The sequence below is a fragment of the Macrosteles quadrilineatus genome, unplaced genomic scaffold (assembly GCF_028750875.1).
Source record: "Macrosteles quadrilineatus isolate MER2022 unplaced genomic scaffold, UCM_ALF_1.0 Scaffold_5__1_contigs__length_97177068, whole genome shotgun sequence".
Lineage (NCBI taxonomy): Eukaryota > Metazoa > Arthropoda > Insecta > Hemiptera > Cicadellidae > Macrosteles > Macrosteles quadrilineatus.
The window spans coordinates 21,139,892-21,715,139 of record NW_026542598.1 but is presented as its reverse complement, the minus strand read 5'-3'; the positions used below and the strand labels follow the sequence as shown (position 1 = coordinate 21,715,139).

Sequence of the window (575,248 nt, the reverse complement as noted above, 5' to 3'; positions counted from 1 at the left end):
CGGGGGACATTCTACTATTGTTCGATGATTCTTATATTTACTTACACTATACAGATATTTTTTAGTTGTCCATTTCGCTTATTTTAACAATCATAAGCTTGAAAGATTTATCATTGCAACAGGAGTTTATTTCAATAACTCCTGTAAATAACTCCAGAGCTATTCAGTCAGACAAACGAATCCTTTGTATTTTATATTAACATCACAACTGAGATGTAATATTTCGACATTAATTCCTGTTTTCTGAGCATAACTTGATGACTATATGGTAGTTAAATAAAAGCTATACATATATATGTATTCGAGGGTTTTAATAAATCAGTTAAAAAAAACTATAATTAATAGGAAAATATGCAACACGCGACTGATCGTATATTAAAACATAATTCTCTTTTATTAATTTTACAAAGACAAAGTAAACAAAGCAAAATGAAAGAATAGTATTCTTTGAAATGTTTTCATTGGGGAAAGTAAATGCAAATAATAGGCTACTTTTCCGATTTTTTCTATTGATAAAAATAACAAAAGGGTCATCAGATTCAATTATAAACTAAAACACACTGCTTGAATAAGCAAATAAAAAACATACTGAAAATTAACACTGTTTATGTTTTAAAGGTATGTCACAAGATTAACGTTTAGTTTAAGAGAACGTATTCACTTTAGAGTTAAACGTAAATATATCAATAATAATGTTGAATTCTGTGAAACCATCATAATTTCAGTACCATAATATAAAGATGTCATCATAAGAACTTTATTTATGTTCTTTTTTATTTTTTACCATCCAATAATGTTATAAAAATATGTGTAGCGGTACGAATAAAAAAATGTATACAGTAGAATGAATTATCTAAAACAGGCAAATATGTAACGTCAGTATACTTGCTCATAAAAAAAACGAGATTGCAATATTATAGTTACTTTATGCTGGGTACTTGAAAGTTGTATTATATCTCATCCACATGACAGGTAGGTCACTTTTACCAGTGTATATTGGACGAGAGCAAAGTGCTACTTCACGTTCCAGTATAACTTTCAATACAAAGCAATGTCCAGCCTTTTGATTAAAATGAAGTAGGTTTAAATCACTACTGAAATATTAAAGGTTGAATATTTTTGAACAATTTACTAAAACCCAATGTTTAAACTCGTTACAATTTACTTTCGAAAACTTGGGATTCTATTAACTAACCTGATTTTTTTCTGTTATTCAAGTTATTTTTGTTCTTAGAGTTTCCTTTTACATTCTGGAAACAGAATAGAAATACATATTCACTAATCTTTTCTCCGTTACTATGTGTACAGTCAGCATATCTTAGTGTGTGGTTTTTCTAAAGCTAGTATATAGTTGCACAAGTATCAACATACTACAGGTGCTTCAGCTAAAACTAAAAACATAATACTCCCGCTGCAGCAAACCTGCATAATGAGTGAATCTCCATTTTCCATATTTGGACTGTCGCTACATATTATATTTCCTTAAACCTGCTCGATGTATTTCCTTATTTTCATGACATTAGATTTTGGAGTATTTAGGTTTGCTACTTCAGGGAAGGTGATAAAGTATGATTTTAGTATTAGTAGATTAATAGTTAAATTTGTGAAGTGTGATAAAAATAAATCCATAAACAAACAAACGAACCGGGTTTACTTTTTCTTTATAAGAATAGTTCAATAATTTTAAATTTAGGGTTTTTGGAATTTCAACCATTAATCGGGACGGAACACTGCTAAATACATAATTATTTGTTTTTCAAGCTATACAAAACGATTTGGAAAGAAATGAAAAATATTATGTTCAAGGGGGGGGGGGGGTTAATTTGGTAAAACCCAATATTAAGTCAATATCATAAGAAGTCAAACACAATTTCCATGGTCGTATCATGTTGGTTCACAAACTCGTTCCAATAAACAAAGGTTTACACGTTTGTGCCTAAATTATAAAACCTTCATGATTTTTACTCGAGTTGTCGTGCTCACGGATATCTATATAATTGGTTTAGTTCGTATGATAAAATAGTATGATAAAACATTGGACTGTAAAATATATGAATTCAATGGGGTGTTTTTCATGATACTTTAGTAATAACGTATTCCCTAACTGGGAATACAGAAAAAAATACAAAATTGTTGTAGTACGAAAGATTCATAAATATTAACTAAATCAAGAATCGCGTTTAAAAAAATGATGAGGCCATAATAACTTTATATGAAATAAACTCTAAAAAAACAATTCAATCTCTGCTTTATATATTATAATAATCTTATTTTTAAAAAGTCCCTATTTTATTAACACAAACTGCACTTGGAGATGACAGCCGTTACTAATTGCAAAGGCTTATTGCAGAGAGCCGTCACATATGATGCTTGTTACGTCCTTACATTTCATATTCAGAAGTATCTGAATACAGAGTTATAATTTCGGGATAGTGTTTACTTAGTTACTTAGATTTATTTGTTCAAAATTCATTAATTAGCCCCCTGGGCTGTTTAATTAGAATATTATAAGGTACTGTACATTTACGTCGACAGTCCAACAAAGTAAAGGTGAAACTCTCTACACGTTTCGTCTACTCAAACATTGTTAAGTAATATTTCAAGAATGCTTCATCCATTAGTAGACTCGTCTATAACATCAATAAATACACATATAAGATGAAAAAAAAACACACGAAAAAAACATTTAAGCAGGGCGATACGGAGGGAGACTACCAACTACTCAGTTTTAAGATCACTTGACAATGCCTGAATAGACGAAGCCTGTAGTTGGTTTGACCTTACTTTGTTGAATTGTTGACATAAATGTATTTACCAAATAATATAATTTTTGAATACTGCAAAATTAACAATAATCATATGGATGATAGTAAAACAAGCTCTCTACATAAAAAACTATCTTCCTTGCATGTGTTTATACTCTTTTGATTTTTGATGTTAATTCTGCAGTTTCAGTCTGGCTTCGAAACATCAGCTCGCAAGGTTTGTTACATGGCTTAAGTCAGTGGATAGTGGCGGGATTTGAATCGGGTCACACGGACAAAAATCCTACGCTCCAGGCACTGGACCACCGCTTCTCCGTATTAGTAAAATAGAATTGAATGTTACATGACTTGTATTGTAGTATTTTATGCAGCCTTGCTCTTCTTACAAAAGCGTTCTACCATTTACTATTTCTAGAAAGGATGATCCTCAACTGAAGGCAGGTTCGACAGTTCCAAGTCCTGTGATACCATCACCCACCGAGATTCCACAACATTATCCAACATGAACTAAGTCAATCTCCAAAACCCCAATCTTATCTAAACTTTTTTTAATGTGTGGTTATTTTTTAACTTTAAGTCCATGCTAACAAATATATAATAACAAGTATGCTACTTACCTGTATGAATTTTCCATATAACTTATGTCTTGTTTTGTTATTAAAACTATCGTGGATTTTACATGACAAAAACCGCATATGGAATACTGTTAAACGCATTACTGTATTACACATGACAAAAGCTTTCAAAGGGGATTTAGTTATAAACATGACAACTAAACAATTGCTCTCACAACACAGTACGTTTTCTGTGTTTGCCAAATTGGATCCTAATAGCATTGATTTTGTTTCATTTATATGTTGTGTTGTGGTGTTATATATGTACATCTGGAATAATGCTGATTCTGAAATTGTAATGTTAAAACTTAGGTTTCATTAATGTTCTACATCATTAGGTTGGTAAAACCCATCCTTACATGATCCAAATAAACTCACAGTAACAACATATACTGTAATAAGAATGTTAACTTTGGTTCAACTAGTTACATTTTGTTTACATCATACACTTGAAGATAAGCTAATGAGCCTATAACTATACAGATAGCTAGTATATTCAAGCTAAGTTTTTAAGTTGCATTGAATAAGCAAATTTTCGGTGGGAATTACAGAGCGTATGCATATAGTTCATTAAATTGACTGGTTGGAAAACTAATGATTTTTCATTAGTATACGAAATAAGGCAATTTAAGAATATTATGGAAGTAAATTATTATTCCATCATTTAGTTACAAGAATAACTTATTTGTTTTATCTTATTTTGATCCATTTCACTGATTTTTTTTGTTCTTTTGCTTGTTTATGTTTGTTAAATTTAAAAAATCTTAGGTACAGATTACAATAACGTGATCTTTGCGTAAAAGTGAGTCCGATGAATTTTGCACTATAGAAAGATAATCTTTTATTTACCTGCAATTAAAGATTTTAAGAGTAGGTAAGTCGGTTACTTAGGCAGGAAATCATTTCGTTTCGCTCAATAATTCATTAATAGTATAAATATAGTTTTTCTATTTTTCTTTATGCGTGTAAACTAGTATCAAAGGTAAACTATTATTTAGTTTGTATTTGATAATTATATGAAAAAATTATGATGAATAAAATAATTGATAGTGTTTAGAATACAATGAATATTTTTTTAAGTACAAACACAATGACCGTGGTGTCGTCTTGTAATCTAGCTACTTTGAGGCCACGAACTGTGGATATTTTTTGGCAAGCACTGTGGATAAACTCCCTGGAATGAATTAACGTCCGCACTAGTGTGTACTACGACTATCCGCAGTACTATCCTAATAATTAGATCTATTCGTGAATTACAGGGAAAAATGGGCTTCCTATTCCACTATAAACTGTAGACCCCTTTGTTGCCATTGGCTGTATTGCCTATTAATTAACAGACCTGTCTAAGAAATATGCCCGCCTTACTCAGTAACAAGACTACAAGATCGCGCCCCTCATCCTACACTCATATCCATTCATACTTGGCTTAAAATACCTACTTTGTGTGGTCGCCATTTCAGTCGAAAGTATTGAAGGGTTTTAAGCTCAAAGAATTTTTGTTTTGTTTATTATTTTAACGAAACTATGTTTAAAAACATATTTAAAATGAAACTTGTTCACAAATATAAGGTGAAAATGGATATTGACTTGTATTAATTTACGTCACATACGATAAAAAACATTAATTTAGTACACGAAATACGTTACATAATAGGAAATATACTAATGCTCTCTCTTTTAACTAATAACTGGTATGTTTGTTAACTAACACATGGTTTTCCAGCCTTAGTGTATTTTATAGCAATCACTTCAAATTTTTTGTAGTATTTAATTAACGCAAATTCTCGATGACTTTGCCTTTGACCAGTTCTCGGACGAGAGTTTGTTAAACAGAGTTCAATTTCATATTCAAGGATCACTTAGAATATTGGGTAGTGTGCAATCCCTTAATTGGAATTTGGATGCATCTACTCTTGGACGCTGCTACAATCTGAACAAATATTTATGTTCGACTATGATATATTTTGGAGTTTAGCAAATATATGAAATGAAAGGTAATTCTCGGATAAGCTGATAAAAATGCATTCACAGAAAAGTAATTTAGGGTTAATCGGCTTGTATACAAAATTAGAAAAGTAAAGACTGCATCTATAATCAAGTACTTAACAGTTGCACTTTCTTCATACTAACCTAGGAAAGTACCAAAATACTATGTGGTAAATGCAACTGGTAATTGATTGCAGCCAGCAAGTTGGTGTCTCTGCTTTTTCCGTATATAATGGTTTTTTTTTGTTTTTTTTTGCCTCTTTTAATCTTGCATTTATCGTCTACGTAGCAAATGGTAGAATGGTATTAGTACAATATTTAAAAAACAATATAGTATTTTATAATATAGTATAGTAATAATACTAGGTGTACAATGCAGTTGTCTGATCGCAATATTGAGCGTAGCTAGCATATTAATCCAATACTGTTCTAAAGTCAATGCTACATCTGGTCCTCGTAAATAAGGTTAAATACTTGCAGTATCCAATGTTAATGGTATATTTGGTTCACTTAAATGGAATGTCTATTTGCAGTATTCTAAGTCAAATATAAGTCTGGTTCACGTAAACGAATGGTCTACTTGCAGGAACAAAGTCTATGTTTCATCTGGTTCTCATATATTAAATGTCTAATTACAGTATCCAATGCCAATGATACATTAATAAAATCCACATAAATAAAATGCCTATTTGCACTATCCAAAGTCAATGATACGCCGGGTTCACGTAACTGAATTACTTGCGGTATCCAAACCGAATGGCTCATTTTTGGTTCACGTAAATGAATTAATTGTCTACTTGCAGGATCCAAAGTCAATGGTACGCTTGGTTCACGTCAATGGGAAGTCTACCAGCAGTATCCAAACTCAGTGGTATATTTGGTTCTCATTATTAGAATTGTTATTGCAGTACCTATTTAAAGTCTGCGCTATTGAATGGTACGTCTATTTAAGTAGTTCACATAAATGAAAAGTCTACTTGCAGTATCCAAACTCAATCGTATGTAGGCCTAGATTTGGTTCACATAAATGGAATGACTATTTGGATTATTTAAAGTCAATGGTACATCAGCCTTATTCCGGCGACCATATTATTGCTTTTTCATTTTGTAGTAAATTATGGTCAATGGTATTAATCCGATTGTTCTTCCCTTTTTCTCTGTACGGTATTTGTAATGTGCTATTTAGATGATTCGTTGACTAACATATGTTACGACTCTTGTTTACCTTTTTATTGTTATCTCGCAAATAATGTCATGGCAACCAATTAACCCATAAGGCCCATGTTAAATTTACAAAAGTTTGAATTCACGTAGATAAAAGTCCTGTGGTCCGATTTGTACCATTTCAGATTTATACCTTCCCATGGTCGGTCACTATGATTGTGCTAAATTTGGTGCAGATCGCTTCAGCCGTTCAGGAGGAGTATTTGTAAAACAAAAGCAGGAGTGTAGTATAAGAGCTTCGCTCAATAAGTATTAGTATAGTATTTTAGTAAATATCTAAATACATATAGATGTGACAGGGCAGCAACAATTATGTTTACAGTAAAAGATGGTTAATAAATGTTATGAACTATTGTTATAGGTTCATGTAGATCCTACTCCTACGTATAGTCCTATTGCACAGTGAGTTACTGTAACTATAGTAGAGGTATATTGTAGTAGAGAACAGGTGCAGCTGATGTGCATGCCAGACGATGTTGTAGTTACTTAGTATTACCATGTAGTATAGGATATACTACAACTACAGTTGAACAAATTAATTGTACCACACTTATTCCATTATAGTCAACGTCAGTATTTCAAAGAACTTAAAAGGGCTCACATACATGTTGTATTAACAAGGGTTGTTTATAGAACGAACATACATGTTGTATGTATTAAGGTTTACCATGTTTATGGAACTAACATACATGTTGTATGTACTAAGGTTTACCATATTTACGGTACGAGTAAATTTGCATACAATCGTGACAGCTTGGTCTGATCTCTTTTTCTGTATCCGTCTTTTTTTTCTAGTAATATGTACTTTTAATATTTTTAACAATTCCCGAAAACATAAAAGATTTTTGAAGTACATCCTTATACAATATCTTTTACAGTAGATTTTTGAACTTGGTTATATGTTAATGCGGAATGTATTGAAAGGATTTTAGTTTAAATTCCTCTGCCATGAATAAACAAATATTTACTGTTTTTGATTTTTTTTAAGGTAGCTTAGTCTAAAGTTTGCTCTACGTTTTTTTTTTTTTTTTATAAACGGCTAACTGTAGACTTCTACTAACTTATGCTTTTTGGATATGTAGAACTCGTTTGATTATCCCATTGTTTCCAATATTATTTATTTATTATTAATTTATTTATTTTAATTTATTTGAATTTAATTTATTATATTATTTATTTTTATTAATTTCCGGGTTCCAATATTAAGTGTATAGTCTGTGTAACTGATTGTAAGCAAATTAGCTCGTAATTTCTTTGTTATGGATTATTTTGTTTTTATAGCCTTAGTTATTACAATATATTCCAATTTAGCATTTAAAATATTTATTGTGAAGGTTTATTAACTGATAAATAAAACTATTTTAATGAAATGTTAATTTGCTAGACTCCTTGAAAAACAAGGATCGACCGAAACTATATAGTTTTTTTATGTTAAAAAAATTTGATAGTTTTGTTGAGTCATCGACAAAAATATTTGAATAGGCTTTGTTAGTTTCATTAATTTCACAAATACAAATTCACATTTTGTAAAAAAAAATAGGTTATTTAACCATAATCTGTAAGTAAACATAAAAATTCAACAAGTAAACATAATAACGAAACTTCATCACATTTTGAAAATAAAATGTATATGAAACATATGTTTACAGACTGTAATCTTACTAAATGTATTATTAATCAGTACAATGTAGTAACGGTCAGTTCAATTTTTGAGAAATTTTCAATTGTCTTCAATTTCCACGTTGATGTGGCTATGATGAGATTTTAAAGGTATAATACTCTTGATAGTGTAAAATATTATTTTGGAAATCTGGGATCGGTATTAAAATTTTATTACTTTAATTATATCAGTAAAGCTTGGTGCTCCTTGGCTATTTAAATACTTTCTGAAAAAGGTTATCCGAATTGAGATATGGAGGAACTATTTCTTCAGTATAAAACAAATAAACAGACAAGTTCAGAGCCTTCTGAGAAGTTTCTTTAACAGCTGACGCCTTATTTATTATTTACAATAGAAGTGCACAGTTTTGTTACACAATAATCCCTTTTTGAGATGAAATAAAGCCATAACATTCTGATAAAATTGGTGAAAGTATAATAAAATAATATAGTATTAAATAATTCAGGTTAAGTCCAACTCCTTAAACAGTATGATATATAAATATCCATCACAGCTGTGTAAGTTAATTAAATAGGGCTATTTTATGCAAATATTTCAGGTTTCGATAAAAATACTATGCATAGATCCAACGTTGATTTATGGCATACAAGACCAAGTAACTTGTCTTAAAAATATTAAACATCAACAACAACAAGCCAGTAACTTAACAACAAGTAACATGTCTTATAAATAATATGGCATGTCTTAAAGTTTTGAATGAATAAATTGTTGTATATACGTATTTCAAGATTTTTCTAGGGAAGTTAAATTAAATTTTAGTTTGTTTTAATTTAATTGAAACAAGACCCAGCTGTTGAATGATCTTATCAGAATAAACAGCTGACCTTAATACAAAAACGATCCTATCCCTTTCCATTTTGCACTTATTTTCTGCATGTTAGAATTGTTGCAAAAAAGAGTTTTATTTTCGGTGTCTCAAGTCTATCGCAATAAGATTTGTATGCAAAATAAGATGTGGTAAAAAACCTAGTAAATTAGTCGCTTCCATTAGTCGAGCTTTTATGAATCTGTAACTTTTCCTCACGGACAATAAATTAGAAAAATCATGGCTCTTAATAAACTTAAGTCCAAACGTAGCTACGTTATTCACCAGGTAATCTATAACCAGACTTAGTTTATGATTTTTCAACATTCAAATACAAAACGATCACTACACGGCCCGATATTATTTGAAGTCAAACACTCCATTATTGTGCAAATATTTTTTTTAGTTACAATTGCAAATTTATAATCTCTTTTTAGTTTGAAACATAGGTCAAATTCTTATCTAATTAGTCTCATTAAGATTACCAATTATCCTAAGTTAGATTAATTGATTTGATGATTGGATGACCACACTTCCTAAAGCAACATTTCCATAAAGCTAAATCTGTTTCAATGAAACGTTAAAGAAAGCTGTTTATGTTGACAAAAATTATTGGTTTTGAAAAATTAGTTTGTTTGGTGCTTGGTTTTGATAATTTCTATCCATAAAGCTATTTTAAAATAGCCTAAAAGAACTACTTGTGCTTTAGCTTTTTTATTTCTATACATTAGAATTACTATGCAGTAAAATGCCATACAGATTTATACAGTGGGAATACCAACACTTTTACAATTTTATTGTAGGGTACCTGGAAAGTTCTTTTCCCTGGTAGCTTAAATCATTGTAAATTGTTAACTACCCATACTTTTTCCTTTCATAATCAGGTCAATGAATATCCATCCTGTCTATACAATTGATCTGGCATCACTATCAGTTACAATGTAATACGATCACTGTACACGTCAGTCGACCAGTCATATTATACATCGACATGGAATATTCAACTCACCAACAGATAAGAGAAACTACTTATTAATTTAAAAGAAAATATTAATTTTGATAATAAAGTGGACATACACAAACCAATAGAACCACGATTAATTAAAAACAAACAAAATTCCCTTCCGATAGTAGTAGCCATGTTTGATGCGTAAGCTTCCTCAAGATCCACTCTAACACCACCATAGGACCACATATTAAGCTACGAGTACCATTGCCCATGACAACTGACAAACCATCAATAAGTAATCGATACACGCTCTTTCCTCAATTGGAACTTGCAATATATGTATGCTTTTTGCAGTTACACTTCAAAACATAATTTAATAAAACCAAACACAAGTCATTAATACAATAGATAAAATGTTGTGTTAATCAAATACCCTATACACGTCTGTTATGTGGATGATAAGGATATATTATGATGGATAAAAGTGGTGGTTTACTTAATTCCAAAGAACCAGTTACGCCAATAATACGAGTGAATAAAACTAAAACGTTTTGGTAAATCGTCTTCGTTTCAATACTTATAAATAGGTGTTGTAATAATGCAAAAGGTTCAGGGTCTTATTAACTACACTGTTATATTATTAAAAAAATCAAAATCAAATTATCGTGGACTCTATGGGTAGTCTACTTTAAGTTACCAATCCGTAAGTTTTGGGAAGTGGTTAGAGCGCGGGACTTCGGTCCCTGAGGTCCCGGGTACAAATCCTGCTGAATCACCAATTTATTTTATCTAAGTGATAATGCCGCAACTCCTAGGTTTAGCCTGAAGTGATGTGAAAAACAATCCCGGGCTCGTGCCTAGGACAAAAAAACCTAATGATTTATTAATCTTAACTGGAAAACAAAATTTGATGTTTGTCTGGAATAATGCAGCTTTATAGTGATACAAATGCTATGTTTTAATTGCAACACAGATATTTTTCATCTTTTTAGTAAACATTGTATATAAGTGATCTAAAATTTAAAAGTGTGTTAACTCATACAAATTGCCCCAACGTTTCACAATGCCGGTTCATGGAACAGCTTAGTTACGCTCGCTGTGGCGAAATTGGTTTTCATAATTAGTAGTTGCGATGTACGATGTAGCAACAAAGTGGAAATGGCCACTCAGCAGAACTTTTCGTGATGTGACGTCATGGCTGATTGCAAAGTAAAATATGTTTTAGATTGTTTGGAACTCAGACTTCAAAGAAAAAGTGCGATTTTAGTCACAAGATATGAAGTTATCATTTGTCGGGTGGATTTATATGAAAGTGATATTTGTTTACCCACTGTTTAAACATTGTATATTAAAGATTAAAAATTTTAATATTAATACTAATACAAATTGAAAAAATATCATACAGTATTTAATTTAGAATATTTAGACGGTTTGAAGGGAAGTTCCCCCACCACTTTATAAGTATTTTATATTTTATCCACGTTCTTTATTTTATTAATCAGCTGTTGAGCTTCTATTTTAAAGATAAGAGTCAAGTGGAAGTGATATATTTCTTCCCTTATAACCACAAATATTGTGATCGAAGTATAGTATGGGTATACCACAGTCAAGTGATTAAAGCACGAAATCTCTGCCTTAGAGCCTGATTTAAATTTCGTCAATCACTAATGGATTTGGTAAAATATCCAATGTGACTTTAGAGTCAAAAATAACTTTTTAACACGAAGAAATTACAAATTACAAATTATAATTCTTTTAGGCAAGGCTATTTTTCTCTATTTTGGGAAACTGTACTTACGAAACAAATACGAAATTTCACTGAAAGTTAACTAACTATTATGTCGTGTTGAAGGTCGATATTGTAAAGTACGAGATTTCCGTTGTGATTTGTAACAGCTGTAACAGGGTAGAGAACGAGCCTCTGGTCTAGACAATATTGATTAAGCCACAATCGGTTGCTATTAGTTTGAACCCTCTGGGCTTTAATGTTCTTTGATGAAATGTCCTTAGTTTTGAAATGTATAAATTAGCATCGTTGAGCCTATTTACTTTTGTCCAGTATTTTATATTTATTAACAATGTGCTGGAACTAGTTTTTTTATATTTGGTTCCATAAATAAAGTTTAAAGTCAACAGACATTTAATATTATAATTATTTATTGTATATTTGAGTGGATCAACGAAAAAAAAACAAACAACAAGACAACGAAAAACAACGAAAGCAAGAGGAACTTTTACATGTCAACTCTTATGTATTTCGACATACGCAAACTCCTCCTAGACAACTGAACCTATTGTTTTCAAATTTTGCAAGATGATAAAGACCATGTCGGTGATTGTCACCATCTATATGACGTTAAACCATTCTTCCAGGAGTCCGCTCCACGGGGTCTCAAGGTTTCAATGTAATATTAACTAGTGTACCTGTTGCTCGAATTCGAGCAATTGCGAAGCATTACAGGCGACTCAAAGATTGTGGAAATACTCACGATCACAACAGTTAGATATAATCAAAATCTTTTGTAAATATCTTATCTTTTTTCAAAAAGCTGATCTTGTTTTTTTAGTGTTTTTAGGGTAAAAAAAAACATTATTTCTATTTCTTTTACTTGGTTGTGTTCTATGACTTTTTCTATGTTTCCATTGTTTGCAAATCGGTTATTTCAATGATTGCTCAAGAAATGTAGCACAGTGTTAAGTTCAGTTTTATTTAGTTTTATTTTTAGCCTATATCAAATTGTCCAGGATTTCTCGCTCTTTTCCATTGTAATAATTACAACAACCCAAGTTTCGTCTACAGATGCAATATGCCAAAGAATATCACTACGTACGATCTCCAAGAAGTGGTAAAAAAGGCAGAAACCAACCCATACAATATATATAAGTTAACTCCATAAAAAATAATTTTAAAAGTTACTGTGATATTAGGATTTTCCACTGATTTGGTTCCATAAGAATAAGATGGGATGGGAATTTAAAGGCCACGGGGGCAGAGACCCAAGGGAATTCACCATGTTTCTCTTTTGATGGCTCATCTACAGACGAAGACCTTTCTTTAGACACCTCTACCGAGTTTCTACGCCCAGCCGTTCTCTCAAAATAGCTGTGACAAAGAAAAACAGTTTCAAATTAATATAAAGATTACAGTAGTATTTGATCCATAAACAAAGGTTTTGCTTTAAGATCAGCTGTTCGGTAACTTTAAAATGCTCGGGCTCAAGGCCAACCACATCCGCAGAGTCGGTACGTTAACAACCAATAACAATAATATAACATAGTATAGCAAATAACATAATGTAAACAAATATTACTTAAATGGCTTATTTTATACAAATAAAGCGAATCTGTGTGTTATGATAAGTTAACTATGGTTTTAGAAACAATCTTGTGTGTATTACAAACACAGTCATTGCCCTCTTATACTCAATAGCTTTTGCTTAAACTGAAACCAAGTATTAATCACGCACTAACATAAATCAAATGATTCACCAATAATTAGAACTACTGAAGAACAAGTTCCAACTATGGAAATCGACAGTGGACCAAATGAATCCTTAGTTTGTAAATTCTAGTTAACACTAGCAGGAACAGTATCACCCTGCTCTAAAAAGTTGTTATACCCCACCAAAGGGCTTAAGCTTAAATATACGACAACTACAACATAATGCCCTGATAACTCAGCTCAATTATGTGAGCGCTTATACGAACGTTATCTAATATATTTAAATGCAATCTTTGGTAGGAAACATCTCAATCATATTATGATAATCACGCATTGACTTCCATTACTGATTACCTTGCTGATTGACGAACGGTTCTGACACACATCAAACACCTTAATGGCTATAAGATATCTCATAACACATTATTTGCACTAATCAGTTATAGATCGCATCATATAGGGTGTTATGTATTTCAATATTTTACTATAAGCGTGTGACTGTTTTATTGTATTTGATACCCTAGTAACATTATGCCTTTCTAATAGAAAGTAAAATAGTAATTTAAAATATCAAACGTAAGGAGATACAAACTAATTCAGGATTTAGTGTATTCTGGCTCATTAATCGAATATTCTTAAGGCGAATATTTTGAAATACATCATCTTGATAATATAAGATAAATAACGTTCAATGCTGTGTATTGCATATACAAGCTATTTTAAAAAGAATTACTTTCAAAAGATGCACAATGAAATATTGTGTTTAACGAATGAATAATAATTCTACTTAAAAAAACTTACCCCACTTAAATTTATGTTTGCATGGAATATCAATATGTTTCATTAGATCAGGATCCATTTTATTTACTTTACAAGTACGAGTAATTTACTATTGACCATAAACGTGGAAGCAAAGCAATGGACATGTAACTGCTGAAGGTTAGGTAAAACAAGGTGTTGTCATTATATCATTATATCATGTTATGAGCGTACGATACATGCAAATATTATGATTGCAAGTTTCGAAGTATTTAATTATAATCGTCACACGAAAGATGACAATAGAGTAAATTTAAGACACAGATTCGTACAAAAATGAGATTGTTTAAAGAAGAAAAGTCTTATCATTGAGCAAGTGAATGAGGTCTGTAAAACCTGACTAAAGATAAAATTTGTGTTCCGCTAAGATACGGGTTAAGGTTTCTTCCGTCTCTCTTGTAAATTTTTATTATGATCGAGACAATAAACTCAATTCTTCTTTATGATAAAAAAAGAACTTAGTCTACTTTTAATTAACATATGTAAATTACTAGAATCGTCCAATGTTCAACAAGAATAGAATAAATATTAGGAAAGAAAGTAAATATAAACTAAGCACATCATTGCTTAATCAATTATTGGCACTTAAAGTCTTTGTAGTTGGTTGGTATTTTATTACCGGTACGTCTTTGGACCTTTTTGATCTTACTGGATTTTTATTCCTACAGCATTATAACACCTTATACCACGAAACAACGGATCCCCAAAGCAAAACGGCAAACGTAAATGTCATATAACATATTACTACCATTATATGAACTACATAATTTTCAAGAAGAAGAAATCGTATTTGAATCGTTTATAGATTTTTCCAAAATGCTATACATATATTTTTTACCATTCAATTACGATAGTTAAAACTTTTGGGTTTATAAGAAAATAATGCGTGTGCGACGGATGAATTTTCTTGTAATCTTTTTTTAGGCTCCTTGATATGTTAAGTCAAATGCTAAAACTGATATATTTCTAAGAATACTATAATATATTCCTTAAACTTGTAATAACACCATTGCCCTGGCTTTAATGATTTTTTAGTTTATTTTAGTGTAAACCATTTATTATCAATAATTAAATCCAAAAACATTTTTATGATACCTGGTAAACAAACTATTCCCATTTTCAAAGGATGGACGGGCACTAAAGTTCGATGTTCTTTCCTCTAATTTTATCATTTTTATTACGGGTCACGTATCAAAGTTTTTCAAACAAATTTCTATAAAAAAATAGGAGAGAACATCCTACATTACTGCTCCAGTAGGATATTTCTATGATTGGGGTAAAGTAGTTTTACTCCCATAGTTTTTTACAACTATTGAATATATTAGAATGGAATTAAACGGTGCGTCATTTGTACGGCTCAGATTTACATGATACAGATTTGTATTTACATGCACAAAAGACAACGGTCGTCTGACCGTCCGTCCGGTTAACAAAGTCGACTTTCCAGTACATCATTATAACAACACTGCACTCCTACAAAGGACTTGAAACATGGTTCAAACACCCTTAAAAGCTGATAAAAACTCAGACTGCTTTATTGATTTAATTTACGTCGGAAAATATGGATGGCTTTTTTGCTTAAAATGAAATCAATTAAAGAATTAAAAATTGTAAAATTATTTTTATTTTACTACCCAAATAACTTTTTTTTCCTATTTAATATCTCTTCTAAACTGATTCCACTTTATCAGAATCCAAATATCCCCCACACATGACTAGCATACCACAAAATTGATTTAATTTTTAAATAGAAATATACGATTTTGGAACTCAACGGAGCTTTATAGCTATTTAAAATCCTACTCCAGACATCAATAATATTTCAGCAGCAGACTTATTATTGAAATGCATATCCCAGGTGAATAAAAAATGGACGTTAAAACAACGCCCTAATATTTGTAGGTTTTCCCTATTTCAATAGGCAGACCTTTGTACCAACACTTTATTGTTACCAAACTACCTTTACGAAATAGTATAATTTTCGGCTTACTCAGATTCACTTGAATAATATCAAATATCACATCAAGCTTCTATAATATTAGTTATTGCTTGCTGTAACACTGTGGCCATAGGTGCTATCAGCACAAAATGACAAAATACAATAAAATGTTTATTCTCTTTCCCCGAATAAACTGCCGACCTAAAAACGACTTGCCAGAACGTTAAAAGTAATGAATTTAAATTAAGACTACCTGTCCTGTTTGTAATTTATTTATTTATCAAAAACTGTTCTTGGTATCTAAACGACCATCTCACTTCCAGTCACGAATTATCAATCAATACCTTGACGTTATAATTTTTGGTAAACACACTACTGATAAATATCTCGGTAATAAACTATTATAACTAAACAAATATAAAGTTTCATGGTGGAATGGCCTCTGGATCGTCTGAATTAACTATATAGTGGTTTAAATTACCTTGTTACTGTCAAAACTACGAAGGATCGTTTTGACAGTAACAAGGAAATTTAAACCACTATAATAGTCAAATATAAAGAGCTAGTGACAAGCCTGGCATACGACAACGGCACCACTAGTGATTGCCTATATACTAATACATGAGTTATTATATTCCTAACACTGGTTTTAAACAGGTTTTGTTAGTTTTTCCCAAATGTTATGTTTGGGACATCATATAATTGTAATTGGTTTATAATACTATGTAAATATGCAAACTGAACAGTAAAGAAACGTCCTTTAAACATTTACGTGACATGATAATGAAAATAGCTTGTGTATCTATCTATTGTATACAAACTTAAAACGAAAAGAGTGGTCAAAAAGCTCTTGCTATTCAATTTAGGTCACTAAAATGTTGAAAGTGGAAATCAATATGCTGTAGATTGGTTTTAGACCTAGTCTTTGCTATACTTAATCGGTCGTCTTGTGCCTTGTTTAGTAGCAGTTTGATACAACTAAAGCCTACTAAGCATTACACCAAAATACTAAATGAGATCAATACCATAAGAGATAACAGTGATAAATTGGCTGCTCAGTAATTAGTACGACGGTACCGGTAATTGAAACCGTGGCAGGGTGTTGTGGTTTTTAAAACTGTACTATCCGTATTGGCTAACCCACTTCTTGCTTAAAACGGGAATGAAGACCATGTGAACGGGCTGTTTGAATGTTAAAAATGCTCAAAAGACAATGCGTAACACAGCCATTATTATTGTTTATTTTAAATTGACTTATCTGATTTCATGGACACATTGTGTGTGTTTGTGGTTACCATGTTATAAATAAAATTGTAATAGAAGTTTACGCAACGGTTAAAGATAGTGTTAACGACACGAGTAGAAAATTTACTATTTACGCGAGTTGTGTACACTACTTTACATACGATAGTGTATATTTTTTAGTTACTAAAATTCACTACTCATAACTTCTAAGAGAGGTAATGTTTTCGTTTATAATCAATCATTGCCACTGATAGTGATGCAACAAAACAGTGTACCAAACACTAATCGCACCACTCAACAATTAAATTGGACTGAACAGCTGATTAGTTGAAGTTCAAATCATTAAGATTTTACTTCTTCTCTCTCAATCCTTGAACCTCACTGGTCCGTTACCCATGTTGTTGAGTAAAACTACGCTGTTATGAAAGCAAACAATGCTGTTAAGTGAAACTTTTCAATTCTAAGAACTGAAATGAAACGGCTACTCTACAAAAACGGTCGTAGGTAAAAGTAAAAACATATGTTGCACAATGCAAGGCTTCCCTGCTGTAAGGCCTTCAAAACAACAACCAATGGACATTGTTGTCAGCGTTACATTGCTGAATCGAGGTTACATGAACAAGCTTTTTGCCTGTAACTAAATCGCATGTAAGGTGAACAATATATGATACATTACATTCAGGGCCACATCCAAGTTGTTTGTTCAATATTTTGTGTAATTACCTTGGACTCAGCTGATTTGCAGTTTATTGTACAACATAAACACAGACCAGAGGCATTTGATGTAAACGTGTTAGGTCAGGGATAAAAGGGAATTTAAATCCCTTCACAAATAAAATTACATCTGCAATTTAAATTATACAGCATTTTGTGATAACAACACAATGGTAAAGTCTAATCTTAAAAGTTAACGATTGTCGCAGAATAGAATATAAGGACAAGCAAATTATAAAAAATAAAACAAATTAAATACTTCTTGAGGATGCTTACTTCTTCAACTTACACTTCTGTTTCCGTAACCGTTGTTTCAAGACTGGTTCCTGAGTTAAAATTGTGCTGCATTAAACATATCGTAATCCTTGATTAGTGGCCCTGTTAATCCTGAATCTATTGTCGGATGGACTGGGCATAGAATGATAACATAGAAAAGTCGTGAGAATTAATGTGATAATCATATTACTATTTAGCAATTAAAAAAAATATTTATAGTAGTATGTCAGATGTCAGATAAGTATGTCAGAACATGTTTTTTTTTTTTTTTTTTTCTAAGAAATTCATCCACGTAGATGAAATAAATTCATTAGTTAGACCACCTTAACAAAAATTGCGTACATTTATTCATAAAGGTTAATCAGATACACAAGACAATATTTTAAAAACTTTGATTGTCTTTTTATTTTAAAGTATGACTTATATATTTTTGGAGATTGTTACTAAAATCCAACTCCAAATATCTGTTCTTCTCATCGTGAAATCTGTAAATTCGTTGACAAAATATCACCCATACATAATTTATACATAATTATACATAATTTATCACCTCATTTGCTAAACGACGGTGTACATTGAGGGAAAAAATCAGTTATTGCATAGCCTGGTGGGTGGCTGATACATAGTAGTGGATCATGCAAAGTAAAAGCCCTCTAAGTGAGATATTTAATTAGCATAGCATAACTTAATTCCTAATCTAAAGCTAAAATTCTAATAGAATAATGAATAATCAATTAATTGATATTTTGTTGAATATGTTGTTACGTCTGTTGGATAAAAATCTTTCTTCCATTTAATTCTATGTGTTCAAAGAGTTTGGATTATACAAATTTAGAGAGATTTAGGTTATACAAGCCACTAAAATTGATGGGCCATACCTAGAAAACAGATAATATACTTGATCGGTAACAAAAAATTCTGTTTTTTGTGTGTATTGTATAAATAATATTTTTTGTTTTGTACTCACTAATCTTATACAGCGTATTATGCTTCTATTGGTGATTGATTGAGTCATATAATTAAAATATAGTTATCAATAAAAAATTATACTAACTACTATTATATACATCACAATAATTGCATATTACACTGCGTAGTTATGTTGGAAAAAACGAGGCAAAAGATGTGTCCAAAGAAATTTGTAATTCAACTACCGTATACAAATTAATATAAATCAACCAAGAAAACTTAAATGAACGTTTTTCAAGTTATAGTCATGAATTATAGTAATTATTACCGGTATTCAATTTAAATGTTTTAAAATCAATTTTGAAGTTTTGATTCATTTCAGTTTTGATGATACACTTTGCACAAACTAAGATTTTATATTCAGTTAACCATATTGCATGGTCAATCTGAGAGGGCAACAAACCACAAACAATCAAAGTTTAACGAGATTTATCAATAAATATTGCATTCGAAGCTTTTATTAACACATGGCCAAAGCCAATGTTTCCATTATTCTGGCTTAAAAATACATTCAGATTGTTCAACAGTTATAACAGTGTATATGAATGTTTAATCACTGAGTTTTGCTGGCCGCTTTGCGATTGACTTAGCATCTACTACAAAACAACTACAATGTATTGGTTTAAATAAAACACTGGGATATTTTTTAATAGTATATTTCGTGCATAGGGCCGAAAATGAGGCTCGAGATAGTTTTTAAATACAAATATACAAATAGAGATAGTTTTTTAGTCTCGACTTCGTCTCGAACTTAAATCGATCGAGAGCTGCAAAACCATTTCGGTCCGTGGTACGTACGCTATGTGCTATTTTTCACCACACTATACCCTATTACCACTATTCACCACTATAATAATGCACACTTATAGTCAACACAACTACAACTTTAAGGTTATGTGAAGAAATGGTTTGAGAAATCAGCGAAAAAAAAATAAATAGTTGCTAGGCAACGGTGACAATAACACAATTCTATTGCAATGCTATGGATTTTGATTGAGTATTTAAAATGCATTCATGTTTTAAGTAAGTAAGCAGACAGCTGATTTTGCGGCCCCGGGATGTAAAAACCTGCCCGGTCCCCAAATTACGATGAAAGCTGGCATGGCCAGCAAAACGTAACTTTCAGCCACCAATTAACGTATGTAATACAGCCAAAAACATCATAGTGTGGTGAAAAAATTTTACGGGCCCGTTCACAAAATGGCTGCACTTAAGTTTATGTCCTACACTCATTTGAATGAATATATCGATCGATATATCGATTATTTCATTCTATATAACAAGTTCGGTTAGTTTGCTTAACCTAACCTAACTAGCCGAATTAAATAATCGATATATTGATTTTCGAATAATCGCTATTATATATATTCGAATGAGTGTAGGACGTAAACTAAAGTTGAGCCCACAAAACCAATAATGTAGACTAACTGGTATGGCAAATTCGTGGTTTTACGGTGGAAAACTAGTAATCTTCGAGTCCTGGCGGGAACAGTTTAGAGCTAACGCCCACTGAAACCTTTATTATACGGGATAACTAGGTAGAAAATCTTATCTGATGATTTCATACTTATATGGCGTGTCTTGTGACTTACAGGGTCACGGAAATTCCTTCGGGAAACCTTGGGATCATCCAATCATAGATCTTCAGGCATTGAATAAAACTGTAGATCAACGTGAAAGGATTCTGCCACCCCTTAATACTGTTCAGGTTGATGCATCGCATCCACAGGGTTATCTGCGCTGATAGGCCCCACTGTAAAAGTGGTCTTTGGCCTTCGAAAAAAGGTCTACTAGCCTAGAAATGTGATGAACACCATTATCCTCTTCTAATTTTGTATAAGTTGTATTTCAATCAATTCAAGGTAACAAGTGACTTAATAAGATGCTTTAGATTATGCATCGTCCACATCCGTTTAAAGATGGATAGAATACTCTGCATTCTGGTAACGCTACAGATGGTCATGTTTTTCCGAACAACACTGGTACACAACCGGCCCGGTTCAAACCAAGGTCCAGTTGTGCACTAAAAAATAAAATATAAAATGTGAATACAATTTAGAACAGTCAAATACTCCTAGCAATTGATTCGAAAAGTAAATTTCTGATCAGTCACATCATTATTGTAAATGTTTTTTTACTGTGGGCCTTCGATGAGCAACTATTTTATGACGGTTAACTAACTAGTCACTTATCAACCTTTCTTATCTGAATTGTGGGAATTTGCCTCTTAAAAGATTTTTCGTTGTGTTACTCAACTCATATTTATCTTTTAAAAAGGAGATATTTCACTATAACTGATGGTCTGTTATGGTTGTGTACAGTATGCATGAGTTCAGTGGATTGATTGTCTATGAATGTAGAATTAGATGGTAGTTCTGAAATATAATCATTATTGTTTATTGCTCAGCTCTAAAATAAATTTTAATTTTTACACTTTTAATTGTATTTTAACTACGTCTAACATAATATGTCGATGATTGTTAGCCCATTGCCAATCACACCTTCTTCAATGTTAGCCTTCTAAATAATTTGTATACTAGATGAACTACAATTAAAAACTCTCGAACCAAGATACTTTCAAAATATGAGAAAATAAATGTGAGACGTAAAGGTTATTAATAGCGGAGGCTTATTGTAGAAATCCGTCATGACATACGGTGCTTGTTATATCTTCAAATTGTGCGTGATCTGACAAGTATGTAATATGGGAGATATTTTTTAGGGAAAATGTATAAAAATCATACTTGTAAATGACAAGTTTTGTTTGTCTGCTTTAACATAGACAAACTTATGAAAATATAAAGATAAAATATAAACATAAAGATTTATGAACTTTAAATATCTATTATTTTGGTACATTAACATTTAAATATTAAATGCTACGAAAATAATTGATGCCACTTTATCATGCATATTAGATTGGATAATAATGTTTTGTACTAACTGACAAAAATGTAATACTCCAATACTTATAAGCTGTTACATGAATCGACCGATTTCGTTAGCACCCGTAGCTAAAGATACCTCAGTTTATAAAGTTCTGCTGTAGACTCGTTACTCGCCTTTGGCTCGCTGGGGGCTCCGCTCCCAGGCCCCCTAGCTGTTAGTCGTCATTAGTGGTAGGGTGAAGGGGCGTGATTGTCGAAAAATGCCTAGAAGGGGTTTTTTAGAAAGTTTAATTCCTGACCATGAATATTCTTGCAAATCTTTGCTAGATCCGTTTTCGAGTTGTAGAAGTAAAAAAAGTGTTAGATAGTTTCGGATGGGGGGGTTGAGTCTTGAAAAAGGAGCTTTTAAAAATTGTAAGGGCTAATTTTTGGTAACGTTGTACACTATTGTAAAGTTTGATTCTCTAGCAGGATTCTATCTTTTTTAGATCCCATACCAAAGTCAGCCACTTTTAAGGTTATTCTTTATAAGAATAACAAGGGGGGTGGGGGTAGTAAAACATTTTAGGTGGCCATAGAATTATTATTAAAGAATCTGTTATAACCTCGTAAAAGTGGAAAAATATATCAAATTCTAACATTACATATAAATTTAGGGGGTCAAGGAGTAAAGTTATGAATAAACATGCATGAGTAAAATGTTAAGCAAAGTAAGAAAATACAAAGCATTAATAATATCTAAAAAAAAAATATTATGCAGGGGAAAAATAGCGAACATCTCACTTCCAGTCACGAATTATCAATCAATACCTTGACGTTATAATTTTTGGTAAACACACTACTGATAAATATCTCGGTAATAAACTATTATAACTAAACAAATATAAAGTTTCATGGTGGAATGGCCTCTGGATCGTCTGAATTAACTATATAGTGGTTTAAATTACCTTGTTACTGTCAAAACTACGAAGGATCGTTTTGACAGTAACAAGGAAATTTAAACCACTATAATAGTCAAATATAAAGAGCTAGTGACAAGCCTGGCATACGACAACGGCACCACTAGTGATTGCCTATATACTAATACATGAGTTATTATATTCCTAACACTGGTTTTAAACAGGTTTTGTTAGTTTTTCCCAAATGTTATGTTTGGGACATCATATAATTGTAATTGGTTTATAATACTATGTAAATATGCAAACTGAACAGTAAAGAAACGTCCTTTAAACATTTACGTGACATGATAATGAAAATAGCTTGTGTATCTATCTATTGTATACAAACTTAAAACGAAAAGAGTGGTCAAAAAGCTCTTGCTATTCAATTTAGGTCACTAAAATGTTGAAAGTGGAAATCAATATGCTGTAGATTGGTTTTAGACCTAGTCTTTGCTATACTTAATCGGTCGTCTTGTGCCTTGTTTAGTAGCAGTTTGATACAACTAAAGCCTACTAAGCATTACACCAAAATACTAAATGAGATCAATACCATAAGAGATAACAGTGATAAATTGGCTGCTCAGTAATTAGTACGACGGTACCGGTAATTGAAACCGTGGCAGGGTGTTGTGGTTTTTAAAACTGTACTATCCGTATTGGCTAACCCACTTCTTGCTTAAAACGGGAATGAAGACCATGTGAACGGGCTGTTTGAATGTTAAAAATGCTCAAAAGACAATGCGTAACACAGCCATTATTATTGTTTATTTTAAATTGACTTATCTGATTTCATGGACACATTGTGTGTGTTTGTGGTTACCATGTTATAAATAAAATTGTAATAGAAGTTTACGCAACGGTTAAAGATAGTGTTAACGACACGAGTAGAAAATTTACTATTTACGCGAGTTGTGTACACTACTTTACATACGATAGTGTATATTTTTTAGTTACTAAAATTCACTACTCATAACTTCTAAGAGAGGTAATGTTTTCGTTTATAATCAATCATTGCCACTGATAGTGATGCAACAAAACAGTGTACCAAACACTAATCGCACCACTCAACAATTAAATTGGACTGAACAGCTGATTAGTTGAAGTTCAAATCATTAAGATTTTACTTCTTCTCTCTCAATCCTTGAACCTCACTGGTCCGTTACCCATGTTGTTGAGTAAAACTACGCTGTTATGAAAGCAAACAATGCTGTTAAGTGAAACTTTTCAATTCTAAGAACTGAAATGAAACGGCTACTCTACAAAAACGGTCGTAGGTAAAAGTAAAAACATATGTTGCACAATGCAAGGCTTCCCTGCTGTAAGGCCTTCAAAACAACAACCAATGGACATTGTTGTCAGCGTTACATTGCTGAATCGAGGTTACATGAACAAGCTTTTTGCCTGTAACTAAATCGCATGTAAGGTGAACAATATATGATACATTACATTCAGGGCCACATCCAAGTTGTTTGTTCAATATTTTGTGTAATTACCTTGGACTCAGCTGATTTGCAGTTTATTGTACAACATAAACACAGACCAGAGGCATTTGATGTAAACGTGTTAGGTCAGGGATAAAAGGGAATTTAAATCCCTTCACAAATAAAATTACATCTGCAATTTAAATTATACAGCATTTTGTGATAACAACACAATGGTAAAGTCTAATCTTAAAAGTTAACGATTGTCGCAGAATAGAATATAAGGACAAGCAAATTATAAAAAATAAAACAAATTAAATACTTCTTGAGGATGCTTACTTCTTCAACTTACACTTCTGTTTCCGTAACCGTTGTTTCAAGACTGGTTCCTGAGTTAAAATTGTGCTGCATTAAACATATCGTAATCCTTGATTAGTGGCCCTGTTAATCCTGAATCTATTGTCGGATGGACTGGGCATAGAATGATAACATAGAAAAGTCGTGAGAATTAATGTGATAATCATATTACTATTTAGCAATTAAAAAAAATATTTATAGTAGTATGTCAGATGTCAGATAAGTATGTCAGAACATGTTTTTTTTTTTTTTTTTTTCTAAGAAATTCATCCACGTAGATGAAATAAATTCATTAGTTAGACCACCTTAACAAAAATTGCGTACATTTATTCATAAAGGTTAATCAGATACACAAGACAATATTTTAAAAACTTTGATTGTCTTTTTATTTTAAAGTATGACTTATATATTTTTGGAGATTGTTACTAAAATCCAACTCCAAATATCTGTTCTTCTCATCGTGAAATCTGTAAATTCGTTGACAAAATATCACCCATACATAATTTATACATAATTATACATAATTTATCACCTCATTTGCTAAACGACGGTGTACATTGAGGGAAAAAATCAGTTATTGCATAGCCTGGTGGGTGGCTGATACATAGTAGTGGATCATGCAAAGTAAAAGCCCTCTAAGTGAGATATTTAATTAGCATAGCATAACTTAATTCCTAATCTAAAGCTAAAATTCTAATAGAATAATGAATAATCAATTAATTGATATTTTGTTGAATATGTTGTTACGTCTGTTGGATAAAAATCTTTCTTCCATTTAATTCTATGTGTTCAAAGAGTTTGGATTATACAAATTTAGAGAGATTTAGGTTATACAAGCCACTAAAATTGATGGGCCATACCTAGAAAACAGATAATATACTTGATCGGTAACAAAAAATTCTGTTTTTTGTGTGTATTGTATAAATAATATTTTTTGTTTTGTACTCACTAATCTTATACAGCGTATTATGCTTCTATTGGTGATTGATTGAGTCATATAATTAAAATATAGTTATCAATAAAAAATTATACTAACTACTATTATATACATCACAATAATTGCATATTACACTGCGTAGTTATGTTGGAAAAAACGAGGCAAAAGATGTGTCCAAAGAAATTTGTAATTCAACTACCGTATACAAATTAATATAAATCAACCAAGAAAACTTAAATGAACGTTTTTCAAGTTATAGTCATGAATTATAGTAATTATTACCGGTATTCAATTTAAATGTTTTAAAATCAATTTTGAAGTTTTGATTCATTTCAGTTTTGATGATACACTTTGCACAAACTAAGATTTTATATTCAGTTAACCATATTGCATGGTCAATCTGAGAGGGCAACAAACCACAAACAATCAAAGTTTAACGAGATTTATCAATAAATATTGCATTCGAAGCTTTTATTAACACATGGCCAAAGCCAATGTTTCCATTATTCTGGCTTAAAAATACATTCAGATTGTTCAACAGTTATAACAGTGTATATGAATGTTTAATCACTGAGTTTTGCTGGCCGCTTTGCGATTGACTTAGCATCTACTACAAAACAACTACAATGTATTGGTTTAAATAAAACACTGGGATATTTTTTAATAGTATATTTCGTGCATAGGGCCGAAAATGAGGCTCGAGATAGTTTTTAAATACAAATATACAAATAGAGATAGTTTTTTAGTCTCGACTTCGTCTCGAACTTAAATCGATCGAGAGCTGCAAAACCATTTCGGTCCGTGGTACGTACGCTATGTGCTATTTTTCACCACACTATACCCTATTACCACTATTCACCACTATAATAATGCACACTTATAGTCAACACAACTACAACTTTAAGGTTATGTGAAGAAATGGTTTGAGAAATCAGCGAAAAAAAAATAAATAGTTGCTAGGCAACGGTGACAATAACACAATTCTATTGCAATGCTATGGATTTTGATTGAGTATTTAAAATGCATTCATGTTTTAAGTAAGTAAGCAGACAGCTGATTTTGCGGCCCCGGGATGTAAAAACCTGCCCGGTCCCCAAATTACGATGAAAGCTGGCATGGCCAGCAAAACGTAACTTTCAGCCACCAATTAACGTATGTAATACAGCCAAAAACATCATAGTGTGGTGAAAAAATTTTACGGGCCCGTTCACAAAATGGCTGCACTTAAGTTTATGTCCTACACTCATTTGAATGAATATATCGATCGATATATCGATTATTTCATTCTATATAACAAGTTCGGTTAGTTTGCTTAACCTAACCTAACTAGCCGAATTAAATAATCGATATATTGATTTTCGAATAATCGCTATTATATATATTCGAATGAGTGTAGGACGTAAACTAAAGTTGAGCCCACAAAACCAATAATGTAGACTAACTGGTATGGCAAATTCGTGGTTTTACGGTGGAAAACTAGTAATCTTCGAGTCCTGGCGGGAACAGTTTAGAGCTAACGCCCACTGAAACCTTTATTATACGGGATAACTAGGTAGAAAATCTTATCTGATGATTTCATACTTATATGGCGTGTCTTGTGACTTACAGGGTCACGGAAATTCCTTCGGGAAACCTTGGGATCATCCAATCATAGATCTTCAGGCATTGAATAAAACTGTAGATCAACGTGAAAGGATTCTGCCACCCCTTAATACTGTTCAGGTTGATGCATCGCATCCACAGGGTTATCTGCGCTGATAGGCCCCACTGTAAAAGTGGTCTTTGGCCTTCGAAAAAAGGTCTACTAGCCTAGAAATGTGATGAACACCATTATCCTCTTCTAATTTTGTATAAGTTGTATTTCAATCAATTCAAGGTAACAAGTGACTTAATAAGATGCTTTAGATTATGCATCGTCCACATCCGTTTAAAGATGGATAGAATACTCTGCATTCTGGTAACGCTACAGATGGTCATGTTTTTCCGAACAACACTGGTACACAACCGGCCCGGTTCAAACCAAGGTCCAGTTGTGCACTAAAAAATAAAATATAAAATGTGAATACAATTTAGAACAGTCAAATACTCCTAGCAATTGATTCGAAAAGTAAATTTCTGATCAGTCACATCATTATTGTAAATGTTTTTTTACTGTGGGCCTTCGATGAGCAACTATTTTATGACGGTTAACTAACTAGTCACTTATCAACCTTTCTTATCTGAATTGTGGGAATTTGCCTCTTAAAAGATTTTTCGTTGTGTTACTCAACTCATATTTATCTTTTAAAAAGGAGATATTTCACTATAACTGATGGTCTGTTATGGTTGTGTACAGTATGCATGAGTTCAGTGGATTGATTGTCTATGAATGTAGAATTAGATGGTAGTTCTGAAATATAATCATTATTGTTTATTGCTCAGCTCTAAAATAAATTTTAATTTTTACACTTTTAATTGTATTTTAACTACGTCTAACATAATATGTCGATGATTGTTAGCCCATTGCCAATCACACCTTCTTCAATGTTAGCCTTCTAAATAATTTGTATACTAGATGAACTACAATTAAAAACTCTCGAACCAAGATACTTTCAAAATATGAGAAAATAAATGTGAGACGTAAAGGTTATTAATAGCGGAGGCTTATTGTAGAAATCCGTCATGACATACGGTGCTTGTTATATCTTCAAATTGTGCGTGATCTGACAAGTATGTAATATGGGAGATATTTTTTAGGGAAAATGTATAAAAATCATACTTGTAAATGACAAGTTTTGTTTGTCTGCTTTAACATAGACAAACTTATGAAAATATAAAGATAAAATATAAACATAAAGATTTATGAACTTTAAATATCTATTATTTTGGTACATTAACATTTAAATATTAAATGCTACGAAAATAATTGATGCCACTTTATCATGCATATTAGATTGGATAATAATGTTTTGTACTAACTGACAAAAATGTAATACTCCAATACTTATAAGCTGTTACATGAATCGACCGATTTCGTTAGCACCCGTAGCTAAAGATACCTCAGTTTATAAAGTTCTGCTGTAGACTCGTTACTCGCCTTTGGCTCGCTGGGGGCTCCGCTCCCAGGCCCCCTAGCTGTTAGTCGTCATTAGTGGTAGGGTGAAGGGGCGTGATTGTCGAAAAATGCCTAGAAGGGGTTTTTTAGAAAGTTTAATTCCTGACCATGAATATTCTTGCAAATCTTTGCTAGATCCGTTTTCGAGTTGTAGAAGTAAAAAAAGTGTTAGATAGTTTCGGATGGGGGGGTTGAGTCTTGAAAAAGGAGCTTTTAAAAATTGTAAGGGCTAATTTTTGGTAACGTTGTACACTATTGTAAAGTTTGATTCTCTAGCAGGATTCTATCTTTTTTAGATCCCATACCAAAGTCAGCCACTTTTAAGGTTATTCTTTATAAGAATAACAAGGGGGGTGGGGGTAGTAAAACATTTTAGGTGGCCATAGAATTATTATTAAAGAATCTGTTATAACCTCGTAAAAGTGGAAAAATATATCAAATTCTAACATTACATATAAATTTAGGGGGTCAAGGAGTAAAGTTATGAATAAACATGCATGAGTAAAATGTTAAGCAAAGTAAGAAAATACAAAGCATTAATAATATCTAAAAAAAAAATATTATGCAGGGGAAAAATAGCGAATGCTATAAAAAATATAAAATAGATTTGACAATTTTTGAAAGAAAGGAGTTTTTTAGAGGTGAAGGGGTGAAATTTTCGGGAAACACATAAAAGGGTTTTGTATAAAATTTAATTGCTGACCATGAAAATGCATTCAAATCTTAGGTAGCTCTTATAGTTTGAGTAATAGCTGTAAAAAATGTGTGTTGTCATTTTTAGATGTCCGCCATTTTAGATTTTGGTAAGGGGGGAGGGTTGAAACATGAAAATGGGTCTTTTGCAAATTTCACCATTAACTTAGGATCAATTACTACAATACTACCAAATTTCAAGTCTCTAGTACGTTTCTAAATGATTCAGATGACCATACCAAAGTCATTAAATTTCAATGCTATTCCCCATAAGAATAACATGGAGCTCGTAAAAACTTTTAAATTTTGACATTAAACCTAAGTTATGAAAAAACATTGAGCAACTAAAATTTTTAGTAAACCAAGGAAAACACAAAGCGTTAATAAAATTTGAAAAAAAAAATAATTTACTTAGGTTGGGAAAGTATCGAAAACCGTTAAACATTTGAAAGAAATATGCCAAATTTTGAAAGTAGGGCGTTTTTTGAAGGTAAAGTAGTGCGATTTTCTAAAAACGCATATAAGTGTCTTGTAGAAAATTTAATTTCTGACCGTGAAAATTCTTTTAAATCTTTTCTAGCTCTTACCGTTTTCAAACTACAGCCGTTTGAAAAGTACGTGTTTTGTCGTTTTCAGAGGTCCGCCATTTTGGATTCTTCAGGGTTAAAATTTGAAAATGTTTATTTTTGCTGATTTCACCGTTAATGTTAGATACCATTAATGAGTAAAATTTAAAGTAAACTAAGCAGGATACAAAGCATTAACAATATTTGTAAAAAGAATTATTTGGTTAAGAAAAAATAGCGAAAACCGTTAAAAATTAAAAAAATTACCAAATTTTGAAAGTAGGGCGTTTTTGACAGTGAAGGAGTGCGATTTTCGAAAAAAAACACTATAGTGTGTTGTAGAAAATTTAATTCCTGTTTCTGAAAATTGTTTTAGATCTGTTCTAGCTCTTACCGTTTTCGAGCTATAGTCGTTTGAAAAAAACGTGTTTTGTCGTTTTCATAGGTCCGCCATTTTGGATTTTTGGGTGGGTTAAAATTTGAAAATGGGACTTTTGCAGCTTTCAACGTTAATTTAAGATCCCATAGTACAATACTACGCAAATTTCAAGTCTCTAGCACGTTTCTAAACCGTTCAGATGGGCACACCAAAGTCGGCCATTTTTAATGTTATTCCCCCTAAGAATAACATGGGGGGAAACCCTTAACTTTGGGGGGGGGGTTAAAATTTGAAAATGCGACTTTTTGGTTTTTTTCCGGGGGTTTGGGCACTAGACCTACGACCACCGAAAATTTCAAGTCTCTAGCTCATCTAGAAGAGGTCTAGAATTTGTATCCCTTAGTTACATATGCGGCTTAATGTTCTTACTTAATACTAGCAAGGTCTTGATAGGCTCTTTTGTTGTTTTATAAGCACCTTAAACATTTATGTTGAAAAATCAAAGTAATTTGAAGAATATCTAATTTCAGTTAATAAATATATTTTTAAGGGAAGGATTAATGATTATTGTGTTAACTCATCCAAATAGTGTTAGTTAATTTTAAAAGAAATCCAATAATTAGAATCTTGTTGCCTGCTTATTGCCAGCTCAGGCTGGCTTTTTTCTCTTTCTTTCAGGCACACGTTGTCTATGGTACGCGGCTCTGGGGTCGCTCCCCACATGCTAAGAAAGTGTTGTTACTTCAGAAAAGAGCAATTAGAGTCATGTGTCAGACTCATTTTTTAGAGCACCATAAACCTGTATTTAGAGAACTTCGGATCATGACTGTAGTCAATGTGTACATCATATATCAATGTTTTAAAGATATGGAGGCTGATCTTGTATATAATAAGGATGTTCACTATTACATGACCAGAAATCGCTCAAATGTACATATAAGTAGCAATAGATTAAGTAAATCACAAAACTGTTTTCCTGTTACAGGTATTAGGTTTTTCAATGCCCTCCCTGGTATTGTCCGTTCCCAGAGAGATCTAAATTTGTATCCATTGTGAAAAATTGGCTTCAGTTGAACCCATATTACAAATTTGATGATTTCTTTTGATGCTATGAAGGCTGCACAAAACTTAAATACTTAATAAGTCATTTACGTCTACTGAAAAGTATGTTTGTTTGACAATTATATTTTGCACGGTTTGCTGTGTGAAGTTTTTGACAGAAGTGCTGTTGTTTGGTTTGCAGTGGATTATTTTATATGTTTGATTTTTTTAGGAAAAGACTGAAATATTATTTTTAGTTCAATATTTTATGTAAGACAAAGAATATTGTAATTACTTAATGGCCGAAATAAATCTTGAATCTTGAGCTGAAAGTCAAATTTCAAGGTATGGTAAAGATGTATTTGACTAATAATATTGAAAAATTTGCCTGGATATTTTTTGTTTACGTCATTGCAGTGTTAAGTAGTTTTCTAAAGCAAGCGACCTAATTGTATTCTATACAATAATTAACATAGATCTGTAAATAAACGCTTAAACTTTTCATAGAATAAGATTAATTTAAATTTATAAATCAAGGATAAATATTTTAAAATGGACGAATCCAATCTGCGGTTATTTCAACTACATGTATTGGGGACCAAATTATTCCATATACAAACCAAACCTGTACCAAATGTATGTGCAATACCACAAGTCTCCAACGTACACGATATAACTCACCACTACCATGCATTCAACATCCAACCTCAACATTCCAATAATTTCTCCGTGGTTTTTGTATTTTTTGTGACTTTAGGAATTTGTGTTACTGTATATAAATACGGTGTGAAATACAAGAAAGCTTTAAGGTATCAAAAACTGCTGATAGTTTAAGAACATGTAAATAAAAAATCTGGAAAAATTTTACAATATTGCTTCCATTCTGAGAATAAAAAAAGGGTGCAGCAAAAACTGATATATTTTCTGCAGCGCACTGTTCAGCGTCAGGCATATATAATAATAGCGCATATATCTATGGCGACAGGTCGTCTGAGGTTGGTGGGGTAGGCTCATTGGAAAGCCTACCAATGGCCATGACGATGCTAGTCATAGAGCAGTGGCTACCTGAGCAATGCGCGTTTGTTATAGAGTAGTTAAAAAATTAATGATTCTGTCATTGCAACTCAGCCAATTTCCATGCATTCTTTAAATTAGGATAATCAGCTAAACGAAACAGATCAATACAAAGTAATCTGTAGGGATAAGAATTAAAATGGAACCTCAAAGTTAGTGTAACTGAGCGGCCAAACGTTCAAAGCAAATGCTTGTTTTCGGGCGTGCCTAGTGGACTGTTTTCCAGAGCAGCACTAACTCTACCGAATGTTGGTTGCCTGGCGTCTGATCTGCTCATCGGTAGAGTTATTATACATCGATAGATCTGCTTTGGACGGCTAATCAGCTTATTTTTGAACGCAGACACAGTTTTTTTTAAAGTTGGTAACCCACACCATGATTGTGCTACTTGTCGGAATCCACGTCGTCCTAACTAAAAGAATGCACGGAACTGCCGCTGAGTTGTAATGGCTGAATCATAAATTTTTATAGTCGATTCGATAACAAAAGCGTGTTGTTCAGGTGACCACCGCTCTATGACCACATTCATCGTGTATGCTTTCCAACGAGCCTAACCTCACCACTCTCAGACGATATGTCGCTGAACAGTGCGCTGCATAAAATGTATGGTATTTGGCCACCCCCTGTATAAATCATTCGTTTAATTATAATCAAACTGGTATACAAGTTCACATAAATAATTTTTTATAGATGACGTATTTCATCGGGTATGTTCAAACTGTAAGTATGTACATAATATAATATATAAAATACACACTTTGATTTGATTGCACAAATTGTTATAGATTTAATTTACATTTAATTTGTAAGTCAATGATTTAAAAGTAAATTATTCAGACCAATTTCAAAATGTAAATTCAATAATAAATTAACCGTTTTTATTTAAATTTCAGTTTGTACAGGATTTGCAAGTAACATACTTTATACTTTAATACTTTATGATTAAATGGCAACCATACAAAATAGGTATTTTAAGACAAGTATGAATGGAGATGAGTGTAGGGTAGGTGTCTTCTGATGGGTCAGAATGTTCTAGAAAATTCAGGTTGTAAGCCAATCAGAAGATGCCTACAACTGACTACCTATTTAAAGGCACTTCTTGATCAAACCTTTCTTGTTTCTGACCATAATGCAGTCTAGTGGTTTTGCGAGTTGCAGTGACACGTTAATTTCAAAGTAAAGTTTTTTAGTGTTTGTTCCCCCTTTTAAGGGTAAGTTTTAGAACAGTAATAATTAGATAGATTTTTGAAAATCCTATAATACTCGTATAATTGAAACAGTTATTTTTCTCCTTTTGTTAAAACTAAAATTTTGAACTTTTTTACAAGTTGAACTAAAAAATTAATTTTTATAGTTAACTAATGATTTATTTTTATTTTAGGGGTTCACGATTTGGATTTAAAACTTAAATACTACTAAATTTATAATGTACCATAAAATTGAAGAATGAAATGTAAATATGAAGTGATTTTTAATTTTTTATAAATAGAGTGATTTTGAAGGAAGAAGTTTTTTTGAGTAACCTGAGTTTAATACAATCAAGTATGGTACAACAATACACTTTGAAATACATATTGTCTTTACCTTTTATAAATTAAAGGTCTTCCTAAAAGTTGTTAAAATGCATTCTAACAGAGGTTCATTGTTAAAACGTTACAAAATACTGCATTAAATATGCAGTAACTTTTAGAACTAGAATATAACTTTCGAAAGCATTTCTCGCCATCGCGGAAATGGCTCCTTATTTAACACAGCTGTGCTCCTATTGTAAATAATAAATTCAGAGTCAGCCGGTTACGAAGTTTCACATTTCAGGCAAAATACGCTAGGCTGCTTATTCGTTATTAAAAATTTGAATGTTGTTTCTGATGAAATAGCTTTGTAACTGCACTTCATTACCAGCGATTGTAGTAATATATTTAAAGCGGTCTTTGATAACAGGTTTACTTATTAACAACGCAGTAAAAGCTTTTTCAGTCTCAAGTACAAAGGTTTTACAGATAAATATAGTTCTGATAAACAATTTAAAATGTCAAATTTTGTATCACAGAACTTTGGTAGGTGTAAGGTTACAGCAGCAGTTTAGTACTCAGTAAAACTTCAGTTTGCAGTGTTTTAACATTTTAAGAGTTTTTCTTTATATGTTAAAGTATTCCGTTTTCTTATCTCTTCAGCATTTCACCTAGTAGGCCTAGTTAAAACGCGGGTGGAATTGGCACGATTATGAAATAATTAAGACTTTAAATCTCTCTTCCAGGTATATCAAATAATCTCGCCGATACTATTTGGAAGTCAGTATTATGTTAGCTACAACAAACCAAATTAAATACTTATAAGTTCACTTATATTATATTACCAGTTTTCTTCAAACTCTACATCTTTAAATTATCAAGTGTTCTCTTTTAATCATAAGATAGACTAATGGAAAACTATTCCACTAACTAATGACTAATAAAAAAGGACTACAAAGATATATTGCTACAAAAAACACATAATAATAAACACAATAATATACTAATTTCAAATATTTCCATTTTCTCTCAAAGGTGTTCCTCTCATAGCTTTCAAAAAATTTCAAAAGCTACACACGTGAATGTTAGTTTGGTTATTTAAAATCAAACGATGTTACATTTACGATGTTACATTTTCTTTTGGAAAAGAATAGATAATTGGATTCTTTAATCATGCATCCACTCTGTATTCTACATCTCTATTACCACCAACCCCTGAGGGACATAATATAACTCACCGCTGCAATTACCTCCAACCAAACCTTAACATTCCAATAATTACTCTGTAACTTATGTATGTAGATCCAGTCTCCTGTTTTCCTTGTATGAGAAGGTTGTATTGGTTCATTTTAATGCAAGGTTGTGAACATGAAATGCTCAATACTTTAAAATAGATGAAACAAGTTTAATAGGTTGTTTTGTTTTGAGAACTCTTATAAAGACACCTTTGTAGTAACCCAGGTTATTAATGAGAGTTATATTGTTCACTAGTTCCATAAAATTCAGTTTGGTACTTCTTGACAGCCTGTCTTTGATATCAAAAATCCATATAGCAAAAAGATAATTCATTTTAAATAACTATTTCGTGTTTTTCATACATGAGTGGAGCGAATGAAGCTCTCTTTCTTATACTACAAGCAACTGTATTTTATATATATCAATATATCAATTATTTAAGATGAGGACGCCACTATGTGCGTATTTTAACCCAAATATGAGTGAAGGATGAGTGTAGGATGAGTGGCGCGATCTTGTAGTTTTGTTAGTGACTAAGGTGAACATATTCCTTAGACAAAGCTGTTAATTAATAGCCCAAATGGCAACTAAGGACCTACAGTTTATAGTGGAATCCAAACCACATTCTCGCCTTGGTATTAACGAAGTGGTCTAATTATCAGAATAGTGCTGTTGATAGTCGCAGTACTCACTAGTGCGGACGTTAATCCAGGGAGTATCGCATCCTTAGTGCATCTCTATAAATATCCACAATTCGTGACCTCCTAGTAGCTTGATTACAGGACGACGCCACCACCCAAGTCATTTACAATTACTCATCCTTAACGACTGAATCTGCACGAAATTTAGCACAATAACGGTAACCAAATAATGTGAGGTTTGAACATCAAACTGTACTATATTGACTTCAGTGTTCTTTCCTACAGCGATATAGGAATAAACTATTTTTCACATTTATAAGCCTCCATGGATGTGTTGAAATTGTTTAACAAAATCTTATTACTACGAATAGCTAATATAGTTTGGGCTCTAACGTAAAAACCTCAATAATTCAATACAGTACGAGGCATTCCGTTACTTCAACGTCACAGTTGACGCACCACAATCACCCTCCTGGGGGTAGTTGAGAATGTGCCTGTTTGATACACACACTCTTCATTCTGCTCCTTAATCCAACGAAGTAAGAGGCACGTCTTGATGTTGAACTACTTTTTTGAACCACAACATACTTTCATAATTATCTGTAACCATTATAATTTTGATTACATTTTTTTACTTGCAAAACTAACGTTTTTTGTACACTAAAATGCTTTGCGTTATGTTAGTTCTATCTGTTGTCAACATTTTGTCCTTCCTTTTTCCTGCCATTCTAGTCTAGATCGCAGAAGTAGAAAAAACTGTATTTTATGACATGGTAATTTTCCTAACAATAAATCACTTATATTGTAGAGGTCAAATCTGTTGTACCTCGTATAGTGTAGGCAGCATAGCTATTACGAAAACTTATAAAACCACCAATAATAATACAACGAAGTTATTGCTACAGTTTTCTACATGTATTTATTAAAAACGTTTTAGAAAATTTACCTAAGATTGAGTTAAGATGATATGAAGAGCCAAAGGTAATCTAATTCGTTACAACGCTCAGAAGTACGAGCGCGAAATCAAAAAGACTCTGTATTTACTCAATATTCAAAACTGGATACTCAAGTCACAATCATGCAGTCCTTGTGGTAAAAAATTATTCTATACATTGGCTTATCACTGTATTATTGCAAATTGACAAACATTATTACATGTAGGCCTATTGTATAATAAAAAAAATTCTACCGTTGAAATATTTCCTGCTAACGTGTTAAATGTTTACGTATTGACTGAACTATTTAATTCAAATAATAAGTTTCCAACAGGATACTATCTTTTAAAAAAGCTTAAAATGCTCATAAACCTCACGACAATTAAGCAGCTGGTTCTTAGAATGCCAACAGACGTTTTATTATGAGCCTGATTTTTAGAAAATAAATAGTAATAGATCGTCATAAAAAGAATCGTTGATTGTAATTTCTTTTGTAGCTTCATAAAGATGTTAAATTTCAAGTTTTACAAATATTGTTTGCAAAAAGTGTTTACCAACTTATATTTTTGTACTTGTTATATTTTTGTTGTTTGTAAGTTAAGTTAGTCACACTGTCATCTCAGGAACATACACTCTAAAATAAATAAATAAACGGTCTTTATTGGTTCAAGCGTTAAGTCAATTTTACAAAACTGTTTTTCTCTTACAACTTTCGTCATCTTATATCTAACAAACAATGAAAAACCAAAATAAGTACATAAGTCTAAGAGCTATACATGAAATGAGCACATCTTTATATTAGTTTTGAAGCCTTATAAACTTTTTTCTCTTATTATTGAAGAGACAGAGTTGTACAATTTAGGTCCGAAATACGCAAAGGCTCTCCGACCTACCTCATGGCTGACTTTAGGCACGTGCAACAAATCGTTCTGTCGGGTGCTGCGCTTAGAAACGTCCCGCCGGGCTGGCAGTTTTTCTCTCAAGTAGAGTGGTTTACCTAGGGATAACGTTTTGTGTATGAGAACACAAGTGTAGGGCTTACAAGCAATTTCGCATCACTTCTGAATGTGCTTACGTGTTCTCTTTTTCTTAAGCCATAAATGAGATAAAAAACCAAACAAAAAATTGCCAACGCAAAAAACAACACATCAGTCAAATACAATCAACTTGTTTTGTACATTTTGTACAGGGGTCTGTACATGTCTATGATGTGTACAATAATTTAATTTGGTTCATATGGCGTTTAGCATTCTGCGTTCTCTGTATTTTATTACAATGGCCTTTTAAAATACTGTTTCCATATGCTGGAAGACAGTATTCAATAGCAGAGAGAACCAGCGACTTGACTATCTGGTCTTGGCCAGGCAATAGATATCTAAGCCTATACAGTCCGCGTAATCTACCCAATGCCTTCTGACACGCATAGGACACATGCTGCGAGAGGGTGAGGTTGTCATCTAATATCACACCAAGTGTTTTTATTTGGCTGCATATTTCAAGCGCATGTCCAAAAAGAGATATCTTACCATAAACTCCAATTTTTAGTGTATTCTCTAGTATTGAAATGAATTTTAATTATGTATCGGATTCAGAGATAGTAATGTATGAAGACTCTATATATATATATATATTCAAGTGATATAGAATAAGTAAGTTAATTGCAGCTAAATAAATGAACTTTACATTTTAACGTTTATAATTGTTAGAATAACAATGATAAAAAAAAATAAAAATTTCCGTTTCTAAAATATAACTTCTACTCCTAGCTAACATACCTAATTGGGAATAATTTTAATTTTTTTTATCATAAATAAATTATCTATAAATGTATATTGTGTGTTAAATTGTATAACACACTTTTTGAATAATGTTTAATATCAAAAGGAAGAAGGATACATATTTATAATTACAATGATAGGTATATATTGAAATTTCTGTAACAAACATACTAAACAATATTACATTTTGTTGCAGAGATTCAATTATTTACTTCCATACAAGAACGTAGATTCCCGATTTTTGCAACAAGCCGTATTTGTGCCCATTACAGGCAGATAAGGTTTAAAATGCAGCAAATTAAACAGGTTCCGGCTGAGGTTAAGGTAATTTCCGATGGCTGGATGGCTTTCACCGCTTATTTCAGTCACAAAATGAGTTTGCAGCCCTCATGATCATAGTTCAATGTCTGAAATAGTTTGTTTTTGTTACTACTAAATGTCCCTTTGTACTGTTAACTTTGTAAATTGCTAGTAAACCTTGGATGGTTTATTATAAAAATAATTTACTACTCTGTTCTTCATCATTTTGTAAAACCAACATGGCAACAATAATTTAAAAAACCTTCATCATTTCTTTGTGTGCTATTTATTTATGTCAAAGATACAAAGATAAGCGACATATAACTTCCCAAAGTGATATTTTGCTTAAATTTACAATCGCACTATTATTAATTAGTATTGCTTTAGTTTTATTTTCATAAAGCAATTTTAGTGCAGTGAAGTACAATATATAGTTTGAGTTAAAGAGACAACTCGAAAACTAGACCTTTTAGATTTCAAATCTCAAGTCCTTATATTTTATATTACAGTTTCATATTATATGCTTAACCACATTATCAACCTTAATTGTTAAAAGTGAGGTATGACAAATGTTTTCGAATGTCAAAATACCTGCATTTATCTTTGGCTTTAAAAAATCTTTTAATGTTGTACACTAAATGTGCTGGGGAGGTCTTAACGTAAAAGCCACCCTCAAACAGTAGAAAGCAGCGGTTCCATTGTCTGGCAATAATCCTGGAAATCACATTCCCTTTAACGTGCCAACATTGTTATTGCGCTAAAGTGAAATTTAAAAGATCCTCAAAGGGTAACATTTTTCATAAATACTGCAGTTAGTATACCACACGTTAGGGGTAACATTTTATTTTAAATTGGTTCTGTAAAATTTTCTAAGATATGAAATTTGTTTTAAAACTAAACTATCACGTTTACAAAAAATCATGGTAACATGGTTTTTTATTATTAACAAATAAAATAGCAAGAGCGACAAAAAATGGTAATTTTTTTTCAAAAATGCTTTTTAGATAAGTTTGTTATTCAATAAATACAAACGTTGTTTTGGAAAATAGCTCGTCAAATATTATTTCTTACGAGGGAACTAAACGTTCCTTATATTTTATATAGAATTGATCTGTTCGTACTCTATGAATTATTTTCAACCACACTACTGAAGTCAACCACAGCGAACACTTTAGAGATTCCTTGTACCGTCTATGGTTGGCTTTTGTTGTAGTGGGTACTTTAATACTTTTCGATGAAATGGCGACCATACAAAGAAGGTATTTTAAGCCAAGTATGAATGGAGATGAATGTAGGATGAGTGGCGTGATCTTGTAGTCATGTTAATGACTAAGGCCGACATATTCCTTAGACACGGTTGTTAATAGCCCATACAGCTAATGGCAACTAAGGGACCTACCGTTTATAGTGGAATCCCAACCACATTTTTGTCTTGGTATATACGAATTGCTCTAATTATCACGATAGTAGTACTGCGAATAGTCGTAGTACTCACTCGTGCGGACGTTAATCCACACCAGAGAGTATCGCATCCACAACACTATCTATTGGTATGTTGCGTAGGGGAAGTGGAACGCCAACGTTTTGTACCCTAGTAAATATTTTTTTTTCTTTGGGGCAATACTGTGTCATATCGTACTTAACTGTGTAGCAGTAGGGCTTAAAATATAGTAATCTGCATCGAAACCGAAACATAAAAGGTTACCTTTTAAACTAGAAAAGACCTGATAAATATTTATCATGGTCAAACAATATACAAAATATTGTATTTATACCAATATGGCAGTGTCTATTTTAGGTGCCATTCACCTAGATAGTGTTTTTTTTTTTTTTAATTGCTAAGTGTTTTAATATTTTTTCCTATCTTAACGATTGATTTCTCCTTTTTCCCAATAGCCATCAAACATTATAGGGTACTTCCAAATTAGTCAATTAAACTATTTTTCAAACGCAAGTTTTATATTAGAATATTTTATGCCAATAAAAAAGCGTATAAAGCTTTTGGTAATACAAATTATGCTTAAAATGAAATGCATCATATTACGACACAGAGCGTATGTTGAAATGTTGAACTCAGTATAAATCACAATAATTCATGACATATCGTGGAACCGAGTCTGTTTATTACCAACCGTATCCCATGATATTGCTCTTAGCTTCAGCAGCAGGAATACTTAATACAACATTCCGCTTTTGGATTAATATTAATTTTACACATCAAAGTGCGTATGAAAATACATTTTGTAAAAAAAAACTTTCTATTTAGAATAATAAGCAGACTCTTATGATTGTGAGTTCATTGACCCCTATGTAATGGGATTTTATGGTGTACAAGATGACAAATATGTGAACAAGTTTTTGTTGTGGCTTTAGGATGAGAGTGTTGTCCTAGAGGCCCTGATTTGGACTATGTTTCTATTTAAATAACATAGTTGCTAAATCAGGTTCTTGCTCAATTGTGAAATTTGGATATTTCATGTAAACCATACCTCGTATTTCATACTGCCATTGACATTTTGTATGTACAAATAGATTAATAGATAAACGTAGCAGATCATAGGTAGTATTAAAAATACCTTCAGTACCAGAGCATGGGCGCAACCCCATATCGTTTCACAAAATGTACTGCTTATTACTACACCTCTAACCGCATTAAAGTTAACGTATCAGATGTATCCAACTTTTGACCGTTACTTTCATTTAACATAAGTAGCTTAGACGTCTGTTATTATATCTTATTAGTTTTTAGTTGTGATAAAGTATTAATTGGATGCTATAATATTAATTGGTAAATATTAGTTGGAGGGATGCTTTGATATTTTAAAATACAAGCCTCGTCGGTTTAGCTGTTATTAAAGATTGTATGTATTATAGATTACGATAATTTTCAAAATCAAAGTTATTTTACAGTAGTCATGCACCTTATAAGTGCACAGTGTATATAGTACAGCTCAAAACCATCTGTCATGATAGCGAGGTCAAATAGAGCCAAACATTAGTTAATCATTGGTTCATCCACAAACCTCATCAGTGAAATGGCTTTAGTCATTGGATGTTACGTTACGGTGCAGGGCACATTACAACTGTAAAGGTTATACTGGGTAGGCAAAATACATTACTTCTTGTACCAAATGTGAAGTTAAGTATGAATCATATTGAAAATGTCTAATTTCAATCCTAAAAATTGTAATGTATATTGCATGTTACAGGATTCTTGTTTTGCTTCATGTAAAAAATTTGCATGAAATGTAAAGAGTCTCATATATAAATGAATTTACTCTAGTTTAATCAGAATGTATATGGTATTAGATTTATTCTTGTATGATAATAAATGTTTTAATATTTGAAGGTTCGAGTCAATACAAAATTCTACTCGATAAGAAACCCCCTTTTGCTCCTCAATAATGTATGTACCTCAATAATGTACACTGATGTATTGAATTAGTTGGTCAAAGGAAAGATATAGGTTTGAAACTGTTTGCTGTGTTTATTGAAAATGTCTAGGAAAATACAAATAAAAAGCCACCAGATTTATAAAAGTAATGCTATTATTCTGTCAAATGCAGAGGAATAAAACATTTTATGCACCAAACATGGAATAAACGATGCGTCAGAATATACAAATCCACCGGATATCTCCCGATCTATTGTTATCCGTGATCCAAGCGGAAAAGTGCACTCGTGTGTCTATATAGAAAATATAATCTAAATATTAAATCGAAATCATCAGTTACACTAAGGTGTAAAGATAGATCGATTTATAAATAAATATCACAAATTCTTATTATTAGAATGGGAAGTAGACAATGGTGTATAGTAAACTAGATATGGATATAAGGTCAGTGGTGTAGTGGTATGCCTTGTGCTGCTTTGTCACTGACGATGACCAACTGTTTATTTAGCTAGTGTCATTAAAAATCCAATGATTTCTCTAGGTCGATTTTGGCTAGGAAATCACTATCCACTAAGCTATAACATTTTTAACTATTAGTTTATCTTTAAATTAGGTCAAATCTGTCAAGCTAGATATAGGTTATGATCTCAACAGGCGTGATCATAAATCGTACCTTCAATGTTATTAGCCTTTAATATTAGCTCGTGAACTCTTCTGGACTTAAATGCCGAGGTGCTACTACAAGTTGTTTATAAAAAAATTACAGATTTAAAAGCCTCCCATTCTCATCCCATAAATCATAAAATCTATCTAAAAGAAAATAGAAAAAATGTGTGCATAAAAATTAGGTACTGGTAAACAAGTTTTGATTGTAGCGTTTTTATCAGCGGATTGGTTTAAATTGTTGCTAGTTAAACAATGACAAATAGTTAATGTATTAATCTTATTAGAATAACCAGAAATCAAGTCTTATGTTGTTTGACTTGACCTTGTTATTTTTTTTTTGAGCGACTTCGTTGAGGCTTGCGTCCATGCTATAAAGTGAACACTGAAGAACCCAGAGAAAGATTCAGGAGAGCGTCTGCTGAAATAAATTCTCAGAATTTAGACTTGTTTATTTGAGTGCAAATAATGGATAAACAATGGAGTTAGGTAAACTCCTTATCACTTACCAAAACTCTACATAATTTCATAACTTTAATTGTTATCGGATAGCTTTCAGTGGAATAATAAAGGTTTTATAATTGTTTGAAGTTGCACAGTTTTTTTATGAACACCTTTTATAAAGCTGCAATCCAATAAAATGTCATCTAAGGATGGTAAAAAACACACGTATTTTAAAAGATTTTTCTGAAAACATAAATAAATTCAAAATACATGTAACACTTCAATTATTGGTAATTTTAATAATAATTATTATGGGTAACGGTACCTAAAAAGAAATCAAAAAAATATACTGTATATGGTAACTAGTTACAAAAACTATACAAAAGAATAGTAGTATTAGTCCATGTTCATTGGACTCTCTGCAATGAACATGTGTTGTGGTCTGTAAAGCTAGGCAGGAAATGAACACTCTGTTACGTTTCAATAGGAATTACGGATCCTACTGTACTTTTTTACGATGTACCAACTATACCTTCCCTGTTTTACGTCAGTTAACATGAACATACATTGAAATATGACGTACAACATGGTCATTCAGTACCAAATATTTCCTAACAGTGGTAAATAACTTGTAAATAACAGCAACATAACCCATCTAAGGAAACACTATTGCAGCTTTCAAATTTAAAACACGCTATTATATATATATTTTTATTAAGTAACAAATTACAACGTTGAATTTCGTATACGTGATCAATAATGTATTTATACTACACCCTATTTGCCGACCTCATTTTTCGATTCATTTATTCGGATTTGGATTTAACAGTTGTATTGTATGACAGGGCGGACCCAGGGTCCCCGGCATGTCAACCGAAGACTTTTGTGCATTAAAAATTATCACGAGTTAGATTTGAGACTATAGTTTTTACTTTTTAACATTCTCGCAAATTATTAGTACCTATTATAATTAAATATTGCCTTCTAATTGGTTATACAGTTTCGTCCTAAAATTCTGCTAGCTACTTCTATATCCCTTAGTAAATCCTAAGAATTAGTTGTATCATTGTTCCAGAGAACTGTCCGGTCACATTGTAACAATAAAGCTTTATCCCAAGGTACAAGAAGATAAGCTTGTAACTAGGACAGTCTGTAAGTTATATTGCTCTTGGCAACCTACCTAGTAACGTTTCTATAAACAAAAAGCTTTATTTTAAGATAAAGACTATTTTGAGATAAGTTACTTAATGAAAAAAAAAGTTTGGTGAATTAGTATTAAATAATTACAATACAGAACATATTTATATTTATCTTCATGTGTGCTAATGGCATTTTTTACGTTTTGAAAGGGAACGGTTCCAGCCCTGGTCTTGTTACTATTTATTGCCAACCTTTTTGTTAGATATAATTATTATTCATTTTCTACATGTTTTATTTAGTTAACAAGTAATGTTTATACATGAAACAGTTACCAATTTACTATATAATTATTTTGTAAGTAGCTGATTTAATGTAGGCTATAAGTTTCTAAATACGAAGTTTATAAGCATAAAACAAAATAAACACTAAGAGGATTCTACAACAGTTACATGATGCTTTTAAAAAAGGCATCTGTTTTATTGTACAGCTAAGATATGTAATTATATTTAGAAATTTAACTTAAATAAATTCTAGTTAACATAACAATAATCTCCATTATCATGAACTATATCAGTGAATATTTTGAGTTGTTTTTGTCTCTGGATCATTGAACAAACTATAAAAGGTATAGAATTACCTGAGTACTGCCAGAATGATCCTGTTGGACAACAGGATGATCCAGGATGATAAGCTGGATCCAACAGGATCATTCTGGCAGTACTCAGGTAATTCTATACCTTTTATAGTACTGTATATCAGTGAATCTTGGTTTTAAAGAATATAAGGTTTTAAAACTTAAGAATTCAACCCTTTCGTCAAAAAAACAGTAAATGCTTAATGAAAGTCCTTAACTTTACAATAAACGTGACTTTAAAACTTTAAATTAAACACTTTCGTGTATCAAAGAAAGTAATGTTAATTAAGAAAGTTGTCCTCAGAGTCGGCGCGTTTCATTTGAGAATCAATGTATCACCTCTTTACCTAGCGATTTAAGCTTTAATTAGAATCAAGCAATACGTTTAAGAGCATTGTTATCTTTGTGTAACTAATTCTACAGGGTGTCCCGGAACTCTCTACCAATATTTTAGGGCATTGATCCTGGGTAAGAAACGTACCTAAATATCATATTTAAACTGTTCGGAAGTCCATAGTTACTCACACAGCCACCATTTTGTTTTTTTCAGTTATTATTTTTTTTCTAAAGAATGGTTAGTTATACGAAATGGAAACTTTTTACAAACATTAATGACAACTAGACAAAGCTACCAAAAAATTGTAACGATTATTCAAATTCATAAAACAAAATGGCGGCCATTTAATTTTTTTGTAAAATCAATGGTTGTTGAGTTATTTAAGAAATAAAATTTTAAATGGCCGCCATTTTGTTTTATGAATTAGGAAAATCGTCATAATTTTGTTGTAGCTTTGTCTGGTTGTCATAAATGTTTGTACAAAGTTTCCATTTCGTATGTTCAACCATTCTTGAGAAAAAAGTTAATAACTGAAAAAAACAAAATGGCGGCTGTGTGAGTAACTAAGGACTTCCGGACAATTTAAATATGATATTTAGGTACGTTTCTTACCCAGGATCAATGCCCTAAAATATTGGTAGAGAGTTCCGGGACACCCTGTATATCTACATCCATCTATAGTTGTTCTTTATCTAACAAAAACAACGAATAAATTAAATATCTTCATATTGGCCAAGTAATTCAAAATATTTTAAAACAACTAATAACTTGTTCATAACATTCGTGTTTTTCTATTGCTAAAATAGCCTGTGTGGCGTAATCTACTTAGATAGTCAAGTTGTTTTCTTGCTAATTATAGTAAATATAATGCAAATATTTAACGATCTCGATTAGGTTAATTATCAACTATATTTATTTGGCATGATTAGTTTGGTCTTGTATCACCTCTCAATGACGACAAAGTGTTGGAACATCTTTTATTGAATTTCCCAAAGAGATAGATAATACTTGATAGACATCGATTAAGTACACATAAGCAATACTTAATGCTAATGCTAAAATAAAGTACAGGGTGGCGCAGATGGATCGGGTGGTTTTAAAATACTTGTTAAACTGTCAATTTTAAAGGTATTGGATTGAAATAAAGTGCAAAACGTGTAGTTACAATGGAAGTTTATTTACAAAAAATTATTTAAGTTGGTTTTTTAAAATTACATGCATCAAATGCCTTCCTTATCGAGCGACGCGTTCTTGGAGTCGGTCCTTGAGGTTCCGCATTGCTCGCTCAAGCACATCACCAGGAATTGATGTGATTTCGTTGTGAATTGCAGCCTTCAGCTCCTGAATGGTCCGGGGTTTGTTCATGTAGACCCATGCTTCAGGAGCTGAAGGCTGCAATTCACAACGAAATCACATAAATTCCTGGTGATGTGCTTGAGCGAGCAATGCGGAACCTCAAGGACCGACTCCAAGAACGCGTCGCTCTAGAAGGAAGGCATTTGATGCATGTAATTTTTAAAAACCAACTTAACTAATTTTTTGTAAATAAACTTCCATTGTAACTACACGTTTTGCACTTCATTTCACTCCAATACCTTTAAAATTGACAGTTTAACCAGTATTTTAAAACCACCCGATCCATCTGCGCCACCCTGTACTTGTCTAAGCGTAAAAATATCTATATTTGGAGTTTTTCCACAATTCTTCTAAGTTAATCTAAGTTAGTGTTCTAAGTGTTCTAAGTTAGTATAACGCATATTGGTATGTCAAGGAATACCTAAAGAAACAAATATTTACTTTTAATTGGTTAACTATAATGCAACTGACAAAAATCTACTTTTATATGCAGTCAAAGAACTTTTCCATTCAAAGCATTGATTCAAGAAACTATGACATTCAGTTACAAAAAAATACAAAAAAGTGAGTTTTTAATCAATTCTAAATATAGACATAGAGTTTTGTCAACATTTGCGATCCAGTATTTTGGGGGAGGGAAACAGTAAATTTCCATCTATAATAAGTTTTCTGTTGCAGCACCCTACCTCATGCATAATAATAATACATTGTGTACCAGTTATTGTAAAAAAACAAAGAATAACCACATATCTGTTGTTTAACGTTAACATTGTTCAGTTTACGAAAAAACAAACTAATATAACGGTGCATTTGTCTACTAAATTTCAGATTGTTGACAATTGGTCAATGGGTTTAACGGTACAAAAAATTTAAATCGGTATATTATTTAGTTAAAACAATAGATAAAGGTTCATTGACTAATTTTATAAGTGGTATATTGACTAAGTGTGGATTAAATGCAAACGCAAAACCCCTTTCTTGCTTTCAACAAAGAGAACGTTAATTACTAAAGTTTGTCTTGGATCTAATTTCCACTTTGATGTCTTCGTGTGACGAGGCTGTTTTCACTTTTTAAAATTTTAATTATTAGGTGTTAAATTCTGTAGGTCGTTAGGGGATATTTGTGTGTCTAAGGTTATAATAAACGGACATTATTGTGCTCCACGATCTGAAAATTTGAAAATTACACTAAGACATCTATATGGAACTTGGGGAAAAAACATTCTTATCAATGTTAAGTAAGCTTATTTTCTAATGTAAACAAAGAGGTTTAACCGTCAGTAAAATTTTAAGCTTTTTTGTAAACAATGTATTATCTAGTGTTTATAAATAGTTTGGGATCCTGTTAAAAAGTACACTTATTCGAAATATCATGTTTATAAAAGTATACTCTTCGCTTTTGTATTTTTAAAGCTACTATAACTCCGGGCATGTTTTACCATAACCGCGACACTGATTATGTAACAATACCAAATTGAAATACATTTCCATAGTAACAAGTTTTATTTATTTCCTCGATTACTTTCGTTCGGTAAACACATAATTTTACTTGACGGAAGTATGATAAGGAAACTGTTGGGTGTTCGCGTTGTGGAGGGTTGGTTCCTACCTGATGAGGTCGCTGTGGAAGCGCTTGACTGTTGTGAAGTCCTTGACCCCTCTAAGGAGGCGGCTCAAGACACTTCTCCGCAGCCATCACTTCCAGAGCTGACTGGACCGGGCTCTACCCTCTCATCGCTCCAGACGGTCAAACTGGGCGCTTTCTATACTATGTTTGTGGTTATTTGCTGCTTCTTAGTGTGGATGGCGCAGCAGGTTGATTCTTCTGGACGGTGAAGGTAGAGGGGCTTCCTCCTGCCAAGTGACTTGAGCTCTTGGCCAAACGGCCCTTCTCAGGGCCACCACACCCTCTAACTCCGCTACGCCGGTCCCCAGCCCGGGACCTCTCCAACTAATAATGACAGAAAAGAATGTTTTAATGTTCAGAACGATTAGTTGGAGAGGGAGGAGGAGGGGAGAGTGTGCTTACAAAAAAATATTTCAACTACAATAGAAATGCCAATAACCTAACTTATAATTTCATTATATTTTTTAAATCCCTGTATTAGTGTGTTAAAGAAATAAATCACGTGAACTTAAGTGAAACCGTCTTATTGATGTACTTGCATTTACAAGGCTTAACGTATGAACTGCAACTTTACTACTGTTATTATTATATACAATTACGATGTCTAAGTATAATAGGAACCTCAGAAAGCTATAATTACTTTTGTTTCTCAAATATTGTTCAGCCACCAGAAATAAGAATTTTCAAACAAGAAGGGTAGGCGTCGTCGTACCCTCAAAGAAATTAGTTACTTTCTTATGCAAAAGAATTGAGGTCAAATCTTTATAGTTCAACAGCTTTTCAATTGCTTTATGTAATAATATAGTATATGTAAAATACCTAAAGACATTCTTTATTATATTCGTATGATAGTGCGAAGGGGGTTTTCTTGAATATGTAACAATCGAAGAAAAGTTGTAGGTTTGTAATATTATAATATATTGTTTTAATAATAAACGTAAATGTTTCTAGCAAAATGTAACACTTTTAAATGCCAGTTAAATATTCAATGAGGTCAATAACAATGTTGGCACGTAGGAGGAAAGGCGATTGCCGGAATTATTGCGAGACAATGGAACAGTAGCTCTCTTCTGTTTACACATAGCTTGTATGTTACGACAACACTGGAATTCCGTATAATAAAACACAATATGCCGTAAGTGTAAAATTTAACATTGTATGTATTTAAAATTGAATGTCGTAAATGGAATAAGTCGATTGCATATTTATTTTAATATCAACATTTAATAATAGCAGAAGTCTTCAATACTTGACCTACACATTTTTGTTATCCATACTTACATTGGAAATGAAGGCGTTTAATGTGGCCAATCATATAAAGGACTACATTAATCTGTCATGTGTATATTCCACATTGTAATTAATAAGATGTAAGTATCTATATGTTCAAAGTATATTCAATATTATCATTTGTGTTTTATGATTTCCTATTCCCACCTATCCCAACATGATACTCAGACGAGGGGTACAAATTGAATATGGTATTTGGTCATGGTGGAATGGGTATATTGGACCCTACAATATCTTGGGAACTACCTTTTTATCCATGACGCTATTTCCTGAGCACTTAAATTTCCAGCAGTTACTTAAATCTTGCAGTTGTTTTTCTACACCACTACTACTAATTATAAAAACAATTCCCATATAAGCAAGCGTTTCGAAACAATTATGCTTCCTCTACACTTTTATTCCTTTTTTGGAAGTTTTTTTTTAATCCACTAATACAGATAAAGTTATTTTACAGACACAGAGTAGTACTACTCTTTAATCTATGCTAGAAGCTATTTGCAAGATCTTGTCCAGGGTCTTCACAAGAGACGTCCCATCCTCTAATCATTAAACCAACCGAGCCCCAAATTACCTTTATGTGATTTTCTGTCTTTAAAAGTCTTACAATTGTGTTCATTACGAATAATTTAAGAGTATATTTCATCACTAGGGCGTAAAGTGACTCTTTCCAACCCAAGCCCAAGTTTCAGTTTGAATAACTTCACATGAGTGATCATTATCAATACATTCTTGACCTGAAGATGTGATCCGGTTAAAAAAACACGAAACAGCTGTAGTCGGTGTACTCCCCAGAATCGTCTTACTGCAAACAGGGAATCTAAATCTATATTAGTTAATTTAGACAATCTATATGCCATTCCATCTCGGAAAAGTATATAATTTTAGATTTAAAGAATCCAAAATCACTATACAATCTCAAAGCTTGAAACGCAACTGTCTGGAATAACCGTTTAAGCTAAGTCATTTCAAATCCAGAGCGATTCTTTGCTTTATCTCATTAGGTTCAAAGTTGAGCTTAAGACTAAAGACAACTTAGTGCGTCTCTCTTTTTTCTATTTGTAATATCTCATGATCCATGAAGCTTAGTTACTGTCAAATATCATTTATTCGTGAAGAACAGGGCTGTATTTTAAAATCCAAATAATCAATTACAGCTGCGGGTATTGTCTTTAACTATTAAATAGTTATAGTTGCAAAAGTGTTTAATAATTGGTCATTTTAACATTTATTAAAAACAATTCAACGAAGACTGTTCGTAAAGTGTCCTTTACTGTGAATATAAAGCTTCGTTTAGCATTATATCCATTATATAAGTAAAAAAAAAATATTTTCATTAGTTTGTTTTAATCCTTTTTATTTACAACTTATTTTTCAGAATTTTGCAAAGAAATGTATTTGTGCATATTACCGTTAAATTTCATTCTCAGAAAGCACAATGGTTGCAGAGGTAAAACTTCGAGTACACTGATTGCATTATTGCATAGATTAGATAGGGTTATAAATCGTTCAACCATCAGTAAATTATTTTTTATATGTTTTTGAAGATTTTAAATAAATTATAATACTTAAAAACTTTTAGTATTAACTAACTGTGTTTGGTTTCCAGCCCAGTAAATGATGTTCTGATGTGTCACAACAGAAGCATACATCAATCATATGTCAATTTCTGGTGAGTGCATGTATCGTTGCCTTGTTGATGGACTGTCTCTATACATTAACGCTGTTTCCATAACATTGGCATTACAGTCCAGTATGATATCTAGTAATGATGAGGTATGTGACGTATATCATCACATACCTCGGATAGTTGTTAGGGAATGTTACTAATTACTACTTTTAATACTAATAATATTTTATAACTGCCTCTCTGCATTTGGTAATAGTATAGGCTAACTATTGTAGAAAAATTGAGTCGGATACAGCCATGATTATTAGATCAGAAATGGCATGGATCGTAAACATAAGCAAATTACGTCACTGGCCCGGATACTAATAACTGTAACAGCTGGTTTGGAAGTGTTTTGGCCGTTACATGATTAAAAAAAAACTACTTTCGTGCCAGTGCCATAACTTTTTATGATTTTGACCCATACAGTTTCACCTTGAATAATCGTAGAAACAAAGGATCCTCCAATAAATATTAGGTTGCCCGCCTAAAATTTATCAGACTTTAAAATGTGCACACCTTCTGTAAAGCAGCTGGTCTCTTATCTTAGCGAGTTACACCTTATCCTACAGCACGATGAATTAGGAGACTTCACATACTGAAAGTTAGGTTAGATAAACCGTAATCTTACTAATATTATATCTTATATAAAATTCATAAGTACACTGACTACCCGATCCTAAAATAGCTTATACCCAGCAACACTTCAGCAACAATATGTTTCCCCTATAACTTAGGTTGAATACTAGGTTGTACTATTAGGCTGGTTTTCAATAATTTGTATATCAAAGAAAATGTTTATAGATCAGGAAAATGCTAGGTAAATAAAGGTAATTTATTATTTATACATAATTTGTACAACATAGACCAGATGCACCGCAGGCCCGGTAGATACTAGAGAGAACTAACATGTTTCGAATATTCCTGTTATCTATTTTACTTATGAATTTAGTTTCATCATATTTGTTTTACTTTTTTATTAAATGTATCGTTTATTGTGTTCTACTAAAATAAAAAGTTATTTAGCTTGCTGTATAATTGCGTCTTTCTCTTGTTAATACAAAGTATTCGTTCGTTTAACGATCCAAATTTAACTCTTAGATCAATAGTCAGATTTTCACAGTAAACACAGCTGATAGTATTTACCCATTTTAGTTTAGCTATGACTTTATAATGAAAACGGGTAAACAGTTCACTTGATTGTATCGACTATAAACAGTGTGTATCTTCGTTTAAACACAATAACTGCCATTTAAATCTTACTAATATTATAAATGCGAAAGTTTGTGTTTTTGTTTGCTTGTTTGTATGTTTGTTTGAAGTTCAATCTTACTAAATGTGAAAGTTTGTGTGTTTGTTTGTTTGAAGTTCAATCACGCATAAACCACTGGACAGATTGGGATGAAATTTGGCATGATGATAGCTCACATTCCCGATTAACATATAGGCATATTCTTATCTCAAAAATCCTTTCAAGCTCCACCAAATCATTGAAAAGTTATACGATCTACCAACTGGGTGCAGCACTATATTTTTTTTTGCATTTATGTAAACAGCTAATTTGACCTAAGCAGCTAAAAAAATTGTGATACACAATGAGAACTGTGAAAGTAGGATTGTTTACAGTTATGTTTATGTTTTTAATGTCATGAATAATTTGTGATTTTTTGTGAATTTCTAATAATTATTTTTCTTTATTGTTTAGGTGAAGTGGTAGAACATTATGGCTATGGTAGATGTGTAATACCATAGTATACCGTCAATTAAAAGAAGCAAGTTTTATCAAACTTTGTCCTCCCTCATTGCACTTACATGCCAACCCCGTACGACGGGTACTCTGCTAGTATTGACATACATCTATGCTGTACAAGTAAAAATAAATAAATGTGTTAGATTTTGAAAATGTTTTTTTGGAATCCTATTTTAATAAAAATCTTTTACGCTAAGACACTAAAAACGTGTCAAACTACTATTGTAACTTAAAAATTTCTGAATTAGTTTAAATTTACTTCTTGTTAAAAAAATGTTTTCATCACGAGGCAAAATTATTTAATACTAACCGTTATGAAAAACGCATTTAATTTAATAAATTTAAGATATTCCCTGCATTTTTAACTTACGATTGCCAAAAATTAACCCCAAAGAAAGAACTAGAGATTTTCGGGATCTACAGGTTTTTTGTAACAGGAGCATTTTTGTATTTAAAAATAGTTGTACTATTCCATATCAAAAGTCTGAAAATAGTAGTATTTTACATTTCAACTACAAATAATGAAAAAGTTAAAGAAGGTGTGAGATTGTGTTAGATTAACGATAGGTCCTTCGCGTCGCTATTAGTTTAGGATCACTAAGTGGACGTTAACTGCTTAGCATAGGCTTAATGTAAGAGCTTGCCTTTAGATTGACTAACAACTAAGGGTTAAGTTACCACTAAGCCATTATCTCACATTACAAAGCCTTTCCTGTTTTGTCATGCTGATTTTTCATACACAACACTATTTTTTTTTATTTAAATATATCCTGGTTATAGTAGCCATAAAGCATTTGTAGAATTGTTGTTCCAATTTTTACGAACAATAATATTTGCATTATCTTATTTAATAAACTAATGATGAATAGAGAGGTTTTACTTAAATACAAACTTAAGTTTCCTAACAGTAAAATTGGTATTTTAAAACTAATGTTGCTTCTGTATTTGTACAAATCTTTATACTATCTAATTATACAGATTCGTATTCTCTTTTGACCTTTTTAAATGTACTTCGATTTGTTTTTCTAATAAATAGAATCACCATAAATAAAAAACACGATGTACATAAATTAAAAGTGTTAAATAGTATTTGCTGAATAGACCTTGAAAATACTATCAACACACTTTATGAAATTTTCCACAACAGTTTCATCCAAATTCAAATATAATAATAAATATTTTTTCATATTACCTATATTTTAAACAGTTTACTATTATTAAATTAAATTCAACATAGAGCTAAAATTAAACTATGGTCAAGCCCAAAGTCTCTTTGTTATACATGCCACCATAAACTAGAAAACCCAAAAACGACCCAAACACGTCTTAAGTTCTGCAAGCAATTTCAATAGTTTTCGAACATCTGACCCATGTCTACCTCATATCCTTTAAAGACTGTGGTATAGTTAGTTACTTGTAACAGCTTAACTTGCTGTAGAAACGAAGATTTTACGGAATCCCAATACCTTGTGTGGTTTTGTTATTGATTATGATCAGATTTTCTTAAGCCAGAATTAGTCATAAAAAACAGTTGGGTTAGTATTTTAACTATTAAAATGAACCCTACATTCATCTAACATATTTCTCCTGATAAAAATTTCATATTTTACCAAAGGCAATTACTATAACCCTGGCATTGATATTAGATAGCCTAAAATATGTGGTTTTATGCAAATATTATGAATCGGACATTGATTAAACAAAAAGTAATATCACAAAAATACACAACTCAAGTGAAAAAACTATAAGGTATGACTCACCAGTAAATAATATATATCTTGCATAAAAAAGATTTACTACTTTTCACCTAAAACTATACGAACTGTTATAAGACAGACGATAAGAGGAGAATGCAAACTTCTTGAGCACATTTCCAATTGTAACGGCCAATATCACTCATATGGTATTCTACTTCATAGTTTATGATCAGATTTGTATTTTATTACTTTTTGAACACTGATGCTTCTTAATGTTGACAGTGAGCAGAATATATTTCCCCTATATATATAATATTCGCAATTCATAGGTATTCTGTAAGGATTCGAACTAAGTCGCTTTACCCAAATTTTATAAAAGCTGCATTGTAATGATAAACATCTGATTTTATATTTGTTCTATTTAATGAAATGAATATTTTATCAGATGCTCATGGACGTATTTAATGGTAGAGAGTGTAACCGGGACAGTGAAAAAAACTATATAGTAAGAGGTCAACAATTTTGATATCCAAAAATATTAAACACTAATAAAGGACAATGCATAAAAAAACAATATAACACACATTGATTGCATGTAAGATTCGGAATGTACCTAAGGTAGAATAAAATGATTAGTTCACTAAACACAAGCTCATTGCATTCAAGTAGAAAAATCAAATTGAATCATTAACTAATTATGATTCTTGAGTACACGTACTGATATCAAAACATAAATGCATATTTCTCCTTTTTAGTCGATTTACAATCACTTCAAGAATAAATTTTATTTTAACATAACGACGATAAAATGGTTAAAATTAATTTAATCGCCGATATTAAAAGAAGTAATCTACCTGTAGAATCTCAAATATCTTTTTTACCAGTTATAAGAATTAAGTTGCCTTACCAGAAAAATCTGTCAACATTTGAGTGAGCAAGTTACACGTGTAGTTGTGTATTTAATTCAATGCGTCTTAATTTGAAAGATCAATAAGCAGAAAATAGGTCCCTTGTATCAAACCAGAACATTCTCAACTAGCCCCAAAGGGTGATTGTGGTAGTCAGCTGTGATGATGTAGTCACGGAGTGCCTACTGTTTTGTAAGAGTAAGGAGCCCAATTAAATGTGCATGTATCAAAAAGGCACATTCTTAACTACCCCCAGGAGGTCGATTGTGGTAGTCAGCTGTGATGATGGAGTCACGGAGTGCCTACTATTTTGTAAGATTAAGGAGCCCAATTAAATGTGCATGTATCAAAAAGGCACATTCTCAACTACCCCCAGGAGGGTGATTGTGGTAGTCACGGTGTGCTTTCTACTTTGTTGCATTAAAGAGCAGAATGGATTGTGCATGTATCAAATGGACACACATTCTAAGTTGTCGCTTTTAATTATTTAAAGTAAAGAATTACCGATTAAAAATGAAAGCCCATCAAGTCATTTTTAAAATATAATTAGTTTCTTTTCTATGGCTTTTCATACTTGACAAATTAAATGTACTATGGTTGTTGTTTGACCTATAGCAAAATGCCAATTATTAAACATTTTAACAACACCATTGTTACTGACTAATTTCATTTTATGAATATCCTTTTAATAATCTTTTCTTCTGTATAATTTATTTGTGAAGATTAAGTATCACCTGCTTGTTATATTGTTGAATGAATGGTAAATAAGGTAACTTATGAAATATTGCACTGAAAAAATTACTACTTTTATTTGACTTAGATAGTTGAGAATATATTAATCGTTTATTTTTTTAACAACTACTTCTGAGAAGGTAATATTAATTACCTTTATTCTTATTTATTCTTTCTTCTTTACTTTTATATAAACTTTTTAAATTCAAATCTCTTAAAAAATTCTTGAAATGTGTTTCAATATCTAAGACAGCATTTCAAATTATCATTATATGTAAGAGAGCTAAGCAATTTTCAAGAACTTCATATCCCGCAAGATATCTAAATCAAATCTATTTTATTTTTTTAAGTTTTAAAATCAAACAAGATTTGAAGGGTGGCGAAGGAGAGTGTCATGTTGGACGACGGAAGTTAATATAGCTCTTCCGGCCAGACCTTACTTCCTGCCAACCATCAGGTAAAAGCATTGCTATCGCTCTGCTCAAAACATGATTGTGCGGATTCGTGTCAGTAGTTTTGTATTGCAAATTTTTCGACATTCAACAATAATTTAAACTTAACGTTATTATTTAACTATGTTGTTGTGAATTAATTATGAAACTTGATTTTTTTGTAGTCTTATTAGGTACTTCAAGAGTTGATTTTAGAACAGCTCATGGGACATGTTGCTGAAAGAGCCTTTTCTAAAATTTGCTATTAACATTATCGTCAAAATATGTCTTATCTGTGACTTTTGATACGGTTAATAGTTTTATATTTTTCACCTGGTATTATAAACACAAAATAATTAAAATGAATAAAATACACAAATAATAAAAATGTTTAACAAATAAAAAATATATATATAATAATGTGTTTTTAAAACATAGCAATTTACATATTTAAAATTTATAAGCTTATGCCAAAATAATCTACAGAAAGTATAACTACCTAAAAACGTTTAAACTGTTAATAGAGGAAAGAAAATGTAAAAACGTCTTAGTTTTATTCTGCAACCTTAAATCTTAAGAAATAAACTAACTGTATTCATTTAAATGTTCAGGCTGTTAATAATAATGTTAAAATGTATTTTATTTAAAGCGTTTCACAGTTTTCATTCTGTTTTTAAAAACCACTCAAGCCGGTATGTCAAATAAGTAACAAATAAGTAACGAAATAATTTATTGTAAAACTGGCTGTTGCTTACCATAACCTGAAGTTGTTGTTTAATGTTTTACAAAGAAAGGCTAAGTGAGGCAGAAGTGAAACCCCTAAGCAATGAAAGCGACTAATTTTTTCATTTAATCTCGATTCAAACACTAGATTAGACCAGTCTAAAAAAACCCATTTCATATACATTTAAATTGTATCTTTCAATTTTCGTCTTTATATAAAAATTCATTTGGATTATAAAATATAAAAAAAAATTAAATCAATTCACAATTTACGTTTTGAAGAATTGAAGGGTCCACAGAAATGCCAATATATATATATATTATTTTTTTTTAGAGCTTGCAAACATTGCAGTGGTTGTCTTTAATATTGAATTTATGTTTACTTTAATATCAAAACTTTTCCATCAGAAATAAGTACTATTGTATTACATATAGTGTATTTGAATCGTCATTTGATGATTGAAAAACATTATTTATTAATATAATTTTAGTAACAATGACCAGTCGTTTAAAAAATATATAACACACGAAATCTATCAAATAGTTACATAAAAATATAAAACAGTTAGTTAACAAATCATAAAAAAGTTAGTTAAAACAAACTCATCATTAATTTTTACAAGGTAGAAAGGCGTTTCAACATCGATTTGAAATGATATGCGATCGTTTTTTGAACTAAATTAAATGAAATTCTATTTAATTTACAAATATTTACAGATGTAAAATGTGAGACATTCTTCTATTTACAACTGCTGGAGCGTATATTTGTTATTCATTCCTGTGAAAAATGTTATTGAAACATGGATAAGTGACTTCGGACGTTTTCATTTGCATCACCTAAGCTCATTTACTTCTCAGAATTATTCTTAAATAAGGTTTACATTTCTTAACTTGTCATGTTGGCAAAATTCAATAAAATTATGCTCCTGGACGTAATTATTCTAGCATTAATACTTGAATTGCCTTATTTATTTTCATTTATGAAGTTTAAAATACGTTTATTAGCTCTGTAGAGAAAAAATGTTCTTTTTCTGTTAAACTCGATTGTTTTGACGTATTTTACGTATATTATTTTTCTAATTTGATTTTATATGTTGATGTTACTAAAATGTTGGTTTTGTGTTTGTAAGATGAGGGAAACACCTGTAAAAATGAGCTCAATCAAATAACTGAATAATCCATTAGAAGTTAGTGGTTAAAGACATTTTTGATGTCATATTAGTAGAAGGTTAGTTCAGAACGCAAATCTCAGAAAATATGTATCGTCAACATTTGTGTCTGGGTTATGTAAAATAAAGCCTTTTTATTTAATATTAAAACGCTTACTCCTAACAAAGCCTTGTTGAAAGACCACAATGGCTGTCTTGGGAGTTGTAAGTCTTGACGATGTAAATGCTTCTCTGGAGCTAAGCTACAACTAAGCTCTCCTATTGTAAGTAATATGTTGAGACTCAGTTTAGTAAACAAAATAAAAATACCCCCATCACAAAAACCTGCCGAATAAGCGAATTTCCATCTGCCTGAATTGATTTTCATTTATATCTATTTAAATAACATTAGATATAGCGAGGTTTGCTGCAATAGGGAAACTAATAAAGTGTGCTTTTTAGTAAACTATTAATAGCTTAGTATAAATTTAACAAATTTACCAAGTTTGATAGAAATGTATCCATATACAAGCAAACTACAACATTTTACAATATCTTCTATTGGAATAACATGAGAATTTTAAATTTATAATTTTTTTGAATTTTCTCCGTTACTAATAACCGTACGAAAACACGCTGACATAGTAAATTACACATTTTTTAAGGTCGTTAAAAAGGTCTAGAGATAAATTCAGAAATTTCCGTTTTGAGGATCATTAGAAACCCCAATTTTTACCCCGTTCCCATAGTCCAATCCTGCTGGTTCGCAAATTCATTCAAGTTCATCCCGCTTTGCACCTTGGAGCCAAATTTCATCAAAATCGGACAAACATTACTCAAGTTATCGCGTTCACGGGCACATATATAACTCAAAAAATTTGAACGAATGGTGCTTTTGGCCTCTGGGAACATCAAAGTTAAAAAATAAATAGTTCCTGGGCCTAGGTCTTTTCGTGCCACCTACGGTAATAGTTACTTCCTATAGGGAAATTCGCAAAAAAATGTTTATGCAGTTGCTGAAAAAAACTTGCAAGGTAAAAATTTTATTTTATAACAGCTAATATAACTCTTTGCTAATAAATTATACATAATTTGTTTGTAAAAACTACAGCAACAATGGAAATTTATTAGGTTCTTGGTTATAGTCAATGTGTGCATAAAAGTAATTAACGAACCCAAACTAAAATATTCATCTGGCAATGATAAATCAGTTTTAGAATAAATTATTTAATACATTCGTTTTGAAGGTATAATAGAATAATGAGACATTCAACATTTATGTTTAACATTTAACAACAAATCTCGTTAAATCGTAATACTTTATACATGCAAAGTATTTAGTTTGTATAAATCAATAGCCTTATATACCTCAAGACAACTCGGTCAAAACAATATTACAATTTAAATTTTGTAAAAAAATTTCCCTGATGCATGCAAATAAATTCAGCACACAATAATTGTATAATTGAGCGGAGCGAGCGAAGCTCTTTGAGATCGGACCTTATGCAAACTATAAAATCAATTAACTCAATAACGGCTGAACTTATTGTATCCAAACTTACCAGAGGTATTTCGACAAATATTTTTGATGTAACTAAGCAAACAAATTTCAATTTGATGATACCTGTACACTTTTAGACTGACATAACATTTGCAATGTTTAACATTAGTCTTATGGGTTGCCATGATGGTTACGAGATAACAACGTAGATGTAAACAAAGAATCGTGGCGTATGCGACTCGACATTGTGTACCCACGGGCACCTCAGCTTGCACATGCGCAGATGGCCTAGGAACAGTTCCTGGGGTAACTGCTTGTAATTACAAAAGACAGTACAAAAGAAAAGGGCAGTCCGATGAATACCATTAAGCATTGATTAATAATGCAGTACACAGATTCGCATTACTAATTACTGTCGGCCTTATACAAGCAAATTATTTCTTTTGGTGATTCTTATTTCTATTAGTTTTGTAGCAAATAATGCTTTATAACAGCAAAAGAAAATCATCATAATTGAAAATTATAGAAACTGAATTTCCGAAGCAGGTATTCAGTATTTTCAAATGTTGATAACAGTAACCTATCCTATATAAATACAGTTGTTAGGCTTGTACAGAAGTCAAGTTGCGACTATATTAATTATTAAATAAATACCTAGGCTTATATAGAAGTCCACTTTTAACTAAGGTGTGCAAATACCTAGGCATGTACAGTTACGATTACGATGCGTAGGCATACTAGCCTAGACTACTAGGCCTGTACGGAAGTTCAGTAGTGAACTTACAACTATTTAAGTAAATATTTAACTAAGTTTATACTTAATACTTTTTTATACTTTCTTATTAAATGTCGACCATACAAAGTAGGTGTTTGTATAGAAGTCCACTTTTAACTTAGGTGTGTAAACAATTGGCTAGGCCTGTACAGTTACGATTACGATACGTGGACATACTAGCATTGACTTTATATCTACTACTGTAGATATAAAGTCAATGATACTAGCCTAGACTGCTAGGCCTGTACAGAAGTTCAGTAGTTAAAACTATTTTATTAAATATTTAACTAAGCTAGTATTGAAGTCTATTTTTAGCTTAAATGAATAAATAGTCGTCTGTAAATAAATACAGTTACGATTAGAAAAGTAGGCCATTAATTAATTAGCCTAGACTGCTTGGCCTGTACGGGAGTACAGTTATAACTAAGCGAAATATGATAAGGCATAAGACATTTATTCATCATTTTTACATATGTAATCCATAGATAGGTCAAATTGTTTGGTAAATACATCTTGTATTCAGTCTTGGGTAAATAAATGTATAAATACAGGGTGATTGAAAAGTCTGGGTACGGCTTAATATTTTAAAATATAATGCAGATTGAGCTACAATACTTGGTACAAAGTTACAGGGCATAAAACTCTATTTTAACACATATTCAGTGATCCAATAACTCTTCAGGGGGACGGCCCACAAGGAGTCGGAAGAAAATCTTAAATGGAAGCATAGGTCAATATTCACATCAAATTAAAGGTCTTTTTTAGTAGAATACAATGCCGCAAACCGTACTTTAAAAGGTTGATCCTGAGCAAAATGACAGATGTTCAAAGATTTCTTGAATCCGCCATTTTGAATCTTTGAACGACTGTCTTTTTTTACTCAGACATTCTTTTGAGCTTGAATTTACGGAATCGGAATCTACTAGTGAAGACCTTTAATTTGATGTGCATATCGACCTATGCTTACGTTTACAATTTTCTTCCGATTCCTAGGGCTGTGCCCCCTGAGGAGTAAGCGTATAATAGCAATGTAAATTAAATGAATCTTTGAACAACTGTCATTTTGCGCAGGATCAACCTTTTGAAGTGCGGTTTGCGGCTTTGTATTCTACTAAAAAAGATCTTTAATCTGATGTGCATATTAACCTATGCTTCCGTTTAAGATTTTCTTCCGACTCCTTGTGGGCCGTCCCCCTGAAGAGTTATTGGATCACTGAATATGTGTTAAAATAGAGTTTTATGCCCTGTAACTTTGTACCAAGTATTGTAGCTCAATCTGCATTATATTTTAAAATATTAAGCCGTACCCAGACTTTTCAATCACCCTGTATATAAATAACAAGGAAATCAGTTAATAATCGATATTCCTCCTTTTTCCCGTAATAAGATTAATTATTGCAGCCAACAGAACTAGCATGCTGCCATTTTGATGTCAGGTTGGATATTTACTACAACCCAACAGGTTTTACATAAACACAACAACTCAACTACTTCCTTTAAACTGAATGGTGTCAAATGTTCTCGAAGGCTATTTCCACTAAATCTTGCCTGTGCGATTTCGGTACATCGCAGCCAAGCTGCATACTGGTACTGTATATGAGGCTGTGGTGGACCTAGGAAAGTCAGAATTTTCCCTCGGCTTGACTTATGGAGCATTAGGAGTTATAACCATCGAGGGCTTGTTGATCGGTTCCTTTCTATAGAGAGAGTCGAAAGCATAAATAAGAGCAGCAAATGGCAAGAAAAGAAAAAGAGATTGAAAGACCCAAGAAAATTGCTTATAACTGTAGGCTTGAATAATTTGATTTTTGTATTGATCAAAAAACTTCACTTTTGTTTTTATGTTGTAATCCATAACATATTTGGAAATAACAAATTGTATTTTTAAAGAAGTTTATTTGTTTATATTAATGCTTGCTTACTCCGCTAAATTAATTGGCGGACCTGAGGCCGCATGCCTAGTAAAATTTACAAAAAAATACTCCTTATAAACTATTTTTATTACCATTTTAAATTTGTAATAATTTTTTTAAGAAACTGAGTACTTTTGATTTATTAGTACTAGTTAAAACATAATATCATTACATAAGGTCCGTATGATTGAATTTTTATAAGTAACTATTATTTTTATAAGTAAGGACGATTTAAGATTGGTTTAGTTATACAACCCTGTAGAGTTGAGAACGAGTCAGTCACCTCACCCTCAAACATTCGTCTACTATTCGTTCTAAACGAGATGTCTGGATGGTTTCTAGGACCTAGGTTTCATAAAATAAGTTTCATGATCCGTTAGCACCCAAGACAAATGATCCGGGTAAAATGCCATCTGATAAGGGTTTATTATCTATTCCCCGTGGCCAGAAGAAGTTTTAGTTGGCGTAGGCCTACTACATAGTGTGTTCCATCTGCTTTCTCCTGTAAATAATAGAAACTATGTATAATCAATAGTAACTGAATGAGTAATTTCGTAACTATGTGTCATGCATGCACACTTTGGATTAGCATTCAAACGAATGCCGTACCTAAAACCATTCATGGTAAAAAATGAACACAGATAGGTTACTTATAATAATTTCATCGGCCAAACCTTTTCTGGTGTAAAAATAGTGGAAGGAAAATATAGATGTGTTGTAGTGATTTCGTATAGAAAATATTTTGAACAAAGTATGTAATTATGAAATCTAAGCACAAATATTGCACAGGTATAATAAAAAAAAAATGTTTAAGTTAAAAACCACCGATGTACCTGAATCAAAACGTGTTACCAAACAAAACATGACCCCCACCCACTGATGTTCACTGTTCAGGCATGTTGTATGCTGCGTTGATGTGACATTTGGTGATTCGGGATTACACGAACACACGTGTGTTGCGATGTTGTTACTTTGATGTCGTATGACAACAGCTCTTGTTAATCTTTTGTTCAGAGAAATGGGTTTGGACCGCTTTCAGTTCTTTCTCATAGTACGAAATGCCACAGGCATGTGGTAATAAGAGATAACATATTCTTTTTAAATGAAGTTCATTAAATTATAACACAAAATCTACGTTTTGGTTTTACTCAACCAATGTAAAAAGCCACGGTGAATAATTGCATACATTCAATATTTCATTTTCTAGCCCAGTATGTTAATCTACTTATCTTTATTTAATTCTAGTATGTACAAGTACAGTATTACCAGAAACCATTTTACTAATAATTAGTAAATACAATAACTAGTAATACAATACAATAATTAGTAATAATTAGCAATAATTAGTAATACAATAATTAGTAAATACAATTATTGTATTTTACAAAGATTTAAAAATTAAATTGAAGATTTAAAAATTTAGTATGTATTGAGGAGGTTTCAACTTAAAATATCCGAGAAAAACGTATTTGGTTGAAAAAATAATAATATTTTACGTGTAAATTGTTTTATTGCTTTCAAAAGCTCGTTTGGTAAACAACATTTTCTATGAAGGTTTAACGTAGCTTAAATTATAAAAAAAATCACCTAATGTTTTTCCAGAACACCATAGTAGTAACTGTTTTGACAGGTGTGAGGTAAAAATAAAATAATCAAAGGCATCATCCGGTTTCACATATAACACAATGAAAAGTAATCTCCAACTGTTAATCCTCGGGTTTAAATGCGACTTTGTGTTTTTCATCAACGTAATAATGTTACGTTTTTATATATCTGCATTGGGGATTTTTGTATTGTTGTAAACTGTCTGTACTTAGAACCGCAAACAATTTGAATACAGTTTTTATCCCGTGCGTTGAGCCGTGCACCATGCATGCTTTTTGTCTTGTTATTGCACTATCGTTGTCGATGGTCGCTTTATAAGTAAAATGTATAGTTTTGTCAACTAATTGTTGCAGAAAATATAATAACACCTAATCAAACTGTTAGTCGATTGAAAACTATTTGCTTGTGTTATCATTTCATTACCGTCAACAACGTGTGTTGCATTTACGTAATTGTCCATTTACTCCATTTGTGGTTCAGTTCATAAAGAGCTTAATGGAGTAACGAAAAATTGCATTTTGACCATATCAGTTTTCCGTAATGATAATCATTAATACTCCATAGCGACATAGTGTTTGATTAAAATTTCTGTTCTAATCCCGTACACTAATTTTAATATCCTTGTTAGAGCAAAGTTGCAGATTAAACGGATTTAAAGCAGATGTTTAAACACTTGACACATTATAAAGTGTAATAGTAATACGATTTTCAGCTCTGAGTAAGATACATATTATTAACATGAGAATTTTCTGTTATGATAAACAAGGATTTATGTTTTCAATAAAGGTAACAAGAGAGTATATATTTTTTGAAATATCAAAACCTCACCTTACACTTGTAGTTTTTCGAGAGTATTTTATTTTATCTTATTTTATCGGACCAGGAATGCGTTAATCTTCTTTCATTAAAGCAACATTTCAAAATAAAAATAAATAAAACTGGAAATTCTCTTAGTTTGCAGGTGTAATTAGACAATTTATTACTAAGACCACAGCGATTTACTGTTACTTTTTTGTTTAAGTCTTTGCAATAAAATGGCATACTATATTGAATTATAAATTTGTAACACATTAAAAATGGATCCTTTTAAATAGTTGGATCGGGCAAATGCTTAACATCGTAATTAGAAAATTAGTAAGTACCTGTTTGGGTTTTAATCTGTGTTTCCACTTGTTTTATCCTTTTCACACGTGTGCACAAATATTAGTAAATGTGAACGCGATTCGTACTTAGCAAATTCCTCATACACTATTATTTTATTATTTAAATAAAAATGTCCACTATCACAATTTTGCGTTGCAATTTCCATGTGATGTACTTAGCTCTAAATAAAATACGAGTGTATTTTCAAACCCTTTCCTCCAATGACAGATGATTTGAACTACCCCGTTTTACAGTACTTACTTGACAGTTTATTAATTGAATTCGATGATCTAATTTTCGATTGATTACACAATGGTTTAGGCTCGGTGTACAGAGATAATAAACAATTTAAGATAATTACAAGTGTAACACATGTGACGGCAGAGGAGCTGTCTGTCTTGATTAAGTCTGAAGATGGATCGGTCTATTAACGTTTCTCTTCTAATATCTTCGACTAGAACCGTTGACATTCAGTTCTTTTGGTTGCGTGGAAGCAGATTTGAGGAAAAAAAGAATTAACGTAGTTTATTGAATTGAGCTTCTAAAAATCAAAGCCTTATTTCCGACTTACTCTACCAAATGTTTATCAAACCGAACAGAAACCCCATCTTATTGTAAATTCTGGTATAATTTTAAGTAAAAAAAACTATTGAACTAAAAAAAAATAGCACACTCAATGAGAAAGACATTCAGTTAAGGTATTCGAATAAATATTTGCATAAAACGTGTTCATATAGATAAGACACCTGTATAGAGTAAAGTATTAGGACAAAATTGAAACAAATCATCTAAGGAGAAAATAATTAGGAAAAGTAATAGATTACATGTTTGGCTGTTTTAACTACGTGTTTTATTAGTACGTACAAAGAGAGTGAGCATTGATTAGAAACCTATGATTAAAACATTACAGTAAAATGGCTTATTAGGCCTTACATTATATTACGCTGCCCCAACTCTTAAGTGTGTAAACTTAAGGGTTTTTTTATTCGTGTGTCATTATTGTATGTATATCAGGTACATAAATTTAGAGGCAGAATAAAGTTTTACAAAAACGTCCTGGTAACTTAAACATTGCTATTTGGATTCCGAGCTGATTGAAACCCAGATATCGCCATTAAAATATCAACTGGAGTACAAAAAAAACAAAAAAAAAACTGTTATGGCAAATAATTACATATTGACGTACAATATCTCACAAAATAGTATATTTCGTAACTAGGGCCGAAAATGAGGTTTTGCCGGCTCGAGATGGTTTTTAAGTTCGAGACGAAGTCGAGAACTCAAATCGATCGAGAGCTGCAAAACCATTTCGGTCCGTGGTTCGAACGCTATTTTTCACCACACTATTTCCTATTACCACTATTCACCACTATAATAATGCACACTGATAGTCAACACAACTACAACTTTAAGGTTATGTGAAGAAATAGTTTGAGGAGTTTGAGCAAAAATAAAAATGAATAGTTGCTAGGAAACAGTGACAATAACACAATTCTATTGCAATGCTATGGATTTTGATCGTGTATTTAAAATGCATTCATGTTTTAAGTAAGTAAGCGGACAGCTGATTTTGCGGCCCCGGCCTGTAAAAACCTGCTCGGTCCCCAAATTACGATGACAGCTGGCATGGCCAGCAAAACGTAACTTTCAGCCACCAATTAACGTATGTAATACAGCCAAAAACATCATAGTGTGGTGAAAAATACGTTAAAATCATCAGTTTCAAAAAAACACAAATAAAAAAAATATTTTTTTACACTACTTTATCTTTGACCCCATATACATCTAGAAAACTCTTTAGCCAAGTAGTTAACTAATACAAACAGTATTATTGTCCAAGATATAAATTTAGAAGTTGATTTATTATGTTATGTTCATCAAAAGAGGTCACCGGGTTTCCTAGAATCTCAACTCTAATAATTCCACTTTATATAAGCTGCTTGTTTAGGCATCATTTACGAAACAATCCATTATAAGACAAAACGTCTGTCATATACAAACACGTATGTACCTTGTGATATCTGGCCGTTTTGACTCCGACGTTTTACATTATTAGGATTTTAAGCTACGTGGAAGTTTGTGAGCCTGAGGCCTGAAACCGCTTAACAAGGGCAGCAATGTCATACGTTCGGCGCTATCTCCTAAAATTTAGCTTTATAAATTCTATATACTAATTGAAGAAGGCAAATTCCAAATTAAAAGAGGCTGTACACCCCTTAGATTAAATTAAATAAAAGTAAAGGTATTTAGAAGTTTTATACGTACAGTAGATAGCATAACTGATAACTATTGATTACTTTAACTGCAGATTGGTAAATCGCTATTTAAAATTTGCATGGAAACAAACTGATTGTAGTCGTAACTTCAGTAATCCCATTGATGTTTCAATTGTATCATTGCACCGCGCTAAGTTAAGCTATGTACAATTGAATGCGGTGTTGTTGTGGATCAATTAAAAGCTATAACGCTTTGTTTATTACCAAACTGCAGTAAGTATTTTAAGCTTTGCTAAATTAATGTTTGGTGTTTTATGAAAGATCGTTAAGTTTTATCTAGATTCGTTTACGAACATGTTTATACTTTAATATTACAGCTTTCTTTTTTAACGAATTTCCCATATAGGGAATAAGCTATTACCGTAGTACTCATGGTAAGACCTGGACCCGGGACCGATATAATTGTTAATTTTGAGGTCCCTAGAGGCCAAAAACACCATCCGTTCAAATTCATATATATATGGGGTAAAAATGGGGTTTTTCCGTTTTTTACCCTAAAACAAAAAAATTGTAATTTATTTTTAAACCATTTTGTAGTGCTTAAAAAAAGAGAAAATTTAGTATATTGAAGCACTGTTGCATGCCTAACGGTCACAGAGAAAATTCAAAAATAGTGTAATTTTAAATTACCATGTTATTCTTATGGAGAAAATGAAAACTGTGGTAGTTTACTTGTTTATGGATATATGTTGATAAAATTTGGAAAAATGTATTTATTTCATTCTATACTATTGACGTATGGTCAAAGAACACTTTTTACCTTCCTCGTAGCAGCAAACTTAAGCACTCGTTAAATCTAATGCTATTTAAATTGGGAATAAATATGTCTTATTCATGGAAATATTTTAGTAATAATGTAATCAGACAAGTTGAAATTCGCTTAGTCTGCAGGTTTGCTGCGGCGGGGTTTTAATAATTATGACGTTCAATATATTAATGCACTCTGTAATATTGCGTGTTTATGGTATAACCATTTACAATTTATGAAATGTATAAGAATGACTAGTATAGTTTTTTGTCAAAGGATACTTTGGATTATTACTTTGCTGTCAAAAAGTTTTTATTTTTTAAATTGGCATTTCATGCAATTATAAGTTTAAAACATAATTAAACCCGTTCTTGCGTAAAAGATACTACAATTTGTGTTATAATGTTAAAATACAAAGTTCGACACGAGTTATTAGATCCTTATCTAGACATCTCTTATTTCCAAACTTTTGAATGTATTAGAATATAACATTTAGGAGTTAAATTAAACACTTTTCGCAGTAAAAATTGATAAATTGTATTATATAAAAAAAAACATTAATAGTAGCTTATTTCCTATATGGAAAATTCGCTAAAAACAATAAATGGTCTTTAATTTTGACCAAGTTTCTGGCTTTGCCTCTCCATTTTTATGAACAATAATTAAACCGATATCTGTATAGCTTTGTTGAATCCAACAGGTTAAAGCCCAAACTAGACAACACAACAATATTGCGTATCGAAGAGATGGCGATAATTACGTCAGGAATTCATTGTCAAAGACCATTTGATGAATAGTATGGAGCATAACTTTGCATTTTCACCGCGTTTTCATAGTGCGGAATGTGTCAATGGAATCGTATCTGAAAATGTCAACTAATGATATTAGTGTAACATATATAATATTCTAAATTAATTGACTATTATAGTCATCATTTTTATGTAAAATTAAAACATATATTTCATTATTTAAAAACTTTACTGATTTAAGATTTTAGCATATTTTCCACACAGGATTTATGACTATCTTATTTAAATACTTCCAAAGTTATATTTGATATAATTAAACAAATCATAAGTCAATGTCAATTTCATTGAGATAAATTAAATAATCATCCAATACAGAATTTTGGATTCCCTCATATTTTAGACATTTTACAGTTGCTATCACAATGATTATCTTGTTATTAATATTAATGATACATCTACATGCTACACAACCAAATAAACATAATGTCAAACGTCGTATTTAAATCTAATTAATTAAGTTGAATTACGTATAATGTTATAATATTTTAATTATAATACCTTACTGATAAGATTAGCAACCCATTAAACTTATAAACGAAAGTAGGCATTCATTAACTTAGTTGTTTAGGTCACACAACGATAGCTGACCACGTGAATCACGCTAGACACAACATACAGTACACTGGATGACCATTTAGTTTATATGAGTGTCCAAATTGTAATATGGATATGGTTAGATTTTAGTAGAGTCTTATATTTTGTAAGTTATAAGTTTTTTAATGGTAAAATTATTACCAGTTGGCAACAAATACACAGAAACTAACACGAGAGAGTTTAAAAGTCATTAAGTCTATCTAATTTAATGGTATTGACACTTTTGCTTGGGACAACATATTTTATTCCATAGACATTACAAATATATTTCAATCCATCACTCGTAAGAAATAAATAAGTAACCGATTAACTTTCTCTGCGACGGGGCTTACAAATGGCTGTGAAAATGACCTTAAATGAGTTATTGGGGGTGCCAAGAGTTCTTACAGAAGACCAAAAAGGGATAAAGGTCTTCTAAGATTTATACACTGTATCATATTGTACAATAATTTCAACATATTTCAAGTCGAGTTGAGCAAAACATGTAATGGCAAGGCAAGGATGGCTCCAGCCAATCAGAATTCATCTGTGGTAGAATGTTTTAGAAGCTGATGTTCCGCGTATATAAGCCCGGTGACACGTGTCTCGGTCTTAGTTCATTGCTGTTTGATCTGTAAATTTGTTAAAAGTTTCAGTGATATCTTTTTATGTAACATTTTTGGTTAAACCCCGACTTGGGTGAGTAGATTTTATTTTTAATAATTAGACCAAAATTAATCTTGCCTTGCCAACCAATGTAATCATTTAAAATAATTAAAACCTTTTGTAAAAATTAGTAAAACCTCAGAACTTGCACAAACATAAAAGTTTAATTCTGTTTAGTTATGTATAGTAAATAAATTTGGCTTTTAAAGAATTTTTAAAAAGAAACTATTCAATTAAATATCTAAAGAATATTAAATCAATTATTTGTTTTCAGGGTTTTTATTCTTACACTTCTAATTTTGATGTAAATTTATATATTTTAAAATGAAGATGTAATAAACCGAAGTGGTATTCTATTTGGATGAAGAAGTTTTTATTTGATGGATTCCGAAGTTGATAATATTTTATTTAAGGTCAATTTTAAGTTGTATTGCTTAAAGTAGGAACAAGCGGTATAACACATTTATCACTCATTGCATAATATTCAGTCATCTGGAGATAAATGTCGGCATCGGATATGTTTCTTGTGGTCAAAAAACGATTACTGGCCTTATCTCGCATGCGTAGAGAGATTCAATAATTAAGAAATTGTAAATGCACACAGCGAGGCGTACACGTCAGTTACAGAGAGGGCTGCAGAATGTTATGTTCTACTACAGACTATAGACCAATTGTCTAGTAATGGTTTATTAATTATCTGTGGTTCTACTATGATGCCAGTCCTGGCGAGTTCTTACACATATTTTACTGTATTAAATGTATACTAGTTGCTCTGCCCGTGCTTCGCTACGGGCTAAGAATGTAGAAAAGAAAAATTCGGTTTTACTGCAAAGAAAGCTCAATCCTGCTTATTGATTATTTAAATTAAGATCTCTTAATTTATTACAGTACTATCATTTTATATAGTGTATAGCATTTCAAATATATGCAAAAGTATTATTCATTGACCACATGGCACCAAAAAACAATTCTCCTTGTAAACAAATTAAATTAAATAGCAGAACAGCATTTCTGACAACAGTTGTAGTTTAATAACAACGTTTGTTTCCCATGTTAATCTTAAGGAGAAGTACGAAACTTTAAAGGGCCCCAGCACCTCACTCTCTAATTATTCCCCTAAAAAGAAAGTTTCCTGCACAACTTCACGTTACGCTCTTCCCAATGACACCAAGAACATGTCAATCGGTTCAGTAGTTTCGGAGGAGTAATTGTCACGAAAAACCTGCTTGCGTATATTAAATAAGTATAGATGTTATTAATGTAATGTGTAATGTATATGTATATTAATATAGTATACAAACGAAAGTTAAAATAATTACCATCCATATCAAACCTTATGCTCAAACAACAGAAAAACCCCCTTCGTTGAAAAAATAGCTCTATATGAATTAACAATAAATCAAGTAAAATGTCCGAGATATCTGTTGAGTAACTAACCTAGCCAAAATTAAAATTATTGAAAATAATATTTGTTGTACGTTTAGAACTTTTTTATGGCGTATAAAAATATAAAAGCGTCTTATATTATTTTTGCATCAAGCCTACAGTGAAAGATCAATTATTTTATACATAATACTACGAAAATTGCAGGATTTATAAAAAGCTCCCAGAGAAATCTAGAGATGGTCCAATATACCACACCCCTAATGGCCATTTGATTGACCCAGTGCAATGGTGAGGCGATTGTTACGAAAGCTCAAATCCGGTAATTATATTTAAATAATATAATACTAGGTGGCGTTCGCAGAGGCATCCACAAAATTGAGCGGAGTCATCAAGGGTTCATATTATATTGTTTTTGTCATACTGCAGTCAAATCGGTCGTTTTTAATACATGCGTTGCGGGTCTAATGTAGCATTTTTACTCTTTAGGGAGTAAAAATAGTTTTTAGCCTCTATGGAGTAAAAATCAGCTGTTGTCAACTGAGTTGTAAATTTCTATTGTAAACGACTGCATGCATCGAAATATGTATCGATTCGTGCTTCGTAATCATTTTAACCCACAGTATACAGTCTCTTCACATAGCATTTTAGCATTGCAGATACATCAATCCATTCCCTCACTCAACACTTCTCACCTTTACTACTTCCTTCACCACCCCCTACGTCGTGGACCTGTTTCCCTCTCTTCCCATAGCCTTTTAGGATTACAGGTACATTAATGCAATTGCCAAAGACAGTTCCCACACTCAGCACTGCCAGCCTTTACTACTTCCTTCACCATTTCCTACGTCGTGGGGCCTGTTTCCTTCCCTTCTCATAGCATTTTAGGATTGAAGATACATTAATCTAACTGCCACAGACGGTTCTCACACTATGGTCATACTTTACTACTTCCTACATCGTGGACCTGTTTCCATCACTTCCCATAGCATTTTAGTATTTTAGATATGTTAATCTAATTGCCACAAACATTGCCCACACTCCGCACTGCTAGCCTTTACAACTTTTTTTCACCATTTTCTATGTCGTGGGCATGCTTTCATCCCTTATCATAGCATTTCAGCATTGCAGATACATTAATCTAACTGCTACAAACGGTTTCCAGTTTCCACACTCCACACTGCTCACCTTACTATTTCCTTCACCTCTTCTTACGTCGCGGACCTGTTTCCCTCTTTTCCCATAGAATTTTAAGATTGTAGATACCTTAATCTAATCGTCATAAACAGTTTCACACTCCGGACAGCTCGCCTTTACTACTTCCTTCACCACTTCCTACGTTACGGACCTGTTTCCCTCCCTTTTCATAGCATTTTAGGATTGCAGATACCTTAATCTAATCGTCATAAACAGTTCCCACACTCCGGACAGCTCGCCTTTACTACTTCCTTCACCACTTCCTACGTCACGGACCTGTTTTCCTCCCTTTCTATAGCATTTTAGGATTACAGATACCTTTATCTAATCGTCATAAACAGTTCCCACACTCCGGACAACTCGCCTTTACTACTTCCTTCACCACTTCCTACGTCTCGGACCTGTTTCCCTCCCTTTCCTTAGCATTATTGGATTGCAAATACCTTAATCTGTTGGTCATAAACAGATCCCACACTCCGAACAACTCGCCTTTACTACTTCCTTCACCACTTCCTACGTCACGGACCTGTTTCCCTCCCTTTCCCTAGCATTTTAGGATTGCAGATACCTTAATCTAATCGTCATAAACAGTTCCCACACTCCGGACAGCTCGCCTTTACTACTTCCTTCTCCACTTCCTACGTCACGGACCTGTTTCCCTCCCTTTTCATAGCATTTTAGGATTAGCATTTTAGCACCTTAATCTAATCATCATAGACAGTTCCCACACTCCAGACAGCTCGCCAGCTCACTTTGACTACTTCCTTCACCCCTTCCTAATTCGCGGACCCGTTTTCCTCCCTCCCCATAGAATTTTAGGAATGCAGATACCTTAATCTAATCGTCATAAACAGTTCCCAGACTCCGGACATCTCGCTTTTACTACTTCCTTCACCACTTCCTACGTCACGGACCTGTTTCCCTCCCTTTCCCTAGCATTTTAGGATTGCAGATACCTTAATCTAATCGTCATAAACAGTTCCCACACTCCGGACAGCTCGCCTTTACTACTTCCTTCTCCACTTCCTACGTCACGGACCTGTTTACCTCCCTTTCCATAGCATTTTGGGATTGCAGATACCTTAATCTAATCGTCATAAACAGTTCCCACACACCGTACAACTCGCCTTTAATACTTCCTTCACCACTTCCAACGTCACGGACCTGTTTCCCTCCCTTTGCATAGCATTATTGGATTGCAAATACCATTAATCTATTGGTCATAAAGAGATCCCACACTCTGGACAACTCGCCTTTACTATTTCCTTCGCCACTTCCTACGTCGCGGACCTGTTTTCCCCCCTTCCCATAGCATTTTAGGATTGCAGATACCTTAATTGAATCGTCACAAACAGTTCCCACAGTCTGGACTGCTTGCCTTTACTACTTCCTTCACTACTTCCTACGTCACGGACCTGTTTCCCTCCCTTCCCATAGCATCATAGGATTGCAAATACCTTAATATAATGGTAATAAACAGATCCCATACCCCGAAAAGCTCACCTTTACTACTTCCTTCACCACTTCCTAGGTCACGGAACTGTTCCCTACCCTTCCAATTGCATTTTAAGATTGCAGATACCTTAATCTAATCGTCATAGACAGTTCCCACACTCCAGACAGCTCGCCAGCTCACCTTGACTACTTCCTTCACCACTTCCTACGTCGCGGACCCGTTTTCCTCCCTTTCCATAGAATTTTAGGAATGCAGATACCTAAATCGAATCGTCATAAACAGTTTCCACACTCCAGACTGCTCACCTTTACTACTTCCTTGACCACTTCCTACGTCACGGACCTCAAGCTAGTGTCGTCATTTGATTATATTTATGATCCATACCGTTTATGTTCTAATATCTGTGAAATAATGCTATCAGCTATTTTTTCATCTACTGCCTTCAAAAGTCAACAGCTGATCATATGTCTTTGTTTATGTGTCAAATACTGCTTCCATAAGGATTACATTGAAACTTTGAGACCCAGTGGGGCGGATTCCTGAGAGACTTTTTTAACGCCATATAGATGTTAGCACTCACCGATATGGTCTTTATCACCATGCAAAATTTGAAAACGATTGGTCCAGCCGTCTAGGAGGAGTTTGCGTATTACGAAATGCATAAAAGTCGATGTATAAGAGCTCCGCTCAATAAATATATTTAAAAAATGGCTCTAAACCGGAAAACGTGAGTAATAACATTTGCAGGCACTCTTACATTTTAGATCGCAATTGTTTGAACTTCCCTTATAGACTACAATCAATCCATATTAAAAAAGAAAAAATCCCATACTATTCATAAATATTATTCATTAAATATATTATACAGACTAACAATCATACAAATAATAAGCAGTACGGATATTAAACAACAAACGGAATGAATGCGGCGTATACTAGTAATATTTAAACTATATCATCTGATTTTGCATTTCCATTTAAATACTATTAAAACATCTTTACTTTCAGACCAGTGACGTCATGTGTTAATTTTTATGATCCATACCGTTTCTGTGCAAATATCCGTGCTAAGAAGTAAGGTTTGCAATTATGGGTAGTAAAGTTATAATTGCAACAATTTAAAACCAGAAAGCGACGTCATGGATCATAAACAGCCGCTACGTGACGGTTTAATGCTTTATTGCTTCTTAACAGTTGTTTACGATTGCACGGTCATCCGTGTTGAAAATAGACTTCAGATCTTTGGCAATGTTTGTTCGTTGGCAAAAAATGGGATTAGACATTTTAGTAGTAACTCGTTAGAACGAAATTATTACATTATTTTTAAATTGTTTTCACCGTACTAGAATGTTATCAACCATATTCGGATCTGCAATGTATAAACTAAAGTAGCATTCCTAGAAACGTAATTCGATGTTTGTGGTCCCAGGGCAAAGAGTCGCTGATTTCTGCACTAGTGCGATAATTTTTTGATTATGAAATACTGCGTTTGTTGGACCAACTCTAATATCTCAAAGGGTTATATTGTCGATTTTTTATCGTTTAAATATTTTTTTAACTTTGAAGCGTGTACACTCGGATGAAAGGGTTTTGAAGCTGTCAATGTTTTCAACAACGTCCCGTAATTTACAAATCCTCTGTAGCTAGTGGAAGTTCATTTGCTGTCATAAAGGAACAAAAGTTTAAGGAAAATGAATAAAGTAAATTAAATTAATATACAGTAAAGTAACTCAGGGCAAGATTGCGAATGGGGTAAGAGTACGCAGAGCAGAAATTTTTACTTTGCGCTTGAGCTAGTTGTACCACTAAGTCTCGTCCAGTTATACACATCGATGGTCTCATCCAGGGCAAGACAGTACCCTAGTAATTCCTCCGTAGTTTGATGGTTCCTCTCAGTTTATTCATCTCACAATGTGGTAAGATAATTTCACCGTTATTTTGATCTAACTAAATATATAATTATATTTAACTTCATTATAAAACTTCATTTTGTTTGAGTTAAGCCTCCGAATCACTGATCAATACATCTAGGCCTAACGTAGGCCTACAGGTGAAATTACCAAGGGCACAATCTTTCAAGGTCATAAGGATCACTTGACAGCTCGAGCAGGTAATTTCACCAGTACACCTAATATTTAAGATTTTGGGAATTAGTATACGTTAGTCCAATAATTAATTCAATCGTTTCAATCCTATACAGTTTAAATGGTCAATTTATGCTCTCCTTATAGCCATGTTAGTTTACTTCCATTAATAACCACAGCGAGTAGCAGGTCATTACATGTAAAAACTTTGAATGTGGGGTTTAGAGTTCACATTGCCGTTGGGGCAAGAGTTCGCATGCACAAAACATGTTATTTCAGTGCTCACACCTCGTTGAAGAAATCAAAATTTAAAATAACTATTCAACAGCCAAGGACATCAAGTACCAAAATCATCCGTCCAGAGATACTGCCAAAGGAGGACTGGATTCAACGTACTTCATGCAAGTGCATGACTCTTGTTCAAACTATGAGGATGGGAGCAAATTCACTTTTGATAACTGATAAAAAGAAAATTACCACTAAGGACGTCCTAAACTTAAATCGTTTTGTAGTATTTAAGTAAATGAGTGTGTTTGTAGTATTTAAGTGAACTCTTGCCCCACCCACGTGGCAACAGTTCGCAAATGTAACTTTTCGTAACATTATTATTTTATAAATTATACATTAATGATAATTGTAAAAATAAATTGTAGTTTGCTTATCAACTAACCTACGATTGCTTACTATTAGTTTTGTTTCAATTGTTAATCGTTTGACTTATTTTTTTGGGGGGTTAAACTTTAAGTGCGCACTCTTGCCCCAAGTTCCTATACTTTGCCTCATATTTAATTTTATGAGAATACCCTCACCTTTTAGAGGTTTTTTGTTTCACGTGTATATTAGCTTTTCGTATCAATAGATTTTACGACTGTTAAAAACTGTTTGGATAGTTAATTCTTTGTTAATTACATTGTTTGAAATGTAAAAATAAACTGTATAATCAAACTTACACATTCTTTCTCCTAATAGCTTTTCAAAAATCCTCATCATTGGTAAGTGGTGAGAGTTATTATGATATTCCATTGGAAAACCTCATGAGTCGCGATAACTTTTGAACCAACATTTTCTTCAGCAATGAGGGTTGTAAAATTGTGATTACAGTTAAGATTTTCAATTTACAGTAAAATTATTCTGTAGGGCTTTTGGTGGTAGTTATATCCTCTCATTATTTTCAAAAGTCAACTTAGATCTTATTGGTTAATCATTTTGTATTATAATATGTTTGATAGTATTTGATTCAATTGTTCTTTTCCGTAGTTAAAAAGCTGTTTCTTGGTGTCGGATTCCAGATCGACGTTTCAAATATACAAAATTTTACTCATATTAATTATATGATGGAAATAAATTATATTTCTAAATAGAAATTAGATACAAATGTATAAAACACCATTACGTTGAGAATTGTTAAAACCACCACGTACAACATAAAGCGATAGTACCAGACACAATACAGTGGGCAGTAAACTGTCTGGCCATAAACTGTGTACGAGTGTCGATATTGTAATGTGAGTAGGGTGAGATTTGTGAGAAGAGTGTTTGAAAGAGTTGCTATATAAGATTGTATTCTTGGTTTTAGTTTTGTTTTTCAAGGTCAAACCTGTATAAGTGAATTAAACTTAAAAATTTACATCTAACAGTATTAGGTTTCTAAAAAAATATATGGTGATTTTTTGCATTAAAACAAAATGCTATTAATAGTTTAGTTACAATAGATTACAAAATGTATTCCGTGTGAAAGACTTAAGTATAAAACCTACTTACCATTCCCATAACCTCCACTGAGCTTCTTCTACGGAAAGTGGTTTACATATTTCATGAGAGACTGAAAGCTTCACTTTAAACGTTATTCTAAATTGCAATTATAATATGAAAATCTGATAAACAAATAAATAACACTTAAACATATGAATTCAAGGTAAATTTCGCGAAAATGTTTATTATTAAAAAGTATACATCCAATTATTTTATCACATTAAAATAAATAAAAGCGTGCGAAAACCTAGTGGATTACTATATTACAAACCTGATAAACTCTATTGATCCTCATAATAGTTAGGAGCTATAGTTGTTTGTGCAACTAGTGAGCAAAGTGAGCAATTGACTCACTCGAGAGAAATACTTACTCACGATGCGTAGGCGAGTGACGAATGGTTTCTGGAGTGAGGCAATTGCACTTTGCACCCGAGTTGCACATTATATTTTTCCCTTCAGTTACCATAAAACAAATAAATTGGTAAAGAAACGTAACATATTTTTACTCAGAAGTGAACTGTTAATATGACATTTAATGATACAACAGTACAACAGCTGACCAGCTGATTTACAGCCAGTGCTGCCAACGTATTTCGGGCGCATACGACCTTGTCTGCATGTTACGATACTATACACTATTTCGTGCCTTCACGTTGCAAATCTGGAGTGAGACAAAGTAATTAGAGTGAGACAATGTTACCATTGTCTCACTGGTGAGCGAATTAGCCGATTTTCTTTTTCAAATCAGTGAGAGAACATGTACATTGTTAGGTAACTGTAGGAAAAAATATTATTTATCCTAAAAGATAATCTAAAAAGATTATTTAGAGGTTCCTATAATTTTCAACTGTATTTTTGTTTTGTAGTGTCCATCAATTTGGGTGTTACGGCCTTTGTTATGCTCCCAACACCGACGTTCGTGTACAAATCTCTCATGTGTATGGTAATCTATAATGTTAACATCTCTCTACAAGTCTTCAACAACATGTCTTTTCACGATTTTGGATGATTTCCTGATGATTTTTTTTTTGTTTTTATACTCACAATAATAAAATCAATAAATGAAATGTTGCATACATTTAACTTTATGTATGATAATTACAAGTGTTTAATACTTAACATTGAGTGGTAGTTTCCAAATGAGTAAAAATTTAATTTTATAATATTTATTTGTTATATTTATTATATTAAATATTGCTAATAAATCGTAAATTCAATCTATATTTACTACAACAAAAAACATTGAAGACCTACAAATTACCAACTGCATTTTTTACAATAATAGCAAACAATTTTTAGTTTTAAAACCATTGGCATTTTATATATATATAATTTATATAATAAAAAGTTAACAGCAAGGTTTTCAAAGCTTCTCACATAAAAATATTATAAAAGTTCTTTATTAGGGGATTTAAGCTTAAAAATAATCAGGGGTGTACATTGTACGACCAGTATAATCTGAAAAAGAGCATAAATGAAATAATCCCATGCAACATTAAGATTTATAATTATTTGTATAATTTTAGTATGGTTGTATAAACATTTTCATTTGCAAAACAGAAACTAACTATTTTAATACACGGTAAGGACTCTAAAAATATAGATAAAACGAAGCTACCAGCTATCGTGAATATAGCAAATATATAATCCTTGCGATGAGAAGTAATCTAATGCAATCGAAATAATTTTCGAAATAATAATTTTTTATGAATTTAATTAATGTAAATTAAAGCAGCGAGTATTTTTTACTGTATGAAAAGTATATTATGAAATAGTGAACTGGATAACAGATTAAGAATGGGATAAGGAAAATTATCACTATTTGTGACCTATTTAAAAATAAGATCATACAGATAAAATTATGAATCTGAACAAAACAGAAGTTAATACTCATAACTTTGAAAATATAAACTAAAATATCACTAGGGCTTATAGAATATTTTTTATTAATTATATTTTTCATCGCATCTACACAATGCGATAATAAATATAATAAAATCCGATGCGATATCACAATAGGACTTACAAGTTTTTAAACGTTATTAAAAGTTTTAAAGTATACCTACTTGTATCTCCCTAAATATATTTAAATACCTTGAATTAACTGTGTCTAGTGATCAACTCTCACACAAAGTCAAATAATGTTTGTTTGATCGGTTAAGTGTAAATAATTAAAGTCAATTTAAAGTTTCAAAGAACACCTTTTCCCATTGAACAAAATAGAGGTTGATTAAGAAAGTTTGCCTAAGATTCCGGTTCACAAGAGCATTATGCTGCTTTAGGTAGTTTACCTTTGGAATCTGTGTAGGAGTAATAAAAGTCGAATAGAGTAGTTTTTCTTTGAGACCTTTCACAAGTAAAATTAAAAATAATAATTTGTCATTTATTGCCATTAAGAATCAAATCTTTCAACTGATTTAAATATGAGAGTATTTTTTTTTCAGAAGGGGCGATTTCAGTATTCATCGACTTAACGTATTACGTGTTTGTGTAAATTTGCAAATATAATTTAATGGACTTTCGAAACGGTTTGATACATATACACTGTCCCCATTTCAATCAGTAACACAGGTTATCATTAGGTCCAAATGAACCGGATCACATCAATGGCAAGTTGTAGAAATGAATAAAGATCAATTTAGGGACATATAAACCAATGTGTAAAACGAATTGGATTCCTTTAGAACGAATTATAAAGTGTTACAGTTTAAAATTGTGTCTCTTTAAAATAAAATTGAACTCAATTATCATGATTTGAGAGAAAACATCATTAATCACTAATGCATCTGAATCGATTGAAAACATTGTATGAGTTATCATTTAATCACCATCAAATGCAGCTGTTTCGTTTATGCAGCTCTTTAACTGTTCTATGGGATTACAAACGATGTGCATGTTTAAACATTTATGAGCAACAAGTTTGTTCGTATTAGTTCATCAATTATTATTTTAGTTTACCAGTTAAAATGTTAAGTTTCTGGAATTGATTAATGACGAAAAATTGTTAGTATAATTTTTTTTTCATTTTTCCCTTGACTAAATATGTGGTCAGTTTATAACAGGAACAGTGTTGATTGTCATTATCTAGCTCTAAACAAAAACCCACATTCGTCGTCACGACCATAACGTTACATATAAGTTTTTTATGAGTACAATAAAATAGGTTGGTTTATATTTTTAAGCATGTTTAAACAAAATAAGACAGATATATTAATAAAACCGGTTTTGAAAGCGTAAACCCCATTAATTTGGATTGTTAAATGCAATACCATACGCATTTATTTTGGTTTTATTAGAAAAAGGTGTAAATATTGAGGAAACGCATCTTTTCCTCGATATCCTTTGTTATTTTCTACATGCGTTGTTATACACAGTTTAATATGTTTCAATTGGTTTTAAATTAAGGCCATTTTTGAGAAAAAAATAAACTTTGTTTTGCATTTAAGAGATGGAACATTCAGTTTGTATAATTTTATTTGCTTAATCTAGGTTACAGGAATCGAGGGTTAAACATATAAACCATGTCAATAACATTGCTGATTTATTTTAGCGAATTTCCCTACAGGGAAGTAGCTATTGCCGTAGGTCTCATGGTAAGACCTAGGTCCGGGACCGATTTACTTTTTCATTTTGATGTCCCCAGAGGCCAAAAACACCATTCGTTCAAATTTGTATATATGTATATATATATTATCCATCCGCACGATAACTTGAGTAATTTTTGTCCGATTTTGATAAAATTTGTTTTGAAGGTGTAAGGCGGGATAAACTGGAAGGAGTTCGCGAAACAAGCATGATCGGACCATGGAACGGGGTTTAACGGGGGGTTTTATGGGGTAAAAATGGATTTTTCTATTTTTTACCCTTTAAACACAAATTTAAAAATTTTTATCCAGACCTTTTTAAGAGCTTAAAAAAAATAATTTTTTTTATTTTGGAGTGTTTTTCTACGGTGATTGGTTACGGAGAAAATTTAAAAAATGTTAATTTTAAATTCCTTTTTTTTATGGAGAATAATATCATATGTTGTAGTTGGCTTGTTTATGAACATATTTTGATCAAATTTGCAAAATGTTTTTATTTCTTACTAACTATTAACATTTTACAAAAAAAACTGTTTTACCCTATATTTGGCAACCTTAAACCTTCTCTTAAATCTCTCTCTTATAATTAGCTATTTCCTCCTGATTCCTGTTAAAAAATTATTTAAATAAAAGTGTCAAAATCAGAGTTAATTAATCAAATCAGGTTATCACAAATATCATTTATATAACTGACAGTTTTGATAAAAAAAAAAACACGTTAGAAAAAATAATTTTACCTACGACCGTTTTTTAAAGTAGCCATTTCAGTCCAGTTCTTAGAATTGAAAAGTTTCATTTTACAGCTGTTTACTTTCATATCAGCATAGTTTCATTTCATATCAGCATAGTTTTTCTCATATCCACACAGGTAACGGACCAATGAGGTTCAAGTATTGAGAGAAAAGAATTAAAATTGTAATGCTTCGAACGTCAACTAATCAGCTGATCAGTTGACCAATTTAATTGTTGATCCGACTTGTTCATGTTGATACTCGCGTATTCTTAATTAAGTTGGTGGAAGTCCAAAAGTAAATGAAATATTTGCCGAATTGTACCTGATACAATATTATTTATGGTAAGAATGCTGCTAGCAATGTAATATTTAACGAACAAACACGTAATTACAGGAAATCAGCTGATTATACAACAAGTCGTTGCATCACTTTCAGTGGCAATGACAATACACGAAAACATAACCTCTCTAAAAAGTTATCAGTAGTGATTGTTAGTAATTAAATCCAGATTGATAGTAATAAAAAACGGTCGTAGGTAAAGTAGTGTACGCAACTCGCGTTAATAGTCTTTACGACACTCGTAGAAGTTTTTAAGGCACTCGCTAAGGCTCGTGCCTTAAATTTTCTACTCGTGTCGTAAAGACTCACTTTACGCAATCGTTGCGTAAACTACTATTACCTACGACCGTTTTTTTAAGTAGCCATTTCAGCTCAGTTCTTAGAATTGAAAAGTTTCACTTAACAGCTGTTTACTTTCATATCAGCATAGTTTCATTTCATATCAGCCAAGTTTTTCTCATATCAACACAGGTAACGGACCAATGAGGTTCAAGTATTGAGAGAAAAGAATTAAAATTTTAATGCTTCGAACGTCAACTAATCAGCTCATCAGCTGATCAGTTGACCAATTTAATTTTTGATCTGACTTGTTCCTGTTGATACTCGCGTATTCTTAACCTAAGTTTGTGGAAGTTAAAGGAAGGTAGATTAAACTGATTTAATAATGTCAGTTAGTGAAAGTGAAGTTGACGAGATGGAAATGAGAGAACAAACTGTTTATAATATTCTATAATATTCGATGCTGAGATCTAACTGTAAATTAACTGTTTCACTATAATCATTCAGTTGTCAAAAACAAAATGCAAAACAAAACGACATAGTTGAAACGAAAAAGCAATTTAAGTTATTTTAACCTTCATCAGTAAAGAATAAAAATATAATGGAATGAAGTAATAGTAGTTTACGCAACGATTGATTTAAGTTAGTCTTTACGACACGAGTAGAAAATTTAAGGTACGAGCCTTGGCGAGTGCTTTAAAAACTTCTACGAGTGTCGTAAAGACTATTAACGCTAGTTGAGTACACTACTATACCTACGACAGTTTTTTAATTACTAACAATCTGGTTTTTAATTACTAAAAATCACTACTCATTAATTCTTAGAGAGGTTATGTTTTCGTTTATTGTCAGTGCCAATGAATGGAAAGTGATGCAACGACTTATCGTATAATCAGCTGATTTCCTGTAATTACGTGTTTGTAAAACTTCGTTAAAAAAATGCGTTACCTTTTTCAGGAAATGTGTTCTGCTAGCAGCATTCTTACCATAAATACTGCATCAGGTACAATTAGGAAAATTTTGCATTTTGTTTTTGACAACTGAATGATTATAGTGAAACAGTTGATTTACAGTTAGATCTCAGCATCGAATATTATAGAATACTAGCTGACCCGGCGAACTTCGTATCGCCTAAGTTATAGGTTTCCCCTAAGACAGACCGATGGAAAGAAAGTACCGTTACGTTTAATTTTCAAGATGATCTCGTTCGCATCGCTCAATCACGTCCTGGTTGAAGTTCGTTCTCTACGCTCACTCACCTTTGGGTTGGAGCTCGTTCGCTACGCTCACTCACCTTTAGGTTGGAGCTCGTTCGCTGCGCTCACTTGCCTTCAGGTTAGCTCGTTCGCTACGCTCACTCGCCTCCAGGTTGAAGTTCGTTCGCTACGCTCACTCACCTTTTGGTTGCAAATTAGCTGTTGTCATAAATGTAAAAGAAATAATAGTGCTGCACCCTGTTGGTAATCCTTGTAACTTTAATGCTATTGAACATCATAGAACAGAACCAACTTGTTTAATTGAAACAGCTGTTAAGATTCATTAATTCCATTTCTCATAAGGTTAACATGGGAAACTCCAGAGCCACTGGGGCGGAGCCCTTTTAAGAATTTCGAAACGGGAAATAGTTTACGTCCGATTCGCATACCTACAGAAATTACACACCAAATTTCATAACGATCGGTGAAGTCGTTCCGGAGGAGTTTGCAGACAAACACTGTGACACGAGAATTTTATATATTAGATTATAAACAGTTTGTTCTCTCATTTCCATCTCGTCAACTGCACTTTCACTAACTGACATTATTAAATCAGTTTAATCTACCTTCCTTTAACTTCCACAAACTTAGGTTAAAAATACGCGAGTATCAACAGGAACAAGTCAGATCAACAATTAAATTGGTCAACTGATCAGCTGATATGAACTAATACGATTATTATTATTAATTATATTATAATATTATAGTTATGATAATTATTATTTGTAATTTACAGAACTAATAACAATACTAGTCGGGCTTAAGTTCTGTAAATTACAAATAATAATGAAAAGATATTGTGAAAGGTCTTACAGGATTTAACGCCTAACCATGAAAATCATAAACTTAGAAAAAGGAAATGGCCTCATCACTTGAAGACATCCGAGTGGAAATAAGATCCAAGGCAAACTTTTGTAATTATCGCTCCCTTTGTTATAAACGAGAAAGGTGTTTTGTGTTAGTATTTAATTTATGCAAAATTTAATCTAAATTTAAACATTTTATGGACATTATAGGACAAAACAATCTTACTATAAGAAGGGTTCTTGCTAGATAAAGCAAAGTAGGTAACCAATTCGTCAGACTAAATAAATATTTCGTAAATTACTTTTGGATTACCATTTGAGCAGAATTCCAATTTAGTTTTTGTGATCAAATGAATCAGATACACGTGGATACCTGTTTAAAGCTAGACATATAAAAACTTTAATATAAAAACTTCTTTCTTAGTTCTTTTTGCGAAATGTTAGTTTTATAATCTCACGTTACATGGTTAAAATATTTTATATAAAATTAAACTAAAATTAGCATGTTACGCCATTTTAAAACCATTGTTTACTTTCCTATCTCTTTTATAGTCAACGAGTGTTTGCTCCAATAATTAAGTATCAACTCTTTAGCTTAGCTTTTTTATTTGTTTTATACACTTCTGACGACTCTAGTTGTAACTACATGGTCTTTTAGCAAGGGTTAAGATTCTAAAACACATTGGTAAAGAACGAACTGGATTACGTGTTAGTGAACTACCCTCTTTACTCGTTTCAGCGATAATATAATATTATTTAGTAGTCTAACCTAACCTATAAGTATTGTAAATAGTATTCACTTGCTAACATATATTGTTGAGAAGTTTGAAGTGGCGCAGCCTATTAAGCATTGAAGGTCAAAGAATGAGAGAACAGTAATAAGGGTATTAATGGTACAAAAAGGGGCGATTTATAGTAATGTATTATGATTCTTGTAGACAATCAGGAATATCACCCTTCTCAGGATATTTAAAGAAATGTTTCTTATCTATCCAGCCCCAACACCTGCAGCCAAACAGATAGCCCTCTATTTAATGATGTGCCAGCTCATTGTTCAGCTCATCATTTTCCAAAATGAGTTTGATTTAGCATTTTTTTACCAACCGTATTATAATATCTTACTAGATATGGTTTATAACACTAAACATTACTAATATGTCAAAATCGAGATAAATGGGATTCTCAGTAACCATTGAGTTAGAAAACATTAATCACATATAATAGAACATACGTGCATGAAAGGTTTGTAATTTATTAGAAATTAAAACAAGATGCATTGTATGGGAGAGTAAACAAAATGATACAAAATTATATTGAGGTTTAATTGCTTGAACAAATTACTATAACCGTAGTAAAACGTCCCTACAAATGTTATATTGGTAGTTTCTGGCCAAACATTAAGAATTGAATGCCAGCTTGGGCAAGCAGACAATATCTTTATTGCTTAAACATGTTAAGTGTGGCTATAAACCATACAACAGCAAAGTGGATTAAATGGATTAAGTGGATGGAAATATTTGCTGACCTTTGAAGTATTAATTAGCAACTGTTTATATTCATTAGCAACTGTTTCGGTCATGACATATATTTTGGGGAGTTGTAGTTTGAGTAAAGTCAACATTATCAGAACAACGGATTTCCAGAAACCGACTGTGACCTCTAGATTCCTAAAATATTGTGATACGTTCACTTGCCACCTCACCTAAACTAGTTTTATCTGCTTAAATGCGTTAAATAAATTCTTATTTTAACGTAAAAAACGTATAAAAGGTAACAAAAGTGATGTAAACACGCTCTTGAGTAACGTGTAACGTACAAGATTTTACCTGACCCCACAATATACAGGGTGTTACGTACAATATTTTTCATTATCCATTTCACTCATCTTATTACAGGAACGTTCTTTTACAAACAAAAACTAGGTTAGGAAAATTCTTTAAAGCATAAAGATACAATTCAAGCGCACAGCTAATTTCTAGCGTTAAACGTCGTTGGCTCCATAGAGGTATATTTTTTTAAGTTGAGCACTCAATGTTATTTAAATGGGTTTGATTACCTCACCGAGTGAGTTTTGAAACTTTACTTCACTCGTGAAGTAAAGAAGTTATTTACATCACGCTTGAGATAGGGAAGTTTAACATGGCGGGTTGGGTAAAAAAACTGAAAGAATGTAAGGCAAAGACATTATGCAATCGGTTATTCTGCGACAACGAGTATAAGATTTGATGCTACAAAAAAATTGTAAGATTCGCTGCAATGAAGCTCGTTTTTGGTTCGATGCTGAAATCCACTAGGGTTTTTATGGTTTTAAGCTGTAACTAGGGTTCTTGTATAATTGGGCTCTTCTTTTAATAAACGGTCATTTAAACAATAGATAATTGTGATAAAAAGACACACAAGAAAAACTTTCTCACTCCATTCCACTCGTATTCTTTACTTTGGTTCCTGCAAGGCTAGCTAAGTATATGCATATGCAATGTGTTATGAATGTTCTGTGCTTATATAGGTTTATTATCGGGTGGAGCGAAGCGAAGCTCTTATTGTACACTCCTGATTTTGTTTTACAAATACTCCTTTTGAACGGCTGAAGTGATCTGCACTAAATTCAAAACAATCATAGTAACCAACCATGGGCAAGGATACAATTAATTTATGAGAACCAGATTAAACATAAACTTTGGTTCCTGCAAGTAGACAATTCATTTACGTAAACCAGACTTATAATATTGACTTTGATACTGCAAATAGAAATTCCATTTATATGAACCAAATAAACCATTGGCATTGGATACTACAAGTATACAGGGTGTCCCGTAACTCTCTGGACATTTTATGTATATAGCGTTATTCCTTAGGTCAAGACAAACATATTTCACCATAGGAACATGGGTCTGTGGTGCCTAGTTTTCCGTCTGTCTGTATTTATGTGTTTTTTTTTTAAAGTAATAACACCTAAATGGTTTATGATACAGCGTTCATATTTTGCAAACATGTTTATCTTACTAAGACCTATTATCGTTATAAATAATACTAAAAAATAATCACCCGTTTTAAAATAGCGGCCGTTTAAAATATTTGATGCCAAATTTCACTAAAACTGTTAACTTGACTGTGTGTCTTGACTTAAGGAATAACGCTATATACATATGTCCAGAGAGTTACGGGACACCCTGTATATTTTATTTACGAGAAACAAATGTGACATTGACTTTAGAAAAATATTACATTAATGCTAGCTCTGCTCAATATTGCAAGCGGACAACTGCATTGTACATCTAGTATATTTTCCTTCTGAATTGGTGTTTGTGACTTAATTTTTGTAAAGCTTGAAACTAGATACTTTCAATTTGATTAAGACGTAACGTCACAAGAAGTAATGTGATTTGCCATCCCAGTATAACCTTTACAGTTGTAATGTGTCCTGTACCGTAACGTAACATCCAATGACTGAAGCTATTTCACTAATGAGGTTTGTGGATGAACCAATGATTAACTAATTGGCTTCATTTGACCTCACTGTCATGACAGAGTGATCCAAGTTTGTTTACTATACTATCCACTCTACAACCATATCCAGAATCTTAAAACCTCTTATCCAAGAATACAAGTTGTTAGTTATTTATTAGCTTAGTAATGGTGCAGACGAGCTTAGTATTGCTGTAGACTCAGACCCTTAGTTGTAATTCGCAGTATTCTTGAAAAACAGTACAATTCTTAAATTTTTCACAACTAACATTCATTTAATTTTCATTCCATACATTTTATATTTGACTTTTAACTTAAAGCTATATTGCGAAAGAATGTATTGTACAAAAACTGATCGTATAAAAGTATAATGTCATCTTTTAATAATCCTTTGGGTCCTAAACAAAAGTTCACTTCCTTATTTGCATTTTCGTTTTGATGCTGATTACAATATGATTACAATATGATTACAAATATGATTACAATATTTGTTTCCCAACACTTAAATATTTTAAAGTTTAAGGACAGTAAATATAAAAAGGCATTCTTTATACCGGTCTTTACCAGGGATTTTGGATCTTCAATTGTACAAAAGCTTAGCGGTAATTTAGTTTTATTTTGGCAGCCAAACGTTTATTAAATGTGATACTGTATTGATTCTTGCAGGTTTAGATTGGGCTGAATAATGAAAAATGTGACCGACCAAAACAAATCATCATTCTGTAACATATTTTATATAATTACCCACTTATAAATGTTTACTATGTTGCTGTAGACACATCTCGTAAGAGGTATGATGTCTTTAACTTATAGTAATTGGATATGTTACAAGCTCATCATGTTCGAGTTCATTTAAGTTTCTATATATGAATTTTCTACTTCCTATTAAAACTACAGTTTATTACACCATTTAAAAGGGTAATAATGGATACTTTTGATACCACAGTCTAACCATATTCAAACAATAATTTGGTTTACGTGCTCTAGTGTTGCTATCTACAGTAGCTGTATTGCAGCGCATAGCTAGCACTGACGGCTATGACAAATTTCATTACCTATACTATGTTACGTTTCCCCATTAAAGTGGTTACTATTTAGGCAGTGAATTTCTAAGAAATATATGTTCGCAAACTATTTTGGATTTAATAGATATTACTATTATGTTGCATGTGGATATGAAACGATATATATTTATTTACCGTAGGCCTACGTAATTATTATATATTGTTAACTACCGTATAATATTATACATAATACATACTTATGTATAATACTGTAAAATTATTTTGTATAACGCCTTATTTAAAGCTTTTCCTTTGTAATGTTGACGATAAGATGGTTTGTTTAATGTTTTCCCATAACATGACCTATTTTAATAGGATGAATAAAAATAAGTGTAAATCTCATGTACCACTTTCGGAGTAAAATCAGCTTATTCGTAACAACAGTCTTTTCACTGTGAATCACATTCTTTTCAGTTTGTATGACAGAATAGGGAATAATATTAAAAGGGGGTTTATTTAGGATCATACGGAAAAACATTGATCCAACAACATTCATTAGAGCTTTAAAAATTAGAAATTAATTGCAAGGGGAAGTAGTTTTACTCTAAAATATTCAAAATACAGTAATTTAACAATACAGCTATAATTTTAATTTCACATATATTTTTCTTAATTTCCAATCTACTTTTCTGTTTAAATACAAATTGAGTTCAGTTGAAGACATTTAATGTGTTGTATTTTTTAACAGATATAGTAACGATTCTTCTAACAGAGAATGAAAGGTTCTGAAGTTTTCCACACTCATTCCAGTAGTTCATTCGATCCATGTGATGTATTTAAGCCTTTGTTTCGTATCGCAGGATCGGTGTCGAACAGCAACGTCATTTGTATGGTAATCTCAGGAACAGCATTAACATGTGATCTCTGGAGTTTGGTGTAATTTTCTACCATGAAATTGCTCTTGCACGTAATACAAGTCTAGTTTATTACTGTATCGTGTTTGATAACATAATCTAACCTGTATCTTAGTGCGAATCGCTCTCCATACGTATTCAAACTTTTTGGGTATCCTAAGAAAATAAAAATATGTTAAATCCATTTAAGTATTAACTGGCAGTAGTGATCTAGATTTTTTTTATTAGGGCCAGTTTTTCAATTCAATTCATGTTTTATGTATCTAGGTATAAGTAATGACTGTAAAAATACATTATATTTCAGAATATGTTCGGTGAAATGATTTTTTTACTCGTAGTCTGAATAAACAGTGAAATCAAGTTTTCAACATACTTCCCATCCTAGAAAATTGCCTTTGGGGAAAGTAAATACTTGGCTGCTGCAACAATAAAAATAAATACCAGTATTTTTTACTTCATCAATATCAAATTCAGGAAGGATAAATTATTTTGTAGAAAGAAGATTAATATTAAGTGTATCGGTTTCAAGTAAAAACCTAGGTCAATAAAACACGACGATAACTAATACAACAAATATTTAAAGGGGTAAATAATTAAGTCGAAATCTTAAACTTGATATTTTCAAAATCATCAAAATACATACTTTAGTTAAATTAAAACTGCTGTATAGGGTATAGAACACTCTAACTAGCATGTTTTGTCAGGGCGCCTGTTGTACAAGTCCGTGCACATTACCGTCAAAATATATTCAACCTGAACATTGAAGCAAATGTCCTGATTCGAATCAAAGTGGGACAGAGCGATAGACGTGGATGGTAACTGACCTAAGTGCAATATAACTTGCAGAAAAGCCAAGTTCCAGGCTCATATTAAAGTTTCTAAGAATATTGTACAGTAACTAAAGAATTAATAATTGGTTGGTGATTCAGTTGCAAATTCTATCATATCCGTTTGGCAAAACCGAAAAACATCCGCGAAGAGGTTTTTTTCTCTAATAAAAATAGTCCGTACGTTTTGTACGTTATTAACGTATTTGTGCGTTATATTAACGCATTGTACGTTTTTTGTTGTTAAAATTGCTTTAACCAACACTGTTTTGAATTCTGTGACATTAAAATTGATTTGTTAGAAACGAACACAGTGTAGTTATGTCTTTGTAAAAGAGTAAATATGGATTATATGTTATAACGGTATTTTTATACGTTACGAAGCCAATTTACAAGATATCGTAAATAATTCCTTAAACTAAATTTCGGAAAAGTGGAAAAGCGTTAACATGAAAATGGTTCAAAGAACTAACGAAAAGTTTGAGAAAGTTCATACTTTTAATAGCATTTAAATAGCCAATTAGGTGAATAACAATGTTGGCACGTAAAAGGGAAGGCGATTACGGAATTCGTTGCCAGACAATGGAACAACGGCTATCCAATGTTTGAGTACTGCTGTTACTTTTTAGACCTCACCGCCATTTTATTTAGGGTGACGCATTAAAATAAATATGCATAGCCTACTTTTAGTTGACGAAGATGGCTTAAACTAAAAGGAATTCGTTATTTTTGACAGCATACTTGAATTTGTCATTTTCTTTTTCGTGGTTTTGCATACTAAATCAACTAACTTTAACTGAAGTGTGTGCCAATCATAACAACTTAAAACCTTAGAATAAATCCCTTTACATACTTAAAATTCACTGTAGGCCTACTATGCTCATTCTAGATAGTTGAGATGTTCTTTGTAGTTACTTACAAAGACCAATTTTTAACCATAATAAAAGGAATCATAATCAATTAAGATGGGGATGTCACCTAGGTGCGTATTTAACCCTAACGAGTGTAGAATAGAGCGAGATGATCCGTGTAGTTTTTTAATGACTAAGATCAGGTGTTTCATCAGTCATGATCATTTATGTAAAGCCCGATGATCAGGGACAGCTGTAACCAGTTTATAACCATCAAAAAGCTACTGACTTTTTCAGGATGATCCGGCAACATTTGGATTGCTAGGCGAGCACTATAACCACTTAGCTACCCAGCCAGTCTTTAACCTTAAACTAAGCTATTCCTGGGGTCAACAAATCAAGGATCCAACGTCAAATTTATTCAGAATCAGTATTAGATCAAAGGCTTAATCGATACATAATTTCGTTAGCTACACTCAGTATTTTAACCTACAACCCCTAGCCGAGTATAATGAGTATAGTGTTAAGTGTTAAATTTATCAGATCTTGTAATTAACAATGCAACTTTAACACAGAAATTAATTTTGCACCACGCAAAATTTTGAATAGTCTGCTTTGAATATTTTGAAAATTAAAAATATTGCAAATCAACATGTTTGAAAATTACAAATATACTAAAATTACAAATTCCTTAATTACTCTTTAAGCATAAAATCAAACTAATATTTTAACATGTTTTATTGGTTTGATTTCTATGCTCATTTTAGGGGGGCTACTACTGGTAATTTTAAAAATACACATAATCGGCCATTGCAGCTTAACAGGTGGGGTTGGAAAATCTTTGTTTGAAATTTGTTGTCCCTTTTAGTGAGTTGAATAACTGTGTGTGTCCGTGAACGCGATAACTTTTTGTAGTAATTTTTGTCCGATTTCGATAAAATTTTATTTAAAGGTGCAAGGTACGATACATTTGAATGAGTTAAATGAGCGAACCAGTATAATCGGACCATGGGAACGGGGGTTTTAATGGTTATTTTGGGGGGTAAAAATTGGTTTTTCTTATTATTGACCCTAAAAACACAAAGTTTCCTAATTTCTCTCTAGACCTCTTTAAATAGCTTACAAAACCAAATAAATTAGTATATCAAAGTGTTTTTGTACGGTTATTAGTAACGGAGAAAATTAAAAAAAAATGTAAATTTATAAATCCCACGTTATTCTTATGGAGAATATTGTAAAATGTTATAGTTTTGCTTGTTTATGGAAATATTTTGATCAATCTTGGCAAATTAATTTATTTTATACTAAGCTATAAATTATTTACTAAAATACACCCTTTTTTAGTTTCCTTGTAGCAGCAAACCTAGGTACTCGTTAAACCTAATGTTATTTAAATAGTTTTAATTGATAAACAATTCACCGTATAGAAATTCGCTTAGTTGGCAGGTCTGCTGCGGCGGGGGTATTTTTTATTAGTTAATACACTGAATTTGTGTTTAGAATTTGTATAAAACACATAATTCTTTAAACGTAAAATAGTTATTTCACAAAATTTAAACCATTTATTAAAACCCTAATTTAGAATTTTTTTTGTATCTAAATGTGAGAGTGAAGTGTCATGTTGGTGGGCGGAAGTTAATAAAGCACTTCCGGCCAGACCTCACTTCCGGTGTACCATCAGGTGAAAGCATTGCCATCGCACCTCGGCATATTATCTCAGGCGAAGCATGAAAAAATAATAAATACTATCTCGCTAGAATTTAAAGATTTGTATTTTAATACATCACCTCTTGTTTTCAGAGAAATAGAATGTAAAATATTATGTTCTTAAGGAGTTTTTTCCTTTGACATGTATACACAACGGTAATTATTTAGTATCTAATCTAAAAAAAGCCTAATCTGATATTTTGTCAAACCTTTTATGAAAAAAGAGGTTCGATACATAAACGACTAGAACTACTTGTTGTTGGCTAAGTTATATAAAGGATTCTTTCCACCACATTTTACCACTCCATAACTTGAATTTGAAGTCTAGATTTCATTGTTTTCCAAACCTTCGTTTAAAGCTCTTTTGTAATAATTCTCCATCCTAAAGATAGTTTTCAAAAGTAAATGTTCGAAGCAGTGGCGGGAGGGGCCCGCGAAACTGCTTGCGAAAACCGGCGAGAATAGCGGCCCGTGAGACGAGTGGGGCCGAAAAATTTGAGTTTATTCTTATTGAAATGTAGTACATTCATTCAATAATTGTATTGAACAAGTAATAAAATTAATGTTAATAATAAATGTTGTCATCATTTAATTTTGTTAGGCCTATTCAGTGATAACGAACTAAGGCATGGTGTCAGGAAAAAACATAGGTGTGCTATTCTCGTCATATGCTGACGTCACCCAGATTGCAAACAACCATTTCACCATTTTTTTAAATCATAAAAACCATAACAATCAAATCAAAACAAATATATACTTTTATGAAAAAGGTTTGTAAGTTTGTTTTTAACAGAATAAAATAATATTTTATAGAAACGAATTTTACTATGTTTCCTATCCCTACAGACCTTAAACCCATATTTTAAAAACTAAAAGCTTAATGTTTTATTTCACATGTCACTAAGAAATTATGTCTAAATTACATGTTCTACCCCAGGATCAAATCTTATCTGTTTAACCTCTCTCCATACATCACCACCAGCCCTAGAAAAGAGTAATAACTCACATCCATTACCTCCAACATAACCTCAACATTTCAATAATTACTCTGAAACTAATGTACCTTTTGAATATTTTTATTAATTAATTGCGTTGGGAGGTTTTCCACAGTATGCTGCATATTTAAATTCAGTGTGATACATGCTATGGATGTAGCAAATCGTTACTATGGATACCTCTGTACAATACCACAAGTCTCCGAGGGACACAGTAGTTTACAATTACCTCTAACATCCAACCTCAAATTGCACCGTAACTGACTTTGTGGTACCACTCCTATATTACTGCTTTTTATCACAGACTTTAGATAACACAACGTACAATCTGCGAACAAGTTTAAGAGGTTGAGCGTTTTAGTCTATTTCAAGATGTTACATCTCTCCAGACTTCAGTTACAAGTACATAGATTAAGAGTTTTTAACAGTAAAGGATTTGTTCTCTTCAATATGTGTATTTTTTATTGTCTTGTATTCTTGTAATAAGTCCGAATATTGCAATTATTCTGGTTGTGTAAAACTATACTTTCCTTTTTTCCACCCTAGCATTGAAACGAATATGTTAAGACAGATAAAATTGATATTTCATCCATTAATTGTTTGCTTCAACGGGGGTTCTCCCAAGCTAATCTATGTAACAGTAATGATTACACCACATCTTCTATTACCACGAAAGCCGAGGGTATCCCTTGTGTAATCTAAGTTTCCACACTTCTATTAACAAGGTGGCCTTCCACATAGTTATTTAGCTGAAAAGACTTGTAAGTTTGAGTAATATCATCACAAATCTTATTTTGTGTTTATTTTTACAATTTGAAGTAAATGATTCTACAAATATAAATTTGTATGCTTAATTAGATTTTTATATTTTCACAAGTTTTTTCCTTGTAAGGTTATTTTCGAATGACGATTTTAGATCGGTTCTGACAAAGGATATTTTGAAGAAAGACTAATTACTCATTGCACTGAAAAATGCGGTTCAATAGCGTTGTTTTCAACTAACTCACAATCTTAAACTACTTTGGTGCAAATTTCGTACAAAAGGATACCGAATCCATTGTGCGGCTGCTAAGTTAATGCTACGTCATTCATTACTCCTTAGGGTGAAATGAGATGCAAAGACTCTTGAGTCTTCCACATCTAAAAATTTTTGCAGGCAGTATAATTATAAACAAAGGAACACAAATTTACTTGCATTGGATATGGATTGAACTTAGTTTCATTTTCATGTTAACGATGTGGCTAGTTCAGTTTAACAAAATAAACTAACGAAGTTATAAAAAGCTATTCACGCAGTGGGCTGCTGTAGGTTACAGATTGATCTTGAATGGTTAGTTGATTATATACGTATTATATTTACGAAACTGTACAATACAAGTCTAGATTCCTTCAAAATGTGGGCTTTATCGCAAAAAAAATAACTGCACATTTAATTACAAGCTCATAAAAATATATATTTACAAAAAGACAAACTTTATCACAAAAACCTGCATCAACAATAACAAAAACTTGAAAAATGAATATTGCCAAACAATTGAATTTTCGGAACCAGTCGGTAATGGTATTTAACTACACAAAGAGTTGATTGTATTGATATTTGATGTTGATGTTATTGTTTTGTTCACAATGGAACTGAGGGACGAAATGGAATCGAACATTGTGTACCTAGCGTTATAGCTCGGGAAAAAGTAATTAACTGTAGCTTTCCCTTTATGCAGAATTAATATTGTAATTTAAGATAGCATTATATACGCTATCACATGATTATAACCTAAACTGCATTTATGAAACCATCCTAGTTTAATTTATGGTTCTTTTAACCAAATATCTAACATTACAAATTTACAATGCACAAAAACATATTGAAATATGTGAAATATGATGCAGCAACTAACACTGTTATCGTATCTAGCGCTTAACACCGCTATTAGGTCTGGTAAAAAATGTTTATTTTATATCAAATGGTATGCTAAAACATAAAGAAAATTTTTACCAAAATTTTGAATCAAACCCCAATACGGGGTGATTCTTTCGTTGAGGGAAAAGTGAATTTGAGAGGAGGGGAATTAAATTTTGAGGTCATAATTTAACTTTAAATGTTTTAGTCTAGCAGATGACACAAAGATTACTTACTTTATACAATTATGTATCAGTTGTTTGGTACATAATTCTTTCTGCTAGCTGTGTCAGAAATGTTAATGTTATAAGTTTTTTCGGAAATTTTGATAATTTGTATTACATATTTTAATAATCGTACATAAATTAGGCTCTTTTCTACCGTACACGATTTTCGTTTTCATATAAGTGTAATTCCGAACTATGTAGGCAGCTACCCAAACGTTTAAGTGAAATACATTTTTAACGTAAATAAAATCTGCTTGAATATAATTTTATGCAATGAAAATTAGCATGTTAGGAAGATGTTTGTCGGCACACTAAATTGTTTTCGTTATAAGTGTGAGTAAAAAGTACGTGTTTTTGATCAAAACCAGCAACTGTATTTGGAGAATTCTGTCAGCGCTTATTTAACATTTTCAATGTATTATAAAAAACTGGCCACGGCTTCAACATGGAATTAAAATTCCTACTTTTATTAATAGTCAACGCTTTATCATCAGTTTTTTAATACAAGTATTTGTTTTACTTATATACTTACTTATATATTTCAATTTAATGTACATTGAAAACTTATATTATTTGACTTACGAAAATAAAAAGGTACATATTATTAGACAGCATGGCTAAAAGTATGGAATGTAATATATTTTACCGTATGAATTTGTGATTAATATTTGAATAGCCCAAACCTGATGTAACCCAAATATTTATTTGTAAAAAATTTGTAAAATTCTACTGACTTTTCCTCATTAGATCCTCTCAAATCATGACATACAATATTCAAATATCACATCAATAAACAACCCATAAAATGGATGTAAATAGAGGGCCTTGTATCATTGTTTGGAATATATTTATAGTATCACATTACTTTAACACACAACACGCTCTCTCGTGTAGTTTCGAATCATAAAATGACACAACAATCAACGTACAACACAGCTGTTCACCTGGGAAGCCATGTTGTGTAGCATGTATTGTTCACTGTTGCACCGGCATTTGCAACAATGTACCAACTCTGTACACTCAGCTTCCGTGTGCATGTTAACCTGATCAGTAATCAGCAAATTGTATGTAAACAATCATCGTATGTAACAAAAATCTGTAACTTACTTCACTCAGTGAAACCGTCGTTCATTATGTAAAATTTACTCTGTTAAATCACACAAATTATTGAGTAAAGTCCATAATTCAATATACGGTTTCCCCTAGAAACTCTGAATACTAATTATAATGCATTATCGTTTCCTATCAAACATTATTCGCAAAACATCTTCCATTCAAAATTATTCGAGAGAAAATACCATTATGACCGTAGGCCGATAGAAAACATTTGCATATTATCATTTCGTTACATTTACCAACACATATTGCATTACCTAATTGTATATTTACTCTATTGATGGCTTAAAGAACCAAATTCCCAACGGATCCAATGAGTCCTTTTTCGCGATATTGTTGACAAATTCATCCTCCCTCATTAAGAACTGCATGTTCATTGTATTTAAGAGGATTGTTATTCCATTATCTGAAATTAAACGAAAATTAATGATGTGATCAGAATATAAAAGTGCATGATAGTGATAGCTGGAAGAGTCCTTAACCCGTTTTCAGCTCATCAGAACCTTTATCTTTAGTCCGGTTTACACACCTTTTAAGTTTGTTCAATGATGCGACCAATCTACTTAAAGCCACCTCTTAACGTGTTCTTGTTCAATTGCGCTGTTAATGTAACGGTATTTTGCACTGAGGATACGAATTAATTCCGTTTCAATTTTCCGAAACCTTCAGATATCGTATTTTTCCTATGAGTTACAACCTGTTGACCTTTGCTTTTTTTGTATGTGGTTCTAAAAAGATAAGTATTTGGTTTGAGAATAATACTGAATGATGGTAAAAAAATGGTTTACGGTAAAAGCTACTGACGAATACTTAAGTAGCTTTAAAATATGTATTTAATCCCGATTTTCAATCCGGGAGGGAAATAATACAAATAAATAAAGTCATACATTTTCTAAACTTCTATTATGAATATGAACGCCATTTTCATTCCTTAGGATACGATTAGGCCTGATGATAAGCCGGTGCAATGTATTAAAATAATTTGTCCTTTAAATATTTTTTTTATATACCACCTCACCATACCTACAGCATAAGTACAAACATATCGAATAAAGTTGGAAGATGTATTTTATTGCATCTGTATTACAATATGAAGCCACCGGTTTGAAACAAATAATTAAATCATGTTCATGTTTTTCATCATGCATTATGATTAAGATATGATTAAGATTAAGATGATTAAGATTAAGATGATTAAGATTAAGATTAAGTATGATTAAGATATGCTAATTAACTAATTAGCAAAGTTTTGTGGTAGCTACCAAGGTGTTTGATCTCTGACAGAACTGATTACGAAGAGTTTAAATGTTTGTCAATCAGCATGGCAAGTATCGAATGACAATGTTTCAGAAGCAAACGGCAACTAATCTTGAAAAAGATAAAACAATAACAGATGTGATTTCGCATATAATACCTGTTTATTGGTTAACAACACGGTATTGCTTAGAATATATTGTGTGTACTGCCTGTACTGTTGTGTGTAACTGTCTATAGTAATTATTACGTTTGACCATTGTCGCTTACACAATATAGGCAACCTTTATTAATAATATGAGACTCGTCTCCTAATGCGATTTTATAGTAAAACAAAGCCAAACTTGCTTATTAAATATTAGTAATTTTACAAGAAATATTTACAGGTTTGACATTATATTTCACTTGCTATAAATACCAATATTAGTAATATCTCAGAGAACTACTATGCAACAACGAGGAGGTTTAGTACATAGTTAATACTAAGCTGAGGTGGTATAATGCTTGACAGATATAATGCTGCAGTGATAATGTAGCAATACAGTGCTTACACTTGGTACCATAAGTGTTTATGTCACATATAAATTAAATCGGAACAAACATAACTGAGAGAGTATTAGGGGAGATAGATGAAATAATTAAACTGATTCAACCAATAAGTTAGATGATTAAATAACTATTGAAATAGTTAATGTATCGTGTGTTTATTGCATTAACTTATGATGAGTATCATTGATCTGATGTATGTATTTGAAATAAAAGCCGTTTACATTTCATCTACTTTATAAAATATATGTTACACCCTTTTGTAGACAACAACGCCGTGAATAGTTGCAACAAGGCGGATCATATTTTAAATCTTAAAACCTGATAAAATGTAAATAAAAAAACACGTAAATTATATTTGAAACTATTTGTTTAACTATTTCCTGTCCTAACAAAGTATTACGCCATTTCGCTGTGATATCACTGTTAAAATTCCTTTCTCACACAAAAATCAAACAAATTAGTCTACTTTATGGATTAGTTCCTTGGATAATTACTTTCCGTGTCCGGAAATCAGACTTCGCTTTTCCAAAAATTAGCTACCGATATGGATTTGTCATTCGCTTGTAAAAGATCATCAAATGTGCAAGACTGGTCTAGGCGTGGACAGATCAACAGATGGCCGGGATCCTGAACAGCAGCACACGCACACAATATGTTTTCTTCGTCTGGTAAGAGACCCCATTTCTGCATGTTCGTCTTGCATTTTGGTACCTCGACCCTGATTCGATTTAGGGTCTTCCACACCGTGTAATGAAGGCCTCCACCAGGAGCTAGTTCCTCCCTGGCTGTGGCCTCCCACCTTGGTACCCGATTGCTTGAGAGTGATCCAACCAGGACTCGATGTTCCTTGGATAAACTGAAAATACGCCAATAGTGTGTGTCGTAGTCCTTAAAAATAGGGAGTTTTTTTATCCTTTTTTAAATCCAGTTATGAATCAAACTTTTTTTAAATCAAATATTCTCTGATATTTTAACCAAAGAGGATAAATCTTACCTTTAAATGCAGAGAAACATATATTACAAGTCTCTGCTTTCAGGCTTAACCAACATTAAGCAAACATTCAGATTTTCCTAAGCGATTAATAGTCCCTCTGCCCTATTTAAAGTTAATAGAAATACCCATAAAAGATTAAAAATATCTTATACTTAAATATTTATTCAAACTAACACATAGAGCCTATATTTTACCATGAGTTGAATTCCTCACCATACATAGTAAGTATAAGGTGACTTTCTTACCATAAGTATCATAATTGTTTTGGTAAAATCTCAAGTCTTAGATCGGTTACCAGAACAAACAAGACAATCATAAAAAACTTCAAGAAGGTTTTACAAACCATAAAACTTCCAAGTACCACTCTAACAATAATAGCCAACATCTTTCACACTGTAATCTGCTAGATTTATGCACCATTTATCGTCAGATTTGCATTTTATTACATTTTGAAGACTAATGTTCCTTTAATGTTGACAGTGCTACTTCTCATCGGATGCTATTTCACCTACAAAAATAGATTCAATTAGTCGAGTAGACTGAAGAAGAAACATCTAAGATCGTGCAATCGGTATAACAAAACGTTAGATATATGTTATATACAATTAGTTTTATGTCCATTCAATTGCATTGCTTTATTATTGGAGTGGTTTTAAAACTATTTAATAAAATATATACTAACATCCAATGTTTAAAATGTTAAGACATACATCACACAACACACTACATCAACACACAAGGACCCCACATCATTTAAATGTAATTTTTAGTTCACAAGAGTAATCAACGGTTGTTTAACAGTTTAATAATTTTAATAAGTTTAATAATAACAGCATTATAACTAAATTGTAGTAGTGCTTGACTACAAACTATAACGTTCGGTTCGATCGTGAGGAAAGTAAAAATAAAAGGTTCGCATTTGGATAGTGCTATTCTCTAACACCATTTCAAACTAGAATCTTCTTATTCATGAGGTAACCATTGAACATTCAAAAATACTCTTCGACATATCTGATGCCTTGCATTGATTCATATTTGGAGAAACCCTGCAATTTATTGTACCCAAATTGTGTATTCAGGCAAAAGATAATATATCTTTTCGACCGTTTATAGAAGAAAGGAAACTTTTTTACTATCAACAGTTATCAGCCCTAATATAAGTCCGACAGGACTGGTATAAAACTGGTCCTCCACAAACATTTATTTTTATAAAACGGTCTCGTCTAAAAAGGTTTACATAAGTGTAAATATATTGTAATTTCTTGAACGGCTTACTGGCATTGTATTTTAAAATTATGTATATCCTAATTAAGAGGGTATATGACACAAAATGTGTAAGCCAATTCGACAAAACAAAATTTAAACTACTAGGATTTGTACAGATTTCCCAAGCTATAACCCTTAGAGAATATACAGCCTGACCATGTAGTATATGGTATGTTGCTATTAACCCGAAGGATTTCATTCAGAATATAATAGTCGTTCATAAGGTAAGCTCTTCGCCTTTGTATTTTTACACCCAATATATTAAGGTATTTTATGTTATAAATTTATGGGAGCTGTATAACACAGTACTATGAACACTCTTTATACAAGTGAAAACATCAACATTCTTCGTCTTAGATATATGTTTATCAAAACTCAAAATAAAACTGAATTTATCGTTTCATAACCTAGAAATGCAAGACAGTTAGTAATTAAAAAGGCATTTCGTAACCACGTTAATAAACTTAACCATGTTTTCCAATGATCCAAATAATTTATCTGTAGAACATTAATTAGAGCTGTGAATGTTTGTGAAGTGAACCAAGGAGCTTCAAATATGGATAAGTAGACTCCACATAGCCATGATAAAATTTAAATTTAAATTATATCCAAAATAAAATGTAAAAAAACTCGTAGTTTTATAATTATAACAAACGTAGTTAATTAAGCTTCTGATAAAATTTATTATTTTTACTTTCCAATTTTTTTTAATAAATTTTAAGGTAAATGTTTGGCCTAGACTGAAAACTCCGACAACTCCGTGTAAATAAAAATAATTATCCATCGTTATAATGCTCTTCTAAAACACAATACTAATTTACCTTGTATATGCAAACCTTTCTAACATTTAAAAAAAAAATAAAATTATATTATATACAAAAAAACTTTTCCAAAATTTATTACAGCTAGCCTGACCATACTACTATGCCGAATTTCACGCGGTTGTTAGCAAATTCAAGATATTTTCCTGTAGATGTGCACAACCCTTTTATAAATTAAAATAGGCAAAAAATAAGCACAACAAATAAATTTTAAATTTTATAACATTAACTCGGGCCTTATGGGTTGCCATGTTGGTGACGAAATAACAAAATAACAAAATATAAACAGAAAATCAAAATAAATTTCAGAAATTCCAATCACATGTTTCTATTTACAGCGTTGGTTTAAAATAGGGAAATTTGCACAATACATACTTTCGGTCGAGTTTTCGACTACTGGGCAAGCTCTCGTGATTAACTAATAAAGGGATAGAATTTTCAAGCCGCCCAGCTACGTAAGAGCGTCATCATTTAAGCAAAAAAGAACTGCTGTGATAAAAAATAAATAAAATTCATACTCTTACACACATTCTTACTGCACTAAATCGCAAATTTAAACCAAACAAATCCAGAGAATTTTTAAAATCTTTTGTGTTAAGAATAAAATAGTTCTAATAAATTGCGTACCTACGTTGTACAGGCTAACTATAAATTGTAAGATTACACTTATTATGATGATGGGGTTGGTAGTAGTGTTGTGTTTAATGCTAATGGATTCACTAATCATAAACACTAAGGTCTACGTAAACCGGACTAATTAGAAGTTAGGATTGGTTGTTACATCATTTAATGCATCATTTGATGCATAATTTGTTGCATCATTGTTGATCATGTTAATCATTTAATGTGGCCACTAAGGGAGATTAACTATAAATCTTATATCTTATAAAATGTATCCAATATTTCCCAACCCATAAGAAGCTATTCCAGACTATAGTACCATAATAAACTTGAACATATGTTTAATAAACTTGGCATGTCTAATTCCCAATCTAAAATCCAATTACATCGACAACTTCACAGAGGCCGTATTATAACTTTTTCCTTTGATCAAATTGTATTTATGACAAGTAAGTACAATTTATACTTTCGTAATATTTCTAATTACGATTATAATTTATTCAATGCACCTAAGTAGGCTAAACGATTTAATATTAGTAGTGTAGTAATTGGTTTTACATTCCTTTCGCTATTAAAAACCTAGAATAGGTCCGTGTTAAATTTACGCCATCACCATACCTAGCTAATGCTACAGTGTCCACTATAAGTGGCAAACCACAAGTCATCGATACACGCACTCTATCTCCATTATTAACTCTTGGGATTGTTGTGTGCTTTCTGCTGTGACACTTCAAAACATCATTTACTGAAACCAAACACGGTTACGAAATATATCATGTAAATAAAAAATACATTTTCTTCATTTGTATAAAGTACAAATACGATAAAATTTCGGTTGGATGGTGGAATGATGTAGCTAAATTGAAAAAAATATATTTTCTTAAATTATATGGTAATTAATTATCCGTAATATACGTTTATACTCAATGTCTATATTCTACCCAATTCTAACTACTAACTGTACGCAGACCTTGGTGTTTATGATCAGTGTTTCCATTAGCATTCCATGCGCTGTTACTTCTAACATCAACATCATTACAGGCAGAATCTTTGACTTCATAACACCTATACAACATTAATAGGAGCCTTAAAAATATTTTTTGTAAAATAATACGCGTAATTAAATGCTTTTAGCTGAAATACAGTATTATATAATCAAGCCTTTATTTGAACACCATAATTGACATTCGTAGTCCTCATGGATAATTGTTTTTACGGTATAATAAATACAACTTATAAGGGTTGATTTAGGAAAAGCTACACAACATAAGTAACCTTCTTGCATAACAATCTTGCAAAACAATCCATTAACAATCCACAACAATCCATGGAACAATACTGGCTTAGGAATCTTATTTTATATCAGATCCAGTATACAAATAGTGTGTGGAGGAGACGTGATAAGTTATAGTTTGAGAAAGAAGTAGTCTTAAATACAATACATATACTTAGTTTTTTCTTGCACCTACAGTACTATTTTCTCATTGTATTAACAACTATTAGGAGATTCGAAACAACAAATTGTATTGTTTGGTAGCTGAGTGGTTAAGGTACTCGCCTAGTAATCGAAAAGGTCACTGGTTCAAACCTGAGAATATTCTGTAGCGTTTTGATGGTTCGAAAATGGACCCAGCTGTCCTTAACTTTGGGCTTTGATAATGATCCTGTCTAAAAAAACAGCTGGTCTTAGTTACAAAGCTGCACGAAGCATCTCACATCATTCTACACTCATCCTTCACTTATGTTTGGGTTAACGTACGCACGCTAGATGGCGTCCCAATCTCAATTGGTATTATAATTTCTAAAAATCTAAATATATTCTTTTGAAAATTAAAATTCCTTTTAATTTGAGTACTGGGAACACATGAAAATAATTTTGCAAAGATTATTTTATTTTTTTTAAGTTGATTTTGAATATGAATTACTGCTTTACACAGAAGCACACTCCTTTTTAAAATAATACGTTCGATGTTAGATTTTTTAGAATCTTCTCAGATGACTCTAAAAGTTTATTTACTTATGTATTGTCCAAAGTCAACGTCTTGTGTAGCTAAACCATCAGCCTCATTTTGTTGTGTTGAATAGTCATGTTATTTTTATGGATGTATGTTTTCAAAAACCATTCGACGTCATTAAAATACTTTATCATATATAATTAGTCAAAACATGGACACTGCTTTAGCTACCCACTGATTGGTCTTATGGGTTCATACATTTCAGATGATAAAATAGTCTTATTGGTTTAATTTAACTCAATTCGATTATATTATCAGCAACAGGTATAGCATAAGATTTTGATTGTTACTTATTTTGTAGAAAAAGGTAGAGGTATATAAACATTCTATAAAAATGAATGTTGATGTTTGTGTATGTAAATAGATTTGGATTAAGTTTTTGAGGTCAGACATTGTAGGATATTTGACCTAAATTTAGCATTTATAGGCCTGTGTACAACCTAATCGGAAAATGTTTTAAGTAACTTAAATATATTCCTTTGTATTGGCCTAAAGGGAGCAGTGCATTAATAGATTCAATAGTCAGATTTATACAGTAAACACAGCTGATTGTATTTACTCTGTTGTAAGTAGGTCTATAGCTATGACTATACAATGAGTAAATAGTTCACTTGATTGTGTCGACTATAATCAGTGTACATGGTTGTTTCAATACAATCACTTCCATTTCAATGTGACTTGTTCATACATTTAGCTGATAATGAACTAACATTACGGATCAACTGCGGAACATACAAGCTGAAAGCAACATTGCAAAATAGATAAGCTGGGTTGGTAATAACATATTTCTTTGAAGTACATGAGTTTGCACATTATAAAATAGTAGTTCTTTGTGTAACTAGTGGGCGAAGTGGTACTTTGCTGCACACGAGATAAATGTTTACGCACGAGCCGCAGGCAAGTAAAAACAGTTTCTAGAGTGCAGCAAAGGCAATTTGCGAAATTCTTCCTGCAGTTACTAAAAAACATAGAAATAATTAGTCTTTCAAACACTATACAGCACATTTTTAGGTTAGGTTAAATCCAAGCGTTGAACGAAATGAGAAACACTGCACCAGCTGATCGTAGTCGTAGTATATTTAAGTGTTGCCAACTTATTTTCAAGAGTACACGCATTACGTGCCTAATCAAAGCACGCTGGTTTGTGTTGTTTGGTTGGAATACTGGTGTGTGCCAAAGTAAGGTTTTGTGTACTATAATCTTTGCAAGGCAGCCCACTTTGTCGGGTGACTGTAGGAAAATATTTTTGATCATACCTTGCTCAAATACTTTTCGACACTAAAATCTAATCTTGTCCTAAACTAGAGACCGCTAAAGTCAGAATTATTATTAAGTTAAATGATATCAAAGATATATCGTTTTAATACACCAACTATGATCAATAAAATATTGATCCTACGAACACTTTGCATGCAACTAATTAGAAGAATACAAAATTGTTAAGATAACACTCTCGCTTTTCATTATCACTAGTACGGTTAGTAACTTAATATTAAAACTTTTTGGCAACTACTTAGTAGTATTTATCTCTCTAACCTGAATTCTAAAAAAAAACCTACTTAAATTGTCACACTTGGTATTTAGATAAGCTTACTAACTGTACAGATATTGGCCTAGGTAGGTTTTACAAACGTATGGTTAAATTAATTAATCTTTTTTTTATAAATTCTAGATTTTTTACCACAATGAGGTTTGATTTCCGTTACAATCTTCAAACCTACTCCAAAAGTTTGTCTTGTGTAAGTACACAAACATAATAGAATAATATTTGAAAGGCAGATCTTCAAAAATAAATCACTTCGAGATGCCACAATCCCATTCAAATTTACTCGCACCTTCTTAAACATGGTAAACCTTAATGCTTCTAATATGTATATGAGTTCTTTTATTGGAATAATTATTTTTCAAGTACAATGTGAAGATCGAAGCTTTAATTCAAACTAAGGGGATTAATTGGCTCTGTTAAAAATTAAATATCTTTCCACTAAATTTTTGCCAAATAATAGAGTTTATAACTATTCTATGTCTTAGAGACCTCCACGAAATAGCCTAGTATACAAAAAAAATTCGAAACAGAAATTTTTATTAAATTCTACTGACTGCAAGAAGTATTGCTTTTTTTATACCGATGTAGACGTTCTATCCATATGGACCAGTTGTAGCCAATATTTATTTAACAACGAACATATTTAAATGCACATGTGTGATCCACTGTGTGGGTTCCACACAGCTAAATAATAATTAAATATTAAATATATAAGTATAGTGTACCTTATTTAAAGATTTTTTTATTATTTCTATATATTAGAGAACCCCCAATTAATTTTTAGACCACTAGCCTCTACAAACAATAAAACTAGATCGTAACAAAGTTATTAGACTTTTCAAATTCAATTCCTTTAAACAGTGTGAGTTCGGTCCATTGTACTGATTTAAAGATGAGCTAATTATACACAAAAATAGTGTATCATTACCAAATTTATTTTCATTGGCTTACAAATCGCCTATGTCATACATAAGGAAGATTTACGGTGTTTGAAGTACGTACGAAATATTCATTGTGAGCGATGGATGTTTGTTCAATCCTTGACAAAACAAGAAAGAGTATTCAATATGTTAAGGACTGACATAGTGACACGTTTGTATATATTTCTCCTCAACATGATGAGAACATACGTCTCATCTTCCACCACAAATATCAATAAAGAACGCCCCATCCTTAGTTTTTTTTTTTTTTTTTTTTTTTTTTTATGGGGGGTACAATTATTGAATTTATGACTGTTTACTTAAGCAAGCAACAATAACTAGCCAGACTCATGTATATAAGAACTTTTTGTCAAAATTTCTATTTAATACTATTCTTATTATGTTTAGAGAATTAAATTTATGCTGCTGTTAAATTATCTAATATTTAAAATTATCCTAATAAGGCTGGCTAAGTATTTCTGTTTTCGTGTGTTTCTTGGTTAAGAAATTTAACTAGCAGTGACTAAACAGTTTTGCTATCTCATGTTATCCTGATGAGAGAGTATTCTTCCATCTGGCCAACACTATCCGTATATATTGCTCCGGTTTAGCATTCAGACATTATACAACTATCTCGAGATTTGTCCATTCTGAAGGTTTTGAACAAGAAGGCATAGGTTACCGTAGGGCCAAGTACTCAGGCAACCTCCCCTGTAGTCCCAACGTCGGCCACTAAGCCAGTCCATGATCATGTCCACTCCCTTCTCCCCGAGCAAGTTGGTCGGAGAAATGGTGTTACCACTAACGTAGGTCGACATGATTGAGGTATCGATCACCCAGAGGGTCACCGGGTCACTGGATGATCCCATCTTGCAGGTGTTTACCGGATGGTCATGGTCAGGTGACGTATCGTGCACTCCCAGTTGGTGCCGAAGAGATAGTTTTTGCAGCCAGGAAGGAAAATTTGAGACGAGAGTGAATTGTCGGGACGCTCTTCCCTAACTTAACTATTGAAGACAGTAGAGGGTTAGACCGAGGTTATTTTACTAATCGTCATGTTTTTTTTCACTTGTTTAATCTCCAGGTACCGGAGGTAAATCTTATTTTGCTCAAATACTTTAAAAAAAAATATGAATATTTCCCCCCCCCCCCCTATATATGCCTAAGCCCCAAACCACCATTATCGTGCCACCAATGAAACAATAGCTGCTAATTATCTAGCAAATTTTATACCCGTCTTCTCTTACAAGCGTATATAAAACCACAGCCACCTCTAATACATTAGAGGTGTATTAGAGGTGGCTGTGATAAAACTCATCTTAGTTTTTCCTCTTACTAAGAATGATTTAATTAATAGGAAGGTTAGAATTCGATCAAATACGACTGCAATGGTGGATGTGTCTGAGTTAGACCGTGTAACATGTAATGGTTCCACTAAACTCTGCTATTACCACTATACCCGAGGGTCTAACATCCCTTGAGTAATCTAAGTTTCCACATTCCATTAACAGGGTGACCTCTATTATCTATACTTTACGGTCCATAACCTTAGTATAAAATAACATAACAATACTTAACATACAAATTGAAAACAAACATAAAATTAAATATTGTTACATTGTGTTTTTGGATCTTAAAATATTTTTTTTGCAATACTGCAGCAAATGCCTTGCGGGTCTAAGTTGATTGATAAAAGGGTAAGAGTGCTTAATAATGCATTGAATTATTAAAATGTTACATACAACGAGAAAAAATGCATATATTGGTTATCACGAAATATACAAGTATATTATTAACATGTTTAAAACACGCGATAGGTTACTACTAGTTTTACGGGTAGGTGGCAATGCAAAGTACAAAATAATGAACTATACACTACATTAAGTTTATCGTAAGCGAAAAACAGTATATCTATTTGTTACATTATAAAATCTTTTCAAACTAAAACTTTTAAGTTACTTACGAACTAAAACTCCAAAACGTGACATTTAATGAAAAAGTTTTTTTGCCAAGTCTCAGAGGAGCACTTCAGATTCTACCTGAGTCTTATATTGTCTTACTGAGTTCTTACATTCATTCTTCGTTTTGTTTTGATGTTAATATTGTTTCGTTTTAATAAGTGATGAAACTTTATACGGTATGCAACAAAAAAAAACTGTACGGTGCTTAAAATCAAGCTGAGTATTGATTAGGAGCTTAAATCAATACTCTGAACTCTTAACAAAGATTAAACATGTGAATCAAATATAATATGGAATTTTATAAATATCCTGTCTTATCATTAGAAAGTCCCAAACACAATTTAATGGGGGCAGTAAACATTGTCTGAACTGTCGTTGTACAATGTGAAAACTGAGCAAAGTAAAAAGTTGTCTCTATAATACGAAATAATAAACTCTAACTACTGTAAGCGAAAAACAGTACCATAGATATATTTGTTACATTATAACATTTGAAAAATCTTTTCAAACGAAAACGTTCAAGTTACAAACTAAAACTAGAAAACGTGACAATAATTAAAAATTTTTTTTTCACATCCAGTTCATTACTTCATTATCTGAACAAACTCACTGTATGAGCCCTATCATTATTATCGTCTTTACGGAAGTTTATCATTTTGAAAACTATTAATTTGATATTAATGCAAAGAAGGGGTCTGGGATAAACGAACATATTCACAAGAAAATCCAAATTGAATTAAGCATATACAACTAACAGTGATTGTACTTTCACCTCGTGCATTCAGTTAAGGGGAATAATGCTCCAAGTACGCAGAAAATCACAATAAAGTACAGAAATTTGATCGCCGGCAATAACGCACGAAGCCACTTTTGTATCATGGGAAACTCGTTTAAAGCCCTGCAGACATGTCTCTCCCATCTCCAAAAAAAAGTACATATTTCCTTTCATTATTTTTACTTTAAGTTTATTAAAATGTATACTTATTGACAAACTTGTTTGTCTTTCAGTATTTTTTTCAAGCTTGTGTTTAGCTAACATGTTATGTTTAGAGTTAATTATGTTTTTTTTCGTGTTGTTATGTTCATACCACTAAACAATATCAAAATTAGAATTTTTAGTAAATTTCATGTTTTAAGGCAATAAAAATTAATTTTTTTGTGGTTTTTCCCCACCAAATATATGGTAGTAAAATAAAAGGTTAAAAAAATACCTTGCTGTGTCGCCTTGTGGTCCTTCCAATTGGATTGTGCGCATTTCGGTGCGAACGCCATCGTTACATTAACAGTATAAGAACTCTAATCTTGCCTGAAGAGGTGTAATGAAAGTTCACAAATAAGACACAAAAACATAAAAAAACAATAGTCGACTATTTCCATTTTACATGGTTTGTCTTTGGCGCTGCGTTCACCAGCAGGTCGATATGGAGGCGCGTCTTATGTCTGTCAAGACTTAAACTGCTAAACTTCCTTATGGTCATGGAATACATAAACTGAATAATTAAGTTTGCCGACCCATCTCAACTTGAGTAGTTCAATAGCAGCTCAATAACTTAATCCCTTAAGTAGAGAATGGTTCAAGTTATGGTTGGTTCACTTTGATGCCGACGAAATATGATAAATGAGCTAAAAATAAGTTCGTTTATATGTTACTAGCTGAACCCGGCAGACGTTGTCTTGCCTTTGACTATTTATAATTTAAGTACCGTAACGTTTAATTGTCTTATTGTATATGAAGTGCTTATAACTAAATTAAAATACGTATGACAACTAATGAAACACATATAGTACAAAGGATAACCGATTCTTTATTATTGCTCTTATATTAATGCTAGTGGGTAGACAATATTTTTGGTCTTTCTATTCGGCTCAATCACGTCCTGGTTGAAGTTCGTTTGCTATGCTCACTCACCTTTAGGTTGGAGCTCGTTCGCTGCGCTCACTTGCCTTCACGTTAGCTCGTTCACTACGCTAACTCTCCTCCAGGTTGAAGTTCGTTCGCTATGCTCACTCACCTTTTAGTTGTAAATTAGCTGTTGTCATAAATAAAAAAGAAATAATAGTGCTGCATCCTGTTGGTAATCCTTGTAACTTTAATGCTATTGAACATCATAGAACAGAACCAACTTGTTTAATTGAAACAGCTGTTAAGATTCATCAATTCCATTTCTCATAAGGTTAACATGGGAAACTCCAGAGCCACTGGGGCGGAGCCGATTGGACGGATCACGAAATTGATGGTGTATAAACCTATTCCATGAAATTCTACACGTATGTACCAAGTTTCGTGGCAATCGGTTTAGCGGTGTCTGAGTTTATCACTGATATATATATATATATATATATATATATATATATATATACAAACATCGTCTTTTATACTTATAGATTTGTTTCTATAAGGCTTAAATATTTTTCACATAAAGCTATACTATTTCATTTAAATTATTTTCGTGGTATAAGTTCGACCACTGATTATTGTTTTGTTTAGAACCAACGAACAGTTAATGCATGTTACACAACAATACAAGGCTTCCCAGATGTACAATCATGTTATACGTGATTGTTGTTGTAACATTTTATAATTTGTGTATACAAGAACGTCCTTGCTTTTGTGTTACTATTAAGCTTTCTGATAATCTTTGTAAAATATCTAGCAGTGAGATATTTAGTAAAGTTAATCGTAATTTTTTATCGCTTGCTCAAGCACATAATGTATGAGTTTTCAAGGTCAGTACTCAATAGTTCGGTTAATGTTGTTGTAAAAAAATTTAACTGGATTTTTACATTGTGAGAGAAAGCAATAACATATAATACACCTTAATGCATCCAAAATATTTGTATGTGTTAACATTTTATTACCAAAAACAGTGGTTGTTGCATTTATGTAGCCAGGTGATTACAAATGATATTAAGTTCAATAATTCGATTTTTTTTCAAAGAGTTTGCTAATAGTATTTTGTTTTTAGGTTGTCTGAGTTTTAAGAATTTAAATTTAGGTTTGAAGGTTTAAAATACGTTATTCAAGTACAGTAATAGCCTACGCAGGTCGATTCTTATTGGTTTGAAGTAAAATTAAGTATTTATATATATACATAATCGCCATTCAATAATAATATTATTTGCAAATATTTTAATGTATTCATTTTGAGATGAGTTTGAGATGAAGCTGAAGAAGTAGGCCTTTTTAAATATAAATGTTTTCAATCTTCGTTCCGCTATTTTAATGATATGCTGAGTGATTGTTGTTGGTTTATTGAAACAAAAACAACTCAAATTACATTTGTTTCTCAACCAGGCGATAACTTAATTTTGAATGAAAAATTAGAGATGACATCAAAGAAGTAATTGTTTAATTGACACAGTCAAATTTTTTAAGTTTGAAAGTTATAGGAGTAAGTAAAACTCAACAGAGCATGAGAGAGAAGAGTTTGACCAAACCGATTACTTGGTCAGTTTATCCCACCAAATTGATTGAATCTAAGATTGACTGGTGTGATCAATTTAAACTGTTATTAATCTTTTAGCTAATTAACTTCTTGCCGCAAAAAAAATATCTTACACGTAACGTAAGAATGATAATTATGTTGGTTCCTAAAAAGTAAGACGCACATATCACATAATAAAATATAAAACAACAAAATCGTTTATGAGAATAAAAACGTTTAGCTTGTACGGTGATCTTGGTGGTGTTGGGTTAATTAATTACGTTTTATAAAAGGCTGAATAGCTAAGTGGTCATAAAGCTCACCTTACAGTCAAAAGGCTCCTAGTTCAATCCTGATAAAAAAAATTGTTTATGATTCGAAGTTGACCCAGATGTCCAACATCAGTAATTTATAAAGTAATAAAAGTCGTATCACTTTTGTACATTTGTGTTTACACGCTAACCTCCGTTCATAATATTGAGTTAAAATATGTCTTAATTACGCCCTTATTTAAATAAAAGTGGATTTTGACAAAATTCCAAATACAATTTGATATCAAATATTATATCAAAAAAATTGAAAAAATAAAAATAATTATAAAAAAATAGTTATTATAATGAAATATGGATTTTAACAAAAAAAGTGGTTAAGCGTGGATATGTTTTATTATTTGATTAGACCTGTTTAAATAATGTATATTAAAGTTAAAAGCAACTATTAAATGATTGTTTTACATTATTCACAATATACCCTATAAATTAAGCGCTGTATACAGCTTTTAATAGGATATATTCTAATCTGCACTCTTCAGTCAACTCGTGCACACAAGTGATCACAAGTGCTTCTACAAGTAATTGATCAAGATCAGATCACAGACGCTATTGACGTGTTTAGTCAATAGTTGACGTACATGTTGAGTATCATCAGCTGATTACGTCAAACAGCTGGACTTAAGTGGATGTCGTGCTTATCTTGTTATTATCGTGGATTACAGAACGTCTCTCTGATTTTGTGACAAGGTTCAAATGACAAAATGTTAAATAACCTTGTAAAAGCATAATCATAATTTTAATCTTTAATGTGGCCTATAGGTAATCATATGGAACTTAGTATGGACTCTCTTTAAATTAGCTTAATTTTCTATCAGGGCTGTTGAGAACCTTTCAATACTGTAAAATTACCGAAAACCAGGAATGTTGCTATTTGCAATAAAAGACTTAAGTTTAGATCAAGCAATAATTGAGTAAAACTATGGTGATGGTTTGATTCGACTATTTGCATCTTCTGATGCTATAGTTCATCTTGTTCTGATCTTGTTGATATTCTGATCTCGTTCTGATTCGAAATTAGCTTTAACATGGGATGGAATTACTAAAATTCGTTCTAACGAGCACTTCAGATTATATAACGAATAAAAAATATGAAACTAGTGTTAAAAAAATAATCAAATGGCTTTTATTGGACAATATCTGGATGACAATTTTACATAAACGTATGTCAATAATTTCCGGTGATAAAATTTTCATTTTCAGTTTTGTTACTCGCAAAACACGAGCTCGCATTTATTTCGTACGCTCCCGGATAACAATAGATCCAGAGTTATCCTGTGGATTTGTATCTTCTGACGCATCGTTTGTTTGATGTTTGTAAAATCAATTGTTCTGTGCCAATGTTTCTCCACACAAGTAAACAGATAATTTCATCGAAAAATCACACATCAAATAAACTATTATAGTGTTCATCTCATACCAATTCCTTATTTTAAACTGTTTACACCGTGTCGTTTACTCAAACACTCATTATGAAAGTAACAGGCCAAGGTTATTGTTAGATAGTTAAATCTATAAGTGATTAATTCATCAGCTGATTTATTATTATTAAGTTTGTTAGTAAATATTCTGTTTACATTGATGTGTTTAAGAATAAAATAAAACTAGGTGAACCCGTGCGAATTCGCACGAATAATAAATTAGGATATTATAGCAACGTCGTTAGACTCATTATTATAGTTCATGACTGACGCATCATGATAAAAACTTGCGCGTATGGATTAATATCAAACAAAAGTTGAGTCAAAATGTGCATGGAGTTCAATGCTGCAAGAGCCATTAACTTTGTTTAGCATTATTTCTTGAACAGCGGTTTCGACGTCGTAGATATAAATTTGGGCATATGTGGGATGCCCCCAACGGTTGAAAGGTGCCAATTGAGTGATAATTTGTGTCGTGCACCTTATACATGAAAGGCCCTGCACCGTTATGTTCTTCAATTTTAGCTCGAGTGCTGACCATTGCGAGCGCAGAGTTGGACGATCTAATGTTCTCTTTGTAATTTCTACTCAAATGATTTACTCCATTAAGTAGGCTCTGGATATAATAGATTTCTCGGTATGGTGGTATATTCACTTTTCCTTTATGGCAGCAGGATGAAATGAAAATCCTTCGCCTCGTCCTCTTTGCTCTTCTTTTAAATGTAGCGCACCACATTTCTGACATTTTAATGCCATCTCGCCAAGTGAATGCTGCTGAGTTCTTGTATTCATCAGTGTAATTTTGTAAGTACACGTTGCCACTAAACTGTTCCAGCTCCTCGTCTGGGCTCCTTACGTTTTGCATTGCTTGCCGTATGCATCGATGACCGACCGTATGTTGACTCGCCGTGTCCGACCGGCAATATTTCTTTGTCGTCGGGTCCTTGGCATGTTTAAACGAAAATAAAATGTAAAACTTTTCTCCCGTCGTGTCCTACAGGTAACATTTCATTGCCAGGTATTTCATATTTTTAAAAACATGCAAACTGTTTACATTTCAAAACCAAACAAACCAGCTGGGATTTTTTTATAACTAATGTATTGACATCTCTTTCAGAATATAATAACATTCAAATCAATCACAATGTTATACCATTATACTCATGGAAGAAACTTTGAAGGCAGCCCACGCCCTTAAAAAGATATATTTCGCAAATCTAAAGCCAGTTTGCACATCTACAGACCTAGATGAACATTTTGGTATATAATATGTGGGGTTAAATCTTAAAACAAAAAAGCCTTACTGTTCACAAAGTTTCATGTCGCGTATTAAAAATATAGATAGTTCTTTTGTATTTTGAATATTATTTAGTGTAATTCTATATTGGCGACGATGAGTGAACGAACCAAAAGAAGAAATAGTTATATCAATGAAGAAGAGAAGTATGGAACTAAAGAAGACACATTACAATCAAAGATAGAGAAGTTCAAATGTCAAAGCTATGATGAGTCTAGTAGGTGGGACGATTATGAAGCACATTTTCTATTATTATGCAAGGTAAAAGGATTGGGAGAAGACTCTCAGAGAGCAGAGGATATTCGAAGGGATCTTTTGCTTACATATGTGGGTCCTGCACCATTAAGAAAGATTTCAAACTTTCTACTGCCTTTGAAAGTACATCAGGCTACGTGGGCAGAACTAGTTAATGGTTTCAGGTCAGTATACAAAGCTAGAAAGACTATATTTTCAGCTAGAATGGAGTTTGAAAAATGCATCAGAGAAAATAGTGAAAGCCTTTCAGAATTTGTAATACGTTTGAAAAAGTTAGCAGAATTTTGCAAGTATGAGAATAAGTTTGATGATAGATTAAGAGACAGATTTGCAGGAGGTATAAATTTTCCAGAGTTTGAAGTAGAAATTAGACAACGATGGCCTGATGGTATAAAAGAAAATGGTGACAAGTTAACATCTGAAGATATTTTTGAACTGGCCACTTCAATGGAAAGAGCTCGTCATGAGATATTCAAGAATAACGATAAAGAGTTGGAAGTATCGCAATTATTAAGAAGAAACAATAAGGGGTCTAAGAGAGAAGTGGAATATAACGAAAAGACAAATCATCCATGTAGTAGATGTGGAACAAAACATGAATTTGGCAAATGCCCAGCCTACCAAAAACAGTGTTTGAATTGTAAAAAAATAGGACATTTTGCAAAGGTATGTCGGCAAAAACGAGTGAATAATTTGCATGAAAAATCAGAAGATGAAGAATCTGAATCAGACTCTCATGACATGAGGATAAACGATGTTAAAAAGGAAAGAAGACATATTTGTAAAGCACGTATTTATTTAAAGTTAAATAATTTAGCTACAAACATGGAATTTGACTCAGGAGCTTGGGCCTCAATGATAGGTAAGCCTCTTTGGGAGAAGATTGGTTCACCACGACTTGACAAGACTAATTCAAAATACGTGGCATATGGAAACAATATTTTAGATATACTTGGTGAATGTTATGTCAATGTTTCAGTAGGTAATGAGACACGTAGATTAAAAGTAGCAATTTCATGATGGATAGCCTCTGGATCATTAAAATTAACAGAATATGGTTTATGTTACCTTGCCAGAATGATCCTAGTAGTTGTCAAACACGACAGGTGTTTCGTGCTACAATGAGCACATCTTCAAAGTGAAGAAACACAAAATCAAATCATTTCGCCCGCGGTTGAGCACGTCAAAAAACACATAAAGTACATGAAGTTCACACAAAAACACATAATACAAACACTTGGCCAAGTACCGTGAACACGCGACGCGGCGCCGGTAATGTGTAGGTCATGACTCAAGTTGTCATGACCTACACATTACCGGCGCCGCGTCGCGTGTTCACGGTACTTGGCCAAGTGTTTGTATTATGTGTTTTTGTGTGAACTTCATGTACTTTATGTGTTTTTTGACGTGCTCAACCGCGGGCGAAATGATTTGATTTTGTGTTTCTTCACTTTGAAGATGTGCTCATTGTAGCACGAAACACCTGTCGTGTTTGACAACTACTAGGATCATTCTGGCAAGGTAACATAAACCATATTCTGTTAAAAGTAGCAGTAGTAAATGGAAATGAGAAACCATTATTTGGTTTACCATGGATATGAGCTTTTAATATGGAACTCCCTCCTGATGTAACTATTAGTAAAGTGAGATGTAAGCAAAATCTAAAACAACAAAAGATGGATGATGTGATGGTTAAGGAAGTACTAAAAGACTTTGAAGATGTATTCTCTGAAGGACATGGGAAAATCAAGGGTTATAAAGCACGAATTCACGTTCAAGAAGATGCAAACCCCCAACATTTTTCTGCGCGCAGGGTTCCATTTCCCTTAAAAAAAAAAGAAATTGAGAGTGAACTTGCAAGACTTGTCAATGAGGATATCTTTGAAGAGGTAGATCCTGCTACTACAGCTATTCCGTGGGCCACTCCAACAGTCAACGTAGAGAAGGACGATGGTTCAATAAGAATTTGTGGAGATTTTCGAGTCACGTTGAATCAAAATTTTGTCCCAGAAAATGCTATTATTCCAACATTTGAGGATCTAACAAATAAAGTTGCAGGTGGACAAGAGTTTTCCAAGATAGACCTACGAGATGCTTACCTACAGATGGAGGTTGCAGAAGAACACCGAAAGTATTTAGTAATAGCAACGCATAGTGGTTATTATAGATACAAACGTTTACCTTTTGGGATATCATCCAGCCCAGTAAATATTCAGTTTACATTGATGTGTTTAAGAACAAAATAAAATGGTTCTTTTGTATTTTGAATATCATTTAGTGTAATTCTATAGTTATAACTTACTATATAACGTCTAAGGATTTCCGTCTAGGCTCATTATCTATCATGTTAAAAAAGCTAACGTAAGCGACGTGTTTGCATATTAATTCAAATAAAATGTTTACAATGTTCTTACCGATTATTTTATAATTTAAAGAATCAAGATATTTGAATTTTGTTATACTGTATGTTGAGTATGGGATTAGTGTCGGATAGCTAAAATATATTTGTGATGAATACATGTTAAGCCAATGTTGATAAAGAATTTTGATTTTAAGTGATTTGGAACAATTAAAAGCATACATCTCCAACTAACATGTTCCACGATTATTGCAATTTAATCACTCATCTGCCTCGCTCTTTTAATTAAAAGAGTGAATTCATGTCACTTCATAACGTAGCCTAATTCCCATTCGAGTTTCAACCCTTACAACTGACCTTCGAACTGCCCTTACAATTGATAAATCTAATGGCTCAAGTTTGGAATCGCAGATAAATCCTACCCGCTGTTAACGGCTTGTGATGGTCATTATGGTCGAACGCCTATTTTACTGATGTCGTTATCCGAGTAGGTCACTCTACTCATCAACAACTAATGTAATTAAATTAATCGATTTGAATTTACGTTAGGGTAGTTTTAAAATTTACAGTAATGACTTGGGATTTTTCTGGTACACCCGTAAAAATGTAAGGATTGTCATCTCACTTTCTTGAACATGTTAACTTCTTTGATTTGAGTATAAAGAGTTAACTAAGCCATTACAAAATATGTTAATGTTTAGTAAAGCGTATCAAGTGTTTGTTTCTAGCATGGCATATTTTTTTACGTATAGGAAACGTTGTGATGTGTAAATTTTCTAATGTACTAACAAATACGACATTTTGCTTATTAAAGTTCTATAAAGAACCTTACTACTGATTTGTGACGTTTTATTGCATAAAACTATTTTTACCAGAGTTAATGATTTTTTACTACAAAAGTTAAGGAGCATGTTGAACTTGATTTTTCAATTTAGTAGACACTTTCTGGGCTGTTTGCTTTTTTATTAAAATTATAATCCTGTTACCTTTGGTACAATCAGTGGTTAAGGGTATATTTTTAGTTACTTAAAAACAAGAAAATTGCAACTGTAAAGTATTATTTACCTGCTTACAATATAATTGTGTTAAGAAAACCCTTAAATGATTTAGAATACTTAAAAACTTACAAATATTTAACCCCACATAATAATCAACTTTCTTCAGTAAACCTATTTCTGGTAGTAAAGTTTGGAATATTTTGTTCACTAACTGTAAGGAACAACTTAAATCACCCAGTTAATTGTTTGAGTTTGGAAACTGCTGATCACATAGCCCATGCCATGAAATCTCCTCTTCACGTCTATAGTTGTAATATTGATGTTTAAAAGATTAAGTTAATACTTGATTCAGAAAGAACCTCTATTTCAGATTTAAGGCTTGAAAAAAGACTTGAAAGTCGACGACGATCAATCCATCATAACAATGATAATAGTTTTTGTTTACTAGTATTTATTTCGTCCTTTCTTCCGAGAGTATCTCAGTTAGAAAACATGTAGCTATAAGTCATGCTTATGAAGTAATAAATCAGTATATCAACAAAGATTTTCTCTGGAATCCCAGTTGTGTTGGGAAGTTTAGTTGGAACTCGACTAAGATTAGTTGGTTAACTTGCCTACGATTACTCAGTACTTAGTTATCGACTCGGTCATGAGTTGTGTTCAGTAATTGAGTAGGTTCTAGTGTCAGCTGTCAAACTTGATCATGTCAGCTCCTCTGTCGATTACATCTGAAACTAATCTCACCATCGTACATCACTTGTTAAAGTAGGCCTTCTTTTAAACTACATAATGTGCACACGATTGGTTGTAATAACACAACCAATATATTAATAATACGATTATAATAATATAATAGTACTATAACAGTATGCTTCATTTTTTATTTAACCCTTTGTTTATATGTTTGAGTTGTGTCTGTATCCACAAACATTAAACTGTACGAGTGATTCTTTTCATTACATTTTATTTTTGAAAATATTTATTAAATATATAGTAGAGCAAATTACATCAAATTTGTTATTTATACTGATACTCTTATGATCCAGGAGACCATAGTTTCGAAAATTAAATGAAGGCGAGTGCTAAGTACTCTATATGAGTTACATTGTAATTATTGGAGTTTTGAGGTTTGGTAGGATTGGTGGCGAGAGTTACATTATTTCCCTCTAGGCCTGGTGGTAATGTATGGAGAGAGGTAGGATACAGATTGGAAGCTTAAACACTCAATTTGGATATAAACTCTAAGAAAGTGTAGGAGTGTAAATAAATGTTGCTTTAAGCTCTTAAAATAACTATGGGATTGACATATTTTTTTATGAACATTTATTTTTGAAAATGGGTGGATCTCATATTAAAGATTACGATTTAAGAAAACGTCTGCAAAACATGTAAACCCATTTGGCTTAATAACTGAGTGGCTTAAGCATTTGTTCCTAAATCTGGAATTTTCTGGTACAGTAAAGTGGCATATGAATATTATATCATAGCATATTTATTGAACATTCCATTTCAACAACTTTTGAAGTATATATCAGAATTTCTTTCCACTCTATAATGGATATTGAGTATTGAGTAGGTAATTAGGTTGAACACTATTTTCCCCTATCTAATTGTTTGGGTTGATTACAGCAGACTAAAATCCAATTTTAGAACTAATTTATGGTACAATTATATTTAAACTAAACAAATAGCATTTAGTTCAATAAAAAAAAATTTAGTTCTCTAAAATATTAGGTTTTGGTCTATAGTGAGTGGTTTTACACTACAAAATAAACTTAAATTAATCGATTATTTTCTAAAGTTTGCATTTGAAAGCTTAAGGGATTCACTGATTCGTAGGAAAATATGTACAGGGTGGTCATAAATTATTGGACACATTTTAAGATTACATAAACCGATAACCAAGCAACTTAGAAACTTGGGAATTGTTTTATTGAATGGGAAATTTAAAATATTTTTATACAGTAACTGCAAAACAATAATTACATGAATGTCAATAATTATAAAAATTTGTTATAAAAAAATTTCAAAAATCACGCAAACAGTGTGTAGGTTTTTTTCCCTCGATGACTCGTGTTGTGGCATAGTCAGCATGGATAGCATGGCATAGTAAGCATGGCAAAACCAACAATCGACCTGTCTACACCAGCTGTGTATGATATTTGGCGAATCAAACCTTAAACTGACTTAAAAGTAACAATTTTACTAGGGTTCAATAAAAAGCAAAGGCTTTGGTTTCATGAAAGTAAATCTGCAATAACTGTTAGAATAAGGTTATGTTTAGAGTATAGCCGTAATTCTCCGTGTAAAATTTGTATAAAATGGTGGTAAAGTTAGGACGAGCGACTGGGAAGTGTTCCAACATATAGTCTAAAGGGTCCTCATCTCAAAAGAACATAAATTACAAAAACAGTTTAGGTGATTTTTACTGTCTTTTTATAACTACTATTCATAATTTCTGACATTATAATAATACATTTTTTGCAGTTACTGTATAAAACTGTTTTAAATTTGCTATTTAATGAACCAATTTCCATGTTTCTATGTTGCTTGGTTTTTTATTTATTTCATCTTATAATGTGTACAATAATTTATGACCACCCTGTATAATATATATGTAGTAGTAAACAGCCTAGCCTCTGTGTACAGAATTCATTTAGATTGTGTAGATTGTAGAATGTAACATCATTACAAGTGTAACACATGTGTCGTTGGAGCGGCTGTCAGTCTTGATCAAGTCTCAAGACGAATCGTTGTATTTAAAGTCGATTCTTGTTAATCTTCAACATTCAAGTGACAAAATATTACAATAACTATGTATGGATATTGTGATGAATGTGTATCTGAAAAACTGGGGAAACTATCAATATTGCCTTGCTGACTCTACTGTTGCTTTGAGTTGGATCCAAACGCCCTCAATAGGAACGTACAAAATTAAGTTGCTGTATAACATAGGTAATTGCATCTTTATCTTTACTCTTGTTTCAGATTTTGTAGCGCATTTTACTTCATTGACTCGCCCCAAAAATGGTTGATTTAGTGCTGTCTTTGATACAACCACAGCTTTGACTTCTACCTGCTCAATACATGTGTCAAATTAAACTATAGATTTTTACCAAATTGTCTAACCTCTATTAATTTTACCTTGAAATCTGTGGTTTCAACTTCTGGATCCATTCACATACGGAAATATTATATCTTCTTTATTAGAAATAGTTTCAAAGATAAAACCCAACCATATTACTATGTGCTATATACATCTATATATCTATGTATATATATCCATACACTGATCTAGAAATAATAAATCTGGTACTATGATAGTGTATAATGTATATCCCAAAACAATGTAACAACATTGCTTTCAACCTCATTTCATTTCAATCGTGGGTAATATTTGGTTTCCAGGGGGTTTAAGCCCATTAAGTTTATTGGTCTATAAAACCGCAATATGTGTAAACAGTTTTATCTGAAACTTAACTTGAAAGAGAAAAATCTTTTTCCTTAATCAGACTCTGGTTTCGTCTTAATGCATTTGTTATTGTTACGATAAAATCTTTTATTTTACATGAAAAATCTAGTGTATTTACCTGCTTAATCTTTGTTCTGTAGAACTAGGTATGCTATTAGAGCATACATGCATGAAGATGGTATACTTCTTTAAAAAATACAGGGTGTCCGTATATTTTAGATATCAGAAATGCTCAGCGACTAAATCTAACTTACAATATCGTTTGTGATATCGGATATTGGATAGTCCATTATGTAAAGGGCCCTCGAACTATATATATATTTTGTTATCCATTGCAGGTAATGCAACGATATTCCAATGTATCAGGAACGGCATTTTATTTCAGCATTGCAGACAAAGAAATGGCGTTGCCTATTTCATCATGCCAATAAATGGTATTTTTTTAGCGAATTTCAACTTGTCTTATCCTCCTTGGGACTGTTCAAAAGGAGTCAAAAGGAAATCTTAAATGAGAGCATGTTGTAAAAACATTATACCTCCAACATGAGCTCAAGAATTTCATCTTAGCCAAAACGAAGGTTTTGTTTATGATGCATTTTTTAGGTCGGATTTGCACCACTGTGTTTTTCCAATATTTGATCCTAGTATTTGATAACAAACCACGTTCAATATAAAACATGCATCAGACACAATACAGTGGGCAGTAAACTGTCTGGCTATAAACCTCGTATGTGTCGATATTGTAATGTGAGCAGAGCGGGATTTGTAGGTTAGTTACATTTGCAACACAGATCATCTACTAACTCTTCTAATAACTAATTAAAGTCAACAACATTTAGACATTGTGCAAAATGAAATATAATTATCCATGGATTGTGACATACAGTATCTATAACTAAGATAGAGTTTTAAGCTAAATGTTTTCTAGTTATCTTCACTAGTGGCATTTCAGTAAACCCAACATTTTTTATGTAGCTCTTGTTTATGGAAAGTGTACAATGGTGTGGGTAAAAGCCTAATTGCAATGCTCGTGTTCTAAAAACCATGATTACTATTCATAAACATTTCAATTTTTTAGTTAAAAATTGCTATGACCCATGTAATTATGCTGGTGTTTTTATTCTATCTTAATTATCTTTTTTCTAAAAAGACCAGGTGAACTGAATACCCTAATATGGCTGTGTGGCAATGGCACCAATATTAATGATTTGATCAGAGTTTTTCATAATCATAATTATAGCGTTTGGGTATGTAATTGATAGTTTTAAATACTATTGATATGTAAGTTCCATAAGGTCAAGTATTTGGTAAATTTCTTTGCGAAACTATTATTTTCTGAGTTTGTATAGGTAGTTTAATTTTTTTTATAACATATCATCATGATAACTTAATACAACTCATGATTCAACTCATTCTAAATCTCGAGAACAAAATGTTTAGGTACAAATGTTTATAAATAAGAGATCCCTTGTAGCAAAATCTCTCCTTTTGTCGGGCTCAACGACGTGGAGACTTCAACTTAGTTGCCAAAACACATAATTCGCAAAGCCAGTTATCAAAGTGAATCACAAACTTTACTTCGATCACTAAATCCTCAAAACTTCGACGAAATGTTCAGTGATATTGTAACCCTAAATGATTTCGTACCATAGTTTAAAGTTGACCTATTTTACTTAATGGCATAACTTTACCTTATGTTTATGTAGATAATTTTATCAGTAAATCAAATTTGGAAAACAATTTATATACATCTTTTTTTTACTTTTAGCGTTATAATGAATACAGTAGCCTAGAAAATTATGAACTACTTAAATAAAGGACCTATGGTTGCTAATTTACTTTTATAAAATACCACAGTTTAAGTAAATTGTTTGGTTATGTTTGTTAAATCAAAAAATTAATTTGTATAGACATGCTTGCTTATGCGTTTTATAAATGGTTAAATCTACTTGCATCAAAATAACATAGCCTATATAATATTTGCATTACTGTATTGTATAGGATATATAATAACATTATATGCAGTTTCATCAAATTTCATTCAAACATCAAGTAAAGTTAATTTAAAATCTGATAAATATATTTGTTAATGATGAAGCATTTAAATAATAATTTAACACTACTTTAGCATGCCTAATTTTCAATCACTGGCTTAACATTATACAAAATTACGTTTAATCAATAAAACCCTGCAAAACAGTATTGAACAAATCAGGTTATAAATTATTGAATATTCGGGTTTTTGTTAATTGTGACCCGTAAAAAGACTCTGGTATACTGCAGTAGTGCCACATGTCTTTATTCCTTACTCTGTGCTAACAGATTGGGAAACAAATATATGTAAAATGTAAATAGTCATTTTAATCACTTATATGTATCACCTTTAAGATTGGACACACAAAAAATAAAATCGTCTAAGTATATCTTTTTAAGATTTCAAAAGATGTTTAAGGATATTTATATTGTATAGTGTTTGAACGGATCATAAAAGGGAATATTGAAGACAGTGTATGTGGCCGAACTCAAACCAGCAATTTCCGGATTATCAGGCTATAACACTACCTCTGAACATGCGTTTTGATATTGTACTGATTCCCATTAAATACTACATTATTTAGTCGTAATTGACGAAGTTCTTATTTTATCATTTGAAATGAATAAGCAAGTTAATCATTCGACCAGAATACATCAAAATAGAAAAACAGTAGATATGTTCTAATACATCCGTTGTAATATGCATCCATTGTTGATCAAATAAATATTCAAATCGTCAATATTATGCAAACTTTACCTAAATTATTACTAGAGGTTAAAATACCTTATAATCCGTCAGTGTGATCAAAAAGTCACCAATGAAAGGCAAAAATAAAAATAAATAAAATAAAATAAATAAAAAATAAAATATATAAAATAAAATAATTAAATAAATAAATAAAATAAATAAAATAATTAGCATCAGTATTGTAGTAGCTACAATATCGATATCAAGGTGTTTGATATGCGTACGAACTGATTAGGCTTGAGTTGAAATGTTCGTCAATCAGCAAGACTGAGGCAATCAGTATTGGATGGCAATTTGTGATAAGCACAAGGAAACTTTGTAAAATATCTGTAGCAGCAATTATATTTTTTTACCTTTCAGTTTTTTTTTTCAGCTGATGTACAGGATTTACTCAGAATCTATGAATTTACTGTATTTTATATCAGTTAGGTTACATCAATAATGTCACCACGTCAGAGTCATCTGGGTTCGGTTATAATCCATCTAAATAAAACTGACAGGACAATTCACTAATTAGATTAAACTAGGTGAAACCCGTCGAAATCGACGGTTACTTTCAAGGCTTAAGTTAAATCATCTAACTGCGATAAATTGGGTGAAATATACATATTTTGAGCATTTGGCATTGTTTAAAGAGTAATAAGTGTAAAAACAATAATAATATTAATTGCGTTAGTTGCCAAATTTGGTTGATCATTCAATGAATAAAATATTCCCCATACCTTACGTCATCGGAGTTATTATTAGTATGTTATATGGCACATCTTCCTTTGGAAGAACTTTTAAGTAGTACTAAAAGTCGTATTGGTGGATCGTTTGTAGTTAAACACTTCCGTGATTTCAACAGTGTAATGTGATTTTATTTCAAAAGAAAATAATTTTTGGGAAGACATATTCTAACTTCAAAGGGAGGTATATCCGTTACAGTGTTAAGTTTGATTTTTCTTTCTTCACGTCGCGTCAGTTCATATCGTACTTCTGTGCCAATGAATGAACCCTCTAGCATAGTTTTGAGAAATTGATTGTGGGGTTACTGTTAAATCTGGAATTCCTTGACAAGGGGGATGTCAGTTAGTTGTCTCAGCCTTATCAATAACATAAAGTTGTCAATATAATCTCTCTACGGAATGTTAGGTGTAGTGGAATACTTGAAGTGAAGTTGGCTTTTATTCTTGAACTGTTATGGGCCTCCTAGTTTATATGGTCTTGCGGCTTCATTGGCAAAAAATAATGCAAATGACATAGCAATGGGACATTTCCAAAAAGCAAAAATACTGTAAATTGGCTGCTTCGTATATATTGATGTTTACATATTGTTAATCAACGTATCTTATAAAGGATTATGTGATCTAGTTTAAAAGGAATATGTGCCATATTTTACGGCCAAAATGTCGTGTTATTTTCAATAATGTTACCAAACCAGTGCGCCAAAGTCCGTAATATAGGCAGGTGCAAATAATTGGTCAAGATGGGTACCATTTTAGGCAAGGTTTCTATGTTTGGATTTTATTAGACACGATAAGAGTAGATATTTCTACATAAATATTTGATATGTGTAGAATAATATGATAAAATATAGGCAAAAGGGGTGAAAAAGCAGACACCAACCAGTACAATCGATATAATATAATTCAATAAGAAATAAAGAAATAATTTAAGAATTGCTGTGATAAAAGGATTTTTCACTGATTTCGTAATGGAACGTTATAATGCAAAACATGACATGATAAAGAAGAAAATCAATTTTAAAATCAGAAAATAACATTGCAAATACTTATTTGGTAGAATTCAGTAACTCCCAATAAACGTGTGTTGTTTGAAATACAATTTAAAAATGAACAGCTGTTTCATTAAAAAGTATTATTCACATGGCCAAAATGTAAACAACTCTGTGGAGGGATCTTTAAAGGCTTCTGGGGCAGAGTCCTAAGGGATTTTGCTTAGTTTTTCTTTTGATAACTCATCTACAGGCCAAGACCTTTCTTTAGACACCTCTACCAAGTTTCTACGCCCAGCCGTTCTCTCAAATTAGTGGGGACAAAGTTTCCAATTAAGTATTTAGATTCCCCCATGGTAATCTTATGGGAGAAAAACCAACTTTGATGGCCTGTGGGGCAAAGCCCGAGGATTTTATAAAAGGAATTGGTGAAAGGGGGCGTCTACACAAAAAATACTTTATTTTGACATGTGGTTTGTAAAAATCCGTCCATTATTAACGGAGGAGTAGTGTTTTGTAGAAATCACCTTCACGTATTATATATAAGGATGAGGTAAATACTTGAAAACATCACTAATGTGGGTCACTTTAAAACTGAAGAAGTTGTCTTACATTCTTACCGTAGTGATTTATACACTTAGTATAGTGACTGGAAATGTCTATTATGTTAACATTAAAATCAAAGGATTGTAGCTGTGCACCAGTGACTCAGTGATTTCCCGCTCAGAGAAATCACTTTATCATAAACTTGTTTATAAAATAAAAAATAAAGGGAACTGTTTGACATCTTTACCCATACATAAAACTGGAATTCTATCTTGGTTAATCTGGCATTCGATTTATTTAAATTATATTACGTTGTACACACGTTATACACATTACGTTATGTATATTATAAACACCGATGCGTAACAAGGAGGTTTACTAAATAGTTAATACTATGCTGAGGTGGTATATAATGCTTGACAGATATTATGCTGCAGTGATAATGTGGCTATATAGTGTTTGCACTTGGCTAATAAGTGTTTATGTAACTCATGAGTAAGCTGAACCCACATAAAGAGAAATAATAAAAGTATTATGTGTAATAGGATCGTGAAAAAAACGTGATAAGAACAATTAGCTAAATTCTTTAATACATAAAGTCATAATTAAGGTCCCTAATATTTAATACATTCACTTATATAAATTACATAGTGCATGTAACATTTTCTGATTTGATTGAATATAAGAAAACTTTTTCATTAGCAATGTTAATTCAACGAAATCTTAATCGACGAAATAAGTCAAATTGTATTTTTAATTTTCGATTTGATACAACACGTGACTTAAAACTTTAAATTAATTTTTTTGAGTACCAAACTAAGAAAAGGTAATTTAAAAACTTATGTTTCACTTCACAAAGCGGTCTTTGTTTCTCCTTATAACTTATTTATGTTTATTGTTTCTATTTTTAAATACCTTTGTTGAATAATCAATAACTAAATGAATGAATGAATGAATAAAATGTGTTTATTTCCACATAATATATACAGAAAATCAAAACGTACTTTTTAATAAAAAATATACTTGCAAAATAAAACAAAGACTAAGAATAAAAAATAACATTTCTGTATAAATTAAATCAATCGATTATCTTACTAATATTATAAATGTGAAAGTTTGTGTGTTTGTTTGTTTGTTTGAAGTTCAATCACGCATTAACTACTGGACGGATTAGGCTGAAATTTGGCATGATGATAGCTCACATCCCCGATTAACATATAGGCATATTCTTATCTCAAAAATCCTTTCGGGTAGTGTTGGTGATGAAGGTTACAGTACTATTTATCTAGTAGAGACTTTTTAGGGATATTGTATCTTATAGACTATTATATACTTAATTTACTATGTAATAGTATATAGTGGAACTTAAACTGCTATGACATAATAATCTCTATATAAAAAATAGATAAAAGATAACTTTAAAAAAGGCCCCCAAACTCTAGGAAAACAAAATATATCCCTTAGTAGTTTTATATACATTATCCATTATTTTAAATCTTTCTTGAATGAGAATTTAAATTTATTTAATTGGAAAAAAACAGCTAAATATTATCAGTAAGGTTGTGACTTTTTTCCTTATTACGATCCAAACCCTTATACTTTCGTGTTTGAAGTGATACCAACACCAGATAAGCTATCAATCTACAATGTCAACGATAAATGACAATCAACAAGTCATCGATACCCGCACTCTTTCACAGTTAACATTTTGTGATTGTTGTATGCTTTTTGTTGTGACATTTTAAAACATCATTAACAAAACGAAATACAGTTGATTTACACTGTCATGTTTGTAAAAATTCATTTTCTTAAATTAGGCCTAAGAGAGACAAAAATATTATTTCTCTTAGCAGATGCGGTATAAGGTGATGGTTACATTTTCAAAATCAATATTTACTTGTGTCGTGCAGGAGTGCTTATTAATATCTTCTTTGATTTTTGCCAATCCATTCTCAGATCCCCATTTCTGAGTCGTTTTGTGATTAGATTAGATCGGGAGACGTACGATATAGTATATTACGTTACTAGTCCTGAAAATAAGTGTTTACCGGACGAGTGTGGTCGTTCCCGTGCGAGACGAAGTCGAGTACGGGATTACCATACGAGTCCGGTACACATATTTTGGACGAGTTACGTACGATAGTTTACGCCATACTACTTAATCCGTACAAATCCTTATATATTTCCACCAACTAAAGGAGTAAAAATCACTAGCCATAACCTCCAAGAGAGGTTATGTTTTTGTTTATAACCACTCATTGCCACGCAAATACAAGTATAACCAGCTGATTGGTGTCCGGTAAAACTCATTGCAGAACAGTAGTACGCAATGAAACCCCATTTGAATAAGCTGGCGGCAAACAGCTGTTTTCTGGACTAAATCCTTTCGTGGAAAGTTCGTCAAAATAATGTAGTGTGGCGTAAAAATGATTTCGTAGTTCACATTGTGAACGCTTTTCCCTTACGAGCGTTACCAGATAGAAGAGGATAAAACCTAAATGTTACGTTGAATGATTTTCATATGGCAAGACAGATATTCCTGAAAATCTCAAAACAATTTTCAATAATTTATTTACACAGTATAGAGATAAGTAATGTGTCTCCATGACTTAAAATGACAAAACATTTTAAAATAGAAGCATAAGTTCATTGGGAATGCCTCAGTGCTTCTCCCAATTCCGGCTCATGGAACAGATTAGTAACGCAGCTGTGGAATTGGTTTTCATAATTGGTAGTTACGCTGTAACAAAAACTGAGTAAAGCTGGAATCTCATGTATCTGCGTCATGGTGGACTACAAACTAAATTGGCTTCTGGAGTGTTAACCACATTCTTGGAGGAATAACCACATTTAAGAGTGTGAAGTTGATGTAACCTGTGTACGCTTTTCTTCCAATTCAATAAGGAATATTTTAGTAAATATACTGTAATTTGATAATTACGAATGCCACTGAGGTAAATTATTTAATTAAAAAACCTATAAACTAATTTTTCCATTAGCATTTAGACTTTGATATTACTTAAACCCTATCATGACATTTATTACAGGAAAATCGTTGACAGGACAGCGTAGAAAATCGATAAGCACATAAAAGATATTTTGTCTAATAAACTGTTATATGAGTAAAACATATTAAGACTTACTTTGAGAAAATAAACAAAAAATAATTAATTTAGTACTTTGAATTCATAAGACTTACAAGTAAGACTGCTAACACAGTACTGGCTTATTGTCAGATCTAAAGCACTAAGATGTGGGCAAAATGTGTAATTACTTTCTGAGGCATGAGTATGTATCTCAACTAAAACATAGAATACGAATGTCTGCCATTTTAGCTCTTTTTTATAAATTATATACCTCATTAGCTTCAAAATACTCTTTTGAAAACTGATAATGCCTTTTCTTCGTGTAATTGGTAAAAGTTTATTTTGTAAATATACTTTCACAAATATAATTTTATAAATAACTCAATTCACATAAAAAGCTCTTTTTTTAAATAATTTCATTCGCATCATGCCTGTGTAGTATTTAACCATATAATTAACTAGTTACATTAATATTATTTTATGGTATCGAAACCTCTATTTAAGTGGATATTGTTGGATCATTTGCTCTAAACCTAACACTCATATGTAAAATATTTTCTGTTTCTTTTGGCCTAAAAGAGCAATACAACTGCTGAAAGAATAAACAGATTTATACACCAATCACAGCTAAATGTATTTACTCTGTTGTAAGTAGGTCTACCACTATGACTATACAATTGACAGTGGGTAAATAGTTCACTTGATTGTGTGGACTATTGTCAGTGTAAATTGTCGTTTCAATACTGGCATTCCAATTTGACTTGGCGACAAATTAGCTGATGGTAAACCCACCCACGGATCAGCTTCTGTATACTGAATGTCGTGAGGGCAATGGTAACTCGGATTATCTGTTATGTCAATAAACACAGTTAGTTAGAGCTATAAGTAGGCACAGTGTCTTGCTGTATTGAATACTAAGCTTCTTAAATTGAATGGCATAATTTATATAGAAAATTATTAAAATTAAAATAACTTATTTGGTGGTTTGAAAGATTGCAAATTGTATTGAGCTTCCACTAACCAATGTAATTGTTTTCACCCGTCTCTATAAACTTGGTGAACCTTAGTGCGTTTAATACTGTACGTGTAAAATTTCTTATTAGTATCATTCTTATTTTGGAACGATCGAAGCTTGAATTTTAATTAGGGACTATTAAAAGATTATAACTTCTTATTGCATTATCTTTGCTTGATAGAGTTTATATTTCTTTGCTAAAGGTAAAGAGTAAATATTTTTTACAAGTAAACAGGTTGAAATATGTGTGCCACATTTAGTCAGTGTAGTTGTAGTAGTTTCTACCGAACAGACTACATGGTAGTTCAAAGTAACTACAACATCGCCTGGCATGTACACAAGCTGCACATGTCCTCTATGTTAGTATACCTATACTAATTACCCTAACTTATCTGTGTAATTTAGAATCCACACAACAATACATTACCACAATTTAAATAGCCTTGGTTATCAGTAAACCGTATACAACGGTCCTGGCATAAGCCTCGGCACGGTCTCGTCACTGGTGTTAATGTTCATTCGTCTTCTTCACCTTTTATGGTTGTATACAATATTGTTTTGTGAAGTGTTCGTTTTTCATGTGTTCGTTTTTACTTAACTTTATTGAAGACCTTCAAATGAAGTGATTGATGCTGATCCTTGTAGGAGGTTCATCCATGAACCAAAACTATAGTTACCACTACAACAACCAATGATTGATTTGTGCAAGTGTATAAACCATTTTCAAGTAAGTCGTGATTTTAGACCTTTGCTAGTTATATTTTAATGTGAACAAACCAATGACAATACAATTTACTTCCACCTTTAGCTGACACTACTATTTAATTTCTCCATAATGATTAGGATTTTATGAAAATTGCAACAAAAATCTATCATCAATCGGTAATTACTATTAGTTCTTTGTTTCTACCAACAATATTTTTATATGTTCCTACATACAAAATAACGGTACAAAACCATTATTTGCATTGCTCCGTTTATTCTTATAATCGGACTATAAGAAACAAATATAAAAAATAGATTCTCCTCCCTAAAACCCATCAACATTGGTTAAGACATATTTTACTATAATACAGTTCTTAAACAAAAAATAGAACTTTATACGGTTGTGTATAAACAATATAATATTATCAAGAAGCGATGTCTGATCAAATAAAATTTAATCATGTTTATTTGAAAAAAAAACTATTTTGAGTTACAAGATTTCGTCAAAAACATACAAGGTTGTGGCAAAAATAAAGATAGTTACAATACAATACTGACGTAAGCCACAAAAGAAATGCATCTCACATAGGCTACAGCCCTCGTGAAAGAGATTTCCGCTATCAGGAAAATATTTTTTTTTTTTTTACTGAATTTTATAAAATAACTAACAGATTAGGTAGTAACAATTTAGATTAAAAAGCAAACAAGCAAAAACTGTATTGGTGCAATTGTACTATTGGTGCAGCTTGGGCTAATGAACCCAAAAAACGAGTCTTGATGAAGTCAACTTATAAGCCATGAACACTATTTACCTGATTATAAGAAGCTATGCGAGCAAAACAAAAATTATAACCTAAATTAACATTATTTTTCGTCGATGCGCAACATAGTTTCTGTTTCGCATGGCAAACGATAAATAAAAATAAAAACTATCCAGGACAGTTGTGATGCCAATTTTGGTTAAGACTTGTTATCACTATGAAAGGTGATTTCAGTTTTGAAGATTCGCGGAAATATGTCGTTCTGTTTTACTGTATTGATGTTTGAATATACATTAATACAAAGTTTCTGTTATATACTGTAATTTGATTGTTTTGTGATTTAAGATGACATGTTATTACCTAGTCATTCCAAAAATATTAGTAAACAAATATGCATATTCAACCCCAATTGTTAAAAACATCCATTTATTACAATTTCATGTTACCACTAATTGAATTAAACTGCTTGAATACATCTGGAAAATTGTTAATATTAAAAATGGTTATCTATATATTAAAAGGCAGGTAAAGTTTGTTCAATATTGAGAAAAACAAGAAAGGGTATTCAATATGTCAGAGACTGACAGTCCGACAAGTCGAGATATTTCTCTTAAACATGATAAGAACACACTTTCATCTTACATCACAAATATCAAGAAAGGAAGAAGTACACATCCCCAATAATATTATTGTTATGGAGTTATTGATGCATCTGCTTGCACTTGGTACAAAAACTTGTTGACGAATACTTACTTCGGTCTTAAATTTGCATTATTCTTTGTTGCTTAAAAAATATCATGATCCAAATACTGGATATAAATTAAACTTGTATTAATGAGTGAAATTTATTTGCATTTTCCTGATTATTGAACTTTAATGTTAGTCCAAATCACTACTTCTGCTCTACCAATGAAACAAATGTTGCATTTTTATCAAGTTTATTTTTCCTCTACTTCTCTTGAAATTGACATACAACCCATCTCAGCTTTCCTCCAACCAATCACGATTAAAGCTATCACAGTCGGTAGGTATGCTGCAATGGTGGATTGGTCTACATTAGACCGTGTAACATGTAATGGTTCCACCAAACTCTGCTATTACCACTATACCCGAGGGTCTAACATCCCTTGAGTAATCTAAGTTTCACCATTACATTAACATTAGAGGTAGGCCTCCAGTTGTTGATAACATAGGAACCTTAGTAAAAATAAAATGACAGAAGTATACTTGACGGATCAATTAAAAACAATGAAACTAAATATAGGTGTTATGTGTTTTAGTATGTTTTATCTGTGGTTTTAGATAGAGTTTTTTTTTTTACAAAAAAAACATCTATAAAAAATAACAGTAATTTATATTTTAATGATAATGGGTGGACACTTTTAATTTACTTAGTGTAGATGCGAATTTATTACAACTAGTTCTGCCCGTGCTTCACCATGGAGCAATAATACGTAAGAAAATGTGTCTCTAAATCTACTGTAAAAATATTTACACACACTTACCAAGCAAATTATTCAGGAAAATCGCAATCATAATTATTGCTTATTTAAATTAAACTAGTTTGTAAAGTTTCATTTAACTGTGTAGAAGAATCAAAACTAATAACTTTATCGTAATAATGAGGATTAAAAGATCTCACTTTTTGGTGATTTCACTTGACCTTCTCGCTCACCGGATCTTGCAATTCCAGATTTCTTACTATGGGGATTTTTGAAATCTATAGTTTTCATCTAAAAAAATGATTTACAAAAACATTTATAATTGATCGATAAATTATTTTCAGTAATGTGTCGAAAATTATGTTTGCCGGAAAATTACGATGGTCATTGAGGATTTCAGACGAATTGGCCTTGGTGTTGCTATATGAAATTGTTCGATTAGATCAAACTTGTTACTTTTTGGGCCTTTATGTAAAATTTCGAGATAATTTTTTTTCTTTTTTTTTCTTTTTCAACGCCAGTGGCATTTCACGTGAGAGTTACGAGATAAATGTGTAGTGGATGTGCCGGGGATTGAACCCGTCCCTCCCGCACCGAAGTCCGAGACGCTAACCACTAGGCTAGCAACACAACCATATTGATCTATTGTGGAATATTAATGCATATTGTTTACTAGGTGTTTGGCATATGTGGAATGGTTTTTATTGGAGTCTTTGGGAAGGTGCTCCTTTGTAACGGTCTTAGAAACTTCGGCCCGTTTGGTTGATATAATATGTTGGGCAACTAGAACATTTGGGTGTATATATCCCCGATACATTTTTATACCTTTTTCATTCAAATACAAGAATGCAGGAACCTACACTTCATTCTTAAAAACAAAAATATATACGTCTAATAACACTTATAATGATATATTTACACCTATACTAATGACTTACAAGACGGTAAATACATATAAAAGTTGGTAAGTGGTGATCAATTTCGATTGGACACTCCAATCATTATCAGACCCGAAAGGTGAATTGGACGAATTAAGTGTTATTAGACTGTATATTTTTGTTTTTTGGGTAATTTAATAACACGTACTATGCTGATCAAGAAGTTTTTCACTTCATTTTTGTATTTTAGTTTGTAATAATAAAATGACAGAACTATACTTAACAGATCAATTCAAAACAACGAAACAAAAATAGGTGTTCTGTGTTTTATTATGTTTACTATTGTTGAAAAATATCTTTTTCATTCTAAGTTTTGGTTTGCTGGGGATTTGGGCTAGGATATCCTTAGATTTGTAAGCGAGTCCGTGCCCTTTCTTGCTTAAGATGTTATGGATAGAGTTGTTGACTCGGCTGTGACATGTCATTGGCACAAATTGGTTTTGTGGTTTGGGACGGCCTTTTCGTATTGTTTGTTTCTTATGCCGCCATATTAGCTTGTTTATGATGTTGGGGCTATAGATATTATTAGATGAATGTATTGCATTATTACATTAGCCAATATTTTAGCTTTTAGACCTATATTCTACGACACAACAACGAGCGAAAACGAGAAATTTTTAAAAGGCAACCCCTATCAAGTAGCATATAATTTAAAAGAGCCTCAAAAACTAAATTTATGCAGCAAATCCGACTTTGATACGACAAATTTTCAAAAAGTTATGTCAGGAAATGTTAGACGTTAATTTAACTGGAACTTACCATTCCTCTACTTTTATTTGTTCATGCGGTACCAGACGAGCAACGTGTCAAAACGGGTGTCGAAGTCTTCTAGTAATATCTTCAGTCAAAGCTACCATATAGAATGACACCGCTTGGTAAAATACGTAGGAATCTAGTGAGTTTATGCAGATAGTTTACTAAATGATGATGCATTCTAATGATAAAAACCTTTAATTGCACAGTTTGTACACAATACAATATTTACATTTTCATTGTACTGTTCACTACCCCTTTTGAATCGTGTAGAGTACTTTGCTTGTATAATATAACATTATCTATACATTCCAATGTTTTTTTACAACTTTTATAGATAGTACTTACTTAGCTTCTTATCTAATATCTAATTGATTTTTATCATTTTATAACAATGGATAAAACTTTTGAGTCGTAATATTTTAGATATATCAATGTATCGTATATTGAAATTAAACAAAACAAATCGACTTAACATGAATGTAAGAACTCAGTAAGCCAATAAAATAATCAGGTAGAATCTGAAGTGCTCCTCCGAGACTTGACAAAACGAACTTTTTTCATTAAATGTCACGTTTTAGAGTTTTATTTGCATGTAACTTGAACGTTTCAGTTTGAAAAAATAATGCAATTTTCAAATGTCATCAGTTAACAAACAGATTGTATATTTTTTGCTTACAATGTCTAGTCTAGAGTATCACTATACTGTATTTTGTACACTGACCCATAAAATAGCTACCTGAAGGAAAAACGTGTTGAAACCTATACGATTCTTATAATGTACTTCAAAATCGTAATTTACGCGAAATAGCTTGTATTTATTTTTGGAAGTTTCTTCTTTTTGAAACTACCTACTATTGTTTTAAAATAAATAAAACAACTCGTTTGAATATATGCAGCCGTTCAAAAATTGGCTGCACTTTACTCATAATCATACACTCATTCGAATAAAAATATCAAATATTCGATTGTTTCATTCGACATATCGTTTGGTTAGTTAGGTTAGGTTAACCTTACCTAACTAACCAAACGATATATCGAATGAAACAATCGATTAATCGATATATCGATCGATATTTTCATTCGAATGAGTGTAGGATATAAAGTAAAGTACAGCCCAAAAATTAACCAGGGGGAGTATTATGGGATACCCGGTATACACTGGATATAACAAACCTTAAAACCATTTTAGCTCATTCAAAAGGATTGTATAATATCTATAAAGTAAAGAATAAAAACAATAATTCTATTGGGAATGGTTCATGATGATAAGAGTAGGTATGGGTTTTGTCGCACAGGCTCAGCGTGTAAGTTATAGGATAGGGCGTCATAAGCACTATCGTTATTATCGTCAATAAGGCAGTTTATATTTTTTAGTATTATTATTACTCTGAAATTAACTCATATTAAGAACCAGGAAATAGATTTAAACCTAATTTATAGTTGGTTAAACTCGTGTCTTTTCGATGTTACGATACAATTCTCATTCTTAACCGGCTCAGTCCTTGCTTTGATTGAAAACATTATTATCTGTGATACTTTTCGAATACAAACTATATATATCATAATGTTACGTTGTGATTAAATGTAGGACAAAATATATAAATTTTATGGCAAGACCGATTTACCTCAGTCTCATATTCTACTTAGCGAGAGTCAAGTAGAGTGGCGTACATATTGTATGAGAGACAGCAAGCTTTTGACTTCAGCATTGTTTTCTATACGTTTAATTCAATGCATGCTTGTACCATAATCATAAGTAGTTATAGAAACATTGTGAGAAAAAAATAGATTTTCAGAATGAAAATGGATTTAAAATGGATTAATTTTGTATCAAAATAGGTCCATCACAAAGGACAATACTCAATCCAGTCCTATGTTTTGCACAGTTTGCTACAATAAAAATTTATTTTGCCGTATGGTTATTTATAAATGCTTTTTAGTCCTTTAAAACTTGAAAATAAACAGCGATTAAATAACCGGAAATACGAGAGAGCTAACTGTATTATTAGTTAACTAATTATTCTAGTTTCAACTAATTTCCTAAGTGAAAACATACATCTCAAATGAACTTGTTTTATTGTTCATCAAATATAACCACCCTCTTTCCTCCACGCTCTCTAACTCCATCAATTAAAATATATGCAGATCACCATTCGAGATTCAACCACAACTTTAGAACTGCCCCATCAATTGATAAATCTAATGGTTCAAGTTCTGCCAGTGATGGCACTCGAAATAACCGATAAATCCTACCCGCTGTTAACTGTTTGTGATGGTCATTAGGGTTAAACACCTCTTTTACTGATGTCGTTATTCAAATAACGATACCCTACTCAGGTAGCTTTACTTATCAACTAACCTAATGAAACCAATCAGGATAAAATGTTCAAAACAAACCAGGGAGATGGTAATGTATTTGCTTTAAATTTGTTGGTTCGCTTTTCTACAACATCTTAGAAACTTTTTAATTTATGAACCCGTTTATTGATTCATACTTAATTAGTAGCTACTGGTTACATTTCGTAAAGTAAAATGTGTTGGATAAGTGTTTTTGTAGTATTGCCGTTTTTTTTTCTAGGGTGGGAGACTTCTCAAGATTAAATTGTTTAGCTTTATGAATAACAAAAATAAATTTATTTGGTAAATTTTTTAAAAGTTGCTTGACAGTTATTTGTCACTGGAAATTTTACCAGACTATATAACATATTATTATAGCGTTTCACTCTCCTAAGGTTGTCTTGTCTTAGCAAAATGTCTTTGACTTACATTTAGTACTCTCTACAAATTATATCTGTGTTACAAGCCTTTTCTGTGTTTTACATCTGGTAACATTTGTTCTCAAAACAATGGCGGAAACAAAATGTCTAGTGAGGCTCATTAGTGGTGCAAATTTCAACTAATTTTATTCATGAAAATTGGTCAATCAGGTTTTCTTGTGCATTGTTGTGACGAGACAATATGTTATTATTAACATTAACATACGGCGAAACATTGAACAAACTACCTTCATTATTACTTTTACCTGTATACATTCTATTACTTAATTGTTTATCATTTATTCGGAAACATAATTCAGCTACCGTTTAACCCTTAGTACATACTAAACTGCACATCACATTAATTTAACTTTGTAAAACTTTATATAGTTCAAGTCCATCCTAGCTTGATATATAAATTAAAGTTAGTACACTAAAGATTTTCTCTGGAATCCCAGTTGTGTTGGGAAGTTTAGTTGGAACTCGACTAAGATTAGTTGGTTAACTTGCCTACGATTACTCAGTACTTAGTTATCGGCTCGGTCACGAGTTGTGTTCAGTAATTGAGTAGGTTCTAGTGTCAGCTGTCAAACTTGATCATGTCAGCTTCTCTGTCGATTATATCTGAAACTAATCTTAACATCGTACATCACTTGTTAAAGTAGTAAGTTACATTTACAAGAAAACCACATACTATGCAATAGACTGATGGTAGTATGGTAGGCAACCCATACACTTTCCCATACTGTTGTATTAAACAATTTAAATGAATATTTTAGGGCAAAGTAATGGGTATTGGTTGTGACTGTGTGGTTTGTAATGAAACGTTAATGCGATATTTAGTGATACACCGAATGTTGATCCTTTGCGGTTTGTTACCTTTTAACAGTGGGATACTGCCCACTTCCATGTACTCAATATACAGGGTGTTCAAAAAAGGTGGGGACATATTTTACCTAGTGATTCCTTGGGTCAAAATAAAGAGAAAATCAAGAATAACATTTTTTCCTAAATCGCTTCGTTAACCAGATATCCACCATGTTGTATTTTTTACATAAATATTTTCCCCTTTTAATATTTTCAACCGATCTTTATGAAACTTTGTATGTATGTTAAGGTAGACGAGACCCGTGTCATAAAAAACGTTCATCTCGATTCATTTTAAAATTTCAAAATGGCGGCCATTTAAAACTTTTAAACTCAAATTACTCGAAAATGACTGGTTTTATGAAAAAAAATGCCACAAACAATTTTATTTTACCTAACAAATGGTACCAAGTTCAAAAAGATCGAATAAGAAATAGCTGAAATATTACGATTTTTAGTTGTAAAATGGGGTAAACCTGACTAGCTTCTGCCGTATTCTACCCCATTTTACAGCTAAAAATCATAATATTTCAGCTATTTCTCATTCGATCTGTTTGAACTTGGTATAGTTTGATAGGGAATCAAAACTGCTAAATAAAAGTGTTCTTGACATTTTTTCAAAACATCAGCCGTTTTTGAGTAATTTAAGTTAAAAAAATTCAAATGAACGCCATTTTGAAATTTTAAATTGAATCAAGATGATTTTTTTTTCAAACATTGTTCTTTTCTACCTTAACCTACATACCAAGTTTTATAAAGATCGGGTGAAATCGTCAAAAATAAAAATGTTTATGAAAAGAATACAAAATTGCGGATATCTGGTTAACGAAGCGATTTTGGAAAACAATTTTATTCTTGATTTTCTCTTTATTTTGACCCAAGGAATCATTAGGTAAAATATGTCCCCACCTTTTTTGAACACCCTGTATAGTGGTGTTTAAGACTTGGTTTGAAAAAAATTTAAATGTGCAATTTGTTTGTAATCAAAATTTAACAATCTTCAAAATGTTTTCAGTGTCACGTGATTTTTTTCCAAGTAAACAGCGTGGTTGTGTAAATGCAAATCACAAAATGTCACATCCAACATTGCTGTACGCCTAGGGAGCCTTGTATTGTTGTATAGCATTGATTGTTCACTTCTGCACCTGTATTTCCAACAATGTAACATCATGGTACACTCATCAACGGGGGCCATGTTTACCCAATAAGCAAATATCGTAACCATCACTATAAATAACAAATTCTGTAATTTCTTTTACTTACTAAAATCCAAAATCACTACGTACATTTTACTTTGGTTAATCGTAAAGATCACTGTGTAGAGTTTAATAATCATTTTATGGTAGGATTCAAATAAATACACAAATTTGAATCATTGTTGTTTTTACTGTACACCAAAGCTATGATTCTCTTAAACTAAACTAAAACAACATTGTATTCAGAATACACGTTGTTCGATCCTACAGAATTAAAGAACAACACCATTATCACCTAATATGACCGTTACACATCACATGCTATTATTTCGTTATATTCAACAACATGTGTTGCATGTACGTAATTGTTCATTTACTCCTTTTATAGCTAAGCACAAAGAGCCTAATGGATTTTGAATGTAGGGTCAGAAATTGCATTAACATTCACTTTTTTCTGGTTGTTGAGGTTAAGTACAACTGACTAACGTTGAGTTTTTACATTTATTTTATTGGAATGTAATGGTCTTGTACCATATTTTAATTAATTGACAAGTTAAAATAACAAGTTTATATTACCCTTCTTTCAAAGATTTTTGTTAAAAGGTGTTCATAATTTTCTTTTAGAAGGCTAAGAGTAGGAAACATGGATTACGCCTGCTACATATAATTGGATTATCAATATTCAATGTAATTGTTTAAACCCGTCTCTATAAATGGTTAACCTTAGTGAGTTCAATATCTATGTGAGATTTATTGGTATTCTTCAACGATTGAAGTTTGGATTTAAGTAGAGGCTATGTTAAAATAAAATAAGAATTTTTGTGCTAAATTGAGCTTAGCCTATTAAATTGAGTTCTTAGAAGGCTAAGGGCAAATAGTAATTATTGGTATATATAGTTAATAGCTCGAAATACGGTTGCTACATTTTAGTTACTTAGTTGTAGTTAGTAGTGTCTCCCGACTACAAGGTAACTACAACATCGCCTAGCATGTATATCAGCTGCACATGTTCCGTATTGCAGTATACCTCTACTAATTACAGTTACTCACTGTGCAATATATGTAGGATCTATATACAACAATACATTACTACAATGTATTTAGCCATGGCTCCTGGTGAACTTATACTATTGTAAGCTCAGCACACATCTGTGACATTGTTTGGTAGAATACCGTTTTGGTTTCAAAAACCCATTTTTAATTTTTAATGCGAACAAACTAATGGTCATACAAGATTGTACAGTATTGCACTTCACTACCAATAAATGTAAAGGAAGATAAGGCTTGATGATTATTGCAAAAAAAAAGCTATCAACATTGGTATTGTGTAATTAGTTAATAAATTATAAATAATAAAGTATAAATAGAAAATAATTGCTTTTGAAATGTTGTTTGTCTATTGCTTTAATGATACTTTGAGATTATTTTTAAAATAAAATACTTAGGCTTTAAACTGAAATACAGTCTTATAAGGAAATTTATATACTTCTTGTTTCCATGGAAAACAGCTTACGAATATGTGGTTGGTATTATAATCGACGAAGTTTTCAGTAGGTTACATAACAAATGCTAAACTAGTGCATGATTTTTGTTCAATCTTGAGGAAAACGAGAAAGAGTATTCAATATATCAGGGACTGACAGTTTGACAAGTCGGTTATTTTCTCCTAAACTTGATACAAACACATATTTTAGCTTCTACCACAAATATCAAGAAAGGACGTAAGCCACGTATTCTCCTCTCGTATCTGGTACAGAAGCTTTTTAACGAATACTTCGGTCTTTATTTTCATTATTTAGGCCTACTTAAATATATATACAAAAATACGTTTTATCAGTGAAACCCTTTTATACTCATAATTAACATTGTCTACCAACATCAGACTAAATCACCTTAGCTTTTCCACCAATGAAACGATAGTTTCTATTTTATAAAGCTTATATCTGCTCTCTACGTCAACAACCCATGTTAGTTTTCCGTAATTTATCCGTGTCTGGAGAGACACGGACAAATTTAAATACTATTTAGGTATTATGCTGCAATGGTGGATTGGTCTACATTAGACCGTGTAGCATGTAATGGTTCCACCAAACTCTGCTATTACCACTATACCCGAGGGTCTAACATCCCTTGAGTAATCTAAGTTTCACCATTACATTAACAGGGTGGCCTATAGTATTGGACACTATACCAACCCGATCCTTAGTTAACTTTCCATTTAACCATGTTGGGTTGACAATGTTTGTGTTACTCAGTGTTAACGCATATGTATTACTGTTTCATATTTTTACATCATACTACCCAATAACCGGTACTTTTCCATCCGCATTGTTAAGCTGGAAAGTTGTCCTTTGCCGTGCCTACACAGGGGAAAGAAACGTAATGTAATTTTACAGTTCACTGCACGGCAAAAGCTTTTATACCGTGCACTTAGTCAGCTGATGAAATATACATCTAATTGCAACTGCCTATTTTATTATTATATCTGAAATATAAAAATATTATAATTTAAGTTATGCCATTATGAGTTTAAAATGTACTTATGTTTCTGTGTAGTATGATGTAAAGTATCGTACGTTACTCGCACGGTAAAACATCACTTATCGGGCGAGTAACGTAATATACTATTTCTCAATGCTCTACATGCTACATGCTACATGCTCTCAATGCTATGAATGTAATATAGAAATGCTCCTTGAATATAGAATTATGACGATTGTTAGATTAACCCTTAGTTGTTGTACACTGGTCAAAGTCATTGAGCTTTTACGTTGATGAGATGTGAAAGAAGTTTGAAGGGGTTGCTGTCAAACAGCTTGATTTTCAATAATAACTTAATGACCTATACATAATGTATATGTTAGTAATTTGATATACAGGGTGTTTATAAAAAAACTTTACAACTTTAAACAATCATAAAACCTTTATTTTTTCACTTACAGCTATGAAACAAAAATTAAAATTTAGGAAATTTTCTCAAGTTTTATTTACATGATAAGAAGTTTACCTAACTTCAATGTGTTTCCCGTTGTTTGCTCGCAAAAAATCAAGTCGACATTCCAGTTCTGACCAAACACGACGCAAAATTGAATGATCTATTTCATCAAACGCTCTCCTGATCCTTTCTCTTAGTTCTTCTTTGTTGTCCACTTTACTAGCGTAGACACGATTCTTAACAAAACCCCAAACAAAAAAGTCACATGGAGTTATATCTGGTGACCTAGGAGGCCAAGGTGTTGGCCCACCACGGCCAATCCAACGATTTGGGAATTTTTGATCCAAACAATCCCGAACAAACCTCTTCCAGTGCGGGGGAGCACCGTCCTGTTGAAAAATTACATTTGGCTGTAATTCTTCTAGTTGGGGAAAAGCAAAATTCTCCAACATATCAATGTAAATGTTTCCATTTATGTTGTTTTCTTGGAAGAAAAAAGGACCTATCACCCTATCATGAAACAATCCACACCAAACATTAATTTTTTCACTGTCCCTGGTGTGCTCTTGATAACAATGGGGGTTCTCGGTTCCCCATATTCTAACATTTTGCTTGTTGACTTTACCTGATAAATGAAAGGTAGCCTCGTCTGAAAAAAAAATTCTTCTCAAATAATTTTCATCTTCCGCCAACTGATCTAGCACAGTCACAGCAAATTCTTTTCGGAGAATCCAGTCATTCGGCGTGATCTTTTGCAAAATTTGAAGTTCGTATGAACGAAATTTCAATGATTTAAGGATTTTGTGTACAGTAGAATGTTTTATATTCAAATCACGTGCCGCAGATCTGGTGGATTTTTTCGGGTCGTTCACAAATGATTGTTGAACACGCCGCACATCTTCATCGCTTACACGGGGTCGACCGTTTCCTCTTTTGTGATTCAAACTGCCAGTGTTCATAAACTTATAGTACCAAGCCCTAATTGTGGGTCTTGAAGGAGGATTCCTATTATATCTTGTCCGAAATCTCCGTTGAACAACAACATCAGATTTCGTTTCAATGAACCACTCCACACACTGCGCTTTGATTCGTGCTTCCATTGCGATGCTAATGAGACTTTTCAATTATTTGTTTTTGTTTACCAAACAACAATGTAAGGCCATCAGCTGATTGAACTGCCAGCTGATTAAAACTTTTTGAGCAGCCCTTTCATGTGGTGTCAATAGGAAACGTTTATGTCCCATGGATCATGAATGGGAGAATGTTAAAGTTGTAAAGTTTTTTTATAAACACCCTGTATAGAGGAAGCAAAAGAAGGTGTTTTCTGCCACCCATAGCCTTATTAATTAGACAAATTCGTTGCTACCAAGGAAAAATGTGGTTTGGATCCCACTATAAAACTGTAGGTCCCTTAGTTGCCATTGGCTGTGTGGGCTATTAAACAGCTGTGTCTAAGGAATATGTCGGCCTTAGTCACTAACAAGACTACAAGATCGCGCCACTCATCCTACACTCATCTCGATTCACATTTGGCTTAAAATACCTACTTTGTATGGTCACCATTTCAATTAAAAGTATTAAAAGTAAAGTACAGTACGGTAGTATTTATTTTTGTTATTGTATATTTATTAATATTTGATTATGTTTAGTCGAAATACGTACTGGATGAGAAATATTATGACAGGTGTAAACTAAATACCTGCAAAGCTTTCTCAACCTTGTCAATTACTTTAACAAGCTGTTTAAGATTTACCTTCAGTATAGGCTTGAAAAATTGCTCAAAAATGTTTATTTATACCTTTAAATGCTGTGAGCTGGAATCCGGAATTGTGCACAACAATTTATGTTGCTTGAACTTCTGTTTGCCTCCAATATCATTTCAAATACCTGAAAATGCTTTAGATAAACTGCCCATTATTGATACCTCTGATCTTATTCCTAATTAATAAAATGATAAAAAAACTTTTAGGCCTATCTATAAAATGGCAATGGTGTCTTATACCAAAGTTCCCAAAACTAGTTTGGTAAACAAACTTGAATAAGTAAAATAAATTAAACAATTTACATAATTGGAAGCTAGAAAGTTGATTATCTATGATAAAAAATATCACGATATTTGTAATTCCAGTAAAACCCTGCTATAGCATTTTGATAAAATATACTTCATTAAATGAAGAAAGAGCCCGGTTTACCACGGTCTCACCTTTAACTTAGCGTATGCCATATAAAGTGGCGTACATATTGTATGAGAAACTGAAAGCTTCTCAATTCAGGTTAATATCCTTTACGTTTAAATAAATACATGCTTACATTATAAAATAAAAGTAATCTTGTAAACATTCTAATGAAACATTGACTCATCTCGTTGTATTTTATCTAAGAATATAGATTAGAGTGTAGTCATATTTATTTCCTATCAAAAATAGGTTCACAAAAAATGGTGATACTTAAACCACCCCTCTGCTTTGCATCATTTCCTGTCAATAAAAAAATTCTTGCGTTGTACCACATTGTGCTGAATTTTAAAAACTGCTTTTTTACCAAGTAAAACTTTCAATTAGGAAAACAAATCAAATTGAATGTAGATTGACTGATATTTTGTGTGACCGTGCAAGGAATTTTGAATCTTTGCCAAACTTGGTTATGGTCATGTAATACATTAACTGAATAGCCTAATTGAGTTTGACGATCCATCTTAACTTGAATAGTTCAAGAACTGCTTAATAACTTAATCCCTTTAGTAGTGAATGGTTCAAGGTGCAGTTTATTCGTATTCCACTTACATAATTTTGTTACATACATAACTAAATGTATTACTTAAAAAATCATCTACTTTATTTTTTTAGACGGCTTAAATGAATTTCTTATAAAAGTATTTTATTGTGAATAAATAATTTTCCTATATACAGGTGTCACCAATGATTAGTATTTTGTTTTGAACCAACGAACGAATGAATAGTTAACAATCATGTTACACAACAATATACAAGGCTTCCCAGGTGTACAGTCATGTCCTACATTGATTGTTGCTGTAACATTTTATGATCTATATAGATGAACACTCTTGCCATTGTGTAATTAGCTATCTTTGTGTGTAAAATCTCTAGAATTTAGATGTTTATTATTAAAATTATTTGAGTCCTAAAACGTTTTTATTTTCCAGCACAAATTGTTATTCTACTTAGTATTCGAATGCAATATAACATAATTTAATTGATATAAAGTATTAGGCCTTACTAATTTCCATCAACAGTAGAGTTATTTTATCGTATGAATCAAAGTCGCGTTTTTTCAACATCCATGAATTATTTAATTTGGAAGTCAATTAAAAAAGTAGTAATATTTTAGAAAAAAAATCGTTTTCGTAATTTCACAACCTGATCACAGTTTTGTCAGTGTTGTTTTCAAACTGAATTGAACTGGATTACTGTGAGAGTAAGCAACAACACCTAATGCATCTGAATAGTTTGTAAATATTTTCGTCTTTTATCATTTTATAAACACAATTTTATTTGCTATTAAATCTTTTCATCGATAATTTTTGTCTTAAATTTTTCGTAAATGTTGAGGAGTAGGTCAAATTGATCAGCCACGAGGGAGTGTTTAACCAATTGGATTACTTGGGCAGTTTATCCCAGAGACAGTGTTGATTGAATCTTTCTGTAGATTAAACCTTACTGTAGAAATTCAAATAAAAAAAATTGACCTCTAAACGTAAAGCTAATTTTTAGTTTGGTTTATTAATAATGTATTGATCAATAATAAAATCACATTAATCTTGAACGTTAAGGAGAATGAATACTTTCAACTTGGAGGTATACTGATGAGTCAGATTAATTAATCCTTCCATTGTTAAGACAGCTAGGTAACTGAGTGGACATTGTGCTCGTCCAACAGTCAGAAGATCACTAGTTCAATCCTGGTAGAATACTTTTTAGTAGTGCAAAAGTTTACCCAGCTGTGTCCTGAATCAGTGCTATTTTAATAAGGGCCCTGAAAGGATAAATAACTGATCTTAGTAGCAAAGGTACAAAAGGCATTTTAACTATCCTACACTATTATACCACACTTTTGTTTTTGGTCAAACATATTTAGTTGAGTCTCCATCCCATATACGTAATATGAGAGAAGATTTAAAAAATTTTAAAATCCTTAATACAAATGTTGTGTGATGCATTAGAAGAATCAAGTATGGTGAAGTGAACACACAAAATTCAAGATTTCGTTCATGGTTACATACAGGGTGATTTGTACTCAGTGTGAAAAAAAAATTTTTGGTGTAAGTACAAAGTAAATGAAGTGTGATGATGAATATCAAATGTTCCAAGTCCATAAATTAGCTTCCCAAAAAATTATTTTATGTTTTTCAAAAATAACCATGCTTTTAAACTTAATACAGCGATTTCTCAATTAACTGTATATGGATTTGAGGAGATAATGTCATTTTCATGTTCTACATTAAATTTTGAATAAGAATAATACAAAATGACAGAGGATCAGTCGTAAACACTCCATTGTAAATAGATTCAAAGATAAAAATTAAGATGTTTTACAAAAATTCTAAAAACAATGGTTTATTGCATTTTTCACACCCTGTATACAAGAAAGTGTTGGAATATGTTAAAAACTGCGCCATTTTATAAGCTTTCCAACCATATGCTACACTATTGAGGTTTAGAAATTTTTTCGTTTGTTTTAGTGATTTGAATGCCAGAAAATAGGGATTTATTTTACTGTTTTACTGTTCAAGCTGAAACAAAAATACAACTTTTGCTTAATACATGCCGACTTTCTATGTTTTAAATGTTAAAGACACTATGCTTTGTAGTCTTCAAACTACTAAAGCGTACATAAGCAGACATAAAGCTCAATGGTGTAGCATATGGTTGGAAAGCTTATAAAATGGCGCAGTTTTTAACATATTCCGACCCTTTCCTGTATACAGGGTGTGAACAAATGCAATTGACCAATGTTTTTTAAATTTTTATCAAACATCTTAATTTTTATCTTTGAATCTATTTACAATGGAGTTTTTACAACTGACCCCCCGTCATTCTGTATTATTTTTATTCAAAATTTAACACACGGAAATGAATTTTTTAAATTTAGAACACGGAAATTACATTATCTACTCAAATCCATTTACAGGTAGTTGAGAAATAGCTGTATTAAGTTTAAAAACATAGTTATTTTTTAAAAACATAAAATAATTCTTTGGGAAGCTAATTTTTAGACTTGGAACATTTTATATGCATCATCACACTGCATTTACTTTGTACTTACACCAGAAAAATTTTGTCACACTGAGTACCAATCACCCTGTATTTGCAATTCAGTACCCTAGAAAACATAAGTGATTACAAGTGCTTCTACAAGTAATTGATGAAGATCAGATCAGCTATTGACATGTTTAGTCAATAGTTGACGTACATGATGTAGCATTGGCTCCTGTCAGGATGTCTCTTTGATTTTGTGACAAGGTCTAAATGACAAACTTTTAAATCCTTGTAAAATCAGAATAAATTACCAAACAGTATAAACTCTCTTTAAATTAACTATTTTTTTTACTGTTACACTTATCGATAAGATTGCAAAAATACATAAAGGAGAATTTTTTTATTTAAAATAATATAAAACATGTCTATGTCTGACATGCAATTTTTCTGCTAGTTTCCATTTGTGTGATGTAATCTATTTTGCATAAACGATTATATATATATATATTTTAAAAATGTAAAAATATATATTATATTATTATAGTTGACCAAAATTATCTTACCAGTTTGGCTTGGTTAAAGCTGTCGAATTTTTACACAAACCAGTAGTTGACAGCTGAACTCTGTTAATGGATTTAGTTAAACTACTTTTGTTTGTTCTTTTCTGATACTGGCTTATCTTAAAAATAAGAATAGAATGACATAGTCTTATTTTTTCTAAATGTCGATGCAAAGTTTATAGCCAGGGATTTATACCAAAAAAGGTTAATTACAATAATCATAGCCATAGTGGTATCTTTATCTTTGATCAATTAAAATATCAGGATAGTCTAAAGAAATTATGTCAAACATTTCTACTAATAAAGTTTTCAACTTCTGTTTTGTTCCTCGCAAAACACGAGTTAAAAATTATTCCGTAAGCTCCCGGATAACAATAGATCCAGAGTTATCCTGTGGATTTGTATCTTCTGACGCCTCGTTTGTTTGATGTTTGGAAAATCAATTGTTCAGAGCCAATGTTCCTCTACACTGGTGTCTAGTAAACCGAACATTTCATTAAAAGATCATACAGCCAACCAACAGTTTTCTTTCTAAATCACCTTATTTTTCCATTTATATCCATATATTTGGCTTATATAAGTATATATTGTCGTTAGCAATGCAGGAGACACTCATTGTAAACAAACTAATGTATCGTCTTAGGACATCTGTCTAGGATCATTCTCCATCATGCTATGAAAAACTGGACCAAGAGAAAATTTTTATTTGCGTTTAAGAAAAAATATGCGTCGCTATAATTTTCTTTTGGTGTTATTCTATTTGGAATGTAAATAATCAAACATTTTTAATCCAATCATAAACTAAAACTAGGTTTTCCTTTGTCTACAGCTCATTCTGTTGAAGCTGGACGTTTCGGCATTACAATGCCATCATCAGACACAGAAGATTTAACTGAGGCAGCGTCGTCACAGTAAAAACACATCAAACATAATACATTTTACATTAACAAAAATACAAAAACTAAATAGAACAGGCCTGGCGCACACGCATGGTCGGGTTGACATTGCCCCCTGGATGTCATGTTTGAAATATGTTTCTTTGATTTATATAATTTGTTAAATAATTAATTACAATGTATTAAGATGATATCCGAAATTATGGGAAATACTCTAATATTTCTATTAGTTGGTTTGCAACAATTTATTACTACTTTATAAAAAACATTTTCCTACAGTCAACCGACAAAGTGGGCTTCCTTGCACACGTTATTGTACAGAAAGCCTTACTTTGGCACACACCAGTATTCCAACCAAACAACACAAAACAGCGTGCTTTTATTATGCACGTAATCCGTGTACGCTTGAAAATAAATAGGTTGGCAACACTTAAAGATATTACGACTACGATCAGCTGATGCAGCGTTTCCCATTTCGTTCAATGTTTGAGATTTAACCTAACCTAAAAACGTGTTGTACAGTGTTTGAAAGACTAATTAATTATTTATATGATTTATAGTAACTGTAGGAAAAATATAATGTGTAACACGAGTGCAAACTGCCTTTTTCCCAACTAGTTACACAAATAACTGTTTCGTGATTGCCCAATTTTACCACCCTTTTTCTCTACGCTTTTTAACTCAATCCCTTTTTTCTCCTCTCTCTTTAACTCCATCTCTTCAAAACGTAACCAAATACCCATTATATCAGAACTGCCCTTACAATTGATAAATCTAATGGTTCAAGTTCTGCCAGTGATGGCGCTCTGAATCACCGCTGTTAACGGCTTGTGATGGTCATTAGGGTTAAACACCTCTTTTACTGATGTCTTTATTTTAGTAGGATACTCTACTCATCAACTAATGAACTAATGTCATCAATTTAATCAAGTTAAAATCGTCGATAAGTAAGATGTAAATGTCTTTCCTTTCATTTATTTTACTCAGTTTCCTATAAAAATTTCAGGATTCAGCAGTATAGTCTATACTGTACAGTAACATGTCTGTGCTGTGTGTGGAGTAACATGTAAAAATATTGATTTTGCTAAATGCCCGTTTTTTTTTTACTTGGAAAACATCTCAATTTTATATTGTTTGGCTTAAGGAATGAAGGATAATAAATTTAATCAAACAGTTTTTTAATATTGCTTGACAACACCGTTAGTAGACATTTTACAATTTTATGAGATGATTTATTGTTCAGCTCTTTGGGGTCTTTTGAGCATATTTTCTGCGATTCAAAAGTTGAAAAATTTTTAGTTTTTTCATTAAATATTTCGAAAGCCATATTTTAGCAATGCTACAAATCCGAACTCAAATAGGCACTCGAGTAAAAAATGGCAGCCGTTGAAAGCTCCCATTTTTTACTCAGTTGTCCATTTGAGTTCTCAGACAATTTTTTGTTATGTGTTTGCCTATCGATCATCAAACCATCAAAATGCTTGTCAAAAATATTTATACTGACACATATCTGGCCGTTCCCCTCAGAAGGTAGTGTATCACTGAATAATGTTTTAAAATTATTTTTATGTTAAGTGACTTTGTTCTAAGTTTTGTAGTTTTGTGTCTTTATTATTTTTTAAATATTTATCTCTCCAGGAATTTTTTTACAGTAAAATGTTCGAAAAATGTCTTTTAGCGAATTTCTCATATAGGGAATAAGCTATTACCATAGTACTCATAGTAAGACCTGGACCCGGGACCGATTTACTTTATATATATATATATAAGTAGATATATTCATGTCACTTCTGGGCCAAAAAAGGAGCCACTCAAAAATTAAATGAATTTTCCTATTTTTTTATACAATATGCTATATTTTTTACCCTTTTAGGTCAATTTCTAACATATTCATATTTTTCTAGAAAAAGTATATAATTTTGATGAAATTTTCATGAATATGTCTATATTTTACATAAAATTGTCTACAAACTGAAATGTTTTTAAAAACAAGTAAAATTTTAAAATTTAATGAGTAGTTTTTATACAAATTTAACTAAAACAGTTTCTTTATCTTTGAATGTTTTAATTTCAGTAATAATTAAGTTTAAATCTTTTTTATTTAATTCTTTAATTGTTTTTTCATCAAATATATTAATAAATCTATGAGGTAAATGAACTTTACATTTTTCTAATTCAACAATAATTGTTGGTCCATATTTATCTTTAACTTTTTCAAATTTTTCTATTTTATATTTTGTATTCAATTCTAAACTTTTTATTGGTTTATATTCTTTGAATTTACATTCTCCAATATTATTAATCTCTTCTAATAGATCCATTTATTACAAAAAATAATTATAGAAATTTTAAACAGTTAATAATTGAAATATATGAAAAGAATTTTAAATATCACACAACAGTTTGTTAGAACTGTTGTGTGATATTTAAAATTCTATTTTTTTAAATAATATCTGATGTATCACTTATGTTATCAGAAAAACCATTATGTTAATTTATTATGCATGGATCATTTAAAGTTGATAGATGTTTTAAGAATTTTAAAAAAATATCATCAAATTCTGGTTTTATATAAAAATTCAATTCTAAAAGTTTAAAAATCATTGGTAATAGTTTTTTAAATGATATATTTCTTTTTGTAAAACTGAAATATGCATTAAAAATTACTGTAATATTTCTTTTATCTTCAAAATTTAATTCAAAATCAATATTGAATATTTTGTTTAAGAATTGATAGTAAAATATCCAGTTTGTATAATTTCTTTGTTTTAAGAATAATTTTATATTTTTAGGTGTTATTTCAAAACTATTGTCTAAAATACATAACGTATAGATTTCATTGATTAATTGTTGTGTGCGATATGGTTGAAAATGATTAAATTCTCTTAAAATATTTATAAGATGTTTGTTTTTATTTTTTCGTTTATTAATCTTTTTTTCAAAAATAATTTTTTTACATATATTACATCCTATATAATTTTTAGTAATTGTAAAGTTATTAAAATTACGACATTTATAACATATATCCATTTATATATAAAATGTTTATATCTAAATGGAAGAACTTATTCAGTGTCATAAATGTAAGAAGAAAACTAAAAATATTAATCCAGAAATTGTTGAAATGAAGAATGGTTTGTTTAGAATTGCTACTAAATGTTCAATTTGTAAAACAAATAAAAGTAAAATAATTAAAAAGGAAAATAAACCAATAATAAAAAAGGAATTAAATAAAAAAGATCAAATAATTGAAGCTAAAGAAATTCATGCTCTAATAAGAAAAAAATTTCCAAAAAGAAAGATAGTTACATTAGGTATTGATGATTTATGGGCAGCTGATTTAATCATTATGAAAAATTATGAAAAAGAAAATGATGGTTATAAATACATGTTGAATGTTATTGATACATTTTCTAAATATGTTTGGTCAAAACCATTGAAGAAAAAAGATGGAAAACATGTATCTATAGCATTTGAACAAATAATTAAAGATTCAATAAAAATTGGCCATAAACCACCAAACTTATTACATACAGACAAAGGATTAGAATTTGTAAATAAAGAATTTAATGGAATTTTAAAGAAATATAATATTAAAATGTATCATACAGAAAATGAAGAAAAATCAAGTATTATTGAAAGATATAATAGGACTCAAAATGAAAAAATGAAAGTTTTATTTGAAATTAATAAAAATTTTAGATGGATTGATATTCTTAAAGAAATAGTTAAAGAATATAATAATTCATATCATTCAACAATTAAAATGAAACCAATTGAGGTAAATAAAGAAAATGAAAATGATTTATTAAATACAGTTTTTAAATATATCCCACCAAAAATAATTACAAAATCTAAATTTAAAATAAATGATAGAGTTAGAATAGGAAACAAAAAATCAACTTTTTCAAATAAATATAAAAACAATTGGTCAAGAGAAATATTTGTTGTTTCCAGAATTAATAATACAAATCCTGTTACATATAGTATTAAAGACTTGAATGATGAAGATATACTTGGTAGTTTTTATGATTACGAATTGAAGAAAACTAATTTGTAAAATTTTATACTATATAAATGGAGAAGGAATGTTCAAAGTGTAAACAAAAAAAAAATATTAATAATTTTTATAAAAATAAAAAATATAAAGATGGATTACTTTCATATTGTAAAGAATGTGATTTAATTTATAGAAAAAAGTTATATAATAATATTATAGTAGAAGAAAAAAGTGAAAAAGTATGTTTGAATTGTAAGGAAACAAAAGATATGGAAAATTTTCATAAACATTATTATAGTAAAGATAAAAAATTTGCAATTTGTATTGAATGTGTTAGAAAAATGATGAGAGTCACAACCCATTGTGAATGTGGTAGAGATTTAAAATGGCTTAGTTATCTTCAAAAACATTTACAAACTAAAATTCATAATAAAAACATAAATAAATTATAAAATTCATAAAAATAATATTAATTTTTGAAAGTATTATTTAAAAAAATTACTGGTTTTAAAAAAGTTTAAGTTTTATTTAAAATACTTTTATAGTTTTTAAATTAACACATAAATATTTATCTTAATATTTATATTTTACAACAATAATTTTTTCAAATAAAATTATTCTTAATAAATCGTGCAAATTTTTCTCCTAATAAATGGAGCGTACAAATAAAAATATATTATGCCCTTATTGTAATAAGAATATATTATCTAAAAATTATAATAGACATTATAATTCAAAGAAACATTTTGAAAATAAAACTAAATATGAAACTGAAGTTAATAACTTAAAACTTTGGTGTAAACAAAATAAAATAGTTGATTATCAAAACGAAAATTTAGATCAATTAAAAGAATTAAAGAAGTCATATGATCCAACAAATTATTCACTATTTAACAGTGAAAAATTAAAAGAAATTGCTAACAAATTATCTGTTAGAAATGTTGACAATTTAAATAGAGATGAACTAATTAAAAGATTAAATAATATCAAACAAAATCCTAATAATCTAAAATATAGATCATTACAATTTATTCAAAATCTATCAATTAAAAATGGTATTAAAATAAAAGATAAAACTAGAAAAGAATTGATTGGATTATTAACTGATCATTTAAAAAATAAACCAATTCTAAAGGAAAATGTAATAAATATTCAGGAAGTGTCATCATTAAAAGGTTATTTTCAAGAGTATTATTTAACAAATTCAAATGATGATTTAGATATATCTGAATATTTAGAATCACAAAGAAATGAAATTAAAAAATTGATTGAAAAACAAGAATTTAAAAATAAAAGAGGTCAGTTATCATTATCTTGTGAATATGAAAGACAATTAGTAAATGGTGATAGTCAAAAAACCCAAATGTATTATCCTTTAAGAAGTTCAGATATATTAAACACTGATGAATTTATTGATGATCAATTTAAAAAATTAATATTAAGAGAAAATTTAAATCAACCATCAAAAGGATCTGGTTGGTCATTAAAAAGATGTTTAGATTTAAATTTAAAAATAAGTAAACATAATTCATTAAATGGTGGTTCATATGTTGAATTACCAATTGAAATAAAAAATAAAAAGTGTTGTATAAATTTCAAAAATAAAGATGAATATTGTTTTATTTATGCAATTAGATGTGCTATTGATAAATATGAAGATAAAAAGTTTGATCATCCACATAGAGTAAAACAATATAAAAATTACTTGAATGATGAAATTTTTAAAGAATTTGATTATCCAATGAGTTTAAAAGATATAAAATTATTTGAAAAAAGATCATTTGATTCTAAATATAATTATCCATCCATGTCAATTAATGTATACAGATTTGATGAAGATAAAAAGATTGTTCCATTACAAATATCTGAAAATTACAATGCGAGATTAGATATTGATCTATTGTATATAAAAAATGATAATAATTCACATTATGTTTTGATAACAGATTTAAGTAAATTTATTTCTACTCAATTAACAAAAAGTAACAGACATAAGAAATTCATTTGTAGAAGATGTTTAACACATTTTTACAAAAACAAAGATTTAAGTGAACATTTAATAATTTGTAAATCTCTTGAACCTTGTCGACCAATTTTGCCATTTCCTGGTGAAACTGTTAAATTTGAAAATTATTATAAAAAACTTGAACATCCTTTTGTAATTTATATGGATTTTGAAAGCATTCTGAAAAAGATTAATACTTGTGAAAATAATCCAAACAACTCATATACAAATAAAATTCAGAAACATATACCTTATGGATTCACAATTTATTTAGTTTCTAGAGTGACTAATAAAATATATAAACCAATTTGTTATAGAGCAAAAACAGATGAAGAGTTGAAAAATGTACCAAATAAATTATTTGAATACTTAGATGAGATTTCAAAGTATATAGCTAAAAAATATAATTCAAAAAACAAAAAGCCTATGAGTTTAACTAAAAATGAAGAAATTGAATATCATAAAGCAAGTGTTTGTCATATTTGTGAAACTAGTGGTTTTGATAATGACACAAGGCGAAAGGTAAGAGATCACTGTCATTTAACAGGAAAATTTAGAGGTGCAGCACATTCAAGTTGTAATTTAAATCTAAAATTTCCACAAAATATACCTGTGTTTTGTCATAATAGTTCAAACTATGATACACATTTGTTTATCAAAGAATTAGCTAAAAAATATGGTAAAATTGATTTAATAGCAAATACTGATGAAAAATATATAAATTATTCAGTAAATTCAGGATATGGTTATGAATTTGAAGATGATAAACCTAGAAAATTTGTAAAATTCTCATTTGTAGATACGTTTAGATTTATGGCCTCATCAATTGATAAGTTAGCTAAAAATCTGAAAGAATTTAAACACTTGACTAAATTTATAAAAAACATTGATATAATTGAAAAAGATGATGAAACATTTGAAATATTATCTTCTAAAGGTATATTTCCTTATGAGTTTATAGATGATATTGAAAAATTAAATTATGATAAAATATTAGATAAAGCACAGTTTTATAGTTCTTTAACTGATGAAAATATTAGTGATGATGATTATAAATACTATCTAAAAGTTTGGAATAAATTAAAAGTTAAAACATTAGGAAATTATTCTGATTTATACAATATTCAAGATGTGATGCTATTAGCTGATATATTTGAAAATTTTAGATCAGTTTGTTTAAAGAACTATCAATTAGATCCTGCACATTATTTAACATCACCATCATTAGCATGGGACTCTATGTTAAAATTAACAAAAATAGAATTAGAATTAATAAGTGATTATGATATGTCACTATAATTTGATGATTGAAAAAGGTATAAGAGGTGGAATTTCTCAATGTGTTACAAGGTATTGTAAAGCAAATAACAAATATACCAAAAATTATGATCCTAAAAAACCTGAAAATTACATGTTATATGTAGATGCAAACAATTTATATGGATGGGCCTTAAGTCAAAAACTACCATATAAAGATATTAAATGGATGAATCCAAATGTATATACAACTGATGAATGGAAAGAAACTATATTAGAATTAGATGAAAATGCTGATTATGGTTATATTTTAGATGTTGATTTAGAATATCCAAAGGAATTACATGATAATCACAAGGATTTACCATTAGCTCCTGAACATTATAATAATAAGCTTTGTACTACATTATTTAATAAAAAAGACTATGTGGTTCATTCAAGAAACTTAAAATATTACTTAAAAAAAGGATTAAAATTAAAAAGAGTCAATAGAGTGATTGCATTTGATCAAGACAATTATATGAAAAAATATATTCAATTGAATACAAAATTAAGAGCTCAATCAAAGTCAGATTTTGAAAAAGACTTCTTCAAATTAATGAATAATTCCGTATTTGGTAAGACAATGGAAAATGTTAGAAATAGATGTGATATAAAATTAGGTAATGAAGAATATTCATTAAAACTAGCTAAAAAACCAAACTTTAAAACATTTAAGATATTTGATACCGATTGTATTGCTTCTCACATGATTAAAGAAAAAGTAAAATTTGATAAACCAATTTATATAGGATTTTCAGTTTTAGAATTATCAAAGCTATTGATGTATGAATTTTATTATGAAAAATTGAAGAAATTTGATCCAAATATAAAACTATTATATATGGACACTGATAGTTACTTTGTGGAATTAAAGAAAGATCCTTATAAAATTATTAAAGAAAATATAAATGATTTCGATACAAGTGATTATAAGAAAGATCATGAATGTTTTAATGAAAAGAATAAAAAAGTAATTGGAAAATTTAAAGATGAATTAAATGGTGAAATTTTAGAAGAATATTGTGGATTAAGATCAAAGCTATACAGTTATGAGTTTGATAAGAAAAATCCAGTTAAATGTAAAGGAATCAAGAAAAGTGTTGTAAATAAGTCAATTAATATGAATGATTTTAAGAAATGTTTGTTTGATGATGTGGAACAATATAGAGAGATGACATGTATTAGAAGTTTTAAACATGAATTATACACAGTGAGAATTAACAAATTAGCTTTAAGTAATAAAGATAATAAAAGATTTGTATGTGAAAATAGAGTAGATACATTACCTTGGGGACATAAAAATATTACTAAATGAGCGATCAACCACATGCATTAATTATACCAAAAGAAGTTTTAAATATAAATGATAACCAAATAATATATTTATATCCAAATATGACTTATGGTAAAATATTTTTATTTAGATATAAAAATTATAATATATATCAGAATAAAGAAGATAAAAATTTAAAACCATATAGAACTAAAATTAAAGAATTTATTAAAAAATATTTTTAATAAATGGAAATAATAATTATACCAAAAGAATTAATAAATAGTAAAAATGATCAAAAATTATATTTATATAAAACAAAAATATCAAATAAACATTTAGTTTATCTTTTTAAGTACAACCAATATTATGTTTATCACTTAACATTTAATTTTTGTATTATGCCATTTTTACATATAGTTTTAAAATATGTTAAAGATAGTTTTAAAGAAAATGATCAAAATATAATTAATATGTAATATTTATAGTTGAATTATTACAATTTATAGGTATATTACTTTTTTCCAATTTATTAAATTCTTTGTCTTTTATTAAGTTGTTTTATATCATTTTTAATAGAACTATATAATTTACATTTATCATTTTTATAATTTATTTCTTCAAACTCTATATTATTTAGTTTTAAAACTTTTATAAACTTATATTTTTAATTATTTAAACAAGTCACAATATTAGTGACTTGATTATTTCTTAATAAATTCTATAAAATCTATTAGTTTATTTAATAATTAAACCTTAAATAAACCTTTACAAACTTGTTTTTTTAATCAATTAATCTACTTCAAGATTTTTATGATATAAAAAACTTTAATAATTTTGATAAATTTCATATTTTTTAATAGTTTATTTAATAATTAAACCTTTATAAACTCATTTTTAATCATTTATTAACGCGTCGCGATTTTTGCGACGCGTCAAATATTTAATAAATTCCATAAATTTAATAATTTATTTGATAATTAAACCTTAAATAAACCTTTACAAACTTGTTTTTTTAATCAATTAATCTACTTCAAGATTTTTATGATATAAAAAACTTTAATAATTTTGATAAATTTCATATTTTTTAATAGTTTATTTAATAATTAAACCTTTATAAACTCATTTTTAATCATTTATTAACGCGTCGCGATTTTTGCGACGCGTCAAATATTTAATAAATTCCATAAATTTAATAATTTATTTGATAATTAAACCTTAAATAAACCTTTACAAACTTGTTTTTTTAATCAATTAATCTACTTCAAGATTTTTATGATATAAAAAACTTTAATAATTTTGATAAATTTCATATTTTTTAATAGTTTATTTAATAATTAAACCTTTATAAACTCATTTATAATCATTTATTAACGCGTCGCGATTTTTGCGACGCGTCAAATATTTAATAAATTCCATAAATTTAATAATTTATTTGATAATTAAACCTTAAATAAACCTTTACAAACTTGTTTTTTTAATCAATTAATCTACTTCAAGATTTTTATGATGTAAAAAACTTCAATAATTTTGATAAATTTCATATTTTTTAATAGTTTATTTAATAATTAAACCTTTATAAACTCATTTTTAATCATTTATTAACGCGTCGCGATTTTTGCGACGCGTCAAATATTTAATAAATTCCATAAATTTAATAATTTATTTGATAATTAAACCTTAAATAAACCTTTACAAACTTGTTTTTTAATCAATTAAACTGGTTGCAATTTTAGTGACTTACATCTTAATAAATTCCATAAATTCAATAGTTTATTTGATAATTAAACCTTTATAAACTTATATTTTTAATCATTTAAATCTAATTTTATATAGAAGATTCTTTTTTTAATTTTAAATACACAATCGATCTTACATTTTCATTATTCAATAAATTTCCTTCATTATCTTGAATAGTAATTTTAATATTTTGAATTTTATTTATATTTTTTAAAGGAACATAATTAATTTCATTTGGCTTTTCACTAATCTTTAAACCATATTCAATATTTGGAAAGAAAGAATATAAAATTTCAGATTCTCTATGTAAATGTAAATGATCTTTATGATTTTCAATGCTAGGTTCAACTAAATTACAATGGATTTCAATAACATCAAAAGGTCTTAATTTTGGTAATTTTATTCCTTTTATTAATACATTTGGTTCAATCATTTCATCTTTTAACCCTAATAGATCAATTATGAAAGCTGTGACTATAATTTTAACAGGTGATTTTATTACAATAAAAGGACCATTGTTTTCTAATAAAAATTCATTTTCATTAAATTTATCATATTTATTTTTAAATTCTGTTAAACTTTTTGTAAATAATTTTTTTATGTCTTCTAAGGTGTAATATCCTTTCTTTATATTAAAATATTGATCAATTGTTTTGTTTTGATCAATAATACTAAAACCATATATATTTTTATAATCATTTGGTACATTTAATATAAAATTATCTGAATAAAATCCACAAAGACCAATACTATAATTTCCATCTAAATGAATTGGATGTTCTAATCTTAGTTCAATCTTTGAAGAATTGCCTATAATTTTAAACAATTTCATCTTATTTAAATGGAAAAATTTTTAAAGGAAAAAAATAAGATAAAATTTGATACATATGATGAAAAAATCAAGAATAATCAACCAATTAGATTGTTAATAATAGGATCAAGTGGTTCTGGTAAAACAACATTACTATTAAATTTCATCTATAAAAGATTGATACCATACACAAATTTATATATTTTTAGTAAATCATTAGAGCAGCCTGCATATATAAAACTACAACATAGATTTAAAAATATTGAAATGAACATTAACAAAAAAGTTGCAAATTTCTTCGGTTCATGTGAAGATATAATTTCATTAAATGATTGTAAACCAAATTCATTAATTGTTTTTGATGATTGTATTTTAGAAAATCAAGATAAAATAAGAGTATTTTGTAATGGGTAGACATAAAAACATATCATGTATTTATCTTTCACAATGTTATTCAAAAGTTGACATTAAATTAATAAAGAATAATTTAAATATGTTATGTATTTTTAAGCAAAATAATCATTATGTAAAACAAATTTTTGATCATTTTGTAGGTTCTGATATGTCATTTAATGAATTTAAGGATATTTGTAATGATTGTTGGAAAGAAAATTATGGATTTTTAACTATGAATTTGATATTAAAAACAAATGAAGGAAAATATATGAATAAGTTTTCTAATATAAAATTTTCTTCTAAATAAATGTGGTGTATGCTTGATTTAATTGTTGATAAAATATTTGTTATAATAATATTTGCCTTATCTTTAGTGTTTATTTTTTTTATTAAATTTACAGAAAATAAAAAATGATGTGTTTGTGTTTAATTTTAGATTTACTTATTATTTTTGTTTTATTTATATTAATCATTAGTGTAGTGTTGATTGTGCTTAATCGACATAGTTTATGTTTATGTTAACATGGTTTATGTTTGTGTTAACATCATTTATGTTTATGTTAACATATTTTTTCTTTTAATAAATGGATAACATAACTGTCGACAAGGCTAAGAAGTTAGATGAAATTGAAAAAAAATTAATAAAAGAATTTAAAAATCAAATTAAAATTGATGAAAATTATGAACAAATTAAACAAAAAGCATATGAACCAATAACATCTGCAATTGGTAAAGTAGAAAATAAAATTGGTGATGTTTTAAATGAAAATAAAAATTTAATGGATTTAGTACCTATTGTTAATCAATTTGCAAACATATCAATACCACAATCTGAAGAAGAATTTATGTTACCTTCAAGTACTCCATTTAGACCAATAAGAGAACAAATTATTGAAGAAGAATCAACATTTATAGATCCAAATATTGTTTCACCTCAAATATTAAATAAAATCATTGGTCCAATTGCACAAAAATATTTACCTAGAGCAAAAGATGATAAATTTGGTTTGTATTGGGATAAACATAAAAAATCATTTATGATTGGTGATAAAATAACAGTAATTGATAATGATGATTTACTTGTTAATGGTAAAACATATACTGGCACTCAAGGTTTATGGAGATTATTGACATATAAAGACAAACCAGATGATAATTTATATAGTCAAGATGATTTAAATAATTACTCAAAAATTTTATGGGAAACAGATTCAATTTATAAAAATAATGATCCAAGTACTAGAAAACCAAAATCAAGTAAAGGTAATAAATATATGAATTTGATTAAATTTATTTGGGATTCTAAAGGAAATATTGAAGGATCTGGTATTAGAAAATATTCAGAAAATAAAATTGAATACAGATATATTGATGATTTAAACAAATTAGAAAGTATAATCAATTATATATATGCTCAAGAAAAAGCTGGAAATAATAACTTTATCAATGAAAAAAAGGCTATTAAAGATTTTATTTCAAACAAATTAGATGAATTAATTGAAAAACCTGATGGTATAAAATATTTAAAAAGAATATTACCAACTATAACATCACCAATTATAGGTTCAGGATTATTAAATGATTTTATAAATAATTTACCATTTGAATTGCATGTACCTGGTTTTCAATATCTAGGACCTGGAACTAAGCTACAAAAAAGATTAAAAAGAGGTGATCCTGGAATAAATGATTTAGATAAAGCTGCTAAAGAACATGATATATTTTATAGAGATCATAAAGATACAGAATCTAGAAATGATATTGCTGATAAAATATTACAAGATAAAGCATGGGATATAGCAACATCTAGTGATCATGATATAGGTGAAAGATTAGTTGCTTTACCAACATCAGGTGCTATGTGGTTAAAAAGAAAATTTGGAATGGGATTAGAAATAGGATTAAAATTTTAACCTATATAAATGGAAAAAGTTAAGATAAATTTAACTGATTATCAAAAATCCAAAATTAAATCTGCTTTTAAGAAAAATAAAAATTTGACTATACAATTTGAAATAGATCAATTTAAAAATGGTAATGATGTATTATTATTAACTAAAAGACAATTGATTAAATTAGAAAAACATAAAAAATTAAATACTGGATTAAGACTTGAATTTTCTTACAATCAACTTAAACAAATAAAAGATGGTGGTTTATTAAATGAAATATTAAATGTTGCTGATTATATTCCTGGCATAAATAGTTTAACACCAAAAGTTAGAAGAGGAGCTAAAGTAGTAAAAGACAATGTTATTCCAAAATTTAGAGAATTTATAAATTGGTTAGATCAAGAATTAGCTAATGTAAAAGGATCTGGATTAGATGAAAAAACATTAAAATATGTTAAGAAAAAAATTTCAACCCATTGACTTTAGCTGATTTAGAAAAATTATGTCAAAATATTAAGAATTTTAGAGGTGTTTTTATGAGAGATATGCTTCCAAAAACTGTTAATAAATTTGAATGTGGTGTAGTCAATTTAGATTCTTTTTCTGGTAATGGAACTCATTGGATATGTTATTATAAAAAAGATAAAATTAAATATTACTTTGATTCTTATGGAAAAATTGTTAATAAACCTTTTAAGGAAATTGTTAAATATTTAGGAAAAGACAATATATTTTTTAATGATTCACAAATTCAAAATTATAATGATCCACCTATATGTGGTCATTTGTGTGTTTTTGTATTAAATGAGTTGAATAAAAATATAAGATTTGATAACATAATCAATAAATTAATTCTTAATAAATATGGATTCATTAAATATATTTGATCTATTTGGTAGACAGAAAAAAGATTTAATTGAAGTAAAAAATGATTATATTAATTCAAAATTAAATTCCATTTTTAATGATATTAATAAGGATTTAAAAAACCATATTAAGAAAACTAATAATTTGGTTAATGCTATTAGTCTATCCAAAAATTATTTAAGTATTAATTCTAGAAGGATTGTTAATGTAAAACCAAGCATTAACGACTATGATGTTGTCATAAAATCTGAGTTAAATGAAGTTTTAAATTCTATTATTAAGGTTGGTAATGATCATTCAAAAACTAAACAGGATTTAAATGAATTGGTTAATTCATTATTTAATCTAAAAATGTATGTTGAAGATTTAGAAAAACAACTTGAAGATAAACTTGCTGAAAAAATAAGATTAGTAACTGCTGGATTAGCACAAATATTAGAAGATAAACTTAATACAGAAAACCAAGAAGATCAATAATTTTTACTATATAAATGGAGTTTATTTACTGTCTTAAATGTAAACAAAAAACCAATTCTAAAGACATTCAAGCAATAAAATTAAAAAATAAAAATATGATTAAAGCAAAATGTTGTATATGTAATTCAAAGAAAAGTTGTTTTGCAAAAATTTCTTCCTAATAAATGGCAAACTATAACTCATTTGATCTTTTTATTATCAGAAACCAATTTATGTTGACCAATGAAGATTGGAATATTATTTCAGAAAAATATGAATTGAATGAAGATATGATCAGATTGTTTCAAAATAAACTAAATTGGGAAAAAATTGCACAATATCAAACATTAAGTATACAATTTATTGATGAGTTTATTAATTATCAACTTAATGCTTATATTAATTTGGTTTGTAAGTATCAAAATTTAGATGAAGATTTTATTGATAAATATAAAAATGATTTGGATTGGGAAATAGTGTTACAATATCAAAATATATCAGCAAAATTCATCATAGATCATGCACTGAATATTGAACAGTTTAAAGAAAAAATGGATTATGACGAGATTGATTAAATTATTCCAAAAAGATTTATAAAACTATTCTTTATTACAAAAATTTTACTGGTTTTAAAAAACCTTTTTCTTTCCATATTTTTTCATAAATTTCTCCTTAATAAATGGCTAATACTTATGAAATTGAAAGAGCTGAATATAAAAATTTTTATCCTTTATCTAAACTACATTTGAATGAACCAAACAAAAAAACTGAATTTAATATTGATTTTGGAGATGGTTTTTGTACATCTAAATTTCAATTTTATATTTCAGGAACACTAAAAAAATCTGATGATAGAGACTATGGTACTACAGATAATGTAAAGTTGATTAATAATTTTGTACCATTCTTATTTTCAAAAATTGAAATTAGAAAACATAATAAATTAATTGAGGAAATCGAATATCCTGGACAATTAAGTACAATAAAAGGTACTGTTACTTATTCAAAAACAGAAGCAATATCCAACATTTGTAATGGATTTCAATCAGATTTCAAAAAAACATTTGAAGCTGTGGGTAATCTATCACATTTTGGATTAGGTTTCTTTGAAAATGTTAATGTTCCAATATACAAAGGAGGATTCAATATATGTTTTGTTAGATCTGAAGATAATGATGCCATTTTTAGATGGAAAACTAAAAAAGTTGATGGAACTTTTGATGATACTACATTACCAAGTGCTGGAAAAATAATTATTGATGACTTTTTTATTAGAGTTCCAATAATTGAGTATAAAACTACAAGTAAAATTCAATATATTAATGAAATAACTAAAAAAGAAAAAATACTATTTCACTTTAATCATTGGCAATGTATTGAACAAAAGACAATAACTGGAAAAACAGTTAGTTTTGATATAACAAATATTTATCGAAACATCTATAATCCAAAATTTATAATAATTGGTTTTCAAAAAGGTAGAACTAATGATCAATTATATGACACTTCAAAATTTGATAGTATGTATATTAAAAATATTAGAGTAAAATTAAATGGTCACTATTATCCTGATGAATTAATAAATCTAGATATAAATAATGAAAAATTTAGAATTGTATATCAAATGTATCAAGATTATAAAAAGGTTTATTATAACAATAGTGAAATGTATTATGATCCAACAGAATTCATTGAAAATAGACCATTGTATGTGATTGATACTACAAAAACTCCTGTTAATATTTCTGGTTCAAAGAATGATATTATTATAAATATGGATTTTGATTATGATATAACTGTTGCTAGTAAAACTAATTGCTATGTGGTTGTTGTGTCTGAAAGATTATTAGAGTATAATGTGATTAAAAATGATATAACTGAAATCAAATAAAATTATTATAAAACCACCATTTATTTACTACTTTTTGACATATTTTTCAAAATATTATTATATTTTATGAATAATGAGACTACTATTGTTAATTTAAAATTTGTTTCATAAAAAAATATTAATAAATAAAAATTTTTGATTTTCAAGGTCACAAGAAATAAATATTTTAAATTTTATTATTTAATAAATTTGTACTTACCTTATAGATATAACATACCAAATTTCATGAAAATATCTTTAAAAACAAAAAAGTTATTAAGGTTTTTAGTTTAAGGGTAGTTCACCCTAAATTGGAAAATTTTAGTAAAAACATTGATTTTAAACATAATTTTTCATAATTTTTAAGTTTTAGAATTATTCAATAATTTTTTACATTTTTATAAATAAAATACAAAATAAGGGTTGAAACTACCCTTAACATAAGTCAAAAACATTCTTTAATATTCAATGAGTGTATGTTTCAAATTTGGTTAAGATTGGTTTAAAAACACTCAAGTTATAACATACAATATATTTCAAATAATTTCATTCGATACTAACAATCGAATAATAAGTTGAAACATTCGATATTAACAGTTAAATTACTGAATAGGAATTCAAAATAACTCACACAAACATAAACAAATAATATTTACTGAACATTTCAGATTTATCAAAGCGTGCATTCAATGCACGCTTTCGTTGAACATCATTTGGTTTGGCAAAAAAAAACTGTCAAATAAAACAGCACAGTCACTTAAATTTTTCTACACAAAATATTTACTGTACAATTCAGATTTATCAAAGCGTGCTTTAGAAGCACACTGTCCAGTGTTTCCATTCGCGGGATTATTATCCCGAAAACGGGATTTTTAGACCTTGAGCGGGATTAAAACGGGATGCGGGATAAAACGGGATTTTCGGCTGTGACGACTATTTTTTTTTTTTTCTATTCAATTTTAGAGAAAAACTAACTCAAATTGTTTTAATACTGTAGCAAAACATAATAGTGATGTTAAAACAACTTATAAAAATTATACGCAAAGTTTAATGCTAGGAATTGTACCCAAAAAATCATGCGGGAAAAAACGGGATTTTTCACCGATTCAAAAGCGGGATAAAACGGGATTTTTTGACCCAGTAAGCGGGATTATTTTTTTGGTCGTGTGGAAACACTGACACTGTCCTTGAATGTCATATGGTTTGGCAAAAAACTATCAAACAAAGCAGCAATCACTTGACCTTGAAAATTCTGATTGTTTTATAAACAAGTTATGATTACAAACAATAAAAATAGTCTATAAATAGTTCAATAAATCACTTTTACTTATTAAAATATTAGTTAAAAACACTTGAACAATCCAAATATGGTGATGAACACTTCAAACACATTTCACTTCACAACACGATAGTTTCACGATTTTCATAGTTAATCTTCTTTATACTTCATCTTCAATCAATAAATAATAAACTTTTACCATCAATAAACTCTTATTTTAAATATTTCTTCATAAAACAAAATGAGAATATACATAGAAAATCAGCCAGTCGACAGAGCCACACCCATTATGATAGCTAATGACGAGGTTTTTGCTAACTTGACACTTTTTTTTGTTCAATCGGCTAGTTTCATTAGCTAACTATTTAACCATTGATTATACATTTTAAGCATTAATTATAAAATACTTTTCAATTAGTTTAGATAAATCAAAATAATTATTTTAATCCACACTGCAATTTACTAACATTTAACTGGTTATTATTTTATTCAATCACTTATTTTCATAAAAAGATCGACCAAACAAATTAGGCCATAGACTAATATTCCTTCAATAAGATTATATTTACAACACAATTTGTTTTTGTTGATTTTTACATTATCTTTAATCATACAGAAATGTATAATATATGAAATAGCACTAATTTTTAACAAGCTTTTCATTGGTGACATTTATTTTTATTTTAAATCAATACTTATCTTCTTATCTTAAGATTATCATTTTTGATAACATTTCATGTTTAAGTTTAAAATTATTTAAAATGAAATATGGACTTGTAATACATCAAATATCATTAGAATTTTCTGAGAAATTCAATACTTTTAATAAATTTTGAATAACTCAAATAGGAAAAATATTATTTACAAAAACAATAATTTAAATAAAATATTTAGAATATTTCAATAAAAAATTTTAAAATTTTACTTGTTTTTAAAAACATTTCAGTTTGTAGTCAATTTTATGTAAAATATAGACATATTCATGAAAATTTCATCAAAATTATATACTTTTTCTAGAAAAATATGAAAATGTTAGAAATTGACCTAAAAGGGTAAAAAATATAGCATATTGTATAAAAAAATAGGAAAATTCATTTAATTTTTGAGTGGCTCCTTTTTTGGCCCAGAAGTGACATGAATATATCTACTTATATATATATATATATATATGTATATTTACCGTTTATTGTTTATTTATTTTATTTGTTATGTTATATTCATTATGCCTATCTATTTACCGAGGCATATATGTGTGTCCGTTAGCACGATAACTCCGAAAATTATCCGATTTTAATGAAATTTGGTATAAAAGTGTAAACCTACATTTATTCGAACGAGTTCGCGAACCAGCATGATCGGACTATGGGAACGGGGTTTTATATGGGGTAAAAATAGGGTTTCCCCATTTTTGAGCCTAAAACACAAAATTTTACAATTTCTTTTCAAACCATTTTGTAGAGCTTAAAAAACAAATAATTTTGTATATTGAAGCGTTGTTGTGCCTAATGGTTACGGAGAAAATTCCAAAAAATAGTAAATTTAAAATTCCCATGTTATTCTAATGGAGAATAAGTCAACTGTTGTAGTTTGCTTGTTTATGAACATATTTTGATCGAATTTGGAAAATATACTTCCATTTCTTACTAAAACTATTAACATTTTACCCTAAAAATGCACTTTTACCTTCCCTGTTGCAGAAAACCTAAGTACTCGTTAAACTAATTCTATTTAAATAGGAAATAAATGTGATATTTGTATGGATGCATTTTAGTGTAAATCTAATCAGGTTAATGGAAATTCTCTAAGTCTTCAGGGTTGCTGCGGCGGGGGTATTTTAAACATTTTGTAACTCTGTACCGTAGTAAGTTACTTTTGCTCGGTACTGGTAGGAGTGGTTCACTGCTACCTTTAACCACAGAAAACATACTACTACAACTTTAACTCCAGGCCGCGGCCTAGGTAGAATTTTGGTAACGTTTCAAGTAGTGTTGTCTAGCGCCAGACGCGTTGATAAAGATAACATGGCAGACAGGGACACCAGAGACTACAGAATAGAAATTTCTATTCTGTGCTCTCTGGGTGACACCAGCTCATTAATTCGCGTATTATTCAATTAAATTTAAATTTAAGAACATAAATTTATTAAAAGATTAAAAATAAAACCTATGAATTGAAACCCAAAACAATATTTTAATTGAAAGTCTATTTTTGCATATTTAAAGCGGAGTCTATACTTTAATAGACCAGTAACAGTAACTAAGCTTTCGTATTCTTAAAACACACACATACACAAGTACCATACTTGACCTTACAGGCAGAGAGACTGATCCTCTGATTTAGTCACCATAGGAGTTGGACCTGTTGTCTGTCTAGTTCTAGTCTGCCGCTCGGCCGCACTGCATGCAACTCAAACAGAGCAGACAGCCAGGAGCCAACCAGCCACAGCCAGACACTGAGGAGCGCGGGCGGCAAGCGGCAGGCAATGGTACGAACTAAACTTGTCTGCCGCCCAGCGAGGAAACCACTGAGCTATAATTCTAACTGGAGGTAGCACTGAATGTCAAAGATGCGGGATCCCTTCAAGCAGGTAACCTTTCACGCTGGTGAAGGGACCTACCTGCCCGATATCGAAATCGGTCAGGTTGGTTACTTTTCAAGTTGGTGAAGTAATGAACGCCCTCTTGCTCTTATGGTGGGGGCATCGACTGCTCTCATTGGCTGCAAGGTTTCTGGGGGGAGGAGTATTCTTAATGGGGTAAACAGTGCTACCAACCCAAATGTCTGGAGCAATAGATATTCCCATATAAGGGTAATGCGGGTAATTTCAATATTAACGGCTACGGGCTACGAAGTAGGTAGGATAAATGCCGAAGGAAAATATATGTGTAAAAGTCTAGTTTGAACTTTTCATACGGTGAAATACTGTAGGCCTAATAACAATATACGAAGTTAATACGATTCTACGTCCATCTTGCAAGCCTGCATCTCTCTCTATGCCTATGGGCCCCTGCTACAGGATACTTTGTAACTATATCTACAGTCTTACCGGGACAGATTATCTTAATTAACTAGCTGTTTCCAGCATAGCATTGCAGCATAGCAACCTATAACATGTTATTTTTTATATTTTAAAATAATTTGTTGTGCTTATTTTTTAGCCTATTTTCATTTAAAGGGATTCTGCACATCTAAAGGAATAGTAGTTTACGCAACGATTGCGTTAAGTTAGTGTTTACGACACGAGTAGAAAATTTAAAAACTTCTACGAGTGTCGTAAACACTATTAACGCGAGTTGCGAACACTACTTTACCTACGTCAGTTTTTTAATTACTAACAATCTGGTTTTTAGTTACTAACAATCACTACTCATAACTTCTTAGAGAGGTTATGTTTTCGTTTATAGTCAGTGCCACTGAAAGTGATGCAACGACTTATTGTATAATCAGCTGATTTCATGTAATTACGTGTTTGTAAAACTTTGTTAAATAATAAGTTACCTTTTTCAGGGAATAGGTTCTGCTAGCAGCATTCTTACCATAAATACTGTATCAGGTACAATTAGGGAAATATTGCATTTATTTGCTTGTTTTTTTTTGACAACTGAATGATGTACATTTACATGATTTACATTATTTAGTGAAAGAGTTAATTTACAGTTAGATCCCAGCATCGAATATTATAAGCAGTTTGTGTTCTCAATTCCATCTCGTCAACTTCACTTTCACTAACTGACCTTTTTAAAACAGTTTAATCAACCTTCCTTTAACTTCCACCAACTTAGGATAAGAATACGCGAGTATCAACAGGAACAAGCCAGATCAACAATTAAAATTGCCAACTGGTCAGCTGATCAGCTGATTAGTTGACGTTCGAAGCATTACTTTTCCCTCAATTCTTGAACCTCATTGATCCGTTATCCGTGTTGTTATGAGAAAAACTATGCTGTTATGAAAAATGAAACTATGCTGTTATGAAAGTGAAACTTTTCTATTCTAAGAACTGAACTGAAATGTCTACTTTAAAAAACGGTCGTAGGTAAAATATCTTTTTATCACTCCGTAACGAAAGTAACTATTTTCGATAACAGCTTACTTCAATGAAAGTAGTCGTTTCCCTCGCTCTAATTTAGGGCGAGGGAAAATCGATCAGCTGATTTTCCCTCGCTCTAAATTTACTTTCCCTCGCTCTCAATTAGTTCTCCATTTATTCTCTACGCGCGCTATAGTGTTATGTTACGGTTTAATTTAATCATTTGAACCAGCTGTATGTATTGTTAAAAGTTGGTTTATTCTGTTGTTTTCATGTTTAAACCAAATTTATTGAGAAATATACGTAGGTTTCCTTTTAGAAGACTTTATTTTATTTTGATGTTCAATCAAATTAATTGAGAAATAAAAAAGTTGTAATATTACTATGAGGTCTGCTGATCTGTGTTTGTGTATTTTTGCGTCGTGATGAAAAGTATCGTTTATAACTCGTACCGAAAGTGATTATCCGGCACTTGCTCCATTATTCCCGTCCTCGGCTTCGCCTCGTACGTGAAAATAGCTCTCACATACTCGGCTTCGCCTCGCACGTGAAATTAGGGTTCCCTGTGTTCGGCTTCGCCTTACACAAAAACTTGAGCGCGTGACGGAAAATGCCACTTTCGGTCCTAGTAATGAAATATACTATTCATTTGGTACCAACCGTGTGTAATTCAGTCCAGTAGTATGGTCATTGGTCAGGCTAGCTGTCACAAGTTTTGCAAGTTTTTAATGTACCTACAAGATTTAAACCTAATTTCAAACAAATCAGTAAAATGTTAATGCTGTATGCCTACATGCATTTCCTTGAATAGAATCAGCATATGTCATTTATTAAAATGTATTGTCCTAAACCCAAACTTAAACCGAGTCAAAATGGCAACCTATAATATTTCTGGAATCTGCCATTTTTTACCCAGCTGTTATTTTGAGCTCAGATTTACGGCATTGTATTCTACTAAATACCTGTGGACCAGGTTTTGCTCGGGGGAAGTCATTAGTTTACTTAGACAGCAGTCTTAATATTGCAGATAGATTAATCCAACTGACACAAACGGTTCCCACACTCCGCACTGCTCGCCTTTACTTCTTCCGGTCCATTAGTATGTTCAATACTGTTCAATGAAATGGCGACCATACATAGTAGGTATTTTAAGCCAAGTATGAATGGACATGAGTGTAGGATGAGTATGGTATATGAGCTATGGTCAGGCTAGCTGTCGCAAGTTTTGCCAACCTTTTTAGTAGTGATTGTTGAGTAGTGATAAAAAAAAGTAATAAAAAAAACAAAATTGTTAGTAATAAAAAAAAACCCCTATGTCGTAGGTAATAGTAGAGTACGCTTTTCCCATATACACAGTGTTAATGACACAAGTTTATAAGCATTTCTACTCTTGTCATTAACACTATTTTTAAGCGCCGTTGTGTAAACTACTATAACAGATTATTGTTGTATTTTTATTTCTTTGACTTTCTTTGTTTATACATATTTTTTTGTTACACTTTGTTGTCTTCAATTTGTATTTGTGGTTCACGTGTGTTCCTTATGTTATGCGTGTGTTTTTAAAGTTATGAGCTTAATTTGTACAATTCATTATTAGTGAGAAAATTTGTCGTATGGGTTTTTATAGCCATTCATTTTCTAGAGACCGTTCAGGCTCTGTTGCCAGCAATAACATATTGAAAAAGCTTTTAGTTTTAGCAAATATATAAACAAACTAGCAGAGTATCCGTCCTCGAGTGTTGGCGTATGAGTATAGAATGCTTATTGCAGTTATACTCGTTCTTTGCATTTGCAAAGGAAGATGACACGATATAATAAAATTGTGTTCTTTTAATTTTCAATTTAATGCAATTGGATCTTCTAATTTAATGCAATTGAAAATACTCCTGTCACAGCAAACCTGCATACTAAGCAAATATCCATGGTATGATTGGTTTTTCAATAAAGTCTATCTAAAACACCACAGCCAGTTACAAACTGCTTGAAAATTATTTATTATCAACAATTGAAGAAATATTAAAAGTTGAAATTGGACAGTCTTTTTAGCTATTAATACATGTTAGTATACTATTAATATAAGAGTTGGAGAATGGAGAGTTCAATGTTTAATGGGATTTTTGGCGATTTTAGACAATTATTACCACTAATCCTACCTACCACTAATATTACCACTATGTTCAAAACCTGCTTTCGTCATTTCCCCATTAATTGTCATAGTTAATAATATCTCACCAACCATGATAAAGGTTGTTGCCCAGCTATTGGGAAAAGTAACTAATGTGTCAAATTGCTGATACCGCTTATTTGTATTGATTTACATTTTAGTTTTGACAGGGTACTTACAACAAAATTGTTAGTAATAAAAAAAAACCCCTATGTCGTAGGTAATAGTAGAGTACGCTTTTCCCATATACACAGTGTTAATGACACAAGTTTATAAGCATTTCTACTCTTGTCATTAACACTATTTTTAAGCGCCGTTGTGTAAACTACTATAACAGATTATTGTTGTATTTTTATTTCTTTGACTTTCTTTGTTTATACATATTTTTAGATGTATTGATGTTATACAAAGAATATTGATGTTATACAATAATGTTCAGAGTGGTTTTGTCATTGACTATTCGATAATTTGTACCAATTGTCAAAGGTTTTACTTAACTGTCAAAAAGGTTTGGCACAGTTCAAAATTTCTTAACTCGAATAAATTCAAATAATTTCTTTTGTGAAAGGGCAAGAAATCCAAAGATAAAATTATACTTTTTTTATGAAGATATTTATTCACAGGAGGGAGTATTATAAATGAGGACTAGGAGTAATCATCATCTTCAATGAGTCCATGGACTGTTGCATGGTGGTTTGTAGGTATATTTCACAATTCTGCCGCTGTTTATCACGAGCCTAGAACCACAACACACTCACTGTATATCAGACCCAGAAAGCACTAACAAGCACTAGCCTTAAATAGATCTTAAGCATACAGAAATCTTAGGTGGGGTGTTCATCATAGACACAACATATGGCACAAAAGAGTATTTTTTGTAACTAGTGCCGAAAATCCTTACCACTATTGACCACAATAATAATGCACACTGATAGTCAACACAACTACAACTTTAAGGTTATGTGAAGAAATAATTTGAGGAATCAGCAAAAATGATAATAAATAGTTGCTATAGTTCGGCCGCTTAGAAAGCGACCTCCTCCAGCATTGGTTTTGCATTAGCGCGCAGGTCGTTTTCTAAGCGGCCGAACTATAGGCAGTGGTGACAATAAAACAATTCTATTGCAATGCTATGGATACTAATTGTGTATATAATTATGCATTCATGTATTATGAAAGTAAGCGGGCAGCTGATTTTGAGGCCCTAGGGATGTAAAAATCTGCTCGGTCCCCAAATGAGGATGACAGCTGGCATGGCGAGCAAAACGCAACTTTCAGCCACCGTAAAACAGCTAAAAACATCATAGTGTGGTGAAAAAGTCTTTCAGATTATTTGTAGGTGTATTTCACTATTATGTGTCCTGGATTGTAAAACCGAGTTCTTAAACAGCAAAAAGGGCTTTAGAATCATGCTATAATTGTACAAACAACCGTGAAAGATAAATATAGAAAAATATATATTTTGATTGTCTATGATCAGCAACACATCCAATCCAATGTAATGTGTGTTTAATGTGTAATGTAATTATAAATCACATTACACATTAAGAAATTATAAAAGAATTTTCATTCATAAAAAATAAATGAAAATAGTAAAACTTATGTCAGCTTATAAAAAATAAACTATACTGTATAATGGTAACACCATTTTTAAAGCATTTTCCTACTGATCACTATTGCAGCACACGTTTACTGTGTAATTTAATTTTGTTTGTGCTTCTTCCTTCTTTGAACCTAAAGATGGTAAATCTATTTAGGAAGACAAAAGAATAAATAAAAATATATATGGAAACTATAGAATGTCATATTTAAACACCTTTAATACTCACCTAACTAAATGTTGGAATTAGTTGGCTTATAATAGCCCGGCACATTGGGCATGTTATCGGTATTCTTACTGGCATTTCAACCAATTGCCCATCATCAATGTATGTATCATAAATTACTTGATTAACAAACTGTGGAAGACAATCCCTGCACAGGATGTTGTGTCCACAGGGAGTTGCATATCTGTTTGGCTTATTAACCAAACAAATGAAGCAAGTGGGCTCCCCTTCTTCAGCCTCCAATGAGATATCTAATGGACCGAGTTCCAAGGACTCCAGCAAGTCCCTTTGCTGCTGTTCCACAAAGTCATTGGGGATATACTCATTAGGCCTGACTGATCTAGGTCTCACCCAGTGTCGTTCGTAGTATGGACGCTCTGTAAACAATTAATTGAAAACTTAATAATTGGTAAATTCTTTTGGTAAAGTTTATTTTTACGTTTTTAATTGTTATCATATTCATCCAATGTACAGTCTCACCATTTAGGTTTATTTGTATTCATAAGCAGCATAATTTAGTTTGTAAGATTGTCATTGTCTATTAAATACATCAGAGTTATTTTTGATTGCTTGTTTAAGCAAGTATTCACTTTTATTTTTACATACAAATACAGCTGCCATGAAACCACCTCGTTTTTACTATGTTGTAAAATGTATAATAAAAAATAATAGACCTTTTAGCAAATTTCCCATATATGGGATAAGCTATACTGTCGGTATCATGGCGAGACCTAGACCCAGGATCGATTTACTCTTTGAAATGACAAACTCTGGACAAACTGAACTGCAGCAAATTTTCATTTCTATCATGCTTGTGGCTGTGGATTAATACTGTCAGCAGTTAAGCATGGCTTCCTTCTTGTTCGGTTCAAAAGTCATAATATTTCAATTCAATTCTACCTTCTGATTTTTACTGTAATCATGTTTTTAGAAAAGTAGCCTCTCAATCCTCTCATCTATCAAACTCCTCACTTGGCCATGCACACTGCAAAAATGTCCAAACTGTTCCTTAATTGTTAATGTGTTGATGTAGGCGCCTTAAAATAAGAAAATAATTAGCAAAACCTAGAAATAATTAGAACACAGATGAAACCATTGTTGTTCGATAGTGAAAAGTATTGTGAATAACATATCAAAAGTCTCCAAAAATATCTTTGGTGGAACACCACCATTTTTCCAAAATGGCGGCCAAATCCAGTAGTTTTTTGCTTTTTATTGAAATTCTGACTTTCCAGTCAATATTGGCGAAAAGTCGTCAATACATTTAATGTTCCTCCTGAAATTACCTTTAAAATGATACCAAATACATGTACCTACAACAAAAAATAAACCCCGTAGAAATAATAAAATATTTAAAATAAAAATATTTTTTATAAATTAATGTAATAGTCCAAGCAAACTAAAAATAATGTACACAGGGATCGTATAAAAATTCGCAAGTAAACATTTTATGGTTTTATTTTTATTGTTATGGTGTGCAGAGTGACATACCAAAATTGCAAAAAATCAGTCCACGGGAAACCCCTAAATTAAGGAAAAAATGGCTGCTTTTCCCAATGTTGGACAAATTTTTGCAACAAAAGATACCACATGTTTTTTTGCACATTTTTCGAGATATTGACTTGGAACCACGACCGATATTTATTGGATAGTCCGTACTTAATTTCAACCGGTGGACGCTTTTTGGGCCGCCATCTTGGATCAGCCATATTGGATCTGCCATATTGGATATAAATATTTTTTAATGTAATTATAATGTTGTGACAAATCATTATGAACTAGATTTCCATGCTGATTTCAATGCTGAAATCAGTTTTTTAAATAGCGTTTTACGATTTTAAGATATATATAAAAACGAAAACTCTCCCCATACATTTCTTATGGACGTTTCGTACTTTGACAATTTAAAAACACATTGAATCAGGTTCAAGTATGGCGTGGAAATATTTCACCAGCAGATCCAACAGATTGGGAGTGGTGTTTGACTGATGGTACATATGACTAACTTACTTAATATTAACTGTACTTATAAATAACTGTAACTGTGTAACTTGGAAATTATATTTAGATAAATTTAGGATATGGCCTTTAAAAAATTTCAACAAAACGTTTTATGGTTTTATTTTGTAGTGTTGTGCAGAGTGAAAACGGGAAAAACTCTTCATAGCTGTTCGTTCAAGTATTGGCTTTTATTTTAGCTATGGATTCCTTATTGGGAGTTATTTAGAATCTATATAATTAATACGTTACATGAAACTTTGTCGGTTGAACTCCTCCGCCATTTTTTAACCGATTTTATCCGTTGATGTCTCATTGGAAAGAGCGTGTCGCGTAGATTTGCAAACTGGCCTTACATTTCTGAAAAATCCCTTGGACTCTGCCCCAGTGGCTTTGAAAGTTCCCATGTTATCTTTATGAAGAACATAATTGTTTACATTTTGATCAGCTGTATAATTTAATTGCTGTTATTTATTTTTCAATTCAATATTTACTATTTGAGTTTGTGTAAACATAACCCCCAAGACGGATCGTGTTAGTATGGTTGTATCTTAAATTTGTGGATTTATCGTCGTTTTGTGCCGCTACGACGGATCGTGTTAGCACGATTGTAACTTAAATTTCTGCATTTATCGTTGTTTTGTGTAGCTATAATTTGTTTATTTGTTGTTTTTTTTCTTTTGAATGCCTCTGACGCGATAACAACGAAACGTAGACAGGAGGCGTAATCGTCATAACGACCGCAGCTACAGAACAGTGGCGCGTAATAGGCTTAACTCATCACAGTCAGCACCTGACCCTGGACAATCTCAACTATTAGGTTACAAATGCACCCTAACACTAATCCAAAACGACTTTTCGTTTTCAATTGGCCCTCTATCAATGACCTGTGTTGCTTGTACATCGAGGCATTTTGAGAAGGAGAAAACCGGTCGGAATTCTTTAGGTTTATCAATAACGAAGATAATCGTGTTCTGAGTTACACGCCGGTACCTAATCTTTGAGTTGACTCTTTTAAACTCATTGTAAATATGACTGTTATTCGTTTTGAAATAACTCCTGTAATACTTTGGAATTGCTCGAATTCGAGCAATATGTACACTAGTTGGGGATAAATGTCTTTAACTGAAGACAAATTTCAAAATAACAATAATTCATTCAATAGTTCATTGAAGGTAGGCCTACATGATTCGTTTTAAATTTGTCATGTGTCATTTAATAATTAATAAAATTAAAGCCAAACATTTACTGAGTACTTTGATACCAGAATGAACTTGTTAACATATTAACAACCCGAGATATAAATCTTTTAACAAAAACTGATAAAAAAAGTTTATTTTTTGAAAGACATGTTTTTAGGCGAGGTTTATTATACTGTATTGATCAGCTTGTGGGCTTCACTCACCTCAATTTGTTAATCCAGGACTCGTCAAATGTAACACAACGAAGACACACAACACACACATACACGCACATAAATCCTTGGAGTAAATCCAAGGACGATTTTTATGTGCGTGTATGTGTGTGTTGTGTGTCTTCGTTGTGTTACATTTGACGAGTCCTGGATTAACAAATTGAGGTGAGTGAAGCCCACAAGCTGATCAATACAGTAAAACAAGTTTAATTTAATTTTGTGATGGGGTTTGTACCTCGTCTATAACTAGTCTGTTTTAACTATAAATAAAACAAAATGAAAGCTAACTAAAAGGAAAGATCTTTTATCACTGAATATTTTAAGGCTAGAACGAACTGCAAGCAATAATAATACCTGGAGAAAAATAATCCAAACGCATTTTCAAAGTAACTTACGATACGTCCATAACTGACGTATAGGGGAGAGTTTTCGTTTTAATATATCTTAAGCAACGAAAAAAACTTATTTAAAAACGGATTTCAGCATTGAAATCAGCGTGGAAATCTAGTTCATAATGATGTGTCACAACACTATGGTTACATTAAAAAATATTTATATCCAATATGGCAGATCCAATATGGCTGATCCAAGATGGCGGCCCAAAAAGCGTCCCCTATTGAAATTAAGTACGGACCATCCAATAAATATCGGTCGTGGTTCCAAGTCAATATCTCGAAAAATGTGCAAAAAAACATGTGGTATCTTTTGTTGCAAAATTTGTTTAACATTGGGAAAAGCCGCCATTTTTTCCTTAATTTAGGGGTTTCCCGTGGACTGATTTTTGCAACTTTTGGTATGTCACTCTGCACACCACAACAATAAAAATAAAACCATAAAATGTTTACTTGCAAATTTTTATACGATCCCTGTGTCTGGTTTTTTTTTAGTTTGCTTGGACTATTACATTAATTTATAAAAAATATTTTTATTTTAAATATTTTATTATTTCTACGGGGTTTATTTGTTGTTGTAGGTACATGTATTTGGTATCATTTTAAAGGTAATTTCAGGAGGAACATTAAATGTATTGACGACTTTTCACCAATATTGACTGGAAAGTCAGAATTTCAATAAAAAGCAAAAAACTACTGGATTTGGCCGCCATTTTGGAAAAATGGTGGTGTTCCACCAAAGATATTTTTGGAGACTTTTGATATGTTATTCACAATACTTTTCACTATCGAACAACAATGGTTTCATCTGTGTTCTAATTATTTCTAGGTCAAACCACATATTCAGGGGCCTAATGTGTGTGTTTGTGTGATAAAATTTATTGCATTTCAATGTGACATTATGTACAGTACAACTAAAGATTTTTGAATTTGTATTACTACTTACTGCTGTATTAGTGTAAGTCCTGGCAAGGGAGTATTTATGTGTAAATGAGTTATTAGTTTTTATTTCTATAAAAAAAATAATTGTAGTATTTGTATAAATTGTACTAATACCGTTAGCTATCTCCATTGGAGCAGGCTGTTGGATTGTGGCTTGCTGCTGGGCAGCAATTTGCAGTGCCGGGGCAGCCTGTGGTAGAACAGAGACAATACATAGTTAGAAAATTGTTTTACATATCTTAAATGGTTCCTGCACTACTTAAGTGATATTTTGTCAATACAGAAAATGAAGTTCATCCATCTATAGTTCGGCCGCTTAGAAAGCGACCTCCTCCACCATTGGTTTAGCATTAGCGCGCAGGTCGTTTTCTAAGCGGCCGAACTATAATTTAAAATGACTGTATAAATAATTATAAAAGAATGCTTGTTCTTTGTATGACCAATTTGGTTATATTTTTTCGTACCATTTATGCACTTTTTTATAACTTGTTTCCACTTGTACATTTCATTGTGCTCAAGAGCATTGTAATATCGAAGATAGCTATGTAACAAGATGTATTGCAAATTGAATTTCAATTATTGAATTCCATTACATTGTGGCGGATTGACCGATCAAATGAATATCTCCGCAATTTAGTGGCACATTACTCAACAACACTGTTATGTAACAAACATAACACATTTCAAATTCAAAACATACCTCATCCAATAACACAATTTCTTGTGGGGCTCGAAGTGGTGCAGGTCCTTCCGCTGGCTGAGCATCGGTTGCCGGTGGTACGATTTCCTGTTTGCCAGACAAAAAATAAAAAAATGTATATTTGTCATGATTGTTTATAAATGACTAAAGAAAAAAAGGGTAGTCTATTTGTATTTTTTTTCAACAGTATTTTAAGTTTAGCTGAACCAGCACGACCAGACCATGGGAGCAGGGTTTTACGGGGAGTTTTGTGGGGTAACAATTGATTTTTCTCTTTTTGACCCTCAACACACAAAATTTCTCAATTTCTCTCTAGACTTTTTTATAGAGCTTAGAAAAAAATAATGTAGTATATCAAAGTATATTTTTCAGTTATTAGTAACCAAGAAAATTAAAAAAAAAAATTAATTTAAAATTCCCATGTTATATTCTTATGGGGAATATTGTAAAATGTTGTAGTTTGCTTGGATATACTAACACTTACTCGGCGTGCATTGCTGCGCTTAACAACTATTATTTTAAAATGGTAATTTGTTCTTTACGATGAATGATAAAAGTGCATAACAAAAGTTAAAAGTAGAATATTTGGCTTCATTGCCAGTGGAACAATGTTTTTTTTTTGTTTTTTCATTAGGTGTAGACCTATGAATATATAAGGCTTTAGGCGCACCTACCACCACGTGAGCGCGCAACAGCGTCCGTGTGAAAAGCATGCACTTTCTAAATTGAAACCGACGACAGTCAGGGATTGCCCTACTTTTCAATATAATGGTAATTGCGAAAGCAAGGCACCTAGGAAATTCACAATGAGGAGGAAACATTGGCTAAAAGGGATATGCCTAATGACCACATTGGGCTGAAATTCTTATAAATGCAACCACAGTGTCTTAAACCCAACTCAACGAATTATTTTTTAAATGGTAACTTACGGCCGGATTGTCTGCATCTTCTTCTTCCTCTTCGACCCTTAATCGACGGCCTCGCACTCGCCTTGGAGGTTGTGGGAGTGGGACGATGTCCTCCACAAGAGGGCCGTGGTTGTTTATCACACCCACTAGCAACTCCTCTTCTTCCTCTTCACCGTCTGACGCCACGTTGAACACGGCGTTGTGGACGTCAGTGAGGGCGTACGAAGTGGTTTGTAAGAAATTGCCAACAGTGTAGTCCCCACTGTCTAGGCGCTGGGTGGCAGTTTCGATTTTCTTGTTGTTTAGGAGGTACGCCTTTCTTGTGGGCCTTGCAGCATTAAGACCTCTCATTAGGCTGTGGTACCTCTGCACCATCGAGTTCTCCTGCTTTCTCAAACCATCTAAAAAATTTAAAGAAACACTTTTTGTAATTAGTTCATTGAGATTCAAAGAGATTCCGGGAAATTGGCCTTACTGTCTTAAAATTCAGGGACAAATTCATAGATATATTCATGACTTACCACCGCCAAATGGGGAGTTGCCTTCATAATAATTAATAATAATTGTAACCTTTACATTTGGTTCTCAAAATGGAAACTATAACAGAATTCTTAAGATTACAAAACAAATCTTCAATTTTAAACTAGAAAATATGTGCAATGTTTGGCTGTATGATTTCACCTCTGATTCGTCGCTCTCCGGGCTCAGGCCAAACCGTGTGCACGTTCCATTTGTTATATGTTGTGTTATTGATTTAATCATTATTTTACAATTGTAGGCTATTTCATTGACACATCAGAAGCAACTAATATACGACTCCAACGGAAGGAAGCCCAAGATATAAAACCAGAAACACTGTTAATTTTAAGTAACATAAAATTGATAATTTTAGAAACATATTTAGAATATTATGGTTTTTTTTATTGTAGTCTAAATTAGGGGCTATGGCCCCTAGAGGCCACTAGTCTAACATATTACACATCGCATTGTTAATTTCCAGATATAGTGATGCAATAGTCCTGAAAATAAATGTTTACCGGACGAGTGTGGTCGTTCCCGTGCGAGACGAAGTCGAGTACCCGTACCCATACGAGTCCGGTACACACATTTTGGACGAGTTACGTACGATAGTTTACGCCATACTACTTAATTCGTCCAGATCCTTATATATTTCCACCAACTAAAGGACTAAACATCACCAGTCATAACCTCCAAGAGACGTTATGTTTTTGTTTATAACCAATCATTGCCACCCAAATACAGTATAATCAGCTGATTGGTGTCCGGTAAAACTCATTGCAGAACAGTATTACGCAATGAAACCCCATTTGAATAAGCTGGCGGCAAACAGCTGTTTTCTGGACTAAATCCTTGCGTGGGAAGTTCGTAAAAATAGTGTAGTGTGGCGTAAAATATGTTACACCAGAACACCACCATGTTAATAACAATATGTGTGACAAACCTGTGAACGTCCACACGTCCGGATGAGGAAGCCCAATCTTTTTAAAAATTGTTCGGTGGTACGCCTCAAGGTCGTTGTTTGTCCTTCTGCGCTGCTTGTACACAGATAACGCAGCGGCTCCAACTCCTAATAACAATAATGTTAAAACTTATTCAATGAAATGACGACCATACAAAGTAGGTATTTAAGCCAAGTATACACAGTTTACACTATACCTAACAGAAACAAGAATGTTGTAAATAGGTGTTGCCGGATAAAATTTTGGAAAATGTTATGGAACTGTCTGTTCTTGTTGTATCCTTTTAGCGAATTTCCCATGCTAAAAACCACAAATGCTTAAAAACACGGTAAAACTACAATTGGCGTATACAAGAATCGCCAATTAAAAAAACCGTAATTCCTACCGCAGTGCTACATGCTAAGGAAAAAACCAGGCAAGCATAAAATTTATCTGAGATTGTCAAGCAACTAATGCTGGACCACTTGGCCTGGATTAATGCCTATATGGGAATAAGCTATTACCGTAGTACAACCCATGTTTAGGTAAGACCTAGACATGGGACCGATTTACTTTTTTCGTTTTGAGATCCCCAGATGCCAAAAACACCATCCGTTCAATTTCGTATATTTCATTAAACTTGATACCAATGTGTAAACCTACGTTCATTCCAACGAGTTTGTGAATCGCGAAGCAGCATAATCAGACCATGGGAACGGGGATTGTTATGGGGTAAAAATGGGGTTATCCCAATTTTGTACCTAAAGCACAAAAATTAGCAATTTATTTCCAAACCATTTTTTAGAGCTTAAAAATGAAATAATTTAGTATATTGAAACACTGTCGTATGCCTAATGGACTCGGAGAAAATTAATGAAAAAAAGTGTATTTTAAATTTACCATTTTATTCTCATGGAGAAAATGAATGCTGTTGCAGTGTACTTGTTTATGGATATCTGTTGATAAAATTTGACAAATTAATCTATTTCATCCTATACTATTGACGTATGGCCAAAAAACACTTATTACCTTCCCCGTAGCAGCAAGCCTATAAGCTATCGTTAAATATAATGTTATTTAAATTGGGAATAAATATTTTATGTATCGAAATATTTTGGTAAGAATTTAATCAGACAAGTTGAAATTCGCTTAGTCTGCAGGTTTGCTGCGGCGGGGGTGTTTTCAAATATGTTAATTCTTTTAAGTTGTTGAGATATTAATTATTGGATTGGTTGTTTTTGCATTTTACAGTTTTACATAATAATAAAATTCTATAGACCTAAGTATATCATTCTGTCATACCTTCAATCCAAACCCGCCGGACATATGCCAGGAACTGACCAAGAGAAATTTGGAGACCTGTTGTCCTGGCGAATTCGGTTATATAGTCAAATCCTTCCATGACTTGTCCTGGCGGAAGTAAGGGCAAAGCCATTGCCATTTTGAGGATTTTTGTTGCATCTGGGCTTGTCTGAAGAAGATGAGTAAGGCCAAGTTTCTTGGCCTTCTTGTTCATAGCCTAAAATAAATATACAATCTTACAATATTATTACAATTTTTTTCATTCAGGACAGGCAAATAATAAAAGGGAAAATGCCCAATAATAGAAATATTCAAAAATTCAAAATTCAATGTTCTAATATTACAGAAAAAATCAAGTACAGTAGGTTCAAGTGAATAGGTGTTATACTACTGTACTTACATTTGCTGAGTGGAACCAACACCCCACCACCTTCGCCTCATTGAAAGTAGCCTTAGCAGCAGCTTGAAGGGCTACTTCGAAATCGGTGATGATAGTTGCTGGCTTCAATGACGGGTATTTATCCTTTATATAGTTCAAGACACAGTCGTAAGAACTTTTGGTTATGCGTTGCATTACGACACTGAATACAGGAAAGGCCTGAAAACAGAAAACTATTGTTGTACTTAAGTTTGTAAAAACAATATGTTTGTAAACAATTGGGATTTCTAATTTTTTACAAAACTTACAATTTCCCAACTTGTCTCCAAACCATTTTGAAGAGCTTGGAAAAAAATGTACTGTACTAAAGCGTTTGTGTACGGGTTTGTATTACGGAGAAAATTTCTAAAATAGTAAATTTAAAATGTACATGTTATTGTTATGGAGGATATGTTAACTATGAAAATGTTCTTGATTATTGGTATATTTTGATCAAACTTGGCAAATTTACTAAACTACATAGGCCTACATCTATTACTTATTTAATACGCAAGCAGGTTTTTTGTGACAATTACTATACCGAAACTACTGAACCGATTGACATGTTTTTGGTGTCATTGGAAAGGGCGTAACGTGAGGTTGTAGGAAACATTGTTGCAGGAAACTTTCTTTTTAGGGAAATAATTAGAGAGTGAGGCCTGGTGGTCCTTTAAAGATTCGTATTTCTCCATAAGGTTAACATGGGAAACAAACATTGTTATTAAACTACAGCTGTCAGAAATGCTGTTCTGCTATTTAATTTTCCTACAGTTACCTAACAATGTACATGTTCTCTCACTGATTTGAGAAAGCAAAGTGGCCAATTCGCTCACCAGTGAGACAATGTTAACATTGTCTCACTCTAATTACTATGTCTCACTCCAGATTTGTAACGTGAAAGCACGAAATAGTGAGCGCGTAACATGCAGACAAGGTCGTATGCAAGCAAAATACGTTGGCAGCACTGGCTGTAAATCAGCTGGTCAGCTGTTGTACTGTTAACTGTTGTATCATGAAATGTCATATTAAAAGTTCATTTCTGGGTTAAAATAAGTTACTTTTCTTTACCAATTTATTTGTTTTATGGAATCAGTAGGAAAAATCTAATGTTCAACTCGAGTGCAAAGTGTAATTGCTCACTAGTTGCACAAATAACTATTAATTTGTTTACCAGGAGAATTGTTTCTTGGTGCCATGTGGTCAATGAATTATACTTTTGCATATATTTTAAATGCTATACACTATATAGAATGATAGTACTGTAATACATTAAGAGATCTTTATTTAAATAATCAATAAGCAGGATTGAGCTTTTGCCTATATGTTTCCTGATAAGTGTGTGTATCCTGTGGTAAGTGTGTTGTACTGTATCTGTTTCCCATAGTATATTATAGTATCTTAAAGTAAAAAAGAATTTTTCTTTTCTGCATTCTCACCCCGTAGCGAAGCACGGGCAGAGCAACTAGTGTAACTAAAAACACAAAAAACCCTCCCTGTGCTGTAGCAGCAAAACGTAAGTACTCTTTAAACCTAGTGTTATTGAAATAACCCCTTCATTTGACAAAAGTTTGTGATAGCAAATGCATTACTGTTACCAGTGTTTAGATTCATTATATAAGGTAATGCGATCTTAGTAGGTACATATTTGTATATTTTACTTTGTTATTATCAAGTTAAAGTAATATCAACTGTATGTAATAATTTTAAAGAATTGAAATTACTTTGTTACAAGTTATCAAAGTAATTTTAATTCTTTAAAATCAATCAAAATTAAAATTAATTAAATTTTAAATTAAATTAATGTAAGTAATCGTACTTACATGGCCATAAAGGATGGCCATCATAGTAAGCAGCTGGTACGCTTTTGGCTGACGTGGAACAATCTTGAACGTTCCGTCAAGATGAATTTCATTCGTGTCTGCCAATAGTTTGACGAATGTAGGTGAGGAGAACACTACATTGTTATCCCCGTGTATGTCTTGTACTGTGCCTTCATAAAAAGGCTCCCCTCCAATTGTGTGGCCAAACCGAGGGTTTTGTTGCAGAATTTGACCTGTCAAAGAATTCAGTGGTATCATTAGTTAGGTTGTGTCCTGATTGCGAACAGTCCAGATTGCGAACAAGGGTAAAACCGTCCAGACTGCGAACACATCAAAAATGCAGTAGACTACCTGAACATGAGGCGTCCAGACTGCGAACAAATATTTTGGAATCTGTAAAGATGGTTTAGTCGCTGTTGTTGAGCTTGAGTTGGGAATGTGATTGAATGATTGATGTTGTAATGTGATGCATATACATGTTATTTCGGATGTAAGATGTATGTAAGTATTGTATTTTTTTAGTTGTTATTTAAATTGCTCGTTAAATTGATGTTTTTTTAGGTAATGATTGAGTTTGGAATGTGATATTGGCAAATGCATGTTATTTCGGCTAATTGTGTCGTTATATTGTATTCATATGAAATTGTTGTTTTATTTCTTTTATTCTGAGATTGTTTAGTTGTTGTAGTTGCTTGTTTAAGTCAAACATATTGTAATTCATTTTTCACCACACTATGATGTTTTTAGCTGTTAGATATACGTCAATTGGTGGCAGGAAGTTACGTTTTGCTGGCCATGCCAGCTGTCATCGTCATTTGGGGACCGAGCAGGTTTTTACATCCCTAGGGCCGCAAAATCAGCTGCCCACATACTTTCTTAACACATTAATGCATATTAAATACACAATCAGTATCTATAGCATTTCAATAGAATTGTTTTATTGTCACCGCTGCCTAGCAACTATTTATTATTATTTTGCTGATCCTCAAATTATTTCTTCACGTAACCTTAAAGGTGTACTTGTGTTGACAATCAGTGTGCATTATTATTGTGGTGAATAGTGTATAGTATTAGGGTATAGTGTGGTGAAAAATTGCGTTCGTACCACGGGACAAACTTAAAAACTATCTCGAGCCAGCAAAACCTCATTTTCGGCCCTAGGTACGAAATATACTATTAAATAAACAACCACTTAAAATATTATCAGAACGGATTTGTGAGTCTGAAAGAAACTGTCACAAGCGGCTTTACGTACAATTAGCCTATACTACGTCTCATAAAGATATGTGTCTTCAAGGACATTCATCCTCTCCATTATGTACCAGTCTTAAGTTGTGATTTTGGCTAAATCATTCTGTTAAGGGTTTCTATGAAAGGGTTGAAAACCCCGACAACTCAAAATGTGTTCGCAATCAGGAATCCTCCCCACCCCTCGGACGACCCCCTCCACCTCGTAGAACCAAACATGTTCGCAGTCTGGACTGTTCGCAATCAGGACTGTTCGCAATCAGGAGGACACCATTAGTTATGTTTATAAAGCATTTTGAATACTTCATCATACCTAAAAAGTAATAATTGCCGAGTTTTATTCAAACCCGTTATGAGATATAATGTAGAAATCATATTCATGCAAAAATAGTGTAGCCTTTAAGTCCACTGTTAACATACCATATTCTTCGAATGTCTGCGGTATTCTGTGTTGAAGAGCCCTTCGTGCCCGATACATCGAAGAAGTCATGGTGTGGAATCCCAGTTGGCCTGACACTTCGACTGGATATCTGAAAATGATTCCAAGTGTCTGATATGATGCTTAATATTTATTAGTATAGTACCTGTTGCTCGTATTCGAGAAAATTCAAAGTTTTACAGGCGTTATTTTAAAACCAATGACAGTCATAATTTCCGATAACTTTAAAAGAGTCGACTCGATTATGGAAATACTCACGTTGTGCGTCGTACCAGTTCGATATGTCGATAAAAAGAACATTTATTGTAAATATATTATAATTTTTAAAAGCTGATATTATTTTTCAGTATTTTCTACTAATGTTTACCACTCATACTTTAATACTTTCTTATTAAATTGAGACCATACAAAGTATAGCTATTTTAAGCCAAGTATGAATGGAGATGAGTGTTGGATGAATAGTCACATTAACCTATAAGAACGTTAATAAATTCTAAAGAAAAATAATTTCAATTTTGTTCTATTTGTTGGTGTTCTATGACTTTCCATAGTTTGCAAATTTGTTCTTTCAATTATAGTAAAGAAGTGGAGGTAGAGGTTGCGGTATAGGGAGAGGTGTAGATCAATGTGTCAAAACATTTTATATGTGTAACATTTTCTGCTCTCATTGTTGTGAGCTAAGCTCACAGAAATGTTCAAGTAAAATGTTTAATGAAAACGGTTGCGAATTATTTAGAGCAGTATTGTTTAAAAAAGGTGTTGGCAGGGGTTGCAGCTCGAAACGTTGTTGTAGCTGTGCTTACAACTTAAAGGCTTTTTCACACCGGCGTACTGGACGTACTGTACGTTTGGTACGTTGTTTTTAAACAAATCGCTGCCCATGTTATCATGAGCTTGTTCACACCGCGCGTACAGAACGTACAGAACGTCCAGTACGTACGCGATGGTTTTGTGTTAATCGCTCGGAGAGCGATTTTTCTAAAACATACGAGGCGTACATGGGCTCGCGCATGCGCAGTGAACACTTCAAAACCACGTGCTCAGCCAGTGTTACTTGTCTGACTGCAAACGAACAAGTTTACGTTTTGGAAGTTTCTGTGCGGTGTGAAAGGACCGCGTACTGGACGTACCAAATATACAGCACGTCCAGTACGCCGGTGTGAAAAGGCGTTATGAGTCTTCATCACCCTAGGTGTAGTTCCGTTTTGGGGGGATAGCCTTGGTGGGAAGGTGGTGTGGACGGGCGGGTAGCGCGGGATCATTATGCGCGCCTTTCTGAAAACATCGTGTAAACAAACTACATACTACTTAAGACGCGACTCCGCACCTACGCACGCGCAGCGGCGAACTTATCGATCTTTTACATCACTAGCTGTGAGGAGCCCTTATGGCGAGCGCAACTAATATTGTTTGTTAATATAATATCTATAATATGCGTAACATTGTGCCTTAGCATTATGGATATTTACAAAATAAATACAATGACCTTCAAAACAAGCATTAATTCATTTTGTATTAAAGTTTTATTAGGTTCTGACGTTTGGTTTACATTTTACGAATATAATAACCTCCACTCGAGCTCCCAAAGGTGTCCACAACACAAAGAAGCACATGTTTCTTTTTGTAATGTGAAGCTGGCCTTGGACTTGGTAAAAATAATTATGATTTTTATTTACACAGCCCACATCACCCGTCTTTGTAACAGTCCAAAAGTTTATTTTTTTCCTTTTGTGGCATCTTCAGGGGTCAAGTTTCTGCAGGATTCTGGACACTTTACTTCTATTATTGCATCATCTCCCACAAGCCCGTCTGGTGTTGCACCGAGATAAGGAATTTCGTTGTCTACAAAGAGTCCACACTTTGAAACAGATTATGCATTGCAGATTATTCTATAGCGTTCATTTCATTACCCCTTCCGTACCTCATTGCTGGGCAATGAATGTCGGTACATAACAATTGCGTGGTGTGTGGATGGAAAGTGACAGTAGGCGAATAGCGACCACGTGTTGGTGACTCACCTGCGTCTGAGCCAAGTTTTGTAAAAGGCTAGTAGCGCAGTAGCCTTCCTTAGGCCGACCGGCGTTTGGGAGAAAACAAGTTAATTTCGTCCCCCGTTTCGGACGCTGTTTTTCAACAGATTTTCTTGAAACTTGGCAACAATTTAGTTGAATAGTTATACTACGTCTCTTATACCTCAAAAATTGAAAATTAAACCAAAAAATAGTTTTATTGAACTTTAAAAGTAACTGAATGTACGTTACTTTTATTATTTTTTTTCTTAGACTATTGATTTTCTTGGATATATCGTGTATGAGGGACCTAGAACCAACATTAATCTGTAAGGAAAAAAAGTTTTAGCAATATATCTTTACGAATTCCATCAGGAGCGAGGGACGCCCGAGGCATGTTTTCAATGTTTTTCGCAGGGATGAAGAAGACTGTCCAGCATCCAAGGTCGCGGGCCGCGACGCACGAAAACTGGCAACGTCGCATCCTTGTTTTGGCGCGCGAAAAACTGGCAACGTCGCATCCGTGTTTTGGCGCGCGATCGTCCTATCACTCTTATCAACCATTACAGAGAGTAAGGTGAGAGAGTCAGAGTATGGAGGAGTCGCGAACAGACAGGGGTGCCCTGTTCTTACTGTATTTGCATTAACTGGATTGATGAAAACAAACTGAAAGTCCTTTTGAGAGGTTATTTTTACATGAAAATTAGATTGTTTTCTAGCTTTGTTAGTTAGTAATGATGAAATGATCAAAAATTTAGTTCACCACAGGACAAAAAGTGACTTAAACCCTCGCTCATTTTCCGATCTCGGCTTCACCTTGATTGTAAAACTTGACCTCGGGTGAAACAGGGCTAAATATACTAAATATGTGACTACTGTGTTGACAGTGAAAAAGCACGCGACATTTCATAATCTCTCATTTCACTACAAATACTAATCGTTTCCCCATAATTTATTAGTGATTATTTGTGTTTTAGTAACGAGAGCTTGGCCAGTGGTCGAAAACTCGACCAAAAGGATATTTTGTGCACACTCCTCTACTTTCACCCCACGCTGTAAATAAAACATTACTGTTTTATATTATATATATTCACTAGCGCGGGGTGCTTGATATTTGTGTCACAAACGCTATACATTACAGAAACTGGAAAGGCACTATAACTGCCATATAATTATTGAGCGAAGCTCTTATACGTCGACTCTTATGCATTTCGTAATACGCAAACTCCTCGTATACAGCTTAGGCAATCGTTTTTAAATTTTGCATGGTGATTAAGACCATATCGGTGAGTGCCAAAATGTAAGATGTAAGATTAAAATGTAAGGTGTTCTGATTTAAGATGTCTTTCACCAGTTATAAATTAAACAATACAAATATTTTGGTCTAAGAACCTTCAATGAAAAATCGGCTTTCAGTTAAGTTATTAGTGTTCAAATTGCGCGAGTTTCAAGCAAACGCAAGGTGAACAATAAACATGAAAATTATATTTCATAAGGGTTTTCTATGATTAAAAATCAATAGCTTAAATTATTAGCAATTTTGTTTATGTCTTATATATGTTTTAGACTAAAAATAATCAGTATATTATAAGCTTTAATTTGAACTATTGATCGTTTCATTTACTTAAGTTCAATATACTGTATTACTCAACCAAAAATCATCAATTACATTATTTCTCGGATATGATGTTCAATTCAACGCCGCGGAGCAACATAGGTCCTCTGGTTAGTATATGAATCTTGTGGGGTTTTTAAGAACAGAACCACGTGTTTTAAAGCTAACAAATTAAATTAAACATATGCGTTAACCACGTGTTAACATGGTAATACGTGGTAATACATACAGCTTTGTAAATAATAGTGTCTCAGTTGATAATTTTTGTGATTGGCTTACTTGAGAGAAATATAATTTGTAATATTACCTGTAATATAAAAAGTATGAGTTAGTTTTTCATTCAAACACATTAACAAAATTTACATATCCATACGCTGATTTCCTTGAATAATTGTGGAATTCATGATGTGTTATAAATGCCGTAGCCCCTACCTATTAAATATCATTATTACTCTAATCACTTATCCATGATAATGGTTGTTGACAAGCTAATGGGAGATAGTATGTGTCAGATTGCTGATTCAATAATATAACTAAAGTAAACATTATTTTCTGTTTAGGAATGATTGCGTCTTCTTCGTCCGACGACTTCCTTGACACACTGTACTGTTACGCGCCTATTCTTTGGCAACAAGTTATCCACTAGTTGCTCTAAATTAGTGAGGAGCAACATTTAGTTGTAAACTTTTAGTTGTCAATTTTTGGTTGTAAACTTTTGGTTGTCAACTTTGGTGTAAACGCGGCTTAACCCTGAGGGTTTAAAATTAAAATGTAAATACAGCTCAGATAATGCCTAAAATTACATCTCTGTGTTTTTTACTCCCCTTCATTACGAACAACGTCTATTTAACCTAATTACACCGAAATATATCTTTACACAAACGTTCTGTTCACTTAATATAGTTGGTAAAAATAATTATGCAGCTCGATGGTAAAGGTCAATAACAATATAGGTACTATATGGAACACTGATTACTCCGCTCAATGTTGTGGATGCCTGTGCAAACGCCACCTAGTGTAGTTTTGTAAAAACAGAAGAACAGCTTACAATAACAATAAGTTAAATAGAACTATTATCAATGTCACAAAAATACGATTTCATATAAATGAAAGTGATTTGTGACTGGTTGGCGACACTTAATTAATTGTTGTTTTCTGGTACTACTAAGAAACACTAATGACATTTTGCAATTACCAAAGGAACTCATAGTAACGTAACATTTTTGGTCAATTTGTAGGCCTAGTACGAATTTTCCTAGAACATATTGCATCTCTTACCTGGCACACTCTTCGTCAAATATCGTTCTGTAGCACGTGGCTTCCTCGCGGCATCGACTTAAAATTCTTCTTCGCAGTTGAGCAGCTTGTGCAAAAGCAAAATCCGGGCCATGGGTATGATGTCCACTCACCACGAAGTTAGCCACTGTCCTTCCGGCATTTTCCAGCGGCATACTCGCCCTACAAGTGCACGTATGACGTTTGATACAACGAAGGTAAACACGCGTCTTGCCCTGCTTATGTTTAGCGAAGAAAAAACCATCGTTCACATGGTACACAACATTGCGACCGTTAGCATCATTATAAGTCAAAATTAAATCGGCGGGATCCATCATGGGACAGTGACCACAAGTCAACTAACGTGATTACTGGTTTTGCATCAATTTATGCTGGAATAATTATCGAAACATCGATTTTTTAGCTAACAATCGAAATATCGTTGTTCTTTAGTAATTCCATTTCATTAGTTTTTTAACGACAAAACCGAATTGAAAAATGAGTCGATTATCGATGTTCATCCCTACAATCGGGAATCGTATTGGCTACGTCGTGTTGGGGAGAGGGGAGCACGCAGTAGTGGACCAATGGTAAAGAGGGATGACCTACCTTGAACTGCTTGAACTGTCACTGGCTAGACAGTGGGGGTGGGGTTTGAGGTACGATTCTCGCTTTTCTAGGAAATGCACTAGAAATATCGATTTTTTTACTGTCTCGTTCCAGTGTTAGTCGTCGTGCCTGCTACATATCCAATGTTTTAAGAAATATTATTAAGATTGGCATCACTGTTCATTAACATGCCTTTACCTTTACCTTTACCGCTTCTTAATCGTTGCCCAGCCCTAGCTGGATATATTGCGTTACAAAAAATTAAAACTTTAAAACTTTGACTATATACACTACATACAAGGTAATTACAAGGTATTAAAATTACATTTTAATTTTAAACCCTCAGAGTTAAGCCGCGTTTACACCAAAGTTGACAACCCTTCAAATTATATAGTCTACCAGAATGATGTTAATTCGTGTAAGTGAGACTTATAACTCGCCATTGCAAATGCAGAGTTGTATGATCTCATACCATTCAAATAGTTTTTGATAGGTTTTCTGTTTCTTTTGATACTTAATACTTTATTTATAGTAGCCCCGCTGATAATATTTTCCATGAAGTCAGAATGTTGAAAAGGTGCTAATTTTACCTTCCCCTTGTGACAACATAAGGAGAATTAAACTTGTGTCCCTGTTAGTCTGTTCTGACTCGAAACACCAAATGCAAGTTATTTTCCTATAGATGCGCAGAATCCCTTAATACATTAAAATAGGCACAAAAATAAGCACAAAAAATTGATGTAAATTAAAAAAAACGAGCTGTTGGCCCGTCCTACGTACGGGAATCGAGTAGTCAATTAAAACTGAATATGATTCAGAACAGCTAGTTTACAAGTTGGTGGCCGATTCACACACACTGGCTTTGAGTACAGTAGCTACATACCACCTTCCACTGCATAGGCCTTCTATCACTTACCGTACCTTATTTTACCACCTTGGCCACTGAAACCTCTAAAATGATCCTGGCCTCCCGTTCTCTTCTATCCCCTGCCATTTCTGGATGACAGGAAGACAGTAAGATAACAGTCTGAAGATGTCTTTCATTACTTGGTCTTCCAAGTGGTCGTCTACCTTGTAGTACTCCTTGGAATACACTTTTAAAATTTGACCTCAGAGTTTTTGTTTTATTACTCTGAGATTTGACGTATCTTCTCTCCGCCATACAAAGCCTGCCCAGCCCATCCGAGATCCGAGCCTTTTGGTCTACATTTGGAATGTACCCCTTTATCGAGTTTCTGAATCATACAGTAGGTACTACTGGGATAGTTATGATATAGTATGAATCGATTTTGGTTTCTACTGACACCCTGCAGCTTACTCTGGTCAGTTTTCTGGAGATCTACTACACCGGTTGACATTTTCATTACGAATAAAATGTGTACTGTATGCAGTCATACTTATATTCAAACATCTAGAAAAAGATGTATCAAGACGTAATCCACTTATATCTTAAAGGATTAAGCAGTTATACTTAGACGGATTGCATTTATGACAAAACTTGATTATACGTTTAAAATGTTTAGCTCAAAATGACACAATCTCCTGATAACATAGATCAGTTACGGTAGAAAATAAACTGCATTATTTTAAAGTAAAATAATGTGTAGGCAAACTCTGACGATCAATATTTTTGTATACAAACAACTTGTAACATAAACATTTCAATGACAGTTAGAAACCAGCTGTTAGTTAAACCTCCACTAAAACAACTTTAACTCGTCCGTCGGCTGCTAGACTTTTTGAAAATTAAAACTTAATTTCTAAAAAACAGAAACCCTAAACTAAAATTATGGCTTCGACATTCCCTAGTTCTCAAAATTATCTTTCTTTCAACACAAAAATCCTGAAAATCCGTCAAGTGGTTAATTCAGAACCGTGAAATAAAAAAGCCTCTTTCGTTGTAATATATAGGATTAACATGGGTCTTATGAGTTGTAGTATTGGTGACGAAATAACAACAAAATATAAACAGAAAATCAAAACAAATGGAAGAAAATTACAATCACATGTTTTATTTACAGCATGTGGGGGGAAATAGAGAAGATTCAATGAATACAGACGAAGATTGCACAGTACATACTTTTGGTTCGAGTTTTCGACCACGGGGCGAACTCACGTTTAAGTTAAGATTGATGTAACCTGTGTACCTGGATTAACCTATATCACTACAATACTTAATACATTAATACTAAAATAATAATACTGCACTATAATACAAGCTATAATAACACTTGCATGTCATTATTGTATATAATTAAGTTTATACACAAATCAAATTATGTTTATAGATCTGTACTACTTTTTAACTCATCCCGATTTATACACTCTATAAACTCTTAACAAATAACATACATTTTACATCGCAAACTCTTTTCTTGTCTCTTATTAGAAACAACAGTAAATGACTTATTGAATTAAGATTGCCTTTCTTACAGTGTCCAATAAAGTAATGAGAATACTAATCCTGTACTATTGACGAATTTGGTTTAGGGTTTAACTAGAAGTCGAATGGACTTAGAGCGATAATAGTATTTTATGTAAATAAAATAAAAAATTTTGTTCCAGAGAGAGCAGTGTGATTCTCTTAATCTTTGTTGAATGACAGTTATTTTTACAAATGGAGTTCACCCTTTGTTTGACTTCGGTAGTCACATTTATTTAATTTGCATAGGTGATTAGGCTATACAAGCTATAAGCTTGTATTTAATCTTTGACGATGTTACTACAGTATACGGAAAGATTATGCAAGGTCGTGAGTAATGGATAATTATTGTTTGTGATTGTGTTTGTAGTTATTCATCACTTTTGACATCTGAATTGGGATAATTTTGGCTGGACGCTGAACTTGTGACTTGTGACCACAACATCCCAGTCCGGCTTGCAGTTCAAATAGTGTGTTTTTTAATCCACTACATGTTTCGCCATGTTGGTATTTTCAAGTGGTACACAGAAACATTGAAACATTATACTACCCGAATTGGACTTGTCAAGTTGTAGAAATTTACATTTACACATAAAACTACATTTCATTTAACACACACGAACAAAACATTTTCATGTATGCCTACAACACTTATTGCAACCCGATCACGGCACAAAAAATATCTGTTTGTTGAGAAGACAGGTTTTAACTTCAAATGGTGGTCCATCCGTTAAATTATAAGTTTGATTTTTCCTTGGTCACATCGCGTCAGTTTATATCGCACTTGTCTGTGCCTAACCCTCTATCATAGTTATACTACATAAAGTTGTCAATATAATCTCTCTACGGAACGGAATATTAGGTGTAGTGGAATACTTGAAGTCTGCAGCAAATTGCAGTTTTCCAGCGTCATGACTAACTAATAAATAAACGTGTGAATTGAATTGTCGTTTTCGTAATTAATTTAGAAACAGTTTAATGGGTTTTTTTACTACTGTACTAGTTTTGTGAATTGTGTTGTGGAGTGTGTTATCGGGTTCATTATTAAAGCATAAACAAATTTGCTAACTATTTAATTGTTGATTTATTATAAGTTATTGTTACTTGTATGTACTCTGTCTTTTATTTACGTTATGTGTACATATACTATACTAACTTAGTTTAGTTCACCGGCTGAATTATGGATATTGTATCAGAACTTACTGGTAGCAGACCAAACAGCACATACAGTACTACCATGTAAATTATGGCTACTTTTTTCTGAATAGTAAAATAAAAAGAAACATTATTTATTTAAAATCCAAGGAGTGGAGAAGGTCGCGCTGCATAGCTCTGGTAACAACGCCTCTAACACCTGAACTCCTAACAGTAATGGCATTTATTGTAACTCTACAACATAACCACGAGCCAGGCCAGACAATACCTGTGTGCACGTGAACCAACTAAGGAAAAGGATCCTAGAACGTTGCCAAAAGGAGACACTTGATCACCGAACAATTTTTGACGAGGAGTGCAGTAGGCAATGTTGCAATTTTAATTATTACAATATTATGTGTTCGTTTTCATAAGAAAAGTACAGTAAAAAAATCAAACCGTCAGGACAGAGCCTGACGATAGTACGATTCATGGACTACGGCCAATGAGCAAAAGTTTTATTGGCTGTATAATGTGCCCAACCAGTCAAGTACAGTAGTTTTCACTTTGTTTTCACATTGCTCAAATGGACCTATCAATAATGTTTTATAACCTTAATAACATAAGCATAACGGGTTATACTCTTACTTTGACAGTTCTCATTGTATATCACAGCGTTTTTGTCTCTGCTTTGTTCTAATTAGCAGATGTCCTAAAATATTCAAAATAAAAAACTCAAAAGATTTACTGCCCATTGAACGAACCGATTTAATTAAATGTATTTTAAAAAGACCTTCCTTTACATTTTAAGCTTAGAGTTTTCATCAGTCTCAAGGTGTTGCGATTTGTGGGCGGCAATGTAGTGATGGCGGGACAGTGGTGCAGGGTTCTGCAAAAATACGCGCCAAAAGTTATCATAGTAAACACACTACTACTATAGGCCGGGGCCACACTCATCTTATCTCGCTGAATTTTTTCCACGGGCGTTACCCGTGGGTTTGAGAGATACATTACGGTATATGGGGCAGGCCACACTAGAGTAAAAACGTCCGTGAACGCGTTTGTCAGTCTCACTGGTTTTACCAGCGAGACTGACAAACGGAATTGCACGTGTATTCTCTACTAACAGTCCACGGGCGTTGCACGTAAAACTAGTCGCGGGGCATTGCGGCTTATGGGAGTGAACACACTCATCTTATCTCGCTGAATTTTTTCCACGGACGTTTCAAGTTTTAACCTGACTGTTACAGTTACTGTGCATTGAGCGGGGAGGGGAGGGGGAGTGCGGATCACGGACACGGACGATTTTTATTGCCAGTGTGGCATGCTCTACCAGTCTCGCTGGTTTGCCCGAAAAACCTATCTCGTAAGACGAGTGTGGCCACGGGCAAACTGTTTCACGTCCGTCGCACGTGGAAACGGAAAAAACAGTCTCGCTGGTTAAAAATTACAAGTGTGGCCCCGGCCTAACACGCGCGACTCCCGCCCTTACGCACGCGCAGGGGCGAGCTACATGACCTTGGGACCATGTGTTGCCTAGCCCGAAACCATCTATGCTCTATCACCTTGTACAGTATTCGGGTTCATGAGTGACATTCGGGATATCAACATTATGTCGACATTATCTCTATCGCCTACAAATCTTAAAATAAACCCTCTAACATAACAATAAAATAATTACCATATTTTTAGCTACATAACACAAACAATGATATTGAATATGTTAACTACGGCTTGGTTCAAGGCGGTACACTTGGGTCTGTACTAATTTTAATGTATATAAATCATATTTCAAAACTTAATATTTTTGATAAGCTTTTCTTATTTGCTGATGACACTTTTCTTTTCAACAGCTGAAAAACTTGGCTTGAGGCCTGCAACAATGCTTTGCACGACCTAATGGAAAGAAAGTTAAGGTTGAATCAGAATATGCTCCCTTTGGATTAATCAAAAACAATGTTTTTGCCAATTGCCAATAGTTTATAATCTGATACACATAGATGTAATGCAAAAGGTTAATTTTATTTAATTCTTTTAAGTTATGTATATTTACCGGCTTGTGAGTTAACAGTGTAAGCTAAAATATGTTTTAAGTGTTATATGAAATATCTTTTATTTACTTTCTGTAAATGTAATAAAGTCAACTCTTAAGTATGTATCTATATATTAATACGAAAGCAGTTTTCTTTTCACAGTCATAACTCGATAACGGCTTGACGGATTTCAACGTTTGAGGTGTCAAATACGTCTCAAAATATTAAGGAAGGGCATGACTTAAGTACAGTTAAGGACTAAAGTTTGGGAACGGTGGCGCTATCTGTTGACATTAGATCAAACCATCAAACTCAATTCCCTTTGTTTACACAACTAAACACATGGACGTAGTTTGAAATAGTTTTTACGCCACACTACATTATTTTGACGAACTGATGGTGTAGTTTTATTATTTTATTTTTTATTTATATATTTTATGCCACGACGAACTTCCCACCCAAGGATTTAGTCCAGAAAACAGCTGTTTGCCGCCAGCTTATTCAAATGGGGTTTCATTGCGTACTACTGTTCTGCAATGAGTTTTACCGGACACCAATCAGCTGATTATACTGTATTTATGTGGCAATGAGTGGTTGGTTATAAAAAAAACATAACCTTTACTTAGTTGGTCGATTTTTAGTCCTTTAGTTGGTGGAAATATATAAGGATTTGTACAGATTTAGTAGTATGGCGTAAACTATCGTACGTAACTCGTCCAAAATGTGTGTACCGGACACGTATGGTAATCCCGTACTCGACTTCGTCTCGCACGGGAACAACCACACTCGTCCGGTAAACACTTATTTTCAGGACTAGTAACGTAATATACTATTAAGTTTAACCACAGACTGCAGGACTTATTAGTCTGTGATCCAGAGCAAAGCCGGAATTGTATATTTCCATTTAAACATCTGTTAACTAAGTCTGGTTCATAAATAGTTTCCTAGCAAGACCTGACAACAAATTGTTTGTAATACTGTAGTTGAATTTATTTAACTTACATCGTATTTTACTGAATTATCATGTAGTTTTGGTTGCATTTCGGTGTTATTAAGGCTAAACATCCCAGGTTTAGTTCCAAATTCTGCTACCACGTCGCAGCACCAAAATAAAGTCATTTTGTGTTGGTGTTTAATGGTGGAATTTTCATCCGATTTTCATTTTTAAAACTGATTTGTGAACGGGATAAGATAACAATTTACGCAATTGAAGATAAATTTGAATTAAGTTGCTGGTTAAAAAAATTATAGTAAAATAATTGTGTTACAAGATAAAAAATGAAAATTGCAGGTAGTCATTTTAAAGACAATAATTTTTAATTAATTTTACTTTTTAAATTTTTAAAATCGCTTGGCTGGTTCAGTCGGTATCGTTGTTTAAACATTTACAGTAATTATAACAAACGCGCGAGAGACATGAAGCAGGTGCAAGACAGGGCCGCTGTGACTCATTCCAAGGTCACACTCACATTTGCTACCCCTCCCCGCCACAACACGGCTGGGGTGTTGCTTGTACACCGGTGGATGACGGTTTCCCGCGTTTCCATACACGAACAAATACAGAATTGAATTAGGGGTTTTGCTACGCTTTAACCAAAACAAATTGCAAACAAAATAATTATCTAAAAGTTATGATAGTGTCATCAAATTTTTAATTTTATGATAATCGTATTTAGGCCTAATCAAACTGTAAAATTTGTGTAAATCCGTTGGCAAATATATAAATCTATATAAATAAAACTGCAGTTTTGTCTGTACATTGCTTAGAATCATGCAGGTTTTGGTTATTTTTACGTTTCATAACATAAGAAAGCCGAAACGAGTCTTATCTCAATTTCTGTCTGTTTGTCTATTCTGTGCCAAAATGTCATTTTGCGCGGCCTACTCCTAGAAAACTAATGTTCCGATCAAGGTTCTAATAATTTTTCCGTATTTACTGGATTGATGAGAGTGTCTTTGGCTATAAAAACATGGCCTCGCTTCTTTGAAAACAAAATAACGAACCATCAAAACCCCAATTTGGTTCGAATTTTGTCAAATTTTCTCCCAATATTTACTACTAGCTGTACCCGCGGGCTTTGCCCCGTTTAACTTCTTAATTTTCAAGATGAGCTCGTTCGCATGGCTCAATTACGTCCTGGTTGAAGTTCGTTCGCTACGCTCACTCACCTTTAGGTTGGAGCTAGTTCGCTGCGCTCACTTGCCTTCAGGTTAGCTCGTTCGCTACTCTAACTCGCCTCCAGGTTGAAGTTCGTTCGCTACGCTCACTCACCTTATGGTTGCAAATTTAGCTATTGTCATAAATTTAAAAAAAAAATAGTGCTGCACCCTGTTGGTAATCCTTGTAACTTTAATGCTATTGAACATCATAGAACAGAACCAACTTGTTTAATTGAAACAGCTGATAAGACTCATTAATTCCTTTTAAATATGAAAAATCATAAGGTTAACATGGGAAACTACAGAGCCACTGGGGTGGAGCCCGAGGATCCGATCAGAATAAAAACAACTTAGTTTTCCTATTTAATACCTAAAAAATCGGTGTGCCAAATTTCAGCCTCCTAGGTAAATGGGAAGTGGGAGAATTAGTGATGAGTGAGTGAGTGAGTGTGTCAGTGAGGGCTTTGCCTTTTATAAGTATAGATTACATTTTATGAAATAACGATCAGCTGTTTGGATTAGTTCTCACTTCTAGCTGTCACTGATATGTTTACATTCTAAGTTGTTTACAAATACCGCAACCATTTCCGATCAAGTTTTGTTAGCACATCCAAACCAAGTTAGATTAAAAACGTTGTGCGGCCTTTGTGCCTTACCTAAGCGGTTTAATTAATCGCAAGTGCAACGATTGTTCTTGAGTTTTGATAACCGGGGAAAATACTGTGAAACAGTGCTGGGAAACTTACATTTATTTGTCATCGTCACCAATAGCTTACAAAACAGGTTTCCACTCATTGACGGCACTTCAAAGACAGTTGTGTAAAGTGCAAAGTAAAAAATCAGAACTGCAGTGAGTGATCGTGGATGTTGCTGCGATCTTGGAAGATCTTTCTTATTTCGCTGTGATCGTAGAGGTTTAACTTACAGATGTAGCTAAACTCAATTTTCTAATGTGCCACTGGCTGCCATTTTTGGTGTCTACATTTCGACAACGATCGGTACTTTTCCTATTTAGGAAGTAAAATTACTAACGTCCGAAACCCCTGATTTGTGCGTTTTTTGTCACATTTCCTCCGAATGTTTGCCAGATATATGTACCGATTATCGTTTAGAGATTACGTAATCTTAAGAAACCTTTGTTTGGATAACGGTGGTTTCTTCAAACTGTCATTAATATGTTAACATTAAAAGTTGCTTACAAATAATACTATTAATGGAAAATAACTTTGATTTTCGAAAACTTAAAAAATGTAAAATCAAGGGAGATTAATAACTTCTGAACTGCACAACACCAAGTGAAAGGTTTTTTTAGAAAACCATATAGTGAGTTTTTAAAGCTTTACGTTGTTAACGTTAACATGTTACATAATTTGTGGCCTGTGTATTAATTTATTTTCATATTTGCCGACGGATTAACACCTATAATACAGTTTAATTAGAAGGACAGTTTGAATTGGTCGTAAGTAGGCCTACTATAGTTCTTTTCTTAAATGTAAACGTTGGTTTTTGGTAGTGCTACTTTTCCTTAGAACCATTGGTAGTAGTAAGAAACAGTTTTACGTACAAAAACATTACTATTTACAACTATAGTTATCGTTAGTGCTGCACCTTATTTCTTATTAAATTAAATTGATGTCTTACTGTAGGTACAATTTTTGCGTTTTCTGTCTGGACTCCATAATATTAGTTTATGCTATGAAAATGAAAAACCATTAGTGAAAATCTTTTTGCATACCATCATGAATTTTTAAAGCTTGGCGTTGTTAACGTATATGTTTTGTGGACTGTGTATTTATTAACTTACGGATTTACACCAATTTTACACCAATCAATCGACCCGTCGGCCTCAGTATTGCACCACTTTGAAAGGTAGGCACTGTCCGTTTTTCAACACTGCTCTATCCAGGATGGCATTTTACGCAATCATCTACAGGAAAACGAGAGTACCTATCAAGACCCAAGTCATTTTAATGTATTCACTGGATTGGCGAGAGTGTCTTTAGTCATTAAAATATGGCCTCAATACTTTGTAAATAAAATTACGGACGTTCAAAAATGCAGTTTTGTGCGATTTTTGTCAAGTTTTCGTCCAATTTTTATCACATAATCTACTATGAAATAACGAACAGCTGTTCGGATCAAGATTATTTTTCTAGCTGTCACTGATATGTTTACAAATGTTGTTTACAAATACCGCAACCATTTCCGATCACGTTTTGAAGTCAAATCCCATCCAAGTGAAATTACAAACGTTACCGGTACTTTTCCATAGAATACACGGCCTACCTAGGTACTTAAGAAATAAAATTAAGTTACAAACTTCCAAAAACCCAACGTTGTGAGATTTTTGTCACATTCCCTTCTAATAATAGGCCCGAATCCTATACTAATAGCATTGAACATATGTTTTGGCAGTTCCATTTAAGCAATGTTATATCATGTTTGTTTGTTTATGTTTATGATCCATACCGGTATTTTTCTAGTAATCGTGTCCGCTATGATTACCCAGGTGCGATACGAGACCCCGAGATTACGTTGCGCAGTATAACCTCGTAAAGAAAGGCGAGAGAGCGCTGAGTGTTTGTTTATGTAAACCAATACAATGTTGACAATCTTCAGCCAGCCCAGCAGCCCAGGAAGTAAATATGACGTCATTGTACGAGACCCCGAGATCTCGTACCGCACAGCTGTAATAGTTCATTATTTATTTGTATTTATTCTTTTCCTACAATAACAAATTAAGAAAAATATATGTTTTCTGTTTATTTACGAATGTAACCGTTATAAAAAATATATTTTATCTTTCTTGTATCACTTTTTATATGAATGCGTTTCCTTTCGGCTGATTTCAGGCTAAATAAAATACAAATGAAATATGTTTACAAATTACTGTATTTATTTCGTTATAACTTTTTGGTTGGGCTATGACCTCGAAATGAGTGCGTGCCAACAGTGAGTCGAGTGGGTGGGGGGAAGGGATGGGTGCAACCTTGAATCTCTATTTAGACTTGCACCACTTCCCCAAAGGGCTGGGAAAGGGATCCCAATCACAAAACAAAAACCAATGATACAAAGTTGTTTATCGGAAATTGCTTGTCCGGTTTGACGATTATTTAGCATTGATTTTTGTGTTTTGTATGATTTAGTAGGGACCAGGAGAAATATTCAAATTAATGTAAATGATTTGCTTTTTTACATCAAAATACAACATGCACAATCGTGATATTTTAGGTAATTTACCAGTGACCTTTAGTACGCATCCGTTAGTGCTGTTTTAGAAACACGTCGATAGTTAAACAAGATTTATGTTCGCGTAGTTGAAAACGATAAATATGTAAACCTATAAAACATTAAATAACTCATAAAAATAACAGCATAAAAACGCCATTATTCTTTCTCTTTGTTCTTGAATTATTTCTTTGGTTACCTTCTTTCATCCAAGCATTCGACAAAGGTTACCATGGTTACTAATCACCCAATTAGCCTCATGTAGTGCTTGGAACAACTATTTTTGATACGAGACCCAGGGGTAAAAATAAATACTAAAAAAATATTAAATATTTATTTATTTATGCTAAAAAAAAACTCACCCAGATAGTTACAAAATGCTAAAAAACACGGGTTTTGACATTTATAATTCGGCTTATATTTCTCTTAACCAACAGATTATTCGTCTGCAACAAGTTCATTATGCTCTTATCGTGTCTAATAACATCAAAACACAGAAACCTTGCCTAAAATGGTACCGTCTATCTTGATAAATTATTTGCAGTGGCCTATATTACGGACCGTGGCCCACTGGGGTGGTGAGATTGTAAATAACACTACACTTTGACTATAAAAAATGTCACAAAGAGTAATTACCATTTAAGAAGCTACTGTCATGATAGAAAGTTCATGTTCATTTTACTAGATCACATCATCCTTTATGAGATACGTGGATTACAACAATGCTTGTAATAAACGTCAATATTTACGTATCAGCCAATTTACAGTTTTGTTTTCTTTTTGGAAATGCACCATTGCTATGTTATTTGCATTGTTTGTTGCCAATGAAGCCGCACGACCATATGAACGAGGAGGCCCCTAATTTCAAGAATAAAAGCCAGCTTCACTACAAGTAGCCTGTATACCACTACTGTACACCTAACATTCCGTAGAGAGATTATATTGACAGCTTTATGTAAATGATAAGGTTGAGACAACTGGCATCCGCATCTCAAGGAATGTGCAGTCCACGACCAATTTCTCAAAACTATGCTAGAGGGTTATTCATTGGCACAGAAGTACGATATGATGACCGACGCGACGTGACGAAGGAAAAAATCGAACTTACACAGCTTAACAGGTGGACCTCTATTTGAAGTTAGAACGTACCTTCTCAACATACCCCCGCTGCAGCAAATCTGCAGACTAAGCGAATTTCCATTTGCGTGATTAGATTTACACTAAATTGTCTCCTTAAATCACATTTATTCCCTATTTAAATAACATCAGTTTAACGAGTACTTAGGTTTGCTGCAACAGGGAGGGTAAAAAGGGTTTTTTTGTAAAATGTTAATAGTTTAGTATGAAATGAATGCATTTTCCAAATTTGATCAAAATATGATCATACAACAGTTTACTTATTCTCCATAAGAATAAAAAGAGAATTTTAAATTTACAGTTTTTGGGAATTTTCTCCGTAACCATTAGGCGCATAATAACGCTTCAATATACTAAATTATTTGTTTTTAAGCTCTGAAAATGGTTTGGAAAGAAAATGATACATTTTCAGTTTTTAGGGTGAAAAATGGGAAAACACAATTTTTGCCCCATAAACCCCTCTTCCCATAGTCCGATCATGCTGGTTCGCGAACTCGTTCGAATAAACGTTTGTTTACACGTTTGTAGCCTACCAAATTTCAATAAAATCGGATTATTTTTGCTTGAGCTATCGCGATAACGGACACATCTATAAATAAAGACATATAAGAAATTAAACAATTTCTCCCCTCTTCTTAAAAAAAATCCCTAAAAGAGAGATGACGTACGGTATGGGAAATATTTTATTCGTTGAATGATCAACTACATTTTGTAACTAACGCAATAGTTATCATTATTTTTACACTTATTACTCATTAGACCATGCTAAATGTTCAAAGTTTGTATTATTTCACTCAATTTATACCGTAGTTAGAAGAATTAGTGTAAGCCTTGAAAGTAACGGTCGATTTCGACGGGTTTCACCTAGTAGTATAAATAAGTCAATCCTACATACAGAATGCCATTTAATTTGTGTCACAAACGCTAAACAACACCGAGCCATGGCTCTGTACCCCGGTAATTAATTCTAAAGCATTCACATAGTTATTATTTACAACTATTATTATGACTTGTGGATTTGCAATATGAATATACAACATAATAAAATAAGTGATCGTAATTGAATGCGTTCGGGTAATTCAAGGAAGTCGCGGGAACTTTTAACCAGTGTAGAGGGTAAGCGACCGCACCGCGAAACACGTGTCCACGCCGAAGCCACGCCCTTCCCCCGGAGGGGCGGGGCCGGGCCCTAGCTGACCGATTTGAGTTGTCGGTACCAGCTTGATATTTGATCTATGTGAAATGGTACCTAGGTGAAAGGTTGCCTAGAAGAAGGCCTCCCAAAGATGCGTGTCGCCAGCCGCCATGTTTGCGTGAGGTGTGAGTTATAAGAAGCCATATTATTGCTACAGCTATTATTATACTTGGCTTAAAATACCTACTTTGTATGGTCGCCATTTCAAAGAAAATTATTAAAGTATTAAAAGTATTCAAGTATGACAAAAATACTCACTGCTATACCAACCTAGTTATAAGAAGCCATGTTATTGCTATTGTAAGAAAACTTACTGCTATACCAACCTAACAAAATCAGCGACTCGCTTTTGACAGACTTCTGCCATGGCAGTGCTACCTCCAGTTATAATTTTAGCTCAGTGGAGGAAACAAGTGAGGATCAGTCTCTGCCTGTAAGGTCAAGTCAAAAACCATTAGCTAACTTACCTCCAAACAAAACAACTGTTACAACCTTACTTGCGATGTTACCACTTCTTCGACGGCCGCGGCCTGGAGTTAAAGGTGGTCGTGAGTGATTACAATAGGCATAATCAATGGAAATAGTGCATACCAGACAAGTTTTGGTTTTTAGCGAGTAGCAAGTATACTCTATGGTCTATTTAAAAGGCGGGAAGAATGAGCCGCAAACATCTGTGTTGTGTTGTGTTCATGTGTTGTCGTTTTTGTTTACCTACACTCTACATTCTTCACGTCTCACGGGCACTGTTTTGTTTTCTCAAAATAAAATCTTGTTTGTCAGTCGCCCTTAAGCTTAATTGCACCATCCGTAACTTGTTTTTCAAGCTAGTTATCGGCATTTCAATTTGTTATACTTAATTAATTTTTAAAGACACAAGTTATTCCTAGGTTGATATATGGAAGTTATCCGTCTCAAAGGTAAGTTGCCTGCTAAGCCCCGTCTTAGGCCTATTATATTTTAGTGTTTGTAGTTTTGGGGCCTTAACGCTAGGCCTAGGTTGATCCATCTAAAAAAAAAACAAAAAACATTTCAATTGGAACTTCTAACTTAGGCTATATTCAATTTTGTTAAACTTATGTTTTGTTTTGACCTCTTCTTGGCAGCAAAAAGTAACCTAACTTACAGCACAACTTATTTCCACAATTTGTAAGTCTACAAACACTTCTCTTGGTTTCACTTTAATTTAGTTTACATGCTACATTTACTATATTATATACATTAACAGCTGATTATAAAATGAAACTGATCTAAAAGAAACCTATCCTTAACCGAACTGCAGTTAGTAGGCCTATGTGACTAACTGTAGGACGTAGGCCTAAACTAAAGTGCAGCTCACTTCTCATATACATAAGATGGCTCAATCAAAACTGCCAAACTTAAACGCCTCAGTATAGGAAAATATGGTTGGAGTTTCTTAACTGGGCTAAGCTAATATCTGTTGAAAATATCAATACGTTTAAGTTAACTACTTACCTATATCAATTAGGCTATAAACATTTAAACTTATAAGTAACCTAACCTAATAATAATGTTAACATAACATTACGAAAACTTTCAGTCTTGTTATGAACATTTTGATAGGCCTATATTACAAACATTTTGCTTATAAATTATCTCGTCAACAGTTTTTATTAGGTAGGTACATAAACCTATTGCGGCTATGAGACTCAGGGCTAGAGATATACATGTGTATATCTCTAGCCCTGTATGAGACTATACGATCACTAACTTATTCCGTAAAGGAAGTAAAAGCCATAACTTACTTTTAAAAACCTTCCTTGTTTTTTAAGGAGGAAAGTAGTTCTCATTAGAGGAGAATCCCCAGAATACTTAGAAGTAATACAATATAAATTAGATGCTAATGCCGTGCTAAACGAAACAATTGTCATGAACATATTTCGTTAAGTCTTTCGTTTTGGTTCTCTTTGAGGGAATAAGATAGGAATTATGCACATTATTGCACATGCAGCTCTGCTGAAACAAAACAATCGTCATGAACATCTCGGTACGGTAAGAAATTCTCGGTTCTCATTCTTGTTAAGAATAAGTTATCTCATTAAAAACCTTTCGCTAAGAACCTCTTGCTAAGCGAAATACAAAAAAACGTTTCGATTGTAATATCTCGCAGTCACGCATCACTAGGCCTACTTCTCTGTGGTTTGTGTTGAGAATTGAAATAAATTATGGTTCTAGAACTATCTAACAGGTTAGTTGGACATTTGTGTTTAGATTTGGTCAGTATTTAATCTCAAGTAGGCCTGTAGCCTAAATTATAAATTCTTGTTAAATTAATTATAAAAAACAGGTTTTAACCACAATTATTGTGGATTATTTACTGGGTACTCAATACTGTGGCAACGTAGTTCCGAGGCAATGATTTAATTTTCGGCTTAGCTCTAGACTATGACTACACAAAAAAACCTCAGGCAACTTTCGAGTCAAAACTTATTCGCGCGAAACTCTCGCCCATTGGTGCGATCGCCTTAAATGCTAATTTACTTTCGTCAACTACACGTGATTGTCTCTCACGGTAAAATAACTCCGGCCGACTAGGCCTAAATGCGTTGTTTGTTTTGGCAAAAATGCTACCGGCGTGGCGATTTCGCGTGATTGTCTTTAACGTTTAACCTCAACATTATTCCCTACTCCGCCAATAAATTCAGTGATGATATTTTTAAGAGCTCAAAAACTCGAAAAAGAGGTCCCGGGACGCCATTCCGCCCCAAATCGAGCATTTTCTGCAGTTATAAACCGACAGTACACACATTGTATTCTAATAACTGAGCCATAAATTAGGCCTAAGCATGATATTAAAAGTGAGGACAAGCCCGACTAAGCAATGTCTAATCAACCAAAACACACGTGCTTATTATTGTAGTTAAAGTAAGAACTTATGTACGGTAGCATTCAATTTTTAATTAGGTAGGCCTACTAAATACTCTTAAAAACCACCCAAACTAAAATGCTCAATTAGGTATGCAATGATTTACAACTATTAGCTACATTTTATTTCCTGATAGTTAGATTAAATACCTTTTACAAATGAACTCCATCAATACTGTACACAAAAATCTTAAACAAAAAAGTAAATGTTTTACCTAAATTTTTGCTTATTTTAACAACTTTTATGTTAACTAACGTCTGTTGTCGTTATTTAACACAGGGCATGTGAGTACGGTAGGCTTAAGTTATATTTACTTTACTAAATTCATAGTAATTAAAAGTACAGTAGAACCTCTTTAATTAATCCGAACTAAATGGGACGGGGGGTAGTTCGGACTATTGAATAGTTTGGATTACAGAACATATTGTTGTTTTTACATAACAATATAGCTAGAGAAAAGTGAAAAATGCTTTGTAAAGTAAAATACAGTGTTTATTTAATCCAGTAGTAAACATAGGGAAGAAACAGTACTGTACATTACAATTGAAATAATTAGCCTACGGTGCGTATATCAATAAATTAATAAACAATAAAGAACTACTGTACTGTGTATAGAGCACAGCAATGAGGCGTTCAGATTACAGGGGTTCGGATTAAAGAGTTTCTACTGTAAAAAAATGTTGAAACAGAATGCTTTTGGAATTTGACATAAATTTGGCATAAATTCTGATACATTTAAAATGTGAATCATTAAAAAAATATGCCAGCACCACCCATAGCCACTGGACGACAAAATCTCAGCACTGGGCGACATAAAGTGTCGTCCAGTTAACATGTTATTTTATGCCCTGCTACACATCTATTACAACTACCATATACTGGTTTCTTAGTCTACAGTTGTACATCCATTCAAAGCTTGGTTTGTTACATAATACAGTGGAAAAATTTTTTTGTTGAAATGAAAAATTTGAAATTTTTCCTTCTTTCATAGGTCTAAATAAATTCCTGAAGTTGCTCAAGTTAGAAAAACAAATGCACATAAAACCCTGAGCCTACTAAGTGAGCCTGTATTGTTTTACTCTGTAAGTTTATTTCGTTGATTTGTTATAGAAATGCCAAGTAACTTAAGAATGAGAGTTTTTGTGTAGTACCGTATAGGTCATCATAGGACTTGGTTAGGTAATATTTCTGGTACCGGTACCTATTTCTTTACCATTATTCAAGCACCATCAATCTATGTTACGAAGGTAAATTTGTAAGAAAGAGCCGGTTTTAGTTTGCTTGTACACTGCAAATAGGCTCCTCACTTACTGGCATCATTTGTGAAAAGAATGACACCATTTGCAGCTCTGTAGGTGACGTGTCCCACCCTTTGCTGTGTTTTTTTTTTTTTTTTTTTATTCACTTATTGAATTTCCCACCTTGTGCGAGATTAGGTGAGTGATACTTTTACCACAAGAATCATACCCGATGCCGATATTCATTGCCAGAAGACGGAATTTTATGACCCTAATAGCGGAGGAAAGTGCAAAAAATAGGTTAGGGAGTTTAAAAGGTGGGTACCCATACTTCTCATACAGAAGACAATAAGAAAAAGGCTTTCCCAACTCCATAACCTACAATTCCAAAATTTACCCCCCCTTGTATTAGGGTCATAGCTTTTAGTCATCTGGCGATGTATTTGGGCATTAGATTTTATGTTTCTTGAGGTCAAAAACGTATCACTGACCTTTTTCATACTTGGCAGGAGATTTAAGATTTAATAATTTAAAACATTTTTTAAACATCAAAGCATGCACGTTAGCCACAGAGCTGCAAATTTATCAATCTGACTCGCAATAGTAAGTGGCGAAAAACTTCATTGCGGCAGACAAGCAAACTACACTACAGATTAACTTACACCCAAAACGGCCCTTACTTAAATACTGCCCTCGTACTTCAGATAGAAAGTAACTCAGCCACGGTTCTTAATATAACAAGTTCTTAATTTAAGCAGACGGGGTCATTCTATATCAACTCAACCAAGCTGAAACACCCATGATCTCACATTTGCTTAGTGTGAGGGTAAAGATGTTAAAAACTAGAATGTAATAATGTACATTAAATGTTTCAGGGGATCAGTCTGAGAAACAAGTCTGAAGGTCTGTGTTTACCACTGATTTTGGCCAATGGTGAAAGTCAACTCTTCACGGAATTCTTTTAACAAGGAGAATGAACATTATTTGAAAAGCTCGGCAGCTTCTGTCAAACGGCCAAAAAAGTATTTAACCAAGAATTTGAAGGTAAAAGTAACAAATAAAACAGAAGGTCAATTAAAACTAAAAAAAACAAGAAGTATTAGTGTCGGGGTCACAAATCAACAAGAACAGCAAAAATGTGTAAATTTCAAACAGCCTTTAGTCGAAATAAAACAAGCAAATTTGGATAACACATTACAGAACCCACCTGATTCATTCGGTCAAGATGAAATTAGAAATAAATTAATCAGGAAAAAGAAGGTATTACTCAATGAAAGTATCGCAAACGCTTGCCCCGACTCCGTTGAAAATACAAACAGCAAAATAATCACAAATTCTGGTCTTTTCAAAAGACATACTCCAGAAGGACCATTGAAGATTCCAAAACAGATAAAGCTAAACAAATGTGATTTGAAATTAAAGTCTCCATTTTCAAAAGAATCCTTAGATTGTAATAGAAGGAAGGGTTGTTCTAAAAGCAATATTAATCATGTAAATTCTTTATACAGCAATAACAAAAACTTTGCTCTTTTTGAAGGAAAGCTAAGAACATTTCAAAGTTCAAAAATTATTAGTGATAATGACATTGATCGAGAAGCTTATGATATCTTTAGTTTTTCTCCCAAACATACAAATTGTAAAAAGTCTAATCAAATAGACATGGGACCTTCGTTTAATTTTTCTAATTTGCAAGAAGACTTTGCCTCTAATCCTTTGCCTTTGAAAGTCAACCTGCCCCATGGTTTTGTAGACAGGCCTGAATTGTTCATCAAGGAAGCTTGTTTGGATGTAAACAAGTCAACTAAAGAACAAGATAAAACTTTGGCACAGGAAATACACTCACTTAAAATAAAGAGCTTAAGTAAAGCCAGTGAATTACAAATGGGTTGTAATGAGGAATTTCCATTTGTTTCCCCTATTTTAGGAAATAATAGGATTCCTGCAAAGCAGTCAAATGCCGACACTTCTCCAGTGTTAAAGTCAACTATAAATATGTCATACAAAAATCAAAAAGAATGCTCTCAGATATTAAATTCCACAGATTATCATCCTGACTACCATAATCACAAAGAAGTAATTTCTAAAAGAAAATGTGTCCAGATCAATGATGTGGTTGAAGAAAAGTCAACGGTTTCCATAGATGAAAATGAGAAGGATAATTCCTGTGATTACCTTATAAATAGTGGAACTGGTTCACCAGTTTTAAAATCAAGTCAACGAAGAAAAGACATCATCAAGCATAGATTTAATAAAATTCCACCTATAGCACTACAGGATCTTGATTCAGCTTCGGTTGATTTTTCTCCCTCTCCGGTTTTAGATGCAAAACTGTTTATAGAATCTTCCAATCTGTTGAAATGTGCATCAAAAGAAGACATCGTAAAAGTGTCTACTTTTGTTACAAGTACACTCAATCCAACTGTAAACCTAATAAAAAATGAGTCAAAAGTTAGCCTTAAACTCAATCAAACAAAGCCGCTAAACAAATTTAAGTTGTCTCTTGGTCAAAATAAAGCAGGCGAAACTGATTGCAGTACATCCAAGGATATAGAAAAAGGAGGAAGCCTCTTATCACTTTTAAATTTAGATAATAAAATATTCGACTCTCCTAATGTTGAACAGATCAGTCAACCACTTTCGCAAGTTTTATCAAGTAATTGTGCATTTGCCTTCCCTGATAAATTTATAATTACTTGTTCTCCTGTTTTAAAATCAGAATTACCTAAATCAAAACTTCAAGAGAAAAAGACTGAAGAAATCCAAATTAGTGTCCATCACAGTCACAGACATGAAGATTTAGAAATGCATTGTCAGGAAAAAAATGATTTATTAAATAATATGTGCTCCCTTACTGAATCTCCTAATATCTTGGCTGTGAGTAATGTTAAAACTTCACCTAATGAGTCTAAAAAAGATAAATATAACTCAGCATTAGATGGTGTAAGTTCAACCGAAAACTTCATTTTGACAAATTTTAAAAGATATCTCTCTCCCAAGGTAGAATCTTCATTAAAACTTAAACGGCGAAAATCAGCCGCTAATGAGGGGGAATTAGAAGATCAAGGTCCAATGCTTGGTTTAGTTGTGAGTTCTCCTGGTTCTGACAATGTATTATGTAACAATTTATCAACTTTAGATCAAGATGAAACTCTGGTTTGTTCTCCCTCCTTCAACTCAGCTTTAGATATAAGAAAGTTTCCTTTAATGCTCTCTGATATAACAGAAAGCAATTCCCCCAAAGAAAAGTTTGAGAAATGTTTACAAGAGAACAAATGTGACACTAACGATAAACTGGAAAACTGCTCAAGAATTCCTAATGTTAAGCCAAATCCAGAGGAAATGGTTCCAAAAGAATTACATCAGGAAAAGAACAAGGTTTTTAATAAAGTAAAGACATTACTTTCCAGTCTGACCGAAAACCCCTTGACAAATGCTGGACTTGTTAATGCCCAAGACCCAGGATCCCCCATTTTGGAAGGCCAAACATTTAGAAAACCAAAGTTGCCAATTGTATCCTGTGAACCACCAATTTTGAAAGAAAGTATCAATGTGCCTAAAAATGAAACTACAAAATGTATAACGAACCCAAGTGACCATTCTGGTCGTAAAAGTGGCAAAAGACGTATAAGGAAAAATTTATCACTATACTTTGAAGAGGTTAAACCTGGAACTTACAAAATAAATGACAAGACCTCCAAATCTTATTGTGATGATGAGAATCGGAGACCTCTTAAGGGTAGAACGACGAAAAGCAAGCGGATGAAAAAATCAAAACTCAATTGGACATTAGATGATGATGAACTAGTATGTTTAAGCCAGATTTCTGGAGTAGGAAATCTTCAACCAAATCCTATCAAAGATGTCAATTGTGAAAAGGTTTGTAGACTTGATATTTTTTTACATAAATGTTATGGTAGAATAACATATTTATATGTATTTTATTAAAAGTTCTCAATTTAGCTGGTCTGTCAGGTTATGGAAGTTTTTTTATCATAAATTATAGCCTACTAGTAAAAGGCCTACTCTTAACACGTTGAGTGCAGGCCAGTCACCTGTGCCCGGCCAGGTCCCGCTGAAATAATCAACCTTGTGGAAAGGACCGGAGTTATTGCGTGAGCATTGTTAGCGTTACATACATAACCTATACTGTGTGTTTTGCACGCTGTTCCCGGTGCCAGCTCCGCAAGACCGGTTAGTTCCCACTTGCACAATTATTTACTTTGGGCATTTTTATTGATGTATTTCTTTTTTGTATTTTTGCTTTTCATAGGACTCATCAATATATTTTATTATTAATTATCTTAGTTTTTAAAATGTTCCTTTTTTTAGATGGACTCCTGAATACCAAATTTTTATCAGCAGTTCCATGATTCACTGTGATTGAAATAAATAATGGTTTGGAGGGAGAAAGGGGCTGTATATAGTTAGTAAATAATATTAATTATAGGTTAGGTGCTATTTAACATTTTTAGTGTGAAAAACTGCGTTTTGAGACAAAAAGATTTAGTTTTTTTTGTCATGGTGCCCACAAACCTCATTGAGTGGGCCATTACCACCAGCCACCAACCACCAGTGATTTTAGACACCATTTTTAATGTGAAAAACTTCTCAAAACGCTATTTTCGACCTGGATCCTCACGTATAGGAACAAAAGGTTTAAGATTTTAGATAAAAAACATTTCAGGCCCTGGGAAAGCACCCACAGATATTTTTACCCCACTCAATGTGTTAACAAAAGTGCATGTGATTAAATGTACAAGCAAGCTATAGTTTACAGTTTATGACTCTGTACAGTTTTCAAGGTACAGTACCCATGTTAATTCATATATTGTTTAGGCATTTTAGGATAGTATAGGCTATGTTTATAGAATTTGTTAAGGAGTTGAAATGATACACTTCTTTTACAAACAGATTTAACCTTCATTTGTTATTTCAGGTGTCTAATGTATTTGATGGAAATCAAAGTCATGTCCCAGAGGCCAAATGTGGTACTCCAAGACACAGGGAGGACAAATCATCCAAAGCCAATGTTCAAAATCACAAACTACAAGAGAGAACTGCCAGTCTACACCTGGCAAATTGGAAAAACCAGGTGCAACTGTTTTGTGATAGTGATGTCTGTATTGAAGATTTTGATGAAGAAAGTCCGATTGAGAGGGCAGATATTATCAATAGAGTTGAAGCCAAGAAAGTAGACTCAGTAAAAAGAAACTTAAACAACTTTGAAAGTGATGTGTCTACAAAACAACTTTACCCAGAACCCAAGAGTATGTTTCTCAACTTTGAGCCAGACAACCAAAACAACACTTGTGAATACCCATCTTCCGAGGACTCATGCTGTGACGTCGAGATCCAGGAAGATTTTTCTCAAAGAACATTTGCAAGGTCTCCTGCTTTCAAGATAGAATATTCTACCACACCAAACACTAAGTCGTCCGAGGTAAGTTAAACTGTATTCTTCATATTAGATTAATTTGTTTATTATTGATTTGATTGAACTATGCAAATGAGGAGTTTGAAAATGTCAGGTTATGATGTGTGTAACAAGCAAAGTGGTTTATACCAATGCAACGACAGGCTTATAGCCTACTCACTTTCACTGGGTTCATTATTTGCAAACATTTTACTTATAAATTCAAACACTAAAAAACAAGTTTTATGTTAGGCTAAATACAAGCATTGAATGGCTATCTTCAACACGCAAAAACAGGTGTTTTTTAGGTTAAGTAAGTTAAGTCAAAGGTCAAATGTAATGACGAATAAACAGCTGATCGTAGTCATAGTATATTCAAGTGTTGCCAGGTTGTTATCAAGTAACACGTATCATGTGCCTTATACAATCACGCTTTTAAGTTGATGTAGGAATTCAGAATTAGCTACTTTGCATCCTATAATCAGTGCAAGAAAGCCCACATTGTCAGGTAACTGTAGGAAAAAATTATTTACTTTAAAATAGGGATGGACGGGATTGAATTTTTAGTTCGGGACGGGACGGGACGGGATTTTTATTTCCTTCCCAATTTTCGGGACGGGACGGGACGGGATTTTTTTCTGTGCATAAAAAGAAAGTACTGTATTGCAGTTACCAAAAAAAGACATACGAAATCAATTTTTACCATTTGTGGCACTGATCTATAAAAACCAAAAAATGGGTAACAATTTACAGGTACCTATAGTAACTTGTGACTCGCGGGTCACGGGGTGATCGTCTGTATGACTCACGGTCACGGCGAGATCGTCGTCATGACTCGCGATCACGGCGCGATCGTCGGTATGACTCGCGGTCACGACGCGATCGTCGTCATGACTCGCGGTCACGGCGCGATCGTCGGTAGGACTCCGCGGTCACGGCGCGATCGTCGGTATGACTCCGCGGTCACGGGGTTATCGTCGGTATGACTCGCGGTCACGGCATGATCGTCGGTATGCGAACACGGCTCGATCGTCAGCATGACTCCGCGGTCACGGCGCTTTCGTCGCCATGACTCGCGGTCACGGCGCGATCGTCGGTATGACTCGCGGTCACAGCGCTATCGTCGGTATGACTCGCGGTCACGGCGCGAACTTAGGTATGACTCCGCGGTCACGGGGTTATCGTCGGTATGACTCGCGGTCACGGCGCGATCGTCGGTATGACTCCGCGGTCACGGGGTTATCGTCGGTATGACTCGCGGTCACGGCATGATCGTCGGTATGACTCGCGAACACGGCTCGATCGTCAGCATGACTCCGCGGTCACGGCGCTTTCGTCGCCATGACTCGCGGTCACGGCGCGATCGTCGGTATGACTCGCGGTCACAGCGCTATCGTCGGTATGACTCGCGGTCACGGCGCGAACGTCGGTATGACTCCGCGGTCACGGGGTTATCGTCGGTATGACTCGCGGTCACGGCGCGATCGTCGGTATGACTCGCGATCACGGCTCGATCGTCAGTATGACTCCGCGGTCACGGCGCGATCATCGTCATGACTCGCGGTCACGGCATGATCGTCGGTATGACTTGCGGTCACGGCGCGATCGTCGGTATGACTCGCGATCACGGCTCGATCGTCAGCATGACTCCGCGGTCACGGCGCGATCTCATGACTCGCGGTCACGGCGCGATCGTCGGTATGACTTCGTCTCCTGCGTTCGCGGACCTACCGCTCGCAATAACGGCGTTATCGGCACTCGCGAAGCGGAAAAATCGCCGACGATCGGACCAAATCCCGTCCCGAAAAATTCCCGAGTCAAATGTAATCCCGTCCCGATAATCGGGAATATTTTTTTCCCGAAAAATTCCCGAAATTTCGGGACCCGTCCATCCCTACTTTAAAATGTGTTAGCCTAATAAGACTTTTTTGCAGGAAACTCAGAATGAAACTGACTTACAACCACCGTCTTTTCCACCAGCTTTAGAAATAGATGTTAACACGGCTTCATCAGCAGTAATAATTGATTCAGCCTGCAAAAACAAAAGAACCAGGGTGAAAAAGTAAGGAATATCTCTATTTAATACTGAATTCTAGTACGATTTGACATTCAATGCCCTTAGCATTTTACAATAAACTAGCTGTGTGCCCGTTCTACGCACGGGGATCTTATAGTAGGCCTAGTCAGTTGGAACCTTCTTATATTAAGATTAAGAACTGCAATTAGTTTGCATATTTTCAGATATGCTGGCAAAACTATTATATATAAACCTTCGCAAATACAGTATCTGACAGTTCAAGCCAAAATAAATGCTTCACAATTAAATGTCACCCGGATCGTGTGGGTCTATATGTCCAATGATTAAACTAAAAAATGTTTTATAGATCCATGAAGCGTAGCCCTAAAGTAGGCCTATAATTGAAAGTTACTTTCCACATCGGTTAACTTAAACGTATTTAAAGTACTACCTCAACCTCACCATTTAACACTTTATTCCGGTTGACATTTTCAGTATCAAACTTGCTCTTGTCCATTCCGTGAAACACTGAGAAATAAGGACATTAATGCGTTACCAACATACAACAAAACAACACAATACAACAATCCAACTAAGGCCACGAACTATTGATACATAAACAATATAAAGGCGTAAACAATTCATGATGGTTTGCCCAACAAATGTTTTACTCAAATAGGTTATCATTTTCTTAGCATACCGGGTAAGCTAAGATTTGGAATCCAGACAGAAAAAGCAAAACTTATACAGAGTTAAGACATCACTTAAATTGAATACGGACGGCTCTAATAAATAAGGTGCAACACCAACGATATCAAATTTGTAAACTACCGGTTCTAAGGAAAAGAACCAGAACCTACCTAAGAACTATAGTAAATCGGACCAATTAAATACATTAATATCTAATCCCGAGGTTATTGATCTCTTGCTTTTGGATTTTCTCGTAAAAAGTTATAGCGTAAACTTATCGGTGTCAGTTTGAAAAAAAGCAACCTTACCCAAACAACTTTTTGTTATTTAATAGATTACGCATTCTCTAAACTATTATTAGTGTATCTATTAACATTAGAAGGAAATGTGACGAAAATCACACAATGTTGGGGTTTTGGTCATTTGTAATTTTATTTCTTAAGTAGGTAGGCCATGTATTCTATGGAAAAGTACCGGTATCAAGGATCGTCGTCAAAAAGGTTGATATTAATAAATATGTAGGCTTACGTACCCAAGATATGAGCTATGGGCCTATTGGCTGTATGGTCCAGCGATTGCATCACACGGTGAGTAGAAACATAAAGTGACACATTGGAAAAGCGAGTTTAGCACTTCCTCTGTTACAATCACCCACTGCAGTTGTGATTTTTTACTTTACACTTTACACAACCACCATTGAAGCGCCGTCAATGAGTGGAAACCTTTTTTGTAAGCTATTGGCGACGATCATTTCAGTGTCCAGCCCTATACAACACTGATTCAAGGTCTTCTTCTTTCTGGTTGTCAAAACTCAAGAAACATTTTATACTCAAAGAATTTCTGGTTCCGATTTGGACGATGTTTAGTTATTTAATTTCATTTACGGTTACACTATTAGACTATATTATTGCACTTGCGATTAATTAAATCCGTTATGTAAGAAAAACGTTTTTAATCTCACTTGGTTAGGATTTGCTTTCAAAACGTGATTCGAAATAGTTGCGGTATTTGTAAACAACATTTGTAAACATATCATTGACAGCTAGAAAAAATAATCTTGATCCGAACAGCTGTTCGTTATTTCATAGACGATTATGTGATAAAAATTGAACGAAAATTTGACAAAAATCGCACAAAACTGCATTTTTGAACGTCCGTAATTTTATTTACAAAGTAGTGAGGCTATACTTAAATCACTAAAGACACTCTCGCCAATCCAGTGAATACATTAAAATGACTTGGATCTTGATAGGTACTCTGGTTTTCACGGAGAAGATTGCGTAAAATGCCATCTTGAATGTTACAGACAAAGGGACAGACAGACAGACAGAAATAGAGATAAGACTCGTTTCTGCTTCTTTAATGTATAAAACGTAAAAATAACCTAAAAGTATACAATTCTGAGCAAAGTACAGACAAAACTCTAATTTTATTTATATAGATTTACTGCAAGGAGTACTTATGTCTCAATAGTGTGTTTGGTAGTCAATGTCAAAGATTTTATGGCATTACTGTGCAGTCAAATTATCGGAGAGTTATATCTCACTCCTCTTTCTATAAGCGGTCAATTTTAGATTTTCAAAACTAATTTCTTTAGGAAGACCAAAAAATATAATTTTTTCATCTTGTGGCTAACGTAACAACATTTTTAATGGCTTTTACAGAATCTGCATTAAATATTCTACTAGAAAAAGAATTTGTTAAAAATTTCAAAATATTTCAAAACATGTAAACATTGAAGTTCTTCTACTCTTTCCATAAAAATAGACCAAAAGACTACACTTAAAAAACTCAGGGAGAAAGCCTAGGTTGATACAGCAATGGTTATTGCATCTTCTTTTATTCCATAATCAATGGCACAATCTAGAACAAAAAACCCAAACCTTATTATTTCAGCGATCAAAGGACTATGGTTTGTAATAAAAATGTTTTTCTTTAGTTATGAAATGTGTCTGTTTATGATATTGTTTTAACTATCAAACTCAATTAACAACTAAGCACTGGCTCGATCTTCGGTACTTAACATTAAAATGTTAACGCAAAGGTAAACATTGTAAGTTTTCTCATCATGCCATGGAGATCAATCAATATTTACTTTTGAAATCCTCACCTCAAAACTTTGGACATCCCCGGGGCGCAGCCCGAGGCGAGGGGAACTCAGGGAAGTGAATAGGTCTAAGACATTCCTAGATTTGTGAACCATCTTTGTGCATAATTTTGGCTTTAGGCCTATTGGCTTAGTATTTTAGTCATGACAGGGGACAGACAAAAATACAGACAGAAACTACCTTATTTTTATTAAAGTATACATAGAGAAGGTAGATTATCTGGCCTCCTTCTTTCAGCATCTCAGCTGTTACTCTATCTTCTCCTGGTACCTTATTGTTTTCAAGGTAACTTATTGCAGTTTTATGTCTTCCATGGATGGATTGGCTGCAAAAGGTTGCACATCCTGATATCCATATATATAGGTCTTTCTGCGCGGTGCGTATCCTGCTCATGATTCAATAAGTAGCATAAATAGACTCCTTACTTATAGACCCTCAGCTTTCCGCATAATTACTTTTCTTGTTTTGTTTTTTTTTAATGTCATGTGGATGTGTAAGGCTTGAATTCTTTATTGAACTCACCTAAAGTTTTAATAAAATTCTCTTGAATTGCTAGCTTTTTTGTCCTTTTCTGTTTTATCCAGCAGACTATTGATCCATTATCTTTTCTTCCTTTTGAGAACTTTAACTGTTTGCTTTTACTTTGGTATCACAGTTCCTCCTGTCAATCTCTCTTCCATGTTTCAGCCAGATGTCTTTAGCTTGTTTCCTTTTAATTACCATAAATTACAATCTTCAACAAATCAATGTTTCTGTTTCCTGCGCTTTTTCTTCACAAACCTCTTCAGCACATTTTTGCATTGTGTTTCTTAGCGGTTTTCATCTGTCCTCAATAGGATTATAACTGGTAGTAGCATTTATTACTCAATTATTACTAGAATTATGATTTTTTAAATGTTGCGTTAACAGCATCAACCCCTTCTTTTACAGAGGCAGTCTGGTTGAGAGGCTGAGGAGGCTTGTCCGAGGACAGCGTGCCGAGGTCAACATGTTCCATCACGAGATCTCAGCACCGAGGACCAACACTAAGACGTGTTCACTATCTGTTGTCTCAACCACGCAGGCTTGCTCCTTGCTGATGCTCAACTGTAGATACACGGACGCCAGCAGAACATGTATGTATTCAGGGGTTGTCCTTTCTTTTGGATACAAATTTTTTTAGGATGGAAGAATCCCAAATTTTTGGAAAATTTTCAGAAAAATATAAATTTCACTGTGTTTGGAAGTTACGAAGATGGTGTCTCTGTAATCGCACAAGATACAATTTTTCCCTGCAATTGTGGGAGAGGTCATGGATTTGGTCGCTAAGGTGGGAGAATGAGGATTTTGCCACTTGGTGGTTAATTTACAATGATGATGTATTTGTATTTGCGATAGATGTTCATATTTAACTGTGAACACAGATTTTAGTCATGATGTTATAAAAAAATTCGTGGTGAAATAAGACCTGATATTGATTGAATCAATATTTCCATTTGAAAACTTTTTTAAACAAAGACAAAGTAAAGTTTTTCTATTTGCACACACAAAGAAATAAAAGACATCTTTTGTAATTTCCATCAATCCTTAAATATGTTCTTACTTCACTATAATATCTTGTGTGTGAAACATAGTGGTGTATAGTATTAACACTTAGAATCCCTTGGTATTATTAATAAATTATTTCTTAATTTTTTATCCTACTTATTGCTTATCTCACACAAAATTCTTGGTTTTTATATACAAACTAGAAGGTAAACTTACCAGGTTTATTAAACCAGTCACAGATTGCACTAGCAACTTAAAGTCTATTTTCTACCTTACGATGCTAAGATAGTTGACATAACATAAAACATTCTTTAGGATGTATAATAAGTCATCCTATCGGCTTGACAAAAAAAAGTCTGAATATTCCACAGAAATCGGTAAACTTAATTTACATCAGGTTAATCTGTCGATGGCTCACTTCAACTATGTCCATTTTTATTTTAGGGATAGAACATATTGTTCTATTAGTAGTCAAAGCAAAGGTTAAACTGTCAAAAATACAGACTCACGATGTGGATGCATTGCAGCAATCTGTTGCAAGCTACACTACAATTCAAACAAGTTCATATTATTATACAAGTTTTCGGTGCTCACACTAAATTTACAATAATAAGCTAAAAGTAGTAAACTTCCTGGTCAGAGGTGAACCTGAGTTGTCTATGGTTTGTTTAAAAGGGTCTCTCCCCAAGTGTGGGGCATTGAGCTGTAAGGGAGTTTTCCATAGATAGATGAACTTCTCATAAGTCGCACACTGTACAGACTACTGAGTACTGAGGCAGGATTTGAACTCTCAATACCTTCTGTCCCAGTGTAGGAGTTCAAGGCTCGTACTCCAGATTTTTGTACATGCAGGCTTAATTTTTGCCAGCTACTAAAATAGTTTCTGTACTGATTTATAATTGTGTTTATAGCTTCCCAAGATTATGGGTCGGGAGAGGAGATAGTTGATCCTGAAGTACATGTATATGTTGATCCTTCATACACCAAGAACATCAGAGAAGGCTGTAACATTACTGTTTTCCCACCTTGGTAAGCATATTTATTATTTGTTTGTTGTGATTTATCGTAGTCTACTTTGCACACAGTATTGAAATCACATCACTAACCCTAATTCACTAATCATGGTTAAATAAACACACTACAGTCGGGACCACGAGAGTCTACAGTTGGTGGCAGCCAATCACAAGACAAGGCTAGTATGACGTTGCCATATCGCCCGTTGACGACACTAATTAAAATACTAAACAATATTTTCAAATCAGCTGGTATTATTAGATTCGGCAACACCACACTGTCCTCATTGGCTCCTTCGAAGTCACGTCGTAAATAGGCTCCTCCCTCAACTGCAGACTCTCTTGGTCCCAACTTTAGAGTGTTGTTTTTATTTTTTTGGTGTTTCTACACCATTGGTGTTTTATTGCTAAATTAAACAAGTGTATATGTGACAGTTACCTACTGTATTGAAGCTATTGGAGGAATATAAACTTATAGGCTTAAAGAGGTGTGACAATTCTTTTCCAGAGAAAACAGCTTTCTTCTTGTACTATATAAATCTTTAGGGCCTAATGCATTTATGTTTATATCATTTACTTTGTTGTTTTATTTATTTTTTATTGATGGATAGTTTGGCTTTTTTGGAGGGGCTAAGTTACTAAGACTTATCGCAGAGGATTTTTCCTTTTCATTATCAAAATTTCTGAAATTCCTTTATAACTTTCTTTAATCTCAGGCTTTACTCAATCATAAACCTAAGATTGTGAAGCTATAATATAAGATATACAAGGTTGTTTACAACAAAGATTAGGTATGACAGATACAGACTACAGATATTACAGACTGAGCCCCAAGCTGGCTCCATTTATTGGTTCATTCCAGTCCTTCAATCATTTCCTTAGTATAAACTCAAGTTTTAAAATTTTTGACATTTGACACCCAACTTATCAATCTAATTTCTGCCTTGCACTAGTGTTGAAACTTGAACGATATTTTGGTTTCAGTTTCAATCAGTGAGTTATGTTTGATTGTTTTGGCAGGCGCAGTTTGTGGTACGAGAGCAGAGGTGTCGTAGTCATGTATCAGGTGACTAAGATCCGTCTAGAGACTACAACTCACAAAATTAGTCTTCCTGTGGTCGAGGGTAGACAGCCCAGTCATACTTCTGTGGCGCAGTTCACCTGTCAAACTCAGGGTATGAAACTTTACAAGAAAAAGGTTACTAGGTATTACCTAATTTTAAAGTTTGTTTTTTCTCACAGTCTTTCCTTCCTTTTCACTACAAAACCCTTACACTAGCTCTTATTATTTTTCTATAAGTTTTAATTTTAAGGTTCATAGACCCTCAAATGAGATAAAACCCTAGGTAGTCAAAAGTTCCTGGGTATCCTTGATCTTCCAGAAAAGTCTGTGTAGTCACTTTTATCCTAGATGACCAAAATAGTTTATTTTTTAATCAATAGTTATTTGTGTAACTAGTGGTGAAAGTGGCACTTTGCTGCACACGAGAGCAATGCGGAATGATCTCGAGTGCAGCAAAGGCCTTTTTCACTCGTGTTACACATTATATTTTTCCTACAGTCACTATAAAGCATATAAATAATTAGTCTTTCAAACACTATACAACACGTTTTTAGGTTCGGTTGGCAACACAAATGGTGCCATAGAGAAAGTAGTACCCGCAATCCGTATCACTCCGCTATTTTTCCTCGGAAAGAAATGTGCTCCGTGTTTTGAGAATATAGTTCCGTATGTTTTGTAATTTGAAGTGGTTTCCGCGCCTAAAAAAATGATTTAAAGGTATTTTCTTGTTTATTAAGATTGTAGGAATGTTTTAAAAACGTTTAAAGGAAAGTCAGGAAAGTTCAGAAATACCGAAACTATAAACACGAAATGACAGGTTAAATCGTCGTTATAATAGTCAATCAGCTGCTCTTAGTATTATTATCTTTTTAAGTGTTGCCAACTTGCCAACCTATTTCCAAGCATACACGGATTACGTGCATAATATAACCACGCTGTTTTGTGTTGTTTAATTGGAATCCTGATGTGCGGCAAAGTATAAACCGTACGACAAAGTATAAACCGTACGGCAAAGTATAAATATGCAGCAATTAGCAGCTTTCTGTACTATAAACAGTACAAGGAAGCCAACTTTGTCGGGTGACTGTAGGAAAAATTATTTTGTTTTCTCTTATTATTGAGATTGTACATGTTGTACAGATGAGCTGTGTGGTTGCCGTAATCAGCTGGTATCTCAGCTGTTCACAGCCCCGCTGTTGTCAGTACAGCCCCACAATGCAGCAGATGGGGCTCTCACAGCTGCACTGGCAGGGGGCTGGTACCCTCATAGGGTCAAGGTCAAACTTACCCTGCTGCACAGGTATCAGGCGAGGTAAGAGTTGAGAATACTTGTCATGGAACTTATATTAGTTTAAATTTTGTTGAATTAAATTGATTTTAGAGATAACCATCTAGAACCTTTTTGAGTGAATTTTAAATCAGACACTCTTTTTGCAGATACGTTTTAGCTTATTCTTACTTTGTGTGTCCATCATGCACCGAAAACCTATTTTCAAATGGGAATGAACAAATCACTGAAAAATCTATTGAATAACTACTAGTCAAAGCACATATTTTTAAGAGTTGTCATAATCAACATGGCTGCATGTTTTTAGGTGTCATCAAAACAAAGTACAGACAAGAATTCTGTGTGTTGACAGCGATGGGTTAATGTGTCAGCTGAATCTTCGTTCTGAAGAAGGTAAGTAACTCAACATGTGGTGTCCATGGGAATCTTTATAGTTGATGCACACAAAGCTGTTTGGAGACAGCCTTAGCCCTAGGCTTGTTATTTTTATATGCTGAGAGATCCTAGGTTACACTACAGGTACTATAAAGAACTTGGTAATGTTATGAAAGCCAAACTTATGTTGTTCCATGCAAATAGTTTAAGGTGGTATTTTAGGACTGAATTCATTTTGTCTTTTTATTTTTGTTTGTTTCAAATTTCTTTATGCATTTTCCTTACTGGGATTCAAAGATGTTGAAAAACAACACTAGTGATAAAATACTACTAAACTACTTATCAAACTATTGTTAAATTAATTCAAGTCATGTTACTAAATCCATTCCTGCCATTTTTTTCATTCTAGTTCTTTTTTCACAGTGCATGGAATCCAAGAACTACTCGTGACTTCCTGACTTTCACGTATACAAACAACAATTTTACTGTCTACTTTTAAATGCTTGTGTATAAAAAAACTAATTTCTCTGTATTTTTTGTAGATATCTTGAAATTAGGGTTATGGAAAGAATCAGAAGGAAAAACTTTTGTAATGAGGAAGCTTACAGTGAGCAGACGTGTCTTTATTGATAGGTGAGTGATAAAGACTAGAAATTAGCAATACTTTTCAGTAAAGAAATATTTCCGATTTTTAGTTTTCGTGTACTTAAGTTAACTATGCTGAGGTATTTTGTATTACTCATAGGAGATTGTCTAATTATATGTTTTTGATTCAATGTTCAGGGAATTGTATCCCTGACTTCTGAGAGATAAAATAAAATAACACTGTTTTTAACATGTGTTTTTAACCTTGTTGATTTTCAGGAGTAGAGGTTTGAGATCATTCCTGAGCTACCTACACCCTGACTCCAGCAGTCAGCAGATAATGTATGTAGCTACTCCAGCTGATGACTGGACAGCTCAGCTGATTGAGACAACAGCTGATATACAACCTAGGATCACCATACATCAACAGAAACTCCTCACTTTGCCCATAGAGGAGGTATAACCATTGTATTGTTATTATTGAAGCATATTGCTTGTTAGTCTAGTGTCCAAATTAAGTTTCACTTAATGTTTTGTTATTTTTTTTGTATTAAGAACTCTTTGGCTTAAATCTTTGACAAAAACAATTGGGTATAGTAGTTTTAATTACTTAGATTGTTTACAAGTCTAAATAGTACTTAGAAAAGCTAGTACACTAGGATCAAAACCAAAACCAAAAGTAAAACATAAGAAATGTAAAAATGTTCTGCATTTACAGTATTAGATAAAGATCTTTATCTGATCCATGAGAATGACAATAGTATATTTCTGTCACTAGGGCCTAAAGTGACTCTTTTTCGCCCGAGGTCAAGTTTTACAATCGAGGTGAAGCCGAGGTCGGAAAATGAGTGAGGATTAAAAAGACACTTTTTGCCCGTGAACTATATTGGTGAACTATATTTTTCGCCATATTCCATACCAATTAACAAGCCAAGCTAGAAAACAAAATAATTTTTATGTAAAGATAACCCCTCAAAACGACTTCCAGCTTGTTTTCAATTCTGCTAATGCAAATAAGCAGATGTTTAATAATCAACAAAATGGTGTACTTAAATTAATATTTTTACCTCAAAATATATGTACCTATATAAATATCAGAAACCACACAAACTGTTTTGAGTGGCACTACTAAAAGTTTGCTATCAAATGCAGTTGAAAATTTACCTGTGGTACACTGTGCCTAAGTAAATGTTGATAGTTATCATGATTTTTATTAATATGTCTAAAAATATGTTATATTTTTTATTACTACATTCTGGCCATTTTCCCTTGCTATGCAGGAGGTGGAAGGAAGAGCGAAACTACAAGTCAGGGTGATGGCTGTGCGTAGAGACGAACTGTTTGCTTGGGAGCCGAGACTCGATCTGTACATCAAGTTGAACATAACCTCAACTGCAGCTGTGCCAAACTTTCCTGCTCGTGCGTGTCTAGACATGAGTTACATTTGGGCTCACCAAGGTAATTATTCGCAGCAATATCAAACTTAGCATAGGATATTTTGACCTGAACAGAGTAAGATGTTTGAAATATTGTCTTGTTACTAGAATCAAGAATCAAGATCTTTATTGTCATTGGCTTTTTACAAGGAATAGACATAGTCAACAACAGAAATAAAAACTAAAGCTATAAAACACAGTGGGTTCTAAATTAAAAATTAATATTAACATCAGAAACTAAGTAGGCTACTCTGTTATACAGTAATATGGATTTTGGATGAGCCACTCAAACATTTTTTAGACTTAAACCTATTAAAAGAAACCTGTTTTGCTGCCAGACCTAATTGATTAAAAAACTGTATGCAATTTATTTTATGGCAGTTATCTGTTTTGGCCAATCTATGAGCAGGGATATCTAGATTGGATTTGCCTCTTGTATTGTAATAGTGTATACTCTTTCTACAAGTGAATTGATGAAGATTGGCTTTAGTGTAGAGGAGTTTATGTGAAAAATATACAAATTTACAACGGTCATAATTTTAAGGTCTATAAAAAGAAGTCGACAGCTATCCACAGGGCCAGCCCCACAGATTGTTCGTATGACTTTTTTTGTAATAAAAGAATTTCATTGGTGTGGGGTGAGTGTCCCCATAGCATAATCTCGTAAGAAATATGAGATTGAAAAAAACCAAAATAAGTAATCCGAAGGTATTCATTACTAACAAAATCTCTGAGTTTCCAAATTAGATAATTTACTCTAGAAATTATTTTACAAGTGATTTCTATAATGTGCTTTTGCCAATTTAATTTTGAATCAATTTGGAATCCTAATAATTTTACAGATTTTAATTCATTGTCAAGTGGGGATAGACTCAAATGAATTTTCTGTGTTTTTTCTTGATTACACGTCAATTTATTTGAAGAAAACCAATTTAGTGCTGATGTTATTGATTCATTAGTAATTAAATCAAGCTCATGGATATCTCTATTTGTTGCAATCAAAGTTGTGTCATCAGCATATACAACAGTGTCTACATCAACATTCCTCAGCAGGTCATTTATCGAGATTAAAAACAAGAAGGGTCCCAAAACCGAGTCCTGTGGAACACCTTCTTCAACCAATCTTAAGTTAGACTGACTGCCTCCAACAGATACATACTGCTTTCTATTAGTTAAATTAGGATTTCTATCCTAGTTTTAGTACTACAGTATATCAAAAGCACAAAAAAAGCTGCGATTTTCGACCAAAGATGGATTAAGTTGAGAGGTGTGCCTTCTATCCTAAAAAATCCTCAAAATCCAGGCTTTTTGCCCTAGGATACATCAACCTTAATAAAAAATAGGCCCCTATCCTTTGTCTTAAAAATAAAATATCATAGGCTACGGTAACTTAATTAACTTAAAAATTATATTTAGCTTGAATAACACTATCTGCCCAAATTTACTCCATAGTCGACTTATTAACATAATCAACAATTATTTGTTGTTTCCAGGAGAATTTACAATAGACAAGTTCACTGAAGTGTCAATAGTGGAGCTGAAAGATGAAGACTCTCCTAACATTCCTCCTCTTGCAGTTGACTCTGCTGAGGGAAATCTGGTTCTTCTTGACAGTAAGTTGTATAGTTTTAAAACTTGACAGGGGAGATTTTTTTTTAGTGATATGTTTTTGATTGACTTACCTGAAAATAGAGTGCAGCAGCTATGACGGCTTGCAGGTACATACAGAAACTGTTAATTTAAAGTGGATTTTTTTTCACACGAGATTGGATTTGTTGAGAAACGTGTGTAAAAAATGTTTTATAAAATTTTAAACTAATCTTTAACTCATATCTTGTCAAGATCAACCAAGATATCTTGTCAACCTACTCTCAGAACAATTCATAGTAGTACAAAATATCCCTATTAGTTAACTAGCCTTGTTTGTATTTATTAGTCTTTAGACTCAAGATTTGCTTAGGAAAGCTAGCTGATTTCTATCTCTTTCCAAAAAGTAAACCATTATTTAATTGAAATTCTCATTGACCTGGACATCTAGGATCCGTTCAGATTAATAAGAGTTTACTGTCGAAAGTCAGAAATATCTTTATTTTATACAATTATTCAAGAATTACAATAGTGTCAAGTAATTTTTTTATTATTATTAATTTCTGGTATGCGGTAGAGCTTCTCCCATCTCAAGAAATTCATCTAGGGTTTAGAAATGTATCTGTGCAAATAATGACATAAAACGCTGATTGTAAAAGAGTGTAGGTACCTGTGCTGTGAAAAGTAAATTAATGAAGTCACAAGGCATAACTTACGTTAAATGTTTCACCCAAAATTATTGCTGTAGAACACTATATAAGCTATTCTCGTACCTTGACAAAACCTCACTTTAACTTTGTAGCGCTTCAATCCTTTCTTTGTATTTCATTAATTTATTTGTGTAATTTTACACTGTGCACTAAAAGTGCCTATCTAATTGTAATTTAATAACAATGTACAGTCTTAAGCGGAAAGCCGTACGGCGGTTTGAACATAACAAATTAATTCTGGTGCTACCGTTACCTTGTCGGAAGTCCGATGAATGATGGTGATGAATGATGATGAATGATGGTGTTAAATGAAGTTAAACTGTAAAATTAGAAATAAATGGCAAACTCACGAACAACACAAAAGAAATGGCCGAACACTTCAACACATTCTTCTCAAATATAGCAGAAAATACCCTTGACCAAAACAGAGCAATCGTTATAGAACCTGAAACAGTGCTGAATGGAGAGGAACCAGTCCAGTCCGTCCAATTCACCTTACCTTAACTTCAACATCCTATAAAGAAGTTGAAACGATAATAAACTCCCTAAAATCCAAAACATCAAGTGGAATAGATGAGTTTTCCTCAAAGATGATAAAGCACTGCTCCCAAGAACTCATCTCTCCTCTGGTTTATCTTATAAATAAATCATTTAAAGAAGGCAAATTCCCATCCACCATAAAAGTCAGTAAAATATATCCCAAACATAAAAAAGAACCAACTGAAAATGCTCAAAACTACAGACCCATCTCTCTCATCTCCAGTTTCTCTGAAATCATAGAAAAAATAGCTCTGGCTAGATTAATGGCACATCTTAATCATAACAAACTCTTAACTGACAACCAACATGGCTTTCGGAAGAATAAATCCACCTCCTCAGCTATAATAGCCCTAATTGAGTTCGTCCTAGACCAGATAGAAAATGAACAATACATTTCCGCCATCTTCCTTGACTACAGTAAGGCTTTTGACTGCCTGAGCCACAACCTGATATGCAAGAAACTCGAAAGACTCGGCATAAGAAACTCAGCGCTAGAATGGTTCAAAAGCTACCTAACAGGACGTTCACAAGTCGTGGAACTGAAAAACTCATCAAATGAAGTCACAGCAAGTTTCAAATCTTCAAAAAGCAAGCTGACAAGAGGAGTTCCACAAGGCTCTGTATTAGGCCCGATTCTATTCATCCTATTGACTAATGACTACCCCAAACAAATTGAGAGTGAAAATGCTGTTGCAATCATGTATGCAGATGACACAACCATTTTGATCAAGGACAACACAGCCCAAAGCCTGTACCTTAATTCAAAATCGATCCTAAATAGAGCCATCCTCTACTCAAAGAACAATGACTTAGCAATAAACCCCACAAAAACTACAACTCTGAATTTCAGTAAGAAAAAAGACATAGTCCCTCAATTAGAGGATGTAACAATAGAAAACCTTACAAAATTTCTCGGTGTTATCCTTGATAACAAACTAACATGGAAAGAGCACATCAACCACCTACGCAAAAAAATCAGTGCCGGAATATATGTCGTCAGAAGAATAAACTACATAGGCGGACTCTCTGTGGCCAAAACAGCTTACTTTGCACTGGTAGAGTCGCATATTAGATATGGCTTGACAGTGTGGGGAGGAACTTCAACAAAAAATACAAATCGAATCCTTGTTCTTCAGAAGAAAGCCATAAGAGCCAACCTTGTCCCACCACAGACTTGCAGACTAGCATTCGCAAACCTAGGAATCCTCACAGTGGTGTCTCTACATACTTGAAACCATAAAGTATGTGAATGAAATAAACCCCCCAAGAAACCAAGACCTGCACCACTACAACACCCGTCATGGCTCCAAATTTGTCCTACCAGTTCACCGAACAACTCTTTGGGAAAAAAACCTTCCTACACCGGCTGCAAACTGAGGAACCATCTACCTGACTACCTGAGAGACCTGACTGGCAACAAGCTACACCAGGAGTTGAAGAAGTGGCTAATCGCAAGACCCTTCTACACAATAAAGGAATTTTACAAAAATTATGGAAAATAACACATACAATTCACTATTGTATTGACACTATTGTAATTCTTAACGAATGAACAGAAATAGTTATTTGTGCAACTAGTGAGAAAAGTGAGCAATTGACTCACTCGAGAGAAATCCTTACTCACGAGCCGTAGGCGAGTGAGGAATGGTTTCTCGAGTGAGGCAATTGTACTCTGAACTCGAGTTGCACATTATACTTTTCCTACAGTTACCATAAAACAAATAAATTGGTGAAGAAACATAACCTATTTTTACACAGAAGTGAACTTTTAATATAACATTTTTTGTGAAGTGACAAATACAAGTGTACAACAGCTGACCAGCTGATTTACAGCCAGTGCTGCCAACGTATTTATATTGCCTGCATGTTACGTGCTCACTATTTCTTGCCTTCACGTTGCAAATCTGGAGTGAGACAAAGTAATTAGAGTGAGACAATGTTAACATTGTCTCACTGATGAGCGAATTGGCCACTTTGCTTTCTCAAATCAGTGAGAGAACATGTACATTGTTAGGTAACTGTAGGAAAAGAATATTGTATTGTATTGTAAAAACAATGAGATTTAAAGTACAAGTAATATGATGTAGGTAGGTATAGGTAGGGACATCTACTCGTGAAGCCATCAGTAATGCCAGTCAGGAGCAGCGTCTCCAGCGGTCGGAGTGGGACGGCTTGCAGCGGATAACATTGGGTTGGGCAGCATCAGTGTAGGGACTTAATAAGTAACGGACAAAAAATGTTGCATCAGTAAATAATGAAAGTAAAGTAAAAAGTGTATTTATGTTAGGACAAATTTTAACTTAAAATTGATTATATTATAATACTGATACTAGAGAACTAAGTGTTGCTTAAAAACGGTCTATCATTTATCATTACAGCCCTTATCAATATAGTTATTACACGTTTTAAAGATCCAATTAATTATAAATTTAGTTCACTGTTGAAAACAACTCTTAGTAATCTTAATACCTAGGAGGAGATTGCTGTTAAACAATTCTGTTTTAAATTTTTTATGATAGCTTTAGTCATCATTTTCAAGAAATTATAGTCATATCTCATTAAACTGACATTTTTTATTCTATATTTTATAACGGTTGCTGAACAGTAGGCCTATAAATTCTGACTATTCCAGTAACCTACAGTAAATCTAACATGGTTTATAATTTAAATTATTACCTTTATTTATTTTATTTGACAGATCGTTACATAGATTTCAAACCCAGGTACAGCCAATGTTCCAATAATGACTATGTCTTAGACAAACTAATCTATAGCCAACCAGCTAAATACTGAATTTTTCCAGGTATTGTGAGAAAGGTGAGCTCGGATGCTTACCTGCGCTGGGAAGGAAGCTGCGGACACAAGGTGATGCGAGTACAGAAGACTGGTCAGTTCTACTGTCTAACCTGCAGACAGACTTCTGCATCCAGCACGCAGAACGTTGTGTTGGAAGTCTGTGTTTTTGCAGTGGACATTCCACACCTTATCAGGGTCAAGGTAAAGCAATAGTTTTGACAAATGATAGAAGTAGACTTTCCATTTCCATGCTCAAGCTGTTGTCAGTTTTATAGGAATGAAAGTATAGTAATTATTGAATTGTGCCACCAACAGAGTGTAATGTTTTTTTTTTGTTTTTTTTTCTTAGGGAGAGGAGGGAAAATGCTTTTACGCATACAGGTAGCCAGCCTGTAGTGTGAGACTCCTGAAAATTATCAGACTACTCACTAAAAACCCCCTTTACTCTGTTGGACACAGACCTGGAATTGTTTGTCACATTACTTCAAGTCAGGCCAACATGTGACCTAAGCCCTCAGGGCTCGCACCGTTTCTGGCATTTAGATTCTTAATGACCTACACCGCATCCCGGTCAAGGTCGATCTTCTTGGTGCGGAGAATACCCTGGATATAATGTGACACACAGGTCCAATTGTCCTCACCCTCCGTCATAATCGGTATGACCGTGTCCACCGACAGCAGTCCTACTAACTGTTGAGCCTCCAAGCGGGGCCTTTCCCAGTGCTGGCAGTGGAAAAATGTATGTTCCATGTCATCGAGAATGCCTGGGCAATATATGCAGTCGGGTGACACAGCTTTGCCCATCCTGAACAGGTACGACCGGAAAAAGCCGTGTCCCGCCAGAAATTGGGTGAGGTAGAAGTCCACCTCTCCGTGCCGCCGATCCACCCAAGGTTGGACTTGCTGTATCAGTCGCCTGGTCCAGAGTCCCCGTGTCTCCTGTTCCCAGCCCTCCTGCCACAGCTGGTAGGTGCGGGTGCGTTCCTCTGTTCGTGCCTCGTCCTCGCCACGGCGCCGGTAAATTGCCTTTCTCTCCGCCGCCAAAAGTTTGACGGGGATGACTCCAGCAATCACCAGGACGGCGGGCTCGGACACTGTTCGGTAGGCAGATGCTACCCTCAGTGCTTCCTGACGCTGCACTCGGGCGAGCCGCATCCTGTATGCCTCCTTATTTAGTGCGTCTGCCCACACTTCCGCACCGTACAAGAGTACGGACTGGACCGAAGACATTAACAGCCTTCTACGACTGGACCGAGGCCCTCCGACATTGGCCATCAACCGGCTAAGAGAAGAAACCACCCTAGCGGCCTTGTCCGCTGTACGGAAGATCTGATCCCGCCAGCTAAGCTTGCTGTCTACCATGACCCCAAGATACTTGGCAGAACGAACAGTTTGAACCTCGACGACTCCCACCCTCAACGGCACGATGGTGTCAATCCGTTTTTTTGTCAAAATCACGATCTCGGTTTTGCTCAGAGCAAGCGAGAGACCGTGGTCTGCCATCCATGCGTTTATGGTACGCATAACTCGGTTTAGCTTTAGCTGAGCCAGCTCAACGCTACGTGCAGCTATCAAAGCAGCAACGTCGTCTGCGTACCCAACCAAAACCGTTTCCTCAGGCATTTCAGACCTCAGAAGGCTGTCATAAGCGACGTTCCAGAGGTCTGGGCCGAGTATGGAACCTTGGGCAGCACTAGAAGTGACACTCATCGTCCGCGGGCCCTCCGCAGTGTCATACGTTAGGAGGCGAAACCGGAGATAATCCTCTATGATGCGCATGAGGTATGCCGGCACGTGGAAGGTGTTCTCCAGAGCGTCCAGCATATCGCACCACCTAGCAGAATTAAATGCATTTCGCACATCGAGCGTTACGAGCAGCACAACCCTGCGAGAGTAGTGGTTAAAATCCTCAGCTCTCATCACGGCTTGCTTCACCTCCCCAATCGCATCAATCGTTGATCGCCCCGTCCTGAATCCATACTGACGAGGGGAGAGGTCCCCCGCAGCGACAACGGCTGAATTTAGCAACAAAGGTTACCATGGTTACTAATCACCCCATTAGCCTCATGTAGTGCTTGGAACAACTATTTTTGATATGAGACCCAGGGGTCTCGTATCGTTATAAAGTAAAAGTTTATTACTTCAGTGCGTTACGAGATCTATTTATCTCGTTCATTTCATAGTTACTAGTTGATACATCAAGAAAAATGCATTATATATGTACAAGTTTAATTTCTTTACGATAACTGTACGCCGAAATATCGATGTCGTAATTTTTGGAAAGAAGCCAAATTATGGGTCCCGCACTACGGGCTAGGTACGATACGAGACCTCGGGATCTCGTAGCGCAGTGAACGTGTTAACTGTAAAACATCAGTCTCATAATATAACGATCACTAACTACTTAAAATCAAATATAACTTTAAAATCACTTTCATGCTAAGGAAGGAGCTTATGGTTGGTTTATTTCAAATGCTCTGACACCTTTTGTCTGTGTTACGTTAAATATCTTTAGAATATTTTTGTTATTTTATATTTTATATGATTTTACATAGTTTTTTAAAAGAGTTTATTTAAAGTTGCCATAATAATGCCAAGAACTTAAAATCCACTTTAGTTAAGAAGACAAATTATTGTAATTGTTCAAATGAATGCCCGATCTATTGGAGTGTTCAGAATATTTTACAAATAACCAGAGAGATATATTTTTTAATTGATAAATAATAATATTCAAGATTTTTTATTTCTGTACTTTAGGAATATTTGGGGAAATAGCTGTCCAACAATTTTAACAACCTTAGTTGTTAGGGATTTACTGTAATCCAAAATAATTCATACTGATAAGAAACTATAGTTCAATGTGAAATTTAATTCACTGGTATTTTCTATATAGCAATAATCAGTCTTCTCACTTTGTATTCATTATACTAATAAGTCATGTTGTTGGTCACTTTCAAGGTCAAAAGTGAAACGGCTAGAGTATTATTGGCAGAAACAAGCGGTCAAATATCTTCTGAAAAGGTTTGTAGTTTTCTTTTTTTAATATTGTCAATTGAGAAGCTTAGTGTACAGTAATTATTAACCTTCTCTTGTAACTGCAGTTGTTGGAAATGAATGTAAAATATAGCGTATGTTCATTTTTAACTGTTTTTAAGTTAGTAAGTTAACTGACTGACTTTTGAACAAAGTAGCTCAATAGTGGAACCTTCTGCAGATAATCAAACACGGTTGAATACTGACCTTATGTAATGTTTTATTGCTTCAGTGCCAAGGATAACCCTTGACTTTCTCACTGTCTTTGGATAAACACCGACCAGAAGGTCATCAATCATGATGGGCAGTTCAAGTTTAATGATTTATGTTTTTCGTTTGAATCACGTTTACTGCCCAGGGGTTAGTTTTACTCAACTAGACGTAAGACAAGATATAAGATATAATATAAGATATAATATAATATAATATAATATAAGATGTTTAACTGTCTGGGATTTGCCTGTTGGGTTGGGTATGATGATAATAAGGCCTAGAGTGTCCAATCATTAATTGGTTGCCTCTTACCGTCTTTTATTTATATTTACCATCTTGTTAGTAAACATTTTAAGTGTTAAAAAATCTCAACCAAGATTAGTCATACACCGTATTATAAAAAGACTTAAGTCTATGCCCAAAGTAATTAACTACATCTGCCTTTTAAAAGTTTTAGTTTATTATCTCTCACTTTTGGGTGAGTCGGTAGTAGTGATGGTCAAAACAATAAATTTCAAATCTCAATACCGAAACCGAAACTTAAAAAAATCGAATCCCGAACCTCGAATCTCAAAACCTAAACGCGAAACTTTTTTACTTAGCTGGTTACAAAAGTCAATGTTACAAAAAAATACAGATAATCATAAAATTTTAAGTATGCAATCAAAACTGAAAGAGATCGACTTCTGACCGTGGCATAACATAAATATGTGAATGTGACTGATAATCTTAAAACCCAATACAACATAATTTTTCATAAACAACCAACAAAAAAAAACTAACTATCTAACACCAACATAAACACGAATATTAGATTAATTAGAACATTTGGTGGTCAATATTTCTTTGTGTTTAGAAAATATTGATGTGAAACTGAATATTTAAGATACCTTTTGAAGTTCAGAATAAAATTTACTTGTTTCATACTGTTAATGGTGATGTTTGCTCCGTTTCTACCAGCTTGTTTGGAAACAGCATTGAAAACAATAACAATGGCAAAAAAATGTCAGCAGTTCAAAAAATAAAACTGCCAAAATCTTCAATTTCGAAACTTTTGAATCTCGAAACTTGGTGATTGAATCTCAAAACCAAAACTTTTCCTAAGTTTTGATGGTTTTGAGATTTGAGATTTGAGATTCGGTGTTGACACATCACTAGTCGGTAGTTTCCATACACTTCAGGCCCAAGGCAGCAATGTTGTGTGTTCAGATCCTGGTACCAGCCCCAAAAAAATAATAAAAAAATTCTAATATGTTTTCTAACAATATTGTTTGAGTTAACAAAGCGCTATTTCTGTCATAGAGCTACAATATGATCGGAGTTATTGGATCTACACTGAAGTGCCTTGCAGTTGTGTCGGAAGTTTTGAGGAACTCATTTGGGGACATTATTGAGTTTGTTCTTGAAGAGCTTTAACTTTTACTTTGTGTTTGACTGATTCACAAGTTTAAATCAATTGATATTTTTTATATTAAGCTTCAACTGTCTCAAAAATTAGTAACTGACTTATTGGAAAATGATGTTTTGATAATCATCCTTTATTTTGTTTTGTCACTGTCTTACATTAGTCTGCAACATAAAAACTAGTCTGTAAATAAAAGTTGGGTTAAATGACAGTATTTATATTACCTGTATGATATTTATATGTTGGTGCAATATGATCAAAGTTATTGTAATCATTTCTTAGAAGATTCGTAACTGATAATTATTATAAACATCAAAGACTAAAATGTCTAGCTTCCTTTGTGATATTGAATATTAAGTAAATACTGATGTAATGTTTTTATTTCTTTATACGGACTTTATTTAGTGATAAAATAAGAGATATTCAATGTGTAGTATAAAAGATGTGATTTAATGTCATTTTAGAATTAAGTAAGTAAAATAAACAGTTTTTTCTTAACTATTTTAAAATGCAAACCTGTTTCTTTGTCAGGAGTAACTTAGTTACTACTCTGTTATTGCGTATCCCTGTCATCTGAACTTTAAATAAAAAATAAAAACATTCATTATTGTCTATTTCATTGCCAAGTAGTTTTACACTTTTAAATAATTTTGTATTAAATTTATTTGAAAACTTCAGCTGTAGCTTTAATGTTTTTATTTATTGCTCCTAAACAAACAAAATTGGTACGGCAACGTTTTCTTGTCTATGGTAAAAGGTAGGGATGGACGGGATTGAATTTTTAGTTCGGGACGGGACGGGACGGGATTTTTATTTCCTTCCCAATTTTCGGGACGGGACGGGACGGGATTTTTTTCTGTGCATAAAAAGAAAGTACTGTATTGCAGTTACCAAAAAAAGACATACGAAATCAATTTTTACCATTTGTGGCACTGATCTATAAAAACCAAAAAATGGGTAACAATTTACAGGTACCTATAGTAACTTGTGACTCGCGGGTCACGGGGTGATCGTCTGTATGACTCACGGTCACGGCGAGATCGTCGTCATGACTCGCGATCACGGCGCGATCGTCGGTATGACTCGCGGTCACGACGCGATCGTCGTCATGACTCGCGGTCACGGCGCGATCGTCGGTAGGACTCCGCGGTCACGGCGCGATCGTCGGTATGACTCCGCGGTCACGGGGTTATCGTCGGTATGACTCGCGGTCACGGCATGATCGTCGGTATGCGAACACGGCTCGATCGTCAGCATGACTCCGCGGTCACGGCGCTTTCGTCGCCATGACTCGCGGTCACGGCGCGATCGTCGGTATGACTCGCGGTCACAGCGCTATCGTCGGTATGACTCGCGGTCACGGCGCGAACGTCGGTATGACTCCGCGGTCACGGGGTTATCGTCGGTATGACTCGCGGTCACGGCGCGATCGTCGGTATGACTCCGCGGTCACGGGGTTATCGTCGGTATGACTCGCGGTCACGGCATGATCGTCGGTATGACTCGCGAACACGGCTCGATCGTCAGCATGACTCCGCGGTCACGGCGCTTTCGTCGCCATGACTCGCGGTCACGGCGCGATCGTCGGTATGACTCGCGGTCACAGCGCTATCGTCGGTATGACTCGCGGTCACGGCGCGAACGTCGGTATGACTCCGCGGTCACGGGGTTATCGTCGGTATGACTCGCGGTCACGGCGCGATCGTCGGTATGACTCGCGATCACGGCTCGATCGTCAGTATGACTCCGCGGTCACGGCGCGATCATCGTCATGACTCGCGGTCACGGCATGATCGTCGGTATGACTTGCGGTCACGGCGCGATCGTCGGTATGACTCGCGATCACGGCTCGATCGTCAGCATGACTCCGCGGTCACGGCGCGATCTCATGACTCGCGGTCACGGCGCGATCGTCGGTATGACTTCGTCTCCTGCGTTCGCGGACCTACCGCTCGCAATAACGGCGTTATCGGCACTCGCGAAGCGGAAAAATCGCCGACGATCGGACCAAATCCCGTCCCGAAAAATTCCCGAGTCAAATGTAATCCCGTCCCGATAATCGGGAATATTTTTTTCCCGAAAAATTCCCGAAATTTCGGGACCCGTCCATCCCTAGTAAAAGGTACTGTAAATATTATTTAGATTTTTGTGACAATATAAATATACAGAAGTACAGGTATAAGTTTTGATTTTTTTGTGAGTGTAGAAAAATATCTCTCACATCTGTTACAGTAGTCTAAACTGCTAGTCAATTTGACGCCCTTATGTGCTTAAAAAATTATTTTAAATTTAAGTAGAGTTTCAGGTTGATTGCAACATTAAAAGATTGCTGATTGGTTAACCAATATGACTTTATTTTATTAAGTAACTCCCAAAATTATCTAAACAATTAAAGGACCATGGATTAGTACCTACATACAAAATTTCATCAAAATCAGACTATAGTCAAGTCAAGTCAAGTCAAAATTATTTATTCCATAAAATAAAAAACAATATTACAATACATTGTAAGTAAAAGGAATTATTCCCCCGAATAGACTATTGATCCGTGATCGGGGGAAGAGTTAACAATATCATCAGTCTATGGGTATTGTAAAATTGTTCGAGTCACTGCACTTTTTTATTTTAAGCATATAAACTAAATAAATCTAAGCTCTAAACTAAATAACTGTATTTAAAATGCTAACAAAATTTCTAAAATGAGGTGAATTACTTTTTAACATTAAACACAATGTCGCACTTCGCACTACCCTGTACAAGACTCAGCCCATTGTATTTATTCCAACACAATGGGCTGAATCCCATACAGAAACAATATGGATTACAATGTTTTACAGGTAAAATAAAAAAAAAATATATAAATATAAAAAATGTGATCGATAGGTGTGGTCTGTAGCTCTGTACAAATCCACACATACAGACATAGACACACACACACACAGACATCACTTCGAAAAACACTTTTGAGTCCAGTTGGACCCAAAAGGGATATATCCACTAAAAACTCAATCTCAAAAATTTTGACAAAAATAATACTTTCTCCATATAATTTACTATAGGGGGTGTGGGGAGTAAAAAGTGCTGAAAAATCCAAAAATAAATAAAAACTAGTCTCTCAGCAAATGTTATTTTAAAAGAGATATTGAGGTTTTAAAATTAATAACCGATTGTGTATATCAAAACATCTAACCCTTTTATCTTGCTTAATGTTCCTTCAAAATTGCTTCAGTTCATTCATCGAGTCTCAGAATGATTACATAAATATGAATTACCACATTGGTCTTGACTTGACCGAGTCATTGACCTGTTATCACCACCCTGGGTCTGGCATACCCCCATGAGCATGCTTGTGTTACCACTACCAGTACTGTGTTCATTGGGGGGTCTAGTCTACCCCCGTGCGCATAGTAGTTTCTCAGTTTTATTATCATATTTATTTATTTAGTTTTAATAACTTTATAATTTTGATAGTATTGAAAGTTTGCCAAAAAAACATGGTAGTATTTGTAAACCAATTGGATGGAAATGTCCAACCATAGAGTCCACTGATCTAGCCTCCCAGTAATAAGGCGCGGTGCACCGTCTGCCTTGGTTAAAAAGGAGCCAAGACCAAATTTATGTATAAAACCTTTAAAAAACTAATGAGCCGGGAAAAAATGTAAAATATTTGTGAAGTGTGTTTAAAAGGACTTTAAACCGACCTCTGGTCGAGGATTTTTAAAGAAAAACACACATTACCAAAAAAATGTTTAATTTCTTTTAATTTCTACAAACCGGGTATGTATTAATTCATGAAATATTTACTACTTCCATGGTTTTTGACAAGTATTATACTTTTGCAAAATTTAAAATAATATTTGTTTGCAATAAAAACTTTTTAACTACGATTTTACCCTCTTCAACACCATTATTACATTTCATCATGAAAAAATTAAGGGTTCAAATTATTATTTTCTAAATAGTTAAAGGATATGGAAGGATCATAAAATGTATGTAACAAAATGAGAAAATGAATATAGATATGTCTAAAGTTTAAAGAGCTAAATATAAAAAATTAATTTATAAACCCATTTTTATTTGAGGGTCCAGTAAAACCCCTGCGTGTGCTCCAGCGTAAAAAAAAAGAGTGTGCACGCTTAAGGGTTAAAGTCATGGCAAAGGTAACTTTTAAGGAAAATTTCTTCTTTATAGCTAATCGGATATTATTTGAAACATGTATGTCTGTTTACCGTACCTTAATAATAAATTAATTTAATATTTTTTCTAAGTACAAATAATTACAATACGAATACATAATGATAGAAATATTCACAAAATTGTGAAAAACTTTTATTTAATAACTATAAGAAAATCCTGAAAGTAAAACATAATAGTTTATTCATATTGAGAATATACTGTACATAAATTAAATAGTTAGTAACTTACTCTACAATTCATCTTTGGTATAAGTATTTTGAAGAAAAGATTCAAGTTCGTCAAAATTTATTGAATCCCAAAATTCTCTGTTGCCCAACTGTGCGGCGGACTGACTTCTTATGTCCTTACTAGAGTTGATCAACAAGTATTTGAAGTTCCCTGAATTTCTTAAAACTGGTTCCCATACAACATCTTCTCCTATAGAAGGTTTTCCGGATTGAATAAAACTGGCCCAGATTTCTGTCATTTTCATCATTACCTCTTTATCCTCCTGGATTTCTAATGGTGTCAAGATCGGCCGATTAAGTATATATATCAAATCGTCACCATGGCTTACTCCATAGGTCACATTTAACTTGGAGATAAAAATAGAAATACTGTATTTTCCTTGATATGCAAATTCATAAAAATACACGGGAGATTGATTTACTTCTGCTTGTAACCGTGATGCTTTTTCCATATCCACATTGAACAACCTATCTCCTATCAGCTCGACAAGTTTGTTTCGATTTTGAATTGATACTTGATCACCCTTAAAATAAAACTGTCTAATTTTGTCACTTACACTGTTAATATCAGCTGATGGAATAGTGAAGTTAAAGTCCAAGATGTGAGGTACTATCTGGTTCCAGTTATCATTTAATTCATTGAGAAGTTCTTCCCGATCGATAAACCTAGCAGCAGGGTAAAGTCCTTCGTCCTTTGTAATACTGGTCAGCCAAGGAAGATCTGCCACTTTTCCTTCTGAGATAAGTTTCAAAGGGTGTTCGGACAAGTATGGATTCTTCCCAGAAGTCTCTACTACAACTCCAAAAGGAGAGAAAGGAAGGGTTCCCCAAGGCCAGAACAAGGACTTTAACTGTGCAAGTATTTTCCGTCCTGGTCTCCTCTTCAAACAATTGATCATTTGTTTAGAAGTGTCAATTGGACACCCAACAGACAACGCAAGTTGTTTTGCCTTCTCTGCCGACTTTTCAGCCAACACCCAAGGATTCAAGGCACATCCGCTCATGGAGATTCCTTTCTGGAACAATCCTGTAGTCTGAGGGGAGAGGTAATGCAGATGCACACTGGCTCCGCCAGCAGACAACCCTGAGACAGTAACATCATCTTTGTTACCTCCGAACGCAGCAATATTTTGATTCACCCACTTCAAAGCCAATGCTTGATCCTTAAGCCCATTGTTCCCAGGGACGATTTCATCTTCGGTGCTCAAAAACCCAAAAGGGCCGAGTCGATAGTTGACTGACACGTACACAAAGTCAAATCTGTCCAGGATAAAATGAGGAGTGAAAATGTGCCCGGTTCCATACATAAACGCTCCTCCATGGAAATAAACCACAACTGGAAGATTTGACGAGTTGGATAGTGCCGGGATGTAAATGTTCAAATACAGGCAGTCTTCTTCTCCAGTTATCAAATCTGGACTGTCATAGTTCAACATATGCTGCAAACAAACGGAACTGTGTTGAGTGGCTGGGTAAATACCTTGCCATTTCTCAGCTGGCTTGGGCTCCTCGAACCTGTTCTTGCCCACAGGTGGTTTGGCATAAGGCACTCCAACAAACTTGTAAATCTTCTTCCCCAATGTGGTTTGGTCCTCCACTCCTTGTAAAGCACCTTGGTCCACTTGCACTACTGGATATTCCAATGCTTTGACATGAAAAGTAGATAAAACAAACACAACAACGTATGCTAACAGCATTCTTAGACACTGGCTTCAAACAGAATGAGCTGAATTAGTGGTACTTATTTTATCTGTAGTCAAAAGTCAAGAGAGATTGATAATGAGTGACTTATCTCACTAATTAATACAATCAGTTTCAGGATTTAGATAAAAAAACACAGCTTTGAGAATTACTAAATGAAATAACAAATACATTGGGTTGTTAAGCAGCAATCTCTTAATGTTGTAAATTTTGAAATCCCATTTAAAGTAAATTTAACTTTTCTAGCACATAAGTACTAGTACTAGTAGGCTTGTAGCATTAAGTAGTCCCTTATAGCATTAATGACAGCATTTGAGAGCACAGGCGTTTGATTGTGTTGATTTTAAAATTCTTATAAACAAATTAGTAATTACGAAGTTATGGGTTTCGAGGGCCGTCTCTACAATTCTTTTCATCTTACCTAAACAATCGTAAACAAATAGTAAGTATTAACGGCAATACGTCACAAGAAAAGAATGTAAAATGGGGCGTTCCCCAAGGCTCAGTCCTTGGTCCACTTTTATTTTTAATTTATTTTAATGACCTTCCATTGTCAGTAAAGAGTCAAACTATTTTTTATGCTGACGATACAACATTTTTTCATGTAAACCCCAACCTAACAGAACTAAAAATTCTTGTCCATGAAACAAAGCTAAAAGCATCAAATTGGTTTAATGCGAATGGATTTTTGCTTAATGACGAATAAACCCAAAACATGATTTTTACACTAAAACAAATCCCCACTCTCTTAGTGATCTAAATAATAGCACAGCTGTAAAATTTTTGGGCCTTCAAATTGATAATCAACTCACATGGAATGCTCACATAGATTATTTATCTTCAAGATTGTCTCGTGTGGTGCATCTTTTAGATCGTCTTGTAAATCAGGTTCCTAAGAAATATGTAAGGACGGCCTATTTTGCGTACTTCCAGTCAGTCAATCATGAGATACGGATTGGTGCTTTGGGGTGGTAGTGGTAGAATAAAAGAAATTTTGATTCTCCAAAAAAGGGCTTTAAGAGCTATGACAGGGACGCGCCCTGATCATTGCAAACCTCTTTTTATAGATATGCAAATTCAAACTGCAGTAAATTTGTTCATTTATGATCTGATTGTTTATATAATTAAAAAACCCTGAATATCTTCAATTTAATAATCACAGTCACAACACTCGTTTTAAAAATACTGCGCTGTTAGAATCCCATCGTCTTAGTAAAACTAGTATTTGCCACATAATTTTATCAATTAAAGTGTATAATTCAGTAAAAAATAATATAAATTTTCATTCAATTAACAAATTTAAGGCTATGTTTTATAATTATCTACTTCAGAACCCTTTTTATAGTCTGGATGATTATTTTAAACTGGGAGAAATTGTCCTTTAGTTTGGTTTTAATTTCAGTTAAGAATATGAATGGAGTTGAATGTTAATTGTAATATTTGGCCTGTAAGAGTATTATGTTGTTTATGTTAAAACTTGGTTTGAAATCTGCAAATAGACTTTGTCAATGATATGTAAATGTATCCTTATGGCAAATAAAGATCGATTGATTGATTGATTGATTGACAAGACAATGTTAACCAGTGTGACAGAAAGATAAACAGGGTGATACTAGATTCCACAATAATCCCTTGGTATATGATTCTACAGCTAAATATTAGAAAAAAATGATTATATACTTGAGTTACAGCTGGTTAAATATGTCACCAATGGGCAAACTTTATTAAGTTATAGCATAGATAAAACATACTCCCTTAGTAGATTTCTCATCCTTATGGAACAGCTGAAGACAATTTTATTGTTAGTTCATGTACGGTTTATGTAGAGGTCGTGTTTTGTTTACAATTTGTTTTCCGTTATTACAGCCATTTAAAACCTCGTTTAGCCAAATAATACGATCTAATCATAAACAATAACTTGTCCCCTAGTTATATAACAAAACAGTAAAGCAGAAATCAAGAAATTAACCTAAAATAATTGAAACAAAGTTTCATCGACACTAGCGCCTTTGTGTCACGTACATGAACTAGACACAAAAAACGTGCTTCAAAATTTACAATGGGATGAGAAGTCTACTTGTGTTGGTTAGTCTATGGTTATAGGTACTAAAATGCCAAAATGAAGAATTGAGGATAACTTTTAATGTTTCAAATGTAAAAAATGGATCCCAGAGTATTGCTTATAGTTTTAAAGAAAATTACATCAAAACATAAAAAATAGGTGCCAAAAATAGGTGCCAAAACTTTGTTCAAGTTTAGCTGTAGTACTTTTCAATTGCTCGGATTTGAGCAACAGGTGTGCTAGTGTTATTAAATAGCCCTCAACGATTTTATTCATTATAATACACTCAACTGACATCCTCACAATAAAGTAAAATAGATAAGTATGTAATTTTTCATAGAAAAAAATAAAAATATTGTTTAGATTTCCATATTATTACCATAAACAATATAAATGTCACAAGCACAAGGCAAAAATTCAAACACGTAAATTTTACCCTAAATCACACAACGAAGTGCGTGTATTGCAGACTTGTTAATCAATTGTTGATATGAAACAACTGTTACATCAGATTCGTCTTGACTTATCAGTTTTACTGTCTAACATTATGAGACTTGTCACTCTCTTAAGCTGTGTGATCACTGTGGCTTGGTGTTTTGTGCCGACCTCAATCTACCTCCAAGCCATAGACAGAATAATTCAGAAGTTATCGGACGAGTTGGAACTCGATGATTACCAAGTGCTCTGTGAGAACGTAGAATGTTACAACGAGCATGCTGCCAATTTCTTAAAGAGACTTAGAGCAAAAGACCCAACATTTAGAAGCATCGCGATAGAGCATTGCCGCAAAGGAGAACCAGCGTTTCCAAACTTTATAAACATTCACGCTTACCAACTGAATGTAGGGTGGAACGATACAATGGCTGCTCACATGTTTAAACTATGCAGCGAAACTCGTGACTTGTGGTTTGCCTTTGAAGAAATTTGTGAAAAAAAGGAATATGAAAAATATCTGGACAAATTTAGTCCAGATTTTTAAGTAGGAGATAGAAAAGTGAGTTAAGTGTTACCTGAAAATAAATTATTGTGTAGTAGTTATTAGTTAATCTTAACATTTTGTTTGGCATCAGTATACTTGTTTAAAGATTCTTACTATTCTTAATAACTGCAATTAAGGAGGAGAAGTGTAAATAATTTTACTGTAGAAACATTTAATAAATAAAATTTTAATTTATTGACGCTAATAGTAACAATACAGGATACAATATATTAAATGATACGAAATAAGTTATCATTATGATAACAATTGACGATAAAAGCTATATTTACTCGGCTATAAGCATAACAATAGACTAAAACTGAAAACACAACTATTCTATCCGTATAGAACAATCTGTTTCATTAACAATAACTTTGGCAACGGGCACTGCGAAGGCTTTGTACATGGTATTACTGTTTCCAAAAAGCGAAGGCCTTTTGGAAGTTTTCACTTTTGCCGAATAGTTTAGCGTCCTTTTGTAAAGTGGGAGAAGGCGCTTTGGCGGGCTCACTGTCGAGTCTTAAGCTATTTGTCGTTCGTTTCTTGGCAGCGACTGAAACATTAGAGGCTTTGCCGTTAACACCGTCACACAGTTTGTTAACAGTCACACCGTGCTCAGTTAGTCTACAACTACTAAGGTCGTGCTCGGGCTCTTCGCAAATAGAGTATTTCTTGTTGAGGAGATGGCAGGGAGTGGTGGGGGTAGCCGAGGTGTTGATACTGCTACAGTCACTGATGCCACTGTCACTGCGCTCACTGCATACTCTGCCCCGTGCTCGGTCACGGTCGCCCCTCCCCTCCTCGTCCAGGCTAGACAGACGTGAGGCAGCCAGGGAGGGGCGGGGGGAGGGGGGCGTGCTGGTGCTAGAGTTGCGTCTACTAGCCGCAGACAGTGTTGCCATACGTCCCAGCGCCCGGATAGCATTCCCTGTCTTCTGCAAATCACACACAACACGACCATGCGGATTAGTACACACAAAAGCCACACAAGCTTGGTAAAAAATTTTAATGTTCAAGAAATACAGGGAAAAATCATATGTTAACTATAGGTAGGAGGGTAAATTCAAAAAGGTAAAATCTATTTTGATTAAAATCCACACAATGGTAAAACAAACACATAGTTAGCAGTAAGCACAAATCAATGAAATCGAAAACCACACAACTATTCAAAGCTCAATTTTTTACAGTGATACATCAAACTAAGGCCATTTATTAAACTTTATGTAACTCCGACATTAAAAGATTTACCAAATGTAAACATCATTGTATAACATTTCAAACTTAATCTTTTACTTATTTTTTTTCAAATTTTATATCTGTGAAATTAATTTTAAAGAAAAAAAATTCTTGGGGGCTCCAAGTGAAACTCCTTCTCAGGAAGGGACCCCCGGAGACCGCCATGTCCGCCACTAGCGAAATACGGCCCTGAAGATTATGATAAACAATAATCTGTCTTCCTTAACAGCCTAATAATGTAATTAAGCATGGAAATGGAAATATGTATCAGGAGATAGCTAACCTGCCACTTCCTCCTGATGATGAACTTCTTGAGTTTGTCTGTACACAGCTTGACACTGTTCATAGTTGTGTCACTTTGTGTGAGCCACTTGTGCTTTAGACATTCCTCTGCTGTTAGTCTCTTCCTGCAACACCACAAACTACTTAGTAAGATCTCGGAATAGCTGGCTGGACTCATGGTGAGACAATAGACTACAAGAATGAACTGTACTTATAAAATAGTTAAGTGGTGGCAACAAGACACATAACTAGTACAATATCACGGTTTTACAGTCTTGCAAGGTTCTCTTACATTTTAGACATTGGTTGTAACTCAATCTGTCTTCGCCATCCCTACATCAGTGAATATGCATTCATGCATATCTAATAAACCTCATGAATTCCTTTAGGTTTTTAGATAATCCACTCCATTTTACATTCATGTTTTAAAAGAAAGCAATGCATTTTAGTGACAGTAAGACTCAAATCATCATTGCACACATTCTGGAGTATAAATTATTTTTATTAAAATTATTTTATTAGGTCAAGTAAAAAAAATTCTATTGAACGATTTACAAAATAAACAATTAAAAAATATGGTGATGGGGAAATCAAAACATTTCTTTACTGAAATACAAATAATTAACTATAGTAAACTATGCATAGCTTACTCTTTTCTCTTGATAAGAAGTGAACTGATGAAGTCTTTAGCGTCTTGGGAGATGGCTTCGAATGCTTCGTCGTCAAAGTCGAAGTCGGCCCGAGTGATGTTGGCAAATGTCTCAGCGTCGTTATCCCCCATGAAGGGTGACAGCCCTGACAGTCTGAGGGTGTAAAGTGTTCTATGAGTAGTTGATATAAAAATAGCATACATTTTAAAAGGCTAACAATATATGTCAATAACTAAACATGTTAAAACCTCTCAATTCAACTTGTATTTATTTCTTATTTGTTTTTTTGAACTATTACATATTTTTTTAACTTTCTTGAAGGTGGAAGGGGAAGGAATATCTAAGTTTCATTTTATGGGTGGCATGATGATCTACAAGAATGAACATTGTTACTCCATTGTTGTTAGTACATTGTTTTCTCATTGTTCTGTGAAGTCAAGGAAGTAGTAGGGACTTGAAAAGGAATTTAGTAAGTGATATCATGGTTTGAAAGACTAAAACTAAGTCTGTTCCTAAACAAAGAAAAAAAACCATTCTAGCCCTCCCCCTAAAATACATATATGATATTAAGGAGTATCCTTGGATATTTAAACATAAAATTTAATGTAAATGCTTAAGAACATGAGAGCAGATTATTCTATCCACTCACAGGACATAGCAGATGACCCCCACAGACCACATGTCGGACTCTACACCAATGGGTTCGTAGTTGATGATCTCAGGAGGAATGAACTCGGGAGTTCCAAACAACACTCGGACCGGAGTGTTGGACTGGAGCTTCTGTGCGAGGCCGAAGTCGATGATCTTGACACGATGCGACGTCCTTGTGTGACACATGATGTTCTCTGGCTGTGGGATTACAACCAATATCAGAGGAATATCTGACTAGAGAACATTTAAAATCATACATTAACTTTTAGGATGTACGGTCTTTTTGGGGGAACTTGTAAAGGTAAACAAGATAAAAGTGCTATGAGTCAGAGTTGGCTTTACATTGTATTAGTTCCTCACACAGGCTAGAAGTGACTTTTCCATCTTTGCTCATTTTCTAGACAAAAAGAAATGTTGACCCATTGATTTCAGGAACAATTAGGGATTTGACTATGCATATTTCTATCATGTTCTTTTTTCATCTTATGAACACAAAACTTAAAATAATTTTGAAACAAGTTTTTAGTAAACACAAAAAAAGTAAGGGGGATGCAGGCCCGCAGTTTTCATAGAATGCGCTATGGGCCCAAGAGATGATTTCGCTCCTCTCCACCTACCTTGTTTCTCTCATTTAGTTTTACTCGCTAAATAGCTGTAAGTCAAAGTTTGGTTAGTTCAGATACTCTTGTCTCTGACATACCAGCCTTTGTAATTGGTTGTGATAATGCTATCCAACCCTACAACGTACCTTAAGGTCTAGATGAACAACTTGGCAGGTGTGCATGTATCTGACGCCTTCACAGATCTGTCGCAGAAACAGTATACAATCTCTCTCTGTGAGTGTGAAGTCATCAGCCACAACTCTCTCAAACAACTCACCTCCGGAGATGCTGCACAGAAAGAGGAAACATTGTCATTTGTTAACATAGGGGACCATAATTATCGTAGGAATAGACTTACATGAATGGGAAAGAGTCCATCCTAGCATAATAATTGCAACAAATTTTACTTTAAAAGGTCGATGAAGGTATATGCATAAATATTTGACATGGTCAATAATTTTATTTAAGTTACCATTTAAGAATATGTTTTCTGTTCACTCAGGTGTATAGGTATGAACGATGAGGTGAACTTCTAATTATTAGGGTATAACTGATGGTTTGATGAAACACAAGGTCCAAAAACCATTATATTTTTAACACCTTGTTCAGAAGACAAACACTCACTATTCCATGACCATGACCATGTCCTTGGGGTTGTCAAAGGCCGCAGCAAGTTGCAGCAGCTTGGGATGCCTCAGACAGTTCATTATGTCTATCTCCTCCTGTACTTTCTCTCTGTCTTGCTTCTTGATGCAGCGTACAAACTTGGCAGCCATCGTGTGGCCTGTCCGCAGATCTGTTACCTACGGAAAATAACAATTATTAGTATGGCTTTTAAGTGTGTGAGTTCCCTAATACAAAAGTTCTTCTTGTCTTAGGGATCTCATATTTATTATTTTCTAGGTAGGTTGACCTATAGCATAAAGGGGGTACCTGAACCACTGAAACATGGCATTATAACATAGCTAGCATTGATGATTGGCAGGGCTTGAACATAGAGCTCTAGGACCGAAGCCTACACTTTAACTACTAAACCAGCAACACCTCTACCAAATGAATTAAATTAAACTCTAAACTAATTTTCTACAGTCAAAAAGGACTGTCAAATTTTGGTCTGCAGAAAATAATCAGTTGAACAGTTGAATAATTGTAGCTTGCCCCAAGAAGGATTGCTGCAACACATTCAAAATTTCAACTAGTGACCAGTTAAACCACGGTGTCATCTCCTAAAGACGAGGAATCTGTTGCATTGTATCTGTACATGTTCGATATTTAAATATCGATATTACGTAATACAGCAGAGTTCCAATCAATGTTAATTGGGACCAACCTCTGTTTCATTAAAAATACAAAATAAGCTGAGTTTTATAAAATAGTCATATATTGACTTGCTCAAAAGTCTTGAGAACAAGCGGTTGTACAATAAGACTTATTGATTTAAGATGAGTCTCGCAAAAATAAAAATCAGCAGAATATATTCTTAAGATAAAGATTTTTAAATCAAATATTCCAATAACACTACCTTGTGGACGACCCCGTATCGGCCCTTGCCCAGCTCCTCATGTACAGAGTAGCGTTCCAGGAACTCATCACCAGGCTGAGGGACTACCAACCTCTCCTCTACAACTGTCTCTGTCTCGCCCTCTCCTTCACCTTCGTCTTCCCGCAAACCTGGGAAATAGTTTACTAGAATTATTCCACACGGATACACTAAAAGTGTGTATTTTAAAGTGAAGCGTGATGGATGAATTTTCAATGAATGAGAGAATAGGTTTATTACTGGCTAAGACCAGATAATTAGTTAGGTAGGATCATTAAGGACCATAAAAGCCCTATGATCTTAAAAACAACTCTGGGGTCCAGTCCTATCAGGAACAAAGTCAGTCAAATTTTTTACAGCTCCTAAGCTGTAAAAAATTTCACTGACTTTGTTCCTGATAGAAATGACAACCTTCTAGTTACTAAGATAGCACTATGTTTACTCAGCTACAGTTCGGAATCATAATAAGGATACAGTTTTGATTATATAAACATTCAGAAGTTTTGAAAGGTTTCTGAAAACCTAAACAATATTACTAAAATTAATTCATAAACAAAAACACATTTAAAGCCTTAGTCCATTGAAAGAACTAGACATTCAAATGCCATGTTAAAAGCTGAAGCAAATTTTAGAAAAGAAATTAAATAATTTAGTAGAACTGAGCCACCAGAAGAGTGTGCTGATATAAAATACTGATTAATGTTGAATTTGCCGATTTATTAATTAAGTCAAACTGATAGAACAATACCAGTAGTTGGTTTTCTTTGTAAACAATAGCACCTTTCATGTCACATAAACTATTGTATATCGAGAGGAGCAAATTCTGTCTGTGTTTTGAATGTCTACCTAGCTATGTCTACAAAGTACCTGTGTGGGGCAACTGTAGTGTGAAGGGGAAGGACTCAGCGCTGCTCTCACTGGCTCCGTGGATGTTCTCTGCTCTCACCCTGAACAGATAAGTCTGTCCTGGAGTCAGTCCTCGGACCACATGTGACAGTGAGTGGCATCTAGACAGAAGACACAGAGGGTGTTAGATCAGGCTTACGTTTTACCCGTTACCGACAGTAATAATCCAAGGCATGTAAAGAAGATGCATCGGAGATGGTGAATAACTTAAGACCTAGGCTAAGTTAATTTCAGACAGTTATTAGGCAAATAAAACTACTAATTTACAATAAATTAAATTTAGTGGATGTTGGCTGTGTATTTATACAAAAAATTGTTATTTACCTACCTCGATCAGGTTACAATCATAATAACAATAGCCTCTTAGTTACAAACCTAACTGTTGAGCATTAAACTTGAGGAACAGCTGTTAAATTAGAATTCACATTTAAAACCGATATAATTAAAGAAAGTTGGTCAGAATCTCTAGATATTTGAAAGTGAACTCTAAAAACAATTGAAACGCTAGCCAGACAAAGACCTAAAGGAAATGGCCTTTTTAGTTACCACTATCCCTTCGCTAGATCATAAGCTTTACAATGACACATCAATCGTAAAATCGGTTAAGTAGGGCAGGTGAAAAAGGGATTATCTAGGTTACGTACCTTATGCAGTCAAAACAGTTCTGATACAGTCACTAAAGGACGATGCGCATTTCAGAGCTTTTAAGCTCTATCTTCAGGTCCGTGGATACATTTTTGTCAATTCATCTTGCAGATTCGTCAAAATATTTAAACATTAAAAACACATAACACAAACACATAATTCATTACGTTTATACAGGTACTGTACATGTGCCGGCCGGCTATTAGTGCGTGGAACAAGTGTAAAAATCTTTCACTTCCGGAGACCAGCACCATACTTTGGGAATCGACTAAATACATGTGAAAGAGTGAAAATCAGCCGGGAGGCAAGCTTTAAAATAATTAGGTCACGGGCAGTGACGTCATCAAAATGGCCGCTCAGCCAATAACAATAATGTCGCATATCTCGTAAACCGCGTAACCGATTTTGACGTATGACATCTTATTTGAAAGGTCTAATCATTATCTATAAAAAAGGTTATTACACCTTTAGCGGTTAAACCAACGGTTTCTTTGTATTTTAGAAAATATTAATTTTTTACGCCCCACAAAATGGATTTTTGCATTTATCATTTGGAAAAATTAAAATAATCAAAATTTACTTTCCACCGTTGAATCCAGCTTTAAAAGATGAACAATTTAGTATTTTGAATCATCACTCTATGTATATTGGTTACCGAGATATTGTAAGTGGTAAACACAGAACACTCTGTCCTCTATGTTATTCTTATGGGAAAAATAACATACTTTATCTCAGCTATTTTTTAACGTATCTTAATAGAACTTGGTATGTGGTTTAACCTAGTTGAGCTACTTGATAATGACTATAAAATATTTATATTTTACATTTACATAGCAGCAAACCTACATACTCATTTCCCATATTATTCATATGGCAAATATTTATGCATGATTATTTATGAACATTGTACCGTACTTTCTCAGCTTTTCCTTACTTTACAGCTTTAGACCTTTTCGGGAGTTTTCAGGACTCAGATTTACTGAACACTTGTAGGAATTATATGATACATTTATTATTCTCAGAACTGTTTACAAAAACTATTGACAAATGACTTCTACTTCGAAACCCCATAGACCAGCGCAATCTATTAGGCGGTCCCTTGACCTCTTGGTCGATCGGCTCGAGACCCCTCTGTCCTGTTTTGCTATCCTGGGTTCCCCACGTTGGTTCTCCTTCCTGACGCTGTCCCGTCGGCTAATCCTATCGACACGGCTCCTGCAGTCCTCAACTGGCTCCGTCTCGGAAAATACTGAGTGGGTTACTATCCCAAACGCAGCAGCTACAGTCGGTTTTGCCCGTTCCGTTGGCAGATGCAGACTGCCGTCTCTCCCAGACAACTCTTTCTCTTCTTAAATAGTGGAGGTGTGCCTCTTCATCCCCCTCCAGACGAAACCATGGTCCCGGGAGGCAGCTTTTTTGGCCACCGGGGACTTAAACTGAAATAAAACGGATGCCGGGGCTCAACACGCCTCTAGTGCGAGGTGTACCGGGCTCAGCACGCCTCTAGTACTGGGGTGCCGGGGTTTAACACGCCTCCACTGCGGGGGTGCCGGGGCTCAACACGATTCTAGTGCTGGGGTGTACCGGGCTCAGCACGCCTCTAGCACTGGGGTGTCAGGGCTCAGCCCGCCTCTAGTACTGGGAAATGAAATGAAATGAAAAAAGTGCTTTATTGTACAAATTACATAATAGTCTACCTCCATATGTACAACATATACAAAACTAACTTGCACATAAAATAAAATACATAGGTACTGCTAAAATAAAAAACTTAACACTTATTTAAACAATGGTCAATGTTGACCATTACTGGGCGTCTCTAGTACTGGGGTTCCAGGGCTCAGCACGCCTCTAGTACTGGGGTGTACCGGGCTCAGCACGCCTCTAGTGCGGGGGTGCCGGGGCTCAAAACGCTTCTAGTGCATACCCCACCGGTGGCCCCTACCGACGGGGTCGGGCCCGGAGGCCCAACATGTCGAAGTCCCCCGAGAATGCTCCTTATATAGGGTCGTAACCCGTAAGATGCTTGGAGAGTTGGGGTAAGTACCCAGTATCCGCCCCCGGCCGAAAGTACTGGGCACTTGTCCCTAATCACTTTCCCTCAGTACTTTTCCCTCGGGTCACTGAGCACCATTCCTCGGTGCTTTGGTGTTTTAGCCCATATTACATCACCCAACCTTGACCTTCTTAAACACTTCATTACAACATATGCTGTCAAAACTTGACGTTAAGCGTAATTTTAATTAATTATCGAAGTATTTGAAATTCCCTGAGTATGCAAGTTTTTAGTATTTTGCAGGTGGATTTTATATCAAATGGAGTGCAGCTTAATCTTGCCTTGAAATAGTTCGTTCCTCCGTCTGAATTATTTTCGGAATTTGTCTGGGGGAGATTCTCATCCAAGCATATAATATCAAGGCGTGGGTTTTTTCTTAGAAATTGAGACAAATATTTTGACACCTCAAACGTTGAAATTGGTCCACAAATAAGGGAGGAGTAGTGTTAACAAAAACGGCTTCATGTATTATAATTTTTTAATTTGTTAAAGTGAAATAACAGAGACGCCAAGCCGTATTTCATACTATTCTTCAGTTAAATACAAAGATTAATAAACAGTCTAATGATATGTAATAATATGTTTAAGTGAGGAATCCACAGTCCAAAGCCTGAAATGCGCTATTCTTCAGGTAGGGTAGCCACATAAAAACAATTCATAACTATGTTTTGAAAAGCCCAAAAGATTTTTACCAAAAAAAAAATACTATGAATATTATATTCTTCAGGTAACCACTTTAAAAATCTAAACGATCAATAACTATGTTTTAAAAAGCACAAAAGACGTCAAACCCTATATGAAAATTATTAGAAAAATGTAAACTCAAAAGAACAAAAACAACACGTTAATAAGGATTTTATCACGTTTCTTATTCAACAATTGCGACAAATTGCTATCAGATATCTTGTCGGTTATCAGTCTGACCAACCCAGGAAAAAAATATTTCCCAAAATAAAATTACTAATATTTATAAAACCCCCGTTGCAGTAGACCTGCATACTCAGTGAATTTCAAATGCTTCAATAATTAATTAAAATTAAGCTCAACGTCAAGTTTTTGTCAACATATGTTCATAAATAATCATGCATAAAAATTCGCGATACGAATAACATGGGAAATGAGTATGTAGGTTTGCTGTAAATGTAAAATATAAATATTTTATAGTCATTATCAAGTAGCTCAACTAGGTGAAATCACATACCAAGTTGTATTAAGATACGTTAAAAAATAACTGAGATATAGAATGTTATTTTTCCCATAAGGATAACATGGGGGACAGAGTGATCTGTGTTTACTACTTACAATATCTCGGTAACCAATATACATAGAGTGATGATTCAAAATACTAAATTGTTCATCTTTTAAAGCTGGATTCAACGGTGGAAAGTAAATTTTGATTATTTTAATTTTTCCAAATGATAAATGCAAAAATCCATTTTGTGGGGCGTAAAAAATTAATATTTTCTAAAATACAAAGAAACCGTTGGTTTAACCGCTAAAGGTGTAATAACCTTTTTTATAGATAATGATTAGACCTTTCAAATAAGATGTCATACGTCAAAATCGGTTACGCGGTATACGAGATATGCGACATTATTGTTATTGGCTGAGCGGCCATTTTGATGACGTCACTGCCCGTGACCTAATTATTTTAAAGCTTGCCTCCCGGCTGATTTTCACTCTTTCACATGTATTTAGTCGATTCCCAAAGTATGGTGCTGGTCTCCGGAAGTGAAAGATTAATAGGTAATATGTTGCTTGTTCCACGCACTATATAGATCCCGACTGAGGAAGGAGTTGACTTGCTACCCTACCCCCACCTGTTGACCTTGAACTGTTGTTATCTTGGGTCTCTTAGACTGGCTATCATTGATACGGTTAAATAAAACATTGCAGCTGTATTTTAGTTTTTCATTTAACACTTCATTTGGGTTTGATTTAAAAGCGTTGTAAATATGTAGTTCCTCTATTGTTGACATATGTTGTGATTTTTTGCATTTGTAGAGAACTTCTAAGTTTTCATCAACACTTTTTATGTCATGATTACTATTTATCAAATGCTCTGCAAATTTAGATTTTTGGTTCTTTAATGTCGGTTTGGGAAGGTGTTCAGAATACCTTTTTTTGAATGAGCGGCCAGTTTGACCTATGTAAAACTTATTACATTGAGAACATTTTAATTTATAAATTCCAGTATTTTCATTTCTTTTAGTGCTGTGGATATTTAGGTGTTTACTTAATTTATTTGTGGTTCTGCATGAGAGTGTGATGTTTTGTTTTTTCATAGATTTAGATAGTGTATTGTGCAATGATTTTCCATATTCTATTGAGATAAACTTTTTCTGTTCAGGGGGATTGGTTTCAATGCGTTTTTCATTCCTGTTCTTTTTCTTGGAAATTATTTTGTTCACCATTTTACTTTCATATCCATTGGCCACTGCTATGTATTTTATTATATTTGTTTCAGTTTCAAAGTCGTCTGGATCCATGGGTATCGATAACAATCGATGAACCATACTATTGTAGGCCGCTAGTTTATGGGAGATGGGATGGTAAGATGTAGAGTGGATCGTGTGATCAGTAGCGGTTGGTTTCCTGTAAATGGAAAATTTTATATTCTGGCTCTCTTTTGTCAATGTTAAATCGAGAAAATTTATTTTACTTTCTTTTTCTGTTTCCAAAGTGAATTTGAGGTTAGGTGAGATTTTATTTAAATAATTGTTCAAGATTTCTAATTGTCTTGTGTTTCCTTTGTAAAAGACAATGGTATCGTCTACATATCTTTTATACAGTAGTATATTTTTGTAATATTTATTCTTATTTGATAGAATGTGGTTGTTCTCAACATTATTAAGGTATAGTTCGGACAGGAAACTAGATAATGGTGAACCCATAGTGAGGCCATCATTCTGAATGAAATATTTATTGTTATGCTGGAAATAATTCTGTGTTAAAATAGTAGTTAACAGGTTAATACATTCATCTATGGTTTCTCTGTTAATTTCTTGGTTTTTTATCAAATGTTCTTGAACTAATTCTATTGTAGGTGATATGGGCACATTTGTGTACAAATTCACTATGTCAAATGAAGCCATAGTGTATTGGGTTTTCTTATCAGTATTGTTTATTGTTTCCACTAGATCCGTACTATTTTTAATACTGTGGTTGTTGTCTATTGTTATGTTGTCTCTCAAAAACTTATCTAGCTTTTTGGCTACTTTATAAGATGGTGCGGACGTGAAATTCACTAATGGCCTAATGGGCATGTTTTCTTTATGAACCTTGGGAAGTCCTCTCATGGTCGGGGCCCTCGGGTCTATCATTTTTAGTTGTTTGATTTCATTTTTGGAAAAAAGATGTTGTATTTTATTCAAATCATTTAATAAGGTTTTATTAAATTTGTCTGTTGGATCATGATCTAATTGTTCGATATTGTTATTTTCTAAAAATTCATCTACCTTAATGTTATAGTCATGTATATTCATGATAACAATAGATTGGCCTTTATCAGCTTTTGTGGCAATACAATCGCTTTCTTTCAATTTGTCCTTTATACTCTCCAAAGTATTTTTAATGACTTTGTTTGGCAATTTGTTGGCATGTTTAATAATTTAATTAATTAATTAATTAATTAATTAATTTAATAGTTTAATTAATTTGTTTTTAATGTTTAAATATTTTGACGAATCTGCAAGATGAATTGACAAAAATGTATCCACGGACCTGAAGATAGAGCTTAAAAGCTCTGAAATGCGCATCGTCCTTTAGTGACTGTATCAGAACTGTTTTGACTGTATAAGGTACGTAACCTAGATAATACTTTGAATAACAGTTCAGGAGGCAAAATAATGAATAAAAGAAAAAGGGATGTTACAGATATGAGAAACCTTTTATTGTATTAAATATATAGTTGATTACATAACACAAGAGGTTCACAGTGTGGAAATTATCGTAGTTTGAAGACTGACAAAGTTGGACTATATTACAGAAGAGGAGATGATCGTTGTTCAAGACTTTTGTAATATATATACACTATACAGTATAACAAAAATTTCTTCTTACAAACTATTTTAACAGTTTCAACACGATTGAATTCAAATTGGAATAGTTTTATGAATACTGCTTCAACAATACAACAGTACAAAAAACCACTTGAATTAAGAAAAAAATGTTTTACCGCCAAATAAAAAAAAAATTAAATATTAGTGTATTCACCTGTCAGCAACCACATTCCACTGGTGTGACAGAGCTGTCCTCATCTCCACACTGTACCCGGTGATGACACAGCCTCCATCATAGGCGGGGCTGGACCAAGCCACGGTCACACAACCCGGCCCCGCGGCAGAGACACTGGGACGTGCAGCGGGGGCTTCTGGTGGACCTACAACACAGCGGGGCTTTGTATTACTAGCTGAGAACTGATTGATAAGTTTATATTGTGATCTTTTACTGTTCATAATTGGATTGTTGATTCAGTTGAATCCCCCAGTTAGCTAAACATATGATTACCCGTAAAAATGTTTAAAAAATAAAATCTGTTGGTTTATTTATTAATATGGCTTCATAAGGTGGCATGAGTGTAAATTTCAAATCAGCTTAAAATTGAGTGAGAAAATAATGAAGGTGGATAAGTGTTCGAAGGTTGTCAAAAGTAGTGTAAGGTCAGTATTGCCATGGTTAAAGCACAATGAGGTAAAGAAACAATCTCTTGGTGTTAAAATTTTGATAGCTACTTCATTGAAAATGATAAAATCGCTTAAGGCAAAAATGATTACTATTTGCTATCAAAGTTCAATAAAAATGCATTTTTCCAAAATTCAGTTTTTGAACCGATCAAGTTTTACAAGTTTTTGCTAACAAAATCAAAATAATCTTGAGATGGATTAAGTTGTCAAAATAAAAACCCATCCCATCCATTATACATTTTATATACAGTTACAATTAGAGTTGGTTCAACAACATTAATAAATAAATTTTGTAAATCATAAATTAATTACATGAAAAGGTTTTGTCATTTTTGTGATGGGCTGAAGAGTTTTCACTGAGCTAAGCTCGGCCCCCAGCAGCACAGGTGTTACTGTGAGGTCAACCAGACCTGACTGCATTATACAACAACGTACATATGGCAGTGGTTTAGACCAGGCTGGTGTCAGCTCATCTACCAGTACGTCTACCAGTCAGTACCAGTGTCTATGGGATGAATCTATAGCCTACCTCGGACCTCCCCTACAACACTACACAGCAGTACACACTGAGGGGTCAAGGATTAGAGGTTAAAAATATGCGGAAAAATGCCATTACTTAATCCATTGAGAAACCCATCAATTAGGCCTAATATTCTTATTATTACATAAAGGGACGCAACTGGATGTATTTGAACCAAAATGTGAGTGAAGACTGAGTGTGGAGTGGGATGCCATGACAAGCTTTGTAACAACCAATTTGTCAAAGTTCATAGATGTTGATAAAATTTAATGGATTTGTCAAGAAATTCATTATTCAAGATAGTTTTTCATTAATTTGACATACAGTGAATATGTTTGAAATAACAAATAATAACACTGATATGTATATTAAAAAAGATTTAGATTGGAAACTACCGTAAATCCATTATTTGAGTCTGTTAAATATAAACTAAACAACACTTACATTACTCTATATGGACTTCTGCTATGTATGTGTTCTGTGTAGGCATATTAAAGTTAAATATCAAAGGGAGAAAATGCAGTAAAATTTTAAATTATAAACAAAATCTTTTTCATTTTATAGGCCTAACTAAAAAAATTTTATTGATTGAAGTTGCTTAGGTCAAATAATTATAAAGTGATTCTAAAAAAAATAATAATTGCCGATGAATAAAACAATGATAACCCTTCTAGGATAAGATAGAATGTTAAGCTACATATTATATAAATGCTATAACTTAGGTCTATACATTGGTACACTCAGTGTGACAAAATTTTTTTGGTGTAAGTACAAAGTAAATGAAGTGTGGTGATGCATATCAAATGTTCCAAGTCTAAAAATTAGCTTCCCAAAAAGATATTTTATGTTTTTCAAAAATAACCATGCTTTTAAATTTAATACAGCAATTACTCAATTACCTGTATATGGATTTGCGGAAATAATGTATTTTTCGTGTTCTACATTAAATTTATTTGAACAAGAATAATAGGAAATGACAGAGGATCAGTTGTAAAAACTCCATTGCAAATAGCTTCAAAGATAAAAATTAAGATGTTTGATAAACATTTTAAAAACAATGGTCTATTGCATTTTTCACACCCTGTATACAAGAAAGTGTCGGAATATGTTAAATATTGCTCCATTTTATAAGCTTTCCAACCATATGCTACACCATTGAGCTTTATGTCTGCTTATGTAGCTTTAGTGGTTTGAAGACTACAAAGCATGGTGTCTTTAACATTTAAAACATAGAAAGTCGGCATATAAGCAAAAGTTGTATTTTTGTTTCAGCTTGAACAGTAAAAACAGTAAAAAAGATCCTTGTTTTCTGGCATTCAAACCACTAAAACAAAAACAAAATATATCTAAACCTCAATAGTGTAGCATATGGTTGGAAAGCTTATAAAATAGCGCAGTTTTTAACATATTCCGACACTTTCTTGTATACAGGGTGTGAAAAATGCAATAGACCATTGTTTTTAAAATGTTTATCAAACATCTTAATTTTTATCTTTGAAGCTATTTACAATGGAGTTTTTACAACTGATCCTCCGTCATTTTCTATTATTCTTGTTCAAATAAATTTAATGTAGAACACGAAAATGACATTATCTACTCAAATCCATATACAGGTAATTGAGAAATCGCTGTATTAAGTTTAAAAGCATGGTTATTTTTGAAAAACATAAAATATTTTTTTGGGAAGCTAATTTTTAGACTTGGAACATTTGATATGCATCATCACACTTCATTTACTTTGTACTTACACCAAAAAATTTGTGTCACACTGAGTACCAATCACCCTGTACATCCAAGTGACAAGTCTAAGATAAAGTAACAATTCTTTTCGTGTCTATAAAATAAGCAAGCTACAAGAACAGCTTGATAAAAAAAAACTAGAATTTCATCCAGATTCAATTGATAAACATTAGAAACAAGAAAATTCAGTTAATACAAGTTGTACATATTATCCAGTAAAAACATTGTACTGTAATTGTGTACAATCTACAATAACATTTTTGCTATTGTAAAGTGTAATTTGGTGTGAGAAAATTAGCACCATACTTCAAAAGTAGTCGCACTTAGAACATTTCCCCTCCCTGTCTTCAATGATGCAACAAACTCAACAATGAATGGAAACACGTCAGCGGTTGCTAGGTTACAACAATGACCGAAACCAGCTGTGAGTCATAATGACGTCATTCTTGTCATGATCAGCTGATCGTTTATCAGTCCAATCTGAGCCGGAACCGAACGTATAGTTCTTCTGTTTTGTTTCTAGTTATCTCTACGTTGTCGACGATTGCACAATAATGAATGATGAGGGCTGAGTGTAATAGGTTTCACAATAAAAAATATTGGGCTTGGGGAACTTATGGATTTTCGTGGGCTGAGTAAAAGATAAATGTTAGCATATCTTTTATCGATAGCGACGAATCAGTTTGTTTACAGATAAAGATAAACAGTAGTTAACCTTGACAACTGATTGCTTTGATTGCTTCACGAGTAATTTCCTAATAGGAAATTATTCCTAGGATATAAAAAATAATGCACTTGAAGAATATAAATTAAAGTAAAGTAAAGTAGATAGTTTTTTCCAGAACTTATATTTTTGTATCTGTACACTGAGACCATAGCCATAGAGTATATTATTCAGTTTCTAAATGTAATCTCTAATGTTGACATGATGACGTCATAACCGATAATCTTAAAATAATATTAAAGTTTAATCAAATATTTGATGTCACGACAAAACAATTGTATGTTACTGTTCCCCTTTACTAAGTCTAGTACCAAAGTTTGATTTCATAATTGATATGGTAAAAGATTCCCTTGCTTCCAAAAATAAAACAAAAGATTGTTTTTGTGTTAATTTGTTGTTAGTGAAAATGAATTCATCACCGATATTTTACATTCTAACTAAATGTAGGGCTGTTAATAAAGTGTTTAGTAGAGGTACAATATTAGCAACAAATAATTGGTTTATAGAAACATCTTTTACACACATAATTTCAGGAAAAATACATATTCACCGTTCTCTATTTTGTGTTGCGTAAGTTAATTATGTAGCGTATATTTTCGAACAATAACTGAGCTAAGACACAAGCAAGAGTCAAGAGATATTAATGTAACCGCAGAAACAATAGTTTATTTCTGTTGAATGTTGTAAGGCCCCGGCCACACGAGGCGGTTTAACCGCGCGAAGTTAAGCCACGCGAAGTTAAGGGCTTCGACAACACATTGAATCAAATGAGAGTGGCCACACGAGGCGAAGTTTAGCCGCATGTGCGGTTGAGCCGCAACATGTCGTCCCCCGACCGCGCGAAGTTAAGCCGCGTTGGAGGGGATGACACACGTACGTAGTCTTATGAGAGTGGCCACACGATACGGTTCGACCGCGCGGCAGCCGCGCTTATTGGAGATATTCTTCGGACATTTCCAGTGGGTTTTGAGTTTGTTTTGTGTATTTTTTACCGGTTGTGTGGTGTTCAAACAATGTTTGATACATATGAACTCCGAACTATGGTTTCGCATGTGCTCGTAAAAGGTTTGGAACACAAAAAATTGTTTTTTCCGTTATGAAGGGATGGACCCAATGATTTATGTTAACGTTCCAAATCACCACACGCTTTTAATGCACAAACTAACATAAGTGTTTCGCATATGACTAAAAAGAGTGAACTGAACTATGTTTTAATAGAGTACTGATACTGGGAAAACCCAACAGGAAGCGGTTCATCCGCCCCGTGTGGCCAGGTACTTCGCGCGGCTTAACTTCGCGCGAAGATAAGCCGCGCGGCTTAAATTCGCCTCGTGTGGCCGGGGCCTAACAACAAGTAATTTTCAATGAAAACTGTTCGCAGATATAAGGAAAACCCCAAAGCTAAGTGTAAATACAAATCTTGCGGGGATTACTGACAAGATATGTGCTGTGTGATTGTTATGATTGTTTCCTGGGGCCTCATGCAAGAAGGCTAGAATTACCATTTACTAAGCTGATAACGAAGCCTTTCTAGAATTTAAAAGTATCAGTTTTCTCTCACCCTTTTAGACACGTACACCATTTGTACAACTTACAACTCCAGCCCAAAATTATTATGTTTGTTGTCTCTATAACGTATAGCATACCTAATTTATCTCCATTCATACTTTGCTTAAAATACCTCCCTTCGTATGGTCGCCATTTCACTTTTCTGTTTATGACGGAAATTTAACCTAGAAACTACATAAGTTGAGCATGAGCGAAAACAATTTCAGATCTAATATGTGTATATTACTCGTTTTGTTATTATCAGTGGTTTTCGTGAATGGAGTAACCCAAATTTAACTCACAAATCAAGATTAAGATAACCCCACACATATTCTTTTACAACACTTCACATTAGAAAAAACAATTTTACATAGACAATTACTCATCAATTTACTAATTTGATGTTTATTTCCCATGTGATCCGATGGATGGTAACCAATTAGTCGGCTTAATCATTAATCACCACTAATAAATACAATTAAACCAGTCTCGCCGGTATCCGTTACCCAGACGGAAAACCCGCGGAGTCGCCTAGACACAGTTACGATCGTCTTGTCTTGTAGCGTCGTTAAAAACCTATCTAGTCACCGGTCATTCTGTCAGCTGAACTGATAAGGTTCTGGGAAAATATTGGATGGGACAAACCGGGGAAACCTTCATTGAGTTAAAACGGTGGCGCAATGTTTGTTTAGAGTTAGACTGACATCAAAGACCTAAGGATGTTTTGGTAGCTTTTTAACTTCTAACTATGAAATTTGGATTTCTTAGATTTTATAAAATCACAAAATGTGAAAACTACTACTTTACTAATAAAGCATAGGTTCTTCAGAGTTAGTGATATATAGCAGAATTTTTTAAGCTCATTCCTCGTTCTTCTAAAAATAAAACAACAACAAAATCATGTCTATTTATTGCATACATTGGTGAACTAGTACAACAACAATAAAATAAAACATAAACAATAAAATACAAAATTAAACAACTATTTCGAGGGTCATAATTATTTCTATTCCTTCGGACCTTACGATGTTTATTGTAAGGGTTTTTTTAACGCAACCCAAATCATAAATACAGAGATTTCACGGACAAAACAAGTTCACATGTTGGTAAACCTGCTTCCCTTTAGGTTCATTCATCTTATATCCGTTTATGCCAAGAAATGTGTGTAGTTATGTTTTATGCGATATTCCAGTACACCTACTAAACCAACTAGGCATACAGGTTTAAAAACTGTAAAGATAATAAATCATATTATTTTTCCAAATGTATCATCATACGTTTATTGCGTTTGAGAGAAAAACCTGTAGAATCGTATTCCCAATAGCCTAGATTCCCTCTAACACTAAACAGTGTAGAAAACCATGATACAACTTATACCAGCAAATAGATAATGAAGTTAGCTTATAAGCTTTTTGTATTCAAAAATATACGTGTAATTTACGTAATTATAACGTAAATACGTAAAACGTAATACGTAAAAATATACGTGTAATTTGGGTTGCGTTAACAACACACTGTATTTAAAGGAGCTATCGGATGCCTAAGATTATTCCGATGCATTACCAATTGACCGACTTTTCACTTGCTCGGTGAGTCAGTTAACCGACGGCATGGCTATCAAAGAGGATGTTTACGAAAACAAAATAAGCTTATTTAAAACGTCAACAATGTTAAGGAAGTCAAGTCGTGGATTATAAACTACTTCGATACGCATTGTGTTCTTATCGTATGAGAAACCCAAGGATTGTTGCGTGTCTTCAACGAAACGCTTTCCTTGTTAAACTCATCTCAAGGACAAGCCGAAAGAACTACAATTAAAACGTCCGCCGGTAAAAAGTAGCGCCTCATTAATTGATCGAAATTTGTTAACCTGAATCACTTCGGCTGTGTAAATTGAATGAATCTGTTTTAGCACTCTCTAGTCTCTATACTGTAACTGGGTTAGGCCTATATCTTGTCTTGGTAAGCAGACTACACATTACAAACTAACCTATCAATAAAAGATCGTTATTTTTAATACTGTATGTATTATAAAGCATGTCGGAGAAAAGTGAAACAGCCTATCACAGGATATAGCACGCTTTAGTAAAATAAATTATAAAATGTCAGTAAAAGGTTAAGAAAAAAAAACATAGTATGCAATAGTGTTACTGACTAAAATAAAATGTATTAATAGTTTTGTCGGTGGAATGTATAAACAATTTTAGGAAAAAATTCGCCCGTTCAAACGTAACCCGTATTAACAAGTTTAAATATTTTTTTAAACCTTTCGAGGGAAAGAAAAATCCCTATTTTGGCTACAAACCCCTGTTATCACAACGCAATCATTTTGTGGACAATGGTAAGCACATGATGAGAATCAGAAATGATTTTAACTTCATCAAATAACAATTTTAAATCAGGACACCATAAAAAGTGTGATTTCACCATGACACTAAATTTACTGTAGGTGAAAAACGAATGACAATGAAGGGGAAAGTAAAATTTGACATCGTGCATGCCCCTTCGTCCCAATTTTTTGTGGAGCCAGCTAAGAGCTAAGTGGGTATTGTGTTGTACGCCGGAAGAGAGCACGATCAAACAACACTATTTACTTATCCTGGCAATCGACCGAACTATGGCTACACTGCTACACTTCCCTCTCAACCTAGATAAAAAATATATACCCTTCTACGACACCGACACGGATGATAGTTTTCTTACTAGAAACGCCATCGGAGTTTTTTTCTAATCGGTTCTCGCAATAGATTTTTGTTTCTATAACTAAAACAGATAATGTGTCAAGTGTTAATTTTCAGATAATTAATGATTATGGATTTACATCGGGAATGAATTCAAAAGTGTAAAACCGATCACTTTGATAACCGTAGTACTTGCCGTCGTTATATATCTATCACAAGTGATAAGTGCGCGTCTTTTTTCTATCACCGGTGATAAGCACTTGTTCTTATCGGGAGATAAGCCGATCTATTAGATATCCGCGTTATACGAGTACAGTACATCTATATCACAGTAGACACTCGAAAAATGTTCTTTAAGAAAACATTTTTTAGATACTAACCAAAGGTACAACAAGTAAATGTTGTATTTTAGCACAGAACAGTTAAGATAGTTACACTTAATTTCACCCTAGATGAGTCAATTTTAATTTTTTACAGAATACTTTTTGTTGGTAGAAATTACTGTATATGTGACGGAGTAGACTTCAGTTACGTGTCAAATTATCGAGGTCGGCTCGTGTTGGAAAAAAACACATCAGTGAAACTAACCGGCTAAATAAACACAACACAGGCACGTCAAAATAAACATAACACAGACAAGCGTGACATTTGATCAAATATCTGACTCATCATCATCTACGGATATCATCGCCATAGCTAAATCAAGTATTTCGGAAATTAGTATTTTTTAAACGATCATTTAACTGCGTCTGACATAAAGAGCAGAAAAAAATTAAGAACTTATTTCTGTAATTGCTTTGTCCTTTTTCCATTAAAAACACTTTCTAAGAAATGAATTTTACCCTTTGATGCAACAAGCCCATTAAAAATGACATTATCTCCTCCATTTATAACTAAAAATTTGCTGCTGCAAGGAACACAACTAAATTTATTTTGTTTCAATTTTAAAACCCTGCAAAAAGTCTCGATTTCTGAACAATATTGTTGACATGAATATAAAATATAATTGATGTCCCAAACGAGAAACTTAATAGTACATAAATCAATTAAGTTAACACAAAATAACAAAACATTTTTTTCATCTTTTGATTTTAGCTTATTTCTCATTATTGGGAATAATTATTAAGCTATTACTGTATAGTTCTGTGGTAAGACCTGGTCCTGGTAAGCAATGATTTACTTATTAATTTCGATGACCCCTGAGGCAATAAACACCATCCTCAAATTGACATATACATAGTATGTCATGTCAGTATGTGTGTTCTTATAAATCATCCGATTTTTATGATATTTGGTACAAAACTGTTTAAACCTTTTGAACCAGCATGATCAGACTACGGGACCGGGGTTTTATGAAGGTAAAAATATCGGTTACTTTTTACACTCAAAACATACAAGTGCTTCAATTAATTTTTTTATTATCAATTACCATTTTTTTATTATAAAATAATTAATGGTTTCCTACAAAAAAAACTTTTAAAAACTGTTAACTTAATGTACATTTTCATGTTATTCTTGAGCAGAATCTTATATACGGTATTAAAAAACTTTTGCAAAACTTAGATAGCCTGACCATACTACTAGACTGAATTACACGCGGTTGGTACCAAATGAAAGATCCTGTAGATGTGGTGAATCCCTTTATAAATTAAAATAGGCTAAAAAATAAGCACAAAAATGAATTTGAAATAAAAAATGACGGGCCTTATGGGTTGCCATGGTGGTGACAAAATAACAACAAAATATTAACAGAAAAGCCAAACAAATTCCAATCGCATGTTTTATTTACAGTGTGGGGTGAAAAGAAAATAGAGAAGTCTGCAGATTAAATATTTTTGGTTTTTGGGGTTTTCGACCATGGGGCGACCTTTAGGAACCAATATAAAAATAAACTTTTCTTATGGAGATTTAACATGGGGCTAATTTTTGGCTCACGACAACCACCCTGACCATACTACTACTGGACCGATTTACACAAGGGGTGGACCAAAAGAAAGGTTATCGGTCCTATATGTGCAGGTTTTATTTGTATTTTGAGAATATTTATGTTAATTGGTTCAAAAATGGAAGCATTTTTATTGAAAATCTTTTTTCTCAGCTCCTGTGTATCGCAGGAAAAATGTATGAATACTGTTAGAAATATATTTAACAGTAGATGTGCCTAATCCCTTTATAAATTGAAGAAAAGCTAAAAAAAGCACAACAAATAAATTTTAAATTTTAAAAAAATAACATGGGCCTTATGGGTTGCCATGTTGGTGACGAAACAGAAAATCAAAACAAAAATGGAATAAATTCCAATCACGTGTTTTTTTTTTACACCGTGGGGTTAAAATAGAGAAGTTTGCACAATTTATACTTTTTGTTGAGTTTTCCCCACGGGGCAAACTCTAGTATGCTTTCTTTCATGTATTTTGATCAGATTTGGCTAATGTAATTATTTCATACTAAGCTATTAACATTTTATTTTTTAAAGTCACTTTTTATTACCATCCCTGTAACAGCAAACTTTAAATAGGGAATACATTCGACATATTTTAGGACTTATTTAGAGCAAATCTGATAAGGAAAATGAAAATTATTTGCTTGGACTCAGGTTTGCTGTGGTATATGAACTCATTACACTTACTTATTTATTTCTTGTAACATATTTTTTACATTGAAAAATATAAACAAAATACTTTTTTGAAAAAATTAATAAGGAAAAATATGAGTACCCGGTATCATGAAACAATACAATACTTATCACAAACCATTATATACACACTAAAGTAAATTTTCACTGAACTAAAGAAAAAAAGAATAGTTGAATAACATAATTTTAATCTACAACTAGTGAGACATTGTATTAGAATTATTTGTGATAAATTTGCTTAAAACAAAATGGAATTAAAAATTTATTAATGAATATTGCACTTTAATACCTATATAACGAAGTTGAGGTCCCATGTTAAATTATCCAAAAAATAAATTACACAGACTAACACATTACTGTTTCAAGCACAAGCTACAACAGTTCACTGAACAATGTATGACACTCGAGCTCACTCACAGACTCACTGATCACTGACTAGTGACTGACTGGTTGGAGAAGAGAGCCAGTGATCATCCTAGACACTAGACAGGTGTTCCGACAAAGTAGGGGGGGGGGGGGTAGAGGGGGACTTATCATTTGACTATCTCTGCTTCTCCAGCCACATTCCTAGACCTGACCAAGATGCTACATGGGCATGGAGGCTAGACAACATTTACTGCAGTGGGGATAAAAATATCTGATGGCAGCATTTTGATGTTTGTAATACACATTAGCATAAAGGGGATTAAGAAGTGTCATGGAAATACATGTATGTCAGTGAAAAAATATAGCACCTTGAAAGATATAATATTGTTGTCTGATTTGCATTGAGATTGTTTGACTAACAAAATATGATTTACTTGAGTGAAACCACGTTTTCATTTTTTCTGGGATATTTTAAATAAAGGTATTTTTAATTTTTTGAAAGAGAGTTATCTTTAAATTTTGGTAGTATAAAAATCTTCTTTATAATCATAGGACAGTGATCAATAGAATGTTTGGTAAATTGAAATTTGGTAAATTGAAAACTCAATGTCCAAGCAATAATATTTAACAAAAGATTTAAGCAAGAAAATGCTTAGCTTCTGATGGAGTTTTATATTTTCCTAGCAAAAAATCTAAATATCCAACGAAAACAAAAAGAAAATAGGTCATATATAACAGAGCATAAACCAGCCAGAAATATTAAATCATATGGTGTATTAGATTATTAATATTCCAAAAAGAATAAACTATGCTAAAATGGAAAATGCAGAATATTCCATGTATCATCTTTTTACACTAGCTATCTAAACTAGTAAATCAAATATGGTTTGGTTAATTTAAAGGCCCTAAACTCAGAAGTGGCTTTCTTTAGACTAGAAGCTAATTCAAAATCTAGCATGATACAAAATTAATTAGGGATGGACGGGTCCCGAAATTTCGGGAATTTTTCGGGAAAAAAATATTCCCGATTATCGGGACGGGATTACATTTGACTCGGGAATTTTTCGGGACGGGATTTGGTCCGATCGTCGGCGATTTTTCCGCTTCGCGAGTGCCGATAACGCCGTTATTGCGAGCGGTAGGTCCGCGAACGCAGGAGACGAAGTCATACCGACGATCGCGCCGTGACCGCGAGTCATGAGATCGCGCCGTGACCGCGGAGTCATGCTGACGATCGAGCCGTGATCGCGAGTCATACCGACGATCGCGCCGTGACCGCAAGTCATACCGACGATCATGCCGTGACCGCGAGTCATGACGATGATCGCGCCGTGACCGCGGAGTCATACTGACGATCGAGCCGTGATCGCGAGTCATACCGACGATCGCGCCGTGACCGCGAGTCATACCGACGATAACCCCGTGACCGCGGAGTCATACCGACGTTCGCGCCGTGACCGCGAGTCATACCGACGATAGCGCTGTGACCGCGAGTCATACCGACGATCGCGCCGTGACCGCGAGTCATGGCGACGAAAGCGCCGTGACCGCGGAGTCATGCTGACGATCGAGCCGTGTTCGCGAGTCATACCGACGATCATGCCGTGACCGCGAGTCATACCGACGATAACCCCGTGACCGCGGAGTCATACCGACGATCGCGCCGTGACCGCGAGTCATACCGACGATAACCCCGTGACCGCGGAGTCATACCTAAGTTCGCGCCGTGACCGCGAGTCATACCGACGATAGCGCTGTGACCGCGAGTCATACCGACGATCGCGCCGTGACCGCGAGTCATGGCGACGAAAGCGCCGTGACCGCGGAGTCATGCTGACGATCGAGCCGTGTTCGCATACCGACGATCATGCCGTGACCGCGAGTCATACCGACGATAACCCCGTGACCGCGGAGTCATACCGACGATCGCGCCGTGACCGCGGAGTCCTACCGACGATCGCGCCGTGACCGCGAGTCATGACGACGATCGCGTCGTGACCGCGAGTCATACCGACGATCGCGCCGTGATCGCGAGTCATGACGACGATCTCGCCGTGACCGTGAGTCATACAGACGATCACCCCGTGACCCGCGAGTCACAAGTTACTATAGGTACCTGTAAATTGTTACCCATTTTTTGGTTTTTATAGATCAGTGCCACAAATGGTAAAAATTGATTTCGTATGTCTTTTTTTGGTAACTGCAATACAGTACTTTCTTTTTATGCACAGAAAAAAATCCCGTCCCGTCCCGTCCCGAAAATTGGGAAGGAAATAAAAATCCCGTCCCGTCCCGTCCCGAACTAAAAATTCAATCCCGTCCATCCCTAAAATTAATTATATATTTTGGGTTTCTTTGGATACCAACTCAAGCCATAAATTTCATTTTTGAACTGCAAATACAGCCATGATGTGTAATAGAAGTCTTATAACAAAACTAGCTCTATTATCAGGCAGCAACAAACTGTTCAAGGATGTATGAAAATAAGGCATTTGCAACAGCAATACCATAGCAATTTTCTTAAGGGTCACGAAAACAACCCCTCTAAGCTGTTTTTCAACTATCTGCAAGCTTTCTCCGTGGATTTTTATTTGCCCATATGAGTGAGTTGGTGGAAAAACTTTTCAGAAAGTATGGTAGAAAAGGGACAACCATTTACCAGACTTTCTACAGCATCAACAATGCAATCACCCATCTCATCCATGATTGGCCAGCAGCATCATACTGCTGATAATCACAATCTCAGAAACCATAACTACCTAACATAAGGACTTACTAATGACTGTCCCGAGTATAAACTTTGCCAAAAGACAAGAATATTTGTCCAGGATAGTGGAAGACTTGAGGGGAAGAAAGCAATTTTTGTTAGAAGCAACCAGAAAACAAATTAGATTCTTTCATTGAATAAAAGATCCTGGACCTATTAAAATCAACAGTCTGAACGATTGCTAACGTTTAAAGATACTTCACTGTAGAATGGGAGTTGCTGGTCATCAATTTGATAAGTTCCTTTGTTTTACCTTTTTATTTAGGTAGGCTATCTTATTTTTTTTGATTTTGGAATAGATAGTGAATTTTTGTGTTGAGGTGAATTGAGCTCAAGAATAAGAACTTTCAGCGATTCAAAAACGATTCATATCGATAAATGGTCTTGTTTGATGCTTAGGAAAAATGTATTTGATGAAAAAAATCCTTTATAGTCTGATGTCGAAAGTCAAGGAAATGCTATTTGGAGATGCTAAGTAAATGTTAAACCAATACCCAATACCAATCTTAAAGTCAGTCGCCATAAATATAACAAAAACCCCACTTGGTGTAGGGTGGGTTTCTCACCCTACTTACAAAGCAGGTATAGTACAATTTAATAAATAAACCTAGTTAAGTATGTGATATATACCTGCATAAGTTCAAGCAAAAACTTTAAACCAAATAATTTATAATTTACAAATAACTTATTGATTGGTTGGTGTAGATGTAGAGCATTAATTTAAGTTTGAAAGTTTAGAGGGGAAGGCTATACTGTAGTTGTATGAAACTGCTTCAAAGAAGCAGCTGTTGAAGAATGAAAACTTACACTTTTGAAAGGAATAGCATCGCATCTGACTATAGTAGTCATCAAAGGAACTATGCAAGCAGAAATGTAACACTGGAGTATTTACCCCTGCCTGAACTCAGAGGTTCCAGTGCTATTACCAACAACAATAGTTGTCACGAATACACTGCTGTATCGAAAAAGTTCCAGCAGTCTTAGGTCAGTCACAAGCATCAGCATCGAAGCATTATGTGTCTAAAAGTGATGTTTGGTTGGATGGTGAACACCCTCAATAATTCTACTTATTTGTTTTGAAAATTTTCAAGAGATCCTTAATCTACTTTGGCATTCAGTCTGATACTTACTCAATTTGTTTGAACAAGTGTTGTTAGAAAAATATAACGACAGTCAACAAATAAATAAATATTTATACAAATAATATTGATATATTAAATCTTCTAAGCTATCATGTTTAAAATTGTAAATTTATAGCTAAAATAAAATAACTTCAAAAGGACTAAGAGAACTTAGTTAATTTTTGGGTTAACTTAGTAAAGGCTAGGTTAAATGAAACCTCCCACAAATGAGTGATTTTCATTCACAGAAGGAATAAGAACTAGAAATGAATAGTAGTTTGTTTCTTAATACAGTGTTTCTTAATAAATGTTTCTAAACAGGACTTAGGTATCCTAGATCATTATGCTTTTAATAAAAGGTCCTTACTGAAGAACTTACGTTAGTAGTAGTTAGTAAAAAACTATCAACTCATTACTTATCCTCGCCTTAAAATAACTCATTCAAAACAACTGTTGGCATCGTATTATCTATTGTAATCTGGGCAAATTTAACTGAGAAATGACTGGGTGTCATGTATCTATGGAGTGGAGACCCGCTAAGCTAGAAATCATTTGGTTTCTGCAAGAAGTATTGGTCAATCTGAATTCAGCAATAATGAGGATGAATTATAGATCATATTGACACTTCATCTTCATGTCCAATTCATCCAATTGAATAATATATGCAATAAAATCCTCTAGGATTGTAGTCCCACATTCTAACTAATGACCACACTCCATGCTGATGGGATGTTCTGAATGCACTCACCCTCCACGGCTACAGAGGCGAAGTGGCAGTCTGCGCCATGAATGTTCTCTACGCTGACGACGTACTTGCCACTGTCATCTGCGTCTATGGCGGAGATGGTAAGACAGGATACCCCGTCTCTTGAAGTTATCTGCACCCGACCTTCGGAGCTCAGCTCTCGGCCCTGGCACAAACATAAAGGGAGGTTAGTGAACAAGTTAATTTGTAATCCATCTACAGTCTAATTTAAAACAAATATGTATTTACCATAAAGATAAATTATTAATGATTTGGGTTTACTGCCAATCAATTTTAAATCCTCATATAAATCTACCAAGGACATATAAGAGTTCAACACCAGTTTCGGATGTAACTCATTGCTAAATATGCAACATTGACAAGTAGCTGCATATTACACATCATGTTTTGGTTTTAAATAATTTTCTTCAACTGAAAAAAATTAAAGAAGATGGAATGGATACTATAAAACTTTAAAATTTTTTTTTTCTCCTAGGACGCTATGCACGAGTCTGGGATTGTTTTTCACATTACTTCAGGCTAGACCTAGGGGTTGCGGGCGTTGCGGCATTATCACTTAGATAAAATCCATTGGTGACTTGGTGGGGATCAAACCCGGGACCTCAGGGACTAAAGTCCCACACTCTAACCACTACACCAGCTCGCTCCCCACTACACTAACTTAGGCCTACCCAAGAAAGAAAGTTCCCAGCAATAACATAATAAAGGACGATTCATTCTACTACTTCTTTTAGAAGAAACCCTCTTAAAGGGCAAAGATCAAATTAATCGTGATGTTGCCAACAAGCCAATTTGTTGTGATGTGTTTGTGTGATGTTTGTTGTGAATAAATGCGGACTGTCAAAATAAGTTAGTAGAAAAGAGTTCAAATAAAATCAACTTTTGCGTGTTCTCAAATCTGTGACTCTTTTTATGGGTACTAGTTAGTTGTATAGCTATCCTTTCTTTCTTAATTCCTTACCCAAGTGTTGTAAAAATAACAATTGATTTTATTAAATTTGCACTATGAATAAAAAATCAAAAACTTATTACTCAGTGATTTCAACGTCACAACACTATAGATATTAAATGAATATTAACTGTTACCGTTTTTTTAAAGTTAATTAGAGAAGCTAAAAAATATTGGGATGTACAACACTGTCTGCTTACCGCCTTAAGCCAGCGCACAGAAGGTTCAGGATCACCGCGGTACGTCGCCTTGAGCAGCACTCGGTCGCCCCGCATGGCTGTGGTGTCGCTGGGGCCCCGCAGCAGCTCAGCGGGGGCCCCTGGAGACGGGTCCAGCCCCAGCGTGGTGTCGCACGACACTGTGGTCGGAGGAACTCCAGGAGAGCACACTCTGGCCGTGCATGTCACAGCTCCCATGTCACAAGTGTGGACCTCCCCTACGTGCAGCATACTGCAGTCATCCTCTGTTGTAACCTGGTGTAAACAAAACAAAAACAGTTTTAAAATTAATAAATGCGGACTGTCAAAATAAGTTAATAGGGAGTCCACTCTGGCACGAGAGATAAAAAAAAAAAAAAAAAAAAAAAAAACAATATTCACTGAGAGCATTTTTAGCCAAAAAGGTTTAAGTTGGAATGAGAGGTGTTTTCAAGTCCAAGTCGAGATCCAATTCAAACCTTCCTGGCTTTGAAATGTATGAACATATTTAAAACAAATTTAAAAACTTTATATTTAGCTTCCATATACAAAACTATCAAAATTTCACACAAAAAAACATTTCATCACCTTCCCCTGTAGCAGAAAACCAAAGTAATTGTTAAACTAATGTTATTTAATAGAGAATAAAATCTGGCATTTTTTAGGAGATGTTTAAGTGCAAAATACAATCAGGCTAAAATAAATTCACTTAGTCGGCAGCACTACTCCTGCAGGGGGGGGGGTATAATTTAAAAATTATTAATAAACTATTATTTTTAAAATCATTTTCATTAGAAAATTTATGGTTACACAGGTAAGCAAGTGATTTAAATAAAAATAATTGATCGATAAAACTATACACTTTTAAATACAAGTCAACTAACCGTAAACCTGTCGTCGCTGTTGACACTTCGGCCGTTAACCGTCCAACTGAAAGAAGTATGAGACAAGGGTCGGCTCTGTAACCGAGCACAGAAACTAGCCTTCCCTCTCAGTCTTGCCAATACGGGGCTTGGTGTTTTGGTGAATACAATCTCCGGCTCACTGCTACCACCCTCGCCACCACTCAGGTCTGGTAACGAGAAAAAGAAAAAAGTCAGAACGACATCACTTGAAATTCACAAACGACAATAATATTAAATCTTGATATACTTATAAGTGATATTTTTTGTGCATGACTTATAAACTACATTACATAATGAAAATTTAGAAATTAGCCAAATGAAATATTTCAATCCCCTACCACGGACATTGTTATAGTTCGGCCGCTTAGAAAGCGACCTCCTCTAACATTGGTTTAGCATTAGCACGCAGGTCGTTTTCTATGCGGCCGAACTATAGTAGGAAAATTCAGTATATTCACTGGCAAACTATTTTGTAACCACATGTTTCTATGGAGTGAGAAATTCTTTACTTAATTAGCTTTAGTAAGAAAGTAATAAACTACTTTATGGTTTGTAGTGGTGGGGGTTCTACAATTTTTATAAAAGTTATTCCCTTCTTCTGAAGTTTGCCAAGGGGTCTATCTACAAGAATAATTGTATAATTTACTTACTATTTCATAAAATTCACATTAGCAGTTACACATTGATAATAAACATCAAAACATGCTAAGTTATGTTTAACGTATCATCATAACAGCAGTTTTTAGAAATTTAAGAATTGTTGTGGTAAGCCCCCAACATTATTTGATTATGAAATTCAGAAACTAAGTATGGTATTTAGTGTAAAAAATGCCTTACATTTTATTTGTTAAAGAAATATTTTTAAAAGCTTATATACGAGTAACGAGTAACCGAGTATTTTTTAAGTATCTTAGGTTATCAAAAGTTACAGATAGATGGGCTCTTATAAACAAATGTGCTAATACTAATAGTTTATATTTTTTTCATTTATGAAACTTGTTTAATGTTTACTAATACCAATAATCAGATAGAAAATTTTTTTAACTTTTGTTTACACAAATATGACCATTAAACATTTAATATTGCCTATTATGATTATATTAAATTATATTAATAATTACTTTTACACTATCCCATTTTAGCGAATTTCCCTATAGGGAAGTAGCTATTACCGTAGGTGGCACGGTAAGACCTAGACCCGGGACCGATTTACTTTTTCATTTTGATGTCCCCAGAGGCCAAAAACACCATTCATTCAAATTTTTATATATGTATATATATATATATAGATATATCTAATATATAAAATTCTCGTGTCACAGTGTTTGTCTGCAAACTCCTCCGGAACGACTTCACCGATCGTTATGAAATTTGGTGTGTAAATTCTGTAGGTATGCGAATCGGACGTAAACTATTTCCCGTTTCGAAATTCTTAAAATGGCTCCGCCCCAGTGGCTCTGGAGTTTCCCATGTTAACCTTATGAGAAATGGAATTAATGAATCTTAACAGCTGTTTCAATTAAACAAGTTGGTTCTGTTCTATGATGTTCAATAGCATTAAAGTTACAAGGATTACCAACAGGGTGCAGCACTATTATTTCTTTTACATATATGACAACAGCTAATTTGCAACCAAAAGGTGAGTGAGCGTAGCGAACGAACTTCAACCTGGAGGCGAGTTAGCGTAGCGAACGAGCTAACCTGAAGGCAAGTGAGCGCAGCGAACGAGCTCCAACCTAAAGGTGAGTGAGCGTAGCGAACGAGCTCCAACCCAAAGGTGAGTGAGCGTAGCGAACGAACTTCAACCAGGACGTGATTGAGCGATGCGAACGAGATCATCTTGAAAATTAAACGTAACGGTACTTTCTTTCCATCGGTCTGTCTTAGGGGAAACCTATAACTTAGGCAATACGAAGTTCGCCGGGTCAGCTAGTATATATATATATATGTGTTCGTTAGCACGATAACTCGAGCAAAAATGATCCAATTTTGATTAAATTTGGTATAAACGTGTAAACCTATATTCATTCAGCGAATTATATTATTAGCGAATTTCCCTATAGGGAAGTAGCTATTACCGTAGGTGGCACGGTAAGACCTACACCCGGGACCGATTTACTTTTTCATTTTGATGTCCCCAGAGGCCAAAAACACTATTCGTTCAAATTTTTATATATGTATACTAGCTGACCCGGCGAACTTCGTATCGCCTAAGTTATAGGTTTCCCCTAAGACAGACCGATGGAAAGAAAGTACCGTTACGTTTAATTTTCAAGATGATCTCGTTCGCATCGCTCAATCACGTCCTGGTTGAAGTTCGTTCGCTACGCTCACTCACCTTTGGGTTGGAGCTCGTTCGCTGCGCTCACTTGCCTTTAGGTTGGAGCTCGTTCGCTACGCTAACTCGCCTCCAGGTTAGCTCGTTCGCTACGCTCACTCGCCTCCAGGTTGAAGTTCGTTCGCTATGCTCACTCACCTTTTGGTTGCAAATTAGCTGTTGTCATAAATGTAAAAGAAATAATAGTGCTGCACCCTGTTGGTAATCCTTGTAACTTTAATGCTATTGAACATCATAGAACAGAACCAACTTGTTTAATTGAAACAGCTGTTAAGATTCATTAATTCCATTTCTCATAAGGTTAACATGGCAAACTCCAGAGCCACTGGGGCGGAGCCCTTTTAAGAATTTCGAAACGGGAAATAGTTTACGTCCGATTCGCATACCTACAGAATTTACACACCAAATTTCATAACGATCGGTGAAGTCGTTCCGGAGGAGTTTGCAGACAAACACTGTGACACGAGAATTTTATATATTAGATATATATAGACTTATATATATATATATACAGGGTGTTTTTTTAAAAACTTGCATCTTTATTTTTGTAAAAACCGCAATAGATAGAAATATGCGGTTTGCGGGAATCATCTATTGACGTAGGGGGACCAATTGTTTTGAATTCAACGTTACATTCACATTCCCCCCCTTTCCCCCCCTGCCCCCAACTTATTTTTTTTAAATAGCAAGGTACCCCTTGTGACATATCAAATAAAAGAGCATAAAAAAAGAAAATGTTTGATGAAAAAAAATTGAAAATCGGTTCATAAATTTGTGAGATATTCCCCCCCTCACCCCCCCGGAACTTAATTTTTTTTTAATAGCAAAGTACCCCTTGTGACATATCAAATGAAAGAGCATGAAAAAAGAAAATTTTTGGTGAAAAAAAATTTAAAATCGGCTCATGAATTTGTGAGATAATCACCCCCTTTCCCCTACCCATAACTTGTTTTTTAATAGCAAGGTACCCGCCCTTGTGACATATCAAATGAAAAATAAATTTCGCCAAAATTTTTCTTTTTTCATGCTCTTTCATTTGATATGTCACAAGGGGTACTTTGCTATTAAAAAAAAATTAAGTTCAAGGGGGGTGAGGGGGGGAATATCTCACAAATTTATGAACCGATTTTCAATTTTTTTTCATCAAACATTTTCTTTTTTCATGCTCTTTTATTTGATATGTCACAAGGGGTACCTTGCTATTTTAAAAAATTAAGTTGGGGGCAGGGGGGGAAAGGGGGGGAATGTGAATGTAACGTTGAATTCAAAACAATTGGTCCCCCTACGTCAATAGATGATTCCCGCAAACTGCATCTTTCTATCTATTGCGGTTTTTACATAAATATAGATGCAAGTTTAAAAAAAAACACCCTGTATATATATATATATATATATACGTCCGTGAACGCGATAACTTGAGTAATTTTTGTCCGATTTTGATGAAATTTGGTTTAAAGGTGTAAAGCGGAATAAACTTGAATGAGTTCGCGAACCAGCACGATCGGACCATGGGAACGGGGCTTTACGGGGGGTTTTATGGGGTAAAAATTGGGTTTTCTCACTTTTGACCCTCAAAACACAAAATTTCCCGATTTCTCTTTAGACCTTTTTAAAGAGCTTAAAAAAACTAATAATTTAGTATATAAAAGTATTTTTGTTCGATTATTAGTAACGGAGAAAATTAAAAAAATTGTAAATTTAAAATTCCCATGTTAACCTTATGGAGAATATTGTCAAATGTTGTAGTTTGCTTGTTTATGGATATATTTTGATCAAACTTGGCAAATTTATTTATTTTGTACTAAGCTATCAATATTTTACTCAAAAACACACTTTATTAGTTTCCTTGTAGCAGCAAACCTAGGTACTCGTTAAACCTAATGTTATTAAAATATATTTAACTGAAAATCAATTCAGACAAATGGAAATTCGCTTAGTCGGCAGGTTTGCTGCGGCGGGGGTATTTAATACAATAATCTAGATACATTCTAAAAGCAAATACACCAACCGTACCATTGACTATGAGGTGACCCGAGGTAATGGCGTCTCCGTGATTGTTGAAAGCCTCACAGTTGTATATCCCTCCGTCGGCCACAAACACATCGGCGATGCGGAGACCGAACCTGCCATCTCCGTAGTCGACATGGCGTAGGTCAGGACAATCTGGCACCTCCACACCGTCCTTCACCCAGACCACCTCCAGGGGGCTGCTACCTGCCAGGGGGGAGAACAAACATGTTACAGGAACACAAGATCATATTTTTGGAGGAAATACACTATTATACAATATACAACATATATACAGTAGAGCCCTGTTATCCTAAAGTGGATCAACCAACTCATTGAAGCATCTGAGGTTGAAATCTCTTAGAACATCTTAGTAGCTGTGGCTGTTTCTTTTTTCCAAAGTGAGGGTTTGGGGTACATCCTTAGGTACTTTAAAATTGTATTTAATTTGTTTTTCTGTATCACCACTTGACTCAGTCCACCAACCTTAAGCTCTTGGAAAATCATAAAGGTTTAATATTTTTTTTATTTCCTTTGGCCTCATAGTCACATTTTCCTGTAATCCTAATCTTCTCTAGTCTAGAAGCTGAATTACCCAGCCACAAGTTTTTAGAAGATTTTTCCTCCATTGCACCAATTGTTACTGCTTGCTTTTGATTTTGATTGTAAATATCGGAGTTTGTTTTATTTCTTCTTTAAAATTATATTCCAAACTTATTATAGAATGTTGTATGGCTGTTAACAAGTTGGTTTGTCATCCTTTACTCTTACTCTTATTACCCTGAGCATTTAGAGAAAGAAGTTATTCCTCACAAACTAACTGTATCGTCTTCTTACAATCCTGTGCATCAACTTTCACTTTCATTGACTTTTAAAATTTTCTTGTCTTTGGATACTTTATAATTTCTCTCTCCTGTGTGCATCCAGATAGGTTGCTTCCATCTGAGTTTGCCATTCACGTTTGTTACACTACAAGTTTGTATGTTTTCTGCCAGCTCACCTTGAAGTCGCACTTGCAGCTCAAAGGGCTGTCCCTCAGCTGCTGTCTGTTCTGGAGGCAGACCCTGCAGGAACACTGGAGGCTGCAGATCTGCATCACTAGGGTCTGACGTCTGCAGTACTCTAAGCTCTGCAGAACACTGAGTTGTGCCGACAGCGTTCTCTGCCACACACGTGTACACTCCTGCAACACCACACAATGAAAATAGGAGCAGGATGAAGTGTGTGACAATAAAACTGCAAAATGTTCGTAATGCAACAATAAGACAGTCCTAAAATAGTATATTACGTTACTAGTTCTGAAAATAAGTAGTTACCGGACAAGAGACGTACGATAGTTTACGCCATACTACTAAATGTTTCTTTTACAAATCCTTTTATATTACCACCAACTAAAGGACTAAAAATCAAACTAAAGGACTAAATGTAAATATCACTAGTCATAACCTCTAAGAGAGGTTTTTTTTTTTTACAACCACTCATTGCCTTCTTAACCTTCTTAGGTTTGAGTGGCCAAGGAGGTAAGGTGGTAACCACTCATTGCCACCCAAATACAGTATAATCAGTTAATCACTAATCAGTTGATTGGTGTCTGGTAAAACTCATTACAGTACAGTAGAACGTAATGAAAACCCATTTGATTAACCTGGTGGCAAACAGCTGTTTTCTGGACTACATCCTTGACTCAAAATAGTATAGCGTGGCGTGAAGATATTTTTAAAAGAGACTGTAGGTGAAAGCTTACAATTAATTCAGAGAGAAGGAAAATAGTAGATTTTTGGAAATTTGATCGTTATTATCAAAGAAGGAAAATGCTTTAAATATGTGTTTTGAGAATGAACAATGGCTGTGTCTGGAGATATTATTCAAATTAATATCTTAACTACAAATTTTGTTGTTGAGGATTGATTTGCGTTCATACAAATTTAATAAAATAAATAAATAATAAAATAATATAATAAAATTATTCTTTTTCAACAACCCTAATATGATTTTAAATGAAGAATTTAAAAAATACTTTTCAATGAATGAATAATTTGAAATATCCAACGGAGGATAAATGTTATTAAACGCTCGCTGCGGGCCACTCACCGGTGAGTGCCGGCATCGCCTACATTCCATTCAATTTCTGAGCAGCAGCACACCAGGAAGAACGGGTATTTTTATGTTTGTGTTTAGCTAGGAATGGGTACTTTACTGTGGTGTAAGTTGATAGTAAATTCCCCCATAAAATCCCCTTCTGTTAAGCTTAGAAATCAACTTGTTGTCCTGTTTTTTCTCCCTCCTATTGGCAAATACAATGGGACCGGCTGGTTGCAGACAGTGCTGCTATCTGTGGGTGTTTTAGCAAACTACGTCGACTTTTGTTGTAACGCAGAACATCACTGTACGTCATTTGCTATTCGTCAGACCGAAATATTTGAAAGCCAAACGGATCCGCTCAACGCTGCGCCGCATCGGGGCTACGCCCGCCATTTGGTGGGCCGCAGCAAACGTGTTAATACAAAAAAGAACAGTATTCCAATTCCATTATACAATCACACAATCATCATTGCAGAATCATTTAGAAACGCTAGAAAAAATAAGTAAAAATAAAATGTGCATTTAGTCAATTATTGTACGTATAGCTTTTGGTAGAAAGAGTTCTATGATACAGAGAAAGTTATCTTTCATAGTAGAGATAGTCTCTAATACCTAGCTTAAACATACCATAAGCATCAACATACCTGCGTCTTCAGGCTGCAAACTATGCAGTTCCAGCTTGGCTCTCCGTCCATCCCAGGTAGGTATGACACGGGAGGACTTGACCAACATCTCTCCGTTCCTGGGAGAGTAGAACAATGTAAATATGTCAATTGGCTGAGTAATCATAGACTTTGAATGGTGCAAATAGACATCTCATCATATTAAAACATCTTAAAACATAGTAAATATGTGTTACATGGGTGAACTTTGAGTGCACTGATGTTTATTATTTAAGGATAGATTTTACAATTTAAGCTGGTTTTCACTGGTTGATTATGAAACCAGAAGACAAATGTTGTATATGATTAGACCAATTAAGAAGAAACAAAAAGTACACAACAAAATACCCTCTACATGAATACACAAAACTAACCCTAAATGTTTCGCTGCTCCATAAGGATGAAAATACTGTTTTAATCCATGAAAATACTGACCCTTTCTTTCTAGTTTTCCCATCATTTTATTATTTTATATACCGGTACCAACAGGATAACATGAATAAATGATGGTCAACAAATTAACTTAAACTACTTAATCAAAACTTGGTATGTATAAAAGCGAAATTGATTGAAAAATTTTAACTACAGTCAAAATTTAAACAGTTTTCTTTAAGTTTGCATCGATACTACATTGTAGCATAAAAATAACACACACAGCTGAAGTAAAATTTAACTTTCGTTTTAAGAATCCTTGGAGCCCAGCGGTGCTAACTCATTAAACAATTACAAAACTACAAAGAAAATGTATAATCTCATTGTGCCCTAGAAATTTAAATTAAAATAACCCTGGTATTTGAAAAAATATTTTGAGATGGTAAACAACCCTTCAGCGGCTGTTTGAAATTAACATTGCTCTTATGGCAGAAAAATCCAAGATGGCCGTTAGCCTCCAACAACTCCCATGGAAAACAACTACAAAACTAAAAAAAAAATTTCTGATCCCACAGGGCGCTAGACATTTAAATTACAATTACTTTGGTTTTTAACTTGTTCGCTACTGATAGCTACATATATGCGACGCTGCAGTCATTGCCACGAAAGAACCGATATATACATTGTAATATTACACATAGAATGGGTGTCACTTGGTTAACAGTACATGTAGACTATGGGCCAGTGATGCTGCAAAGAGCAAAGTAAAAAACAGTTTTGCCAACTATCATATGACGTCACTATTCATCATATCCACAGACCAAGTGACACACATGTGCAATAGACATCCCTGTAGACCACTGCAGAGAGTTCAGGGCCTTCAAATATACCGTTACGAAGATATAAGCTGTAATAACATTGTTACACCGACAAAATTATGCAACGTCAGTCTATTTTAATGTGACCAGCCGTAGCATAAATGCGATGGCAGTATGGGTGGAAACTGGCCATCGCATATGTGCGTTACTGGTCCATATGAATGAAAAATTTAGTACATTGCGGTAGTGAACGTATTAAAAAATATTTTGGATGATAGATAAGTCTTCAGCAGCTATTTGAAATTAATCCAAGATGGAAGGTAGCTTGCAAGTTTAATTAAATCTGACACTGTATTCACTAAATTATTTAATTCTCAATAGCCTATGAAAAACTACTTACTATATTTTGTACATCCACGCCAATTGTAAGACCTGTTTCATTAGAGAGCCGTAAATTTTTATTGAAAATAATTATGTTTTTTAACACATCACCTGTTCATCAACTAAATTCCAAAATTCAGGAATTTGTTGCATACAATGCAAATATCAGAACGTACAGTTCCGTTCAGATGTATTTTTCTATCCTGGCTGTATTACTTATTGATAAGAAGACTGTTAAGATATATGTTTTTGTTTTATACTATTTCTTACTATAATTTGTTTTAGATCAAGCAATTAGATAAAATTGAACATCTCACTTCAAGGAACTGTGCTCACGCCTTTAAATGTGGCCTGCACCTACTCAAAACCCCATATTTTGTATAGTAGTTAGCTGAATTTGCGTAAAACCTCAAGAGGAACCATCGATTTTGACGGGTTTCCCCTATCGAAGGAAGGATCAAATTTAGACTTGGCAGAGGAAAGATTGAGGCAAATTGTTGGCGAGACAAAATGGAATACATCTGAATAAGAGAAAAATGTCAACAATGTCCCCTCCTCAAATTGGTTGGGCTTCTAAGTCTTAAAAGATACTAACCTGTACCACGAAGTTACAGGGGAGGGGGAAGCATGAACGTCGCAGTTGAGTGTGAAGGTACCTCCCACCCTGGCAGCTGAGCCGACCAGACGACGACCAAACGTCGGCGACGACCTGACAGCACTCCAAGCTCGTACTGACCTGGTACGTGACCCTTGGCGACCTGTCAAATGAGTAAACATCATTACCTTGGAGGAACATTGGAACATTAATCATATTTAGCCATTGACTCTTACACCCATCTATTTATGGGCAAGATGTGACCGATTACATATAGAACATAGATGAATGAGCCAAACAGAGTATGCTATCGTCAAAATCCTACTTTATCTCAGTTGTTGCTATTTAGATATTTGATGTGACATATTTTGTATGCATTATGTACCTCTTTTTGTTTCTAGATTTATACAGGATAAAGGAACGAAATCAAATTAGTAATTTAGATCAGCACATTGTTGACAGCTCAATTCAAACATATATATTCACTCTAAAATTGGCTACAATTAAAACATAAGAATGAGATGTCTACTTATAGTCTATGAATAGTCAAAGATACATCATATAGAGATAGCCAAACTACTTCAGAGCTGGACACAATTATTAAACTGATACAATAGAACTTTTATCAAAATACTCAAATAAGAACTGAAATCAAAATAAACACAGATTTTTTAGAAGAAAAATTAAAATATATATGAATATTTTAATTTGGTTCCCGGTACCCTGAGCATTGTAAACAATCCGTCATCAAACAAAAAGAAACATAGGGCCTATAAAACCATGTTTTTTTTATTACTGACATAAACAGAAAAAGGGATTGTCAGCCAAAAATAAAAAGAACCAACCAACAATTACACTATCTGTCTATCCAATAACCACAACCTGCTGGTTGACTTACCAATTATATCTAGTCGAGCGGTCGCCTCGATGCTGCCCATCTCGTTCTCCAGTGTCACTCTATAGAGCCCTGCGTCTTCCACCGTAACTTCCCTCAGCTCCAGCGTCCGCAAGTCATCACGTTCTGTCACGCTTAGACGCGACGACGGGGTCACTATGTGGCCATCCTAAGCACATACGAATCATTGATGTGTGTAACATCCAACATGCAATGTATATTTAACGTTTATACACCAAGATATGGACAAGTTAGTTTATTTGTCAAAAGATTGAGCAATTGTTTTTCTAAAGATTGAGAACAGATTCAATACATAAATTTAGATTTGCTTTGGTCCATACCACTTAAAAAGACACACTATCTGTCTAAAAATTATCTGTCATAATTTTTAAAATAAATATTTATTTACAAGTTTATTTTTAGGAAATTCCTGGTACGTTGTGTAGAAGAAAAACCAATCATTCCAAATTTTATTCCTGAGAGTGTGTAATGTGTTACCTTATCCCAACTGGCCCAAGGAGTGGGGTGACCCGCCACAGAACACTGGAACCTAACTGTCTCTCCTTCCTCAGCAATGCGGTTGTGAGGCACTGTGTAGAACTTGGGCGATGACATCTTCACTCGCTTGGGTCTGGAGAAGGACGGCGAAGAAAACTCTCGGTATCCTTCAATACATTAACATTTTAAATCAGAATCAAAGTTTAAAAAAGAGAAGGTGGTTTTTTTTCAAGTAAATAAAAATAAACTTTCAGCCTCAAATGAGAGCTTTAAAGTTCACCAAATTTAAGATAACACTCAAAAGAATTTTTAGGTCAGTGGAAAATATTTTCCAACTTAATAAAAACTATACCTTCTATACACTTAAATAGTTGGATGTGACATAAAAGAAGGTCCATAAAACTAAGGGTTAAAATATAGACTTTTGCAGTAACACACCCTATGAGAGGTCAACTATGTTCTATTTGAATAAAAACTACAGCCTGTCCAAACGGATGTGATGTATACTCCAGTAAACAATAGTCAATGGATTTCAGAAAGCTAACAATTTACCTATAGCTACTTTCTATTGGTACTCACTGGCAGGGGTAGGTGAGAGACTCCTGGCGGGGGAGGGAGTGTTGCGTGGGGTGGAGCGGGGTGTCGACCTGGCAGACAACAACCCCGGAGGACGTGTCAGCTGCTGACTCAGTAGTGTCTCTTTCTCTTCAGGAACTAGAGAAAACAGTGATTGTCAGTCATTATGTAACAAAACAACCATTTAACTCTAAATGCTGATATATCGGATGCAAGGGTATCATAACCTGCATTTAAAAGTATCCGTGTGAGTATAACAGTTGAAAGCCATTATACTTGACGTATGTAGCAACCTGAGAACTACTTGGAAAATCCTATTGCTTTAGGTTGATTGTTTTCAGTGTGGTAGTCCATTGCATCTGATCAATGACCAAGGTTTCTAAGGCAGTGTCTCTCCTGTATAAAGACAACACCGTGGATTGTGAATTGACATGTGTGGGGCACAGCTAGAGGGGAAAAGTCTATTTAAAAAACCATTGCACAGTCAACAGGATGGGGGAATCCTTTGTGAGTTACATGTCAAATCAAACATCTTTTATTTCATCCTTATTGTGTGTGTGTTCACAACTTGACAAATAAATTTTTATTTTGAATTCATAAGGCGACAGAAAATATTATAAAAATAAATAGGCATACTTAAATCACTAAATGATCCATGGAGTTAAAAGAGTCTTTACTAAGGTAAACACTTTGGAATAAAATAAACATTAGTTGTAGACAATATTTAAAATATTGAAAACATTAAACTTAAATTAGAGAGAGTTTTTTAGTATGGAGAATGTTCTTTACCTGAGAAATATATCAATTTTTTATTCAAGATATGTGGTTCTAAAACACTCCATTATAAACCAACCACTCAGGAAAAATATAAACAATTGGCAATTGGTTAGGTTGTACCAGGTTCCAAGATTATGTTATACACCAAAGAAGAAAGTAGTGACATTTCTACTTACTGACTTAGTTTAAAATGGAAAATTTTTAACTTTTAACCAAACATGAAACACTTAACATTGTGACTCACCATCAACCACAAGACAAGCGGTTGTAACAGCTCGTCCTAGGTCGTTATAAGCGACACAGCTGTACTGGCCCTCATCTTCAGGGTAAACCTGTAACAGATTGACAAACTTTAAAGGATATTTGTTAGAATAACAAGCTTAACTGAATGTGAAAGAATATATCTCGCCAAAAGAAACAAAAAACTTATTGCTACATTTATAAACTTTTAACTGTATCATGGAACACCGGCATCCCTCATTGTGAAAACTTCATCAATAGTTATGGGTAACCGATGTCCCATGATTCGATAACATCACTTCCTGCTAAGTTTATGTTTATATGTATTTTTTTACCGAACAAGTATTCTGCATTGATATTCAATATAAATTTCAAAGCAAAATACTTCAGGTCTTCCTGAAGGTATTTTATATTTTAGTAGCAGTCAAAGTATTAACCAAGGAAGGTTCCAAGTTTTCAAACCCTTCATTGGTTATGCTGTCAGTAACAAAGAAATAATCTGAAATTTGTGATACAGTTTTACTAGAGTTGGATCAAGTCTGTTACCGTGCATGTTATGGCCGGCTGAGCAGTTGTATACATCCCTAAATATTGAATTACAAAATATTATGATTGATTACCTTCTTTATAATGAGCCTAGCGACTTCTCCGTCTAACTCAGCCTCAATGTCTTCTCCTAGAGGTAGAATCTGGAAACAGCAACACTTTTTGAAACTTTTCTAGAGCTAAACAATGTAAGCATTACATCATAACACAAACACCTTTGTGTACTTGTACAGTTGTACAACAGATGTTACAATGTTAATCTAATGATAGAAACGTTACTACTAAGTTGTAAATTACTAAACTATTATTTACATTCCTGACAACTGTTTAAAAGTTATTAACATTATGAACTTAATTCTAAAATTCAATAAAAAAACTTCCTACCTAATTCTAATGGCAATTTTATATTTTATAACATTTTTCCAAAAATCTAATGAATAAATGCATTTTTATTTTGTTTTTTTCATGTTTCATCAGATGTGTTTTTTTTCTAATATTTTTCATTTGTATCAACTGAAAAGATATGGAGACAAAAATTTTTTACCCTGCATATAAATGAAGTATAAGTGAATGGGTGAGTTGTGAAACTCCATGTGCGCTTTTATTGTTACTCAATAAAATCCTCCAGGACCACTGTTTAGGACCATTTATTAGAAGGCTAATAATCAAAAGCTTCAAGCCGTCAAAAACATACAATTTTGTTCTCAGGATAGGAAAAAACTGGTAGACCTTTTGATTATAAGGCGAGACTTAAAACCTCCTAGCCTAGCTATAAACTATCAATCAAAATTATCTTATTTACCACAAAATCATGTAAAAGTAATTGAATCAAATGATTCAGTAAAATATTTTACCCTGCCAAAACTAATAGATATCAAAAAAGCAACAGAGCTTAAATATTACCAGTGTTTGCCAATTATAAAATAACGTTCTTTAATGGAGACAAAATGTCACAGCCAAGGAAGCCTTTGGAATAGAACCCTAAAATAAAAGAAGTGTTAGAGGGCCTAGGATTTATTAAAGAGTAGGACATCGATAGAATAGTTTTAAGACGAATGGCAAGACTAAGAAGGAAGTTGTCAAGAGAGAGGGACCCAGCGTCCAACAGAGTAATATGCAGAAGGTCAAGGTAAAAGCCCCCGGTCAAACTTGGTCTTCAGGAGATGAAGACAAAAATCATCATTGAACTGATAAAAATACATGCTCATCACAACCAGAGTTGTAGGTTGCCCTAAAGATGGATTAGTGTATCAAATATAATACCTAGGCCAGTATTGTCAACAGTTCAACGACACGGTCATCTCCCGAAAATCAAGATTCCACAGTCTATAAAATCTTTATCTTTGATCTTTTCTATATTGCAGAGAGCGAGAATGAAGGAAGGATAATAACTATTTTAAGTCTAGCGTCCATTTTTTGGGTATGTTGCAGGATCTGGGAGTCTTCAATTGTATATCCTCCCTAGAGTCCAGCACATTTATCTCTGCACACTCTTTAATACCCTCCTCATAAGTTTACCATCAACTTTTCCCTTCCTCTTAGAATTTTTAAAAGTTTATGTCTTCGAATTCTCATTGCAGTACAAAACTTCAAAGGAAACTAACTGCCTAAAAAAATACCTTTATCATATGTCTTTCGTGTGGTCACATACTTTTTCACATCAACAGGCAATGATTTCAATAATCTCAGACCCTAGTGTACCCACCTTGCCGTCTTTCTCCCAGCGCACGGACGGCAGTGGTGTGGCCGACACCAGACACTCCAAAGTGACAGCGTCTCCGTCACAACAACGGAGGTCCTTCAACTCACGCTTGATTTCCGGCAGAGTCTCCACCTGACTAAAACACACAGACCAAAAGAATCAATCACTGTAAGTGTGTGACATTCATACAATGATTTTTTTTTTACCTAAAGATATCGATGGATAAAAAGAAAAGAATTAAATTTCAAATAAAAGTGTAATAGTCAAATAGTCAAATAAAATAGTAATAGTCAAATAAAAGTGTACGGTATCAATAGAAGAGTCAAAGTTAATGTTAACAACAAAAACAATAATTGTTGTCTGTTTGTGAGTTGGTGTTTTTTGCTAAGTTAGTTGCTCATTCAGTAGCAAGACGGATTGTGAAACGATGGCAGTGTCTTAAGTTCATGTCCCAGTGATGCCAATAAAATTTGATCAGAACAGTTTTTACTTTTGTGTCGGATTACACCTTGCTTTTTCTTGACACTTTCATAGAAAAAAAAACATGAACAAGCAAATGCAAGCTTTAAAAGAGGCTGCCAAAGTGTTAAAATTGGAAAACTAATTTTAAATAAAGAGGATATAAATAAGAAATTAATTAAGGTAATGGAAACCATTGTATCATGTTTCAATTCAAGTGATTTTATCATTAGAATATTTCGGGTGCTTAATTTGTATAAATTCTTTTGCCTTACAATTTGTATAAATTTCCAAATTAAAAATCTATATTTTAAAAAAAGTTTTAAAGATTGTTAAAAAAGTTACATGTTGTCAGTGTTGTATGAAAACTATACTTAAAAATGAATTCAACGAAATAAGCTAAACATACATATACATCTCCAAAAGATTATGTTCCAAACAAAACTAAACCTTGTGCCTCTGTAATGATTACTCAAAATGTAATATTTCAGTATGTAAGAGATGCAGGTCATCTCTAGTGCTGCCCATCAATCTGCAGCCCATAAATAAGACCCAGCTCTATCAGGCCTGTTCAACACTTGATTCATATGCATGCATTATTAATGGTGTTTTAACCTGCCAAGGCACAACTGCTCCGCCCAGCAGTTCCTGATTGCCAAGGAATTGTGGCAAATTACTGCTTGTTAACTATTATTTGCTTGTAATTGCCCTGTTTTGCATCACTTAAGGCGTGAACCACAATTTTTCTTTTTATTAAATTTACAATCCTAATAATAACTGGTAATTCGAAAAGTTCAGAAGGTGTGGTGCAGTTTCCACATGCAAGTCATCTGGGATGAATAGCAGAATCTGCAGAATGAAGTATATTTAACCATTTTCCATCCCTGGTGGACATACAACCGAAGAAGCTACTAAAATTTACCATTACAACCTATTAAAAAAGTAAACACTTATTAATGCCAACTAAATGGGCCCAAGGTAACCGATTCAATAAAAGTCAGGGTTAAATCAAATAAACTTAATTTAAATAAAGAACTTAATATGTATTAAAGAGACATTTTGAGCACCACTTACGTACTTAAACAGCTATTACAGTAAAAAACATTCAACACTAGCCTGCATTTTTTAAATATCAAACTACTGCAGCACTATAAACTGTGCAACAAGACTGCCAAGTGGTGTACATTGGTGCATTCATAAGTTAGCGGTGTAATAGTTTTACAAACTGCCATTGCCAATATCATTATATTTTTGAGAAAGAAACATCGCCTACGTATGAATTTCACGCTATATGAATCCAAAGTATGTATAAAATGGAGTAAGATGATCTGTGTAGTTTTATTATTTACTAAGATCAATTGTTCTCTTTATAAAAAGCCCAATGATCAAAGACACACACTCAAGCATCTATTTCTTACACTCTTTTCGAATTAACGTAAAGGTTCATTTTCAAATTTAACACCTAACTAGTATATAAATTACTAGCTTCTACCCACGATTTCAAATCAACAACTCAAATAGTTAAATAAATAATGAATGCTGCTTTTTTTGTAAACATTTTTTCCCAGTTTTCAGAAATCATTTCTATTGATTATATCAGTGAGTACACCAATACCAAATTATAAACAAGAGAAGACACTTACCCATGTTTTACATGTCCAGATACCATGGACGATTCTTTTCCTTGGCCTGTAAACATACGAGACATTGTGAATAGCTTCAATTATTGGCTACTAATCGGCAACAATATTATAAATTACCCCTAACAAGCTCAGAGTTTTTAATTACATAAGAACCAGATCCGATATTGGTATAATCATAACATCTCACTGGACATTGTTTTTGTTAGTAGAGGCTAGTTTTTACCGCCCAACCTGCTCTAGAAAGCAGTTTAGTGCTCCATGACTGATAGGGGGACAACTATCTCGTTACATATTTACCAGTAGGTTGTGTTTAAAGTAAAATTATCCAATTATAAATTGTCATTACAATTATCTCTTTGGCATGGGTTAGGAAATGTAGCCTGATTATAAATGATGAGTGAACCAAGTGGTTTGTTCCAGTGAATAGCTGAAAGCTGACAAAATTCAGGCAGGAACATAAAGAAGGTGTGCATTTCTTTAAAAATAATTATCTAATGATATAATTTTTAAGTATTGTTAATTATCCTATACTAAATACAGTTGTGCTCAGTCCCCTTTTATAAGCAGGACTCTTATAAAAGATTATATCAAATATCTCCGTACGTTGGTTTAACAATGTCATTACCACAAAAATTAGATGTAAAATTAAATTTTAACATTATTTCCACTATGACTGATAAATTTAAAAATAAAAGAATTGACGTACACTGTCTGTCTTCAGTCTCTTATCTAGTGGATTACTATAATTTTGAGTTGAGTAACTCATTGTCAAATCCGACATCAAATTGAGAGTTATTTGTATCACTGACTTTTTGTTAACACACACATACTGACATGACAAGACAAATAAAACATATAAAAAATTATGTTTAAACACAAGGCCAACTAAACTACAAGGAGCAGACCGACCCAGGTTGCATGGCGGAGAAGACTCAAAACTCAGTTGGTCTGTTGAGCTTTCTTAATTCATCAACATGAAAACAACTTTTTTTATGAATAGAGTTTAAAAATTTTACACTAAGTTTTATCCTTAAGTATGAAAATAATAAACAATAAAAAGTATAGTAATACAAAGTTACAAATATCCCTAGGTTCTTGGATATATTCTTAACACAATTAAAGCACTGGACTGGTCATTGAAGAAGGAATGGGATACACAACTACTAACCCTAAGATTCCAGGCAGTTGATAGCACACAAAAGTTAAACACACAAACAATTTTACAATTCACTATTACAATGAGTCTTCTTAAAAGGAAGTAGTAAAAGAACAGAGATTCTACTACTTCCTCCTAAAAACAACCACTCTGAATGAACATCTTTTGTAGGGGAGAAAAAAATTGTATTGCAATCTTTTGGGAGTCATCAACTTGAACCATTGATACTTGATGAGTGCTTCCTCTGAAAACTAACTAGAAATGGAGTGAAATAACAGATTGATCACCTTTGGCATATATCTGGAGTGATATTATCGCCTTGGTCTCGCCATGAGTATTTCGGGCGATCACACAGTAGGTTCCGGTGAAGTCGAGTTTCACTTGTGGGATCTCTAGGCTGTACTGGGAGCCGTCGCCCACTTGTCTAAACTGAGGAGCGTCTCTGTAGTAGCCTGGCTGTAACATAGATAGCTCAGGTCAGTCATGCAATTGAAACACTTGAAAACACTGGGAAAATGAGTTTGACTTTGAAACAGCTGTGTGAAAAGCTTGAGGCTGGAACTATTGGAGATGTGAAAATGCAGATGTTAAGGAAGTACTTTGTTCACACTGTAGAGTATTTGCATAAGAAGTAAAAATAGAGTATTTTCAACAGGAAATCATCTTTTACTAGTGTATGTTGTTTGAATTCGAGCTATTGCAAAGTATTACAGGAGTTATTTAAAAACGAATACCAATTAAACTATCCAATTAAATTACCCAGCTGATCATGATGTAAACAAATTGTTCTTCATAAGAATAACATGGGAATTTAAAAGCCACTCGGGCAGAGCTCAAGGGACTTTTTCACAAATAAGGCCAGTATGCAAATCTACGGGACATGCTCTTTCCAATGAGACGCGAATGGTCAAAATCGGTTAAGACATGGCGGAGTAGTTCAAAAGAAAAATTTTGTGTTGTAGTATTAATTATATAGATTTCCTTTTCTTTGTTGTTTCTAAAATCCATTTGTAATTAAATCCAAGCATTCTACATTAATTCAAACTAGATTTTGTTTATAATGATTTAATAACCAGCTTCAAGGTGTTTTACAAAATCTAGTTTTGTTTATTTAATTTTTGCTTTTGATCCTCATGTGATATATCAAATTTAGGCGATTGTTATAAATATATTAAGTAAAAATGTTAAACGAACAGTAAATATACAATAATATTAAAATATTAGATTGAGCCCGTGAGGGCAATTGTTTGCTGTTTGCAGCAAAGTGTCCAACTATTATTACATGAACTAACTTATTTTGAAAATTTGGGAAATGGATAAGGACTGTTAGCAATTGACACTATTTCTTGAAAATTAAAATTAATTTATCGCCTCCAAGGGATTGATTATTTTAAAGCTCAAGAGTATCTGTAAATCCATAATTCCTATTCGTTTGAAAAAAGTAATTTACATATACGTACTAGGCCCTACCTACATACTAACATACATTGTCAAGCTACAAAACTTATTTGATGCGAGAAATATAATAAACAAAATTGTACACTGCATTTGGAAGTTTTACTAGAAATAAGATCCTGCTAGTAGACACAGGCTGTCCTGTAATAACCTCGTGTAGTGCAGACCTAAGCAAGGTCAATACTACATGATTACATTTTGATAAGTCATCATACACTTGCTGTTTTGATGATGAATGAAATGTTGTCATCGTAATTGGTGATTCAGATTTTTCTTACTGACGCCACTATAGCACAGAAAGTAGAGAGAGCAACATACTATATTTTCAATCAAAATTTATTTTCAATTTGATCTTCTAACTAAAAAACTCAAATATCATACTGCCAGATGAAACCAAGTTACAAATTATTTTGCATTCAAATTTTTTTTCACTTTAAGGAGAATTATTTTTTGATGGAAAATAAAACAAGCTTTTTAATTATTTTAAAAACTATTGACAACAAAGTTGTCTCATTGATATTTAATTTTTATCGTCACAGTGCTTAATGTAAATTTGTGCTTGGAGTTAAAATGAAGTAATACAAAATAGCAGATGAATTCATAGAGGAAGATTAAAAAAAATTATTAATTTTCTTTTATTAGTTCAAAGAGAATGAACTAGATTTAATCATGATTGCAAAGATGATATCTGTTGTCTTAAATCATATTTACATCTAGGCTATTTTATATTTAGTTTCATTTTTTTAAATTATTATTTTAACAACAATCTTCTCGGTACAGTATCGTAGACTAACCAACACAAGAAGTAGACTTCTTATTCCATCTTAAAATTTGAAGTTTGTTTTTTGAGCTTTTGAAGCTTAACTTTTTTGTTATACAGTATAACCGGAGGATGAGTTATTGTTTATGAATATAATTAGCTTATTGTATTCTGTTAAACAAGGTTTTAAATACAGAAATAAAATAACATGACACAAAATGGAAACAAAAACACACCCTAAGAACTGGATGGAACTACCATTACAAATGTCTTAAGCTGATCCACAAGGATGGCAAATCTACTAAGGGAGTATGTTTAATTGATGGTACAGTATCATGATTATCCATGAATATTTTGTGATACGGGAGAAATAGGTATTCAACCCATCCACTGAATATTTGTAAAAAATGGCAATCAATAGTTACAGCTGATTAAATATTTATAAGTCAAACTTGATTCTAGCACAAAGTTAACACATTTAGCAAGGTTCGGTGGAGGGTGTTCTCCAAAACATAGAACGTTCTCCTCACCTTAGAGATGTATCTTTTTGAGTAATAATACTGAACCAATGAACCAATGAGTAATACTACCACAAAGCTAAAATCCAATGGCGATTGACATTATTTGAATCCAGGTATATCCTAGATCAAAGTCTTGCACACTACTTTACTCTACTCACTAGACCAGCAGCACATCCACAATTATATTTTAGGCCTACATGCAAGCAGCATTCTAAATGAATAAATTATTGAAAAAAAGTATAATGAAGAGATAAATGTCTTTATTTAAGAGAATAAGTTAGAACGGGCTAGTCCCCAACGGAGAACTCTCCCTTCTATAACATCTCTCCTTTAACCAAGATATTTTTCATTTCATAACAATCACTCTACATTTTTTCACTTGCAGGAACACTGTTTGAATCCAATCAACTTATGAAATAAATCACAAATCAATTATAACAATGGACCACAATTCATCACAAATATTCAATAACAAATCAACCTGATTACGTCCGACACATTACGACCTGTAATTATGTCAATTGAGGTCCGACACATGTCCAAAGTTTGCTGCAATTAAGGGTCCGAGGCCACACCTAAATCACGGGCTCACATTTGGCGCAGCCGCTTGTTAAGACATACCTGGAGTCAGTCAAAAGAAACACATTTCCGACCCGGTACTCTCGCCAGTTATTTGATTATTAACAGTTAAAGGTTAATAGGTCAACCAAAGAATGTTAGGGATACAAAGTTTAAAATAAAAAATAAAATAAAAACTATTATTTACTGGCTATTTGGCCCAATCATCAGGGACAGTCAGGTCCAGCTTTGAAAACTACAGTGTTAAAAAAGTATTATTACTGTCCTTAGAATCGATCTGGTGGCCGTAATGTGATCCGTAAGGAAAGAACTTTAAACTGTTGCATAGGACCGTCCAAAAGAACATCAAACTGATGGAATCATGATGCTGGAAATACATTAATGTTTTATATTAGGCTACAATATAGTATGTTGAATCATATATGTTGTTAGTTCTAATTATGAATAGATTAGTTTTGACGCCGACTCACGACTCACCAGGGCGCGTAAGGCGAAGATGAGTGTTGACAGAACGAGATGACAGATTTATGACTGACTTAGATCAGCTGTTTTTCATACACTACCATCCCAACCATCAATTCAGCTTGAATTAGTTTTAAACTCTTACGAGCGGTTTGGCCCGTCCTACGTACGGGAATCTACCTTGGCCACTGAAACCTCTAAAATGATCCTGGCCTCCCGTTCTCTTCTATCCCTTGCCATTTCTAAGGAAGATACCAGGGATTCATAGTCAATGATACCAGTCTGAAGATGTCTTTCATTACTTGGTCTTCCAAGTGGTCTTCTACCTTGTAGTACTCCTTGGAATACACTTTTTTTAAAGTTGAAGTATCTTCTCTCCGCCATGCAAAGCCTGCCCAGCCCATCCGAGATCTGAGACTTTTGGAATGTACCCCTTTATCAAGTTTCTGAATCATCAGTACTACTATCAGTACTACTGGGATAGTTATGATATGGTATGAATCGATTTTGGTTTCTACTGACACCCTGCAGCTTACTGGTCAGTTTTCTGGAGACCTACTACACCGGTTGACATTTTCATGTGTACTGTATGCAGTCATACTTATATTCAAAAATCTAGAAAAAGATGCATCAACACGTAAACCACTTATATCTTAAAGGATTGAGCACTTATACTTAGACGGATTGCATTTATAACAAAACTTGATTATACGTTTAAAATGTTAAGTTCGAAATTACACAATCTCCTGATAACATAGATCTTTTACGGTAGGTAATAAACTGCATTTTAAAGTGAAATAGTGTGTAGGCAAACTCTGGATCAATAGTTTTGTATACAAACATCTTGTGACATAAACATTTCAATGACAGTTAGAAACCAGCTGTTAGTTAAACCAACAGTAAAACGACTTTAACTCGTTCGTCGGCTGCTAGACTTTTTGAAAATTAAAACTTAATTTCTAAAAAGCTGGGACCCTAAACTAAAATTATGGCTTCGACATTCCCTAGTTCTCAAAATTATCTTTCTTTCAACACAAAAATCATGAAAATCCGTCAAGTGGTTGATTCAGAATCGTGAAATAAAAAAACCCAGTTTCGTTTTAATATTATAGATAAAATTCTGTTTATTTAAGGATTGAACCAGTGAGCTTCTGATTATACTAGGAGAGGAGAGCTACCCACTTATGTATTCTGTACTATGCAGGGATACCCGGTCGGCACAGATATTAGTGTCCATCACTGAGGAGATTGACAGGGCCCGCGATGCCAGCTAATTGTAATCCACCTCAGCCCATCCCACACTAAGCCTGTCAGCATTAATTTGTTCTCAGTGTAATCTGAGATAATGTATTCGCTTGATCAGATGTGATATGTAAGAGTGGGTTGTTACGACTGCATCTTGTATCGCAAATCCTACATCTTATTTGCTAAGTAAACCATCTATGTTAAAGGGTTCTTTTTCCTATGTTTCTAATTACAAATTATGTTCTAATTGGCGCGTGCCTTAAATACTTCTACGAGTGTCGTTAACACTATTTTCGCGAGTTGCGTACAATAATTTACCTATGACAACTAAAAATCACTATTCATAACTTCTAAGAGAGGTTATGTTTTCGTTTAAAACCTCTCACTGCCTCTCAAGTGATGCGACGTAACATGTACAAAACACTAATTGCACCACTCAACAATTAAATTTGACTGAACAGCTGATTAGTTGAAGTTAGAATCATTACAATTTTACTTATTCTCTATCAATCCTTGAGCCTCATTGGTCTGTTACCCGTGTTGTTATGAGTAAAACCATTGACTATATAGTCAATGGTAAAACTATGCTGTTATGAAAGTAAAACAATGCTGAAAGGTTATGCGAAACCACGTGAAACTTTTCAATTCTAAGAACTGAACTGAAACGGCTACTTTAAAATATACAATATACAGGGTATCCCGAACTGTCCTGGTCCCATTAGTAGATTTTTTTCTGGTATACGATGTTTGTATCCGGACAAACTAACTTGTTTTAACACCGCATGTGCTTTAGTCATCCGTTTGTCTGGAGTCATATGAAAATAAAGACTCTCAATAAAATAGCTACAAACCGTCACGAGACTTTCTTCAATGTTATTCAGCTGTCCACCAGTTTTAAGTAATGTATCCAGCTGATTATTACATGTTTGCATAGTGTGTATTAGGCAAAGAATGTATTGTTGTGTTTTGAAATTACATTCACTTGCAACAATTAAATTAATCCTATAAGGTAAAACTTTTAATACATATTATTATTTTATTTTTAATTTAATTATATAATTGTTTCAGACATTTGCTAGCTAAAAACTTGGAGCGTACAATTTAATAGGTACGGAATCTATTTTATATTAAATAATCAAGCCATGTGTAAAGTTTTTAGCCAGGGGTGCCCACAAGGGGGGGCCGTGACGCAGACTGCGTCATTGAAATTCTTGGGGGGGGGCTAAAAAAATTCAAATGGGGGGGGGCTAAAGTTAATTGCAACAGTGTTCAACGTGACGAAAATCCAAAATACATTACGAAATCGCCAGATAGAAAGTGGATAATTAATGACAATAGTTATATTATTGAATTAAATTAGTTAAAATAGGATTTTAGGATAGTTTAGGATTCGTGTAGAAAGTTATTATTTAAGATTAGCAAGACGTGAGATCTAAGCGAGGGAGCGCACGGGATAGCTCAACTGCTGTGATAGATAAAAGATAACGCGTGGTACAGACACGTCCAGCTACACCACACAGCAGAACGCTTTGTTGACATAAAGCTCGTTAAAATACAATCAAGTAGCAAGTAGCATAGGCTACAATACTTTACACTATTGTGTATACTCGATTACCTGAGTTAATAGGGAGAGGGGGGGGAATGAAAAATAGGTTAATCCAATATAGTATAAAAACAGATGACAAACTCATTAAAACGCTGTAAACAGCCATTAAGTCACGATTTACATTTTTATAAACGAAATTCAATATTGCACAATCATTATTATTGTAAATTTCAAATCATTTATCTTGGTTCAGTTGTACAAACGGCAACGTTTAAAATTGTAGCTAACTCAAACTCAACTAATCACTAGCCAAACATTACATTGCTATAAATAACGTAAATATTAAAGGAACCTTTAGAAAGTGTGTTATAAGGTACTGCTCATGATAGACAGATAGGCTACCGATGCTGTATCACAGCATAGGAATTGATAGATAAGTAATAAAAAAGTGTAAAATTATATTTAGAGATAATTAAAACACTCTTAAAAAAGAATGTAACGAGAACAATCTTGTTATTCTCTTTCTTTGTTCTTCTGTTCATTAATAGGTTTCTCTTCAATACATACACAAATTCAACAAGTCGCCATATTTAGGCCTACTCATTGGCCAATCACAGCCTTACTAAAGTTACCATGGTTATCACTCAATCACAGTGTACTAAGCATTATATCGTCATCATTCCCCAGCTGTTGTATCTGAAATCTGTTGTAACATAGCGCACAGCAGACAGAAGTGTATAACGGAGCAGACGATTGTTGGCGCAAGCGTTGTTTCCATTTCATTTTCATCAAAGAAGCTGTGATGTTTCTAAAGGGAGGGAGAGGGGATCGTTATATCGAGAAAGACGCTAACAATTCGTTATGGATATTCTGGCAATAAAAAATTCCTTAAATTGAGGTGACTTATAAAACTCTAATTTTATTTATATAGAAAGATAAGTTTTCCAGTCCTGTACACTGATTCACGGTCTTTTCCCTGTAATCAAATTCAAGTACAACTTGATACACACAGAATCTCTGGTTCCCGACCTAGATGATGGCTAGTTATTTAATTTAATTTACAGTTACATATAGTACTCGTGATAAATCAAACCCGTTATGTAAGCCAAAGCCACACGGTTATTAATCTCACTTGGTTTTGGACTTGCTTACAAACGTGATCGGAAATGGTTAGGGCCTACACAGTATTCTTAAAGGACATTTATGTAAACATATCAGTGACAGCTAGGAAAAGAATCTTTATCAAAACAGCTGTTCGTAATTTCATATACAGGGTGACAAAAAAGTCTGGAAACGGTTTAATATCTTTTTAACTAAATTCGTTAGAAAATTCAAACATTTTACATCAAATTATATGTATGAAAACGAAAACTACTTTTTGCAATCATTGCGATTATTTGACCTTCACCAGGGGACGGCCCACGAGGAGTAGGTACATAATCTTTAATGTAAGCATAGGTTGATATGCACATAATTTTAAAGGTCTGGTCAAGTGGAGTTCATTGCCGGAAACCGCGTCCAAAAAGGTTCATCCGTTACAAAATGGCAGCTGTCCAAAGTTCTTGTGAAATATACCTGCACAGGCCTTAGTATGGGCAAATCCTCGTATTAAACATTAGTTTGAGAGCTTAAACTGTATTTTAAAGTCAACTAGCTCATAGAATAATAGTATTCAATCTTCAAAACAAATTTAACCGGGTTTCAGATTTCCCTGCTAATGTTGACTATGAGTATTTAGTAAATACTCATAGTAATTTACCAATACTAAGGCCTCTGCAGGTATATTCCGCAACAACTTTGAACTGCCGCCATTTTGTAACAGATGAACCTTTTTTGACGCGGTTTTCGGCAATGAACTCCACTTGACCAGACCTTTAAAATGATGTGCATATCAACCTATGCTTACATTAAAGATTATGTACCTACTCCTCGTGGGCCGTCCCCTGGTGAAGGTCAAATAATGGCAATGACTGCAAAAAATAGTTTTCATACATATAAGTTGATGTAAAAGGTTTGAATTTTCTAACGAATTTAGTTAAAAAGATATTAAACCGTTTCCAGACTTTTTTGTCACCCTGTATAACGTGTTCTCTTAACAGATTATTAGTATTTCATAAATTAATGACGTATGTAGTAAACATGGAGAAAATAAACTAGAAAAATCACACAAAATTGTATTTTTGATCGTCCGTTATTTTATTTCCAAAATAGTGATGTCATATTTTAATGGCTATAAGGACTCTCTCGCCAATCCTGTGGATACAATTAAACCATTAGAATCATAATCGGTACTCTAGTTTTCTTTAGAGTAGGCCATGAGTAGGCTGCATAAAATGCCTTCTGGGCCGTGACAGACGGACATAAATGGAGATAAGACATGTTTCAACTTCTTCAATGTATAAAACATAAATAACCCAAAATATGTATAATTCTGAACAATGTACAGACAAAACTATAACTTTATTGATATAGATTAACTGGGTTGGAATTTTAAATATCTGAAAAAAATTATAAAACTTCTTTTATAGTTTTACAAATAGTGCTGGGAGGGGGAATAATGTTTCTCATTTGTTGTGTACATCATTTATGGGGGGGGGGGGCTGTTGCTCAATTGGGGGGGGGGGTGCGTCATGAGTCTAGGGGGGGATGGGCACCCCTGTTTTAGCCAAAGATGATCTTGAGTTTTTCAGAGTTTAATACAAGTTCTACGATACACACTCGTAAACCATTTCGACAACAATGTAGCAATGCATATCAACTAATCGGCTATGAAGTAAAGAAATCACAAATCGGGGATGCCAAATTATGAGCTAGTTTTGCCCTTAAACAGAGTCTCTCGGTATAACTTGCGTTGCGCTTAAATCCTGTGTAGGCTAGAAAATATGTGATATGATTTAATTACACACTCGTCATCATGAACGTGTTCATACATGACACTTTGCTGCTCTTGAACTACACTAAATTAAATCAACCTGACTTCAAGGCCGTGTCATGGAATGATAGGCAAATGCCGAGAGAAACATTAGCAGCTAATAACCGAAGCGGAGGCTATAACACACGACAGTGAGCAATCTAAGTCACTTGCTGGACATAGAGTAGCCACTGGACAAACCAATGACCACCCTAGAGTCGTAATAAATGTCAATTAGATAGACGCATTTCCCTCTCTTGAATGGCCAACGTATAATTTACAAGAGCAATCACGTCCTAATTGATTCCTTCCAGCTATCAAGCCTAGAGATAAAATATGTTTCTGTCTTCGTCTCTCAACATGTCTAGGTTTAAGTTTAGCACAACAAGGATATGAAACTAGTAGTCTCTCTCGTACAAATTTGATGCAAAAAAATCTTAAGCCGTGGTTGGCTGTTATGATTACGTAAACGTAGGTTCTTGATATTTATGGATCATTTATAGTGTATTTGTGCAATTTCGAATATTGTTACAGATTTATTACCTTAATTTAATTCAAGAGGTGAAATCTCGTATATGATTTTTTGCTGTTAAGTTTATTGATAGGAACGATGCACTGAGTTTGCCTGCTCTGCATTGGACGCACACCCACTTCCCAGTGAGTAGGGGTACGGGGAGTAATTATAAATTAAAAGCACGCACATCAAATGAAATTATTTTATTTTGATGTCCTGAATTTTGAATAGTTATATTTATAAACATATTAAAGTGCGTGACAGACGACACACGGGTCCTTTAACGATTAGAGGGCCTCCAATATCGAAATCTACGGCTATTACTTTATGTTATAATCGAATTAGGTTAGGTAGGACTAATGGCCTCCACAATAATAACGTTTTATATTTGTTTTTAGTTTATGTGTGTGTTATTACTTTATCTAATGTTATTAAAACGATTCATGACGTGTACATTGAATAATTCTCATTTACCGTCTCTTTCATTTGCACAGGCAAATTCAAATAGCGGCGACCCTCTTTTGGAAAATACCACGTCCCCCAACTTACTTCATCTGTTAGTAAACGCAAATTCTTTCAAGATTTTAGCCACAAAACCACAAAAACAACACACTCTACAACAGCCCAAGTCGCACAGATCGGACATCACAGCCACAACGTGGCAGAGACCGACAGCAACAAGCGACAAGCGACATCGGACAAGACCGACAACTAATAACCAGCCATCGCATGATCTAGCGTCCACCATGTATAGACACATCACCGTCGAGCAGAGGTATGCGGCTCAAAGTGACGGACTGCATTCTTCCGCCGGACCTTGCCTGCAGTGCGTCCGTCAAAACGTGACGCAAACGTGACGCACGTCACCGTAACGAGGCGAGTAATTAGACCGTAATGAGACGATTGATTCTTGCGTCACGGTCCGTTACTCCGCGGCTACTAGTAGCTAGAGATGTAGATGGGATTTGGAGTAGGGGGAGTTGTAGGGACGCTGGCCTATCGTAAGGCTTAGAATTAGTTGACTGGTTCATAGCTGGAACTTGTGCTCAAGTTACTCTTGAGGATCGAGCCTGAAGAGCTGGGATTGGGGTTGGAAGAGTAGGACACTGCCACTAGGCCAAGTATTGCTGGAAAAATATTGTTGGCCCTATCTGGTACGTAAACTGAAACTGGATCTATGGGTTGCAATTTAAATTTAATTTGTGACTCATAGTTTATATTTGACTCGGTATCAGACCTGAAAAAGCTGTTTTTGTAAATTAGCTTAAACTATTGCTGGCACTGACTGGTGTGGGGAAGTGTTGGCCATAAAAGCTATGTGATCACGCGAACCAATCAAGTTCTATGAGATTTCGGGAACGCCTATCTATAAGACAAACTTTATAGGTTTCCCACACAAACAGAACATTCTCTATAAAGAATAACCCTCCTCTAAAAACCACTCGAATTTTAGTTCAACACAATATAAAAACTAATCTTCAAAATCCCGAAAACAAACAGAAACCTATAAGTACTAGTTTCTAAACACTTCCAACAGTATCTCGACGCAATAGTAAAGCCAAATAGAGTACGCTTCAGTCTCTCTAATAACTATAACTAACAAGAAGTCAACCACAACACAGAACAGTCGCAAGAGGAGAGGACATCTGGTACATGACCGCGTCGTCGCGCCCCAGCGAGCAATTATCTGATAGAATCTCCGGTTAATGGGTCGGACCTGGTACAATCACATGGGTTATCGCACGATCCGATAACGTATCGGAACTGTTCCGTCAATCGGCGACTTGTAACTGTGATTTATTGCAGCTTGCAACGCCTTCGTTATTCCGTTACAAGTACCTGTGGAGGCCGCGCTTTGGCGTGATTAACCTTTTGAGCACCAAACGCCGGTATGTAAGCAATCTCTAGAATAACAAAAACAAACATCACTTAAACCTTCAGATCATAAAATAACAACTATTGACTGTTTACTTACTAGACAACCAATAGATGCCATCAAGTTTCTTGTGTCTGGTTTGAAATGAATAGCTTTTTAATCTTTCCCTATTTCCTAATTTCACTAAAGTGAGTTCGTTGATTAATTCCTAAAGTTAACGGAGCTCTTATAATCACACGCCTTAAAGCTAATCACTAGCATATTTTCCCGCAAATTAAAGCGACTGGTGCAATCAAGCAATTTACACGCATTTGAAAAATTATCAACTCAAGTTAGTTTGACATTTACTACTAGTTGGCTAGACCGATCGGACCCAATTTTACAAGCCAATAAAGGACTTATAAGGCATGACGATAGCACGTCGTCACGCTCCTTCCCAATAACAACGCATGAAATGGGGAACATTAAACTGTATAATCTGCCTCTAACCATCTCAAATTGACGCGGAGGCGTTTCGAAAGTGGCTAACTGTTATAAGGTATCTAGCATTATCACTCGATAATCTCTAAGTATATGCAATTTTAGTACAGTAATAACTGATTAAAAAACTAGATGGACAATCACTATTTAATAAAATGGGTTGAACTTACAAAAGAATTTTTATACTTTGACAAGGTTTATTTTTATATAATTATAGATGGACGTAAGTGTGTTGCTAGAGTGGGGTTAAAGGAGTGTAACTTACGGCGGATGCCTTACAAAATCGAAACTGACTTTTTATTTGGAACACCAATGGTAAAGGTTTAGTCAGATTTAAATAAAAATGAAACATTAGAAAACTCCGTAAAAAGTTAAAAGAGCTGGATGTGGTAAGAGAAAAAATGGAATAGAAAAAATACATTCAATCAACATGGGCCAACTTTAAGGATGGGCAAGAAATTCAAACAACGTGCAACACACTCGCATGATTGTAGTAATATAATACCCCCGCCGCAGCAAACCTGCAGACTAAGCGAATTTCCATTTCCCTGATTGGATTTACACTAAAATGTCTCCTTAAAAATATCACATTTATTCCCTATTTAAATAACATTAGTTTAACGAGTACTTAGGTTTGCTGCAACAGGGAGGGTAAAAAGGTGTTATTTTTTTGTAAAATGTTAATAGTTTAGTATGAAATGAATGCATTTCCCAAATTTGATCAAAATATGATCATAAACAAGCAAACTACAACAGTTTACTTATTCTCCATAAGAATAACATGGGAATTTTAAATTTACAGTTTTTTTGGAATTTTCTCCGTAACTATTAGGCGCATAATAACGCTTCAATATACTAAATTATTTGTTTTTTTAAGCTCTACATAATGGTTTGGAAAATAATGCCAAATTTTAAGTTTTTAGGGTCAAAAATGGGAAAAACCAATTTTGCCCCATAAAACCCCCCATAAACCCCTGTTCCCATAGTCCGATCATGCTGGTTCGCGAACTCATTCGAATAAACGTAGGTTTACACGTTTGTACCAAATTTCATCAAAATCGGATGATTTTTGCTTGAGTTATCGCGCTAACGGACACATATATAAACTGTATATATGAATTTGAACGGATGGTGTTTTTGGTCTCTATGGACCTCAAAACGAAAAAGTAAATCGGTCCCGGGTCCAGGTCTTACCATGAGTACTACGGTAATAGCTTATTCCCTTATGGGAAATTCGCTAACAACGATTTTGTGCTTCTGCAAACGTTTGACAACACTTATCACACTGAATTAGTAGGTCTTCCAACACACTACCTCACACATAGTCACTTAGTGTTGAGATTGGCTTCAGTGATAAAAAACAAAGTTCTCAGAAAATTACTAAACATAATTAATTGGTTTGAGTTAAATAAAAACGGTTAGTTAGGATTTTCACTGTGACGACCATTGCGATAAAAGTACAGTATAAGCTAAATCAATTGCATATGCATAGACTGTTATGTTATACAGTACATTCAGTTCTTTTGAGGTCCCAAGGATCAAAATATTAGAAAATGATCAAAAAGGCCACCCGATCGTTCCCATGTGTAATCGAATTCTTCTCAATTATGAATTTACCGTAGTACTGGTACGAATTACCAGTAATGTAGCAATGTAATGTAACAAAAAAAGCTGTCTTCCTAATAAACAACTAATAAGATAAATAATGTCAAGCAAACTTAAGCACATCTTAAAGGGTCCACAAAGTATCTATTTTAAAGTTTAATGGGTGGTTACAGTTGTGGATTACCAAAATAAATTCATCAAAAGAATCTGCAAAACGTCCAATATGCCATATTCCCCTAGGAAAGTTAGTTTTCTAACCCACAAAAGTTATAGTAAGTGATTACAATCTGACGGAGACTCAATGAAAATACTTTTATTTTATTCTAAAGCTGGCTAAAACTTTAACCAATGTCTTAGTAGTTAGAGGTTCTCCATATTAAATGGTAATATTGGCAGTAAATTTTACATTTATGCAGTGACCAGTATGTTCGGACTTCGATTTTTATGTAGATCCTCTAAAAATGAATCGTTCTGGAGTCCGCCTTCAATAACTACCAACCATAAGTTAAGTTACAACCAAACCACACGCCACTTAAGTGCCACAACAATTAACGCTGTCCTCACCTCTACTAACCTCCCTATTCCGCACCCCGTTAGGCATAAAAGGCGACCGTTCATAGTTTATAGCAGCGTTCACTAAATTGTGATCTAGTTAGCAGCAATAGCGCGGCTCTAAATATCCTATTAGCACTAAATCCAAGATAATTGGATATTTAACAGTTGAGCCCAAGGCTCGGCCGTGGACCAGCTGACTAATGTGTCAAACATGTGTTACAGGAACACATTTAGGTTATGGTTAGTTAGTAGGTTTAGGTTAGGGTTTATAGGTTAGGTACCACAGGCATTCGGACTGCTACCAACTGATTTATGTGGAATGCTACCATTGATTTTGAATATACATACGTCATATTACAATGTCGTAACAAGTTGGAATGGAAATATTTAAGTTGAATTGTGCCAACAAAGTGTGCAGTTGTCAACAATTTCTGTGTTACTCTGTTCATACACACACACATTTAAACCAAGTCAACCCATTTAATTACTGATTTCTGTACTTTACCAAAACATTTAACCAAGAAACAGCTGAATAGACCACTTATTATAAACTATGACACCTTTCATGCCGTATTAACTATTACAACAAAAAAATACTGAATAGAATAGAAGGAATAAATAAAATTTAAGCCTGGAATACTAGAATGAGAGTGGCTTATTGGTACCATTTAAAAAAAAATTATCGAAGTTTTATCTTAATTAAAATTGTGCTGCCGTCAATTAGTGATCAGGTTGTCTAAACAATCGTTTAGCAAAACCAAACCGAATGGTCAGATTATTATAAATAAGATAAGACTAAAGTATTATAATATAAATATTCTGATAATTCTGAATTAAAGATTATACGAAAGCTTTTGTAGTGCAATTAACAGATTTAAAATCAGTACAATATTAAAATTATCATTCAAAGTCAACCTTTAGTATGAGAACGTAATGTTTTGGAGGAAAATCATGCCGTACTTAAATCATACTTTTTTAAAGTTTGCCTGAGTAAACTTTCCATTTTGAAGTTTGCCAAATGAACCGAAATACTTTGGAAAATCTGATCTAAAAAGATCTTCTGGCGTATACAATAAGAAAAAATTCTCCCAATTTTCTGACAACATGCTGATAAATTAAAATACGCCAATACTTTTAGGTTTATTCCAAAATTAGGTTTATTCCAAAATTATGTAAGCGCGAGTTTAAAAATTGGGGCGAAACTGAATAAATTAAAATAATGGAACGGAGGCTCACAAAAAGCCCGGGTGACTGGTCCAGCAGAGGATTGATTAATCGTGCCCAGATTTGGTGATAAATAAACACCAGTTTCAGCCCGAATGAGCCACATGACAAAATACTGGTCTTAGAAGAGAACAAGACAACCCGATCGATATCCTTCCCTTATAATGCATATCGGGAGGAAATCAGATTTAGCAATGCGAGCAGGTCAACACTTTGTATACGATTAGTCAATTATCTAAATTATTAGGATCAATGGTAAAATGCACATTGGACTGAATAGTGTCTTTGGTTTTATTCGCACGAGTGAAAACTGGTTTTATATTCTGCAGAAAAATCGGCTGTTTTCAATACATGCATTTCAGGGATAAATACAGTAGTTCTTTTTACCTGAAATGTGAGAATGGACCTGTCGGAGTTCTGATCATCAGCTAGCTGTATACATACATTATTCTTTTTGAAAAGCGATTTTACGAAGAAAAAAAATTCAGATTAAAAATAATTATATCGTTGTTACATTTTTGTTTATCGTTTATCTTCTATGTTATAATAAGCACTTCTTTGTCTATATTGAAATGGTTGTTTGTGTAACCAGTGTGCGAAGTAGCACTTTGCACTCGCGTTACACATTCTATTTTTCCTACAGTTTCTGTAAAGCATGTAAATAATTACTCTTTTAAACACAATACAACATGTTTTTAGGTTAGTAATCCATTAAAACAGAACATTGTGCAGTCGGTCACCGATATAACACGCGAAAAAAATACCGTCATACCCACTCACCATAGATTAGCGTTTTATGAAAAAAAAACTTCATATTGGAGCAAAACACTTACATAGACTTCCTATTTCGTTAAAAACTGAAAATAACATCAACAAATTTAAGAAGATGTTGAAAAATTACCTTTTTCACAAACCACTGTACTCGTTTGAGGATATTTTAAACTTTTAATCATAATCATAGTATTAAGTTTTGATTGTACACTATTCTCATGTAGGCCTACTATGTGTGCGTATTGTGAATATGATTTGACTTTTGACTTTTTTGACTTTTTTTGACTTTTTAGGTTAAATCCAAGCGTTGAACGAAATGGGAAACGCTCCACCAGCTCATCGTAGTCCTAGTCGTAGTATCTTTAAGTGTTGCCAACTTATTTTAAAGCGTATACGTAATTACGTGCCTAATAAAAGCACGCCGTTTTGTGTTGTTAGTTTGCAATACTGGAGTGTGGCAAAAGTAAGATGCAGAAATTAGCTACCTTGCGTGCTATAATCAGTGCAGGAAGCCTACTTTGTCAGGTGACTGTAGGAAAATACATAAATTAAAATGTAAACAAGTTGGTTCAGTAATCAGTAAAACCTTTTAATTAAATCCAACCACACCACACTGCCTTTATAATAAAAGTACATTCAGGATTTCAGAGGTCGTAAACTATTTATAGAAATGCTTTAAATATCACTTTTACTGTAGGATATATTAGCTACCGATCTCTACGTCCGTGGACATAACAAGATAACAATTTGCGTAAGGCAGCAGGCTCGATTTCCCGCAAACAAATGAACCTGAGTCACGTTTCTGACTGCAAGCCAACACCTCTTCTTCACGCCACGGGTCGTGCCCGGCGAAGGTTCATTTTGACTTTCCTATCCCTGCATTTTGCAACTCCGATTGGAAACTCTATAAAAGGAAGAATAATCGCCGAGGCGAATGTGAGAAAATCGCGGCGTGGCGCTCGAAAATAAAAGGATCGACGTAAACGTATCATTACGGCAATCCCATCGCGGAATCAAACCTTTCGACACAGTGTGTGCACCAGTTTGGTACTGTATGGGTTCAACTGAATGTGTCATAGACATAATCATATAGTCTTTATTCAGAAGTTGCAATATGTTGCACATTATGATTGAATATAATAACTACATAACAAAAGTAACTGTTTGTTGGTCTTCTAATCAAAACTAAAACCATAAGACGAAATTCATTCATTGAATGGTAACATTTCTTAGTTTACTCTAAAATGCCTTAATATATGTATGAATGTTTTTTTTCATAAATATTATCTGGCATAAAGTTATAAAAGTTGTCCCTACGGATGGCGGGTTCCTTTAAAAGAACTCGAGGTTAACATTTGATAACAGGTGTCATGTACGTGCCTTGTCTCACAATTATAACAAAACCCCGAGGTCTCAAGTTTTAGTTAATTTGTTCTGAATAATATAATTCAAATGCATATTGAAATAAAACGGTAAAAATGTCAAACGTTGAACAGTGTTCTTTAACTGAGCCTTTCCAATGATGATGTTTAATATAATACATTTTGGATTAAAATAAAACTATTTAACTAAACGTCCCGGGGTCCAATGCAAAAGATTTGATATAGTAATATTTTCTATAACACTAAGTGAGTGGCATTTGCTAGAAAGTAAGAAAGGCGAGTAGTAGATATAATACCAGAATATGACCTCACTTTCGGCGTTTTAGAGGCACTTTTAGGGCACTTTTTATAGGGGAAAAATTAGAAAAAAGTGGAAGAGCTTTTTTTGGCCACTTTTTTTAAAGACCCAGCTCTCGACCTATACACCCCTATATAAATTTTCTACTTTTTTAATACTGAAAAACATGTCTGGAAATGGTGAGCTTTTTTTGGCCACTTTTTTAAAGACCCGGATCTCGTCTAATACAAGCCAATATAAATGTTCAATACCATTGTATAACACTATTCCACATCCATTCACAAGTATATTCTCAAAATCATGTGAGGTTTGTGCGTTTGGCTCATGACGTGCTCCCTTGGACATCCTTAGTGGAAATCCATGAGTTCTGGCTACTTGGGAACCCAAGCCATTTGACATACAACGAATTACCCTTTCTCCTAATTACCTTCTCTACCAAATACATGTCCTTATACTTGGTCTTTAACAACTCCTCTGTATAGAAGCCTCCCCTGATTATATTGCCATTTTCATCTTTCAAGATATAAGTTACAGGCTTTGTATTCTTAACTTCTGCTATTGTAAATAGTTCCCCTGTCCAATTTGGAGTATAACCTTTACTAAAAACATGTTTATACTTGGAAATCCTTACGCTATCACCTACCTTATATCTTGGCTTTTTAACTTGCACTACTTTAGAAGTCAACCTCTCATGCACATATTTACTATTCTTAACATTCACTTGGTTAGGCTTCATTCCTATAGATCTATGCACCTTATTATTATATTTTCGAATTAACTTTGGAAGTAAATCCAACCATTTATAACTCCCCTGAGCACTAAATTCCCTATATAACCAATTCTTTAAAGTTCTCTGAAACCTCTCCACAATTGCAGCCTTAGTTGTAGAAAATGTGTGATAGTGATTAATATTTAATTTTTTCATTAGTTTGCTAAAATATTGATTAAACAATTCTTTTCCATTGTCAGATTGAATGTTTTTAACCCCCTTTGGTAGAATGGTTTTAATGGCTTCTGTAACCACTAACCCTGTCTTATTCTTTAGTGGAGCAGCATAAGCTTTTTTAGAAAATGTATCTATTAAAGTTAAAATATATTTATTGCCAGAATTTTCTCTAGCATAGTTTTGCATATCAATTAAATCTATTTGTACGGTTTCATTTATACCTAATACTTTGAAAGACCTTCTAATGAAATTCTTTCTTGCAGGTTTATGAAGTTCGTATGCAATTTCATTCATTTTTTATAACATCATCCTTTCCTGTAACTCTAAATACATCACCATTAGCCCCAATCAATAGATTATCTTCCATTCTTTTAAATACATAGTTTTCTGGTATATATGGTCTATTATCTATATACTTAAATCCACTCAAAGATGTGGGGTCAGCAACTAACAAATCAGGATTATATTCCATCAAATTAAAATTGTTTTCTCCATATACAAATTTTGATCCATCGTAATGCATAGATTGTGACATTAGACAAATATCATCCGAATGTTCCCCCTCTGGTAGATTTCTTATGAATTGATTTTTGGCATCCCAACAATGTAGTTTTTTATTATAAGTTATGGTCTGTTCTTTTGTAACACAGTCAGTGTCATCAATGGCAGGTTTAACACGTACTAACCTTTTATTATTAAAATTTCAATAGCCTACTTCCATTTTTGGAACTTGTGAAACATTCACAGCATCTTTACTATCTGTACCTTCCATCAAATTGCTAAGTTTCTGTTTCTTAGCATTCCAAACACCATTCTCTGATTCTAAAAATTCATAATTATTATCGTCTTGTACAAATTTACCATCTTTTCGTATTAAAGTCTGTTGTAAAGTGGGCACATCACCTAAACTTTCACCCTTTTCCACATTAGTAATTTTCCGTTTCTTAGCATTCCAAATACCATTCTCTGATTCTAAAAATTCATAATTATTATCGTCTTGTACAAATATACCACCATCTTTACGTATTAAAGTCTGTTGTAAAGTGGGCACATCATCTAAACTTTCACCCTTTCCCACATTAGTAATTTTCTGTTTTTTAGCATTCCAATTTTTATTCTTAGATTCTAAAAACTCATATTTAGTTTTACCTTGTAAAAAGACGTCACCTTTTCTAGTTAATGTCTGTCCCAAAGTTGATACATCATCTACAAACTCCCCATCTTTAACATTACCAATTTTACGGTTTAAACAATTCCAACTATCGTCTTGTAAATTTAAAGTAGGTTCACTACTAGCCCTGGGTTCTGCAGGCTTATTATATGGATTATATAAACGATAAAATTTATCTATAAACATATTTTTATTTAATAAATAATACCACTTTCTCTCAATTCCTCAATAATGGAATCTATTTCATTATCCACTCCTGAGTTACCGGCTTGGCGACTTAGCCAAAGAAGTCTTAACCTATCTACAAGCTCATTAGGATCATCCCAATAAATATAGTCTATTTTATTACCAGTCACTTGTCTCAAACCTTCACCAACAGATTTAAAAAGAGGTTTAATTATATTAAGATATTTAGTATGTCTATTACTTGAAATTGGTGCACCATCTTTGTAACTCTTTAAATGCCCATTTGTAGCTTCCAAAATTTCTTTATAATTTTGCAAATCAGCCGGAGTATAATCCTCAGGTTCTTTTAAAGTTAACAATTGCCACAAACCTTTTGTCCCCTTGTAGGTTTTATTTGCAATTGTAACATCATCATTGGCAATGTCAACTTCCTTATTTCCAATAAAAAATTTATTTGCTTCTCGTCTAATACCATATGTAGTGTCTGTCATACTACTTTTACTGAGGTAATTTCCTAAATAGTCTGATGCTAAAAGACCAAAATCTAATTTCTGTGGGGTGGATGGTTGTAATGGTTGTAATCTTGGTATCATTGATATTCTAGATGGAGTCATTGGGAGTATCTCCATTCGAGGCCTCTCTGATGTGATTTTCTTTAATTCTTGTAATGGCTCTATTAAAGGTTGGAATGTTTGGAACCTCTCTTCAGCCTCTAGAAACTTGCCACGTTTTAAAGCTCTATATTTTTCTCGTATTTGATTTGCAGAGTCAACCAATTCTTGTTGAATGTTTTTCATCTTTTATTTACATTTTATTTATCTCATTTGACAAAGGATTGTACTCAAACACTTTATCATGTATTATCAAACAATATGCAGATGTATTTGCTGGTACATTTTCTGCAGTTTCAATCTCTAATTTAATATCAACAATTCCTTCCTTCACTGTTTCGTTCTGTCTAGAACAGTCTATTACAATTAGTGGATATTTCTTCATAAACTCAGCCCTACTAATCATAGGATCTGGGATAGTATTATAGTAAGTCTCTCTAAACCTCATAAACATCTCATAAGCTTTAGAGACATCTCCATTTTCAAAGTCGAGATTTAAATCACTATAAGGATAATATTCAGAGTTTAGAAATACTTTGAGATTTTTTAACTTACAGTGATCAAATTCATCAGTTCTTTTTCGTGCACTATTATCCCTAGCTGTTTGGAAACCAAATATAATATACCTAGGCTTCTCCAAACTTGAAGATGTCTTTACTGACCATGTATGTCTTGTAGTATTGGGATATGATGGAAGTTCATGCAACTCTAAGCTTCTAAATGCAATTTGCAAATTTTTATTTTGCAGTAACATCTTTTGTAATTGTAACTTCTCCCCATCTGATGGTATTACATGTGGCATCACCCATTGAATTGAGTTAAGTGTAATTTTAGGAATCAAATCAGCAGTACCACTGGCTGGAGCACTAGTGGTTGTTAATATACAATTCAAATCATTTTTGGATCTTTTCAACACCAATTCTTGTTTGACATTTACTAATACCTTATTAAAATCCTCAAATACACCCATTAACAGTTCTAATGGCAAACAAGTACTAAACTTGCCACCTTTATGGAACTCTTTTAAATTCGTGTCAGAATCAAATGCCACATTTGACAATTTAGTTGTTTTATTGTAAGAGCTCAATATTTTCATAAGACTAGAAATTCCTGGGTTTCTTACAATGTCTATTTCTTTACCTGCGACTTCATATCTAATTTCATCAAATAAGAATGCAAATGCATTATTTATAAAATGACCTTTATCATGATTTTCAATTTCTCCCTTAATATACAGATAACTCCTACATGGGAGAGTTAGCAAATCTTGATTATTAATACATATTCGAATTTCATCAGAATTATTTATTGCTAAAGTGTTATGGGGAACATAGGAGTGATTTGTAATTTTAACCACACTATCGTCGAATTGGGATTTCCCTGTAACGTCTAGAAAATCTTCCATTTTTATTAATAGAAAATTTTAACTTTAGTCCTATTGATCGTAGGAACCTAGCATTTTGTACACTTATAGATAAATTCTTATAAATTCTCATATCTTTTTTATATGACAAGTAATTGTAGTTTCTTCTCCATTAAAGTCAATTGCCTTGTCATGCTGATCGGCAAATGTAATACTGACAACATCTAAACTTCTCTTATTTACAGGAAAATATATAATATTTCTTGGAACTTCAATAATTTTGTAGCCAGGAGGAGCTTCTGGATAAAAGCTATGTATGGTGTGTGATTTGTTTCCATTTAAATAGGACCCGTTTGCAATATTACATTTTACTCTAATCACATTTACATTATTAATGTTTATTTTATTTGTAGATTCAAACTGAACACCAGGAGTAGAAACACCTTTAAATCCCAATAAAACAGACCCTAAACATGGTTTTGTAAAATCAAACACGTGGCTAGAAAGTAATGTTGCTTTCATAGTTTTATTATTAGCTGTAAGGAAAAAGTCTGGGATTTGCTTTTGAATTTCCTTTGCAAGCTCAACCACCTCATATGTTCCTTCAGAAATTTCTATTGTAACTGGAGCATTGTGGTTATAATAGAAAACATCATCACCTTCTCCAATGGTTAATTTGTTGCCTTTAAGTTGATTTAATTTTGGAATAAGCCCTTTGAATAAAAGTTTGACTTTAGTATTAATTAATGCTTCTCCATTTTTATGTATTATAACTTTAAGTTTACCATCTAATAACTGGTTTAAATCATCAACTAAGATCTCTCCCTTTGGTAATGTGTTTTTCTCTACTTTGTAATATGTTAAAGTATTAAGTGGTTTTTTCACATTAAATATAGAGTTATAACTTTGAAAATCTACTAATCCAATTACATAATCATCATTTAATTCAATGGGAGGAAAGAACACTGACTTTAGCTCTGACTCTGTACCCGAAAATGTTATAGTAAATGAATCCATTTTTATAAACAAAAATTTTTTATGAATGATAAACATAAAATTCCACAAATAGAACTATTTAAATCTTGTATTTGATCGGTTGTATAGAATATTTTATGTCCCTCAAAATATTTAATTATTTCTTTTGGAGGTTGGATTCCAAATGGGTCAAAATAAATTACAATATCTTTATTTTTACGATATGCTGTCCAATGTGTGCCAGATGAACTGTCTAAATTAACTATTCCGCACTCTTTTACTTTTGGTGTTAGATTTTTTAGCTCGTTTTTTAGGTACACCCCCCGGAAGTGAGGCACGTCTTTTGCGGCCTCTAACAGCTGGTAGTTGTCCATCTTTTTTATTAAATTTTAATCCCATTCCCATTTTTGCTTTTGCCTTCATCAAATTTGTCACCGCATAAGCTGCAGCTCTTTCAGCAAGATTTGCGTCATTCGCCGTTACTCTAGTCCAAGCTAAGTCTGCTAATCTCATGTCTGCTTTGTTCCGAGCAGCGGTATCGGGATTATTCATGTAGAATATGTCATGCTCTTTACAATAAGAGTCTAGCTTATTTTTTGGAGGTACATTTTTGGCTAGATTTTGACGTATATTCGTTCCAGGTCCACAGTACCGATATGATGGTATGTGAAGTGGAAATGGAAGATTATTTATAAGAGTATTCAATAACCCTCGACCCCTGTAAGGCTTTAAGAATAAACCTTTGCCCTTTTTACATGTTTTCTTATTATTTTTCACCATTTTTATTATATAAAAAATGTCTTTTATTCAACAAAAACATAAATTTAAAATAGTACATACTAAGGAAAATATACCAAAGAAGTTGGGTCTATTTCCTACCAATATTCGATGTGTTATTTGTGGTCCAAGTGGAAGTGGGAAGACGGTTGTAATTTACAATTTAATTGTAAGAAAGGAAGGATTAAAATTTACAAACTTATATTTAGTATCTAAATCTTTAGAACAAGAAAAATATAAAAAAATAATTGAAATATTTAGTTTGTGTGACGAAGTGAAATTACACACGTTTACTGACTGTGAAATCACACCAAATGATGTAAAATCACAGTCAGTTGTTGTATTTGATGACATAAATAGTCAAAATATTACACAATTTTTTTCAATGGGTCGACATAAAAATATTAACTGTTTTTACTTGTGTCAATCTTACAGCAAAGTACACAAACATTTACGTGATAATGTAAATTTCCTAATATTATTTAAACAAGATGATTTAAATTTAAAACATGTATATAACAATCATGTTGGTAATGACTTTTCATTTAACCAATTTAGAAATCTCTGCCACCAATGCTGGGATAAAACTAAATATGGCTTTTTTGTAATAGACAAAGAAAGGTCAAAAAATAATGGCAAATATAGATTTATGTTTGATCAATTTTATAATGACCAAGTGCAAGAGTATTGATACCATCTTCCAGAATAAACCTCTTGTCATCGTCAAACGATAGTACTTTCTTATTCATAGTTAAGGTTTGAAGATGATGATTTGTAGATTTAATTCTTGTCACATTCTCATAGTAATTTTGTCCAGTTGTAAGACAGTTTAAATAATGTTGATGTCTGAGAAGATGTTTAACTGTAGCACCATCAGCTCCTTTAGCTTTTTTGACCTCTAAAGCTTGCTGGTCTTCTTCATATAACCATTTTAGAGGAATATAAGAATATAACTTTGGTCTTAAACCACAATATTCATACATAATATGACCATCTAATTCGTCTTTAAACTTGCCAGTGACTTTTTTATTTTTATCAGAGTATAAGAAATGGTCTTTACTATATCCAGAGGTATCAAAATAGTGCAAGTCACATTCTATTTCCTTGTAAAAGTCCTCTGTAACTATAGAATACATTAAAGAATCTGTATCTGTCATAAGAAATCTTTTGTTCTTAAATTTTGACATATAATTATAGTGGAAATCGTACATTATTACTTTACTAATATCCAAAATGGTCATTCCCAAATATATCGGCTTATTAAACTTTACAACTAATTTATTTAAATGTATAGCATGTAAATTGTTATCGAACTTTTTGCTACAGTCGAACCTTGGATTAGTGACATATTTAGTTAATAGTGACTCATCCTTGAGATATATATCACGAAACTTGCGTTGGTTCATAATTGTTCGACCAAAGAGACTATTATTTAACAATTTGTAAAAGTCTTTTTCGAAATCATTTTTAGCACATTTGCGTTTTTCAATATTAAAATTAATATAGGGCGCAAGCCATTTAGACTGTCTAAATTTTAAAATTCTATGGTATTTTGTAACAATCAAACCCAATTCTTCATATTTTTGTAATGCTTTATAATGTAAAATATATTTAGTTTTGTCATTTAAGTTAGGTATTAATTTGCCATTCATTTTCTCAGGTGCTAATGGATAGTCATTATGTAAATCATGTAAGCTTTTATCGTATTTTAAATCAACTTCTAAAATATATCCAAACTCATCATTTTGATTGTATTTGTAGTCTATCTCATTCGTCCAACGAAATCCATCCATGGGTAGTGTCTCACACATAGCTGTGGAGTATAGCGAGTTACAATCTAAATATACTAAATACACACTCTCTTGTTTGGGGTCATAATGTTCACCCATATATCTATTATTGGCTTTAGCGTAACGTGTGGAAATCATACTGACTCCTCCTCTGATTGCACTTTCTATGAACAAATGCATGTCAATATCTTGAAATAATTGTAATTTTATGCCAGTCATTCTAAGACAGGCCTCCCATGTTAATCCAGGAAGTGAATACATATGTACGGGGTCAAGTTTGTAATCTTTTAAACACAGGTCTCTAAATGTCTCAAAGACATCAGCCAGTAGCAATACATCTGTTTTAAGATATAAATCATGATATTCTTGTAAATTGTTGATATTAAAATGGGTCCAGACATTTTTAGCATGTTCATATTCGATGGGAGAAATATGTTCTTTAGTTAAAGTACTGTAAAATTTTTCAATTGGAGGTAGAGACTCTGCAAATTTATCTGGTCCTGTCATATATTCATAGGGAAATACACCTTTGCGTTGTAGTAGTGGATTGTCTATGAATCTAAATGTATTTAAATTGGAAGCTAATTTGTATAATGGGAGGGACAGAAAGTTATAGGAATCTAAAAATACTAAATCATCAACAGAGAATGAAATGTACTTTTCCATATCTTTGGCTATGCAATTTAATTTACGATTATATTTTCCTAAGTGTTGCATTATTAAATGTCCATCGTAATTTTTTAAGTTATGGAAGAATACTGGTATTTTCTTTGTTACTTTATAGTTTAAATTACAATCATTGTGGGCAGCTCCACGGTATTGGCCATTTGAATGACAATGTTCCCGTACCCTATCAAAATATAGAGGCTTTTCACAAATATGACAATGTGTTGAGTTTTGGAAAGATGCCTCTTGCTCAGGAGTCATTACAAGGGGAATATATATTGCCATTTGATTTTTAATGAAGTCATAAGTCTCAAACAACCTTTCAAAAAACACATCCATAACATTTGTGCCACTATATAACTCTTCAGAAATAATCTTAGACTCTTTCACTACAACGAATGCAAATCCCGATGGAATATGTATATTGGAGTTTATAAAGCACTCAAAATCAGCATAAATTACAAATGGGGCTTTAAGTTGATATTTATAATTTTTAAATTGTAATGTATCTTGTTTAGACATTTCCACTCGTTGGACATCAAAGTTTTTACAATATGTTATATGACGCTCCAATTTATCTTTGGTGTAAAAATGTTGTAAACAAAACTTGCAAAAATGCTTTTTACTGTTATCTTTTGTTGACCGTAGCATTAACCTATTAAAATCACGAATTAAACAGTAATGTGATTTACGACCTTGTTGTAATAATAATAGATCTATATGAGTGTTACTATTCAGTTTGGTTCTTCTTAATGGATATATAAATTTTTGGTCTTCAACTCCAAATACATTAACACTTATATTATTCTTTCTTTCAAATTGATCTATGTCAGATATTTTTACGGGATATTTTATATTTGTCATGTTCAACTTACCTACGTAGGGTGCATAGTTAGAGACTCTATTAGCATGTTTAGCATTCCTTGGATGCAAAGCTGCTAAAATTGACCAAAGGAAGCATTTATTATCAACATTCTTTATATTTAAAACTGCTTTTGTCAATTTAATACTTTTTGGTGTGGGAATGTATGACTTTGGAGTTAGGGGCTTATACTTGTAAACGTGCAACTGCCAATATTTAGTATGGTCATAAATCCATCCACTGCCTTCGGCTTGATATTTGTGTATGGAAGCGTCAATCTTTAAAAGGGCATTTTCAATTTGAGGCTTTAAATCTCTCTTCTCAATGGTTAAGGTAGTAAGGCTTCTAAAATCTGCAATACATTCTTTCTCATTAACTAATTTTCCATTTTGATCTATTGTATATTTTATAAATTTGATTCTCCTTACTAAAGTCCATTTTATTGGTAGAGGACAAGACTGAAGAGTACTTTTAAGTTCAGTTTTAATCGATTCACCAACAAATTTAATCATTGTATATGGACATTTGTTACAAGAATTTACATGTCTTTTAAAATGACCAACAACATTTCTTTTACAGAAATTACAAGTCTTATGAGTTTGTAATATATGAGATTTTAGAGCCATGTTATTATCACAGATTATATCACACAGTTTACATACCTTCATTTGATGTTTTAAATTGTAGTGGCGAATAAGGTTGCTTTTTTTGGAGAGGGATGCGAAACAATGTTGACATGTAGTCTTCATTTTTATATATGTAACTAAAAAACTAGGTTGGCATCTTCTATACAGTAGAAATTATATTTTGACAATTTCAATTAATGAGAAATAATAATTTGAATCAGAATTTTATATTTTAATATTCAAAACAATCTCATACAATAAGATTTGGCAATTGTAATTTTCTAAATCAAAACTAAATCCAAAATCTTAAATAAAAAATACTTTTTAGCAATTCAGATTGCTGAGTCTACATATATACAGAGTGAGTAATACCTATTTTAAAGGGGACTTGACAAAATTATATAGTGAGTATAATTCGGCTAAGTTTTTAAATAATAACTTGTATGTACATTTTTGACTCAAAGTCCCCCCCGTGAGTGAATTTGGATAAGTTTTTAAATAATAACTTATGCACAATATTGACTCAAAGTCCCCCGGTGAGTAAATTTGGCTAAGTTTAAAAAAATAACATGTACACACTTTTGATTTGAAGTCCCCCCGTGAGTGAATTTGGCTAAGTTTTTAAATAATAACTTGTGCACACTATTGACTCAAAGTCCCCCGGTGAGTGAATTTGGCTAAGTTTTTAAATAATAACTTGTATATATTTTTGACTCGCTTAAAAATAGTAATAACAAAATAAGTTACTTTTTTGGATAGAGAAGCAGCACACAGTTGACATGTAACTAAAAAAACAATTGGTGGAAATTACATTTTAGACAATTTCAATTAATGGGAAATAATAATTTAAATCAGAATTTTAAATTTTAATATTCAAAACAATTTCATACAATAAGATTTGGCAATTGTAATTTTCTAAATCAAAACTAAATCCAAAATCTTAAATAAAAATACTTTTTAGCAATTCAGATTGCTGAGTCTACATATATACAGAGTGAGTGTTAGTTATAGAGAAGACTATGTTACCTATGTTAAAAGGGACTTGACAAAATTATATAGTGAGTATAATTCGGCTAAGTTTTTAAATAATAACTTGTACACATTTTAAATCAAAGTCCCCCGGTGAGTGAAGTTTGGCTAAGTTTTGAAATAATAACTTGTGCAAACTTTTGACTCAAAGTCCCCCCGTGAGTGAATTTGGCTAAGTTTTTAAAAATAGACTTATATACATTTTAAGTTCCTTAGTGACTGTTCAAAATACTCTAAGTGTTTAAAAATAGATTTATATACATTTTAAGTTCCTTGGTGACTGTTCAAAATACTCTAAGTGTTTAAAAATAGACTTATATACATTTTTTACAAGTTCCTTAGTGACTCAATTCAGCTAAGTTTTTAAAAATGGACTCGGGAAATTAGCTACACTCCTAAGTTAAAAGAAATACAGAGTACGAGTACAAGCATCAATTACGTCACCAATTGATCCCATGACCCGACACGCGACAACATATTACAATAGTCTAGCTTAGATGTCAAAGACTTACCAAAACAAGAAGATCCAGGTGGAAGAGTGAGTGATGATTCCATAGAATGCCCCCCTTATATACCACAAAATTGTCTAAATTAATTTAGAACTTAACAATGGAAATTGAACAAACTGAAATTGAACAATTGAATAATTGAGGTCAATCAATCAAACATATTTGGTAATTGTCTAAACCTGCCCCAGACAGACTGGCGCCAGACAGACAGAGAATGTTGACAATTGGTTTTGATTGGGGTCATTAGGTTACACTCACAGTCATTCATTTGAGTCGGGCATAGTTTACGCATAGCCATAAGCGTGCCCGAGTTCACGCACAAACCTCGCATGATTTTGAGAATATACATAGGAATGGATGTGGATTTAAAATTTTAATGGAGTTTGAACATTTGTATGGGCTTGTATTGGACGAGAGCCGGGTCTTAAAAAAAGTGGCCAAAAAAAATGAGCCATATTCCAGACGTGTTTTTTAGTATTAAAAAAGTAGAAAGTTTATATAGGGGTGTATAGGTCGAGAGCTGGGTCTTTAAAAAAGTGGCCAAAAAAATGAGCCACTAATTTTTCTCATTTTTCCCCTATAAAAAGTGCCCTAAAAGTGCCTCTAAAACGCCGAAAGTGGGGTCATATTCTGGTATTATATCTACTGCGAGTAGAATGTGTATAAATCAAAATAGAAGTACAATAATTGTTGTCGCGCTACGGTGGTAGTGTATCGGGCTTCGGTGCGAGAGGGAAGGTTCGATCACCCTGTATTTTTTTATCAGACCGTTTTGTGATTATGTAAAAAATTCCACTATAGTATACGCTAACGAAAAAGCAACAAATTACGAAACCCGTGGCTAAATGCAATCATTTCAGAATTCAAGACCAGTAGACGCCCCATCGTTGTCGAAGGGTTTTAAGTCTTTCGTGTTAGTAAAGGTTGAGGGGCTATTTTTGACCAAACCTGAACCTATTGTTTTAACTTACCACCTGTAACTTTAGCAATCAAATTAATAATTAGAGGTGACGCGGAGTGAGAGAGTAGCTTTCTCCCCATATCTAGGCGTATTGTCCCCGCAGTGACTGACTCTGTCGAGAGACTCAACTGCAATGCTAGTCTCTGGAGTAAAGGAGTTGCTTTGGAGTTTCAAAGTTGCTAATCATTATTACCAAACTATTTACGTTTGGATAATCAACTTAATATGACATATCAAGACCAGCTTAGTATGGTTATCAAATGGTAAAGGCAAACCAATGTGACAATACTTTTACCATCCTGGCATTCATACAATGGTGGCGAGTTTTTTGCAACGTAAGAGGTGTAATACTTAAACATGCTAACATTAAAGAACTTGTAATAAAATCCACAAACCTATTTTATCATCTACTGGAAACTGTTTGAAAATAAACTACAATTAAAACAATATTGCAAATTTTTATACATAAGATTTGATAAGACTTCCAAAACAGAAAACAAGGGCTGCTAACTACAGCACAATATGTACTGAAACTTAATCACGTTTTCATAGTTCACGTACAGTATTATGTGCAGGTCAAAAATAAAAGGAGGAACCACAACGCATAAGTGGGAAAACCAGTTGTACAGTTGGTAGAGCTAAAAATATCAAACGATGCAGGAGTAGGAGGAGAGGCATGAGGGGGCAGCAGGACCTTGGACAAGGACGTTGGACGACCTGGCGGCCACTGACCCTCTCAGCAGTGCTATCCTGCATCCTGTATCCTGCTACCCAGCTGTCGTGTCCTAGGGACTGCAACTGGTAGCGATGTTGAGGTGCAGCTCTAGATGAAGGAAGACACCTCTGCAAGGACGTTGGACGACCTGGCGGCCACTGACCCTCTCAGCAGTGCTATCCTGCATCCTGTATCCTGCTTCCCAGCTGTCGTGTCCTAGGGACTGCAACTGGTAGCGATGTTGAGGTGCAGCTCTAGATGAAGGAAGACACCTCTGCAAGGACGTTGGTCGACCTGGCGGCCACTGACCCTCTCAGCACTGCTATCCTGCATCCTGTATCCTGCTACCCAGCTGTCGTGTCCTAGGGACTGCAACTGGTAGCGATGTTGAGATGCAGCTCTAGATGAAGGAAGACACCTCTGCAAGGACGTTGGACGACCTGGCGGCCACTGACCCTCTCAGCAGTGCTATCCTGCATCCTGTATCCTGCTACCCAGCTGTCGTGTCCTAGGGACTACAACTGGTAGCGATGTTGAGGTGCAACTCTAGATGAAGGAAGACACCTCTGCAAGGACGTTGGACGACCTGGCGGCCACTGACCCTCTCAGCAGTGCTATCCTGCATCCTGTATCCTGCTACCCAGCTGTCGTGTCCTAGGGACTACAACTGGTAGCGATGTTGAGGTGCTACTCTAGATGAAGGAAGACACATCTGCAAGGACGTTGGACGACCTGGCGGCCACTGACCCTCTCAGCAGTGCTGTCCTGCATCCTGTATCCTGCTACCCAGCTGTCGTGTCCTGGGGACTACAACTGGTAGCGATGTTGAGGTGCTACTCTAGATGAAGGAAGACACCTCTGCAAGGACGTTGGTCGACCTGGCGGCCACTGACCCTCTCAGCACTGCTATCCTGCATCCTGTATCCTGCTTCCCAGCTGTCGTGTCCTAGGGACTACAACTGGTAGCGATGTTGAGGTGCAACTCTAGATGAAGGAAGACACCTCTGCAAGGACGTTGGTCGACCTGGCGGCCACTGACCCTCTCAGCAGTGCTATCCTGCATCCTGTATCCTGCTGCCCAGCTGTCGTGTCCTATGGACTACAACTGGTAGCGATGTTGAGGTGCAACTCTAGATGAAGGAAGACACCTCTGCAAGGACGTTGGTCGACCTGGCGGCCACTGACCCTCTCAGCACTGCTATCCTGTATCCTGTATCCTGCTGCCCAGCTGTCGTGTCCTATGGACTACAACTGGTAGCGATGTTGAGGTGCAACTCTAGATGAAGGAAGACACCTCTGCAAGGACGTTGGTCGACCTGGCGGCCACTGACCCTCTCAGCACTGCTATCCTGTATCCTGTATCCTGCTGCCCAGCTGTCGTGTCCTATGGACTACAACTGGTAGCGATGTTGAGGTGCAACTCTAGATGAAGGAAGACACCTCTGCAAGGACGTTGGTCGACCTGGCGGCCACTGACCCTCTCAGCACTGCTATCCTGTATCCTGTATCCTGCTACTGAGGTGCAACTCTAGATGAAGGAAGACACCTTTGCAAGGACGTTGGTCGACCTGGCGGCCACTGACCCTCTAAGCACTGCTATCCTGTATCCTGTATCCTGCTACTGAGGTGCAACTCTAGATGAAGGAAGACACCTTTGCAAGGACGTTGGTCGACCTGGCGGCCACTGACCCTCTAAGCACTGCTATCCTGTATCCTGTATCCTGCTACTGAGGTGCAACTCTAGATGAAGGAAGACACCTTTGCAAGGACGTTGGTCGACCTGGCGGCCACTGACCCTCTCAGCACTGCTATCCTGTATCCTGTATCCTGCTACTGAGGTGCAACTCTAGATGAAGGAAGACACCTCTGCAAGGACGTTGGATGGACAGGTCTTGCTATTTTACTTCTAGAGGTTCTGTTATAAAACCCTCTAAAACATAGCAGCCACTGAAACTCTTATATCTGCTGTCATGGTGTAGTATATTTGCTATACACTTCCACGTACCGCAGAAGTTGAGATGAATAACTCTAGAGGAGATATAAAAACACAATGACGCTGGAAAAGGATATCATACAAGGAAGCTGAATGAGCTGATGGCTACTGATCATCGCAGTTCTTCAGATTCCGCGATCCTACTCCTAGAGATTTTGTAGTTGTCTTCTTGAATCCGAAGAGCTTCCTGTGTACTCGAAGGTAACAATGTTAAGTCGAGTTATTATAGAAAAAAAAAACAAGGCAACTGGTCAAAATGGCAACCTTGGACTCTCTTAGCTTTACGGTCCTGTATTAAGCTGTAGTATCTGAAATCCTAACCTGCTATATCCTCTCCTTACTTGAGGTGTGCCACTTCAGAGGAAGAGAGACACCTTGAGAGGATGCCAATTAATTGTCTGGCGACCTTTAACTCTTGCATCTCTACAGGTTATGGTAGCTACCGTATCCTTGAAAGAACTCACTCTTTTAAAGATGTTGGGATATACAATTCAGGTGTAAGAGAGATAATACAAAAAACCCTAGACAATTTAGAGGCCAAAGTGTTGGCTCTTAGTTCTAGTGATTTTGCAATTACAAAACTAGAAACTACACCTGCTATACACTTGCTAATAGCTATGATGAGTTATGTGTAATTCTAAGCGTTATGAAATAAGGAGGTTCGCGTTCTTATAGAGCCTTGCATTACAGCCTTGCTGGAGAGTAGCAGTTATTACCTATTGATTCCAAGGCATTTCCTCAAAACATCACTTGATATCTACGTTTTCAACATCAAATGGAAATAGTCCGCCGGACATCTAGAACCTGTCTCAGCTACAAGTTTCAAGGGAGCTTTGACTTCATTTGCAAATATCTATGCTTTATTCCAACGATAAAGTGAGTTAGAACGTTCCACCGACACTGACACCCACTCTTGGCGTGCAAACCTCCATCTAGACTAATTCTGTAACTGGAAGTGTTAAAACATTTCCAGACGTGGAGCTGGCCGCTTGCCTACAGGGTCGCCTAGTTGTCCATGTACGTACACGTTACACGTACCACGTACAGCGGTAGCGCCATGTACTACACGTACAGCGAGCGCGCGTGCGGGTGAGATACTCACCAGCTCATTAGTAGGTATTTGTTATTGGGACGTTATCTGATCTCATCTCTGCGAGGCTCACGCCCGTGGTTTATGGAGGTGTGAGATGCAGCATCCAGTGGCCAGAGCCAAGAAGCAACGTCCGTGTGGCAATGTGGTTGTAGATACAGTAGTATCTGAAGAAGCTGTTGCTATAAGCATACCGGAATTTCACCCGGAAAAGAACAGTTTTTTGTAAAAATATCTTGGTTCGTTTCTCCTTTCACATTCATATCTAGCATTTTAAAACAGAAAGTGAGATTTCGGAAATCTATTTGATTACACCTATACGCAAGAAGAAGGAATGTCTCAATATATGTTTACGTTTACTATATTTCTGGATGACAAAGTTCCATGCTGACTGCAACAATACTTCACCTGACACCACGACGTAGTGAGGATCTGTACAGATTATGGATGATCTCGAGTTAGCTCTGTTGTGCAATGTTAGGCCTTGAATTACAAACAGAAATTGTTGTGGAATGACAAAAGATTGCAGTGGATAGCTTTAGACAACTAATTCAGTCAGTGTCTGATCACAACGCTTTCGTACAACTAATACACTCACATTTTCACACTGCGGGTCATCCACATGTCCACAATGCTTAAATTGTATCCTATTGATACACAAGAGAGATGGCAGCATGTTGAATCGCTTTACTACTTGAGTTTAAATCGGTTTAAGCCTTTTAAAGATTAACAACATTCACAGTTGATCCACCCGCAGTAAAATCGCCGAACATATGTCGGGGAAAGTGTGGGAACTGACGTTTAGGCGATTGGAAACGCGAGAACCGAGAACCGATCAGACGACTGGGCGGTGAATGATCGGCGGATCACAATATTGGCGCGGGAACAGAAACGGAGGCGGCCATTAACTGGATACAGATGTAATAGACGCCAAAGAGTAAGTCGGCCGCGATCGCCACAGAGTAATGGGCTCACCGTCGAGCATCTACATATTTATAACCGCGATACGATACGCACCGATATAAGTGATCGGGGAGCATTTAACCGGTCTCCACCCGGCATACGATTAGCGGATCGCGTAAGTAAATCTCATTACGGAAAGGTTGATTGAAATACCACACATATGGCGGTTGGCATTTCTGACATGCCGGTGATTTTCGACCGAATGACTTTCGATTCGTGACGACGCGGCGGATTGGGCGCGTGATGTCGGTCGGGTTATAATTGGCAAGGTTTGGGCTCGCCCTTATATGGTGAGTTAGTTCTAATTTGCTTAAGTGTTCGGATGAGTTGGATGTGTGTGTTGTGACAGTGAATTCAAAATTGGATGTAAAAGCTCCATTTTCGTGCTAGTTTAACTAACAAAAGGTATATATATTATAGGTATCTATCATTTTGACATGAAGACGCCACTTGTCTGCTTATTTTAACCCAAATACGAGTGAACGATAGTGTAGAATGGAGTGAGATGCCTGGTGTAGCTCTGTTACTGACTAAGGCTAGCTGGTTCATTGTTCAGGACCAAATACAGCTGGGTCCTGTTTCGAGTCATCAAAAAGCTAAATATACCTTTATCAGGATCGAAGCGACGATCTTTTGACTACGCGGCGAGAAACACGACCACTGAGCTACCCACTGAATGCATTGTTAACCCAATCATCAAGAACAGCTGAGTCCAAACGCTACCTTATGCAAGAATTGAACAGGCAAAGTTATGATTATTAGGCGAGATTATTGTAACTTTTCTCGAAGATTGATGTCTTAAAACGTTGGCCGGTATTCAAGCAGTCATCCCCCGAAGACAGAAAAACTTTTCTAGCCGTCGAAGTCTCTCTTCTACCCCTTACTTTGTTGTACGAGTAAGTTTCCACTATGCTTCTACCTTTAATTTGCGCCCCAAGACCACTTGTTTGAATAAAGCAAAGGCTATATTTATTCAAAACCTTGCCTTGATATCAAATTAGTCTCAACTACAACCAGAGCACCTTGAGAGTGTGTTATCACGCCAAGATGGGCCCGCCCCCGTAAACTAGGGTATCAGTTCTCAGGGTATATATTCGCTAGAGCTGCAGAAACAGCAGAAATGAATGGTACAGAGGCAGCATAGCCGAGGGCGCCAACTGCCGTACACGGCCGGCGCTGGCAAGGCCTACAGGCTGGAGCGATTACAATTAGGCCGTGCGGCTTCTGTTGCGGCAAGAATGGATCGCAGAAAGGATTCATTCTGCAAGAATACTTTCACTACGGCAGATCTGCATAGATTGGTGTCATTGACATCCAAAGTATAACTGTGGCTACGATCTCACGTTCTTAAATCACGAGAAAGCTGACAGACAATATCTTCCAACGTCCTGTCCCAATAGGAACCCCAAGTTTATTTCTGATTAGCTTGAATTACATATTTATTTAAGTCACTCGAGTGGGACAGGTTTTGTTAACAAAGTGCTTTTAGGAAAAATGATCATTTAAAATTGAATAAAACCTGTTAAAGTCCATTCAGAGCCTCAAAAACGTACCAGCCTGAAAAACAGTAGATTAGATTCTTTAAGTCAGAATAATAATTGTGTGATATTGCAAGACAATGTTGCTACCGAATGAGTCAAAGACAACAACTTTCTCATTCTGTGGTTAGGTTAAGTAGTTGGGCTAGGCTGGGTCTCGAAATCAAACTACCATGGTGTGTCCCCAGTAACAACGATCTTTACCGAATGAGTCAAACAAATATATCTTATCGCGTAGTTAAGTTAGGTAAGCGTTAGGATGAGTTGAGTTGGGCTAAGTTAGGTCTCGAAATTAAATTACCACGGTGTTTCCCCAGTGACATAACGATCGTTGCCGAGTGAGTCAAAAAAATATATCTTATCGCGTAGTTAAGTTAGGTAAGCGTTAGGATGAGTTGAGTTGGGCTAAGTTAGGTCTCGAAATTAAATTACCATGGTGTGTCCCCAGTGACAACGATCTTTACCGAATGAGTCAAACAAAAATATCTTATCGCGTAGTTAAGTTAGGTAAGCGTTAGGAAGAGTTGAGTTGGGCTAAGTTAGGTCTCGAAATTAAATTACCACGGTGTTTCCCCAGTGACATAACGATCGAGTAAAAAAAAATTTGTCGTGTGGTTAGGTTAGGATAAGTTAGGTTAGCTTAGCAGAGACTAGGTTAGACTAGGTTAGGTATCAAAATAAAACTACCAGTGTTTCTCCACTGAGGAGACGATCGTAAGAAACACACTAGCCATTGTGTGGTTAGGTTAGAGGTTAAAATACGTCAATTACGTTACGTTACGTCAAGTCTCGAAATCAAGAATACCACGGCGTTTCCCTAGTGACAAGACGATCGTTATCGTTACCGAAAGAGTCAAAGACAACTATCTCATTGTGTGGTGGGGGTAGGAAGACTAGGCCGGAGTGGAGCCATATCGGGACCAGCACTGGAGTGAGTCAGTGAGTCACCACGTTGTCAGGCGGATCACGTCGCGGGTCCCCACAAGGCGGTGACTTTCAGCTACTATTACGATTTGTTTAAACACAGACTCCAATCATATTATACTCGACCGCATATGGTGCGTTGATAACCGGCGCTGTACACGCCAATTTGGCTATTACACGGCCCAAACTACAGTGTTGAGTACGTGGCGAGCAGCACAATCCCGGCTAACAAGGTGATGTTTTCATCGTCACGGTGACGCAACACCACGATACTGTAGAGCTTGCTAGGGACACCTCTTGTAAGCATGGCTTCTCAGCTGGCCCCCGAAAACAGTGGAAAGTGAATAGAATTCTTAAGGGAACTGTAAATGAGCAAGAATGTACTCAATACAATAATTAGGATAGCTAGGCATTCTTTTCCGGAACCTTGTAACTACATCAGGAAGACTTGTAGTTTGAAAGTGACTTTGCTATGATGTGTGGGTAGTTCCCGCGTTCTCGGCCCGCCCGGAGAGTACGTGTGCTTCCCTCATTCCAGCCTGGTGCTGGTACTCATCTTGTAAGCGAGTGCACTACCATCCCGGCTACCAGTTTGCATTCAGGCTCTGCTTTTATTTAGGGCATTATACTGTGAAAGCACGGCAAATCAGAGCCACAATTTACCAGAGTTCCACGTCTATTCAATGTACATTTTAATATTAACTCTACCTCCTAATAAAAACCTGTACGATAGTTGATAAAGATCTTGTGCATATTCCCGGGTTTCAAAATTTAGCAAGAAATCAGGCCTCTTTGTATACTCGATAAATTAGATATGCACTAGTGAACCAGTACATTTGTTCAAAGAACCTATGTTTCACTTCACTCTGAAACGTTGAATAGGTAAAATCACATCCATAGAAAACACCTGATCATCATTACCACATCTTGAAGATCATGTCTTAGGAAAACCCTACACGGTAGTGACTAAAAAAACCGAAAGAACAAAAATAGATAAATTTCTTTCCCAAGATATCATAAGCTGCCAGCGTGCAGTAATGGACACACAATCAGGTAGACTAGACTGCACACAGCGCTGTCACTGATAGCGGTCGGTGCGAAATCGCGAAACACAATCCGGACAATAAACTGTGTTGGTTACGTGCGCCGGCTGTCTCGCTGTTTATTGCCGATTTTGATAAGTCAAGGGCCGAGCCCACACAATCAGCCGAGCAGCGAGCACTCTCGGCGAGACATCCTTGGACCACTTGGCCCACTTCTCACTGACGGATGTCCATCAGTCCCAACTCCAAACGATATGCAAAATCTCGTCCGTTTCGTCGTCAGGTTTATTATTTTTTCTTTACTTTCACTTCCTAGAAAACTATTCCCCAGTTGAAACCTTATTACACATTACTTAAGGCTAGAGGTGGTTCGCGACATTATCACGTAGTTAAATGTCATCGGTGATTAGCGGAATTTGAACCAGGTACCTCGGGGACCGGAGCCCCGCGCTCTGCCACTAGATCAGCTCGCCTCCCAATTTCTAATGGTTGTATTTTTAAAAGTGGTTTCGAAAGATTAAAACCGCTGACTAATAACACTTCTTAAGCTCTATTAATGCTTACTGTGGTACAAATTAATTCACTGAGACTACATCGGTCATTCATTCAATTCATTGGCACAAAGGCGATGTTTCACTAATAAAATTATATTAATGTTCAGTATCCTGATACATACATAGATGTAAGAAATTGTAATACAATTTAATTAATATTATTGCTAGGGAGGCATAAGGTGTGAATGGTGTTACAGTTTATTCCTATAGTATAACATTTGCGCAGTAGGCCTACAATGCACTGTAGGCTACAGTATTCCCATCCAAGATTAAAGCGGGGAACATTATAACGTAGGGGTTTGTTTTGATTCATTTCGACATTTAACAATTAATTACTCCCCTAACTAAAGCTATTGCATATTCTATAGAAGTTGGCACGTTGTCAAATTGACACTCCACTAATACGATGGCTGCGGTATCAGCCTATCAGGCAGGCTCGCTGGCGAAAGTGTGGAAGACGCATGCTGGCGCCCGACCGAGGCCGCTGAGGTAATGCCTCATGTAAATGACTCCAATTAAAAACTGGCGGGCGGAGGACCATATTTGGCGGTAAAGGCGCCCCGGGCGGGCCGAGAACGCGGGAACTACACCCACACATCATCGCAATGTCACTTTCCAACTACAAGTCTTCCTGATGTAGTTACAAGGTTCCGGCCAACATTACCAAGCTATCTTACCCAATCTTGTTTGTATTTTATCTTGGTTATATTTTGTGTAAAAGAACAGTCCAAATCCGGTTTTGTTCTATAGTGTCAATCTTTTGTCAGATAGCACCATTGTTTGATACTTAAATGACAAATGGCATCTGAGTTCAGACTCGGTTCCACTTAGGACTGAATTAGAAACTTTCAGATTTGAAGGCGAGCCCTAGAAACACTCAGCAACCTAGATATGTTATTACATACTGCATTACATATTGCTCTTCAAACATTCAAGACATATAGATTTTGTTATTGTTCGTGTTCTTCTTAATGACCAGATCCTAACACGTAATGCACACGTAGCCTATATTAGTAGACATAAAGGATTAATCTCTAAATTGTTTATAACGTTTACTATTACTGAAAGATCTAAGAGAATAATCCGCTAACGAATGTTCGAATATGCGGAGTAATGGAAAATGAAAACGGCTCAAACGAAGGCTACTGATTGATGTAAAAGGAGTCTAATGATATTTTGTACGGATAGCATTATACAGAGTGAGGCAGTGAGAGCACCCTAATTTTCTTTCGTTGTCACACTATAAGTAAAGCAACAATGAATGAACAGCTGTGCTTATAACATCAATTAAACTATGCCATTTTAGTAAATATTATGCCTGATGAGATTTTTATGTGGAAACCTATCTTTAAAATAGTGATTCTTGTGCAAAACCCCAGATATTGTTTGGACCACATTCCATCCTTGGTCAACATGGCACTGTTCCAAATTGGAAAACAATGGTGAACTGGTAAACTTGTTTAGGATAAACGCTTAACCCTTAAAGATTATCGGTGGGTGCCGCAAAACTTTTTGTACACCAGCAAACGTTGAAAGAGTGCGAGTCGCAGTAACTCAAAGTCCAAAGAGATTTGCCAGAAAGATTTGATTGTTGAAAGCCCTACGTTGGCTCTTTTTTTTTGGGGGGGGGGGGGGGTTATTCTAATAAGCTACTTGAAGTTCGAAGTTTTTCAAAGTCATCCCACAGATTTGCTTAAACCGAAGCGAATAATTGTCCAAAAACTAAAGTGATTCCTGAAAAAATGCTGGAGAAGTGGTTAATGGCGTTTTCAAGAGACAAAAAGGAATGTCAAGTAGGACATGGGCGTCACTTGCAGGATATTGTTTTCAAGAAATGGAAAAAATGATTTTGTTAAGTTAAAATGGCAAAAGATAAGCTGTGTTTTGATGTGCTATTTGTATCCATAGGGTGAATATTATTGAGTTTGCACTACTTATAAATTGGGGCGCTTTCATTGCACCACCCTGTATTAATACGAACTAGAGGTCGTCCAGTGGTCGAAACTCGACCAAAAATGTTTAATGTACAGACTTTATTTTCATTCCACACTTTGAATAGAACATGTGATTGGAGTTTCTTCCATTTGTTTTGATTTTCTGTTTATATTTCGTTGTTATTTCGTCACCAGCATGGCAACTCATAATATCCATGTTAAATTTTTCAAAATTTTAAATTCATTTTTTGTGCTTATTTTTGAGCATATTTTAATTTATAAAGGGATTCTGCACACCTACAGGAAAATAGCTTTCTAACAGTATGCGTAGATTTTCCCTACGATACACACGAGCTGAGAAAAAAGGTTTTAAAGAAACATGCTTGCCTATTAATATATAGATAGATGGTCTAGTATTTCTAACAAGTCACTACAGGGTAAGTTAATTATAATTATGTCCATAGCTATCATTGGTGAAAATTGCCTACTGATAAAACATTCAAACCGATGCCTTATTAGTATATATAAGTGCTACGGTAACGTTTAATTAATACAATCGATGTCGGGGTTCCTATCCACGACACAATTAGTGTTTATTACCTACGATTACCTTATTGTAGAAATGAGTACATAATAGTAACTCGTACTTACTGAAACTGTAGTAACTGTTTATCTAAGAAGCATTTACCTGCAACAAACATTTTTCATTAATATACTAAAAACTGTTTAATAAAAACTAAATACACAATGTGAGCACACATTCCTAAACACTCAATAAATACATAACGAATTCAAGGACTGTAAAAATATTTCTCTACGGGCTGTCTAAATAGTAAAATACTTCTGTTAGTTGCCATTTTGTAAATCAAGGTATGTCCTGTTAAATTAAAAAAATATATATTATATTTTCAATATCTATAACCATTGACTATTGGATACAGAAGCTATAACTTAATAACAAAGTCGTTAGGTAAGAGAGGCGGAACAAACGACCGACCAAAATATTTCACACAAGGCCTTGTCGAGGATCGTTCATACGAAAAATCTGCCTTCATCTCGCATACTGTATCTGGCACTAAATCAATGATAACGCATTGGTTGGTTGCAGCCTACTTTGAGGGCGGTTCTGGGACAGCACTATCCATCTAGATTGGAACTCCGCGAGTCCTCTCATTACACCCCTCTCTAAATTGCTTTTCACAACTCTCAGATTTTCTTCTTTTGCATCACGCCTGTTGGTTTGCATAATATTTCATCTACTTGTGTATCTCTTTCTTTGAATCATTATATATCTCACTGTTATTTCACCAATCTCTATTCGTCTTGTTTTACATCATTTCCTCTCTCGTTTCGTATCACTATCTGGCTTTTCTTAAATTTTTATCCCACTTCCATTGCAACATAACCCATTTTTCTTGCCTAGAAAAAGGTTATTCAGGTTATTTTTCTTTCTTTTCATCGTAAAAATCTCTCGCTGTTCGTCGATCTACATCTCTCACTTATCCTTCAATTCATCATTATTCCCTCTCTTCCTCTCCATTCCCGTAGCAATCGTGGACAAAAAGATCTTTAGCTGGTATAGTCCAACGGCAATTAATGAGAAAAACACATTTTTTTTAATACAAAAGAAACAAAAATAATACTAAATTAAATTGCAGAAATATATTACGTACAGTAATTTTAAAATAAATTTCATAATTTTTATATTTTACAAAACTAGTCACAGATTAAAAATCCTCCCTTATTGGTTGTCATCCTTGATGAAGATAATTTTAAGGTATGCTCCTGTCCGGTATAAGTTGATTGTGTAGTAAACACCATGCACTTTTAAAATAAATCTAGCTGAAGAGAAAAACACGGTGACCACATCCGCGAACTCCAACATAACCTGACACAAAATTCACCTAATAGTCGCTTCAGATTTTACAGGCCGAACCTATATGCAGAAATCCACAGTCAATACTACCGGTATTTGAATAATTTGCTCCGATGATTTCGCTCGATCGCTCAGCACTCGGCAGTGTTGGCACGCCCGTCTGGCAGAACGGGCATCCATCACAGCTCTGAATAATTATTCACTTCGCCGTGTTCGTACTTAATTAATTCCCGACGTGGAGCGACTTGATTGAATGTGTTCGCTCACATGATGTTTGTTGACTTGAATCATGGCTTCATAAAACCGTCCTCTGGCGAGTGAAAGTCCACCGGCTAATTGTCATGAACGATTGTCGGCGTTGGTTGTCATAGCGATGTAATGTATTTTATTTAACAACTCTATTTAATGGCAGGTTAAATAAACTTAGTATCTTGATTGTATGTCGCTCCTAGGATCAAATCGGTTATGAATACAATGATGCTATGATATCAGTTGATTAGTCAACTTCTGGCACTTCAAACCGTTCACAAATGTTTTTGCTCTATTCCTACAGTATGTCCAAAATGGTCGTAATTGAGTTGAAAATACCGCTAAAAATGAGATTAATTGTAGGCCTACAACCATATTTAACTAGATGCTAATTACTCTAAGCTTACTTAAGGCAGTTAATTTACACATAATATGAACAATACAACAAGAAAACCATCCCGCGGATGAGAATACTATAACATTTTGCCTCGGAATGGAATTTTTAAATAGAGTATTCATAAAAAAGAATGAGCAATACCATATTGACCGTCTCAACATAAATAATATTTACGTAAATATTTGGATAAGTTATCTCATGCTTGTGCTTTTATTTCGCTCATCTGTCTGACCGGGGTCAAGCAGGAGAAAGGTTTTTTTTCAATCAGTACACTATTTCCTTTGTGACGCTAGAAGCGTCTACTATATGGACAGAAGAGCATGGGTATTGTCCATGGATGACTATTGAGAAAGGAAAATGTACCATGGACCATGGAGCATAGAAGAATTAACTAGAGCACGTATCCAGGAGAATAGAGCCTTATTAATTTTAGGATGTTCATGCAATGCGCATAGATCACTTGGAACAGATAGAAAAGCATGGGCCAAGATACAGGAATCGTGGAGAAAAAGCAGGGGGGCATGAGGCATATACCATGGAGCGTGGAGAGAAAAGCATGGAGCATGGGACAGTGGAGGAGCCGGCCGCGGTAACATTGGCCTAGTAAGGACAGGGATTTGAAGGCCTACTGACTCACAGGACCGCATAAGGACTTGCAAGGCCGCCTCGAAGGCGCCGCCATCACATCTGACTGGACAGCTACTATCACAAAACAATACACTGGGGACCGAGCTTGGTTTGGGGAAGGGTTTACTTCACAAAACTGCAGGTGCAAAGACCAATGATTACGGATAAAATAAAAATTTAAGAATAAGAACAGTGACATTGCTGTGGGGACAAAGAATGTCAAAGCTCAAAGTAATTAAATTAGAGTTACACACGATATCAAAAGATTCTCCTGATTCTGTAACATAATTACATGATCCTGAAAACACAAGTTTCTGATATAACAAGACACTCTTACTCTAGATATCAATGATCCCTGAAAACTCAAGATACTGGACTGCTAGCATTTTATACACTCCTATTCTTACACACCATCCCAAATATTACAAGCATCCACGATCGTATTATTAGTTTTATATAGTGATCTGCAAGAGAAATCTCAAAGCAATCTCACGTTTCTCAAAGCAGTTTAATTCGCGTCAAACCGAGTCATATGTTACAGAATCAGCGATGTAAAAACAAACGTTTCATATTCCAACCAAGGCGTTTAATGTCTCAGTCGTGATTGTTATAATAGTTATAGCTCATATAAAAGCAGTTACCACTATTTAAATGGCTTGTTTAACTGTCGCGCTTGTTCTAGATGAAATCATGGCTCATAATTATTATGAATCACACATCACCATTTGTTTACACCTTAGTAGGCTTCAAACTACCAAACGATCCGTAAGGTGACATAATTAAGTGATTATTAAAATACGAGTCAGATTTTACCCATGTAGAATAACACCTTGTCTATGTTATGGAATGTCTACTGTGACCGAACTCTATGTTAGAAGTTAACCAAAAAGCATTACGATGAATTAGCTTAATTTGGGTTTTATGTTAGGATGAGTGCATGCATGTTACACTAATAAAGATTGTGCAACTTTTCTTGCACAACCTGACCTATTCAGATGCCACATAAAGCGTGCCCTGAACAACTAAATAAAGAGGTGACGCAATGATGTGATCAAGAGGGCCGTGTCAAGTTGAACACTGAACTATTTAAATGGTACAAGCAGACCTTTGTTGGGTGTCGATCATGAGCTGTTCGTGATGGTAATCGCTCACCGCATCTGTTATGCTAATGAGAAACATTCATTTATGAATGAGCGGCAGAGATACTCGCCGCTATTAATATTCATCTTGCAGAGTCCGACACGCTAGAGCAGGATATACGACTGATGCGGTTCAGATTTATTGGTCTCTCTCTGCCTATAACCTCTTACTTATCCGAACTGATAGATGCAGTAGCGATTTATCATCCTCTCTAATTATTTAACCTCTTTGCTATCTGACAAAGTATAGGTTTACTCTTCTCTCTCTTATATTACTCTTCGGTTGTCTAAACTGATAGCAGTGTCAACATATGCTTTACGCAGCATCTGCGACTGCGGTTGAGATTTGTCGTGTTGTCTCTCAATTTTACCTCTGAGTTTCTCATTATCCGAACTGATAGCAGTGAGCAGTATCAACACGCTAGAGCACAATTTGAGCCAAATTGAGTTGCAATTCATAGTTCCCTCTGGCTTTAACCTCTCGCTTATTTGAACAGGTGCGATTTGTTTATCTTTGCATTTAAAGTACCTTCTTTCTTGTAAGAATTGAACGATTATCGACCTATCTCTGTTTTCCAACCACTTCCGTATCAGAATGTGTTTATATCTTAAACTTCTCATTCGTCCAAATTGGTACATGCATAAGCGATTTCATCGTCCTTTACACTCATCCAAACTGACGGATAGAGAATACATTGATCGGCCACTTTCTGACCTTAACCTATCACTTATTTAAACTCGTACATGAAGTTCAAATTTACCAGTTTGCAAATAAATCTTTACTTGAGTAAATAACTTTTTATTGGTAAAACAAAAACAAATAAAACATTAAACATCCAACAAAGCACCGCTACATAGCCTTCACCAGGCAGAGAAATTAATTTAACATACTCAAGTCCACTTACTACCACTCTGGTCAAGAGAGGTAGTTGCGTTGACGGCTCAGTACCACATGTGTGAATAAACAAACTGAAGAACGCATCGTAAACACTACAAATATGAGACGTTACATCTTCGACCTTATCCGTGTAGATCTGCTACATAAACCGTAAACATCGCCTTCCAAGGTTCTAAACACAGCTGCACACGTGGAATAGCAGTACAGCAATCATAGCCCGAGTGTGTGAGCCTGGCAGAGAATGGACTAGTCAGCTGTTGAGATCTTAGTCCGTAGATAACCCGTGGTTTATTACGCGCGTAGATCTCCGCCTAAAATGGAAGTGGGTTTCACAACTATCTCCACAGTTTAGGAGAAATCTGATAAATTAGCTTAAACGCTCATTTGATATTTCGCGATCTTCCGTATATGGTTTGGCCTAATAGTGACCACGAACTCGAGATATATGAGCTCGTAGATTCCAGCCACGGGTTTTATGGGTTTGTGATGATAAAAAGTTTGCCTAAATAGGAGTGAAGGACTTTTCCACAGATTACGTCCATGGGACGCGGGTGTCGGTGTTAATCAAGGAAAGCTTCGTGATATGGCGTTCCGGATCAGAATTGTAAAACTTTTAATAGAAACCAGTGACCGTCCTGGAAATCCGGGATTTGAGGCATCCTGCGGACGCTTTGAACACTCCATAAGAATAGCTAGGTCCGGCAACAATCCAAGTAAAGTTTAAAACCAATGAAATCCACACAAACAAAAAACTAATTAAAACTATAGTTTCCACATCCGAATTCGATCGAAATCGCAATACGATGAAATACAGTTGACAAATCGTTCAAAAGCTTCACATTGCGACACACCAGCCTTTCACAAGTCAAGATCACAAAGACACAATAGTCGATAAACTTTATATTGGCCAACATTAATTTATGCAAAGCCGAGAAACGGCCGCGATATTTCTAAGATTTACCGCTCCTCTCGACCTTTGCGAGTTTCATATTTCTGCCACTCGCGACCGGCTAGTGGATAGTTGCCGTTTTGATTATAGGATAACAGCACCTACTGCCTCGCCAGTCAGTTGCTGCGAGGATTTGCTAAATATGGAAAATCATAACTCACGGCTAACACGAATGTCAGAGTGTCTGCCAGGACGGTCTAATCCTACCGTGTGGCGGATGTAGAAATGGCTACTGTTATGTTATTGGAGTTCATTCAGATCCAAAGGATATTGCAAGGTAATGAATATTGCATATTGTATAGGTTATATTGCTTCCTGAGGATATTTGATGGTGATTACTTCAAGCATTGACTTCTGGACAATAGATACTGAAGAACACATCCTTTATGGACCAGCTGTAGCCAATTATTTAATAAAAAAAACTAATGAAAGCTTTTCACAGAGGGTTCTTATTCAACAGTCTAAAATAATAAAACCTACGTTGTGCGTTGTAATTATAATAAAAGAGGAAAAATCTAGGGTTTTGCTTTAGAAGAGGTTTAATTTACAAGAGAAAAAATAGTACAGGTTTGTAGAGGTGATTTGCGATGAATGAATGCAACAATTGAGATTGACCATTTACATATGTGTTCATGTGATGAGAATTACAGATAGAATGTTAGGAACAAAGACACAAATTATACAAAAAACACAAAGACAACTTGACTAAACATACATCGTTGTTGTTTCTGTCATATTTGATGAGATAAATTTGCTATAGCCTCCAATGAGTGGTCCTTTTAGTTTGGCTTTGAAAAAATTTAATGTATTAAAAAAAAAAACTGTGATTTAAAACATGACACACTGTTCGTGAATCAACTCAACTAGTTAATTTTATTGTAATATTTAATTATAAAATTGGTTACAACCTTAACGTGGGAATGTAATGTCTAGTTTCATACACTGTCAACGCTCCTAGTTAATGATCCGACCTGTGTGGAAAATGTATCCGAATCGTCATACAACCTATCACTCTTCACACCAGGGTTAGTCATAGAAAAGGAATGCAGTTCTTACAGCGTTTGATCAACAAGTTTGTGTAACCGCTGATCTACAAGTGTTTTAGTGTTTACAGCCAGTGTTGCCAACTTATTTTCACAAATATACGATTATCACTTGACTGATAAGTTCACAGTTTTCGGTTTTAGGATAAAAATCTTTATAAACGGAGTGAGGGTCCAAATGATACTCCACGCAAGGGATGTTGACACGGATAAACATCACAGGGTTTATTGCTAATGTTTTAGACAGGTGATTTCTACGGATGTGTAGCTTTAATATACCTGAGTACTTTAGCCAATTTCTCCGTTTGGGTAGGTTAGGTTAGGTTAGTCGCAGAGGTTTCTCACTCTCATCCCTTTCAGCATCAACTAGCCCTCCAACAACGATGGTCTTCTCTCCGAACGGCTTGAATCAATCTATCTACCCTTATAAAAATATTGAACATACGCTCTCACTCCTACAGCAGAAAACCCGGAACGCAGAGGAACTAAAACGAGTGTGGGAAACTGCAATAGCGGTTGCAATAATTGCAAAACTAAATATTTTTACGGACTCGTCAGAAAATTATAAAACAAAATTCCAAAAGTATCAACCAAAACGACAAACACTTCAAACAATTTTCACACTTCACAGAAACATCAGAACGTAAACCCGCATCAAAGTGCATAACAGTAACAGTAACAGGTAGACCCTATAAAGTGATCAGTTAACAAGCATCACCAGATAACGCTAACAGGTCCGAGCTATACAATGGACCGCTCAGTACTCAGTACATAGAGTATAGTGCAAGTGTAGTGACAGTGATAGGGAGTGAGGCCAATCAACTGACAATGGCGCGTTATCGCGAGTCTGTAACTGACCCGACAAACAACATGGAGTAAGTAGATCTCAAACTATCCGATACAGATACTGACTGGCATATAATACTAAAGTTGGAGGGAATAATAAACTATGTTTTAATAGAAACTAGAGGTCGTCCAGTGGTCGAAACTCGACCAAAAATATTGTGTTTTGTGTTCAATGTCCACATGTCGTGTTTTAGGTTAAATCAAAACAAATGAACTGGCATGTTGTCAATTAGGGGCAATGTTGTATTACTTATGAAAGAAAGTTCATTTTTAAGATCAAATAAATTAATTTAGTATATTTCATTGTCTGATTTATTAGAAAACATTCAGTATTTAGGCTACTGCATTTTATAAACCAAACTCGAATCTTGCTTCCTTGGCCTATCGTATAACGTTTTCCTGTTTGGTACCTGGTAAACTTCAGATTGCATAAGTGAATTATTAGCAATACAATTTAGTTGTTAATTATCATTTAAATGGGTCAAAACTCAAAACACTAATCTATAATTGCTTATCTCGTCATCTCGAGAGTTCTGACCCCTAACTTGAAACCCTTAAAAGGTGGGTCTGGGTCTTAAGATATTTCCAAACAAAAACGTAAATCATCATTATGTCCCAACAGTTTATCATGTTTATCCCAGTCACAGCAACTACATTATTCTATTAATACATCCATTAATTATGATCGACATTAATTTTGCAAGAAGATTCAATATTTTAATATTTGTTCATTAATTATTTTAAAAGCAACCATAACCTAATTTGAAGACAATAATTAAATAACAATTTATTCATTAGTTGATTTGGAATTACGTCTCTATTTCACAGTAAATATTCTCTAATGACCAAGTGTTTTTATTAAAGTAGAGTAAGTATATTTACCTATTGTCAATTAAAAGAGTATATAATGACAGTTTGTTTGTTTTGATATAACCTCAATATTGACATGTATGAATACATGATCGCACTAAAAAGGTTCATCTCCAAAGATATTCCACCACTCCTTAAACGCTTCCAGCTAAAAAATCCAATTGCACTGTACAGACTCTCTATTTTCACCCCACACTGTAAATAAAACATGTGATTGAAATTTCTTACATTTGTTTTGATTTTCTGTTTATATTTCGTTGTTATTTAGTCCCCAGCATGGCAACCCATAAACCTCATGTACATTTTTTGTATTTCAAATTTATTTTTTGTGCTTATTTTTGAGCCTTTTTTAATTTTTAAAGGGATTCTGCACATCTACAGGAAAATATCTTTCTGACAGTATGCGTAGATTTTCCCTACGATGCACACGAGCTGAGAAAAAAGGTTCCAAAGAAACATGCTTGTCTATTAATATATAGATAGATGCTAATTAGTTTAAGCAACTGTCAATATCCAGTATTCAGAGCTGCGAGCGAAATTGTTTATTTGAAAAATACGAGGAAAATACTTAGCACAGGAGAGAAGTAGGCACTACCTTTGTACTACCTAGCCTAAAAATAATTTATCGAAAATTTTATTTACGAATTCATCTGGTACTCTTGCGCTATCGTTGTAAACACGAAACATACCATAAATATTGCTACATTTACCGCTGCAGTAATCATTACAAACTAAAATAGTTCTACGTAAACACACAAAGGAGTTGTTTATCAGTCTAACCATGCCTATATACATCATTGGGTGGTTAAATCTTTCGACGAATGAGCAGAATGTCGCTGGTTCAGTCCAGAAAAGTAGCTCTGCTTTACTTGATTGTAGGGTTATAAAGGGTCATGCATGGCTGAAGAAAAATGTGGTCTTGGTCAGTAAAAACCTTCACGGGTCAATATTCCATTAATATACGCCTGATAGGAATACAGAGTGTAGAATGGAGTTAGGTGATACTTGCAGCAGCTTTGTTACATAGCTCAAGTCACTTGTTACTTCAGCCAGGGCAATTTTATTAAATGCCCAATGATCAAGTACAGCTTAGCTGCGCCCTTTTCCCGAACCATTCAAATTCGAATGATTTGTGTAAGGATCAAACTGGCAACCTTCCGTTTTTTAATGCGAACACTATCCAACTACTCAACTACGGTACGATTATGTACTCACCCTGCATTTATTCAGCCACTCAAATGTACGTCTTAATTAAGTGATTACGTGAATAACATCAAACACAATGCTGATCACGGTCCACAGAAGGAACATGGAACACACAGCACTTATCCGACCAAGTGCGGCAGCGGCGGTAAGTGCTCTAATGTGCACTCATACAGAACACGTGCTTGTGAAGCGCCGCATTAACTTTACGACGTTCGAAGGTTAGGTTTGCAACCGCGTATCAACCACATGTGCCGAGTTGTGCAACCTTACGATGCAACAGACGGTTGTAACAGCCATGTGTAACACACTACACACTACAGTAGTAACATTGTAACTGAGGAATGAACAATCACTCTCTGGATGGTCACTCTGCCCAGTGCCCGGTATTGCAGCGAAGGTCTTCCGTTCAACGCCAGGGAAACTGACATTCGAGGGAACAAAGTTATATCAAAGAGTAAGCGTACGAATACAATTTTTCCGAAAAAGAAGGGAAGGACGTATTCCACATTATGCGACTCAAGGATAACGGAACGGTCTTTATTTTGTTAGTCCTTACCAACAATTGATTTCCAACAACACCTTTTAAATAATAAATTTTCATACCATAGTACAACCCAATTTAAAAATTGAAGAATTAAAGGTCCCCATCATTATTCATTATTCATTGACCTTCGTCGTTGACCTTCAGGTGAGGGAATAGACTGCGTCGTTGTTTAATACGAAAAAAAAAACACAAAAACAAAGACTACACGCACATATAAAATAAAACTGTGTATTAATCATGGCAGGCAGGCAGTAGGCGGTACAAAAAATTAATTGTCCCGCTTCAAATTGTCCTTAAAGAAATCATCTACTTTGTAGTATGGTCTATTGATCATCAAGTCTTTCACAGCACTCTTGAACTTCCGGTCGTCCAGACATCGAATGCTGGAAGGGAGTCTGTTGAAGAACTTGATGGCTGACGTAGGGAAGGAATTGAGCGTCCTGCTCAATCTCGCACGGGGAACATCGAGATCCTGCCTAGCTCTGGTATTATGAGCGTGGATGTGGCTTCTGGTGTTGAGAAGAGGAACACTGCATTTGATTTCAACCAGGCAGGCGTAGATATAGTGGCTGCAGACGGTTAGAATTCCAAGTCTCTTGAATATCGGTTTGCAGTGTTCTCTAAAAGGGCTCCTTACGGACTGCCGCTTTTTGAAGCTTTAAGACCTCCTCCACTTCCGACGCATGACCCCAAAGGTGTAGTCCATACGCAATGTGAGAATGAAACAGGGCATGGTATACCATGAGCAGATACTGCTCTGTGACACATTTCCGGAGGCGCCTGAAACCCTCATCCCTCCCCCAACCCATTTCAACCATCTTCCCACGTCGCTCAGAGGTCAATCTGAACACCAACGCCATATCTCTCGCACCTTCAGTCATTATTCATTCAGTTCTTGGGAAACACTAAACTGTAAACATTGTTATGAGGGACGTCGCCATATACGAGAGAGCCATCAATTCCGCGGGTCGCGCCAGAGATTTGGCGGGTAATCTGTGACCCGGGTCCCAGCTGGGTTAATGGTTAATAGGAACCAGAAGACCTTACAAGGCTGCAACTGTGGTCGGTGGGCGGCTAAAAATAGAACACATAATTTAGACATAAGGAAATATAGTTTTAGAGCGTATAAGAATGAATATGAGGCTGCTCTATTTTTGGATACAGTTTTCTTTACATGACTAATAATAAGCTATTTCTGTAAAAAGATAGTTAATTTTACTAAAGTGTGATATTCAAGAACAGCTGGGTCCAGTTCCTATCTATGAAAACACTCTCAAGATCGATGCAAATCGGAAAGAAATAAAACATTTCAAGTAGCAAAATGTAATTATAAATTCTATAAGTATGTTCCACGACATGCTGTACGTGCGCTACAAATATATTTTAGATTTAATATCTTTTTTTTTTCAAAATCTTGAGCCACAAACTTTGTGTTTAGCGCCAACAAAATAGTATGTATACAAGTGGGACGGCATCTATAATGCGACCTTACATAAATATATGATGCATTCTTCTATCATTATAAAGAACACTATACACATAGTTGTTTTCCATACTAAGAATGTGTAAAATAGACTCTATGAATTTTATTATGATGATTTAAACAGTTGTTTCATTTTTCTTAAATTTACAAATTTCTTCCAATTTAAATCAACTACAAAACCAAAAAGTACATTGCACTTTTATTTTCGACACGTTCATAGACATTTTTACCTAAAACTAAAAAAACATTGCTCGCGGGCAAGGCGTGTAGTTTGGTAGGTTAATAACAACTTCCAAATAAGGAGAATTAGTTTATCTTGTCGCGGCGGCCTTGGGCGTTTCGGAAGGCAGCGAAGATGGCCAAGCTTTTGGTTGAAACTGAAAAGCGATTATAGGGATTAGCAAGAGTTAATTACACGTTTGATTACACTGAGAACCTCGCAACACCAAAATAGGGGCTGGGAGTGTAAGAGATTCGTGTTTACACTTGCGAATAGATAAAATATCCTTTGTTTAGCGAAATTGTTATCATGTGATAACACAAGAACATCTTTTCTAATATGTACCAGCATTTTTTGTAAGGATATCAAGTGTTAGTTTTCGGTAATTGTTAGTTGTAATGACTGTAATGAAATCGGATGAGACGGGATAAAGTTTTAAAATTATACTCATCTTTAGCAACTTAGTACATACCATTTTCACCTCAGACAAAACTACACTGATCGAAATTTTTCTTCTAATTTGTTTGTATAAAGAGTACAGTAGTTCAGTTATGGTATAGGTCAGAGCATCAAATAAGTCATATATTATTGAAACTGTATCATAATTTGAAATAGCGTTAGTTAACATAGTACTGATCTTATACCCCGTGACCGTACGTAGCGAAGATCGAAGTTACAGTAACTGAGGACCATAGTAGCCTCCTGTACCATAAAAACGCCGCAACGCGCTTAATAAAATTATACTCTGTTTAGGCCTACTTAACACGAACATTTTATATTTTTAATTTGCACAAAATGACTACCAAACGCGTTTAAAATGTGTTCTTATAACATACGAACACTTACCCTTAACTACTTGTACTTATATTGTCATGTTTTCTGTTTAATTTCACCTGAGGATGGGATCAGATTTCAGTGCCCGGAAAGTATTGAACACTTATACTTTTGCTAGATCCAATCATTATGAAAAATGTCCACAATAATCATTCAAATAACATCAACACTTACATTGTACAAAATATTAGTGGGTTGAAAATTAACACCACCAACGATGTAACCAAGTGTATACACTTGAACTATGCGTGCCTTTTTGCACATGGCGAGACAATAGCCTAAATGAAATCAGAATCCGACTGCGAGTGATGCAATGTCGTGCGTCGTCTGAATAGATCGGGGTCAAATCACGCACGCGTCCCAACGCACGCTCACACGCACGCGCACGCTAATGGTAAAGTCGTTACTGTTGGCCATATTGATTAGCTCTTCACTGTGGACAAACATTAATCATTCTTTTATTCTGCCAAATCTTATTATCAACAGCCATCCTTGTGCCACTTCTCGCTGTCAGATCTAATTTCGCTCTTTCAGATCTTCCCAGAACTCCGCCAGGGAGGTTTCGCTCAACTAAGCATAGCGTAACCATCGATATATAACTACTACGTGAAACTTTTCAATTTTGAGAACTGGACTGAAAAGGCTACTTTAAAAAACGGTCGTAGGTTAAAGTTTCAAATAGCATTGTTTACTTTCATACAGCATAGTTTTAATCATAACAATACGGGTAACGGACCAACGAGGTTCAAGGATTGAGAGAGAAGAAGTAAAATTGTTATGATTCTAACATCAACTAATCAGCTGTTCAGGCTAATTTAATTGTTGAGTGGTGCAATTAGTGTTTGGTACAATGTTTCGTTGCATCATTGTCAGTGACAATTAGAGGTTATACACGAAAACAGAGCTCTCTAAAATTATAAGTACTGTAGTTGTTTTTTAGTAATTATAACACTGTCGTAGGTAAAGTAGTCTACTCAAATCAGGTAAATAGGGTTAACGACACTCGTAGAAATTTTTAAGGCACTCGCTAAGGTTCGTATCTTAAATTTTCTGGCTTAACACTAGAAATTAAGTTTTAAGCAATCGTTGCGTAAACTACTATTAACATTGCTTGAATGGAACTGCCTAAACCATATATTAATTATATTAGTATAGGATTCGGGCCAGCAGCGTCATTTGTTTATATGGTCAATACCAGTTCTGTTCAAGAATTTGTGAGGGAATATGATCAATTCATGGCACGTATTGTACCAGATATACGTTAAGATCAGATGTGTTTAATATCAATGCAACAATGACACAGCTGACATAAGCATTTTGAATTGTTTACAAAACTAACAATGTCAGTGTACACAGACGTGACACGGGTTTACTCACGATCTCATACCACGTGATCCTACTTAGCTAAGATCGAAGACATTCCACAACTACGGACATCACAAAGACACAACGGTCACTCATATGACGTAAGCACACAGCTGTGGTGAGGTATGCTTCGTACGCATGGATTCCTTGACAAACGGAACGTTCTGTAGCTATATACGTATTGCTTATTGCTTACTCCGTGGTCATTTCTGTGATTGCTTTATGCTCTGTGGCGAAACAACCATTGTCTTTGTACAGTAAAGTTGTAATGTATTTTCCTTGACATCGCCATTACTTTTAAGCTAGCGGGACATCAATGATTAAATGGTTTCAGCATTGAAGAGTAGTTGCATAGTGAGGAGGTTTCTTTATTTAACAGTATCTAGCTGCCATGCCTTACAGATATATACGCTCATGTAGTTTATTTACAAAACCATTGATGTTTGTATACTATGGCATGCCTAGTTTATATCGACAAACTTGAGCAAATTAGTTCTACAAATAGAACACAGTGTCTACTACACTTTTCAGTTTTCGATAGTTGTTTAATGGATGTAGCATAAAATATTGTCCAGCATAAGTGTTCATACCAGTTTACCTTGATTACAAATACCGACTTTGTCGACTGATATCTGTAATTGACTGCGATACCTCTGTAGGTCGCTTAGTTCGATTGTGATAATTTTCATTCTAACTCTGGCTACAACCTTAACATATGGTGTATATTACTGCCATGATCAAATAGATTCAAGAGTATATAACAAAATAACGAGTTCCCTTTAGTGACTACTCGTCATTTCACTAAATACATTTACTTTAGCAAAAGATACCGTGGGTGATGTAAAAGGTGTAATTCACCTTGATGATATTAACTTAATCGCTCAGCCACTAAAGGTTAAGGGACTGAGATTCCCTTGATGATAAGGTGGTACGGTCGTTATCACTATCATCGTCGTTGCATTGTTGATTGTAGCGACACGATCATCCTTGGGTGGTCACTGGTCAACGCAGAAATGTAAAACAGCGACGTGATATCGGTAGAATATACTGGATGAAGAAGCAGAACTACGTCATTAGCAGAAAACAATAAATTACAGAAATTTCATTATAGTTTATGATAATTTACATTAACTGTTTGTACAGATAGTTGTCCGTCTAGGTAGCCGAATGTTTAGTGTGTTTACCATCAAATCTGGAGGTTGCTGGACCAATCCCGAGATATTGATTTTAGGACAAGACACAATTTGCCATTAGGCTCTTATTTAAATATATGTTCTAACAAAAGATTAATGTTATATAGTAACGAAATCAGGGCTGGGACTTAAAAAAACGTTAATATTTCCTACTTTGATCTATAGCTAAATCTGTTTGAAAAAGTTCCATTGCAAAAAAAAAAAATAATAATAATTTCGTCCTATCTTTTTAGGAAATTACTATTTTCTAGTTATGTTCGGTTCATCAACATATTTCTTTGCAACCTTACTAGTATCTGTATTGACTTCAGGCTTCACATCAGTAAATCCCTCTAGGTCAGTAGTGATTCAGTTACCGCAGTCGAGACTCTTTCACATTCTGTCTTCGTCATTTCTCTCGGTCTGGTAAAAGCATTCCTCGAAGATAATGATAGCAGCTGATAGCTCATCTACTAATGGAGTCTTCCTGGTTCCACCGCAGCTACTGCTACTGCTACTGGTCATGGTCGGATAAGGAGAATACCGTCTGGAGATAACCAAGAATGACACAAGGATCGGCGAGACGTTTTCATCATAATTTACTTCCTGATAAACTCTTACAGCACCGTCCTTTCCTGGTAATGTATAAGAGTGTTTATAGTTTTCCTGTAAAATGTCTGTTTTCAAGGTTAGCAATCAATCAATTTTTCTAAGACATGGACACGATTTTGAAAGAATAATCTGTACATGAATGTAGAGTGAGTGTAAGGTAACAATTGAGATTACCTGTGGCGGAGCTTTGATACGGACTAATATGAGCTTTTATTTTTAGCGAAGACCATTAAACCAAACCATATGATAAAGGAAAGATTGGATTAGTTTCGAAACATCAAAATATAAAACTGCTAACTTTTACCAAGATCGAACCAACGACATTCTGACTGTGATGATGAGGCTAGCACTGTGTCCACTCAGCTGGCCAGCTCTATCATTGTGGGAGGGCCATATCTATACCAAGGATTAGTTATACAGTACGTGTAATATCTGAACAGGATTTCCTTTGAAACGCTACAATTTTTCTACCAGTTGTTCACGGACATGTGAAATTATTATGTACATTAATTGTCACTCCGATATAACATGTTGGGATGTTCATTGCACACAAACCTCACCGGTAATTTGTATGGGGTTTCCTTGATTGTATATATCAAGGCTTTTAGTGGATAAGGTTCCCCTAGGCGGAGAAACTCCTCCACCTCTAAACCCTCCTTTTTGTGATAAAAAAGATGGATTTGCAGGTTTATACTATCTCCGAACTATAGTCGGGTTACAGGCACAGCATTAACAATTTTGATTTAGCCACTGGCGATTTAAGTTATTCTGCCTATGCCTCCAACAAGAACCACGCACCGAGGAACTAGCGGTACCTGATCTAATGGAAGTCCATATTTACATTTCGTCAATCAGGACCAAAGTGATAACTCTTCTCAGTCCGTCCCACGCAATGTTTGACAAGGATTAAAAGATGTTCGCAGATAACTACACGTGATTAGGATGAGAAATCAAACATGGTTTGGGTGAATATACATGCAGCACAGCTGGATCCAGTTTCGACCATTTAAGAGCTACGGACTTCTTTCTTGGTCAAACCGGAAACCCTCTAAATGCAGGTGTCTAAATGCACTCTACTTATACCGGTCATGAATATATATTGCAGATAAGAATGCAAAATCTACAAGCGAGTAATATTGTGGTTATATTATAACTATACACGACAATCTACAACAGAAAATTAAAATATCACAAATGAAAACAGCCTTTCACCCACCCACTTATTACGGCACACCAATAAATTTGTATTCCTACAGCCTCTGTGTACATAAATGTATGTAAATACCGCTCTAGATGTGCACGTCGAATCGCTAACATCTGTGACGGGCATGCGGGCCGGACATTCCCTACTTTAACATCCATAACGAATCGAATCTCCCCTCACTGCAGCGTCACGGCATCATGCGCGTGATTACGCATTCACGTTTGCATGTCTCCGATCGGCGAATGGTCGTTTACGGAATTATTATGTACGTGTAAATGCTAATCAAAACTCGGACAAGTCACGTAATTGGCAGCACTGAGCTCGTGTTGGCAACACTGCATGATATATTGGCAGTACTGACTGATATGCGGAACAAGTACAGTAAAGTTGATAAATAAATTCTCATGAACTGATTCATATCTTCTATAATAGTGGGTTATTTTTTTTCTAAATGAATTCATTTACGGATACTAAACTACATCAGTATACGCATTTTATAAACAGTATCTGGACCAGCTTAAGCCAATTCTTTATTAAAATAAAAACTAGTTGGGCGATCCTCTCAGATATTGCAATGCATGGATACTAGATTAGTTTTACATTAAATTAGATTTCAGTTTGGCTTGGTTGAAAAATTCATCTATTTGATAGAAATCAGTGATTGAAATCAGCTCGCTCTTTGAACGAGTTGAAGACTACAAAAAGCCCCTGACTCCTTTAAGCATCGGACCAGCAACCTTAGCTGGTAGCTAGACGCGATAGACACTATAGGCAGATAAATCAGTCTAGCCCTCTCAAAGTAAGCGCTGTTTTCTGTGTTATTGCTGCCTAAGCAACCTTGCAGATTCTTTAGTCAGGGTCCAGGACCATTTATTAAAATCCAGATGAACAAGCACAGCTGGGTACAATTGTGTTGCCAATGATCAAACAGCTATTCCAGCAACCTAGAACTACTGATTGGCCTACTAGGTGATCACTATACCCAGCTATTATTACGAATTGAGTCAGGTAATGAATTGTGCGATTACTGTATATTGTATAATAGAAACTAATCACGTGACGAATGTGTGGAATCCATTAAAAATAAAACACAATGTTTGTTTTACTTGCCGCACCATAGCATCCAGTGAATGCGGAGAGCTCGGACATTGTCATTCAAATGTTTGTTCAAATGACAAATTGCTGTTTAGAAACAAGCGAAGCTTAATTTCACATGTGCAAGTCAAGCGAAACCGACGTAAGCGGTTTTGTTCCATCGAAACGATGTTTTACATAGTTTCCTATGGTGTGTTAAAGAGGTTGTGACTTTACCAATCTACACATGGGCTTCGGCCCTTTGTGAACATATACAGCGAAGCACGGGGATAAGCAGTTAAGTACAAGAATGAACTGTAATCTCAAAGACCAAACGGACCAAACTTACTCTGGAAGGTACAGTATATGTTTAGTTTGTATTTTTGTTTGTTGACTAATTTTGTCTAACTTGATTCTAACACTTCCAACAGTGGGAGACTACGCGTAAAAGGAGGTCACCGAGAGAGGGTCTTCTTTATGAGTATGAGGAAGCGCATTTACATCTCATAATGTGATGCATTCCTAGAGGACTCTAAGCCCAGGGGTGAAGAATGTTACCTAATTATCTTGTAAGATTATTCATTACGGTACATTTCCAAGCTTTAGACATTAGTATATACAAATGAGAAGCGTAACTGTCTATAGTTTTTCTAGCTCGGGTTTAAAGAGATGGTGGAAATAAATTAATAACCAACCAATTTCAATCGGAACCGAATGAAGTGTCTCATTTTAATTCAATTGAGGGTTTCTTCCATCACGGTTACATCAAAACTATAAGTAACAAAAATAAAATATGTACCTTAAACTAGGAGGCAGGCTTAAAGGAGAAGACCACCAATTCTACGCGGTCATCTCCCAAAGACGTAAATTCACTTTACGGATTCAATCCAACGTCTTCCTATGCTTGGTTCTTAGATATTCTGAGTATAAACTGGCTGGTTAGGTGAATCCTCTTTTATTGCCTCATTAGTTCTGTTCTGGCAAGTTGGAATTTACTTACGCCAATAACCTGTGTAAATTTACTTTAACTACCAAGATGCGATCGTAAAAATCTAATTATTCTTACAAGAAACAATTAAAATAAAAAAATATATAAAAAAATTTAAATACAAATTAACAGTAACTTGATAATCAAGCCAATAATGTCACAAAATATTATTCTATCAGTTGAGCCCATGGACTACCTATTGAAAAAATGTTGGTGAACGCACTACTATAAAATACCACATCATCGGTTAATGCCCATACTGACTCATACTGCTGGATTACAAATACTTTCCAACTCCAAAGGCGAAATAAATGCTTTAACATCAAAATCCAAAATAAAGACCTGTGGTAAGCAGGTAAGTTGTAGTACAAAGGTGGTGATTTATAATAACGCTTAGTGTTGTACGTTGTACCTGACGATTACTCGCCGTAAAAGGGCTATACGGTCAAGTAGGTTACGTTACGGTGAGTCACCGCATTGTCACCGTCACAACACTACGACTACCAGATGGCGTTACGTCATCGCTACGTTAGTGGAACAATTATGCTTATATTTACCACACTCGTTCATGCTTTTCCGCACTCCCAGGTCAAGTCCTGTACCACGTGTTGTATTGTTATTTTGTACGTTTTGCGGGCAGCAACGACATGTTATATTTGACTCTTTGGAAGCCAACACTATATTTTTTGGGTTGACTGTTCAACTATAATAAGATAGATGCTGTAGGACGTACAATGCTGATTGGCGTACTATTTTTATAATTTTACTTGTACAGTTGTACAAACTTTCCCCAAATGTTAACTAGCGGGAACGGCATTACCAAACGTCAACTGTTTGAGACGCTATTTCCATAATTTAACTGCTGGACACACTATTTCCATACCAACTTAACTGTTGGGAACGCCGTTTCCATAACTTAACTGTTATACACAATATTTCCATAACTTTAATGTTTGACAAGCTATTGCCATGACTGTTTTACACGCTATTTCCTAACTTAAATGTCGAACACACTTTTTCCATTTGGTTAACTATTATGCACGCTACTTCCATAAGATAACTTAGACACACTATTTCCATGAGTTAATTGTTGTACACACGATTCCATTAGTTTAGTTAATACTAAGTTAACAACCTATTTTCACAAGTTAACTGTTGCACACAGCAGTAGGCCTACCACCCATAATTTGACGATTAGACACTCTTTTTCCATAAGTCAACAAGCGGACACTGTTTAATAGGATGATATAAATTAGCGTCCAGTGGACTGTCTACTGTCCGCTACCCGCACGTATTACGAGGGCTCGTCAAATGTAAACGAGTAATAAATTATCCTTTAGAACGTCCGAGCCGCCAAACGTTTACGAGCTCATTTTAACCGCGTATTTCTTAAGTATTTTACGCCTTGCGCCCATTACGCGGTTACACAATATCACTCATTAAACTGTTTTTCAACGTTTGCTCTAGGCGCATCTGGAAGTCTAGGGAGACATTGCATTAAACGGGATTATTTTACAGTAGTTTTACGATTATTTATATTAATAATTGAATCAGGAGTTGCAGTTGTAAGACCGACCGCATCAGATTACAAATTAAAAGTTTCTGTATGTGTTACGAATGTAAAATTGTAAATGAGGATAAAATTAAACTTTAAAAACAATATACCGTAGACTACTCCCAAAGGTTTGTAAACTTTTTTGAACTATTGGGAAATTTCTCAATAGAGTCTCATGGTAAGACTCATTTACTTTTTTAGAGTAATGCCCCTAGAGGTCATCTATCTATCTATCCATCTATAATATTATAAAGAAGAGGTGGTGTCTGGCTGTGTTTTTGTATGAGCTAAACTCAAAAACTACAGAACCGACTGGGCTCAAATTGGACAAAAATATAGCTACCGCTCAGATGATACATATAGAACTATTCCCCCTTCGATAATCGATATTGACCTAGGACTCTGCCCCGTAGGCTTTCAAAGTTCTGAGGTGAGTGATTTAAAAGTAAATATTGATTGGTCTCCATGGTAATAAAGTACAATCTCACAAAGTTTAAATGTAAACAAGAAGAACTGACCAATGAATGAAATTGATTTTTGATTTCACATTTCCATACAGCTGGTTCAAAAGTACTTCACAGATAAGAACAGAAAGAATATGGATCTTAAACATAAAAAATTTCACTCGCCCGAACATTATTTAACATTACTTAAATGAAACTGTCATACTATATGATATGTCATTAATATAGGAATCTTTCAGCTACGTCATTTGTTTATGTTTATGTTCTATTACTGAGTCGGTTGTGATATTTGTGAAATGCTGTAATAATATTTTACAGAGAATAAGTCAAAATTAAAGAAATTATTCATGGATATAGGAAATAATAATATCAAGATTCTATAATCATTGTCGTATCAACTAAGACTCTTATCCTACGTTTTATGAGAATTATGTTTCAGATATACTTTTTCCTACAGTTACCTAACAATGTACATGTTCTCTCACTGATTTGAGAAAGCAAAGTGGCCAATTCGCTCATCAGTGAGACAATGTTAACATTGTCTCACTCTAATTACTTTGTCTCACTCCAGATTTGCAACGTGAAGGCACGAAATAGTGAGCGCGTAACATGCAGGCAACGTCGTATGCGCGCGAAATACGTTGGCAGCATTGGCTGTAAATCAGCTGGTCAGCTGTTGTACTGTTGTATTAGTCACTTCACGTTAAATGTTATATTAAAAGTTCACTTCTGTGTAAAAATAGGTTATGTTTCTTCACCAATTTATTTGTTTTATGGTAACTGTAGGAAAAGTATAATGGGCAACTCGAGTTCAAAGTACAATTACCTCACTCGAGAAACCATTCCTCACTCGCCTATGGCTCGTGAGTAAGGATTTCTCTCGAGTGAGTCAATTGCTCACTTTTCTCACTAGTTGCACAAATAACTATTTTGTAAACAGTTATAAGATACCCCTGCCGCAGCAAACCTGAAGACTAATCGAATTTCTATTTGCCTGATTATAATTTCTAATTGCAATAAAATATGTTAGAAAATTACACTATTAAGAATTTGAACAATTCTGATCGTTTACAGTACAAACCATTCAACATGTTATTTGATTATACCTTAAAAACTATAGTTGATTTTGTGTCCTAGGTGTCCAAAATAAGTTTTTACAGTCTCAGTTAACAAAAACTTACTATTAAAAAGTTAAGTAATAGAGTTCAATTTTGTTTCTTAAATAAATGGTAGGTGTGAAAACATTTTTAAGGCATTTTCAAAGAACCAACATTGTATCTTTTGCATACTGGCCCCGTTGCATGGCACGGGTATAGCTGCTAGTACATACATAAATATATTTATATATGTGTCTGAAATTTGTTTCAAACCTGTAAACCAGCATTTATTCGAAGTTAGCGAACCAGAAGGATTGAGTAATGAGAACGGGATGTTATGGGGTGAAAATTTGGTTTTCCAATTTTGACCCACAAAACATAATATTTTGTAATATCTTTCAAAGCTATTTTGTACACCCCCCCCCTCCCCACCAAATGATAAAGTACATTGGAAGCATTGTTGTATAATTAATGGTTAGTCAAAATTTAAAACAAAAACTACAAATTTATATTTCTTATTCTTATGGAGAGTAAAAGCAAACTGTTGTAGCTTGCTTGTTCATGGGTGTGCTCTGATCAAATTTGGCAAATTTACTCATTTCATCCTATTCTATTAATATTTCACTAAAACATTCTTTACTAACTTTCCTGTAGCAGAATACTTAAATACTTAACCAACCTAATGTTTATTGGGGAAAAATCTGATACATTAAAGAAAATAAAGTTAAAAGTGAAGTAGTTGTAGAGGTTGTAGACAAGGAACAAATACGATAATCATATCAATATGTGTTTACAAAGAATACCACTTCCATCTTCATGTCCCTACTTTCTGATAAGACAAATATTGGTTTTAGAATTTATCATTCTTCGAAATGCTACCAATAGAAAGATCAACAACTTAGTTAAAGATGCACTGATTTTATTACACTACTGAAATTGAAGTTTATTTATGAAAATGGTTGTGCTACAATTAACGAACCAACTAGATGTAACAATTAAAATACATTTTTGCAGGATCATGATTTCAAAAGTACCTAAAATATCAGGATGGTTTTACTATAGTCCAGAAATAAGTTATTAACATCAGGACACTACGTCGGTACCTCAATTCAACAAAAGTACGATGATTTGTATTCAAAAAATGGCTTAAACTCCACCACTGGAATGGGATGTATACTTTGATCAATTCCGGGTAAAACGGAACTTTTGTAAATAATCTCCATAGGGATGCTTGTAGAGATGTTGTGTTCTTTTACAGTTTTTGTCTTCCCACCGGTTGCTCGGTAGAACAAACTTGTTTATAAAACAGACGCACACAAATCGACTGCACCAGTCTCCATTGCAGTGTCAACCTCTCGCCTAGTATATCCATCGCAACGCACTAACGCCCCTCAACACAAGACGGCGTGGGCCACGCCATCAGTATCGCGGCTTTATTCTATTCAATTATATTGTGAATAATAAATGTTTACGGTGTTTGGAACCTGGCCAGAAAGGTCGTATGCATGCCGAGTTAATTGTACGGATAAATACCCGGCTATTAGAAACTGTACAAGCGTCAATGTGAGAGTGCCTGATGGACGCTAATGCTGCTGCGGACTTAATGGGATACACGGATCGCGAGATACTCTTAGAGACGATTGTTATTGCGTTTCCAACTTGTTGCAGTGTTAACGATAGTTTGCATTCCGCATTTGCCTGCAATATGACTGTTTATTGAGTATGTGCTTTAAAAGTGAAGGCGTTACCGCTCAACTACCGGTGGAACTATGTACACCATTCGAATAGAACATAGTGCGGCGATGAAGAACATAATGTGCATACAAAAATTGTAAGGTTGTTTCGGTATTTTTACTGCTTTAACTCTTAGAGAACACATTTTATTTCAATGCTTGTGTTATTCATGATACGCAGCACACGCTCAACAGTGACACACCCGGATACATTTCAGCCCTATGTTTCGCAACATTCACCGCTCGTGACCTGTCACAACAACCGTTGAAAAGCTCGCAACTCATTTAAACTTATTAGATCGAGTCGCGGACAATATCGATGGATAAAAGAAGTGGTCCAAGGACGGACCCCTGAGGTACGCCACCACGAGCCCGCGATGCACCAATCACACACACCCACGCTGTCGTCATTGATACAAGCTATGACGTGATCACAGAGACAAACTATCGAGCTGTAGCTAGAGAGGCTGTCGAGAATGGTTTATAGTCGTGGATTTCGCTTGTCAGCCCTCCGCCGTGTTGTTTGGTAATTTGCTGGCTGCAATCGTGCGAGAATGACATACTGGCAACACCTGGATAGAACGTGCTGGACGGGGTTGGCGAATTGGCTGCGTGAATTATGGACGTGCACGTTGCGTACTGTGGCTTACACCTGGGAATAGTGCTTATGCTGAATGCAATTGCAACACGTTTAGAACCGATTTCGACATTAACCTTTCAATTGAAAGGGAAAAACCGGTAGTTCTACAAAATTGTGTGTGCAGACTATCACACAAAGCCAAATATATATATATTTGCAAAAGATTAAGTGATCCAATTCAGTTTTCAGCTACGTTCATATTCGTGATTCGTTTAACCATAGCATGGAGTTTTTTTTTCTTCTGAAATTGCTAATGAAACAAACAACATGACTAAATTTTTTTGAACAAATATTGTCAACGCTGATATATGTATTTATATTATGCTTTATAACACGAGTGTGTACCAACGAAACAACATGTTACTCGCACCCACTGGAACCAACTTTCATTTTCATCCGGGCTAAAATAAGATTTCTTCGTCTTGCCCATATGAGGTAAACACCAGAGAGATCAGACTGGAGTCTGGCGAACGGATGACTCTATAAAGGAGATCTAGCTGTAGCATCTGGATGGATGGTGCAGCAGAGATAACTGCTAGTGACTGCGACCTTTGACCCTACCATGTAAGGGCAGCAGGACCTTAGACAGGGATCACTATGACGTGGGTTGTCATATCTCTTGAACACTCGGGAAAACGGCTCCAACAACTGCGGTGTGTAATTTGAATTTTGATGAGGATCGTTTTAGTCTCCATGTGCTGATACAGACCAGCAGTGCTTTTGGTCTGTGTGGAGTAATGATGTCAGCGATAGTAAGTGTTTAGTGGCCAGAAAAAAAGGGAATCATGACATTGATTGAGTAAAATATACGGATAATGTCAATGTATACATATTTATTCAAATGAGTCGGAACTTTTTTAAAACTTAAATTACAATAATTCTTAACGTGAAAAATAATGCAGTGGTCAACATAATGAGTCAAAAATGGGTTCGGGAGGTGGTTCCCGAATTTTTAAAACAACAGGCTATAGTGACTGAAATAAGGTTCACAACATTTACAACGGGTTTGCAAAATATCTCAGCTCCAATTTCCAAACGTTAGCCAAAATGTTGGAGGTCAGATGTGGTTAGAACCAGTCGCCGTGGTTAAAGCTCATAGTCATTCACCACGATCAAGACTTGAAGGGCTTCGCGGTGTAATAGCGGATAATTTTTCAAGGAGCTTGTCATTAAACCGCACCGATAATATATCAGCCAGAGTTAGATTTATGTAGAGGATAACGCTCATGTTATATACTGTAGATTTCTTTTTAATTTCTTCATTAATACGGTTTATTTTACACATGTTCATGTTGACATCCTACAGCTTTAGTACGGTTTATTTATTGTACACTTGTTCATGTTGACATCCTACAGCTTGTACGGTTTGTTGTAGGCCTACACTTGTTCATGTTGACATCCTACAGCTTGTACAGTTTATTGTACACTTGTTCATGTTGACATCCTACAGCTTGTACGGTTTATTGTACACTTGTTCATGTTGACATCCTACAGCTTGTACGGTTTGTTGTAGGCCTACACTTGTTCATGTTGACATCCTACAGCTTGTACAGTTTATTGTACACTTGTTCATGTTGACATCCTACAGCTTGTACGGTTTATTGTAGGTCTACACTTGTTCATGTTGACATCCTACAGCTTATACAGTTTATTGTACACTTGTTCATGTTGACATCCTACAGGTTGTACGGTTTATTGTACACTTGTTCATGTTGACATCCTACAGCTTTAGTACGGTTTATTTATTGTACACTTGTTCATGTTGACATCCTACAGCTTGTACGGTTTGTTGTAGGCCTACACTTGTTCATGTTGACATCCTACAGCTTGTACAGTTTATTGTACACTTGTTCATGTTGACATCCTACAGCTTGTACGGTTTATTGTACACTTGTTCATGTTGACATCCTACAGCTTGTACGGTTTGTTGTAGGCCTACACTTGTTCATGTTGACATCCTACAGCTTGTACAGTTTATTGTACACTTGTTCATGTTGACATCCTACAGCTTGTACGGTTTATTGTAGGTCTACACTTGTTCATGTTGACATCCTACAGCTTATACAGTTTATTGTACACTTGTTCATGTTGACATCCTACAGGTTGTACGGTTTATTGTACACTTGTTCATGTTGACATCCTACAGGTTGTATGGTTTATTGTACACTTGTTCATGTTGACATCCTACAGCTTGTACGGTTTGTTGTAGGCCTACACTTGTTCATGTTGACATCCTACAGCTTGTACAGTTTATTGTACACTTGTTCATGTTGACATCCTACAGCTTGTACAGTTTATTGTACACTTGTTCATGTTGACATCCTACAGCTTGTACGGTTTATTGTAGGTCTACACTTGTTCATGTTGACATCCTACAGCTTATACAGTTTATTGTACACTTGTTCATGTTGACATCCTACAGGTTGTACGGTTTATTGTAAACTTGTTCAGCGTCGGCGGCTTGTCCAGAGCGGGCAGATACCAGATAGCGATCCTAATCTCTACATGACACCAGATTATCTCTATACCGGTTAAACAAATCGCGGAGGATATTTTACTCCCCGCCTCTCATGTGCCGCGGTTATATAACACGCTGGATGCAGATGGCAACCGTACTGTTTTTTACTCCTGATCTAATATGTTTACCAACGGTAAGTGATTTGTTTTCCGAATTCGCATTTCTTTTACACGTTAGTGACAAGACTCAATTATGTACGCAGAGACGTTAAGAATGAGAACATTTCCAGCATTCTGCGGCAGAGCTTTGACCAAAGCCCCCTTGGTTGGCTCTGGCGGAATGTGAGTGGGACTAGTAGCTAGCGCAATTACCCTTTCTGCAATTTTGCTTCGTAATTCAGACGTTCTGCAACTATTTGTCGTTATCATGTTGGTTTATAGAATTGTTTCTATGAGAAACAATGTCTTGATTACTCAGCTCCGTGAGGCGAATACGTTATTGCTAACACATCCACGTTTAACACCACAGAATATAGATTGAAACATGAATTGTGATAGGTTCATCTCTCTCTCCCTCTATTCCGTAGATTTCATCAATCAAGTATATAAGCTGTCAATATTGAGCATCAATTTAAGTGACATCCTACTACAAGGGAGGCAAAAAGTAATTTTTTCAGTTAGCGAAATTTATTATATTTGATGGTTTTTATGACATCATTAAAACGATGAACTGCTAGAGTTATACGTTATTAACGTGATATATTATTAGCGGTCGTAATTTGATTATATTTTATGACTATAAGGGTAAATATTTGATTTCTATCACAGACGGCGGCGGGGCTAGGGACATCGGTATCAATATGTGATGTTGATGATATTTATTGACGTGCCAAAGTATTACAGTATTATTTTAGGTGACAAACGGCGACGGGTGAGGTGGCATGTAATGTTGGGAACCACTTATAAAATGTTTTCCCCCGCCAAACTGGAGTACCAAAGGACAATTTGCCGCCTTTAATGAGTCTCAGGCCCGCAAATAATGAACGGTTCTGCATGGCTGGCTAATCGCGGCTGGCATTTGCCGTTGATTCATTACAAGCTTTGTTTTCCTGCCGACCTCAACAAAGTTCCAAATTTACAGATATTCATTTGTGAACAGATTGAACGAACACTGAAGGTATCACAAGTTTTGAGTTTGCTGTTAGTTTAACATAAACCCCGACTAGGTATGTCGGGAACCACAGCTCCAAAATTCTTATCAATCAATTATTTAATTGTACGAGTTAATTTCGTTTCACTTTGTCTACAGAGGTCGGAAAGTCTTCGCGTCAATCTAGTTTGCTTGTTACAGTTTTGTGAACACACATGCTCAATGTTCTCCATTACTAAAAACATAGACTAAAGTAAGCACAATTTTGGACTAAAATGGCGTCACTGTTAAAAGGTGTCCTATGCAAATGAAGGTGATGCAGATAGGTTAGGTTAGGTCAGCTGAGGTAGTAGCATATATAAGGTACAGGTTAAGTTAAGTTAAGTTTGGCCACTTTCTTATGCAACCCCTCCAGTACTCAAAGTAGTAATTCATTTACACCAACTGAGGCCAAATTTTAATAGTGGCGGCCTTCTTCTAGAAAATATCCATTATTTTACTGGGTGGGAAATGTTGGAATGAAGATTGCGATTCCCCCCTGTGGCTGCAGACCTCGACATCCGTCAGATTGGCGGGTAATACCATCTGAGCGTGGCGCACGTACCCAATCAAACCAGCTGATGGCTGTATCTGAGGTGGCTACATTCACTTATCTGTGTTTTTATATCGATACGGCCAGATTACAGGCACTAATTTGCTCGAGATTGCAAGATTTTACCACCTCATGCTTTAATTGCCGTCTTGGATATAGTTGGTAGAGCAACAAAGGTCTTGAGTACACGTCCCACTACCACTACTGTACTTAGAATTTAACAGTTCAGTTCTAATACTTTATCGGCTCGGTACACCCCAGTGCTTTGTTTGAAACGTTCTACCAAACATAAGCTTAGCCTCATGTAGACGGGCTGAATCGAAAAGTGGTCACCAACCTTTTAAGATATCTTCATCATCCTGTCGGAATAAATTTTTGTATACATAATCAATTGAATACAAATTGAACGAACAAACAATGAGCGCAAAAGTCCATTGCTAAAAGACAATAAATAGCTAGTTTGTTAGTCTAGCTCCTAGCTACTCAACAATAATCAACAGAATTTCTCAGATTCAAACAATTTACTAGAAGAGTAAAAGGTAGTTACAAAAGGTTTTTTTAATGATAATGCCTACTTGAATTATGATTAAGAATGCAGTCAAGGTTCAAATAAATTTAGGGTAAACCGGCTTCAATGAGTTTTTAATTTTGCCATTTAATTATTGCAATGCGTTAAATTTAAACACCTGAATTTAAAATACCATTCTTTTACGGTTTTGTTATTTGAGGAATTAGACCCAACATACCTCATCCTTTTCGGTCTTAAATGTTCGGTCGAATATCAGATTTTAAATGTGCAATCATGCGGCTGAACATTTCAACGGTATTCTTCTTCATTAGCCACTAAACGATTCATTCTTCCGACTTACAAGGAAAGTGAATTAACTTTTTGCAATTTTATTTCTTATTTATCGACAACCTCTGTTGGAAGCCTCGCCACTTCGGTGTCAAGACGTCTAGCGTGTTTTGCCGGAACATTCCCAAATAAAGAACGCCAAGCGGTGGGATGGCATTCCGCAAAACACATTTTCAATCACAAGAATTTCCAATCAGACGCGAATCCAAAACCAATTATTCACTAATGATGCTTTCCCTGTTGTTCTTGTTCTCCTGGGAACCGAAGTTGAGGCATTTGCGCTATTTTTGAATGCGTTGTACCTTCACTTTGTAAACTCTGGTATCACGGTCATTATTTTCAATCAAGGATAACATTTGAAGTATTTAGGGCTACATTGTACTGTCTAAATACTCGCGTGTTTAATGTGTGTACATCCATCACAATTATACGTATTTTCGGCCAGAAGACTTTGGTCACTGGAATATCTTTGGAGCCGGAGCCAGCATACAAAGAGAGACATTGCCAAATGAAGATTTTAAATTAATATTTTTTTAGTATTGTATGTTAACAGCCCAATTAGCCCAAAAGTATGTGTAATTCAAGTATGATCGGTATAATTCAAGTTCCTCAATACACTAACAATTGAAGTGGAGGTGAATATTCGACCAAAAAGTAACCTCAATAAATAATGAGTTTTTATTTGTTAGAGAGATCACCTGTTAGTAAAATTATCCGATAACTCCTGCTCTTCGACAGCTAAAACTGGGTTTTGTAGAGTATTGTTTGAAATTGTGTTCACAGAAGGCATTTATCCCGAATCCTAAACAGGATACCCGTTTGCATATAGGAATACCTGTTGCATATACCTGTTGGATTTGGGACTTAAGTTGTGTTCCCCATTTATTTCAAAGTCTATACATATTGCACAACATATTCGTCAACCACATATAATGGCGTAACTGAAATGATTGGATTATGTTGTCACGACGATGGGACGTCGTGTAGCCAAAGTAATCAATATTTCGACTGACGAATCTTATTCGGAAGATGACCGCACTTTGAACTATGCGTGTAAAACTTAAGGGAAATTTAAAAGTGTTTGAAGTTTTTACCCTAGACAACCTATCCCAAGAGCTTTTACAGGAACTGAAACATAATAGCAAAACTGGCGAATGTTCCGAAAAACCGGGAAGCCCCAGTTATAAATCACCTCTATATTATAATGTTACATACTTCACTAACTTGTAAACATGTTATGTGTTCGTTTCTTAGCTTTCACAACAGTTTTACAAGCCTACTGGATAACCTAAGTTGTTTTTCGTCGGTGTTGAACAGGTGGCTGAGCCCGAGATTCCCAGTATCGCTAGTCTGAGATCTAGCGGGAATGTAGCTCTGTAGTCGCGGCAGATCCTCGGTCGACGATTTGCCAGGAAACACATCAATCTGCCAATCACCAATCAGCGTGTTTCTTTACCGATGTCTCAGCGATCTCCGCGTCATATGGAGAGGCTGGTTTGAGCTAGTAGGTAGTGTTTCCAATACCGAATGTACCGTTCCTCAGGTAAAAAATCCGTAATATTCCATAGAAGCTATGTTTTTAAGACTACATGGTGTGTACAGTTTGAAAATTCTATGTAGCATTGCGCCATCGCTTCCCAAATATCACTGCACAGTTGACGTCATAACAATATAAAACACGATTTCACCACCACATTCTTTATGTGCATATACAAATCGGGGCTCTATTGGTGTAGTGGTTGGAACTCGGAACTTTGCCAATTGCCTTGATATGTAACTTTGTGACAATGCCGTGGTAGCCCACCTTTAAATTCCCCTATGAAGCCCTAGGACTCCTAATTAACCTAGGAAACGGCGGTTCAGTCTCTCAGGCAAAAACAGCTTTCTTTATTTGAGAGCGAACTAACTGCGTATATTGTTGTGGTTTTTTTTTATTTGAATGAATGATTACTAGATTGATACAATGTATTATCTATGTTCTTTGGAATTATAACTCAGTAGTATCGTAATCAATAATATATTTTCAAGTATCCGTATCGATGCTTAATACAATTTATCGGTGTCGACACATCTCTAGTAGAAACATTATCGGTATGGAGAATCACTGAATATCACCGGTATCGACACATCTCTGGGACAAACAGTATACATGGAACGTTATCGGAAACCTGTTTTTAGGTATCGGTATCAACGCATCTCTGTAGAAACGTGAACGTACATTATTATATTTATGAGACGATCACGATAATCTCCATGTTGTTTGGATAAATACAGGCAATACTGTAGTTTAATCACATAACAAAATTTTTCACATTTTCCGAATACCACCAGATGTACAACACGTTACATCCACGTTGCACATACACGTGCCACACTGATTTCAGTGGAAACCTTGGGTCCGGTGTTGAGTGAAGACCGGAAGTGGTAAGTTGTGGAAGTAGCCGAGAGAGTGGAGAGTTGAGTGTGGTTATGGGCGGAACAGAAGTCAACACAGAAGTCGCCTTGAGAGTGTCAGGTTGCGACTGACGGTGGCGCCTAAAGTTAGGTACAATTACAATGACGTGAATATGTATTGTACACTTGTACATAATCGGTAAAACGACGAACTCTGTTAATTCAGCTAAAATAATTACTCTAGGTTAATATAAATACATTAGTAGTCGGTTCCAAACTGTTGATTTGATGTTAAAATATGTTTCTGCGTGTACGCCGTTATCAAAAATCTTCTTCAGAAAAAAATTATTATCCTCTTCTACTTCGTCGATGTCACAGATGCACAAAGCATTATACATATCGGGAAGAAGGTACTACATGCTTTGTCTATCAGCTATTTAATTAAACTAGTGAACATGTTGCTCGAATTCGAGCAATAGCAAAGTACAGTTGGATTTTTTAGCTAGAAGCGGTTAAGAGGTTATGTGTGGTGGAATATCTTTGAAGATGAACCTTTTTGGCTGCAGTGCGATCGATCATAATTGACATGAAACGTGTACTGCAGAACTCCATCTTTTGACATACCTACCGAAAAAAGGTAAATTATACTGAATAAAAAATACTTAATTTTGACACATTGTTTGTAAAAATCCGCCCATATACGGAGGAGTAGTGTTTCGTGGAAATCGCCTTCACGTATTATATATAAGGATTAGAGGTATAAAAATAGCGTAGGATCTGTGATACCAAATGGCCAAGTTGGAACTGCAGACATAAGGAATTTATACTAACAAATGCAGTTCCGGGGGCTATAAACATAGAGTTTAAGAGCATAAATTAGTGTGTTTATTTATGCCTTACCGCTTCTTTCTCACAAAAAGCCTTTACGTAGACATTTTTATAGATCTCTAAAGTAACAAGGACTCTAACTTTTGTTTCTTTATTGTTAAAAGGGAGCGATATCGTAATCACAGGTTCGGGTTATCGTTTTACTGTACGACTACCGGCTCACTCCTTGCATTGCTAGATAAGTTCCACCACAGAAAACATACTACTATTTTATGTTTTCTGTGGTTCCACGCAAGTGCCTCAGATCCAAGTAGAGGGTCCGATTTCATTATAAAAGATGCAGGAAACCTCTAAAAACACAACACCTCTTTGAAACATATGCAATTAGTTTACTAACAGTTTGTTAGACCTACATGAAATGCTACTTCTCAAATTATTTTCTAAAAAGCTGGTTTTATTATTATCGTGTTTTTTTATTATTACCGTAGTTTGATTGTGATAAATGAATTCAATAATCTAGTTTACAAGTCGGTATGTTGTTCTATTAGCTAAATTCAACTGATTAACAGAGATGATTTAACTATGTTCAAACATCAGATGTGATAATGAACTTAGGAGTAGAAATACGCAACAGTACAATACAGCTGTTAAAACAAGGTGCTCTAGTCATTCTTTTAATTATTAACATTCCCCTCCGAGTAGCCCTAAAAATTCAACTTTATCCCATACTAAAGTGTTTATATCAACAAATGGTTTATACTATACAATATTTAGTTTACTGAACGAAGTACCAATACTAAATAAATCATAAATTTGAATACAAACAATTAATTGTAATATTAACATAATACTAACATTTGTACAGTAAGTACAATATAAACTTTTGATTTGAGATATTTCTAATAGAATATTTAATAAATGTTAAACACCATATAAATCCTTCGACACGTAGGCTATATGTTGTATGTTGTGTGTTGTATCTAGTTTAGTTCAATTTAATCGATATATCATCCAAGCTCTATAAAATATGGAAATATACTTGTACATGAAAGACACACGTAGGATTTTCTAGAACAAGAAAAAGATCAAAACAAATTACAAATGTAAAACAACAGTAATTTGTTTTGAAATTACAAAATGTCCCACAAACTTGAATAAACTTACGGAAATTATAAACACAACTAGCCCAAAATTTAAATAAATACATAAAATATGTATATAAGTATTGTATATCGTAAGGATGTAAAAATTAAACAGATTTTTCATTATATTGAATCGATAAAACTATTAGTTCCTTTCTAAAAAAAAATGTTTAAGACAAACCAGGATAATAAGTACCTAAGTGTTCAAAACTGCTTGTTACACAAATAATAGAATCATTAAATTTAGTTGCATCCAACAAAAGTTTAAATACAAAACTGCCAAAGTAGTTTGCAAAGGTTATCAATTCTAGCCAAGCTGCATTTCCTCCCAAAGAGCATGTGATTGGTCTGATATCGATACAATTGTGGCGAAGGTCAAGATTGCACCAAAGTTGAGTCTGTTTATTTATTGCGACGATCCGTCAAACCAAATGAGTCCAGTCCAAGCCGTAACCAGACTCGACGTATGAGAATACATCATGACGAGGACGACTACTGTATAACCGCAAACCTCACTCAATATTATATTACACAAACACAACGTTTTAATTCAGTTTTTTTTTATGAATTGATACAAACAAAATAAGATAGTTATGATTCAATTTATTGTTATATTATTATAACTCACCCGGAAAAATAATAATGGAAACAGATTCAAACACAACTTTCCAATAATGTACATATTGATAATTGATACATCGTCGAGTATTGCAAAAGGGTTATTTGTTTCATGGGTTAGTTGAAATTTAATAAATCCTATACTCTTATAAGAGCAATGCTGTATGTATACTTGCACAAAGATCTCGAAACGGCTTCCACGATTTCCTTCAAACGTTGTAAATAATTTATATCTGGCATAAAAACGTGTTCAATGCAGTTAAAACTGACATCAAATATCTAATTACGTAAGAAATTAAATTAAAAGTCAAAGTTTTTAACATTGGCCTTATGGGTTGCCAAGTAACCATATTGGTTGAACAAAAACACAAGGAAAAAGTAAAAAAAAAATACTTTAACATGTGTTTATTAAAAACAATCCACAGTATACTATCAAATGAAAAAATACAGTACAAAGGGAAAACGTCAGTTGTTACTATTGAGGAAAGATTACACTGAAGATTACTCAATTCGGGTGTACAGTACAATGGAAATAAACTACCGAACCATGGCTTGGTCCCCAGGTACTATCACATTATTTTATTATGATGTATTATTTTTTACACGAGTTAAAGCTAGCAAATACAAACAGATGTTAATTTATATTTGTCTTTACTAATTAGTTTTTGCAATGAAATCGAAGACAACATTAATATACTAAAATTGTTAGAAACTAGTTTTTTTTTAAATGAAAATAAACTTATATGACGAATATAAAACCGTTCACACTAATTCTACGTTAAAATAATGTATACATTATTTGTTTTATCGGTTAACCAAACTAATAAATATAATTATCACGTTGTTTAGAGATGGGATATTATGTCTCCTTTAAATATTAATTTCAACTACCGGTAACATATAAGTCAAATCCTTATTCGCACAGATAATTATGTATATTTATATATTTATTATTGTTATTGAATTTGTATTGGGGTTTTGGAAAACATGAATAGAATTTAAGTTTAAGAACTAGTTATTGGAATAAAAAAATCTTAAATGACTTTTCTATAAGCGCAGACATCAACAGAAATCAATACTAAAAGAATAGATACTGAAAGAAAATATACTGAAAGAATATATACTGTAAGAATATATACTGAAGAATATATACCGTTCCAATATTACACGTTGTATATCTAGTTGTGTAACTATATAAATAGATAGTTTTGTAAACTAGTTAGCTAAATGCAAAAACTGCAAACTTTATAGTGACAATTTGTTAACTGTTGTTTAAATTTTACAAACTCGTGTAGGCTGTACAAAAACATGTGTAGCTGTCCGGACTAATCCTCCTAGGTCCGGACGAAGTAAATTAATTCCGTGTATGTGAGTTCTGGATCAATGAATGAGAGTGAATAGCAGCCTACATTATTTAATTAGTTATATTTTTAATTACTCTACATTTGCGATGCTTACACTGTTTGTTTCACTGATTGTTATTAGTTATTCTTCATATTTAAGACAAATTAAAATCATATGGATATTAATAATTGATCATACCCTTAGCTATCTATCATTGAAACATATATTTGAGGTGATATTTGCATATCACATATTATAGAGTTTATATTTCTTGGACAATATTCCTACGTAATTTTCAGTTGCTATATATTATTTGTGTAAGTAAATGGTTCAGATATGTTTTACCATAACCACAATAAAAAATGGGTTATATATTGACAACATTTTTAAAATTAATATACGATATATTTGAAATATCAGTGATATAGTTTGCTAACATAACTTATAATGTTGATTGAGAAAAGAATTATTATGGATCAATCACATTGGAAAACAAAAATGACTTATGAATTAGTAAAATTTAATTTTATTAAATATTACCGTATAAAAAAATTCTACAAGTCAACTGCAAGTGTAGCGACAATTATATAAAGCCACAAAAACAACGGGATTCTTGTTTTAATATTTAAAATTAAAATTAACAATGAATAAAGGAGGCTAATAATAAAGATTTCCCTGTTTATAGGTCGTAAATAGAAATTATAAAAAAGATAAAAAATAACGAAAATGGATATTTAATTTTTTACTCAAACTGGGGATTTTTAAGCATTAGAAAAAATACACAAAGCAATTTAATGTAGGCTACACATTTTTTTTTATTATCTAAGACATCTGATAATGCTTCCCGCCGAAACACCTGTTACCAAAAATTGTCGTAGCGTTGGGAAAATCGCCGCCAACACATTCCAAACGGGCCAAAAGGTTGAAAAATAAAATAAAAATTTAATGATAAAAAATTAAATACCTGTACGTGACAGCTGACGGCTCTAATGTGTACGTAGCGACGTCAGGCGGTAGTACACACGATCACTACCTACGCGAACGACGCGCTGAGGCGGTCAGATGCTGACTGTAGCTGCCCTTCCCCGCCCCCACCTCGCTATCACTCTCTCTCTCTCTCTCTCTCTCTCTCTCTCTTCCTCCCCCACCCCTCTCACACGCACATGTAACGCGATACAACTGACCACTTCCCCAGATCCAGGACCTCTGGACCACAGTTCCGGGTGGACAACTGTGGTATATCTTGAGGTAGTCATGGAGTTCTTCCAGAGGTACTCCTCGGGATTAAACCAAAAGATAAACTGACTTTCTCCAGTGTAGTGCCTATTTTTGGACTTAGTCATCTAATTGTGCAACCGTTTATGAACCCATTGACCCATAGATGGTCTTAACTGTAAGAATTTTCTTTAAAAGTAACTAAGGGAACCCCTGCGCAGATAGCATTTACTTTAACTAATGGTGTTTGAGTTACTTTAAGTTTCCCTCTTTTATTCTTCCAGCGTGTTTAATTTTAGAGATTAGGTGCATCCCTATAAAGCAAGCTGAAAGTAAAACGTGGTAGTGTTCCGTACGGTAAAGTCATTCGCCAGCTCTAGCTCTTCTCTAAAAGTGTTTTTGTGGCCATAGTATCACGAGTCGCATAGTCTATCAGGCTCCATAGATTTTACCAGGACAAGCAGCCGCCTTTTGGCAATTCAATGTATCAATTCTGTGGGATTTCCATCTTTAGAGGCGAAAAGAGTACATTTCATACTATCTATGAAACAGAAGGAGAGCACACACTGTAAAAAGGAAACAACAGACTAAACGAACATATCCAAGCACTATACTTGCCAGAGCTGTACGAATTGTGCGAGTACCTGGGCTGGAGAACAGAAGTTTGCAAACACGTAATAATAATGGATTTTTGATAAGTAGTAGTTCTTAATGCCGACAAAGTTTATATTTAAATTGAACGTCAGTACGGACACATTCACACTAGGTTAAAATACACAATCAACACAAAATATTGCATCTATGTTACATACCGCCTTCTGCTTCTCCGAGAGAACAGTAGATCGTCCTTACCTAAAATCAAAACCAAATAGTCACATATCTTGAGGAACACTATTTGTGTTATTACAGCTACAGCACACATAATAAACTACTTTACACTGTTGTATACGCAGACTGATCAGTAAATAAACAAGACAATGCTCTGGGAAACGAGAGCTGAGAGCTGAGAGCCGAGACCGGTGGCCATTAAGTTATAAATCCTCTTGTCGTAACTGCGGGAGCGTTCAACCGTGCGAGCTTTGACATAAATCAAACTACCTGACACCGACTGTACACTGTATGTGTAAACCTGGCACGGTAAATAGGGCGAGACAATGTGTTGTTACAGTGGGTAGGAGAGAGATAGAAGATGAGGCGGTGAGAGCGAGATAGCCAGTATCCTCCATAGATCTGTGGTATATCCTCGCGAAATTCTTACGTCTCTACTGTTTCCTCGAAGACATACCCAGGTCTGTGGTATAACTTTGTCGACATTCATCAAACCATTTGATACCAAATGTACCATGTTTTGTTACAGGAAGAGAGTAGAGATAGTGGCGTGTGTGTGGGTGAGGCTGGGGAATCCTCCCCAGGATCTGTGGTGTCTCAATGGGTGTATCCTTGAAGGTTAACACACCCACATAAATTAACTTCACAGTGGAGAAATAAACCAATTGAGTTGTTGAAAACATAATGAGTTGTTTATCGTGTGCGTAGTCTCTGTACAAACTGAATCGTTCTGTCTCCTCGCCGGGAGACGGTATTAGTAATCATAGAATGTAGCCTACGTTATATTATGTTGTGAAAAAACAAAAAATCTACTTCATTAAAGAGGAGCAGTTTTCTATAAATACAAACAACTAGCACTAACACGTATTATATTGAGAAGTTTTTTTCCTTATAGACAAATTTTTAATTTGTGGTTTTCATTATCTAAAAACCCACTAATAACTTTCACAAGCACTCCAAAGTCTGATACCCGTGTATTGACTGTATTTTAGTCTTATCATTCCACAATGTACACCCGCGCCTACAACAATGGTCTGCAGTGCATTACGAGTGTTGCAGCCTATCTGTACTCGCCCTCAAAGGTTAGCTTGTTCTATTGTTTGAACGTAAGAATTGTGCCACTCCTGCTTACGGTAAAGGGCAGATTTGTCGTTTCAATCTTTTAGATTTCGCAAGCATGGATGAACCTAGATATTCCATTTTCATGCCGAAATCTGTTAATGTGAGGGTTTCCAACTGCCGACTTTGGCGACCGAATAGCTTCGTTTTCGGGAACAACTGAACGAACACACAAGGGTCATGTACAGGCATTTCCCCAGAGGCAGTGGTGGAAATCGGATAGGAAAACTCGGTGTCAAAACACTTCCAGGCTGCAGGGTATTGGCGATGTATTTAGCAGCCGAATTCGTCAGCTTGGAAACCCGGCATTAAAAATAAATATGATTTGAGCCAACACCAGAGTACGCCGATGTAAGCTGCTGATTTCTGTCGGATACGCCAACTTTGATCCAAACCAATTGACGGGGAAACATTTTGCAAATCATAACTTCTTTTATGTCAAATCAACATGATTTTACTGTAACACACTATGTGACTGGCCTATTCAACTAAGTTCTTATTTTGATTTAAAAAATAACTACGGAAGGTCCATATAGATAGTATGTCTACTACAGTATGAAAAGTCAATGACTATAATTATAGTGACAAGAATGTATGTCAAATGTGAGATAAGTTCAACCAAGCAGACACACGACTAGCTAGTCTGCAGATGTCCCTACGTCAGATCTTCAAGAGTAATGTTTCCAAGTTACATTGACGTTCACGAAAAGCTTTCCTATGTCCTCCTATCTCCAAACCCATGGTGGAACACCGTTAGGCTCGCGTCAGTTTCTGTGTACGACAAAACTATCGTTAATCTTCCGTAAAAGACAAGTTAACGTGCTTGACGTCTCAGCTATTTCATCCAAAACCCCAAAATAGGTTTAACCAAAATAGATCCTAACATATTTATGATGGTTATGTTCGATTAATTTGCGAGAACAACTCTTGAAAACGTTCCCGTTCATTTACATCACCAAAGATTCCAATAATATTTTCTCACGTTTACAAACAACGTACATCGTATTCGCCAACCTATTTGTGTATGCTAATGTTAATTTTTAAACGCTGAGTTTCATCCCGAACGCATGAATTTAAAACGTGAGTTTACACTTCTGGTTAGCGAAATTATTTTATCAGCCGATTCATGTATCCAAGATCCTCATCTGGGGGACGACCGGGTGTCTCACATCTGAACGCTTAAGAATTCGTTAAGGGCGAATTTAGTCAAACAGATTCATGATCATCGCAGCAGCCCAAGTAGAAGTCGGAGATCACACAGATAATCCTAAAACGTTTAAAGTCGTCGCGATCGGTTACAAACTGGCTCCGACGTGTTGCCAAATTAACGAACGGTTCCTCGCGGATTAGCATGCGAAACAAACGGACCACCTGCGAGGTGGTAATCTGACTTGTACATGAGAGTTACGACTACCGAAGCCAAGTGTGGGGCCGAGCTTTGCTACTTGGAAGCGATAGTGTAAGGAACCTTGGCCTATGATAGGTGCGTATTTAAATTACCTAATGTAGGGATGGATAGTGGATACAATGTGCTCACAATTCTTCCAGTTCAGCATTAATATATAGGTACATTCCATTCAGAAGATATGTCGCCAGTTGAGAATAAAAATGAACTTAGGAATCCACCCCCGACACTAAACCTCCCCCCACCCTCCTGTAGTGAGCCCCTACAGATCTTCTCCCAGCAGTGACTGCTGTTGAGAAGTGTTTTAAAATCAAACTGAAAGGTGAAATTATTGTACACCACGAAACCTTGTTTATCAAAGTCATTATGGCATTATTTGTGGAGAACAATCAATATTTACTTAAATTAAATCAAAATAAGTTTTATTATTTTAAAAGTACCACCTTTATCAACAATATGATGCAATTAGTAATTACAGTATTTCATTAAACTAAAATAGTATCGGATCCCTTAGTTGGCCTATATCCTAAATTATGACTGCATAATTCCATTGGTATGTGCTTAATGAAAAGAAATACAGATAGACACCTACAAGTTGATAAAATAAACTGAAACAAAAACAAATAAAGCGAAATATAAAACACATTTTTGACAGAAGAGAAAATGTGTTGTGTCACAAAAAGAATGTCAAAATGTACGAGTGCAACGCAACGTCTTCTATCAAGACAACTACGCCCATTATCTGAATCAAAATCGCCTATAATTTCACAATCTCTCCGCTAATGCATTACGTATGCTAGAAAGCCTCATCACATCTGATCTCTTCTCGTTATGATCGAATATAAACAAGACCGGAGGAGTTATGGTAATGGGCAGTAGGGGGAAGCGCTGAGAACTGGCCTTATTAGTCTCTACGTAGAAGAGTACTTGCCAACGTCCGTAACAGATGGATGGGTGGGCGCAGATCATGTCTATGTAGCTGTGTGTTATCTTACTATGCAACACTTAGGATTGTCGCCTCCAAGTAGGAAAAGAGTCTAGTAGAATTAGGAAACCAACAATGCAGGTCAGCGCAGCATCAATGTTGGTACATAATATTCCTATCTGGGAGTTCTCCGATCTAAGAATCATTCCTTTGACAATTATCCTTTTGATCCATCCACTAGAAAATTCAAAAGATTGGACAAAGTGGGACGGAACGATGTTATAATAGAACAGAATGGCAAGGTGGTTTGGCCATGTAAAAATTATGAATGAAGAGGGGCTAAAATCTTGCTTAGTGGCGAAAGTGATAATGAGAGTTGGAGGAAAACTATTAAATTGCAAGACATCATAAAAGAAGATCCACTGTAATGAACAATTAAACATACACGGCAATAAATTGCAGCATCCTTACAGAGATATGTAGTTGGAATATCGATCAGCAAGGACCTCAACACGTCTTAGGAAGATACAAAGTAAGCTTCCTCTATAAGGTTCCGGTACAGACAAGGTATAGCAAGATTGAAGTTAACAAACAGCCAAATTAAATAAAGCTTTACGCTCGAACCCATATTAAATTGGGCCAGTAGCGAAATCGGACACTATTTCGACGAAATTTACACGCAGTGTTCTTTTTCATATTTTGACATACACAGACAGATTCACGTAGTAGATCTCGCCGTTGCCACGCGCTATGGTAACGTACACCACCACGCTCCAGGTGCCATGACGACCAAGGCTGTCCACTGTCCACCCACAACACTACATCATTTACCCCCGACACGGCCCTTGACCACGGACACTACGTGAGGAGTAACCCACTCTACACCACTTCAAATAGCCACAAAGTTCTATAATCTAATTTGCATTATAAGATATAGCCGTAGAACTTTATTACAGGTAGTCAATAGTAGTACATTGGTTCATAAGCGTTTAGGTGTTCTTTCGTACAACAAACATAACAGTTAACATACTAAAGTATCACGATATCCAGAAACTATTCTTTGTTCAGCAACAAGTTTTTTTTTCGATGACTCCACCAACAGATTGTATGCATTCCACCTGCTTCACCAAGAGTGACATCAATTTAGTTGGTCCAGTGATACATTTTACACAATCCATCCTAGGTTCCGCTGAATCGTAGCCTGAAGCGACTGTCCGTGTGGTGCTCGGTCAGTTAGCCGTATACAGCCACCACAACAGGTGTGCGACTTGCCACTTATCGCAGATCATATGATAACCTGATTACATCTCGCCACCTCGGCCATTACCAGCGCGTCACAGCGGTGGCTGGATCGCGTGTGGAGATATGCCGTTTCCCGCCACCGCCACCGCCTCCGCTGGCGACGTGACAGACCAAGCGTGGCAACAAGTTCGAGCGAGACGTACATCTGTACACACAAAAACATAAAACCCTCAGTGGCTAAAACATTCCATAACACTTTGCAGCAACACATAAATGTCGTTTTCCATCGTTCACCGAGCTAACCGATCCTGGACTTGAACGTAGGCAGATGGAGATGCATTGTCTTTCACTTAGCGCCCACGGGAGTCTTCAAAAGCACCGACTGTAAGGTGACAATACTGATAAACTATGCTAATCGGGCCTCATCAGCTACCAAACCTACTCAGAAGATGAATAATGATGGAAGTGGGCGTGGGAATTACAATGATGCCAACGTGTTGTAACTTAGTCTACCGGTACTGACTTTGTACCTAAATCACATGAAAGGCTGTTTCTTGATTTCAGCGCACAATTGTATCGGTGAGATCGATTTGGCTTTGAAGCAACAGGGCCGACGGTCCAGCAAATTGTTTTAGTTCTTACAGTACTTATATTTTAAAACTGTCTACAGTGACACTTCAAACGATTGGCCAAAAGTTGTCAATCAGTAATAAGTATATTAGCGACCTGACAATCTTTAGACCAAACAACAGCTATCTACTTAATTGGATTCAACCTATTGTTCAACAATATTTATCGTCAGATCTGTAGCCATCTATCTTGACAGCATCACTTACAACTAAGCTCACAACTTCCCAGTAGCAACGATACATTGATACTAGAAGCGATGCCAGATGACGACAATCAAAAACTTTTACTTGTCTTCTAATAGTACAACCAAAGAGTAGAAGTACGAATTTTCAAATCTACCTTAAAAAAATGTACAAATTATTATTTAAATTGAAGTTTTAGTTGAAAATACATAATATGGACAAGTCTAGAAACTCAAACGTAATAAACATGAAACAATCAAGTAGCTTCAGGATATACAGTAGGATGATAAGTCTACTTCCACTATCCAAATTCGATGAATTGATTTGTCATGCACAGTGATGCTCAATTGGGTGCATATTATAAGTTGAAAATGAATGTATAGTGGGTGTATAATGGATAAGAGTATTTGTACTGTTTCACTACTGTCACAACTATTTTTGTGGCTGAGAGTATTGCCAGCCAATGGATCAGAATCCTTAGAAGAAGGTTTCCACTTCGAGCCTGATAAAAGTCGGAATCTTTTCATTTTATTTTTGATCAAGAACCTCAACCAGTCTCTGCGAACTATTAAACGGTTTGGTTCGTGTAGTCATCAAGATCAGCATGCGAGTGTCCCACACTGCAAGGCAAGGTGACTGTTATTGGTCACTTCGAGGACCCCATCAACACAACTCAAGGGCTGTCAAGTAGGCGGCTGTACACTGGTCACTGGGATAGGCTAGGCTAGGTCTGGACCTTGACCAACGACGCCACCATCGTGGCGCCATTGGCACCCTCGTATCTTAGCAGATATGATTTCAACTCGAGAGGAATGTCCACAGCTTTATTTATTTGAGGTTGGAGGTCTCGTTCAATCCTGCATTTACACGTCCACGTGGGCTACATGAATGTATTGCACTAGGAAAAGCTAGGGGTGAGCCGGTACAGTACAAGGGTGAATTATACCATTGAATATATAACAATATTCAATGACTATACTAGACTGAAGCCAAGAGGTGAATCCTCGTGTTGGCAGCCTTGGCTTCACAGTCCTTCGCACAACGAACTGGACCACCGAACTCTCAAAAGATAGAGCTATTCTTTGACTTGTACAAGAACATTGGTACATATAATTTTACAAATGGCACCCAACAGCAAAACCGCTGTTTGTTTACAATATCAAAACATGAAGCAATTTTTTAGCTAACCAATATAACATTTTTAGTCTCTCTCTGCTATTGCATTCTTATTCTTAATTCTCTTGATTACACTTAAAAGTTCGAGCTACTTATCAATTTAACGTCTAAATGACTCAACTAACGGTGACTAAATAAAATATAGAATAAATAACTGAGATTATAACTCAGGCATAAAATTAGGAAATTCTTTGAACTGTCTGGCCTTATTTTAATTGCCTGGCCTAAAATCGTGATTGGTCTGTTAATTATTATTTGATATTTTTTAACTTTGTGTCATTTGATAGAAAGTTTAAGATGCTAAAAAAAATGTTCTTTACATCTTTTCACAAAATCAGCCATTTTGTATTAACTGCAATTATAAAATGTAAAATTGCCGCCATTTGAAGCCGAAAAATATTTTTTTTATAATCGTTTGTTTTTGCCAACAACTTTTGGTGTTCTTAAAGCACATACTAAATTTCATAAGAATATCTAAAACAGTTATTAAAAATTATAAATTACAAATAAAGAAAATTGCGGATATCTTGCAGGAGTTTTCAAAATAAGTTATTCTTAATTTTCGTGTTATTTTAACCAGTTCCTAAAATATTTGTAGACAACTTAGTAACGGAACGGGACGCTCTGTACATTGGACATGTAGCGGTATAAGCTCTAATAACATCATTCAAATCAAATCAAAATATCTTTATTCATAATCTGTGTACATGCTTGGTACATTGAATAGTGTCAAAATAGCCTGTATTACATTAAAAATACGTTACCATAATTTTATGCATTATTATTTATCATGCATTAATGTGTATTGTCGAAGCCTTCTTGTTTGATTTTGCCAGTTTGTGCATGGGTTTCGCCCTGCGTTGTCTTTTACTTTTTCTCCCTCTGTTTTTTTGTCTGGATGTTTTTATTTGCTTGAATCTTTTCAGACTGCCTGCATTTTGTATTGCACTTCTTTATTGTATAGAATAAGACATTTTTGAAGTATCCTACTGCATTTTTTTTGCTTAATGGAATACAGATTTTTGATTTTTATTATTCTAATCAATACAGCAATGGGTCTTAGATTTTCCACATAGTAAAATAGTTTGACCTGAAGTCAACAAACGGAACTTTCAATCGGTCAAGGGCAAGCCAGATGTTGAAGGAGGTTTAACGGCATTTGTTCTCGGCGTTCAACTTAGAGCCTTCTCATGTTTCCCTATCTGAGGGAACAAAAAGCCCGCCTGGGCTGCTTTGTATTAATGAAGCAGATTATTTATTTGAGAGGAAAGCTCATTTACATCAACTCTGCCCGAGGCAACCTGGACAGTTTATGGGATGTACAGATGGTAAAACTATCCACTCCGTCTCTCTAGATTTTATGGATATGGTGATTGGTTTTGAAACACGAACATCATTCAAGGATCATGAAGTAGTACTTTATAAATTTGGCATGTTCAAACGTGCTTTGCTAATTAAGATGTTATTCATGTCTGACCAGAAAGTTAACTATAGGAATTCAACTGTTTGAACATTTTGATCAAGCAATTGAGCATTTATAAAGTTGCTGCAATATAGTATTTTAAAGTTGTAAATCAAGTAAAATCTCTGAAGTGCTATAGTTAAAAATACCCCGCCGCAGCAAACCTGTTGTAGACTTAGCGAATTTCCATTTGCTTGATTGAATATACATTAAAAATGTCTCCTTAAATATCACTTTTATTCCCTATTTAAATAGCATTTGTTAAACGAGTACTTCACATTAATGGGATTCCTATTCAAAGTCTGCATTAATGGTAGGCCTACGTCTCGTTCACGTAAATGAAAAGTCTGCAAGTAGTAAGCAAACTCAATGATAGGCCCATACTGTATTTGGTTCACATAAATGTAATGGCTATTTGAGGTATGTATTTATTTGTAAATGGTGCATCAGCAAAATTCCGGCGACCCTAATTATTGGTTATTCATTTTGTAGTAAATTATGCTAAATGATATTAATCCGATTGTTCTTCCCCTTTTTTCTTTCGGTGTTTGTAATGCGCTATTTTAAATGATTCGTTGGCTAACGTATGTTGCGACTCTTGTTATCCTTTTTTGTTATCTCGTAAATAATGCCATGGCGACCAATTAACCCATAAGGCCCATGTTAAATGTCTATAAGTTTAAATTCTTGTAGGGAAAAGCCCTGTGGTCCAAATGTAACATTTTAGATTTATACTTCCCACGGTTGGTTACTATCACTGTGCCAAATTTCAAATTTCTTGCAGATCGCTTCAGCCGTTGAGGAGGAGTACTTGTAAAACAAAAGCAGGAGTGTAGTAGAAGAGCTTCGCTTAATTCGCTTCCCTCCCCTCAATGAATTTATTGAGCGGAGCGAGCGAAGCGAGCGAAGCTCTTTGGGATCAACTTCAATGCAAACAATATAACACCATCACTCAATAACGGCTGAACACATTTCAGCCAAACTTAACAAGACTACTTAGACTAATAATGAGATGGTTTGTAAACAAACAAATTTCAATTAGTTAATGCTAATGAAATTTAAAACGAACTTAAAATTTCAAATTTTTAACATTAGGCTTATGGAACTAAAGTAACTATGACAGTTTTTTTGTTTACAAGAAAAATGTAAACAAGAGAATCATAAGGTATTTCTGAACTTTCTATACTTTTCTTTTAAACGTTTTTAAACCATACCTATGATTTTAATAAACAAGAAAATCTTGTTCGTTATAATTTAATCTACTTTTGCAAGAGGTAGCCTATCTGAATCACAACAAGATGTAGTCAAGAGGTAAATTATTATAATTTTAATCAATAAAACAAGCATTAGTACATATATTGTTTTTTTTTTTATTTAGTTAGTTACACAAATATTAAAACAAGTTTTCTCCGCTCAACTGGCTTTCACCGCTCTGAAAGCAATCCTAGTATTATACATAAATAAATATATATGAATTTGAACGGATGGTGTTTTTTGCCTCTGGGTATCTCAAAACGAAAAAGTAAATCGGTCCCGGGTCAGGTCTTACAATGAGTACTACGGTAGTAGCTTATTCCCTATAAAAGACAGAATCATTTATTTATTTGGTCAGATTTTATAGACTTTGGCCTTTTCACAGAGAACATCAAGCATCATTAACCTTCTTCCTTGACATGTGATGAAGACAATAAAACATCCCATTAACTAATCTTTAGTTGACCAGTTCCAGTATTGTGCGTATAGATTTGGTGCTCTATGTGGTGGAAATCAGAAAACAAACTATTAATGTCAAAAAGGACCTCACACCCACTGAATCTTTATGCTACATGTTTATATGTTACATGTTTATGCTTTATGTGACAGGGGATTTGATAATGAGGGGTCATAGAGCTTGGTTGTAGGTCAGAGGGTCCCAGGGCAACCCAGACAAGGGTCAGTCGTAAAATATTTGAGCGAGTGTGGCTTCTATACATTTACCTTCAATGCGCATTTAATAGTACTAGCCGTAATGAATTTCAATTTTCAATAGTTTTGAATACCTTTGGACTTATCGGGGCAGTATTCGAGTTCCATCACAGTAACACTTATTCCTTGCAGGTATCAATGAAAGAGTTGGTCAACAAATAATCCAGATAGGATTTTCTTTAAAATGGAGGTTTCCATATTTTTCAACCAAAGACTGACCAACACATTCACTGTGGGGATCTGATAAGAGATGTATGAATGGCGTTACCTCCCCTATAGGCGATTTGCACACAAAGCCCCATATAAGGGGTTTGATGATTGCAGTATAGTAACAATACAAGGTGGAGCAATGTTGGGTGTGTGTTCCTTTCCTAGTCACCTTCCAATCTATGGGAAACTATGGGAGTTATGATGGTACAGAGATAGCTCCATAGTAAAGGTCTTGACCAAGCAAAATATCCAAGCTTTTCTGCCATTATTATTGTTTTAAGTTAACAGATAGCTCTTACCCGGATATTTTTGAAATTCAAAGGTCGAAAACCTCTGCCAAACATTTTTCGCACATAGGTGTCCATCCAACACTTTTATAATGGGGGCCGGGGGTTTAGAGAATATACTGAGAAAACATAGATACTGGGGGAATAGTCCCCAGTAAGAAGGAAAAATGTTTAAAATTCAGGCACACAATGGTTGGATTTATGTATTTTAATTTTTGTACTTAAATTTACAATTAAATTTATTGTTTTTGCACATGTTTTAAAATTTGAAACCTTATACTGTTGTGGTGTATCCCAAGTGGTTCTTGGCCTCCCCAACACAATGCCTCCATTCATCTCTATCTACTTATTACTTTTTTCTTCTCAGTCTCAGAACTCAACCATCTCAGATTTAGTATTCCGCCTTCTGGTCTTCTCTCCAGAATTAACCTTGATAAGGAGTCAGAGTCTTCTTTTCTCATGCCATGTCCTACCCATCTCATCCTTACTCCCTATCTCGGCTTGCATTAACCATCCTCATTTCACAAGCATTTCTCAATATTTTATTGCCAATTAAAATAATTAATTATCTGTATTTTTTTAAATTCAAAGCTCAATTTTCTTATCTACTTGTCGAATGATTGACTCCCCTAGCCCATATGGATGGACGGACATGGGTTTTCCAAGAAGTAAAACAAATATATCAAAAGATTAATATTTTTACTGTGTAGACCTACTGTTTAATTTTTTGCCACTCATAACTGGGCAAGTAAACAAATTTAAACCCCAAGTTTACATAAATCTCAACCTACTCAGAATATTACATGACCAACACCAGGTCATAAAAGTATAATAAAGTCATAACCGATTCCAGCTGTGTACGGCCAACTACGAGTCATAAAACCCCAGTTAACATTTGACTCAACGGCTCATAAATATGTAGATTATCCGATTCAGATAACAATAAATAACGAATTTAATAAAGTGTCATATCTGGATACAGTGGTGAGCCTAGAACCAGTTTATAGACAAGCCTAGGAGCGTAGTAACCAAAACAAACCAATCTCTGTGATTTATCTGACGAGATGCTATCACCGGTATAAATAGAGGTGTAGACCGGGTCCGGTACATGGCACACGGTACTGCGGTACTGTGCCGGGCGGCACCAGGGAAAGTGGGCCTCCAGCGGTACATACATACCTCCATCTCTCTCTCTCTAATGGTGTGTCATACCCCTGTCTGTCTGAAACCACCAACCTTCACTCACACCGCCAATCGTTGCAGACTACCTGTACTACTGTAGGTTTAGGGACTGTTTCACTCATGCTTTCTTGGTAGTCTTTATAATACAATAAAAAAATGTTGATGATGGCAATAGGTTTTGAAAATTACTTGGCATACAGGATGAATAATAAAAATACCCCCGCCGCAGCAAACCTGCCGACTAAGCGAATTTCCATTATTGTCTTAATTGATTTTCAAATAAATATATTTTAATAACATTAGGTTTAACGAGTACCTAGGTTTGCTGCTACAAGGAAACTAATAAAGTGTGTTTTTTTGTAAAATATTGATAGCTTAGAACAAAATAAATAAATTTGATCAAAATACAAAATATATCCATAAACAAGCAAACTACAACATTTTACAATATTCTCCATAAGAATAACATGGGAATTTTAAATTGAAAATTTTTTTAATTTTCTCCGTTACTATTAACCAAACAAAAATACTTTTATATACTAAATTAATTGTTTTTTTAAGCTCTTTAAAAAGGTCTAAAGAGAAATTGGGAAATTTTGTGTTTTGAGGGTCAAAAGTGAGAAAAACCGATTTTTACCCCATAAAACCCCCCGTAAAGCCCCGTTCCCATGGTCCGATCATGCTGGTTCGCGAACTCATTCAAGTTTATCCCGCTTTACACCTTTAAACCAAATTTCATCAAAATCGGACAAAAATTACTCAAGTTATTGCGTTCACGGATGTATATATAATATATATATATATATATATATAAGTCCATATATATATATATATATATATATATACATATATAAAAATTTGAACGAATAGTGTTTTTGGCCTCTGGGGACATCAAAATGAAAAAGTAAATCGGTCCCGGGTCTAGGTCTTACCGTGCCACCTACGGTAATAGCTACTTCGCTATAGGGAAATTCGCTAATAAAGAGTTTTTTCTGTACATAGGGTAGAATCATGAAGTTTTTTGTTATTTTACGTTTAAGATTTTAAGAATGCTGGAAGTGGTCTTATCTCAATATCTGTCGGTCTGTTTGTGATGCCCAAGAGGGCTCAGGGCCTACACAGATGGCTAAACACGCTGCCTATTCTGAGAAAACTCAAGCACCAATCAACTGAATCAATTGAAATTTTATCCTGTACTCCCTACCCTTTGTACATGGAGTCGTCTATCTATTTGGTTCAAAGAAAGATTCTTCCTAATTAAATGTTATAAGCTGTTTCTAGCATACTGTACTCATATTGATTTTTAGTTAATATTAAACATTTTTGTTATCGTACCACATTCATTTTCCAACCACAAAGGATTTGAGCATTCCCTCTTCCCCACAAAAATAATTATCTCTTTTATGGTTCAAAGGGTGTCATATTAAATTTCAAAACGGTTATACTTAATTTTCGTTTTCTGGTTAAATTCTGGGCCTCTTGCAAAATCTTTTTGTTTTCTATTTTTACATAATTTGGGGCTAAAATTAAAACAATCATATGTGGGCGGTTTTTAGGCAATGGCCGTTTTTGCATATAAATTTGTAGCTCACTTGAACGCTGTAACGAGGCTCCTCGCCATTTACTGGCATCATTTTCATTGGTGAACGGAATGACACCATTTGCAGCTCTGTAGCTGACTTGTACATTATGATATGTGTAAAAAAAATATTTAAACTATCGAATCTCCTGCCCCGTGCGAGATAAGGTCATTGATACGTTTTTTGATTACAATAAATCTATCTATGCCTACATTCATCGCCAGACGACTGAAGTTAATGACCCGAATGCAATGATAGTGGGGAAAGTGCAGAAATAGGCTAGGGAGTCTAAAAAATAAAAATGGCTGTGAAAATTATCATTTTGGACAGATATTGTGTTTTTGGTGGGTACCCAGACTTCTTACAGAAGACAGCAAAGGATAAAGGTTTTCACAGGTTTTCTTTACACTTCATAATCCATTTCTGCACTTTACCCTAACTCATTACATTAGAGCCGTAGTCTTCAGTCATCTGGTGATGGATGTCGGCATTGGATATGTTTCTTTTGTGATAAAAAACGTATCACTGAACTTAACTCCCACACAGTGGAAGATTAAATAGTTAAAACAATTTTAAAAACACATAGCAATGCGTACATGCGTACAATACGGCTACAGAGCTGCAAACGATGTCAGTAAGTGGCGAGGTGCCTCGTTGCGGCGTACAAGTGAATTACAAATTTATTATACACAAAAACTGCCCTCGTTTTTTGACATTGGAACATGTTATTAAGTAAAAAAAACATTATACTTTGCTTCAGCCATTAAGAAATAAAACAGATGTAACAGCTACTGACAAGCTTTGAATTTGTGTGTCCAAACAGTTCCCACACTCCGGACAGCTCGCCTTGACTACTTCCTTCACCACTTCCTACGTCACGGACCTGTTTTCCTCCCTTCCCATAGCATTTTAGGATTGCATATACCTTAATCTAATGGTCACAATCAGATTCCACACCCTGAACAGCTCGCCTTTACTACTTCCTTCATCACTTCCTACGTCGTGGACCTGTTTCCTTCCCTTCCAATAGCATTTTAGGATTACAGATACCTTCATCTGATCGTCATAAACAGTTTCCACACTCCAGACTGCTCGCCCTTACTACTTCATTCACTACTTCCTACGTCGTGGACCGTTTTCCTCCCTTCCCATAGAATTTTAGGAATGCAGATACCTTTATCTAATCGTCATAAACAGTTTCCACACTCCAGACTGCTCGCCTTTACTACTTCCTTCACCACTTCCTACGTCGCGGACCTGTTTCCTTCCCTTCCAATAGCATTTTAATTTTAGGATTGCAGATACCTTCATCTGATCGTCATAAACAGTTTCCACACTCCAGACTGCTCGCCCTTACTACTTCATTCACCACTTCCTACGTCGCGGACCTGTTTTCCTCCCTTCCCATAGAATTTTAGGAATGCAGATACCTTAATCTAATCGCCATAATCAGTTTCCTCACTCCAGACTGCTCGCCTATACTACTTCCTTCACCACTTCCTTCGTCGCGGACCTGTTTTCCTCCCTTCCCATAGAATTTTAGTAATGCAGATACCTTATTCTAATCGTCATATAATCATAAACAGTTTCCACACTCCAGACTGCTCACCTTTACTACTTCCTTCACCACTTCATACGTCACGGACCTCAAGCTAGTGTCGTCATTTGATTGTATTTATGATCCATACCGTTTCTGTTCTAATATCTGTGGAATAATGCTATCAGCTATTTATTTATCTACTGCATTCAAAAGTCAACAGCTGATCATATGTTTATGTATGTATCAAATACTGCTTCCATAAGGATTACATTGAAACTTTGAGACCCAGTGGGGCGGATTCCTGAGAGACTTTTTTAACGCCATATAGATGTTGGCACTCACCGATATGGTCTTTATCATCATGCAAAATTTGAAAACGATTGATTCAGCCGTCCAGGAGGAGTTTGCGTATTACGAAATGCATAAGAGTCGATGTATAAGAGCTTCGCTCGCTCCGCTCAAAAATATCATTGAAACTCAAAGATTCTAAACTTGTCTTGGTCAGGTCTTGTGAGTGACTCATGAGGAGCTATGTCTTTGTATCCACCAAACACATATAAATTACCTAGATTTTTATGTTTTGTTATGAAGGACAAACATACAACTTTTAAGCATGATGCAAATCGCTGTATAGTTTGAGAGTGCAAATAAGGGTTAACTGAATAACGTAAATGAAAGGCAAGTCATCAACAATGGAAACTAACCTTAAGCCAGTCTCGTAGCCACATGACCTCCGGCCGAGGGTCTCCCACCACTTCACATGTGATGACCACAGTGTCTCCTTCAACAGCCTCACTGGACCGAGGCTTGGTCACGAACCTGGGCTCTTTGGAGTACCTGAAACACCCAACAAGACACATACTTAACAACAGACGTAAATAAAACAATGTGGTAAAAACAAGACTGCAATGCCATGAGACCGTTTGTGTTCAGGTGCCACCATTTAATTTGTTTAGTTCAGTTTATTCTTGTACTGCACCAGTTGGTCCCTTACTTTACTTGCAACAAACAAACCTAGGGCTCACATAAAAATACTGACTGAGGTTTTACATGTGTTGCAGTAATCTACCTTTTACGGTTATCTCCCGGACACCAAGATTTGACAATGTACAAGTAAGAACACTAATTTAATCAACGGAAAAGTAAATAGACTACTGCACAGCTAAATTAATTGATAACAAGAGTCTTTTACACTTAACAAGTTTACACAATAATGAATGAGCAGGCCTACTTACGGCACATTAGATGTGGTGATCGTAGGCACTCCGGCCGCAACAGGTGTACCACCCGTCACAAACACCTGACACACAGTCTCTGCTCGGCCCACCGCATTGGTAGCACTGCAGGTGTACAGACCGGCATCTCTCTCAGTAAGGTGTGCCAACGCGAGCTCTACTCGGCCCTCTGGGTCTAGCGTCATCACTAGTCGTCGGCTGGGGCGAAGCCGCACTCCATCTCTCTGCCTGGAGCATTAATGAATAACACATAAAAGATTATATTCAAACATCAAGGTGAAATAACATTTTTATCTTCAAGTTCTAACTCAATACAATACTAATTCATTTTAATGAAATTAAGGGTTGTAGATCATTATTATGAAAATAAAGTACACATACAAAATAGTGTCAGTTCATATACCTTTCCTAATTACAACTGTAGTAGAAGTTATTATAGTTTCATATGAGCAGTAGAGTTGTTTTAATTTATTAGTAACAGAAGAGTTATTATGTTTTGCGGAGTGGCTGCACTGTGCACTCAGCCCTGAAGTGGGATGCTTCGTCACGGCTCCTTCTTCTATGTCCACCAACGAACGTAAGTGGTTCTCTAGTTATCTGTCCACTTTTCTAACGTAACGGTTAGGTTACGACAACAACCATTGTTTTTAAACTAGGGTAGCTGCTGTTCTGTATGGTTTTTTACATTTGATAATTTTTCATTATTAATTACTAGTAATTTATTAACATTTAATTAACTGTGTGCATAGATTGTAACATTAATTTGGATATTCGCTTTTAAGTCTTAGTAAAATGTACTCCACTCTACCTACACACACACCCACCACGGCAACTCCCCTCCCTCATATTCTCCTCAAAATCATCCTATGCCTACGTCATATGGCGTGATCTATCTCTTATCTCTTTCCCTCTCATGGAACACTCAAATTTCCCCGAAACAATTTTATTCAGTTAGCGTCTAAAACTTTCCTCGATTGGACATATGTGCAGCGTCTCGCCGTTATTCTGGCAATCTTGGTCCTTGACCAGCTCTTGGTGGAGTCTACCACCTTAAACCTCTCTCTTTGTAACAGTGATTAACAAAACTAAATTCTCCCTTTCCAAATGTGTGCAGTGGTTCGTAGTGAATTACGAACCCTTTGTGTGGTGAGCTCACCCAGAACCCCAATCCCCCTGTTCACCCTCCAAAGTTGGACTTTCTTACTTATGTGTGAACATTTTTCTCACAACTCTCATTAACTCCCACATCGAACAGTAGCCATCCCATATAATGTCTGAACCAGCTACAGCCATAATTTTCATTCAAATAGCAGCATGGAACACTGAATGAACATCTCACTGATTGTCTTGTTTATGTAATACTGCTTTCTCTCTTAGTTTTCAATAATTTTATATGGCATAAAATATACCAGTACTATGGCTTACAGGTATTTTTCCTGTTAATTTGGCTTGGTTAAAGAGTCGGTGTTTCAAAATCAGTAATAGGCATCATTAACACAGTCTGTTGGTGACTCAATTCAATTATGTTCATTTTCATTTTGAAACTGGCTATAGCTTTAACATGGGAACGGGATGTCTGCCACTCTCAATATTCAAAACTACAACACACTAGCCTATCGATAAGATTATTAATGCTGTTTGGTTGTATTAACAAATTCATAGTAGTCATACCATGAGATGCTGACAGTTGGGTAGGCTTCTACTTGAGCAAACAGTCTCAACTCTGCCCCCTCCCTGACAGTGACTGCAGGGGACAGTTCACAGATGAACTCCGGGGATATATACGCTCGGATACCCTGTACAACATAGTAACACATCAGGCAAATGGACAATCAACAATAACAAAGAATAATGAATACTAAGCTTGTTGGCAAGATGCAATACATACATTTCTCTCTATTGAAGAAGTCAAACAAAGTTTATAATTTATCTTTTAAATTAAGGTTGACGTCCAATAATCTTTTTGACTCCCAAAAATTAAGAACAGATGGTTAGCAATAACATTGACTTTTATATACCAATCTCGACATCTCATCGATGGAGTAGTCGTAGCCAAATTTATATTGGAAAACAACATGGTTGAATGAGCCATTCTGAATCAAAGCTCACCTCGGCTCAATTTTCTGAATTTCAATCAAAGATTGAGCTCCTTATATACCTCTATAGTTAACTTAAAAATATTGTGTGGACTCGACCATTACAGTAGCAAAACTAATGGAGTAATGGAAAATATCATTATAGCCTGAGTGTGGCTCAATCAACGCAACGATGTTTGACTTGATCAATTGGCCATAGCTTGTAAATATAGATGGATGGACCGCTAGTTCAGTATTAAAGATTTACTGCTGTATACCTTGTCCACCACCAGCTGACAGTGACAGCTAACAGCTCCTAGACAGTTCTGTGCTGTCATTGTGTACTCTCCACTGTCCTCCAGCAGTGTGCGGCAGATCTCCAGAGTGTGGAAGTGGTCTGCCTCCTGCACTATCTGATGACGATCTGTAACACAGCTCACGTTAGCATCGTCTTCATCTATAGGGAGGAGAGTAACAAGAACACACTGGATACATACAAGTTAATTTAAAAATTTGTTCCAACACTAGTGAATGACAAAATAAAATCCCATGGAAAACATTTTTCTAAGGCTCAAATTGCTAGCTACCTAAATCATATTGAATTTTCCATCCATGTACACCAGCAACACTTATGTACGTTCGTAGTCATTGCAGGAAATAAAGTAAACTTTTCTTTACTTCAACTCAAATTTTAAACTGATTTACCTCTACCTTTACCTGAGCTACGTCTTTTTAAGTCAAAGTAAAAAAAAATTTCCTTTATACTCACAATATATCTAATCTAGGCCAAATTGCATTAAACTTGAAAATAAACCGTATTCTCATGAATTTTGAGCTATTAAGAGTTGATTGAGTTGAGTTGAGTTGATTTACTTGAAGTGATGTGACACTTCTTGAATTTTCTTTAAAATAGCCTTAGTATGTCTTATACCAATTTATTTTATTTTAACTATTCAACAATGACGTTCCAGAACTGGTAGAGGAGAAACTAAGCTAGATGTTTAAACAAGTAAAAGCAATCCTTGTTACGAGCTATGTACTTGATAACGAGATAGGAAGAAACGAACAGAGAGAAAGATGGCAGGAAAATATAATGATAGATAGGACAAAGAGAGGTGCGGAGAAGAGAGGAGTGAGATGAAATGGTGGAGGAAGAGGAAATGGTGTGGGATGGTAAAAAATGGAGGCCTAATCTACACCTCCACAACTCTTAAATGACTACATGTCAAAGTTGATTTGATAAAATAGGATAAACTGAAACCCACCGTCAGCAGTGATAGGCTGGCCATGACTAGCCCAAGTCACTGTCGGGGCCGGACTGCCAATCACCTGGCATGACAATCTCACAGGATAAGAGGCTTGTACTCTGCGGTCTCTTAGTCTCATGGTGATCTGTGGTGCAGACTCGTGCTGCTCCAACAGACTCCTATCAGTAAAGAAAATTCTGATTAGTCACCCAACAAGATGGATCAAAAGTGAGGAGTCTCCATGACTCCCCAGAGACTGTCAGGGATCAGAAGATCTATTAAGATCAAGAGATGAATTGAAGACAGCTAAACAGTGAGAGTATTTCTATCTAACATAAAAGAAAAATGTAAAAAGATAATTCCTGTGAAAATTTAATAAAAGTGGTAAAGAAAAGGAAAAAGAGGAAGATGTAGTAGAAGGTGTATTAATAAGCAGAAGAGGAATGTGAATAATTGAGGAGTGAGATGACACAAAGTGAATTAAAAGAGGAAGATAGAGGCCTAAACCTAGGAATTTAATCGAATCATAAGAGGATGTGTATGAATAGATCCTTCCCCACCAAGATTTACCAAAGATAGGTTAAACCCTCATGAGTTGCACACCTGACCTAACCAAAACAGATTTGGACACCTCAATCTATAGTGCTGTCTCTTGGCTGAAGAGACAACGGCTTAAATCTTTTAGCCATTGATTGGATCTAACATTCTACCCTGCGTAAAAGTTTCAAACTTGTACTTCACAAACCTATATCAAGCAGTTTTACTGGGAAGGAGAAAGCTATATACATTTTAACCAGTCCATTTAGGTATTTTATCCATCCGATAAAAGTACCTTAGAAACTACTTACTCTTTCAGTTTCCGGTCAGCGTCCAGTAGACGAGGATCAGTGACTACTAGTAGTCTCGCGTACGTTGAAGCTCGCCCCACCTTGTTAACAGCCTCACACACGTAGCGGCCTGAGTCATCCTCGGTCAGCTGTTTGATGATGAGACGATGGACCAGCTGATCGTCCACCACAAACACTCGACCCTTCAGTGCTGCCACAGTTCCAACATTCTGGCCGTCTCTGAGCCATTGGATCGTAGGTGGTGGGTCTCCATTAATCTGTAGGCATATGGCGTTGTAGGATATATTTTTAAATTAGCGATACAGGCCAATTACTTGCTCAAGGCTCAAAATTATTTAACCATTTCATAAAAATATATCCATAAAAAGTTTTTAGTACATAGTCAACAGAAAATTTATTAAAAATGTCACAATTGACAGTTAAAAACCATAGAAAGAAAAAGTTATCATAGAGCCTTCAAAAACTTTCTCCAAAGAACAATAATCAAGTTCTATGATGATAAGTCAAGTATGATCAAGTATGATGATAAGTAGGCTGTAGCTGAGTAGTTGAAGTACTCGCCTAGCAATCTAAATGTTGCCAGTTCAATTCTTTAAAATGTTAGCAGTTTTTTTATGGTTTCAAACTAAACACAGCTGTGTTTGATCATTGGGTTAGTAGCTACAGAAACAGCTGATCTTAGTCTGTAATAAAGGTAAACTGATCATCTCCCTTTGGAATTATAGCTATTCCATTTCCACTTCAATATTCAGTATCTACCATAATAGTTTTCAAACCAGTTTCTTTAAATTCTTATAAGACAGCGACTCATACTTAGGTAAAAGTTTTAAGCTGTTAAAGTTTGCAAAATAAGTATAGAAAGAATTGAACTTATCAGTGCACTGTGCAGCTGTTTTATTGACTAAGCCAGCTGTTTCTTAGCCAGGAATATTTATGAAAAATCCAGTCAATATGGACAACTGGGTCCAGTTACAAGCCATCATAAAGCTACTTTCTCAGACCAATCCAGCTACCTTCAAACTACTAGGTAAGTGATACAACCACCCAGCTCTCAGTTATTTAATTTTTTAAATATAAATAATAAATAACAGCCTTTGTTTACCCATAATGCTTTTAAATGAAGAAAACCTGATCCACCAACCTCACACTCCAATGTAACATTGTCTCCCTGCAGTGCTTTCAGAGGACCAGGCAAGTCTCGCACAATGTCTGGTGGGAAGTTGGCCGCATTGCCTACAGAGATAGGCTCTGTTGTTGTAACCGACTCGCCCCACCCATACCGGTTACGGGTGGTTATACGAAACTGGTACTCGGATCCAGGTTTCAGGAAGAACACATCGAAACTGTTGATGGGAGTAACTCCAAGCTGGAACACAAAATATAAACCCTTGAAGTTTGCATTATTAATTAATTAGTTTGGAATAATTAGTTGATTTAGTTGGTAAGATATGATACAAAGAGGTCCTAATAAGAGGTTAGATTGAAGAAACAAAATAACTCCAATAAACTCACTAAGTCCTATGTTGGGACAAAATATAAATGTTATGTTTTATTGTAACCTGTTGTGCATCTATTATTAGTTTTGTATATATTTGTTAGCATAATTGTTTGTGCTTTATCACAATCAAATCAACCTCTAAAAGCTGTTACATGATTAACTAACCTCAGTCCAGTGTGCGCCACCCTCAGTTCCTAGTAACCATGACTCCACTTTATAAGCCAGTACAGGAGCTGCGCCGCGGTGCTCAGGTTTGCCCCATGACAGAGACAACCAGTTCTTGCCACAGTCTGAGACCACTGGCGCACTGCTGATAGGACCTGGCACATCTACAAACAGAACATTACCTTGTACAATACTAAAATATGTACTAGACTTGTTACACTGTTTTATTAATCCCTAAAGCTCTATATTCAGTGAATAAAGTATGTCTCTTTTTGCCACAGCTTCGTTCAATCTTAGAAACTTAAAAATCAAAGTGATTTTAAACCCAGGATTTGCTAGAGACACATAGTAAAGGCCCGTTCACACGGGGCGAGTTTACAAGCTACACGCCAGCTTGTAAGAAGCCGGCAAGTTGGCGAGTGTGCTTGTATTTGTTCACACGGAGCTTGTCCACTCGCCAACTCGCAGACGTGTAGAAAGACGCCGGCGAGTGCGCTTGTAGTTGTTCACACGATGCTTTTTCCACTCGCTCAGTAGCTGGCTTGAACCAAATCCTCCAACATTTTTGAGTAACAAGCGCACAAGCACAAGCGACTGTGTTCACACTGGGCTACTTTACACGCCTGCTCGCTCAAAAGCTGGCGAGTTGGCGTGTAAAGTAGCGGCAGCGTCAACTTTTTCCAGAGCTTTTTTACAAGCAGCTTTTGAGCGAGTACGTCGTTCACACTGAGCTATTTTACTAGCTGCGTGTAAACTCGCCCCGTGTGAACGGGGCTTAAGGATAAGAAAAAATAGCAAAATGTCTGATAAGGTTAAACTTACAATTAATTCATCTTATGCAATATTCCACCTTTGATCTGATCCAAAACAGATTAACTCGTTGGGAGACCTAATCAAGATAGGATTCCAACTCTCAATATCCCGTTAACTCCTACCCAAGCTGACCACTGTTTATCTTGATTTAAGAAAGGCCTTCCTACGTAGCTCTGCCAGAAACAGGTGATCTTGTCATGAATCTCACACTACACCTGATTAAGCTGATAGGGAGACACAACACACCTCAGACTGCTCAACAGTAGATCAGAGACCTAACACTCTACCACAATGACACTGGTCAACAAAAGTGTAGTAGTTCTAAGCTTGACACCCAGGTTGTGTGTATGTCAGATACTTTCAGCACATTTTGTTGAGTTTTACTTGTCTAGAGTTGTAAGAGGAAGTTTGGTTATGCTACTCTCGAATATGATATATCAAACTTTGGATTTTAAAGAGTTAACAATTAAAATTCAACAAAATTGAAATGATTGTTGTACGCCTGGTGTTGTAATCCTGGGCTTGCAGAGAACCAGACTGTGACTTTAGTATTCCATGTATATGAACTCCCAAAGCAACGAGGCTACAAGAAGGTTTAGTGACGGTATTATTTCTTATCCAGCTGTCTTTATTAGTTGAGAGATTAAACAAATAAAGCTGGTCTTGTACAAAGCATTTCACCAGTCGCTACTCAACTATTAATAAATACTTTGCCTACTGTGGGCCCAAGCTGCATTAATATTTTCATAACAAAACGTAGAAACACTAAAGAAGCAATTATATTTGCCGCACACGACATGGACACGACAAAACATATCGGCAAGCATCTGATATGGAGCAGTTTGGATGAGTAAATTAATTAATCGATTACTGATGAGTCTTGTACACAGACTTGCTGAAAGAGCATCTTACTGTACGCTATACATAGCATCTTCGACGCCACATAAATCATAGAAGAATAAAAACCTAAGAGGAAAAATAGCATCATGTTGTTGTTAGCCTTCGAATCACTTATGGTAATATAATAATGGTTTAAATATCTTTAACTGCCAGAGTGATTCTAGTAGTCTGTTTAGGCTACCGTGTCAATTTTCATTATTTAAACATTAACACATCATCAGGTTAAAAAAAATATTTTTCTAAGGTACTAGTCTAGAGCAATCTACCACGCCATACGTCCCAGCACATTTTAATTTTTTTATAATTAGCCACATATTTTGTATTTTCGTGGTTTGGTCTGTGTTTGTTTATGTCTTTTTGTGTGTTGTTCTAAAAAAAACTGTGATGTTCTAAATGAACAAAAATTGACAAATTGCGGTTTGATGAAGAATTGCCCTTTGAGAATCCAAACCGGAAGCCTAAACAAAAAACAGACAACAAAAATCGCTCTGGCAGTAAAAGTTGTTTCTAGCATTTTGACAACTCCACATGCTGAGAGTGGCTCATTTGTTAATTTAAATTCCATACAAATAAAAAAGTAGTTATAGCTGGGATGGATTTTATTGTAGATGGGATAACCTTTAGGAAACAAAAGTCAATGATTTGATAAGGGGCCACTCAAAAACATAAATTAGCAATTTGAATAAATCATGTTTCTAGATTAGAGAAACTTATCTGTAGAGATTATCTAATTCTCACCATGTAGACTACAGTAATAGTTTTATCCCTATTGACAACATTGTTGTAATGCTTAACCAAAGGTGATGTATTTAAAATTTAATTGAAGCATAAATTATGATATCCGACTATGTTCCTTTGGTAAACCAAATCCAAACAAAAAAAACCTTCATTAATACTGAATGTGGAAAAGGAGGGCACTGCCCCTGAAGAAATAAGATCTGATGATGATCCAGCCCATTTTGTGACTCATAACAGCGCTGGCTACTCGTCAGATGCCAGAAATAACCGAGTTTTGTGGACAGGCCCCATTCTGTACCTGACATACCACAGTGTAAGACACTGGCTGGCGTAATGAAACTATTCTGTTGTCATTGAGGTTGCCAGACAAAAAAATCCCAGTGATTTCTCCCATTGTGATGTAACGATCGCAAATTAAAAAGACAATCAAGAAGTAATGCCACATTTAAATTTATTGCCTTGGCTTCAATACAGGAATAATTTAAGAAAACTTTGGTATATATGCAACTTTTTACAAACTTTCTAAGTTTTTACAAAAACTTATCAAATTGGTTCATTAATTTTTAGAAATTTCTAAAGGAAACCATTATATTTCGGGTAAAAAATTGGTTATCTTGTTAGGTATGTTAGGGTTGAAAGTAAGGTAAAAAGATGTTAGGATCTTATCTTGTATACAAACTACAAAGTTTAGATTTTTTTATTTAATGTTTTAGATTAATTTATTTTCATTAATTTAATAGTTAATTTAATAAATTAAATTTTTTTTAATATTTTTATAAATAAATTTTAAAGCTAAGATTTTTAAAATAAAATAAACAGTACGGTATCAGCAATGTGACACATAGGCCTACTTTCTCTCTTTAGTTTTGCCAACCCTTATCATAAGGAGTGGAAGAAACTATAATATTTTATAGACAAAATCACAAGAGTTGCAATAACATTTTTACAGCATTGGGAGTTGAACCATTTTGTTAAGAGTTAAATGGGAATACTACATTTTTATCAAAACTGTTCGAGCAGTTTTTCGGAATATTTGATTATTCTGTTATTCTATGAAAAATATTGTTATCAGGCAAAAACACTTGAAGATACAATGAATTAGTTGTGTTGTGGGTATTGCTTTGGATAAGGCAGAATATTTATTTAAGAGATTATCAGGATAATTCTTTATTCCTTTAACAATTTTCACCTTGGTAATCAGTAAGGTAGTGTAGGAATTCACTGATAAGGCAGTCTCGCTGTGCCCAGGCAGACCTTAGTGCCTGCAGGGAGTCAACACTTTTCACAACCATCTAGAGACTTCACTATCCGACACTTCACCACTTCCCAGAGCCACTCACTGTCACACACTGAGTAAAAATAGCCTGATCACCTCCTTCCACTTGTTGATAAACAAAGTGTGTCCCACCCCCTTCATTGTTGTAGACCACAGAAGCATGTAAGAGTACTAAACATTCTTGCCACAAAGACTGATATTCAAATATATAATAGGATAACGTACTACCAGTAAGACTGAAAGACAGTTTGATGGATGCAACTTTTAAAAAAAATCATACAATAGTCACATGATATTAATTTTGTGGAAAAGGTTATTAAATAAATACATTTTTTGTAGTTAACTTAAATCAACTTTTGTGCTAACATAGTTGTATACAGCTACAGGATATACTAAACACTATCATACTATAATGTTACTACTAGCCAGTGCTATATTTGTAAAAATGAGGTGCAGGAACTGTAAGCTATATAATGTGATTTGTACCTATTTAATACCAATATTTTTATCTTTCCAAAAGAGAAGTACCAGAACCCTGTTCCACCACGTTCCAAAGCAAATTGAGCACTGTTACCAGCGATCAAGGTCTGGTTTAAGCATTTACTGTCTTTGAAAGCACCTAACCTCATAATCAACATGCTCCCCTGACAACCCTTCTTTCATGTTCAACCACAAACGTATTCCAAATTGGCCCATCTTTATCAACAGTTAAGTCAATCGAGTATGATTTAAATGAAATATAATCAATTAACTATTTCAATAATACATTTAAGTTGCATACATATATTTACAAATCCATTGTATCCCTGCACAGGAAATCTGTGCTTAGTGACTATTGATACATATAACCAAATGCATACTAAATTACCGTAGACATTGTATCAGTATAGACCAACTGTAATTTTTTTTACTATAGGACAAAATATTTAAATGGCGTCAAAATCAAATTCCTACCATAGTTTTCAATACTATGATATTTGAAATGACATAAAAGATGCCATTTAAAATAATTGGTTTATGACTTATTTTCAACTGTGGTGACTTTATGGTTGTTGGGGGATCCCTCTTACTATTGGCTAAAATTATAAAATTTCAAACTGACTGTTGTACAAGAAGCTAAAGAAATGCTGCAATCAAAATTAAAATTTACGGTGAATGGCTTAATCCTTTGAAGGTCCTGATGTTTCTCAAAACAGTTTTTAACGCTCTAGTACCACACACGGTCTGGCGCCACGTATTGGCAGGCAGGTAGCCTCAGCCTCAATGATATCCATATGGATCCAGCTGGACCTCTATACATAGCAGGTTAGCGCCACTAATAACCATTCCAGAAATACCGACCACACTCACTCCGCAAAACTCTTTCTTTGATCTGCCGTTGTTTCACAATCCATTGTAAGTTGAGTATGATTACGTACTCTCAAGTTTTCCTGGAAGAAATTTCTGCTGCATGAAACTTTCAGTTGACTTCACAACTTTTGCATGCTACTAAAATTCATGTTAATACAATTGTCTAATTAGTTTGAAAATGAATACTAAGAAGCCTTTACTCAGATGATGGTCTACAAAAATAATATTTCATGTTTTTTTCTTTACTTTACCTTGCAAAAATTTGGCTTTCACACAAAAACATTAATCACTCTAAAACTGTGTTGTTATTTTGGGGAGCTAAAAATTGCCAAACATACTTGGCATGTCCCTTAAGCTGGTCAGCATAAATCAATATGGGTTTTGCCTTGATAGTTAATACTGAGCAATTTTTTTTTAGATTGTAGAAGAGGACTCTACAAAAAAATACTTGGTCGTTAATTCATAGTATAATATAGAAAAATGCTTGTATTGCAATTGCAATATTTAACTTTATAAATAAGGTTTATATTGCTTTGTTTAAGTTAAAAATCCTCTATATCAATGGTTTGTTAACTGATCACTGATCCAACCAATTTTTAATAGCCTATATAAGATTATAAAATCTTTGTAAATTTAAGTGGTGTATTTGTTTGAATTTCAGTTTTACCCGTGCCAAATTACATGCTTTAAAATTGGTTATATTTGGTTTAATGAAAAGCTATTTACGTTACAAACAAACACAAGGCTCATATGTTTCCTATTGCTTCTTCTATATCTGGATATGACTACTGCTTCAGCATGGACACCTAACTTACTTTTCCTTCAAACAGCCCAACAAAAATCATTCATTAACATAGAACATATAAACAAAACATGGTTTCTAGATGGCCATTCGACAACAGTCAGTAAAAGTGTCACACAACAAGGGTATGAATGTTCCACTGTAACATGCTCAGTTTTGTTCCACAGTTTTTTGTTTACAGGGTTCAATAATTTATTTGATGGGTTATTTCGTTATTTGACACCCATCATTCAACTTCACCTAAAACTACACACCATAGTGTATCAGTAACAAAGTAAGTCTGTCAACTATCCTATCAGGTGGACAGAGTGTAATCAAGGTACTGCTGCTTGACATAGATGAAGGGGGTTACTGCTTGGGTATAAAGATGCCAGTGTGAATTCCACCCCTTCCTTACATCTCTGAATTCACATGTAACAGCTAAATGACAAATGACAAATGACAATTCTTTATTGCACATAACATCTGTTAAAGTTATTACAAATGTAATACACAGACAGGTACATTGTCAAGGTTTCTAATAAATAAGGAAATCTAAATAGGTATATAAAAAACCTAGGATTTAGCCAGTAAGTTACCCCTACAAAGCTACAGCATGGTGGAACTGTTTATGTTAGGAGAGGTTGATGAGAGATTGGGTGTCTGTTACCAGGAGTCGTTGAAAAATTCCTCAAGAGTGTAATATGCTTTTTCTACTAAAACTGTTTTGATTTTGCCTGTAAATTTTGCTAAGTTTAATTGCTTTAAGGAGTTTGGAATTTTATTGTAAATTTTTAACCCCATATAGAGAGGACTTGTTTCATATTTTTTTAAATTATGAGTGGGGTATTGAAAAATGTCTTGTCTTCGGGCTAAGTACACATTCAATTGTTGATATGGAGGCTGCCAGAGATTAAGAGATTATGAAAACTCGATCTATCAACCCTCAAAGATAGATATACTTTATATCATGATTAACATAATAAAACCTTAACTTACAGCTATCTTTTGGCATTTTTTGGCGAAAACAGGTGAAATCTGAGCCTTAAATGCTGTGACCTTGGAGACAAGCTTAGAACTACAGGTTGAAGGGATAGACAAAATTTTTTTATAGCTTGGCGATCTAAAGTTTGAGTTTAAAAATTTTGTCTTCCATTCTAGGAAACTGACATAATTCAAGGGTAAACTAAGCTTTGTAGGGTAGAGCTAGGGGGATGGAAACCACATAAAATAAACAGGGAACCGTTTGGTTAATTGGAGGTAATGGATTCCTTATGAATTTTACCTGATCAGTCAACATACCGGAAGAATTTACCTCAATGGTCATTGACAGAATTATAGTTACTAGTTCTAAAACAATTGTATGTGGATAAAATCAGCTACTTTTCACCACAACTTGCAACAACTTTTGATTTTGACTTATTCTTAATGTGTGTGTCCCCCAAAACTGGTTTAAACATTGGAGATTTATGTAAATAGCATAGGTAAAAGCATAATAAAAATAAATTAATCTTTTCAGTAGTAATAGAAGTAGACATCTGATTCTCATTTTTAAGTTAAAACCTATGAAAAAAATTTAGAACAAAAATGAACATAGTTTGTGCCTACAGCAGTTTTTTTTGTCCTGCAGCAGAGTGTGCTGAAGTCAATCAACTGATTTCTCTTATACACGCTAACTTTTAATTTTCAACCAGGTCAAAATAAAAGTACAACTTATTATGTAATGTAAACTATGGCAAAACATTGTCTTTTAATAGTCAAACAATTTTTTGTATCAAAAGCCAAGATATTTTGATTTAGTATTTTAAGTACTTAGGGGTTATCTTATCCAGGGAAAACAAAGAAGAAATAGAAATTCAAAATAGACTAAATCTGGCAAACAGATGTTTCTACGCTTGCAACAGACTGATGTCCTCTAAGTTACTGTCAAAAAACACCAAAGTTAGAATTTATAAGACAATAATCAGCCCAGTATTATTATACGGAGCTGAAACATGGAAACCGAATAAAAAAGAAGAAAAGAAGTTAATCACATTCGAAAATAAGATATGGACCAATTTATGAAGGTGGTGAATGGAGGAAGAGACACAACAGAGAACTGAGAGAACTCTACAGAGATCCAGATGTGGTGTGTGAATTTAAGTGTAGAAGAGTTAGATGGGCTGGACATGTTTTACGAAGAGAGGAGCAAAATAAGTTAAAATTAGTTTTACTAAGAAATCCCGAAGGAAGACGACCGAGAGGAAGGCCAAAACAAAAATGGTGGGGCCAAGTAAAGAAAGACATGGAGCAGCTAGGAGCAACTGAGGAGGATGCAGAGGATAGAGCAAGATGGAGACGCTTTGTTGGTGCGGCCAAATATCTTCTTAAATATGCATGGCCCTGAGAGTAAGAGTAAGTAAGAGTAAAAGCCAAGAGAAAAATAGAATTTAAAAAGGAGCGCGCTCAGAAAGAGGCTCATTCAACTATATTGATTCTGTTCTTTTTTTAATAGGTTGCAGCAAGTTCATTGATATAGATGGGATGTCTACACTAGTATTTAAAAGTCAACGGTAAAGCAGCTCAAACAATAAAAATTTCCTTTGGTTCAAAAGGTTAACACTAAGTGATGGGAACTTTTTTTGGAGTTCTCTTATAGCCTTCAATATTATGATGGATTGGAATCCACTTACCGTTAACAAGCGCTCTGGTAGACTCGTGAATGTCCTTCAGGATTGTAGATGTGTCCGGAGCACTCCAGATTGTGGCTCGAGTCGGTGTCAATGAGCGAGCTCGCTGCTTCACCTGTAACAATACAAATTTTGCAAAAGTTTGCTAATAAACATGCAAAATTAATTAGTGGAAGGATCAATTTCACAAACTGTTTTAGAACTTTAATGTTAGCATACAGGATTTCAAACAGGGGGCCAGGCTTATAAGTAGACCATGGGATTGCATCGAAGCTGAAACTGAGCTAAGTAGAGCTAAGTAGCTTATTGTGTATACTCTCACATTCATATACGCATAATACACGTACATTTGAGGCATGTACTATTCTCTCACGAATATGTACATAAAGAACATTGTCTATTGTCTATTCTCAGGATTGCTGATGGACAATTAAATATATGTTAATAACGAAGATTCAAAATCGTTTGGATCAATAATTACTACTAATTAATTTCTTACAACAAACACACACACATTTTTACTCACCCTGACTGTGACAAATGCGTGGTCAGCTCCATAGATGTTTTTGGCCATTATGAAGTAAGTTCCTGCGTCCATGACGGTAGCATGCTTGAGTGTTAGTCTAACGTAGTCATTGACAGTCTCCTTCAATGTTCTGAGGTTGTTGGTGATGTCTCTCATACCCTTCATCCACGACACTAGAGACAAAGGTATGAATTAGACCACGACAAATTAAAAAAAAAAGTCTCTAGATAAAACAAACTCTAAGAAACACCCAGCTAAAAGTGTTTACTTCATAAACTTAAAATCTCAACAAATAAAATTTATTTCCGTATAAAATCCTTTGAAAGAAGATATCTGATTGAAATGGTATTAAGAATAACATACAATTTTTTTTAATAAGGTTGATAATTGTGTCTGTGTGAAAAAGAAAGACAAGCCTTCAAGCCTTTAGTCATTGGCCTTCTATTGTCCCGTCACTATATAGACGTCTTAGATACAAACATCTCTCAATTCATTTCCGCTTTCCTATCCTAAATAATTAGGTAATAGTCATCCAGTCAAAACTAAATTGATACTTTATGAAGTGTCATTCTATTCAAGTTACGGGTAAGCTAATTTTTAAATATTTTGAAATATTTATTTCTGTGAGATTAGAAGTTAAAACAAAAAAAAATCTTGCAGCTATTCACTGCATATTTTTTTATGCAGCCAGTAAATCAGAGTATTACAATTTACTCTAAAAGAATTTACAGATATGAATTTTGTTATTCCATTCTTTTAAGTTTTAGTTAAGTTTTTAGATTCAAAATTCCTGGTTTTCTATTATTGGTTGAAACCATTAATCAGATCACCTCTAGGCTTGGGGTCGCCACTGACACGGAAGGAGATGGATACATCTTCACCCACGGCTATGCTCATGCTGGTGTCTGGTCTGGACAGAAACATGGCTGGTTTACCTCTACCAGAAGTCGACCCTCCAGCGGTGCCAACAATCTCTACATTCACACTGTGAACAAACAGTTTGTTTAGCCATTGACTTTCCAGCAACTAACACTGTGCTAAGTTATCATTGAGTGAATGAGAGAATTGTGAGCTGTTGGCCGCCATTTTTACTAATAGATTAAGTACATTGTACTCAGTACATCTGAACTAGGGGAATAGGGAATTGTGGGGTTGTACATACAACCTAGAGCCAATGAGCTGGTTCCCCTAGTTGGTACCAACAAAGAATTTAACAGCGTCTCGATTTTGTTATAGAGTTGCCGTGCCAGTGCTACAAGTTAAACAAGATTTGAATGTTGCAATGAAGTAAAAAGTTTATGAAAAGTTTGAAATATAAACTGAGATGTTCAGTAACAGAATAACTTTCCTTGAAACAAGCCAGATAAGGAGAATATAGGATAATGACATAGTCTCCTGTAATACAAGGATGCAGCAAAGGAAAACTGGCAACACTGGGGTCTTGGCCAACTCAGCCAGTTGTAGCACTAATGTATATGGAGTGTCTGTGCAATTCTAATGTTTAAACATTTTTAATCATTATTATTGAAAGTGTGTTACAAATTAAAACAAATCACAATTAACAGATAGAGGTTTTATAGGTGTGATTGTCAATGAGTAAACATTACATTTTGTTGGTATTAATGAGCTTAACATAGCTGTTGTGAACTTTATTGAATATGTTTTCACTTCATTGATTTTCCTTTTAATCTGACTGTTATATTTTTTTCTAAACTACTGTGTTTTGTTTTATCACATGTTAAATATTTTGTATTGAATTAATTTAATTGTTTAAAGGTTCAGTTAAGACTTTGGAATAAAATAAAGAAGCCTACTAATCTGTTTGTGAAATAATTATTTTATCATTTCTGGTAATTATTTCAAGATTCAAAACAATAGCCATAGTTTAAGAATAGTGATACAGAGCGTGTGGCTGATTATGTGTGTTTCTAGTCATGAAGTGACTGCGAAAAGTAAATCGGCCAGTGGAGGAAATTGCACCATTGCAACATCGTTGGGCACGACCTTGAATAAAGGGACACTATGATAAGCTCCATATACTGGGGATCAGTTAGAGAACTAACTATTGGGTCTGATGATGATTGGAGTGTCCAATCGAAATCAATCATCACTTACCATCTTTTTTGTATATTTACCGTCTTGTGAATAACAGTATAAGCGTAAATATATGTTTTAAGTGTTAAAAGACGTTTCTTTTATTTACTTTCCGTAAATTTAATAACACGTACAATGCTGATCAAGAAGTTATTTAGAATATTAGAATAAAAAAAACCTTCTTAGTGCTCACACCAACAACGTATAGATATCGACTTCAGTATGAGCATCCCTGAGAGCGATTCTTAGTACAACAATGTTGTGGACGTATTGGCTGGTTAATGCTTCCAGGTCAGTTCTAAAACTGTAAATAGTGTAACATAATAGTGTTATGGCAGGTTAAATTAAATCATCCAGTGTACAAGGGAATCATCTCATATCACATTACCTAGTGTCCCTGTATCCATGAGCATTGCTGGCTCTGCAAGTGTATATGCCAGCCTCTGAGGCAGAAGCTTCAGTCATCACCAGGGAGTAGACCCCGGCATCCTCCAGGTACCGGAACCGAGAGGACCGTTTGGGCAGAGGTTGAGAACCTCGGTACCACGTCACCTCCGCTCTGGGAGTGCCTTTAGTAAAAAATGCATTGTGACAAATGTTTATTCATCTAAAATCTGTACGAATGATATTATGATTAAAATATGATTTATCAGGAGAAATTTAGATTTGGTTGGCTGAAAAAAGTTAATCTGTCATTACAACAAGTGATGGGTTAGCTGATAAAAGCTAATTCATCATAACATTACAAAAATTTGGTTTCACTTTATATATAACAATTTATTATTATTAATTTTGGCAGAAAGTCTTTATTAAATTAAATTGAAGGTACATACCAAACATCCATATCTCAGCTTGAATGAAAGAGGTTTAATGGTGGATTCAGAATCTTCATTGGCTGTGAAATCCAAATGTCAATCCAACAATGTATCTCTACTGAGAATAAAAACCCACTTATGTTTGATTATAAGTTCAGTAGTCTTACCTAAATTACTAGATGCACCACTTTTGGCATTGAAGATAAGTAAAGGATTTATTAGTAAGCAATTAGTTATCTTTTTTATACCATTAACTGCTCTAGTTAGCCGAGAACATGCTTAGAAATGTTTTAAGGATTTTTGTGAGGATAGAAGGCTTAGTGAGAAATAGAAGAATTTTTGTGTGAAATCAATGGAAAAGAGTCCATAATCACTAATCAGGAAGAAATGAATACGGGTCCTCTTTCTCCAAATCAAACCTTCTTCAGGTGAAAGGTCTGTGACAGAGAAATATTCCAATCTTCACGTAAAATGTAAAGTTTTGTCGTTTTGTGTTTCTTGTGCCAGTTTATATTTAGTCTATTAAGGTTGCTATCCTCACAAATATCCTTACAACCTAGGCACTAGTAGGCCTACTCTATCTTACATCCATACCAAGTGATTTTTGGCCTCGCCAACAACACTCATCTCCTTTCATACTTGAAATACCTACGATCGTATGGTCGCCATTTCAAAGTAAGGTATTATAGTTTAAAGTATTAACAATTTGCCTCCATAGTTGGATAAACTATTGTGAAAGCCTAATTTTAAAAGTAACAACTAATCTGCAGTATAAACGTTTTTCCTACCTTTGATAGCCACTTGTAGCGCCACTGTTCCACCTTCCCTCACTGCAGTGTCAGACACAATGTTGGTGATCCTCGGCAACTTGAGATCAGTGAGACTCCTACTATCCGCCAAATATTTGTCACGTCCTGAGGCAAATAGCTAACTTATTTTCATTGCAGATACTTTTCAAGTAATTTTTAGAACTACTACGCTTGGAATTTTGGTTGACAGATAATGTTGATTATCTGACGTTCGTAATACAATGTATTTTGTCGACTACAATAAACAAATTATTATTATTATTTTTATATGTTAACGTAGTAGACCATAATGTGTAGTCAATGGTGGAACTGTTTTACGGTTGTAAGACAGCACCGTACCCTAGGGTTCGAATCCCTTATCGGTCAAGTAAGTGTGATGTGAAACTCATGAGACCCTGTAGTGTCATTAATTTCATTTTTACTTCTTAAGTATCTCGTACTTTGGGAATTGACCCTATTCACAGTTTGAGACAGAGGTGTATATGTGAGAGGCTTATTTAATTAACATGGTGGACAACTTAGGTGGGAGTTGACAGGATCAGTTCAGTCCTTCAGTATCAGATGGAATTTGAATGGGGCATTGTGATACTTTTAGCTTAACCTATTCTTTGCACTGTGTGTTTTAAAATTATTCCGATTTTTTAGTTCATAAGATGTGAGAAAATCATGATAAAAAATAGTCACATGTGAATCACTGAAAAAGCCACAAAGTTCAAAAAGCAAATAATACCGTCATGTCATGTAACTAAACAACCAAAAGTACAATTTTCACAGTTGTATTTTTACATTCTATATGCTTACATCTGTTATTTCATGCTCTCACCATCAAATGTGATGTTGGCCGAGGTCTGTTCAGACCACACAGCATTCTCCGCTGTACACTTATACAAGCCAGAGTCAGCAGGTTCAGGCCCGTGCACGACAAGACGACACGTGCCATCAGTCAGTACACTCTGCTGGTAGCGTGACGATGAGCGCAGCGGCTGACCGTCCTTGGTCCACATGACACTTGGGAGTGGGTGACCCTTCACTCTGCACTCGATCACCAGTTCATCAGACATACTCTTGTAGTGGTCTGCAGAACAATAAATAAATACTTAATGTAGACTAATTCATACAAATCTTATATCTTGTGATTCTTATCTTAAGGCTCTTAGTAAGGATTTAAAGAATAGAGTTCTGCTTGTCTTACAATATTAATAGTAATAACTCATATATATGTTTAGTTTTTGCTTCCAACAAGATCAGTTATTTCCAATGAAAAATACAGGTGGTAACGCTGATGATTAAAACAGGCTTGAACAATAATTTACATTTCTCTTCAATCTACCCTCTAAAGCTGAAGATGTATACTAGGATGGAAACACTAATATCAATGTTATGTTTTATGACTGTTTGTGACATAGCTGCTAAGATGAGCAGTCACGACACCTGGAACGAAACGCTATTTTACGTAACAAAAGATTCCCTTGAAAAACAAACTGATGATAAATCCTGATGACTCTGAAACACACAATACCAAATACTTAAAATAACAAACTGCTATTAGGTTTTGATTTGAATGTAATGTTGCTAACCTCGAATGTGTTGAGTGAAGACAGGTGCCTCTGGAGCAGATTCCATATAGGAGAACACCTTGATGTTGGCTGTGGTGGATGTTTCTCCATGAGGGTTACTAGCCACACAAGTGTACTTCCCAGAGTCTCCCACCTTGGCATCAGTAATCTCCAGACTGGCTAGTCCATCAGACAACCGTGTCCGATACCTAGGAGCAGCAGCCAAATATCAAGTTTGATTTAGCACGATATAAATTGAAACTGACATAAGAAAATATATTGTGCAATGAACAAACTCTCAGGAACCACAGCAATTTGAGGCTTCTAAAATACAGTAGGAGCAGATTTTCTCTCGTTCTTATCAATTTGGTTTCAACTAGATGTTCTGGGTAACCATATTTGGTAAGGAAACGGAAAGAGACACCTAATTTGCAATTCTGTCAAAATAATTAAGCAACCATATGTTGAAAAGGTAGTATATTTTACAGTATAAATGTGTTTGAATTGAAATTTTTTTATTTGGAGGCTTGGTCTCTTTTGGCCTTGTATTTGCTCGTCCACATGAGCATCCTGGGTCCATAGGACATACATGTGAAATGTATGATTGTATGAAGCAAAGCATAATAAGCCTATACAGTAAAAAAATGAACTGTACTGATAAATAGTGTCAGAACCAGAACGCAAACTTACAACATCACAACTGTGAGTTTTGACTGTTTTGAGTATGTTAACCAACTGCACCAACCTAAGTAACCAACTTAACAACTTTGTAGTGAAGAAATCAGCTGCTACAATTCACTGTCTCCCACATTAAGAGCAATATTGCAAGAGCAATAAAAATTTTGTTTTAGATCTTTTTGTAAATTGTTCAACTTGGTTAATTAGCAAACAGTTGAACAACTCTTCAATTGAGGAATTCCCTCATACCTACCTATGGTCCAGTGAGGTATCTACCAGATGCCCATCCTTGTACCATTGGACTGTTGGGTCAGGTGAGCCTGTAAGGCTGCAGGTAACCTTGAATCTAGTACCCTGGGCTGCTGTCCGGTCCACCAGGCGACCACAGAACAAGGGCTTGCTGGTATTCTGGATATATAACTTAGAATAAGCCATTGTGATTTTGCACCATTATGCATTCAATAAATTCACTTTAGATTCACTGTTTTAACTATACCTGATTAGATACATGGAGAAAAATATGTACAGTAAAAAAATCTTAAATAATTAGTCACTGCCAATCTCTAGCCATAACCGTGCTGATACACTCACAAAAACTTTGGAACAGGTAAAAGGTTTATGTTTTTGTTACAGTTTCTGACATTTCTCTGATAGCATTTTGTATCCTCATAGGGACTTAATTTGAGGTCAACCATGAAAACAAGGTACTGTAACAATTATTAATCATAACAGACAGTCCAAAAATAGGATGTAATCAACACTTTTGTTTGGTATTTTATCTTTTATTGAAGTTGGTTGTTTTCAAATCTTAGCTTGAGTGAAACTGTTGTTTACGTTTACATGAATCAACCAATAATAGGCAATTTTAATTATTATTGAGGGATAATACCATATTTATGGTCTAGAAAAGCTATATTGGCGACATTTGAAAAACCTTACTATAGCTATACAAACTAAAAAAAACTAACCTGCCTGCGTGAGTATGAAATTTTCTCATGTTCAGAAACACCATATTCTTCACACTTCCTTTCTCTTGTAAGCTTGGATGAAACTCTAGGTGTTACATCCTCTGTTCTAGTCTTGGAATCACCAATCCATTGTCTGCTGCTATAGCTCTGACTTTTCCTGATTTGGTATGGTTCTGAATGTGATTCAGAGCCATAATCTGATGTTGAACTTTCATCTAAATATGACATGTGTTCACTGTCTTCTTTCTCAACAATAAAGAGTGTTTCCTGCAAATTATCTTGGTCCTTAACAGTGGTTTGTTTACCCTTATTGCTTTTGCATTTTTCTTCTAAGCCTGACTTATCTTGCTTCTTTGTTGACCTTATTTTACTAACTGGCTCTTTACCATATACAATGTCTATTCCTGATTCTTTAACAGATACTTGCTCAGTTTCCTTGGGTATTGAAGTATCACTTACTGTGTTAACTTCAAAGTTCATAGTCTTAGTATCTTTTGCCACCTCACTTGTGATTATGTCTTTAGTTTTACCTCTTGAAGCTGACTCTAGTGTAGATAATGCATTTACTTGATCATCAAATTTAGTTTCAGTGATTTCCTTAGTGATTTTCCCACTACCTCCCAATCCAGTTCCAGAATCTTTTCGTCCTTTTTTAACTTCAGACTTTTTAATTGATGTTTTTTCGGTTTTCTTTGGTTCCTTTTCACTGCTTTTGGTTTCATCCACCATAAGATTGGAATATGTATCAGAACTAGATTTTTCCTTGTGTGTATCAACGTCTATGTTTGACATCTTCTCTTTAGTAATTGCTATTTCAGCATTTACCTCCACTTTTTGCATTAAATGCTTTTCCTTTTCTTCATCAGCATTCTTGACCGTACTATTTGGTGTTGTAGCTAGTTTTTTCAAACCATCCCCTTCAATTTCTTGACTAGTTTGTTCAGCAGTTTGATTCTTTTTGCTCTCAGAAGGCTTTTCTTTTTTGGGTGATGCTTTCTTTGTAGCTTCTTTTTTATTTATTACACTAGCTTCATCCTTTTTCTTTTTCTCTTCAATTTTGGAATCAGATTCTTTTATATCTGCTTCTGATTTTTTGTTAACCTCTGTGTCAGTTTTCTTTTCAATTTCTTTAAAGCTGGTTTCATCTTTTGATTTTGTCTTGTTAGTATCAAGAATTATTTCAACCTTGCTTTGTTCACTAGTATCTTTTACTTCTTTGTCTGATTTTATAACCGATACACTTGCAGAGGTCACTTCTTTCGTTTGATCAGTTTTTTCAACAGTTTTGTCCTTTTTACTCTCAGGCTTTTCTTTTTTAGGTGAAACTTTCTTTGTAGTCTCTGATTTTTTCTTTTCACTAGCTTCGTCACTTTTCTTTTTCTCTTCAATTTTAGAATCAGCCTCTTTTATTTCACCTTCTGATTTATTAGTGACCTCTGTGTTAGTTTTCTTGTCAAGGTCTTTGATTCTGGTTTCATCTTTTGATTTTGTCTTGTCAGTATCGGGAATTATTTCAACCTTGCTTTGTTCACTGGTATCTTTTACTTCCTTGTCTAATTTTATAACCGATACACTTTCAGAGGACACTTCTTTTGTTTGATCAGTTTTTTCAACAGTCATGTCCTTTTTACTCTCAAGAGGCTTTTCTTTTTTCGGTGAAACTTTCTTTGTGGTCTCTGATTCATTCTTTGCACTTACTTCATCACTTTTTTCCCTCTGTTTTTCGTCTTCTGATGAAACTTTTTTTCCTGTCTCTGTATTTTTCTTTACACTAGCTTCATCACTTTTCTTCTTATCTTTAGCTTTGGAATCAGCTTCTTTTATTTCTGCTTCAGATTTTTTCATTACCTCTGTGTCTGTTTTCTTTTCAATTTCTTTAACGCTGGTTTCATCTTTTGTTTTGTCTGTATTGGCAATCATTTTAACATTGCTTGGTTTGTTCACATCTTTGACTTCTTTGTCTGTAGTTGTGTCTGATGTTTTCAAAGATAAGCTTTCAGTGGTGTCTTCTTTTACTTGATCAGTTAATTCAGCAGATTGGTCCTTTTTACTCTCAGGCTTTTCTTTTTTAGGTGAAACTTTCTTTGTAGTCTCTGATTTTTTCTTTTCACTAGCTTCGTCACTTTTCTTTTTCTCTTCATTTTTAGAATCAGCCTCTTTTATTTCACCTTCTGATTTATTAGTGACCTCTGTGTTAGTTTTCTTGTCAAGGTCTTTGATTCTGGTTTCATCTTTTGATTTTGTCTTGTCAGTATCGGGAATTATTTCAACCTTGCTTTGTTCACTGGTATCTTTTACTTCCTTGTCTAATTTTATAACCGATACACTTTCAGAGGACACTTCTTTTGTTTGATCAGTTTTTTCAACAGTCATGTCCTTTTTACTCTCAAGAGGCTTTTCTTTTTTCGGTGAAACTTTCTTTGTGGTCTCTGATTCATTCTTTGCACTTACTTCATCACTTTTTTCCCTCTGTTCAATTTTAAAGTCAACGTCTCTTATTTCTTCTTTTTGTTTATTCATAATATCTGTGTCTGTTTTATTTCCAATTTCATTAACACTGGTTTCATTTTTTGTTTTTGTCTTGTCTGTTTTGGCAATCATTTTAACCATGCTTTGTTCATTCCCATCTTTTACTTCTTTGTCTGTAGTTGTGTCTGATTTTTTCAAAGATACGCTTTCAGTGGTCTCTCCTTTTACTTGATCAGTTAATTCAGCAGATTGGTCCTTTTTACTCTCAGAGGGCTTTTCTTTTTTAGGCGAAACTTTCTTTGTAGTCTCTGATTTTTTATTTTCACTAGCTTCATCTCTTTTCTTTTTCTCCTCAATTTTGGAATCAGCTTCTTTTATTTCACCTTCTGATTTATTAGTGATCTCAGTGTCAGTTTTCTTTTCAAGTTCTTTGATGCTGGTTTCTTCTTTTGACTTTGTCTTGTCAGTATCAAGAATTATTTCAACCTTGCTTTGTTCACTAGTATCTTTTACTTCCTTGTCAGATTTTAAAACCAATACGCTTTCAGAGGTCACGTCTTTTGTTTGATCAGTTTTTTCAACAGTTTTGTCCTTTTTACTCTCAGGAGGCTTTTCATCTTCTGATGAAACTTTCTTTGCTGTCTCTGATTTTTTCTTTACACTAGCTTCATCACTTTTCTTCTTATCTTCAACTTTGGAATCAGTTTCTTTTATTTCTGCTTCAGGTTTTTCTCTTACCTCTGTATCTGTTTTCTTTTCAATTTCTTTAACGCTGGTTTCACCTTTTGTTTTTGTGTTGTCTGTATTGGCAATCATTTTGACCTTGCTTTGTTCGTTCACATTTTTTACTTCTTTGTCTGATTTTTCCAACGATAAACTTTCAATGGTGTCTTCTTTTACTTGATAAGTTATTTCTGCAGATTGGTCCTTTTTACTCTCAGAAGACTTTTCTTTTTTAGGTGAAACTTTCTTTGTAATCTCTGATATTTTGCTTTCAATAGCTTCATCACTTTTCTTTTTTTCTTCAATTTTGGAATCAGCTTCTGATTTTTTAGTGACCCCTGTGTCAGTTTTCTTTTCAAGTTCTTTGATGCTGGTTTCATCTTTTGTTTTTGTCTTGTCAGTATCGGCAATTATTTCAACCTTGCTTTGTTCATTGGCGTCTTTTAACTCTTTGTCTGTAGCTGTATCTGATTTTAAAACTAATAGACTTTCAGAGGTCTCTTCTTTTGCTTGATCAGTTTGTTCGTTTATACTGTCAGAAGGCATTTCCATTTTGGATGAAACTTTTGTTGCTGTATCTGATTTTTTATTTACACTACCTCCAAGACTTTGCTTCTTATCCCTAGCTTTTGAATCAGATTCTTTAATTTCTGCTTCTGATTTGTTTGAAACCTCTGTGTCCGTTTCATTTGTAATATCTTTACTGCTGATTTCATCTTTTGTCTTGTCCTTATTGGCGATTATTTTAACCTGCTTTAACAAAGTATCATTAGCATCTTTTTCTTTTACTTCTTGGTCTATAGCAGTATCTGATTTCTTCACTAGTACACTTTCAGAGGTGTATTCTTTTACTTGATCAGTTCTTTCATCAATTTGGTCCCTTGTATCTTCAGCAGGCTTTTCCTTTTTGGGTGAAACTTTCTTTGTGGTCTCCGATTTGTTCTTTACGCTTGCATTATCACTTTCATTCCTCTCTTCAATTTTTGAACCAGTATCTTTCATTTCTGCTTCTGATTTTTGGGAAACCTCTGTGTCTGTTTTCTTTTGAATATCTTTACTGCTGGCTTCATCTTTTCTTTTTGCCTTGTCTATATCAGAAATTATTTTGCCCTCATTTCGTTCATTAGAATCTTTCATTTCTTGGACTATAGCTGTGTCTGACTTTTTCACAGTCTGAACATCTTCACTGATGGTTTCATCTTTTGTTCTTGTCTCATTTTCATCAACAATTACTTTAGTCTCGCTTACCTCACTAATGTCATTCATTTCCTTTTTGGTAACCGTGCCTGATTTTTCCACAGATAAACTTTCAGAACTATCCTCTTTTGCTTGATCTATTTTTTCAGTTCTTTGATCATTTTTACTCTCAGTAGGTATTTCTTTTTCAGGATAAACTTTCTTTATTGTATCTGATTTTTTTAATATACTTGATTCATCATCCCGCTTGGGTTCAATTCTTTCTTGATCATTTACTTTTCTCTCTTCCACATTGGAATCAATTTCTTTTCTTTCTGGTTCCGGTTTTTTGACAACCTCCGTGTCTGTTTTACCTTGAATTATTTCAACTTTAGTTTCTTTTTTCATTTGCATCTCTTCTTTATCAGCTATTCTTCTAACCTTGCTTTGTTCAGTAGTGTATATTATTTCTTGGTCTGTAACTGGTTCTAATTTTGTCACTGATATACTGTCAGAGATGTCTACTTTGGCTTGATCAGTTTCTCCAGCAGTTTGGTCTTTTTTACTCTTAGAAGGCATTTCAACATTATCCACTTGTTCATTTTCCTTCTTAATTTTTGTCTCTGAATCTCTATTTGAAGTTAGCACATTTTGGACAACTATATTTGCCGTTTCAAGTGTTGTTTCAATTTCCTTTATGCTAGCAGTTAAATTATTTTTGATTGTTTCAAATGAATTGACGGTTGTTAAAATTTGCTGGAGTTCAGATTCTAGAGCTGAATAGATTTTTACTTCTTTTGACAACTTTGCCTCAACTGCATCCTTCAGTTTATCAAGCCTGTCACAAACTAACAAAACTTGTTGAATTTCAATCTGGGAAGACAGTTTGAAGGACCCCTCTTGGTAAGCAGAAGATTCCAAAATTGTTGTTGCATTTATAATTTCATTTACAGAAGTGAGGATTTCTGTAAATTCTTGTTGCACTGCATGGTTTATAGCAGGCTCTTGTATAGTCTTAGCCTTAAACGTTTCTGTTATATCTGACACATCCTGGACTGCATGGACAAATTGCTGAAATTGAGTTTCAAGTACATCCTTTGAATTGGCAAAACTTAGCTCTTTCAAGTTAGGTCTATCATTGGAGTCTGTTTCACTAGTTGATACAACACTTTTCCCCTCAGCAATAGGCTTTCCGACGTTCAAACTGTCATCAGCTTTAGTTGACACACTTTCAACATCTTTTAGAGTACTTTCATTGGAAGTATTTGTTTGAAGACCTTCAATGCGTTTTCCTAAACTTTCAGCTAACTCTAATATATTCTCAACCCCTATATCTATTTCTGGGTGTTTTTTAGGCTCATGCTGTAGTGTTTCTTTTAACATTTTTACTTGTTTACATGTTGATAAAACGTGTGACATATCTGGAAGTTCAACATTGACATTAGATTTGCCCTGCATAGTTTCTTCTATCTCACATTTCAACATAATTATTTCTTCTGCAACTTCCAGTGCTTGTTGCACTTCTTGCTTCAATGCCTCATTAGTCAGAGGTTCCTGAGTAACATTAGCTTGTAGCTCGTTTTTACTTTTTTCAATTTGTTCAACCACTGAGAGAAATTCTTGTACATGTGATTTAACAGCAACATTCTTATGGTGACTTTCTTCCATCACCATTGTTTGTGAACATTTTTCTGAAACTGATTCCGCTTTAAAGCTATCAACATTCGATAAGACTTGCTGAGATTCTACTTGGAGAGCGCATTGTAAAGTCATTTCGCCAACATTTGCTGACTCACTAATATATTTTGCAGTTTGAATATCTCCCAAGTTAGAAATTGCTTGCTGCATTTCACCTTGTACTGCAATATTAGGTGTGGTGACAGAAATATCCACATTTCCAGAAGTAAAGGCAATTGTATCGAAACTAGCTTCCTTATCAAGTGTTTGGAGGTTGGCATTTTGTACTGCTTCTATAACACTTCTTTCAATTTCTGCTTCACACAACATATTTTCTGTTACTGTTAAATCTTCAACAAGGGACAAAGGTTGCTGAAAGTCAATAACATTAGGCTCAAGTATAAAGGATGTATCTTGAATGCTTATTGAGTCTAAAGTTTCCTCTTCTGTTTCTAAGCTCTCAACATCAGCTAATGATTGCTGAAGTTCTCCTTGAACTATACAAGGAGTTATCGTGTCAGGTGTAACGTCTGTAGGAGAGAAATCTTCATGACTAGTCAACGGTTTAGCGTTGGAAAGTGTTTCTTGAACAAGTACTTGTGCTGCAATATTCAAGGAGACATCTTTCAACACAGCATTTTCCTCAGCTAGATTTTCTACAAGAAGTTCATCTATTTGAACAACAGCGTCTTGGAATTCTCCCTGGACCGCTGTGTTTTGTGACTCCAGTTTAGGTTCAGCAGCGAGCAATGTTTTCTCTTCACTGATTGATAATGTATTTACATCTGATAATATTTCAAGTTCTTGAACTTGTACTGATGATTTAACATCCTGCACAGTAAGAAGGTTGGTAGGGGTCAGCTGTTCATATTTAATAGATTGCTCTGAATCATTTTTAAGTTCAGCGTTTACATCAAATAACACTTGCTGCTGCTCTTTAGCGACTAGTTTAAGATTTTCTTCTAAGGTGGTTTTGGCCAACTGAGGAGTAAGTGTATTATCTTTGAGAGAAATTCCATGTTCTAACGGAACTGTTTCATCAATATGAACTGCTGCATCACCTAAGGAAACATCAGTAATGTTTGCTAGAGTTGAAATTTCTGATATTGACGTAACATCCTCCAAATTTCCTTCTTCAATAAGCTGTTGTTCAAATATCACTGCAATTCCTTTAGATATCTCCATTATTGGTTTTGCAATCTCTTTAAGCATTGCTATACTCTTATAAATAGATTTATCCTCACCTGTGGTTTCTAGTGGCATTTGACTTTCAACCCAAGCAATACTCTCTTGAAGTGTCTGTACAGGTTTAGCTAGAGCTAATATGTTCTCTTTTACATAAAATGGTTCAACATCACTTTCCATCATCTGGTTTATTTCAATTGTTGCCAATTTGTTTTGAAGCTCTTTCACTGGCTGTGCAATTGTTTTTAACAAAGAAATGTTTTCTGACATAGACTCAACATCTGCCTCAAAAAGAAGTGGTTGTTGCTCAGTGATGGTTGACAGTACCCTCTTCATTTCTTCAATGGGAGCAGCAAACGTCTGAAGAGATGATACTCTAGTTTCATCAGACAAAGTTTCAACATCCGGTTCTAAAACAATCTGCTCTTGAATTAATGCCACACCACTTCTCAATTCTCGTATTGGTTTAGCTATTTCATAAAGAATACCAGCACATGATTTCCCAGAGGGTGTTTTTCCACTCGCTTCAAAGACAATTTGCTCTTGAATCTGCAAAACACCTTCTTGAATCTCTCTAATTGGCTGTGCAAGGGTTTTAAGCATGGATAAGCTTGATTGTTCAGCTAGAGTTTCAGATGAACTTGTCTGTTTTCCTTCAATAGTATTGATATAACACACCAACTCTTCGATTGGATGTGCTAATACTTCAATATCAATGTTTTTTAAGCTAGAGAAATCTCCAGTGGAGTTTAACAAAGCATGTTCTAGTTTCATTAGACCTAATTCCAAGTCAGAGGCAGATTTTTCAAATTTATCAAGGTATGAGGACACGGGAGTAATATCTTCATTAACATTCATAGTTTTTAATGCTTTTGAGATATTATCTTTAAATGTTTTAAATGGTATATTTAAGGCCTGCAATATGCTAAGTTCTGAAAATTGATCGCCACTACTTAAACGTTCTTGAATGTCATGAATAGTATTAGCCAAGCAGTTTGCAGACTTCAAAGCCTCTTGATCTACATTAATATAGGTTTCAATTATATGAAGTTGCTCTGCTACTAAGCTCAGTATTACAGCCAAACTTCTTTTGTCACCCTCCTGTTGAAAACTGTATTGATTTTCTTTGGAAACAATGTTTTCAACTATGGTATTTTCCACGGACTTAAAGAGTTCACAGAATACTTTAATTTCTTTGTGTGCTTTTTCCAAGGTATTATTTTTACAGGAATCTAAGCTTACTGACTCTAAAGAAACTCTTGTCTCTGTTACCTCTTCCATGATGGTATTAACATCTTTAATAGTGTCGCTAGAGGATAAGAGAGATATATCGGTAGAATCTCTGGCTGGTTCGGCACTAGCTTTCTCTAACTCCTTAATGAACTCTGAAAAGTTCTTCAAATTCCCTTGGAGATCTTGATAAAATTTCATCGTACAGTAAGCTAAAGTTGGTTCATTCATTTTGTTATCTTCCAAATCTTTAGATATTTCAGAAAATTTGTTGATAAAATGTTCACATTCTTTTTTTACTAAATGCACAGGATGTTTTTTGTCATTTGTTGCTTTGTTAGAAGCAAGTGTTATTTTAGCATACAAATTTGCATTTTCATTTTTGATTGAGCTTACAGCTTCACATAACTTATTGTATACGGTTATATCAGGATTAGTTTCATTTTGGCAAACTAGATCAATTCTTCGAAAAGCATTTTCTAAATCCGTTAGTAAACTACTTATATCTTGGAAAATTGGAAACATATCTAAACTGTCTAAGGAATGTTTGTTTATGTAATTTTCTTCTACCATGATTGATGACAACATCATTTGAAGTTCATGACTTATTTTGATAATGGAATGTAAATTTTCATTTGTTTTTGAATATCCAGTCGACTGAGACCTGTCAATCATCAACACATCAAATTCCACAAACAGTTTTTTAATAGCATTTAAGGGATTAACTAAAGACTGTAATGTGTCAATATTTGATTCAATCGAGGTTGGTTCATCTCCATATTCAAACGATACTTGATCTTGAATTATTAAAATACTTCGCTGTAATTCCTGAATTAGCTGTCTCAGTTTCAAAACTACTCCTTGTGAGGCTGATTCAGATCCAAGTTTTTCATAGATGTTTATAAGAGATTTCTGTAAACATTTTAGTGGTTCCGCCAAGGTTTTCAGCATGTTGATATTCAAGATATTTTTGTCATCTGTAGGGGTATGTTCGATGACTTTGCACAGTCCTCTTTCCACCTTCAACAAAGGCTCTTCCATGGTGCATAAAAGTCTAATCATTTGGATTTCAGGGAGTCCACTGGCATATAAGGAATGATTGCGTAATTCAGACAATACACTGAGAAGTTCACTTGCTGATGAAGCAACAGCAGAAATTCCAATATTCGGCTCAGATATCTTTTGGTCTTCCTTTGCAAAGCACTCTTCAGCTTTTGAGATACCTGATTTGAATTGGTTGACTGGTAAAATCAACTCATTCAAAGCAAAGAGTAAATACCTAACATATAATGTTTCGCTAGGTGATTTGGACAAAACAAACTCTGTACAAGTCAGGACACTTTTAAGCATTTGATCTAAAGACTGATGCACAATATTTGTAGCAACCTCTGTTGTATTTGCATTTTCACTATCCATACTAGGACCAGTGGTTAATGATAACTGACTATATTGGTCAAGTTCAATTTCGTGTTGAGCTATTGACAACTCTGTTCTGATTGCTTGCAGGGGCTTACATAATTCCTGGGCTAAATCATATATCTCTGATGTATTTATTGTATTACACTCGTCAGGTGTCTTAATTTTACTCCCCATCTTGTGCAAGCTGTTTTGTAGGTCGGTCAATGGCTTAACAAGAGAGGATAGGGTGCGCAAACTACTTTGAGAATACAGAGACTTTGTCATTACTGTAAGTGACTTCAGTAACACTCCAACACTATCATGTAGTTCTGTCACAATAAATCCACCTTCAACTGGAATATTCTCAGCAAAACCAGATTTCGATGCTTCCAAATTAATAACTGAAGCTGCAGCAATCAAGTTTTCAACTGGAGATACGAGTAACTCAATTGAAGTATGTTCTGATAGATTTTCTGTGAGCTTCATAGTTGTTTTTAGTTCTTCTAAAGGAAATGAAAGTTTGTATAGAATTTTAATACCTAAACCTCTCACTTCTTCATTGGATGAAAAATTAGATACAGCTTCCAATAAGTGAAGGCATTTTCCTAAAGCGTGAACAGGGCTCTCTAACGTGGCTTTTAATACCATGTTCGATGATCTGACTTGAGGATTGTTGGACAAATCATTTTCATCAACTAGCCTTAGACATTTTCCAATCACATTTTTAAACTGTTCCAAGGGTGTAACAAGTTGTCCTACAGACACAAGAATGTCTTTTATTTCCCCATCAATGGTATTTTCAACTTTATCACGTAAAATACCTGAACATTTTTCCAATTTTGCAGAGAGCACTTCTAATTCATTGTGTAAATCAAAAGTTCCTAGAGTAGTCAGAGATATTGCTGTTTCAGCTAAACTTACTTCCAATTCTTGTACAGTTGAAGGAACCAATACATTGTGTTCTTTTATCTCATGTACTTCCTGAATTTTGAGCTCTTCAACTGAACTTGGAATTTGTTCTGTTTGCTGAGCAAAAGTGCCTTGTGGAAAAACAGTCACATCTGTCAAGTCCTCGAACTTGCTAGTAAAATCACCTTCTGTTTGCTCTACTCCACCTTGAACAACTAACAAAGAAGGTTTAAAAGATTGAAGAACATCTGAATAGCTCTGTTCACCAGTCTCAATTATAGCTTGCTGTTGAATAAATGTAAGTTCTTTTTGTAGCTCATGCAATGGGTGACTCACTTTTTCTAATAAAGTCTGGGTTGTCCTTTTAAGGAGGGATTCTTCATCACTTTCTAAGAGCTTTGCTTTCTCAATTTCAGCTAAGTTTCTTCCCAATTCTTGTATTGGTTCTTTTAGAGTTTCTAAAATTGAGCTAGGCGAGTACTGTCCAGCTTCAGTCTCTTCCGCTTGTTTTTCAACTTCCATTAGTCCACGCTGAATCTCGTTTATTGGCAGAGCTAAAGACTCGATCGCTGATAAGCTAGACATTGCAGATTGGGGTTCATCTGTGGACTCAGAAATAATTGTTTCCTCTACAGCTACTAAACTCTTTTTAATTTCTTTAATTGAATGAGTCAAGGATTCCAGGACAGACATTTCACTTTTGTCATAGGCACTATCTTCTGCTGTATCAAAGTCAACAGAACGATCTTCTTCTTCCTGAGCTCTAGATTTATCCCCAATACTATCAAGGTCAGACATACTTCTCATTCTATCTAGATCAGAGGTACTAATAACTTTCTTATTTTTAAGCGATTCTCTGTCACACGACTCAGCTTCTGATGAGTGAGGTATTTCTACGTTAGTTTCTGAAGTCCTATTATCCTTTTTAGTTGGACTGGATTTCTTAAGGGACCTCTTTTTTCTTTTTCTAGAGTGTTCTGATTGTTCATTACCGACTTCATAAGCCTCATCTTTCTCAGACGAATCTGTGGAAATGCTTTTGTATAAAGGAGCTTTCTGTCTCTCTTGCTTTTCTGATTTCAGAGGCTTTTCAGTAGCGCCCTCACTTGATACTTTCTTCTTTTCATATTCAATTAGTGAATCATCTTCTCTACCAGAAGAATCAGACAACTGTTTCTTTACTAATTTTGCCTTTGATTTTGAAGTAGTTTCAGCTTCACTTTTTTTGTCAGTTTGATGAAAGGACTTACGACTCTCAAACTCTTGTAATGAATCATCTTCTCTTTCTGACTCAGAGGATTTTTTCTTTTTTAATCTACTTTTGAGTTCTAATTTTTCAAGGTCACTTCCTTCTTTATCAGCATTTAAGCTTTTTTGTCTTTCAAACTCACGAAGAGAATCATCTTCTTTTTCAGAGTCTGTTGATCTTCTTTTCTTCAATGGTCTCTTTAGAGATTTATTTTCCGTTGACGTTCCAGAAACATTTTCATCTGCTTGAACTTCAGCAGATCTCGATCTGCTTCTTGATTTTTTCCTCGATTTCTTATTCTCATTTAACTTATCATCTTTCAATTGTGAAGAAATATCTGTCTTTTTGGACTCTGGTTCTTGTTCTATTCTACCAGCTGGTAATCCACCACTTTCCTCCATCACACTCTTTGCACTACTATAGTTTTCTTTTTGGGATTTGTCTTTGATGGAGCTAAGCGCATCAGCAAACTCACTACTTTCCTCTTCTGGTGATAGTTTTGCTTCTTTTACACTATGATAAGAAGATTCACTGTTATCATTTCCCCGTTTCCTGGGAGGTTTGGTGGGAGCAGCTTTCTGTGCTAACTGAGCAGTAAGTTCCATGAAGTCTGTGGTAAATTTGTCAAATGGCATTTCATCTGGTGTAATAACTTGTGGTGACATGAAGCCATTGTCTTCTGTTATAGAGAATTCATCTAGATCAGCCTCTGTACGATCTTCAGCAGAAGCGTAATACTCAGGACTGACATCGATTACAACAGCTTCCATCAACAAATGTCCGGATTGAGAAGTCTCTTTTACAAATCTCATGGGAGGAAGCTCCACAACATTGTGTTCTGTAAAAATAAGTAAAATGTGTACAAACATAAAAACCCAATTTTTTTTTTTCTTTATGCAGGAGTTCGGAATAAGTTTGATCATGAATGATGTTTGTGAAAGCCTAACTACTTTAAAAATCTGCCTATCATTAGCTTGTACTGTACTTTAGACTATACAGTAAATAACATGAGATTAATTCTTGAGTTTTTCCACCTAAATAGACTTCTTATTCAAAGATTGTACCTTTCAACAAAAATGGCAATGAACCTAAATTTATTTGATGCATTTTAAAATTTTGTGTAACATACATAAATAATTGCCATCTTCCAAATTTGTAAAATTATTATTTTGAGTAAAACACACACCAAAACAAGGAACAGTGAAAATCACCACAAAAGTTATTTACAAAAACCATGAGCAAAAAATTATTTAAATATGTCTATATTGAAATTGTTAAATCACAATGCTGATTTGTTTGAGGCCTATTTAATATTTATCATGTTTCTAGTGTTACTCTTATTATCTTATAAATAGAAACTTCTTACAGTAGGTTTGATGGTTATATCTGGTGGTGGGCGACAATTCTTAAAACCAGTAACGTCAAGCTAATTTACCCTAGTTTCAAGAAAAAATGTCAAAACACTTTTTATTTAGTTGATAAAAGTTTTGATAACTTGGTAGTTATTGTTAGCAAACTTTTAAAAAATGAAATCAAAGCAATTAAGCTCAGCCTGACCCAAAGGCTTTTTACATTACAAATTTTGCCATCACAAGTTTTATCATACCTAAGCTTTTCACTTCCTGCAACCCTGAAATCACAATTAACCCCTTAAACAAAAATCTTCACATAAACCAAATTCCAATATAATAATACAGTGGACCCTCTATAAACCGGCACCACTCTAGTTCGACACTCCATGAATCTGACCTATATTATATAGGCCCCTGAATATGTGGTTTGACCTAGAAATAATTAGAACACAGATGAAACCATTGTTGTTCGATAGTGAAAAGTATTGTGAATAACATATCAAAAGTCTCCAAAAATATCTTTGGTGGAACACCACAATTTTTCCAAAATGGCGGCCAAATCCAGTAGTTTTTTGCTTACTATTGAAATTCTGACTTTCCAGTCAACATTGGTGAAAAGTCGCTAATACATTTAATGTTCCTCCTGAAATTACCTTTAAAATGATACCAAATACATGTACCTACAACAAAAAATAAACCCCGTAGAAATAATAAAATATTTCAAATAAAAATATTTGTTATAAATTAATGTAATAGTCCAAGCAAACTAAAAAAAAACCAGACACAGGGATTGTATAAAACTTTGAAGGTAAACATGTTATAGTTTTATTTTTATTGTTGTGGTGTGCAGAGTGACATACCAAAAGTTGCAAAAATCAGTCCACGGGAAACCCCTTAATTAAAGAAAAAATGGCGGCTTTTCCCAATATTGGACAAATTTTGCAACAAAAGATACCACATGTTTTTTTGCACATTTTTCTAGATATTGACTTGGAACCACGACCTATATTTATTGGATAGTCCGTACTTAATTTCAATAGGGTACGCTTTTTGGGCCGCCATCTTGGATCAGCCATATTGGATCTGCCATATTGGATATAAATATTTTTTAATGTAATTATAGTGTTGTGACACATCATTATGAACTAGATTCCCACGCTGATTTTATTGCTGAAATCCGTTTTTAAATAAGTTTTTTCGTTGCTTAAGATATATTAAAACGAAAACTCTCCCCTATACATCAGTTATGGACGTATCGTAAGTTACTTTGAAAATGTGTTTGGATTATTTTTCTCCAGGTATTATTATTGCTTGCAGTTCGTTCTAGCCTTAAAATATTCAGTGATAAAAGATCTTTCATTTTAGTTAGCTTTCATTTTGTTTTATTTATAGTTAAAACAGACTAGTTATAGACGAGGTACAACCCCAAAACAAAATTAAATTAAACTTTTCTTTATCAGTTTTTGTTAAAAGATTTATATCTCGGGTTGTTAATATGTTAACAAGTTCATTCTGGTATCAAAGTACTCAGTAAATGTTTGGCTTTATTTTTATTGATTATTAAATGACACATGACAAATTTAAAACGAATCATGCAGGCCTACCTTCAATGAACTATTGAATGAATTATTGTTATTTTGAAATTTTTCTTAGATAAAGACATTTATCCCCAATTCTAAATAACTCCCAATAAGGAATCCATAGCTAAAATAAAAGTCAATACTTGAACCAATAGCTATGACGAGTTTTCCCGTTGTCACTCTGCACAACACTACAAAATAAAACCATAAAACATTTTGTTGAAATTTTTTAAAGGCCATATCCTATATTTATCTAAATATAATTTCCAAGTTACACAGTTACAGTTATTTATAAGTACAGTTATTTATAAGTAAGTTAGTCATATGTACCATCAGTCAAACACCACTCCCAATCTGTTGGATCTGCTGGTGAACTATTTCCACGCCATACTTGAACCTGATAGTACATCCTTAGACTGTGGTAGTTTTCAATGTGTTTTTAAATTGTCAAAGTACGAAACGTCCATAAGAAATGTATGGGGGAGAGTTTTCGTTTTTATATATCTTAAAATCGTAAAACGCTATTTAAAAAACTGATTTCAGCATTGAAATCAGCGTGGAAATCTAGTTCATAATGATGTGTCACAACACTATAATTACATTAAAAAATATTTATATCCAATATGGCAGATCCAATATGGCTGATCCAAGATGGCGGCCCAAAAAGCGTTCCCTATTGAAATTAAGTACGGACTATCCAAGAAATATCGGTCGTGGTTCCAAGTCAATATCTCGAAAAATGTGCAAAAAAACATGTGGAAAAGATACCAATACCATGTTGCAAAATTTGTCCAATATTGGAAAAAGCCGCAATTTTTTCCTTAATTTAGGGGTTTCCCGTGGACTGATTTTTTGCAACTTTTGGTATGTCACTCTGCACACCACAACAATAAAAATAAAACTATAACATGTTTACTTGCAAATTTTTATACAATCCCTGTGTACGTTATTTTTAGTTTGCTTGGACTATTACATTAATTTATAAAACATATTTTTATTTGCAATATTTTATTATTTCAACAAGGTTTATTTTTTGTTGTAGGTACATGTATTTGGTATCATTTTAAAGGTAATTTCAGGAGGAACATTAAATTTATTGACGACTTTTCACCAATATTGACTGGAAAGTCAGAATTTCAATAAAAAGAAAAAAACTACTGGATTTGGCCGCCATTTTGGAAAAATGGTGGTGTTCCACCAAAGATATTTTTGGAGACTTTTGATATGTTATTCACAATACTTTTCACTATCGAACAACAATGGTTTCATCTGTGTTCTAATTATTTCTAGGTTTTGCTATTTATTTTCTTATTTTAAGGCGCCTATATAAGCCTTGCCTGCAAGTTGAGATACATAACTGACACTAGTGAAAAGTGAAAACAATCAAGTGATCACTCAGTTGTTTATAACCTCGTCTCTTGAAATTCACACTTCAAACCATTAGCAATGGATACGTTTGTCATGTCAACTAAGTAGACTGAAAAATATGTCTAAATCGACATAGTGACATCCTCAGAACAACACCATGAATAATGCTGTGACGTAAATTAAAGGTTGTGTTTATTTTATTTCTTTTAGAACTGTTCTCTAAAATAATACTTTTAATTTAATGTTTGTACATGTAGTTTTCTTCTGAATAAAATGCCCATATTTTCTGTTTGAGTTTTTTTTTTAACCTTCCACTTTTAGCATTTGCACAAAAACCTTCAATAAAATTTAGGATTTAAATCATTTAGTCACATGTAACGGAGTCATACCTGAAATATGTTCTGACAACTCCTCTGCATACATCTCGACCACCTGTAAAGCCTCTTCCTCCGTGAGATCTGGTGTTTCATAAAGAGAAACAGACACTTCCTTGCCATCAAAGGAGAACGAAACCTACAACAATATCATACTATCTTTAAATTTTTATTCTTGCACATAGGTTATTGAACACTTAAACACTTGTAAATTTTCAATTTACCCTAGTTTGTAGTTTGTATTTTCATTTTGGATTAAAACCTTCAAAAAGATTGTAAACCTTTAAAAGAGAATTCCTGCTTTAAGACAGCTCAAAAATATGTTTTAATAGTTATATATTAACACTCAGAAACATGGGCAATGAGCAAAAAAATAGAAAAAAAAATTATAACATTTGAAAACAAGGTTCTCAGGAAAATATATGGCCCGACGCTCGAAGATGGAATATGGAGAATGAGACACAACATCGAGATTAGAGAGCGCTGTAAAGACCCCGACATCATAGCGGAAGTCAAGAGCAGAAGATTGAGATGGTTTGGTCATATTTCGAGAAGAGAGGAAGACTCCACTACGAGAAATGTACATGATAGAAACCCCGAAGGCAGAAGACCACGAGGCCGTCCCAAACTTAGATGGAAGGATCAAGCACAAAAAGATGTAAGAAGACTGGGAAGGAGTGAAAATGACACCAAAGACAGAGACATCTGGAGGCAGTGTGTGGGCGAGGCCAAGTACCTCTTAGGGTACCAGTGGCCACTCCAGTAAGTAAGAATATTAACACTTGCCAGATTGGTGACCATAATTTCCGCTTCATTTTTTTATAATACGGGATGGGTAAAAGATATATCCACATAGGTTAGTTAGTTCAATATTTCTTACTGTATAGAAATAAGGAAAACTAATAATATAACTGACTCAAAACAATTAAATTAAAAGACAAAAGTAAAATCAATTATTGCTGCAAACAAGCCTTTTATAAGGCTTTGTGTTGAGTGAATAGATAAATAAATGATAATAATAAGAGAAAGAAATAGTTGTGGATACTACGAGTATTTCTGTGGATTCTTTAGACAGATAGGATGATGTTTTTCACTTGTTGGCTACTTTCCCACCCTCTGCATAAGCCAGAAACACTGTACCTAATATTACCAATCTTATGGTGCAAAACTTGTATACAAACATTTTTTTGGAGGAATAGTTTTTGTTCAAATTTATTATATTGTAATCTGTAATGTTTAAATATTTTGAAATCAAACTTTGTCCAATAAATAACATAACACATTTTTTACTATTCTGAATCTATTATCTGTGTTATGTTTGTAAAGACGACTTGTGGGTAAATGCAAAATCTTTCTAGAAAATCAAGAACAGGTAGGGGATGTTTTTTATTTTTTTTTTTAGTAAAACTAATAAAATTAATGCACTAGAAGAAGTCTATTGTATGATTATTTAGAGTGTAGAAATATATAATAAAGATTCCAAAATAAAAACCACTTTCTTCTATAAGGATGGATGGGTCTTGATATTCCAGGAAAAAAATGGAAGAAAAATATTCCCGATCATCAGGACAGGATTACATTTGATTCAATATTTTCTTGGGATGGGATGTGATCCGATTGTCAGCGATTTCCACGATTTGATCCAACATCTCCGCGTGAGATGTCACAGGTATGGCGTGAGATGTCACAGGTATGGCGGGTGATGATGATAATGTCTCCGCAAATAAATGTGCGAGATGTTTACATTGGTTCCCAGGGAAAAAATTATTTTTTCACAGAGGAAAATAAAAGTTCTATCCCGTCTTGAACTAAAAACTCAATTCTGTCCATCGCCACATTTTACAGCTTGTAACTTGCCTGTAATAGAAAGAATAAGGATTTTTGCGAGGGACACTATTTTCTACGGATACATAGACATAGACACTTTTTTGCTCTTCTTGAAATTAATATCTGTGGATGCCCTCTCCTAGCAGATAACTGGGAGCTTAGATTTTAATACCATACCTCTGCTCGCTCGTCACTAGCCACTGTGTCGTGCAGCTGGGACGTCCTCTCCTCCAAGATGGTAGACAATGACGGGTGTCGCACCAGGTGGGCGGCCGGGGGTGGTAGTGGCCGTTGTGGCTCTGTCTGGGGCTTTACTTGTGCTCGATCTGACAAAAAACAACCAAACTTTCACGTTAATTTAATAACAATGTTTTACACCCTGAAGTCTTTGTTTGGTAAAATTATCCTTATATTGTTTGGTAAGTAAATCCATCTATAAGAACAGGCCTAAAATTTTACACTAAGGTAAATTTAAATTATGAATTCAGCCAAAATATATTTATTTTCTTATCCTATCATACTTTGCTCATGGTCATATAATCTTTTAAGGGAAGCTTAAGGAAGTAATAATATTGATTGGGCAAAGGTGATCAAAAAGAAAACCCTTGGTATTTAAACTTTCCCTACATTTCAAAATAATCATTAATCTTATATCCTTCCACAGGTTTTACTAAACTGAAGAACATTTTAGAAGCAAACTTGAAGAAACGGGGTCTTGTATTAGTAAATAATAGATGTTTAACTGTATTCTACAGTTCATTTCAAGAGCACACTACTCTCCAGTGGCTTTTTTATGGTTCACTATTGGGTTCAACTGTCAGTGATTGTATGGATAGTATTGATTAACATTAACTGTATGCTATGGAATGTCTGGTTACCTTCGAAGCCCAGCAGTGAGGCTGAGCTGGACACAGAGCCCATACAGTTGGTCGCTTCACATGTGTACGTGCCCAGTATTGATTAACATTAACTGTATGCTATGGAATGTCTGGTTACCTTCAAAGCCCAGCAGTGAGGCTGAGCTGGACACAGAGCCCATACAGTTGGTCGCTTCACATGTGTACGTGCCCAGTATTGATTAACATTAACTGTATGCTATGGAATGTCTGGTTACCTTCAAAGCCCAGCAGTGAGGCTGAGCTGGACACAGAGCCCATACAGTTGGTCGCTTCACATGTGTACGTGCCCAGTATTGATTAACATTAACTGTATGCTATGGAATGTCTGGTTACCTTCAAAGCCCAGCAGTGAGGCTGAGCTGGACACAGAGCCCATACAGTTGGTCGCTTCACATGTGTACGTGCCCAGTATTGATTAACATTAACTGTATGCTATGGAATGTCTGGTTACCTTCAAAGCCCAGCAGTGAGGCTGAGCTGGACACAGAGCCCATACAGTTGGTCGCTTCACATGTGTACGTGCCCAGTATTGATTAACATTAACTGTATGCTATGGAATGTCTGGTTACCTTCAAAGCCCAGCAGTGAGGCTGAGCTGGACACAGAGCCCATACAGTTGGTCGCTTCACATGTGTACGTGCCCAGTATTGATTAACATTAACTGTATGCTATGGAATGTCTGGTTACCTTCAAAGCCCAGCAGTGAGGCTGAGCTGGACACAGAGCCCATACAGTTGGTCGCTTCACATGTGTACGTGCCCAGTATTGATTAACATTAACTGTATGCTATGGAATGTCTGGTTACCTTCGAAGCCCAGCAGTGAGGCTGAGCTGGACACAGAGCCCATACAGTTGGTCGCTTCACATGTGTACGTGCCCAGACAACACGTCCCGTCCTGACCAGAGATGATACGGTGAATGTCTCCAGGCTTGAGCTCCCGACCATCCTTGTACCACTTGAGAGTGGGCTGGGGAGTGCCTATCACCTGCAAAAGCAATATTTTGTATCACCTCAAAAGAGTCATTGAGAGATCATTACTTCTAAAAACTAAGTAGTGATGAGTCAAAACATAACCACGAATCAAATCTTCAAAACTACTGAAATTTTGTAAAAGTGCTAGTTTTGTCATTCAATTGCAGAGTGTCAAAATTTTTTCAGTGATCATTATGTTTTTTGAGGGAAATAATACATGAGTAGGCTTATAATTTGAAATTTAAATATGAAGGTCACAAGTCTTAAAGGTAGTCTTCTGTCATCAATAGTGTCATCTTGGATTAAAATAATGTTTTTTCTCACTTACTCTTAAATATTTGTGTATTATGTATATCTAATGGCCTAACTTGTATTTTGAAAGATAAGAAATAACCCACCACTAGTTTCAAACTACAGCTAGTATCATAGCTTATCAGTTATGAAACTAGACCTGATATTTTAAAAAAATCTGTAATTTATACATTACATTAAAAAAATATGCTATCCAATGTATCTTTATGTTGTCTTACCTTACATTCGAGGTTGACAGCCCCTTCCTCTGACAGTACGGCTCGAAGATTCTCCAGGAATCGAGGCTTCTTGTAATGTCGAGGGACGGCCAGTTTGAGGAAACACGAGGTTACACTCTGGCCGTAGTCATTAGTGGCCACACACTTCCACTCGGCCTGGACGACATTGCAACAATTTATTATTTCCCTTTTTAGCGAAACCATAGACTAACCAACACAAATAGATTCCTCATAACATTGTAAGTTTTGAAATATACAGCCAGTGTTATTGTATGGAAGTGAAACATGGATCCTCTCCAAAAGAAATGAAGAACGTTTTATGGTGTTTGAAAATAAGGTACTTCGGAAAATATTTGGCCCAATTTATGAAGAAGGAGTTTGGCGCATTAGGAAAAATAGAGAGCTGCGTGCCCTATATAAAGAGCCTGATATAATAGCGCTTATAAAAGCCAAAAGAATTAGTTGGCTAGGTCATGTACTTCAGAGACAGGATGGCAAAAGACTGAAGGAGGTTTGTGAGGCCGAACCAACAGGAAGACGTCCGTTGGGTAGGCCTAAATTAAGATGGTATGACCAAGTCAAAAAGGATGTGATCCAATGCGGAAGAGAAATCCGGATGGCGGAGGATAGAGAAGAGTGGAGGCGGCTAATCTACGAGGGAAAAAATCAACTGAGATTTGTGTCGCCCCATCAGTTAGTAAGTAAGTTGAACGTTTAGAAGCTTGTTTTTCGTGTCTAGTTCATATACAGTAACACTGGGGGCTAGTCAACTAAATTTTGTTTCTATTATTTAGGGTTGATTTCTTGATTTGTGATTAACTGTTTGGTTCCTATAACTAGGGGATGAGTTATTGTTTATGATTAGGTTGTATTATTAGGTTCAACGAGGTTTTAAACGATTGAAATAACAAGTAACAAATTGTAAACAAAGCACAACCTCTGCAGTACACCGTACAGAACTAACAATAAAATTGTCCTAAGCATTAGCATGAGAAATCTACTAGGGGAGTATGTTTTATTTATGGCAGAACTAACCAGAAGTTGAGTTTTTTTTTTCGTAAAAATTTAAATATATTCCAATTTGTCCCAATTGATTTTACATTCAATTCAAGTTAATCCTTTGAACTTTGGATTGGACACTATACATTATTTGGTTACTTAACTATGTGTATTTTATCTTGTTTTCTCTCATCATGTGAAAACAAAAGCCCATACTATTTTGAAATAAATGTTTGGTACTTACTTGCTTACTTTCCGTGTCCGGCTATGTTTGGTAATGTTTGGTAAACACATACAGGATGATTGATATAAGTGTGCCAGCTGTTTGATTTGAAAAACATGTAAAAAATGTGTATCTCTGGTAAAATCTCATTTTAACAAAGTCAATTTTTGTGTTCGTAAGATCAGGGAATCGTAAAAGAAGCATAGTTAAAACACAGAATAATCCGAGGTGTATAAAGGGTTAAAACAAAACCTGAATTGAAAGGAGAATGTAATAATCATTTTTTTATGAGTACAACAAAAGTTTAAAAGTTTTCTGAAAGTCCTATGTTTTAAGTAAAGTACTCACCTGATCCACGAGCTCCAGCCGTTTAATGGAGAGATGACAAACTCCCTTGGTCTCTTGCTCCTTCTTGTACTTGTCAGACTCCTGAACCTCCTCGTCATCCCTGTACCACGCCACAGTGGGCTGGGGAGACACACTCACTGCCACATTGAACAAGTGAAATTAAACATCTTGATTAGGATTGTAATGTGTTGATGTTTTTTACGCATACAAAAGGTGTCTTCCAACACTGACAAGACTCGGCTACCATTCCTAACTCACCTCAATGTGATTATTTAATGTGCACATTGATGTGCATTGATGTGTTCGTTTAATGTGCAAAGCTTGGTTGTATGTAGTAAGTAATTCTGTTAACACCTAACAGAAGAGCTTTTGTAGCCAGGTGATGACAGAGTTTAGAATAACGTTCAAAACACATTTAGTAAGTCAACTTTGAGTTCACATGTCCAGGATTGTTTGACAACGTATGTTTTAAACAAAATTAGTTGTATTACGCAATGCTGGGGCTTTAAAATGAACATTAGTTCCAAAATTATGTAGTTACACTTATAATTTAATGAGTTTTGAGACAGAAAATTAAACAGATTTTAAAAAGACATAGTCTATTTCGGCCAATAATTGTCGTATTGGGTCTCATGATAACAATTTGATTGGTTGCTTTGGAAAATTATGTGAAAAACCGACTGAAAACAGTAGTTTTTATTGTTTTAGGTAAAAAAAAACAAGTGATAAGGGCTCAACATATTATAGTTATTGGTTTTGTTAGGAAAAAACTTACACATTCAAGCTTCATTAGCCTGTAAGGCAGACACAATCAAAATAATTCATTGTAACAAACTAACAAAATAATACTTGGCAAATACCTTGTAACTCATATATATAGCTGGGGAGCTGATTGAATATAGTGGATCAAATGATATTTTCTCTATTAAGGTGATTAATTAGATTACATAACAGTCAAAATTTACCACAACATTCATTACACAGCTCTTGATTACATTTTCTCAACCATTTACCTACAATTTTTTTGCAACCAACTTTTAATACATTTGGACAAGGTTGTTGGGTGAGTAGAGAAAAATAACAGGATTGAGCCAGAGCATGATTCATCTCATCAAAGATTTCATGCAAAAGATTATCATATAATTAATATCAGACATACCTTGGACAGTAAACTTGAGTGGGTCCATGATCTTGGCCTCCAGACTCTTGAGTCCCTGTAGGAAGCGCGGAGGTTGGTTCTTGCTGAACAGCTGTAGTCGCTCCTCCGCGCTCAGCTGACTCTGAATGTCTTCTACTGTCAGCTCAGCCGTGCTGCTCGTTTCTCCCATGCAGTTCTTTGCGATGCAGCAATATGATCCTGTCATTTAATTATGATTGTTAGAACAGTGAATAGTGGCACATTCTTAACCTTAGTGTCCTTAGCAGCATGAAATTTGTAGAATGCTATCAAGTAAGTTGGCCAAGTTGGCAAAGTCCGTATTTAAGGGATTCGTTGAATGAGGGTTTACTATAGGGTCAATTAGTGATCTCACCTAGTGAGTTTGTTCCGGTTAGTTGGTAGACGTCTCCAGGTTTCAGTTCTTGGCCGTCTTTGAACCATCTCAACTGAGGTGTCGGGTAGCCGACCACTTTACATTCAAAAGATACTAGTCCTTCTTCTGTCAGGATGGCCTTTAGGCTTTCTAAGAACTTTGGCTTCTTGTAGTTCTTTGGATCTAAAAGAAAAGTAAACCAATTTACACATAGTAAGTAAGTATTGACACATAGTACTTAGTAAGTATTTTATCACTCAATTTAAATTTGCCAACCTAGTTTATATGTAATTACTATGTAATTAATGTAAATTACTTTCATCAAAATCTTTGTCCCGGAAAACAAAAATCAGGCTGTACAAAACAATAATTTGCCCAGTTCTCCTATATGGATCAGAAACCTGGAAATTAAATAAAAGAGATAAAAAGAAACTAATAGTATTCGAAAATAAAATTTTAAGGAAGATTTTTGGACCAATATTCGAGCTAGGAGAATGGAGAATAAGACACAATAGGGAATTAAGGCAACTGTATAATAGCACAGATGTAATTGGAGAAATCAAGTGCCGAAGAATCAGATGGGCTGGTCATATATTAAGAAGAGATGAAGATTGTAGACTGGGAAGAGTTTTAAAGGGAAACACTACAGGAAGACGACCTCGGGGAAGACCTAAGCAGAGGTGGTGGAAGCAAGTGCAAGAAGATTTGGAGAGAATTGGGGCAACGGAGGATGATGCGAAAGACCGGTTAACTTGGCGAAGATTTGTTGGTGCGGCCAAATATCACCTCCGATATAAATGGCCCTGGGAGTAAGTAAGTAAGTAAGTTTATATGTAATACATGATATGTGTAATTCGTTTATTTGTTTATTTTGATTGCTTCCTGAACTTGGTTGGCCATGGAACTGCTGATAGCCTATGTATTGTAACCCATATTAGTCTATATTGCAGTTCTAGTGCTATCACAAATATAACAATGGATTTTAAGATTTGGATAAGTTTTTCTTCACAAGGGCGACTTGTCAATCATCTAATAACTCACAGGAGACAGACACATTGCAGGTAGAGATGCCCTTCACTCCGTGGTCACTAGTTGCGACACACTTCCACTCTCCTTCATCACTGGCCTCCACAGGATCAACCTGTAGAAAACAATGAGATATCTGTTTATTACAATTTATTTTGTTATACAGTAGGTCTTAAAATATAATACATGAAATTTTGTGTGACAATGAATAGAGTAAAAAAAAGCTAGGATAGAGTTGGGTTGGAAATGAAAAGATCAGATGAGGCGGCTGTTGAAGAACACACAAAATCACCCCCAAGCGCCACTACACCAAAATCTGTTCTGCATTGCTTACTTGTTCATTCACATTCCATCCATAACAGTTAACAGTTACAGAAAGTGTGCCTTAGCTTAAACTATGCAATCAGTTGCACTTAAAAATGTCTTAGGTAACAAGATAATGGCAATTGACAGTTTTCAGGCATCTGAAAACAGGTAGTTGAAGACAGCTTAAAATGGAAAGTAAAAAGAGCACAACTGAAATATTTAGAAATGGTAGGCCTACATGAATGAGAAGAGAAGAGGAAAGTGCTGTTGACAGTGATCAGGGGAAGGAGACCAAGAGGGAGCCCTAGAAAATGGTGGAGGAGGTGTAGGCCTATATGGATGTGGAGAAGGGATGAATGAGACAGTGGAGTAAAAACTGTGGAGGGATAGTAGAAAATGGCACAAACCTAGTATACACTAAGATTGGGGAATATCATGAATGTAAGACAATATGTGTGTATTTGACAAGATCGCAACAAAGATTAGTTTTTTGAACTAAGTTACCTTAAGCCTTTGTTCTTGCCCGATGAAGTTATAATTCTCCAATATATTTCACCACAGTGTGTGGCATCTTCAGGGAGTCTTGAAGTTCTATTTACACATTTATACAGTTTATACCTATTGTTATATACAGTTTTTTACACATATCACAAATTGGAAAGTTTACGTCGCAGCGACTTCGCAAACACGCGAGCGGAGGCACGGACGCACGACGGACCGGGACCACTGATCACACTAGTACTGTCTTTGTCTCTGTTCACTGACTTACTGCCAGGGATGGTTGGTTTTGCAGGTTGCAAGTCTAGGCTTTGTTGGGGTAGGGAACTTTCACTATTGCGGGGTTGCCAAATCGTTCGTGAATTTACAATGTTGCCGGTTGGTGTAGTATTTTCTATGTCATAAATGGTTTTAAAAATGATTGAACTGTTGTAAAACCATTTATGATATAGAAAATACTACATCAACCGCCAACACTGTCACAAACGATTTGGCAACCCAACGATGAAAACAAAATTATCATATGCTCCTTTTTTGTAAGTTTAATAATTAATAACTACAGTATTGATGTAATAAAAATACGACATTATATATTTCGGCATGAATAATTATTCTAAAAACAGCATGAAAGTTGCAAAATGTACCCTGGGGACACGTGACGGTCGTGAGTTTCGAGAGTTTAAAAATGTGAAAAAAATACCTAGAACCTATTTAAAGCCAAATAATTGTGTTTAACATGTTGCTCTCGTCCCAAAAAATATTAAAACACATAATGATTAACTACATATTCAGTATCTACGAAGTAAAAGGCCAGGGACATAAAAAAGTACGTTTCAAAATTTTCACTCATAAACTGTATATAACGATAGGTATAAACACTATAAACTGTATAAATAGAACTCCAAGACTCTCTGAAGATGCCACACACTGTGGTGAAATATATTGGAGAATTATAACTTCATCCTGCAAGAGCAAAGGCTTAAGGTAACTTAGTTCAAAAAAAATTAATTTCTAGTTCTTGCCACTGGGAAAATACATAAAATCATCAAAGACTAGCTTGTTTGGATCAAGTTGTTTAGATTATGAATTGTGTTGTTTAGATCAAGATAAAAACATTTGGCTCACACTGGTGACGTGATGATTCGGGAGAAAGTTTTTAGTAAGGATTTAGGATTCAATTGTGGTATCACGATCAGTCATACTTCCTCAAATTTCCAACAATATCTTAAAAACAAGGCCACTTTAATTAGTAAATGGGGCCAATTTAAACTGTGGGGGAGACTATACAGATTACTTAGTGCAACTCCCTCAAATGTACATTTTTGTAAAAACATGGTGAGAACTAAGCAGGATATTTATAGGAGTTTTCTATTTCATTAACAGTTGGATACAACATTACACATCCTTTATGCTAGAACAAAAGCAGAATCAACATAGAATACTTTAGAATTGTAAAAATTGTTTTCTTCCCTACCTCAACACTGTAAGCTCCCAGCCCATCTTCAATGATATGATAACGGCCTCCGCCTTCTACTATGCCTGCCTTGTTGAACCATGTGATGGTCTTGGGCCACGGCGGCACATTGACTGTAACATCAAGTCTCATCAGTCACACCCTCTCACAACAGTAAATGTATTGTACATGATCTTACCACCTCATGGATCTTCTCCTCAACATTTGGATTATTCTTTATTTCTATACGATGGTCAGTGCTTTTCATCTTACTTTATGCAGGTGTTTACTAACTGACGACAACTTGATAGAAAAGATACACAACATTAAAAACACTACTAGCCTAAATTTAATTTAATACAAATTGTAACTAAAAAATTTCCTTGATGAGGGGAAATAAATTAAGATGCTAATAGTAGGCCTACAATTTAAAAATTAACGTTTAAAATTTACAACGATCTAGTATAACTCTTCTATTCTTACAAAACCCTAAAACTACATGTGTGAAACCAAAATTTGTTCCTCTTGCCTATTAGGCAAATGGATTGATGTTCAGAATCAGTAAAGGAAAATAAAAATTATTATATTTATCACAGTATTATATTTGATGTGCATTAACTGTAATTAAAAACTAGCTATCCAATAAGTTAGGCTAGAACATTTTTTCTAGTCAATAGTCATATTATATCAGCTGCTCTATTTGGTCCACAATCTGTTCAGCTTACATGTAACGTAAATTAGTTTAAGAACAGACATGTTTTCTTAGTCAGGAAGCAGGAATTAGGTAGGAGTGCTTTATTATTTGATAACCTCACCTTTGCATGAGAGTGATAGTTTCCCACCAATTTTTACTTTATCATTTCGTAGTTCTTTCGAAAACACTGGTGCTGGCCCTTTGGGTACAAGGCTGTAAAATATGAAAAATAAAGTTAAATGCTGAGTAAAGGCTACTTTCAAACAGTGGTGTGGACATAAATTTTCCAGTGTCAGATCGCTCACCAAGGTCGTGGAAAAATATGGGGTTAAGGTTAAATAATTAAAAAAATAATCTTTTGCTGTTCGCAAACTATTTGGTAGTCCAGTGTTGGGCATCCATGGTTTTTTTGTTCAATGACTTTTCATCTAATAAGAACTTAAAATGAATTTTAGAGGTTTTTATTTATTCATTCCAAGCTGTTTTATTCATAAGGAAAAAGTGTTATATTAATTTAAATACTCAGCACACATAATTTAACAACACATGATTTCACGGTCTTTACATAGGTATCTGACTGTCGGGTTTTAGCACTTTCATCATAAAACTTTCCTCACTGGGGCCAATGGTGTAGTTGCTAAGTTTCCAGAGCGCAAACGCTTAGCGTCGTTGTAGAAAAAGTACACGTCGCCTATCAATATATATGTTCTCACACATTCCTGCTCCACTACACCACTGGTTGGGATGGGACAATATAAACTACTAGGTGGCGTTTGCAGAGGCATCCACAAAATTGAGCGTAGTCATCAAGGGTTTATATTATATTGTTTTGGTCATACTGCGGTAATACCAGTCGTTTTAATGCATGCGTTGCGGGTCTAGCAATTTTACTCTTTAGGAAGTAAAAAAAGTTTTTATCCTCTATGCTGCCCTGCTAAGCACAGTTGTGGTAACTGACATCTGGGTAAAATTGAGAAAATGAGGGTAGTATATTTAAAACTATGCCCTACAGTCAAAAATTGACTTAAAAACATTTTTTTTGTCTCATCTTATGTATTTTTTAACGCTAAATCTTTTTCCAAAATTATTTTCAACATTAAAACATTCTAAATACTTAAGAAATTAGATAATGCTTTAGTTCTTATCAATTACAATCAAATATACTTGGCCATATAGTGGCAACTTAATTTTCCTAAGCCAATATGTTGTATCTCTGAAGATGCCACGAACTCGTCTAGCAAAATCATGGTTATTGTTTCAAATGCAACAAAATATAAGGTTCCCAAAATAAACAAAATTTCTAGATTGAAATATTTTTGACACTATGATTCTGTTTTGGCAACAAGTTGTTGAATTGTTTTTCTGGGAGTTGGAGAGGATACATACTGGTATTTAAATTATGGACGGGTCCCGAAATTTCGGGAATTTTTCGGGAAAAAAATATTCCCGATTATCGGGACGGGATTACATTTGACTCGGGAATTTTTCGGGACGGGATTTGGTCCGATCGTCGGCGATTTTTCCGCTTCGCGAGTGCCGATAACGCCGTTATTGCGAGCGATAGGTCCGCGAACGCAGGAGACGAAGTAATTTCGACGATTACGCCGTAACCGCGGAGTCATAACGACGATCGCGCCGTGGCCGCGATTATTGGACCGACGATTGCACCGTGACCGCGAGTCATAACGACGATCGGGCTGTGACCGCGGAGTCATAACGACGATCGGGCTGTGACCGTGGAGTCATAACGACGATCGGGCTGTGACCGCGGAGTCATACCGACTGACCGCGGAGTCATAACGACGATCGCGCCGCGACCGCGAAGTCATACCGACGATCGCGCTGTGACCACGAGTCATACCGACGATCACGCCGTGACCGCGAGTCATACCGACGATCGCGCCGTGACCGCGGAGTCATACCGACGATCGCGCCGTGACCATGGAGTCCTACCGACGATCGCGCCGTGACCGCGAGTCATACAGACGATCGCGCCGTGACCGCGAGTCATATCGAAGATCGCGCCGTGACCGCGAGTCATACCGACGATCGCGCTGTGACCGCGAGTCATACCAACGATCGCGCCGTGACTGCGAGTCATACCGACGATCATGCCGTGACCGCGAGTCATACCGACGATAACCCCGTGACCGCGGAGTTATATCCACGATCGCGCCGTGATCGCGGAGTCCTACCGACGTTCGCGCCGTTACCGCGGAGTCATACCGACGATTGCGCCGTGACCGCGAGTCATACCGACGATCGCGCCGTGACCGCGAGTCATACCGACGATCGCGCCGTGACCGCGAGTCATATCGACGATCGCACCGTGACCGCGGAGTCCTACCGACGTTCGCGCCGTTACCGCGGAGTCATACCGACGATCGCGCCGTGACCGCGAGTCATACCGACGATCATGCCGTGACCGCGAGTCATACCGGCGATCGCGCCGTGACCGTGGAGTCCTACCGACGATTGCGCCGTGACCGCGAGTCATACCGACGATCGCGCCGTGACCGCGAGTCATACCGACGATCGCGCCGTGACCGCGAGTCATATCGACGATCGCACCGTGACCGCGGAGTCCTACCGACGTTCGCGCCGTTACCGCGGAGTCATACCGACGATCGCGCCGTGACCGCGAGTCATGACGACGATCGTGCCGTGACCATGGAGTCCTACCTACGATCGCGCCGTGACTGCGAGTCATACCGACGATCGCGCCGTGATCGCGAGTCATGACGACGATCGCGCCGTGACTGTGAGTCATACAGACGATCACCCCGTGACCCGCGAGTCACAAGTTACTATAGGTACCTGTAAATTGTTACCCATTTTTTGGTTTCTATAGATCAGTGCCACAAATGGTAAAAATTGATTTCGTATGTGTTTTTTGGTAACTGCAAAACAGTACTTTCTTTTTATGAACAGAAAAAAATCCCGTCCCGTCCCGTCCCGAAAATCGGGAAGGAAATAAAAATCCCGTCCCGTCCCGTCCCGAACTAAAAATTCAATCCCGTCCATCCCTAATTTAAATATATATGAATTATACCATTAGTGATGTTATTATAATTGTTATATGATTAATTAATCTTCCCCCTTAAATTGTTCAACTACCTACTAAAAGTTTTCTCAAATAAGTTAGACAATTAAAATATAAAAAAAAATTTATTTATTATTAATTATTATTTTATGTTAAGCAGGTGTTCTATCACTGTATCTAGTATCGGAACTATCACAACGTTATCGGTAACTTATCACAAAAGTCGATAACTTGTGCATTATGAACTTACCTATTCAAGTAATTCAATACTGTATTTATAATAGAAGCACACGACACTACATATATGTATGTTAATTCATGTAGGTTCGTACATAACTGGTATTAAATTATAAACAATTGTAATATATAAAAAAAGCCTTATAAGAAGAACTAATTAACTACCATGCTTTAACTGTACAATAATGATAAACATATTTTTTTTATTTTAATACTTTTCCAATTACTTCATTTCATTTTCAAACAAAATTTTTAAAGCATTAAGCTGTTATATAAACATGAATGATAAAACGTATTTAGTTTGTATATATAATCCAAATTAAATGCAGGCGACTTAAAAAATTGCCAAAACAGGGATAAAACCCATTAATTAAGATTAAACATCTCATATGTAATCAAACAAATTAAACATTAATTTCAACATTGTTGAAACTTGTTTTTTAAGAACTACACAAACTATTGACTAATAATTTTGTAAACAATTTAAAAATTGTAAAAAAAATGTATTTTTAAATTGTTGAAACTTGTTTTTAAGAACTAGGCCTACACAAACAACTGTTAAATATCAGTACTTTTGTAAACAATTTAAATATTGTTTGGAAAATTGTTTTAAAATTCTTTATAACAAAACTAAGGATAAAACAATTTTAAATTGTTTTAAAATAGTTACAACTCGTATTAAAAGTTATTTTGTATACTGCATAATACTGATTGTTAAACAATTTAAAGATAGTTCCAATCTTATATTAAAATTGTGGTGTAATATGAAGTTTAAATCAAAATGCTTTTTAATGGTTGTAAAACAATTATTGTAATATAGCTTTTGACAATTTTTGTGGTCATTGGGGATCAACAATCGAAGTTCCGTCAATCTTGTTTTGGGGAACTCGTCCTTTCCTCCCATCAGGTTTTGGTGAGACACCATTTTCCTTAGACATATCTTGAATAATCCTATCATTGGTTTTGTAATAACCCAAGGTTGTAAAAAAATATGTTACCAACTTTTTGGGACGTTTTTGTTTTGAGTAATTTCCATAAGTAGGTGCATCTTCATTAAGATCATCAGATTGACCTGTTAAAATCTCAATTTCATTTATCAATCCTACATTATCTGAATTTAGATACCCCTTCTCTCAAGTCATAATTTATTTCATCAGATTGGCCGGTAAAAACTTTAACTTACAGCTTCATTTATTAGGCTTAAATTATTGGCAGAATAAATGACCTCTTCTAAAGAAAGGTTCATCATTTAATAGGCCTACAAGAAACTCTGTTAAAATGTTGATGTCAAAAATATACTATTATCAATATCACCAAGTGGAATGTCAATATAAAGGAAATTAAATTCATTATTTGATAATAATAGGTCGCCTCAATTCAAAGAGACAAAAGCTTTGTTTCCAACAACACGGCACTTATAGGAATACTGGGCCAATAATGGGGATTATGCTAAACTAAATTGCCGTAACTGATGGATTGCTAAAGCATTTTGTGGTAACATATCATTCCTAAGAGAAATCGTTGTATCTGTCGTTGGATACAACTTAAATACCCTAGTAAATGTAAGTTACAACAACTGCGCTTAGTAAAACATTCCTAAACTGCAGATACGGCAAAGAAAATAAGCATTTTATAAATAAATACAACAACATATATGGCATTTAAGGCTATTTATATGATCCTAAGTATGTGTAGAATCACATGGTAACCTTATCTCATTTTCCCCAAAAATGTCAGTTACCACAACTGTGCTTAGCAGGGCAGTATGGTGTAAATTAGTTTTTATTCTCTATGGAGTAAAAATCAGCTGTTGTCAACTCAGTTGTGAATTTCTATTAAAAAAACGATTGCATGTATCGAATAATGTATCGATTCGTGCTTCGAAATAATTTTAACCTACAGTCTCTTCCCATAGCGTTTTAGCATTGCAGATACATTAATCCATTCCCACACTCAACACGCTCACCTTTACTACTTCCTTCACCACCCCCTACGTCGTGGACCTATTTTCCTCTCTTCCCATAACATTTTAGGATTGCAGATATATTAATGTAATTGCCAAAGACAGTTCCCACGCTCTGCACTGCAAGCCTTACCACTTCCTTCATTATTTCCTACGTCATAGACTTGTTTCCTTCCCTTCTCATAGCATTTTTAGAATTAAAGATACATCAATCTAACTGCCACAGACGGTTTTCACACTATGCTCATACTTTACTACTTTCTAAGCCTTTTTCTACATCGTGGACCTGTTTTCATCACTCTCCATAGCAATTTAGTATTTTAGATACGTTAATCTAATTGCCACAAACATTTCCCCCCAATCCGCACTGCTAGCCTTTACTACTTCTTTCACAATTTTCTATGTCGTGGGGATGCTTCCATCCCTACTCATAACATTTCAGCATTGCAGATACATTAATTTAACTGCTACAAACTGTTTCCAGATCCCACACTCCACACTGCTCACCTTACTAATTCCTTCACCACTTCATACGTCTCGGACCTTTTCTCTCCCTTCCCATAGCATTTTATGATTGCAGATACCTTAATCTAATTGCCATAAACCGTTCCTATAGTCCGGACAGCTTGCGTTGACTACTTCCTTCATCACTTCGTACGTCGCGGACCCGTTATCCTCCCTTCCCATAGCATTTTATGATTGCAGATATCTTCATCTAATCGTCATAAACAGTTCCCACACGCCGGACTGCTCGCCTTTACTACTTCCTTCACCACGTCCTACATAGTGGGCCTGTTTTCCTCCCTTCCCACAGCATTTTATGATTGCAGATACCTTAATCTAATCGTCATAAACAGTTCCCACACTCCGGACTGCTCGCCTTTATTACTTCCTTCACCATTTCCTACGCCACAGATCTTTTTCCCACCCTTTCCATAGCATTTTATAATTGCAGATACCTTAATTTAATCGTCATAAACGGTTCCCACACTCCGGACAGCTCGCCTACGTGACGGACATGTTTCCCTCCCTTCCCATAGCATCATAGGATTGCAAATACCTTAATATAATGGTAATAAGCAGTTCCCACATTCCGGACAGCTTGCATTGACTACTTCCTTCATCACTTCCTACGTCGCGGACCCGTTTTCATCCCTTCCCATAGCATTTTATGATTGCAGATACCTTTATCTAATCGTCATAAACAGTTCTAACACTCCGGACTGCTCGCCTTTACTACTTCCTTCGCCACTTTCTACGCCATAGACCTGTTTCCCTCCCTTTCCGTAGCATTTTATGATTGCAGATACCTTAATATAATAATGGTCATAAGCAGTTCCCACACTCCGGGTAGCTTGCCTTGACTACTTCCTTCATCACTTCCTACGTCGCGGACCCGTTTTCCTCCCTTCCCATAGCATTTTATGATTGCAGATACCTTAATCTAATCGTCATAAACAGTTCCAACACTCTGGACTGCTCGCCTTCATTACTTCCTTCGCCACTTCCTACGCCACGGACCTGTTTCTCTCCCTTTCCATAGCATTTTATGATTGCAGATACCTTAATAAAATGGTCATAAGCAGTTCCCACACTCAGAACAGCTTGCCTTGACTACTTCCTTCATCACTTCCCACGTCGCGGACCCGTTTTCCTCTCTTCCCATAGCATTTTATGATTGCAGATACCTCAATCTAATCGTCATAAACAGTTCCAACACTCCGGACTGCTCGCCTTTACCATTTCCTTCGCCACTTCCAACGCCACGGAACTGTTTCCCTCCCTTCCCATAGCATTTTATGATTGCAGATACCTCAATCTAATCGTCATAAACAGTTCCCACACTCCGGACAGCTCGCCTACATGACGGACATGTTTCCCTCCCTTTCCATAGCATCATAGGATTGCAAATACCTTAATATAATGGTCATAAGCAGTTCCCACACTCCGGACAGCTTGCCTTGACTACTTCCTTCATCACTTCCTACGTCGCGGACCCGTTTTGCTCCCTTCCCATAGCATTTTATGATTTCAGATACCTTAATCTAATCGTCATAAACAGTTCCAACACTCCGGACTGCTCACCTTACTACTTCCTTCACCACTTCCTACGCCACGGACCTGTTTCTCTCCCTTCCATAGCATTTTATGATTGCAGATACCTTAATATAATGGTCATAAGCAGTTCCCACACTCCGGATAGCTTGCCTTGACTACTTCCTTCATCACTTCCTACGTCGCGGACCCGTTTTGCTCCCTTCCCATAGCATTTTATGATTGCAGATACCTTAATCTAATCGTCATAAACAGTTCCAACACTCCGGACTGCTCGCCTTCACTACTTCCTTCGCCACTTCCTACGCCACGGACCTGTTTCTCTCCCTTTCCATAGCATTTTATGATTGCATATACCTTAATAAAATGGTCATAAGCAGTTCCCACACTCAGAACAGCTTGCCTTGACTACTTCCTTCATCACTTCCCACGTCGCGGACCCGTTTTCCTCTCTTCCCATAGCATTTTATGATTGCAGATACCTCAATCTAATCGTCATAAACAGTTCCAACACTCCGGACTGCTCGCCTTTACCATTTCCTTCGCCACTTCCAACGCCACGGACCTGTTTCTCTCCCTTCCATAGCATTTTATGATTTCAGATACCTTAATATAATGGTCATAAGCAGTTCCCACACTCCGGACAGCTTGCCTTGACGACTTCCTTCATCACTTCCTACGTCGCGGACCCATTTTCCTCCCTTCCCTTATAATATTTGGAATGCAGATACCTAAATCTAATCGTCATAAACAGTTTGCACACTCCAGACTGCTCACCTTTAGTACTTCCTTCACCACTTTCTACGTCGCGGATCCGTTTTCCTCCCTTCCCATAGAATTTTAGGAATGCAGATACCTAAATCTAATCGTCATAAACAGTTTCCACACTCCAGACTGTGTACCTTTAGTACTTCCTTCAACACTTCCTACGTCGCGGACCTCAAGCTTGTGTCGTCATTTGATTATTTTATGATCCATACCACCATTTATGTTTTAATATCCGTGGAATAATGATATCAGCTATTTATTTATCTACTGCATTCAAAAGTCAACAGCTGATCAGATGTCTTTGTTTATGTGTCAAATACTGCTTCCATAAGGATTACATTGAAACTTTGAGACCCAGTGGGGCGGATTCCTGAGAGTTATTTTTAACGGCTTATAGTTGTTGGCACTCACCGATATGGTCTTTACCACCATCAAAAATTTGAAAACGATTGATTCAGCCGTCTAGGAGGAGTTTGTGTATTAGGAAATGCATAAAAGTCGACGTATAAGAGCTTCGCTCGCTTCGCTCGCTCCGCTCAATTAATAAATAAACCAAACCTATGTCACCGTTTTGCGGATTATCATTTGTAGTGTGATTATTAATTAGCTAAGAAGCAGGCCTAACTGTGATAAAATCAAATGATAGGATATCGGTAGCCTACCTCTCTACCGGTTGTACGCTACCCTCGCTGCTCAGCACGTGTACGCGGCTGGTAGAGTATGCGTGGCCCATACAGTTGGTTGCCTCACACGTGTATGTGCCCAGGGACGTTGTATCTTGTGGGTTGGCACTCAGGGCAAACACATCACCTGCCTTGATCTCTTGATTGTCCTATTAGCAGACAAGCATTTTACTGATGTGTCGATACAGATTCTAAATCAGGTGTCTAAAGCATCTTCATTCTATTCAAAAATCCCAAAACTTTTTGAGGATTTTCGTGGACCTTACTTGGCAATTTATGGAGTACTTAATGTGAAAATTTAAGTAAATTAGGTATTCAATAAATATGCATGCATGAACAACAAGCAGGAAAAGCTACATGAAAGCTTAAGGGTGAGTTGGGCAGTGGATGATGTAAACAAGTGCTTAGACACAGTTCCATCAAGGTCAATCAGGACAGTGCATGATTCAAACTATCAATTTGTCTAATAATACGCCTAACAGTCTAATCTTAATCTTAAGGAGACTGTGTTGTTAAAAGTTGAATTGAAGCTTGTTGCAAAGATATGGCTATGCAAAATAGACAACGCAACCCAAACATTGGTCAGTGTTTTCCTCAGCTCAACAACGTGATTTTCTGCCAAAGACCAAGATTTCACAGTCTACCCTACCTACCTTGATTTTTGAAGCTTATCTCCTAGTTGATCATGACTAACAGGCTAAATAAATAGGCTATGTCAGTTCTTGCGGTTGGATCTAGGCTATGATATAAGTGATCAACTACTGATGATAAGCCTACCTTGAACCACCGCAAAGTAGGTGTTGGCACTCCCACCACTTTACACTCCAATGAGACGGTCCCCTGCTCTGTCAATATCGCCACTAGCTCCTCAATGAAGTGGGGTGCTTTGTAGGCTTTCGGAACTGCAAATTATAATTCTAGTTTATTGTAACCTTAATGATCAAAGAACACCGACCCCTTAAAAATGAATAGTATTAGTAGTAGTAGTAATTAGTAATGGCAGTAGATAACTTAAGATAAGTTTTAGTTTTGAAGGTAACACTATTACAGTAGTAATAGTACAAATTGTAATACAAATTGTATAGATGGACTTGCTTTATTCGGTCACCAAGTTAAATTAAAAAACCATGATTCTAAATTTGCCTGGTTTTGAAGAAACAGCAGACGTGCCTGACAGTAAAATTCTTGTGCTTAGAAAAAGAGAATGACATGGAAGGACCAAACGATTAACATAGACATTAATTGACCTGGCACTCTTCAAGCCACAAAAGACTTGTGGAGTGGAGAGATATTGTCAGTGTGTCCGAAAACCTATGACCAACTCAAATTAAATTTCAATGGCCAAGGGTGTTGTGAGAACAGTTTATTTCATAACACCTGTTAATTTCTATTAATTATTATCATATGTTTATTTGTTATTCCATGTTTGTAAAAAGGTAAATAAAGTTAGTTGAGTTTGAGTTATGACATAAAACAGTGCATTCACTTAATTCTTAGTAAAATAGTACATGGTGGCACAGGGGTGCCCATCCCCCCCAAAGCTCACGTCGCAGAATCCCCCCCAAATTCGTTGTTTAACCCATGCCGGAAGGTCTGGGGTTATGTTTATAATGCGGGTACCCATAGTTATGTTTATAATGTGGGGAGGGAAGGGGTGCCCCCGACACTTCTTTAAATTTATGGGAATTTAAGCGTTTGAATCAAACTTTTAACCCAATTTAAATGGACAATTTTCCTTTAAAATTCTAGTAGCAAACTATTTGTTGGTTTAGTTTTAATTTAAATGAGTTGGATTTTTAACATGCACACAATTTGAATCAAAATTGGCCAAGTAGTTTTTTTTATCCGATTTTCCATGAATTAACAGGTTTTAAAAGGGAAAATCACAAAAGTTGCAATAACTTTTGAACCATAATTTCTACGGCATAGAGGCCTAAACTAGAGGCCTTTTACTAGGCCTAAACTTAATACTATATTTCATGCCTAAGGCCAAAAATGAGGTTTAGCTGGTTCGAGGTAGTTTTTAAGTTCGATACGAGGTCGAGGACTTAAAACGATCGAGAACTGCAAAACCATTTCAGTCCGTGGTACGAACGCTATTATTCACCACCCCACACTATACCCTATTACCTCAATGATAATGCACTGCACACTGATATAGTCAACACAACTACAACTTTAAGGTCATGTGGATAAATAATTTGAGGAATCAGCAAAAATAATAATATAAATAGTTGCTAGGCAGCGGTGACAATAAAACAACTCTATTGCAATGCTATGGATACTGTTGTGTATTTAAAGCGGGCAGCTGATTTTGCAGCCCTAGGGATGTAAAAACCTGCTCGATCCCCGAATGACGATGACAGCTGGCATGGCCTGCAAAACGTAACTTTCAGCCACCAATTAATGTACCTATGTGTAAAATAGTTAAAAACATCATAGTGTGGTAAAATAGTTTATTACGTTACTAGTCCTGAATCCCGTGCCAGACGAAGTGGAGTAGTGGTTTTTTTATACGAGTCCGGCCAACACATTTTGGACGAGTGACGTACGATAGTTTACGCCATACTACTAAATCCGTTCAAATCCCTATATATTACCACCAACTAAAGGACTAAAAATCACTAGTCATAACCTCTAAGAGAGGTTATGTTTTTGTTATAACCACTCATTGCCACCCAAATACAGTATAATCAGCTGATTGGTGTCCGGCAAAACTCATAGTACAGTAGTACTGTATGAAACCCCATTTGATTAAGGACAAACAGCTGTTTTCTGGACTAGATCCTTGCATGGGAAGTTCGTCAAAATAGTGTAGTGTGGCGTAAAATAGCTATTTACATTACAAGTGTAGTAAGAGCGTTTTTACATCACGCAGGTGAATGTTGTGCAACGAGCGAAGGCGAGTTGCATAATTCACCGAAGTGATGTAAACACGCTCTTGCGTAACGTGTAACGTACAAGATTTTACCTGACCCGACAACATTCAGGAGGTTACGAGCAATATGCTTCATTATCAATTTCACTCATCTTCTAACATAAACGTTAATTTACAAACAAAAGCTAGGTTAGGAAAATTCTTCAAAGCATAACAATAAAATCCAAACACGCAGCTGATTTCTAGCGTTGAACGTCGATGGCTCCATAGAGGTATATTTTTTAAGTTACCATCCACTCAATGTTATTTAAATGGGTTTCATTACATCACCGAGTGAGTTTTTTTCAACTTTACATCACTCGAGAAGTAAGGAAGTTGTATACATCACGCTTGGGATAGGGAAGTTTAACATGGCGGGTTAGGTAAAAATAATTATATATCTATCTAAGACTAGTGAAATTTGTTTGAAGCTCTTTCTAGATTCAAGAAAAGACAATAACAAATACAATTTAATTTATCCAGAATCATGTGTTTCAGTTCTCGAAGTTAACGTAAACACATGGCCTATCAAAAACCTTAATTAAATTGTCACAGTACTGTATGTCAATTTCTTCCAATGAATAAATGACCCAGGCATAATTATTTGCGAGAGCCAAAATATTATCACAAGCTTTCATGTTGTTCATGTTGTAAAAATATCAAAATGATTATCATTATCATAATACTGGTTTTTTATGAATCAAGAATATATTATAATAAACAAACCTAAAAAACCATCAATAGGTCCTAAAGGCAATGAGGAGAATGAGTTCATAATGAAAGGTAAAAACAAACTCAAATTGCAGATACAATTTAATAAGCCAACTATAAATCCTTTGACAGCAGTTGGCATGGAGTTGTTCTCACTGTCAAACATGATACGAGTCAGAAAGTGGAAATCCACATAAAAGTATCTATATATTTGATAGCAATTATAAAATGATTTATTAATCAAGATAAAATATCGGGATTTTTATTGCATAATTACCCCAGTAATAAATTAAGGAGGTAGTAAAAATTATCTGGTTAATCTTTTATGTGCTTTTAACCAACCACTGGCTTGAATCCCCCCCCCCAAAATCATAAAATCCCCCCCAAATAAATTTCTGATGTCGCATTTTGCGACATCAAACCCCCCTGTGGGCACCCCTGTGGTGGCAGCGATTTAGAGCTATGCCTCAGAAGAAAAATACAAGAAGGAAACAATCTGACTATGAAGATAATGAAAATGAAAGAAGCAGAGAAAATGAATACAACAATTCAACTAAGAAGTCAACCATTGTATCAAACACTCATTCAGTTATTCAGCCTCCAGCTAGTTTCTCCTTTGTACCAGCAGATTGGCCAAGATGGAAAACACGATTTCAAAGATATCGGTCAGCATCTGGGCTATCTGAAGAGTCTGAGAACAAACAAATCAACACTCTTATATACACATTAGGTGAGAAAGCTGATGAGATTTTTGCATCTTTTAATTTAGCAACCGAATCAACGCTAACATTTGAAGAAGTCTTAGATTTATTTGACAAACATTTTATTCCACGGAGGAACTTAATTTTTGAAAGAGCAAAGTTTTTGAAGAGACAACAAAAAATTAATGAAACAGTTGAAGAGTTTATAGTTAGTCTCCATTCCTTGGCTAGAACCTGTGACTGGGGTTCACTTAATGATGAAATGGTGTTGATGGTACTAATACTGGGTTTAAATGATGAGAAACTTAGTGATCGCTTGTTGCTAGATCCCGAGATAAATTTAGACAAGGCCATTACAGTAATAAGACATGCAGATAACGTAAAGAAAGAGAAGGCAGATTTATGTGATGAGAAAAGAGTCCAAATTGAAGCAACTATGTCATCGAGTTCAAACCAAAATCAAGGATATAGGTTTCGTCAAAAGAAACAAGAATACCCAGCGCAATGTATCTGGTGTGGTTATAAACCGTCCCATCCAAGAAGCACGTGTCCAGCAAAAAGCGCAACATGTAACTTATGCAAAAAGATTGGTCACTTTTCGAAAGTCTGCAGATCTAAAGAAGCACAGGAAGTAACTGACGAAAATGAAGTAAGTGAACTTGGACCTTCAAATAATAAAGTATTCATAGGTACACTTGGGGATGGGTCAAAATGTAAGCCCTGGAAACTAGAATTAGTATTTGAGGGAAAACCACAAACATTTAAAATTGATTCAGGGGCAGATGTAACAGTAATTCCCCCTGGCATAGTAGTAGTGATCCAAGTAGGATCCAGCCGACTCTAGTTGAGTTGTTTGGGGCTGGTAGAACAAAATTAGAAACTGTAGGTTGTGTTAGAGCTAATATCCAATACAGAGATGTTAAAATAAATCACATGGTATACGTAGTGAAGGGACTCATAACACCCTTGCTTGGTCGTCCAGCAATACAGGACTTGAAAATTTTAACTTTTGTTAATTCAGTTGCAGAGGTAGACAGTGACTTTTTTACCGAATACCATGAAATGTTTAGTGGTCTGGGCGTCATTCCTGATCCCTACACAATAGCACTTAAGGATGGCGCAAAGCCATACGCAATAACCACTCCTAGGACAATACCTTTACCCCTAATGTGTCAAGTGAAAAAAGAACTTGAAAGTATGGTACAAAATAATGTAATCACACCAGTTGAGCATGCTACTGAATGGTGCTCAGCAATGGTAGTAGTGCCTAAATCTAATGGAGATGTCCGCATATGTGTTGACTTAACAAAGTTGAATGAATCCATCCAGCGGTCTTATCATCCGATTCCCAAAATTGAAACGTCTCTCAGCTCAATCTCAGGAGCAAAATGGTTTTCAAAACTTGATGCAAACAGTGGTTTTTGGCAAGTCCCCTTAAATGTAAATTCCCAGGATCTAACTACTTTCCTTACCCCTTTTGGACGTTTTAAATTTCTCAAACTTCCATTTGGAATCACATCAGCACCTGAACATTTTCAGAAATGCATGAACAAAATCTTAGACAACCACTCAAATGTCGCAGTCCATATGGACGATATTCTGATTTGGGGCAAAACGAAAGAAGAACATGATACAGTTGTTCGGCAAGTACTTGAAAAGCTTAAAAATGTAGGAATGACACTTAACAAAGACAAAACTGAGTTTGGGAAGTCAAGTATTAAATTCCTCGGGCATTTCCTCTCATCCGATGGAATTTCTGTTGATAAGGAAAAGGTTTCCGCCATTCTCAAAATGGACTGCCCAAAAAACGTAAAAGAACTTCAAAGGTTCAATGGGATGGTAAACTTTCTTGGTAAGTTTATTCCTGACAAAGCTAAGATTTTGGCCCCAATGAATTCACTACTTCAAGCTAACGTTCCATGGATATGGGGTCCAGAGCAGGCGAAGGCCTTTGATGAAATAAAACTCATTTTGACTAACTCTCCTTGCCTAGCCATTTACGATGTAAATCGGGAAACAATTATCTCATGTGATGCCTCGCTTCAAGGACTAGGATCAACTCTTTCTCAAGTTCAAGATGATGGTTCTATACGACCAGTATCATTTGCATCCCGAAGCCTTCTTCCTTCTGAAAAAAACTATGCAAACATCGAGAGGGAGGCTACAGCTGTTGCTTGGGCATGTGAAAAGTTTCAAGAATTTATTATTGGCAAGAGAATAACAATACAAACAGATCACAAACCACTACTTCAAATTTTGAAATCCAAACATCTTGATGAATTGTCTCCAAGAATTCAAAGAATTCGATTGCGTCTCATGAGATATGATTTTTCAATTACTTATATTCCTGGAAAGCAGCTTCTAGTTCCTGATGCTCTTTCAAGAGCACCTCTCCCATTTTCAGGTACTGATGACCGTGAGTTAGAAGAAGAAACTCAAGCGTTTGTTCAAATGGTTTTGTCGTCCATTGATATAAACGACTGCATAGTTGCTAAAGTATTGGAGGAACAAAATAAAGATCCGACTTTACGTGAATTGAAAAAAATAATCATCCAAGGTTGGCCTTCTAAGACATCATTACGAGATGACCTAAAACCGTATAACTCAGTTAAGGATGAGCTAAGTGTTGATAATGAGATGATACTACGAGGTTCAAGACTTGTAATTCCGCCAGCTCTGCAGTCTTGGGCACTTCAAAGAGTACATGAAGGTCATTTTGGAATCACCAAGTGTCGTTTACGTGCAAAAGAGTCAGTCTGGTGGCCAGGAATTTCTTCAGCCATTGAAAGTATGGTGAAATCATGCCCTACTTGTATTAAACATTCAAGGAACAGTCATGAACCATTGCTTCCCACACAATTCCCTGACAGGCCATGGAAAACACTTGCGATGGATTTGTTCAAACTTGAAGGCGTTTGGTTTTTGACTGTGACAGATTACTACTCCAGATATTTTGAGATAGCTGAATTAGAGTCATTAACATCACGAGAAGTAATAATGAGATGCAAAGCCTTTTTCTGTCGACACGGCATTCCAGAAGAAATTAGGTCTGACTGTGGGTCTCAATTTCAAGTCCTTGAACATTCAGATTTCAAGACATTTTCCAAAGTTTATGGCTTCAAGCATATAACAAGTAGCCCAAAATTTTCCCAAAGCAATGGAGAGGCTGAAGCGGCAGTGAAAATCGCCAAAATGATTCTAAAGAAAAATGTGGAAGACCCTTATTTAGCGCTTCTAGCCTATCGAACGACACCCCTCTGGAATGGGTTCAGTCCCTCTCAGCTTCTTATGAACAGGCGATTACGGAGCACATTGCCTCAGACAGAACATTTGCTTTGTGGAAAACCAGATCTAAAGGATCTTAAAGGGAGAGAAGAAACCTATCGTGAGAAGTACAAACACAACTATGATAGAAGGCACAAAGTGCAAACTCTCAATCCTCTTCATATAGGAGACCCAGTTTGGATTGTGGACCTTAGAAGACATGGCAAAATTGTGAAAATCCTGGACAGCCCTCGTTCATATATTGTTGAAACTGATAAGAGGAATGTGAGAAGAAATCGATTCCACCTCAAACTTGCCCCTTATTTAAGAGAGGAAAACAGTGAACAAAATTTGTCAGCGAATACACATCAAACAGAACCATACAACCGTCCAAAGAGAAATATACACAAACCAAGCTGGTTGAAGAACTTTCAAACTTAAAAGGGAGGATGTTGTGAGAACAGTTTATTTCATAACACCTGTTAATTTCTATTAATTATTATCATATGTTTATTTGTTATTCCATGTTTGTAAAAAGGTAAATAAAGTTAGTTGAGTTTGAGTTATGACATAAAACAGTGCATTCACTTAATTCTTAGTAAAATAGTACATACAAATTGTATAGATGGACTTGCTTTATTTGGTCACCAAGTTAAATTAAAAACCATGATTCTAAATTTGCCTGGTTTTGAAGAAACAGCAGACGTGCCTGACAGTAAAATTCTTGTGCTTAGAAAAAGAGAATGACATGGAAGGACCAAACGATTAACATAGACATTAATTGACCTGGCACTCTTCAAGCCACAAAAGACTTGTGGAGTGGAGAGATAAGTTATTGTCAGTGTGTCCGAAAACCTATGACCAACTCAAATTAAATTTCAATGGCCAAGGGTGTTTTAAGTAAATTATGTAAGATTATATTGCTGGATAGCTCAAATGTATATATAGTCCTAGCCTAGAAATCACAATATAATCCTGATAAAAGTTAGTAGCATTTTAATGATGTTAGGCAGTAAATAAAACTGTTCCCTCTCATTGATTCATGACTAATCATTCATTAATCAAATCTTCTATTTAAAATACACCCCCTAGTGTGTCAATCAAATCCATCTAATGACAATCAATGAACTCACCAAGAACATTGAGATGACAGAAGCAGGTGGCTGTTCCGTTAGAGTTGTGGGCACGACATATCCACAGTCCTGCGTCCCCCAGAGTGACAGGGGCGACGTCCACACAGAAGAAGTTGCCTTCATGGAGCAGATGGAATCTTTCACTCTCCACCACGGGCTTGCCCTCTTGCTCCCATGACACCTGCAAAGAAACAAAAATTACACTCAAGAAGACTAAAATAGTGAAACTTTCAAATTATGTTAAGGAGTACATTCCTTGAATCTAACAGGAGACCAACTGTTGAATCTTGGCCTGTGACTGATTACCTAGTTTATAGTATTTTTGCCAGTCCAATGAAGTGATTATTTCCAGAAGACCAAGACAGAAAAGTTTACATTGGCCGTGGAAGCTTGCCTTCTAGTTTGGAAAATAAGCGATCTTGTTTTTACTTCCCCTTTAAATGGCAAAAGCACTATTATCTAAGTTAGTAGATGGTTCGTTAAATGAGAGGGGTGGTGGAGAATGTAAAGGAGGGATCAAAGGGTAGGTTCAGTATGTGTAGTTTCAGTAGATCAATTTCTTTTAAATCAAGCACTTAAGTCGTGTGACAAGCCTCTGTTCCAGACGTACACACAGACTGAAAAGATTAAGCTAGGCCTAGTTTAAACCTTTAACGTAAGGATAGGTACCGGTAGCGTACACAAGACTCTGTTTATATTTATAACATTGCACTGACCTGAGTTTGTAAACAGATTCTAGAACATTTAACACCCACTAGAAGTAAGCTGCTAATAATAAACTGCTAGACTTTTGGCAAAGAAAGCATCATGTGACTCCCAACTCATTTAAATGGTATATTATAGTTGAACTATTGTCTTCCAGTACTTCAACATGTTTACGTTACTTATTACCATCAACAGTAGGCCTAACTAGTATACAACTGTGTTGAATTGAAAATAATTTGTAACAATTACCGGTGGGCCTACAGTAATTATAGTACAGCCTATGTGTTTTTACAAAGGATAGGTTGAAATAAATTTAAGAAAAGGTAAGGTAGTGAGGCCTTAAGCCTGTACATCATATTATTGTAGCGGTACCATACATAGGCCAACTCATTTGGGTAGTGCTTGTCTAGTCATCAAAAGATCACCAGTTGTCAGATTAATTCTGAGAAAAATTATTAGCCATAGGCTACATGGTTAGAAATTACTCAGATGCTCTTGATTATTCGACTTTTGATAAATAACTCAATGGCTAAAGAAACAGATGATTTTGATTTTAGACACCGTTAAAAGTTACAGAGATCATAAATTCCATTTTACACTCACTCTACATTGTTAATGAGCTTCAAATATGTACATAACATGCATCAACATCTTGGTTGTGTCAATAAAAAACACTAAATCACATAGATATGTGATTTAGTAATTTGTGTTTAAAAGTTTTCGATTTATGGCTGGCTGTAGGGCCTATTAATTAGGTGTTCAGGATTTCAAGCACCAAATAGTGATCTTTGTCAACCCAGGTTCATGTTATTTGCAGATTCACCAACACTTAGGTACTTACCCTTGATTTCCCTTTGGAGTCTAGCAAACAGATACGGTATTTTAAAACTAACCTTAACCTGTGTGGGGCTTCGGACCTCAACAAGGAACCTTGTGCGTGTGCCGACCTTGACAGCGAGATCATTGAGTCTTCGGAGAAAAACAGGGACATCGCCTGGCCGTGTGCGCACCTCAAGCAATAAGTCGGAATGTGCTTGGCCTGCGTCATTGCGAGCAGAGAGAGTGTATCGGCCAGAATCACCGACTGTTGCATTGCGGACGTTCAGAGTTACAGCGCCACGTTGGGTGACGCTGCTGAATCTCTCCCCCGTTAGCTCCACATCTCCTCTGGTCCTAGAAATGAAATCATTAATTAATAAACAACTAAGCCTATAACTTAGGTTTTTGAATTTTACAACTTAGGCTATTACAGAAGGTTGGAAAGATAGACCTAAAAAAGGTATAGATGAAACTTTGATATCCGATTCCATTGTATTTCCAAAATAGGCTAGGTATTTAGTTAAACCAAAAACTATTGGTAGTCTATTTCAAACTAAGTTTATAGGGCTAACTTTTTTTTATTTCCAAAAAAATTACAAAAATGAAATTTAACCTTAAGTTAATTAACGGCTGCACTTTACTTGACGTCCTACACTCATTCGATTGTTTTTTCGATACGATATTTTCATTCGATTGTTTCATTCGATATATCGTTTGGTTAGTTAGGTTAGGTTAACCTTACCTAACTAACCAAACGATATATCGAATGAAGCAATCGATTAATCGATATATCGATCGATATTTTCATTCGAATGAGTGTAGGACGTCAAGTAAAGTGCAGCCTAATTAACCCAACTGTGTAGTTAAAAATTTAAGGCTGAGCTTTGAACTATCATTAAGTTTACAATTGAAAATCAAATCAATCAGAGCCCAATCGTAACTAATAGGCTAGTACTGTACAATCAATAAGTTACAACATCAAATGCTAATGGATAAGTTATTCATTCTATAATTGAGTAGGTAGTGTATACTCAATGATAAAGTAAGTATAAGTAATAAGTATATTATAGCCTATTATGAAGGATTCAAATCAGGGCATGATTTAATAAAACAAAAAAGTGCCTAGTGTTTATTTGTCAAAACATCAATGGTCACCAGCAAATAGCCTACACAAAAAAGTACTAAGAAACAGTAGCCTACTAAACACAAAACAATTACCTTTGGAAAAAAAATAATATTCACTCAATCTTTAAGTAATGGTAAACAAAACCTATGCCTAAACCTAGACTTTTTAAACAACGACGAAGAGTAATTTATGCACTTTTACTAATGCACTATGCTAGAAGATGCAGTGTTGCAGTGCAGTGCAGACAACTTGAAGCTTGAAGGAGGAGGAAACAGGAAAGTAGAAATAGAAAAATCCAAATCCAAAACAGTAAACAATAAACAAACATTCATTGAAATCAAAACAAAACGCGCTCTGATTGATAAGAAGAAGCAGAGGTTTATAGTCAGCTGTTTCTGTTTCACAAGGCAGGCCAGTGGCAAACCATGCTGTACAGTGTACACTGCCATTGACTATATACAATTTATTATACTGCTGATTATAAATGTTTTATGTTAAGCCTGCATTAGTTGAATAACAGTAATATCGTTTATTATATACATAAACGAGCATTGGTTTTTGCTGGTGTTGGTGCTGGTTGCCATACGAACATGTAGTAGATTATTTTTTTCATTTCAAAAATAAAATACCCCCGCCGCAGCAAACCTGCAGACTAAGCGAATTTCCATTTGACTGATTGGATTTACACTGAAATGTCTACTTAAAAATATAACATTTATTCTTGATAGAATTAGTTTAACAAGTACTTAGGTTTGCTGCATCTGGGAGGGTAAAACTGTTTTTTTTTTTGTAAAATGTGAATAGTTAGTAAGAAATAAAAACATTTTCCAAATTTGATCAAAATATGTTCACAAACAAGCAAACTACAACAGTTCACTTATTCTCCATAAGAATAACATGGAAATTTTAAATTTACAATTTTTTTGGAATTTTCTCCGTAACCATTAGGCGCATAATAACGCTTCAATATACTAAATTATTTGTTTTTTTAAGCTCTACAACATGGTTTGGAAAGAAATTGCTAAATTTTATGTTTTTTGGGTCAAAAATGGGAAAAACCTATTTTTACCCCATAAAACCCCCCGTAAACCCCCGTTCCCATGGTCCGATCATGCTGGATCGCGAACTCGTTCGAATAAACGTACGTTTACACGTTTGTACCAAATTTCATCAAAATCGGATCATTTTTGCTCGAGTTATCGTGCTGACGGACACATATATATATATATATATATATATATATATATATATATATATATATATATATATGAATTTGAACGGATGGTGTTTTTGGCCTCTAGAGACCTCAAAACGAAAAAAAAATCGGTCCCGCGTCCAGGTCTTACCATGAGTACTACGGTAATAGCTTATTCCCTATATGGGAAATTCGCTAAAATACGACACGGACAAATCCTGAACTTTAACCGTAAAGCAACATTTAAGTATACAAAATGTATTCAACTTGAAATAAAACTCAGTACTAAAAGAGACTATTGAAAATATATGTTCACGGTTGGGCATTGAAATATATATGCAAGGCATTGATTATGATCTGTAGATATTTTTAAATACAAATCCCTCCTTTTGTTGATGTAAACTTGAACAGGGTTTTAAAATATACAGAGATATATCACTAGGCATTGTTAACATGAATGATATTTAAATTACTAATAATTACAATTACAAAATTACTATAATAAGCCTAGCTAATATAAACAAAAAAAATAATTCGACTGATCCTGCTATACTATGACACATACTCCTTACAGAAACTATTACAACAACATTACAGTACAACGAGTAACGAGTCTACTTTCTACTACACATATTCCATTTGTATCACCGTTTCCAGCGATGACAGACGACGTATACAAGTATCCAGAATGTCACGATCATATGTTCCGCAGAAGTACGTCACTTCACGGTCATGGTGCGACCGAGAACTGCCGCGTCAGTCGGCGAGATACATGATGGATCAGAAATAACGCGGGCTGCCAGCCAATCGGCGCCGTTGCCGAGTGATGCCTGATTTATTTTCATTGACACATCCTAGTTCTTCTGGACTATAAATCCACCCTTGCAACAAACATGTGTAGATCATTGTCGTCATTAAGGTTTTCCTCCCAATACAAATAAAAAATACCCCCGTCGCAGCAAACCTGCATACTAAGCGAATTTCCATTTACCCGGCTTGATTTCTACTAAAATATTCCCTATAAATTTTCAGATTTATTTCCTATTTAAATAACATTAATTTTAGTGAGTAGTTAGGTTTGCTGCTACAGGGAAGATGTTGAGGTGTGTTTTTTGAATTGAAATATTGATAGCTTAGTATGAAATAAGCCAAATTGCCAAATTTGATTAAAATATATCCATAAACAAGCAAACTAGAACAGTTTATTTATTCTCCATAAGAATAACATGAGAATTTTAAATGTACAATTTTTTTAATTTTCTCCGTAGTCAATGAACATTCAAAAAAACTTCAATATACTAAATTATTTGTTTTTTTAAGCTCTTCAAAATAGTCTAGAGAGAAATTTAGAAATTTAAAGTTTTTAGGGTCAAAAATAAGAAAAACCCATTTTACCCCATAAAACCCCCCATAAACCCCTGATCCCATGGTCCGATTATGCTGGTTCGCGAACTCGTTCGAATAAATGTAGGTTTACACGTTTGTACCAAATTTCATCAAAATCGGATCAATTTTGCTCGAGTTATCGCGCTAACGGACACATATATAAATTTACTAGCTGACCCGGCGAACTTCGTATCGCCTAAGTTATAGGTTTCCCCTAAGACAGACCGATGGAAAGAAAGTACCGTTACGTTTAATTTTCAAGATGATCTCGTTCGCATCGCTCAATCACGTCCTGGTTGAAGTTCGTTCGCTACGCTCACTCACCTTTGGGTTGGAGCTCGTTCGCTACGCTCACTCACCTTTAGGTTGGAGCTCGTTCGCTGCGCTCACTTGCTTTCAGGTTAGCTCGTTCGCTACGCTAACTCGCCTCCAGGTTGAAGTTCGTTCGCTACGCTCACTCACCTTTTGGTTGCAAATTAGCTGTTTGTCATAAATGTAAAAGAAATAATAGTGCTGCACCCTGTTGGTAATCCTTGTAACTTTAATGCTATTGAACATCATAGAACAGAACCAACTTGTTTAATTGAAACAGCTGTTAAGATTCATTAATTCCATTTCTCATAAGTAGTCGAGTAAATCCGTACGAGAACCCTAAAAAAATTGCTTTAAATTGTTTTATTGGTTATTTTGACTTAGAATTATGTGTATTTTCCAGGAAAAAAAGTCTAATGAAATCGGAGTCTCGGAAGTCCAAAATTCAAGATGGCGTCCAAGATTTTGGTCAAATGTGTCCGTTAGCACGATAACTTAAGCAAAAATGATCCGAATTCGATGAAATTTGGTACAAACATGTAAACCTACATTTATTTGAACGAGTTTGCGAACCAGCATGATCGGACCATGGGAACAGGGGTTTATGGGGGGTTTTATGGGGTAAAAATTGGTTTTCCCCATTTTTGACCCTAAAAACGTAAAATTTTGCAATTTATTTCGAAACCATTTTAGGGCTCAGAAAAAAAAACAATTTAGTACATTGAAGCGTTGTCATGGGCCTAATACCTAGTTACGGAGAAAATTCCAAAAAAAAATTAAATTTAAAATTCCTATGTTATTCTTACGGAGAATAAGAAAACTTGTTGTAGTTAGCCTGTATATGAAAATATTTTTATCAAATTTGGAAAATGCATTTGTTTTATACTAAACTATTTAACATTTTACTAAAAACACTTTTTTACCCTCCCTGTCGCAGCAAACCGAAGTACTAGTTAAAGTATTGCTATTTAAATAGGGAATAAATGTGATATTTTAGTCTAAATTCAATCAGGCAAATTGAAATTCGCTTAGGGTGCAGGTTTGTTGCGGCGGGGGCATTTTAATTTATGACTAATTTTTGCTTGAAAAATCCAATAATAGGTCTGAAAATAAAGATCACAAGCTTGCTAAAATGCAACATACATATTTTATTTACTTAAATAAATATCTATACATTTTTAGCCCGAAAGGATTTTTTAGATAAGAATAGGCTTGTATTAATCGGGAATCTGAGCTATCATAAAGCCACATTTCAACCCAATCCGACCAGTAGTTAATGCGTGATTGAACTGAAAACAAACAAACTGTCACATTTATAACATTAGTAATAGTATAATATAGTCACACTTTCTTGTGGTTAGTAGTAAAGCATTATACAAATAATAATTCATAATTTTCGTCAAGTTGTACACTGTTATGATCACTTTACAAACTGTCACATTGTTCTCCAAGCTGGTAAAGTCCACAAGCTGTAGTACAAGGTAACCCATACTTTGTTGCAGGAGCATTGCAAATTCTTGCAGCCAGTAGAGTAGTTGCAGTGAACAAATCTTAAAAGAATCTCTGGAGCGGCACTTTGGGTCATCGAGTCGTTCTTATTGTTTATTTTTTCCCAGCAGAGCATCTCAACATTATTTTTTTGTATTAATAAAAAAAAACTCTTCAAATGAATAATAGTTCTTTTCTTTTTTTGGCAGTTGATTCACTAGATTTGTGAAATAATTTTGGTTTATTTTACTTTTAAATTTGGGAGGAAAATGATTCAAAAATTTTGATCCCATGAATGTTTCCTTTTTTTAGTTTTTTCATAGAAGCTGAGATTGATAAATTTATATAAATTTTATTTCTAGTTTCATATGAATGGACATTTTTTTTTGAATTTCCTAATTGTGTTTTAAAATTCAGGGACAAATTCATAGATATATTTCTGACTTACTACCGCGAAATGGGGAGTTGCCTTCATAATAATTAATAATAATTTTAACCTTTACATACATTAGGCTCTCAAAATGGAAACTATAACAGGATTCGTAAGATTACAAAACAAATCTTCAATTTTAAACTAGAAAAGATGTGCAATGTTTGGCAGTATGATTTCAGCTCTGATTCGTCGTTCTCCGGGCTCAGGCCAAACTGTGTGCACGTTTCCATTTGTTATGTTGTGTTATTGATTTAATCATTATTTTACAATTGTATTTCATTGACACATCAAAACCATCTAATATACGACTCCAACGGAAGGAAAACCAAGATATAAAAAAAGAAACACTGTTAATTTTAAGTAACATAAAATTGATAATTTTAAAAACATATTTCGAGTATTTGTCTTTTTATTTATGGTTTTTTATTGTAGTCTAGATTAGGGGCCATTGCCCCTACAGGCCACTAGTTATAGTACATATTTATTGATCAGACAGTCAAAATGTGTAGTTTTGAAAATTGATCTTTTACAGTTATCGTTTGTCTAAGTATAGCAAACAAGTTTGCTGATTCTTATAGCATTTTTAGAGTTTCAGAACTGTATCTAAACTTTTTGGGCGTTCCTCCATAGATTGCCAGACCATAAGACAAAATATTTTTATTTTAGAATGTCCAGGTTACATTAGTGACACTGGCCTAAAAACATACTGTATATTAGAAAAAATATACCTGAAGAAAGTTTTTGTATTATGATTTGTGTATATTTAAGATTTGTGTCTAGGTTAAGCCCAAAAATTGAGTATGCTTAAGATCTCCTATTTTTTTTTACGGGGTAGAAATGGGATTTTCCCATTTTTCACTGTAAAAAGTTGCAATTTATTTCCAAACCATTTTGAAGAGATCATAAAACCAAATAATTTAGTAGGTATACAGAAGCGTTGTTGTATGCCTAACGGTTACGGAGAAAATAAAAAAAGTGTACATTTAAAATGACCATGTTATTCTTATGGAAAATAAATAATGTCTTAAAGCTTGCTTGTCTATGGAAATATTTTAGGGAAATTTGGAAATTTTGGCCATATTGAAAAAAACCCGATTTTCGAGACTCCGATTTTATTAGACTTTTAGTTTGGTATTATTTCACATACTTATTGGAAATGTAAACCATCAAAAAATCTTTTAAAGCAATTTTTTTTAAGATTAAGGGGTTTTATTTCATATCTTGACTAGACCAAATTTGATCTAAATAACTGTAAACATGAACAACAATACGATTGGAATCATATGAAGTAAAAAAAACATCTGATTAACAACAGTATTGCCAAAATAAACCTGTAAACATTATACATGTAATTATTTTTGTAATTAACTATTTGTGTTTTATTACTTAACTACAATTGAACGAGCGGAAGCGAATCCTGTGGAGTTTTAAAACAGCTGATTAACAACAGTATTACCAAAATATACCTGTTAACATTATACATATAATTTTTTTTATAAACTACTTGTGAACTATTACAAAATAAAAGAATTGAATGAGCGTAAAAAAAGTATTGAAACAAATTCTATTACTTGACTCAACACAGAATTCGCTTATGACAAATATGTGTGTGTTAGTATCTGTGGAGACGATACAGGCCACGATGAATTGTTATCCAAGCGTACCAACTAACAATTAAGATATGGTAATTTTCAGAATTCCCATAAGAATTACATAGTTTTTTTATAACTATCCCACCACCACTTAAGATAATTTAATGATTAAGAATACTAAATTGCATATATTTTTTAAGGATTTACAACATAGGTATAGCACAGACTAGGGATAAAAAGTTTTGTTCCCTATAGTGACCAAAGTTGAAATAAGTTATTTACTACTAACAACTTAAGACAGATTTTTACCTATTTTCAACCCCATACAACACGTTTGCTGTATATTATTTATCTTAAATCATGAATAGTTTATAGATAATACATACAGTTTCAAAGGTTTGTACCAAATTCGGTCTAAATTGGAGGTTCAGAAGAAAATTTACAGGGAAAATAGTAAGGTTTATTATTTTTTTAATTTTTGGACGCCATATTGGAAAAACCCAATTTCCGAGACTCCGATTTTATTAGACTTTTAGTATGTTATTTAACATACTTTTTGGAAATGAAAACCATCAAAAAACCTTTTAGAGCAATTTTTTTAAGGTTAAGGGTGTTTTTTTCATATCTTGACTAGACTAAAGGTTAACATGGGAAACTCCAGAGCCATTGGGGCGGAGCCCTTTTAAGAATTTCGAAACGGGAAATAGTTTACGTCCGATTCGCATACCTACAGAATTTACACACCAAATTTCATAACGATCGGTGAAGTCGTTCCGGAGGAGTTTGCAGACAAACACTGTGACACGAGAATTTTATATATTGGCCTCTGGGGACCTCAAAACGAAAAAGTAAATCGGTCCCGGGTCTAGGTCTTACCATGAGACCTACGGTAATAGCTTATTCCCTATATGGGAAATTCGCTAAAAACATTAATCTTGTTTGTCCACTGAATGATATTCATACAAATTTAAGGTTTTACTCAAGGGTTACCTTATCCTACCTTCTGTCAAACTATTAATCTTTCTAGTGTTGCACGGCCACTAGACTCCGTTCACAAAATTTATTTTTAATGGTAGGTTCAAGTGTAGGGGATATATTTCTTCCCCTAAAACCGCCTAAGTTTTGTGAACGGAGTATGGTTTCATTACTAGCTGCTACCAGTACTGGTGTTGTGTTAATCTATGGTAACATTAGGCTTGTGCTTGTTGTGAAGGGCAAGGGAGACCCAGACCTGCCATTCTCTTACAGACCTCTGTGTATGTTGGATACGGCTGGCAAAGTCCTCGAGAAATTGATCCGTTCCCGGCTGAATTCAGCCGTTGTCGCTGCTGGGGGACCTCTCCCCTTGTCAGTATGGATTCAGGATGGGGCAATCAACGGTTGACGCGGTTGAGGAGGTGAAGCAAGCCGTGATGAGAGCTGAGGATTTTATCCACTACTCTCGTAAGGTTGTGCTGCTCGTAACACTCGATGCGCGAAATGCATTTAATTCCGCGAGGTGGTGTGAAATGTTGGACGCTCTGGAGAAGACCTTCCACGAAAAAACTTAAAATTGGCTTACCTCATGCGCATCATAGAGGATTATCTCCGGTTCCGCGTTCCGCTCCTCACGTATGACACTACGGAGGGCCCGCGGACGATGAGCGTCACTTCTGGTACTGCCCAAGGTTCCATAGTCGGTCTAGACCTAGGTATAGACCTCTGGAATGTCCCTTTATGACAGCCCCTGTTCCAGATGGCACTCCCGAAGGAGTGCACCGCTTCTGGCCGATGGAGAGCTTTCCTCCATGCGACCCGGACGGTAGCCCGTGTGTGGTACGGACAAGGCTGCTAGGGTGGTTTCTTCTCTTAGCCGGTTGATAGAATCCTTCTCTTAGACGTATGCGGAGGGAATGGCAATTTATCAGCGCCGTGGGGAGTACCAGGCACGAACAGATGAATACACCCGCACCTACCAGCTGTGGCAGGAGAGCTGGGAACAGGAGACAACGGGGACGCTGGACCAGGCGACTGATGCAGCCAAACTTGGGTTAATCGGTGGTGATAGGGATGAGGCTTCTTTTGGACCAAAATAAAGTGAAAATAAAAAAATAACCTTTTTCGAAAATCGCTTCGTTAACCAGATATCCGCAATTTTGTATTTTTTACATAAACATTTTTATCTTTGACTTTTTTCAACCGATCTTTATGAAACTTGGTACTTAAGTAGAAGAGACCCATGTTAGAACAAAATGTAATCTTGATTAAACTTAAAATATTAATATGGTGGTCATTTTAATTTGTTAAACTTAAATTACTAAGATATGGCTGATTTCATGAAAAAAATGCCAAGAAAACATTTTTGCATTTTAAGTTCCCTATCAAATACCAACTTTAAATCCAATCCAAATACCAATCAACACCAAGTTTAAAAAGATCGATAAAAAATAACTGAAATATCATGACTTTTACTTGTAAAATGAGGCAATCCTAACTAGCTTAGCCTAAATTCTAGTAGTTTGTGTAACTATTGTGCGATGCGAAGTGGCACTTTGCACCCGTGTTACATATTATATTTTTCCTACAGTTTATATACACCTACCTATATACACCTAGATACACCTATAAAGCATATAAAAAGTTAGCTTTCGAACAATATACAAAATCTTTTAGAATCAATAGATTTAAGAATCAATATTTTTATTCCGTTAGACATGTACATGCATTTAGATACGCTAATTAAGTTGATTACATATGCTGCAAAATCACAAGTCAAATATAAATTACAGTACATAAACAAATCAGGCATTAATAAAAAAAATAAAATAAGATACAAAGGTCATTAATGGCACATCAATGTCACATCAATCAGTAGATGGCACAGTGAAGACTACGGTATACTTACAGAAAAAATAGATTAGGTAAAGTTAGACAAAATAGAATAGGTTAGGTTTAATCCAAGTGTTTAACGAAGGAATCACTATACTTAAATTATGTCCCCACCTTTATTGAACACTCTGTATACAGTGTGAATCACGTAAGGTGTCCACTACTGATTTCAGACAAACCGTTGGTCTAAAAGTGAATTTAAAAAAATATTTTGAACCACAAGGAAAAAAGTAAAGATATTTAAAATGGTTATAGCTATTTTTTATGTTCGAATATATTGTCGGTAGGTAAAGATATAGATAAATATAGGGTAGAAATAAAATATAAAGATAAATGATATAAATAAAGATAACGATAGAGATAAAGAAAAGATTATTTGATATGAGTATATTGTAGGTTTAGGCTACTTTTGCTTAGCTGATGGATGTTATCTTAAGCAGAATGGTTGTCCGAGCATACATTCATAGCAAAATTATAGCTAAAAGTATTTTTGTAGTAAAAATTGTACAGTCTTGCGGATCTGAGGTTAAAAGATATCTACTGACACGAAACATGTATAGTAAATCTTCTTAAATCTCTTAACTTAACACAGGAGCGTGGCTGGTATGCGACACCACGCCCCTACAAGTGTAGTTGGGGCCAAAAGCCAAAAGTCCAAGGGCCACAAACTGACCGAACAACCGGCAATAGTGGCAGAATAACGCATCGTTATTACACACTCTCTCGTTATTTACACGTCTCTGCTACTGCTGCTATCCAATCCTTTCCCTGGCTGAAGAGGACGTAGTCCTAAAACAGCCTCAGTCCAGTAGGGTTTCAGCTCTCTGGATTGGAACGTCACGAAGAGAGAGAACATCGCGTGGAAGAAAAACAATAGTTTGTTAATAGTGAAGAAAACAATTTCCTGGCCGTAGCATTACCGTAGTGATAATACTACGGCATTCGATATAATCACTGATAACTATAAAGTCAATGTTCTCTTGAATTAGGTTATATAGGTTATACTTCGATTTAATCCGAGCTAACAAGTCAAGAAGTCTACATTTTTATCTCATTGATAGAAAATGTTGTTCCAATTTCTACATTCTTCTTTACATTTCCAAGCTGAAAATCGACTGATTTTCGCAATGATTTTCAGGGCTGAAACGAAGGGAGACAGATAGTATAATGTTTATCGCTTGGCACCGTGCAAAGGTCGCAGACAACAAATCACCGATCACGGTCAGAACGTTAAGCCAAAGTACAAGTACTTGTTGGGAACTACATCGATCAATAGACAGTTAGTTGATCCTATAAATGGTTCTTCGAAACATAGTGATTTAGGTTAATGTTTTTTTTAATTTTAGGTTTGTTATAAGAAAATGGACACTATGTTTGAGATAGTGCTTATTTTAGGCCTGGGTAGGTATCAAAACATAGATTGAACTCGATAAAACTCTTATCATACTTTGGATCTGATCAAAAATGACACAGTTAATATCCATGTGGTTTTTGTAAATGGGGTTTATTGTTTACAATTTGTTTATATTTATCTAACTATTGATAACTATTTGAAACAAATACAAAATGTTAATATAAACATTGCTTGTCCTTTGATAGGCCTATCATCTTAACTTACTAATATTATAAATGTGAAAGTTTGTGTGTTTGTTTGTTTGTTTGAAGTTCAATCACGCATTAACTACTTGACAGATTGGGCTGAAATTTGGCACGATGATAGCTCATATTCCCGATTAACATATAGGCATATTCCTATCTTAAAAATCCTTTCGGGCTTTCCTCCAGTGGCCGTGTAGTTCTCCATGTTAACCTTATGAGTAAAGATGTCCCCTTAAATATCAAACATGTGATTATACCAAACATCAAACGTATTCCCTCATATTTAAAGGGAATTAAATAATTTAGTCATCTGTTTCAACTATTAAAGTTGGTTCTATGATATGCAAAAGTACAAGTTATAAGATTTTAAGATTTACCAACAGGGTGCAGCACTATTATTTTGTTTGCATTTATGTGATAGGCAATGAGAACTTTCAAAGTAGGATTGTTTAAAGTTATGTTTATGTTTTTAATTGCATGAATAATTTGTGTTATTTTGCGAACTATTAATAATTTATCTTTCTCTATGGTTTAGGTGAAGTGGTAAAACATTACGGCTATGGTAGATGTGTAACTATAGTGTAGATGTGTAAAACTATAGCATACCATAAATTTAAAGAAGCAAATATGTTATCAAACTGTGTCCTCCCCCATTGCAAACCTAAGTTAAAGTATAACTGCAACAGGACTTTTACATTTATTTGCCAACCCCGTACGAAGGACGGGTACTCTGCTAGTAGCTAAATATATTGCTTTGACTAGTCTAGTACCTAAAGCATACATCGCAAAACCTACCGTACATAAAAGAGAAAAGTTTATTTGACATTAGTGCACTCAAATATCCTCAACATGAATCTCTTATTGAAAACTCTAGTTTAAAATCTGTGGTTGTATTATGGAACAACAAAAAAACCTAACAAAGAATATCGTAACGTTGAATTCATTGACTTTTGCTTTTTTTCGTCTTGAGCCTTTTGTTCTCAAAGAGTGGGCATTGGATCTACAGTAGCCTAGAAAGATGCATAGGAAAGTAACGGTGCCGAAAAAAACCAGTGATTTTGAAAAGAGAATAGTGCAAGATTATTTAAGAATTTTATGACATACAAAGTCATTCCACAAATAAGCTAGTTGTATAATTCACTCTAGTTTGATATTCTATTTTCTCCTTGTATCGTCAAGTTTAGTAAACAAACTATAAACCTCAGGTTGGTATTTCCAAACATTCTGTAGGCGTATTTTGACAAGTATGTTTTTATCATATCCCAACATTTATTTGCAAAACTTGCCCTAAAGACCTCTTACACACATGAAGAGTAAATATAAATTAATCAATTATCAATTATTTAAGATGGGGACGCCACTATGGGCGTATTTTAACCCAAATACGAGTGAAGGATGAGTGTAGGATGAGTGGCGCGATCTTGTAGTCTTGTTAGTGACTAAGGCCGACATGTTCCTTAGACACAGCTGTTAATTAATAGCCTATACAGCTAATGGCAACTAAGGGACCTACAGTTTAAAGTGGAATCCGAACCACATTTTCCCTAGGTATTTAACGAATTGGTCTACAGGATAGTACTGCGGATAGTCGAGATAAATAATAATAATAAAGTAGATAATAAAGCACTTATATAGCATTAAATGCATGCGATTACCATAAATTAGGCAGTTTATACTTTTGTTGTCGCTTTAGCATTGTTTTACCAGCTTAGGAATACTTGTGTCCCCAACGAACTGGGTCACATGGTCAATCTCGTTCAGAAGTTCACACAAACACGTCACATTTCCTAAACTGTTTTACGATTGATTTATTACAACTGGCAGTTTCCAGCTTCCTGACAAGTCCCTCAGATTGTTGCTTAGGTTTTATTGCATTCTACATCCCCTCCCTACCGTCCCAAGTCACAACATTCCACCATAAGCGTGAAAATTATTAGGGGCAGCTGGCATGGCGACGGCTGCGTCAGAAATACTCTTGGCACTGGCCACGTCTTGTATATGGTGACGTTGACACACTCAATGACTTGGAGAGCAGGTATATTGTGAGAAAGTGGTCTTGCAAATAAGAGCAGGAGTGATGTCATAGTTAATGAAACAGTGGGTTGTTGTAAAATCACAGAGGTATAAACAGATTTAACATCATGTTCTGGCTCTTGAACAAAATGTGACAAGGAAATAACCATTGCCTGTCGACTCTTAAATTTATCAATAATTATTTGTTGAGATTTTTCATACCTAAATCACGATAATGTAGTCGAACAAATGGATGCAAGAATGATGTCATAGGTGAACTAAACTTTATTTTGTCGGTTAGTGACCAAGTTGAAAACCCCTGTGATCTCGACAGTTGAACAATACGTTCCAACAATAAAATACACGAATTTTGAGTCTATCGACTGTATAATGTTATAGATCTTTTATAGATTCATCGTTCTTATTGATTTCAGGTGAGCTCGGTACGTGTAGATGGCGTTTTATAGACTTATTTGTTTATTGCAATTCAACCGGCTTTAAAACTATTTTAACTGAATAGAATCATATTTTTAAACTTGTCTCATGGTTTTATATCCGAATAGCACAAATCGTAACATACACTATAAAATGTGAGAGATATTTGATCTAAATCATGACCCAAACGTCGCTGATCAAAACATCAAACAGGCTTATAATTTTACAAAAGTGTGAGGACTATGCTTGCACTATTGTACCATAGATGAAGTATTGTACATAATAATTTTTCACAGTGTATTTATTTTGTAAGTATTATTTTCATTCCTCGCTTCAGTTGCTTCTACAGCGAATAACACGGACGAACGTTATAATATAGTTTTCCTACAGTTACCTAACAATGTACATGTTCTCTCACTGATTTGAGAAAGCAAAGTGGCCAATTCGCTCATCAGTGAGACAATGTTAACGTTAACATTGTCTCACTCTAATTACTTTGTCTCACTCCAGATTTGCAACGTGAAGGCACGAAATAGTGAGCGCGTAACATGCAGGCAACGTCGTATGCGCGCGAAATACGTTGGCAGCACTGGCTGTAAATCAGCTGGTCAGCTGTTGTACTGTTGTATTTGTCACTTCACGTTAAATGTTATATTAAAAGTTCACTTCTGTGCAAAAATAGGTTATGTTTCTTCACCAATTTATTTGTTTTATGGTAACTGTAGGAAAAGTATAATGTGCAACTCGAGTTCAAAGTACAATTGCCTCACTCGAGAAACCATTCCTCACTCGCCTACGGCTCGTGAGTAAGGATTTCTCTCGAGGTCAATTGCTCACTTTTCTCACTAGTTGCACAAATAACTATTTCTACAGATTTTACAATATAACATCTCTTGTTGCACTACCCCGAGTTAAATGTAATAGAAACTTGAAATCAAGAATTCCTTCTCTCACAGGCTTTGTTCAACACAAGTTTTGCATCTGTCCGGCTTGCTTTGTAAACTCCGACATCAAAGAAACTACTTGTGATGTAAACTGGACACTGAGATCAACAAGGTGATATTTATACCGTAAAAACAAACACTTTGATGCGACTGTTCAAACAAGCGATAACATTGTCTGAAGTCATTGTAAAAGATCGATTCTTCGAATGAAACCAACACTTCTTTTTCATAGATAATTTGGAGAACTATTCAAATATGTCCGATCTACACGTAAATCAACATTTTATTGTCTAAGTGAGAAATAAACTTTAAATTTGGTCTTTATCTTCTATGCTACCAACTAAAAATGTTGTAGTTTTACGTATTCACACTAAATTATTCATTTTCGGGTTAAGTCCGGTTACAATTTAGTCAATCGCTTTTACTTTTACTTTTATAACACAACAAATGCATGCTGTTAACAAACCAAGTTGACAAGATGGATTCTTACAATTTACAAACAGTTACGTAGTTTTGGTTATTAGCTACAACTACCATATCGATACGGGTAAGAAAGATTCTATATGTTTATTTCAAATACTCACCACGGGCCTGAAGAGTTAGACGAAGTCGATGTAATATGTTTATTTTTCTTGTCGTTGGCGCACTTGCAACAATTGCTGCCCATATTTCACTTACAACACTGTTTCGCTATTTCAGTTTTGAAAGGTCTCAACATAATTCAGCATAGTCTTAACAAAAACGTATTCCCTCTTGTTTACAGACCGGCCACAAAGCGCTCGGCACGACACCTCTAAGGAAAGTATGTATTTATACATTTACGTTGATTTTCATTCAACTGATAAATTTATGATCGGTTGGTTAATTATATTGGTGGATTATAACTTTATTTTAGATACAAAACGCCTGTGAAGTGAAACCTTGAAAGAATGACGTTTGTAGATCATTAACCTACTATCGTCTTAATTATAGTATCCTGAGAATATAACCAAAATATTTTTACCTACGACCGTTTTTTAAAGTAGCCATTTCAGTCCAGTTCTTAGAATTGAAAAGTTTCACTTTACAGCTGTTTACTTTCATATCCGCATAGTTTCATTTCATATCCGCATAGTTTTCTCATATCCACACAGGTAACGGACCAATGAGGTTCAAGTATTGCGAGAAAAGAATTAAAATTATAATGCTTCGAACGTCAACTAATCAGCTGATCATCTGATCAGTTGACCAATTTGATTGTTGATCCGACTTGTTCATGTTGATACTCGCGTATTCTTAATTAAGTTGGTGGAAGTCCAAAAATAAATGAAATATTTGCCGAATTGTACCTGATACAATATTATTTATGGTAAGAATGCTGCTAGCAATGTAATATTTAACGAAGTTTAACAAACACGTAATTACAGGAAATCAGCTGATTATACAACAAGTCGTTGCATCACTTTCAGTGGCAATGACAATACACGAAATCATAACCTCTCTAAAAAGTTATCAGTAGTGATTGTTAGTAATTAAATCCAGATTGATAGTAATTAAAAAACGGTCGTAGGTAAAGTAGTGTACGCAACTCACGTTAATAGTCTTTACGACACTCGTAGAAGTTGTTAAGGCACTCGCCAAGGCTCGTGCCTTAAATTTTCTACTCGTGTCGTAAAGACTCACTTAACGCAATCGTTGCGTAAACTACTATTGTTTTTTCGAGTAGGCAATACTAGTGCCCAGCTGAGCGATGAGGTGGGCAGATTTTCCCATCCTTGTTAGTCAGTCGTGACGTCATCGTTGATTCGATCGATTCGGGAAGTCGATGTAGTTCTAAATATCGTCTATCGATATTTGATCGTTATTCGCGTCGAATTCGTTAACATCATGGTTATGATTTTAGGTTGTTATTAATGTAGGTTAAGGTCGTTTCTCTACAATCTATGAATATGAAGTATGATTCTGATAGTCACAGTAGAAAACCCTTTTAAACTAAAGTTATAGAACGGTCTGTAATTTAAATTTACCGTTCATATGCAAATCTAATTGTATTATCGGTAATAAGGAGCTTATACCCAAGTTGGACTTGGCTTTGTGGCCAAGTAAAAGATAAACAAGAACTTAAAGCTATTATACAGGTTATGGCCAAAATCCTGCTTACAAGCACGCCTGCAAACAAATTTGCTATACGTAGATACTTCGGTTTCTTGCAATTTTAGTAGAAATTGGTCGTATGTATTAACAAAGTGTAATTTCGATTCCACTTGATCACCATAATTATTATCTTCTGTTGCCTCCATTTAAAATCCTCTAATAGGCCTAGACCTAAGTTAATACTTAAGTCATATAAATATAAAAATGTATAATTTAAGTTAAACTAGGCCTATCCAGAAAGCAACTTCTCGTAAGTTAAGTACGGGTAAGTTATAAATTAAAAATTAGACTAGTGAGTTATATCTGAAAACAAGATCAACAACTTTTCTTTCGTTACGCTTGTCGACATTACATGCAATCCAACCAAACAAAAAGAAAGAAAGAACCAAAGAACGAGAATCTAGAGTCCTGAACCTAACCAAGCAAGATTCGAGAAAGAAGATGGAAGCGTTTCGTTTCAGCGCAGCGATTCTCTAAGTAAAGTAAATTAGGGGTATTCGATATCGACTATTGACTTGTGGAGCTATGCGATACCAGTACGATAATTGCATCGCATCAACGATGACGTCACGACTGACTAACAAGGATGGGAAAATCTGCCCACCGAGTGATGAACCTGCCCCAGCTGATTGACGAATGGACTCGCGCCATGACACAGTGAGGCCTCGCCTAATCTTGAGATACTGGACCAATTCAACAGCAACTACTTTAACCTTCTAACCAATGTTTTGCTAAAACTGAAAGTAACAACATTGAAATAAAAACTGTGATGTTATTTCATCATCAAAATATGTGTTGAAAGCGCCTCATATCCTACTCCTGTATAATGAAACCAGGACTTGTAAGCCTTATGCTATAAATAAAAATTCAACATTCAACAAGTCCAGAGTATCTGTTAAGTCAATAATTTTATATCCAAAAGACATAGAGATATAACTACAAAAACACTTCCTTAGCTGAATTTAAAAATTTAAAAAGTTTGTCACTTAGATATTCTTTTAACTTTGGAACATGAGTTATGAGTTCAATCACCGACATACCAGTAAAGGCTTTTGGGATTTGGACTGTTTTCCTTTGAAACTGTTTTTGATTCCTTGACATAAAAATAATGCCACTGGCAGGGATACTAAGAGACGTCAAACCAATCTTACTTTGAAATAAATATCAATAACAAACAGCTTTTCACAAAACGTCCCTTAAAGCGTATCTATAATCTATATAGTCGGTCCAGCCATTGATTATCGTTGGATTAAGAGTGCACAAAGATAACGCAAATACCCGCGGTCATGATGGCTGTGGAGCACAATGGGCGGGAGATTGCCAGCTGGCCGACGCCGTGGCGGGTAGAGATGACGACGTTACGACCAGTTTAGACAGCCTGCCCCAACAGCGATTTGGGAAAGTGGATAGCCAAGTTCTGCCTTGTAATCGTAAACAGTGTTAAGTTCAAAGACAGTAAAAGTACTGAGTTTTAGTTCCACCGAATTACGAGTCTGCAGCCCCGTTTAATTCAATGTTCTATGTTCATTTCAAAAACACATTATTCACCAAAGTAGTAAACAAAGTTGAAGGCCTAATAGATGAAAAAGTAGATTGCTGTGGTAAATATGATTTGTAATAGTAATTCATTGTTGTCAAGGATTTATCATAATGATAAAAATTATAAGGAGTAATAAGTTAGAGAATTCAAATGAAGCATCACATTCTGGAATGTTCGTTTTTTATGTTCGCGAACAGTGTTCAGCGGACATGTTCGGTTGATGGAGACGAGGCTTAATTTGGATCAGCAAGAGGAAGGTTTGGCTAGCAACGACATGGCTGATGCAGTCTCTAATTTTATTTGTTAAAAAATACAGGCATTTTGGATGACATACATTTTGTTTGAAAACTGGTTTACGTTCTATACAACATCTATGTGACAAATCCAAACTGAAAGATGCAACCTCAGCAAACCATCAAACCACAGCATCATAGTATCGCAAAACAAAGGGAGATATAATTAAGTAGCACCCATTTGTAAAGAGCACATTCAACAATTTTCTTTTTTAGGGTAAAACATAGATGGCTACATAAGGGCTATATAGACGGAATGTCTACTTCAGTGTAATAGAATGAGAAAAGATAAATTGAAGAAAATAACAATTTTCATTCAGAAAGACAAACATTAATAATCATGTAAAGAACTATGCATGTAGACATTAAATTTACTAATCTAACAAAAACCATTGCACAGTTCCTTGAATAACCTTTACTTGTTCACACATTTAGAAAGCACACGTCATCAGACGTTATTTTCTAAAATATCGGGTTGGAGTAATTCTGTGGTGGAGATACAATGTCAAATAGCATGCGAAGTCTTCAACTAACTGTGCCAACATTGGCCGACATTAGTCAAAATAGATTAACAACTCGACATTAACAAACAGCCCAAAAGAAGCGCCGGTTAGAAGTGTTTACTTAAACACTGCAACACACACTGACTAGCATCCTCGCCATTCAAGCCTTTACTGTGAAAACATTTACACAGTTAGTATGTTTGTGATATCAATTAAAACTGTTAAGTGATACCGTGATACATATTTTGTGTGTGTGGTTTTGACTGAATTGTATCTTTGACTATGGATGGATCTACATTTTATTCACACGTTATAGGGACTGTAGCCTTTAGGACGGGGTTGATTTGAGCTTTAGACAGAATGTGCTGTTGTTAACTTATTTTTTAAAACGTTTTTATTAGCTCGCTTTCTTGTCCGGTACAAACTTTGCAATCAATTTTATACTAACTTCCCGATGAGCTAGAGACTTGAAACTTGAAACGTAGCTCACAAATGGAAGACAATGCAATATTATATCATTTAATATTCATATTTCCCTTGGGCTACGCCCCATGGGCTTGTTTTTATTAACTCGCTTTCTTGCAAATTTTGATACTTCCTGATGAGCTAGGGACTTGAAACTTGAAACATAGCTCACCAATGGATGACAACGCAATATTATATCATTTAATTTTCATATTTCCCTTGGGCTACGCCCCATGGGCTTGTTTTTATTAGCTGGCTTTCCTACAAATATTGATATCAATTTTAAACAAAGTTCCCGATGAGCTAGAGACTTGAAATTTGAAACATAGCTCACAAATGGATGACAATGCAATATTATATCATTTAATTTTCATATTTCCCTTAGGCTACGCCCCATAGGCTTCCAAATTTTCCATGTTTACATTTTAAAAGGATGTAAATATATCAATTAATTTAAGTCAGCTGTAAATACTTAAATTTGACAGTTCGAAGAGCAGAGGTTAAGAGGTACAGGTTATACTCCCAAGCGATTCTTTATACAAACAAACATTTCAAAATAAAGATGAAAAATGTGATTGCAGATATAGATGTGTTTGATAATAATGTCAATTTTTATTTATTCTATTAAGTAAACAATAAATTAAATAGTTGGTATATTTATAGTTAGTGGGTACATTCAATCTAATACATAATTATATGAAAAGAAACTCAAATAAACCTTAGATTTCCCACATGCCTCTGTCTTAATCTGGTATAGATGCTTGAAATAGATTTAACATCCACACACATTAAAAACTAAAAAGTAGAAAATAATGTATAAATAAAAAACTTTTTTAAAGCAAAACGTTTTTAAACGCACTAAAAAGTAGAAAATAATTTATAAATATGTGGAGAGTATAAATACCTGTAAGATTTAAAACGAAAAACGTGGGGTGCATGCAATTGATAATAATACATTAGTTCAATAGGTGAAGGTAATTGTAAATTATCTATTGCATGCACCCCACGTTTTTCGTTTTAAATCTTACAGGTATTTATACTCTCCGCATATTTATAAATTATTTTCTACTTTTTAGTGTGTTTAAAAACGTTATGCTTTAAAAAAGTTTTTTTAGTTATTCATTATTTTACATTTGATTCTATGTCAGTGCGTTTTAAGAAATGTAATAAGAAACGCTTTGATGGGAAAGTGGTCAAACCCATACTAATTTAGGGATGTGTCAGGAATTAAACCAATCTCTCTAGCACCGAAGTCTGACACGCTAACCACTAGACAAAAACACACCCAGTTATTGCAAATGTCTGTTTTTCACACCCACTTTTTTTTACTCAAACAATAACAATTTAAAAACGAATGCGTATTTTAAATCTGCAATGTGTAATTTAAATTATATAATTCTGGCAATTGAAAACTAAGAGAAACAGAATATTGACACTGGCAGAGTGAATAACATGTAAACACCACACAAAAGACAGAAACTAGTAACATAAGTGTTCCCGCTACCAACGTGAAACCTACTTGAATACACAAAAGGATATTAAGATTTTACATTATGAGAAGTTAACTTGCACAATTCCAAGAAAACATGAATGTAAAAGGCCAAATGGATGTAAATATTATAAATGCAAAACTTTTTACAACCCTTTTTTTGCAACGGTGTAAACAAATTATTGTTCGCAGGAAAAATTAAGGTGCCTTGTATGAGGATATGGGATTTATATTTGGGTTATTGTAAGATGAAATCGTCGCTGTACAAAACAATAAACAAATCAACAAAGACCAAAGCAACAATGAGTTATGATGTAATATAATGAGTAATGAGGTGGAATATAAATGACTGGGAATGAGTTGCCTATTTGTAAAACTCGTAACAATAACAACAGTAACAGTGTTCAGCTAACACTGAGGATATGATCATTAGTCCACAACTGTTCCACATTTTCCTGTTAAAGTAGCTAGACCCAGCTGTCTTTGATTATTGAATCTTCTATTAATGGTTCTGAATAAAAAAAAAACATCTGATCTGAAGCTACTATCAAATGTAAACGCACTCATTCCACGCTTTCCATTCAAATTCAGCTTAAAATAGGCAAACAAAGTGGGTTGCTGTCTCGGTGAATTAAATCATTAATGTTTTTCTCTAAAAAATAACAACAATGAACACAGCTGTTCGGATATGCAATAAAATATCATTTCAAACATTTAAAAAAACAACAATAAACCACATTTTGGTTGAGAAATCAACGTGCATTAACACTAATTACATTGGTTTTTGTTTGTGAGTCGATAAAGTTACTATTTACATTATGCTACACAGCAGAGTGAATTAAGCCGATGGACACCAACTAAGTTGGATTATATAGTTTACTTTTGATTCTGTAAAGAGTGTATGTTTACCACAGTACAAAAACAAGAATTAAATGGTCAAACTAAGATTTTAATTTTAACTTGGTTGAGTTAAGCCAAAAAGATTTCTTACAATACGATGTAAAACTTAGTTTAGCAGGCCTAAGTATAATACTATTTACCACAGTAGGTTTATAGGGACATTTTATGCGTTCTCACCTCGCTGGAAGAATAAAGGGACTAGTTTAGAAAATCGTGACGAAATTAAACCCTATAACAAATTTTAGAAAGCCTAAATGTCAAAGCAAAGAGGAATTGAACTGTCTTTCCAAGAATTGAAGATAAATCGGCTAATCTGACAGAAGAACAGCAGAGGTTTGCCAGAATAGAACTCAACAACCTACAAAGCCATTTGTTACATAATCCAGCATTCTTTCGGGAATTCAACCGCCAAATCTTTTTATTTTGAAACGTTAGTCTAATAATAACGATCCTAAACCGATCTTAAAGATCTTAAATATTAAAATATTCAATCTCGATAATCACCAAAAAAATTGGCTGAAGCTTACTTAAGAATTAATTTAAAGGTTATACTTTTGACAAAATATTTCAGTAAATTTAGTAAAATTATTGATCGAAAATGAAATATTTTAAAAAGTTTCAATAGAAGCCTTTAGTTAGATTAAAGAAACAGCAAAACCTAACATTTTGGTTAGGAAATAAATAGTAAACCCATTTGGACTATGGTAAAGTTGCAAAAACTATTGCGATTTTAGGGAATTTTATTCCGAGGACAAGAATATTATATCAAAGTCATATACAGTCAATACATTAATAAGTACCTATATGTATTTGAGCTCGCCTTCAAATCTGAAGGTTGCTGTTTTGATTCTGACCTGGATGCCATTGTCATTAGAATATCCACTATTGGTTGGTTGGTTCTATTTAACAAAAGGTTGACATTAGGAACCACACAAACCCTACAAGATCAGCTTTGGACCTCCCCTCTTACAGCATATGTTAATAGTAGTTACGACGTTTAAAGCACAATAAATATCAAATTAATAGAAGTAAATCCAAGTGAATGAAAGAATTATTTATGATAAGAAGAGAAAAATAACCAGGAAGAACAAAGTAGTATAGTCCAAAAACAAAACGATAAGCCCTATCTAAGAACATTGACTACTTGGTTTGTAAAATAAGGCCTTTGTATAAAAACCTCTGATTTTAAACAGTAATAAGACTAAGACTTATTAAAATCCATTAAAAGGAAAATCTAAACCTCAAAGACTGGACGGTTTTAAAACTGCAGTACACAATTTTTTACAGCATTAAAATTTCCTTTGCATCTTTTCCCTGTAGATCACAAAAATTTAAAGGAAATGTGTTTACCGCAGGTCAGTGGATTAAGTTATTGTTTTATCACTCATATAGCCTACTCAGAACGCATATATTTACACTTTTACATTTAATTATATCCTAAATACCACAGATACGAGTAGAAAGTAAAGGAATTTTGGACAACAAATGTACACGATAGTCCATTGGAATTTTCACAGAAAATTTTAAATGACGAATATATTAGTCAATCAGATGATGACATGTATGTAACCTAGTGTATATAATTATCACTGATAATCCCAGATAATTTACCGAAGTCACTGACACACGCACGCACACAGCACTCCCGCGCTCCGCGAATCGTTCACCAACACTAGAGCGATATTTTGGGCGGCTGGCCCAAGTTACGTCACGGGCGCGCGTCCCGCGGTTTTTTGGCGACCCTATACCAGAAACAATTGCACCTCAAGGGCCAAACTATTGGAAGGTTGTGCAATTGTCAAAAACATTCGTTATTGCAATGTCAGTAGGGAGATGTCGGATATATTGCTAGTTTGTGTTTGGCAAAAACAACGGGATTTGAACGATTGGTCAATTGCCTCGTATGACTATAAATTTGTTGGGATTAAACTTTGGTTTTGGAAGGTTTGGTGTGTTAGATTCTATCAGAAGTTGGAAACCTTTTGATGATCTAGGCTGGAGCAAGGCCCCACTCTTGGCTGGAGCCAGCTGTCCTTGATTAGGCTGTTAATAAATGGACCTGGCTAAAAAAACAGCTGATCTTAGTCAGTAACAAAGCTAAAGGCATCTCACTCCAATCTAAAATCATGCAAAGTTAGAAGCCTGAAAACCGAAACTTTTGCTCGAGAATAAGTACTTAGAAAAGTATTGACTTTTAAGGAAAACTTTATAATACCCCGCAGCAGCAAACCTGCAGACTAAGTGAATTTCCATTTGCCTGATTGGATTTACACTAAAATGTCTCCTTATAAATATCACATTTATTCCCTATTCATACAGAATTGGTTTAACGAGTACTTAGGTTTGCTGTAACAGGGAGGGTAAAAGTATTTTTTTGTAAAATGTTAATAGTTTAGTAAGAAATAAATGCATTTTATAAAATTGATCAAAATATGTTCATAAACAAACAAACTACAACAGTTTACTTATTCACCATAAGAATAACATGGGAATTTTAAATTTAAATTTTTTTCTCCGTAACCATTAGGCGCATGATTAAATTTCAATATGCTAAATTATTTATTTTCTTTAGCTCTACCAAATGGTTTGGAAATAAATTGCTTAATTTAATTTGTTTTGTGGTAAAAAGTGGAAATTAAAAATGTTTACCTTATTAACCCCCCCCCCCCCCCCCCATAAATCCCCGTTCCCATAGTCCGATCATGCCGGTTCGCGAACTCGTTCGAATAAATGTAGGTTTACACTTTATACAAAATTTCATTAAATTGGGACCATTTTGCTCGAATTTTCGTGCTAACGGACACACACATAAAGATATCCGAATTTGAACGAATTGTGTTTTGGCCTCTAGGGGTCTCAAAACTAAAAAGTAAATCGGTCCCGGGTCCAGGAACATATGAGTAGTACGGTAATAGCTTATTCCCTACATGGGAAATTAGATAAAACAAAATTTACTTAGAATTAGTCGACTAATCGATTTGAACACTTATTTTTAATTAAATTTTGAACCCCATTAGACTTATTGCATCCTGCATCCACCCCCATGGGAAAAGTAACCCCCGTCATAGGGTAGACTTTGAAATAGAGGTAAAGCAGACCCTAAATCTAATAACTGGTACATTTTTGGCTAAACACATCAAAGCAGTCTTTGTATAGATCAAATTGACTGCAATTTAAATACAAATCGTTTTATGTACAGTGCTGTCAACTTACTTACTTTTAACCTTATCGACTGGTTTTCCTTCAATATTTTCCATTATTAGGCCTATCTAATTATGTCAATTTTTATCTTCCACATCTTATATAATAAGTTTTCTAAATTTTCATTTCTAAAAAAATTGTAAAATATTTAGAAAAATATGTGACACGATGATTATACTTCGTTAAGTGGAGACATAATTAAGTGTTAAGACATTGCTTTTGATAGTGGATTAAATAAAAGGAAAAGCCTATTTAATTTTTTTATTTTATAATTGATGATAACCTACAGTCAAGTTTAATTTAATCTGTTTTAAGGTAAGATGTATTTAATGTAATTGCTGGTCGTGCCTCTCCCTGCAGAATTTTTGTCAAGATTTTTATGTAAGCCCTCGCATCCACTTGTTCACAAATTTTGAATGTGAAGTAAAATATTTTGAAAAGAACAATGTTTGGCTTCGCGGTGAAACGCTCATCCCAAAGAAACAATTTGGCAACACCGTGCTGTTCTTAGCCCCGGTCAAACAGCCCGTATAATACGATGGCTCTTCCATCCACGTACTAATATAACCGTTCAGTGATTGGTGGCCAAGATTTGCACACAAGTCAATTGTCTGTCAGTATTAGTAATTAGATTTTAAGTTGGCCAATTCGACAATCTGTTCATTCATAACGCATTTGACTGTTTGACATGCATCACTGTAGAAAGTTTTAGAATGAACGTGATTATATTGAGCCATTGACGGAATCTGCTGCTATCAGTCACAGTATTTAGCTTTCAAACACGCAAATAAGTATTTTCTCCCTAATAGCCCATATCCAGAACAGTTAAGTTAATATACATCACTAAGGATAGGTGGTAGCTTAAAAATTTGTCTTCATGTTTTTGGAATAGTTTTTAAGTTGTAGTATCTATATAAACAAAGTAAGAGTGGACACGACAAATTTACGCGATGCCAAACATAAACATGCCTTAAAGATTTTGCGAGTATTAAGCTCAAAAAGCCTGATAAACTTATGTATATCTTTTATTTATAATTGCAGCCATTAAAGAAATAAAATGAACCCAGTTGAATTGAACCACAGACAGTGTTATTATATTTGAGCATGAATGTTATCATATTTGTGAGGTGGCATGGCAATTATGACACTTGCCTATTAGTTTTAGCATGACACCTGAAGACATTTTTCTAAAAATGAGAATATAGCTTTCTGAATACAAAGTGTTACCATTAATTTTGAGGGATTATTTAATAAAGCCTTGTTTTTGCATATATATATATAACGTTGGAATTAAAAAAAAAAACTACCAAAATATTGTGTGTAAGTGGTCGATTATTTCATTTAGTTATTTAATTGAATGAAGAGCTCCTACTCGTGAATTGACGGGTGTACAGAAGCTACAATTAAATTAATTTAATTAACTTTGACTTAATATTTCATTTAAAGGGCCCAAGTTCCGAGAAATTGTCATCAGAAGGAATGTTTAAAGCAGCGGAACCTTCATACCTTACGTCCTGAGGTTTCCGACGTGGGTACTGTTGTACCTGAACTCGCCGCTCTGTCGCGACGACCTGTTAAAGATCGGCGAAAACCTCTTGGACGACCAACAGACATGTTATGTTCATCTCATATTCCTCTTATTTCAAACACCTTAAAGCACTCACTTGTATTATACAGCTAGAAATAAAATAAAAAAATATATCTAAATATATAAAAGGCAAAGCCCTCACTGACTGACTCACTCCCTCACTCACTAATCACTAATTCTCCAACTTCCCATTTACCTAGGAGGCTGAAATTCGGTACACCGATTCTTTGGGCATTAAATAGGAAAACTAAGTAGTTTTTATTCTGATCGGGCTTTCGGGCTCCGCCCCAGTGGCTCTGGAATTTCCCATGTTAACCTTATGATTTTTCATATTTAAAAGGAATTTCTTAACAGCTGTTTCAATCAAACAAGTTGGTTCTGTTCTATGATGTTCAATAGCATTAAAGTTACAAGGATTACCAACAAGGTGCAGCACTATTATTTTTTTTAAATTTATGACTACAGCCAATTTGCAAAGGGTACAGCTAGTATATATATATATATACGTCCAATAACACTTGTAATAATATATTTACAATTTACACTGCTGACTCACAAGACGGCAAATACATATAAAAGTTGGTAAGAGGGGTTCGCCTATTGTGTCTGATGATGATTGGAGTGTCCAATCGAAATTGATCACCACTAACCAACTTTTATATGTATTTACCGCCTTGTGAGTCAACAGTATAAGTGTAAATATATTATTACAAGTGTTATTAGAAGTACATATTTTTTCAGGCAATTTAATAACACGTACGATGCTGATCAAGAATATAGCTAGAAATAGCATCAGTGTTCATTTACTGAACCTCCTTTAAGATAATAAATAATAAAATAAGTAAACAAAAATGTAAACAAACAAACTATTGTCAATTGCATTAACCAGCTGTTATAGATATTTTTATTTTTATTTTAAGCCTTCTATTTTAATCTGGCAAAGTGAATAAAATATGTCAATCATTAGACTGGACAGTCTGATATAAAAATAACGATGACTCAGTTCTACTGAGTCTGGCCTATATCGGACCCCCAGTCTCATCAAACGTACATGCTCTTGGGAAAGAAAATATAAAATTATAAATGTAATTATTTGGAATTTGTATGTGGTTCTTTATTGTAACTGGCGAAAAAATAAATACAAGATCTCGTATACTTGCAACAATCTTCGGCAAAGTTAACAGTTGATTGATTATGTGCCTAAATGGGTTAAAACATGGCCAGTGTTCAATATTTGTGACACCTTAAGTACTGCAGATAATACTTACTCATAGTGTACAAAGTTGATAAAAACTGGATATATTAAGTGTGTAGTAAAGAGGATTATTACAAATATATTTATGATCTTGTTTAATAATTATGGCGAATAAATGTCCCGTAAAATAATTAATCATAATTGTATGAACTAGCTATAATATACAAATATCCATTTTACAAACAACTTACAAATTTTTCAGCCTAATTATATATATATACATTTTGAATTGATCGATGGTTTTCTGTAGATCTTTCTATGAAGTTGGTTGAGAACATGTAACATCAAACTATTCGTCGATAATGGGTTTCCAGTCAATATAAAGGTCTCACACAAAAGAAAAAGTTTTGTCACATCTTCTATCTCTGAAGTTTTAAATTGAACGAACAGACCTAATTGCACTAAATGCTGAATACTATGTAAGACATTTCATCTATATGAACCAGTTGTTGCCAAACTTACCTTCAATTCCAACAAGATTGAATAAGCTCCAAACTGTGTTAATGTAAAATCTTTTATGAGCTAAATGATCTGATGATAGAAAGGCTACTGAATGTAGTTAGTTTTCCTCGCCTTTGCTAGGTTAAATGTCTGTGTTTACGAAGAAGCTTAGTAAGCAACACCAGTAAACCCTTTAGATGGCTTTATTTAACTACGCTCAAGTACCATTCTAAGACCGGTAACGATTTTAACATTGAAATGGAATATCTAGACCTTTCTAAGGTCAAAGATTGCTTCCACAATGTCCGACATATCGCCTGTGTGTACATTGGCAGCGACTTTGTTTTTTCCAAACAACATTACCGACGTACACTCATACTGTGCTGCCATCTGACGGCCGTGTGAGGAACTGCTAGCTGCGCAGTTGGAAACACTTGCCAAATGGTCCATTGAATGCCAATTCTAATTTCACACAATAATTTATGATGATATAGAAAGCACCCATCGTCACCACATTAGGATGAATCCTAGCAAGATGTACCTCACACCACAACATGGAGTATATTTGACTCACTTATAGTACTAAAAATATTCTAGTTTTTGTTTGTATCAAAGATCTTTTAAAGGAAAGGGCGAATTTTAGGTAACACTAGTATGGAAACTCTGGGTATTGCAATAGCAACCGTAAACCGATAACATAAAGTAATACATGTAATTAAAAGGATTTAATTTTACAAATTTTACTATGCCTAGAGACAAAAATGGGGGGTAGCGGATTTTTATCCCCCTGGAATTTTACCCCCTGGGCAAACGTGACGTCACAAACCAGGGGGTAAAATTCCGGCCGCGAACATTTGAGTTTCACGACATCAGCTCGATGGATTAAACGCGGAATTAAACATATATTTTCACGGTTGTGAGTTTAATCAGAACACATCAAATTATAAAAACCTAGAATGTACGGCCCGGAATTTTACCCCCCGGAATTTTACCCCCGGAATTTTACCCCCCGGAATTTTACCCCCGGAATTTTACCCCCGGAATTTTACCCCCCGGAATTTTACCCCCTGGCCAGATATAAATTAGTGAGAATGATTAATTATCGTCATTCAGTATTAAATGATAAACATTTTATTATTAAGTAGCCTATCTTAATTTATATGTTACATTAACTAATCGAACAGGGTTTTAATATTAATTTTGAGATTCGAGTGTCAGGATTCGATCTTTGAAGCCAACTGTTGGTTAATATGATCAAAATAAAACAGCGAATTCTGTTTACTCAGTTGAGATTTCAAAATAAATAAATAAAGATATGCTACTAAATAATGAAATGTTTACAATTAATTAAAAACAGGAATTAAGAAAATCAATCATTCAATTTCTAAAATCACCCAGGGGGTAAAATTCCGGGGGGTAAAATTCCGGGGGTAAAATTCCGGGGGGTAAAATTCCGGCCCGTACATCTTCAGTTGCCTAAACGCTAGTTATATGGACAGGGGGTAAAATTCCGGTTTTTATCGCTAATCTAATTAATCACGCTCTGACTATTTTCATTAGACTTCCAAATCCGCGGGGGTAAAATTCCGGCCGCGAACAAACTTTTGGCCACTCAGGTTACTACGTCATAGTGACGTCAGCTTTGCCCAGGGGGTAAAATTCCAGGGGGATAAAATTCCGGCGACCCAAAAATGGTAGTTTGTCATATAGCCTAGTTTTAATCTGCTTGATGTTAGTGCAGATTGTCCCTGCAGAACGCAGCGGCAACATGCATGCAGTACCTATATTGCATCGATCACATTACAGGCGCCCGCAAATACTTTACCGTAAAAGTTGGCCCTTTCATTGAGTAAATGGCGTTTTAATTCAGCACCAAGGGCTGAACTTATTAATTTTACAGAGGCGAATTTATGTTTGTCTCTCTACCAGTCAGGGGGAAAAGTATGTGCATTCGAGCTTTGCAGAAAAACACGGAGTAAAATAATATTTTCATTCTATAGTTCTGCGTATGATTACAAAATACATATTTCGTTGCTCGTTTATAAAATTGTTTATGATAGTCGTAATGTAAAAAGATCTGGTTTCAGTGTTTCAAAAGCCATCGAATGACTTTGAAAATGTACACGATGACAAACTTTAGACCTTCATCAAACATTAATGCAACAATACATATGATGAATTATTTGGTATGTTTTCAGAATTAACTTACATTTTACCCAAAAAGTGTTAATGTTAATTATGGTATGTAAATTATGTAGTTCTAACATACGTCAGTAGTTAGTTCGTGAATTCTATGTTCTCTCACTACATTGACATGCGACCGCAGCTTTTGAAAACGTTTTTGTTTTTACCCCCTACCGTCTGTGGAAAAAATTAGATCTCAATAAAACGTTCTTTACTTAATGTTTTGTACATAATAGCATTTTTTACACTTTAAATCATTTAGTCATTTTAAACACGCATTTTTGTCGTTATACGTAAGTAAAGAAATTACATAATAGACCATAATAATGATTAGCCTATATTATAGCTCATAAATAGAAAATCAATAAAATCAAAGGACGAGTTAAACAATAATCATTTTATTGTATGTTGGCTGGTACTCATACGCAGCTTTGAATCAAATATCATCATGGGATTAATGAACAAATGTTAAAATATCGTACCGCAGAAACACGCAAAATTCTAATTTTTAACTTAAACTATTTGATTCATACTGTGAAAACGAATATCTCGAAAATCACATTTCATGCAAAACATATACTATCAAAATAACTTACCAGGTAATGTGGGATGGAGATCCACTCTGAGGTGCTAGAGGAACAGATATCTCTACATCATCCCCCTCCTGGGCAGTGAGGCCGGTTCTGGAGGGAGCGAGGAGAGGCGCGGCCACAGTCTGCGAGGCTGTCAACGTCACCTCACTGACCTCTGGGGACATAAGGTAGAAAATTATTCAACATTGTATGTAACCTGTGGAGCAATCATTCAGTCACAACTTCTGGTACGGGAACCGGAGTTTTGCCAACGGGTGTCAGGTAGATGTGGGGATGCCGTCGGCCACCTCTTGGTGTGGAGATTTGCCAACGGTGGGGGAGGGAGAAAGAGAGTGTGAGGGAGGGAGAGAGAATGATTGTCAGGGTTGTCTACGCTTGGGGTTGACTGCAGTTATGCGCTTGTCACAGTGGGTAAGGTGGGTTAGGTTAGGTTAGGTTAGGTTAGGTTAGGTTAGGTTAGGTTAGGTTAAGTTAAAAATTCAATACATTTCCTTTCACAGTCAAAGATGCATAACTGCATTCCTTTGAACACAGTCAGCATCCTGCCTGGTTTGTCCACCCCTAGCGGAAGCCCTCATGCTCACGTGTAATCTCTCTCTCTCCCCCTCTCGCGCAAACTTCCAACCGATGGCAAAACTCCGCAGTATAAGGAATTCGCGGATGGGAACCCTTGCTACCTGATACCCGTTGGCAAAACTCATACACTCTTCTGGTACTTGGTCCTCGTGCGAAATTTAAAATTCCGCTTAACGTTGGGAGGTGGGCTTTTCTTGGCCCAATCCTTTGAAAATCTATGTATTTAATTCTACATAGATTCTCAGTCTACTTGATTACCCTATATGGCACTCCTTTTTTAGGAAATAAGAACTATTGTCAACTAGAATTATGTTCCGTAACCAAAAACTGGGCTCCATTGGGGTTTCCGCAGTAAAATTTAGTTAGTGACACATGACACGACATAACTACGCTCCTGTACCTCAAATATCATGGTTGATTAAAAAAGACAATAAACTTGCAAAAACCATCTTAGCATCATACATTTTATTACTGTTAATTATATTTGAGCTTGTGAATTTCTGTATCCTACGCATTTTACGTATATTGACAAATCTAATTATGTAGGTATTGTTATTTGTTTATCTTATTTTTCTAAAACGAAAATCCCTCCTATCAATAATTCCTTGGTAGTTTTCCTCCGGTTCTTTGGACCTCGGTCGTGTTCAGCCACACATACGCGTCCATCTGCATTGATTTACATTTCATTTCAATGCATACAAACACTAGTATGAAGGGACAAGATTTCATTATTAAATCAAAATTTGAAATAACACTCTGGATATAGAGTGGATGCCGACGCAAACATTTTTCATTGACGCTATAAATTGTTATAATTTTAGTTTAACAGGGTTACCAGAATGAGAAAGTGACATTCTGTGCAAAATAAATACTTAGAACACTTAATACTCTAAACTGAAATGGAAAAATTTACGGGAGGGTTGGCGTAGTAAGATGGTGTAAAACGACACAAGACACATTTCTGTTTCTTGATCCATAGTGTACTTTTACCACTTAGTTTATTCTAACCTCGAGATTTATAGAGCAATCAAAATGGTCGAGAATATGTATAGACTCACTTTCACTCGTGTTTTGAACGTCACTTTTCGCTACACTACAAAGACTAATTATTTTCTAGAACATTGCCAAATTCGTAGCATTTTTCAGGCTATAACCTCAATTTAAAGTTAATGTTTTCTTTGGTTGTACAGTTTTGGTTTTTAAATATAAAACAGTTGACAAAACAATAACAAATATTTGTTTGTTTACGTCAAAAAATCCAAAAGGAAGTAAACATTACTTTCGCATAGTAACTATCTTTTGCAATGTAATGATGAAGATTCGTAGTGACTATGTAACGAAAAAAGGCCATTTCATAATTAATCAGTGTAGAGAAAAATATATTTCCATAGAAACCATATATTTAAATCATTCACTAACTTAATAAATGGATGGAAGCAAACATTAAATTTCTGTCAAAATTATTTTAGTACAGCCTTAAGAAATTTCAGTGTTTTGGCTCCATTCCAGAGGGGTACAAAGTAGAGCAGTTCTGAAGGATGAAACATCAGTGAAAACTTGGCTGAAATCTTCCCTTCTCGTCACTACTGCTACATAAGAACTCACAGAGGATCGGTGTAGTAAGCAACAAATACGGAGATCTGATGTATTGCTTTAGTAAAGCAAGGAGCATGCACATAGAAGAATTACTCGGAGTAAAGTGCCAAAGAATCTGCTATGGGAAAATGCTTGAGGAATATGACGAAATGTTGGAAAAGAATGAAACTTTGGACGAGTTCTTCAGCAACACTGTTAGCCAATTGAAGACAGGTTTGGGCAGAAAAAAAGCCCAAGGCCTGAAGAATAATTTTGGTGGCGAGTTGGTGGCTCAGTTGGTAGCGTCGCGGACTTCGGGCCCAGGGCAGTAGTGTCGTGGATTCGGATCCTGGTCACTGCCACTAACTTTTATCAGTACAGTTCACCTTTGTACTGGACCGGCTCACCCCTTGCTTTGTTGGATACGTTCCACGCACAAATCTAGTCTATGTGGACGGGCAAATGCAAGGTTAAAAGAGGCCGCCAACCTCTTAAAATATATATATGTAACAGCAGTATGAGTTAGAAAAGACTTGTTAATATTAAGTATTATGTATCTTGTGGTAAGTTTCACATCGGGAGGTCTGACTATGAGACCAACCATTCTGAGGGAAGTTTCTAAGGTTTCTTTCCTCTCTTAGGCGAATGCCGGAATGGTTACCTCGAGGGCCGTACCCCACCAGAATGGAAGACAGGACTTGGACCTAATTTTGCTTGATTTAAAAATCCTCATCCAACAAGGAGCATTTTTAAGGTGTGTTTTTAAATTAATTTTAGAATTTCTTAATAATTTAAATCACGAAATAACCCTATTTTTCTCTGGATACTCTTGCTTTTTATTGTTGGCGTTTTAATCATATACTATTCATTGAATGACAACATGGAGTTAATTATTTACCTAAACAATATACCAAGAAAGCTGAAATTTTTTCTAAAAATATGTACTACCATCAATTAGCATCACCATCCAATTGAGTTTTCTAAATAAATATTAGTTAAATAATTAGGAAATACAAACTGTATTTGACATGATTTATGAAGATGAAGCCTCCGCGACGACAGTTTGGACAGCTGTCTTACCTGATGTATCAGTGGAGACTTGAGAACACTTTTCATATTTATGTTCACCACACACCACATACACACACACCACACACATCACACACACCAGACACACCACACTCACTGGCAAGGTAAACACATTAATAAATAATATTTATTTAAATAAGTATCTGACTGTTAGTTGATATAACTAATATTACTAATATCACTAGTAATAACAAACTCTTTTAAAGATATTGTAATTAGAATATCTTTAAAAGAGTTTGTTGTTTTATAATAGCCCTTTGGTAAAAAATGTTTAGAATATTATGAGTTTTTTAATTTATTAACGTGGAAACTGCTAGCTCCATCTTTTAAAAGTCTGACGAAAAGGGTCCCTTTTTTAGTTTTATGGTCTAGCCTATAACTAAAATTTTCCTTATCTCTGTTTTTATTATCTCAATACATCAATCCATTTAATACGCCTTTCTTGCTTCTAGTTAAATTAGACAAAAATGGAATTATTTTATAGGTAATTCATTTTATTGACTCAATCCCTGAATTCACCTAAAAGTGGAAGGGTTTTTGCAGAGGTTAATACTGACCTAGTTCTGGGTATACTTCAAATTATCTTAACTTTTTATGTAAAACATTAATACTACACAATATTTAAAGGAAAAAATTCTTTTAATTGGCTCATAAGGCTACACTTTCTTATAACTACAGTTTTTGTAATCTGAAATAAATTTAAGACTGCTAATGCCTAGGAGGATTGTTGCGTTCTGGTTCATCACTTTTCCATACTTTTATTCAAAATTGATTTCAATATATTATAATTTTATTTCCTCTTTGTTCTAAATACAATTTCCTATTTTACTTTCCCATCCCAATTTCTTGACAGCTGAAAGTTATTTAATTTAATGTTTATTTACATCATATTTTTGAAAACATTGTGTTTCTATCCTCAATACAATCACCACACATAATTTTTGTTCTCAATTTTATTTTAAAACTACATACATTTTTCATGGGATTCAAGCTAAATATTATAATTTTACTTGTAAAACTACTTTATACAATTCTTATCATGAACATTACTAAATTCTGCATGAATGAAAAGACATTTTAAGTGATAGGTACCTATTATCAACCAGCAAGACATTAAACGAACTTGGACTTAATCACTCAAGAAGCCAGTTATGAATCTACCAAGGCTATGTGTGACATCAGTCAAATTGTGAATGATTGACATTCTGAGGTGCCTCGGTGAGTTTCAGTATTAAGTTTAATGCAATTTCACTATTTACTCTCAAAACTGAACATTGTACACTAAATTGGAACTTTTCTTGTTACTTACTTATTTTTATATAATTGATTTGATGTAAAATATTTAGCTGACAAATCCCAACAATATTGATTTTGAAGTACTTCACCTAACATATTTCTTTGCCTAATTAACTAGGCTGGTCCTTCGATATATTTCTCTTATTTTTCTTATTCTCAACTACCTTTCCCTCACAAGGATCAAAACGATGGAATACAAACCCACTGGTAGAACACAACACAAAAGGAGGAGGGAGGGGACACAACCATTCACTTAATCCAACCCAAAATCGTGTATGCAGACACAAAATTACCTCGTTTAACTCTCTATAAAATAGCAACCTTATGAATGGGATTTAATTTGAACATTTAGTGGATTTATGGCAAGGCCTAGTTCCATTACATAATGGTGTATGTCGAGCGGGCGGGAGAGGGGTTCCAAAAATACCATCACCTCCTACGAGACTCGCCAAAATGGATTCCAAGAATTGCCACCTCCCGCAGTCGATCTCTAATGGCTATTGATGAAATCATCTTTTGTTTCGCCACGGGTAGGCTCTACCTTTCAACACATTCAATGGTCAATAAAACGCCAATAATGAGAATAAATATTTAAGTTAATAATCGGTAAATTAGGTTTAAATTTGAAATTGTTGACCAATATACAACATTTGGCAGAGTTTTTGCCCTGGGTTGTTTTATTTAAGTCTTATTCGGAAATGGTTGTAAGATAAATATTTGTTAAAGTTTATTACCTTTGGAAATCCTATTATTTCAAGTTAATGTAAAATCGTGAAAGCATTCAAATATAATTTTAAGCAAAATCACAAAAATCCCATCTATTAAATTTTTGTGTTATGTGTGTAAAGTTGGATTATACCTTTTGTAACTAATGATTTTATGGCCATACTGACACTTTGTAAACAAACAACACAAGCAGAAAAAATGTATCTCCATGTGATTCGAGACGTGCTGGAAGATTGAAGTTTGGGACAATTTAAAGTATTGTACGTCAGACTTTATCCGTCTCATGAAATAGTTCACTATAACCCCCTTTTAAACTGTTGATTCAATAGTTTAAACATTTTCAGTTGTGGAAATGTATTGCAAAATACGACATTCTCTGGCTCGGATTCCAAAAAGTGTATAAAATCTCCAATATTTTACAGAATGTCTTTATAAAAAAACAAAACATCACCGTTGGTATGTAGCCAATTTGCAACAACATAAACCGTCTGTTACAATTTCCATCGCATCACTGTGCCCATGGCCCTTATAGGTGTTGAACTTTCCTTTTGAGATTTGTCTTACGAATTTAATTGTACCCCACCCCAAAGATAATGTAAAACCTTTTTCTGAGTATAAAAAATATGTCACTAAAAAGGGAAAATAATTAGTATACAAAAAATTATTAAACATGCTATTCCAAAGGTGACTTAAGATAGGTAACATATAACCGCATGCTTTGAATATACAAACACCTGAATAACCTATCTCCACCCACACTAACATCGCATATTTAGATAGATACATTTTTATTGCGTTTTTAACAAACTCAACCAAACACTGAATCAATTACGAGTATCAATTACAAGCAAGCAGCTGGATACCTGAATGCTTATAGTGATTGCCTACCAGTCAAAATACTAGGTAGTTTAAATCTCGAGCAAATTAAATAGCATTTTGATGGTTTACAGTTAATTGGGTCAAGCTCTTATTGATCGTTGGGATATAGAAAAATGGCCTTCGCTAAATAATTCACCTCGCAGTAAATATTTTCGAAAAATACGAACCTAGGTGGCGTTGCTGTCAAAATGTAATGACGATAATACTAAGCAGAACATAAGATCTTTTAAGATTTTTTCATCTAGGAGCCAATCCTACAGTAAGCATTATCTGATGACAGAGCGGCCAATGGTAGACAATATAGTGTCTTTGTGTTCTTGATAGATACTGCATAGCTGCCAACCTCCCAACCTGAGGGTCAGTGATTCAGAACACTATTTATATATCGGTGCGCAGGTGAAAACTGGTCCTTCTGGCGCTGTACCCACGGAAAACTCTTCGGTATTCAGCATCATATGAGATGGCATAGTCTGTTTTAGGTGTAACAATTTTAACATCGATAACATTAGACAGCCGTTCATAAAACAAACCATGTTTGTTTAAAACTAGAGTTCAGGGCTGGACTGTTACAGGTTTGGAGTGGTTAGAAAAAAAGTTAAGGCGTTTTTCTAATATAAAAAAATTGCCCCTACTGAATAATTCTCCACCACGTGATTGCAGTGTAGGAGGGGGGGGGGCTATACCAAAACCTAAGGAAGAGAACTTGTACAAGAAGAGAACCGTAAGAGAACTTGTGAGGGTCGGTCTATTGAAGGAAATTCTTGGCCCAAAAGTTCTTTCCACGTCGACTCAAGATCGACTCAGTTAATCAAACTGTGTTCATATTGTCATTCACATCATTAGCTAGCTATATTTTATTTCTCAAACTTTTTGCATCATGAGAAACCGATAAATTGTTCTATGATCCCTGCTTTATCCAGTCCAGTCATGTTAGTGAGTATTTAATCAGAGTGTACAGATTGTGAAATTCTTCTTCCCACAAACACAAAAACAGACAACGAATTCATGGAAGCTGCTAAACAATCCAAAATTTCTTTCTTAAGGGCTACTAATTTTTATTTACATTAAACTCTGCTCTGTAGTTTACATTAAACTCCCAACTAAACGAATTAAACACGTTAAACTAATTTTGCTAACATCTTCATGTGACCTTCAACCTTTCGACACATTAATCAAAATCAAACTTCTGCCTTTATCTATGCCTGCGTCTGATTTTTTGGGTTATAGAGTTTTTCAGACCTACTTGAGGGGATCCAAAATATCGGAAAATGATTTATAGTGTAAAAAAGATCCTCACTGATGTACCCACAGTCATGCAGAATTCTTGAAAAAGGTTGAATTCTCATCTCATAGAACATTTGTATGAGGTGGAAGAAAGCCAGTAAGTGTTGGCTAGTTATTCTGAGGGATTTGCATCCAATGCCCAAGGATTAAGGAAAGGCTAAATGGATACAAACAACTTTCCAACGACAAAGAGATCCACGATCGACGGCCACATTTTATAGAAGACAGCGTGGTTGGCTCTCAATGTGGCAGCTGTCTAGTTATTGTGCTACCCTGACAATCCAAAGGGCCAATGTTTAGATCCCAAGAAAGGTCATTAACTTGTTTATAGCTAGAAACTGGGCCCAGCTGTCCTTGGCTATTGGGTGTTAATACATGGTCCTGGCTAAAGAAACGGCTGATCATCTTCAGTAGAAAGGCTAAACATATTTCAATTAATCCATTCTTCATCCTACCTGTTTTCACACATAGCAGTAAGTGCGTCACAGTTAAATTATGTGAACAGTAGCTTGCCTCAGATATATATAAGTTGTCACCACAACACTTAACTCTAACATTCTTTCATACCTTTTAGTATACTGAGTAAACGGACACTAAACGGTTGATTTCACGTGATATATCTTCATAAAATATGCAAAATACACGTAAATTAATTAGTAAACTTTATTCCAGAACTAATTCAACACAAAAGATAAAATGTAAACAATAACAATAATATCAACAATAATCATCTGATTATTTAAGCATATGACAATCCTCCCCCCTATTAAGCTGCTCTTAGTTGGTCGCAGTGTCTCTTAAATAACCGCCCGTCTTCTGATTTAACAAGGTACATCACGTTCCCAAGCGGTCTTTCTACTGTTCCTCTTGACCACTTTTCTTCTGACATGTTGGAATAATTTCACATCAACACTATTTGTCCTTTTGAGAAACTTCTTCTAGTTAAAACTTGACGTTTGATTTGCGGTGTGGGTGTCCTCTCAACCATTAAATCCATTTCGGTTCTTACGTTTCTCCCAAACATAAGCAAGTATGGAGATTGTCCTGTTGCTGAATGGTGCGCCTTCCTTAGCTGTTTCAGTATCGTGTTTATCTTATCCTCATTGTGTCCTCCCCCACAAACATGTAAGAGGTTCTTGACAGTTTGAACTGACCTTTCTGCTTGACCATTAGATTTTGGACAAAAAGGAGCGATTGTTTTATGTATTATTTGATACTTCTTGAGGTAGTTTTCAAACAAAGTTGATGTTAATTGAGTCCCGTTGTCTGAAACAAGAACATGAGGAAACTCGAATGTTGAAAATAATTTATCTAGTTGTTTTAGGCACCAGTCAGTTGTTGTCGATTTAGTCGGGATGACCTCTACCCATTTACTGTAAGCATCGACAACAATGAAGTAACTCCAGCCTTTAATTGGTCCTGCAAAGTCTACGTGAATACGTTCCCATGGCCCGCTTGGAGGTTCCCATGGGTGGACCGTTTCCTTAGGTGGACTTTTGAGTTTTTGTTGGCATGAATAGCAATGTTTGACTAAATGTTCTATCTCCTGATCAATATTTTGCCAATAGCAGTAACTTCTAGCCAGAAGTTTCATCTTCGTCATGCCCATATGACCGGCATGCAACTCGTTTAGAACTTGTTTTCTTAAAGTTAAAGGTACGCATATTCTATTCCCTCTGAACACACAGCCATCCATTAAGCAAAACTCATTGTCATTTAATCCAAGTTCTTTTAAACTTTTTCCAGTGTTTAAATAGTGTGATATCACTTTGAGATGTTCATCTTTCCTTGTTTCCTCTTCAATCTTTATTCTTGTCACTGGCATTGCTTCCACTTGGTTCATCAGGTACTGCTCGTGATCATCAAATACATTTTCTGGTACCTCGGTGACCGGAAATCGAGATAAAAAGTCTGCATTAGCGTGTTCTGTTGTATTGCGGTATTCAATCGTGTAATCAAATCCTGATAAAAAGTGAGCATAGTTAAACATTCTTGAAGCTGTCATTGAAGGTAAGGTTTTTGCAGGATCAAAAATGGAAACGAGGGGTTTGTGATCTGTTATTAGAACAAATTTTCTTCCATAACAATAGGCGAAAAATTTCTTCAACCCCCAGTAAATTCCTACCGCTTCTTTGTCGATTTGGCTGTACTTCCTTTCTGATTTTGTGAGAGTTCTTGAGGCAAATGCTATTGGTTTCTCTGATCCATCTTTGTATCTGTGAGATAAACAAGCACCTAAGCCAGTTGGACTTGCATCCGTAGCAAGTACCAATGCTTCACTCGGATCATAATGAGCTAATATTCGTTCACTGGTGATTTCAGCTTTGATCTTCACAAAGGCATCCTCGCACTCCTTATTCCATGTAAACTTCTTTCCATGTCTTAGTAGATTATTTAATGGTTCCAGATAGGTTGACATGTTAGGCACAAATCGAGTGTAGTAATTTGTGAGTCCTAGGAAACTTCTTAGTTGAGTGACATCTTCTGGTCTCTTTGCTTTACGTATAGCTTCAACATTGTCAGGTGATTTATGAAGACCATTCTCGTCTATAACATGGCCTAGATACTTCACACTTTTCTTGAAGAATTTGCATTTGTCCTGATTCAATCGTAAGTTATATTGTCTAATTCTTTGAAAAACCTCTTTTAGTCGACTCATAGTTTCTTGGAATGTGCTCCCTTGAATGAGTATGTCGTCAAAGAAACATACAGTTCCTTCTAGTCCATGGAGAACCTTGTCCATAAATCGTTGCCATATACTTGGAGCTACTTTTATGCCGAACATTAGGCGATTGACTTTGAACAAACCTAAATGAGTACTTATGGTTTGTATTTCTCTTGGTTCTTCATCCATTGGAAGGTGCAAATAGGCATTACTAATGTCCAAGGTGCAGACAAATTTCCCTTTGTTCATGTGTGTAAAGATGTCTTCAATGCGAGGTATAGGGTACTTCTCATCTAATATTAGTTTGTTGGCTGTTACCTTGTAGTCAGCGCAGAGCCTTACACTTCCATTAGGCTTTTTTACCGGAACAATTGGTGTTCCCCATTGCGAGTTTTCAACTTTGGAGATTATACCACTGCTCTCTAGTCTATGTAGCTCATCTTCAACAGCTTTCCTTAGAGCATAAGGTACTTATGCGTCGTGGTTTAACAAAAATTGGTTTAGCTCCTTCCTTTAGCTGTATATGTCCTTGTTCTGAATTTATTTTAACAATTTCTGCCTTGAAAATGTCCTGAAAAGTTGCTAGGAGTTTATCAAGTTCCTCTGATGTGTTAGTATCCGCAAGATTTATATCAGCCCAATCCATTTTGACTTCTCGGAGCCATTCACGTCCAAATATTGGGTCTACATTTTGTTTTAAAACATAGAGTTTCCCATGAAAACTGAAATTTCTGTACTTGCATTCAACAAAACAGACTCCTACAGGCCTTATAATTTCTCCAGTGTATGTTTTCATTTCCACTGCCGTCTTGAATAGACGTTTATTAAGTTCAAGTTTAAGAAAATCACTTTATGATAATGAGCTCAAAGCCGCCCCGGTATCAGGTTCCATATTCAATGACTTGCCTTCAATAGAAACGTTAATCATGAACTTGTCATTCACATTTGGTATCCCCACCATGTAAACCTCATGAATGTTTTCATTATCATCTTCAACATCAATTTTATTCGATTTAAACTTGTAAGCGTTCTCGCTTGCATTGCTAACCCTGTTGCGTGTAAGACAAACATTCGCAATGTGTCCGATCTTATTACACTTCCTACAAAATTCATTTTTAAACTTGCAAGTATCAGCTTTATGTTGAGCACTGCCGCATCTGTAACATTTACCTCTTAAATCTTGAAAGGTAATATGTGGTTTGATTTCATTTCTACTCTTTCTTGTTAACCCAGGTTGTTTACTCACATAGTTAACATCTTTAGTTTGTTCTGTAACGTAATGAGAGTACTTAGGTATTATTGCATAACTTTCCAGTTTGGATTGTTCAATAGATATAGCCATTTCTACCACTTCCTTAAATGATTGTTTATTTCCTTTTTCCTGAAGAAGCCTAACTCTCACTTCATTATCTCTTAATCCTCGAATGAATTGCATCTTCAAGAACATATCACAGACTGAATGTTCACAGTTGTAACACTTAAAGTCACAGTCAATTGCCAAACGTTTTAATTCTCGAGCGTACGTAGAAATTCCCTCTTCAGTATCTTGAACTTTACTGATGAACCTATTTTGATTAGCAAGTACACTTGGAGTAGGTTCCAAACAGTTTTGCAGTATATCTGCAAGTTCTTCATACGATTTGTCACCCGGTGTCTCAGGAGCAATTGTGTCACATAATGCCTGATGCATTTCGGGTGTAAGAGTACTAAAAAACAGTTGTGTTTTGGTTTTAGGCTCAGTGATTTGTTTTAGATTCAAGAAATTTTTAAATCGCATTAGGAAATTCCGAAAGGTTTCATTTTCTGTGTAGGGTGTGAAACTCACATTCGGTATGTTCAATTTATAAGGATCATTTAATTCGTTAGAAACATTCCTTTCAACTTCTGTTTGCTTAATAGTGACAAAGAATGGTTGTAATAAAGCTCTTGCCTCGAGGTATGTTTCCTCTACATCTGTACGATAATCTTCTTCTCTTTCAATTTCATCTTCATTGTCTGTAGTTGTTATAATCTGTTCATGTAACACGGTGAATCTTTTCCACGTTTCATCCAGTAGAGTTTGTCTGCCCAGAGCATCGTATATAGATGAACCTTTAGTTTTCAGCACATGTAAAGTCCTTGTAATTTGTGATTTTATGATTCCTCTTTGCTGTTTTAATTTTCTAATTTCATTTTCACTTTTATCACTCGTCACCATTGATATATCTTCATAAAATATGCAAAATACACGTAAATTAATTAGTAAACTTTATTCCAGAACTAATTCAACACAAAAGATAAAATGTAAACAATAACAATAATATCAACAATAATCATCTGATTATTTAAGCATATGACATCACGTATCTCGTAGAAATCATTTTTGCCATGTATTTGTAAATACAATTGAATTTAAATTTCTCTTGTAAATGGCGTGGTGCATGTACTTCAGTGTAGTTTCAGTCTCAATCCTGTGCAATTACTGTAAGATTATTTTGTGCTACAATTCCTCCATTCAATTTGATGCCTAACTAATGTACAGTTTCTCCTTAATTTGAGCTTCAGGTCCATTGATATCAGAAAGAATGAAAGCTTTTACTAAATAGTTGAAATATATGGCAAGCTTAATGTTTGGACTTTTAGTTTGTCGGTGCTGTTATTGCGATAGAAGGTCTCGTTAAACCTAATCAACGGCTGAGTAGTCTATGTTGTACCTCTGGCCAGAAGTCAGTACCCTATAGATTTAAAGTTCAAATCCGATCCTGCAAGTCAAAAGTATTTCATCTGTCTGTGTCAGAGATCTGTGGAGTGGGCCCACCGAATATAAACGCGTGGAAGTTACACCTCAAATCAGACACTTTGATAATTCTTTTTATCCATACTCTATGAGTTTCCAGTGAAGGTGAGTTTTAATATAATGTGAAGAATTGTTTTCACGCCATGAGGGGAAGCGTGATGAGAATATAGATAAACAAATATCCAAACAATACATTTAGTTCTTAATATTAAACTCCGAATACGCGAATGAGTGTTAGAGATCAACCTCTGCATAGCTAGATGCAGTTTATATGCAGAGAGGGTATTATAACTTTCGTAGAAGCAGATAAGTGATATTCGTGCTTCACGAGTCACCAAACTGATGATCCCTCCAAAACTGTCCGTAGTTCACCGCGACGGCACACAATGTTGCATGATGGGTAAATGCACCGATAAGACACATTTGTGTGTGGTAAAGTTGATACTGCATACATTTACAAGGAATTACTGTGCTCTCGGTTTGTAAGGAAACAAAAACAGACAACGAATTCATGGAAGCTGCTAAACAATCCAAAATTAACACAGGGTATTCACACTGGGCCACCATGGTGGCCCAGTGTGAAGGGGGCCTAAAACTAGGCAAATATTTACCATGACCATTCTACAAAAAATACTTTAATCGTGTAAAGAACTCTGTTTTACAGGATCGTTACTTAAAGCCTTTGCCTAGCAGCACACTAAGCAACCTTAGGCCTAAACAGGTCATTTTCAAAATTACCTAAATGTCAACTTATCACCAAAAAACTCCTAACCTACTATACTTTCCAATACAAACCAATAAAAAGCAGTACCATACAAATATTTAGATGAAAAGATGGAAAAAGTCAAACATTGAATGGCTTTAGGTAGTTAAATAGCCTTAAATGTGGCGTCAAACAACAATCAGATTCCTTTGTTGTGAAACAATAGAACACCGGCTCGCCGAGGCGTAGTGATCATCATTGTTGTTTGCACGGTTGGTGACGTAGTAGTGTGATTGGGTTTGTTGTTTGTTCATCTTTACTCAATTTCCACTCCAAAGCACCTCTCAGTTGATCTGATTTTCTTAAAAGATCGGGATACTGACTCGTGTTACTCATATGTGAGAAAACAAAACGAATTTATGGATGAGTGATATATATTTTTGTTTAATGCGTGATGTAAATGTTTTTACGACACAGTCAACCAGCCAGTTGGTTACCCTCCGATTGCTACTGACAGTAAAGCAACAAAACATTGTACCAAACACTGCACCATTCAACAATTAAATTGGTCTGAACAGCTGATTAGTTGAAGTTCAAATCATTACGATTTTACTTCTTCTCTCTCAATCCTTTAACCTCATTGGTCCTTTACTCGTGTTGTTGTGAGTAAAACTATGCTGGAATGAAAGTAAACAACGCTTTTCAATTCTAAGGACTTAACTGAAACGGCCACTTTAAAAACGGTCGTAGGTATAATTAAATATGATATGTCACTAAAAGGAGTCAACATGTTGCTTTAAATTGCGATCACATGGTTTATTGGACCAAGAAATAATGACATATCAATAATGTGGGCATAAACAGTCTTATTATTCATCTTTTTTAATTCTATGGTTCATTTATGGTTAATAATTGGCTAATTTGACTACAATTGTCTTTCTATTATGCTATAGCCAATGAGATGAAGCTCTGAGGGTGGATTCTGTTTTTACTCAAACAGTATAAAAATGCATCTATGGGATAGAAGATATTTGATTTAATATCAAATTTGTGTTGGTGAGCATTGGTAGCATGACCGAAAGACGATGACCAATCATGATGTGTTGTTTTAATGTACGTACTACTACATACGAGGTGTGGTTATAAAAAACTAGACTAGTTTTCTAAGAGACAAATTGCATGAGCCTCAAGACATAGGCCTATTATCATCTAGTCCCCTGACATTCAGGCCTCCACATTCAGGCCTCCACATTCAGGCATCCACATTCAGGCATCCACATTCAAGCATCCACATTCAAGCATCCACATTCAAGCATCCACATTCAAGCATCCACATTCAGGTCATCTTGACGATACTACGTTGCTCACTGTATCACTGTACGTCATGTACAAAGGTTTTTGAGTGGGGTTAAACGTTTAAAATAAGGAAGAGCATGTATCAAAGGTTCTTGGTGCCGAGGATGTCCTTCAACTTCAAAAGCTGATGCAAACATTGGAAAATAGGAAAATCATTGGACGCTTAAACTCATCTGAACAGATAAAAGAGACAAACAGTAGACATCATTAATGACTGTGGAATACCACGAGTACAAGCTCACATTCCTCTCTGCAGCCCTGCCACTGACCGTCGACAACACTATAAATATCATCAGTCTACACACAACTCCACATATACTCCAGTACGAAACCACTACACAATCACTAGAAAACCACCAGTGGAACTGTACATAATCACTATGAAACCACTACACAATCACTAGAAAACCACCAGTGGAACTGTACATAAACAATTACTGTAAAACCACTGAAAAATAAGTATAAACTACAAGTGGAACTGAACATAATCACTATGAAACCACTACACAGTCACTAGAAAACCACCAGTGAAACTGTACATAAACAATTACTGTAAAACCACTGTAAAATAAGTATAAACTACAAGTGGAACTGAACATAATCACTATGAAACCACTACACAGTCACTAGAAAACCACCAGTGGAACTGTACATAAACAATTACTGTAAAACCACTGTGAAATAAGTATAAACTACAAGTGGAACTGAACATAATCACTATGAAACCACTACACAGTCACTAGAAAACCACCAGTGGAACTGTACATAATCACTCACTATAAAACCACTGTAAAATAAGTATAAACTACAAGTGAAACTGTACATGATCACTATGAAACTACTACACAATCACTAGAAACCCCCCAGTGGAACTGTACATAATCACTATGAAACCACTACACAATCACGAGAAAACCACCAGTGGAACTGTACATAATCACTATGAAACCACTGCCCTATCACTAGAAAACCACCAGTGGAACTGTACATAAACAATTACTGTAAAACCACTGTAAAATAAGTATAAACTACAAGTGGAACTGAACATAATCACTATGAAACCACTACACAGTAACTAAAAAACTACCAGTGTAACTGTAAACCATACAATCGAATCACTAGAAAACCCCCATTAGAACTGTACATTATACACTACAAAACCACAACTCAATCATTATAAACTACCAGTGGTACTTCGAAAACACTAGAACCAACACCAAACAATCACCATAACCAATTCGAAAACACTACACAATCCCTAGAAACCACTTCTAAACCTAGAGCCTTATTAGACGAGGCAGCCAAGTTGCGCAACCAGCCGGGCAGCCAGTCGCCTGTCTGGCTGCCTAGCGTAGCAACCAGTAGAGCAGCCACAAAATTACCAACTAGACCAGTCTTTTGTTGACAGTGGAACAGTGTTGGTGGAACAGTTCTGTTGGGGAGAGACGCTGTCAGAATGTGAGATGAATATTTGCTTCTTCTTCTACTCATGAAAAAGAGAAGACGAAGGAAGAGGAGAATGCATATACATCCTATTCTTTCATCAAGAACAGAAAAAGGATTATATTACACCCTTTTTGACGAACTTTGCGCAGATGATAATGAGATGAACGCACTTCAACGAGTGAACTGGTGTGTTTCCACTACTACTGATGTGTGGCAGCGGGTGACTGGCTGTTCAGTGTAATAAGATCCGTAAGCTACACAGGAGCGCGACCAGACCGAGCAGCCAGTGGTTGCCTGTGCGGTCGCCGGGCTCGGCAACCAGCCGGCAGCCAAACAGTGGCTGCGCAACTGGCTGCCCTCGTGTAATAAGCTCCATAAGAACCAATGCCCAGTGACTGGCTGCCCGGCTGGCTGCGCAACTTGGCTGCCTCGTCTAATAAGGGCCTTATACAATAACTACGCAATTAATACGGCTATTAAAACACTCCTTGACAACAACAAAACCACATCTGTTCTTTACATAGTCACTAAACCAATACAAAACCACTGTACAAGAACTACAATATCACTAAATCTATACATGACTACTTATATTTTACAAAGACATTACACAATAATAACATGCTGTCCACTAAACCTTAACACAACCACTACAAAGCAACCACTAACATCTAAATAACCAATGTGCAGCCAATGCACCGCCACTACACAACCACTACTAAATCTCTACATAATAAATACAAAACCACTACACAACCAATAAAAAACTTAACATTCACGAGCAGTGGACTTCTGCATACTCAATACGAAGTTACTTTAAGTACGAATAACTTTAAACCCACAATTGTACCCTTGAAAATAACGAAACCCCCACCACTCGACAAAACATCTGGACAACCAATGCGCAGGCATTACAAAAATCACTACAAAAAAAGAGGCACATTTCAATACTGTTCAAGACTTCAAATTCATCATAACAAGTTGAAGGTTTAGGGCGAGTACAACTTACAGTTATTTAACCGTTTCATCATGTTTGCAATCTGAATCACGTTTAAAGGTGGTGTTGGCTACACGTTAAAATACGTTTAAATACTGTCAAATGAACCTATTGTTTTCGTTACTCGACCATTGGTTTTGTATCTTTAACTTGAATTCCACTTAGGATCGAAACAGCATCCTTCATAAGTTAAAGATATTTGCATCTGTTTGTTTTATTTAAGGCAACGTTTTCGCACGTAATAATGTGTGTCTGATTGATTGGTGACCGGCCTCAGATTGATTTCGTCGACAAAAAATAACTACTAGGGCCGGAGGTGTCTATATCAAAACAACTAATTTCAATTTTCAAATAACATACTGTATGTTCCTGAATGTAATAGTAGTTTACGCAACGATTGCGTTAAGTTAGTCTTTACGACACAAGTAGAAAATTTCAGGCACAAGCCTTGGCGAGTGCCTTAAAAACTTCTACGAGTGTCGTAAAGACTATTAACGCGAGTTGCGTACATTACTTTACCTACGACAGTTTTTTAAGTACTAACATTCTGGTTTTTAATTACTAACAATCATTACTCATAACTTTTTAGAGAGGTTATGTTTTCGTTGATTGTCATTGCCACTGAAAGTGATGCAACGACTTATTGTATAATCAGCTGATTTCATGTAATTACGTGTTTGTAAAATTTCGTTAAATAATACGTTACTATTTTTCAGACAATAGCTTCTTCTAGCAGCATTCTCACCATAAATACTGTATCAGGTACAGTTAGGGAAATAATGCATATTTATTTGGACAACTGAACAATATAGTGAAACAGTTAATTTACAGTTAGATCTCAGCATCGAATATGTGGTCCACAACGAGTTTGGTGAAACAACGGTTTGAGGTTTTCAAAATAAACCAGAGGCTAATTTTTATTTATCAATCCAACCTTATTTTGTTTCGTCCATTTAATAAATTGCTGGTACGGTATGTAATTTCATACATTTGTTTCGATTTTGGTGGCAAAAGATTAGCACAAACAGTTTGTGCTCTCATTTCCATCTCGTCAACTTCACTTTCACTAAAACTGAAATTTTTAAATCAGTTAAATCTATCTTCCCTTAACCACCAACTTAGGTTAAAATTACGAGAGTATCAACAGGAACATTGAACAAGACGGACCAACAATTAAAATTGTCAACTGATCAGCTGATCAGCTGATTAGTTAACGTTCGAAACATTACAATTTTACTTCTTTTCTCTCAATCCTTGAATCTCATTGGTCCGTTACCCGTGTTGTTATGAGAAAAACTATGCTGTTATGAAATGAAACTATGCTGTTATGAAAGTAAACAGCTGTTAAGTGAAACTTTTCAATTCTAAGAACTAAACTGAAATGGCTACTTTAAAAAACGGTCGTAAGTAAAATAGTTTTCAACCATCACCATTATTTGTATTTTATAAATAACAGGTTGCCAACTGATTATTTGGTTAAAACCCGTTCATAGTTCATAGTTGCATGATTGATTAAGTCATTAGATCAATGAAACTAAGTTTATACAACGATGAAATACATAAACTAGACCTAGTATTGTTCATAACAGAGCAATGACATATTATATGAAATGTATCAATTGTAAATACAAACTTTCTTCATTATTATTACCATCTAATTAGGTGTTGATGTAAATCAAAATTAAATACAGTATTTGATAACAATTGCACAACATTTCCATACTGACAAGTAACAGTAAAGTTTCAAGGTAAAACATAGTCTTCTTTATTCTATTTTCATCATTGCAGTATTTATATTCACAGAATATTAATAAATAATAAACGTTTAACACCCAAACAACCCATGTCAGTAAATATTGTATAGTTACTTAAATAAAATTAACTATCTGTATAGGTTCTATTCTCAATAATTTAGTTTAAAAAATCACATTAAGCCTACTAATCCAAAAAAATTTAAAATAATTGGAATGCACATACCCGAGTGAAGGGCCATGGCGAGTTTCACCAGATGGACATGTTTGCTATAAGGTCGAGGTGGAGGTGTCTCAACGCGCACTTGCCAAGCAAAACTGAGCCTAAAGCTTGGCTCGTCCCAGGGGCAGCGTCTATATGTGGCCGGGACCTGCGTACACTCGGCGGGACTCCAGTACGACTCCATGCCTTCAATTGCACAAACCGAGGGGCAATAGTAGACATTCGGCTTGTCCTCAGCTTGACAAATAGGAGGAATAGTGGGAATTAGGTTTGACAAATTGGAGGAATAGTGGGAATTAGGCTTGACAAACAGGAGGAATAGTGGGAATTAGGCTTGACAAACAGGAGGAATAGTGGGAATTAGGCTTGACAAACAGGAGGAATAGTGGGCATTAGGCTTGACAAGTAGGAGGAATAGTGGGCACTTGGCTTGACAAGTAGGAGGGATAGTGGACACTTGGCTTGACAAATAGGAGGAGTAGTGGGAATTAGGATTGACAAACAGGAGGAATAGTGGGCATTAGGCTTGACAAATTGGAGGAATAGTGGGCATTAGGCTTGACAGATAGGAGGAATGGTGGGCATTAGGCTTGACAAATAGGAGAAATAGTGGGCACTCGGCTTGACAAATAAGAGGAATAGTGGGAATTAGGCTTGACAAACAGGAGGAATAGTGGGCATTAGGCTTGACAAATTGGAGGAATAGTGGGCATTAGGCTTGACAGATAGGAGGGATAGTGGACAATCGGCTTAACAAATAAGAGGAATAGTGGACACTTGGCTTGACAAATAGGAGGAGTAGTGGGAATTAGGATTGACAAACAGGAGGAATAGTGGGCATTAGGCTTGACAAATTGGAGGAATAGTGGGCATTAGGCTTGACAGATAGGAGGAATGGTGGGCATTAGGCTTGACAAATAGGAGAAATAGTGGACATTCAGTTTGACAAATAGGAGGAATAGAGGGCATTAGGCTTAAGAAATATGAGTAATAGTGGACACTCTGCTTGGCAAAGAAGAGTAACAGGTAGGCATTCAGCGTGACAAATGTGAGTAATAGTAGGTAGGTACTCGGCTTTATAAATAGGAGTAATATTGGGCACTCGCCTTGACATTCATGGGCAATATTAGGCACTAGGCTTGATAAATAGGAGTAATAGCCTATTGGGCATTAGGAGAAATAGTGGGCACCCAGATTTACAAACAGGGGCAATACCGGGCACTCGGCATGACAAATGGGAGTAATAGTAGGCACTCAACTGGGCAAAGAAGAGTAATGGGTATACATTCAGCGTGACAAATATAAGTAACTAGCTGTACCCGCGGGCTTTGCCCCGTTTAACTTCTTAATTTTCAAGATGAGCTCGTTCGCATGGCTCAATCACGTCCTAGTTGAAGTTCGTTCGCTACGCTCACTCACCTTTAGGTTGAAGCTCGTTCGCTGCGCTCACTTGCCTTCAGGTAATCTCGTTCGCTACGCTAACTCGCCCCCAGGTTGAAGTTCGTTCGCTACGCTCTCTCACCTTTTGGTTGCAAATTAGCTGTGTCATAAATTAAAAAAAATAATAGTGCTGCTCCCTGTTGGTAGTCCTTGTAACTTAAATGCTTTTGAACATCATAGAACAGAACCAACTTGTTTAATTGAAACAGCTGTTAAGATTCTTTAATTCCATTTAAATATGAGTACTCATAAGGTTAACGTGGGAAACTCCAGAGCCACTGGGGCGGAGCCCGAAAGCCCGATCAGAATAAAAACTACTTAGTTTTCCTATTTAATGCCCAAGGAATCGGTGTACCGAATTTCAGCCTCCTAGGTAAATGGGAAGTGGGAGAATTAGTGATGAGTGAGTGAGTGAGTCAGTCAGTGAGTCAGTGAGGGCTTTGCCTTTTATATATATAGATAGACTAGCTGTACCCACGGGCTTTGCCCCGTTTAACTTTATAAGTGAGCTCGTTCGCATGGCTCAATCACGTCCTGGTTTTAGGTTGGAGCTCGTTCGGTGCGCTCACTTGCCTTCAGGTTAGCTCACGGGTTAGCTCGTTCGTTACGCTAACTCGCCTCCAGGTTGGAGTTCGTTCGCTACGCTCACTCACCTTTTGGTTGCAAATTAGCTGTTGTCATAAATGTAAAAGAAATAATAGTGCTGCACCCTGTTGGTAATCCTTGTAACTTTAATGCTATTGAACATCATAGAACAGAACCAACTTGTTTAATTGAAACAGCTGTTAAGATTAATTGATTCCATTTAAATATGAGTACTCATAATGTTAACATGGGAAACTCTAGAGCCACTGGGGCGGAGCCCGAGAGCCCGATCAGAATAAAAACAGCTTAGTTTTCCTATTTAATGCCTAAAGAATCAGTGTACCAAATTTCAGCCACCTAGGTAAAAGGGAAGTAAGAGAATTAGTGATGAGTGAGTGAGTCAGTCAGTCAGTGAGTAAGTGAGGGCTTTGCCTTATATATATACTAGCTGTACCCGCGGGCTTTGCCCCGTTTAACTTCATACTTGAGCTCGTTCGCATGGCTCAATCACGTCCTGGTTGAAGTTCGTTCGCTACGCTCACTCACCTTTAGGTTGGAGCTCGTTCGCTGCGCTCACACGTCCTGGTTGAAGTTCGTTCGCTACGCTCACTCACCTTTACGGTTGGAACTCGTTCGCTACGCTCACTTGCCTTCAGGTTAGCTCGTTCGCTACGCTACCTCGCCTCCAGGTTGAAGTTCGTTCGCTACGCTCACTCACCTTTTGGTTTCAAATTAGCTGTTGTCAAATATTTAAAAAAATAATAGTGCTGCACTCTGTTGGTAATCCTTGTAACTTTAATGCTATTGAACATCATAGAACAGAACAAACTTGTTTAGTTGAAACAGCTGTTATGATTCATTAATTCCATTTAAATATGAGTACTCATTAGGTTAACATGGGAAACTCCAGAGCCACTGGGGGGGAGCCCGAGAGTCTGATCAGAATAAAAACCACTTAGTTTTCCTATTTAATGCGTAAAGAATCAGTGTAATAAATTTCAGCCCCCTAGGTAAGTGGGAAGTGGGAGAATTAGTGATGAGTGAGTGAGTCAGTCAGTCAGTCAGTCAGTGAGGGCTTTGCCTTTTATATATATAGATATAGATATAGTAGGTACTTTATGGTTCTCGGCTTTATAAATAGGAGTAATATTGGGTACTCGGCTTGACAAAGAGTAATATTATAGTAGCAAACAAGGACAGCTCGGCTTGAAAATCAGGGGTGATATTGGTCACTTGGCTTGATAATCGTAGACGATATCAAGCACTCCACTTGTTAAATAGAGATGACGTGTTCAACCCGGTTATATTTGCAACTCACCCTTCTTGCCTTAGGGAGTGTCAGTAAAATTCTCTCATTGTCAATTATTGTTAACCACTGCGTCAACCTAATGTGCTTTCACCACTTGTACTTTTCTTAATTGCTTGCTTGTGTCCACGCCAGTACGGCATTTTTCCAATGGGATAAATTTCAAACGCTCTCATAGAATCGAACCCGTCCCGCGAGACGCTAGCATCTAGGCCAGTAACACACCTACTAATGTAGGGGTTACGGCAAACGAGAGTTTTGGGAATTGTATGTGTAAGGCCTATGAAGGACTAATCACTATTTTATATTAATTAACTGTTGTTACAAAGTCAATTGAACATACCTATTTCCTTCTTCAATATTCTCAGCGTTAATTTGTAAGTCAACAGTGTGTGACAGAAAGTTAGCATTAAGTAAAAAATAACCACTTTCAGAAAAAAGCAGATGAGTAGGTAACGAAGTAAGGCTGGCAACACGCCCAATGGTGGGTCCCCATTTGTATCAACTCAGGCAGGTGTATGTAAAGTTCCTTGAGAAAAAACTAAGGAATAACGTTTATTGGCCTCATCCCTTGGGCTCAAGCAATATGTTGCAGTGGTATTCCTTTAGGTTGTCAGTTTTCTTCAAATTTTTTTCTCGTCATGTAACCTTACCACCCGAGCGACATGTCTCTTTTCATGCTTGATTGACCAGGTGAATGCTGGGATCTAACTATTACTTAAGATCAACGTGTAGTGTGAATCGGCCGACCGTTTATTTGTGGAATTTTGAGATATTATGTTTCTTTATTGGTTATTTGATTCATTATTGTTATGGCTTAACTGATTCAAGAACAGACTCAATATAGATCAAGCCCTTTCACCTGGTAAAATATAACCAGCTGTTCCTTAAATAATAGCATAGACAATAAGAATTAAACATAGACTGTCAGCCGTGATGCGGTTACCATGGATACCATAGGTTCTGGCACACACCATTGGGAGCACCGTGTAGTTACACATCGCGTATGCCGTAACTACATGGTGCTCCCAGTGGTGTGCGCCAGAACATATTGTAACCGCAGCACAGCTGACGGTCTATATTTAATTCTTTTTGTCTATGATAATAGTGAAGATTCAAAAGTATTCATTTTTTCAAATGTAAACAAATCTTTTCTCCATAAGGATAACATGGGATCTTCAAAAGCCACTGGGGCAGAGCCTTGATGGAATTTCTTGAAAACGTTTCTTATTGCACACCTAGAGGTTGATTGGAACTTCCATGCAAATTCCTGAGTTTTTATGGCTTGTAGTTTTCGAGATATAGTGATCAGTGAGTCAGTGAATGGTATTTGACTTTTATATGTATAGAAGATAGATGGATTGTTATGGCTTATCTGATCCTAATAATACTGTACCTGGTGCTAACTACTGCTAAGCTACGATAGCTGATAGAGGGCCTTACGATGCATTTTTGTTGAAATATACAATAATATTTTTCACCACACTATGATGTTATTAGCTGCGTTTACATACGTTAATTAGAGGCTGAAAGCTACGTTTTGCTGGCCATGCCAGCTGTCATCGTCGTTTTGGGGACCGAGCAGGTTTTTACATCCCTAGGGCCGCAAAATCAGCTGCCCGCTTGCATATTAAATACACAAACAGTATCCATAGCATTGCAATAGAATTGTTTTATTTTTACCGTTGCCTAGCAACAGTTTATTATTATTTTTGCTGATTCCTGAAATTACTTATTTACATAACCTTAAAGTTGCGTTGACTATCAGTGTGCATTAATTATTATTGTGAATAGTTGTAGTATGGTGAAAAATAGTGTTCGTACCACGGACCAAAAATGGTTTTCGGCCCTAGGTACGAAATATACTATTACACTCTTTTAGTTTTGATTTAAAACATCCAAACATTGCTCAATGAATCGCAGCTTAGAATAAAAGCTATATATTTTAGCCAACCATTATAGCAACCATTTTTTATGACAACATTGAACTACCAGGAGACGGAGCAGCAAAACTATGAACTTATCTCACTACACACTGGCTGCAGACTGAGAGTTATTCTGTAAGATTTTTGTCTCAATGATTACAGAAATATACATTTGTTATTGATATACATTGCTAGGGGGAGTAAAATTTAAAAAAGCAAAAAGGACCAGACAAATCTTTTGTTTGGCTAGATGCTTTACTTTGCTTTGTACTAGATGATTAAATTAAATCATTAAATACACTTTATGCATAAAACCCTATTCTACTTAAAAAAAAAAATTATCTACTTACAGTATGAAAACAGATATTTAATCTTGTTATTAAAAATCACAATATAATATAGTCTAGGTTGTACAGTGACTTACTTTGAAATTAAAAGAATGTAAATTTTCAAAAGATGTGTACAGTCGGTCCAGGATATTGAGTATTTCAAGAAAAAATCAAAAACATTGAAACATTCTTTATTAGTAAATTAGGCTTTGGTGGTGATTAAATAAGACATTCTTTGTTAATTGGAATTGAAAAACATGTTCATAGAATATCATATATTAGCAATGAAAATGTTCACAGAGTGGAATAATTAAAAGCTTGAACGTATAGTTTATATATTTATTTAGAATAAAACGTAGAAAACACAAAATAGACAAACTGAAGAATATGTCACATTATAATACAAAGAGATACGTTATATTAACATTTAACTTACCTATAATATCACTGAAACACATTAATAATTATATATAACAGTGTTTGAGCAGAAATTCACCCTTTTCATTAACTAATTTTTTGATACGTGATCCAGCAATAGTATAAACTTTAGTAAAAAATAATTTATTACATAAAACAGTAATTTAAATTAAACAATGAAGTGGTTTGATATCGAGTAAGAAAAATTAAGGTGTACAAACTAACACGAAACATACGTGGTAGGGATGACATCAATATCATAAAGCTGGCGCTGGAAAGGAAATTTATAGAATATTAAAATCACATTCTGGTTTAAATATTGCAAATTCAAAATTATTGCAAACATACAGAGTAAAATAACCATTAGTAGTCATATTTTAATTTGGGTTATATCATTGACTATTGGATACTTGTTGTATTAATAGTCAAAGGTTATATATTATTGATAACCCAGAGTTCAAAAATCGCTTACAGACTTGTACTGCATATTGTGTCCTAAAATTGATATTCATTGGGTCGATAAGAGACGTTAAATTCATTTTATACATCCATACTTCTTTAGAGTAAAAAATTGTTTTACAATCAAGAAGTGAATATAATGTCATAGTATATTATTAATACGATATATATCCCGGTTCTGAATGGCGTTCTCGTTTCACAGTCTAACATTGTTTTATTGTTTTCGTCTCCAAAACATTAAACGTTTTGATTTCTCCTTCAAAGCAGCCATTTTTCTTTGAAACGCTTCATTGGCCTGTCTGTACACCATCAAGCCGAGAACAGGAATCGAAAGGCGTTCGTCCTTAAACAAGTACAACCAACAAGCTAGAAGGAATAGAGACAAGTCCATGAGAAAATCGAAAAACGAATGAACTGTCTGTTCAGGCGTTGTATATTTGCGAAGTGAAGGGGATGGCGTTCGGGCAATATCAGTCTTGTCTTCCGGAAAAATATCTCTTTTCGTTTCTTTTTTCATTTTCCAAGGAGAGGGTGATCGTCTTTTGACGGATGTCGATGCCTGTGATATGTACTTTGATCTCTCTAACGATCTTTCCCTGCCATCTACAGATCTATCACGTGTGTCTACTGACCTATCCCTTCTGTCTTTTGACCTATCCCTCCTACCTATCGTCCTATCTCTTCCGTCTGCTGGCATATCTCGCCTATCAACTGACCTATCTCGCTTATCTATGGATTTATCTCTTTTGTCAGACTGCGTGTCCCTCCTGTCAATAGATCCATCTCTTTTATCTGTTGACCTGGCTTGGCTGTCAACTGACCTATCTCTTTTATCTTTTGACTTAAACTTGATATCAACTGACATATCTCTTTTATCTATTGACCTAGCCTGGGTTTCAACTGACCTATCTCTTTTATCAAGCGACCTAGCCTGTATTTCAATCGGTCTCCCCCTTTTATCATTTGACCCAGCCTGGCTGTCAAAACCCCTATCTCTTGTATCTATAGATCTAGCCTGGCTGTCAACTGATCTATCCCTCTTAGCTATTGACCTAGCTTGACTGTCTACTGACCTATCACGTTTCCTGGTAACGCTCGGTTCAGTTTGTTCAATATGTTTCGATGGTTCATACATCGGTTCAAAAACTTCAGTTTCGGGCTGTTCATAGATTTTCTTTGGTGGTTTCTGTTCTATTGCCTTTGGTGCTTCAACAACCGACTTCGCTTCCTCCCTAGTTGGTTCAATATCCAGGATTTCTGGTTCCTTTGTTAAAATGTCTTCTTGGACATAGCTCGTAGATGCAGCTTCTGTAGGTTCATTAACTATGATGTCTGGTAATGCAGGAGACCTCTTTTCTTCTTCTTCTGCAGCTGCTCTAAGTGCTTCAAAATCAAGATATCGTGGTTTATTTGGTCTTCTGCCACGTCCATATTCAGCTACGATATCACTATAGTGATTTATTAGCACTTTTGCAGCTTCAACCTCGTCATCTAATGAGGCTCCTCTCTTACGCATTTCTTCTTGCGGCTTTTCAGTAGATTTTATGGTCTTCACAGTAGGTGTTACGGGCTTATCAGGGGGTTTTATATGTTGTTCAACTATTGTTTCAGGCGTTTGCGTATTTGTTTCTAAAATTCCATTGCCTTTTTTATCTAATGCTCTTGTTGACATTTCATCAGGTTCTTCTATTCTGACCTGTTTCTTTTTAGTACTCGATTCATAATCCGAGCCATCGTCTAGGTTGCCCCTGCTTGATACCAAATTCAATTCAGGTTCAACCTCTGCCACTGGGGCTCCTTTACGTTGTACTAATGGTGAAAACTTCTCTTGAGAATGATCCCTTACCTTCAAAATAGGCTTGGGCATTACAGGACTAAAGTTTGGCTCGAAACGTATTTCAGGTGATACAGGAGACCTGAGTTGGGGTTCATCTTTGGCTTCCATGCTTCTATTAATCTCTCCGACATCCATTATCTCAGGGACGTTATTTATCTCAATAGAAGGCTTCTTTAGTATTGGTTTTAGTTTGACCTCATTGCCTGAGTCTAGAACAGAAGATGAAGGTATTGATTGAGATGGGTTAGGAAGTGATAACGGCCCTGTTCGTTGAGGTAAAATCAAAGGGCCCCTGCCCTCATACGCAGATATAAGAGAATCCTCATTGTATTTTGTATTTACGTTCGTAGGGTGATAGGTGTCATCTTCCAATAAGGAATATCTTTCATCTTCTGATTCAGATGTGTATATTGAACCTCTTTTACTATAAACCGTGAACTCTCCCTCATCTTCCTCTTCCTCCTCTTCTTCAAGTTCTTCATCTAACTCCTCCTCACCTGGTTCCATAACAGACTCTTCTTCCTCATATTCTTCATCTTCTTCAAACGAGGAATCTTCGTACTCCATATCTTCCTCAGATGTTTGTTGTAAAAGTGTTTTCTTGCGTTCTTCTGTTGAGAGTACACTGTCCATGCTATCTCCCGTGAATGATATACGCTCTGATTTTGCAATACCTGCAATCGCTAACGGTTTTTTACTGGTTGAATCGTTTAATAGTAGCTCCCTTTTCTTTTCTACTTCTTCGTTCAAAGATCTAAGCGAAGATAATATTTCTTGAAGTGAAGCTGTTTTCTCTAGAGTATCCCGTGGTCTGGATCCAAAGCTCCTGCGGCGCTGGACGCTCCCTCGTCGTTTGGTCTCTACCTCCTCTTGTTCCATATCCTGGTAAAACCTTGCCATAGCCCGCTCATGCAACAGCTCAGTGGAGCTGAACGCTGCTCTCACCCTCGGTATCTCAGGAGGTTCCCCACTGCCCAACTCTGGTGCCGAGAGCGACATTGGTGGGGCGATATCGTTCCCTTCTAGTGCCAGGCTGCTCTCAAACAGTTCTTTCTTTGACTGTGTTGTCTCTGAAAAATTCAAATCGCTAAGTTTCAATACCATATTTCTAAGGGAAGTAAAATGCTTAAAATAAAGTTTTTTTAATACTTTTAAGAGAGTTTAGCTTATTTCAGTTCTCATATATAATTTAAAATTGTTAACTATGGTAACTTAATATATACTTAATGCCATGGAATATCCCTTTTTCAGCTGTCCTACTAGACCAACTTTTAAGATTGAAGTATCATATTAATACTAATGATCTAGCACACATGAGAATGGCAATTAAAAGGGTTATTTCCTTTGAAGTTTTACCCCCTCAAATTTAATTTATTTCTAGAGCCCATTTTCAAATATCAAGTTTTGCTGACCACCTCTCTTTACTACAATTTAAATGCGGGTTGTAATTTAACAGCTGATCCTGCAGTTAATGTTTAACCACTGTTTAACCAAAGTAAGATTGTAAACAAGACACTAAACAGTTTAAGATAATTTTTTTGACAACGATAATTCAGGTGGGTAAATCACTCTTTATAGTGTAGATCTAAAATCAACAATTTGTTGGTATTGTATTGTATAATAAGTAGTTCTATTCACTTAATAACTGTTCTTAAGAAACCTAATCTTCAAAAGATAACTGGGTATAGCACTGGATTAATTTTGCCTCTGGAACAAGTTTTGGACCTTTTAAAATGCGCAAATTACGCACGGGTTACCTCGTTCTTTATTAAACGAGTATTGGAAATGAAAGTTATATTATTGTATGCCTACATATTCTTAATTTTGAAACAATGTTGTATGATACTTTTAGTAAAAACGTTGGAGATAGAACAGAAGATATGCCACAGTCCTCTGTAAAAATATAAAATTGATGTTACAACATATTCGTTATTATCCTTACCTCTCTCTTCTGTAGGAGCTCGGCTATGGGGAAGTAGGACCAGCATGAGCTCCGAGCTACCGTGGAAGCGGTCTCTTTCCAAGCGTGGGGACTGGGGTTCAACAAATCGTTTTTTCTTTGCCTCTTCCTTACGTTTCTCTTCGTTCTTCTTTTCCTCAATCCTTGCCTCTTCCACTTGTCTTTTCTCCTCTGTTTTCTTAAACTCTTCAACCCTCCGTTTCTCCTCGACCCTCCTTGCTGTTTCCTTCTCCTCCTGCAAGTCTCTTTCTATTCTATCCTTCCCGCGTCTCTTGGGAGGTACGACTGGTGGTGGGATCTCAGGGGTGGCTGGAGGTGACATGCTGTCCTCACTTAACATTGAGTGCTTGTCTGAAGGCACTATCAGATCCCTCATTGATGGCTGGGGTGCTTGAGGTGGATTCATGGGTCCCCGTTTCTTTTTCGTCTTCCTCTCACCATATTGCTCGTCCAATGTCTGGGTGGGAGAGACAGGTCTTTTCTTGTCTTCCTTCCAGATGTCCATAGCCTCTTCTTCTGTGTGTTCTGGTGGCTCCAAAAGTCTGGAAAATAATTATTTTTATTCTTTTGCCATAGCATTCAATATTTTATGACTCAATATAAAGTGTACTTAAGAAATCTTTAAGGATTTTAATAATTAAATGTATTATTCTTTTCAATGGTAGTGTTTGAGATGGATCTGAGATCCTAATCAATATAACAAAAAATTAAAAAAATAATAATTTAAAAATAAATAATAAAAATAAAAATTCAATGAAATAAAAAAATGAAAATAAAATTTCAACTGATTCAATTGAATTGATGGTGATAAAAATTTAATTGATTGTTTGTTGGTACTTAATAAATTTAAAAATAAATCAAATTTTGAAATAAAGAAACATTTTCTAAGCCGGCTGAATATACATCTTAGTAAATACTGGAATAACTAATAGTACAGGTAGTTCTGAGCGCTACCTGCTATGCTTTTACCGCGATTGCAATCCAGTTTTTACGAAGTGTTAGTGATTTGAAGGTTTGTTGAACTTGTGTTTTTATACAATAATTTAAATTAATAAAGTTATTCATCTGTTTTATTTTAAATTATTTTACTTAGAAGTGTATAGTTAACGATGTTTGTGTAGAGTTCTGTGTGTTTTTTACAGGTTGATTGGCTCTTGATTTTGTATTTATTAAGTATTTATCTTTGTCCGGTCACTCCTCAACCCCCAGCAGTATTGATTATAGCAGACGGTCAACACCATTAAGCATTTGTAACTACAAGATACAAATGGTATCTCAATCTACAAAATCTAGATCACTTGCTTGGTGTTCTCGTCATTTGAGGCAGTCATTGTAAATATTAGCGTTAGTGAGGTGTCAAAATAAAATCTCAAATCTGAAATTATCAACACTTTGGAAGGAGTCAAAATTTTCAAAATTGAGATTTTGTAAGTTTTGGATTTAAAACGGCTGACATATTTTGGCGATACTATACTTTTTATTAACACAGTTTACACTTAAGCTTGTCTCAATGGAGCAAGCAGATAAATTCTGATGAAACTAGTACCTCATATTCTGAACAGCAATATGTGTCATAAATCCCTACTGATACTGAAACAACGTACAATACCATTTCATATCAATATAGTTTTGGAATTTTTTATTTTGATCACTTAATGTTTTTTTTTATGTTTATGTTAATATTCATGTTTAAGTTGGGGTCAGGACTCAGGAGTTTAATCAATGTTTGTGTTTGTTGTTTGTCAAAAAATATGTTTTTAGGTTTGAACAGTCTCATATTCTTGTTATTACGTCAACTTATTGTTTGCACAGTTAACATTGAACTGTTACCTGTATTAATAAGCTTTAACATGGCAACTAAAAAAGGTTTTGCGATTGGGTTCCAAGCTGCATGATTTGGGATTTTAATTTTTAAGTTTCAGTTTTGATTTTGAGATTCGAAAATTCTGGTTTTCGTCATCACCAACACTAGTACGATAGATCCGCTAACCAATTGAAATGTACCAGATTTTATCTTATTTTATTGGACATCAATGTACAATTAATGACCTTACCCTCTCTTAGGGTCAGGGATGAAGACAACGTCGCTCTCTGTGCTTGCGTCACTGACACCGTAGGGGTTCTCAGCTTTTACCCTGAACTTGTACTCCGAGCCTTCTATCAGGTCTCCCAAAGTTGTCGTCAGCTGGCGACATGTAGCAGCTTTGAGCCACATGTTCCATCCCACCTGCGCCAAATAAACAATAAGCTTAAAAGATAACTGTCTGACAGACAAAGTTGAAAAGAAAAGGCCGGGTAGCTCAGTGGTTATAGTGCTCGCCTAGTAATCAAGAGGTCGCCGGTTCAAGTACAAAATATAAAATGTTATCTATAGTCTATTAATGTATAGTAAAATGATAACTAAGAATAAGAATATTCTTAACTCCATTCTCGTAAGTATAATAAATTGCAACGTTGCAAAATGATCATATTTAAAGCATTTTGTCAACGCTTTAAGACAACGCCCATCTATAAACCTAACTAAATATGAAATTAGATACCTAGTCTTATAGTAAAAAATTATCTAATTTTTCTAATTAGAAAAATTAGAGTGCAAAAATTATTAAAGAGAGCAGTAATCTGGACTGCACTGTAGTGAGTAAAAGTAAATACAAATATTTTCATTTTATAATTGGTTTGAAAGAACTGCCGCGACAACAATGTTCCTCAGTGAAGTGTTGGATACAAACTTAAACAATAAATCAGATATGTTGATTGTGTTGAGGTGATACTAACATTAATATTTTAATGTTTATGAAATTTTAAAATTAATGAAAAACGCAGTCACCATTATTTATATGTAAGTATAGGCCGATGTTTTAGTGAGGATTTTAAAGTTAACCAGTGTTTAATATGAACATACCCAAGTTAAAAAATGTAAAACAAATTATTGTAATATTTATACAAACTCAGAATCAAATTATCTAAGTGTCAGGATGGATATCCCTGTACCCATATCTTTCGTGTGAAACACTTTGTTTGATTTTTTGGTGCTATTTTCAATAAATAATTTGAGCCATTCCAGAAGTTTAACTGTGCTAAAGGCTGCAAACAATTGTTTGTGAGTAAATGCTGGTTTACTAAGGTAGCTTTGCTCTTCTGGTTAATGGTAATAATAAAAGGCTACACTGATTGGAATTTTGGGGATTGCCTTCCTGAAATATTAAAAGGAAATTAAAGGTGTGTTGAGATAAACCTTGTACTCATTGTGAAATTGTGAAATTTTTCTGAGATAAATAGCCTACTTTGTCAGTGTTAAATGTGTCGATTATTTAAAAAGCAAATCTCCCAACTTTAATCGACTGTTTTTATTCAAGGGGGGATTTTCAAATGGTGGCAGGGGACCCCAGTTTCTTCCGTGTGTATTTATATATTTATTAATATATATATTTCCTTTCATCATCAACGAGAGAATAACTTCATAGTAATGTACTAATCAACTTTGATACAAACTGCTGTCTTCCATCACAGATGTTTACTCTCTGTTTGTTTGACAGTTTAACCATCACTTACCCTGAAGTACTCCACGATATAGTTTCCTATCTTGCAGCCACCGTCGTCTTCAGGGGCTGACCATGAGAGAGTAACGGAACGACCGAGGGTCATCACTACCTTTGCTCTTCCCGGAGGCATCGGTCGGTCTAGGGTAAACACAAATATTCAGTTGACAACCTTGAACAACAAGGTTTGGCAATCTTGAGAGTAAGTAATTGCTGGTAAGAAACGACTGTTGCAGATTCTATCAAACTCCGACATACTATAGTGGAATAGATTACAGAATAGGACTGGCCTTTGAGGAGGTAGGGGATGCGACGTTGCCACTTCGTTCTTGGCCGGTAAGCTGACTTTCACCTAGAGCACGGCACCCCCCTCTATCGTCCCACTGTATAGTAGTTCAGTTCAACACTACAAATTAATAATTCATTTGTTCTTGGTGGCATCGGTTGGTATTGTTATATTTTTATATCGTATGGAACACAAAATTCATCCCATACATTATTATGGTTTCATTATTTGCTACACAATTGTCTTTAAAATGGCTCAAACAGCTACCAGATGTAGTTTTTGAAAAATATATATAAACACAAAATTAATAAATTTAACAGTAAATTTATATGACCAAGCAATTTGTATAGCAGTTCTATAATCTTCTAAAATATTGCTCAGCTTATTGTTTGATACATGAAACAAAATTAACATGGACATGAAGAGGATACAATCTACCATAATATTATTATTCATTTGAGATTGGGACGCCACCTATGAGCGTATTTTAACCTAAATATGAGTGTAGAATAGAGTGAGATGCCTTTTGTAGCTTTGTTACTGGCCTGTTTCGAATTATTAACCAACTTTAAGGCAATTTCTTGACCAAACAAGAGGATATACTCGAAACGCACAGGTCGGCTGTCGGGCTAAGACTGAGTGCGTGGCACAATTTGGCAACAATGGACAGTTTTCTGAAAGCTTATTGGATACCGCTTGCCCTCACCCCACCCGACTCGAACTGGTTCCGGTCCTATTCTGTAATCTATTCCACTAGGAGATGTAATATTCAACTATCAGTTACGGTATTCTGTTCAGAGGTTTCCTTATTTTTTGCAATTAGAGTAGGCCTACTGATATAAAACTATAAGTAAGGCACTGTTATTCTAGGATACTATGATTTTTCAGAACCCTAATGATTACTTCTTGAATTATTAAAGGAACAATTTTGGTGGAAAAGTATTAACACTGAAAATATACATCAGTGTAGCTTTCACCTCAAGTTAACTTTGAAAACAATTGATATCTAATCGAGTGCGTGTTTTTACTGATATTTACATAAATAAATGCACTGGTAATATTACATTTCGGCATTGTATGGTCAGATTTATCTGAGACTGTAACATAACAAAATCATAAATACTTTAGATTTATGAATGTGGGAAAGGTTAACTTGAATTGAGCTGAGATAAATTAAATTCATATAGGCTTAGCTCAGCTGTGGTAAGACTCATACCTAGTCTCTGAACTTTCCGTATGAGTACAGCCAAGAGATTCCCTCACCTGTAGTATAAGGCTGATAAGACTATTTGAACAATCTGTTAAAATTACATAAGGATAGTTTCAGTTGAGTTTCCCACTACTTATGACTCCGACCTTTTCCACTATGCGACTATCCCTATATAAGTTCATTAAAGAATACACAATATGTTGTCGTCGTTTTAGGTTATGCCTAGGTTCTGACCAAACCCAACCCAATCAAAAATATTCCAACCTCAAACAGAGTTTTGGATAATTATAATATGTCAAACTGAAAAAAAAAACATTGTGGTTAGTGGTATAACGGAAAATGTCCATGAACATACAATCCCAACCCACCCCCCACCAGCATCTCACGTCAATAATTCGTAGTCCATAACACACATAGTACCTGTCAAAGCTAGTGAAGACTATAGTCTTCAAACAAGCAAAGTGGGCTCCCACGTCACCACATCTCATACTAATAACTTAACCGTTTAGAACTTGTGAAGTTACGTTAGTTACGATATTTTAGTAGTAATATAGATCCAGGTTACCGGCAACGGTGACCAGAAACGATGCTAGATCCTCTCCCAGACGGTTGATAGCGCGGACCTGATACTCTCCTCGGTCCTCCCGCCGGGCCTCGCCCACCCGGAGCGTCGCGTACCTCTCTGAGTGTCCGGCCTCGTAGCGACCTCCACCCGGGACCGGCTCACCGTTCAGATACCAGGAGACCTCCGGAACTGGGCGTCCAGCCACTGACACCTGCAGGAAGAATTAGTAGAAAATAATCTGAATACCAGTTGAATTGCCAGTGCTTTCAACAGGTCCACCTCAAAACTCAGAGATTACAAGGTGATAAGGCTGCAGTTTTGGGGCAAAGAAAATTGATACCGTATCACCTAGATTTATTGAGTCAAGGTGTTGAACAGACCAGGTATAATCTAAAATCTTGGCTTGGCTACGTATTGAGGTAAGCCTGTCAACTACATTATTATAGACTCTTGAAATTCACCAACTAATTAATCTTCAACTTATGTCCTCAATTTTGAAATATTCTGGATTTTCTACAGTTTTTCTGAAATGAAGTTAATCGATGCAGAACTACACAAGTGAATTTTCATGGGTTATAGCACAGATAATAAAACCCCTACTAGTAGGAGTTATATTATCTGTGGTCATATATTTTAGTCATGGTTTGTAAACATTTTTTATGTAGCAGGCAGGTTGACAAATGAATAGTGAGGGAAGATCAAACTGTGTATCAGAAGAGTTTTTACAGTCTAAGAAAAATTCAAAGGGACGTTCTTATTGTTTTTCGTCAGGTAAAAATAAAAAAAATAATGGTGAATCACATTAATAGTAGGTACCGTAGCTAAAAAGTACTTTAAAATACATTTTTTGAACGGTTAAGAAAAATTAAAGTCTATAAAGCATGTTTTATATTTTTATTTACCTTCAATCTAATGACCTCATCTTTCTCGAACAATAACCCTTCTTCATACTGGCGGGGCAGTCGAATACTTGGTGGGGCTACAATTAAAAAAATCTTTGTAAATTTAAAATACTATTGAACATTTTAAAACGAGATATATTTGATACATTAATATTTACACTCAAAATATACACTTTTACAAATATATATTCCAAAAAGTTTACAATGTCAGTCGATTTTGACCAGACATCGGTCGTTATTAGGCCCATCAGAAACTGAGAGAATGAAATTTTCTTTATCGCTTGAATACTTTTGGAAACAAATCCTAATTTCTCGCTGAACCGTAGCTGACTTGTTCATTCATTGATGTATCACATAAACTTTACATTTTACTTTAAAAATAGTACTCTTTTTAATCGTTACAATATATTTATATCTTAAAACGTCTCAATCCTGAAATGTTCTTATATTACATAATTTACGACAAATTATCAATGTATTGCATAACATTTGACATTTCCCATTGTTATTCTTCCAAAAGTACTGAATATCCAAGAATATATATCTAAAAGTATTTCCTAGAGTATATCAAAGATTGTATCTTTACAAGATATAAGAATCCTGTTTCGACGTGGATATACAGTAGATTTCATGTTAATTAGGGCTAAATAACTAACTGATAAGCTAACTAGCACATGATGATATAAAAAAATCAACACAAAGTACTGTAGCTCTAAATAGCGTAAGGTGAAGAGGCACCCCACCCTCCAAGCTCCAACATTGTATCTACCCATAAGACTCACCCTCTAGGATGAGTTTGGCCCGAGTGACAGCGTACCCGACACGGTTGGTGGCCGAGCACTTGACTTCTCCTTCATCACTAAGCGACGCCTGGTAGATGACCAGAGTGCTGACCTCGTTGTCGGTGACCACGCGATAGCTGCGACTGCTGAAGATTTCAACTCCGTCCTTGAACCAAGCCACGGTCGGTGTTGGAGTCCCCCGCACTTGGACGCTCAGTTCTGCCTGAAGTACGTTATGTTAACGTGAATGCATATTATTATGAATAATGGGCTGTACTGTGGAGATGACAAGGAACATTGAACTGGCAAAAATCCATCTCTGGAGCAAGCTGTGGTCAGGATTAGGGTTCCTCACACCTGGACGCTCAGTTCAGCCTGAAGTACATCATGTTAACGTGAATGTATATTATTATAAACAATGAGCTGTACTGTGGAGATGACAAGGAACATTGGACTGGCAAAAATCCATCTCTGGAGCAAGCTATGGTCAGGATTAGGGTTCCTCACACCTGGACGCTCAGTTCTGCCTGAAGTACATCATGTTAACGTGAATGTATATTATTATTATGAATAATGGGCTGTACTGGGCAGATGACAAGGAACATTGAACTGGCAAAAATCCATCTCTGGAGCAAGGTATGGTCAGGACTAGGGTCCTCGCACTTGGACACTTAGCCTAAATTATGACATGCAAATGTGCAGATTTATTTAAGAACAATCGTCAATTTTATCTAATATTGGTCTTTGGGAGAAGGCCAACTTGCGAAACTACGGTGGGGACGTTTCGTATCATCGAATTATATAACACAACTGGAACACCGGGTAGATAGGAGATTTGGGATAAAAAGCGCGCCGTCTCAGCAACCTTCCCCCACCACAAAGGTGGACTCGACGCAGATATGTCAGTTCCTTGTGCCGTGCACGCGGTTGTTAATACGCTCCTGGCCGTGCATACAATAGGTTGACTGCAATGAAAGTTATATATTCGGAATCTGCATTAACTGCAGAATCTGACAGTATAAATATAATCTTATTTAAATCGTAATTCGAATTTTAACAACTAAAAATGTTAAACAAATATCACACCTTGACATGAAAAAGTTACTAAGCGAGGATTTTTTTTATTTTTTGGTCAGAAGCAAACTTCAAGCGACAAAATTGTAGCTAATGAGATGATCTTCAACATGTAACCAAGAAATTTCATATAAAATTTTCTAGTCGTGTGTAATGGAGTAATTAGTAACGCAAAGAGGTTCTTTATAAATCGCGCCGCGGGCCGTTCTCCCTGGTTCCGCTGATCTTTTCGTTTACGGTACTCCCAGAAACGTTTTGAGTACAATCAATAGTTATACTAAATAAATTTTTATTACAGGTAACACATACGTATATATGTGTTACATCTGTTAACTGTGTTACAACTAAACTGTGTTACAACTAAACTTTGTTAAAACTAAACTGTTTTACAACTAACCCCCTTTGTTTAGTTGTAACGAGGGATCTTTTAATATCTGCTTTGTTGGGTAATTAATGAGAAATTTCAAATATTAAGGTTGAGAGCAAGTAATAAATAAGGTCATAAATATTAAACCTAGAAAATATTTTACGCCACACTACATTATTTTGACGAACTTCCCACGCAAGGATTTAGTCCAGAAAACAGCTGTTTGCCGCCAGCTTATTCAAATGGGGTTTCATTGCGTACTACTGTGCTGCAATGAGTTTTGCCGGACACCAATCAGCTGATTATACTGTATTTAGGTGGCAGTGAGTGGTTATAAACAAAAACATAACCTCTCTTAGAGGTTATGACTAGTGATTTTTAGTCCTTTAGTTGGTGGAAATATATAAGGATTTGTACGGATTTAGTAGTATGGCGTAAACTATCGTACGTAACTCGTCCAAAATGTGTGTACCGGACTCGTATGGTAATCCCGTACTCGACTTCGTCTCGCACGGGAACGACCACACTCGTCCGGTAAACACTTATTTTCAGGACTAGTAACGTAATCTAAATATATAAAAGGCAAAGCCCTCACTGACACACTCACTCACTCACTCATCACTAATTCTCCCACTTCCCATTTACCTAGGAGGCTGAAATTTGGTACACTGATTCTTTAGGCATTAAATAGGAAAACTAAGTTGTTTTTATTCTGATCGGACTCTCGGGCTTCGCCCCAGTGGCTCTGGAGTTTCCCATGTTAACCTTATGATTTTTCATATTTAAAAGGAATTAATGAATCTTATCAGCTGTTTCAATTAAACAAGTTGGTTCTGTTCTATGATGTTCAATAGCTTTAAAGTTACAAGGATTGCCAACAGGGTGCAGCACTATTATTATTTTTTAAATTTATGACAACAGCTAATTTGCAACCAAAAGGTGAGTGAGCGTAGCGAACGAACTTCAACCTGGAGGCGAGTTAGCGTAGCGAACGAGCTAACCTGAAGGCAAGTGAGCGTAGCGAACGAGCTAACCTGAAGGCAAGTGAGCGCAGCGAATGAGCTCCAACCTAAAGGTGAGTGAGCGTAGCGAACGAGCTCCAACCTAAAGGTGAGTGAGCGTAGCGAACGAACTTCAACCAGGACGTGATTGAGCCATGCGAACGAGATCATCTTGAAAATTAAGAAGTTAAACGGGGCAAAGCCCGCGGGTTACAGCTAGTATACTATAACGTAAAGGCAATAACAACAATTGAATAGTAAATTTACAAATCGATTTGTTGGCCTCGTTCCTTTGACATAGGAGTATTTGTTATATTGGTTGGTTAATAATACTAAACAGAATTTCTAAGAATATGTATTAATGTCCACAACAGTGCTTGAATACATTAAATGTTGTTATACAAAACCAATTTCTTAAATTTCTGTCTTACACCTAATTTATTTTTATTGCATTCATACATAATGTTTCTCGCATTGGCGAAACGAACTGTTTTATAAAATAATGTCCCTATCATTTTCATTAGTTTCAAAGCGTGACTTTCATCAGAAATGTCATTGCTAGAAACATGGTTTGTAAACAAATTTCCTTGAAATTTCATGCATGCTGATAAAATGCATCTACGAGAACAAAACTGAGGCGAATCTTTATTTTGCAAGAACAAAATATACAAATACTTAACAAACCTAAAAACTTCCTTGGTAACATAAATCAATTTACCATTTGACACAAAAGAAGTAAACTTTGAAAAACTTGAATTAATCGCAGAACTGTAAAGTTAGAACATTCTTCACAGTTAACTGCTATATCTACCTTTCGCACAACAAAGCCACAAATGTAATACAATACATTTTCTTTGAAGTCTGTTAGTTCCAAAGAGTCATTACTAATATAGGAATTAGTACACAATTGTAAATTGTATTACATTGAGTATTTCATTCAACGGAGCGGAAAACCCGGTTTCATAGGGTTTCTTCAACTCAGCGGCAGCTCATTACCGGTATTGATATTTATCTTCTGCAAATAAATAAAATATATGATCACATCCATAGAATAGTTATATTCTTTAACTTATATCAAATATTAATAAGGTTAAAATTTATTTAGCTTTACAATGATCGAGTAGCAAAAACATAAAGAGTTGCTGGAGTGAGGCGGTTGGTGCGACATAAAATCAATCTCGTCGCGCTATTAATCACTTTACTACAAACAAACTGCGCACTTAATTGTAAATTGCTCGATCACATGTTAAAAATCATCTCTTAAACTACAACTTTGTCGCTTACAGTTTTCTTCTGGCCCAAAAATAAAATACTTCCTCGCATACTAACTTTTTCATGTCACAATGAAGAAATCTTTGACTCTTTTTAACTATAGAAATTATATTTCAAATTAAAAGTAAAAATTATTTATACCATTACATTCTGCATTTGATGCAGATTACAAATATATAAACATCATTGTACTTAATCTTTGTTATTGAAGGCTAGGAGCGAGTTAACAACTTCGCGCACTATTCGATGAATTGGCTAAAATCCGCTGGGTCCCCCATGGTGGTGCGGGAAGGCTGCTACAACGGCGCGCTTTCGTGAACACGTACCTAGCATTCCAGTTGTGTTATATACTTCGATGTTTCGTATGCGTTGCAGCAATCATCTTTGAGCAAGACCTAGATTGGGTGGTATACTTTCACCGTGAAAGCCTACCTTCTAGATTTATAGAAATTTGTGAAATATCTTCCTTCCCTCAAGAGTTAGTAAGTAGGTGGATGTATTATTCAAAGGCCAAAGATACATTACAGCATTGCCTAAACCTCCTTGGTGTAAGTTAATGTAATGTTATACTTTAAAACAAACCGCACGTGTCTCTTAACCAAACATATTCTATCACTTCCACCATAGAAAAAAGAATTAAATGTTTGTCTATGCTCTCACTAATCATATATTAAAAGAAACGCCCCTCACTTAATGAACACTGCGTAGAAATATCAATAAAACACGTAATTATTTCTATTCTTTCTAGTTTTAATTAGCTAAAACTTTATTGAAAAGTTCAAAAGACATTGCACAACACATTCCAAGCGCTGCCGTGCATCAAAAGTTTTTCAATTAAAGCTAAACTTCACTTGATCGGTCACACTGGCCGATAAGAAATCTTATTAGGAAAAAAACACAAATATGTTTAAAACTATTCACGTATTTAAGGATGGGGTTGGTATTAGGTCACTTTGAAATTTTTGAATGGTTTTTCTACCAAGCCAATAGTAATCCCAATTTAATTTGTGTGAAGATTATTAAAAGCTGCTTATAATTTATTCAGTCTGTCCTTTGATATTTGAACATTTACGAACCTACTACCTGGTACCTAGACACTACCTTATACCTTATACAACGAATGTACCTTATACAACAAAGTAGATATCTCATTACTATATCAAAGCTATTAGGACATTTAGAAAAAAGAACAACAGTGCCATTTCCTGATTAAAAAATACTATTTAAACGTGCATAACCGTAAGAAAGACGCAGAGAAAATTATGCGATATCATACGTAGCATTAATAATAAACAGTTGGTTAGTTTTTCATTGTATAAAATATTGTACTGAGTACAAAGGTTGTGTGATAGTAGGGGTTACATTGTAAATGGAAGAGTTTGGTAATTTTGTACAATAAAGCTAAAGAGAGATAACCCTACTACAGAAGGGTCTTGCGTTAAGCAAATCCATCTATTGGACAGTTGTTGGTTAGTTAAGCCAAGTCTTGAGCTTTCGCTTGCCAGAAACTAGAGAAAAATCACTTTTAGGATTTTAAAATAGATTACTTTTGCAAAATATCCTATATATAATACGAGTAAAGTTTGAATAATTGTTACTTCGATCTGGGAATCGGCCCTAACAAAAACGTTTATATTTATGGAATAACTAAGTTCTGTGACAAAAATAAGTTCTAGACCAGTGGTATAGCCAGGAAAAATCTATTTTCGCCATAATATGAGTACAAACTTTTTAAAATTTAACATGGGCCTTATGAGAAAACGTTCCGCCATTATTGTCATTTTGTTTACATTTTAAGACATGACGTGACGTTCTGTACCCACGGACACCTCAGCTTGCGCATGCGCAGAAAGCTCTTGAAGCACTTTCCGAGGTCCAGGTGACTGTTACTTCTGAATCTGATGTGTATTGATTCATTGATTGGCTTCTGACATACAATTTTGTAAACTTGTGACAGAGAGAAAGAGAACGACTCGACTTTGCTCCAGTTAATTAAATCGTTTGATGTATAAGAATTTGTATTATATCATAAAACTTGAGAGAGTTTGAGTTTCTAATCCATGAAAAAACTATTCGTATATTAGCCTCAGCCTAAGCTTTATTACTGTTCATTTAATACTTTAATAAACACCATAACGGTGTTGTTATTAGGACAATTTGTTCTATGAAAGCACTGCATAAGGTATTTTAGATTAAAGCTTAAATTTGTTATTATTTATTCTTTAATGTTTAGTTTCCCGAGCAAAGCTCGGTCCCCAGGTACTAGGTTTAAATGTAATGATTTGCATTCTCCCTAGTTATCAACTTTCTGGAATTGTTGTTAACTTTTAAGATGGTTTTTTGTAAAAGTATTGAGGTGGTTACCTAAGCCATTTCACCTAAAGTAGCTATCGGTAAACATACAGGCTGACATAAGGTGTGCTTAGTAGCAGATTCAACTGTTTTTATAGCTATAGCTAGTTCATACATAAAAGATGTCTACTCCGATATCCAAGTCAAGACTACTATCACTCACTTTCTCGTTTTCCAGAGCCACAGTATCAGCAAGTTCCTTGACGAAGAATGGTGCGGAGGCAGCGGTGCGCTGAAGAGTGACTGTCAGGAGGTCGGAGAGTTCCCCGGGGTCTGAGAGTCCGGCGGCGTTCTGGGCGGAGACCCTGAACTGGTAGCGCCACCCGGGCTCCAGGCCAGCAAGGGTCAGCTCTGGGGCTGCCACCAGCTGGGGTGCCGAGCGTACCCAGTGAGGTGACCCGGTACGCCGGTGCTCCACCAGGTAACCTGGAAGCAAATTATGTGTATACAACTGGGGGGCTACATAGCAAACGGTCCAAATCTTATTGTTACTACCCATCTTCGGTCTTGTGGCAGATAGTGTAGCGTCTTGAATTGATAGACTTATGACAAAATGTATTTAGATCCAGAATTGACCCCACCTGGGATCGAACCAGCAATCTTCACGAAGGTAGACACTATAACTTATTCTCTACCCATAGAGTTTGAAATTGAGGCTGGCTGTACCTTGTCATCAGGTTTCAAACAATGGTGCTAGCTTACCTTTAAATATTATTTTACTACAGTAAATGTACAATACGTCAAAACTGATTATGAAAATTGATTAATGAATTGCTACTGTACATGAGTATTCCATAGCAGGTTCGACAGTGGATAGTTCTGGAATAAGATTTTGGAATAGTGTTAGACTCACACGATAGTTTGGTAAAGCAATTTACCACTGGTCATGTAAAGTATGAACGGACAATGAAATGCACAAACAAAATCTGAAACCCTCACTCGTACCACGCACGGTTATTACAATGTATTCTCACCAGTGATGGGAGCGCCTCCGTCGTAGAGCGGTGGCTCCCAACGTATAGTGACGACATCGGGCTCTGGGGATCTCTTGTCACTGGGTACCAGAAGTGGCTTTCCGGGCGGCCCTGGTCGTTCTGCAATCACCAATGTATAAACAAACAATTCTTATAAAAGAACAGCAAAGAGAATGTAATATTCAGAAAATTCCAAATAGTAGTTTTAAGATCGTTTTAAAGAAGTTCTTATTTTAACAGCTAACTTGCAGTTGTCAGAGATTTCGAGATATCACTATCAGATAAACACTAGATGAAACAATGGACGTAAACAGATTACTATTATGTACGTGACCTGTAAAATACATAAAGGATCGAGAACCTTGTCATTGAAACGTGAAAATAATGTTAATAAAGGGCTCGAAACATCTAATCCTAGTATAGAGGGAAGTTAAGTAGACTATTCAATATTTTAGAACCAATTATTGTGAACTGTTATTTAACAGATTTGTGGGAATAAAGTTTTTATATTAAATCACATACTATTTTACACCAAACATTGCTGTACTGTAAATGTGTATCAAAAATTAATTCCACAAATAAGCTGCAGATTTTTCTGGATCCGTTTGAAACTTATTGTTTTCGCAATTGATCTGTGAGTGAATTTTACGGTAATTTTACTAATTACTTGACTTAGAGTAATAATTTAACTGTCAAATATAATTATTATTGGGTTACAACAAAGCGCACTAGCTTTATAATGTTGATAATGGTATTACATTGTTTGCAATATGACACTGGTTGCAATATGATACCGTACATTATATTTAGATGCAATGGTCAAATTTGTGGCACGATAGAAAATTATTTCTGGTTTATAGTTTTTTTCGGTTTTCCGTTAAATCAAAACGTGAAATGGTTTACACGTAAACACGCCAATGACGTAGAATAACGCAAATTAAACAAACATTAACAGCTCCGTTTACATTTCCATCATATACAACTAGGCTGCTCCAATAAACATTATGTACCCGCCCCGTGCATAGTAGTAGCTATAAAGGTTCTTTGTTATGCGTCATAAATAGCTCCTCGTCGGGCTGGTGCCAGACTTGTAGTGAGTATTAACACTCGATCGTTTCTCGTTCTAGTTCTTGCTAATGCAATCCCATATATCTTACTGTGTTATCTATATATTAATAGGCAGGCGTGTTTCTTTAAAACTTGTCTCTCACCTCGCGTGCATCTTAGGAAAAATCAACGAATACTGTTAAAAAAAAGATATTTTCCTGTAAATCTGCAAAAACCCTTTATAAATTTAAATACCGGTATGCTTAAAAATAATTTAGAAAATGAATTTAAAATTACAAAAAATTAACATTGGTCTTATGGGTTGCCATTTTGGTGACGAAATGACAACTAGATACAAACAGAAAATCAAAACAAAAGGAAGAAATTCCAATCGCATGTTTATTTACAGTGTGGGGTGAAAATAATGAAGTCTGTACATTACATATTTTTGGTCAAGATTTCGACCACTGGACGACCTCAAGTCTATGTCAATTTGTTATCTCCATATGAAACATAGAAAGTAAACATCTTGGCTACTTATTTAAATATTTTTTTACACATTATGTAAGAGATTGGTAAATTTTTTTTGAAATCTTCCACCTAGTCCGTCAACGTGGATCTCGACGGCCTGTTTGTAAAACCTTTCAAATTAATCACGGGGCATGTCGCAAGAATGAATAGTACTGGAGACGAGCACCCGATACATCACAGTCTTGGTTCCTCAGTTGATTCATCAATTAATTGATCTTAACTCACAAACTACCTATTTGCATATCTAGTTACAATTTCCAGTAATTAATAACGTACTTTTTAACGTGAAAATTTATCCACTCAAGCTCTTATTTGTTCATCGTGTAATACCGGTGGATGTAACTTGGTATAAATAAGAGGTTTTTTCCTTTAAAATATTGGAACAGTAGTTAAATTTAATAAACATATGTTACTTTTTATGAGAGGAAACGAGTAATTCAATTAAAAAGATGTAAGAGTAACAATTATTACCACTTTTGGTTTAAACACTCCAATTAACAGGTTTCACGTGGAGTATTGGACATCTTCAAAAATCCAAACAGAAAAAACTGTTGTTTTTTTTTAATTATTCTGAAAGTGTAACAAGTCGTATAACACGTACAATGCTGGTCAAGAAGTTATTTTGTCTCTGGCTGTAAAAATGAGCTTGGCTCTAAGGACTTTCTGAAAACCTCTACGCCAACACTCAATGAATTAATCTAGTCATTCATAGTGCTTATTTTTAAGTTTTATAGCTACTACAAGAAGTTCAATGTAAAATTGTCCAATTCCTTATAACGGTCTATTATTGCTTTTGTGTTATCGATTTGTAAAACATTTTCAAGTACCTATCACTCATTGACATGATGAAACTTTTAAACGCGTGGTAGAAATTTTTACCGTTAATTTAAAATTTTCTCGATGAATGTATTAACAAAATTCTATTGCAAATCTGTTGGATTTTTATGTTCACTATGATCAAACACATTTATAAAGACTACTAAATAATCATTTATATAAAATATAAGTTGTATGAAGCACTGGTTGATTTGCCTGCAGTTGAAGTTATATTTGTTTTAACTGAACATACTATTCTGTATCCTCACAAGCAAAATTAACATGTAAAGCAACTTAAGAACTATCAACTATAGAAATAAAACAAATGGAGTTTCATTCTTCTAGAACCAACACATTAATTTATTTAGGTACTAGCTGTACCCGCGGGCTTTGCCCCGTTTAACTTCATAAGTATTCGCATGGCTCATTCACGTCCTGGTTGAAGTTCGTTCGCTACGCTCACTCACCTTTAGGTTGGAGCTCGTTCGCTGCGCTCACTTGCCTTCAGGTTGAAGTTCGTTCGCTACGCTCACTCACCTTTTGGTTGGAAATTAGCTGTTGTCATAAATAAAAAAATATAAAAAAAATAGTACTGCACCCTGTTGGTAATCCTTGTAACTTTTATGCTATTGAACATCATAGAACAGAACCAACTTGTTTAATTGAAACAGCTGTTAAGATCCATTAATTCCTTTTAAATATGAAAAATCATAAGGTTAACATGGGGAACTACAGAGCCACTGGGGCGGAGCCCGAAAGGATTTTTGAGATAAGAATATGCTTTAATGTTAATCGGGAATGTATGAGCTATCATCATGCCAAATTTCAGCCCAATCCGTCCAGTAGTTTATGCGTGATTGAGCAACACACACACAAACACACACACAAACACACACACAAACATACACACAAACTCACAAACTTTCAGATTTATAATATTAGTAAGATTGAACATCATAGAACAGAACCAACTTGTTTAATTGAAACAGCTGTTAAGATCCATTAATTCCTTTTAAATATGAAAAATCATAAGGTTAACATGGGGAACTACAGAGCCACTGGGGCGGAGCCCGAAAGGATTTTTGAGATAAGAATATGCTTTAATGTTAATCGGGAATGTATGAGCTATCATCATGCCAAATTTCAGCCCAATCCGTCCAGTAGTTTATGCGTGATTGAGCAACACACACACAAACACACACACAAACACACACACAAACATACACACAAACTCACAAACTTTCAGATTTATAATATTAGTAAGAAGGTATACGTTACACCCTTGACTGTTTCTGTACGCATTGTTTTTTTGTATTTACTGAAACGCCTTTTGCAAAGGAGAGCCTGAATATTGTATCCTCACTGCAAGCTGGGTACATGGTTCACAGAGGTGCATTCATAACTTAGCTAGGCCTATAGGCCTATGAAATTTTTAGAGACAGCTGCCAAATGACAGCCTGAATTATGAATTGAGCAGTCCGTTTATGGGGTTAGGACTGTAAAGGGTTTACTATTATTATAGAGCTCGGACAAACCGCAAAGTTTCGTTATCATGAGTACAATGAGTACTGTACTAGCAAGTTCACACACATTTCAATAAAAAACTAGAAATAATCCTGGGAAAATTAAATGCTTTATTGTTAAAACTTCCATGAGACCGGCGGAGGACCTGTTTTAGCACATGCGTCACCCATGTTTTGGTCCGCCATATTGCTTTGACAGGTGGTCCATATCGGGCCCATGACGTGCGGCATTTTACTTTGATGCTCACTCAAATTTGAAATGTCACAGTGTGATTTTACAAGCGGTACTTGCAAACCAACAGTGAATCATTTTATGAATAGGTGTTCAATATCGTTTATTAAATGTAGTAAAGCTAGTGTAATTGTGTGTTTGTTTATGTGTTTTTTTTATTTTCTTTCTGTGAAATTTTAAAAGTTATTTGTAAGGGAGTATTCCAAACCCCGGTAATGTTAATATACAAGGGATATTTATTTCATATTATATAGTCATTCGTCATTTTATTACTTTGAAATAAAAAAGAGCCTGTAATCGTGTAAACAGTTTGAGCAGAGCAATAGGAATGAGATTGAAGCGGGTTTTCCCCTTTTACCTTTGACAGGTTAGCAATAGTTTACTCCTGGTTGAGTTTTAAATTCATAAAACACTTTGGCTTCGAACATTAAAAACTCTACCCAACTTATAGCAATATCAACTTAGTCATGAAAATTAAGTAACAAATAATCAATTGAGTAAAAGATACCTAGAAAGGTATGCAAATATTTGAAATATTGAACTGTACATCATTAGAATATTAAACGTCAATTTTTAAAGTTTAGTTATAGTTTAGTTATTGAGTATGTTATTGTATCAGGCATAAAATTAATAAATACAGTATTCTGGTATTTTTTCTAAATAATTCACACCGTTTTTTTTTCAATTCATATTAAATTCTAATTTGATCAACGTGCGTGGTAGTGAAAATACATAAGTTTCATTTAAAGGAGAGGAGTAGTTTGCAGAAAACTAAACACAAAACAAGCCCATCCAACTGTTAACTTCAACTGTCAATCTTTTCAATGTGACATGAGTCATATCTCCAACAATGCAGGTGGTGGAGGGGGGGGTTCTGTCCACAACCGTCCACCTCACCTCCAGCTAACCTTGAACCTACTAATCAGCTGATTACATCAATGAATCAGCTGACTCCAGCACTACCCATGGACTGACCTGCTAGTTGGTGTCTGTAGGCCCTCGCCCTCGTCTTCGACTCCGCTCCTCCCATCCCATGTCTCGAGAGCTACTCCGAGGCTTGTGACGGATTTAGCCCGAGCGAGGTTGGCGGAGGGCCAAGAGAGGTTATCTCTAAATACCTTCACTCTCCCCGCCACGCCGCCCCGTGACATACGCTGTGAAGGGCCATAGGCCACCAGGAAACTACTTAAGTAGGCTACAAATTATTGGCAGGAGCTTACACTGATACAGTGCTTTATGTTTCGCTTTCATCAAAACAAAATCTTTCATTGTTGCTCTTCTATATTTGTGTTAGTATTGTTTAATCTATTGTGTAAAAGAGGGTTTATTTACATTTTTAAATAGTTAAAAATAAAAAGTTTGTAAACAGTGTAAAAAGTGGTTGTGGATTTTTTATTAAGAAAGAGTTAAAACTAAGAGGAGAACTAAGAAAACTGGCAAAGCGCACCCGAGCGATTATTTTGAGGCGATTATTTCATCGGCCGATCTGTGCATCATGTATTTGAATGGAAGCGCGCACACAGGCAATCGAGAATTGCACAGATTTTAAAATCTGCATTTTGCTGCAATTTCGTACGCAAGGCGATTGTCGCCCGGAAACATGTAACGTACAGGTTGTTATCAGTCCGCGCACACCGTAGACTAAAAAATCGGCCAGTCGCTCGTTGTTTTTCTCAGGAGTCAGTCAAAGTCTCAGCGTAAGTCGTGTTGTCGTAGTTTTTCTTTCCTAGTTTTTCTTGCTTTTTACTATGGCAGTGGTAGAGTTTGATACTGAACAATTTGAAAATAAAAAGAAAAAGGGCCGCAGTTGTAAAGAAAAAAATTGAAAGAATATCGTCTCTGACTTACTATCGGATGAACCCAATATTTAAGTTTTTTTTTTTAACTAATTAGAAGAGCCCAAACACAGGTTAATTCTACAAAGTCCATTTTAAGGATAGCTACGCACTCGAAAACATCTATTTCTCAACTAAAAAATCGCCACGTGTGCACCTAGACATAAACTAAGGGCGGTTTATTTTTGGCCGATTTTTTTCGACCGATCAATAAATCGACCGTGTGCGCCAGGCCAAAGAACTAAGAAAGAGATGTCACAAGAATTAAGGCTGAAAAAAACATCTACGGTACGTGGAAGAGGGATAGATTTATTTAGAGAGACGTAAACAAAAACAAACTAGGAAAATCTGTACCTAGAAAGACGAGAATGAAGAAGCTTATCCTGTATACTGATACAGGAGAGAATTTAGCTACTTATGTATATTAAATGACACGATGATGATGTAGCATTGAGTAAAAAATTAAAAAGGAAACATAAGATGAAAAATTGAAAGGTAAAAATCTGGACCCACAGGTCTACTTGATCATTGAGCTTCCAATAAATGGTCTTGATTTAATCTACAAAAAATAAGGTATAAAATACAATTTTAGACACTAGCGCATTCTGTGACTGGCTCACACAACTACATTCTTTTATAATAAAAAATTGGCTACATCTGGTCCATATAGATAGGAAGTCTACCACAACGTTCAAACCGCTCGTTAGTAGTGATATAGTAAATATAATTTTAAGGGACTTTATGTTGCACCCATGTATAATTTTCCCTCAATTAATCAAAACTAGAAAATACAGAATGCCCAGCTTATAATAGAATGAGACAATGCTTTTATACAACAATTAAAACAGCAAATAGGAATCTACCACCAAATGTACAAACACTCCTAATGGAAAAAAATTGCAAGCTATGGCCACCATTACTAAAATTTCTAAAAGAAACAGAAATCCAACTTTAATAATAGCCCAACAAGACATAAAAATAAAAATTCACAAACTAGCATCTTTTTGACATTTTAAAAAACCCCGGGAAAATTTACTTAGGAAGTAGTGTGGCTACGTGGTTATTTTAAACCAAGCCAGCTTTTAAAAAGCGAACTAGAAGAAGAAGAAGAAGAAAGTAAATCAACAAACAATCAACATTAAAAATACATCTAATTTCCTAATAATATATTTAAATTTTTATGAAAGGCGTGAGGCTACATTTTACCATTGACTATTGAACACGGTACTGAAGAAGCAAGACATCCATATGCACAAGTTGTAGCGTTGTAGCCTATTTTATATTTAACTAAACATCGGTGAATGAGCCACCCAAAGAGTACGCTGATGTCAAAGTTCATTTGTAAGCTTGTCCCATTAGTTTGACTCAAGCTTTTAGGCTTAAAAATAGGATTATTGGACAGTAAAAATTTTAATCAGCGCACTCTGTCCGTTCCAGTTAACATTTAAATTACTAAAACTTGGAAAGACTTGAGAGCACGGGGATGATCACAGTATTCTATAAGTTAAAGCTGCCACTTTATCAGTTCCATAGTTAAATTAATTTATATTTCACGACTACCCGTGTTAAAAAAAGGTTACACCTATACCATTGCTTTAAAAGACGAAAAATTAAACGGCGTACTAATTAGTTTTATAACATTGCCTTTGTTAATTGTGATTGGTTGTTTAATTTAAGCAGCTGCATAGCAAAGAAAAGCTAAACATATCAAAATGTAAAAAAAGTTACGGTGACGTGCAAGATGTTCAGATAAAGAAAAAATAACCATTATCAGGACACTAAAATGGCCTTGAAAGAATCGTTCACTGCCAAATAACTAATTTTCTGACAAAAAACAATATCTTATGCAACTCACAGTCTGGCTTTCGAGCAGCTCATAGTACAGAAACAGCACTTTTACGTGTGACAGATGGCATTAGACTAGCAATGGAACATCGGCAGGAAAGGATTCTTACCTTATTTGATTTCTCTAAAGCCTTTGACTGTGTAAGTCACAAGCTCCTCTTGGAAAAGCTAAGGGCCATAGGGTTTTCAAATGGTGTATTGGACTGGCTGGGATCCTATCTGCCAGACAAGTGGCAGTGTGTTGAGGTTGATGACTTACGATCTGACTGGGAGACAGTTACTAATGGTGTGCCTCAGGGGTCCATCCTTGGCCCTCTGTTGTTCGTACTATACATAAACGACTTGAGCTCAGTCCTCACACACTGTAAATAACACATGTATGATTATGACTTACAGATTTATACACATTTTTCATCCAAACAGATCAACAAAAGTGTTCTGAGAGTGAATGAAGATATTGAGAAAATCATTACTTGGACTGATAAACACGGACTCAGACTTAATCACGAAAAAACTAAACCTATCATAATTTGTCATCCACGGTTACGAAACTCAATTGACTTTCTCACGACAAATCTAATAAATATAAATGGAACAGCTTTGCTTTACTGTGACAAGGTCAAAAACCTAGGACTTACTATGAACTCGACACTTACTTGGGGCGATGCAGTCGTAGACATCCGTAAAAAGGTGTTTGCATCAATCCACGCACTTAAAAAATTACAAAACCTCTTGTCAATGCACATAAAAATACATCTTGTCAAATCACTTGTCTCCCCCCACTTCACTTACTGCAACTCCCCTGGTCTACACATCTATATATATAAAATCCAATGTATGTTTGTTTGTATGTTTGTCCTTTATGGACTCCGAAACCGCTCGACAGATTGTAATGAAACTTTCAGGCATTATTAAGCATTATTCAATGATGGTTTGTGTAAAGTTTGGTGCAGATCCGTCAAAAGGGCTCCGCCCCAGTGGCTCTGGAGTTTCCCATGTTAACCTTATGAGTACTCATATTTAAATGGAATTAAAGAAAATTAACAGCTGGTTTAACTAAGCAATTTGATTCTGTGATGTTCAATAGCATTAAAAGTTAATAAGTTAATAATAATCATAGGACTGCAGTTTACGACGGAGCGTTTGTTGTGACCGCTTGCCGACTTTGGAATGACCTCCCCTTAGCCATCAAATCCCTTGATAACCGTTCCCGGTTTGTGGCAACGCTAAAAATATGTATTTTGAACGTATGGCCATGGTTTGTTTGTCCTAGATAGGCCCTAAATGACATGTTATTGTAAATCTCGCTAAGAAGTCAACCTTGATAAGAAATCGTATATGATAATCCCTAGAGGCTTGCTATAGAGGTTCTACTGCACCTTCTATAATGACATTTTTTCCAGTCCCATATTGATAATGTTTCAGGATATCTGTCCATTTCTTCCATGGATCAATGAGCACACGAACGTCTTCAATGGAACGAAAATCTCGAAGAAATGTAAATATAGTGGATCAGCACGAACTAATAACTCCTATGGTTTATTATTTATTAATATCGTATTGATTGTTTTAATAAACTCATTTCTCAGGTAATGAACTGTTTTATTTATTTACTTAACTAGTAGTAGGCTACGCTTATTCTGCGCGTAACGGCAATGTCATTTGTATGGGCAAATCAGCCAAATCTCAGTCAACAACAGTCCTAACTTCTTGTCGATTAATTAACCAAAGTCATTGGTAATACACGTAATGGATTTCCAACAGTTATCAATAGGAGGGAAATCCATCGTTCCTGTACAAAACGTCTTTTGATTAATTGAAGCCTATTTCCTTATTTGTTATGAGGCCTATCATAAACTAAACTAAGCTAAACTGAACCATAGACTAACTTACACAAGTAGACTTCTCACCCCATTGTAAATTTTGAAGCACGTTTTTCGTGTCTAGTTCATGTACGTGACACAAAGGCGCTAGTGTTGACGAAACTTTGTTTCTATTATTTTAGGGTTAATTTCTTGATTTGTGCTTTACTGTTTGGTTATATAACTAGGGGACAAGTTATTGTTTATGATTAGATCGTATTATTTGGTTAAACGAGGTTTTAAATGGCTGTAATAACGGGAAACAAATTGTAAACAAAACACGACCTCTACATAAACCGTACATGAACTAACAATAAAATTGTCTTCAGCTGTTCCATAAGGATGAGAAATCTACTAAGGGAGTATGTTTTATCTATGACTGAACTAATCTAAACCAGACGATTATAAAAACCCACAAACCAAGGATATCTGGGCCTAGTTTCGAACCATATTGCTCCGCTTCTAGGAATACAGTAACATTAAATTGCCTAAGACAAGTGGAGTCCGCTCTCCGCGTTCCTCTCTCCGCTCGCCGACTCCGCGTCTAGGAAAACCCGGCTTAAAGCAATTGAAGTTCCTCATGATTTAACTGACAACCTTTTGATTTTCATGTGAGTACTATTACTAATCAGCTGTCCAGTTATCAATCCAATACAAAAATGCAAGATCATCACTCACAATCAACCGGGTAGGGAATGGGCATTCGGGAGGGACGATGGCTAAAGGTGTGGTGACGTCATATCTATAGTGGCTAATGTCTTATCCTGAGGCAACACGATTACCGTAACGAGACGAAGTCATTCCAGCGGCGTTCGTGGCACAGTTGGTAGCGCATCGTACTAGTCTACAGGTGGTTTCGGGTTCAAAACCCGTCTCGGATATCAATTTTTGACAAAGATTTTGCTATATTTGATTTTTATCTTATATCTTTTTTATATTATCAGCAAGATTGGTTGGTTAGGTTAGGTTATGACAGTTTAATTTTATAATTAAAAAGTCAATTTTATAACTAAAAGTTATAAAATTAACTTAATTTAAATTTTTCAACTTAGCGGTTCTAGCGGCGAGCGCTGACACTATGTTAGCCATCGTCCCTCCCGTGTGTCCCACCGATCAGGGTAGCCAATGCACACACTGTCTACACAGTACACATATCACCAACGGTCATTAAAATGATCGAATGCAGTAAAATATTCTCATCATTGAATACTTGGAGATTCATATGTATATGTACGTTCATTGGCTACTAATGACCAATGGCATAGGTGTGCTATTCCCACATATTCTGACGTCACTTGGATTGCAAACAAAATATCACCTGATTGTAACTGTCAAACGTGTATTATGTATTTGTTTTAAATTTGGTTGTTATTGTTTTTATTATTATAAAAACAATAACAATCAAATCAAAACAAATACATACTAATGTGACAGTTACAATAATAACGTGATCTTTTGTTTGCAATCCGAGTGACGTCAGAATATGTGGGAATAGCAAACCTATGTTTTTCCTTCCACCATGAGACTAACCAACACATGGGACTATGTTTAATCTATGGCTATGGCTAATTCAAATCGTCCAGTCTATCAATTTGATCACATGTCGTTGTTTTATACAATGTTAGTAAACAAACATAAATACTCCTAAACATTTGCATTTAATTCAAAATTGTGTTGTTTCGGTTTCAAAATCATCAATGGAATTGATACATGGATTATTTACTTTCTATTTTCAAACAATAGTCGTATTTAACCAAAATGTAGCCGGGGAAACAAATGGAGAACAGACCCAAACTTTATCAACAGGAACCGACCATTCTAACGATAAAACACATCTATTAAATACCAACCGAAGTACTGATGGCAATTTTACTAAAGATGTTAAGGATATGCACATTGTTTATGCTCTGGAGAGAACTCAAGATGTACCAGTAACAAATTTTACAAGTCTAGAGAACACAAAATTAGCGTATTTTAAAGTCAACAAGACAAAAAAGATTGTCTTCAACCAAATTAAGATTCCTAGCAAAGTCGTTGAAGACGGAGTTACAACGACATCTAAAAATGATATGCATAAAGCAACATTTGAACCAGACGTCATCCAAGCAGAACCCGAAGGGTCTTTCAATAATGATCAAAACGTAGATATCGCTATGCATCGCTCAGACGTTGGACACACGGAAGACACTGAATTCAATGTCACCCAAACAGAAGGTTTGCATAGTAAGCCAACTGCATATTTTAACGAAGGTGAAAATTTGAACAATTTGACTCATCCCACTGAAAAATTTCAATTCGACAACAAAAAAGAACAGAAAATCTTGCACGACTCACAGGTTGACAGTGAAAACAGGGAATACCTAGACACTTTCGACTGGAGAAGAAGAGAAGATTCTTACAACCTGACAGAACCAGAGCAATACCCGTATTCTGTGCTCCTCATCATACGAGACGCAGGTACGTGCACAGGTTCGATTATAACTGAGAAATGGGTCTTGACAGCGGCACATTGCCTCCGTGGGGCTAAAGAATTGGTAGTATACGCCGGGGGTCACTCGATGGAGGAGTTAACAAAATTCGTAAATGGAAGCGGCCCCTTGCCTCCTACAGCCCAGGTGCTCCGATCCTCTAGTTTTATCATTCATCCTCGGTATGTGGGAGGAGATTTTGACGTGGGGCTGATCAAAGTGAAGGGAAAGTTCAACTTTACGCGGGCTGTGAGCTCGATACAGCTGACCACGACACCTTGGATGGAGAGTTACCATGGATATACGACGTGTGTTTTTACGGGATTTGGTGTTGTTCAGATGGGAGAGGAGAACAAGGACGATGACTACAGGAAGACGACTCGTCTGGAGATTAAAAGCCCTTGCCTCTGCTCGTTCTATCTGCGCATGCTATTTGGATCAGAGTCGGTGAGTAAGTGTGTACGGGTCTAGTGTAGTCTTAGGGTAAATGTAAATGGTATACGAATGCCAACAAGTGGCATTGTTGATGTAGTTTAAAGTTTAAAAGTCTGTCACTGATAGTTTTGAAATAATTATGCTTATTCTATTTCATTGGGCACTTTTGAAGAGTACTTTAAGTAGGCCTATAGATAAAAGACCTTATAAAACAACTCTTTTACTTTTGAAATTGTAAGCTTCGTAGAGTTTGTAAAATGGTTCAATATTTTATTCATAACATTGTTAATAAAACGTTTTGACTCGTTACAACTGACTTTGGCAATACGTTTCACAGCTGAGTTATGATAACATTTTTTTTTAAATTTATTTGAGACCGGTTAAGATAATGTAACTTGAAATCGCATTTATTCAAAATTTGATATTAAACCTTTGCGAAGTCTGTTAAGATATTTGGGAATGTCGGGTTACATTTACTTACGTTTAGATTATAACGTACAGTACACATATAGCCACTATATTTTGCAGATTCTTCCTTTAGTTTAGTATTATAACAAAAAATTACAAATCACACTGTAATTTTTACCCTTAAAAGAATATATAAAAATAGTCGATATCAACGCATTTAAGCATCATTTCAAAACAGGAAACAGTAAAATCGGCTCGTTCTGAAGATTTGTCCATTTCAATATCATAAGATAGTAAGATGGATATCTAATGGTCGAACATCGCGCCACTCATCCTACACTCATCTCCATTCATACTTGGCTTAAAATACCTACTTTATATGGTCGCCATTTAATAAGAAAGTATTAAAGTATAAAACTATAATAGTCAATGGTTGAACGAAATTGATAATAGTAGTTTTTGACAGTACAAATTTGTTGTCCGTCATACTGCAGCAAAAACAGCCGTTTTAATGCATGCGTTGCGGGTCAAAAGTAGCAGTTTTGTTCATCGTTTATAGCTCCAAGGGAGTAAGAATCAGCAGTATGTATCGATGTTTTATCGATTGTAGATAATTGTTTCTGTATTGTAAAAAGTTCGAAGTATCGATGGTATAATGTACACTAGCATACAGTCGTAATGACGAAACGATTGCATCATTTACTAAACAGCTGCTTGTTTCCATTGCTGTAGCAAATTGAATTTAAAACAAGCTGGAAGTGGTTTTGAGAGGTCAAGTTTTATTTATTAAAACTATTTCAGTTTTTTTTTACATAGTTTGTTTAACTAATGGTGCGTTATGACGATAAATAGTTTATCACAAGGGCAAAAGGTGTCTTTTAACTCTCGCTTATTTTCCAGCGTTTAGGCCCTGACGATGAAATATCCTATTAACAAAAAATACCCCCGCCGCAGCAAACCTGCAGACTTAGCGAATTTCCATTTGCCTGATTGGATTTAAACTAAAATGTCTCCTTAAAAATATCACATTTATTCCCTATTTAAACAGAATTAGTTTAATGAGTACTTAGGTTTGCTGCAACAGGGAGGGTAAAAAAGTTTTTTTATGTAAAATATTAAAAGGTACTGCGGTTTAGTAAGAAATTAATGTATTTTCCAAATTTGATCAAAATATGTCCATAAACAAGCAAACTACAACAGTTGACTTATTCTCCATAAGAATAACATGGGAATTTTAAAATTACAATTTTTTTGAATTTTCTCCGTAACAATTAGGCGCATAATAACGCTTCAATATACTAAATTATTTGTTTTTTTAAGCTCTACAAAATGGTTTGAAAAGAAATTGTGAAATTTTGTGTTTTTAGGGTCAAAAATGGGAAAAACCTATTTTTACCCCATAAAACCCCCCATAAACCCCCGTTCCCATAGTCCGATCATGCTGGTTCGCGAACTCATTCAAGTTTATCCCGCCTTACACCTTCAAACCAAATTTTATCAAAATCGGACAAAAATTACTCAAGTTATCGTGCGGATGGACACATATATATATATATATATATATATATATATATATATATATATATATCTCTATATATAGATATATAAAAATTTGAACGAATGGTGTTTTTGGCCTCTGGGGACATCAAAATGAAAAAGTAAATCGGTCCCGGGCTTTGGTCTTACCATGAGACCTACGGTAATAGCTACTTCCCTATAGGGAAATTCGCTAAAAGGTAAAAGGGTGAAAAATTCCAAGTTCAACATGAAAGTCATATGGTAGTTGTTATTGTTTTTAAATTAAAGTGAAAACAATTTGGCCAAATCTTGAAATTCTTTGTAACAAATTTTATGTTTTAAAATGTGCCGTAAATATTGGTTGCCAATTTACGAATTTTAAATAAATCCTGCGTGTTTTACTCTTAACTCTCACTCTCTGTGATCATGCTTTATATAGTTGTTAGGAGCAACAAGGCGCGGACGAGCACGCACCGTCGAGTTGCCTGTCCAAGCGCGTTGCAGCCTGCACTCGCGACCTTTGCACTGATATCTGGAAAATTCCTATCGTCACAGGAGGGTATATAAAGGGCTCTGGGTACGGTGGTGAGACAGTCAAGACCCAGCACTCGTACGCTGCGGGTTAGGCGAGTGTAGCAGTACATGCTGCACCGCTAACACGGAGTAAGGTAAGTTTAGGGGAAACGTGTGCAATAGTATATATTGCACCGTACGGTTAGGTTGCGTGTGCAATAGTTATATATTGCACCGCTCGGGGTTAGAATAGGCGTTAGGGATTTCGGCCCGCGTTTATTTTACCCAACGACGATATTCGGCCATCGAGGCACTAACTTAAGCGAACGGTAGGGAAACGTGTGCAATAGTTATATATTGCACCGCTCGGGGTTAGAATAGGCGTTAGGGATTTCGGCCCGCGGTTATTTTACCCAACGACGGCTTTCGGCCATCGAGGCATTATCCGGCTCGAAGGACCAAATTTATTCCCGATCGATTACTAGGTCTGTGATAGCTGTGATGAAAAGAGTTGTATTGGAGTAAGCTTTTGCTTAACTCGCACTCATTTCTGAGCTTAGACTTATTATTTACTTTAAATCGAACCTTGGACGAAATTACCCACGCTTCGACTGTTTTATACGGCAAACTTTATTCGTGAGGTACGTTTTTCGACACCCCGGTAATTTTAACCTCACACGACCGAGAAAACCCCAGAGGATAAGAAGATTAATCTGAAGAAAGCATTGATGAAGAATATTTCGGCAAAATATACATCACAAAAATGTACATGCATGACAGTCAAAACTACATTGCTAGCTCTTTACAAAATGATATTTATTTATAAAAAACTAATATGTAAAAAACAGAATCACTTAAAATATGTTATTTATATTTATTGTAAGCCTGTTTAAAAATTATAGTTTATTTGTTAGCTAACATTGAAAGTGTTGAGGAGATATAGAAAAATCAAATGTTTCCTTTGGAGGTAGGATGTTTATACTGACTTGTTTCAGTAGGAAACATTTATTTAAGTTATAATCATTGAAGTAATTGTTGCTAATCTATTGCCTTAAGTTGGTAGGTTGGTAGCCCTAGTTGTACAGATCAATCTCGACATAGTTTGTTTTTTTAAGTGGAGAGCGGAAATAGAGGAGGCCGTTAGAAAATGTGAGTAGGTCTATTGTAAAAAGTTGTAACTAGGGTGAAGACGCATAAATGAGCGAAGAATTATTTAAATGTCAATGGCTAAAGCGATATCTTTTGCGGCCGAGTGAAATCCAATAAGTCTGGTTTTCCATAAGGAAACAGATGAGGGAATGTCATTAGAATATAGCCAACCCTAGTGAATTCGTTTACGGGTGCTGATGTTCCGGTCGCCCACATTAGTCTCTGAACATGATCCCTTTGACCAGACTGCGCAATCATAGGCACCGATGTTTCTTCAACTTGGTCTTCTTCGATTTCATCAGGACTTTCTTGGTTTTCACGTACACACGGTACTCTCATGTAAACAAAATCATTGACTGGTAGTTGGTGTAGCGCTTCATCGCTAATGGTTATGTCAAAATAGAATGAGTTATTTGCCTTCAGCCAAATAAGTGCTTGCTGTAGTTTTTCACGTCGAACTTCGAAATCGATACACCTTGACGTTGGACAGTGATGACTTTTAAGTTTTCGGGCAGTGTAGGTAAGACAGATGCTATTTCATTAATATCTTGCTCAACATTAATGAGGTTACTAATAAAAGGTTAAATACCTGTAGTACTTGTCCGTGATCCTGTGTTTTAGGCCAGCGACCCAGGTTTCGAACCTAAAGGTTCATTTTCAAGCTGATACCATGGTTAAACTCCTTCTAAACACATAAATCCTCTTCATGACTGTGGAGAGTCGTTGAAGACACGAACACGAACACGAAAACACAAACCTGTAACAAAATTTGCCAATTAAAATAATACTGGTACGGTAGCGTGCGTGGTGTAGCCGGCAAAAGATGAGTCATGACTGGGCAGTGGGCACGCGTACGCGTCGATGTCGGAGCGTGACGTTTGTGCCCCCTCCCACTCCCGTTGTCGTCAGATCCTCGCATCACATTGACACTGCCATCTATCATATCTATTGCTGTATTGTAGATTAAATTTTACTCGAAGGATAATTTTTCATTGAGCAAATGGGTAGGACTGTTTTTAGATGATCGGTATATTTCGAACTCTTCGATGGTGTTCATATGTTTGCCTTTTCTGCAATAATGCAATATGTCCAGATTGGTATTAATGTCGGTGTAATTATGGTTTGTGTCAATCAAATGATTTGCGAAGGCAGATTTAGTAGATTTTTTAGGCAGGTGTTCTTTAAATCTTTGCGTAAACGAACGAGCCGTTTGTCCAATGTAGTAACTCGGACAGTCATTGCATTTAATTTTATAAATTCCTGTCTTATCAAAATTAGCAGTGTTTTGTACAATTCGGGGTTTTAGGAGATAAGATAGTTTATTTGACGTTTTAAATGACATTTTAAAATTGTTTTTGGTCATTTCAGATTTAAGGCTATTGTTCAAAACTGTGCCATACTCAGTGGAAACGTACCGGTATTTCTGTTTCTCTTTTAACAACTTAGGCCTACTTTCATTTTTATATTTAGTTACTATCTTGTCTATGATGGAGCTTTTATATCCACTAGATACTGCTATGTGTTTTATGGTGTTAAGTTCCTCGTTATAACTGTCTTGATTAAGAGGTAGAGAAATAAGTCGATGAACAAAACTATTATATGCAGCCATTTTTTGACTGTACGGATGATGGGATGAAGAATGTATCGTTTGGTCAGTTGTGGTTGGTTTCCTGTAGATATTGAAAGTGAAATTGTTGGGATGTTTTGTTATTGTTACGTCCAGGAAATTTAGCTTGTTGTTGTTCTCTTCCTCTAAGGTAAACTTTAAATTCTTATGGATGGAATTAAGATATGAGTTGAGGATATTGAGCTGTCTTATGTTACCATTGAAGAGAAGGAACGTGTCATCAACGTAGCGGCAGTAGAATATTATCTTATCTTTCTGGCGGTTCTTATCAGACCATAGGTGTTCTACTTCGATTTTGTTTAAAAATAAATCAGTTAGTACACTGGACAAAGTTGATCCCATGGCCATGCCTTCATTCTGGATGTAATATTCATTATCAAACATAAAATAGTTCTGTTTTAATACTGCTTCGGTTAAGGTTAACAATTCATCTTTAGCGTGATCTGATAATGTGGAGTTTTTATCAAGATTATTCCTTAGAATATTTATTGTTTCGTTGATTGGAACATTAGTGAACAGGTTAACGATGTCAATGAAGGCCATATTGTATCGTGGGTTGTAATTGATTTTTGACAGCTTGTCGACTAACTATAGTGTTTTTAATGGAATGGCTATTCTCTAACTTAGTTTCTCTACGAATGATTTTGTCGAGAGTCTTAGCTATTTTATAAGCGGGCGAAGTGAAGGGGTGAAGTTAACTAAAGGCCTGATCGGGATATTAGTCTTATGGATCTTCGGCAAACCACGTAATATTGGTGCTTGTGGTTTTGTCACTTTTAAGTATTTTATTTCATCTGCAGTTAAAAGGTTGGTGCTGAGAGAAATGATTTTGTTTATGTCCTTTGAAAACGAGGAAGTAGGGTCATGGCTTAAAAGTTCGATGTTGTTATCGTTGATGAAATTGTGGACTTTGTTGACATAATCATCCTTGGTTAAGATAACAATACAAGATAACAATACCCTTAATCCGCTTTGGTGATAACTGCGTTGTTTTCTTGTAGTTTATTTTTGATTGAAGCAGCCGTAAACGACAAGTTCTTATATTTTGCGGTATATTTATTTCTTGGAACAGGGGTTTTTAAAACGTTCTTAATTTTATTTTGATCTACATTTACATTGATTTACATTGATGATCTGCATGGCCACTCCTCGTACCTTCCCTCCACAGACCAAACCTCCACCAGAATATCCGGGACACACGCCGTAGTCCAGCTTGGGTGTGATACAGAGGTACCTGCTGGCCTACAACAGACAGCAGACGGATCAAAGTTTGCTGTATCCCATCTTGATGATCTGCATGGCCACTCCTCGTACCTTCCCTCCACAGACAAAACCTCCACCAGAATATCCGGGACACACGCCGTAGTCCAGCTTGGGTGTGATACAGAGGTACCTGCTGGCCTGCAACAGACAGCAGACGGGTCACAGTTTGCTGTATCCCATCTTGATTATCTGCATGACCACTCCTCGTACTTTCCCTCCACAGACCAAACCTCCACCAGAATATCCGGGACACATGCCGTAGTCAGCTTGGGTGTGATACAGAGGTACCTGCTGGCCTGCAACATACAGCAGACGGATCACAGTTTGCTGTATCCCATCTTGATGATCTGCATGGCCACTCCTCTTACCTTCCCTCCACAGACAAAACCTCCACCAGAACATCCGGGACACATGCCGTAGTCCAGCTTGGGTGTGATACAGAGGTACCTGCTGGCCTACAACATACAGCAGACGGATCACAGTTTGCTGTATCCCATCTTGATGATCTGCATGGCCACTCCTCGTACCTTCCCTCCACAGACCAAACCTCCACCAGAATATCCGGGACACACGCCGTAGTCCAGCTTGGGTGTGATACAGAGGTACCTGCTGGCCTACAACAGACAGCAGACGGGTCACAGTTTGCTGTATCCCATCTTGATTATCTGCATGACCACTCCTCGTACCTTCCCTCCACAGACCAAACCACCACCAGAATATCCGGGACACACGCCGTAGTCCAGCTTGGGTGTGATACAGAGGTACCTGCTGGCCTGCAACAGACAGCAGACGGGTCACAGTTTGCTGTATCCTATCTTGATTATCTGCATGACCACTCCTCGTACTTTCCCTCCTCAGACCAAATCTCCACCAGAAGCTCCAGGACACACACCGTAGTCCAGCTTGGGCGCTCTTCACCAGTTATGTCGTTTCTGGAAGCAGGCCTTCGCCACTTGCGTAGTCTTCGAATTCCTGGAGAGAGTTCCCGCCAGCGTAGTCAATAACTCCGTCCACTTCGTCCAGACAGTGCGCCGCCGTCAACACCCACTCTTCTGATATAATCGTTCCTGTACAGATGCCCTGCTCGTCTTTCCCATTCTTAACTAGTATCAGAAGCACAGATAAGTCGAAGAAGTCTTCAGCATACGTTAATTCGTACTCGCCCTTCTCCTCCTTTTCCTGTTTCTTTTTCTTTTTTACTTTTAATACTTTTACATCGTATTTTTCTCCGTAGTTTTCTTCAGGACTAGTTTGGAAGACTGAGTTTTGTTTATTTATCGTTCTCTTTACTTTGTGTTTGTCACGAGTTTTATTTTTAGGCCTAAAGTGGTCTGGTGGCTTGACATTTATTATATAACTAACTTTATTTAATGACGGGTTCACTTTAACATGTAGATTATATACTGGATGTCCATAAAGTCCTTGGAAATCGTCCTTATTCCTGCATTCGTCCTCCTTGTCAAGCCTTACCTTCTCGTTTTCCGATACATTTTGAACACGATAACCTCTTTTTCCCAGCGTGCTCAACTTGCATATTCGATCTTCGTAGATATAACTGATACGACCCGTCGACAACAAAGTTCGTCTCGGCTTTAAACACAAAATATTCCTTTGATTTAAATTAAGTATTTATACTCGACGAAATAATAAATATACCATTGGGTTCAAATTATATTTATTATTTACAAAAATAAAAACTATCTCCTTAAGTAGAATAACATTTTCTTCTAAACAAAATAAAATCGTCTTCTAAATAAAATAAAATCGTCTTTCGAATTAAAATAACGTCCTTCTAAAAATAAAACCCTTACAGTCGATATAAAATCTTCAATCGACTATAAATTAGACAAGGCATTGTTACAGTCATGAAAGAACATCATTTTTAAAGCTGTAGTTTTCGTACTCGAGTTCTGGGCTGTGTTCAGACATAATTGTATCGATTTCCTAGATCTTCATCCCAATTACAATGTTCATCATGGTAAAAACAACGCAGTTATGTCAAAAAATCCCTGATGTATCGTTCAGATTTGTTCCCAGATGGCCTATAAGCCGCGTTGCGCCGATGCTGTATGTAATTTCTAAACAAGTAACTGTTCATTTCTTGTGATACAACATATTTAGCGTTGTCTGACACCAAAATACGAGGATACGAAAAGTTTGAAAATGTATAGTTGAATTTCATTATTATCTCCCGTGAAGTGCAATTTCTCAGTGCATGGAGCATGGATAATTTTTTTCATCACTCCTTAACGAAAGTAACTATTTTCGATAACAGCTGATATCAATGAAAGTAGTCGTTTCCCAAGCTCTAATTTATCTCAGCTCTATTATTTCAGCTGATTTTCCCTCGCTCTAAATTTACTTTCCCTCGCTCTCAACTAGTTCTCCATTTATTCACTACGCGCGCCAGTGTTTTGTTACGGTTTAATTTAATGATTTTAATCAGCTGTATGTATTTTTAAAAGTTGTGTTATTCTTTTATTTTGATGTTTAAACAAATTTTATTGAGAAATATACGTAGGTTTCTTTTTAGAAGATTTTTTTGATGTTCAATCAAATTAATTGAGAAATCAAATTGTTTTAATATACTGAGGTCTGCTATTCTGTGTTTGTGTATTTTTGCGTCGTGATGAAAAGTATCGTTCATAACTCGTACCGAAATTTTTTATCCGGCACTTGATCCATTATTCCCGTCCTCGGCTTCGCCTCGTACGTGAAAATAGCTCTCACATACTCGGCTTCGCCTCGCACGTGAAATTGGGGTTCCCTGTGTTCGGCTTCGCCTCACACAAAAACTTGGGCGCGCGACGGAAAATGCCACTTTCGGTCCTAGTAACGAAATATACTATTATTAAACTCCGAAACAATAGCCTCATGATCAGTGTTCAATTGAAATGTATGTAAATTTTCCACTCTTAATTTAAGATGACTCAATTTCGCATCTAATTTAGCTACTGACAGATTGCTAACCACACTCTCACACTGTTCAATTAACAGTTCCAAAGCACTTATTTTAATCTCAATAAGATCTATTTCATCTTGAAGATTAATTTTGTCTTTCAAATTAGCTATATCTGGTTTGATGTTAATACATTCACGATATTGTTTCCGCAAAGCCTGGACGTTATCAATCATAATTGTTACTCCTCTTATCAGGAGTTCATATCTTAACTCATCCTTACTTAAGTAGTTCAAGTTGTACTTAGCCATATTCAGGTTGATTTTTAAAGTGATAATCCACTATTGATACTGACTATATGATCGGCTCTCTCAATAAAATAAAAATAACGTAAAATACTGAATAAGGTAAATAAAATTGATTAACACGAGGCAAGAGGTTATGATTGGCAAGTATTTAAAAATATTATGATTGTCTTACAGATAAACTAAATCTTTGTTAGAATCTGTTAAACATTTAATACTTCTGATTGATATAAAGGATATTTTACAATGAATGTGCTCGGATAATTATAATTACAACTTTTTACAATAGATCTACTCACATTTTCGAACGGCCTCCCCTATTTCCGTTCTCCACTAAAAAAAAAAAAAAAAAAAAAAAAAACTATGTCGAGATTGATTTGTACAACAAGGGCTACCAACCTACCAACTTATATTAGCAACAATAGATAGGCAATAGATTAGCAACAATTAGTTCAATGATTATAACTTAATTATATGTTTCCTACTGTAACAAATCAGTATATGTTGTCTGTTGCAGACCACCGGAAGGTACCTCTGTACCAAGCCCAAGCTGGACTACGGCATGTGTCCCGGAGATTCTGGTGGAGGTTTGGTCTGTGGAGGGAAGTTACGAGGATTGACCATGATGGGAGTCAGGATAGACGACATCAAGAACTGTGATATATCTATTATTGGTCGCATGCAATGCGGAGCCATGACTACTCTCAGTGTGTTTCAGGTGAGCGTTTAGTCTCATCATAGAAACATAGATAGAACATAGGCTAGGCGTCAACCGAGGAGACTGTAGTCTTGGCCTAACCACTGAGGATGCCTCTTCAAAATAAGGACCAAGGTTTCTGCAGCGATCTCCAACTGACGACTCGATTGATGCTGATCACTATGGATTCTGATAACGCCGGCCTTATGAAGCTACTCGCTTACTAATTTACCTATTGGATTCAACGTTTTAAGTTTTTGGGAAATTCCCATATAGGGATTAAGCTATTACCTTAGGTCTCATGGTAAAACCTGGACACAGGACCGATTTATATTTTTCGTTTTGGGGTCCCCAGAGGCCAAAAACACCATCCGTTCAAATTAATTTATATATATATGTGTGTGGGGAGGGGTGTGTGGGGGTGTGTGCGTGTGTGTGTCTCTGTGTGTGTGTCTGTGTGTGTCCGTTAGCACGTGTTCTCGTTTTTAACCCTAAAAACATTAAATTTTGGAATTTCTTTCCCAACTATTTTGTAGATCCTTTGTTTGAAGTTCATTGTTGGTGATGTTGAGTTAATTTTGTTCAAAGGTTTATTGCGGACATTTTTATTTATGGTTTACTTCACATTTGACCATCGTGATGGAAAACGTCCGCAATAAACCTTTGAACAACATTTTGTAGAGCTTAAAAAAGAAATAATTCAGTATAATGAAGCATTTTTGTATGCCTAATGGTTACGGAGAAAATTAAAAAAATTGCAAATTTAAAATTCCCATGTTATTTTTATGAAGAAAATTAAAACCATTGTAGTTTACATGTTTATGGATACATGTTGATCAAATTTGGCAAATTTATTTATTTCATCCTATACTATTGATGTTTGGTAAAAAACACTGTTTACCTTCCCCAGCAGCAAACCTGAGCCCTTGCTAAATCTAATGTCATTTAAACCGGGAATAAATACCGGGTGTCCACAAATTCTTGGGCTGATAATAATAACCGCATGGTATGAAAACGAGTGATAGTACGATAAAGATTTATTTACAGATATAAAAGGTAGCTTCTTAAGATTTTATTACTATGTCCAAACGTAACACAACTCTACGTGTGCGCCTCAGGTGGCCTGCAGATTTTCTAGACGTCTTTTCAGTTTGTCCCAGTTTAGTCAGCATATCCCTGGTTACAGACGCCACAGAATTCCTGAATCCCTCCCGCAAGTGTGTGTAAATTATGAACCGGGGAAGAATAGACAGTGTCCTTGCCAAATGGGTACAACAAGAAACCCATGGGGTTACAACGGGGGAACGAGGTGGCCATTTGGTCGGGCCATCACGCCCGATCCAGCGACCGGGGAAGTGAAGATTTTAAAAATCCCTCACACATTTAGCCCAATGAGGCGGAGTACCGTCTTGCTGGAAAATTATCATAAGTTGCAGTTATTATAATTGAGGGACTGCATACAACCCCAACAAGTAAACAAACCCATTTACATTTTCTTCCGCAAAGAAAAATTATGCAATGAATCCATCATGTATTACACCGCACCAAAGATTTATCTTTGGATGGCCCTTTCATTTTCAATCACGGTCCTGGGATTTTAACTCCCCCAAATTCTACAATTATTGTGTCTGATAACTTTCCCACTTAAATGGATAGTCGATGAACTGCTATAGGGGATTGGGTTTCGTGAAACAAAAAACAAACTGTGATATCCGATATCTCTTGTAAACTCAAAATTTTTTATTTTTTATTATATTGAATCATAACTGTATTGTTGTCAATCAACTGTGTTTAGGTGTTACCAATTTCATTAAATAAAACTTAAGATTAAATTCCCTTCAAAACAAGGCATACAAGTTAAGTGTGGCTCTAATGGTTTTCGTACAGCAAAGCTATTAGATCAGACCAAGACTTTGTGGACACCCGGTATATTTTATTAAGAAAATATTTTAGTGAATATGTAATCAGACAAGTTGAAATTCGCTTAGTTTGTAGGTTTGCTGTGGCGGGGGTATTAGGGATTTTTGTTTTTTCCCTGTCTTATATTTTATAGAGCTGGGTAGTTTATCGGTTATATTGCTCGCGTATTAACCAGACGATCGGTAGTTCATCCCTGAGAAAAGTCAGTAGCGTTGTGATGGCTCTAATCGGGATACTGCTGTCCGTTATTCCTACTGTAATCCTAGGTCACTGTTTTCTGGCACATTTGAAGTTTGGTTCATTTGAATTTATCTTAAAATACAATACCTTTGAATTTATTGAGCCCTAAATTACATGTTATTGTAAATCTCGCTAAGAAGTCAACCTTGATAAGAAATCGTATATGATAATCCCTAGAGGCTTGCTATAGAGGTTCTACTGCACCTTCTATAATGACATTTTTTCCAGTCCCATATTGATTATGTTTCAGGATATCTGTCCATTTCTTCCATGGATCAATGAGCACACGAACGTCTTCAATGGAACGAAAATCTCGAAGAAATGTAAATACAGTGGATCAGCACGAACTAATAACTCCTATGGTTTATTATTTATTAATATCGTATTGATTGTTTTAATAAATTCATTTCTCAGGTAATGAACTGTTTTATTTATTTACTTAACTAGTAGTAGGCTACGCTTATTCTGCGCGTAACGGCAATGTCATTTGTATGGGCAAATCAACCAAATCTCAGTCAACAACAGTCCTAACTTCTTGTCGATTAATTAATCAAAGTCATTGGTAATACACGTAATGGATTTCCAACAGTTATCAATAGGAGGGAAATCCATCGTTCCTGTACAAAACGTCTTTTGATTAATTGAAGCCTATTTCCTTATTTGTTATGAGGCCTATCATAAAGAAAACTAAGCTAAACTGAACTAATCTAAACCAGACGATTATAAAAACCCACAAACCAAGGATATCTGGGCCTAGTTTCGAACCATATTAAAGCAATTGAAGTTCCTCTAGTCGAGTAAATATAGGCACTTGAGATAGAACAAATTCCAACAAATGGTTTTTCAACGGTTTTTGGTAGTAATAGGTGTAGAAAGTACCAGGAAAAAAGTCTACCAAAATCGGACAACCGGAAGTCGGGTTTTTCCAAGATGGCCGCCGTGAGGCCCTCAAATCGACAAGATGACTGCAAATTCGTCGATTCATAGTTCCAGGATTGGCCGATTTCCACGAAAATTGGCAAACACATGTAGAACTATATTTCCAACCTTAAATATGAAAACTAGGCAGACAAAGTAGCCAAAGATGAATTTTCAGGGTATTATGTGCTAAAAAATAAGATTTTTTACCTCAAATATATGTTTTTCTAATATTTTGTACAAAGTTTGTTATAATTTCAAATTTATTTTTTCACCATTAGATTCAACACAAAAAACCTAATAATTTAGTATATTGAATCTTTGTTCTACTTCAATTTGTTACAGAGATATTGAAAGTAATAACTTTAGTATGTTTTCTTGCCAAGATAGCTCAATGTTAATCTTATGGAGAATAAGCATAAATATTAATATTATTTTTCATTAAACCTATATAGATAAGACTTTTTGTTCTGCTTCATATTATCTGTTTTAATATTTTTTTTACTAAAAATTCCTTTTTTGGCAGTTACCATTGCAGCAAACCTGCGTATTCGGTTCCTCAGTTTTAATCATAAAGAGAATAAGCAAAAATCAATTTTTTTATTACTGTAGTCCGAGAAGTATAGAATATTACTGTGACGGGTAGTCACCAAAAATTATTTTCTAAATTTTGGGATTATATTTAAAAAGTAAAAGACCTGGTAAATGGATTTCACAATGCATATACCAGTGTCAGAACATTGGCATTTAGTAGACAGAATTCTTGATGACACGTAGCTTGCTCAATCGACCGACCCACAAAAACCGTAGACTTAGCAATTGTACTTTGGAGAGATTGAGGTCGGAGTTGACCGAAAGGAAGACACTTGGCCCCAGTAATATCACGGGGACACTTCGCCGGTCTCCGGGTTTTTGGTAAGGCGATTACTTTATTAATATTTAACTTTATAATTTTTGTGATTGTCCAGGCTAACTTAACTTTTTAAAGTCAGTGATTGATTGATGTTAATCGTAATCATTTTTATAATAATTGATTTCATTTATAATTTGTGTGAATAAATATAGTGACTATTAAATTCCTGTTTGAATATATTAACGTGTCAAAAAGAATTATAATTATTAGAGTTTGATATATAAATTTCATTTGCTTAGGCCTACTTAAATAAAAGGAGCCTGTAATTATTTTATCATCCATTTTTATTATTGTCTTTATTATTATCTTTATCATATTGTCCATCCATTTTATTTGAATAGTGATTAAACATTCTTTTACCTCTCACTAAAGTATTCTTATTATTTTAAATCGATCCCGGTTACGCCCCCGGTCACAATTCCAATCGTGGCAAATGGTGGAGACAGCCGTGTCTTAAGTTTTTACTTAAGAATAGTTCTTTTGTGTTTACATCAATAATTTCTTTTGTTTGAGTTACATCTCATTTGTCTATAATTGTTAGGCCTTTGTTATTATTACCTGGACAATCGTTGTATGTTTTTGTGCATGCTAGAAAATAAGTAATATATATTTAGTGTTGTGTGTTATAAAAGTATTATCTATGTTTGATTTTGGGCGCGTGATAAGCGATTTAAGCCGTTTGATATACCCTCGTTGAGAATAAATAGCTTGACGACAGTGAGCTGCAGCTCATGCTTAATTCTCGTTGTTAGGCCTCTGTATTAATCTAGTTTTAAAGTTTTTAGCCACTCTTTCGTTTTATACATCTTTTACCAGGTATTAGGGCTCGGTTATAATTCTTATTATTAGCTTATTTACACGAATATTTTTGTTTTGTATTATTGAAGATTGCTTATCCGTTTTATTTAAATGACGATTGATAACATTAACGCTGTCTAAAGTTGAATTTTATATCTGTTTATGTCTTTTATTTCGTACCTATTGATAGGATGCGATAGGCTTCTATAGCGAGTTAAAAATTAGTAATGTGTTTCTTTAACGTAGGAATGTGTGGATTGATTTTGTTACATTAGCTCTGTGAATTATTTTATTTAGATAATTTTTTCATGTCATATAACAAAACTATGTGTAATGGCGAGTAATGGACGCACTAAGTTTGTCTGATATTAAAAGCTGTAATAGAAAAGAGGTACTAAACTGGTACAAACATTTAGGGCTAACTTATCCGGTAGACGCTGATCTCGACTATTTAAGAGGTAATCTTAGATTATTGAAACTTAAGTACGATCAGGATTCTAAACTTTCTTTGTATAGTTCACCAAGTGAGTTTCAAACTTATGATTCAGTTAATGAGTCTGATAATGAGATAACTTTAGATAATAGACAACTTCCATCAATTGCTAACCCCGCCCCCGTATATCAAAATACCGACATCCAGACCTTAGGTGCCGGCTCGGGATCGCATACCGTCGACCAGACCAACAGTTCACTTCCTGCCCTTGACCCTTCAGAAGCCGTCACTATGAATAGGGAAAAATCTCCTTTTTATCAACCTGGAAATTTCACGGGAAAAGCTGGTCAGGATATTCACATATTTTTTAACAAATTTGAGCGCGCATCCAAGATAAACGCATGGGATGATAATAAAAAGGTCTTATATCTTCCCATGTATCTAGAAAACGCTGCACTAAGTTTTTTTGAAAATCTTGAAGTTAAAAACCCTCAGGCTACCTATGAAGCTTACAAAACTGCTTTCTTATCGAATTTTGCACCGGTTGAAAGCAAAGAACTGCTTATGCTAGAGCTAAACTCACGAGTCCAACAACCTAATGAAACGGTAGCAGAATATACTGCTGACGTTGAAAAACTCTGCCGGCTGGTCGACTCCACAATGGACGAGTCTAAAATCTGCGGTCATATTCTAAAGGGGTTAAATCCTGCGATGTTACAGCAAATTTCTATTTTGGATAATACCACTCTAGGATTGTTAAAGGCGAACATTGCTAAATTTGAGCATGGTAATTACTTGTTAAGGCGTAGATTTGGGGTATTGGAGCCTAAGCAGTCCAATCATGCTGATATTGAAGCCAAATTAAATTCTCTTACTGAAATGGTGCACGAGATACATGTTTCTGCTAAAACCGACAGAGTTGAACGCTATGGTAAAGATAGAGTCGACGACAGATCCTTAGACGACAGCAGGCGATCTCGTAGGGATATCTCGCCCTATACTCCACATAGCTCTCGTAGTTTACCACGTCATGAAGAAAATAGGTCGTCTAGTTCCCAAAAGTATCACCGATCACCTGCCAGATCACCATACCGTGAGGAGAATAGGAGACCAAGTTATCGCCATTCCCCCGCCCGTACCAGCTATAATAATCGAGATGAAAGGGGACGTAGTCCTTACCGATCTGAAAGCCCTTACCACAAATCAAGGTCTTATACTCAGCTTAATTCGTACAGTGATCGTGACCGATACCCCCGCAGGGAAAATGTACATTATGGGGGCAACTTCCCCAGTCAGCCTTGTAGGAATTGTCATAACATGGGACATTTCACTGTTGACTGTCGTGCCCCTCGTTATCAAAAAAACTAATTAGGCCGGGGGATGATGAACCTCCCCCCGCTGGCCAAATACCTCGGAAGTTTAACGACAGTGTACATAGCATAGATAATGATGAGTGTAACATTTACAATCCATGCGTGCAAAAGCAATATCAGCAAAAGCATGTAAGGTTCCTTTCTGACTTTACAAAACAAATGAAAGCGGAAAGTGTTTGCAGCTCAGTTGTTACTCGGGGAATCAAGAAAAGATATCCTTTGCACGTGAACGGACTAATGGAGGGCGGTGAAGTAGCTATACTCTTAGATTCTGGAGCTAATATTTCATGTGTAAATAGCAAGGAGCTCAGGGAATCAAAATATATTATCAAGCCAACTAACGCACTCCTCACTACAGCGGGTAAAACCCATTTAAATGTGTTAGGTGAAGCAGAAGTGGAATTTCGCATAGACTCTAAGTGTTTTGTACATAATGTATTTGTAGTAGAGGAACTTAATTGTTCTTTACTGCTAGGAAATGATTTCTTGTCTCAGTATTGTACAGTACTCGATTATGATAAGCGAACAGTTACGTTCTCGTGCCAGGGTCAACGTACAGAGTTGCCGATGCTAGGTAACTGGACACGCACTTCAGCGCGCAATGATGAGTCAGCCGCTACACGTAGTGCCCCAGTACAAATAGTCTCAGTCGATTTATTAGATGCTTCCCAAAACTTTACACTAGATGCATCCAACGTGACTCATAATTTGGAAACACTTTTCCACGAGCCCGAGCCCCAAAACGTGACTTTAAGCCCTATTTTTAATGGTATCTCTGATGTTGTAGAATCTGATATTCTAACGATAGTACCTAAATCGGACCCTCTACTTCCTACCTTCTCAGGAAGTATAACTGATAGTGGCGGGAACAAAATAGATATAAACCCACAGTTAACGCCTTCTCAATTCAAATTAGCACAGGAGCTAATAAATTCTTACAGGGACGTGTTTGCTAAGGACGATACAGACTTAGAGGAAGCCAATATTCCCCCGTACGAGATAAGAGTTAAGTCCGATGAACCTGTAGCCCTACCTCCCTATCGGTTAGGCCCCAAAGAAAGGGAAGAATTAGATAGACAGGTGGACGGTTTATTAGAAGCTGGCGTTATTGAACACTGTCAGAGCCAGTATGCGGCACCTACTTTCATGGTAAAGAAACCTGGGGGTAAGTTTCGTTTAGTACATAATTATAAGAAAATAAACGAACTAATAGTGGATGACAAATATCCTCTCCCCCGAATAGATACTATTCTTGAGACCTTGGAAGGTGCGTCATTCTACTCTCAAATGGACGTAAATCAGGCATTTTTTCAACAGCCAATAGCCCCCGAGCATAGGGATTATACAACTTTCATAACCCACAAGGGGTTGTATCGCTATACCCGTCTCCCTCAGGGAATGAAAACTAGTCCAAATGCTTTCCAGCGATCAATGAACAGGGTTTTTGCGGGATTGCTGTATCACGGAATAGTATTATACATTGACGACTTGGTCGTGTATGGTAACACTTTTGACTCGCAGCTTAAGAGTTTAGAAGAGACATTCAAAAGACTTAGGACCGCTCGTTTGAAGCTTAAGACATCTAAATGTCATTTTTTCTACACTAAAATTGAAATATTGGGGCATGAAGTACAGCCCAATGGTATAAGGCCCCTCCAGGAAAATATTCGGGCTATACAGGATTTTCCCCGTCCCCGTAAAGTCAAAGACGTGCGGAGTTTTCTGGGTACTGCGTCATACTATAGAAAATTCATCCCTAAGTACAGTGAAATCGCTCATCCGTTAACGCAGTTAACCAAGAAGGAGCACTGCGATTCGCGTAGCTTACCATGGTCAGGAGAGCATGAAACGGCCTTTAAGGCGTTAAAAGATGCGTTGACTACTCCACCTATACTAGCTCATTTTAGTGACAACCTTGACACAGTGGTTATGTGTGACGCAAGTCGAGTAGGAGTCGGTGGAGTGCTGTGTCAGTACCAAGTGGACGGAACATTGCGACCCGTTGCTTACGTCAGCAGAACGTTGAAGAATACGGAGAATCGTTGGACTGTGTCTGAATTAGAACTTTTAAGTGTAGTGTTTGTAGTAAATTATTTCCGTTCGTTGTTACTAGGTAGACATTTTACTATTTACAATGACCACGCTAGTCTTCAGTATTACAAGAACATTAAGAATTTGAGTTCTAGGCTAAATCGGTTGGCTATGAAACTGATTGACTTTGATTTCACGATAACACATAGGCCTGGTGCGGTAATGAGGGTCCCGGATGGACTGAGCAGGAACCCCATCAACGTGGAAATAGACAATGAAGCAGTTGCTGAGGAGATGCTGATAAACCTGGTCACTCAAGTTAACATTCACAAACTCCAGTTAGAAGACGAGTATCTCTTAAGCATTCGTAATGCTCTTCACGATCCTGTAGGAGCACGTGGGAAGATTAGGAGAGCCTCTAGAATGTATGTCTTAAAAGACGATATTCTTTACTACAAATCCTACTTTAGGGATGGGAACAAACTTTTACTAGCCGTCCCAACTGCTCTAGTAAAAGATATACTAAATGCATTCCATGATAGCTTATCTTCTGGTGCACATTCGGGAATAACAAAGACAGCGTACAAAATAGGAAGGCGATACCATTGGCCGACAATGAATAAAGACATCGCTACCTACGTCCGATCTTGTTTAGATTGCCAACTTAGGAAAACCGACAAGCGAAAGCCTGCGGGTTTAATGCAGCCTATTAACCCTCCTTCCACGATCCCGTTTGTGAAGATACAGATAGATTATCTCGGTCCCCTTCCTAGATCCAACAAGAAACAATATATAGTTGTGGCAACGGATGTTACCACAAGATACGCAGTCACCAAAGCCGTGGAGAAAGCAGACGCAAAAACTACAGTAAGATTCATATTGGAAACAATACTACCAAGATTCGGGTGTGTTCAAGAGGTCCAGACTGATCGAGGGACACACTTCACTGCGGACATCTTGAAACAGCTTCTCGACGCCCTAGGAATCCAGCATAAGAAGAGTTCGGCATATCGACCACAGTCACAGGGTCTCACGGAGCGCTTCAACGGGACGCTGTTGGACATGCTTCATTTCTACTCCAACAGCCAGCATACCAACTGGAGCAAGTTTGTGGACAATGTGACTTTCGCCTACAACACGTCAATACAGGAATCCACCGGACACTCACCATTCTATCTGCTGCACGCTTATGAGCCTCTTCATCCCATCGATTTGGCCATCCTCCCAACAATCCCGGACAACGACATCTTAGAAGCAGTCAAGCGAATCCACGATGTGCGAGAGAAAATCCCGGACATCCTCCACAAAGCCCAGCAGCGCCAGAAGACCCGTCATGATGCAGGACACACACCACGGCATTACGACCCGGGTGACAAGATACTTCTAGCAACTCCCCATTCTGGCGAAGGATCAAAGAAGTTGGCCCCCTCCTATCGTGGACCATTTGAAGTGAGGAAGAAGCTCTCGGACCTCAACTACGAGATTCATCTTCAAAAGGCGGGAAAATGGACAACAGACGTAGTCCATGTAAATAGGATGAAACCATTCTATGATAGAAGAGAACAGTTGTAGAGTATTATAGTTATAGAAATAAAGTAGGGATTATTATTTAGCGCAAATAAATTATTGTACTTGGATTTTTTACTTAGGTAGTGTAGTAAATGTAATACGTGGAATGAAAATTTTTATGTTATACTATAATGCAAATCTCCTAAAAAAAAAAGGTTACTAGGTAGTATAAAAAGGGTTATTTAATTGAAGGTAGATTTAGGTGTAATACATTATAATACATTGTAATCTAATAGGTTAACAATCCACACATTTATTCATTAATTAGAACATTAATTTAGTTTTTGCCCTACTATCACACAATCACTGATCTTTATGAGTAGGAAAATTACAACAGCAACAGTATATAATTGGCATATGATTTTATCTCTTTTTACTTTCGAAACTGTTGCTAATAATTAATTATTTGTTTGTTCGCCTTGCCATAATCCCATAAAAATTTAAAAAAAAATTCTTTATATTGTATAACGTACATACAACCACTAACACATGTTTCTTTTCTGTTTACATATATCCATGGGTGCTGAGATGCCAACGACAGTCAACAACACATCGCTGAGTTGCACATAGTCCGCAAGGTCGCCGCCACACCCGACACTAGTCTACTATCTTCGCTGACGCCACCAGTCTTGGCCACAACCTAATCCACAGCCGCTCAACATCTCTACCGTCTTCTCATCAACACCAATTAAGAATCTAAATTTGACATTGTTAATTTTCAATTGCACAGGTTCCTTTTAACAGACATGGGGACCATGTCTAACTAGGTGGGGGTAATGTGACGGGTAGTCACCAAAAATTATTTTCTAAATTTTGGGATTATATTTAAAAAGTAAAAGACCTGGTAAATGGATTTCACAATGCATATACCAGTGTCAGAACATTGGCATTTAGTAGACAGAATTCTTGATGACACGTAGCTTGCTCAATCGACCGACCCACAAAAACCGTAGACTTAGCAATTGTACTTTGGAGAGATTGAGGTCGGAGTTGACCGAAAGGAAGACACTTGGCCCCAGTAATATCACGGGGACACTTCGCCGGTCTCCGGGTTTTTGGTAAGGCGATTACTTTATTAATATTTAACTTTATAATTTTTGTGATTGTCCAGGCTAACTTAACTTTTTAAAGTCAGTGATTGATTGATGTTAATCGTAATCATTTTTATAATAATTGATTTCATTTATAATTTGTGTGAATAAATATAGTGACTATTAAATTCCTGTTTGAATATATTAACGTGTCAAAAAGAATTATAATTATTAGAGTTTGATATATAAATTTCATTTGCTTAGGCCTACTTAAATAAAAGGAGCCTGTAATTATTTTATCATCCATTTTTATTATTGTCTTTATTATTATCTTTATCATATTGTCCATCCATTTTATTTGAATAGTGATTAAACATTCTTTTACCTCTCACTAAAGTATTCTTATTATTTTAAATCGATCCCGGTTACGCCCCCGGTCACAATTCCAATCGTGGCATTACCTTAAAAAATTGCAAGAAAACCTTTTATGGTTTTATGTTGTAATGTTGGGTATGCAGAGTAACATAGTAAAAATTGCCAAAAAAATCTGTCTACTGGAAAACCCCTAGAATCAAGATTTAATATGACGGATTTTCTCAACATTGGAAAAATTTTAAAAAATCCACATGAATTTTCATTGATATTGACCACCACCGATATTTATTGGGTGGCCATTTCTTCATTTCGATAGAGAACGTGTTTTTGGCCGTCATTTTGGATCCCCCTATCGGATATAAATATTTTTTAAATGTAATGACAGTGTCATTTCAATAGGGAACGTGTTTTTGGCCGTCAT

General features: G+C 34.7%; 4 protein-coding genes across 5 annotated transcripts; 1 reads left to right on the top strand and 3 right to left on the bottom strand.

Moving 5' to 3' along the window:
• The first annotated feature begins 217,045 nt into the window (after window positions 1–217,045).
• Window positions 217,046–242,796, top strand: LOC128995470 (uncharacterized). Its single transcript, XM_054420489.1, has 15 exons — window positions 217,046–218,483; window positions 219,544–220,047; window positions 221,955–222,082; window positions 225,766–225,950; window positions 227,274–227,391; window positions 228,396–228,550; window positions 229,579–229,750; window positions 230,034–230,119; window positions 230,644–230,734; window positions 230,966–231,143; window positions 231,967–232,144; window positions 233,616–233,735; window positions 237,763–237,956; window positions 240,714–240,776; window positions 242,304–242,796. Exons 1-15 carry the CDS (start codon window positions 217,410–217,412, stop codon window positions 242,415–242,417), a joined length of 3,360 nt encoding a protein of 1,119 aa, XP_054276464.1. The 5' UTR covers window positions 217,046–217,409; the 3' UTR covers window positions 242,418–242,796.
• A 3,926-nt stretch (window positions 242,797–246,722) lies between these two features.
• Window positions 246,723–248,551, bottom strand: LOC128995358 (venom carboxylesterase-6-like). Its single transcript, XM_054420355.1, has one exon. The coding sequence runs from the start codon at window positions 248,525–248,527 to the stop codon at window positions 246,833–246,835; it is 1,695 nt and encodes a 564-aa protein (XP_054276330.1). The 5' UTR covers window positions 248,528–248,551; the 3' UTR covers window positions 246,723–246,832.
• A 3,192-nt stretch (window positions 248,552–251,743) lies between these two features.
• LOC128994097 (muscle M-line assembly protein unc-89-like) lies at window positions 251,744–515,750 on the bottom strand. 2 transcript variants are annotated; one of them, XM_054418357.1, is made up of 58 exons: window positions 515,675–515,750; window positions 496,333–496,483; window positions 464,428–464,707; window positions 462,830–463,010; window positions 454,881–455,005; window positions 454,083–454,252; window positions 445,476–445,567; window positions 444,682–444,794; window positions 442,419–442,518; window positions 441,378–441,560; window positions 441,005–441,202; window positions 439,846–439,982; window positions 438,276–438,431; window positions 437,578–437,758; window positions 436,051–436,199; window positions 434,062–434,185; window positions 430,979–431,002; window positions 417,357–430,210; window positions 416,642–416,796; window positions 415,732–415,919; window positions 414,978–415,229; window positions 414,134–414,259; window positions 412,919–413,099; window positions 411,267–411,421; window positions 410,437–410,609; window positions 409,914–410,025; window positions 401,384–401,547; window positions 400,862–401,086; window positions 399,721–399,977; window positions 398,891–399,051; window positions 397,904–398,049; window positions 397,222–397,346; window positions 395,551–395,778; window positions 395,020–395,152; window positions 299,779–299,947; window positions 298,336–298,381; window positions 296,237–296,369; window positions 294,606–294,674; window positions 293,990–294,077; window positions 292,972–293,106; window positions 292,393–292,559; window positions 291,898–292,063; window positions 291,000–291,162; window positions 288,816–288,913; window positions 287,090–287,272; window positions 286,096–286,296; window positions 281,724–281,911; window positions 280,843–281,115; window positions 279,676–279,838; window positions 264,356–264,521; window positions 257,401–257,540; window positions 256,516–256,664; window positions 255,618–255,796; window positions 255,140–255,281; window positions 254,390–254,589; window positions 253,741–253,893; window positions 253,092–253,215; window positions 251,744–252,507 (listed from the first exon to the last, which is right to left on the bottom strand). In XM_054418357.1, the coding sequence occupies exons 1-58, from the start codon at window positions 515,688–515,690 to the stop codon at window positions 251,983–251,985; spliced, it is 22,035 nt and encodes a 7,344-aa protein (XP_054274332.1). In that variant the 5' UTR covers window positions 515,691–515,750; the 3' UTR covers window positions 251,744–251,982. The 2 variants fall into 2 exon arrangements, with proteins under 2 accessions (XP_054274332.1, XP_054274333.1); XM_054418358.1 differs by lacking the exons at window positions 437,578–437,758; window positions 438,276–438,431; window positions 439,846–439,982; ... (9 more) ...; window positions 496,333–496,483; window positions 515,675–515,750 and adding an exon at window positions 436,752–436,821.
• A 5,831-nt stretch (window positions 515,751–521,581) lies between these two features.
• Window positions 521,582–545,486, bottom strand: LOC128994045 (titin homolog). Its single transcript, XM_054418254.1, has 10 exons — window positions 545,378–545,486; window positions 540,254–540,373; window positions 539,443–539,705; window positions 533,214–533,436; window positions 532,432–532,508; window positions 531,530–531,740; window positions 529,482–529,609; window positions 527,984–528,156; window positions 525,912–526,471; window positions 521,582–525,039 (listed from the first exon to the last, which is right to left on the bottom strand). Exons 1-10 carry the CDS (start codon window positions 545,430–545,432, stop codon window positions 522,347–522,349), a joined length of 4,503 nt encoding a protein of 1,500 aa, XP_054274229.1. The 5' UTR covers window positions 545,433–545,486; the 3' UTR covers window positions 521,582–522,346.
• Between the last annotated feature and the right edge of the window lie 29,762 nt (window positions 545,487–575,248).

Bases quoted from the DNA above. Each gene is read 5' to 3' on its own strand.
- LOC128995470 (XM_054420489.1), top strand. From the start codon at position 217,410: ATGCATTGTCAGGAAAAAAATGATTTATTAAATAATATGTGCTCCCTT. The intron at 218,484-219,543 runs GTTTGTAGACTT...TTGTTATTTCAG, and splicing joins AAGATGTCAATTGTGAAAAG to GTGTCTAATGTATTTGATGG. The intron at 232,145-233,615 runs GTAATTATTCGC...TGTTGTTTCCAG, and splicing joins TTACATTTGGGCTCACCAAG to GAGAATTTACAATAGACAAG.
- LOC128994045 (XM_054418254.1), bottom strand. From the start codon at position 545,432: ATGGGAGGAGCGGAGTCGAAGACGAGGGCGAGGGCCTACAGACACCAA. The intron at 528,157-529,481 runs GTAAGTGATGGT...TATTTGGCGCAG, and splicing joins ATATCGTGGAGTACTTCAGG to GTGGGATGGAACATGTGGCT. The intron at 526,472-527,983 runs GTAAGGTCATTA...ATTATTTTCCAG, and splicing joins ATCCCTGACCCTAAGAGAGG to ACTTTTGGAGCCACCAGAAC.
- LOC128995358 (XM_054420355.1), bottom strand. From the start codon at position 248,527: ATGCTGTTAGCATACGTTGTTGTGTTTGTTTTATCTACTTTTCATGTC.
- LOC128994097 (XM_054418357.1), bottom strand. The intron at 288,914-290,999 runs GTTAGTATCTTT...CTACTCTCCCAG, and splicing joins CCTGTAACTTCGTGGTACAG to GAACGGAGAGATGTTGGTCA. The intron at 279,839-280,842 runs GTAAGCAGACAG...TGTTTGTGCCAG, and splicing joins CTGTGCGCTGGCTTAAGGCG to GGCCGAGAGCTGAGCTCCGA.